General features: G+C 39.8%; 68 protein-coding genes, 2 long non-coding RNA genes and 4 pseudogenes across 134 annotated transcripts in view; 39 read left to right on the top strand and 35 right to left on the bottom strand.

Annotated features, from left to right (window-relative positions):
* The window catches only part of fz3 (frizzled 3), a 24991-nt gene extending 3147 nt beyond the window's left edge, over positions 1-21844 (bottom strand). Inside the window, exon 1 of the mRNA XM_018015951.2 lies at positions 21224-21844. Coding sequence (XP_017871440.1) covers positions 21224-21460 — 237 coding nt within the window. The 5' untranslated portion in view covers positions 21461-21844. The remainder of the gene's footprint in view (positions 1-21223) is intronic.
* Positions 21845-53402: 31558 nt separating this feature from the next.
* On the top strand, positions 53403-54900 carry ac (achaete). The gene has a single exon (XM_018014537.2). The coding sequence runs from the start codon at positions 53601-53603 to the stop codon at positions 54381-54383; it is 783 nt and encodes a 260-aa protein (XP_017870026.1). The 5' UTR covers positions 53403-53600; the 3' UTR covers positions 54384-54900.
* A 45896-nt stretch (positions 54901-100796) lies between these two features.
* sc (achaete-scute family bHLH transcription factor scute) lies at positions 100797-102488 on the top strand. Its single transcript, XM_018014418.2, has one exon. The coding sequence runs from the start codon at positions 101385-101387 to the stop codon at positions 102462-102464; it is 1080 nt and encodes a 359-aa protein (XP_017869907.1). The 5' UTR covers positions 100797-101384; the 3' UTR covers positions 102465-102488.
* Positions 102489-127089: 24601 nt separating this feature from the next.
* On the top strand, positions 127090-128403 carry l(1)sc (lethal of scute). The gene has a single exon (XM_018014526.2). The coding sequence runs from the start codon at positions 127190-127192 to the stop codon at positions 128048-128050; it is 861 nt and encodes a 286-aa protein (XP_017870015.1). The 5' UTR covers positions 127090-127189; the 3' UTR covers positions 128051-128403.
* A 10741-nt stretch (positions 128404-139144) lies between these two features.
* LOC149267822 (uncharacterized) lies at positions 139145-161273 on the top strand. Its single transcript, XR_016270996.1, has 3 exons — positions 139145-139394; positions 159860-160280; positions 160824-161273. It is a non-coding gene; the product is annotated as an uncharacterized LOC149267822 (long non-coding RNA).
* Positions 161274-163543: 2270 nt separating this feature from the next.
* On the bottom strand, positions 163544-164979 carry LOC108618350 (cathepsin E-A pseudogene; annotated as a pseudogene).
* A 1422-nt stretch (positions 164980-166401) lies between these two features.
* LOC108619998 (lysosomal aspartic protease pseudogene) lies at positions 166402-167718 on the bottom strand (annotated as a pseudogene).
* Positions 167719-169230: 1512 nt separating this feature from the next.
* On the bottom strand, positions 169231-170553 carry LOC108619997 (lysosomal aspartic protease pseudogene; annotated as a pseudogene).
* A 44470-nt stretch (positions 170554-215023) lies between these two features.
* Positions 215024-217750, top strand: ase (achaete-scute-like protein asense). The gene has a single exon (XM_018016656.2). The coding sequence runs from the start codon at positions 215534-215536 to the stop codon at positions 217466-217468; it is 1935 nt and encodes a 644-aa protein (XP_017872145.1). The 5' UTR covers positions 215024-215533; the 3' UTR covers positions 217469-217750.
* Positions 217751-226530: 8780 nt separating this feature from the next.
* On the bottom strand, positions 226531-228752 carry Cyp4g1 (Cytochrome P450 4g1). Its single transcript, XM_018016657.2, has one exon. The coding sequence runs from the start codon at positions 228611-228613 to the stop codon at positions 226955-226957; it is 1659 nt and encodes a 552-aa protein (XP_017872146.1). The 5' UTR covers positions 228614-228752; the 3' UTR covers positions 226531-226954.
* A 2374-nt stretch (positions 228753-231126) lies between these two features.
* On the bottom strand, positions 231127-240042 carry ebo (exportin ellipsoid body open). 2 transcript variants are annotated; one of them, XM_018016654.2, is made up of 11 exons: positions 239822-240042; positions 239064-239587; positions 238794-238949; positions 237680-238062; positions 237402-237601; positions 236194-236624; positions 235573-236122; positions 233842-234011; positions 233558-233767; positions 233029-233479; positions 231127-232200 (listed from the first exon to the last, which is right to left on the bottom strand). In XM_018016654.2, the coding sequence occupies exons 1-11, from the start codon at positions 239822-239824 to the stop codon at positions 232123-232125; spliced, it is 3156 nt and encodes a 1051-aa protein (XP_017872143.1). In that variant the 5' UTR covers positions 239825-240042; the 3' UTR covers positions 231127-232122. The 2 variants fall into 2 exon arrangements, with proteins under 2 accessions (XP_017872143.1, XP_089332281.1); XM_089476155.1 differs by lacking the exon at positions 239822-240042 and adding an exon at positions 239681-239815.
* A 284-nt stretch (positions 240043-240326) lies between these two features.
* On the top strand, positions 240327-248373 carry UbcE2H (ubiquitin conjugating enzyme E2H). 5 transcript variants are annotated; one of them, XM_018016659.2, is made up of 2 exons: positions 240327-240630; positions 245780-248373. In XM_018016659.2, exon 2 carries the CDS (start codon positions 246054-246056, stop codon positions 246603-246605), a length of 552 nt encoding a protein of 183 aa, XP_017872148.1. In that variant the 5' UTR covers positions 240327-240630; positions 245780-246053; the 3' UTR covers positions 246606-248373. The 5 variants fall into 5 exon arrangements, with proteins under 5 accessions (XP_017872148.1, XP_089332282.1, XP_089332285.1 ...); XM_089476156.1 differs by lacking the exon at positions 240327-240630 and adding an exon at positions 243016-243239; XM_089476159.1 differs by lacking the exon at positions 240327-240630 and adding an exon at positions 243283-243301.
* Positions 248374-250976: 2603 nt separating this feature from the next.
* On the top strand, positions 250977-254462 carry yellow-h (L-dopachrome tautomerase yellow-h). The gene is made up of 3 exons (XM_018014330.2): positions 250977-251388; positions 253178-253850; positions 253909-254462. The coding sequence occupies exons 1-3, from the start codon at positions 251144-251146 to the stop codon at positions 254401-254403; spliced, it is 1413 nt and encodes a 470-aa protein (XP_017869819.1). The 5' UTR covers positions 250977-251143; the 3' UTR covers positions 254404-254462.
* A 1234-nt stretch (positions 254463-255696) lies between these two features.
* Positions 255697-261401, top strand: LOC108619806 (calaxin). The gene is made up of 5 exons (XM_018016578.2): positions 255697-255816; positions 259008-259437; positions 260608-260731; positions 260796-261155; positions 261221-261401. Exons 1-5 carry the CDS (start codon positions 255813-255815, stop codon positions 261338-261340), a joined length of 1038 nt encoding a protein of 345 aa, XP_017872067.1. The 5' UTR covers positions 255697-255812; the 3' UTR covers positions 261341-261401.
* Positions 261402-266227: 4826 nt separating this feature from the next.
* Positions 266228-271185, top strand: Ldsdh1 (Lipid droplet subset dehydrogenase 1). Of its 3 annotated transcripts, none has more exons than XM_018016579.2 (4): positions 266228-266383; positions 269815-270325; positions 270402-270584; positions 270669-271185. In XM_018016579.2, exons 1-4 carry the CDS (start codon positions 266370-266372, stop codon positions 270930-270932), a joined length of 972 nt encoding a protein of 323 aa, XP_017872068.1. In that variant the 5' UTR covers positions 266228-266369; the 3' UTR covers positions 270933-271185. The 3 variants fall into 3 exon arrangements, with proteins under 3 accessions (XP_017872068.1, XP_089330120.1, XP_089330119.1); XM_089473994.1 differs by lacking the exon at positions 266228-266383 and adding an exon at positions 268026-268792; XM_089473993.1 differs by lacking the exon at positions 266228-266383 and adding an exon at positions 269398-269438.
* Positions 271186-272342: 1157 nt separating this feature from the next.
* Positions 272343-274743, bottom strand: LOC108619805 (dynein intermediate chain 3, ciliary). 2 transcript variants are annotated; one of them, XM_089475515.1, is made up of 3 exons: positions 274669-274738; positions 273012-274546; positions 272343-272891 (listed from the first exon to the last, which is right to left on the bottom strand). In XM_089475515.1, the coding sequence occupies exons 2-3, from the start codon at positions 274542-274544 to the stop codon at positions 272424-272426; spliced, it is 2001 nt and encodes a 666-aa protein (XP_089331641.1). In that variant the 5' UTR covers positions 274545-274546; positions 274669-274738; the 3' UTR covers positions 272343-272423. The 2 variants fall into 2 exon arrangements, with proteins under 2 accessions (XP_089331641.1, XP_017872066.1); XM_018016577.2 differs by having other exon boundaries at positions 273012-274743.
* A 286-nt stretch (positions 274744-275029) lies between these two features.
* LOC108619808 (N(G),N(G)-dimethylarginine dimethylaminohydrolase 1) lies at positions 275030-277007 on the top strand. The gene is made up of 5 exons (XM_018016580.2): positions 275030-275216; positions 275484-275806; positions 275880-275977; positions 276048-276272; positions 276335-277007. The coding sequence occupies exons 1-5, from the start codon at positions 275182-275184 to the stop codon at positions 276458-276460; spliced, it is 807 nt and encodes a 268-aa protein (XP_017872069.1). The 5' UTR covers positions 275030-275181; the 3' UTR covers positions 276461-277007.
* Positions 277008-277547: 540 nt separating this feature from the next.
* Remo (Remoulade) lies at positions 277548-283852 on the bottom strand. Its single transcript, XM_018016575.2, has 4 exons — positions 283489-283852; positions 283212-283430; positions 282931-283144; positions 277548-282866 (listed from the first exon to the last, which is right to left on the bottom strand). The coding sequence occupies exons 1-4, from the start codon at positions 283692-283694 to the stop codon at positions 278121-278123; spliced, it is 5385 nt and encodes a 1794-aa protein (XP_017872064.1). The 5' UTR covers positions 283695-283852; the 3' UTR covers positions 277548-278120.
* A 138-nt stretch (positions 283853-283990) lies between these two features.
* p115 (General vesicular transport factor p115) lies at positions 283991-288616 on the top strand. Its single transcript, XM_089475514.1, has one exon. It carries the CDS (start codon positions 284382-284384, stop codon positions 286890-286892), a length of 2511 nt encoding a protein of 836 aa, XP_089331640.1. The 5' UTR covers positions 283991-284381; the 3' UTR covers positions 286893-288616.
* On the bottom strand, positions 288049-289362 carry RpS6 (ribosomal protein S6). The gene is made up of 3 exons (XM_018016581.2): positions 289203-289362; positions 288780-288984; positions 288049-288706 (listed from the first exon to the last, which is right to left on the bottom strand). The coding sequence occupies exons 1-3, from the start codon at positions 289206-289208 to the stop codon at positions 288171-288173; spliced, it is 747 nt and encodes a 248-aa protein (XP_017872070.1). The 5' UTR covers positions 289209-289362; the 3' UTR covers positions 288049-288170.
* A 211-nt stretch (positions 289363-289573) lies between these two features.
* bys (Bystin) lies at positions 289574-291369 on the top strand. Its single transcript, XM_018017059.2, has 5 exons — positions 289574-289808; positions 289870-289987; positions 290045-290843; positions 290905-291024; positions 291094-291369. The coding sequence occupies exons 1-5, from the start codon at positions 289680-289682 to the stop codon at positions 291242-291244; spliced, it is 1317 nt and encodes a 438-aa protein (XP_017872548.1). The 5' UTR covers positions 289574-289679; the 3' UTR covers positions 291245-291369.
* Positions 291370-291578: 209 nt separating this feature from the next.
* Tim9b (Translocase of inner membrane 9b) lies at positions 291579-292271 on the top strand. Its single transcript, XM_018017095.2, has 3 exons — positions 291579-291806; positions 291876-291971; positions 292032-292271. Exons 1-3 carry the CDS (start codon positions 291786-291788, stop codon positions 292269-292271), a joined length of 357 nt encoding a protein of 118 aa, XP_017872584.1. The 5' UTR covers positions 291579-291785.
* A 137-nt stretch (positions 292272-292408) lies between these two features.
* Pstk (Phosphoseryl tRNA kinase) lies at positions 292409-293372 on the top strand. Its single transcript, XM_018017094.2, has one exon. The coding sequence runs from the start codon at positions 292409-292411 to the stop codon at positions 293282-293284; it is 876 nt and encodes a 291-aa protein (XP_017872583.1). The 3' UTR covers positions 293285-293372.
* Positions 293373-293708: 336 nt separating this feature from the next.
* LOC108619842 (coiled-coil domain-containing protein 86) lies at positions 293709-294551 on the bottom strand. Its single transcript, XM_018016637.2, has 2 exons — positions 294144-294551; positions 293709-294083 (listed from the first exon to the last, which is right to left on the bottom strand). Exons 1-2 carry the CDS (start codon positions 294455-294457, stop codon positions 293792-293794), a joined length of 606 nt encoding a protein of 201 aa, XP_017872126.1. The 5' UTR covers positions 294458-294551; the 3' UTR covers positions 293709-293791.
* A 264-nt stretch (positions 294552-294815) lies between these two features.
* Positions 294816-296776, bottom strand: Shawn (shawn). Of its 2 annotated transcripts, none has more exons than XM_018016634.2 (5): positions 296430-296776; positions 296119-296321; positions 295555-296058; positions 295426-295486; positions 294816-295282 (listed from the first exon to the last, which is right to left on the bottom strand). In XM_018016634.2, exons 1-5 carry the CDS (start codon positions 296554-296556, stop codon positions 294981-294983), a joined length of 1197 nt encoding a protein of 398 aa, XP_017872123.1. In that variant the 5' UTR covers positions 296557-296776; the 3' UTR covers positions 294816-294980. The 2 variants fall into 2 exon arrangements, with proteins under 2 accessions (XP_017872123.1, XP_017872122.1); XM_018016633.2 differs by having other exon boundaries at positions 295405-295486; positions 296430-296563.
* On the bottom strand, positions 296467-298551 carry Tyler (tyler). The gene is made up of 5 exons (XM_018016632.2): positions 298389-298551; positions 298131-298330; positions 297433-297978; positions 297053-297374; positions 296467-296607 (listed from the first exon to the last, which is right to left on the bottom strand). Exons 1-5 carry the CDS (start codon positions 298549-298551, stop codon positions 296588-296590), a joined length of 1251 nt encoding a protein of 416 aa, XP_017872121.1. The 3' UTR covers positions 296467-296587.
* On the top strand, positions 297221-299768 carry LOC149267821 (uncharacterized). Its single transcript, XR_016271256.1, has 2 exons — positions 297221-297357; positions 297415-299768. It is a non-coding gene; the product is annotated as an uncharacterized LOC149267821 (long non-coding RNA).
* LOC108619843 (heat shock protein beta-1) lies at positions 299599-306649 on the bottom strand. 3 transcript variants are annotated; one of them, XM_018016638.2, is made up of 5 exons: positions 306127-306649; positions 302334-302363; positions 300851-300932; positions 300681-300776; positions 299599-300091 (listed from the first exon to the last, which is right to left on the bottom strand). In XM_018016638.2, exons 1-5 carry the CDS (start codon positions 306303-306305, stop codon positions 299897-299899), a joined length of 582 nt encoding a protein of 193 aa, XP_017872127.1. In that variant the 5' UTR covers positions 306306-306649; the 3' UTR covers positions 299599-299896. The 3 variants fall into 3 exon arrangements, with proteins under 3 accessions (XP_017872127.1, XP_017872128.1, XP_089331642.1); XM_018016639.2 differs by lacking the exon at positions 302334-302363 and having other exon boundaries at positions 306127-306648; XM_089475516.1 differs by lacking the exons at positions 302334-302363; positions 306127-306649 and adding an exon at positions 301035-301993.
* Positions 306650-310910: 4261 nt separating this feature from the next.
* LOC108619841 (sin3 histone deacetylase corepressor complex component SDS3) lies at positions 310911-312846 on the top strand. The gene is made up of 4 exons (XM_018016635.2): positions 310911-311145; positions 311247-311439; positions 311623-312370; positions 312629-312846. The coding sequence occupies exons 1-4, from the start codon at positions 311070-311072 to the stop codon at positions 312713-312715; spliced, it is 1104 nt and encodes a 367-aa protein (XP_017872124.1). The 5' UTR covers positions 310911-311069; the 3' UTR covers positions 312716-312846.
* Positions 312847-314513: 1667 nt separating this feature from the next.
* On the bottom strand, positions 314514-315570 carry RpS10b (Ribosomal protein S10b). Its single transcript, XM_018016640.2, has 2 exons — positions 315413-315570; positions 314514-315169 (listed from the first exon to the last, which is right to left on the bottom strand). The coding sequence occupies exon 2, from the start codon at positions 315166-315168 to the stop codon at positions 314686-314688; it is 483 nt and encodes a 160-aa protein (XP_017872129.1). The 5' UTR covers position 315169; positions 315413-315570; the 3' UTR covers positions 314514-314685.
* Positions 315571-317432: 1862 nt separating this feature from the next.
* On the top strand, positions 317433-321994 carry LOC108619845 (nose resistant to fluoxetine protein 6-like). Its single transcript, XM_018016641.2, has 9 exons — positions 317433-317765; positions 317833-318190; positions 318258-318331; positions 318393-318595; positions 318706-318818; positions 319178-319388; positions 319451-319623; positions 320986-321448; positions 321516-321994. Exons 1-9 carry the CDS (start codon positions 317492-317494, stop codon positions 321744-321746), a joined length of 2100 nt encoding a protein of 699 aa, XP_017872130.1. The 5' UTR covers positions 317433-317491; the 3' UTR covers positions 321747-321994.
* Positions 321995-322986: 992 nt separating this feature from the next.
* Positions 322987-325259, bottom strand: LOC108618053 (nose resistant to fluoxetine protein 6-like; annotated as a pseudogene). The gene is made up of 6 exons (XR_016271015.1): positions 324832-325259; positions 324417-324771; positions 324045-324357; positions 323780-323986; positions 323538-323719; positions 322987-323473 (listed from the first exon to the last, which is right to left on the bottom strand). The product of XR_016271015.1 is annotated as a nose resistant to fluoxetine protein 6-like (transcript).
* Positions 325260-327854: 2595 nt separating this feature from the next.
* On the bottom strand, positions 327855-330749 carry LOC108619846 (nose resistant to fluoxetine protein 6-like). The gene is made up of 9 exons (XM_089474404.1): positions 330429-330749; positions 330014-330368; positions 329879-329952; positions 329624-329826; positions 329440-329552; positions 329168-329381; positions 328926-329107; positions 328299-328761; positions 327855-328235 (listed from the first exon to the last, which is right to left on the bottom strand). The coding sequence occupies exons 1-9, from the start codon at positions 330724-330726 to the stop codon at positions 327960-327962; spliced, it is 2178 nt and encodes a 725-aa protein (XP_089330530.1). The 5' UTR covers positions 330727-330749; the 3' UTR covers positions 327855-327959.
* Positions 330750-334361: 3612 nt separating this feature from the next.
* On the top strand, positions 334362-339511 carry LOC108618051 (nose resistant to fluoxetine protein 6). Its single transcript, XM_018013957.2, has 8 exons — positions 334362-334712; positions 334788-335151; positions 335216-335277; positions 336605-336911; positions 336983-337199; positions 338305-338492; positions 338561-339032; positions 339141-339511. The coding sequence occupies exons 1-8, from the start codon at positions 334442-334444 to the stop codon at positions 339363-339365; spliced, it is 2106 nt and encodes a 701-aa protein (XP_017869446.1). The 5' UTR covers positions 334362-334441; the 3' UTR covers positions 339366-339511.
* Positions 339512-342800: 3289 nt separating this feature from the next.
* LOC108618050 (uncharacterized) lies at positions 342801-344533 on the top strand. Its single transcript, XM_089475363.1, has 2 exons — positions 342801-343763; positions 343825-344533. Exons 1-2 carry the CDS (start codon positions 343088-343090, stop codon positions 344265-344267), a joined length of 1119 nt encoding a protein of 372 aa, XP_089331489.1. The 5' UTR covers positions 342801-343087; the 3' UTR covers positions 344268-344533.
* Positions 344534-346560: 2027 nt separating this feature from the next.
* LOC108618049 (solute carrier family 7 member 14) lies at positions 346561-371750 on the bottom strand. Of its 7 annotated transcripts, none has more exons than XM_089475341.1 (14): positions 363426-363884; positions 362442-362965; positions 357416-357541; positions 355882-356035; positions 355682-355813; positions 355519-355617; positions 355101-355309; positions 354823-354994; positions 354058-354241; positions 353417-354000; positions 352889-353054; positions 352265-352481; positions 352095-352191; positions 346561-351194 (listed from the first exon to the last, which is right to left on the bottom strand). In XM_089475341.1, exons 2-14 carry the CDS (start codon positions 362475-362477, stop codon positions 350947-350949), a joined length of 2424 nt encoding a protein of 807 aa, XP_089331467.1. In that variant the 5' UTR covers positions 362478-362965; positions 363426-363884; the 3' UTR covers positions 346561-350946. The 7 variants fall into 7 exon arrangements, with proteins under 7 accessions (XP_089331467.1, XP_089331470.1, XP_089331471.1 ...); XM_089475344.1 differs by having other exon boundaries at positions 363473-363884; XM_089475345.1 differs by having other exon boundaries at positions 363509-363884.
* A 16-nt stretch (positions 371751-371766) lies between these two features.
* meso18E (Myb/SANT-like DNA-binding domain-containg protein meso18E) lies at positions 371767-376593 on the top strand. Its single transcript, XM_018016132.2, has 4 exons — positions 371767-371906; positions 373636-374720; positions 375556-375624; positions 375694-376593. Exons 1-4 carry the CDS (start codon positions 371904-371906, stop codon positions 376268-376270), a joined length of 1734 nt encoding a protein of 577 aa, XP_017871621.1. The 5' UTR covers positions 371767-371903; the 3' UTR covers positions 376271-376593.
* Positions 376594-377256: 663 nt separating this feature from the next.
* On the bottom strand, positions 377257-379406 carry LOC108619511 (putative RNA-binding protein CG14230). The gene is made up of 4 exons (XM_018016134.2): positions 379067-379406; positions 378720-379003; positions 377557-378655; positions 377257-377498 (listed from the first exon to the last, which is right to left on the bottom strand). The coding sequence occupies exons 1-4, from the start codon at positions 379257-379259 to the stop codon at positions 377329-377331; spliced, it is 1746 nt and encodes a 581-aa protein (XP_017871623.2). The 5' UTR covers positions 379260-379406; the 3' UTR covers positions 377257-377328.
* A 138-nt stretch (positions 379407-379544) lies between these two features.
* Positions 379545-382653, top strand: LOC108619516 (Golgi resident protein GCP60). Its single transcript, XM_089475362.1, has 4 exons — positions 379545-379852; positions 379931-380358; positions 381295-381849; positions 381918-382653. The coding sequence occupies exons 1-4, from the start codon at positions 379759-379761 to the stop codon at positions 382341-382343; spliced, it is 1503 nt and encodes a 500-aa protein (XP_089331488.1). The 5' UTR covers positions 379545-379758; the 3' UTR covers positions 382344-382653.
* Positions 382654-382967: 314 nt separating this feature from the next.
* Tcs4 (Threonyl-carbamoyl synthesis 4) lies at positions 382968-384647 on the top strand. The gene is made up of 2 exons (XM_018016136.2): positions 382968-383241; positions 383300-384647. The coding sequence occupies exons 1-2, from the start codon at positions 383060-383062 to the stop codon at positions 384333-384335; spliced, it is 1218 nt and encodes a 405-aa protein (XP_017871625.1). The 5' UTR covers positions 382968-383059; the 3' UTR covers positions 384336-384647.
* Positions 384648-385657: 1010 nt separating this feature from the next.
* Positions 385658-388966, bottom strand: Cdc42 (Cell division cycle 42). The gene is made up of 3 exons (XM_018016137.2): positions 388808-388966; positions 386995-387310; positions 385658-386920 (listed from the first exon to the last, which is right to left on the bottom strand). Exons 2-3 carry the CDS (start codon positions 387280-387282, stop codon positions 386633-386635), a joined length of 576 nt encoding a protein of 191 aa, XP_017871626.1. The 5' UTR covers positions 387283-387310; positions 388808-388966; the 3' UTR covers positions 385658-386632.
* Positions 388967-389035: 69 nt separating this feature from the next.
* On the top strand, positions 389036-390643 carry LOC108619515 (uncharacterized). The gene is made up of 2 exons (XM_018016138.2): positions 389036-389205; positions 389572-390643. Exons 1-2 carry the CDS (start codon positions 389183-389185, stop codon positions 389885-389887), a joined length of 339 nt encoding a protein of 112 aa, XP_017871627.1. The 5' UTR covers positions 389036-389182; the 3' UTR covers positions 389888-390643.
* A 195-nt stretch (positions 390644-390838) lies between these two features.
* Positions 390839-394657, top strand: Mer (ezrin/radixin/moesin family protein merlin). Its single transcript, XM_018016131.2, has 5 exons — positions 390839-391832; positions 391898-392000; positions 392354-392563; positions 392628-392864; positions 392938-394657. Exons 1-5 carry the CDS (start codon positions 391279-391281, stop codon positions 393745-393747), a joined length of 1914 nt encoding a protein of 637 aa, XP_017871620.1. The 5' UTR covers positions 390839-391278; the 3' UTR covers positions 393748-394657.
* Positions 394658-395308: 651 nt separating this feature from the next.
* Ubqn (ubiquilin) lies at positions 395309-399947 on the bottom strand. Its single transcript, XM_018016135.2, has 3 exons — positions 399596-399947; positions 397729-399229; positions 395309-396814 (listed from the first exon to the last, which is right to left on the bottom strand). Exons 1-3 carry the CDS (start codon positions 399689-399691, stop codon positions 396738-396740), a joined length of 1674 nt encoding a protein of 557 aa, XP_017871624.1. The 5' UTR covers positions 399692-399947; the 3' UTR covers positions 395309-396737.
* Positions 399948-400242: 295 nt separating this feature from the next.
* On the top strand, positions 400243-408840 carry LOC108619507 (cytokine receptor domeless). The gene is made up of 4 exons (XM_018016129.2): positions 400243-400626; positions 400753-401930; positions 404980-406037; positions 406414-408840. The coding sequence occupies exons 2-4, from the start codon at positions 400753-400755 to the stop codon at positions 407910-407912; spliced, it is 3735 nt and encodes a 1244-aa protein (XP_017871618.1). The 5' UTR covers positions 400243-400626; the 3' UTR covers positions 407913-408840.
* A 1658-nt stretch (positions 408841-410498) lies between these two features.
* Positions 410499-415525, top strand: LOC108619508 (cytokine receptor). The gene is made up of 2 exons (XM_018016130.2): positions 410499-412212; positions 414386-415525. The coding sequence occupies exons 1-2, from the start codon at positions 411029-411031 to the stop codon at positions 415308-415310; spliced, it is 2109 nt and encodes a 702-aa protein (XP_017871619.1). The 5' UTR covers positions 410499-411028; the 3' UTR covers positions 415311-415525.
* Positions 415526-417739: 2214 nt separating this feature from the next.
* Positions 417740-422259, bottom strand: Zw (glucose-6-phosphate 1-dehydrogenase Zw). Of its 2 annotated transcripts, none has more exons than XM_018015032.2 (5): positions 421808-422259; positions 419982-420112; positions 419761-419907; positions 419142-419359; positions 417740-419074 (listed from the first exon to the last, which is right to left on the bottom strand). In XM_018015032.2, exons 1-5 carry the CDS (start codon positions 421809-421811, stop codon positions 417997-417999), a joined length of 1578 nt encoding a protein of 525 aa, XP_017870521.1. In that variant the 5' UTR covers positions 421812-422259; the 3' UTR covers positions 417740-417996. The 2 variants fall into 2 exon arrangements, with proteins under 2 accessions (XP_017870521.1, XP_089331487.1); XM_089475361.1 differs by lacking the exon at positions 421808-422259 and adding an exon at positions 420185-420335.
* Positions 422260-423265: 1006 nt separating this feature from the next.
* On the bottom strand, positions 423266-424885 carry Ssu72 (Ssu72 CTD phosphatase). Its single transcript, XM_018015051.2, has 3 exons — positions 424519-424885; positions 424174-424432; positions 423266-424090 (listed from the first exon to the last, which is right to left on the bottom strand). The coding sequence occupies exons 1-3, from the start codon at positions 424743-424745 to the stop codon at positions 423989-423991; spliced, it is 588 nt and encodes a 195-aa protein (XP_017870540.1). The 5' UTR covers positions 424746-424885; the 3' UTR covers positions 423266-423988.
* A 929-nt stretch (positions 424886-425814) lies between these two features.
* On the top strand, positions 425815-431602 carry LOC108618864 (uncharacterized). 3 transcript variants are annotated; one of them, XM_089475359.1, is made up of 3 exons: positions 425815-425895; positions 429386-430223; positions 430489-431602. In XM_089475359.1, the coding sequence occupies exons 1-3, from the start codon at positions 425830-425832 to the stop codon at positions 431349-431351; spliced, it is 1767 nt and encodes a 588-aa protein (XP_089331485.1). In that variant the 5' UTR covers positions 425815-425829; the 3' UTR covers positions 431352-431602. The 3 variants fall into 3 exon arrangements, with proteins under 3 accessions (XP_089331485.1, XP_017870549.1, XP_089331484.1); XM_018015060.2 differs by lacking the exon at positions 425815-425895 and adding an exon at positions 425973-426437 and having other exon boundaries at positions 429172-430223; XM_089475358.1 differs by lacking the exon at positions 425815-425895 and adding an exon at positions 426438-426571 and having other exon boundaries at positions 429172-430223.
* Positions 431603-431712: 110 nt separating this feature from the next.
* On the bottom strand, positions 431713-439709 carry Elys (AT hook containing transcription factor 1 homolog). Of its 3 annotated transcripts, none has more exons than XM_089475332.1 (7): positions 439569-439709; positions 439380-439501; positions 438017-439300; positions 437213-437403; positions 436318-437151; positions 432233-436247; positions 431713-432166 (listed from the first exon to the last, which is right to left on the bottom strand). In XM_089475332.1, the coding sequence occupies exons 2-7, from the start codon at positions 439483-439485 to the stop codon at positions 432117-432119; spliced, it is 6480 nt and encodes a 2159-aa protein (XP_089331458.1). In that variant the 5' UTR covers positions 439486-439501; positions 439569-439709; the 3' UTR covers positions 431713-432116. The 3 variants fall into 3 exon arrangements, with proteins under 3 accessions (XP_089331458.1, XP_089331459.1, XP_017870498.1); XM_089475333.1 differs by having other exon boundaries at positions 439380-439496; positions 439569-439708; XM_018015009.2 differs by having other exon boundaries at positions 439380-439592.
* A 619-nt stretch (positions 439710-440328) lies between these two features.
* Ranbp21 (exportin-5-like protein Ranbp21) lies at positions 440329-446503 on the top strand. 3 transcript variants are annotated; one of them, XM_018015014.2, is made up of 2 exons: positions 440329-440468; positions 441200-446503. In XM_018015014.2, the coding sequence occupies exon 2, from the start codon at positions 441238-441240 to the stop codon at positions 444955-444957; it is 3720 nt and encodes a 1239-aa protein (XP_017870503.1). In that variant the 5' UTR covers positions 440329-440468; positions 441200-441237; the 3' UTR covers positions 444958-446503. The 3 variants fall into 3 exon arrangements, with proteins under 3 accessions (XP_017870503.1, XP_089331465.1, XP_089331464.1); XM_089475339.1 differs by lacking the exon at positions 440329-440468 and adding an exon at positions 440476-440825; XM_089475338.1 differs by lacking the exon at positions 440329-440468 and adding an exon at positions 440832-440989.
* Positions 446504-446588: 85 nt separating this feature from the next.
* Positions 446589-448395, bottom strand: Arp10 (Actin-related protein 10). Its single transcript, XM_018015036.2, has 3 exons — positions 448130-448395; positions 447898-448050; positions 446589-447835 (listed from the first exon to the last, which is right to left on the bottom strand). Exons 1-3 carry the CDS (start codon positions 448198-448200, stop codon positions 446944-446946), a joined length of 1116 nt encoding a protein of 371 aa, XP_017870525.1. The 5' UTR covers positions 448201-448395; the 3' UTR covers positions 446589-446943.
* Positions 448396-448521: 126 nt separating this feature from the next.
* On the top strand, positions 448522-450897 carry LOC108618048 (pre-mRNA splicing factor CG9213). The gene is made up of 4 exons (XM_018013954.2): positions 448522-448707; positions 448762-449829; positions 449891-450613; positions 450687-450897. Exons 1-4 carry the CDS (start codon positions 448684-448686, stop codon positions 450813-450815), a joined length of 1944 nt encoding a protein of 647 aa, XP_017869443.1. The 5' UTR covers positions 448522-448683; the 3' UTR covers positions 450816-450897.
* Positions 450898-451028: 131 nt separating this feature from the next.
* Positions 451029-452176, top strand: RpS19a (Ribosomal protein S19a). The gene is made up of 3 exons (XM_018015055.2): positions 451029-451125; positions 451447-451517; positions 451645-452176. Exons 2-3 carry the CDS (start codon positions 451447-451449, stop codon positions 452042-452044), a joined length of 471 nt encoding a protein of 156 aa, XP_017870544.1. The 5' UTR covers positions 451029-451125; the 3' UTR covers positions 452045-452176.
* Positions 452177-452957: 781 nt separating this feature from the next.
* Positions 452958-453618, bottom strand: SNRPG (small nuclear ribonucleoprotein G). The gene is made up of 3 exons (XM_018015056.2): positions 453484-453618; positions 453264-453411; positions 452958-453202 (listed from the first exon to the last, which is right to left on the bottom strand). The coding sequence occupies exons 1-3, from the start codon at positions 453513-453515 to the stop codon at positions 453152-453154; spliced, it is 231 nt and encodes a 76-aa protein (XP_017870545.1). The 5' UTR covers positions 453516-453618; the 3' UTR covers positions 452958-453151.
* A 94-nt stretch (positions 453619-453712) lies between these two features.
* Positions 453713-459027, top strand: mbt (serine/threonine-protein kinase PAK mbt). The gene is made up of 3 exons (XM_018015031.2): positions 453713-455289; positions 455382-455653; positions 457156-459027. The coding sequence occupies exons 1-3, from the start codon at positions 454203-454205 to the stop codon at positions 457630-457632; spliced, it is 1836 nt and encodes a 611-aa protein (XP_017870520.1). The 5' UTR covers positions 453713-454202; the 3' UTR covers positions 457633-459027.
* A 327-nt stretch (positions 459028-459354) lies between these two features.
* On the bottom strand, positions 459355-466928 carry LOC108618855 (uncharacterized). The gene is made up of 3 exons (XM_018015049.2): positions 466578-466928; positions 460225-460745; positions 459355-460166 (listed from the first exon to the last, which is right to left on the bottom strand). Exons 1-3 carry the CDS (start codon positions 466592-466594, stop codon positions 460021-460023), a joined length of 684 nt encoding a protein of 227 aa, XP_017870538.1. The 5' UTR covers positions 466595-466928; the 3' UTR covers positions 459355-460020.
* Positions 466929-469979: 3051 nt separating this feature from the next.
* On the bottom strand, positions 469980-486037 carry Rok (Rho associated coiled-coil containing protein kinase). Of its 6 annotated transcripts, XM_018015013.2 has the most exons (11): positions 485143-486035; positions 484993-485045; positions 484368-484506; positions 477933-478078; positions 474973-477855; positions 474618-474892; positions 474388-474554; positions 474139-474323; positions 473589-473694; positions 473290-473514; positions 470598-472933 (listed from the first exon to the last, which is right to left on the bottom strand). In XM_018015013.2, the coding sequence occupies exons 3-11, from the start codon at positions 484388-484390 to the stop codon at positions 472846-472848; spliced, it is 4098 nt and encodes a 1365-aa protein (XP_017870502.1). In that variant the 5' UTR covers positions 484391-484506; positions 484993-485045; positions 485143-486035; the 3' UTR covers positions 470598-472845. The 6 variants fall into 6 exon arrangements, with proteins under 6 accessions (XP_089331460.1, XP_017870499.1, XP_089331463.1 ...); XM_089475334.1 differs by lacking the exon at positions 470598-472933 and adding an exon at positions 469980-470252 and having other exon boundaries at positions 474388-474892; positions 485143-486037; XM_018015010.2 differs by lacking the exon at positions 470598-472933 and adding an exon at positions 469980-470249 and having other exon boundaries at positions 474388-474892; positions 485143-486037.
* A 1116-nt stretch (positions 486038-487153) lies between these two features.
* LOC108618859 (CKLF-like MARVEL transmembrane domain-containing protein 4) lies at positions 487154-498827 on the top strand. Of its 5 annotated transcripts, none has more exons than XM_089475369.1 (4): positions 487154-487385; positions 487633-487839; positions 494037-494204; positions 494294-498827. In XM_089475369.1, the coding sequence occupies exons 2-4, from the start codon at positions 487681-487683 to the stop codon at positions 494489-494491; spliced, it is 525 nt and encodes a 174-aa protein (XP_089331495.1). In that variant the 5' UTR covers positions 487154-487385; positions 487633-487680; the 3' UTR covers positions 494492-498827. The 5 variants fall into 5 exon arrangements, with proteins under 5 accessions (XP_089331495.1, XP_089331496.1, XP_017870543.1 ...); XM_089475370.1 differs by having other exon boundaries at positions 487154-487396; XM_018015054.2 differs by having other exon boundaries at positions 487156-487321.
* Positions 494769-497319, bottom strand: Ant2 (Adenine nucleotide translocase 2). The gene is made up of 3 exons (XM_018015040.2): positions 497002-497319; positions 496745-496872; positions 494769-496431 (listed from the first exon to the last, which is right to left on the bottom strand). The coding sequence occupies exons 1-3, from the start codon at positions 497317-497319 to the stop codon at positions 495957-495959; spliced, it is 921 nt and encodes a 306-aa protein (XP_017870529.1). The 3' UTR covers positions 494769-495956.
* sesB (stress-sensitive B) lies at positions 498490-504743 on the bottom strand. 2 transcript variants are annotated; one of them, XM_018015042.2, is made up of 4 exons: positions 504583-504743; positions 499361-499661; positions 499144-499271; positions 498490-499070 (listed from the first exon to the last, which is right to left on the bottom strand). In XM_018015042.2, exons 2-4 carry the CDS (start codon positions 499655-499657, stop codon positions 498596-498598), a joined length of 900 nt encoding a protein of 299 aa, XP_017870531.1. In that variant the 5' UTR covers positions 499658-499661; positions 504583-504743; the 3' UTR covers positions 498490-498595. The 2 variants fall into 2 exon arrangements, with proteins under 2 accessions (XP_017870531.1, XP_017870532.1); XM_018015043.2 differs by lacking the exon at positions 504583-504743 and adding an exon at positions 501841-501999.
* A 176-nt stretch (positions 504744-504919) lies between these two features.
* LOC108618863 (translation machinery-associated protein 7 homolog) lies at positions 504920-505572 on the top strand. Its single transcript, XM_018015057.2, has 2 exons — positions 504920-505065; positions 505132-505572. The coding sequence occupies exon 2, from the start codon at positions 505135-505137 to the stop codon at positions 505327-505329; it is 195 nt and encodes a 64-aa protein (XP_017870546.1). The 5' UTR covers positions 504920-505065; positions 505132-505134; the 3' UTR covers positions 505330-505572.
* Positions 505573-505711: 139 nt separating this feature from the next.
* Positions 505712-507193, bottom strand: LOC108618849 (ribokinase). 2 transcript variants are annotated; one of them, XM_089475365.1, is made up of 4 exons: positions 507036-507193; positions 506830-506954; positions 506224-506769; positions 505712-506156 (listed from the first exon to the last, which is right to left on the bottom strand). In XM_089475365.1, the coding sequence occupies exons 2-4, from the start codon at positions 506883-506885 to the stop codon at positions 505844-505846; spliced, it is 915 nt and encodes a 304-aa protein (XP_089331491.1). In that variant the 5' UTR covers positions 506886-506954; positions 507036-507193; the 3' UTR covers positions 505712-505843. The 2 variants fall into 2 exon arrangements, with proteins under 2 accessions (XP_089331491.1, XP_017870530.1); XM_018015041.2 differs by having other exon boundaries at positions 506830-506983; positions 507036-507186.
* Positions 507194-507241: 48 nt separating this feature from the next.
* Positions 507242-508767, top strand: LOC108618847 (delta(3,5)-Delta(2,4)-dienoyl-CoA isomerase, mitochondrial). Of its 2 annotated transcripts, none has more exons than XM_018015039.2 (4): positions 507242-507420; positions 507563-507719; positions 507806-508430; positions 508501-508767. In XM_018015039.2, the coding sequence occupies exons 1-4, from the start codon at positions 507369-507371 to the stop codon at positions 508597-508599; spliced, it is 933 nt and encodes a 310-aa protein (XP_017870528.1). In that variant the 5' UTR covers positions 507242-507368; the 3' UTR covers positions 508600-508767. The 2 variants fall into 2 exon arrangements, with proteins under 2 accessions (XP_017870528.1, XP_089331490.1); XM_089475364.1 differs by having other exon boundaries at positions 507266-507420; positions 507494-507719.
* Positions 508624-510675, bottom strand: LOC108618843 (xaa-Pro aminopeptidase 3). Its single transcript, XM_018015033.2, has 3 exons — positions 510185-510675; positions 509316-510126; positions 508624-509253 (listed from the first exon to the last, which is right to left on the bottom strand). Exons 1-3 carry the CDS (start codon positions 510515-510517, stop codon positions 508841-508843), a joined length of 1557 nt encoding a protein of 518 aa, XP_017870522.1. The 5' UTR covers positions 510518-510675; the 3' UTR covers positions 508624-508840.
* A 186-nt stretch (positions 510676-510861) lies between these two features.
* LOC108618852 (TIP41-like protein) lies at positions 510862-512909 on the top strand. 3 transcript variants are annotated; one of them, XM_089475366.1, is made up of 6 exons: positions 510862-511033; positions 511103-511440; positions 511512-511731; positions 512008-512166; positions 512251-512339; positions 512663-512909. In XM_089475366.1, coding segments are annotated over exons 1-6 (819 nt in total). In that variant the 5' UTR covers positions 510862-511021; the 3' UTR covers positions 512664-512909. The 3 variants fall into 3 exon arrangements, with proteins under 3 accessions (XP_089331492.1, XP_017870534.1, XP_017870533.2); XM_018015045.2 differs by lacking the exon at positions 512663-512909 and having other exon boundaries at positions 512251-512467; XM_018015044.2 differs by lacking the exons at positions 510862-511033; positions 512663-512909 and having other exon boundaries at positions 511082-511440; positions 512251-512467.
* AnxB10 (Annexin B10) lies at positions 512326-515628 on the bottom strand. Its single transcript, XM_018015038.2, has 5 exons — positions 515268-515628; positions 514886-514959; positions 514069-514780; positions 513790-513971; positions 512326-512725 (listed from the first exon to the last, which is right to left on the bottom strand). Exons 2-5 carry the CDS (start codon positions 514895-514897, stop codon positions 512669-512671), a joined length of 963 nt encoding a protein of 320 aa, XP_017870527.1. The 5' UTR covers positions 514898-514959; positions 515268-515628; the 3' UTR covers positions 512326-512668.
* Positions 515629-515765: 137 nt separating this feature from the next.
* LOC108618838 (cytoplasmic dynein 1 intermediate chain) lies at positions 515766-524047 on the bottom strand. Of its 21 annotated transcripts, none has more exons than XM_089475349.1 (10): positions 523894-524047; positions 523190-523479; positions 522970-523116; positions 522687-522814; positions 522117-522179; positions 521716-521736; positions 519921-519968; positions 517938-518114; positions 516842-517764; positions 515766-516757 (listed from the first exon to the last, which is right to left on the bottom strand). In XM_089475349.1, the coding sequence occupies exons 2-10, from the start codon at positions 523342-523344 to the stop codon at positions 516404-516406; spliced, it is 2016 nt and encodes a 671-aa protein (XP_089331475.1). In that variant the 5' UTR covers positions 523345-523479; positions 523894-524047; the 3' UTR covers positions 515766-516403. The 21 variants fall into 21 exon arrangements, with proteins under 21 accessions (XP_089331475.1, XP_017870505.1, XP_017870506.1 ...); XM_018015016.2 differs by having other exon boundaries at positions 517938-518093; XM_018015017.2 differs by having other exon boundaries at positions 517938-518090.
* A 3038-nt stretch (positions 524048-527085) lies between these two features.
* obst-A (obstructor-A) lies at positions 527086-530945 on the top strand. The gene is made up of 4 exons (XM_018015046.2): positions 527086-527305; positions 528067-528267; positions 528355-528558; positions 528678-530945. The coding sequence occupies exons 1-4, from the start codon at positions 527254-527256 to the stop codon at positions 528962-528964; spliced, it is 744 nt and encodes a 247-aa protein (XP_017870535.1). The 5' UTR covers positions 527086-527253; the 3' UTR covers positions 528965-530945.
* Positions 530946-532745: 1800 nt separating this feature from the next.
* On the top strand, positions 532746-537662 carry Peritrophin-A (Peritrophin A). 2 transcript variants are annotated; one of them, XM_018015048.2, is made up of 4 exons: positions 532746-533053; positions 536084-536299; positions 536423-536617; positions 537031-537662. In XM_018015048.2, the coding sequence occupies exons 1-4, from the start codon at positions 533002-533004 to the stop codon at positions 537258-537260; spliced, it is 693 nt and encodes a 230-aa protein (XP_017870537.1). In that variant the 5' UTR covers positions 532746-533001; the 3' UTR covers positions 537261-537662. The 2 variants fall into 2 exon arrangements, with proteins under 2 accessions (XP_017870537.1, XP_089332069.1); XM_089475943.1 differs by lacking the exon at positions 532746-533053 and adding an exon at positions 534628-535181.
* A 956-nt stretch (positions 537663-538618) lies between these two features.
* LOC108618837 (uncharacterized) lies at positions 538619-541370 on the bottom strand. The gene is made up of 2 exons (XM_018015015.2): positions 539381-541370; positions 538619-539306 (listed from the first exon to the last, which is right to left on the bottom strand). The coding sequence occupies exons 1-2, from the start codon at positions 541082-541084 to the stop codon at positions 538887-538889; spliced, it is 2124 nt and encodes a 707-aa protein (XP_017870504.1). The 5' UTR covers positions 541085-541370; the 3' UTR covers positions 538619-538886.
* Positions 541371-541418: 48 nt separating this feature from the next.
* Positions 541419-543936, top strand: Rab10 (RAS oncogene family member Rab10). The gene is made up of 4 exons (XM_018015050.2): positions 541419-541882; positions 542594-542793; positions 542873-542962; positions 543045-543936. The coding sequence occupies exons 1-4, from the start codon at positions 541756-541758 to the stop codon at positions 543240-543242; spliced, it is 615 nt and encodes a 204-aa protein (XP_017870539.1). The 5' UTR covers positions 541419-541755; the 3' UTR covers positions 543243-543936.
* Positions 543440-548546, bottom strand: LOC108618844 (N-acetylglucosamine-6-phosphate deacetylase). 5 transcript variants are annotated; one of them, XM_089475940.1, is made up of 5 exons: positions 548286-548546; positions 547961-548188; positions 547258-547526; positions 546286-546826; positions 543440-546223 (listed from the first exon to the last, which is right to left on the bottom strand). In XM_089475940.1, the coding sequence occupies exons 2-5, from the start codon at positions 548172-548174 to the stop codon at positions 546042-546044; spliced, it is 1206 nt and encodes a 401-aa protein (XP_089332066.1). In that variant the 5' UTR covers positions 548175-548188; positions 548286-548546; the 3' UTR covers positions 543440-546041. The 5 variants fall into 5 exon arrangements, with proteins under 5 accessions (XP_089332066.1, XP_089332065.1, XP_089332067.1 ...); XM_089475939.1 differs by having other exon boundaries at positions 548332-548546; XM_089475941.1 differs by lacking the exon at positions 548286-548546 and adding an exon at positions 547744-547896 and having other exon boundaries at positions 547961-548099.
* An 8330-nt stretch (positions 548547-556876) lies between these two features.
* On the top strand, positions 556877-558370 carry LOC108618858 (microtubule-associated protein Jupiter-like). Its single transcript, XM_018015052.2, has 3 exons — positions 556877-557090; positions 557150-557584; positions 558131-558370. Exons 1-3 carry the CDS (start codon positions 557084-557086, stop codon positions 558259-558261), a joined length of 573 nt encoding a protein of 190 aa, XP_017870541.1. The 5' UTR covers positions 556877-557083; the 3' UTR covers positions 558262-558370.
* The last annotated feature ends 7010 nt before the right edge of the window (positions 558371-565380 follow it).

Genomic DNA, 565380 nt, shown 5'->3' with positions numbered 1-565380 from the left:
GCAAAGTTAAACAACAAATACTAAAAGAAAAAAAAAATATAAGCACAATTCTAAACAATAGAAAAAAAATACAAAAATCTAAACAATAAAATTGTCGGCGTTCCCATTCACACCTCACACCTGGGCAGGGGCGTTCGGCGCCGTTGGCATTTGTTGATTGTTGTTGTTGTTGCTGCTGTTGCTGTTGTTGTTGCTGTTGCTCTTCATTGATGTCTATAATTTTATCTAATAAAAATGCAATAAAATTGTAGTCAAACGTAGACGAGGTTTGCGCGTTTATCTCTTTGTTCTTTTGCCGACCGAATCGCGTCTAGTCGCAGCTACAACAGCAACTAAAACAACAACAACAACAACTACAACAAATGTTAACAATATAAAATTGGAAAAAAAGCAAACGACAACAGAAAAAATATCTAATTGCATTTGTTTACAGTCAATTAAATAGTTTTGTTTATCTAACAATCGCAGTCTGTGAGACATTTTGTAACGCGCCCCTCCTCAACAGCAAACGAACGAAACTCTTTCATCTCCAGCCAATTATCAAGTGAATTTATTAGGTAAACAAGGTTGCAATTGACATCCCTATCAGAGAGTATTTCAATTTGGATCAGGAATATCTATAAATGGTTTACCTTATACATCAAGTCGCAACATCAAATGGATTTTTATTATTATTTTTTTTTTTTTTTTAATTTTAATATGGTATTTCAAGTACTTCAAGCTCTTAAAGTTAACTGAACTCTATATTTCTCATAAATTTCGTGAATTCATATTTTAAAGTCTTGCGATGTTTCTAATATAAAATTTTATCGAACTAATGTATGGACAGATGATTAATCGGAAAAACGATTGGACTGATGGAGGGACAAATAGATGGACGGTTATACGAGTGGACGTACGGAAGGAAGAATAGAGGGAAGGATGGAGGGAACGATTGAAGTAAGGATGGATGGATGTAAGGACTCAAGGAAGGATGGATGGAGAGAAGGACGAAAGGAACGAACGGATGATAGGATCCATGAAAAGAAAGACGGGAAGAAGGCGGGGGAAATGACGCAAATAACAGAACGAAGGATGGGAAGAAGTACGGAAGGAAGGATGGACGAAGGAAAGTACGGAAGGAAGAACTAAAGGAAAAAAGGAAAGATAAAAGGAAAGACTAAAGTAAGGAAAGACGGCAGGATGCACGAAAAGAATTCACGGCGGGGAAAATGGAAGAAAAGACGATAGAAAGCAAGGCCGGATAGACAAACGGATAGATGGACAGAAAGACGGATAGATACACCTCCGAGCATGTGCTGCTATACAGCTAGACGTAGACGAAGGATAAAGGGAAAGTAGGAATGGATGGATCGATGTACAGACGGACTGATTGACAACTATATGTCTAGAACCACTCAGTTCGCCATCCTCTTGAAGAATATATATGTATATTATGAGCTCAGACAAGTATACCTCTAAGGAAAATAATGTAATGTAGTCTTATGTTAACAAAAAGAAAACCTGCCTTTTACTATTAAGAGTAAATTAACATTACATGCCGAATAACATTACTTTAACAGAAACAAATGCAATTTGTGCTTCAAGTCTAGCGCGTCTTCCGCTGTAGACCATGTGCTAGTCGTTGCAGGCGAATGCAACTCTCTGATAACAGTGTTGAATTTCCCATTAGTCGATGACAAATGCGGTTTGTGTGAAAATTAGCGACAAACTTCGCACATGCGACGGGCCGAGTGGCGGAGGGAGGAGGGGTTGCAGCAGGTGAGTCAATATCGATATGGCTTCCCATGCCCGTTCGCAAGTGTTGAGCGCAATTACGGGCTAATTACACGCAATGCATCGAATGCCTGCAAATGGCGAAAAGAAACAGACCAAAGCGTTTCCGAGTTGCGACTATTAATTGCAAAGCCAGATTCAACTTCAATCGAAATGATCCGCAAGCAGAGGTAAAAAACCAATACAGAGAGAGAGAGAGAGAGAGAGAGAGAGAGGGGAGAAATTATGATACATAATAATAAAGGCGAACGGGGTCCAGACATGTCCGTCAAATGATGACGCTGACGCTGACGATGACGAACCCCGAACGTCCCGGGCGAGGCATAAAACATTTATGAGTTTGCGGAATTTTCGTCTAGAAGACGACCCAAAAGGGTTTCGGATTTGGGCCTGCGCTTAACGCGTATCTTAGCCACAGCCAACAGAAATAAAAAGCAGAAAATAAAAATGTGAAAAAAAGACTGCATCAAATTAGTGAGACGTTTTCTCAGGAAAGAGCCCAAAAAAAAGCTAAGAACAACAGCAAAGCAAAAAAAAAAAAAAAAGCAGCAAAGGCTTTGTGACTCCCAGTGCGGCACTTTGACATGCATTTGATGGGTTGACATGCGGTCCCAAGACCAAGTCCCGACCGAGCTTCAACTCCAGCTCCAGCTCCAGCTCCGCCTCCGCTGGCTCGGCTCGGCTCGACTTGGCGACCAACATTCATCGAGGCTGGAGCTCTCGAGTCTCAGTTTGGCATTCATTCAGCTGCCACAGGTTTAGCTGGGCTTTGCTTCGCTTTGTTGTCTTGGCCAACATACTTGTTGTTCTGGCTATAATTAAGGTACATTAGGGCAGTCAATAGCCACACACACACACACACACACAGACAGAGACACAGACACAGTGAAGCACTGTATAGCCGCTGGTCATGTGGAACAGCGCATTAGGCACGCGATATACCCTTCTGAACAGATATATATATTCAAGCAGGTATATATTTCATATGCCATATGAAACACATATAAACACATATATACAGACATCTATATATATTATTACAAATACAGATATAGAACTAACTCTGCTTCAATTTGAACAACTTCTCTTAGCAGTTTTACATTATTCGATCAATTTGCGAGGTATTTCATAGTCGTTCAAATATCTTCGATTGAGTTCGTCTCTCGTTTCGATATTTCATCCAAGTTCTTTTGTGGCAGCCGCCTGTGAACTATTATTGTCAGATCGCGCTAGCATCCATCTCACTTGCCCTTTCTTCCAACCTCTCTCTTCATATCACTCTCTCTCTCTCTCTCTCTCTTTCTCAGTCTCTGCGTCTATTATGCTGACCCAGAGGCAATAATAATTTAATGATGCTGCAGTCAGGCTTCAACAATAGCAACAAGTGTCAGGGCCCCATCATCATCAGCATCAGCATCAGCATCAGCATTATCATTATTATCATCATTATCATCATTGCCATCGTCATAGGCCAGGCCGAAAACTGAAAGGCAATCAACCTAATAGACAGGCCAACCGCATCTACAGTCTTAGACACAGGCTGTTCAGGGCAACAGAGTGAGTGAGTGAGAGGGAGAGAGAGAGAGAGAGAGAGAGAGAGAGAGAGAGAGAGATAGACTAGCTACGAAAGCTGTTTCACGCTTTTGGGCCACAAACAAACGGCCGGCCAAGTGTCTGAAATGTGTTATTAATGCCGCTTTGTGCTGTTCTTTTTTTTGTTTCCCCTCTTTTTTTGGTTTTGTTTTTTCTTGCTGCCAAATGCAAAAGGGCAAACCCGACTTGGCCACAGTCTCCGTCTTCGTCTGTCTGCCTCGCCCCCTGCCGGCCTGCCCCAATGCCCATTCCCGAGCCGAGGCGGTTTTGCGTCTGCGCATCGAATGCAATCTGCAACGCTGTGAGCATTTTTTGGCCACGCAATTGCCGCAGAACAGCAACAACAAGAAGCAACAACAACAAAAACATTAAAAAAGAGGCCGCGATTCGCTGCGCCGCGCCGACGCGCAACGCGTTGCACACCCGACAAAATGCAACATATTCGTTTTGCCTGACTTTGGCATAGAACGTGAAAATATGATTTTTCTTTTTCTAAATAGTTGAATTTCAACTTAGCTGAAAAATATTTGGGCAAAGATTAAGAAAAAGTAAACAAAGTAAGCTCTAAGGACTGCAGAATACTCATTCCCGGTGCAAAGCAGGCAGATGCATTTTCTGATTTACCAGGCCCACCAATTGGTATATGAATATACATATATCAATTAATTAACATCTATAGAAGATAATAGCATAAACTGAAATCTGTAGAAAATGCAATCCTTCCGATTTATCACGCTCCCATTTGGTATATAAAAGTGTTATATCAATATCAAATTTTATAGAGGATATTACCACATAGTTTAAAATGTAAAATGTAGAAAACATATATCTTATTGATTTTAAACAGTTAGATCGCGTACATATTTCAAATTTCAATTCTCTAGCACTTGAAATACCATGCCTTTTGAATAGCCACGCCTCTAGTGGGCGGATCGTGCAAATCTAGATACTTTACAATTCGAGAATATACACAAGTATATGTTACATATTTTAAGTCTCTAGCTTTGATAGCACAGAAATGGCTTAAATTCATACGGACAAACGGACGGACAAGAATATGGACTGTGATATGTCCACCAATACACTCAATTTGCTTTCGTGAATGAGTATACAAATTATTTATTTAAATATGTATTTATATGAAAAATGTATATATACAATAGGAGATCAGCTTGTTTTCAATTTACACAGAAATTCAAATTATCAAGAATTATTGAGATCGAATTTCTTTCAATGGGATAGAATTTTTTTTTTCGAGTATGATCGCGAATTGTTTCGATGGAGCGGGCGACGAAAGTTCAAGACTCTGAGCTGAGGCTAGAGTCTATATTCTAGTCTCTTATTCGGCGATAGGCGAGAGGGAGAGGCGAGAGGCGAGAGGCGAGAGGCGAGAGGCGAGAGGCGAGAGGCGAGAGGCGAGAGGCGAGAGGCGAGAGGCGAGAGGCGAGAGGCGAGAGGCGAGAGGCGAGAGGCGAGAGGCGAGAGGCGAGAGGCGAGAGGCGAGAGGCGAGAGGCGAGAGGCGAGAGGCGAGAGGCGAGAGGCGAGAGGCGAGAGGCGAGAGGCGAGAGGCTAGAGGCGAGAGGCGAGAGGCGAGAGGCGAGAGGCGAGAGGCGAGAGGCGAGAGGCGAGAGGCGAGAGGCGAAGGCGAGAGGCGAGAGGCGAGAGGCGAGAGGCGAGAGGCGAGAGGCGAGAGGCGAGAGCGAGAGGCGAGAGGCGAGAGGCTAGAGGCGAGAGGCGAGAGGCGAGAGGCGAGAGGCGAGGCGAGAGGCAGAGGCTAGAGGCGAGGCGAGAGGCGAGAGGCGAGAGGCGAGAGGCGAGAGGCGAGAGGCGAGAGGCTAGAGGCGAGAGGCGATAGGCGAGAGGCGAGAGGCGAGAGGCTATAGGCGAGGCTATATCGATAGGCGATATTCTATAGGTAATCTATAGTCTATATTCTATATTCTATATTCTATATTCTATATTCTATATTCTATATTCTATATTCTATATTCGATATGCTATATTCTATATTCTATATTCTATATTTATATTTTATATTCTACATTCTATATTCTATATTCTATTGTATTTTCTATATATTAAACAAGTTTTGCCTTTGCAATTGAAACTGACATTTTTGTCGCCCTTTAAATGCTAAGAATACAAAAAATTGCTTTCAAGCTTTGCGCGATTTTCAAAAAAATCGATCATGAAATTAACTTTTGTGTCATCGAGCTATGTCTGTGTGTGTGTAAAATGAAAAAGTTATGCTTAATTTGTTTCAGCTAAAATTAAGTTTTTTTTTTTTTCTGTAATTTATCTCTAGGCATACGCGCAGCTCTTTGTCTCTATCGCTTTCAAGTCGAGTTTCGTTTCGGATGTGGTTTTTTTTCTTTACATGGATATAAGCCTCTATAGGGTGTGCTTACTTTAGCATTAAGTATGTCAGAAAAGTCATTTTCCGAGACTATTAAGTCAATGGACAAGCGATGTGTTGATGAAGCTTACGTTGAAAAAGTTTGCTTATATCGATTTTATTTTTAATGGAAGCTGATTTGATATTGGGTTTACTATATGTGTATACTATATCTATATATATATGTGTATATAAAACAGGGTTGTCCATGTTCTTGGACTGAAGTCTGAGAGCCTAGATTAAGCAGAGCCAAGGAATAACAGAGCTTGAGGAATCGTAAGGGAAAATTCTATCGATAAATGAGATATTTTCTTGGCCAATTTTGTTGGCGATATAGGAAATTTCTGAATTAACATTAAGTTAACATTAAGCTTCATTTGGAAAGAGTATTTCGTATTCGATATGCCAACTATAAATAATTTTTTCTCTGTTTGACTGGCGGCAATTCCTTCAGTTCAGCCTGTTTCACACATTTTTTTTTCATCATATGTTGTTGTTGTTGTTGTTGTTCCTTTGACGATTACGACGTCTCGGGCCAAGCTAAATAACATTTAATCTTGTTTCGGTTTGATAATGTTTTCGACTCTCGACCGTCTCGACTCGCTGGCTTGTTGCCTGGCCATGTTCACAATTCAATTACAAGCTAAGGAACAGCAACAACAACAATAACGACAACAACAACAACAACAAACAGTTGACACCTGAACATAAACGCAAAGTTAATGATTTCTCGATTTTGATTAATGATTTCGCCGCAACGAAATCAAATGAAATGAAAGCAAAGCGAAGCCAAAAAGGCGAAGCATTCATGTTGCCCCATCGATTGTGCGTTGTTGTTGCTGTTGTTGTTGCTGTTGTTGTTGCTGCTGCTGCTGCGGCACTTTGGCTTTGAATATTTCGAAAGGGAGCTAGAGCTACAGATATACCAGCACACATATACATATATCGATGTATATATATATGTATGTGTGTGTGTGTATCTATGCTTGGGGCCAGAGCTAGGCTTGGCGGCATCCTCCATTCATTAACGCTTAATGCCTTTAGCCATGATCCTCGGCTCGCCGGCGACATTTAATGCGCCCAGACATCTGCATAATCTGCTCTTAAGTAATGGATTAATTTATAATTTTCTACGCTGCATCCTCATCGTCATCGTCATCGTCGTCATCATCGTCGTCGTCGGCTTCGTTTGCTACATGCTACGTGGGCATTGCTACCTGCGCTCCGGGTGCCCAGGCTGCTCCCAGGCCGAGCCAACAAATTATAGGCTTAAGCGCCAGGCCAGGCCAGGCCGGCCAGCTCGATAGCATGAAACTGGAACTGTTCTGCCTTTTGGCCAGCCAGTTGGCTCGCCACCTGCCCCTGCCCTGCCCTGCCACTGACCCTCCTGCACCTGCAACTGCAATTTGTTATGAGATTAGTTTGCTTCAGCCCAAGCGCTGCCATTGCCATCTAAGATACTCAATGAAACAGTAGCTAAAAGCTGTTGACTGTGTTCTTGACTCCAGTCGAGATCCCTCTTGCGTCTATATATACATTGGTATCTATCTACATATGTAGTTTCTATGACTAATCTACGCCTATTTGTATATACATGTATATCAATTCCTTCACCAATCTATACAAGTGAAAAATTAGCTAAAAGCTGTTGACTAGGATCTTGACTGGATCTCGACTCTATATATAATTGTTGTTGTATATTGGTATCTATGTAGCTTCTATTTCTACTAGTATATACATATATATATAGCTAAAAACTGTTGACTAGATCTTAGGTCTATATTAGGGTTGTCGAATATTTTGAAAATATCGTATCGATGATATTTTATGTTTTGAAATATTTAACTATATGGTATTTGATATGCAAATCGATATATCAACATTTTTCGATACATCTCAAGCTCAACTCAAGTATATCAAAATATTGAAAAATTTGTTCGATATTTAACCCAAAATAATATCCCGATATAAATATAATTTTTTAAACCAAAAATATCGATGTATTGATATTTCGATATATTTTCGACAACCATAGTCTATATATGCTATATAAGTCTATAGTCTATATAAGTTATAGTATACCTATACACATCATTTCTATGATATAATATAACTTTATTCTGTATGTATACGGCTCAACTAAGACTGTTTGTTGACTAGATCTTAAGTCTATATACATATATATACTTCTTTCTATATACATATATAACTACTTTAACTAATCTATATAAATGGAAAAACACACTAAAATCTGTTTCATGTTTTGTTGACTAGATCTTGTCTATCTATATATACAATACATATGTAATTTCCCTGACTTATCTATACTTACTACTATATATATATATGTATATATAATTTCCATGGCTAATCTATGCTAACTTCTTTAACTAATCTATACTAGTTTCTCTACATATATAGCTTCTATAATTAATCCAAGCTAATTCAGTTCATCTCATCAAGCTGCTATAATTTTCTCAGATCTTGCCTGCTTCACTTTGTTATATTTATGCCAAACTTCTGCTCTATATATGTATGTGTATGTGTATGTGTGTATATTGTTTTTTTTTTGCGTTCCCAGCATTTGACTGCGTGACTGATTTCCATAATCATTATTATGCCAATCATCATTAGCAGAGCTCATCATCATCATTATCATCAGGCTGATGCGTGTGCTCTAACAACTTCAGTCAGCTACTTGAGCTTTCAGCGTGCTCAAGAGACATTCAGATCTATGAATGAGTTCTATGTGTGTGAGCTGTATGTGTGTGTGTGTGTGCTGTCTATGTATTGAGCATCTTAAGCAGCGGTTTTTTGTTGCGTTATCTTGAAGCTGCATCTAGGCGGCGACTTTGGCCTCCACAAATTGCTCAGCTGCCACAAGTGACAAGTGTTGCAAAATGCCTGAGCAAAGTACCGCAAACTAGACACACACACACACACACACACAGAGACAGACAGACAGACAGACAGATAGACAGACAGATATACAGTGAATGCTCGCACAGCTAGTAAATCTTTGAAGCTTGGCAGCCGCGCTTGGCCCAGTCAAAGTCAAGTTTGGTCAGCCGACAAAAGCATCGTTCACGATCTTCATATGAACAGGACGGCAGCGTTTTATCTTACTGTCAGTTGTTGCTGTTGTTGTTGTTGCTCTTGTTGTTGTTGTTGTCAGTGCATTTATTTGATTTGCGCTTTATTTGATTTAGTTGCTCGCTTAACGGCCACGTTGCGAGCCATTTGATACGAGCCAAAAGCCAGGCCGGCCGGCAGGCAGGCGGGGGCGGCTGTTTGGGGAAAGGGGCAACTGAAGTTTAGCTGGATTATCGCTGTGGCTCTGGGGTATCGACAGTGGCCACAGCGTCCACAGCGGCCGCTTTGAAGTGCACCAATTGATTTAATTTGCTTTTGAAAGCGCTTGCAATTAGCGAAGCTCGATTCGCGATCCCCCAGCTAGAAATGCGAACACAAATATGAATAATATGCGCGAGTGTTTCTTTTATTTTTGGGGCCAGCTGTGCCAGCGAGCGTTGCTATATATACATATATACACATACATATATACATCTTCTTTTTTATACCCTGAACCCATTGAAAATGGGAAATCAGGGTATAATGGTTTTGTGAAAAAGTATGTAACGGGCAGAAGGAGGCGTGGCAGACCCCACAAAGTATATATATTCTTGATCAGCGTGACGAGCTGAGTCGATATAGCCCTGTCCGTCTGTCCGTCCGTCCGTCCGTCCGTCCGTCCGTCCGTCCGTCCGTCCGTCCGTCCGTCCGTCCGTCCGTCCGTCCGTCCGTCCGTATGAGTGCGTCGATCTCAGAAGTTATAAGAACTAGAGAGCTGAAATTTGGCATGCATACTCGTGTGTACCATACGCAGTACGAGTTTGCTTTATTTTTTCGATAAATCGTCCGATAACTTTTTTATCGAGAATAATCGAAAAATTGATTTTGTTTTTTTAGCCTAATTTGAACATTTTTAAACCTGGAGTCTTCAAATTTGTGTTGTATATAAAGTTAATAGATACAAAGATTTTGTAATTTACAGATTTTGGATACCACGCCCCCTTCTCCCCCAATTTGTAAAAAACGCATTTCAAGTACTAGAGACTTGTGCTTTGGAATGTACACACATATTTACCATATGATTACACTCTGAAAGTTTCATTAAGATCATATGTTTACAAAAGAAATTATTCGACAAATAAATTCTCATAATATTGCCCACACTGCAGCGCAGCCCAAGCGCAGTCGCTGCTTACTGCGCAGTTAGCAGAGCGCAGGCTTATGCGTGCGTGTGGATGCATCTGTATGTATGTGTGCATAAAAGAAGTGCAGAATGATTAGAATATCAGCTTAGAGGGTTCAGGGTATCTCCTAGTCGAGCAGTCTCGACTAGAGTCTTCTTACTTGTTTTCTCATTGCTGGCTCAACAGGTTACCGTGAGAGGCAAATTTGGAGCTTTGCTGGCCGTCAGGCGTTAATTTGCATAATTAAGACGCCGCCGCGTGACAACGATGCGATGATAAATCGAAGCCGACGACGTCGACGTCGACGTCGCCGTCGAGCAGGGAAAAGCTAAAAAGCAAATGCGAAATCCGTAGATGACATCATAGCTGAGCGAACTGATAGATCTCAAACAATCAGGCCGAGTTTTTGTCTCTGTAATTAAGCAGCTGATAAGCGAAGTCGCATAGCTGACTGGGAACCCCAAGCTCCAGGCCCCATGCCCCATGCGGCGGCATGCAACTGTCAAGCGAGCACTGCCGACATATGAATGTCTTCTCACAGCTAATTGACGTTTTGACTGCCGACGATTGTCATTCAAAACGGCCAATGCAATGGCCAGCCAAATGGAATGAATCGAAGCGAATTGAAACGAAATGAAATGAAATGCTCGCCGACGTTCTTGGCTCTTGCCTGCCAGCCAAGCCAACTCAAGTTGGCCAGCCAGCCAAGCCTGCCTTGGCTAAGGCAGGCAGGAATGCAGGAAAAAGAGCTAGAGCTTAATGGCAGCTACAGTGCTAGAAGCAGGCAGCCGCATCACAGACACAGCGCGGGGCAAACAACTAGAAGCAGTTGATGAAATGTTAAAGGAAAAAAGTAGAATTACCTAGGGATATATAGATAAATCGATTTTTGCTGAGACTGTAAATCTGTCTATACATTTTGAAGCAACAATAAATTAGCTCTAATATTCTATTATGATTCATTTGATATTTTATAGATTTGCTAAAATATTGTATAATATTTTAGTATGATTGAAGTCAAGAATTTGCCAAATAAAATAAATATAAGTAGAAAAAATATAGAATCTAAAAAATCTTAAAGAGGTTACATACCTCAAAGATTTCCCAGAAAAAGTAAATTGATTTTGGAACTTAAGCATACCACAAATGTGGTAGTATAGTAAGAGAGAGAGAGAGAGAGAGAGAGAGAGAGAGAGAGAGAGAGAGAGAGAGAGGGAGAGAGGGAGAGAGGGAGAGAGAGAGACAGTCAGATTAAAAAAATTTCGTAGCAATAGCCTATAATCTTAGGTTATGCATATAGAGTAGATCTAAGTTCTTATTCAAGATCTTAGAAATCTAAGACTTATCAAAAAATTTAAAATAATGCTGTATAAAAACTATAGCAACAAGATCTTGAAGAATCATAAAATACTATAATAATTATCTATAAAATTCTAGAAATAATATATAACATATAGATCATATATATAAAATTCTCTATAAAATTATAGCAATAAGATCTTAGATGATCTATATAAAAGATACGATATTGCATTATAAAACTATAGCAACAAGATCTCAGCAGATATGAAAATTTCAACAACTGTAGCAAGGCTACAGAGTATATAATTATATTATGTATTACAAATTATATTAGATCCCTTATACTATATATGTATCTCTGTAAAATGAATGTCGCAAAGACTTTAGGAAAATCAAGATCTGAAATTGTTAAACTTGCATAGCAATCGATACAGAAAGATTTACTATATGCAGTTGGTAAGCGTTTCTAATCAGCTGCGCCGCGAGTGTGGCAACTGCAGCACCGACTTCAGCTGGCAGCTCGATGCCAGGCAGCAACGGGCTGTGGCTACAGTTCGCCTGCCATTGGCAGCAGTTAGACAAACAGTCAGCGACAGCGGCGGCTAATCTTTGGCAGAAATCTGCCAGGCATACCGACAGAGAGACAGACAGCTCAAAGGAGAGTCACAATGGCAGCGAATGCAACTGCAACGGCAACGGCAACTGCAACTGCAACTGCTGACTCTGCTCTGGCTGCGGCCTGGCAGTACATGAAAGCAATTGCGCTCAGTTTTGCGCACGCTACAGTTACAATTGAACGTCTCGAGCCATTATATATATATATATATATACTATATATAGAGAGGCGGGCAGGCAGCCGGTCAGCCCTGACCCAGCCACACACACAACTGGACGATCGCTCGGCTTAATGTATTCAATTTGAGCATGGAGTCCAAGTCGGCTGCACTTGCGTCTAGCCTGTCCCGGTTTTTGGGCTGACAATTTTGTCAGTTGCCCCGACGCATGGATAATACATCCAGCTTACATGAATTTTTGACAAAACAATAACAACAACAGCAAAATTAAAACGAAGAAAGAAATACAGAAAGAAAGAGCAAAACAAAGCTTTGCAGCTGCGCCACGCGCACTTGCCATATGCACGATGCGATCGTTCGGCGGGCGACGGTTGGGAAATTATCTTTAGCCCAAGCAATTCACGCGAGCTCAGGCGCGCAGTTCAATTAACTTAATTGCCATGTAATTACGCGCTGCAACAACAACAACAACAGCAGCAGCAGCAGCAACAGTCAGCAGTCAACAACAACAACAACAACAACAACAACATCGGCAACACTGGCACAGTTCAACGTCATCTTCAGCCACGGCGGCATTCAGCATCCTGCTGCAAAACAAAAGACTTAAGACACAAACCTGCTGCGGCGGCTGCTGCGACTTTGCCTGCTATATTTTGTTTTTTATTTCCCTCCTCTTTCTCTACTTCTTCTTCTTGGTTTTTTTCTCCGTTTTCTGTATTTTTTATGTTTCATGCCAACGCGATTTTTGTTGTTGTCGCTGTCTGCATTCTGAATACCCTGGACAGGCAGAGTCAGACAACATTATAGTTCGATTCTATGCCATGAAGAAGAAGCAAGATATCCTTGGTAATATGCTAGACTGCTAGAAGACTGACTTCATTGGCGGTATGCTACTAATAACAATGTCAATGACAATGACAATGACAATGACAATGACAATGACAATGACAATGACAATGACAATGACAATGACAATGACAATGACAATGACAATGACAATGACAATGACAATGACAATGACAATGACAATGACAATGACAATGACAATGACAATGACAATGACAATGACAATGACAATGACAATGACAATGACAATGACAATGACAATGACAATGACAATGACAATGACAATGACAATGACAATGACAATGACAATGACAATGACAATGAAAATGACAATGACAATGGCAATGACAATGACAATGAATGATTATAATAATGTGTTTCATGAATCTCACATAATAATACCGCTGACTGTGATGATAATGAATACAACTAATGCTAATGCAATATCTAAACTGTCTACAGAGGGCATCTGTCAGTCAATCAAGATTCCCATCGGGTTTTTTGTTCTCTTTGTGTTTTTGCTCTGCTCGCTCAGTGGCATCGCATCGTTACTCTGACATTCCTGCCTGGCTTTTTCCCTGGTGCGGCATTTGAAAAACGTTGCTGCATTTTTTGCGTGCTTTTGTGCCTTGGGTCGTCATCGTCGTTCGTTCGAGCCGGGCCAACTAATTGTTGTTGCCAGGACGGAAAGCGGGCACTGGCACGGACATGGGCAACGGACAGCGGGCAACGGGCAACGGGCAACAGTTGCTAGCGTCTGTGCCACAGCCAATGTGAATGTGTGGAGGCAACCTTTTGTCAAAAATGTTTTCGTCAACATTGTGCAGTGCTTCATCATTATATCAAGTCGTTGCCAGAGTTATGCCGGCCATCGAATGACAAACGATCCATAGTTAACCATCACACACACACACAGGCACACACACACATACACACACACATACAAACACAGAGACACGCATCCACTTTCAGTGGCATTTGAACTGCCAGCGCGAAACTTCAAAGTCATTTGTCCATATGTAACTGATGCATTATGTTCGGGGTGCGCATTGTTGTTGTTGTTGTTGTCATTATTATTATTATTATTGTTGCTGGTCGGCAGCACTCAAACATTTGACATTATCATTGCTAAGTCCCCTCAAATGCCGCCCTGACATTCTTTGAGTCTTTGTTACGGCTGCTTTGCTTCTTCTTTTGCTTCATTTTTTTGTTTTTTTGTTTTTGTTTCTACGAACATTTGCCCACATAATTACAATACAAATATACATATATATGTATGTGTACATATATATATGTGCGTTTATATCTGAAAACGTAACCTGGTAGCTTTAGCTAACAACAACAACAACAACTTGGCGCTTCACATTTCAGCGTCTGTCTGATAAGCGAGCGACTCTTATCAAAACGCCGCCACGGATTAACTCTGGATGAGTTTTTCTTTGCTAAGAAAACAACAACAGTGGAGCGAAAAAACACTCTTTTTGTTGCTGTTGTTATTGTTGTACAGAAAACTGATAGCTGATAGCAATGCAAACACATTAAGTATTTATCAGACGACCGACAAAAAAAAAAAAAATAAATAAAAATTATAATAAAATAAAATAAAAAATTACAAAAAATATTAACTAAAAAAAAAAAATTAAGTTAAATTAAAAAAAAAAAATAAAATAAAAAAACAAAAAAAATATATAAATAAAAATTTTCTTTTCTTTTAAATTTTTTTTTTTAATATACATATGTTTATTAATAGTATACATCAAGGAAAAGTCTTAAAAGGAAATTAGGGAAAAAGTAGAAATAGAAACGAAGAGTATACGAGGTCTATTTTTAAAGTCTAATCTACTTTAACGTACTTTCGATATCCGATTTTCTATAATATCGATAAGTTCGCCCGCTCTGGACATCTTTTGGTTCATCTATAGATTTTTGGCTAATGCAAAACTTAAAGCAAAGAAGAAAGATTTGTGAGTTCCCAAATTGAGTTCGCTCTTTACTCTCTTCGCTCTTATTTCTCATTTCTCATGCAAATTCAGAGTTTCGAATTTCCGTATTTTCTTCTGCACTTGTTTACTCTGAGTTCAATTGTTGATTTAGGCCTTGGGAATTGGATGACATCAACGCGTTTAAACTGAAAACTTTGACCAGGGTTCCACGGTCTGGCTATGATTTCATAATCTGCATTTTCATTATTATTAAAAAAAAAAAAAAAAACAACTGTGTGAAATATTTTTTGCGCCTAGTTCTTTAATCAAATTGTGAAGCAATTGTGGGCATATAGATATAGATATTGATATTGTGGCTATACGTGTGTGTATGTGTGTGTGTGTGTATATATCAGATATTTATATTGAAAGCGTTCTTTGATAAGCGGCATAATTGCCATAAACATTTATGGCTGCCTCTCAAGGGGGGGCAAGGCTGGTGTGGGGCGATTGCAGCCATCTAAAATTTCTTCAGCTTGAAGTATTCCCTTTGGGCTTGTTGTTTATCAGATGCCACAGAGCCACAGTGCCACACACTGACAGAAGAGCCCTGCCCCAATCCTGGGCCATGCCTAATGGGCTCTGATTTTGAAAATCAAACAATTTTATTGTCGCCATCGTTGACTTTATGGAGGAAACTTTGCGGCTTCATGTGATGTGTGTGTGTGTGTGTGTGTGTGTTTATGCTATGGGGAGACTATTGCAATTAATAATAGTATGAGAAGAGCAACGAGTGGGAACTGAGACAGAGACAGAGACAGGGGACTGGCTCTGGGGGAGGGGCGGGGTAAGTGTGCTGCCTTTTGGGCACATCGGCGATTTGAGTCTCAGATCTTCGCTGTGTCAGCGGCTAATGCGTTGTCCAAACACAGCGCCCAAAACGCTGCTCAAATATTTACAATTACTTTACATAAACGCTATAAAGCGCAACAGCAAGGGGCGCTGGCTGGGGGCAGGGGCAGTGTTCTCCCCCCTCCTCTCGCTCTCTCGCACTCATCTGTCATATTTAAGGCACAAATCCGACGGGCGACGGGCCGCAGCTTGTCGTGCTGCTTCTTCTTCGTTTTCTTGTTGTTTTTCTCTTTACTTTTTTTTTGTTTTTTGTTTCTTTATCGAAGGCGATATGACAAACATGACAGCGAGTAAGACCGTCTCCCGTCTGCCGCCCCTCGTCTCTTCTTATCTCCCCCTCCCTCTCTCTCTCTCTCTCTCACACACACTCTCTGTGTCTGCCCGGGAACACGTGAAATGATAATGGACAAATAAAAATCTAGCAGACATACAGCACGGCCAACAACAACTGGCGGGGTGACCAGGTGGGGTGCGGCAGCAGTGGGGCATAAACAAGTCAAGTCAAATAGCATAGCAGGCAGATCTCTCCAAATGCCACACACCCACCAGGCCCCTCACAATGCGTCGCTTGCACTTGCCCTCGCCTCCATATCTCTCCGTTCCCCGTGCTGTTGCCTCCAACTATCTCTATCTCGATTTCATGCTCTCCCTGTCTCCCCATCTCTCTCGCTCGCTCTATTTGCTCTGTGGGCGTTACGACCGAGTGCCGACAAAGTGCTCGTCAACGGACAATTACAAGCAAATTAATTCAACGTGTGCTGCAACACCATTAACCATTGCCCCCCTCCTCCTCTCCTGCTGCCCCCTTCAAAGCACCCTTAGCTGTGCAGCGCTGCTCTCCATAGATAAACATCAATCGAAATTGAAGAACTTGGACACTTGTTGAAGTGCTCCATGGCAAATTGGTTGAACGTTATGGAAAGCATTTTCCAATTGACATGGGACAAAATAAAAGACTCCAAATATAGTCCAAAATATTTGCTATATGTATATAAAATATTATAAGTATATAGACATACACATATTGTATTATATGATATATGGTAATTATGCTATGATATTATTTAGCATTATGATATTTTTCACATATTATATATATATTATGTATCTTGATTGATTTTTATATAAATATGCTGCGAGGTCTGTTTAGTTGAACGTGCTTATGTTTGTATATTCGATTTTCGATTTACGATATCGATACTCGACTATCGATGTTCGATATCGATAAGTTCAGTCAGTTTTAATGCTCAGTCTATCATTGAAAACAATTTTGCTAAGAAATTTTACAGTTCGTCTTCGATTTTCCCACACTCCAAGCAAAGAATCTGATATGAATTATTATGATGCTTTGGGAATAATACATAATTTTGACTCAAGTCTATAAAGGGCAGTATTCAGGTTCCTTACTAAATATATATGTAATGTATATATGTATATATGTATGTATAATCATATATCATCTATATGTAATATATATCAAATCATTTATCATATATGATCTTATATACCTTTGATCTGCTTAAAGAAATCGTAAAACTTTTCCGCAGTTTTAACATAAAGATAAAGAAAACTTTTGTCTTTGACATGGAAATTTTGTTTTTATTTCCGTTCATTTCTTTGATTTTCGCCTTTGCCTTTGATAAGTTTAGTTTTCATGGAATGCATTTGCATCTGGCCACACAAAACTTTTTGATGGTTGTTGTTGTTGTTGTTGTTGCAGTTGGACTTTTCTTTTGATAACTTGAGGTTTATGTTGTAGTTGTAGCTGCTGCTGCTTGTAGTTGTTGTTGTTTTTTACTATTTCTATCCGCTTGCAGTTGAAAAGTCTTTGATCTGCTTTTTATATGCTTCCGATTTAATTTCATTTTATTTCGTTTGCTGCTTTCGTTTTTATTGCCCACTTGAAACATGTTCGACTTTTGTTTGAGTTTCATCTAAACAAAGACACAGACACAGACACATACACATACACATACACATACACAGACAGACACACACAGGGGCATAGTCATGCACACGCATCTGAGGCTGCAAAATTGAACATTTCGTTGATCTAAGCAGACAGAGAGAGCGAAAGAGAGAGAGAGAGAGAGAGAGAGAGACAGCAGACAGCAGGAGAGGCAGACAGACATCCATTTAGGGCATAAGAACGAACGTTTACAACAGCGCCAGGCGCAGGCTGCGATAAGAAAGGCAAAGTAGGCGGCAACGCGAACCGAACGCCTCCAAAAACCAACGCAAAACCCATGGGCAATGAACGACTGCCAGATACGCAGCCAGCCGCAGCGAGTTGCCATTGATTGAGTAAACTCTGAAATATGAACTAAGCATACTTATATATATGTGTATGTATATAAATACATACATATATTCATTCACATAATATCCTATTAGACTCTCAATTATTGAACTCTACACCTTCCCTGAGCACAGCCAGTTACAGGGTATGCCATAGCCAACTGGCTGGCATGGCGTGGCCTGGTGCCGCATTTTATGGCTTTTGATACTCTGTCGGCGTCACAGCGGCAGCAGCCGCAGCAGCTGCAATCAGCTGCAGTCTCTATTGCCCGAGAGCCGCTGCACTTAACGCCGCACAGCATCCCAATGACCAAATGACCAAAACAGAAAGCGGCGCATGCGCTTGGTAGGGGCGGGAGTAGAGGCGCGGGTAGGGGCAGGGGCAGGGGCAGGGGCTGGGGTAGGGCATGAAATGCAAGATATATACTCAAAAGAGCCCGATGAATGCCGCAACAGGCAAAAAGGTGTTAATGGACTTTGGCCAAAAGAAAGGCCCCGACCATGACCCCGACTACCGTCCGAAGTCCGACGCTCGACGTCTTCCGACCCCTGCAATGTCGTTTGTCTACGCGTCGCACATTTCTCACTTCTTTCTTTCTTTTTCACTTTTTCACTATTTCTCTTTGTCTACGTGTATGTGTGTGTGTGTGTGTGTGTGTGTCTGTCTCTCCCTATTCGAAACTCGGCTTTTGTGGATCGCGTCAGCTCGTCTCTAGATTTCCACTAAACGTTTGCCCCATTACCATCAGCATTATCCGGCACCGTCTCCGTCTCTGTCTCCGTCTCCGTCTCTGTCTTTGTCTCCGGGTGCTGCCTCATCTTCTTCATCGTCTGCCACAGCTTTAGGCACGCACTCGTTTCGACTATTTCCATGGTAAATTATGGCCAAGACTGAAGCTGACCTCAAATGCACTTACGGCCAAAACGAACAAAAAAAAAAAAATGCTCAACTTTAGTTCCAGTTAACAATTTCTTGCTCATTTCGTCATTTCATTTTTGTCTGCTTCTTCTTCTGCTGCTGTTGCTGTTGTTGTTGTTGTTATTTGCTCTTTGTATTTTTCATTTTGTATTTTTCTTTCTTTTATCATTTTATCTGGAACATGCAAAGGCGACGCCGACGCCGACGCCGACGTTGACGCTGACGTCGACGGCGCAGTCACTGATAGCAGGCAGCGTTTTACATTGAAAAGCAATTAAATGTTTGCGGCTGTCGCTGCTCCAGAGTCTTTTGACTGATAACTTGGCTGTGCGAGTGTGTGTGTATGTGTGTGTGTGTGTGTTTGCTGCCTTGTCTAGATATGCTTAAAGTAATAGAGTTCCCCTACATTAGGTCCCGGACGAAACTCCATATATGTAGATAATGAAGCAGAGAGCACGAAAACATCCAAAAGTCCTTTCAAGGAAATTACCGAAACTGAGGACCATTCTTACTTATAGCAGGCATTGCTATTCAAATTGTAGATTCTATTTGAAATTTGAACAGTCCTTAGTAGATTTTATAGCTGGTATAGTGCTAGGGCTTGAGCTGATATGGCTTCATTTAGAACAAGTCGAACAAATGGAAACATAGGCAAAACAACCCTCAGCATTTAAATCACATTGAGTACTGCGATAAGCCATCATAATGCTTTATATATCTCACAAATACTTCGCTATCTTTAATATAAATTTACAGTTTCATCTCATATTTGATATGGAGTAAACAAATCTCAGGCAGATCAGGCTAGAGGATTGTGAATTAATTGAAGAAAAAGAGTTGATTTTACTGTATGATCAACTCTCTTTTAAAAATACTCTAAGAAAAGAGCTCTGAATCTATATAGAGTAGGCATAGCTGAGTCAGCCTAGACATCTTTGCCTTATAAACTACAAGGGCCTTTGGGTAATTGATTCATGATCCACGATCTATGTACTGTGTATAGTATGAATATGTATAAATATAGGAGATGTATATGTATGATATATGATATCTCATTTCAGTTATCATAGATAAGTTTTTAATCGATTTTGATGACAATTCAATTGAAGAGGAAGAGTTCCTTCTTTCTCTTTCTCTCTCTCCCTCTCTCTCCCTCTCTCTCTCTCTCTCTTTCTCGTTCTCTCTCTCCCTCTGTCTGTCTTTCTCCTTATCAATAAGCAAAGCTCTACATGTCGCAACGCCCCCATGAAGCATAGATCAGCTACCAAATATACCATAGCCATCTGAACTAGAATTCCGTAAGGTCTATTATTCTACATATACACTTATATCATTATATACAGTGGAATATACATATTAGAAATATCTCTTATTCTACATATTATTATTATTTATTATTACATATTGTTCTACATATCATATATCATAATATATATATGCATATTTGATATATCTCTTTATCCTTGTGTTTCATATACGCTATCTCCTTTATAGATAAGCAGTTGCCTGTTCTACTACAGCTATGAATCGATTTTGATGGTTTCTTCTGATTGACATTTCGGAATCTCCCGAGAGACTTTGCCCTCAGTCTTTATTTCAATTTATAGTTTAGTATTTGTTTTTCCCTGGCTTTCGTCGTTATCTTGTGTACATCGCGAAACGACAAAGCCAAAGCGAAAACCCACAAAAAAACAACACTCTATATATATATATAGAAATTTTTTTTATATATGTCTGTGCACACATAAAAAGACGTGAAGAAGAGGAAACAGCTAAAAAGTGGAGGCGCTTTGATCAACTGCCGCCAGTTGCCGTCAACGTCAGAGCAACTGACACAGCGCCGACTTTGACTACAGCTGGAGATCGAGCTGGAGCTCGAGCTGGAGCTGGAGCTGAGCTTAAGCTGAAGTAGAAGCTGAAGCTCTGGTCATGTCCATATCTACAGTTACAGATCCGACTACGTCTCCGGCGTCGCAGTCCGATGACTTTCGCAATGCTTTGTGACTTTTGAACACTTTTTGTTTTTGCTGTTTTTTTTGTTTTTTGTTTTTTTTTTTTCGCACGTAAGCGTCAAGAATTGTTTTTATGGCCACACACCATACCGAAAGGCAAGCCGCTTATCGGGGCACAGGCATCGGCACAGGCACCACCGGCTCAAGCACAAAGCTAGGCCAGGCTGCGCTATGGAGGGGGTGGGTGGGACTCTTACCTGCAGCTCAGCCTCCAGCTGATTGGTGTGACCCGCGAGATTGGGCAACGCGGTCATATTGTAGCCGAGCCCCTGGCAGGCGGACACGGCGATGCGCTTGCACTGTAATCCATTGGGGCTGTTGCCGCCGCCGCCGCCGTTGGCAGCGCTGCCCGCGGCCGCTGCCTGCGCCTGGTGGCCGCTGCACTGCAGCAGGCAGGAGGCGAGCAGGGCCAACAGAAGTTTAGCTGCCAGCATTACGCACCGATTCGACTGCTTGCAGAGCTGTTGTCACGGGTCTGGTCACTATCGGGCCGTACACTAGATCTTTGTGGCTAGTTCAGGATCAGAATTAGGATCAGGATGAGAGGCTGACAGATCAATTGGGCCTCATTGTTCACAATATGCGAATCATTCACTCGCGCGGGCGCTGCTCTTATCAGCGAGTCACGTGAAAAAAAAAATATTGAGTGGGTGGGTAAATCAAGAAATCAAGACTCGATTTACTATAATTGAATAATAAATATATTTCCGATTGGGTCAGGAGGCACTGCGTGAATCGTACGTAATTTATCTAATTTGAGGTGCGACTGTAGCGCGTCCACACTGCTCGATGTTTCAACGTGGACTGAACGAGGCGGCGAAACGAACTGCAACTCGTCGGGTTCAGCCGGTCGCCGAAAGAGCGCGAGCAAGAGAGAAAGAGAGAGAGAGTGGCGAACTGGAGTAACAGCTGAAACTAAACTGAGCGCGCATCTAAACAACAAAGCGATGCTAGAGCAGAAGCAGAGAGCGAGGCACACAGAAAGACAGAGATAGAGAGAGAGAGAGTGAAGGACAGATAAGGCACATATAGAGAGCGGAAGGTAGAGCGAGAGAGAGAGAGAGAGAGAGAAGCGCGCTGTTTTTGGGAGAGGAAGCCACAGTTTGGGCGCTAGACAATTTGAATTTGTGGTCCGTTTCATCAGGTGCATTACATATTTGCATTGTCACAGACCAAAGTGTATGTAATTAAGAGCAACAGCACTAACAACAACAATGCATGCTAGTATAACAGTGGTTGTTATACGCCCGCCTGCATTTGGTACAGGTTAATGTGAATATATTCGAGATAATCAATTAATCATAATAAATTAAAAATATAAATAATTTTTATAGCTAAGAAACAAAAAAAAAAAAAAAAAAACAAAAAACAAAATTAATTAAATATATAAATATTCGAGATTATCAATTCAATAAATTAAATATATAAATATTTTTTATAACTATGAAAAGGCAATTGTAATAAAATTAATTAAAAATGTAAATATTCGAGATTATTAATTAAATAAATGAAAACTATAAATATTTTTTAAAACTAAGAAAAAAAAAAACAAGAAAATAAAATAAAAATAAAAAATATATATTTTTTTTTTAATATAAACATTTTTTATAACTAAGAAAAGGCAATTGAAATAAAATTAATTCAAAATATAAATATTCGAGCTTATTAATTAAATAAATTAAAACTATAAATATTTTTTAAAACTAAGAAAAAAAAAAAAAATAAAATAAAATAAATTAAAAATATATAAATTCAATAAATTAAAAATATAAATATTTCATATAACTAATAAAAAGGCAAAAGGCATAAAATCAACAAAAAGTATAAATATATGTATATATTTTGTGTACCTAACAAATATTATTTATAGCAAAAAAAAAAAAAAAAAAAATATATATATATATATATATATATATATATATATATATATATATATATATATATATATACATACATATAAATACATGCTAAAATAAAATGATTTTTTTTTGTATTTAAATATAACAGATTTATTTATTTACTCATTTACGAAAGGTCATCTGAACTTTCTATAGCTGTAGAGTTAAGGATTCCAAGGAACCCAAGCAAATTCTATAAGATCTGTTCTGACTAAATAATGATATACGCAGATCCTTATGTATCAAGAGTACTATGTATTAATGATAACGACATGCAACTTGGAATATATACTCGGCCCATTAGAGGCGTGGCGAATCGGCAAAAAACTCAAAGTATTTTCTACAGTTGCAAATTTAACGAATAATTACTTTTGACATCCTCTATTTACTTGCACAAAAATAATATGTATAGCCGAAATGGAAATGGATCTGGGGCGTTTAGACCGTGACTGAGTATGGTGCAGTCGGTAAAGTCCGACGAAAATGTTAATACATTTTATTTTAATTTTGTTCTTCATTTAATTGTTTAATTATTTGATTGTGTTATAATTTTTTTAATTTTATTTTTTTAAATTCTTTTAATGAATACAAAGTGTTTTATTTACATCATAGAAAATATTACATTAAAGTTTTTTTTTTTTAGTTTCTGGTAAATCATTAAAAACAAAAATTGTTTTGAAATTATCCAAATTAATATAAATAAATCTTAGTTGTATTTTACTTATTTTATTAGCTGAAATGAAAAAAAAAATTAAATAAATAATATATATTAATTTTTAATAAAATATTAATTTTTTTTTGTATACTATACAAAAATAATTAAAATAAGCAACACATATTGTGTGTTATTATCTTTATGTACAGTAATAAATAAATTCATAAAATATAATGTGTAATAAACATTACTATATATAAATGTGTATAAATGACATAGAGCTGTAGTAAATTATTATTTTATTTTACGTGTTTTTCGTTTTTTTGCTTTTTTTTTTTATTATCTCAATCGAATCAATTAGATAATTTCTGAGTTTCAAATGCACCGTTACCGATTGAGCATCAATTTCTTGATGAGTCTACAATGGCTGATCGATGATCGATGAACGGCGATGGGTGATCGACAGCCAGCTGACCCACCTGTTGGCGGCAGCCGTGGCAGGTGAGCTATGCAACGCGGCGTGGCAATCAAAGCGCCTCTGCAGCGATCTTCCACACGGACAGAGGCGAGTGAGTGTGTGTGTGTGTGAGTGAGTGTGTGATTGGCTCCTTGCTTGTGGGGCGAATGAGAAATTTGATCGCATACACGACAAGCTGCAACCACAGCAACAGCAACAACAACAACAACAATAACGCGAAGGAGAACAGCAACGACATCAAACAAAACTGAAAGGTGGCCCCTTGCAGCAAAAAGGTGGCGGTGGTCTGCCATGTCGCTGGCCGCGTGGGAGCGGCACCGCGGCGCGCAGGGCGAAGGGAGGCGGTGCAGCTGGGCAGTTGGGCGGCCTCCGTTGGCAGCAGCAGCAGCAGCAGCAACAGCAACAACAACGTCGGCGTCGGCAATCTTTGATGTGCGCTTTGATTTCCGGCAGCGAGATAAGATTCTCCGCTTTTTTTTTCCTTGCTTAATATATATACACACATATATATATATATATACTTCTCTTTGCTCAATGTTGCCCCTCTTTGGTGGGGCGCAGACGGCGGCGCTGCAACAAATCGCAAATCAAAACGAATTGCAGCAAATTTTGCGCCAGCGACGGCGCATCAAACGCAGTTGGGCGAAGCGTAGCGAGATTTTTATCGCCGCACCAGCAAAAAGAGGCGTTGCACATGGCTGGCAACGTTTGGTGGCAGCAACGGTAAAGCGCGGCGGCAGCGGCAGCAGAAGCAGCACCACTTGAACAGCCATTGCCACGGCCAATGCCAATGCCAATGTCGATGCTGAATGCTGAATGCCGAATGCTGAATGCTGAATCCCGAACGGAGCTTTGGCTTAGAAATATGCATAGAATGAGGATCGCTGATCAATTGCAGCTTGCAACACCTGTTCTTGGATTTCTGGCACGCTCAATTGACAGCAAATCGGTGCACACTTCCGCAGTGCCCCGGCCCCTGTCCCTGCCCCTGATTCGATCGCAGCCAACCACTTTCAGTGATCTCTCAATTGTCATCAGAGCTAATACCCATGTAAGCCTTCATACCCTACCCCTGCCCCCGCTCTGCACGTCGCTTCTCGTCGCTTGCCCTACGGCCCCATTGAGCTGCTCAGCAATGGGCAACAATAATACGACTACTCGACGACTCTTATGCTCGGATCGCTGCACGGGCTGTTTGTTTGTTGATCTTTCAAAATCCGGGCGTACGCAAGAATATATATGTATATACATATACACATATACATATATCCACATCATCAAAGGGATCAATCTGGCTGCATGTGCTGCATGTGGCAGGGGCAGCCGCTACCCTATAATAGCTAATGTAAGCACTTACTTTTGGCCTCCTCGGCTTCGTCTTTTGTTTACAACTTATGCCCTCTCGTCTCGCTCTCCCTCTCTCTCTCTTTCGCTTTGTCTCTTTCGCCTATCTACTCGCTCTTTTGATGTGAAGTGTTTGCATTGAGTGCCACGGCCTGCACCCAAGTACATACAACATCTATAGCAGAAACGCTGCGAGGCATTTCGGTTCAGTCGATCACTTTGCATTGTCTCCGGAACACGGAGCATACGAATGAATAAGCATACGCTGCCCCAGGCCAAGCAATTTTATTTTGTTTTGCTCGCAAAGCTTATAACAATAACGTTTTGTCTTCGACGATCTTAAAGTGGTATTCGACATATTGGAAAATACCCTGAATTTATCTGAGATAGATAGATATACATAATGATATAGATATAGATATAGATATAGATATAGATATAGATATAGATATAGATATAGATATAGATATAGATATAGATAGATATAGATATAGATATAGATATAGATATAGAATAGATATAGATATAGATATAGATCTAGATAGATATAGATATAGATATAGATATAGATATAGATATAGATATAGATATAGATATAGATATAGATATAGATATAGATATAGATATAGATATAGATATAGATATAGATATAGATATAGATATAGATATAGATATAGATATAGATATAGATATAGATATAGATATAGATATAGATATAGATATAGATATAGATATAGATATAGATATAGCTATAGATATAGATATAGATATAGATATAGATATAGATATAGATATAGATATAGCTATAGATATAGATATAGATATAGATATAGATATAGATATAGATTATAGATATAGATATAGATATAGATATAGATATAGATAGATAGATATAGATATAGATATAGATATAGATATAGATATAGATATAGATATAGATATAGATATAGATATAGATATAGATATAGATATAGATATAGATATAGATATAGATATAGATATAGATATAGATATAGATATAGATATAGATATAGATATAGATATAATACTAGATATAGATATAGATATAGATATAGATATAGATATAGATATAGATATAGATATAGATATAGATATAGATATAGATATAGATATAGATATAGATATAGATATAGATATAGATATAGATATAGATAATATAGATATAGATATAGATATAGATATAGATATAGATAGATATAGATATAGATATAGATATAGATATAGATATAGATATAGATATAGATATAGATATAGATATAGATATAGATATAGATATAGATATAGATATAGATATAGATATAGATATAGATATAGATATATGTAGATATAAATATAGGTATAGTAGTTTCAAGTTTTCTTGTTTCAACTTTGACATTTTGTGACTTCATCATGCACTATTTACTCAACTATGATCACTGTTCACTGCTCACCGATCACGGATCACGGATCGCTGATTGCTATAAAAAAAAACTTCGACAAAGACGCATTGCCAGCTATTAAATTGTCGTATGCATCTTCAAAGAGTTCCCGCTCTGTCACCAGATGCCAAACATAAAGCGACTGCATTTGCAGGTTGCTTCCCTCTCTGCCTCTCGCTCTCTCTCTCTCTCTCTCTCACTTCCGAGCAGCCTCTCTCGCGCTCTCCTGACTCTCAGCCGGCTACATTTCAATCTGAAGTGGGGACTGCAACAATGTTTGCTCGCTGCTGTCAACAGGGACGTCTCTTTGCATCTTGGCAACTCGTTGTTGCCCTCGTCATCATCATTATCATTATCATTATAATCGTCATCTTCATCTTCATCATCATCATCATTGATGGCTTTTGGGTCTAACATGTGTGTGCCTGATTTTGTTTTATACCCGCTCAAAAAGAATAAAGAGTATAACCTTATGAAATAACAATATCTACACCTGACTTCCATCTGTACCTTTTACATATTAGACTGACCAAATTCGCTAGCTCTGTTTGAAATAAAGCCAAATATTTGTGACTAGAGTGACCAAATTTAAGATCATTGCTAGCTCAAATAACAGATTTGATTTGGATGTGAAATTTATTTATTTTTATAAATATAATAATAAAAATAATAATTTTATAATAATAATAATTTTATGGTAATTAGGGTGACCAAATATTGCGCTCAAAGATGCTGTTGATTAATGGCTATTTAGGTACATGCAGAGCGAGAAGCTGGAAGATATATACATATTTTTATATGTGAGTTAAGGATTAGGGTGGCCATATTTGATATGCATATTCCTGAATATAAAAAATTTGTGGATGGAGTTCCAATCCTGAGCGCTGTTGGCATCATAGAAATGGCTTTGTAAATGTACAAATTATTTTTGCTACACCTGTTCGAGCGGGTATTGTATAGTCGGTTATAGCCGCTCACTGCTTCAGTATTTGCCTTTCGCTTTGGCTCTCGTTTTGCTTGCTTGACTATTTGCGCTTTTCCAATTGCCATTTGACATGGATTTCCACCAGCATTTTTCAACACCATTTCACCGGCCACAGTCAAGTCGGAGCAGCTCGGTTCCATAAAGCCGCTGATGATGTTGACAATCCATGGATGAGGCATTCCCTTTCTGTAGTCGCCGGCGCCGTTTTCAACATTTTTTGTTTTGTGTTTTTAGTTCATAATTTTTTATAATTTGCTTTTTTGTTTTTGCAAAGTTGTCGTTGTTGTAGTTGTAGTAGTTGTTGTTGTGCCATTAACTAGTTTTCTGGTCGGCTGAGTTCAAAAGCGCTTATTAATCTGTGGTACTTGTGTTTAGTGCTTTTAAATACGCTTTGAGTACTTTATTTTAGTATGCTTGATGTTTTACCGACGACAACGCTGCAAGTCACGATGTTTGGCTTTTGGCTCCGCTTTTGGCTCCCACTCTCCAATCCTCGATCTACGATCTACGATCTACGATCGGCGATCGGCAATCGGCGATCTCTGTTGCCTCATCGATCAAATCATTTGGCATCGATTCCGGCTAGCCGTAGCCAAAGCCAAAGCCAAAGCCGAAGTCGATGTCGAAGTCGAGCCCCAACCCGGACCCCACAGTCGGACAGTTGGATGGATGGGTCGACTGCCTTTGCTATCTCTTCAACTGGCGCCCGTTTGCAATTTAATATGTGCCGACGGGGCGTAGAGGGGGTGGGGTAGGGGGACTGCTTTGTAACCCCCCATATTAACAGCAGCTACATTTATTTTTTTGTTTTTTTGTTTTTTTTTTTTTTTTTTTGCTGAAGCCATAGAATTAATGCGATAATTACAATGCAAGAATCATTCCAAACAGTGGCCCCATACACAGCAGCTACACACAGGAGCGCTTGCCGAGGCGAGCGTGTGAATTACCGCAGCTCAAGCCAAGTTGTCGGACAACGACAACAATATTAACAACGACGACAACAGCAGCAGCTACACTCGCCCCGACATTCCCGCCGGGAGGGCCATGGAGATTGGGGCGTCTAAAGTTACCCCGGGTACTGGGAATGGGCCTAGGGAGTGGGATTAGAATAGAGCATAAAACGGAATGGAAACTGTCTCTGTAATTGTACTTGTTGTTGTAGTAGTAGTAGTAGTTGTTGTTGTAGTAGTAGTAGTTGTTGTTGTTGTTGCTGTTGTTGCCACACGTACTCAACAAATGTGTTGTATTCGAATGGCTCCGGCTATATGACAATCTTACATGCACACACAGTGCGTCAAAAAAGTATTGCAGCACCTGATCGAGATCTTTTAGAGTAAATCATGACAAATATGAGTGTAGAATTCAAGTAAATGGAAGCACAAAGCAGTTCTGAAAAGCTTAACGGATAGTCAAAGAAACAAAATATGTGAAGTTTTAACTTCATGTTTCAAGTTTCGCCCTGAAAATGAGGTTAGTTCAGGTCAGTTTAGTGCGATAATTGAGAAATTGTATATAGTTAGTAGTAAATACATATAGTATATACTCGGTAATTTCATTGTTCTTAGCCTCCCAAGTCAATTTAGACTCTCAGTTCTGTCGACTCTAATCTTTAGAGTGACCATATTTGGATCTTTTCCTAAAATTCCTCTAAAGCCCCTTTCAGACTTCATCCATTTCATGTTATAAACATTATAGATCATTGCTTGGCTGTAGCTAACAATTACATATATTCTACCAGATTTAGATGTCAAGTGAAACAACTGACCTTAGACTTATGGCATACACTGTTTTGTCGCTGTGCCTTTGAGCTGCGGGTTGCTGCTTGAGTTACACAAACGCTTGCCGCATATTTTTGCTATCATAGACAATGCCCACCGCTGCGAAGGTTAAATAACCCTGCCTCTACTTTGTAGACAGAGATTAGTTCTTTATTCTATATACATTGATATATATAATATATGTATATGTATGCATGTATATCTCACTTCACAATTTGAGCCTTGGCCATATTATTGGCAAAAAATCTGCATATGAGTCGATCTATAAGTGTATTCCGGAACAGGTTTCGTTTGATAACAATAGATTCGCTTATCTTCGCTGTGTATTCGCTTCTCCCGCTCGCTGGGATCTCGATTTCCGCTTGAAGACGCTCATCTACAAATTTTGCCAGCGATTAACTACACAATTGGCCGGATCGCATAATAGAGCCAATTGAAATTGATATGCCAGGCAGAGCGAAAGAGAGGGAAAGCGCGAGAGAGTGTGGGATAGTCAAAGAAAGACTGATATAGAAACAGACAAGCAGGCAGGCAAGCAGTCAGACAGTCAGGCAGGTAACGGAGCCTGGCGCTTGCCTGGATATCACAGGATATGAATACAAAACACAACAACAACAACGGCACAGGCAACAGCAATAACAAAGGCCACTCAACTCAAACTGGAATCGCAAGCTATAAAAAAGAGTCCCAAAGAAACACGGGGGCACCCGAGCAGCAAAAAATAGTTAAAGAAAAAAAAAAAAAAAAAAAAAAAAAGAAAAAACTAAACAAATTTTTTTAATGAAAAAAATTAAATTGAAAAGGAATTTAGTAAAATCAAAAAATAAAAAATTTTAAAAGCAATAAACTTGAAATAATGTAGAAAATAAATTTAAGATGGCATACATTAAAAAAAATATATATAATAATAAAAATATATTAAAAATAATGTACATATTAATTAAATACTAAAATTTCATTAAATAAAAGTAAATTGTAAAATGTTAAAAATTAAAAAAATATATATATAAACATAGTTCGTATATATGACTTAATTCATTATTAAATAAAAGTAAATTTTAATTTTACATTAATTACAAAAAAAAACAGTCTATTTGAATGTCTAAATAACAATAATAATAATAATAATAATAATAATAATAATAATAATAATAATAATAATAATAATAATAATAATAATAATAATAATAATAATAATAATAATAATAATAATAATAATAATAATAATAATAATAATAAACATAAATGCAAATGGAGTTTATTAAAAAACTATATATGCATATGTACTTATTACTATTACATATATAAATAAATAAATAAATAAATAAATAACTAAATATCTTCATATAAAATTTAATATTTTATTTACCGAAAAAAAAAAACACATTTTAGTACATTATTGACTCATATAAAAACAAGAAAATTAAATCACAAAAGAAAAGACAACAAAATTGAGAACATTTTTCTCCGGAGTCTCGCCATTGAGCTTTAGAGCTTGTGCGCCGAAATATAATTTGCCATATCCTGCGCACAGAAAAAAAAACATGAAAGCAAAATCTATATAGAAATAAAAACGATTAAGAGCAAAAATTGATGGCTCACAACGAATGCTAAATGCACTACAAAAAATCCAAATTAAAAGCATATTTTGATAAACAAAATATTTAGTTCTTTCATTAATATGCACATCTTTCATAATATACATGTATATTCCAATCTGGGGCGTATCAAATTGAATAATAAATCTGAATGCGTTTAAGCTTTGAATGGGTATGCTGCAGTCGGTCACGCCCGAGTGCAGTGGTTGTAGAGACTGAGTTTTGTATAAGCCCAACGCGTTAGCTGTTATGCCCGAAGTGCAAAGGGTATTAATCATCATTGACGGCAGCGGCGGCGAAAGATCAAACAGATTCTGGGGTGCTAATAAAGTTGCCGTGGCAACAGAGCGGCTATTGTTGTAGCTGGTTGTTGTTGTATGTGTGTATTGCTCTGTGCGTGTGTGTGTGTGTGTGTGTGTGTGTAGGTGCTAATTTAGCGACCCCCCGCACATATTCACAGCGCAGCGACGCGTCGCGTCGGCAGCGGCAGCGGCGACGCCCAACGTCGACTGGGGCTGGCTAAAAGTTTTGCATTTTCAAAAGAAATAAACTTCAGATAAGAAACTAAATGTCAAAATTATCTACACACATGAATTGAACGCATTAAAAGAAGGACGCGACTGTCAATGTGGACCTATGCGCGAAGCGGTGGGACGCGGCTGTGCGGAGGCAGACGCCTTCAAGAGCAACCGCCTGATGGAGGATGGGTAAGTTGGTTTAGAGCGTTGCCTATATGCCTTATGGGTCTTGTCGAGGCAGCGGAAGAGGCAGCGGCAGAGACAGTGGCAGCGGCAGCGGCAGCGGCAGAGGCAGTGGCAGAGGCAGTGGCAGAGGCAGCGGCAGCAGCAGCGGCCAGCCAAAGTGCAAATATGTGTAGGCACAAAAACCACAAAAAGCCAACCAGACAGCAACAACAACAAAAACAGCAACAACAACGAGAGCAGCAAGAAATGAACGAATGACTGCCTCGCCTTACCTCGAGATGCCAAAGTGCATCAGGCAGTAAAATGCAGAAAATTGAAACTGGCTTTTAATGAAACGAAAGCGCCGCACAGGATCGTAGGGGAGCAGCCACAGCAGCAGCAGCAAAAAGCATTGAGCAAGAGAGCCACAAGGAACGAACACAAAGAGTCAATTAATTAGTAGATGGAGCCATGATTATCGCTATATTAACATTGCAGTGCAGTGCAGTGCGCGAGAGGAGCTCAAGTCAGTCAGGCAGCCAGGCAGATAGACGGACAGACAGACAGACAGACAGACAGACTGTAAGCCCCAAAGGCTGCCATTTACTTAAGATAAAGGCAAACGTGTGGCACTGCGGCACTGCGGCTCTGGCAGCGGGCCAGCTGCATCATCAAATGGAAAACGACGCACAGCTCAAGATTAAGCTGCAAGTTGAAGCTGCTATCGCGGCTGGGGCGTTCATTAAATGATAAGAACGGGCGGCGGCAACTGCCAAATGCAAATGCAATTGTTGCCACAATGATAACGGTAGAGCGGCAGACAGAGAGAGAGAGAGAGAGAGAGAGAGAGAGAGAGAAGAGAAAGAGAGTGAGTAAGTGAGAGAAATGGAACTCCTTTGAGCCGCCGCTTAAGCATCGCTACGTCAGGCAGTAGCTCAAGCATGGCTATATCAATTTTATTGAAATTGTTTCCAATTTCAATTCATTTGGCTGATGCGAGAAAAGACCGGGAAATCTAGGCAGATAGAGAGAGAGAGGGAGAGTGAAGGTGACAGAGAGAGAGAGAGAGAGCGAGGGAGAGAGAATGAAAAAGAGAGAGAGAGAGGGAGAGGGAGAGAGAGTGACAGAGGGAGAGAGAGAGAGGGAGAGAGAGTAAGTGAGAGAGAGCGAGAGAGAGTAAGTGAGAGAGAGAGGGAGAGAGAACGAGAAATAGAGAGAGGGAGAGAGAACGAGGAAGAGAGAAAGAGAGAAAGACAGTGAGGATAAGAGAAAGGAGGTGAGACAGGGACAGAGAGAGAGAGAGGGGAGAAAGAGAGAGGCATGAAGAGAGAGAGAGAAAGAGAGAGAGGAAGACAGAGAGATATGGACAGATAGATATAGAGATAGAGGGAAAGTGAGAAAGAGAGAGAGGGAGAGGGAATGGGAGTAAGAGGGGGTGTGAAATGAGTAGAGGCAAACGGACGGTCCTATGTTGACAACAATGGATGAATGCTTGCATAGCCTCTGAATTGTCAAGTGAATATAATCAATATATAGTAATAAATACAACTTTAAAAGGCAGCTGGAATTTTTATATACTCGTATAGCCTTTTATAGTAATAAATGAATATTTTTTCAAATAAAATTTTGTAGATTTAGTTCCATAAATTTAACATTTTTACAATACACTATAATGCTTAAAGTTTTGTCAAATAATACAAATTTGGTTTCTGTATATATATTTTTTATTATTATGTGTTTTATATAGTGTAGAACCTGTACCTTAACCTATACATTAATATTATACATTTACAGCACATTTGGTTTAATTCTTTGCACACCAAACCTGTTTATTTAGAGAGGATTGGTATATCTTTTGTCCTATTTGCTTTTTATTTTATTGGCAAAGTCTTGCCGCTTGCCGGACAGGGAGTAATCCTCTTCGTATTTCTTCGTAACTCTTTAAGAATTGTTAAGTTAAACGATCTTTGTAATCGAGGTATATTTCTTTATAGTTTATTTAAGATATTCGACTGCTATCGATTTCAGCACATGAAATAAACCAGCACTCGAGTCGGTGCAATGACAGATTGGAGCAAACGTGATCACTAGAAACCGAACTTCTAGGAGGCTTAACCGAAGGTAACCAAGGGTCCTAATTCACCGATCCCCTGCTATGATGGTCAACAGAAGTTGACGCACAGCTGTCATGATTATTATATGATATTTATATTTTGTTGAAAATATTTAAAAAATGTAAGAAAAAGGGCTATCGATCATTCACCTATACAAATATTTGTATGATAATATAGCTAAATCCACTCAGCTGACTACTTCTTCAACTACTTCTTCCCGTTAAGTTCATTTTGAGAAAACAATTATTCCCAGCATTCCCATTTTCAATTCAAATAACGCCCAAGGACACGCTTTTCGAATAGCTACAAATATTTAAAGCCTGCTTTGCAGCGGAAATCAATTCTATGCTGCAAATCAATATCAAATAATTAATAACTGCTTTAGTTGCTTGTCTTTGTTCCAAATGAAATTGCTAATGAAATTATCGGGCTTCAATAATGACAGTCATATATTTATTAGCTCATTGCTGTAACTGGACTAATAAGACCTGTGTAGTAGCGTTCAAAGATATGCTTTTAATTTACAAATTCGAATAGATAGAAATTTACAAAGCCTACTTTATAGCGGAGGACTAATCGACAGCCGGACAGACAGACAGACATGGCTAGATCAGCTCAGCTCGCCATCCTGATCAAGAATATAGATACTTTATGGGGTCTGCTAGGCCTCCTTCTACATGTTATATATATATTTTTTTTATTTATTTATTTTTTTATTTATTTATAAAGCCATACGGAGTAGTCAAGTAACCTCTTTGTGTGCTTGTTTCCGTTATATACATTATCATATATAATAACTTCTCAGTTTCTTTAGGCTCAGAGTGAAAACAATTTAAGCCGTTTTGGCTTATTTTCAGCCAGATTTAACTTATTCCCAGGTGCGATTGCAGAAATAATTGAATATTTTGGCTGATCAAATCAAGAGGTTTTGTTTTTTTATATGTGGGTTTTCAATAAGGGCAGGTACATGTTTAAATAGAATAAAACAAGCTGTGTATGAGGTAGGGAAAAAATTATTTTTTATTTGAAAGGCGCATATATATATATATTTTTTTTTGTTTGTATATATATTTTAAGCGCTGAATCTGTACAATGTAAGTTTAGTACCTTAACAACACAATTAGATTATTTATATAGAACCTAACCTTCTGATGTATTCAGGAGGACTTACAAATATATATTTACAAGTATCCCTAAACTAAACTTATCTAATATTTTTGGCGCATAAATGGAATTTTATTTTATTTTTTTCAATTTCTTTATTTATAACCTGTTCTTTCTTGAACATTCAATAAATTGGATAGTACACATTCAGGGCGCTACACATTCCCGACTCAGCTTATTTTGGTTGCCTCTGGAAAAATGGCAACACTTTTTTTTTTTTTGTAATGGCAACACTGTTACCAAGATTCAATCCAGCCGAGTTCACCATGCTAAAGCATAATTTTAGGTGCATTTTTCAGTAAGTAAAGTTAGTATCACAAATTAACGCTAGAGGGCGTCTATACTGAGTAGACACAAATTCTGCTGCATACTTTTAGGCATCCGAAAAGTTGATGAATGCAGAAATTAGCATAGTGTGAATAAAAGGTAATTTCATTTACTTGTCCAAAAAAACAATATTTTCTATTATTATACCTATAAATTTCCTATTTATGCATATATGATTTTTCATATATACAACCATATCCATTCATTCATGCAGCAGTGAAGAAAAAGGAAAAGAAAAATAAAACTTTGTAAACTTGTTTCGTCTGCGTTTGGGCCCGTTCATTTGCATGCACACGACGCTGGCCAATCTTGTGAGTGAGCGGCGGGGCAGGGGCGGGGCAGAGCTGGGGGTATTCAAAAATGATGGCTGTGCCAAAATTCACACATAATTACAAAGTGAGATCGAGGCTGGGAATATGAGATGGGCTGCTGCCATTCGCCCCTTGCAGTTTATGCGCATGATTTATATATATGCAGCCAGGGCCTGCGCCAGGACGCCAGGCACTGCTGGCCGCGGTTGCTGCCCGCTTGTGGGCGTGGCAAGCAGACCGCTTGTGACTTTCGCAACAACAACGAAAAAAAAAAAACAACAACAAAAACAAACAAACGAGGCGAAAGCAAGAGGCCAGGACGCAGCAATCGTTGACGGCCGGCATTTATTTACTTTTTGATTACGAATACACGTAGCTCCCCCCGCTCCCCGCCCCCCGCCGCCCGCCGTCCTCCACAGCTGCTGGCTCCTTGGCTGCTGTGCGAAACACTTAACGCCAAAAGTGAGCAAAACAACACTTGCTCTATTAACGCGTCTGCGTGGACCAGTTCGCCGAGCGGTAACCGCGCGAGCGCGCGACCGTCTGAAAATTTATTGAAAAGCATTAAGAGGAAGCCGCCGCAGTGGCCGCTGTTGCCGCTGTTGCCGCCGTTGCCACTCGTTGTCCGTTAACGAGAAACGACGGCAGCAATCGCCGTTGCCATCGCCATCGCCAGCTTAGCCCAATGCATACGTGTGGCTAATTTGCGGTTGCCCGAATGATGATTTACATAGGAGCAGCATCTCGCACAGAAAGCGAGAGCTACCAACAGAACCCAAAATCAAACCAAAAAAAAAAAAAAAACAGAAGTTGAAGAAGAAGCAACCGCAGCTTGAACTTTGCACATGCAAATTATAGAAATTTCATCGTGGCGCTGGCAGCTTAAACAAATATTGAGATAGTCTCGCGATATCTGGACTGTACACTATCATTAGTTCTGCTGCCTCGCATATTCAAATGCAATAAATCGCCAAAGGTTTTCAGCTTATTTCAGCCTCTTTTTTCAATCAAAAATAAATAAAAATGCTAAAGCCACAAATTCTGGTTAGACATTGCCGACTCACAGCTGGCAAATATTGAATACACTTTAAATAGGCAAAATTGTTGAACTAGTCAATATGCTCATGAGACTAGATTTGGACGGAGATGATGAAAGAGTAGCGTTTGTAGTAGATAGAGAAAGACCCTGAAGATCCTTGAGAAAACTTTGAGTTGATTGATCAAGTGATATGGACAATCGGTATAGGGTCAGTCCGGTATCTTTTGCAATTGCATTTGCAATCCCATATATATAAGTATATATATCTAAAGCGGGATCAATATACGATTACTATATATATTTATATACAGTTCAGTCTCGATGATTTGTACCCGCTAAATCGAAAATCGCCATAAAACGAAGAAAATTGTTTCCCTTTGAAAAAATTCGTTCTCGATAATTTGTATTTCTTATAAATCGAAAAAAAAAAAAAACAAAATTTATCTCTTTGCCATTGCGAATTATTGGGACCCGACTGTATATAGTATATGGTAAATGTTCGATTCATCTAAAGTTACCCTATACCAATTGTTCGGTTCAGTTGATTGATCTACTCAACTTTCTGTCAACTTCAGCGTCGTCTTCCATCTACTATGCTGACAAAGCTTTCATTATCCTAGTTCGCATATTGGCTTATCAACTAAAAGGATTTAGTCATAATTAAAATACAAGTGTATTAGCCCTACACGATTAATTTTAACTAGCCTAATCAAAACTAAACAAATTTAGCCAAAACGAAACTTTTTCTTGTTTTCTCTTAAAACATTCTTAAAGCATAAGACCAACATTTATTGCATTCTGACTAATAAGAAAATATTTTGATGAAATCTAGAAAATGTTACAAACTATAATCAATATTACTGACAAAAAACTATTTTCAATATGGTTGTGGTCATAATTACAGAAAATCCCACTCGCTGAAGTAAATAATATTTTCTATAGTTCATATAGTTTCTAGTATTGCTGGCATGTTTAGAAAAGAGGTTATTTAATAGATTTTTAACACATCTGATTCAAAAGGAAGATTTTCACCTTACAGCATATGATAATATATGATGATATATGATTCCGAACATCGTTCTTTAAGGCATCAGCCTAGGAGAAAATGGCAGCTATAAGCTATTATATGATAGCACATATCTATGTATATATAAAATTCACATAGATATGTATATATGTATAATATGATAATATCATTTGTCTTTTTTTTACAATCAATTTGTATATATGATATACAGTACTATATAGAAACAGACAAAGGTCACTTGTGGCGTACGCAAGCTGATAATACTCTCTTAGCTAGTGTATTGTAAATCCTGAAAGGGCTTCACGTTTTTTTTTTCCCCCAACGCATGGAATGCAACAGGAAGGCAAAGGAAGACAAAAAACGCGAACACTTTGCTAATTTTATGCTAGACGGCGTTAATATCAAGCTGCCATTTATGGCTTCCGTTTTGGGGCAGCAGCCGCATTTAGCTGATGAGCCAAACAACAGCTAGCTCAAGAGACAGACAAACAGACAGACATGCGAACAGAGAGAGCTAGAGGGAGAGAGAGAGCGTCAGATTGGGGCTGCCTGCAAATAGAGCTACTTAATTGAAGGCGCCAACAAGCAGCGGGCGGTTGTATTTGGGGCGTGTGGGCGTGGCACTGGTTAAAGTCTATACGCAATTGCTGACCTGCTGTGCAGCTGTCGGCTGTTAACAAGGCGAGCAGACGATAAAAACAAAAACAAAATTGAGGAGAACACAAGTTCGAGTTTGTTGCTTAAGTCATTCGCTGGTTAAGTTCGTTGCTTAAGTCATTCGTTGCGAACTTTTTGTTTCATTCGCTTGCGCGTTTTCAATTAAAAGCGACGCTAATTTTATCGAACAATGCTGCAAATTTTATGCGCATTTAACAAAGTCGTAATTGATTGTACAAAAGTGAAGGCGTGAAATGCCGCCAGCAGGCAGTCCGCCAGTCGGACAATCGGACAGATGGACAGCTGGACAGCTGGACCAGTTGGCCAGTCGAGCAGCTAAATTGACAACGAGTACGAATGCGAGTACAAGTACGAGTACGAATGCGAATGAGTACTTTATTCATTCAAGCACTCCCCGCGCATAATTCGCATTATCCCAGACGCTGCGGCACAAAAAGAAAGTGCAGCTTAATCGCTCAATTCACGCGACAAACAGCGAAGAAGAAGATGAAGATGAAGATGGAGCAGCAGGAGAAACGGATGAAAAAAAATGGCAACAAGCAAATGTTTTAAATATTTTCGGTGCATTTCGTTTGGCCCGCGCGAGAGAGTGAGAGCGAGAGAGGAAGCTGCGAAATTATCTTGATTGACATTTTATGTCTTTTTAATGAAAGCCAACTTCAAAAGGACAACACGAAATCGTTCGCATCGCACAGCCCACTTTGGCCCCGCGGCCGCATTGTTGGTGGGCGCGCATAAAAATTGTTAACAGTCAAGACAATCAGACAGAGCGAGAGAGAGAGAGAGAGAGAGAGAGAGTGAGACAGAGAGAGAGAGTGCACAAGAACAAGTGTGTAGCGTGTGTAGAGCCACACAAAGAGCCCACGAGATACAATTGTATCTTGCGCTATCTTTGCGGCCAGGTAGAGCTGACAACGCAGCTGTGCAACTAATGTACTTGTCCAGCCACAAAGATGCAGACCTGCCAACTCTACAACTGCAGCGAGACTGGCGGACAAGGACTAGCTAGCATATACCACGCATGTGAGTGAGAGTTGTTAGGTAGTTCATATGAATATAATTTGCTTCATGGGAATATATCTTAGACTCTGCTTATGCCATTTCCATGCTCTTCTCTAGCAAAGGTATTAATTTCCATATTCTCTGAGCGATTATAGAACTTCTTCTCCTAGTATAAACTTCTGAATCACTTGTGAGCCTTATGTGAACCAATGCACGAAATTATGAGTTGCACTGGTTCACTTATTGTATTCCATGCAATTGCAATAGTGATTAAAAATTTGCTGCTGAGTCAGTTATTAACCATTTATGAACCACTTTTATACACATTGAATCAGTTCAATATTTAACTAAACGTTTCAATATCTTATTAAGACTCAGCTGAACTACTTGTTCAATTTGAATTTATTAGAAACGAATGCGTCATAAAATGAAGTAGTTTTTTTTTTTTCTTTTTTTTTATATCCTTTACCACTCTTTGCATATTCTGAGCTAGTTCATTTGCATTCGGTCTGCTGAATCGGAGCCAAAACTCTGTTGCTCAAAGATTACTTAAGTTAAGATGCTGCGTCATTTGTGAGCCATTGAACCACTTGTGAACCAATGGAACATTTATTAGTTCTATTCAAATTCACTTCATTATATACAACCTTTCCTTATAAGTCTATATGGAAACTTTGGTATGCTATATAATATTTATAATTTCGGAAATGCTGCTAGTCAAAGACAACGACAATACGAGCATACCCACTTCTAATGCCCACAGGCACTGGGTATGCAGTCAAATGCAGCCAATCTAATCGTTGCTGCATTGGCAAATGTCAAATGACCGCAGTCTCATTCATGAGAGAATCGAGCTCGGGTTTTGCCTTGGCGAGTTTCATTGATAAATAATAAAAAAAAAATAAAATAAGAAGTAGAGTAGGGAGGGAAAAAGAACTGAAGACGCTGCGTGCGAGCGATAAGGCGTGGCCAGTTGGCCGACTCGGATACGGATGCGGATAGCATTTGGGTACGTACGACGATTATCGTGTACGGGCTCGGGCTCGGGCTCGGGCTCGGGCTTGGGCTTGGGTTTGGGTTTGGGTTTTTGCGATATGACGAAACACGCGTGAAGAGCGATGAGTGTGGAGCGTCAAACGATTTTGTTATCGTTGTCGCCAGTAACAGTTGCATGGTTTAATTAAAAGGTTATTCGTGTATGTCGCCGTGCGACTGGGCTCTAACCCGGATAACCATGTAGATAACACCTGAACAGCAGAAGGAGTTTAAAGAGATAGACAAAGAGGGAGAGAGACAGAGTGAGACAGAGGCACACACACAGGCATTCAACTCATTTGATTGAGTTGTTTACAGGCAGCGATTGCTGGCTTATCTTAAAGACTTTTTTTTTTTTAGTCCGTATTAAGAGCCGCGCTCCCTTCGCTTCCCTGCCGTCCAGCAGCGACCTTGACTGTGGGCTGGCAGTTGATCAAAACTGAAAGTTAGCCGCAAAGAAAAAGCTCATCATCCACGCTTTGGGGTCAGACCACAAAAATGTGCCCACGTTCGTCAGTTGGCCAGGCGGCCAGGTAATTGTTGCTCCACTCCTGCCAGGTGAGAATTGACAAATTTCCATTTCGTCAATATAATCAATAAAGCAACTACAGCAGCAGCAACAGCAGCAACATCAACTCGTATATTAAAAACAAGTAAAATTCAGCTAGTTGTCAATTGCATGGCCCATAGATACCCTAGAAATAGCGTCGCTGGCTTTGATTTGTAGTGGGGAATTTGAAACTGAGTTTAAATCTGAAATTAACTTTGCTTCCCAAGTTAGACTCCTTGTACAATTTTCTGAGGTTTTGTTTACTCGATGTTTATCGATATTTACAAATTGACAATGAAAATATCCATTTGTGAGATCATCGTTATCGATATTTGCATAGCTTCAGTCCTTCGATTTCTCCCTATCCATATCTCTATATATCTCTCGATATCTCTCTAGCTATCTCCTGATATCTGTCGATATCTCTCCCAATATCTGTCAATATATCTCCCGATATCTGCCAATATCTCTCTAGATATCTGTCGATCTCTGGATAACTGTTGATATATGCCGATAACTCTCTCGACAACTGTCAGTATCTGTCTCGATATTTATCGGTGTCAGTAGACATCGCGCTTGATATCCTTAGCTATCCATAGCTCTCTATAATTTTGAGCTTCCGACTTAGAGTTAAACAATATGTGTAGCTTACTGATCTGATATCGATAAATAAATTTGACATTAAAATATTTATCGAGAGTATTTAAGGTTAAAGTGGAAAAACTTAGGTTAATTTTTAGTTATAATCGATGTCTCAGATCGATCTAGAAATTTCCCTCGAGTCAATATAGATCACATTTTTGGCAAGCTACTACAGTAATACTCCTAACGGAGCTTGATTAAGTACAGGGTATGACACCGATTCGTACATTTAAAACAAGTGCAGGCTCTGATATAGAGCTCACACCTCGAAGCATGCACAGTTGTTGTAGTTGTTGTAGTAGTAGTTGTTGTTGTTGTTGGCATCAAGGCCGTTACTTGAAAACCGCTTTCAATTAAACTGGAGCACACTTTTGCCTGCGGTCGAATATAATTATGATCAAAGCAGATCATCATGAGGATCCCTTGCGGCTGCGCCCAGAGTGAAAATGAATTTCCAATGTGGCTCGCGGCACCAAACCGATTCGCATCGAATCGAATCGCATCGAAGCACTTGCTCATCCCAAACGAAGCGAAACAAAATGCAAAAAAAAAAAAAAAAAAAAAAAAAACAGGTAGTTATTCACTTTTACTCAGATCGCAGCAATCGTCCAATTGCCACTGTCGCAGCGCAACGTTTTAATATTGAAATTGAAACTCTTCTTAATGGAAAGTTATGGCCCCAACAGCATTTATGAATATTGGCACAGAGCTGCAGCTTCTGCTGTTGTTGATGATGATGATGATGATGTTGATGATGATGTTGATGTTGATGTTGATGGTTGCAGATTATGGGTCCACCGGCCTAGCCATTGATAACATACTTACAGCCAACCTATAGGCGCTCAATTAGCTCAAGACCTAAAGAGCTGAAAGCATTAAAAAACGAGAGCAAAAAGCCAAAGGGCCAAAGCTGCATATGAAAACAATCAACTTCATGGATAACATAAAAGGAATGTGTTAATTAGAGTTTTGGAGAGTTGGGCAACAAATTCATTTTATTTACTTGGAAGGAAAAGAGGCGCAGCTACTGAGAAGCTAGGAGCGGAGAGGAAGAAACTCAGAGAGATACTCATTTGTCATACATATTAAAATTATCCATCATACCTAAATAATCTATCAAAGAGATCTTCCTCTAGCGAGCTGAACGATCTTCAAGGAAGCTTAGGCTATCTTAGACTATAAAAGCAAATTCATAATATTTGTTCTGTTCAGTAAATACTTTTTATAGACTCAACTTCTTCTAGCCGACGAGCTCTACTGACTTTATAATATATATAAATATAGTGATATTAATTATCTTAGACTTACAGATCTATTAGCTGACATTCATTAAGTGCATGAAACATTAAAATTCAATGAATAAATCTGATATATGTATATTGAATTTAATGAACAAATAGATTATATTGAGAGTGAATCATTATTAAAAGCAAACATTTGTTCTAACTTATGATCTCATCATAGCTCAACTCTATTCATATTACTAGAGGGTTATAAAGTCATACAGCTATCAATGCTATCAATACGAAAATTCAATTTCCTTTCTCAGTTGGTCTCAAAGCCTATCTCTAACACATGAAGCTTAAGATTTATATTAAATTATGATTTATATCATTATTAAGTTAGAGTCATAAATCCAAAAATTCAAATTTTATTTCTTAATTGATTAATCATTATTTATATAATTCGTAATTTAGAGTAATAAATCCAAAATCACATCATTCGTAAATAATTGAAAAATTCAATTCTTACCCCAGCTAGAGCTTAGAGCCCTACTCAACTCAGCGCTCAACTCTAAATTAGAAGTGTTTCATTATTCAAATCATTCATTCATTCGTTATATATAAATATCTCTTTCTATATCTCCCCCTATAGATATATCTCTCTATCGTTTTGTCTATATGCCTCACTTTCTCTCTCTCTTTCTATTAATTGTTATTCATTATTCAAACTCATTCACTTTCTACTAGTTCCCACACTCTTTGTAGACTCTACTGCAAAAATGTAATCGAAGACGGTTTCAGATCATGTTTTACACATGGCCTCTACCCTCGGAAGGCTTTTATATCTTTGAATTGCAATTGGGGCAACTTTGTTGTTGTTGGTGTAGGGGGCAGGGGGCTGGGCAGGAGCATCTAATAAAAGCAAGCCAGCCGCCAGCAAATTGGCCAAGATTGCCGACGTCTCTGGCCCTGCTGTCCGCTATGTAGCTGTGCTTTGGGCTACTGTGCAGGGATTCTCTTAGTTTTTTTTTTTTTTTTTGTTTTTTTTGTTTGCCAGCTGCAGTTGCTGCGTGTCGTGACCCGAAGAGTCTTGTCTTGTAATGGATTTTCAGTTACGCGCGGATTGCGTGTGCACCAAGTTTTTGAGGCTGCGAGCTCTGGTTACAGTTTGCGTGTCGTTGGCATTGCCAATGCCATTTGACTTGGTAGCTGGACAACGGGAAGTGGGCAGCGGGGTGCGGGCAGCGGGCAGCGGGCAGCGGGCCTCTGCTTCATGTGGCTCGTTTCACTTGCAGTTGGCCAACAATTTGTTAACAATTAGCGCGCCAGCCCCACAGGTTCTCCTGCTTCTGCTTCGATTCCTGCTCCTGCTCCTGCTTTAGCTCTAAGCGCGCTGCTACACTTGTTGCTTGTTGCTTATTGCTGCCCCACAAATGTTGCCCTTTTATGGAGCCCAAACATTAAGAGCCGCATTCCACATTGGCGCACAAAAGCAACGCCGGTGGTCGAGTCAGCTTTTGGTTACTGCCATATCATATCATATCATATCAATCATACGCCGTCGTTTCCATATGCTAATGATGGCAATTAATCAATGAGAATCAGTTAAGACGACTCACGCAATCAGCTCATTGACTCGAGGAGTCAATGTGAGCAGCTCAGTTCTGTTCCTTGCTCCTGCTTCGATTTCGCAATCGCATTCGCATTCGCCTTCAACATCCACAGCCACTTGCACTTGTACATTCAGTTCTTCTGCTGCTTCCTCTGCAACATCTTCTAGTTCTAATGATGTGCTAAGCTGCAAATATTACGGCTCGTTGCCATGAAAACTAATTGCATTTCGAGAGCCGCATCTAATTGCCAGTTGCCAACGCCTCGCAGCGGCAATTATAGTTTTGTGCGTTGCCCGGCACCTGAAACTATTTTTAATGCCAGCTACTTAGCTGTCTGGCCCGATCTGCTCTGGTCTTGCCTTTTTTTTTTTTTTTTTTTTGGTCTAATTAACTCGACGGCCCCACCCACGGCCGTGCTATTTGGCCGTGCACGTGGCACGGACGTCTCGTACGAAACCAGTTCCTGAATTTTTGTGCACTGTGCCGCATTTTGCGACCCGTCGCCAGACTCGTGGCCAGAGTCATGCAAATAATATATAAGTTACTGTGTCAGCAACAGGTGAAATTGTCGCCGTCTGCCCCAAAGACAGTTCGAGACCTGACGCCAACACCACCCCCCCCCCCCCCCTCCCGCCTTGCCATCCCCAGTCAACGCCATGCCATATAGGTAGCTGCCCAGCCACTGGGCAAGTCCAAGTCAATGTCAAAGTGTTGCCTGCTTGCCTTACAACAAAGTTAATTGCGCTGCACGCGCACGCCAAGATCCAGCTCCCAGCTCCCTGGGCTCGACTCGACTCGACTCGACTCGACTTGACTTGGCTTGGCTTGACTCGACTCGTGTGTGCCATATCAAGTTTCCCCCGTGTCAACTGTGGAGCCCAGTCGCACAGTGGGACGAGTGTGAGAAACTGAGTCAGAGACTGATGAGAGTAGGAAGGCATTTATATAACTCTTTGAAGTTGGCATCTCTTAGGGAGATAGCTTTAGATTTGCACTTATGCAAAGTGTATTCTGTTCTATATTCTACTTGGGCTGAGTTCATATTGAGGAAATAATATGGATGAGGTGCAAGATAATTCAGACTTGGACTTTCATTTAGCTACCAAACCCCAACAAATTGCAAGCATTTTTCTGATATAATTGTTATAATTAGTTGAGATTGGTCAGACATTTTATCAAACAGACACTTAGAGAAGAGAAATGCTTGCAATTTGTTCGAGCGTAATCGGGGTCAGCTGTTGAATGAGCTATCAAATAAAGCCAGCTCAAAGTTAAAATATAAGGAAATCATTCATTAATGTATCTCATATAATAGAGTTATATAATATGATACATACATAGTTAAATATAATACATTCATATTTATGTTGCTTGAAATGTATTTCAAATAGATAAATAGTCTATAGATCTTTCACAGATAACTTACCTATAACATGTACCATCTTAAGTTTTATTAACGTGAGTGCATGACATATGCTACATATGCGACATATATATGTAGTCTTCTTCTCTTTCAAAGCCAAAACTTCTTCACAAGCTGCTTAAATGAATTTTCCTTTAGTCTAACTTGTTAAGCACATTTTTAACATAATCTGAAATCAAACATAAATTCAGTATTAAAATTTTATTTTTTGCATACTTTTTAAATAATCTGGATTAAAGCATAATTAGTCTATATAGAACTCTCAAAATCTCAACAAAATTTTGATTAGTGATTTCGCAAGCTTGAGGATATTGGATAAAATTTTTAGGAAATTGTAAAATAATGTTGAAGACTTATTTTTAGAAAAGATTTTGAAGAAATTGTAAATAACATTTTTTTTCAGAAAACTTTATTATATTTGGAATATTAAAGTCTTACATTAAATTAAAAAAATTTAAAAATTTAAAAATTACAGAAGAGTACTTATGTAAAAATGTTATCATATTGGATATTTCAACAGCTTATATTCAGCTATATCACAGTTAACGATAATAAATCGATAATGTATCGATAACTTAAAGAGCTGCTGTGGTATATCGGAAATGCTACTGCCCTTCTGTCATCAATTTAATGCCCTGACTTTGTCTAAGAGATTCGATAGATACAGAAATCGTTTATTTGCTATACTTGTCAATCGATAATTCTACAATTCTTTTGTCACATTTTCAATGGAACTTGCACCACTGTGCGCCTGTGACTGCCACCGTCGTTGTGGTTGTCATTAGTCCGCTGCACTTGCTGTTGTAATTGTGACAGGAGCAACGAGCACGGATCGCCGTGAGGGCCAAGAGACAGTGGGCAGCCGGGCAGCCGGGCAGCTGAGGGGCACTGGTGGCGGCGGTGGTGGTGGTGGTGGTGGTGCGCGGCTGGCAGCGCGATCGTCGTGAGTGCCAGAAGCTGATTTCAGCGGCGGCGGCTACCGATAAGCGGCAACTGCAGCGACTGACAGACGCGTTGATTGGTTTTGCTGGCAGAAGCGTGCAGCAAGACACACAGAGCGAACGAGCGGAGAGGTGGCAGGGGGCAGGGCAAGCAGAGACGGATAGCTGTGGTACACAGAGACATGTAAATTGCACGCGAGTGCAGTACAAAAAGTAAAAAAAAACTGGTACAATTTTCGGTATTTTTTTCGAGTTAATTTTGTAGCTCAGTTGTCAGCCGTTGCTTCAGCTCCCGCTCCTGCCCCAGCTGCTGCCACTGTTCCAGCATCATCTTTATTGCTGATGCTGTTGTTGTTGTTGTTTTTGTTGTTGATTATATTTTGTTGATAGTTACAGCCTGGCAACGCCCCGTGCTGCGCGCTTGTTTGTAGCCGCATTTGACAACTTTTTGCATAATTACAGAGGCCGGCGGCAAGGCTCGGCTCGATTGCTTAATGGATTTGGGGGCCATTCATAAATTGTTGGCCAAAGTATCGATACTGGCGATGTATCGATATGGCAGCAATAACAACAATAACTATGGAAGGTGTTGGCCAATTCAATCACACGAGATATAAAGAGGAGAGAGAGAGAGAGAGAGGGAGAGACAGCAAGCTCTTTTTTTTTTTTAAGTGCTGCTGCACATTGATTTAATGCAATGCGAAAACAAATTGTTATGTTTTGGCTGCCGCAACACGGCCGCAATTAATCAAAAGCTCTCGCATTACAATTAATCAAAAATGCACTGCAAATATTGTGGTTCGGCTCCTGCTCCTGCTGCTGCTTCTACTCCTGCTCCTGCGGCTGCTTGTGTTGGCCATAAATATCACTGCGAATGTGGCCAATAGAATTGACGGCGGCGTCAAAATGCGCACCTTAGAAGTCCAACAGCCGCTGACAGCCGCCCATAAATCAGCAAAGCGAACCAACACACACACACACAAGCACAGAGCTAGAGAGTGACAGAGACAGGTAGAAAAGAGAGGGAGAGAGACAGGGCGAGCGAGCGTGATCTTCATCAGAGTGGGTGTCGAATGGTGCACCGCTCGAACGGGAGCTGAAACGTGAGCTGTGGCTGAGACCTGAGATGGACGCGGCTTTTAGGCTTTTATGTGCACATCAGGCGGCAATTTGATGGCCATGAACGATTGACAGTTGCTGTCAAAACAATTGATGATAGCCAAGAGAGAGAGAGAGAGAGAGAGAGAGGGTAGAGAGGGGAGAAGTGGGTGAAAGAGGTAAATGAAATGAGGCGAACAAACAGAAGCATGAGAAGCGATCTATAATCATCAAAACATAATATGTAATAATCAAATTATAATGAAAGTTAATCATAGAGAAGAAAGGAAGAGAGGTAAATGAAGGATAGGATAAAGAACTTCAGTCAGAAGGTTACAAAATGAGATAGACTTGAAGTCAGAGGAAGAGATGCTTATGTGCGTAGAAAATGAGAGACTGAGAGAATGGAATATGGAGAGAAGAGAAAGAAAAGACACAAGAATAAAGAGAGAAAAAAAATCAGGAGAGAAAGAGAGAGTAAAATAGAGAGAAGCAGAGAAGCGGAAAGAGAAAAGGCTGAGTGAAAGACTGAGACGGAGGGAAGCTTAGATACGAGCAAAAGGGATTGTGAGAGAGATAGAGAGAGCGAACGACACAGGAAAACCAAAAAGAGATAGAATCAAATGAATACGTAGATAGAGGCAGAAAGTGAAATAGTAAAAATGCAGAAAGTGAAAGAGAGAGAGAGAGAGAGAGAGAGAGGGCGAGAAAGAGGGATAGACGAAGAGGAAATTGGAAATACAAAAGGCTTAAGAGGTTTTGCGAAAAGAGTGCCAAATGAAGTACATGTCAAATACGATATTAAAATAGAGAGACACAGATGGAATTATCAGAGATGGAAGCATCCCTACAATTAAATATAGATAGTGTCTACCAACAAATATATGCTAAATAGCAAAAGGTTATTCCAAGAGAGGTATACGAAGTATAACAGTGGGGATAAGGGATCAACACCAAATGATCATTACAAGGAAGTTTTAGCTGAGATTCCGGTTCAATCTGTACTTTGACTTTAGCTGATTAACTCGTCATCATCTAGGTAGAAACCTATCAAATGTTAATATTCCTGATGCTCAGTATTGAAATATATAAAAAAAATTTCGCTGTCAGTAATACATATATCAAATGAATATATATAATACTTGTAATTCTCAGACGGTACAGCATGCTAAACATAGGCCTATATCCAGCTAGAAGTACTATTGAGAAATACCATCCTCAGCAATGAAATCCATAATACATTTTCAACTGAATTAGAATTATCGTAAGATTTATATGAAATCAGTATGCCATATATCTATAAGATATTACAGCTTCTTGATTTTTTTCTCCAAATTTTTTGTAATTCTCAAGTTCACTCTGGTTCTCAATAAATAACTTTCGCCTTTACCATCAACGTTATTAAGCAGAAAAAAAGACATCAAGATGACACAGTCGAATTTTGATTAACATTAAACTTATGCAAAGTGCAAGAGCAATAATGAAAATGACAACAACAAAAACAACAACAACAGCTACAACATTAAGGGTTAAAAAAGTCTTGGACAACAACAAATACCTGGAAGCTCGACCTTGGCTTGGGGCGCGTCAAAAATCGTAACGCCAAGTGTCTGAAAGTTGGCAAGCTAAAAAAAAAAATGACAACAACAACAACAAAGTGGAACTGCGAATATTCGAATGATCGTCGCCGTCTGACCGAAAAGGAGTTCCAGGAGCTGCGAGAAAAAAAAACACTCACACACACACAGAGTAAAAATAATAATAATAATAAAAAAAAATAAAAAATAAAGGTAGACGCTGGCGATGGCGAAATGATGATGCGATGTCAAGTTATTGACAGGCCAGAGTCGATATTAATGACGACTTCATCTCGCGATTCTGGCACCGTTCCGCCCTGTGTGATTGCATTTCGGATTGCCATTTCGGATTCGGGCGGGATTCATATTTCGTATTTCGCATTTCGCATTTCGCATTTGGGATTGTGAATTCGTTTTGTTGCTCAACGTGTCTTACTAGCAATTATGAGAGCGGGCACAAATATTATTCAACTAGGCTTCATCTCGCTCTCGCTCTCTCTCTCTCTCTCTCTCTTTATCTCTCTGTCTCCCTCGCTCGCATATTTATAAGCCAACATGTCAACATAATTTATATTAAATTTTTGTGTCAGATAATGATAGCGCCTGCTGCCGATCGCTAAATATATCTGCATGCTGCATACATATATAGGTATATATGTATGTATATGCCTATATACATACATATATGTTGTTGCTCGACCTGTCTCCAGCTCAGTCTCACCTGAGCCACCGAAAAAGGCTTAAAGCCCCCAACAACAGCCACAAGAGGCTTTGCCAACGGTGGCGGCATCCACAGAGCTGGCTGCTCTTAATGCCAGCTTTGGGAACTCTGGGCTCCAACAGCTAAGTGAGCAGCTCTGTCTCCATGGCCGTATTCATATTATTTTGAAAATTCCCATATGCAATTCTTCAGATGCTAGGCTAAGGAACGGTGCATATAGAGCATAACTAATGTAATTTCCACACTCTATTTAGCGTTTCATACGAGATTTTATATCAAGGAACCCATAAACTTAACGAAAACAAGTAGCTCAAATAATTAAGTAAAATTATTTTAATCTCTCGCATAAGAAATTTGCGGTCTGTAAATCTGCAGATTTGTGCTTAGAGCTACCTATGAACTAGTTCTCAAGTTATACTCAAATCTATTCCTTTTAATCTACAAACAAAAGTAATTTCCTCAGTATATATCATATTGTGTTTATACATGTCTCTCGGTTTACTTCGTTTCGGAACCACTAACGAACTGGTTCGTAATACATGCCTAAGATTATTTCATTAAATCAACAATCGCAAATAATTTTCTCATATAGGGTCTGTTTACCTCATTTCGGAACCACTAACGAACTAGTTCATAATACATGACTAAAATTATTTCATTAAATCAACAATCGCAAATAATTTTCTCATATAGGGTAGATTTATTCATTTCTGCATATTTCGTTCCGGAACCACTAATGCATGCCCAAACTCACAATCGAGAGTAATTTTCTTGTATATGGTACATTTATGCATGTCTGCTTACTTCGTTTCGGAACCATGAATGAACTAGTTCATAATGCATGCCCAAATTTATTTCATTGAATCTAGATACAATTGGAAGTAAGTATCTTGTATACTACTATACTTACGCATTTACTTCGTTTCGGAACCACTAATGAACTAGTTAATAATATATGCCCAAATTTATTTCATTATATCTAAAGCCGCAATTAATTACTTTATATATACTACACTTATGCATTTCTGCATATTCGCTTTGGAATTACTAATGAACTAGTTCTTATTTACTACTATTTATTGCTTTGTACTTTCAATCAAATGCCATAAAACACTGAAGTATTTCCATGATATTGTTAGGCTAATTTCGCTTCGGAACCACTTGTGTGCTTATTCATATTCTTTCGACCAACCAACAGATAGATAGATAGATAGATAAATAGATAGATAGATAGATAGATATATTTTCAACTATCAGTTGCATGTTTGGGATTGGAACCATTTAAGAACTGGTGTAGTACCTATGAGCCTATGGCCTAAGCCAAAAGCTAAAGCTTTTGAGCTAAATGTGATCCTTCTTCATAAAATTTTATGAATTGAGCTTAATCCACATCGATTCAGAACCATTTAAAAACTAGTTCCATTGATTTAAATCTCAGCTCAGTTTAACTTAAGAAATATTGCATATGATTATATCTTGAATGTACTGAACCGTCAACTGTACTAGTTCACATAAATCGTTCACAATTAGCATTTAACACATATTAGCTCACATAAATTCACTTTCAATAGCTGCAAAATTCTGAAGGTAGAGCATTTGCTGATCGGCTCAGTTCGGTTAACCGTTATTGTGGCCTGTTCAGGCGGCATTAAGCGTGCCGCAACGCCGCGAACCGGCCCGGTTAACGTTCGAATGGAACGCGACCAAGAAAAAAACAGAAACAAAAACAAAAACAACGTAAAAAATAATTCACAATTTATATATGAACGATGCGAGCACGCAAACAGTCTCAAGAAGCGGAAGAAGAGGAAAACCAATGCAGGAAAACTAAAAATTGTGCAAAACGAATTTCTATTGCGCCAACAGAGGAGCCGATGCGAATCAAATGTTGGGCAAAACAGTTTAACCAAAGCGAAATGCAATACGAATTGAATTTGGGCCTCGGACTGGGATTCAACTTTGACCAGATGTTCGGCTGAATGCAAGCGGCAAATGCAATGCTATGCAATATCCCGCTGCTGCGGCTGCTGAAGTGCTAAATGAGGCACAGCGTGGTCAGCGCTGTCCGCTCTGGTACGGTGCGGTACGGCACGGTGCGGTACGGTTCGGCTCACTATTGGGCCATTGGGCCATTGAGGTGCGAATGTCAAACGCTTTGACACGGTTGCGGCCTGGCGTGCAGCCAGAGTTGGCTCCGACAGCGTCAATGGCCAACAATGGCCAACAATGGCCAAGAATGGCCAAGAATGCCAAATGCTAAATGCTTTCGAGTGCGCGCTGCAACGCACCGACCTTCGTTGACAACGGGACGTTGGCCATAAAGGACTAACGGGCATTAGCAGTGGAAGTGTTAATAGTTAAATGCAACCGGGCGGGGTGTTAATGCGACCTGACCCTGACTGCCAAGCAAGCAAGCAGGCAGGCAGGCAGCCAGGCAGCCTGGCAGGCAGGCAACATTTGTCGTTCAGCCAGCTCCTAGGCGAGGCAGCTCACAAGCAAATGGGAGCAGATGGGAGCAACTGCTCCAAGAAGCAAGGCACACGAATGGCCAAGCAACCGGTTCGCAGCCGGCACGCGACAGCGACCAAAGCAACAGACAGAGAGAGAGAGCGAGCGAGCGAGAGAGGGAGAGGGAGAGGGAGAGGGAGTGCGGGAGACAGGGAGTGAGAGATAAAGCTGAAGAGCGGCAGCCAGTCAATGGACACAGACATATAATCAAAAGCAGCTGCCCGAACAGCAACAACAACAACGAGAAACAAGAAGAAGAAGCAGCAGCAGCAGCAAAGGAAGCTGAAAAGCAACTCGAGTGAAGCAAGCATTAAAAAAAACTCTTCCCAGTCTCAGACTCACTCAAGACTCTTCCCAGCTCAAAGAGAGCGAGTGAGTGCATGAGTGAGTGTGTGAGTGTGTGTGTGAATGAGTGAGTCGCTTGACTTTGAGTGCATCGTCGCATTTGTTCAATTTGAGCAACTCTGATCCTTGAGCGGATGCTGTCTGGTTGGCTGCGCTGCGCCGTTTGCACCTTTTGTCTGGAACACAGGTAGCCGCTGCCGCTGCTGCCGCTGCCGCTGCTGCTGCGGCAGGTGAGAATTGCGGCTACGCGCTGCCCTATAAATAGCGCGCACGGCGCAGGGAAGGGCATCAGAACAGCGACAGAGCTCGCAGAGCCAACTACCAAAAGATCAGCTCAAACTACAAGAACTAAAGAAGCCAAACTCAACCAAAATCAAGATGGCATTAGGCAGCGAGAATCAAAGCCAGAGTCTCTCTCTCTACCATCAGCAGCAGAAGCAGCAGCAGCAGCAGCGGATGGCGCCCTATGCCAAGCCGAGCAGCTATTTGCAGCAGCAGCAGCTCGATGACGACGATGAGCCGCTGCAGCTGCTGGGCGGCGGTTCGGTGGTGCGTCGCAATGCTAGAGAGCGCAATCGCGTCAAGCAGGTGAACAATGGCTTTAGCCAGCTGCGCCAGCACATACCCGTTGCCATCATTGCCGACCTGAGCAATGGCAGGCGCGGCATTGGGCCCGGCGCCAACAAGAAGCTGAGCAAGGTCAGCACCCTGCGCATGGCCGTGGAGTATATTAGGCGGCTGCAGCGCGTCATCGATGACAATGATCGGCAGCACAAGCAGCAGCAGCAGCAGCAGCAGCAACTGTTGCTGCCACAGCAGCAGCAGCAGCAACACCAGCCACAGCAACAGCAACAGTTTGCCCAACAGCAGCAACACTTCAACTACCAGCAGCAACAGTTGCAGCAACAGCAGCAGCAACTCTATGCGCTGCAACAGCAACTGCAGCTCATCTCGCCCAGCTCCAGCACGTGCTCATCATCAGCCGGCTCGACCAGCAGCTCCAGCTTCGATTCATCCTATTTCGCCTGCGCTCCTGCTCAGCTCAAGCAGGAGGAGACGAGCGCCGGCGGCTACGAAGATTATCCCAACAACTCGTGCAGCTCGGGCGCCGAGGATGACGACATACTCGACTATATATCGCTCTGGCAGGACGATATGTAAGCAATAGAGACACAATTCCCTACAACAACAACTAGTCAAGTTTTAACCACCTCAAGTATTACCTCAGCCAACGCTCAAGTATTTATTCTATTATTAAGCACAATTTTTTTTTTTCAACTCTTTTTTTTTTTTGTTTTACAAACACTTTGTACAAATTAGTTTTAAGTGCGCTGAATGTGCCTGTTCATTATATAGTTTATAAGACTGCCTACTCCTAAGAACTAGCTTAACATGGAAGACAATTAGCTGTAAGAAATTCATATTTTTTTTCCTTAAGCCTAAGCAAACACATGGAGGACACTAAACTGATACTTATAGTAAAGAAAGTTATTATAAAAAAAAACAACAATTTTTATCTATTTATTTGGGAAAGAAAAAACTTGGGAATGTGGCTCTGGCAATTCTTTGTGGCTGCAATGAAGTTAGCTGAAATTTTATATTAGATTTGAATATATGAATGCACTCAGTTAGGGTTTCGAATTAAGAACATTTTATTATGCAACTCGATTAAATGAAATGAAGTTATGAAATGATAAATTTAATTAAATTTGAATTTCGACTCAAGCTTAAAAGTTGAATCGTAATTATGATAATGATAATAGCTGACGAATAAAATTAAGCTGACATCGTAGAGTCATTCTGAAGTTATATCTCCTATCTACAGTACTAACTCACTCGTAGAGCTATATACAGAATAATTATATTGTATATATAAATACATACATCCATCAGTCAGAGCACTACAGGATTATCCAGTCTCATATTTCAGGACAGAGCGAAAAGAATGGAGCTAAGGTGATGAATATAGCTTTACGTATAAATTTAATATTTAAATATGAGAAATTTTACTTAGTTGTTACTTTTTCAACTTTAAATCAGAGAACTATATGCCCAATCAATTGCAAAAAATAAACTCAATTTTAACACACACAATGAATATTGAATTTCGTACACAATCGATATATGTAGCTCTTTGAATGCCGCATAATAAACTGCCTTCGATTACCGTTACGCTACGTCCTACTGGCGACAAATTGTGCCGAAACGAAAAATGACTGCGCAGATTATGCAAACGATTTGGCCTGACCAAAAGAGCTGAAAGAAGCGCAACAGAGAAGTTAAATTACTTGATGCATTTCTGCATATGCGAAGGTTAAACAACCAAATTGTTTATATGCCGCCAATTCCAGCAGATCGATCGATCGCTCGCCCGATCGATGCTTTCAATTGAACTAATTTTGAGATATGCGCAAAATGCAGCAACAATTTTGCATACGTTAAGGTAAGTGTATATATATATATATGGGTATATATGTATATATCTCTCTCTCTATATATATATATATATGTGCAAGATCGCCCCCGACAAGCGAGCCAAGCAATTGTCTTTGGAGCTGAACTGTTTTGGGGAGCACAGCTTGGAACGGAAGCTGGCCTTTGCGATTCGCGATGCTTCAAAGCAGATAAGCAGCAAAGCAAAGCCGACAAGCGGGCATACATACATTTATATATACTTAAGGGTATATATATATATAATTATATATAGGTATATATGTATATATATATTTGCACAGATCCGGGCTAAGCGGATGCGTCTGTTCTAGTCAAGAACATTTGTGCTTAAGCAACAAAAGACTCCCACGCGCATTTCCGCTGCAGCTCTATCTATCTCCCTCACTCACACACACACTCTCTCTCTCTCTCTCTCTCTCTGTTACTCCCTCTGTCGCTGTCTCTGTCTCTGTTTATGGCTGCCATTAATAGATAAATGAATTGGCTTACGCATTTCCGTCACTTGCCGTGGGGTCAATTGTGGGTCAAGCAGGGCGCAGGGAACGCATTGTTTTTTAATGCCAATTTCGAGAGTTGTTGCCGTTGTTGTTGTTGCTTCTGCTCGTCTTGTTGTTGTTGGGGTCTCGTTGCAATCAATTCGCAACGCAGCCAGCAGCTAAACGAACGGTTTGCCTGTTCATGTAGCTTCAGTTTTCAGTCTCAGATTCAGCTCCAGCTTCAGCTTTTGCTTCGGTTTCGGTTTCTGTTTTTCTTTTTTTGGGGCCACATCTTCATGGCGCATTTATCGAATTGTTATTTCCGGTTTTTGTTTTTGCTTTTCTTTTCATATACCCTGTGCTAAATCAAAAATATTCACTACAGCGCAAAAATACAAAATGCATCTAAGCTATGGAGAATCTTAGGCAATTTTATTTGTCTGTAAAGTCTTCCAATTTGTATGAACTCACTTTTAGAACGAAGATTTCCCGTTACGAAGAAAAAAATGTATATAATATATTATAATCCATGCAGATTATTTTATATTAAACTATTTAGTCTAAAATTATTCACTTTGTGTGGCTTGAAAATTTGAAAAAAAAAAAAAAATTTTAATCTCTACTTGCTAAAGATTTTTGGTACTAACTGAAAGATTAATTCTAGTTAGTTTGTGTATAGATTTTGTGTACCAAATAAAAACAGGTTGCTTATCTAAAAATTTAAAATACTTAAAATGTTTAAATATAATCTTAAATAGGTATATCAGAATTTTTTTTTAACTTAGCATGAGAGCTTAAAGAGTTAAAAATAAAAGAAAATAAATAAAACAGCAGAATACCTACATATAAATATTGTACATATTTTATTAAAATATAAAAAATATTGTTTTATGAAATTTGTATTTAAATCTAACCAGACTTTTTTAATTTCAATTTTCATTTAATGAAAATTGAATATCAGTTAACACTCATACTGAAATCAAAGAGGCTTAAAGCGGAACCTCGATGTCTAGCCTCAACATTTTGACTCGACTCGGCTCTTGTCATACCCAATATTCTACTCATATAAATCAGGTACACATTGAGCAATCATATACTTAAATTCTCACTAACATTGCAATGGAACAATTTGAATTAGTTCTTTCATTATAAACGTACATAAAAAATTTCGTAAGATTTCCACGAAAAATGCAATAAGAATTAGCTATACCAAAACTCTCCAGGGTAACTGCAGGTCATGCCAATAATTGCATAACTATATGCAACACTTGTTGCACTTGGACTGCAAATAATGTATGCAGCAAAGGCACAAAATCCGGGCCCAAAGATGAGATACAACAACATCATCAATAAGCTGACCAAGGGGTTAAGGAAGAGGGCAATGGCCAGAGACGAAGGGGGGAGGTGGGTAGGAAGCGGATTTGGGTCTCTGGTGGCGGTCGCATTGGGCGACATACGACAAAACTGGTGCAAAATCGAACGCTCTTTGTGTGAACTTCATAAAATGTTTGACAACGAGCGAGCAGAGCACGAATGTACATGCATACATGTATATGTATATGTACATGTGTATGTATAATGTATATGTATGTATGCATGCAGAATTGCAGGCAAACAAATGCAAGAGGCCCTGGCTGCGAATCTTTACATGCGCCTGCAAGAGACCCCGAATAAATTTATGATTTATTAAGGATGCTCTGATTACAACACGCCAGCCAGCAGCAGCAGTCCAGGGAGAGTGGGAGAGCGGCAAGGGGGGGAGGGGGGGGGGGGTTGCAAGCTTTGGGTACCTGCAAAAAGCAGCCTGACTGATGTCTCGTAAATAACAGTCGCATAAACAACAACATGAAGAAGAAGAAGCAGCAGCTGAGGCAGCAGCAGCAGCAGCAGTTGAGGCAGCCGCAACAAGTGAGTTATTTGTTTAACATGAACAGCGAACACGTTTTTGACTCACAAATGTTGACAAAGAATAATGTAATTTATGTTCAAGCCCTATATGCTGACATTTTTTTTCAGCTCAGGATTTCACCCATAGTCAGCGACAGACAGAGAGGGAGAGGGTGAGAGCGAGAGCGAGCACTTGTGTCACCTAGATTCAACCGCATTGCAATTACAGATATTTGCACCGATAGCAGGCTCTGATGTTGGCCAGCCACGCCTCCCGCCCCAGCACTTGTTAGGGCGGCAAGATCTGAGCAGCGAGCATTTCTCACAAGTTTCCCTAGAACAAGTGCATTTGCACTTGTCGCTCTCTGCTCGTGCTCGTAAATTAAACGCTTTGCGTTTTATCTAGTTGCATCCATTGTTACAATTTTCCACATTTTCCATCCATTTCCAAATTGAACAAAAAAAAAAAAAACAACAAAAAAGGAAAAAACGAACGCCCACAAAATGAACATGAAATAATAAAAGGAAATAAGATGAAATTGTTAAGGACAATTGCGTGTTGCGTATATTGCGTGATCTCTCACTCACTCTATGCGTGTGCGTATGTGTGTAAATTTCATAGTTAGGATAGGACAGGTTAGGTCTTTCGATATCTTGGGACAGTATACTATAAAGTTGCTCTTCTTCTTCGCCGTTCTTCTCGCAGCTAAGCTGATTAATTTTTAGTTTTCTAATTTTTCCAGCTGAAATGTTAATAACAGGGGGCGACTGTCGTTGTTCCAATTGTGAATGAAGTGAGCGTAGCTGAGTGCAATTAAATTTACTTAACGATTCCTCCTTGGGGGATTAGACGAGCGAACGATCGCAGTGAGCGGGAATTGTTTAGGGCACGATTTTTAGTAGTGTGACAATCAAATTAGAGAATGATGAGCATTAGTTGACGTCTTCAGGGAGTGCTTGGGCGGTAGAGAATTAGAGACAAGTGGAAAGTGAGATTATAAGAGAGGGAGACGGGTTAGGTGGTCAAGAAAAGAGGGAGAGTGTGATATGTGAGGATATACAAAGAGTGAAAAGGAGAGATAGGGAAATATAAATTGAGAAAGAGAGCAAGAGAGAGGAAAGATAGAGAGCGAGGGAGATATATTGGGAAAAAGTGAGGTAGAGAGTGAGAAAGCGAGATATATTGAAGGGAAGAGAGACAGAGAGAGAGAGAGAGAGAGAGAGAGAGAGAGAGAGAAATTAAAAAGAGAGGGAAAGGGAGGCAGAGAGATAAATTGAGAAAGAGAGAAAAAGAGAAAGAGAGGAGGAAGGAGGAAGGAGAAGAGGAAAGAGAGAGCGAGAGAAAGATTGATGAGAGAGAGAGAGAGAGAGAGAGGAAGATATATAGATAGAGAAATATTTAAAGACATGGAAAGAGATAGTAAGCGAGATAGATAGATATAACCAGCGAGAAATCGAGAGATATAGATCGAGATATGTAGACAAATATAGATATATGTATGTATGTATATATAGAGAGAGAAGAAGAGAGAGAGAAGACATGCCTATATGAATAGAGATATATAGAAAAAAAATAGAAATAGAGGAATATATGCATTTGTATAGTCTAAACAAATGGATATAGAGTAGAAGGAAAATTAGGTATAGAGAGAAGCAGAGTAACAAAACTAGAAACATAAAAAGAGAAAGACTCAAAGTTTGCTGCCCTTTCCTTCCTTTACCTCCTCATTCACTTTATTAATTTTCCAAATCCCCGTTATTTCACTCCTTTCATATTATTCTCATTTGCTTGATTGCATTTTTCTTTGCTCTCAAATTCTCTCTTACATTCTTTCTTCACACTTGACTAATGTCATTCTAATTCCCCCCTCTGTCTCGCTCTTCTTCTGCTCTATTGAATGCAGCGCAGCGAATTTTGTTCTGTGCTCCAGCGGCTTAATTACCGAAAGGGCCGAGACAAATGTCTCAATTTGCTTGGGGCACTTTCTCTTGCGCCTTCTTTCATTCTGAAACAATTTGGGCCAAGCAAATTATTTTAAATAATTACGCAAAAAAAAAAAAAAAACTGAATGTTTTATATAATTTCATTTGTTCTCTCTCTTTTAATTGTAGACTGAGCAAGTGAATGTTTAATTGCGACTTCAGACATCGCCTGGGCAGATAAATTGTATTACTCGAGTGAAATTTAGCTCAAGCTGAATTGAGCGAACTAAAGGAGAGATATAAGAAATAGTCGTGATAGCAGAAGAGAAGAAGAGAGAGAGAGAAATAGTCGTAGTCAGGAATACAATAGCAGGAGAGAAGAAGAGAGAAAGAGTGAAATAGTCGTAGTCAGGATTATGATAGCAGAAGAGAAGAAGAGAGAAAGAAATAGTCGTAGTCAGGGTTATGATAGCAGAAGAGAAGGAGAGAGAGATAAATAGTCGTAGTCAGGGATATGAAAGGAGAATAGAAGAAGAGAGAGAAGAAGAGAGAGAGAAATAGCCGTAGTTTTGGATATGACAGCAGAAGAGAAGAAGAGAGAGAGAGAGAGAGAGAGAGAGAGAGAGAGTGAGAGAAATAGCCGTAGTTTTTGGATATGACAGGAGAAGAGAAGAAGAGAGAGAAACAGTCGTAGTTTAGGATATAATAGCAGAAGGAGAGAAGATAGAGAGAGACAAAACATTAATTTCTGAAATTATTTGGGAATATCAGACAGAGCTAAAATATTTTATGAATTGAGTTCTGGATTCTGCTCTCAGCTATGATTAATATATAAATATTATAATTGAGAGCAATTCATGACACATGAGCTGAGGCAAAGGAAGCAAAGATATTCATTGGCTGAGGCTAAATGTTAATTCTCTCTGTTTGTGTGTGGCACTGCCACGTTGAGTGTCTCTAGTGCGTGTTGATTTCGCAGCTTTGAGCTTCAGCCTTTTGTTTTAGGATTTTATAATGAAATTTACAATATTTAATTGCCAGAGACTGAGTGCCGCGTTGCCCGCAAGGCAGCGAATTCCAAAAGAACAGAAGCAGAAGCAGCAGCAGCAGCAGCAGCAGCCTAGAAAATGACGTGTGTCATCAAGGCACAGTCTGGCCATCATCATTCCATTATATATATTGAGAGACAGAGAGAGAGGGAGAGGGAGACTGACTATAAATGTAAAACTGCAATGCGCTGCGTGACTGTCCCAATTAGTTGCCTTTCGGACTCTCCCAGTTGCTGGCGATCAGTCGTAATTCACTTTTGATTTCATATGCATTTCATCAAATTGCCGCTGCGCACGCGCAGTTCGCCTCGAGTGCCACGGACAGTTCCAGACCTTGGTTTGATTTGAAAATTACTTCAAAATAAAATATAAAGAAAAATAAAGAGCAAAAATATTTACAAACTGCGCAACTCCCTTGAACTGGTTCATCGCACATAATACCAAATCCGCATCCGAATTCGAATCCAAATCTGAAACTGTAACTGAATCCAAAAGTCAAAACTTGAGGGGAAAAAAAAACAACTCAAATTTTAACAACAGCAATGCTGTAGAGCTCCCTCTATCCGCTCTACCCTCTTTGCCCCCTCTGCCACTGCGCTAGCCCCTTCGTTTAGCCTTTGCCATTCTCCTCCAGTCAGGTTGTCATTGCCGCGCGTCGTCCATTTGAAGTGAGCCGCGGCGCGCGCGCTCTCAACTCCAGCGCCAAAATTGCAATCTTTTTGAAAATTTATGATGAGCAAGTATGAGGTGGCAATAGTCGATGATTGCTACACTAGCTAGATACCCATTATGGTATCTATATATGATATAGGCCGCTTTATCTATCTTATCCATATATCTATCTCTATCTATATCTATCGCATCTATCTCATCTAACTATCACAGCTTTCCAATCTATTTGATATATTTATTATATTTATCTACGAGTTGTAACTATGTCTCAAGAGAGATCATAGAGTAAAAAGATGCTCTGGTGCTTACTAATAAAAAAATACATATGAATCAAATTATAAACCATATTTATCCAACCTATCTTACATATTTTTTCTATCTCATCTATTTTAACTCTTGTATCTATCATATTTATAATATCTACCAAAACTATCATAAATATTTAAATTTATTTATCGTATTTATCTTACTTATCTTCTATACTGTGTCTATCTCATCTATTTTTAATATCATATATAATATCATATGTATAATATCTATCAAAACTATCATAACTATTTGGATCATGGATCACTATCATAACTATCATATTTATCTTACCTAACTTATTTATTTTGTCTATCTCAACTCTATTATGTATCGTATCTATAATATCTAACTAATATAAAATAGCTACTTTAAGTATTTCATTTATTTCATCTATATTATCTATTTTGCCTGTATTTTCTATCTCATCTAACTGAGCTCTGCTGTTTACCTTATATGTCTTTTCTATCGTATCTATTTGATCTCTATATAACTTTCGTTCAAAATGTTCATCTATATTTACTGATCTGCCAATATCTTTCACCTTCATCAATCATACAACAATCTATTATATTTGATCTATATCTCTTTTCAACTCATCTGACATCATCCAAACACTAGGTAAAGTCTTCGGTGTCTTCAGTCTTAATGAATGCATACTCGTTTGCTCTTTGTTTAGCTTCAGTCCAGAATCAAGCTACCCGTTGAGCTGCCTTTGTTACAGGGTATAAAAAATGAACACTGTCGCTTTTTTGAACATTTTAATTATACACAGCGAGCCGCAGCAAGTCGCCCAGTCTCAGCGATTTCCACAGACGATACAAACAAACGGCGCCCCGTTTCCATTCGGAACCGGTAGCCCAAAGCAACGGCTACATACAATATATATCAGAAAATGTATATATTTATAATTTTTTTTTTTTTTTTTTGGTGGGGTAATTAATAAATTCGAAACGCTGCCACAGGATATTTGCATAAGAAATGATGGCAATGAAATGCTATGACCGCAGCGCGCCGAATGACAGACGATGATGAGCAACGCAAACTGGAACTGGCACTGGCACTGGAACTGGAACTGGAGTTGACACTGGAACGACAACGGGAACGGAAATGGCAACAGCGAACTGGTAGCCAATTTCCATGGAACACAAGGTCAGGGCAGAGGCTCTGTCTGTCGGTGTTTAGTGCTTTGAAGGCGCTTCCGTCGAATCCAGATCCTTTGAAGGCTCCGCATTGCATAAGGCAAACATTTCTGATTCAATACTCCACATCTAGTTCCAGCTGTGGTCAACATTTATGCATATAATTTAACGCCTGCGGGTGACAAAATGCAAACAAATAGTAGCATGGGCCAAAACAAAATCGAATGCGAAACAAAACACCCGAAAAGAGAAAAAATATACAAATACAAATACAATTTTTGGACGCAGCGTGTGGCAAATGTCCGAGAAACCGATTCGAACAAAACACCGTGGGCACGGCACATCCTTTTGCCAGGATGAGGATCTTTGGGACGTGCTGCGGTGCACGTGTGTCTGGCAAAGCTAAACTACTACAATGGGCATTGCCCAAATCAGGAATCATGGCCCATTGTCCATTGTGACAAACTGACAATTGACAATGATGATAATGAAAAGTAGTCGACGTAAATTGCATAAGGATCGTCCTCTCCTTTCATTCTTTTCATTATTCCAGCAAATGCACCTTCCTTCTAGTGCAAAACGGCTAAGAATGTAAGGCGTTTGTAAGCCTCTTCAGAGGTTGCGCCCAGAAATGTGTTTCTAATTGACCCAGGAGCTAGCAGCGCTACTTGCCGCTCTCCTCTAGCCCCGGGACTGACACGCGGCAGGCGCAGTAGCCGTAGTCCTGTCACCAAGCGCAAACCCCGAAAGGAAACCTTTTAAGTTTGGCGCGCATCTTACATGGAAGCCAGTGGGTCGCCCCTCAAATACAATTGCCGTTTGGCAATTCGCTTGAGCCGCCCTAATGAACGGTACGATAAAAAATCCACATCCACTTGATGTCGACAGAATGGATTTTGAGAAATGATCCTGTGTTGGGGCAGGCCTTACTTGTCTGATAATGGCTATAATGATTCCATGATAGCTACTCCCAGTAATGGTTCCTCACTTTTGGCCATTGTCAAGCGATTTACGTCTGGAAAAGTGACTTAGGGGAAAGAAATTGTTCCAAAAACCACGGCTAAGTGTTCTTTTGTGCAGCTCCTCTGTGAACTACTCAGCTCTTACAGTTTGAGCTAGTCGCTGATCATCAATCATTCAGTCAATCAGTTGCTTAAGCAAGGATTCCATGAGTTTTATGATTAGTTGTTCCTGCGCTAACTCTGTTTTATTCTATCCAAGCTAATTATGCACGCATTCAATCAGTTGATCAATCATTAAGCTAAAGATAGTTAACTGTCAACAATCAACACAAATGTTATATTAGTTATTCAATCAATATCAAGCCATCAGTCATATATTTAGAGCTCAGATAATCAAAGATTCATTCAATCAGTCAATCAATCATAATCAATCAAAGATTATGTGAGTCATTTATCGGTAATTGCTCACTCCAGGTCAATCAGTCATACTTTGAATCAATCTTATACTTATTAATGCATTCAATCTGTCAATCAAACTCAGTTATATATCTACTTGTTCAATTAACCAATCAACCATTCAAACTGACTTTTAGTCTAAGCGAAACTTATTCATTACATTGATATGGCATCAGTCAAGCAATCATCATCAATCAAAGTTAGTTACATTATTGTTCAATCAATATCAATCATTCAGTTGAACTCACAGTCAGTTGAACACTTGTTAATACATATATTGAATCAATCATCATAGCTGATTCATCATCAATCAAGGCTTGTGTTAACCTCAACAAATTAACTAGTTAGTCAATCAGACAGTTTCAGTTCATTGGTCTATCAATCTGTCAATCAGTCAGTCATCATCTAATTTATGTTCACTTCACTAAAATGATCCATAGATTAACTAAAATGATTCAGCCTAACTCTAAGATATGATAATAATCTTCATAGTTCTCTAGCTTGCTAACCTAAACTATTTGAAAGAATCTCATTTCTTCTATCCATATGCAATTCCTGATCTCTTTTTCAGATTGCTTTCAGCTCTGGAACCTTCTGATTTATTCTATATATGAGAGGAGATCATATGAGATTCAAATATACAGTTTTGTAAACACAATCAGCCCCTCTTGCAGCATCCCTCAACATGCTTGTTGTTGTTGGCTGATCCGTGTGGCGTGCGTGTGAATCTATTTAGAAGGCAGCCGCCTTTTTGCAGCGATCGATCGATCCATGGATCGAGCCTCTAAAACGAAATTCAATTAAGCAAATCGAACACATCCGAATCGATTTGTTTTTGTTTTTGTTATTTTGTTTTTCTGATGCTGATGCGTTTCTACGAAAAACGTTCGGCTGCGACTTAACGAGGCTGAGTCTAGTCCGTATGCGAGGCACCTGTGCGGCCTCCACTATCGATCGGGTGTGAAATATGGAAGCGAAGCGCAAAAAACGATTCCATGTGAAAGAGCGGGAAGTGGCAAAAGGGCTGCCACTGCGAGTCTCGATTGTTATGCTGATGAGTGGCAGAGGCTTTATAGCGAGGCGAGGGCGTTCAAATCAATTTCCAGTCAGTCAGTCAGTCAGTCTATCAGAGAGCGGTAAGAAGGGTAAGCGGAAGTCGCATCGATTGGGAATCTGTTGCTTTTATTGATTTTGAATTTGATGTGGGTTTCGTCGGTTTGCTTTAGTTGGCATTTTTATCGGCTCAGGCCGCAAATGTGTCGTGCGGTACTTTGCGTGTTTGTTTAGCTGTTTTACAGCTAAAAACGGGATTTTACGTGTGTGGGAAAGTTGACATTCTAGCGGTTTCCGGTTTCCGTTCCATTCCGTTCGCCGTTTTTTCCGCATGCAAATATTTGGCCAGCATTTCGCTACGGCCTGTACGCACATCCTGGCCAAGGATGGAAAGCAATTGCCCAAACGATTAATGGACATTTGATCGGAGCGTGAAGACAGCCGGTAATCACGACAGAGACAGAGAGAGAAAGAGAGAGAGTGTGTGAGAGCGTGAGAAGTTATGGATGCTGCGCAATCATTAATAGAAAGTGGGGCGTGCTGTGTTGCAATACAAAAGAATCGTAACGCATCGCATCGAATCGAATTGAGTTTCTTTTATTTCAATTCACTTGATCTAATAATAAGGCGGCTGATCAAAGGGCCACGCCGCGTGCACCTGATCGACACACTGAAAGGTGCTAAATGGGGCGTACTAATGAGATCAGTGCACACAGGACAAAGCCAGGATGCAGCGATTAGAAAGCGATTTATGACAATTCACCACATACCACAAGCTGAACAATCGCCTACAAATTTCCAATTGTCTAACAAGGATCTCTTTTATCAAAGGACTCGCGCTGCCACTATCTCGGTTTATTAGCCCCGAACAATGGCGGCAACAATACAATTGCGCATCTTGAATAATGACTTTTATTAAAGCTGACTTACTTTCCAATGGAAAGTCAAGGAGAAATGATCTATGATGTAAATTTAGTTAGAGTTATAGCAGAGGACTGTGCCATGGCATTGTCTTGGAATGGGAGTACAGGAATATTTTATAGCGCGTAGAAGGCAAAGGAATCGATGTTTATGTTATCGATAGGAGTGATAAGTATAGGGGGAGGATAGGTTAATCCGGGTTCTATCAGTTAGATGTACCAACGGACAGACAAGAAGTCAGAGCTAGTCCACTTTATTTATGGGTTAGATCAAGCATTGATAGACGAAGAGACAGACATATAGACGGATAGATAAGTAGACAATCAGACAGATAGACACAGAGATGAACAGAGAGATGATGAGGTTAACTATAAGCTCTATATATCTATCTATCCGTCTATATGTCTGTCTGTTCGTCTATCTATGCTTGATCTAACCCATAAGTTAAGTCGCTCTAACTCTGACTCCTTGTCTATCCGTTGGTATATCTTTACCTCTTATCTCTTATCTACCTTTCCATCAGTATGCAAATTTTTTTCTTGTAAGTTATAGTTTTTGATTTATAATATTTATATATGTTTTATAAAGTAAACGTTTATCTATCATGTTTCTTTATTGATATATTTATACTTTCTCTTTTTTTTTTATTATCGATAATTATCGATTTTTTTAAATTTGAGCCATAACTTAAGGAACAGAACAGCTAGAAACATCAGAATTGAATTGAACACCCCACTAACACAGATCATGAATATTATTGATTAGAAACAACATAACCAGAAACTGAAAGAATCAAATTATTTCAAATAATGAATTTTACAGATACTCTTACTATATGGAATATGAAATATTATAGATATACACATATTCATATAGAATAAAAGTTGTGTCCAACCATGTTCCGGATATTTAGCTTAGTCGTTCACTCCCCACAGGAATACACTCACTCACTCAGCTCTTCGGCTGTGGACGCTTCGCCACTTGTCACTTTTGGCCACTCAACGCGTCTCGATGCGACGCTGTCAGTAATCGGATCTGTTCAGGATTAGTGTCGCTCACTTCTCAACGTTGTAAGCCGCACGCATTTTGGAGCCAGCCGATACACTTTGGCTGCGCTGAGCGTCGCCACCACCCAGGCAGGCAGTGCAATAAACTGCGAATGCCATGCGAATGTCTGCTAAAATAATTTAAATACTAAATTCTGACAAAGGCGCACCGATACCCACATGCAAACACACACTCACACACACACTTGCGCACTGAGTGCATTACAATGTCAATCCCCCAACTTAGGAGTCGAAACCATATCGACTTTATGCTGCTGTCACCCAACATGTTTGCAACTGCTCAAGCGGGATTACTTGTCATTGTTGTACTTAGATGCGTTTGAGGCAAAGCTTTTATTTGCTGGCAGAGGTTATATCAAATACATATGTATATATCTTATAGGTTTGTCTGCAAATTAGTGATATTCCCGCAATAAAGGTAATATACTAAAGTTCTATTAGAGCTTGGCCATTGTGGGCTTTAGAGACCAAAGTTGATCAAAGTGCATTTTAAACTATTACATTAAAAAATGTATGGGGAAAGGTTGGAAGGTTTAAAGAAAGAAAGGTCCATTTATATAATTTTTCAGAGGTTACAATTTGCATGTATTAATTTTTCTGACTCTTGTAAAGAGCATGATAAGAGCTGGTATTAAAAAGAAAGCAGAAGATCTATCATCTATAAATATTCTTATTATATACTCATTCATGTCAATGAAATGAGTATATTGGCTTTGTGTAATGTCTGTCTTATTGTGCTCCCGTCCGTGTATCTAGATAATATATAATAATAATATAATAATAATATACAGTTATACAGCATATAGACTCTCCTTCTTGGGGGGCGTGGCAAATTAGAAAATCGTTCTGGCAGCGTTTGAGCCTTGAATGAGTATTCTGTTGTTGGTAACACTCGATTTTAAGGCTCCTACTTGTTGTAGCTTGAGTTTGTTCGGATTTATATAGGCTTGTTTCATATAGGGTAGTGTTCCTATAAGATCTTGGCTTACGTGGGCGGTTATAGGCTTGTTTTTTTTTTTAAATACCTAGAAAGCAAATCAGTCGCACGAAGTTCCCTGGGAATCTCATTCTGAGGCGTCAAGCTTCATATACACAGATTCTTCACATACAGCGACTTATAGCCAGCAGTCAAGTACCTATATCCATTACAAACTGAATGGCAAACATTCCTGGACTAGATGCGAGGCACAAAATTCTGTTACAGAATTGCTGGCAAAGTCAGGAAGCAGTTGGCTTCGACCGGAGGCCGGTGCTAGTATTTACAGAGGGCGCGCAAACGTTTGTTGAGTTTGAGGTCGATTTTTGGGACGTCTCTCGACTATATTTTGCTTTTGCGTCGAGTCATCGATGGAGGTGCGAGAACGTTTAACGCCCAGACGGCTAGAGTTTTGTAGTTGTTAGCTCGAGTTCGCGTTAATTGGGCAATGTTTGTGCCCGAGACACGGACGGCTGCAAACGATTCGTTAGCACATTTGCGGTTGCGCTGGCCAGGATAACAAGGATACAAAAACAACAGAGAAAGACGAGGCAGACGCAAAAGACAAACTAAAACTCGCGACTGGCCACTGGCGACGCCACAACTCCTACGCCTATTGCCTATTGCCTACTTCTACTCCTGCTGCTCCCACTCCAATTTGTAGTCCTGCCGCTGTCCAGCCACGTACTGTCGGCACGCTACAAAGACGCATTTCGGCGATCTCTCGGAATTTGAACATTTTTGGAAAAATGCAATATAATTGCGCTGATTATGAGATGCCGCCACAGCAACAAGGCCTTCCAGGAAAACCGCAGAGAAAACCCTTTCGAGCTGCTCGCTGCAGCGACTGAAGAAAGTCCAACTAGAGATCGACTAGAGATCCTGATCACAGCGTGTGCTGTGACTTGTTTAATAAATGTTTACCAAATGTTTTCTATTGTTTTTCTTTACTTCTTTTTTTTTTTTTTACTTTTATCACACACACCTCATCTCTATGTAGGTTTGGTGGGCGTGTGACTATTTTTATTGTGATTTGATTGGATCGAAACACTTTCACCCAAATAGAGCAATAAATTCAGTTTGCCGCAACGCCCCCTCGACACAATTTATGATTTAATTATTGTCTTTCTGACTATGTCGTGCTGTGCGCTAATCGTTGGCCTAATGCACCGCGACATTTATCAGTCTTTGATCGCGGTTTGACAAAAACCCTAAATAGAGCCGCTCAGCTTGCCGATGCCTAGCCAAAGTCAGGCGACCTGGCGGCCAGGCGGCCAGGCGGATGCATAAATCGATATGAAAATCACCAATTATCTTATGCAATGCAACAGATCAGACACTGGCCAAAGTGACAGAGAGAGAGAGAGAGAGAGATGGAGAGAGAGACAGGACGGAAGAGACACGCACACAACTCATAAGCATTGGCAACTTGTTAAGCGCCCCGCAAAACCAGGCCGCAGCAGCGGCTCAAATATGAGGGGAACGTCTTGGCAACGTCTGCAGCATGATGATATACAATAATCGAGCAGAGCTCGCGATCAGAACATTGCCACAAACGAACCAGGCGACCAGAAGGCTAAAACTACAAATGGTCGAACTACAAATGCGCTTTGAGGCTTCTTATAGAGATAAAGAGGAGATATGTAAACTGCCCTTAGACTTAGTTACATAGAGGAGCTGGTCGATGCAAGCAACATAAACATATCAAGAGCCTAGGCTATTCTGGGAATTAAGTTTATCATCAAACATTTTATATTTATCATAAAGAAGGAAGCTTTAGCTAAAGTTGAATATTTTCAGCTGTAATTCGTGTACAAATCTATTAAAAGTCTATGAAGAGAATTCGTTATCAGAAATCTATTTATAAAGAAAGTTTTTCTGTATTTAAAACTCAAAATAATATATGACTTTTATATGATATCTATAAAGTGCATTGCTTTGCCTGTTCTAAGATCCTAACTTCTGTGTCTATATATTTCTTTTCGTGAAAAAAAAAAGACTGTGAGACATAAGTAGTATACGAGTTGTATTAGAACAATTGAAAACCTTTAGAAGTTCTTCATCTGCTCCCACTTTAGACTCATATCTATATAATATATATTATTAATTTTTAAAAAATTTAACATAGTCTTCGTGAGTTTACATATAAATTAATTCTCATATTTTTAGAGCGAGATCAAAGTTTAGGTTTAGAAGTATTTCAGACTTAGATTTGAATTACTTTTTAAATCGAAATAGAATCGAATTAAAAATCGAAGCTTTTTTAACTTTAACTCTTCTCTATATATTGCTTATAAAATAATTCTATCTTTATTACTAATTTCTATCTATTTATCACGAATATCTAATCTCTAATAATACATATCTCTAATCTAACAGTAAACATACTGATTGCACTTTTCTATGGACTCTCTTAGTTAATTCAGTTGATTTGAGCTCAGCTCTGGCAATGATGCAAATGCTGCCAACCTCAAGACGGCCAAGTCCAAGTCCAAGTCCAAGTCCGAGTCAAAGATGATGACCGACGCTAACGACGACTCCTACAAGAGCTTGTTAGTATGTGTGTGTGTGTGTGTTTGTGTGTGCTGTGGCTCTGTTTGGATGCTGGTTCAGCGCCCTTTGTGTCGGTCAGCGAAGGCAGCAACAAATGCGTTCATTTCCCTCTCAAGTCAAATATACAATGATATAATAAATTGAATGACATTCATAAATAAACAATATATAAGAGCAACAGCAGCAGCAGCAGCAACAACAACAACAACAACATGGATGATGATGACAACGTTGGCCCAGGCGTAGGCTGAGGGTCTTCAATGCAACTGTTGCTGCTGCTGCTGTTGCTGCTGTTGTTGTCGAGTCTTTGGGGAAGCAGCGTAATGAAGACATTAAACGACTTGCAAAAGTCTGCAAAATGAACCGCTTTCTCACAGCACAGCACAGCACGACAACGACAGCGTTGCAGGAGAGTGGGTGAGCGGGAGAGCGGGAGCGGAGGTGTTACATGCAACAACAACCAACACAACAACATCATTATTAACAATAACAACAACATATCGAATGGCAAGTGCATGGCGATCAGCTAAAAAAAAAAAAAAAAACAGAAAACCGCTAACCGGTAGCTGGTCTCTGTTAGCTGGTAGATTCAATGCCAAAGCCAAAGCCAAAGTCAATGCTAAAGCCGGGGCCAACGCCAAATGCACATATATACATATATATATGCAAAGATCTCGTCATCAATGTTGATGTCTCATTTAACTAAGCAGCGGGGCAGCAGACGTCACAGCATCCACAACGAGCATTTGCCCAAAATGCAATCATAATAAATGCGCTGCTTGGGTGGTTAAAGTGGACGATCCCAACGATCGCTGCACGGATCATCATCATCATCAGCATCATCCACATCATCATGATGTTCATCAGCATAGAGGCGATCCACTGCTACAGTTGCAGCATCTCCATTTGACTACTCGGGCGGCCACACACATTAACATACATGCATAACACACACACATGCGTGCGGCCAGGGGGAGGTTGCCTTTTGATGAACCTAATTGACAACTTTTTGTCAGCACTGTGTGGGTATTATGATTGCTTTTATGTTAAACTTGCGAATCGAGCAGACGAGCTCCCCCTTAAATAAAGTTCTGCTCGATATGAAATGGTCCCCTCTCATCGACTGCTGCTGCTGCTTTGTTAGTTAAATATTTTAATGCCGTTTCGGGTGCATTCGTTATATGTCGTTGATCTGTCCATCAAAGCGCATCACTTTGATTGATTTGATGTAGAGCAAGTCGCATCGCAGAGGGCGGGACACAGACAAACAGGACTGTGCTGAATGCTAAATTAAGGCAATGTCTGCCAGCAGAAAGCCAAATGACTGTGGCAACAAACTTGATTGTGCAAACAAATGACTTAGGCAACGAACTTGATTGTTGAAACAAATGACTTAGGCAACGAACTTGATTGCCATAGGCAAAACTTGGAGGCAACCAGCTTAATTTCAAAACTGGTGCAACGCAGAAAAGAAAATGACTTAGACAACAAACTTAGTCGCTTTAAGCAAATGACTTAGGCAACGAACTGCGTAAATAATATTTGTGCGTAGTTTCATTAGCTGTAGATATTAATTGGTCAGACTTTAGGAAAGGAAAGAAAATTAGGCAAGAAAAACTAACTAGCATATTTAGTAAAAAAGACTTAGGCGACAAACTTAGTGCTTTAAACAAATGACTTAGGCAACGAACTTGGAAAGAATATTTGTGTGTCGTTTCATTAGATGCAGATATTAATTGGTCAGACTTTAGGACTGAAAAGAAAGTTAGGCAAGAAAAACTAACTAGCATATTTAGTAAAAAAAATTTAGGCGACAAACTTGACTTCATAAGAAAATGACTTAGACAACGAACTTGTTGCTATTCATGCAAACATTTAGTAAAAAATTATGTAAAAACAAAAGACTTAAGCAGCAAACTTGGCCAGCTAAACAAATGACTTCGACAACAAACTTGCTCAGTCAACAAATGATGACTTAAGCAAAAAACTCTGGCAAATCCTATATTGTTCCCAGCTTCTATAGCTGCTGCTGATTAACTTTGACCGCAAACCCGAGAAACTAAACCGATTTCAAGCATCAGGAAGACCAAGCGGCTTGCGATTCACACATGCCATGGTGACAAAGTCAAGCAAAGATCTGGATCTAGATCAGCAGATTGTGAAGATTGTGAAGATTTCGTAGCTGCTGACAAAGATGATGTTGACAAACCACGCCTAGGGCTGACAATGAGTGACAATTCGGTCCATAAATTGGCTCAATTTCTCTGCTGCTAACTAGAGCGATGCAGTGGTGCGTCGCAGATTAAAAAAGATAACCACAACCACAGCGACAGCCACACACTCACACTCACAGCCACAGCCACAGTCACAGTCACATACGCAGCATTCGCAGCGTGTGCCGCCAGCACAAAGCGTTTTGCACGCCTCCAAACACACAATGGTCATCTTAATTGCCTTTGACAAACTAGAAGAGAGTTAAGACGATTTGCTCGGTGTCCGCCCCTCGAGCAACGCCCACAGAAATGCACGCGAGTCTCGAGACTCGAGTCGTGGCTGCCTGCCTGCCGGCTGCTTCTCAAGTGTCGCCTGGACAATGGTCGCCCAAGGCAAACAAAGGACAATGCAACAACAAACACGCATGCGACAATTGCTACCTAATGCACTATTGAAACGACTCTACTCATGTTTTTAGTGCGAAATATAAAAGTAATCGAAGGCGTGCGAATCGATTAGAAGAACAATTCAATATAGAAAAATTCCGAATAAAAATAATGTTAAAATCTATATAAAATTTTAATGCAGAAATGAAACTCTTCGAGTTTAATATGGAGCTCCCATGTGCGCATACTCCAAGCAAATATATATATAAATATAATTCTTATATGGTCAGATTGGCAACACAGTTGCGCATGCACCGCTGTCTCCACTCGGCTGCCCGAGGCAGTTGGGGCTCTCAGCTGTGCGACAGCTCCTGGAATTCGCAGCGAGAAAAAAAACTCAAATAAAATGCAATAAAAAGAATTTAAAAAAATTAAAATAAATAAAATAAAAATAAAATACAATTGTAATTATGTGCGCGCCCCAAAAAGTGGGCGTTGCACAGTAGTCCCGGGCTGCCAACGCCGTCAAACCGCAGCGACAGACGCAGACGGACAACAGTGAAAGCCACATGCCAAGTGCAGCGCCTGCCGCCAGGACAGTGGCACAAAAGTTGATCGAAGGTGGAAAAAAAACTTTTGCAGGATGAAATGTAAGTGTGATATAGGTGAATAATGAAAATGTCCTTATCTATAGTTCACAATAAAAAAATAACAAATTTTTATCTTGCAAGGATTCTCCCTCTCTTTTTCAAAATCTGTCTCTAGCATTCTATGGTAATTTATTTCACACTCTCCGACTCTTTCTTTTGTTTTTCTCTCTCACTCAATTGATTTCTCTTGCATTCTATCTCTTTCACTATATTTCTCTCCCAATCTCTGGAATTTACTCATTCACTCTGTTTTTCTCATTGTGTACCTAACTCTCTCTATCATTCTCGCTCTCTTTTACTTTGTTTTCCTCTCTCTCTCTCTCTCTCTCTCTCTCTCTCTCTCTTTATCTTACTGGACTTTCTTCTCTCAATCTGTCCCTCACTCTCTCTCCCTCTCTTTCTCTCTGTGTCTTTTTCTCTATCTCTTTCTCGAACTTTCTTTCTCTTCATCTCTCATTCTCCCTCTCCTAATATCTCATCATATTCCTCTCAGTCTTTCCTTCTCTCTCTCTTTCTCTTTGTGTCTATTTATTTTCCTCTCTTTCTCTCAAATTTTATGTTGCAATCAAATAGCTTTTGTTACACTGTGCGAGCGTGTCGCATGATGAATGCCCAGCTTCAGCTTTGGGACAGTATTTGATGCTTTTCTCACGCTGTGTGTGTTTGAGGCGTCGTCTCGTATGTTAAACTGTCGCTCGCAGCAAAAATGGCAATTAAACAAATTGCGTGCCACTAAATAAGCAGCAGCAGCAGCAGCAGCAGTAGCAATTGAAGCTCCTGCAGAACTTTTCAAGTAAAAGTATTCAGAATTATTTAATTGTTGGCGAAACGACTTAATTATTTTGGCAGCCGGCCCCAGAACTAACTGCAGGCATTTTATATGAATATATATAGCTGGCAGACATGCCACAGAGATGGATTCTATATGCATGTGTGTGTGTTTGCAGTTGGCAGTTTATATTTGCCCGGGGGGCTTGCCTGCTAAGTTCTGACTTTTTGCTTTAAGCTGATGTTTATCGCCTGCTGCTTCTGCGACTCGTGTCGACGACTCAGGTTACACACAAGTTACACATATGCACACATGCGCACACACACACACATGCACATGCATAAAGTACACATTACACACGCTCTTATTTTGCATGTAAACAAATCCCAACATATCCTGGCAGCAGCCCTAAAACTAACTCATTGTTCCCTGTGTTTGTGTGTGTGTCTTGCGTGTATATTTCCCATTTCACTGGAAAATTTTCAGTGGAAAAACATAAAATTGTATTTGAAATTTTGCCGACAACAAATCTCACGCCTAACAAGGCTCTAAAGCCGCATTTAGCTGCGGCTAAGCCACAGGCTCAGCAGCATCTCTCTCATTCTTTCTGCCTTGCGAGAGAGCAACTCTCTCTTTCGCCCTTTCTCTTTCACCTCTCTAATCTAAGCGGCATATCTCTAAGAACATTTTGCATAATTTGCGGCTAGCGTAATGCAAATCCCATTTGCATTTCCACCACAAGCAACAACAACAGCAACAGCACCCGCCCAATTATGACATCTAGCAACCGAAATGATAATAGAGTTTGCATCGCAGATCTTAACTCATAATAGGTAAGAACCTGTAATACCTGAAGAAAGAGAGTTGAGACATCAGTTCATCTGCTACTGTTTTGCCTCTGCACTGTTCCCTAATCCATTTGTCATCTAGATCATCTAGTTCTGCATAGGATTGCACTGGACCACATGGAAGCTTCCATTCTCTCTTATATGAAGCAGTGGTAGGGCCAGGTATAAGCGTCTTATTTAGTATTTAGTTCTATTCAGATTGATTCGAAAATTTTCAAGATACAAATAAGATTTGTGGTCTAGATCTCGTCTGAAAATAAACGGTAAAAGGCTTTTCAGGTGAAATATTAGCCATAAATCTTAATTTAATTTGAATATATTCTAATTTCTCATTAATACGAATTTTGTTGATGGTATTAATTTTATTTAAATTTTAATATATTTTCATCTTTCATTTATTCAAATTATCTTGATGATTTTGATTTTGATTTTGATCCAAACAATTTTTTTTAAATCATAAAGACAGTTTGTATATCTGATATTGTATTTTGATTAAGAATAAGTTATTATCTATTGCTCAGGGCGTAGAGTGATCTTACGTATTATATTACGTATTATAATATCTATAGATAATCATCGATTGTATAAATTATTAACATAGTACATATCGATATTTATAAATTCGAAATCTATTTTCATTATATCAATTCATTATCATAGTCATCATATCATTATATTTAAGCAGTCAAAATATTTCCTTCCAACTATGTATTTCTAGTCGCTCTATGCATGACGAGATTTACGATCATTACGCCAGCTTCATTTTGTTTATTTTATGGACCTCTTATCCAAAATTGGAACACTGCCAGAACATTCGAAAGATCTAGACTATTCCAGACATAGCTAAGATGTGGCTTCTAAATTAAACCAAAAGGTAACACAGAGATGCAAACATTTACATGAGATATGAAAGGCATCTACTCAACAGCTGATATTGATACTAAAAGATAAAAGCTAATATTATGGAAATAATCTTTACAGATTCTTTGTATAGCCCATAGCCTAGTAGTACTTCTACTTCTGCTCCTAGCTTCTACTTCTATTGTAAATCTCTTGCCGTTGCGGTGCAATTAAGTCAACTTAATGTCACGATCCTTACAATAACTACTAAACTAGTTCTGTCTTATGGCTACGACTAATTGGCTAATGTTCGAGCGGACTTGGGATGCAAAACTTTTCGAGCGGTTTTATGTCTCTGGCAACAATGTTGCGGCACAACATGTTGCCAGCGCCTGGTTGTGCGCGTTCGCTATGTGCATATCCGTGTCTGTGGCATAATCATAATAATCATCAATGATCCAAGCTGCAAATGTGTTGCACATGTCGGGGGCGTCGCTTGTCAACTGCATTCATTTTGGTTGTATTTGATTTCGTTCTTGATTCCATGAGGCAAGGTGTTCGCGGCGCTTCAATGTGTGTGTGCGTGTGTTTGTGTGTGGTGTGTGCTGTGTGCGATGGGGTTAGCTGAGTGTCGTATTTGCCTGGCACAGGACGTGGACGTGCCTTAGCTGCAGATGCACCTTGATTGTCTGGCGCGCAATCCTTGCAGCCCTTTTTTTCTTGTTATTTCCAAGCAGCTGATACATTCAGATACAACAACAACAACAATAATAACAACAACAAATCGTGTAAATTAATATTTTCTTGGTGTCGCACAGACCTTTTTCTCTCCCCCCCTCCTCCGGGTTCTTATCACTTGAAACGAGGACCTCGACGCACGCGTTTGCACATTTGCCCGAACGTCTTCCTGCCCCTGCCACAGACCGTGCCCAGCGTAACGGCTCTTGCTTCATTTTTTGCAGCTTGTCTATGGGCTATGGGCTAGAGCTGTGGCTGGCTGGCGCGTGTGCGTCGTCCTGTGTGCTCGTCCGCCTGTCTGTTTCCTTATAAATATTTATTTATTTGTTTGCATATCCTTCAGGTTCCTTGCGCGCGCTCCTCCACGCTGTTTGCACAGCTTTCAATTGACATTTGGCTTGATGTGTTCCACGATGTGGCGGGGATTTACATAAGAATTGATCGAATGGGAAAGAGCAAGAAGGCAATATGGAAATAAGGAGAGAACAATGTCGGAGAAGTCCACCCAGATATAGAAATTGATCGGAATAATTGAGCTATTTATAATGATTATGATGAGTGATGAGTGATGAGGGATGAGTGATGACTGATGACTGATGACTGATGACTGATGTCTGATGACTGATGACTGATGACTGATGACTGATGACTGATGACTGATGACTGATGACTGATGACTGATGACTGATGATTACTGACTAATGACTGATGACTGATGACTGATGACTGATGACTGATGGCTTATGACTGATGACTGACGACTGATGACTGATGACTAATGACTGATGACTGATGACTGATGCCTGATGACTGATGACTGATGACTGATGACTGATGACTGATGACTGATGACTGATGACTGATGACTGATGACCGATGACTGATGACTTATGACTTATGACTGATGACTTATGACTGATGACTAATGACATGTTTAAGCACTGATAGTAACTGACTTAGTTTCTTTTTGATAATCAAACGCAATTCAACGATCTATAAACACTTTAACTTAATTTCACGAATACTCCACACCTCTAATTTATGATAATTCTCTGCAATTGGCATTTATATTATAGAAAGACAGCCCCGAATAATTTATATAATTAGACACCGTCATAAACGACACCTGAGACAGGCTTTCAGTCAAGTATTTAGTACCTCTTCAGCCAGTTACACCGGGCACACTATGCATATGTGATAGTTACGACCTTGTGACTCGCTAATGATGCTGTTGATAATGAGCGTTCTCTTCATAATGATAATGGATATGCTGATGGTATCGCGAGAAGCTTGATTGATATACGGCTAGGCAGACTGACTGGCTTTAGTATTTAATTTTTTGTTGCTTAAATATTGAAAATTGATAACGTTCATTAAAATCAATAAATTTATAATTGAGTATTTAGTGATGGACTCGGGGAGCGGGCAAGAGACAAGGGGCAAGGATGGATGCGTACGTACGTACGTACGTACGAACTGGCCCAGTGACAGGCCAATTACACGCTAATCAAACAAGCCTGACAACAATTCCCATTGCCAGGGAGTGGTGCTCCTTGGATGCTGTTTGTAGAAGATGAACATGATGAAGAAGCAGCAGCAGTACCGGCAGCAGCCGCAGCAGCACCTAATTGCAGTCAGTTATGTGTCCTTGCGCTTGACAAATTCCGTCTTGCTGCCAGAGGCCACAGGCCGAATGCAGGCTACAAAATTAAGTGCACTTCAAGAAAAGTCATAGCTAGAGTAGTTGACTTATTGTTGATAAAAAGCTACACTCTATTTATAAATAACTGTATTTATTGATTTTTATATGCATTAAATTCCTAGAGTCCATATACCAAAACTCAGCTCTAGCATAAATAGTATTCGGGAACACATGAATAGAGCTCGAGTACTATTAATGCTAGAGCTAAGAATTTAGGCATGTGAATTCTCTAAACAAAAACATATTTGCATATTAAATCCATTTTCTATACTCTATTCATATTATTGTTCATTAGATTTTCTACACTCTATTCATATTATTTGTTCATTAGAGCTTCATGGAACTCAATAAGAATAAACATTTCGAAATCAAATAGAGCTTATAGCTATAACTAGCTTATATCCAAGAATTTAGGCATATTTGAATATTAAATCGATTTTCTATACTCTATTCATATTTTTCATTCATAGAACTCAATCAGAATAAACATTTCGAGTTCACATGGGCAGAACTTGAGTTCTATTATTGTTAGAGCTAAAAATTTACGCGTATGGATTCCTAAAATCAAAACATATTTCAATATTCAATAGATTTTCTATATTCTCAATTGAAAACATTTCAATTCTTCGTAGTTCTTATGTATCCTGAAACTATGCAAACTTTTTTGAAATTATTCTCAGTGTACAGCTAGGAGCTATAAAATAGCTAAATAGACGCGCAAAAGAACCCCGTGGACATTGTTGGGAGTCGGCAAAATGCTTTTGTACTGCTGCGTTGGGTGGGACGACAAGTGTTTAATCGTTGCTAATTATACCAACTAGGCAGGAGCCAGGCCAGCGACTGTCGGCTTCAAACTGGCGGCGACTGCGCGTGTCACAGTCACAGCCCCACTGGCTCCACTCCAACTGGAATGAGCTACAGGTGGGGCAGCAGTCTGGGGGCAGCAGTCTGTGCTCTCTGAGCATTGGAATGCCAAGCGTCAATTTAATTATGCGAACAATACAAATTGCGGCGCACAAAAGAAATGTTTATGTCCGACGCAACTGGCTCAATGCAACAAATTGCTGCAACCGCTTGCCACAACTTGCCCTCGAAAATAATTACAGCTAGCAAAAACTCGGCAGAAGCACAATAAAGAAACAGTTAACTGAAAGAGCTACTCCACATTGAATACTCTAGAAGCTAGACAAGAGAGGAAGCGAGTGATAAATTTTTCCATTGATGAAAGATATAGTATAGTATATAATGATTGTGGTATTATAATGATAATGGTATATAATGTATAGTAATGGTAAAAAGGAGCACATATTTTTCTTAGTCTAGTTTTCAGATGTCAAATTTTATTTTTAAAGAAAAGATATTTATGACTAGACATTGGCTATATGATATATATATAACTATATTAGGGCGTCGCTATGCAAGGTTATATATTGTATAAACAAAGTAGGTGTTGAATAATATATAGAAATTTTGGTTTTTCAAAAGAAATTTTCAGTTACCAAAATAAAATATTATATTTAAAGAAAGTTCTATGTAAAAGTATCTGTATTTACTGATCTATCAAGTCCCCACTAATGCATCATTCAATTTATAGCTCCTATCTATTAGATGCCTTATCTGTGATCAAGCCAAGTCTAGCTTCAAAATTGCTAAAGCTATCAAGTTTATCGGATTTTAGCTATAGTTTCATCGATATGGATTGTACTTATTTATATATGTATTTAACTTATATGTATTTAGCTATAAACAAAATATAGATCGGAAGATGATAGGCATACAGATAGAAATACATGGATTTTAAATAGGATTTATATAGTATCAAGATACACAAAAATCGTTTTTTTACTTTCCTTCTTATATTTACATCTTGTTGTATATCCGCTATATTCTCTACATCCTTCTTTCTGTCTTCCTTCCACCTAACTATTTTGTATAACAATAAGTCAATTAGGGATTTTGATCATTGAAGTTTCCAAAAAGCAATTTAAATTGAAAAACATAACCATAAACTACACCCTAATCCAGATGCTCAAGTCAGACAAGGCAGTAGGAAGCTACGCCTAGAAATGATAAGGTACTATAAACTATCTATATGTATGTACATACATCTATTCTCCAAAAGTCCAAAAGTCCCATCTTTCATATCATATGCAAGCAACTCGTTCCATTTGAGGGCATTCAAAAATAAATCAACAACTCTTGGCGGCGCGACAAATTAACACATAAATTCTAGCGCATTTATGAATCCAGACTCAGATATAGACTACATATGCTGCTCAACTTCTTTCCTCCTCCCGCTCCCCCTCGCTAGTTGTAGCTCCCTCAATGCTTCCCCCATTTCTATGGGGCAGCCAATTAATAATATGCGAGGCAACTGACACGATGACAACGCCAGATATGCGTAATGCATGGCGCATTACATGCCGCTTATAGCAGTAACTGCCCCTTGAACACTTCCCCTGCTCCCTCTCCCTTCCTCATTCTCCCTCTCTCTCTATATATGTGTGTGTGTGTGTGTGTAGCTGTGATCTTGATCACGTGTCGGCGTCGGCGCTGCGATCATTGATCATCGTCAGCAAACAAGAGAGGGGGAGGGGAGAGGCAACTACGAAACGCATTGGCTTTTTTACCTTCAGCTTTGACTTTGGCCGCTCATCGACCTCCCCCCGTCATCCCGTCATCCCATCATCTGTACAATCCACCATCCCTCATCCTGCTCTGCCCTGCTCAGCACTGATCTACACTCTTTGGAGCTTTGCAATCGGGCAAGATCAGTTGCGGCAGCAGTTGCCATTGCATTGCTTGGCATTGCAGTCCCCTTCTGAGATTCGAAAATTTCATTTTAATTAAATTGTTGAATGCTCAAGTGCAACACTAAGTTGCCATTTAGCTGCACTCTATCTCTCCCGCTCTCTCTGTCCGTCACTCTCGCTTTAAGACGCGATCATATCAATGCAACGGTTTATTACTCGCTCGCTTCAAAAAACCAAAAAAAATAAAAAAATTAAGCCAAAAAGAAGGCCGCAAAACGCAAAACATTTCGCGCCTCAAATTACATTTTAATGAGCTGTGAAAAATATTTGGAGCAATACGTGAAAAAAATATGAAAAAAAGGAACCATCTGAAGTGAGAAAAAACAGAAGATAACCTCAAAGCGATTACAGATTTGGGATTTGCTGCTAAGTGGAGGCAAATTGCTGCCAGTCGCAAGGGGAAAGTGCAGAAAATGCAGCTTTCAAGTATTTATTATTGGGCGAAATTTAATATGTTGTAATTGGACTGCTTATCGGACATCAGGAGTCTCAAGGAACTGGGGAGCTGTATGTGGCACAGACTTATGATTCGTTAAGTAGCATTAGCTAGCTGTGTAATGAGATTTATAATTGATATGTTGCCTCTAGGATATTGATTACCTTAAATAACTCTAGATCTTTGGGTGTATTTGGATGTATAATGTAATTGATAAGCTTTTGACACAGCAGTCTTACGAAACTCGTGAACTATGTATGTACTTATGTCGTAGCGGAGGTATTTGGCTTTGTATTTAAATTTCTTATTCAATTTATATAGTTAAATTGCCTATCAATATCATTCATCCCAAGTAACTCGGGAATATCATGTGTAAAAGCCATCAAATTTTATATGTTGCTTTTGGTGGATGCAATATTGTGATTTTTATATTGCAAACTAAGTTCCTATAGAGTCTTCATAGTTCTGACATGAAGAGTCTCAAGGAACTTGGGAACTATTCAAGCTATAACTATATAATTTTGGTGTTTCGATTGTATTATATCATAAAAATATAAAAAAATACTGTCAATTATGGGCTCATTTCACATAAGCAATCTCAAAGAACTCGGAAATTATGCATGCCCCAGATATCAAATTAGGTATACAGATCTCTACATGGTATATATATTCTAGGATGACTAGATATCCCAACTTATAATACATATTTTGGAGAAGCTATACGACTAGATGAAATTGTTCTTAGATATATCTCCATATACTATGTTATAATCTTGGGCATCTGTAAAACGAGTTTTTACAGATTCCGTCTATATAGATTAGGGCATTGCAATGACTAGTTCGCATAGTTTTACTGCCAACTTGCGGTTGATGAGTGTTTAATGGACTTCATGTCAATTCGATTGGTTCCCAGGGACTGCAGTTTCTGTTTTCGTCTTGCAAATGGAAGGATGATCATCAAAAGGATGCTACAAAGGATCAAACAATAAGCTGATGAGCCCTAACCCAGAGAACAAAGCACAAAACACTTGACTTGGCCGCCAAAAACCAAACACACACAAATTGTAGACTGGCGTTTTTCATACAATGCCACTTGTTGCGCCAACAACGGCAGCAGCCACAACACTCGAACTTGCCACTTGGCATGATTGACTTATCAAAAGGAGTAGTTGACTGAGCAACAACAACAACTGCAGCAGCAGCAGCAGCAGCAACAGCAACAGCAACGACAACGAAATGAAGTGTTGACAAGTGGCAAGCAAAAGGAATGTGTGTGCCCCGTGAATCAATGAGCCAAAAACTGGCTGGCAACGTTTGGGTAGGCGGGCAGGGGGCTGCTTGTCAGTTATTGCATGAATGAATGAGCGCGCTTCAAGCAGCAGCAGCACCAGCAGCAGCACCAGCACCAGCACCAGCAGCGGCAGTCGCATCATGGGGCGGCGTGTTGCATGCAACACACAGCAAAAGCTGGCAACAGCCTGAATTATGCGCACGCATTGTGCGCACGTCATGCAGCCAAGCCAAGTCGGGCACAGCCTGGCAGCCGTTGCAGCATCAACATCAACATCAACAGCAGCAGCAGCAGCAGCAGGAGCCGGTGGCAACAGTGGCCGCAACACTTGTCCGCTCTACGTTTTCTGACGAAATTTACAACAAGTGCGCGCGCGCGCTCGCTCGCTCGCAAAATGCTAAAGAGATGTTGACGTTGACGTTAACTTTGACGTCGACTTCGACGTGCACGCTGACGTTGACTTAAACTTCAACTATGCTTCGATCTCTCTCTCACCTTGCTCTCTATATGTGCATGTGTGTGTGTGTGATTTATGATGTGCTTCAAGCAGCAGCCCGCAATTCGATGGACCGGCGAAATGGCATTGATTGCCGCTAAAAATGCTTTTGTGACAAGTTCAACCGGCAGTCGACTCTACTCTCTCTCTCTCTCTCTCTCCCTCTCCCTCACCCTCTCACTCTCTCTCTCTCTTTTGCTCAAGCGCCCTTTGGCTGTTTTTTAATTAAAATGTGAAGCGCAGTCATGTAAAGCAGCAAAATGCAATTACATAACTCAATCAATTTGTAAGCAAAGTTGTCCCCAAGCACCCGACCCCTCCCTGCAAGAGGATGCCTGCAGCAAATAAGTAACATAAGCATGCAACTGTGATCTAGTTGAGAGCATGCGACTAGGCATATACCCTGTAGCTGGCTGAGTTTTAAGATAACAATTGGGGGCTTCCTTATATGTAAACAAATTTTGCACTAAAATGCTTTGCACTAAATTTTGTGAGATCATGATAATAATATTGAAATGCGTGCACTTGCAAACCACAAGGCTCTAGTATACGAAATACGCCTATTAGGGATGAGTGGGTAGATATAGGAATGAGGGTGATTTATTTCCATGGAGTTGACATGCATCTATATTTAAAATTTTGAGTCTCTAGCTCAAAAGATGTAGGAAATATAATTTTATAACTAATTATCGATAAGGAATTTAATCGATAACGGTAATAGCTATAGATTTTCGGAAATAAACTTGATATGCGCGTATAGTCACGGACCTAGATAACCAAATTTCAAGTCTCTAGCTCTTACCACTTCTGAGATCGGCGCGGTTATACATACGGACAGACAGATAGACAGACAGTGCAGGCAGTGCTAAATCGACTCAGCTCGTTGCTTTGATCAAGAATGTATATACTTTGTGGGGTCTACCCCACCTCCTTCTGTCTGTTACATACTCTTAACAAAACCATTATACCCCCCCGAATATCCCATATTGAATGGGTTCAGGGAATAAAAAACCGTTCAATATTTTGATTATGAAATAAATTCCTTATGCGAATAGGATTTGTAAGTCACATTTTATATTTCAAAATGCATTTGCTTTCATATTGCTCTAGTTTCAGGATCTACTACAACCTCCATAGGTCAATTCAGGACTTTATTTGGACGCTCACCCTTTTGCAGGGTATGCATATACATATATATAAAACCAAAATCAATATCAACGACCCATAAAACTTTGCCAATCACTTAATCTGAACTAAAAACATATATACATATTTGCCACACATGAAAAAACAAGAGAGACAAGCCAAAACTGATCGCTTTTAAATGATTTTGGCTGCTGTAGCTGCGGCGATAAACGAATTTATTGCAACAACGCACACAATAATTGGCTGAACTCTACAAGCCAACACAGAGAGAGGGAGAGAGCGAGGGGGAGAGACACGCACAGCAAGTGAGCGAGAGAGAAAGAGATCCTTAAAGTTTATTATTGCCGACTGCCCGCTGCTGTTGAGAGCCGCTTTTGGCTGCTCCTTGGGTGTGCTCGACTGCTGCTGCTGCCCCCATTGTTTTGCGGCCAGGCAGCTATAACAATAAGCCAGGCAAGCGATTGAAATTAAGTTGCTCCATTGGCCACCCAAACGAATGAACAGATCGCTTCATTTCCGATGAGGCAACGATGCGGGACGTTGCGGGGGTCAGTTTCAGCAACGACCCCTCTCGGCCCATTTCACCAGTCCAATTTCCAAGACTTTGTGCGCAATTTATCACGTTCTTTATTAGCGACAAAATAAGGTAGCCCTCGCTACCAATCCGAACACACAAATAAGACAAAAGTGCACAGCTTCCACCAGCTTAATCGATTAACGATCGTTGGCGATCTTACAAAACCATGAGATCCTTCTGCAAGTCCTGCGTGTTTCGTAAATTAGTCCATTGTCAAATGGCTGACAGGCCGAGATCTGAAGAGCCCCCACGAAAAAGAAAAAACACAGATATATAGATATACACACACGAGAGCACATGAAGTGTATGCTCGGAAATACTACATGCATAGCTGCTAGGCTGATCGTAAAATATGCCAACAACATAATCATCGATCGGCCCAGCGATGCCACCAATTGATCGCCTATCGCGACAATGTGGCTGCCTATTAAAATCGGCAAAGTTTTCGCTAAAGCCTAAAAGTCGCAGGTTATATACACTATGTATGCATGATCGGTTTAATGGTTGATCGGTTGATCAGCTGATCAGTTTGGTAACTGATTTGTAGATGATAGATGGTAGATGCGAGCTACTCACTAGAATACTGAGCACTATTTAATATATACTAAATCATTATACTGATCATAGATAAGCGAACTGATCGTTGCTGTTGCGATCAGTACTGAGATTTATCTAAGCATTGACAGCTGATGATTGCTCAGTATATATACGTATATATCTTTGGTATATAGTGAGTATATTAAATAACATATCGAAAATGCATGATCGCAGAACCTATATATAAGGACCATTGTTGAAGATGACTGATTGAAAGCTTATAAGTTTGGATTTGGATTTTATCAAAGTCTAAGCGGAAGTGATGAATGCTGAAGAGGCCAAGGCAGGGTAGGAGTAGCAACACTTGGAGTGTGATCATCATCAATATCACTGATCAATAAACAAAGTTGGTCTTTATAGGTGCGTTGGGAATAATTAATAATGGTATTCTTCAAGAAAACCCCAACTTTCATTCGTGTTAAGGCAGGTAGTTTATCATAAAACGCACCCAGTGGAAACTCAGCAAAAGCTTTCTCTCGGAGCAAGGACTTCCTTAGTTCCCAAGAGAAGAAAGAGAGCCCAAAACAGCCGATAACTCCATCAATTTCGTAAACCTGTTGAAATAGTGTTAAGGCTCGATTGTAGAGCATACAAAATAAAACCCAGTATCAATATAATGAAGCTCATAAACTGACACTCGCTGCACTGCCAGAGTTAGCCAAAGGGAGTTGAAGCTGTAGCTGATGCTGCTGCTGCTGTTGCTGCTGTAGCTGTGCTTAAGCGCCGAAAGCCATGATCAAAGTCATGATCGGCGACGACAAGCGGCGCATATAAAATTCATCAAAACATTATTAAAATGTTGGCAAAAAAAAAAAAAAAGAAGCAGCGAAAAAAAAGTTGTAAATTTTTAAAATACAAATACAAGGCAGACGACGTCAGTGGACGTTGAGCGAACGCATCGATCGACGCGTCGATAATCTGGCCAAGGATCGGGCTGAGCTGTTGCCTGACCCTGGCATACTTATTGGCTAACGCTAATTTAAACGATCCGACCAGGCGACGTTTCGCTGGAAACAACAGCAAAAAAAACTGCCCCATCGTCCGACAGACAGGGCTGGCATAATTTGCATATCAGCTTAATGTAAGGCGTTGGTGATCCGCTGCGAGCCAAGGTTTGTAAAGCGCATCTTATCGCAATCGGTGATCGTGTACCGATGCTCGACGACAAAACTGTCCACGCAGAGATGGCCAAAGTTAACTTCAATTTTCGTTGTTGTTGTTGCTTTTTTGGTTTAAAGGCGTGCCCACAGTTTTGTGGCTGTTGCATTAATGAATGCCACAGGCTGACACTTTAATTTTCAATTACAACAAATTGCCTATAATGTCTATGCTTATCGCCCCGTACCACAAAGATCTCGCTGTGTGTGCCGTGTGTGCTTGCTTAATTGCGATCATCGCGTGGCGTGGCTTGGCGAGGATCAACGGCGATGGGGCGGTGTTCTAATGACAGCTTACAACACACGGACAGCGTTTGCAGTGCGTCTCTTATCAATATCTACGCAATCTCAAATCAATTCATCAAACTCAAAGATTACAATTGATTTCTTTTCTCTTCCAGCGTGCAGGCCGGCCCGACGAGCGATCGGCAGGCGGATCCATAAATAAATGTAGTGCATTTCAGCTTGTGCGTGTGCAGCATATCCGGTCGCTGGTTTCAGCCAGCTTCAGATACAGTTTCTGTTCCGTCAAATGCGCAAAAAAAAAAAAAAGTTAAAAAAAAAAAAACGAGAGCAGCAAAGCGACGATCAGCCACGATCTGCTGCTGCCCTATAATAATGAAATGCTCTGGCAGCGGAGACCTCTGCAACGATCTCCGTGTCTCCGACTGCGACTCGGACTCTGTGTGTCTCTGCCCAGTGATCGATGTGGCAATAATTTTTAAATAAATGATCGCCGCTGCCGCTGTAAATGATCGTCTCAGTCGCAGCTTCTCTCTCTCTCGCACTAGCTCCTTCTCTCTCTCTCTCTCTTACTCATGCTGTGCCAGACAGCTACCTAAGTGCCCAGCAGAGCTAGACTCTGTTTCTTGCTGCGATCAAAAGTGTTCTTCTGGTTTCGTTTTTTTTTGCGATCGTTTCGATCTGCTTCTTGTAGGTGTTGTCATTAACTTCTTGGTTAAGTAATTTGCCATGTACACCAAAAACCATTAAGCAAAATACACCGAGGATACAAATAGGCCATGGAAATAGTGGGCAGTCCAAGATGCTGATAGATGCTCGAATGGAAGTCGGGCAGTCATTAGAAATGCAATTTAAGAAGAGCTGAGAGGCGAGCAGAGCATGTTCTTCATAACTGTAAAAGTGTTAATATGATTTTTAGAGAGAATAGATTTTATTTCTTGCCTCATACCAATCTACTAAAACTATCTAATATAATCAATGATTTAATATTATTCTACAGCTCATATACCCTCTATAAGCCCACGGAGCACAGGGCAACAAATAAATGAAAAGCCACGCAAAATGTAAACAAAGTATTTGTGGCATCTCAACGTTTTCATTTCTTTTTTTTTCACACCTTGAAACTTGAAACTAAAAGCCTGAGGCGCTTGGAGCAACTCAACGCCGCCTCCGCAACTTCACGGAGACTGCGAAACCGCAAGGGCAGGGTGGCAGGGCGCGGGTGTATTGGCTTTACCACATAATCCAATTTAAGCATATAAATTATGAGCACGAAACTGAAATAACAAATCGCTTTATTAACCAACGCAAACATTTATCGCAAAAAGTATAAATATTTGTTATTGCATTAGTCCAAAAGCAACAAAACAAACGCATCCTGTCTGCCGCCCCACCAAACAAGAACACAAACGACGCACAGAGTGGCGAGAGGGGGGAGGGGGGAGAGAGGTAGAGAGAGAGAAATATATAGGTAGAGTCTGTGTAGAGCTACCAAGTCGCGTTTCGCTGCTGCTGATGATGACAATCTCAAGTGCAGACAGCCAAACGGAATTGTGGACCAAAGCGGGGGCGTCAGAGACTGCAGCTGCAGCGGGTGCAAAGGGGCAGAGACATTGCGTGCTGCCATTCGGCTGCATTTGAATAAAGTGCCCAATGGTCAATCTGATGGAGACCGAGGCCCAAATGCAATCTTTATAGGAGGATCAAATGGTTTGAGAAAAAGGTTTAATATTTTTATATAATTTTGTATCATAAATAGAAATTTCCTTTTAAAATATAAATTTCTTAGTTTAACTCTCTTTAATGATTTTTTTATCAAATAAAATAATTTATACATATTTTTACCATCCAGAAATTTTCTTTTAAATCGAAACATCTTAATTTAATTTTCCTTAATGGTTTTGCTTAATAAAATATTGAAAATTTATTTGTTATTAAATAAATATTATTATTGTCCAGTAATTTTCTTTTCAATAAAAATATATTAATTTTATTTCTCTGGTGATTTTGCTCTATAAAAAAAAAGACAGATATATGGTGATTAATAAATATTTCTATAGTCCAGAAATTTTCTGTTAAATATATATATCCTATAGATAAATAGAGCCTTGAAGAGAGAAGCTCAATTAATAATTTACCCTGAGTGATCGTATAATGAAGCATATAGAAGTTTAGTCTAGATTGATGTATTCCTCATTCTATTCTACTTTCCGTTATTTCAAGCTACTTTGAATCCCTTCAGCTTCAGCTGGATGCGTCACGCTCTTAGTTTTTCTCAAGTTCTGTCGACTATGATCTCCGAGATCTCTATACAGAACTGAGTTCCTTACTGCTACAGTCTGCTTCATTCTAAAAATCTTCCATATAGAAAGATTCGGCTGTCTTCTCTTACTAAAATGTTATACGAGACAGATTCTATTTGGGAACTGACCTCAATACAAATACAAACAATTAATAATATAATTTTTTATATAGCATAGATTGATCATTCAATTACATGCAATATTATTAGAGCCAAAACTTGTCTATAAATATGCATATATTATAATTCATTAGCTTAATACTTTGTCGCATTTCTCTAGAGCCCCGATACTCTATTTCGCATTGGGCACTCCAGTTGTGAATCACAACTAACGCCTTAATTATATATGCAAGAAACGCAATGGTAGATATATCACCACAGTGCGAGAATGAGATTGAGAGAGAAAGAGAGGGAGGGATGGAGAGGGAGCTGTCTGCAGCAGTCAAGACTCCATTGATCAGGTTCAACTGTAGCTGTAGCGCTAATCAGAAACAATTTAAAGGCAGCCAGACGACGAGAAGCCAACGCTGAATTCAACCGAGCCCGCCATAAAGATTTGAAAATCTGTTGCGAAGGTGTTGAAAGTTTTATATTACGAGACGCTACACCCGCGGGCAACAGTTCTGTGTCTTATTGCCCACCGATTCACACACACACACACGCACTCAGTCGATGGTCTGTGTCGTAATGCTGTTCCTCATCCAAGTCGCGGGGGCTGCTGTAGCTGAATAATGCTTTGCATATAATTCATGCAATTTTATTAGTAACAACTAAGTGTGAAACGAGCAGAAAGGATGTGCTAGGAAATACCCTAGAATTGTTTCAGTCTCGCTATAAATTGAATTAAACTGTGAATATATTCGAATACATGAAACTATCGATTATATTCAACTATGAATTATGAATAAGGCTATCAAACAGTTGGGGCTATGATATATGATATGGAAATGGAGCATAAGTTGCTAACGAAAGAACCATTTGAGTGAAACTATCGCAAGAGTGAGCTATAATCGAAGTAAACTATCGAATAATATGTAAAAACCTTTTGAAAGGATGAATATATCAGAGAAGAAAAAAATTTGAAATATTATTAATTATTTAGTGAATGAACAAGATTTCGTATGGTTAACAGAAAAACAAGATGAAGGTGTCGTATGTATAAAACTATGTAGTATTCATATCGAAACTACCTAAACTAACTAGCTAAGGCTATATATCAATAATATATCTTAATATTCCAAATATATCTCAGAAATTATCGAAAATTTATATGTCTAAGAATATCTACAATCTTATTCCAAACCATGCTCTAATGTATGTATGGGTATGCTATCCATATACTTTGAACCATTTTTAATGGTTTCTAGGGTATCAAAAATATTGCAAGAATTGCATTTTCGGCCTTCGAATTTTGATTGCTGAACTTGATGCTGTGGTTGCTGTTGTCTGTGATTGATGGGCAGCCGCTGTGGGGAGGGCATACGTATTTATGGTGGGAGAAGGAGAAGGGCAGGCAGGCAGCGGGAAGAGCGCTCTTTGAAGGATCCTCGCCATATAGCCAATCACTTAAAACTATAAAAAGCCGAGCCGCATGTCAACATCGTTTTGGGCATTGCGTCAACGAGCGTAACGTTTTAATTTCTCGGCAATCAAACGTAGCAGCAGACACCCCAGAGACCCGATACCTCCAACGGCACCGCACCGCCCCCTCCCATTCATGACCAGACTACGAGAAGGGCATCAAGTGCTTGTTCTTTTTTTTCTCCTCTGTGTGTTCGCCTCACAGACAGAGAAATTGGCAGAGAAGTAAATCACGCAGGACTTTGACATTTTGTGACAAAAGTTTGTCTCGTCTTTTTTCTCTCTCTCTCTCTCTCTCTCTCTCTCTCTCCCTCTCCGTCACACGGCAACTCTGTCTGTATTTTTATGAGACTGAGGTCTGCTGTCTTAAAATTTATAATGTGTGGTCGTTGAATAATTTGAAAGGCGTCTAAATTGGTGCATGTCTAGATTTAATGGCTTAATTGGAACCCAACAAAAAACTAACTAAAACAGAAACAAAAGACAGACAGTTCCTCGGGGCAGGACAAACTAAACTAAGGACTGACTAGAGTTATTTTTAGGTCTGATGCGAATCAGATGTGATATAGTATAAAATATAGTGCGGACTCTAGTTAGAGTCGGGCATAAGCTAATTGGAGCTATTGTAAATGTTTCATATCTATACATATAATAAACATATATAATTTGCCAATAAAAAAATAAATTAAAAAAAAAAAACTGAATGATATAATAAAACATTTAAAAACCAAAGATCTAGAAACTATTTGAATGCAGGAAGAAACGGCGCTGAAATAGAAAAGTGAGGAGAAATGAAGAGTGTGGAGATATAGGCGAAAGGAGAAGGGAGAGGAAAGGAAAGAAAAAAGACATAAACTATAAACGATCAGAGAGGAAAAGGAAGATATGATATATGACATATATGATAAATAACAAAAGAATGAAAAGATAGGGAATACAGAAGACAGAATAGAATATATAGAGTACTTATAGGGAAAGGATATAGGAAAGGGAAAGGATTGAGAGCGAAAACAGAATAGTGAGGAAATAAAAAATAGTAAATGGGAAACAGAAAAGATATAGTAAAAGAAACAAGACTTAGTATATGGATGAAATGAAAAGCGAAGAAATGAAATAAATTATGTGTAAAAAATGTAGCATATTTTACAAAAAGGAAAGTATTAATAGTGCTAGAGAAAAACGAAAAGAAAGAGGCGAGAAACAGGATATAAGAGGAATGAAAAAAAAATTAGAAAATAGAGCAAAGGACCGTAAGAAACATGATTGACGAAATGTCAAATATGAGAAGTTAGATGATATAAGAATGAAGAGAATAGAGAAAAGTTAGGAGAGTTTCCTTCTCTCTACTACTAAATACAGGGAATGCAGACACAAAATACCTCTTATGATGCAAAAACAAGGTGCTAGCTAAGTCATTATACATAGATACTTTATCAAAGTCATTGTAACCCTAAAGTAAATTACTCATAGAGAAAGTACAGAGCACGATTTATAGCATAATATTAAAAATATTTCAAAAATCCATATTAATCTCTGTCCGTGCGCTTAAGGAAGCTTTTCAACATGTTTGGTAATGGAATTGAGGAGCAGCTGTTTTTTTTTTTTTTGTGTTTTATGGCCGTTTCCGAGTCCTTGGGTGAGTGGTTAGGCCTGACTCTACGGCTGATGTATGATCCATTAAGTTGGCGCCGCGCCATGAACAGGAACAGGAACAGAAATGAAGCGCAGACAATTTTTTTTTTTTTTTTAATTTTTTTTTCGTTAAAGGTAGGCGTGAAATTCATAGAAAAACACGAATCGGCAACTTGGGCTGGGCTCGAGGGCTCGACTTAAGAGTCTGTCGCTGCAGGACGAGTTGCGGTCAAGCCCCGAACTGGGCAGGGCCAAAAGGCAGATACTTAACGCTAAGCAAAAGGGACTTTTGCCACGTCGAAGGTGCAAATTGGTTTGCACCTTTTTTGTTTTTTTTTTTTTTTGCGCTCGCAATATTTGAAATCGATCTTGTTAAGGCGACGACTGCGACGGCGAATGCGAATCGTGGGTTCAGGGGCATAGTTAAGCGTGTGATTAATGAGTTTTTAAAAGGCTCACTTGGCATTTTAGAGAACTTTAATTGGAACATGCTGATGCCTGCGTAAATCAGACTGAAAATTGCCACTAATAGGCGCAGGGCACTTCGATCTGTTAACGACTGATTCACAAAAAAAAAAAAAAAAAAAAAAAAAAAACTAAAATTAAGGCAGCAGCAGCAAAAGGTGTCGATTTTGGCACTTGCAGCAAATTAGAATGCCGATCAGTCAGTTTGATTGATGATTTGTTTTCGTTTCACCTTGCCAAATATTTGGCTAGACAGGATATGCCCTAGAAGAAGAAGCAGTTGAGGAAATACACACACACATTTCTATATATATACATATATATATATGTGTGTGTATGACTTGTGCTATATAGATAGTCTCGTATGCTACTGCTGCCGCTGCTGATATCTTTCGGGTTTCTGGATCACATCAAAAGTGATCGTTGCTTCGTTCGCTTCATTAAAAATCAATAAACGGCTGCCGATCGAACGGATCGCACAGTCGCATTCGCCGTCATTCGCCCAGTTGCAGGCGACGGGGCGTGGCAGCAGCTAGTAGGGCGAATAAACAAGTTTCAGCCTTAATACCCAGCAACCAATCCCAAAATGGGTAGTTTGATCTATATAGTAGAATCAAAGGATCTGAATCTACTCTATATATATGAGACATCGATTATAATTCTCTAGTCTGAATCGCAAAACTGATAAAAATATGATATTCTATTGTGTTGCAATTTGATTTATATAAGAGACAGAGGATCTATCCCAAGTTGAAGTTTCTGTATTCTGTGGATATTTCTAGACATACTTCGAACACTCCAAAGCTAGGTCTAATAAATTAGGTATGCAGCTAAGCTATAAGTAAAGAAGGCTAGACAAAATCAAGTTGCTTGGAAACTCCTTAAAATTTTTTAGAACTATTAGTTAGTCTTAGGAATACGTAGGCTTAGACTTAACACTAGCTTCAGTTCAACTGCAGCTCAACTTCAAATTGCAGGGTATCTTCTAGTCAAGTGCATCTCAGAAATTTAGCCCTTATTCGCTACTCATGCGGTTTTTGAAACTCTTTTTTGTATTTAATTTTTTTTTTTTTTTTTTTTTTTTGCTTATCTGGCGTCGTTAAAAGGCGCAAAATGTTGAACGCTGGGCGCATCTTTCTAGGCCGATCGCATTCGCATTCGGATTCGCGATCAGCACCGTCTGCCTTGCCGTAGAGCGAGAGACATTGTTACAAAAATTTTATGCGTTTTTAAAATTAAACGTTATATGCGCTAATCCCGAACTAAACTGCGATTTACGATCGCGCCACGCAACGAAAAATTGATTAAAATTTAATGAGCCGCAACTGTGTTGGCCATCAATTTTTGTGGGACACAGCAAATGGCTTCATTTGCATCCAGTTCGTTTTTCGCGTTGCCAACTTGATTTGCCGTCTCATCTGTGGGATATTATTATCATTATTTGTCTGCATCTTATTCTCTGTTTTTTTTTTTTCTTTTTCGTTTTCTTGTTCTGCTTCGTTTACGCTTCAAAAACACTTTTCCTGTGGTTCTTGGAAAATGGCGCGCGCCACGTTTCACTTCAAGCCAAAAGATACGTCTAGCTATTGACCCCAAAAAGACTCGGGCATATAATGCACACACAGACAGCGTCAGAAAGAGAGAGCGAGAGAGAGAGAGAGAGATGGAGAGTTTTGTGCGAGAGAGCTGACATAGAGCAGATGTTTTCATGTTGACCGCATCTAATGGTGCGTGCTACTGCCGTTTGTTCTTGCAACTTGCCCCTTGCCCCTTGCCCCGTGACTGTTGCCTGTTGCCGTTTGCCGTTTGCCGTTTGCCTTTTCCTTTGCAGCACATCAAAATGGATGATGATCAGACGAGGCAGGCTCATGTTCAGACCGCAGAATTGTAGCCAAATACAAAAACAAAAGCCAAACACACACACACACACATTGTCGCTGCGGGTAATGATAGTTATCAGCTGTGTCTGTCTTTGTGGGTTTGTCCCTCTGGCCCGCGACTACTCATAAAGCAAACCTCCAAAAAAAAAAAAAAAAAAAAAGCGAAAACAAACCAAGAAATAAAACAAAACTAAATTTATTCCAAAACCTTTTCTATGCGAAGCGAAAGCGCAATTTTGATGCTCTTTCTAAACTAAACTATAAAGCTCCAAGCTAGTTCAATAATTAATTATCCATTTTAAACCTATGAAGTTGTTTTGCACCATTTTTTAAATATTTTTTATGTTATATTGCAAAAATATCAGTTCACATGAACTAGTTCATTTGCGTAAATAGCATGAACTAATTCCATAACTTATACTTTCCTTCTAGGTCCTGAGATAATTACAAAATAATTGTAGAAACGCTGAAAACTAGCTCAAGCTCTCTTCAAGCACTATTTCTTTGTTTTTATGAACTAGTTCAACAATTGAACTTTCTCAAAAGTTGATCAAAAGTGAGGCTTTTAAATAATTTTCAAAAAGGCGATACATATATACCATTTAAGCACCCTTGGTTCTTATGAACCAGTTCCTTAACTTTAATACACGCTTAACGCCATTTTTCGAACATTATTACGAAATGGCTTATTTGTCATGATATGTAAACTATGCCATAATTCTTCACTCAAAGGACATTATTGATATATCGATTTGCTATATACATATGCCATGAACTAGTTCCACTACTAGCTCACAGCATTTGCACATGGCACATCGACAGTTTCCAGTTGCATGTCGTAGCCAAGCGACAGGCATTTGCAGAGCAGCAAAAAGAATCAGAAAGCTGAACGTCGATCTCAGCTTGGCAAAGTTTGGATTTTGGCGTCGTGAACTTTTGCGCTGGCTGCGCACACAAAGTTCAATGAGCCGCTCGCACGGTCGCGTGGACGCTCCGAGGGCTCAGTTCAGCTCCCCTATTTAGTGTGTCTGTTTCTGTGTTGTTGTTTTTTATTTCGTTCCCCTGTGTTGTTTTTATTTTGGATACGAGACAGGCAACCCCTAGCCAAATGGATTTGTGTGCGTTCATTTTCAGCTGCAGCCGTAGACAGAGATAGAGACAGAAAGTGAGCGAGAGAGCGAGAGGGCTGTCTCTAAGCCCGTGCCCCGTTGCCAGCGATCGCGCAGCGATTCGTGATGTTTGGTCGCGTAAATACACCTGCCACGCGTCAGCTCGCATTCGAGTCGGCCGAGTCCTGTGCCTGCATTTAATTAAAATATTAACTACGAAAATGACTGAGGGATAAACAACAGCAACAACTACGAGTCGGTTGCCTGGACTACGCCGGAGCACTAAGCATAGAGAGAGCGAGAGAGTGCAATAAAGAACAGGAGCTGGCGCAACGGGCAGAGGCAGGGGCAGGGGCGTGGCATGGCCAGCAAGGCTCACCGGCAGGTCCTGACGGAAACTTGTTTCAATTAACATTCATTTTTTTCGTTTTTTCTTTTTTTTTTTTTTTGCATTTCCAGTTTCATTGGAAAAACGCGCCCCAGTTTCAGTGCAGGATATGCCAGTCCAGCTCAACCTCGTTCTTTCTCCCTCTCTCTCACTCCGTCTATCCATCTCGCTCGCTTGCAATTAACGCACGCGCCCTGGCACTGGCACTGCCGTTGCCCGGTTCGCTTCTCCCGGAACTATGCATCATATCAAAATAATTATGCATTTAAATCTTCCAAGCGTTGCAAAAGGATATGACGATATGGCCAAGGCGGGGGCTGCTGCTGTTGTTGCTTTCAAATGCCAGAGGCCAGCAGAGCCAGCTCAAAGTCTTCCAAGTCATATGATCTGCAGCTCAACATTTTGGCCAAAGATCTGTTTGATCGGCCATAGATCATAGCTGATCAGTTTTGATAAGTTATCCTGTTTCCCTTCGGCCACGATTATATTTGTGCTCGAACCAACATGCAGGTAGACCTGACATACGATCAGCGATCAGTCCAGAGGTCAAGTCTTTCGTTTTCCTCATATGTAAAAGATTTAACTTCTTGATCGCTGAGCGTTTCTTTGATCTGCCGGCAAAATATGAACGCACACTGATATAAGCTTGACTTTACGATCATTCGATCTGTGGCACAAGCTGTATATAAGATCAGGGCTTCTAAAAGAAAATCTTTTTTGGTTTGTAGATCTTGTAGATCTTGTAGAGATTTATCTAGTTAGAAAAGTATAGCAACGTCAGTTTGAGCTCTTTTCAAATAGAACTTTGGTATGTAAATATGTTTCATAGTCGAAACATATCAAAGGATAGCCAAGTGTTCTTTAGGATAGATCACTAGAGCTACGATTTGACCATGAACCTTCAGTAGTTTCAAACTACTACCATATTTTGCTTATTGTCAATCCTATTAAGTGGTCCACAGATAATATACCTAATTCAAAATCTCTCTTACAATAGTCACAGACTAATGTTCATCTATATAGACACGCTTAAGCCGATCCTCTGTCGATCCATCAGCTGTGTATGTAAACAATTGTCGCACTTTGGCTGACCATTAGCCGATCTATTGACACGATCTATTCTCTGGCATTGACAATCATTACGCAAATGCACTTGAAAACCAACAAGGTAACATATGCCGCATATTGAAATTCTCTCGTTGAGCTACAACAATGGGCGCCATCATCAACCAGCCAGCCAGGCAGCCAGCCAGCCCGAAAGCATTCTACGGGTTAGACAAAAGCCAAGCAGAGCCACACAAACAAACGAAAATCGGCAAAACTATTCTGAACATTTCAGCAGGAATTTCAGATGTCAAGGGTGGAGAGAGTTTTGCATTTATCAAAATCAATTTGAATAGCCGCAAGCGGAAAGGAAAGGATATGTCAAAGGACATGCGAAAAGTGAAAAGAGAATGTCGAACAATGCAAGTGTTAATGATGCCAAAATAATGGAGTCTAAGCCCAAGAGCTCCCTTCGGCATTACAATGCAGAAAACTGGGAGAGAAAATAGAAGAAATGAATCCGCAGCATGCAAACAAGAAGCGAACGCTACGCAAATTGTCAAAGTAAACAGCGCCGGTCGCCCGATCACTCGATCGCTCGTCGGTCATGGCTGTCAAAAAGGGTTTTTCAGTTTTCGGTTTTCGGTTATCCGTTTTTGGCAAATGGAAAATGGGAAAATGGGAAAATTGACACGGCTACCGTTTCGATCGATGATGGTTCAGCACAAAAATCTGGCCAAAATAAACAATGGGAACGAGTTGAAAGAGTGAAAAACAATGCCAGAATAAAACCAAATCGACAAACGGCAGCGGCAGCACCTGGCCACAGATCGCACTGATCAAACGTTCGATGAGCAGGCAAAAAGAAATAGCGACAGAGAAAGAGAGAGAGAGAGTGTGTGTGTGTGCGTGAGAGGGGGAGGTAGGTATGGTATGGTAGGTAGGTAGAGTGTCAAACGGAAGTTTGCAGCATGCAGGGAAAAACTTGTGATCTTGTTGATCGTTTAATTAGAGGGGCATATGTGAAATTGTTCGAACACCTAACTCAAGCCTCACTCTGCATAGCTAATAAGCAATGCGAGCCAGACAGCCCTGGTGACACGCGCATGCCAAAGCGTTTTGGGGGCGAGTTGACTTGGCTTCTGTGCAGTTCGTCTGTTCTGGTCTGTTCTTCTGCATCGGCTTTGGCTTCTGCTTCTTCTTCTTCTTCTTCTTCTTGCACTGGCGGCGCTAATGAATAGGGGCGTGTGCGTGAGCTGCACATGAAATGGGCTGCTAAAAACGGAGTGAAGACGACGACGGCAACGATGACGACGATCGCGAGTTTTGCTAAGTTAATTAACACGGAAATCAAATTGCTGGCATGCCAACTCTGCCAGCACAGTCGCCTCAGCCTCAGCCTCAGTCTGAGCCTCAGCTTGAGCCTACGTCAAAAAGCCATAAAGGCACACGACGCAGGACAGCCAGCTGCCAGCTAAACTCTCAATTCCAATTGCTCAAACGCAAGCTACTAGATCCTCGCAACAGCTCAAAATCAAGTTGAGTTCAATCACTGGCACTGGGAACAGTTTTTGTCCGCTCAAAATCAACTGAATCAATCAGAAAGTAAAGAAAACACACTCAAAGCATTCAATTAATATGCACAAAAACTTGAGAACATTCAGGCTTTGAGCCACTTGATCCTGGCAGCTCAAAGTTTGCAAAGCTCTGAGAACAAGAGTTGAGTGAGTGACTTGAGCTCGAACTGATCGGGAGTTTTTGGCGACTCAGCTCAGTACGATCTAACGATCACTGCGAACAGAAAATATGCTTCAAATACAGCTCAAGAAAGTCATATGTGCATGATCTATTGCTGATTTTCAAGGGATCCTCGCTTTGTGATTAATCAGTAAAGTTCTAGCGATCACCGGTGAGAGAGGTGGAGCTACTGATCATTTAGTATGGCGTACTCAGCTCCAATAGGCTTCGCATATAGTTCAATAAAGTCATATAAAGCGATCAGCGCCTCGATCTCAAGAAGAATAGAGCTAGCATTCCCTACGCTCGCTAGTGGGACTTAAAGTTACTGTTAGATCTTATAACTGATCTATCATGATCAACATGATGCAGTCATATGATTAATTTCCAAGTGATCCTCGCCTCGTTCTCAATCAGAAAAGTTTTGGCAATTCTCAGTGGCTCACCCGAAAATATGCTTTAAATAAAGCTGAATAAAGTTTCGCATGCACGCATAATGATCCTCTCTTTCTCTTTCGCTCTCTCACTCTGTTCCGCTCTCAAAACATATACGAACCACTCAAATGATCCTCAATCAGAAAATGAACAGATAAAACACGCTCAAATCGTAGCCCTGAGTGCAATTGTTGCTTATTGCCCGAGTGGGAACAGTTCGAGTGCCTTATCACCGACTCAGGCCAAAGCAGGAGCGAGCAGGCAGGCAGCCAGCCAGGCAGTTGATCGACAGAGAGCAAGCGAATGAGAGAGAGAGAGAGAGAGAGAGAGAGTCAGTTGAGTTTGGGAGAGCTCAATGCGAGGCGCTGTTGCTCTTGCTCGCTACTGCGTCTACCTGTGGCTCAACGACGCCGACTCAATTGCCAGGTGGTTGCAGTCGCTGCACAGGTAAGCGACCGAGAGAGCAAACGAATGCGAACGCGAACACGAGCGCGAGCGCATGAGCGACGCTTGAGTGAATTCGCGGTGCGCCGTTTGCTTAATGCGAAAGGTACAAAACATGAAGGTTTAGGACGAAGGGACTCATTCTTGTGCAAGGTGTCAAACGATCAACTTGAGCTACGCTGAGCAAACAAAATAACAAAACTTTTACGTTGCCAACGAAAAATTGCACTAAAGGAAAAACAATTTTACAAACATATCAAAAGCAAAATATTAATTTTTTTTAAACGTGTGTGTGTGTGTGTGTGTCCGAGCGAGAGAGAGAGAGTGAGATAGAGATATAGCGCGATGTCAAGTGTGGTATTCAATGCAAGCGCCGTCGGCAAAAACGCCGCTGAACTATTCCCCACAACGATCGGAGGCGCTACAAAAATGTTTCGCTATCAGCACATAATGCCCGCACCGGAGCTGAAGTCGAGCAACGGCGGCGTTGGCGGAGGCGCTGGTGCCGCGCTGATCAAGACACGCAAGTACACGCCGCGTGGCATGGCACTGGCGAACGCCTCCTCCAGCAATAGCAGCAACAGCTCCTCCTCATCCTCCAGCTGCTCGTCGCCCTACAACGTCGATCAGTCGCAGTCGGTGCAGCGTCGCAATGCCCGGGAAAGGAATCGCGTCAAGCAGGTGAACAATAGCTTCGCCCGCCTCCGTCAGCACATACCGCAGTCCATTATCGCCGATCTGACCAAGGGCGGCGGTCGGGGACCGCACAAGAAAATCTCCAAGGTGGACACACTGCGCATCGCTGTCGAGTACATACGCCGGCTGCAGGACCTTGTTGACGATCTGAACGGCGGACCGAGCACAAACAGCTGCACTCCCACGGCAGCCCAATTCAATCTGTGCCTGGACGAGACCAGCAGCCAGAGCTCCAATTCGAGCAGCAGCTCCACTGCCAGCTCCAGCGCCAGCCAGCAGCTCGCCCAGCAGCTCTACTACAGCAGCGCGCTGTTAACGCAAGCCAATGCCACCGCCACGCCCACAGCGCTGCAGCAGCAGCAGCAATTGCAGCGCCAACAGTATCCCAATCATCCGCTAACGCCCATCACACTGAACGCCAACAATGCACAGACAGCAATTCCAGCGACAACAACAACGACGACGACGTCATCGATGATGAGCTCGACAGCCACAACAAATATCGCCGGTGGCTGCCATTCGCCCACATCCTCGTTCAACTCGAGCATGTCCTTCGACTCGGGCACCTACGAGGCGCAGCCACAGCAATTGTCGCCACCTGTGGCCGCCATGGACGCTCAGCTGCAGCTCAAGTTCGAGCCATACGAGCACTTTCAGCTCGACGAGGAGGACTGCACGCCCGACGACGAGGAAATTCTCGACTATATATCGCTCTGGCAGGAGCAGTAAAAATACTAAAAAAAAGAAAAAAAACATGCACACAGAAATTTCAAAACTTCAAAAAATTCCTGCTGTTTTGCTATCTAGTCAAATATTTTGAGTTGAACCAAGTGCCTCAAACTGTAAATAGACTCAGTTCTTAGATCTAAGCCACAATTTTTTTTTTTTTTTTGCCTTCGGCTAAGTTTATATTAAAAAATATATTTTATTTTAAAAAATATTAAACAATTTATGAGTATAAAATTATCTTAAATATTTTTTTCTTAGGCTAAGCACAATTTTTTTTTAGTTTAAGTTGAAAATATTTTAAGCAACTCGACACCAGTTCATAAAATATAAAATACAATTTTTTTTTCTATTATTGCTAATTATTAAATGTTAATTAGTTGTTGTAAATTAAATAAAAAATAACAAATTCGTAAGCATAAAAGAAAACGATTTTTTTAAAATCCATATATATAGATAAAACATTTAGATGCTATCCCAGACCTGCTCTTCGGCTAACCGAGCCGAAGTTCTTAACCCTTTTCAGCTCGACACGCGCCTCATTATCAAGAGGAAAACATCATCAGGTAGCTAGGGATTAGCCTAAAGTAAAAGTAAAAGCCCCTAAAATGTGGCGCGTGGTTGAAAACTAAAAATACAAATTCAAATTAAACGTATAAAAAAAAAAAACCGAGACACAGACACTCTCTGTGAGGGGGAGAAAAAGCGCAGGTAGTATACCTTCCAGGTTCAGAGGCCATAAGAGCTGATAAGTAAGAAAAAAAAAAAAATAAATGACGCCCTTGACGCGTGCTCTTGAAACACTTGAGCGAGACGGCGTCTAAGACAGAGTTAGATATACATAGAGAGAGCATGAGAGTTAGGTAGAGCGAGCGAGAGAGAGGGAGCAAGACAGTACGGAGAACTCTTATCGCCAGCAAATTCAAATAAATTCCACACAGATATGCTATTTCGATTGAAATTCGAGCATTTCGCAAAGCGGAAATAGGCGGCCGCTACTCTAAAGACTATATCATAACTATAATCAGATAAAATCAGCCAAAATATATGTACATACATATGTATGAAGCATACTGTAACGAAGCCTGAATAAAGTCAAACATTTTGGAAATTTTTTGTATTTCAATCGAAATGTTATTTCACATGTAAATAGAAGTTGAGAAATACTTTGGGATATACCCTGATTATAGGTTTTATGAATGGCATTGTAGAGCTAAATCCATATCCATATAAAGAATTTTGTTGTCAAAAGCATATATTTTTGTATTGGAATAGAACAGTGGAAATATCCTGGGGTCTATGATAATTGTACATACAGTAGAGTCCGGTTAGATCGATTCCGCCTGTAGCGTTCGTACGGTTAATGGGACGACAAACTCTTATGAGCAAATTTATAAGGTTATGGCGTCTGCCGGATATAACGACGGTCCCTTGAGCGTCGCTGTAACCGGATCCTACCGTATATATGTAGTTCTACTGTATATATGTAGTTATATGTATATATGTCCGTATTCCTGATCAACTTTTCTGTGTTATACTTCTTCAGAATGTGGAATTTTTGAAATCTTCATCTATCCGCCTGTTGCATAAGATATGAAGTCAATTAACCTCAATACGTGAAGGAACAGAATATCCAATATGATATTTGCTGCGAGAAGTATATATAATTCACTTCTACATCTGAACATGAGGCTAAGACCTAATCTGAGATAAAATCAATATATAATTTCATATTGGAACTAAGCCTATCAAAAGCTGAACTGACATTTGATTTAAACTTTTAAATTATCCAGAGTTAAATGTAAGATCTCATAGATTTAATATCCATAACTTGAACTTGAAATATATTCGAGATCATTCTTGATTTTTGTTCCACTTTCCTAAATCTCCAAAGAGCATCCACTCTAGTTCATATTGAAAAACTATTTATTTAACATTTTCTCTACTCTCAACATTCCTGTTTGCATTTCAATTCAAATCCTTTTTGGGTTTCCATCTATCTAAAGAGAGAGAGAGTTGATTGTTCAAACGATTGTTTGCTCCCACGCCCCGCACAATAAATCACTTTTGCATTACAAAAAACACTCGCTCTTGGACTATATTTTGACACATTAAAGAGCAGCAGAACAATGGGTAGATACTTTTATAAAAAGAAACTGAAAGAAAACGAAAAAAAAAAAAAAAAAAAAACACCTTTGTCACCCTTTGGATGCCCATTTCCCATAGAGCTGGCCCTCGCCTAGCCCTACTTTTCCACTTTTGTGCCATTCTTTCAATGTCAACGCTGACACTTGACAACTCAATGCGATTGTCCTGGAGTTAGGGTATTTGGGGCTGCATTTGTATTAGAATAGTAGGCAAGGATTATTATTATATGATAGAGATACAGCGCCGGAAGAACTTTCACCTTTGTAGCAGCATAAGAAATGAGCATTTGATAAACAGCAACTGTCAGGCGGCAGCTGTTCAGCTGCTCCTTAAATACATATACAAATACATATATATATGCACATACATATATTTATATTTTAAGTGCATTGAAGGAGTTGTTGTTTAATAGATTTTTTGGCGCGCCGCTTTCTTGGTCAACTTTGTGGCAAGACAAAACGCGCCGCCGTCGCATCAATCAGTCCAACAAATTTGTACAAATTATAGGCTAAGGCTCGAGCCAAGGCGCTGTCCCTATCCCTCTCCCTCACCCCCCCCCCCCCTCTCCCTCTCTCTTCCTCTCCCTCTCTCTCTGTCTGTCTTTCTCTAAGGATGCACAGATTGATGGCGATTCTCAAGTTATGCGGGGGCTCAGCACTCGCTCGCATGTGGCCCATAATTCAGCTCTTTAAGAAGTTGTTACTTTAAACATTTATTTTTACACCTAAGGCGTGATGCGAACACCGCGATAGTCCCAAAAAAAAAAAAACAAGGATTTAAAATAATAATAAAAACAAGAAAAACACAGCCAACTGGATAGGAACAGAGTTGAGCTGACTGTTGAATACTCTGTCGATTGAAAGAGTTTTGTGAACGAACTGAAGCTGATGCTGCGCAGATAATGCCAGCAAAGAATGCTGGAAAAACTCATGTAATATTCATATAATTTAAATATATATATATACGAAACTACTTTTGATCTACATAAATCGAAAATCCACCTAGAAGTTATCTGTTGTGTAGCTTTAAAATGATTGATAATATTAGTTGAAGGCATTATTGATTCTTTGAATTATATAATATTAGGTAATATTTATGGTAATATTTTTCAGTTTTTATTTAGGCTATATATAATATATAGTTGATCTTAGGTTAGCTTCAGGTTAGTTATTGTCTTGCCAGGGTTCCTTTGATATAACCAGTTTAGTTATCTCGCTCATATATTGGGATCTATGATATTTATTACCATAGAACATTTCTTATACACATAGTTTCCCATGAAGCAAGTCATATTAACAGCTTAAACAAGACTAAAGCAAAGATAGACATACGTATACACATATACACATATACATATATTTATATAAATATACATATACATCTATGATATATATAAACTCTTTTACCCGTTACATTCTTCATAAGAAACCCGAAATACCCTTTGCTCCACATACCAAATCTCGAGTAGTGAAAATCCCCCACAAACTAAAAGTTAAAGCTGAACGCAATCAAAAAACTCCTTCGAAATACTGAAGAAGAAGAAGATGGAAACGAGGTTTATTTGAATTTCAATAAGGCATTGGGCATTGGGCAATGGCAGCAGGAGATGCACGGGGGTCGCTGTGTGGGCGTGGTGTCTCGAGTTCATTATCCTGTTATGTGCATAGGGCGGCATTTTTGGCTTTCATCTTTTGGCTCGCTGCGCTCAGCTCTTGTTGGGGCACGCAACATTTGAAACGGGGCGTTATTAATTAGCGTTATGAATTATTGATGCGCTCCTCAAGGCAAGAGGGGGGATCTACAGCTGTACCCCCCAGGCAAGACTACAAATTTCGATAGTCCCAACTATTTGCACTTGCGACAAAGAGAGCTGATCCGAAAATATATTGTCTGATATCTTCATTCGGCTGCAGAAGGATGCATAAATCCTAAACTGAGTGCGCGTACATCATGCCGTAGATCCCCACAGCCGGGGGGGCAGCTCAACTGTTGCTGATGCAGCAAAATATGTTCCAATTAGCGAAACTCAAATGCTTGGACAGCTACAGATACCACAAGGAACAGCAAGAGAAGCGAGAGAGAGAGAGAGAGAGAGAGCGAACGGAGTAGCAAGAGTTGTCAAGACAACATCGCAAGGATGACGGCCGTTGGGCAGGTGCTGCGGGGCCGCGGGGTTAGTCCCGGGCAAAAGTTATTCGACTTGTCATATTAGGTTGTGATAAATGTAGTTACATACTCAATGTGATAACTTTGCTCGCCGATTGCTGCCGCCGGCGCTTAGGTAGGGCCACAGCCAAGTCAGCCCTAACGCCAAGTGCCAACTCCCAGCCTCATCATCATCATGATGATCTGCTTTGCCATTTCCCAGATTTTGGAATCATTCAAAATGCTTTTACAACACTCGGGAAATTCCGAGAGCTGCATTTTTTCCACGTCCCTTTTATACTTTTATGGCTTTAACAACCTTCGCCTTTGACCCTGACTTTACAATTGAGACTGAAATACTTCGGGTAGAAAACCCCGAACAGATCCTCTAGCCAGCTCGCTGGCTGATCTACCTGCCGAAGCTGACCTGTTTAGGTTGCTTAAGATTCCACCTGCCCACTGGGCGGCTGAGCTGGACAGCAAAGGATTAAAGCTCTACCTGTGCTCATTAGCAGGCCTATTCGCACATAATCTGGACAATTGGCACGAATTCTTCAGCCGTTTGTTGAGATTGGGAAATCAATAACATGTAGATCACATAGAGCTGATGAAATTGTAGTACCTACCTACCACATGTACTAAATATACGAGGTATATTACATATACTCAATATACCACATATATTTGGGTATATAATATTATTTCCTGAGACCTCTTTAATCGCTGCTTCGACCACCCGTGCTGGCTTGCCTTAATTAAAGACTTGAGTGTATTTGTTTTATGTATTATTATTGCAACGGCCAGAGTCAAGTATACTTTAATCTCAAATATCAACAAAAACAGCTTCGCCTAGTGCTACTGGGCGTCTCCGCTTTCGCACTGCAATAACAAATTGTCAATTTCTCACCAATACCAATTTTCAATTTCTCTAATACATTGTTGTCTCTCTTCAGCATATTTTGGCTCTCTAATTGCCCAGCACTTGAGTGGTTTTTACTATGAACCATGACAACAGGAACAAAACACCAACAACATTTGCCAACACGTGCCCCAGTGGCCGTTGCCAGAGACGCAAGAGCTGGCACGTAGCAGAGGAGAATATATATAAATATATATATGTATATATATAAGACAGTCCATACACACACACATACATACACACACATCAATGCCTGTCTGTGTTGTTGTTCCTGTTTTTGCCAGAGATCTCGCATTGAAATTCCATAACACGTACTGCGAACGTCTGAGATGTTCTTTGATGGATTATATGGATTTTGCTCATAAAGTTGAAGTAAGGCAAAAATTAATATCGCAAAAGCGGCAAATAGTTTTTGAAGTATCCAGCAAATAAAATGCATATTTTTATATGGGGTATACCAAGTTGTAAGAGTGTGCATGTAACAGCCAATGGCAAATACAGTTTTAGATAGATAATTTATATGTATGTGGATTTTCAAAAAAATTGTGGTATATGGATACTGTGTGAGCTATATCAAGACTTATACGGTATGAAGACATGTATCATATCATTACACATATGCCTTCATTATTCATCTATGGTAGCCTTTATATATCAGTAATTCTAAGAGCTAAGGAGTTACTCCCTTTCAAGCTCCATAGCTAGTATTTACGATATTACAGAATCTATAACTCATGAGTAAAGCCTTTGCATGAGAGTAATATCAGACTAAAATATATTTAAGATATGTAACATTCAACAGCTTTGGTCGTATATAGCATACAATGGGATATACAGTCTAAACGAACTCAGGAACTATAGAACCTATCAAGAAAATATTTGTTTTGAATACATTTCTGTAGTGAACTATTCATTTTAAACTTGTAATATTAAAGTAAATGCATATATATGTATATTCACACACCATGTGAACTCAGATACTATAAAAGTTAGCTTGAACAAAATTTAGTATTTAGCTTCTACTAAGTTTCGCCATATTTGAAGTGTATTACATATCTCTAAAATGTGCTTATATTTCTGGTTCGCCTATATGGACTCAGGAACTACTGAAACTACTGGAACTATTGATAGTTAAAGCTAAATATGATATAACTCTTAGTAACTACCATGAATATTCCAGTAACTTAGGCTTACTTAAGAACTTAAATTTTTTTAATTTTTCAGGGTATACACTTAAGTTATATTTCGGACCCCAACTTGTCTACAGAGTAGCTCCACTTCGAGCATGTGCAACTAGAATTCATATTTTTGCTAAAGTCTTCAGTGTTTAGGATTTGTGTCTAGACTGCGATTCTCATCTCTTTCGTATTTATCTCCCTCTCTCTCTTTCTCTCTCTCTCTCTCTCTCTTTGTCTCTTGATCCCTCCATTCAGTTTCTCTCGCTTCTTTGTCTGTGTTGGATGTCATCAATCTGCGGTGGCGGTTGACGCTTTGCAGCGAGTTTGTCAAACACTCGGCAAAAATTTCACACAGGGCAAGGGCAGCGGGGAAGCTGCGCTGGGGGGGAACGCGTGTATTTGCATAAAAATCACCAAGACGCATCTGCAATGCGTTTTATTGCTGCTGTTTTCGTTTTTATTTTTTTGGAGCTGGCCAAGCGAGCGCCCAAAGGGGCCAAAATGGGCGGACAGAGCTGAACTGATCGATCGATTGTTGTTGTTGTTGCTGTTGCTGCTTGCCCAGTCTGCGGCTTGGCCAAGTTGTTCGAGCCATGGCCCGTTGCCCGTTGCCCCATAAATCATGCGCTGTAATTACCCGTTGGCGCAGGATGCAACGCATAAGCCACGCGCAGCACCAGTTCAAGAGTTTATCGCGTAATCCTTTTAACTGTTGCACTCTCTCTCTATCTCTCTCTCTCTCTCGCTCGCTCAGCTGCCCCTCAGAGCGCACCCAAGTAAACACACAAGCGAAGAAGAGTAAAAAAGGATTGCGCCACGCAATGATCAAACATTTAAAAAGAATTCCTTTGAAGTGCGCCCACACAATAAATATATATGTATATGCATATACATATATATATATATATATATATATATATATATATGTATGTATGTCTGTCCTATGTCCATATTTGTTTTGATATGCATGCAAGTGCCACAACTCATCTCACTTATATCTCGCGCTATAATGTGACTCTACCCATATAAAGATGTCCTTTATCCCTTGGCCCTCATATTGCATTGTGATTGTATCCTTTCATCGTGAGCAAACACTTGAGCGCCGCAAATATTATGAAATGCAATCTCATATCATGCATCAAGGCGCAGGCACTCACACAAATGCATCGCTATATGTATATACAATATAGATGCACCGTCTCTTAGACAGTTCTAGGAATACGTCTATTGACCTCTTCTCTAACTGATTCTTTACGCACTTGAAGTGCCTTGCCTAGACCGCGCCTTGCCTCGCCTTGCCTGCCACCAAGCCGGGCAATCAGCGCAACGCAACCGCAAAACCTCAGCGATAAACTGTCAAATGAAATCAAGTCGCTGCCCTACCTCGGGCTGCATTCTAGTTGGGGTCCCTTGGCTATCTGAGCAGTCCTGTCTTTTTATTGATGCTTAGCTAAACTTGGATTAGTCTACATAGCTACTTATTTGACTTAGTAAAAATATTTTTTATACAAAAAAAACTCTAAGATCTAGTACTTTCTATTAGATCATATAGTGTCTAAAATTTTGGTATCTAAAATTGATTTTTATATGAGCAAAAAAATTAACAGCTCGAAGAAAAACTACGTAATTGATATATAATTATATTTGTTTTATGTTTTATCTATATGAGATCTTATGTGGCACTCCTTCTGAAACATATGAATATACATATATCATTCTCCAGATGCTACAATATCTATCTGCAATATAGATTTATTTATAATTTTTCTATACATATTTCTATTCTGTATCTATAGACCCATTTTCATCTCCATCTATCTACTTATGTATATGTCATCTATGTATCTGTATATTCATCTATTTAGCTCCTTATCAATTTCTATGTAATCTGCATATCTATCTATCCACTACATTGATAACGGAATTATGTATTTAAATATCTCTATGTATGCATATGGTGTTTTACTCATCGAAAATAAATCTACCATTATTTGATCTACCCATCTAATGTCTCATATATATATTATACACCTATCTATCAAATTATCTATCTTTCTATTTGTCATTTATTCATCTTTCTGTAGCTGTATATACTCAGCTACATGTGTATACATATTTATCATCTACTATATATTCAGTTCTATTTATTTATCATCTCTCAAGTCTTCTATACATCTTTATCTCCATATATATATGTCTATAATATATAGATATATCTATAATATACGGATACATCTATTCATATATCTCTATATCTATATATATTTATATATTTCTCTACTTCTCTTCTCATCTTTCTATTCACATAGTCTTCACTTATCTATACATCCATCCATCCGTCCATCTATTACTCTAACTATCCAGTTCGTTTCTCTACCCACAAAAACTCTTTTACTCCTCTTTACAGTGTATACAATGTAGACTTGTTATTTTATAGCACTTGCATTTTTATTCCTGTTTTAATTTTTCCACTTCCCATACGGGTTTGACCAAAAATAAAAATATAAAAAAAAATCTCCAGCAAAAACGTGAAAGAAGATGTTGATGATGATGCCTGGGCTCGAGTGCTGTCAGGTTTTGTCAATTATCAGGTGCAGCAGTCGCTGCAACAGCCCCAGTCCTCCAAGCTCCTCTGCACAGAGCTGGCAGCTTGAAGCGTGCGAAATTTTCATTCATAAATGTTGCATTCAACTTGTTGCAGTTGCCTCGCTGTATCTCTCGCTCCCTCGCTCCCTCGCTCCCCCTCTCCCTCTCTTGCTGTATGTGGAGCTAAACGGGGCAACACTGAGTGCATTCAAATGAGTTTCGAATGAGTCTGGCATGAGTCTTGGATGAGACTTAGATGAGCCTCTGCACTGTGCCATGCCTTGTGGCGCCATGCAGCGCAACTGATGCAACTGCAACTACAACGGGAACTGCCACTGCCACTGCCACTGCCACTGTCATTGTTGCAAGCCGCTTTTATTCATGCTCAACTGTAGCCAAATTAATTTCACATTTTGCATTTGTTTTGTGTCAATATTTGGACTAGCCATGAAATTTAATGACCACATCGAAATTCCTTTGCAACTGAATTGCATTTAGTTCTGGTCGCAAGGTCAAGTTTTGTCCCCGAGTTGACATCTGCAGCCATCTGGCCAAACAAATCTCGCTTGGCTCGCTGGCCAGCTGCTTGACTACTGCATTCGCATTCGTTGCACAGTAGCCCGACCGCCGCGTGTTGCTACCGACTCGACTCGCTCGTCTCCTATTGCCCAATGTGCCGTGCCTAATCTGTAGGGTAATCGATGCCAATGCCAAATGGCATGTGCCTCCGTGCGTTTCATCTTTCACATTGTTTCTTTGCAAATGCACTTGCAAAAAAGCGAAGAGAAAACCCAGACATATAAATGGGAAATCCAATATGAAAAGGCACATTAGAAAATATTGGTATTTATATACATATATATTATACTCAGAAACTCGAAGAATGTTTGAAATCAATTAAAGTCGCAGGCTCTCGCATTTATTTGAGTAAAGTAAAAGTGATCTACATTACATACCTATCCAGCATCCACATAGCAAAAAGTATGGCAGATAGTTGATTAGTTATCAAGTGTATTATGTCTGAAAATATCATATAGTTATATAGTTATATAGTTATATAGTTATATAGTTATATGGTTATATAGTTATATAGTTATATAGTTATATAGTTATATAGTTATATAGTTATATAGTTATATAGTTATATAGTTGTATATGATGATGATAAATATAGTTTATATGATAAAAATCTCAGTTCTTTGTACATAAAACGCAGCTGCTCGAGTTTTCTGTTGCTCAAATAATTTAAGAGCTAGAAAGGAAAACAAATTTTGTATAAAGATAAAAGTGATATTTAAACAAGTAAGAATGTGATAATCGGGCGTTATCGACTGCAGAATACACATTCATGATGCGATTTGACATGACCCCCATATTAATTATATTTTTGCTTAAGTCATTAGTGAATTTGCAGTTTCTAGCTCTAAATCTGTAGGAAATCAAATTTTTGAGGATTTGCCACACCTCCATGGGCGTATCACATTCATAACATCTTATTGATTTTGGGCTGTTAGCCCGTGTATATATTCCAAACTTCAACACTCTAGCACTAGCAACAAAAATTAGTCGAGTCTCGATAATAATCAAAAATCGCGATAAATTGAAAAAACAAAATCTATCCTCTTGAAAAAAAATCGTTCTCGATAAATGTCGATAATTTAAATTTCTGTGTAAATCGAATAAAAACTGACTCGACTGTATTTAATATATATATTTTAAAATTTAATAATACCTATAGATCGAAGTTAAAGCTGATTACAAACAAGCAAGCAACTCATTAATTTTTTGCTATTTTCTTTTCACCTATGTATTTCTCATAGAGAATATCGCTAAGTGTATAATACTTTTGCACTTGTCCTATCGAATTTCCATTAGCGAAAACTGCTGCCAACCCTCAGCCAGCGCTCGCCGTTAATATTTGCGTGATATAATGTTTATTCTTGTTGTTGTTGTTGCTGTTGATATTTTAGCTGCATTGTTGTCGGCCCATAGCCATGATGCGAGTTAATTGAAATCCAGCACCGAAATCAATTGGCCACCCAAAAACAAAATTGTTGGCATAATTTTGATTTGAATTTAATGACTTTATTTACCAACGATGCAGAGCGAAGAAGATGAACGACGAAGATGAATCTCTCCCATGACGGCGCATCGAGGCGATGTGGATTTGTGCAGCTGGCGGCGCACTGTTCCAGGAGCTGGACATTGGGTGCGTGTCTTCGCTGCAGCGAAGCAACAATTGAAATTTTTGCCTGTTTTCGAAAATTGCATTTTAATCAAGTCTAATTAAAATGAGTTTAGCGCATTTCCTGTGAGGTCTGCCAGATCAGTGGGGATCACTTAAGGCTGCCTTCTTGGCCGTTCGGGACGAGATCTTAATAAGATTTTAACTAGCCAGTTCCGCAAAGCGGCATTGGCAAATCGTGAGAGTTGAAATAAAGCTATCAACACTTGGCCAGAATTGAGCCACGATCGCCAACGCATATTGGCCAATTCTCGATATCTCATTCTCTCTTGCATTCCCCCTCTCTCTCTCGCTCCCTCTCTCACTGTTTCTCGTCACGCGTGTCCAGTCAATCAACAATCGCGCGCAGGTATTCAAAATAGCAGCCATGCACGCAAATTGCGGCCACAGTGAAAGTTTAACACGCGTCAAGCAGATGTCTGCGGAGCAGAAAGAGATGGAGGGGCCAGAGGGAGAGAGAGAGAAAGAGAGAGGAAAAGAAGAGGGACCCAGCAGCACGGCTTTTATAAAAAGTTACTTAAGCTGATGTTTAACAACTTCCTGCACTTCCGCTGCAATATATCTTGAGATCTTGCCCCAAGAGATATTCAGGGTAGAGGGAGAGAAAGATTTCTGGCTGAGACTGTAATATATACATATAATATATAATACAAATATATATTTATATATTATATATTATATATATATATTACATATATATACTGTAATTTATTGTATATTATATATATGTTACAGTTTTAGCCATAAAAAATATGTAATATATATGTTTTTATATAATTGATGAGCAATAATAGCAGCGTCCATTTTATAGCTGTCTGCTTATGCGAATCAAATCAACTGTAACTGTAGTACTACTTTCAAGTGCTCTCTCTAGGTCTCTCTCAGCTCAGCTCTCTATGAACAGAATATCGTCTAGTTGCGAAAAGTCTTTGTGCTGAGCATTTCAGCAGGATACTGGCTATCGACTGAGATCGATAGTTAGATGAGATCGATATAATGATTTGGCCAGCTTAGTGCCTGAATCTAAATATTATCAAAAATCTATAGAAAGTTCGACAAAAGTAGCTAAGCAAAGCTCTTAAACTATTATCAGGAGGCATGCCAGCCAATTTCCCAGTTTAGGCCACGTAGTTGTCGAACGGCAATTGTAACTTAGAGACGGACAGCTTCATTTTCAAATAAAACCGTATAAGTTAGCTTATAAAAGTTTGTCTGGGAACTAGAATTTTCGTTGCTATAACCATACAGGCGCTATATGTAGAGTCGTTATAGCCGGATTCTACTGTACATGAAAATGTTTGTGAATTTAGCAAAAAATTTAATTAAATTTAAATAAAATATAGCTGAAATGTAGCCTCTACCTATTTTTTTATTTTTATTATTATTATTTTTTTTAGTATTTGCATAAACAATAAAATGCTGGTAATTTTATTTATTTATTTTTTTTTTAGACAATTATTTTAAATTGTTTTTAAGCTATTACTTTTATCACTTAATGTTAGTTGCCTGTGGCGCTACTATTATCCTGAACCCAGCTGTATATCGTGTACATTTTGCACTCTGCATTATCTAAATCCCATTTTTAGCTTTCAAAAAAGTGCACTTAAAGCAAGGCCCAAATGGGATGACTCTTAGATCATTAGATCATTAGAGCGCTTAAATGACAATTTAAAGAGCTAAGCGACACGTTCCAGCACTTTGCTAGCCGATAGAAACCGAGAGAGGGAGAGAGGAGTGGAGTGGAGAGTGGCGGGCCATAAAGATCATAGTTGCGATAGAGTCTGGTGTAAATTTCCACAAAATGCGATGACCAAACACAAAAGGCACAACGCCAACAATGAAATATGAAAATTATTAAAACTACACCGCAGGATAACGATGCCTCCTGCCAGATACCAGAGAGATAAACAACACAAATGAAACGCGAAAGGAAAAAGTAAATGGAGAAATAATAACAAAGAATAAGACACTAGTAAAAAACTATATTTTGTGTGTTTTCTCTGTGTTCTCTTGAAGAAAATTAATGCGCTATTAACGACCGCAGGATCCTGGGGGTAAGGCATCAAGCAAACCCTCAGGATCTCTCCGAGGAGCTCGCACACAAAATGCTTTGTCATTCGGCTTAGGTAAAAGTAGCTAGCCGAACATGAAGTTGTTAGAAGTCCGAGTGCTATTTGTGCCGCAACGCGTTAAATAAGTCATAAATTTCATTGACTTTATCCAGCGCGAGCAATCAAATATATATATATATATATAAGATATATATATATATGTATATGTATTTCATATTTAATTCTATTGTTCGACCTTAAGCCTTTCTCGAGTAAGGAAAAATCATGCGGGGCATATTACTTACACATTTCAACTGCCCCAACTCTTGCTCAATTTCATTTGCAATTGTCAGATTTTCCTCTTCTACTTCTTCTTCTCATTTTTTCGATGGAATTAAGTGACATAAATCGTGTTGACTTAGGCAACCCAATCGATACTTATCAGTGGAGTAGTTTTGGAGTACATTAGTTGAACTTTGTACTTAAGTTTCCTCTTCTTTATTATATGTTGTGTGGTCTTATGTGGGTGTCCTCATCGTGAATTGTCCTGCATGAGGTCTTATAGCCTAAGACGCTTACGATCTTAAACTCAATTGTCAGCTGTGCAGGGGCGAGCCAACTGCTGCTGCAGCTACTTTGGGCCGCTCCTTAGCCAGCAATTGAACTGAAGTTGGAGCAGAATATAATCAATGGTAAGAGTATTTTATTGACTAGGCTATTTACCCCTAATTTATTAAGAGCTATAGAGTCATCAGACTTAAAGGACAGATTTTCTGCTTCAGGCATATTTAAAGAGACAGCTAAAATGTCTAGTAGGACATGCGCCCTTATTGATTTCAAGCATTTATATTCAACAGGACTTAGCTCATATTATTGTTGTTAAGTATACTACCATTCAGTTGGAGAAAGTCAATTGAAATTCCTTCACTGAACATTAGTGTATGAGTACATATATAGTACTTTATCATATGGTACTCTGTCAATGTAAGACCCTTAGGATATATCCCAAGCCTATTCAAAGTGTTATTTCGGGGCATAACGACTTTGTGAAACTGTATGCAACTGACAAAAGATCGTCTCAGCTCATAGTCCAGCTCATAAGTAAATTGAACTGTACTACGATGCGATCTAGTCATATCCGTCAGTTAACCAATTCTTCCGTACGTCTATTCGTTTATCCGTCCGTTTACCCGCGCGTCCACCCATCAGCTAGTCAGCTCGTCCGCCGTCTTTCGTTCCATCTGTCCATTCGTATAAACTCAACGATCTCTGGAACCACAAACGCTAGAGTCTTGAAATTTTTAATATGTTTTACCTATAACATATAGTAGAAAATAACCAACTTTACGCTCATTTCATTCGTGAATAAGTGCATGAACTCAGTTGGTAATCTTTAGCTCTCTTATAGACAGAGATCCGAAATCTGATTATGGTTTCCGGAAGTTATCGATATGCTGTAAGCTATAGAGCTGAGTTACTCACTAAAAAAAAGTCTTTTAATAAATATAATTTTAGAATTCTTTAAAGAGTTTTCGATGTAGATTTGTTATCTTCCTTCCTTTCGACAACTCTATAAGGAATTCTAAAATTATATTTGATAAAACACTTTTTTCTGAGTAACTCAGTTCTGAATCAAAGTTCCTGAATGAATGTTCTATTCTACAAATATTTACTCATATGAATATATGATATTTACTATCACTTAGGCTTAACTCACTTTAGTCCTACCAGAGAAATCTGGTTCTGCATTTTGACTATGCGTCTTCACCTTAACTAAGTACCCTCAGCAAATGCGAAATGAGCTCGATTTCAGTTTGAAGTCAGTTGGCTTTGAACTGGATTCAAACATCGCGCAGAACGTCCATTGCGTCCATGCCTGGAGGACGGCTGCCCGGTCAGTCAGATCAGGTAATATGGCTCAACACCAATTTAGACACTTCATGCATCTTGTTAGCCCCGCTGCACTGCCGTAATGTGATATGCTGCCCAAAGGGCAAAGCCCATTCGAGAGGATGGAGCCGAGTCCATGGAGGAAGTGCTAAGGGAGCTGCAAAACAAAAGGCTGTTAAGCGTATTGATTTCAATATTAATCGGCTGCACATTGGCGTATATCACCAGCCAAAAGATGCAGCTCAAGATACAGATGCAGCTACAGCTACAGCAACAGCTACAGCTACAGATACAGATACAGTCTGAAGACTTTTTGCTCTGTGTGTAATGGTCCTTGCTGCGCTTTGTCTTATAATTGGATTTAGATTAATTGCATCTGCTTCGTATCGACAGAGAATGAAACGAAGAAAAAAAATAAAAACGCGCATGAAAAATTACATCAAAAAAAGGCAAACAGAAACAGATAGCAGAAAAAAACAAGAACAACAAAAATAAATTTCGCTTTGTTTTCTAAAGAAAATTGAAATTGTAACAGTGAGCCGCACAGTGGGCTATACATATACAACAATTTTTGATATATTTTTGATTTTTTTTTTTCAGCGGAATTCGATATTTGTGCGCTGGCGTGTGCTACTCGTCTTCCACCCGCTGCGCCTGTCGCTCCATCACCACGAACCGCAAATTCATTAACTTTGTTTGTTTTCCACCAAAGGAGCGCAAATCCCTGGAGCTATCTTTATTTATTTGTTTTCATTTTGTTTTCGGTCTTCTGTTTACTTTTTTCTCTCTAATTTATTTTGCATAATTTTGCGGGTCCTAAGCCATGGGGCACCCATCATTAATTAGGCACAGATCAATCTAAACTGAACAGATTTTCACTAGCTCTCACTCGTGCTGTCCTACTCACCACACTCTCTCCCTCTCTCTCTCGCTCTCTCTGTCTGTGCTCTGCGGCACTTGAGCTGTCATGTTACTTTTAATGATAATTGCTGCCTCACAACTCATTTCTCACTGTGATAAATATGCTTCGCGCTTCAGCCAAGATCAACCCAACAGCAACAGCAACAAGAAGATCTTGATCATAATCATGATCACAATCGCGTTGACATTCATGTCGTCCAACTGGCTTCCTCTCTCATTTGTCTGCACCCAAAAAAAAAAAAAAAACTGTCAACACGCATGAGCTTTAAGCACTCCAGCAAGGCATGCCAATGCACCGACTATATATACCATATATACTCTCTATATATGCCTTCTATATACCACATACTGTAGACCTCATACATGACCTAGCCCATAAAAGAAATCTCTCTCTATATATATATGTATATATTTTATATGTGACATATACATATATGGATCGTCACGTTTGTCAGTTCCCCAAAAAATCTCACCCAGCTTTATGGCTGCCTCACAAATGTCCAGCCAGCAGCAGCAACAGCTTTTCGCTGCACTGAAGCTGCCACAATTTGTCTTTATGGCAAAGGCCCAGAGCGCTTTCAAGGCGACCTCACAGCATCAACTCTGTGGCCATCTCCATCCTGCCTTGCAGCCATCCAGCCATCCAGCCATCGATCCAGCCTGCCTGCCTGCCTGCCATAAAGCATTTAAACATTTTGCGACTTGTTAGCAATTAATTAAATAGATCGCCGCAGCCTGTGGCAACCACTTGAGCTGCGTCTAAAGACGCGTCTTGTCATTACTCTTCGGCCAGAGCACTCACAAAATGTCCCCATCGATACATGAGGGGGCACAGCAGACACAAAACACCTCCTTGATGCTGCCCTGGCTTAATTACCGCAACACCGCATTCAATTTTTATGGAGGACACACGCCCCATACGGCGGCATTTGCATGCCAAACGTAACGATCTGGCAACGCTTCAGCGGCGGCGGCTGCTCCTGCTGCTGCTTCTTCTTCTTCTTGGGCGCGCTTCAAACGTGGCCGCTGAATAAAATTTTTGTTAACTACTTTTGAATGCTCTGCGCCAGGGTATTCAAATTTTACCATCGATTCTGAAACTTATTCGAATGATTTTAGGTTATTTATGGAAAGATTTATGTATAATCAGCATCTAGTTTTTGTTTTTGTTAGATATTCTCATAAAGAGTCGGATTGCAGTTGTAGAAAAGGTTAATAGGAAGACTCTCAGTCAGACTGCTTGAAGACATTCCCAGAAACAAATCCCAGAGAGAATCATTGCTAGTCCGCCATATGGAAGAGCTTAAAAAAATATATATTCTGAATGTAACCATTGATTGGTTCTGTATGAAGTATTCCTTAAAAGGTTCTCTTCTGCGATAAAGCTCAGGGAATGAAGTGACGTGATAATATATTGGGAAAACCCCAAAGGAAGCGTAGGGAAAGATCGTTCGGGATGAATCATTAGGGAGGATCCTTGGGAAAATGGTTGTTGCTTTTTAAATATACTAAGGAAAGATTCTTTTTGCAGAGAAACCTTGAGTAGAACCCCAAATGATGATTTTAGACAATCAGATAGATCCTTAACAACGAATCCTTGAACGATTCTCAGGAAGGATACCAAGAGATGAGCTTTTGGTAAGAACGGTGAAAAATACACTTAATAAAATAAATCTCTCAGCAGTTGAAACTAAAATATGGCATATGCATGAGTGTATTTCAAATTCGGCCTACAGTCGCTAAAGTCCTGCTCTCTCGCTGTCTCACTGTCTCTCTCTCTCTCTCTCTCTCTCTCTCTCTTTCTCTCTCTCTCTCTCTTTGAACGGCCTTTGCCTTTGACAGAGCGAAGAGAGGGTGAGGGGCTCACGTACCTCTAGCTATCGTAACTCGGCTCTGGGCAGCGCTGTCTCTGGCAGTTTGAAAATTTATTTCGCTGTTTTTGCAATTTAAGGTAATTATTATGTACCTTTGGGGTAATTTTAACACCTCGGACACCATCGACAAATATCATCTTCGTTGTGTGGTGTGGGGAGCCGCTGCTTACCGCATCGATGCCGTACTACAGAAGTAACGCGCCGCTTCTCATATCAACCAGCCGAAATCACAACAACAACTACAACAACAACAAGAACAACAGCAGCAGCAACAACGACAAACGTTTCTTAGAAGCGCAAAGCTTTCAACACCTTCGATGCGTGCCCAGGAACAGGCTTCAGGCCCAGCCTCCCTCACCTGGCCCCCTCCCCCCCAGTGGCTGGACTTGTTGTTGCTGGCTTGGCTACCTGTGCCCAGTTATTTTTCACACCTCGACAACATTTTTTAAAGCTGCGATTTTGCCGCTGTTGTTGTAGTTGTTACTGTTGCTGTGTGTGTGTGTGTGTTTTTTTCGCACTTGGCGGCGTATTCGGTTACTGCAACGGCAGCGCGTAGAGGCAGCTCAAACATCGCCGCCACCGCCGCCGCCGCCGTAGCGTTTTTAATAACTGCTGCGGCACTGTTATCTCACTCAACTCATCAGCAGCTCATGGGAGCACTTCAGGCAGGAGAACTCTCTTTGACTTTTTTTCCATAGTCTTTACGCTTGTCTTTTTTCTTTTTAAGCTAAGCCTGGCATATCCTGTGCCCTTGCAATTATCGCACGACGAGTGGCGTGCGTGTAAATTACCGTTATTAGGTGTGATCGTGCGAATCGCAAATCCAATGCTCCCCAGTTCAGCGAGCACATATACACACACACACACACATACACTCGTGCGCACAGTATACAAATCCCTTTTAAGCCAAATCTTGCGCCACACGCTCAAAGCTTTTTCCTCTTCCCCTTTCTCTCCATCTTCATTTTTTCACTTTTACATCGTACTACACTAACAATTTCCGCTTGATGTTTCTTTCATTTGATTCCGACTCAATAACAGCCATAAAAAATCAAATTAATGTGTTGACAATCGACACGAAGATGAAGAGGCAGAAGGATAAAAAAAAACAGACAACGCTGAGCATAAGATTTGCGATAAGCCAGAAACACCCTTAACACCCTACAGATGGTTAAATAGCCATGCTGAACTGGTAGCTACCCAGCAGTTTATTAGTTATCGATAGTATGTATATCGATCAAATGGTCGATGTTGACAATTCCATTTAGTAAGCTTATATTATCGCGAAGAACTGCAGGTCGATATATGAATTAAATGTTTATATTTTTATAGATACATATCATAGGTACTCAGAAAAAATTATTTTCAATAGCTTAATCGATAAAAAAATATGTCTATCAAAAATTTGGTATCTGGTATCGTCTCTAGATTTCGAAAAGTACTCAAAATATTCAAAATTACGAAAATATAGAAAGATGCCAAGAGTATGGCATGAAAGAATATATCTTAAATAGATGGTTATATGTATATCGTATATATGTATAGCCTTTTATATGTATATATATAAAATATATAAAAGATATTCCTTTCACATGATATACATAAAATATATCCTATACATCCCTACTTTCTCTCAATATTTTTTTATTGTTTCGCAGCCTATCATACCCACTAAATTCCTTTTTGAATGGGTATCCAAAGGGCGACAGATTTCACGCTCATGATATCGTTATCGTGCGAATTGACCAACATCGAAACCGAAACTGAAACCAAGATCAGAGAACAAAATCATGTCAAACTGTAAATGTCTGTAAATATGCTGACCTACTCCATCACGTCTTGCACTTGTTCGATGCGTACGTGCGGCCAGCGATTTCTTAGAGTTGAGCGTTGGATATGCTCCGGCCGTGGCTGCTGTACAGAATCTCAATTAGCCTTAATGAACCGAACTGTCACATAAAGTGCGTAATTAATTGTCATATCGATATCGTTAGATAGCTACGATAGTTGGCTAGAGCGCCTACAGAAGCGAAAGTGTTGACACTTAACGTGTGCTTCCGTTCTACGTGCAGTTAGTAAAAGTGACTCGGAACAGATGTAAAGACACTTGCCAGAGTTCTCAGAAGGCAAGAAGGAAAATAGGAATGAAAGGCAGCTGTAAAAATCCAAGTTAAGAAAGGCTGTTGATAACAAATCAATCAGGTTAAGTAGTTGATATTATCAAATAAATATTCCAAAAACACAATACGTAATATTAAACTAATATTTTGGTTTATATCATACAAAATAAATGCCCAAAAATTAGAACCAAAAATCCGTTTACATTTTATATAAACAATATTGAAGTTAAAATTGCAGAAGGAAGGAGTCAGCTAGCTGAAAGCAGCTGAAATGAAGAAAAATTATACATCTTTTGATCTAGAATCTAGAAATTACTCAAACTATGATACAATCTAGCATACCTTTATATCCCAGAAGAAAAAAAGGATACGTAAATTAAACCAATATTTTGGTTTATATCATAAAAATTAAATGCCTAAAATTTGAAGTAAAAATCCTATTTCATTTTTTTTTTTTTTAGTTTATATTGAGGTTTAAATATAGGAATAAACTAGGTTAGAAACCATTCACTAGAATGAGAACTATGAAATGAAAAAAAAACAAATTCTTTGATATAGAATCTAGAAAGTACAAATCTAGATACAATCTATATTACCTGAATATTCAAAAAAAAAAAAAAAAAAAAAAAATTAATAATAATAATAATAATAATAATAATGAAAATAAAATAAAATAAAAAATAAAAAAAAAACCTATTATTAAAGTAATATTTTGAGGTTGAAATTTAAAAATTTACGATTGAACAAGGACTTGATACTCAAAATTGTGAAATGAGGAAAATAAAACAATTTAAACATCTTTTGACATAGAAATTGCTCAACCTATGATACAATTTATAAGAGCTGCTCTTCATATATGCATAAGTACGTATATGTCCTTGATCTATATTAAAGCCATATGCAAACACCTCTTCTGACCCTTAGTCTCATACATCCTTTCAACTATATTTAAACCAAATTCATTAATTTACTTCAAGCTTTCTAATTTCTTTGCCACTTCATAGCCCTTCTCCACATTTTCCTCAACCAATTACCAATTGGATTTACAACATTCTCATTGCTGGGCAAATCAAACGCTAGATGGCGCTGCAGCAAACACCACCGACTCCCATTACATCCAATTGGAATGCAACCGAAATGGGAATGTGTCATAGATGCCGCCAGCTGACAGTCTAAATGGATCAGCCTGACAACCCTGGCAACTGATCCTGTTGACTCCTGGCATACCTGCAGGACCCTAAGAGCTACCTGTTCTCATTCACACAACCCTTAGGCATTACATGCACTTTAATTAATCAAAAACTGATGTAATCGAAATGCAGAAGCTAATTAAAATGCTACCAAAACATCATTTTTTTGTGGGTGTGTTGTGGAAAATGGAAAATAAAAGAGTTGAAAATGGATTTTCATATACGTTTTTTGGGGGGACTTCCACGCTCGCTGGGCGTGAAGGCGATGACGCAAAGCATTTGCCTCTGGATTATATTAGAAATGCATTAATGAAAAAAGAAAACAAAAAAAAACAGCAGCACGAAGAAGAAGAAACCAAATCGAATCGTTGGCAGCTTTTAAAAAACGATTAAACAAACCACGCAGAGGGAACGCTGCAGAGGCCGAGACCTGCTGAACCTGAAAAACCCTTGAAACAAATTGCATTCGTTGAGGCAGCTGCCTGCTTAAGGTTAATCAACGTTGTTATTCACATTTATGCATTTATTGGGGGGCGCAATCTCGTTACCCCTGCGAGCTCGGTGCAACAACTGTAACGGTATTTGAAAATCAACCTAAACTGACGAAGCTGTAGCCGAAGCAGCAACCGTAGCCGTAGCCGTGGATTCTGATCCCCGTCGATCAGCAACATTGTTGCTGCCCATAACAAATTTATGAGTGTGCTTTATGGGTGGGGGGACCACTTCACTTGTTGCGGGCGTATAAATAGCCAGAAAGACGCACGTGGCCACGTCTCTGCCTAGCGCCAAGAGCTTAAGCATGACCAGAGGCCCGAGAATCAAGAATCAACTCGAACAAACTGTAAAGTCCAACTGCAAAGATACTCTGTAAAATCAGTCAAAGTTAATATTGAATGAATATTATTACGATCGGGTATATACTATATATCATACTTATGTATGGATGCATTTTGCTTACGATTTTAACTATATATATATATGTATATATATATATATATATTACATATGCAGTGGACTCTTGACTATAAGAAAGTTCTTATAGCAACAATTGCTTAGATCTCTTATATGCTCTCATAGTTCCGCATTTAATGAAGATAGATTCAGGTAGCCAGTCTTAGACCTAGTCAAACATTTGTTTAACTAGGTTTATAATAAACAATATAGTATTCATATTTATAACTTAGAACAGACTTTGGCTTTATAAATATTTTTACATACGTATGTATGAGAAGTATACTCACTCTGACCTAAAAATAAAAATAAATAAAATAATAAAAATATAAAATAATAGAAATATCAAAAGTTTAAAAATATAATCAAGCTAATAATGAACTTGTAAATATAAAATATATTCAAAACTCTTAAATAAAGACTGTTAATCAAAAAAATAAATAATAATAAAATAAAATAATAATAATAACAATAATAATAATAAAAATAATAATAATAACAATAATAATAATAATAATAATAATAATAATAATAATAATAATAATAATAATAATAATCATCATCATCATCATAATAAGAAAAATAATGATAATAATGTTCATAATATATGTATATTCAGCAAATATCTGTTAGCTCAAATCAATCCAATATAAAATTTGACATTTATACCGTTAGATCCAAAATCTTAAAAATGTTGTACAATAAAGATACAAGTTTCCCTAGATCTTATAAGTAAAAGTATGGGAAAATTGAAACTTACTGTCTATCACAAGTATAGGTGAGCTGCATAGGTTATTATTATTATTCAAATTGATGATAAATGAGAATGTCATACATAATAACTAGCTCTGCTAGTTTCTGAGGTCTTTGAGGTTAGAATGACTTGTATACTTTGCATATGCATAAAAAATTTTTGATTGAATTCAAATTTCCTACCACTAAGATGTCAAAAAATATTAAAGTTTTGAAAACTATTTACTATATGTATAATATTATATATTTAAACAAAAATTCAAAATTAAATTACGCATATGTAAATTCAATGAGATTATGATATAAATGCAAAGAAAATTTCCCAGCTCCAGCTCTTATACTTCATAAGTTTAATAGGTAGGTAAAGATCTAAAATCTTAGCATTATATTATTATCTAAAATTATGCTAAAAGAGAATAATAATATATATATAAAATATTTCAGGTGGAAGTGGTGTAAAATATATATGTATATCCATTGCCCAATTATTAAGACTAGAAAATATCAGTTTTAGCTGCTGAAGTGACTGAGTTCACATAGCTTAGTCCAGCCTATATGCCCTTGTCACATATTCCCGCTGTCTTATAAGGAGTATTGAAAATGAAAAAAACAACGTTGTCCACATCTCAGACAGTGTCGTGGCTCACATGGCTGTCGCGCTGTCGAGCTGTCCGGCTGTCAGGCACGTCAAGTTGCAGCTTCGTGACAAAGCTTTAAGCAAATGAGTTGCAAATGCAGCCAAGGGCAGACGCCCCTTTCGCACTTGATATGCATGAGAGGGCAAACACTTGTGGGATTTGTTGTTGTTGCTGATGTTGTTGTTGTTGTTGTTGTAACTTTATGTTAATCAGCCTCGAATCGGAAGCACGTGTCAAATGCGGCAATGCGGCAAATGCTTAATGCTAAAGAACAGTTGCCCCCGTCTGCTGTCCAAGGCCAACAGCCTAAACAGATCACTGAGTGCCTGCCCCCAACTCCCTAGCCAGGCAGCGAAAGTGCCAGCCAGTGGCGCACACATGATGGATCACATCGCGACACAGATACAGAAAGGGAGACAGAGAGGGAGAGAGAGAGGGAGAGAGGGCGTCCGTATGAGAGAGCGAGCTGGCGCATAGTGCGCAGTAAATTTTCTTATTTATTTCTTTTAGCCTGACAAAAAGAAAAGTGGAAGTGCATTGAAAAGCGAGTTCGCTTCTTTCTCATTTCTTACATACATATTTTTCTTGTCTTGTGTGTATTCTGTGACAAGGATCAGCAGTTAGGATCATTGTGCATAAGATTTAAGTCTCGATTTCGATGCAGTTTTTCCCAAAAGAAAAAAGGGAATTGTGACACACACACACACACACACACACACGAGCACAAAAAGCAGACAAGTTGAATGGGCTGAGCGAGAGAGAGAGAGAGAAGGAGAGGGAGAGTGAGTTAGCACCCACACGGGTGTAAGAGCAACCCCTACAGTCGTCGCAACCCCTATTGATTGAGCGAGAGCGAGAGAGCGAGATAGGGCAAGTTAAGGGCAGGCCGAGAGAGCAGGCATGATCACTTGTGCTCGCTGGCTCTGACTGTGTGTGTGCCTGCCCTCGGGCAGGTAGCCTCAGAGATCAGTTCATGTTCGCGCAGTCGTCGCGCAGTCGGCAGCGCTGCCGCCGGCAGCTACTTAAGGGCGAGCGCGCAGGACGAGGTTTATCATTGCGGAATTTGATTCCACACAGTCAACAACTCAGCTCAACTCCAGCATTCAGTTCAGGATAAACATGACGACCGTCTGCAGCAGCTATTCGCACTTCCAGCTGAGCACTGGCAACATTATGCTGCAGCAATTGCAACAGCAGCAACAACAGTTGCAGCAACAGCTACAGCAGCAGCACCAACAACAACAACAGCAGCAACATCAGCTGATTGCTCCCAAGCCACAGCCGCTGGGCAACAGCCAATTGCAGAATATGCAACAGCAAACAACACTCGGCCCGATGCTCTCCAAGAAGAAGTATCAAACGTTTACCCATCTGCCATACGGCGCAGGAGCTGGTGGCGAGCAGCAAATGCCATCGGTGGCACGTCGCAATGCCAGGGAGCGCAACCGTGTCAAGCAGGTGAACAACGGATTCGTCAATTTGCGCCAGCATTTGCCACAGACCGTCATCAATACGCTGTCGAACGGGGGACGCGGCGCCAGCAAGAAACTCTCCAAAGTGGATACGCTGCGCATTGCCGTCGAATATATCCGGGGCCTGCAGGACATGCTCGACGATGGACAGCCGCGGCGTCAGCTCTTCAGCAGCAGCAGCCTCACCGACGACATCAGCAACGACGGCAGCTACGACAGTCTCGACAGCAGCAGCTCGCCGGGACCGCAAAGCATGCAGTACGCCGGACACTCGTATCACTCGAGCAGCTCGCCCACGCACTCGTATAGCGATGCCTCCGATCTATCGGCCAGCTATGTGAAGCAGGAGCTGCCCGATCAGGACCAACAGCAGCAGCAGCAACAGCAACAGCAACAACAGCAACAGTTGCAGCATCAATTCAAATTCGAATCGTTCGACAGCTTCAGCGATGAGCAGCCCGATGATGAGGAGCTGCTCGACTATATCTCCTCGTGGCAGGAACAGTGAGTGAGACATAGAAGCGAACAAGATCCAGTCAAGCCAAAAACATCATCAGGATGCTGTACAAAGTGTAAAAAAACAAAAACAAAAATAACTGTTGCCTTAGTGAAAACCAATGGAAAACAAAAACCAACCAAGTCCCAGATTCTAGAAGTTTCTTAGTCATAAGCCCCACCTTTTTTTTTTTGGAAGACAATGATTTAAAAATTCTAGGCTAAATACTTTTTTTCATAATCTAAGTTTTTGTTATAAGCATGGAAGACACTAAACTAGCCAATAAGTATTATTATTATTATATTATTATTATTATTATTGAAATGCAATAATAACTAAGAATTAAAACAAACTCAACAAACAAACTTAAACATTTTCTTATTGAAAAAACAATTTCTTAAATATTTCAGCAAATGTTCTTTTTAAAGAATGAAAAAAAAGGTGAGAGAGAGAGGGAAAAAGAGAGTGGGTGCACATATATCAATTACAAAAAAATGCTAAAAAAAAAAAAAATTTAATTTAATTAAAAAAAAAAAAAAAAAAAAAAACTATATTAAAATATAACAAATTTCGCAAGTAAAATTTTAAGTGTATTAAGGCAAGCATGGTAAGACTTCAGGAACAAAGTTAGAAGAATAGAGTGGTAAGAGCTAAGAGCTGGAAAGGTATTGAACCAGAGATCTACAGATGCAGAGAGAGAAAGAGAGAGAGAGAGGCCAGAAAAATGTTTTAAATTAAATATGTACGATCAATCTTTAAATAATATGATCTATTTTCATATAGATTGTAAGGGCTATTGACAATATACCGCATGTACAACAAGTCTAATATATAAAACTAAATTTTGACTATTCAACGAGTTCTTTAGTTAAGGGTAAATCTTTTAAAGAGGTTACTCAAAAGATTTAAGAACACTCAAGCATGCATAAATTGCTCATTGAATATATGAATAGCTCAACTATCTTATCCACATTATGATTTATGGAAGTTCTGCACATTCAAGTGGCTTAGATGAAAAAATAAACTTCCATAAATAGATCTGAAGAGCTCTAGATTCAAGGAGCTAGATTCTAGCTAGCTGTAATGCGTATCTTCACAAGCAACAGTTGACAATTATATGGAAGAAATTTCTTAGAGAGTAAAGATTACATCTAAAAGTAGAAGCGAGCCAAATACGAATTAAATAATCTCAATTAAGTTTAGAAAATCTAGAAAAAAAAACCTAAATATTTACTGCAAAAATGGAATAACATTTTCTTCTTCCTTCATTCTTTTATGCATATAGAGAATATTTTATAGGTAACTCTAAGTTAATTCCGTTAAGGATCCCTTTGGGACTCCGCCCTACATGGTCAATTGCTCATGATATATTTTTCAGCAAAAATTCGCTATACAAATTATCGACATGTGCTTTATGGATAATGAGTCATCAGGACTTTGAGCACTTCCTGGCTGGCAATGAGCTTGCCTAGGGCGACCATGACAACCCACTCATGACGCGCGCTAATCAAATGCTCGACCGGAAGTAACAGCAAATATATTTGTTGATATATAATACATATATACACGGTCTGTCTTAGCTGTTGTTGTTGTTGTATGTGTTTTTAACGAGTTTTAACAATTTTTGGTCTTTGGCATTGTTAATGGCGCATAAATTGCTCGACTGGGCCGCCAGCGGAAATAGGCAGTCACGCCTGAGAGACTGAAGCAGGACCAAACGCAACAGCGACGAAGCTAGGAGCTGCTAGGCAGGCACTCACGTGTCTGGCGCACCCCAGAAAGGAAAAAGCTGGACGTAATCACATGGCATAAAATGCACTTCCGGGGTAAGAACTTGCGCCGCGCCTCACCTCGACTACCCCTAAATTATTGACGCGTTGCCAGGCCAGCAGATGAAATTGAGTAAAGGAAGAGCTTGCATGCTCCTAGGCGTGTGCCAAGACGCAGGACATTCCAAATATTGAGAAATAATTATTTTAAATGCCCAGGTGGTGGGCCGTGTCTGCTTTTGGGAATGCGATCTAGGGAAATGCAAATTGCGACACGCCCACAAAATATTGTTTATGCAAATGTGTCCATAGCGGACACGTGCAGGAATCAAAGGAAGTGCTGCTGGCTGAGAGGAGCGTCCGTAGGGTGTTGCTCCGCATATCTGACCCGCCCAGCCAGCGGGCCGAGAGGACAGGAAACCGAAAGAAACGCCGAGCCAACTGAAATAAATTTTTTTTTTTTTCAGCTAGAATTTGCCTCAAAAGACGCTGCACAACAAAGGACGGAAGGAAGGAAGGAAGCTGCTGCCGAAAAGGGAGGCAGTGCCAAATGGTAGGTAGTTAGAGAATGCGCGAGCGGTACATACGTACGTACGGTAGCTATAAGCAAGGCAAAGGCAAAGCAATGCAAAAATGAAAAAAAAAGAAAAGGACAATGCGAAATATGATTGTATGTCAGCTTAAGATGCGACCAGGAAACGAGCGAGGGCGATGGCTGAAATCCGTGCATTGTTAAGCGCATATCGAGAGGAAGCTTAGACCTGCGCTCCGCTCGGCTCGGCGCGGCTCGGCTCAGTGTCCGGCATGGACAAGGACTTGCTGCTAGGTGTCAAAATACGAGACTAAGCCAATGTCCCTTAATAGGACTCCGGCTGAGCTGACGTGCGCGCTGTTCAACGTTTCAGTTTTTATGCAATTTTAGCTAAGATTTCAGATTTCAGCTTAGCCAATGCTCAAATAACTGAACATGGACGGACGACAGACAGCAATTGCAATAAATTCATTTGAGCTGGTCCTTTTCTACTTCAATGTTTTCTCTCTCTTCTTCATTATTTTGCTTCTTTTTTTTTTTTTTTTTTTTTTTAGCCAGGAAGTAACTTCTTTTGTGCGCCACTTTAGATCGAGACATGTCCGCCGTTTCGAACGTCGCAGGAAGTGCGCATTTGTTTTGCATCCAGAGAGGCAGACACACGAGTCCTTGGCTCCCATATACACACACACACACACACACACACATGTATATCTATAGACATTGTCCTGCGCGGTCCTGAAGTGCTTGTCGTTTATTTATTTTTATAATGCGCCTGTGTTTTTCTACATACATTCATATCATCCATATACATACGTATCTGTCTGTCTGGGCATGCATATTTCTAGCAATGTTGGAAATTTGAGTCTCATGTTATTTTATCGTGTCGCAATTCAAAGGAAAACTGGGCGCAGCCCCGTCGTTGCTCCTTAAGGACACTTGTCCTGCCCGCTTGTACTAGTGCAGTCGATTTCCATGAGTTATGTGTGTTATGTGACTTTATGACGGGCAACGCATCGCTGGACAAGATTTATGAGCCATGTGTCAAAATACGAGAGCGCTTGTTGCGCCTCCACGCGCTGTGACTCCTTTTTTTTCCCATTTCCATTTCTAGCCCGAGCAGTTCGAGCTCGAGAGTCCAGCATAGATTTTAGCCATCGATCAATGGCCACTCGAACTTATTCTTGTCAGATTTCGCACTTAGCGCAGGCGTCAAGTGGTAGTCGGACAGTTGTCCACTTTCCTAGTAGCTCGTTAATAAGGCGACGCCGAGTGCTACCAGACAAATCCCAGGCGAGAGCTATAGCCTGGGCCAATCCAATTGAGTTGTTGCCACGATCAGCTCTAGACGGGGCGATCATTTTGTCAAGACTACCAAGAAAACTCATTAATGGACAAACAACACACTAAAGTATTTAGATATTTGGGGAATATATACATATATATGTATATATGGGCAGATCAGTTGAACTAATTGAGATCAAAAATATTTAATTTCAAGTTGAGATCAGTTTTACTGGAAAACCGTTGAGTAGAGTAATCGAAGTAGTTAAGGAAATTAAGACGAGATTAGTTGAAGATAAAGGCAATAGCTGCCAATTGAGATCAGCTTAGAGAGTATCAATTCATAATATAATGAAAATGAAACAAGATCAGTCCTTCAAAATAATCTAATCTACAGATTCTAGGCTTATAATTTGCCTACAGCTGACTCAATTTGATCAGATCATGTATCGAACAGTTGGGCGAGCGTAAAAATCCAACCAAAATAATAACCAAAGAAACATATATTTATGCATATATTCAAACTGAGATTCATGATAAATGCAATGCTAAACGATCTTCTACAACCACAAAGCCTTCATTGCACGATCAGCTGACTAGATCGCTGAATTCTGCTTTTTTAAACATCATCTCGAAGAAGATATCAAGCAGAGCTGACCAGATCGATCCCCACATCTTCTCGACGAATATATTGAACAGAGCTGACATTTCATCTTCTGCCTACTTCAGTTGATCTGTATCTATTCAGACTTTACTTTGATCCGCTAATCTGCAGCGCTGATCATTTGCTAATCATCTTGGGTGAGTTCAACTTCTTCAAGATTAAACTAAAACTTCTAACGAAATCGCAAAAATATCTGGTGCAAGCGATTGTTGAAACAGCATGACACGATCGTTGGGCTCGATCATTAGAGTCGCTATCGCAAACGGCACAGCAAGAGCCATCCCCGAGCCGTAGTACTATCTTTGCCAGCAGCAGCAGCAGCTAAAAGGTAATCTATGATATTGCATTTCACTTTGGTATCCCATTTTTTTTTCTGCTATTTTATTGAGACTCAACACACGCTACATTTAGCACAGTGTGAACTGTCGGTAGTTAAATGACTTTACAGTGCGTACAACCCTTCACAAAAGGCAGTCAGAGCAGAGAATGATAGATAGTGAGTGAGAGGGCGAGGGAGAGTGAGAAAGAGAGACTAGATGCGGGCTCTACTTTGACTTGATTGTTGACATGATGAAAACTAACCGCAGTTAGACTACAAAAGCGCCCAAGCACAATGCCAGGATCAATCAATGTGTAAACGTGAAACGCAGTTGCATTCAGCACACTCACACACACACACACGTGTTCAACTCCTGGCCATGCAGGTTCTCATCATGGCAGGACTCCACAAAAAAAAACATAACACAGGCAATCAATGTCAGCTAGTTTTTATTTTTTATTTTTTTTTTTCGAGCAGAAGCAAAAGCCATATCGAGCCATATCCATCCCGGGCTAGACAATGGGGCCAAAGGCAAAAAAAAAAAAAGAAACGTAAAATCGAAAAGCAAAATCCCATTGAAAACAATTTCACTGGAATATCCTGAACGAGCATTGTCTATGCGCGCTCTCATCGCTTCAATCGCATGAAAAGTGATTTCTATTTTCCTTTCGATTTTTATATTCCTTTTTTGATCACGACATTCTCGTTCTCATTTACGAAATTGTTCATTGATGCGTGCCTCTGGCCCTGGCTCTGGCTCGGGCTCTCGACAACCCCCGCAACTCCAAGCGAGCTCCCATTGTGCTCAAGGAATTTCGTTTCATCCATCAAAAGGTCAACTTCGGAGGTTAAACTTAAAGGGCTGCGCAACTTGATCGCTGAGCTCAGCGAATTGCGCAGCATTTGCAACAGTTCGAGGCGACGAAGTGTCTTAGGGTTTCCCATTTTCACAAAATTCTGCTAGACGGCGGGGCGGCTCTCTATGTCTGGTCATTAGCATTACGAATAGCATTCCCTCTACATAAAGGACATTCGTCACGACATTGAAGCGTGTCTAAATGCATAGCTGTCGCTGTCATTTTGTTACTACCTGTTTCGCCTATGCTAGCCGTGCAATCCTCGGGGTTTCCCTGTCGCTACATTTTTGCAAGTGAATTTTCAGCATTGGCAAGTGGAACCGGAACCAGTCAGAAATTAACCAAAAATCCCGAACGGCGCACACATGTGTTTCGCTATTCACACAAGGCGCGACAATGTCACGGGCCACGGCTCAGATCAGCTAGCGCACTCGGTCCTCCAAACAAAGCGGAAAACAAATATTACAATAGATCGCCTTAGGCATGAATCCTTGCACACAGATCATGAGCCAGAACTAAATAAATTTAGTGCATTTTTTACAATATTTTTGGCTTAAAGCATGACAGCTTTTTTAAAGATACATTTCAAAAATTATTTAAACTTTTTACGTAATCCACATGCTTGAGTTAATTTAGATCAAGCAGTAGCTTCCAGATACAAAAGTATCTCAACATGATGCCAAAGTTAAATTTAGCTGACTTAAGTATTTGTTCAACTAAATGATACGAATGTATCTCAAAAAATGTATATTGTGGCTGACAAGGCTCATTTGGTATATATAGATACAACTACAGCTAACAGATATAAATGTATCTTCAAACGTGCTTAGATACAAAGCTTAGGTACGACAATAGCGTACAGATACAAATCATCTCATCGCACTAGCAGATACAAATGCTACTGAATAAGTCGGAGTATTTTGAATAATGCAGTTCAATGCTATAGATACAAATGTATCTCATACATGTATCTATATCTTATTCAAAGCCTTCATAGAGACAGACATACAACAAATATTTACCATACTACAATATAAAACATTGATTTCTATCTAAAGATACAAATGTATCTCATATTCTCTTCTTTGTTAGCTGGTAGCTTCTATTCTTATTTCAATCATTACACATATTAGAAATACCTATGCAATGGAGTTGACTGAAATTTCAATATTTCTGAAATTTCTTAAACGTAATGAATGTATACCTCTAAATGTATCTCATAGATACAAATGCTATGGATTGACATCTTATTTATATGTATGTGACTGAGATGTATGATAAATATTGAAAGGCAGCAATGAATCATATGTGATCTAAAGCAAAGTTTATGATTCAAGATATAGATATCTATAAGATACAACGACTATTTTATATATACATACCTGAATTTAAGATGCTACCAAAAGTATCTAATGATCTGGATTTGTATGCCAAGCCTTGCTTATCTAAAGATACAAAAACTATCTCACAGATATGCATAGATACAAATGTATCTGATGGCAGTGAAACTACATAGATCCATGCATATCCCTCACGGCTTGCACGTGTGAAATGCTTGAAGGCGGCAAAAAAAAATAAATAAAAAAAATTGATTGTAAAACTCGTGCAGAGCTGCGTTGACGCCCACTCGATGCATTTTTGCTCTTTCAGCTTCTTCTGTTTTTATGTGGCCACAAGTGGGCGTGGCAAGCAGGGCAAAAGTAGTTGTCGGCGAGCTGAATAGACGGCGAATCCTCTATGCGAATGCAGCCGAAAGATTTTTGTTGTTTATTTTTTCTCCCTTTAGTATAGCATAGTATACATACATATATATGACATTCTATTCATATGACTTTTAATGCTGTCAACGCGCAGACCGCCGACTGATGCTCTCTTTGCTGTCGCATGTGGGCCGTTGCATGCAGCACAATGCCCAGGACAATGATGACAATTTCACATCTTAATGCACATGAATGCGCGTTAAAAATTTGCCGCCCTCTTTGACCAAGCCGAGTCACCGAGCAACAGCGGCGGCTACTTTTGCTTTTCCTTTCATATATTTATATAGAGCGATTTTTGTTGTTGCTGAAGATTTTTGGCAAAGCGTATTTTGCTTTTTTGATAAATCGATTATCGCATCGTAGGAGGCAGTCACAAAAACAATGCGATGCGCAAAATAGAAAAGGGAACCCCGAATCGATTCACAATGCAATCAGAATGGCCATCGACAACTTCTCAACCTCAGCCTGAACCACAGCCGCAGCCGCAGTCTCAGTCTTAACCTCAACCTTAACCTCATTATCGAGCTGATCATCATCATGGAGTTCAGTCTTTGTGGTCGCTGAATGCAGATCCATCGATCGATGTCTCGTTGCCGCCGTTTTGTGGTTGACATTTTCTTCTTTCTATTTTTATTTAATTTTTTTTTTTTTTTTTTTAGTTTCTCAGTGTGGGTTACGGTCGGTGACTTTGCTTTGATGCCCGGCATGGGGCATAGGTCTATAGTGCTATATATGTATATATGTGTGGCCGACCCCAGCCCAATTTTGACTACGACGCGGGCTAATGCCGTTGTCTCGCTTTGTTTTGCTTTCGCTTTTCTCATTGTCTACATTTTTGGCCCGATTGCTCGATGCGATTTTTAACTAAATCTTTCTGTTTCTGTTTTTTTGTCATGCTCTGATTTTTGGCCATAGAACTCGCCGATATTCCCATGGCCCAAAAACAAACCGCTTAGACTGGTCAAGCGTTGAGAGTTCTAATGCTTAATGAACGCAACATTGATGAAAATCTTTGGCTATAGTAAAGGTATTAATCTAAGAGTGGCTTAATCTATGTGGAGTCTGAGAGTTTTCGAAGCAAACTGCAAATTTTTATAAAGCAGATGTGGTATGAATGAGAGAAGATCGAAATATTCTGCGGATATATTAATGTATCAAATTGTTTTCATTTTTATTCTACTTCGTAATGGAAGCTATAGATATAAGGAAACTCCATCAGATCTTCAAAGTTATATATAAATTTTGGTTTTCTATTAGGTGTAGATTGTAGCTAATGCATTTTCATATGTTTATCATCAATTGACATTTTTCAAAGAAATCCTGACACTCTTAAGATACATTGGTGTTATTAGACAGCTTAGAAATTGTAGATAGAGCTGCGATAAATCTCTATCGCATATTTATAATTCCACTGCTCATTTTTTGCCAATCGCAGCCCTAGAATACGTACGTGAAGTCCCTGAGATACATTTAAATCTTTCGCTTAATATTATTACAATAGTAATTCACGGATACCAGAGACTCTGATGAAATTATAAATTGTGCATGATTCAAGATTCATTTGTATCTTTAGAGTTTACTAGGACTACATATACTTTAGACATTATCTCATAATTGTTCTAGACTCCTCTCAACATGAGCTATTTTGATATCTTGTATATTTTGTATCTTCTTTTCTGTATATCTCTGGAACATGTGGAATCGCTGTTCTGACACTTTGAATAAACCTTTAAATAATCAAAATTTGTATCTCGTTTGTTGCTCCGCACGTGCAATCCAGGAGATACATTTGTATCTTTGGCTCAATATAATTTGCAATAGATCGAACTAATTCACGGATGCTAGAATCTCTGATAAAATTATATCTAGCCCAATCTCTAACTCGATAACTAATCAAAAATGAATTTAGGCAGTGCCAAGCCTTAGAAAATGCTATCAAAACTGCCCGCTGAAAGTCCAGGCTAAAAGATTCATTTGTATCTTTAGAGCTTACTTCATAATTATTCAAAACTTCTCTCAGCATGAGATATACATATTGGCATCTTCTTTTCCTGCATATCTCTGGAACATGTAGAATCGCTGTTCTGACACTTTGAACAAACCTTTAACTAATCAAAATTTGTATCTCGTTTGCCGCTCAGCACGTGCAATCCAACAGATACATTTGTATCTTCAACATATATCGTCTCTGTGTCTTTATCATATGTAAACACTTTTCTCTTGACACCCGAGAGACAAACCTTTAACTAATCAAAAGCCGGAATCACAATCCCCACAGCACGTGCATGTCCCTGCAGATACATTTGTATCTTTTACCGAATGCGGGCCAATCTTATCTCTGTGAATGTTGTCCACGCTGGTTTTTCGCCAAAAGGCCGCAGCCCTGACCTTTGGCTAGGTGCAGCTACAGATACCGAGTATCAATTTCATTTGGTAACTGCAATTAAGTACAAACAGCGTGCAACCTCGACCCGGTGTGTCGCTGCAGATCTCAAACTGAACGCTGAAGCCCGGCCGACCCTGTCCGCCTCGCTCAGCGGGCCCTCAATTTATGTTTTTCTAGGGAAATCAACTCACGCCCGTCGTTTACCTTTTGCGCTTCATCTCCTCTCTCTCTCTCTCTCCCTCTCTCTCTCCGATTGCAATTCGGCGCCCGATTTCCGATCAGGACGCACGCTTCAGCGTTTAGCGTCGCTTTGCATAGGAGCCACAGAGCAGGCAACCAGAGGCCGGGCAGGATGTGTGTGCGAGAGCAATTAATGTAGGCCAAAAACGCCGGCGCATCAAAGTGTCTCTATTGCGCGGCCAAGGCGTGAACAATTATGGCCTAAACACTTGCCTCAAACACGGGCAACACCCCCAACTAGACGCAAACAGAGAGGGACAGAGACAAAGAGAGAGTGAGAGAGGGAGAGAGAGAGAATGCGTTGCATTGAATAGTTTTCATTCTGAATCATTTTGCTTCCGCCAATTTAATGAAATTCAGTGCAAGCACAGCAGGATGTCCTTTTAATTGAGGCAGCAGCAGCAGCAACACATCTTTTTCTGTTCGAACAAGTGCCAAGCGGTTTCATTGACCATACCGAAAACGCCCACAAAAAAAAGTAGGTGCGTCCTAACATCAAAGGAAACGAGCAAAAAAAAAAAAAAAAAAAACACTTTGCATAGAAAATTCTCAAAAATTATTAATTTATTTATATATGGTATATTATGTGGGTATTTGAATGAAAGAAAAAAAAAAAGAAAACATTTTAATAGAGAGTATAATATTATATAGAATATAACCAAGCAAAAGCAATGTTTCCAATGTAAACACATTGATTAAACTATGATTTATGATAGTTTTTCAATATGTTTATGAAGTGAAAATATTTTATTCTGAAAGTAAAGACTTGTCGGTAGCCTTGCTGTATAGTGTTTTTATCCTTGGGATATGAAAACTAGTGGCGTGGCAAATCGGATAAATAGTATATATGATAAAGCAGAAACGCTTTTATTTAAGCTCCTAAGACTTGAAATTTAGAATATTTATACTCATATGTATAGTTTGTCATTATAAAAGGTATTTATTTCTATGCCTACTATAGGTATAACAAGTCGCCTGAAATTACATCCCTTACAGTTTAAGATGTAGAACACTAAGATGTTGTACTTTTATATCCATATAGGCTCATTTATATTCATATACAGTCGAGTCTCGATAATTTGTACACGGCAAAAACAAAAATAGCGATAAATCAAAAAAATCCTATACCCTTGTCGTTTCGAATAATCTGGACTCGACTCTATTATATATCCACGTCCATTATGGGAATGGCAATTCAGACCTCACTAAACAATTTTACGAGAAATTCTATTAAATACCGAGCAATATTAGTAAAAAGACTTGAAATTTGAATTTACTTTTAAAAAGTTTCATAGCAGGCAAGGCATATACTAGTTGCTATTGTTTAAAAATATCAGGATACATCGAGACACTCTACATTGTACTCTAATATTAATATATGAATATAATATTGTGTATGAAGCAATATTAAGCGAGACTCAAAGTAGCGAAAACATTGGAACAACTGGAAGATATCAGGAACTGACTCTTAAGATTACAATCAGAATGAAAGTATTCATAATTGAGATTATCTGAGAGCGCTGATGAATATCTGAAAGTGGACTCATAGTAAGTATTCATAAAATTGATTACATAAATGATTATAATATGCTGAAACCCAAATCAAAAGTAGAGTAAGAGAGTAATTTATACAGTAGAGTCCGGTTATAACGACTCCGCTTATAGCGTTTATATGGTTATTGCAACGAAAATACTGGTCCCCAATCATACTTATATGAGCAAATTTATGCGGTTAAAGTGTCTTTCGGTTATAATAACAGTTATAACCGGGTTCTACTTCTAGCTTCAAGTTTCCCTGTTCTATTGCAGTGACTGCGATAGACTCTATCTCTATAGTCTTAGCTCAGTTATTTCCTGAACCAACTTATTCTACATATGCTGCCTCATATAATAACCAAACGTATAAACTGTCTCAAAGGAGTCAGAGAAAAAAGCAAAACAGTTTTAAATACTCGAAGCAAGTGCATGTGCCGCATAACGTAATGAAAGATATCGAAGCGTTGACTGACGCACTTGTAAATACTCGCTTGTTGGATCGATTCACACACACACACAAACTCACACACAGAAGCAGTGCCTAAGGTATATCGACGGCAGCAACGGCAGCTGAGCGTGTGACGCGTGTCTGGCGTTTTGGGTTGTGAAAGAGTTTTTGAGCTGTGGTGCATATCGTGACGTGTAATTGACAGGCAACAGGCGTTTAAATCCAGAGACTCGCCAGCCTGTCATCGCCTCGAGAGCGCAAACAAATTTAGATATCTCCATGGACACTCGACTGACAGCCAAATGGAGGGCAGACGAAGTAGAGGCGAAAGATGTAGAAATAGCAGCAGAGCAACTGGCAGCTACCAGTCGCTCTCTAAAGTGGATCAGCCAGGCACTAAGTGCGAACAAACTACTTTAGATAGAGATAAGGAGAAAACGTAGTTTTAATTGACGTTTGAAATTACAAGCAAAACGGAAGGAAATGCGACAAAAAACTATATAGAAGAAGAAGAAGAAGAAAACTGTGAAAAATAATGAGAAAAACCACAAAAAAATAACATCGATCAATGGAGAGAATGCTGATAGAGAGACACCTCGAACAGGATATACGTACAACAACAGCAAATTGAGATGTTTCCTGTCTCGGCTCTGAATTGCAAACTCACCTCGAATGGCGAGAAAAACTGCCGTGGCGTGGCAAATATGATTATGATAAGGAAAATTGTGTCGGACGAATTGGAAAAAGAAGGAAAAAGAACTGAAATATACTCGCATTACACATCATGCTGTCTTAAATTACCAGCGTAATCAGAGATTTCCAACACCTTTTCGTCGAGGATTTTAGCTAATTAATTTTCACCAAGAGCCACAGCGAGAGAAATGGGAAATTGGGAAAAGTAGGAAAAATGGGCAAAGGACGTGGGCGGCATGCGCGTCGAATGCGCTTAACAGCTTTGCGTGCAGCTATGCCTCCACCCAGCACCAGAGCCTAAACGGGAGAGGGAGTGAGAGCGGGTGAGCGGGAGAGTGAGACAGAGAGAGGAGGCCGAATGAGCGCTGATCCGTCTGCTAGTTAAAATCTCTTGCCTGAGCATGGATATGCTTGACGCTTGGATTAGGCTGACGTAATGAGTTCTGAGCCAGGGGCCAGCACGCGCTCACGTTGTGGGCGTGACAGCTTCGTAAAAGGCAACGAGAGTTTTACAACAATTTCTATTTCTAAATAGTGATGTAGATATCTCAAAGATACTTTGCTATCTGTCAGCTTAAAGACGAAAATTTCATAATTATCTAAACGACTGTATGTCTCTGAGGATATAGCAATATGTTCGACAGAAGGTTTTGCCTGGAGTAAAGAAATTCACTATGGTATATAGTAAAACTAAGAGCATAATTTTATTCTACCAAAAACAAAAGCCTATTTCAATCGCTCCTACATGATCTTGTTCAAATTTGATTAGGATTTGCACAAAAAAATGATTTTCATATACCATATAATATCGGATCAAATATCTTATAATTGATCTCATGTATACACATGCTTAATTTGCTGCCAAAACTTGTAGTTTTTGAAAGTTCCATAAGCAAATTGCAATTGAGAGCTGAGTTCACATAGAACAACTGTGGTATTTCATACAGAATTATTGGAATTTTTGTTATTTTTATTAAAAATTATCTAAATATATGCATAGTAATTAGTACATAAAGAAAGAGTTAGAAAAACAAGAATTTAAGACAAGAGTTCATAGTTGAATATATGTATACATATATATTTATTCCTCTATACATCTTCATCTAGCTTAAAATGGTCAAAAACATTTATCGATTGCAATTAAATTGCATTTGTATGAGCCAGATGAACGTGGGGCTCTTTGTTATTGGAATAAAGATAGATTCGCTGGAATAGTCCGTTCCTTCAAAATATCCCCTCGAGGCCCAAAAAAAACAATTGCAAATGGAAACAATGCGGAGAAAAATGAATTTGCGGTCGTTAAAGGGAAATCAGCTACCGCACACAACGCCTCAAATCACGCCTCAATTGTCCATGGGCCAAGTTAATGCAATTTGCAGTAGCAGATGCACAAATCACACACCGTGCCAAGAAGAAGAAGAAGACGACGACGATGATGTTAAGAATGTTATCGCTGGAATCGAATCTCGATCTGCGAGCCGAATGACAGCGAAAGAAAACAATTGACAATTGCCAAGGCTCGGCTCGGCTCGGCTCGGTTTGGCTTGGCTCAATTCAATTCAATTCAATTCAATTCAATAACAATTGACAAACGCCCACCACAAATGAGTTGGAAACTCGCCAAGAGCCCTGCGCCATAATAGAGACAGATAGCTGAACAAGAAGACGAAGAAGAGGAAGAAGATGACCGAGTCTAGCTGTTATATAGAGATGTCACGCATATAAAAACGCGTTTTCATGTGACACAAACACCAAAGCAGGGTGAGAAACAAAAGAGCATCGAATTGAGGACCACCACAGAGTTGAGATTTTATGGCCCTTTTTTGTCAGTGGACAAACGAATATCTCTCTCTCTATATATATATATATATATATCTCTATAATATATATATGCATGTATCTATTTTGGTTTTTGGCAAATGCGGTCAAAACATTGTCTATGAAAACAATGCTGGCTAAGACCGCACAGCGCGCAGCAGTTCGCTAAAAATACCTTGAAATGAGCATTTGGGCTCTTAACTGTTATTAGCATGCTGAGCCGAGCACACACAGGCTCAGTGCCATCTCGGTGTGTGTGTGCGTGTGAAACAAAGCTAAGCAGTTTCTAATTGTCACAACATGAATAGAGATTTGTGCCGTCTCTCTCTCTCTCTCTCTCTCTCTCTCTCTCACTCTGTTTGACTATAATAGAGTTGCTCATTTGGGTCAACTGTGCCTCGACTCTGGTCAAAATATTTACACACAATTAGCGCAAATGGCACGAGAGAACCGAACCCGTACAGCCGTACAGCTGTGCAGCCTTGACAGGCACCACCACCACCACCTGGCTGATATTTAATTTCTCTATTGGGACTTGTTGCGGTTGCAACGGCCTCGGCCTCCTACCAGCATTTTGGCAACAAACAACACGCGCCAGACACAAGCCAGCCCAACTTGCATTTATGCTGGTCTATGCACACAGTCAACATATATATATATGTATATATCTCTTAAATTCTTGGTAAGACGCCAGTAATACTATAGCTATACATACTTCCTGCTCCTTACTTGGAACTCTCAGGAGACATCAATCTCTGGCCCTCTATCTCTATCTAGCGTGTGCTCAACTCTTCCGTTTTCTATTGAAATATTATTCATAAATATATATTTGAGTTTTTGTGGTCAGCTTCTGTTCCGCCCTCAATACTCGCCTTAAGCAAATAAACAACAGACTTCAAACCCTTTTTCTCATCTTTTTTTTCTTGTCTTTCTATGGAACTGCTTGGACAAAATGCTTTGCTGTTTGCCTGGGCTGTGACCACTTAAGTGGATTTGCATTGTACTTCCCCACACACACACACAAACACACACAACTCAAATTCCAATTCTCGCGCCGCAGTCATATAAAGTTAAAGCCCAACTCCAACTGTCGCCCCAATAAAAATTTACGCCTAATTTTCTGCGATTGCTTCCGCGCATGCGCAGACACTGCCCCTCCCCAGTCCTCGCTCTCCTTCGGCCTGCCTCGTTTTAACTACGCTCTACTCGTCGTCCGGCTGCTTCAGCGTTCCATTTGGCTCGTTAGCTTTTGCGATTGCCGATTTCATTTTTGATTTGTGTCGGCATATTTTGCATACAGTTAAGGAATGCGTGCAGCAAGTGGCTAAAGCGAGGTGCGCCACAAAAGTTTAGAAAACTGGTCTTGATCGATGTAGAAATAGAACATTCGGAATAAAATATAAAATTTTACTAGTTCCGTCTTAATTTTTGTTGCTTGTATATAATTCCTTTCTTTTTAAGGATTTTTTCTTTAAAATATTTTAGGTTTTACCTATAATTCTTCTTCTTTTTTATTAGGGAAAATATATATTTTTGATGAAAAACCCTGATAATGTTCCCATACCCTACAATTGTACATATGTGTTTATATCCTTCAATATTCCCATAGACGACGAATGTCTCAATATGCTAGAGATAGATCTCATATAATATATGTATATATACACATGTATATAAATTAAAATATATTATAATTATAATTCGAACTATTTTTCGTCATTTTAATACTTTATTAATTTTAAGGTTCAGTTCTCGATTCCAGAGTAAAGCAAATATGAATCCATAGCTGGGAAAATTTTATGCTCGCACAGGGGGTCCATCCACATTTAATTGTAAGTTTAAACATATTTAAGATCCTTCCAAGGCAACTTCTTTCCAGTCATATTCCCTACATTAATCATAAAGATAGATGAAACGGGTGCATGTTTGCTAGGGCTGAATGGAATCCACTTAATATTGATATTTGCATCACTTTGTACTGCCTTCCCATTGAGAATCAGGTGGAATCGACCTTTCTTAAATATAAATGCCATATAAGATATTGCAAATTTCATAAAACTAAATCCTATACAGATGGCTCTATTGCATACTACTTATTTTCTCATTCAGTCTTAATCTTCCCCTTCCACCGCAAAGTTCTCATATTTAAATTAAAAATTTCTTTTGATTTTTGCTAAAAACAATTCGCAATCACCTCGTTGCACAGCTGCTCTACTTCCCTGTATCCATCTCTCTCTCTCTCTCTCTCTGTATCTCTCTCTGTCTCCTTGTGTCAGTTAAAAAGTCGCCGACCATGTGAGTTGGAGCCAATCAGTTGGGTCCCCGCAAAGGTGGCACAAGAAAATTATTTAACAATCAATTTCAATTTCAATTTCTTGCAGCGGCATTTTGCCATCTAATTATAAAGAGTCCCAGACACAGCCAAGAGAAATATCAAACGAAATGCGCCGACTTAACTAACTAAAATTTAAATTACCAGAAAGGAAAACTAGAAAAATCCAAGTTGACCTTAAGAAAAGAATGAACCAAAAAAAAAAAAAAAAAAAAAATGAGAGAAAAATTCCAAGCCAAACGTTGCTCTAATTAAAATTGAAATGAACTGTTCGGCATGCGAGCGGGCAATAAGAAGGTCCTTTCACACACACACACACATACACTCGTATATACACAGAGACCTTCTCCTGACTGTTCTGGGCAGCAATAAATTTTGGTATCTGGGCACGCGGTTCTTAAGGGTGGTCTCTTGACTCTCTGCTCAGTGCGGGATCTCATCTTGGTTTTCCTTCTTTTTTGTTTTTTTTTTTTTTTTTTTGTTTTTTGCTTGGCACGTTCGTTATTTAGGCTCTCGACTTTTACATAGATCTGCTTCTTTTTGCTTTTTTCTGAATGTCGAGCAATATTACAATAAAAAACGCATTTGTATACCCTCTATTTATGATGTGTGCCAAGTGGTTGGTTTGATGAGTGAAGCTGTAGGATTATGCAAATTAGAGAGGGTTTCTTTTGGATGGTTTGACAGAGTAGAAGGGCATAGAGACTAAATTTGACAGATTTCTAAACTTTTGAACTTAAGAGCTTTGTCACAAGCTAATCTACTTTTCCCATGCAAACTCTTCGTTTTACAGTCTAAGAAAACTGCAGTTTCATAAAACTCTTCTCTATAAAAGAAATAAAGAAAAGTAAAGTTCAATATTACAGTTGAGAAGAAGGATTGAGAAGAAAGGATTCTGCAGTAACTAAACTGAAGCAGCTCCAGCTCTTAAATATTGGAGGAGTCGAAATCGCATAATAATCATTCACGATATCAAAAGCAGGTGTCTGCGCTATTGTGAATTATTGATATTCCTCAATAATTTTCCACATTTTCCACAGTATTTTCTAGTTCATCCACACAGCTAGGCTAGCTTGTGAATATTTATTTTATTTTTTTCATATTTCTGTTTTTTTTTTTTTTTTTTTTTTTTGATTCGTGTGATCTTCTTTTTGATGCTCGTTGCACTCGTTTCATGGCAAAATGCATCAGAAAGAAAAAAAAAACAAAATTAATCCAACGCTGGCGCAGCCCACACACGTCTCAAAAACGAATGCAAAGGATTAGCATGCAGCATTCCATTCGAATGCCTTTTGGAATGGGTTTGCTCTCAACTTCTCTCTCTCTATATATATATATATATATATATATATATATATAAAGTATTCTTATTATTATTGCCATGGCGAATCGCCGCAGCACAATGGGCGACACAATGGGCCAAGTGTGAGGCCCGAAGGATTAGTGTGCGAGAGTTGAGGGCTGCAGACAATCGAAAACAATCGAGCAATGCGCCACATTTGCCATTCAAATGCAATTGTGCGCATTAATCGATTCAGTTTCAACTTGAGAAACTTTTTTCTTTCCTCCACTGAAAACTAATTTCATGCCTGCTTATATCACACAAAGAAGAAGAGACGAGCACCTACCGGTTGTTGTATTACTATTATCATTATTATTTTTATTATTATTATTATTATTACAGCTGCGATTAATTAAGCAAACAAATCGAGACGCAACTATTAAATACGGTAGCTGTAAAAACAAATCACCCCCAAAGGCAGGCCAAGCAACAATCGCACTGCATCAGCGATCCAACGTTCATTGGACTCAGTCGATCGCATTTCGTTGCCTAATTAATTGCCAATCATAAAGGCGAGTGCAATGGGCTCGTAAAACGAATCACTTTTAAATGCCCAATGCGCCAATGCAGCAATTATTCAAGTTTGCGCCTAAAGTGATGATCGCCAACTTCGACTCTTCAGTTTTGTTTTTAGTTTTCTGTTTTCCTGGTCTTTTTGGTCATTGCCACCACTAACTGGACACTGAAACATTTTATGGGAAATCTTCTGTGTGTGTTTGGCAATTAATTAAATTAAGTTTTCAGCGAAATGCCAAAGGCGTGAAGCAAACAAGCGAACGCATTGCAAATCGATAATGCACCGAATCGATAATACACTCAACAGATCATTGAGATGAATGTTACAGCAGCAGACGAACTACTAGTTCATGGGGGCGGATCATTTTCAAAGTTAAGTCATTGGTTTAGACGTCTTATCTTACCAACTATTTATAGCATTTGAACTGGTTCACAGAACGGTTCATACTTAAGATTCACATCTATTGGAAATTACAAACATTCACGTTTATCTATTATCTCTGTCAGAGTGATTCACCTGAAGATGAATAATGAACCACTCAATGAACTAGTTCATATACACTTGTCAAAATATTAGTTCTAATCTACCTATGCCTGACTTATAACTTGAAATATCACCTTCTTTGCGAATAAAGAACTTCCACATACAGTCGACTCTCGTTCTTTCGAAATTCAAGGGACTTTTAAAATATTTCGAATTGTCGAGTGTTTAACCATATGAGTACGAATTATCGTGTCTTAGCAATGATTTTTAGTTCGAATTACTGAGTGATAACTTTGAATTAATGAGAGGTTTGAAATAACGAAGGTTTGAAATAACAAGAGTCGACTGTAGTTGCTTTTGATCTGGTTCCGTAAAAGTAGGAGCATGCAAAGATCTAAAGAGCTGAACATACATATGAAGATAACTAGTTATATGAATAAGCTACAGATCTTAACACAGATATACAATATTATAAATGTTCAATGATCTCAATAACTGAAAATTTGATTATCTAAAGCTCCAAACCTCAAAAAATTTGACAACTCGAAATAGAAATAGCTAGAAAGAACTAAGAAAAGATATCGAGCTTATAAAATCTTAGAGTTCATCAATATATTATCTATGCTTCAACAGCAGTTCTAGCACTTTTCACTTGACTGCGCTGCATTACTTCAAATTCAAGAGCTAGTGGACAGTTCCCTAATTGGGTGAGTGTATCGAGCGGCAGTGGGCATACAGGAAGTTGCGGCAACTCGCAGATCGCCGACATCATCAGCATTAACAACAAACAGCGATAACAATTTTAATTGCGCTGATCTCTGCTGATCGGACGCTGATCAGAGATCTGATCTGTTCTGTACTGTTCTGTTCTGTTTGGCTCTGCTCAGCTCAGTTCAGTTCAGTTCAGTTCTTTAGCTGCTCTTTACTGATGAGCCAATCGCGTTGCCGGCAGTTTTGTTAATGTCTTTTGGCAGCAACAGCAACAGCTTCAGCTTAAGATGCGGCTATCAATTGGCAATCGTGTTAAGAGGCTCTAATAAAGTTGCACTCCACTCGCAGAGCGTTCAACGATCAGCGATCAACGAATCGATCTGTTTCTGGCACTGTTATTTATCTCTTAATATATCTTACATCAACTTATGGGCCCCGGCCACTGATATGGAAATCAACTTTGCCACTTGGCTAATCTTAAAGTTTGCCGTTTTATTGCCTCCATTCCTTACCGCCACCCTGGCCTCCGGCCCCCGGCCCATGGCCCCTGGCCAACTGTCCAACTGTCGCCGCGATCGATAAGCGCGGCAACATAAGAAATCGATTTAAGCCAATTCTCTATAGCTACCTGCCTGCCTGCCTCTATATCATTGGCCCCCATCTGCCAGTTACATGGAAGCTTATCATCTCACAATGCCTGCTTACAATCGCGCTTGTGCTTAACTCAACCAGATAGCCAGATGCAGCCATAGATAATCTGCACACAGCATGCGGGATACTTAAAATATCAACAGCATCTCACATTAGTGTAAGTTGTAGCTGTAGTTGAATGTACTAATATGCTACTAGCACTGATCGTGGTTCGACCAGAAAGCAGCCTAGAATGCGGCTTATATATATTTTAGAATTAACATATCAATTAACAAATTAATTAACGTCTTCAACTGTGATGTGCATATGGAAAATGGTCTGTTATTGTACATGTACTATTATTATTCATGACTCTACAATAATTATTAACCAAATATCTGTTTTCTTAAACATCTAAGACTTAGTAAATAACTTAAGTCTAGTACTGAACATTTTTTTAATATATTGCATACATTGCTATTAGATACTATATCTTTCACAATTGTAGATCCCTTAAGCCTTAGATTCTCAGCATTTATGATGATGTTTTTGATAGCTAAATACATATATCTTCATCTGCAGGTATTTAGGTAAGTTATTAGATACATATCTGAGAACAACTCTCAGATCCGTTGATTTTTACATTCTCAATCTTCTCTTCTTAATCATTATACCTAAAGTTACTTCTTTTTTGAGGGCTTCATATCTTGTTGAAAAGGTTAAGAATAGCTGTGAATTCATTGATATTTATAATCTTTGCTCTCTTGATGATCATCATCATCACCCCATATATCTTCAAATTATCAAATCGTTTGACATACTTTGCATAGAGTTGATAGATTTTCATATACTAGAATCCCTAGATCATTTGTTCAAAAAAAATCTAATGCAGTCGAATGTCGATCATTTGTACCTCACTAACTTACAAATCGCGACAACATCGAAAAAAAATTCTATCCACTTGAAAAATATTCGTTTTCGATAATTTGAATTTTTGTATAAATCGAAAAACTTATCCGCTTGTCATTTCGAATTATCGGGATTCCTTTCTATTAAGTCTTTTGCTCACATTATTAATATTTAGCATAGTTTGTAGACTTAAACTTTTAGATCTTTTTATTCCCAAAGTCTTGGATCTTTGATCTTTACATATTTAATGCAAAATCTTGCTACGTTGTAAGTAATATATGTGCTTCAACAAGTTTGTTGTAGTAGTAGATCTCTTGTTAATAGTACAACCATTAAAGAGCTCCCCAATAATCTGAACTCCAGCCGAAACGAACAAACTCGCCTGCTCGCTCTCTCACTACCATACAAACAACTCTGATGCAATCATAGGCCTAGGCTAGGCACGATCTATGCCCAACCTCACATATGAGTTGCAAATCTTCAGCTACCTGCTGCTTATAGCTATTCCCTAGGGCATAGCACGTGCAGAAACTTCTTTCAAAGATGCTCGCTGACAAAGATCCCGCATGCAGCGATCTCCGAAGATACGCGGCAACATATTCTTGGCATAAACATTAAGGCACATTAGTTTACATGGGCAGCGGGTCTTAGGACACTTCATTAAATAGCTATTTTGCATGTCTCTCCCCTCCCTCCCTCTCTCTCTCACGTTCTCTGTCCATGGTACCTGCATATGAATAGCAAAACAATGCGTATGACCGAAGATCGATGATGGATGATCAGATGCACTGAGATGACTCAATCATTGTGCAATGCAAAAACGAATGCGAAACGTGCGATTGCCTCGCTGATTATGTGAGATCTATGCATGCAGATAGTTTGCGCAAAAGGAAGCTGGACACACATGTCTAGATCTAAGATCGTGTCCCATATGCACACGTGTGCTAATTACCTTGAAGAGAGTATGTCCGAAAAAAAAAAAAAAACAAATACAAATATGAAAATCGATCGCAGCTGTTGATGCAACAGTTTCGTTATAACAGTAAATGCAACGTACCGGAAGGCAAAATCGAAAATCAGTAACCAAAAACCAAAAACAGAAAACAGAAAATATATTCATATGTGAGTAATAATAATATGCATGCATAAAGCTAAAAGCAATCAAAAATCAATTCATAATCATTTGCAAGGTGCAGACAAAGACAAGAGGCACACACAGCACACTGAATGACGGGGGCTGGCTGCCTACCATCGATCGGGGCAGTCAGCCGGACAGTCAGCCGGGCAGCCGGGCAGGCAGGCAATTCAATCAAATTTGTTATAAAACTGTGAAAGTCTGCGACAGCGATCGGAAACAGGACTCAAAGTCACATAAAGGAGCCGTTCAGGCAGTCAGCGAACAACCTAGAGAGATTTGCATGCCAAGATTCAGAGTCAAGAGAAGAGTCTACCATTATGCAAAGCGCTGATCGTTTTGCATACCAAAGCAGAGACGATCCGTTCCATACATCCATGCATCAATATCAATGCAACAATATCAATGTCTGGCGATCAGACGACGTACGACTCACCGTGTTCCGTCTGGCCAACTCACGCAACGCACTGCACTGCACTGATCGACAGCAAGACACAATTCAATCATTTCAGCGTTGCGGTACGTAGGACGACGATCCTGGCCTGATCTTTAGCGCTAGATTAAACGATCACAGCGCGCAGACAGTCGAAGCTTCAGAGAGCTCCAGCTACAAGTTGTACTTGTTTTTCTTTTTTCCTTCTTCTTCTTCTTCTTCCTACTTTTTGTTGTGGCAGCTACTGCAATGTAAGTGTACGTATGTGTGTGTGTGTGTGTGGGTCGATCGCCTTGTTGATGATCGTGCATCTCTTTGAATCTCGTCTTCCAGCAAATTATTTCACTTGCGCCAATCGCCTGGTGGTCTCCAAGTACAACTTGATTTCTGTTTCCTCTGCTGCACTGGCAGTTTGATTTGTTTAAATTTAATTATGCATCAATATCAACGATTGCCGATCATTCGATCGATGCAGCAAGTCGTATAGTGCGTAGGTAGCTACAAACTGAAAGACCCCAAAAAAAAAAAAAAAAAACAAAAAAAACGAGAGATCCAAAAAGACAAGACGCACACACTCACACACGCACACACAGGTGAAGGTTGAAGTTATGATGGTTTGTTCCTTTGCCCTGCATCGAGTACACAATCACAATTTCTCGATCTGCCTTTGATTTGATTATCAACAACATTTGTTGACGTTCGCTGAGAAGCTGCGATCACTCAAAAAAAAAAAAAAAAAACAAAGACCACAAATATGCACCGCCAAATGATGATCGATGCCAATGATCCTGCCTCATATATATATATATATATTTATTTTACTTTTTGTGGTTTGCTGCATTTACATTTTGTACTCTCATTCCTTTTGCTTGTACGGTATAAAGCGATCAATCAAAAATGCAAACAGATCACAGAATGAAAATCACCGAGAGAATGAGAGAGAGAAAACCTCAACAACAAATTCAGAGAAGTTCAATGTTTCTTTCGTTTTTTTTTTTTTTTTTTTTTTTTTTACTTTTGACAGCAGACAAAATAGTTTACGATCGCTGTGTATATGGTATGTATATATTTGTATAAATCTATATGTATATTGCTGATGATCCTTGCTCGATCCTCAGCAACAACAACAACAACAACAAGACTGTCACTTAGATGATGAACAGTTTGTTAGAATTTGAATTGTGCGGGGCGCATCGTAAATTGTCGCTGCTTCAGGCGAAATAAACGCGGCTTTTACATAGAATATGCGAAACAATCTTATGATCGCTTGATATTTTGTTTCCTTTCCTCACAAGTGATCCAAAAAGCTTTTGAAGAAACACGCAGTTTAATACATGTATATTGCAATATATGATCATCATTATTTGGTGCATGAATTGATTTTCCAATTGATGGAGAAGAAGAGACTTCAAACATAGATCGTTAGGGCGAATATTTAAATCGTACATATATAGAATTAAATATCGTAATGTGGCGAATAAAAGATCGATCAATTTAATGCTGAATATCGAACAGTTTTTTATCTGTAATGAGAATTTTAGCAATATAGCTATAGTTGAATTTAAGATCATATGTTATATAACTTTGTATAGCCCCGATCACTTCTGATGAAGTTGCGCAATCTTCATAAATATTATGTTTATATCTTCAACAATTTCCGCTGTGTAGATCACACTTTTCTCTAGAATATTGAACTCTATAGTTCACTCTATCTCTCTCTCTCTCTCTCTCTCTCTCTCTCTCTCTCTCTCTCTCTCTCTCTCTCTCTATCTCTCAGTTCAATTATTCAACAGAATGACACAGTTTTATGCGTTTGTCTGGTTATCTGTCATTTCCGTGTGCTAAAACCCAGAGTAATGTAAATCACTTGGTTATGCAAATAAATATGAAACAGCTATAGATAGATATGTACATATGACTAGAGTTATATGTACATGCATAAGGAGAGCAACGATAAATGTAAGTGCCAATAGATTATAGATTCCTATATAGACGCATAGATAATCACTCCTACACATTTACAATTCACTTGAACAAAGTCAAGACAGAAAGAGAGGGGGGATTCTAAGATATGCATACAAATATATATAGACGTGCATATACATAGATTTATACATATGTATATACATGTTTATATGACGCTCGTTTATTTAAGAAAGATTTTGGCGCGCGTTGTTTGCTTTTTCCCTTCGGTTCTTTTTTTTTTTTTTTTGTGCTTCTTCTTCTTCTCATTTATGATTTTCAACTGATATCGCTTGGTTATTTTTTCAGGGGAATTGTTTGCACACAAATTGGTTCGTTGTCGGTTTCTTTGTTATGTAAATATCAAATATCGCAAACGAATCGATTCGAATCGAATTGAGCCGGTTAAAGAAGTGCCCCGAGCACTTACTTCTTCCTTTCAACCGGCTGTAATGGATTGCGTGGGTGTTGTGTGTGAACAACTTGCATAACTGTGTCAGGCGTCCTCAGTCAGACAGTGACGATTGAGGGACGTTCAACCACAACTACAGCCACACTAAGCCACTCAACATAGTCAAACAGTCAACCAGGTAACCAACCCACCGGGCGCTGTGTCAACATTTGCCGAGTGTGTCAAACGCGCGTCGCCCAATAAGCCGCAGCACAATTTAAATCAATAAATACTCGCATAACACATATCTACATATAGTATATTTACATATATACATATACATATATGTATATATTTTAGATATATGTACGTATATCGAAAAGGAACTCTCTGTGATAAGCTGCTCAACTCTATATCCTCACTCTTTCGCTCGCCGTCTCTGTTTGCCCACCTACAACAACACGTCATTATCATTAGGACATTGCGGCCATATATCACATTGAGCGGCAGACAGGGCTGAGCTGACTGAACTGACCAGACTGGGCCAAAAAGTCAGTGCCAAGTCTCGTAGCTGTCCCGTCAAGCGAACCACTGCCAGTTGATATATGGCTCACCCGCGCCTAAATTATGGCCCAAACTGTGTAAATAGCCGCCAGCAGCTCGAGGCTATAGACAGACGCAATTGCAATGCGGGGGCGAGGCTGCGATTGAGATGGAAGCATAAGGTTCTCTTTCCGAGAAGGAGAAGGTGTCTAGATGCAAACGCTTCCAGTCTTCTGAAACACTACAGATCGATCAATTAAGCGATCGTTGGCATCGCTCGCCTTATTTGGCTGATCCGCAGATATATCGCAATAATAACGCAACTTCATCTAATGCAGTTCGCCCCTGCTGCGACTGATCGTAATTGAAATGATGATCGCCAAGCAGACAGCCACAAAGAAGGAGTGCGAGATCAGTCCATGTGGCACAGTGGAGCTAATATCATATCGGATCATAGCTTAAGAGATCATTTCAGGATCAGTATTTGAGTGAAGTGATACTAATATAACTGAATGCGGAATCTAATTTGAATATAATAGATTATTAGATTTACAGCTATACACGATCAATAAATTGTCTGTAAAAACTAAACCTCAAGGGATACCTGAAACTTTGTGAAGATCGGCTTAAGAGTTTAAGAATGTATTAAGCGAATATTGGAATATTCTTAAAGAAAAGTAAAGAATTAGGCTTAGTTTGGTTTTCCTTAAGAAGTTCTCCTTTTTAGATCTTGGCTTAGAGCTATAAGCTCTCAGTGATCATAAGCAGTTCATATAAATATCATATATGGAACCAGCTTTTTCAGATTGATAAAACCTCAACCCCATTCACTCCCATTTCAATCGTTCCTCCTTAAGTTTCATTATTACTTAGCTAAGTTTAAAGCAGAATCATATGAGCAACGATTTTCACATTCAAGGCTCATGGCGAGTATCTTGTGCACATCATCTTAATTAAAACGATCTGTAAGAGTTTGTGATCATTTGTTACTTGCAATCAATTCAGAGCTCAATCGCGTTTTAGTTAACACCATTTCTAAGCGCGATCGATCTCTCGATTCACTTCTCACTTGTAATCAATTCTAAGCTAAATCGAAAAGCGCACGATCGATCGATCGATCACTTAACGCAACGCAGTTTCCACTAGCTTCACAGAAATAGATCATATGCGATCAGTGCGCGCTCGCTGGGGATTAAATTTATAATTAGTTTGACAAAGTACGGACTTAGCAGCAGCAGATCGATCCCAACCATTGTATTGAGCGGCAGCATGAAGCGAACCTGTTGTCCTCTTTGGCTTGCGTGCAGCCAAGTGTATGCTATTTATTCCAGATCACTTGATCATGCACTACAATAGTTTTTGTTCTTCTTGTTGTTGTTGTTGTTGCTGTTGAACTTTGTTTAAGTTTATGCCTTATGATATTCATTATGGTTATATTATTGTTTTAAGCGCTCATTCTCTCTGTGTTTGCTTTGTACGCCCACTGTGCCGCCCTTTTGGCAGGAGTGGACCAGTAAGCGGGAGAGAGGGGGCCGAAGAAGTCAGTAGACTGACAGACACAGCGTGTCGTCGCCTGAAGCTAGTACAACAACAGAGCCATTCGTCTGCCGTCCATGGCTTGTCCTCCTGCAAAGAGATCTATCATCAGAGCATTGGCATGGGGCATCGGGGCATCGGGGCATCACAGCATCGAGGCTTGGCGGCATGGAGGTATATATGCTGCACCGATCGACGTCGGCGACATCAACCGTCCGATCGAGAGAGAGCCAAAACGGCAGTCAAAACTCTGTCAGACAGTTTGTAAACAGTTTTCAAAGTCGAGCACATCACATGGGGGCAACACAACACATAACATCGCGATAAAGATGCGCGTTTTTGCTTTAAGCCTAAGACGCGTCGACTTAGATCAACAGCCAGATCAGTAGGCAGGCACAGGCACAGACACACACACATGCACCGACACACACACTGGCCTGTTCAAGCAGAAGGAAACGGAATGAAAACTGTGTCCAACATTTGCGCCATTATAACTTTATCGCTTTTGGACAGATTGTTGGCCATGACGGCGGCCTATGTCTACATCTCACCGCCGCAGTCTGCAAGTGAGTGATGTACCTGCTGCCAGCCAGCCAGACAGATAGACAGACAGCCAGCCATACTGCCAGCCTGTTGCTTTGCTGATGCCTGATGATCATGAAGGCTTAATAGCATTAGCCTTCTTGTAGCTTTTGTGTCTGCAGCAAACGCGCAATGCTCTGGCTAAGCACACAGCGGGCATTGTCAATAAAATTTGAAATACCCTGTAAGCATTGGCATTGCGTAGATAAAATGATCGACTAGCAAACTGTTACTCTCCCTCTATATAGAGTATATATATGTAAATTTACAGAGTCAAGGTCTTATATTCTATATTCTATAAGCGAACTTTAAGCGCTAGACTTTATAGAGCTAATGGACATACATACATGGTATACATATCAAAGAGATATATAGACCTGATATAAATGCCAAGTGGTTGTGGTAAGGTGGAATCGAACATGATATCTACTTATAATAGAAGAAGTTTCACAAAACTTTGTTGATTAGTATTAAAAGTCAATTCTATTTAATTGAAAAATAATATATTAACCTAAATATTCAAATGAAGGAAATTTTTATGAAATTTAATATATAGCTTTTGTTAAGCCATAGATTAGTCTATAAATATTGCTTATGCATCAAAATGTATATTCTTGATATAAAAACTATGTGAACTGAGCTACTGTAAGTGCTAGATTAAATAGACTTTTCATCATCTCTTCATTTCAGATCAGTCCATCTCATATAACTCCATTCCAATAATCTCCTGCCTTTACAGGATAGCTAGCTAGTCCAACTCTATTCGTAGCTAGCGCCGTTTTGGCTCATCTGTGTCGATTTTTTTTTTTTTTCTTCTGTTCTTTTCTTATTTTTGTATTACACTGTGAAGCCTTTTGTCAGGTTTCCATCAACAATTTTCAATCTTAGGGAGCTACTTGTAATTGCTGCCGTTGCTGCTGCTGCGGCTGCTGTGCAGAGATTATTAACAGTGGCTTTTAGACTGTGGCTCAAGCAGCGGCAGCTCTTTAAAAACCCATTTAAGCTTACAAGCTTGTTAAGCTTGCCCCAAATCTTCCCAGGCAGCAGGAAATAGCAGCAGCAGCAGCAGCAGCAGCAGCAGCAGCAGCAGCAGCAGCAGCAGCAGCAGCAGCAGCAGGAGCACGAATGGCTGCTGTTTAATGCAATTTCACGTTCGGCTTTTTATCGCCGGCTAAGTAGCCACTAAACGGCAGCTCTTTAATCTCAACGAGTTGGCGCACGTAAAGAGCCACAAGCTTTGAAAGAAAGGCTCACTTTCTTTACAGAAATATGAGCAATATCGCCTTCGTTTTTTTTTTTTTTTTTTTTTGTGATTTTTTGTGTTATTCTTTCTTTTTTTTTTTTTTGCCCTTTTGGCTGCGTTGCGCCTACCTTGTTAAGAACTGGTCCACTGGTTGGCAATGAGTGGTGCAGCGGTGCGTGCCGCCAATCGAACATGCCCACAACCTGCTGCCTGAGCTGCTGCTCCTGCCTGGGATGCGGCTGCCGCTTAACAAGGTGAGATTCCAGCATCCATTGAGCTTTATTTTTAGTTTAACGCTAAATTAAACCATAGCCCCGCCGTAGCACGGGCAATCAACTGAGCACCTAACCCACCCTCCCGGCCCCTGGATAATTGCGGATTAAATGCATCGAACGCTGCGAAACCAAAAATCTGATTAAGAATATTTCAATTAGCAGCGTTGCCTTTGGCTGCCCCAACGCCCAAGCCCCAACCCGCTGCCTTAAACATGAGACTCCTCTCATTATGGGCTGGCTGGAAGAAAGTTGAGCCCGATTCCACAAAATGTTCGCGTCATATAATTTCGTTGTTAACTCTTCGCTTATAACCTACATATGCATACACACACTCACAAACACACATACTCATACATGCATATATTTTTTGATTGATTCCCAATGCATTTTTGCATGCTAATTAAGTCACTAAGATGAATCCCTTTTTTTTGTGCTCACTGAGCTGCCCCAAATGAGTTTATTTGATAAATTGCTAATTTATGTCAGAAATTTGTTACGAACATCGATCTAGATCTTGGCTTAATAGATTTTGTTTTTAGTTAGCCGAAAGAATCGATAATATCTTGAGAAAAATTTCAAAAAATTAAACCGAATTATGAGATATTCGCAGAGATAAGATGGGTTGAGAAATTGAAAAACTTACCCGTTGTAGAGAGAAAGAGCGCATTAGACTGCAAATGAGAAAAAAAGGAGAGACAAAGAGAGTTTTAGTTAAACATAAATGGCTAGCAGATGCTATATAAAATAGTTAGTATATATAATATATTTACTTTAAAAAAAAAGTGTTTATTTATGTATGTCAGTGAGAAAGGGATTTGATAAAGCAACTTGACTGAGTCAAAGACCATCGATATTTCTTCTAAGCTAAGAGCTTTAGATAGAGTCGAAATATTTGAAATTTTTTAAACAAAACAGTAAACATATTACGGTTGATAAAAATTTGGTTGAGTTGCGCCCATGCCTCCAATTTTTAGATTATAGCTGACTTAGATTATGTTTACTTTTGAGGATGTTATTATATTTTTGCATACATAATGATATATTCAGCTGTGTCTATAGTATAGTTAATATCGGTTTACAGACTATAAACTAGTCTCAAATCAAATCATACTATTATCTGGGCTAGCATAGGGAAAGAATTTGAAATACATTTCTGATTATACTAAATATTTCACTAAAATATTTTTAAGCGCTTTAGTAGAGACAAATCGCGTCAAATTTGCTGCCTGTTAATAAGGTTAGACTAAAGTCTTAATTCTTAGTTATATCTGATACATATTATACACACACACATATCAAAACATTTCAAGATAAAAATCTAAACTTTCCCCCAAATAAAAATGGTCTGCCGCATGGTTTTTTATCATTTACATTGCATTGGACCCTTGGGGCTGACTTCTGCCAGGGCTGCCGCAGCAGCTACTGTTGCCTACCCATGGCAGCTACTATATACATATTTATATATGTATATATAATCAAGCTGATCATCGTGATCATTATCATCATGACTTGTCCAAATGATGACCAAAATTATGCCATAAATGCCAAGGCGAAATATAAGAGCCAACAAAAAATATAAATAAACACAACGAAAAATGTAAAACTTCAACAAAATCATGAATCTTCGTCGCTTTCAACGCGCTTTCGAGGTTACAGGAGTACCGAAAAAAAATACTCGTAATCGTAGTCGTAATCGTAAACGTCATCAAAATCGCGCACTGATCTCTCAACTATATCATAATCCCAGTGTCTGGCAATCAAGCCATCAAATTCCGAACAACGAAAAAAAAAAAAGAAAATTAAAGAAAAAACACTTTCATTAAACTAAATTTTTATTGTGCCACCAAAGGCAAGTTTATTTATACCCTTTGAAAATTTACAAATGGGTATGCTGGTTTTATGGAAGTCTATGTAACAGAATAAAGGATCTCCTAACACTGACAGGCACTTGACTATCTATTTTTTTATTAAATGTATATATATCCATGCTTTATTTTTGTGAACTGAAAATGCAATATAAGCTCATTTAAAAATATCGATAAATAGCGATATTTTTCTTTTTCGTATTATAACATGACCATTCGAGGAAAAGATACTCCGATCTGAAGATATCGATTTCTAGATCAATTTTCCAGTGCTTAGGGTATCTCATAGTCCGGCACACACGACTAGAGTCGCACTCTGAGTTGGGCATCTTTTTGGCATATTTTTGGAGTTCAGATGGCGGCTCCCATTTATGGCGGTCAACTATAAAAGTTTGACCCAGTTTCCGACGGGACAAAATTGCTACAAATTACACATTTTTTCGGGGCGCAAAAGTGTGCCGCACACACGCGCGACAAGGCAGGGGCGACAAGCAGACAGAGATAGCGAGAGGTAGAGGTTAAGGCAGCGACCGAAGGAAGCACTGGGGGGATATACACTTTTACTCATTCCAATTAAGTTGCAGCGCGATGCAGCAGATTAAAGTAAATAATATCAATAATAATTACAGCAGCGGCAGCAGGCAACAGGCAACAGGCAACAGGCTACAGCAACAACAACAGCAACATCAGCAGCAGCAACAATAAGTCATAAAGTGTAATCACTTAAAGACGAAGAGGAAGACAAATGAAACGTGTTATCGTTTATCGAAATGTTACAGTCGGGAAAGCTCTGTCCAATTCGCGTCGCTCCTTATCGCTGTTATCCCTTTGATTTATCTCCCCACTCACACGCCGCACTAATTGCATTCATAATAAACAATTTCACAATTATTACAGCTACAACAACCGTAGCGAGACAAGTTGGCAGCACTGGCCCGCAATTTATCGATTGTTCCTCCCCTTTATCAGATGCTACGTGCTTCTTATTAGCTTTTCGAGTATACGCTTCGCACGAGTCTCAAGATTATGTCAAGAAATGTGAAACACCTGGTAAATATCATATATCCTATATCCTATATTTTATATCCTATATCCTATATCTTATATCCTATATGCTATATCCTATATCCTATATCCTATATCCATAGCCTATATCCTATAATCCTATATCCTATAATCCTATATCCTAATATCCTATAATCCTATTCCTATAATCCTATATCCTATCTCCTATATCCTATATATCCTATATCCTATATCCCTTACCTATATCCTATACCTATACCCTCTATCCTATATCCTATATCCTATATCCTATATCCTATATCCTATATCCTATATCCTATATCCTATATCCTATATCCTATATCCTATATCCTATATCCTATATCCTACATCCTATATCCTTTATTCCATATTCCATATTGTATACTCTTTATTCCATGTTCCATATTCCACATTCTCCATCATTCCATCACTTCCCAGCCCTACATCTGGAAGAGTATATCCTCTTTCCGTCTCCGCTCAAGCTCCCCTTTACATTTGCTGCTGCTGTTCTGGCTGCTTCTTTCTTTCTTCTCTCTGTTTTCGTAGGCCAAGTGGAAAATTTGTTGAGAGGCGACTCTTATCTGTCCACTGAGAACTGAGAAATTTTACAATACAAAAAGTGCAACAAACAAGTTGGCAGCCTTATCAAGCCATTAACATCTGGCAACGCAGACGAAGACATACTTTCTGACCGACTGAATGGATGATGCCAAAGAGCTTTGCCGAATAGTTGCAAACTTATTTACATTTAATTTGCATATTTTAAAGGGTATCAAGAGAAACACACACAGAGAGTAAGATAGGGGAAAAGAGAGGGTGAAGTGAGCGAGAGAGAGCAGGATATGGTTTAAGGATTTTGCATATTTAGCTGCCAATAATCGAATATATTAAAGTCGAAGCTGCATTGCCAAAGATTCGCAAAGTGCTTAAATGCAATGTATACCAGTTGCAAAATGTTAGTTAAAAATTGTAAATAAATATATCATTAAGAACGAAAATGGGGACCGTTACAGAACAGCTGGAAATAATTTAGTATATAATTAAGGAAATTTTGAAGAGAACAACTAAAGTATATATAGTAGTTCTCTATTATACTATTGTTATACTACTGTTGTACTATTATACTACTATTGAAGTTAAGTTATATTACGTTTATACGATTGTTATACTATTATACTGTTGTTACAGTACTTTTATTCTACTGTTATGCTACTAATAGACTAGTGTCATAGAAGTTATACTAATATTATAATGGCATATAATATCGTACTGTTATATTGTTATATTACTCTAATACCTTCACTTTATTTCAGCTACTGCTCTTTTATAATACTGCTAACTGCTCTTTTATAATACAAAACTATTACTACTTCACTACTATACTACTACTATTTTAATATCTTACATCTTTGCTAACTACTATTTCCAGCTAGAGTAGGCACATTAATATTCACATATACTAACATTTTTGCCAATGGGTATTGCTTAGCCCAAGAACTAACGAACTATGCAAATACGCACAATTTGCAGATCAACCAAAGCGACAAAGCCGTTATCAAAGATGTTTTCATTTGCTGCACGTGTGTGTGTGTGTGTGTTTATATCCTTGTATGTATGTGTATTTATATCTTTGTTTGATTGCTGCAGATCTGTTGTGGTCTGCGGCAAAAAGTTGTTGCATTCGCTTATCGAAAATGTTGTTCTTGGATGTTTCTGTTGTTGCTGGCTGTTGTCCTGCTGTTGTTGTTCTTGTTGTTGTTGTTGCTTAAGCACACATTGATAATCATTAGTTAAGTTGTTAACTGATTTCGCTTAGAGATTTGTCAAGACCAAAAGAACCAGCCAATCGGTGTCTGGCTCAGCTCTTCTTCTCCACTTAACTTTTTCGCTTTTAGCAAATATTTTAATGTGATTTATCGACAACAGCTACAACAACAACTGTGCCTAACAACAATAAATCAAGCACTCTGGCAACTCTAATGAGACAGATTGCTCCAAGAAAGAGACAACGTCAAGGTGAGAGAGAGAGAGAGCGAGGGTAAGAGCGACAGATCATAATCTCAGATCCACGCAACTGAGCTCAGCCCGATCTTCAGCTAAAGCTCGAAAGATATAGGGCCGCCTGGTGGTCCCCTCAAATTACAACAAATGATATTTTATTGCTATTTGATGAGCTTCGAACTGTGCAATTGCTTGGCCAATAAATTTCCAACAAGCTGACCGAGCACATCCAGCCAGCTAACCAGCCCGGCAATTGCACTTATTAAAACCCCCAACGCTCATTAAAGTTTTGCTCCTTTGTTCTTTGGCCCACCAACAAAGTTTTTCGATCCATAAGATATATATATATATATATGTATGTGTATATATATTGCATTTTTTGTTCTGTGTGGGAGCTGCGAGTGTAGTTCCTAATCCCTGACAACAGTAAAAAGTGAGCTAAAATGCGCAAAGTGCGCGACTAGAAGATACCCTGTATGCAATGGCCTAGGCTGCAATATGCTGAAACGTTTAACATATCTGTTAGTTCAAGCTTTTATAATCTTAAAAATAATTGCAAAAAATATTTAGATTGCTCGACATTGTTATGGAAATCTTAAAATGGAACTACACATGATTGGCTGAAATTTATTTATGTTATATCTATATTGTCTATACATTTATTTGTCTAGAATCTATTTTCTATCTGTTTGCCATTATGTATGTGTCTTAGCGAGCCATTGAACCGTTGCCAATTGGCAATACAGGGTATCCAAATAACAACACATAAATAATGCGTACATTTCGAAGTTCAGCAACTGCAAAAATTCATCTCTTACTTCGCTCTTCTTTTTTTTACAATAAATCACGCTCAACGGCGGCCCAATTAAGCGCCACAAGAAGATGAAAAGAATCTGCAGTCCTCAATTTGTTCTGGCTTCAGTTTTTTCGCTCTTCTTCATTCGTGTGCAACGGTTCCCGTTTCCAGATGCAACTCAATCAGCTGACGATTTAAGAGCGGATCATCCCAATTGCTGTGCAAAATATTATAAGCCAATAAAAAAAATGATATTTAAGTCAATAACTCAAGCCACAAAAGTAGCTCTAGATATTACTCAAAAAATATTATATTATTTACAGACTAAACTTTCAGTTCTTTGAACGACTTTTGTATCTCATAATTCATCACAAGATTTTAAGTAAAGATCAATTGATCTCAGATCTTAGGGTTCATCTTCTCATAGACCTCTTTGCCTGTTAAGCTCCATCTAAATCGTTCATTTTAATTGCTTAGCATATAAACATACTTTATTTCAGATCGATATTACTGCATATTAGATCAGTACAGAGATTTATGATAATAATTTAACAAAACAAAAAAAAAAAAAACTGAATAATTAGATACGTAATACTCTCTTAGTTGATGTAGTCCAGGACCTTCCAGAGCACAGCCAACAATGCAGCAAATTCGAGGAGACGCAACTGCTTCAGGTTCGACGCCCCACCGCCCGTAGTATAGTTCATTCCACTGACTGAAGCGAATCCAATGCGATTTTTGCCCAAATCAAATTCCGAATAATACTGCCCCAGAAAGACATCGCCAAGTATCCAAAACTGTTGTTCCATGCCACTAACGCCCAGTATGCAGCCAATATCCGTTGTAATGATATACGCCGAGTTGGGCACACCGAATACCTTTCCACCAATGGTAAACAGAAAAGTTGGCATATTCGATGTGTTTGAGCAATCAATAGTGTCATCCGAACTGACTCCCAGCACAACTTTAATCTTATTGTAGATATCCATGGGTGCCACTAATAGTGAGGTGCCCGTATCGGCAATAGCCGCGCAATTGGTGCACAAAACTTGACCATTTAATATCGCACTGTCCATATTGAATTGCCAGTAATTCTGTTCCGTAATATCCGCATAGGTCATGCTGCCTTTATATAGCGATGGATCCGATCCACCAAGTATCAATTCACCGCCCTGCTGTGAGGTGCCGTTCCTTGCCAAATAGAACGAGAATACGGGATTTGCGATCAGACCCTGTGCCAACATATTGTAAAACGGCGGCACCACATTATTGACGGCCAAACTCGCATAGCCCATGCCCAAAATGCCATCGAAGCCGTCGCTCACAAATGTATTATTCTGTTCAGTGGTGGCTAGGCCAAATGTTTGATTCGCTACCACCAAGCCACTCACATTGATCACATCGATTCCCAGAAAGCCCGACATGCCACCTGTACCGTATTTCAATGTTATCATCTCGTTCGTATACGTATAGGTGGTCGACAATGTCGGATTGAAGCTCATGTGATCCTGGCAAGATGCGCTCGCGCATTGAATCGACGGCACCCACAGATTCGATGAGCCCGTATCGAATAGCACATTGAAGGTCTGCGGTGGTGTTCCAATTGTTATAATGCCATAATACTCCATATTCACGTCGTTCACTAGCTGCTCCTTGGTCGTGTTCGTCGTAGAGTTGGCTGCTGCCGTGGAAATTGCTGACACTGCACCGTATTTGGCACGCACAAACGCCACCTCGGCCCTGATGTTGTCTTTTGTCTTGACGAAATTCTTTTGCCTATAGATGGGCACACGATGCAGGTGGGCACCGGCTTGCGCCAGCACCAGGGCGTACAGCAGTAGCATTAGCTTCAACATGCTGTTCCAATTACGTGTTTATTTGCTATACTAAAGTTGGAATGCCAGATACCACGCACTTTTATATGACCGGCGCTTGTTTGCTTATCGCACCGGGCAAATCAATCAAATCGCTGAAAATCTGTGACATAGATAAGATTGCCTATATCGAAAAAACTTAAAAGAGAAACTCATTGATGGCATTTTAAGCGCCCTAACAAAGTCCCCCAAAAATTAACTCAGAGAGCGAGAGAGAGGGAGAGAGTGAGAGAGCATTAAAACAAGTGACTCGCATAGATACCGTGTGCATAGGCTATGAGTGGATATAAGAAGCTACATACTATAAACTTCATTTATGAACATAGTAATGCAAATTTATGTGTGATTGAGCTGCTGATTTGATAGCTAACTGTCTATGTGATTGTATTTCGATTGAGTGACTGATTAATTGGTTGATTCACAGGCACAGGACATAGTAACTGAATTTTTGTTGAAGCTGTAAATGAATAATTGATTGATAATTGATTGATGATTGATCGATAATTGATGCTTGATTGATGCTTGATTGCTGATTGATTGATTGATGATCGATAATTGATGATTGATAAATTAATGATTGATGGATGAGGACGATTGATGTATGAGGTTGATTGATTGATTGATGACTGACAATCCGATCAATTGACTGATTCTCTTAAGACTAACTGATTGATACATCGACTGAGTAATTCATATTTTGGCTTAAAATTGACTGATTGATGGATGTAAAGTTTGAATGAGCAATTATTTAATTATTCATCGATGATCTTTAGGCAGGATTGATTGACTGATTGAATACTGGACTGTCTACAGGATCGTATAAGTTTTTATCCGACTGAACAATATACTATATACTCATTGATTAAATAACTAAACTAGTGATTGCTCATATAAATTTAAAAATCTTATTTTCATTTGCATACACAAGCGCAACACTAATATACCCTTCATCTGGGCCGCTCACAATACGGAGTATCTCTCATATCTAGTAGCAAAGGATTTAGACAACAGCACTGCGAATGGTCAACTCAAACTGTGTTTGTCATCATTGATGACGTGGCACTAGAAGCACAAGACACTGCAGGGTGAGCTTAGTCAGCAGTCTTAAAAATGAAAACATTACAGAAGTTACCAAGGGGAAATCATTAGGCACGAAAGCCATCCAAGTTTTATGCAGTTTTTCATCTAATGCTCAATTAATAATTTATTTCCGATCACAAATAACTTATTGCAATGGGAAATTTGATGGGCTTTGAAAAGGTTGAGTCGTATGGCCAAAATAACAAAATTTGATACCAATAGGCCTTCAAAATTAGATACCAAAGCCAATATTAAAAGCTAGCTGGTTTGGTAAACTCCAAAATTGTATAGATCAAGTTATTTTTTCATAGATAGAAAATTATCTATACAAAATAAGCTTGCTTGATTCACGAACAGCAATAAGAAATACAGATTATAGCAACATTATTTTTTATAATTTAAACGAAAAAAAAAAGAGAAACAAACAAGTTGATATTACAAAATATTATAGATACACGTTAGTCAAGACTAAGTGAATATAATGCTCTATGATATCACTTTATTTGCTTTCACGGAAGGTTCGTTTACTGTTTAAGCGACTGGGGCGAAGCCAATGCGGTTGTTGCCCAAATCGAACTCGGTGTAGTATTGTCCAATGAAGACATCGCCCAAGATCCAGAAGTCGGTGCCCATGTACTGGAAGCTCGACATGCACTCGCCGTCGGATTGGATGATGTAGGCCGAGGGGCTCAGGTCGAAGTTAGTGCCACCAATGTTGAAGGTGATCACGGGCAATGAGCTGACGGTGGAGCAATCGACAAGACCCTCATCATTGACATTGAGGATTTCATTCAGCAGCTCGTAGGCGTTGGCTGGAGCCACAAGCAGAGAGGTACCAGTATCGGCGATAGCCTGGCAGCTGTCGCACAAGGAGTAGCCCTCAACGGAGGCACCGGCCATGGTGAATTGCCAATAGCCCTCCTGGGAGATGGGCACATAGGTGAAGTCGCCGCTGTACAGAGAGGAGTCAGAGCCGCCAAAGATCAGCTCACCGCCCTGGGTGGAGGTGCCATCGCGAGCCAGATAGAAAGAGAACACAGACTGATCAACCAGATCCTGAGAGACCATGTTGTAGAAGGGTGGCACAACATTGTCCTGAGAAATGGACTGATAGCCCATGCCCAAAATACCATCGAAGTTGGCGTCGTTGAAGTTGGTGCCTGGCTCGTTGGTGGCCTCAGCAAAGGTCTGCTTCTTGATGGACAGTCCATTCACATCAACAGTATCGGTGGACAGGAAGCCAGAGAGGCTGCCAGTGCCGTATTGGATGGAGAAGCTCTCGCCGTTCGCTTCGTAGGTGGAGGAGGCGCTGGAGTCATACTGGTTGTGCACCTTGCAGGCATAGCTGGGGCAGTTGTTGGATGGCACCCACAGGTTGGAGGAGCCCGAATCGAACAGTACCTTGAAGCTCTGTGGAGGAGTACCGATGGTGATGGCACCATAGTAGGCCATGTTCATCGAGTTGGAGAGCTCCTCCTCGACAGCGCGACCCACTGGCAGGCCATACTTGGCACGCAGGTGAGAGAGCTCAGCCTTGATGTTGCCTCGTGTCTTCACGAAGTTCTCCTGCTTGAGAACGGGCACACGGTGGAGCTCGGCGCTGGCCACGGCCAGGACCACAGCAAGGACTGTGATTGATTTCAGCATATTTTCAATTGATGTCTACTAAATTTCGACTAATTCTAGACGGGTGCTTAGTCTGGTATTTATACCAAAACGAATTTACTATCTATCCCACGATAAGATTGTTAATATCTTTAAGCTGATGAATTGCAAATACGAACAATCAAAAAAATTTAATAAAATCGATTGCCCTCACTATCTACCAGATTGCTCACTCAACAAATGACAGTCGATAGCTTCTGCAGCTGTGTATCAGAAAAAAAAAAAAAAAAAAAAAAATATATATATATATATATATATATATATATATATATATATATATTAGTTTTAAGAGGGCATTAGTTAAAGGTCTCAGCATTATCGCAGGGTCTTTCTAACACTCGAATGATAAAAACTCCGTAGCACTTGAGCCTACACACGTCTATGGGCTACTACAAATAGCTCTAGTATAACGTGTCAAACTCAGCATTTAGATTTTATAGGCAGTCTAATCTGATTCTTCACATTATTGATCGCCTGTTCTGATTTAACGTGTCAAGAATAATATTGTCAGCCAAACTAATAATATGGCAAAAATAAATATGTATAAATATGTATGTGTATAAAAATATAAATGTAGTTAAATCTAAAAATATATAGATATTTATACATTATTACAATTTGCTATCATAATAAACAAAAAATAAGTTCCATAAGTTCTTGTCATGAATTGATCAAAACTTATAGAATAATATTTCAGCATGGAAATATTTGAATGAAAATAAAAATACAGTAGTATCCCGATAATTCCAAATGGCAAAAGGATTCATCAGAAATATTGAGAACAAATTTCTTTCAAAGGAATAGATTTTTTTTTTAATTTAAAGCGATTTTCGATTTAGAATACAAATTATCGAGACTCGCCTGTAAGAAAGAATAATACTAATACATATAATAGTTCTGCTGAAGAATTCATAGTCTAAAATAACATATTTTTGGCATCGTCCCCGAAGCCCTCTTTCAAGCTTATCCAATCACTTCTATACGAATGATTCCTAAATACAAAGTTCAAATAATGCTTATCCAGCCAAGATTTGTAGAAGTGCAAGAGAGCGAGGAGAGATATATGCCGTAAAATTATGATATTATTGACTTTTACTGGACAACTCGACAAAAAAAAGTCGCGAGCTCCAATTCTATCCAGATCTTTACCTTTCTGAAAAGAATCAGTTCTGTTGGCTAGATTTAGTAACAAATTCCAATTAAATTCAGAAAACTATCGCCCTAAAGTTATGTAAGTATTTTTTTATGCTACGTTCTAAGGGAATGTTTCTAGTACAGTTTTATAGACATTTTACGCTCAATTGAAACCATTTTACTGTATATGTCATTCTACACATTTAAGTTCGTCTACTCAAAAGATTCAAATATTGTTCAATCTCAAATCTTACATAAACAACTGCTTTCATGAACTGTTTAAAGACATTCCCAGACTAAATACAAACAAGGGGTCTTCGTTTCTATAGCTCCATTCAGAGCACTCTTATCTTACAAAATATAAAACGCAGTATTATTATAGAAATAAAAATAGAATTTCAAGTTGTTTTCAATCACATCTAATATAATTTTGCCATATTTATAATACATATTTAGAGACAGTAAAATTTTGTACATTTGTTTTTTCTATTTACGAAATCAGGTCAAAAAAAAATTCCACATGTTATTTTGCATTTAGGGATTCGTTTATTTCAATACTTAGGCAACTGGAGCGAAGCCAATGCGGTTGTTGCCCAAATCGAACTCGGTGTAGTACTTGCCAATGAAGACATCGCCCAAGATCCAGAAGTCGGTGCCCATGTACTCGAAGCCTGACTGGCACTCGCCATCGGACTGGATGATATATTGAGCTGGCTCCAGGGTGAACTTGGTGCCACCAATGTTGAGGTTGAGCACGGGCATCGAATCGACAGCGGAGCAATCGACAAGACCCTCATCATCAACGTTGAGCAGATTGTTCAGAATGTCGTAGGCATCTTCAGACACAACCAGGAGAGAGGTGCCAGTATCAGCAATAGCCTGGCAGTTGTCGCACAAGGTCTGGCCATCAATGGAAATGCTGTCCACAGCGAATTGCCAGTAGCCCTGCTGGGAGATGGGCACGTAGGTCAGCTCACCGGTGTACAGAGAGGAGTCGGAGCCACCAAAGATCAGCTCACCGCCCTCGTTGGAGGTACCATCGCGAGCCAGATAGAACGAGAAGACGGAATCGTCAACCAGACCCTGAGAGACCATGTTATAGAAGGGTGGCACAACATTGTCCACGGCGAGGGATTGGTAGGCCATGCCCAAAATACCATCGAACTTGGCGTTGGTGAAGCTGTTGCCTGGCTCAGAGGTGGCCTCGGCAAAGGTCTGCTTCTTGATCACCAGGCCATTGACATCAACAGTATCGGTGGACAGGAAGCCGGAGAGGCTGCCAGAGCCGTATTGGATGGAGAAGCTCTCGCCGTTCGCCTCGTAGGTGGAGGACTTGTCGTGATCGTACTGGTTGTGATTCATGCAGGCCAAATCAAGGAACCAGCAAGTGCTCGATGGCACCCACAGGTTGGAGGAGCCCGAATCGAACAGAACCTTGAAGCTCTGTGGGGGAGTACCGATGGTGATGGCGCCGTAGTAGGCCATGTTGATCGAGTTGGAGAGCTCCTCCTCGTTAAGGCGAGCATTGGGCAGATTGTATTTGGCGCGCAGGTAGGCCTTCTCGGCCTTGACATTCTCACGGGTCTTCACGAAGTTCTCGTGCTTGAGAATGGGCACACGGTGGAGCTCGGCGCTGGCCACGGCCAGGACCACAGCAAGGACTGTGATTGATTTCAGCATATTTTCAATTGGTGTCTACTAAATTTCGACTAATTCTAGACGAGTGATTAGTCTGATATTTATACTAAAATCGGTTATCAATATTGGCCTAGGCACTGTACAATCATATCACACCACAGATCTGTCTATGATACTGTCTCAACAGTTTCGATTGACTACTTATCACATATTGCTTGAGCTGATATCCCTCTATTGTATGATATATATACATATTGTATAACATATATATTATATATATATATATATATATATATATATATTTTATTCATTTTCAATTGCCTTTCTATTACGCGTAATTGTATAAAGCTAACCTGACTCTCGGGAAACTCAAGAACCCTCCAGTACAATTGGTACTCCATAGCCGATTCTGATAACCCTAAAGATATTTATGTCTGACTTGTCTATAGATTATAGCATTCCTGTTCTATTATTACGCATTATTGTTTGTTAGTTTTATTTTATATTGTTTATGTTTTTTCCAGTGAATCCGACATTTAGATCAAGTTACTTTGAAATAATCTATAGATTTTTAGTTATGGAAAATCCCATATTTAGTCAAAATTACTCTGAAATAACCAACAACTCTTTCAAATTTCATCACATCAATCAATATCGATCTCAAACTTGAGTCATTTGTCTTAAGTTTTTACATTAGAATTCCAATTCTGAGTTATTGCCCCATAGCCCTAGGAGTTAAGGGTATTAAAATAGATGGACCTCTATTCCATTGGTTTCTTGTATAAAAATATATTAAATAATTGATTAATATACATATATATTATATACATAAATAATTTATTATAATAGACATTCATATTTATATATATGTAAATGTAAATATCTAGTCGAAAGAATAAACAAACTTACTCCATTTTTCTCGCATCATTCTCTCTCTCACTTTCTCTCTCTCTCTCACACTTTCTCTCTCTCTCTCTCTCACTTTCTCTCTCTCTCCCTCTCACTTTCTCTCTCTCTCACCTTCCCTCTCTCGCTCTCGCTCTCGCTCTCGCTCTCATTCTCTCTCTATCTCTCTCTCTTTCTGTGTCTTATTTAATCTCTCTCTCACTTTCTCTCTCTCACTCTTACTCTCTCTCTCTCTATCTCTTTCTGAGCCTCCTTTCTTTTTCACCTTATCTTTCCCTGTTTCTCTTTCTTTTCGTATAATTTTTTTCTCGCTTTCCCTCTCTTTCAGTTTCTCTATCATTGTGTCTATCATTGTCTCTTTCTCTCTCTCTCTCTCTCTCTCTCTCTCTCTATCTCTCTCTGTATCGCTCACTCCTCCCTTCCTCTCCTCCAAAATCTCTCAAACTCAGATCATTTTGATAAAACTTCATTCTGAGCTCATTGCATACATGTTATCTGTTCTAGACTTCCTCTAGTCTCTTTGGGCGGCATTTCACAAAGTCTTGGCTTAGTTCAATACCTCAACAAGTGCAAGATTAATTTAGTAAGTGCGTCTATCAGACATACTGTAAGTGTTTGCCTGATTTAATTCGTTTTCTTTTCTCGTGCATGCACAATTCATGGAATTCATTAACAAATTGTTTACCCAAAGCTTTGCTAACCTACTTTGGCACTTTTTTGTGACCGCCTCGTGCCTCCATGCCTTATCTCGAATAGTAAAAGTTAACACTATTATCTTCTTCTTCATGAAATGAATTAATGTGATTTTTTTTTATCGGTAGTTGACAATTTGTGTAAATGACAAATCATTGTTTTGATGGCTTACAAGGTGCAATTACTGATTACAAAATCAAATGTATCGGTTGATATTTTTGCTAGGGACCCATTACTAAAAAAAAAGTTTACATTATCATCATTATCAGCAACAATTTAACATTTATTTGATCAAGTTTTGTTATACTTATTATATGATTTCCAAGGGTTATGTAAGAGCAAAAAAATGAAATGAATCGAATAAGTCGCGAAATCCCCACATAACTTCAAATCAACAGTTAATCCGGAATATCAATATATACCAAAAAGGCCAAGAGGCATAAATATTTCAACAGACAATGTGTTATCGATAAGTTAGGCAAGTGCTCACATATGGTTATCGGAAATGGTATCACTCTTGTCTGGCCGGTTGGCCTATATATAATAAAAACAATCTATTGGGAACTTATCCAATATCAGTTACCTAACCTAAGTACGTGCCTAAACTTTGCTCGGATGGCCAACTAATCATATTCTCAATGAAGATCTTGCCTGATATACGAGATGTTTTTCATTCTTATTAAAGTTTTAAAAGTTTATCGGCCCATGACACGCTTCTTTCGTAGCCAAACCAAAAAAAAACAATAAAAATAAAAAAAAAATAAAATGCTATTAATACAAAATACGCACTTGAGAGATATGGTGCTATCTATCAATGGAGAGATATAAAATATGGGCGCATGGCACAAGGCGATTCAAATTCGAACAGATAAACAAATAAATAAAGGCCAAAAATGTGCAGGTCGGGTGTAAGCGATTGCGTAATACACGCTCGATTTGATTTTAATTAAATGAAAGCATTTTATACTATTTTTGTATGGCAATAATCATAACCATAATCATATTATCTGATAAGAGCTATATAAGTTTAGATATATAAGTTTATCAAGAGAAAGCTTCATGCTGGAGCAACAGCAAACCAATATACTCCACTTGTAGAATGGCATTGCAAATATATTCCTAGAAAAACGATTATAATAATCATTGTTTATTTTAATTTCTATATAAGAAAAACTTGAAGTGTGAATAGCTAAGGCGATCACATCACAGTATCATATGACTTCTACATAATTGTAATTAAGATAAAGCACTTAAACTTAAGAAAGCAATTGTGATCATCTAGAATGCAAATGCTCGACTAGAAGATACCCTAAATGTTGTTTAAGGTTTACAATCAAAGGTATTCCACATGAAGAGTATGCATTAATTGGAATCGATAAATCAATTTTAACAGTCTTTCGGTCATAGTTATCGATTTTTATCGATATGAGATATGGCAAGGATATAAATACAGTCGAGCCTCGATTACGCGCCTAATCGAAATTCGCTAAAAATAAAAAATAATACTATCCCTTTGAAAAGAATTCGTTTTTGATAATTTGAATTTAACGAATCCGAAATCTTTAGAAGGATGAGAACTTAATCAGACTTGTCTGTTGCATTTTATATATTGTACATTTAAAAGCGAACAATATACCCCATATGTCAAATTAGCACATAATGAATATTATTTTTGAAATCTAGTTTAATTCAGTTTAAATTTGATTTAATCTTCAAAATTGCTGATGCAAAAAATATATATATTTATAAATTATGAAACTCGTGCCAAAGTGATTAAATTCTTTAAGACATATATAATATAATATAAATATCAAATAAGGACGTGTAAATTTTGTCTAGCCATTACAATAGATTAAAGTGCTCAACGAATATATATGGCATATAATATTTATTTATTATATATATATATATTTATTATTTTATAAATATAATCTTTTGCAATAACTAGACAAGGGAATACATACTTATGCAAAATTTGTAAAACTCTCAGCGCAAAAAAAAAAAAAACGAATATACTCGCTTCAGCTTAAACGCGTAAGCATTCAAATGCCGCACACACCTTCTCCAATTGCTGCAATCTTGGATTGAAGAGGCTCGTTTGCTGTTTGGAGGCTGCAAAAATCCATTGCACAAAGCAAATAAAATTATCTCATTACAAATTATGCCCCCAATGCCAGATTCGAGCGCATTCGAGCTGTTGCCTGTGTGCGTGTTGCCGTTGCTGCAGTTGCTGCAGTTGCACCGAGCCGAGTTGGCTAAATAGATTATGTCAAATGATCGAAATCACATCATAAATTCATAAAGAGCCAAACCCGAAACTCGAAACCCGAAACCCAATTGCCGGGCATCCAAAGAGCTCCAAAAAGCAAGCCGCAAGCGGTGCGATGAACGCGTCTAAAATCAAATAAGCCAAGGCGGCACAATGTGGGCGTGTGTAAAAGGAGCCCAGGGGGGGGTGGAGTGCGGGCGATGAGCAACGTTGCGCATTGCCCGGACTCAGGCTGGAGCTGCCTCTTTAACACGTTTTTAAATGGAATGGCAATGGCAAGGCGGCATTGATTATTGTTTTGCATGTGAAGTTGCCTTCAGTCCCCACCTCCTACGCGCCTCCCTGATCCTCCTGCTCCTCCTCCCACACTCGGGTCTGAAATATAAGATACGATCCACACGGCAGGTCGGTAGCCAAGGGCGCTTTGTAGGTGGAGCCAATGCGCGATAACGCACCGACGGACACCACCAACTGCAGCTGAATGTAGAGGGAGGCTGGGCGAGGGGCAGGCGAGCGAGGGAGTTGCGATTCCAGCTGAGGTGCAGAAGTTGCCTTGTTTGTCCGCCAACAACAACAACAATGAGCGCAATAATATATTGAGATTGGCTTTAACAATAAATTCAATGCCTAACTACGAAATGGTCAAAATGCACGAAGGCGTGGCAAGAGGCGTTGGCGGCAGCGGTGGCGAGGGACGAGTTGGGGCAGGAGTATTGAATGACTCCCTCACACTTTGCGTGCAAAAATCGATCAGCGCGAAATGAAATAAAAATTGAAGTTAAGAACTTGAAGCGCACAGAGAGGGAGAGAGTGAGAGAGAGAGACAGATAGAGAGAGAGCCTTTGGCACTTTGATACGATTTACTGGTAGTACAAAAGTCCAATCGCCCCTTTATATATATTATATATGTAAGGTTTATGTCAATGATATGAATTTAATTTAATATAATATTTAATAGTTAACCAAAAATCTTCTTCTTCTTAAACATGAATTTTATTTGTTAGTCGAGCATTTTCAACTTTTCTTTATATTTCCTACAATTTTGCTATTTCAAATATTGTTTCTGGCTTAACTCATTATATATTTTTGAAGTTCCTATGCATTTGTGCTATTTGTATAGCCACACATACATACATACATATATATATTTATAACTGTGCCATTGACTTTGCTGTATGTCGGCATTTGCGTGTGAATTCACTTTGAAATTGAATCCGGAGTCGGCTAGTCTATAGAGTTTGCTCTGGATTTTGGCACAGTTCGATTCGGCTCATCATGAGGCAGTTGAAATCAATTTGCGAATGCTTCACGCACTGCACACGCACACACACACCGACACACACACCGACACACCTTGTACAGTGAACGCTCGCCCGCGCTCACAACTGTGTAAAAAATGCATTTGATTTGGCATCAGAAGTCATCATCTTCGGGTGATAAATTTTCAATTTGTTTGACTTGAGCGAGCTGACACCCACATATATTCTCTCTCTCTCTCTCTCTCTTTCTCTCTCTCACACACTCTCTCGGTTTCACTTGCTATTCATTGAGCTGACTGCTGGTAGCGCAACGAATCCGAGTTGACACGGCCAGGCGACACAGCCTGTGCCCGTTCTTGTGTGTAGCGCAACATTAGGTCATGCCACATCACTTGCCACATCTATGTGCATCTCTTTCACTCCCACTATATGTCGCACTGTTCCCATCTGCATACATTAGGGACAATAACTCTTTTGTCTGGCTGCGCCCTGCTAGCCACTTGGTAGGTCCACACAGCTCTGACCTTTGTCCATTTGGGCATTGGACAGCCCGTAAAAAAAAAGAAAGGTGACAAGTCCATTGGCCATGCTTGGCAAGTTAATTAACATTTATGAGTAGCCAAGAAAAGTTAACTAAACGTCGGCTACTTTATGTTCTGCTGCTCTTTTGCCATTTGCATTTGAATGCAACTTTGGCTCGACATCCGCTAATGCATCAAATTCTTTCAAGTGTTATCTTTATTTCCCATGAAACGGAAGCCAAAGGATTTTTTTTTTTTTTATTATTATTATTATTTTTTTTTTTTTTTTTTTTTTTTTTTTTTTTTTTTTTTTAGTGGAAGAAAGAGCATATCCTGTCTATTCCTAGATTCATAGAGCTAGAGGTGGGAATAGAGATATATATTTTTTTTAAAGACATACGCAGTTGGGGTATAGTCTAGCAGCCTTCTTTCCAATATCTGATATCATTCCCCCAAACAAACAAATACCATAAGCTTCTACCTTAAGCTTTAGCAAACACCCATTAGGGCATCATTTAAAAACCCTGGAAATTTCTTGAAAATATACATCTAGAACACAGGTTTTTCAACCATAGGCAAATATATCCACTAGTACTCTGTTACCTCTAGTCTAAAGCCCTTAAATTGATCTAAATCTTATATATTAGATATATATAGAAAACATTATTTTACATAAAAATTCTGCTCAACAAAATTGTATATTCAAAAGAGACTTCCTTTCTAGTTTTATGTTAATATTTCAATCTTAAGTTAAGATTCTTAACTTTTCTTAATTTTTCTTTGCCATATAAATATATCAAGGAATGTTCAAAGTAAATAATATCTCAGCTGCACAGACATAAAGTAAGACTTTCAAGCTAAATGTAATAATCTGGAAATGAATCATTTATTGAATTGAATTGAAATTTGTATATTAAGTCAAAGTTCGCTCTAAGCGGAGCTCTTTACAGTACCCGCATATCAGTTATAGTCGAGGCAGCACAAAGCCTAAATAAACTCTTCGCAAATTGATAATTTTCGATAAAACGGAAATTGCTATTTAAGTAGTTTTTTTTCGTAAATGCAACAAAAAATATGCAAGTGCCGAAGTTGATGTTCTTTGCAATTATCTCACATTGTTGCTGGTCGACCAATTAGCCCAGAGGTATATGCATATACATATATATACATGCAGCATGTACATATATGTGGCGAAGCCCGTAGCTTGACTCCAATTTATGCCGCCCCAAATGATCATCCATTAGCTTTTATTGATTTTCGTGCAACATTTTTCTAATTTGCAGCCCGAAATGAATGCAAAAGATGCCATACGAACGGGCGAGGTGGTGCTGTGGTGTGGTGGTGCTGTGCTGCTGTGGTGCTGCGTTGCAACGTTGCTGCCGTTGGCCAACCTTGGTGGTAAATATCGACTGCCTGGGTGGTCCGCAGCGAGCGTACAAAGCGGACAAGCTCTCATGATGAGGCTGGCGACGCCGGCGCTGAACACTTTTTAAAAAATCAACTCAACTTTTGTGGCATGTAAAGCAAATGAGGCGCGTTTTATGCAAAAAGAAAAAGGCATAAGTGAAAAAGCTGAAGCCGCAAAGGATCGACTAACAGTTACTGTGTAAGCAGCTGCGCTATATAGTGGCGATATAGAACTATAGCTGCGATATATCGTTATGATATATTATCTATGTATTCATGGTTACGATTTAACATAACTGTAGCTATATATATATATATATATTTGCTCTATTGCCCTATGATGCCTAAGTCCCAGGACTAGACGCTGGAATAGCTAGCTTAATGCCACACAACTTCTCATATTCTATTCTACACCTACTCTAGTTAAGTTGAATGATATTCATTTATTCCAGCTCTAAATCTCACTTACTTCATTACATCCCACACTCCAAAACATTACAGTTACTTCTATACTACCCACACCCAAAACACACCCCACTCATATACTCCCAATCTAGGCAGTCTCATTTGCTTACAGGGTATATCTTGCAGAAAACAAAGCGAAAAACAAAACTTAACAGAAAACGAGTTGCAGCAGCGATCGGCGGTCCATCAGGTGAGTTGTGATGGCTATCGATCAACGCGTTCCAGCTCCAGTTCCAGCTCTCAGCTGAACCAAGATTACAATCAATGCGTGGCGCATAATCCCAAAACGAAGAAAGAAAAAAAAAAAAAAAAAAAACTCCCCAATACCGTTGAAAACGATCAACAACAAACAAAAAAGCCAAGTGAAGCAAAATAAAAAAAATAAAAAAAAAAACAGAAACAGTTAAAGAACCGTAGCGCGCGCTAATAACAAACAATTAGTAACCTATATATCCGAGCACAGGGCGCACTGGCATTAACCAACTGCCAGCCACAGGCTGACCCAAAAAGCAAAAACAAAGTAATAAGCGCATCAGAACGTTGCAATCGAGTGTAATCAAGTGCTTGATGCTCGTTCAATTTAAAAAAAAATAATAATAATAATAATAAAATAAAAAATTTTAAATAGGTATATGCATTACATATTTTATTATAGTATAGTATTATTTAAATGTGTTTAGTATATTCTTATTTATTTATTTAGAATTACTTTAACAAAAATTTGCCTTTAGGCAGATATATGGTATATACACTCATGATGAAAATAATAAGTACACCCAAAATTTTTTGAAGATTCTGTCATAACTAATTCATTTTTGATATTTTTGAAAAAAAATCAATGGTAACTTTAAGAGAGCAATCTGACAATATGATGCATGCAAAAAAAAAAATTATATTTCCCCCTAAATTCATAGTAGTCACAATAAACTGAAATGGGCCTGCTGAAAATAATAGGTACACTCCATTACTTCAGCCCGAAAAAAAAAGTTTAGAATAAGAATGATTTCTTTTATTGTTGTAAAATAGTAGGTAACCTTCCTACAGATGTTTGATGTAAAAAAAAATTATCAATATCATATGTAGATGGGTCGAAATATTAATTGTTCGAGTCAGGAACGCAGAATTGCTAAAAACCTTCGAAGGAATGGCAAATCTTTGCGTGAAATTGCGAAACTGATGAACAGATCTCTTAACGTTGTGCAAAATGCTTTAAAGATGCACAATAAAAAGCGAACACGTGGAAGTCCATCGAAAACCACACTAGAACTGGACCGACGCATTATAAGGATTGCAACTTTTCCGACCCTTTCAAATCTTCAAAGGTCATTGCTTCCGTAATAGATAATATTATTGATGCTTCTTCAATTAGGAGATGACTACATATGGCTAAACTATCAGGTCGTATCGAAAAAATGGTTGAAATCGATGCGCACCAAAAATTTTATGATGATGCAAAATTTTGCTAAAGACCACATCACCTGGGAAGGATCTGAAAGTCAAAAAAAAGTGGCGTATTACCCTATTTAACGACGAAACCAAAATTTGCCATTATAGAAATGACTATTCCATGCATGTAAGACTCCTCACAGGTAAAGAATTCGATCCTCGCTACACAAAAAAAATAGTCAAGCATGTCGGTGGAACCATTATGGTGTGGGGCTCCTTCTGTATCGTCTGATTTTCCTAATATCTGACGTTATGAGAGTAGCAGACTACAGGGATATTTTCGAAAATATAATGTTACCATATGCTGAGGATAACATGCCTCTGCGCTAGGTTTGACAACAAGATAACGGCCCGAGACACTCGTCTACAATAGAATAAGCTTGGCTCGAGGTTAGTAAGGTGGACACTCTCGCTTGGCCCAGTCATTCTCCTGATCTGAATCCAACCGAAAACGTGTGTAGTGCATTGATAAAGCAGATGGTAAAGAAAAAGTGTGACATTAAACGCCAAATAATGGACTGTGTCCAAGAAACCTGAAGGAAGATTACGAATGGGACCTGCCAAGCTTTAAATAGGAGTATGACCAATCAGATAAAAAATTTGTATGAAAATAAAAGAGGATATACAGGATATTAATCCAAAAATATAATAGCAAAAGATTTTGAATGATTTGAAAATCAAAAAATTAAATACATCTTACGAAAGTAAAGTGTACCTATTATTTTTGTCAAGCAAAAAAAGCTCCATTTTTGTTAATTTGTTTGTAACTTTTAAAAAAATAATATTTTTTTTTCCAAATTTATGTATTTTCATTAATATATACCTAATACACAAATGTGCATTTAAATTTTCATGTTAAGGGCAGTAGAAAAAATGTTTTGCTAAACTAAACTCAAAAAAGTTTAATTTTAAGGGGTGTACCTATTATTTTCATCATGAGTGTATATTACATATTATATTATAGTTTATATTATGTATTACATATTTTCTCAGCTGTCTGTAGATTAGCTGCATTCTGGGTAGTCCTGACTGTGGGAGGCTTTTCCTGGTATGGAAGTATATCAAAGATCTCCAATACTATGAATCCACAAAAAAGGATACATTTTAATATGCAGTAGATTCCGGTTATGACGACGCTCAAGGGACTGTCGTTATACCCGGAAGACGCTATAACTGTATAAGTTTGATCATATAAATTTATATGGGGATCAGAGTTTCCGTCGCGTACGGATGTTATAAGCGGAGTCATTATAACCGGGTACTAGTGTATATTCTAACTTTCAACGTGTCATCAAAGCCAATATGCTCTTCCTTACACTCTTAAAGCAGTGTATAATCAATAAGCACGCGCTATGAGCTACCATACCAAAACCCAAAACTTTTTCAGCGGCTTAATTAACGTAAAGTCTTATTAAGAAAGCGGCCAAGTGCCAGGATGCGGGCTCTAGGATAAGGGCTAATCGAGGGCTAGTCGCCTCTGCTGTGGGTCCTGCCTAATTCCTAATTAACAAATCTGTCTCTCACTTCTGCTCGCTCGCTCACTCTCACAGTCTCTATCACTCTCTTTCTCTTTCTTTCTCTCTCTCTCTCTCTCTCTCTGCCTTTCTCTGTCCACTTTCTGTGGCCATAACAAACGATAGAGATCGAGGACGCGCACCTTTGGCTACCGTCCACTATCTTAACCAATGTCTCTCACTGTCATTTGTCCCTCGCTAATTGCCAGCCGCAAGGGGTTAACAGTGTCCTGCGGTAGGTGAAAGTCGTAAAACAAAAACCAATGAGAAAAAAAAAAACGTAGAAAATAAAAGGATAACCAAAAATTTGTTATGCTCGTAAAAGATGTCGTCGTGTCGCTGTCACATATGAAACTTATCCAGTAGCCAAATTGGGATGCTGTCTTCCACACAGCCGCCCGATTCCAATACCCAGATAAGTGAAGGGAAATGTGACATCAGCCAGCGAAACGGGCATTTCCTCTCTTGCCGCCTAAACGCACTTGACTCATGACCCTTCTATTTTGGGGTGGCCCACGAGCAGAGATCATTAAGTGAACTGCATCTCCTATCCTTTCGAATTTCTTCCACGATGACTCATTGGAAAAGCAACTTAAGGGCGAGTACAAGCTGAGTTTATATATGGTAAATCTAGTTTTAGTCTCTATTATAGATTCTATAAGACTATAAGAGACTACATTAATTATATATCTTTTGATTAATATTAGTTTTGATTTTTCCACAGTAATTAAGCTTTTTCTTTGACGATGAAATTACTAAATTTTCACTCAAGAGTGAGTATAATGGGAAAGGTTAGCTCATGATCATCATCTTATGAACTTCAACTTGAACTCTCAGAACTCCTCTCTGTCTCTCTTACGTCTTCATAACCGCTGGCGTTGTAATAATTCGTGGCATTCAAAAAGTGATTCGTGCAATGCACATTTCAATCATGATAAAAATTCTAAAAATACGCAACAACAAAAAATTGCAATGGAAAAATTCTAAAATTGTAAATTCAATTAAAATTGACAAATTTTTATGTACTGCAGAGGAGCGCTGAGATTGTTGCAAGTTGCAAACTGGAAACTGAAAGCTGGGAGCTGGGAGCTGGGAGCTGGGAGCTGGAAGCTGGCATAAATCAGAGTCGAGTCGTGTCGAGGCGAATCTCGTTGACAACTCAAAGAGGAAACCCTAACTGATTCCGTCTGATGCGATTCCAGCGCCAGCAGTACCAGCAGTTCGAGAAGCAAACGATTAAAAAACAAAACAAAAACAAAAAACAAAAAAATGATGAAAAAAAATTCGTATTAATTTTTATGTGCGAAACGAGCGAAAACGCGATTGCCGAGTTTTAGCTGTTGCTGCCGCAGTCCACAGACATTGATGGACTAAAAATAAAGATGCATTTAAGCAAGAACAGTTAAGTTTTATATAATGAAGCTGAGCAGTTCAGCAGACATGTTAATTAACTAGCTGTATACAAAGGTGTTCTATCAGAAAAAGAGTCTTTTATACGTAGCTATAGATATTAAGAGAGGAGTTTAATTAATATGTATATATTCACATAAAAATACATATTTATATGAATGAATGGGTGAATAATAGGCAGACAGCAGAGAGATTGAAAGATAAATATAAACAGATATATAAATATACAATAGATATACAGATATATAGTTGGACGAGAGGATGGCTGAACGAGCGCCAAGATGGGTAGACATGTCCATGTCGACTCCGCTCGTTTTCGAATTCAAATATCGCGCTACAAAAAATAAGAAATTCTTGTTCAATAATTAAAAAAAAAAAAAAAATTATTTATTAGTAATATAATAAAACTTAATTATTAAATTATATTTTCATTTTTATAGCCTGAATAAAAATAAAATATGACTTCAATGAAAGATATAGAAAGATTGGAAAGTAGTTCAGAAATAAATTTGTGTAATGTAATTAAGAATTCTATTCATACATATACTGAAATCAATCAATGCAAGACAAAAAGAAATTGATATTATAAAAAAAAAAATAATAATAATAATAATTTTGTTTAAATGATAAATTTCCAATTCATTTAAAAATTGAAAATGTAGAAAATAAAAAAATAAAAATTATAAAAATACGATAGAATAAAAAAAATTTAATTTCCATTTCCTTTGAAAATCAAAAATTTAGAAAATCAAACAAATATTTAAATAAATAAATCCCAATACAATAAAAAAAAATTATAAATTTCAAATTTCCTAAAAAATTAAAAATTTTAAATTAAAAATCAACAACAAAAAATTCAAATGCAAAATGAAAAAAAAAAATAAAATATAATAAAAATAATATTAGAAATTTCCAATGTCTTTAAAAATAAAAAATTTAGAAAATCAGACAACAACAAAATTCAAATAAAAATTGCACAAATCAACGATATAGAAAATTCAAAAGAAAAATGCTATTAGCCCAGCTGCACAGAGAGAGAGTGAGAAAGAGAAAGGGAGAGTGAGAAGGGGATAGCATCAACATCACTAGACAAAGTGTCTTCGCTCACAGCTTGACATCAAATGAAGAATTAATGTAGTTTATGGGCGCGTTCGACATATTTGTGCACAATTCGTGGCAAATTCTAATGATGAGCCAAAAAGTGAATCGAATTCGAATTCGAAATAGATTAGGTGCGACAATGGTGCCGAGTCAAAGCTTTGGCCGACTTTTGGCCTAGGTGGCAAATGCGAAATCGATTTGATATGCAGTACGCACAGTTTGCTTTGTTTGTTGTATGCCCAAGGCAGGCGACACAAAGGGACATGCGGCAAAGGACAATGCAGTGCGCTGCATCGTAAATTTCTAATTGAAAACGTATTTGGCCAACGGTTTTGGCCATTGTCTGCACGAGACAATGGCCAGCAAAATCGTATTGAATTGAATCGACTGAAAACCGAAAAGAATTCCTTTATATTTGATATTGATTTTCGAGTTTTTCTCGAGAAAATTCGCGCGTGTCACATCGTCAAATAGTCCTTCGATAGAGTTTATGACCCGATTTCGTTGATCTGCTCATAAATTTGGTAAAACTGTGAAACTGTCAGCGCTACAGCACGATTTGCTGGCCCCTCCGCCATTTCAGTTCAGTTCAGTTCAGTTTGGTTCTGTTCAATGCAATTCGAAGGGAGCGCCGGACATCCGTCCAAAAAGGGGGATTTCAATCAAGTTCATTTTTTTTTTTTTTTTTTTTTTTTGGTCTTTGGATGCGAAAGATCGAGTGGGAAGTTCACTTACCTTCGAAGATTCTGCATCGGTCCAGCTGTCCACAGTGTGCGCGCTTATGTGTGTGGGTTCCTTTAGTGTCCTTGTGGCTCCTTTCATCCTGCTGCTCATCATTTACTTATTTCTTCTTATTCATTGCTGACAATTCAATTTGGCCGGAAATTCGGGCAGACAGCGCTTCCCGCTTGCTTCCTACTTATGCATCCCTCTCACCCTCGCCTTCTCTTTCCCTCTCTCACTCTCACTCTCTGGCTGTCTAGCACTCAGTTGCTCTATTCTATCTTTAGTTAATTGAGCTGTTCACTTCTCTCAGTTCTCAAGTTGACTCGGGTTCATTACTTTTTATGCAATTCATGGACATTGTGCATTGTGCCGCATTCTGCGTTTGCATCCTGTTATTGTCCTGCTTGGACCACACACTCCACAATACCAATTGCCTGGTCAGCCTGCTGTGCCCACTGTCCAAGGTGGTCCTTAACCTTTTCTTCTTTTCAACTAATGCAAGGGTCTTCTACGCTACGCTACGCTACTCTACTCTATATATACTTGTAAATATATGTATGTATCTATTCTCATTAGATGGAATATGTGAAAAATTCTAGGACTGAAAATAAAATATTGTAAAATGTATTATATTTTTTAATAATATTGTTTAATTTTAATTTTAATTATATGTGAAATATAACTGTCAAATGAATTCGTTACAGTTGGTCAAATTTATATAGTAAATATAAAATATAAATGGAAAATATAAAAAAAAATATATATATAAATAAATAGTATATATACATATATAAAATATATACTATATATATAAATCTATATAGAATGTTAATAAAATATAAATCATAAAATCTCATTGAATCCCATACAAATGCCAGATGTGAAATATAACTGTCAAATGAATTCGTTTCAGTTGGTAAAATTTATATAGTAAATATAAAATATAAATGGAAAATATAAAAAAAATATATATATATAAATAAATAGTATATATACATATATAAAATATATACTATATATATATAAATCTATATAAAATGTTAATAAAATATAAATCATAAAATCGCATACAAATGCCAGATGCCTTATCGAATGCTTAAAGGCTATTTAACAGTCGATCAGTTATCGCTATCGTTATCGTTATCATTATCGAACGCTGTGCTAGTTAATCTCAGTTGTTGACATGCTGCTCTGGCTGCGTTTTGCTTGCAACAGCTAATCAATAGCTTAACAACTTTATCCAATCATCGACTGACACCCCCCGCTGCTACTCCATACCCCCCCCCCCCTCCTCCTCCCACCCACCGTCTGGCTGCTGTTGCTCTACCTGCTCGAGTTGCACAAGATTGTCGTGCTGTGCACGCATCAATTAAAGCCGCACCAATGTTTTCGCACCCGGTACGCAAATCGATTAATTCCGCGCCTAAATGCGATAAGCCTTCCCTCATCCTGCCCAAAGCTTAACCAAACATTCGCTCCATCTCTGTCTCGCTCCCACTCTCACACTCTGGCTCTGTTTGGTTGCCCAGCAGAGCCAATATTTAACTTTGAACTAATTATTTCAATGGAAAGGCAAATAAGTTGATTTCGCTGTTTGTATGCTCGCCTTGGCCCTGTTCCCCCCTCCTCCGTTCAGCGGCAGATACTGCTGACTCCTGCCGCAGCCGCAGCAGCAGCAGCAGCAGCAGCAGCAGCATCAGCATCAGCTTCTCTACAACTCTGCAGCTCCTACTCCTCTTGGCATGTTTTTTTTAATTACAAGCAACACGCAGGCGGCCCAGGCCGTTGACTGAGCATGCGCGTGGTCACATACCACTCAGCCACACTCGCATTCGCATTCACATTCACATCCTCGGAATCCACCTCAACTCATCCACTCATCCAGTTGATGCGCGCGCGATTTTTGCCACTTAATAGCGCTTAAACACGAACATTTTGAATCCTTGGCCAACAGCCAAAAGCAAAGGGAATCAAAGTGCAGCGCGTAATTGCGCGGCCAGTTCCCCATTTTCCACAAAAAAAAAAATAAAAAACGGGAGCCCAATCCCCAGTCTGTTGCCAAAGCCATGAAACAAACAAACAAACAAACGCAGAGCCCCAGCACAAGTCCCAGGGCACAAATTGTGGTGTGAACCAGTTGAAATGCTTAGCCAATGTGCACGACTAGCCAGATGCCCTGTAGAAATTGTAGTTAAACTGGCGATAGCAAATATCGATCTCTACAGTTCCCTAAGTTCAGCTGAAACATAGCTCAAATAAAAAATAACATCTTCCCCTCGTCCTTTGCTCAAGTGTCGCCATCTGTCGCACAATGACCGCAACATGGCTAACGCTAGATGGCGCTGGCAGAGCTAAGGCAATTGCCATTTGTTGCAAACTAGCTGCGTTAACGAATTAACCCCACATAACAAACTTGAACAGCTGTTGAAGCGCTGCGCACAGCACATAAATTAATTTGTGCACATAATGCGCCTTAGAATCCTTAGCCAACTGCTGCTCCAACAACTCCTTCACATGTGCGTGGCTGCAGAGCATTCATCACCAGCCATTCGCATTTGTTTGCTGACAATGAATTGCGCACAGAAGTCCGAGTAGATCGCACAGAGGCGCACAAAGTTGGGCCAGAAATTGAGGAAGCTACAGACCAAGATAGAGAGAGAGAGAGAGAGAGAGAGAGATGCAGAGATGCAGAGATGGGAGACAGGTAGTTCAAATTAAAATTCTTCTGCGCTGGCCGCATAATTAAAAGTCGGCCGCCTCGCTTAATGAAGTAATGCGGCATTAGACAACGACAAACGCAAACCCAGACCATATATCAATTGCCCATTGACAACTGATCCACGCACACACACATACACACACACAAATGGGCAAAAAAACTAAATAAATTCGAGCAAACTTCAGATGGAGCCACGCAAAGCCCACACTCCAAAGCAAATGCCCAAACACTCAGAGAAAAAATGTACAGAAATTCATAGATTTACTTTTAAATAATTTAAATACTTAAAGAAACTATAACGGCTCTAATTGGTATATAAAATTAAGTGTAAATAATATTGTAGTTCTTACAGAAACTAATTAGCAAGCTATAGTTGGGGAGTATCCAACTTAGAGATGCTATAGATTACCATATGGAAACATTTGATACACTAGCTCATATTTGAATGATAGATCTTTAAATTATAAATTTAAAAAAATAAAATAGTAATAAATAAAAAAAAAACTTGAAAATATATCAATTATTCACATTTAGTTAGTATTCATTTTAAATGACTTGAAAATTAAAAGAGAACTATGTTTATTTGTTTTTTTTTTTTTTTCTTCAGCTAATGAATTATTGTAATTATTATTATTATTTTAAAATTATGAACACTGTAAATTTGATATGATTAAATAAAATTAAATTAAAATAAAAATTATATAAAAAGCTATTTTCAATTATTCTAATTTGTTTTTTTTTTTTTTTTTTTTTTCTTGAGCTTAGTATATATAAATTAGTCATATTAAAAAAAACTAAGCTTAGTATTAATTTTAAATGACTTGAAAAAGTCTACATTTTTTTATTATTATTATTATTAATATATTTTTTTTTTAATTAATTATTTCAATTATTATTATTTTAAAATTATGAATATTGCAATTTTGAAATTATTAAAAAAAAAATATTATATAACAAGCGAAGTTCTATTATTATAATTTTTCTTTTATTTTCCCAATAAAAAATTGCTCATTATATATTATTAAATGCTCGAAGAACCCAAGATTTGATATTATATATTTGAATAGTATATTTGAAGAGTCTCCCTGAGCTTATAGTTCCCCCACTATAACACTATTCCTCACTAGATAACTGTTAATACTCATCAAGTATACATATATATATATTTATTTATATATTCCCTACCCACATCTTCAGCTGCTCATTTCATTTTCTTCAAGTGTAAAATCTAGAGTCTCTGCGCGCAAGAGCTTCAAATCTTTTAGTTAATGTTCTTTTCACTTGTTGTTGGTTTTTGGTATTTGTGAAAGGGGGCTTACTCTCTATATAATTGGCCATCATTATCGCTGATGAGCGCGCGTAACACCGACATTCTCGACGCACTTCCTCTACACACGTGCAGCAGTGGCAAAAATCAAAAAATCAAATCGCTCACAAATCAAATAAAGCGCAGCCGCTCCTGCTGCTGCTCCTGCTGCTCCACCTACTGCTGCTCCTGCTCCAGACACGGATGATGAGCCAGAAATCCACAAATATCCGCACCGCAAAGATTGGCGGTTGGGTAAAAGTTGCGGCCCAGAGTCAAAATTGTGTTTAATGAGTGACTTTAGCACTGGCTGATGGCCCCAAAAATCAGGTCTCCACCTCTCCAACTCTCTCTTGTTGCTCCCTCTCTATGTCTTTCTCTCTCTCTCTCTCTCTCTCTTTCTCTTTTTTTCAGTCCATTCTGAGCTGGCTGCTGAGGTAGCTTAGCCCATTATTCAAGCTTTATTTATTTTGCCTCATCCGCGCAAAATTAAAAGTTTTGTGTGTGCGTCCCGAGTCAAAAGTGCAAATTTTCGCAGCCCCAGCCACTGAGATTGTAGAGAAACAGAGTGAGAGAGAGAGAGGGAGAGAGAATGGCAACAGCAGCCGCATCAGACGTCATATTAGCGAATCAACTGACAAAGCATATGAATATCAACAGCGTTTGAACAAGTGGATTAAGATCCAGACGCGGCTGCAGTCTGCGACTCCAACTCCTACTGAGACTTCGAACCGAGCCAACGCGCCACGACCTGGTCCCAGGCTCAGTTTGCGCTGGTGCGAATTTAGCTGCTGCTCTTCATAATTAATATTGCAGGCGCAGTAACGAACTCTACATTTGCCAGAAGTCGACTTACATGTGCTCTATCATTTTTCTCAATTACAATTTATATTGGAATTTTAAGAGCGATAAATAAGAAAACTTGAGTAAAAAAACTAAAGTGATATGATTCCGAAAACTAGTGCAGAATGTCATAACTGACATTAATATTTATGAGAAAATTTGTTTATGATTATCTGTTGACTTGATTTTATAGTATGTAGTTCTATATAGTTAAATGAATCTTAAGCCTGATTAAACTTAGACAAATCAAGAAATACATTTATTTCAGTATTTATATAATATACATATGTTATATATGAAGTTTTAACTACATAATATATGTTATATATAGCGTAAATCAATGATTTATTGTATAGATATATATAAAAAATATTTCAGCATTATAATTCCAGTTTAAGCAAAATGTTATTAGATATAAGATCTACATAATAAATAATATTGTATATATAAAATTTTAACTATATACATAATATATTTTAGATATAGAGTAAATCAATGATTTATTTAATATATTTTATATTTACTGTATATGTATAACGTGATTCAATCTAGCTGTAATTTAAGTGTTTTTGTTGCTACATTAACTGATTCAATTCTAGTTTGTAGAAGGCACTTCTGTAGGACAAGATGAGCTATTCTTCTTGCCAAGACTAAACCACTTTAAATTCCTAATTCCTATAGCTTTAGATTTGATTATATTTATTATAATATGTACTATATGTGTATATTATAAACAGATGCTATAACTTTTACAGCCTGAGCCAACAAACGAATCAAACTGCTAAAAATAGTTGCTATGCTCTAAATAACAGATAGTCAGTCAGACACACAAACAGACAGACCGACAGACATTTGAGCTAAAAAGCCTGTAGACAGACGCACAACAAATGCTGGGCTTAAATTCCAGTTCCATTTTAGACGATCACAGCGCGAGGATTAAAGAGAAGCAGCAGCAAATGGCAACGGCAAGTGCCTGAGAAGGAGGAAGACAAGCGACGTTCGCTGACCTGTTGGCCACGAATCGAGTTTGGTAGCGCATTGAGGGACTCGATTCGAAGGTGGGGTGTAGGGGCGCTTGGCCATTGGATTGGGGTTATTGGGTTTGGGTATGGGTATTCATTCATAAGACGCCTTGCTGTGCGTAAGCCGCTTAAGTTCTCGGCGCAACTTATTTATTTTCAACTTTATATTCGCATACTCTGTACGCGTGCAACTCCACAATGGGCATGAGTATATTGAGGCAATGGGTATGGGAAAAGGCATATAGGAAGTTGAGTGATAGGCTAACGATAATACTTAGACATCGATATCAAGAGTTATACGCATTAAATATCGATTCACTGTATGAATAACAGGGTCAATAGTATTAGACTCGGGAAGATCAATTTTTATGGAGTACGTACATATGCATAAAGTTATCGATAAACCAACCCCAATTTCGTTAAATAGATCAATATTTGTTGGATACAGCACGATTTGTAAACCGATCTATATTGGCATCGATAATCGATAAAGATCTACATTCGATAAAAATCGGCAATCGATCAAATCGACCATCGATACGCAATCTTTCGATATTTTAATTCTCTAACATTATATAGCATCTCTCTGAGACTGCTATATCAAGTTATCGAGTTTTTAGCTGCAGTTATCGATAACAATTGCAACTTTCAACAAACCTATTAAACTGTATTTGGATATGTAAATGTATATGTATAATGTATGAAATCATTGAGTGAAAACCAATCCTTTAAAACTGATATAATCTAATAGATGATATTTATTATATTAAATTTATTTATTATATATATCATATATAGCCAATATCGTCTAAAGCTTCATTCCATTTGGGTTGCAGTTGCATTAACAGAGTATCTAGCTAGTTGAGCAGTCTGCTTTAGGTAGACATTTCGCTGTAGCTGTTTTTTTGACTAATGTGCAGCTTACACTTGACTGGCGCACAATCAACACCATCAGCCGCAGCAGCCGCGGCAGCAGCAGCAGGAGCAGTCGAAGCAGAAGCCTTCTACTGGCCGTCGCCCTCATCATCATCATCAAGAATCAGAGAGCTGTTGTTGGCTCTGGCAACTCATCACATTGCCACTTGCCCGTTTGCCAGTTGCCCCATTGAGCTGCTCGTCGATCCCCAGCGATTACTCGCATTAAGCTGCGGCGCGCTGCTTGCAGCCAGCGTCAAAATTCACAAATTTTCTGATGCGCTGCTGTCGATAGTAGCGGAACCTTCCGGGCGCCTGCCACTTGCCACTTGCCACTTGGCCATTTGCCAGTGGCGCATGTACCGTTCCTTTCTTATATATCTTCTTTCATTTTATTTGACTCTCTGCAACGCCTCCCCATGGGCAACGCCTAACGGCGCTTCAGATTTGCCATCAAACTGATTTTTCCATGGAAAGCATCTGAAAGCCATTTGTTGCATGTGGCAGCCAGCCACAGCCAGCAGCAGTTGCAACAGTTGCTACCGTTTTTTTGTTTTTTTTTTTTACATTTCTTTTTTTATGATTATTTTTGCCTCAGCTGCATGAATGATGCAACACTCGGCACCGATATGGAGCACAGTTTGAGCTCTACGTGCAAGCATTTGTCAAGGCTCTCAAGTTGAGCTTCAACTCTGTGTGCTGTACTTGAGAATTTGAGTAAATGCAGTTCATAAAATTATTCAGTTGTTCAACAGATTCCAATCGAGTTCAAACTGAACTATATGTATTTATGTATATTTATATGTGTGATTCATATATAGACTGGTCCCAGTTAGCTGTCTTAGTTAAGGACTTCGATGAATTGGCTGAAATAAGTCTAGCAGTGGAGGATCAAGAATGAATGAAGTATAAAACTAGCAATTTTTGGATGAAATCATGCAAAATATATATACATACATATTTATACTCTAGGGTGGCTTTGAAGACTGCCTGTCCTTTTGGCCCCATCCGGCTCCTTCTCTAATCTAATGTGATTGCACTTGCTCTATCTATCTCTCTTCTCTTCCCCTCTCTCTCTCTATATATATATCTCTCTATCTGTCTATCTATCTATTTATGTATCTATCTATCTATCTACATATATCTCTCTTTCTATCTCTCTCCGTCTATCTATCTATCTGTCTATCTCTCTCTCACCATTTCGTTCCCTCTCTCCCTCTCTCTCTCTCTCTCTCTCTCTCTCTCTCTTTGTCTTCAACTCTTTCTCTAGCTGCATACCTGTCTGCCAACGAAACCTCTTTCAATTGCAGCACACAAAATTTGGCTGTGCAAGAGTCTGTTCTTAAGCGGCCACCGCTGCAATTTATAGCCCATTAACTAAATGACACTGAATGCTCCCCGGGGGGTTAGGCGGTCGTGGAGGTGGAGATGGAGGCTGCGCCAACCATTTGGAGCACATTGATCAAGGCTGGCAAAGCGAGCAATTCCAATTCCGGTGCCAGCCCCAAATTTGCGGCACATAAATTAAAACATTATTGACAAACGAACAGAAAAGGAAAAAAAAAACGTAAGAACGTAATAAATGCAAATGCGAAATGGCCTCTAATAACTAAGGGAGGGGACATGGAGGGGCTGAGGGGGCAGCGCAGCCAAAAACAAGGTGGGGAAAGGATATTGACAGCACTTAGTTAGTTAAATATTCGCCCGCAGTAGCTATTTAAATGATGCCAAGGACCCAAGCAATTACTGAGGCACCAGCATAAAATGCATTTCAGTCCAAGACCATGGGGGCTCTCTCTCTCTCTCTCTTAAGGCACAAGCCGGAGAGGGATACGGACAGACAGAGTGAGAGAGAGACGAAGAGAGAAAGCGATGCAAGAGCTAGTGCAAGTGGCTGGACCAGAGACGCGCAATTCCTGTGACTCGCGTTGAGAACGTCGTGTGCCGACGATGACGACGGAACGTGGGCCGCATGCAAAAAACGCGTATGCCATGCCACTCATTATACACTTGACCACAGGGTATTCTAATATAGTCAACCACTTTGTTGACTTTGTGAACTTGACTGCCACTTAGGAATAGGTTGCTTCCTTGCCTTTTCATATGAAACTTCTGGGTAAATTCCTATCGGTCTTATCTTTGTCTTTAATGTTGTTAAAGACAGATCAGGATCTCTGCTATACTGGGGCATTAGAAACAACGCTATAGTATATGCATATGGGCAAAGCGCCCACCAACACCCCTTCTAGATATCAGTAATGACTTTTCCCTGCAGCTACCGCTTTGGGTCCCCTATGCTCCCTCAGTTGGAAGAGACGAAGCTGCACGAGGCAACCTTGATCCACCTCTTGATTAAGAGAGTATTTCAACTTCGGTGTAGATGGCTGCAGTTGGATTCTTTCTTGTTTTTAATTTGCTGGAGCAGCCAAGCAAATACGACAGCGTTGATGATCATGTTAATGAGGGGCTGGGCCAGTAGTAGCTGGCGAGACGCGAGACGAAAGACTGGGGCAACTGCCGCTGATCGTGCCACAAGTCGCTGCTGGTGTTTCATATACATTTTTTTTTTCTCATCCACATTTTTTCACTTTTTTAGTTTTGTTTCGTTGAGTATGCAAAAAAGAACAAAAAAAAAAAAAAAAAAAAAAAAAAACATCAGCGTTGACGCAAAATCAAAAGATCACACAGGATCAATTACAACTAATGATATGGAGACGAGAGACTTGAAAGTTGAGACCTGGCGACTTGGCGACTTGAACAGATTCTGACTGAGCTTCAATTCCGCTTCTTATTTTTTTCTTCTTTATTTTTTCTTATATTTTGTTTTTTTTTTTTTTTTTTACTTTGATTTTGAAGGCTTGACTTGCGACGTCAACGCTCTGACAGGCTGTTCGCTGCATATGCGGGACCCGGTGCTAACAAGTTGCACAGCTAAAATTACCCAATTGATGATGTTGATGGTGGTAGTGATGGTGGTGGTGGTGGCTACCCCACCGTTGCCCCCTTGCGCCAACCGCCTCCTCGCCGTGCTGCTCGCTAAGGAAGCATAGGCAGACAGCTGCCAGAGGCACACAGAGAGCGAACAGCAACCACGAGCTGCTGCTCTTCATCATCATGTCGCATCGTTGTCACCTCATGCCCGAAAATTGGCCTACGTTGTTTTATTTTTTGTTTTTTTTTTTTTTTTTTAGTTTTTCAGTTTCTTCCTCTTTTTGTTATTCTCTCAACATAATTAAACTAATTGTTCGCGAATCCAGCGTTTTGCTTGATGTTGATGTGTGCCTCGTGTGCTCTGCTTCTCAGCGCTTGCATCCTGTGCTGGCTCCATCCATTCCATCGCTGGGAGCCCACTTGCCCTCTTGCCCGTGTCGCATTTTTCTGTTTGATCTTCATTTCGGTCAATGATCTTGAAGAATCCCCAGCGTCCAATTCGCAACTTTTCGGCACTTGCACTTTAAATGTAGAAATTAGGCGTATTTTTACGAATTCCCAAAAACCAAAATTGAAATTGAAATGAAAATAAAATGAGAGAAAATAAAAGAGAGTTATGTCATCAATGTGATCAGCGCATTCCGCAGGGGGCAAAAGTTGAAGTTGTAAGCAAAACGTTGATTGAACTTCAGCTCATCGTCAGAAAGAGAGAGAGAGAGAGTCAGGCATGGTCGCTTCGTCTCTCCCTCTCTGCCTCTCTCTCTCACACTCTATCTCTTTCTGTTCGTTTTTGAATGATAATAAATAAATATGCCGAAACACTAATAACACGCTTAAAGATTGGCGCAAGTTGGCGCTTCCTGTGCAGCTCGTATTCCTGCGTTTGCGTTTCGATTTTGATCGTACGTCGAACTTTCAAACTTGAAATTCAAGCGTTGTCTTCTTCTTCTTCTTCTACTACTACTACTGCTACTTCGACTGCTGTTGTTGCTGCTGCTGTTGCTGCTGCTGTTGCTGCCGCTTCTTCCTCATCGCCGTTGCCGTCGTGTGTCGGATGCGATTTAATACAATAAAATATCACAATAGTCCTCAGGTCATTTAGTTAGACTTGCAGTTTATCATACACACACATATACACACACACACCAGCACACACACACACACACACACATGTTTAGACCCATACTATGGTTATCCACTTCATATCCCTTTGGCTCTACATTGGGGTCGTCTCTTATAGCTTCAGCTTCAGATCTTCAAGATTGATGTTAACGGAAAACGTCGTTTCTCTCGCTCTTCCTCTTCTTTCTACTTCATCTCCTCCTAACCCGGCTACTCCTCCATCTCCTCTCCCATCAGTTTATACTCCTCCAACAATGCTCTCGGCTGCAATCGATGTCCATTTCGATGTCGATGTCGATGTGAATTGTCTGTCTGTCTCTGTTTGCTTGCTGTCGCTCCACCTAAAGCCAAACAGGCGACAAGAAAACTTTGGCCAACTCAATAGGATTTTTGCTAGCTTATTAAAAAATTATGATATTTCAGAAATATTCAACAATATTTATAGACTATAAGAAATAAATCTTTGATTAAATAATTAAATTATATTATTGTTATTATTATTATTATATTATTCTTATTATTATTATTATTATTATTATTATTATTATTATTATTATTATTTATATTATTTTTATTATTATTATATTATTATTATAAAGTAATGCAAATAATAAAAGATTTTAATACAATATTTCAATTTCAATTCAGAAAACCTAGTTATAGAATATATACGATATTATCATCTATAATAGTATAATTGAAAATTATATTATATTTTCTTGAGTAAACCTTACATAGTATATGTATATATTTATGTATAAATCCATATCAATTTCTGAAATCTTTACTATAGCTTCCTGAATATATATTGAGTAAGCTGCTCAGTCCAAAACACTTTCGACACTTTTGTGTGGTGCACATACGATTGTTGGACTATGAACAACTTGTTGCATTGTCCGCTGATCGCAGTCGATCGCTTCTGCCGCTTTGCCATGTAGTTAACATAAATGCAGGGCCTAGGCCCAGTCGGCCAAGTGCATTGTAATTGTTGTTGCTGTTGCAAGTGTAAATTTTATTGCATTTCAATTTGGCAACAAGATTTCCCCCTTTTCTTTTGTCTGTCTGGCTTTGTGTCAGTCTGCCCGACTGGTCAACCGGAAAGCGAACTCATTTTTGTCATTTCCGTTCGTCATTTGGGGGGCAGGAAGTTTCATAATAATAAAGATGAGACACGACGAATCAGCCATGTGGAGGGGTCATATGGATAATGCAGTTAATATTCCTCCAATGCCCATTGCCCTTTGCCCTTCAGCTAGCTCCAACACGCTTTCTCTATCTCCTCTCTCTCTTTCTTTCTTTCTTTCTGCCTGCCTGGCTGGCTGGCTGTCGTTATTTTGACGTCTTTGCATTTGTTTCTTGTGGATCCTGGGCACGCGCACCTGTATGAAGGCAAAGCAGCTGCCTGCCTGCATTGCAGGATGCGTCGTCGTAAGGATCGCGCAGGTGCAACATTTACCGTTTGCCTCGAACAACTGCAACAGCAACAGCTATAAGCGCTGCTGCCCCTCTCAGTGGACACACTCCACACTCCACCGACTCCATTCAGATCCTTTTTTTTTAATATCCTTTATGATTTCTGTCTTTTGTCATTGCTCAACGTTTACATTTTTTTAGTTTCATTCAACATGGAAATATTTATAATTTATGTTACAAAATATTTTCATGATTATGTTGCTGGTCGCCAAGAAAACAAAATAGGATGGTGGGGAATGTTACATGACCATCAAAATAATAATCAGAGCTACACGTCGACGACTAAATACTCTTTTAAGCAGAGCTCTTGCTCTATGGGAGATATATAGTGTATGTACATATATATGTTATATATGTCAAATATGTGTATGCATATTATATTAACAGCATAATCTATAATTAATATATAATATATTTATCATATATATAATATATAACATTATGTAATTACATTGGGTATCATCGACTGCATAGTACACATTCACAAATGCATATCAAGATCATTAGACATAAAACCCATATATAGCCCCCTCTAGCTCCTTCAGTAACATTCAAAATGTCACAATTTATGACTTTGTACGTTTCTAATTAACCCAAAAGTGATGTCAGTTACAGATAGTTGGGAGAGCTCGACGATACCTAAAGCCTTTCAGGTAGCAGGTAGAGCTACTGTTTTATTACTACAGTTGTTGTTGTTGTTGTTATTTCTTCTATTTGCAGGTGGATAAACATGACATAAACATACGACAGGGAGCCGTAGGTGGCACCGCTCGCGCCTCCCGCTCTACATTTTTTGATTTATTAAGCAAACGAATCTAAACATTTAAGAGTTCTTGACAATTTGATCTTGTAATGTGGGCGTTTTATTATGCAATCAGTAGCCCAAAACATTAGATCAAGATCAGATACGAAAAAAAAGAGAAAAAACTAAACCAAGCCAAGTAGGCAAAATAAAATCCAAGACCCAGATACGATTTCGCTTTCATGCCTCTTCCTCTTCGTCTTCTACATTTATTGTGTTGACAATTTCCTATGAAAATTGAATTTGAAATTGATATGTTGACATTGATATGCCCATCTATAAAAAAACAAGAGAGAATTTGTTGCTACTCGGGGCGTGCCTTAGCCCAACAATATAAAAGAAGTTCTAGTCCTGCTTCTGCTTCTTCTCGTTGGTTGTGTGTCGCAATGCCTTTCAATTTCATTTGAAATAACGCGGCAGTTAAATTCTTCGAGCATTGAGAAAATTCTTATCAAGCTGATTTATGATTCTTCCATATACTAGAAGATGAAGAAATTCCCATATAATAACTAGCAATGCTTTGCTAGTTAAGATTTATGCTTTGTCAATAGAGTCGGGATTGGAGATACTTTGGGTTGAACTAGAATTTTCGAAGGACTTCAGTTTATGCTTCAAAAATCAAATATATAAATAATATAAAGAAATAAATAAATAATATAAATTTTTATAGATTTTTAAAGCAATGAATGAGTTTTAAAAATAAAATTAAAAAAAATAAAATTAAAAAAAAACCTATAGACTTGTATTAATTTCTTCATAAGGAGAATATTTATATAAAATCTAAATCGCTCTACCCGAACTCAGTGGGCTCATACACTCATAGTTTAGTTTAGGGAAACTTCTGTTATCTGTTAGACAAACATTATCTAAGGCTTTGCTGGTTGTGCCCCAGGACCTGCATCTCCTGCATCATGTTTGTCCAGGCCCAAATGTGTACGCTCGCCTAATCCTTTTCCCAAACAGCAGCAGCCAAAAACATTTTCTTAGCTGCCCAGCTCAAGAATATTGCGCAAATATAAACTGAGCTGAGAACAGACAGAGCGAGAAAGAGAGAGAGAGAGAAGACTCGCTCTCGTCTTCAGAGCTGTTCAATGCCATTGTTGATCGATCTCGTCTACTGGCAGGCTGTATCAATAAGATATATATACGCATATATCATTGTCTTTGGCTGTAACCACAAAAATTGGCACAAAACGCTGTTATTCCACAGGCTGCTACTTCTCGGAATGTCTCTGCACCTCCACCTTGTCTCACACGTTTATTTCTCTCTATTTTTTTTTTTTTTTTCTCTGGGAAAAATCTCAGCCGTTGTGTGCGTGATGTTTTGTGCAATGTTGCGATTTTGTGTTTGTTTTTTTCTGCTTTTCTCTGCGTTTTCATTTTCAGTTCAGTTTTTTATGCAACTCTCTGCGCCTTCCAGGAACTGGTTAAGGATTAATCACGTTGCTTCTATTGCCAGCGCATGTAAAGGGTTCTCCTCCTATTTAATATTTTTTTGCTAAGCTGCTTGCTTGACAGATGTCCAGAGCAGAAACACTTTAGAGTTTTCCTGTCACGTGTTTTCCTTCTTATTTTTTATAGACAGTTAGATATAGATAAAGTTCCAACCTGCTTATAGCCTAGCTAAGCTGCTTCTTTTATTGCTTCTCTCTTTTGTTGTCAATTTGTTTTTGGCTAATGGCAAATTTTTTATTTCCATAAGTATTTCTTTTTCCCTCTCTCTCTCTCTCGTTTTATAAGCATAATTCTTTCCTAGACTACCATATACTAATATGTAGATTCGTATGCATTTTCCAAAATTTTAAATACATTTAATTGAGGAAAAACTTTCCAACTATAATTAAGTCTTATTGCTTATCTAATGCTTCTTACTTCTGCTTTTAACTGAAATTTATATTGAATTCATCTACAATCTCAGCCCATTTTAGTTCTACAATAATATAGCTTCTTTTTGAAGCTATCTCCGATTTTCCTATAGTTCCTATAGTTCTCTCTGCTGACGCAGAGTTTTCAAATTTTGCCATCTTGTAAACATTTTTCTCATGCCATTACTTTTCCTTCCATTTAGTTTAGCCCCTTTAATTTGTTTCTCTCGACTGTCCTTTACTTCCGATTTCCTTTTCTATACTCTGTACTTAATTATGCTCTCATTTCTCTGCCCTTTTTTCTTGCCTCTTCGCCTGTTGGTCGCGTGGTCTCAGCGACACTAGAGACTCTTGTCTCTTATCGAAACGGCGGCATGTAACAAAAACTAAAATTCGCCCTCAGATGTTGCCGCAGCTAAGGAGCAAGTCAAGTGTCTGCTCCTGCTGCGGCTGCGGCTGCTGCTGCTGCTGCTGCTGCTGCAATCCTTGAGATGTTTGTTTATTTAACAGTGCACAAATTAGACGACAAGCGAGCCAGCTACAGACGGCCGACTGTAGAGAGACTTCAACTGGCTATCTATCCACTTGACCATTTGTTTTTTGGGACGCGCCTATTTAGATAAGAGCCCTTAAGCCAGCCAGGACTAGACCGGGCACACAGCATGCCTCATGCTGATGTTGTTGTTACTGTCTCAGTTGTTGCCGCCCCGCTGCCAAACTTAATTGTTAATGCAGATACATTTTGGTATCTAGAGCATGCAACCTGCTGTAGCTGTAGCTGTAGCTGCAGCTATATCTGTTGCCTCATAAACATATTGGCCAGCAAATTTTGCGCATCAGCGGCTAATTAAGTCATTTAGCCAGCTCGTTAGCTGAGCTCTTGGGTCGTCTCCATCGTTGTCGTCGTCGTCGTCATGAATTCTAGACAACAAAAATTCCGCATAAATTCCAAGCTCACAAATCACTTTTATAATGGGCTCTGGCTTTAGGAAGCAGTTCCGAGCTTCTCCAGCTACTCGTCCTCTTCTTCTTCATCATCTTCATCGCCTTCATTTCCATTTCCAGCTTCAACTGCAGTCGCTTTCGCTTTTTTTCTTCGTTTGATGCCCAGCGCTATCTGCTGGCGACATGGCGATAAACAGTGGCAAAGAAATCGCTGCACCATTTTATTCACTATATATATACATATATATATATATATATATATATATATATATATACATACATATATATGTATGTGCATGTGTCTGTGTTTAGAGTGTATCTGCTAATGAAGGACGGGGCGTAAAGTGCTTGATTGGCATAGACCACACAGCGCATTTGAGAAATTCATTTGATAGCAGCCAAACAGACGGACAGACAGACAGCCAGACAGACAGACAGAGCGATCTACAGGTAGCTCTCTGCGGTTTTTGGTTAGACCAAAAGGCTAAAGCGGCTAAAAAGGCTAAGAACTCACTGCTCATTTTTGGCTGCTTGTCTTGTTAGGCTAATTGACTTCTTCGTGGCCCGATTTGGCCATTGAGTTCCCTGGGGACCACCTTGAACGCGTGTTTATAAGTTGTTTGCCTCGGCGGATGACAAGCAGCCGACAAATGGCCAAATGGCTAACTGCTGCCTGGCCGCATTGCCAATTGGCCAACTGTCTGAGCAACGCTTTAGCAGCTCAATTAATCAGCTTTAAGGGGTACTTAGCTACAGGTGTGTCCAGGGTGTGGGAATTTATCTGTATTTCTTTGCTTTTGCCCCTTTGCGGCACTCTCTAAAACAAATGCTGCAACGCCAGACAACTTAATTTGCGATAAACGTTCGTTTATCGTATATAATAAGGCAGTGGTAGCCAAGGGTTGCCATGACTGATCGTCCACATATATACGATCCAAATATAGTTGGATTAGATAGAGCAGGTGACTAAAATAAGATATATAAATATATTTATAAGAGATCTTCGATAAGAGACGGGCTTGTATTAGCTCTCTCTTTCTAGCTATATCTCTGCTTTTCTTGGTATATATCCTTCTACTTTCTCTCTCCCTATCAGTATATATCTATCGGTCTCTCTCTCTCATTTCATTATAGCATATACCAATTTTACTCATAGTGGGCTTTCACTGTCTCTTTCCATATATCCCTTTTCTCTCTCCCCATAGGTCTCTCTTCCATTTTCCCTCTCTTTCTTTCTTTATCTTTCCTAACTATGATTTATATATTTTTAGTATAACATCTATTAATTTTACTCATATACCCTAGAGAATAGCTAACAATAGCAAAAAATAAATGCAATTTGTCAAATCAAACTATAAATTGAATGAAAAAAAAAAAAAAAACACACCAAGATGAATCGTTGCAATTCTCATATATATATATAGTATGTATGTACGTACGTATAAATATGTCATACTATATCTAGTTGATTTTTGTTAAATACCATTCGTAATTTCCGTGGAAAATGCAACAAGAATGCATAGAAAATCGGTCAATTGAACAATTGTTTACACAATGTTCGACAAACGCACAGCATGTGGGCACATTGAAGGGCAAATGGATTCCCAAAAGGTAACCCAGAAGTCACAATGCAAAGATAGCGAACCAGGAGAAGACGCAAGAATGAAAGACACGAAAAAAAAAAATGAGAAGCAAAAATCACGCAACTCAAACAATGGGAAAACTGTAAGAAAATCCTGAGAGAAAAAAATGCTGAAAGGGAACTTTTTTAATTGAGCAAAAATACAAACAAGTGCAAAAATATATAAATCCACAAAAGGGAAAAAGATAATAAATAGAAGGAGAATGCGTGAAAAGAATGGAAATAGAAGAAAAATGTTGATATAGGGGCGTTTCGCCTGTTGTTCGGCGAGGGCATGTTTTGAGTAAACATTGCCATGTGCATGGAGAGGAACCCAGGCTGCAGGAGAATAGGGTCACACGACTGGGGAGTGAGTCCATTCATAGCTGAGAAATGGTGTCTGGTCAGTTGATTGTTTTTTGACCAAAGAGAAGCAAAAAAAAATATATATACGAAATGCACAAATCATTTAATCAAACAAGCAGCCAGGGCTTCCGTCTGTCTACAGTTAAGCGAACAATTGAGTCCATGAAATTCCGTGAAATTGCACAAGAGTTGGCAAGCCAAGTTTGAGATACCTAACAGACAGCATACCTATCTATGTTTATGCAGGAGCAGAGAGAGGGAAGGAGGGGGAGTGAGAAAAATCGACATTCATCTCCCTTTCTTATAAAGCCTCAAACATAATATATAAATACTCTATAGATGTAGCTATATCTACATATGTAGAGTTAGACAGAGGCAGAGTGAGGAAGAACTAGATTGAAAGAGTTAATGAGCTCGAGAGAGGCAGAATGAGTAAGAATAAGAGTGAGAGAAATCGAGAGAGTTAGATAGAGGCAGAATGAGGAAGAACCAGAGTGAGAGAGAGAGAGAAAGTGTGAGAGATAGAGAGAAAGCGAGAGAGAGTTAGATAGAGACAGAATGAGGGAGAAACAGAGTGAGAGAAAGGGAGAGCTAGATAGATACAGAGTGGGGAAGAACCAGAGAGAGAGAGAGAGAGAGAGAGAGAGAGTTGGATAGAGACTGAATGAGGAAGAACCAGAGTAAGAAAGAAAGAGAGTTAGATAGAGGTAGAGTCAGGAAGAGTAAGAGAGAGCGTTAGAGAGAGGCAGAGTGGGATGAACCAGAGTGAGAAAGATCGAGTGTGATGCATGTACTTTCACTTAGATCCACATTCGTTGCTAAACATTCCTTATAAAGAAAGCTTTATAGCTCAAAGAAACTCTATTAACCTATCTATATCTGTAATTGGCGATCAATAGTATAAATTTTTATGATTGAAACATTCAATATTATATTTTATGAATTTATTATAGCCAATTGTCAATCAATTTTCAATATGAAAATATTTAATATATCTGTTTCATAGTTCAGGCATTCCGTGTAAGCACTCAGCTTAGTACTAACCTCAAGTACTTCTAGATATATCATAGTTTATGATCTCAGTCAACTTTAACATTCACTTACACTGCACTCTGCACTCGCTTCAATAATTACAGAACATAAATTAAAAACAACTTATGATTAATTCAGAGCAAAAATAAAGTAAAGAGAGTAATAAAACAAGAGCAAATCTACCAGCTGCTGCTGCTGATGCTGCTGCTGCTGCTGTGTGCTAATCTTATCAAGAGGACCATAATTTGCTGTGCGCAGAGACAGAGACTCGATGCTGGTATATCTTATCGGGCTGGAGTACCAACTGCCAGACAGCAAGTGCCAGAACAGCGATTAGAGGTTAATTGCACGGCTCTGCCTTAGAGCGGAGCCCCCTCCAGCTCTTGTCTAATTACAAGTGGCGCAGCATGCGCAGCTCGAGATAAGGCTGGAGGACACGGGACACGAGACACAGGACACACAGTTGCTGGCGACAGCAAGTAGTCGGCGGCGGCATAGTTCAGTAGCTGCAAATCCTTGAGCTACAATTCACTTTTGACGCATTCAGGACTCGAGGGATCGACTCAATGCGACTCGATCAAGCGATCGCTCAAGCGCATTTAGATCCTCGATCCTTCGAGTAACAGGAGACGAGCGAGCTGCCTAACCGCATCAGCTAAATGCAGCGGCCCGTAAATATTTCTAAGCCGAAAGCAAAAAAAAAAAAAAGAAACCAAAACCTTTTGCCAATTCTCCTGGATGCAGTTAAGCGTATCTCTCACTGGAAAAAACGGGTTGCGGTAATTGCACCAAATGCATATGCCACAAAAGAATACCAAAAAGCAGGAAAAAAAACTTCTTCACAGGAAATCAACGCTTGACATAGAAATCATATAAAAAAGAGTTAATAACAAAAGAGTTGAGCCGGGCGATTTGCTTTAAAAAGGGGGTTTGCTATAAAGTGCCTGAGCATCATTCACAATAGCTATAAAAAAGCAATTCAAAATACAATTTGTGCTCTATTAGAAATCAATATATATGTATATACAATATATATATATAAAATTTATTAAAGAGTTTACTAAAGACTGAGCGAAACATAGATGTTTAAGGCTTAATATATATATAATTTATTTATAGAGCTGAGTGAAGAAATAAAGAAAATAAAGTCTTTGGGGTTTAAAATACTTTTGAGCTTTCCCATTCATGGAAGAGTCTTAAAGAATTTAAACCATGAACTATATAATCTAGACACAATGGCTAACTATTTCAATTGTAATGCTTTCATCCTTTCATCTAAAATCTCACAATGCTGTTACGTTTGCTTTGCTTGATAACCGATCAGCATATAATCATTACATACTTAATTTCATCTCCTAAACATAAATCCGACTCTCAATCCTATCTACGCCTCATCATGTTATCTGACCTTCTCCATCTTTGATATTTCTCATTCTTAATTGTTAAGCGCGCACTGCCTCAATAAAGCTTAAAGACTACTGTCAAGGCCACAGCCAAGGCATAGTTTACCGCATACTATAAAGCTACATAAAAATATACATAAAGTTAAATATATATATACAAAAAGAAAAAAATGGAAAAAAAAGAGAAAAAACAGAGTAAATTGGAAAATACACGAAATTTCAGGTTGAAATCGTTGCAATCTCGTCCAGGAATCAGAGATGCGTGCACTAATTAAGATCCATCAATGCGAAACAATTTCGAGTGTCCTCTACGTTGCGACATGTAAAAATTATGCTAAAAGTGAAGCCGAGCTGCTGCTGTTGCTGTTGTTGTTGTTGTTGTTGTTGTTGTTGCTGCTGCTGCGCGGCAACTTCTTCCGAGTCCTGGACTCGAACTTCATTTAAATGGTGGGGACCATCCTGCATACTGGCTAGATGATATATAAGGCGTAACGCAACCAGTTCATTCAACACCTGCAGCGGCGCGACTTCAAAACGCGCGTGCGCACAGTGGCAAAGGACAGCGCAAGAGAAGTGGCAGGAGTAGGGGTAGCGGCAGGAGTAGCGGTAGGGGTAGGGGTACGTGCAATGGTAAGGGACAGGGGACAGCAGTAGCCAGGGTAGGTGCTAGATGCGATATAGGGGAATGGACACGCGGGCAGAAAAAGTCATTGATTTCATTTGTGTGCACGTGTATGTGTATGTGTGTGTGTCGCCCGTTGTGCCACACGCGGCTCATTAATATGTAAACCTTCGGTCCGGCAGCGACTTCTCCCTCTCTCCTCTCTTTCTCTCTCTCGCTCTTTCCCTCTGTCAGCTACTGTCCCCGCTCCTATTCCTGGCTCGCAGCAAGGTCATTCTGTTCTACAAATTAAAGTGGTTGCATTTTTGTGCATATACACTAGCAATAGGGCATAAATCATATCACATGAGCTTTGCTCATATGAGAGTGTATATAGCTGCAGACTATATAGATAGTTATATCTTGAAGGGCAAAAGTTTCTGAGTAACTTGATTAGAGGTATTTAAGAGAGAGAGGCAGAGAGAGAGAGAGAGAAAGTGTGGAAGAGATCGTGAGCGAAAAAAGTCGCAAAGCATCTCATCGTTCTCCCCTTGTATATTGCAATTAATTTTAATTATAGGCATTTTCTTGGCAGATCAGTATAGAGAATCTGCACTTCTATTCCATTCAGAAAAATGTAGAATCTTTTTTATAGAAAAACATTTCTTAAAGCGTTTTATAGTTCCTGTAGATTATTATATACTCGCATACTCGTCCGATCAGAAAGAAGAAGCGTTGCAGTATAAATCAGCTAAAGCTCCTTGCTGCCTTCTTAACATTTCTATTTTATTTTTTTGTATTTAAATTAATCTAATATTAATCTGAGTTTAGTAATTAAAATTAGTTTAATGTATTCATATTTTGTTAAGAGCATTCGTGCTTCGTTTCTCTATAATTTTGTATGCATTCAATTTAGTTTTCCATCTCCCTTTTTTTTTTTTTTTTTTGCTTTTGTTATTTAATTTCCAAATTTTTATATTTTATTTTTATGCCGTGTCTAAAGTTTCATTTTAATTACCGGCCGCAGCCTTTTATGCGAAATTTGCATAATTCCGCCTGCTGTTGCCGATCGCTGATTAAATCCTTTATGAAGGACCCTCGTTGCGCGTGCGCGTTGCGCACCATTCACTCATTTGCTCACCCCTAACCCCGTTCCCCTACCCTTCGCCTCACCCTGCCGCATTTTGTCGCTCTTCAGCAAGCGGCAACAAGTTTGCGCCCGAAAGCTTTATTTTACCCCGTTTTAATCAGTTATTCAAATAGATTTCATTCCATTTTCAATTGTTAGCGCATTAATTTCGCGCATTGTTCCCCACCCCTTGCGCCCACCTCCTGCACCACACATCACTTCACCTATCTCACCCTCCTTCTCGGCTCTCGGCTCTCGGCCCACAAATGCATACAAAAAAGTTGCAATTACACAAGCCCAGAGCCATATAGATCCCATTTTTTGGGGTGGGTAGGTTGAATACAAAAACCTCGACAAATAAAAGTATATATATTTGTATTTGTGTGTGTGCCTATGTGTGTGTGCATGTATATGTATAGAAATTCTGGCTTCGGCTATAATGACTATTAGCTATGAGCTATGCCTGGAAAGTTTTGAAGCATGAGTAAAGTATATTTAGTTCCTTTTTATAGTATAGAAATTGAGAAATTCATTTTTTTATATTTAACCTATTTTTCACTTTTGTGAAATTTACCTAGGAATGTCAAGAATTGGAAATAGGAAATTGAAAATTGGAATGTAAAACTCATTTGGAGAGTTCTAAAAAATACTGGAATGTTCCTGAATATATTTTTGATAATTATACGTATGATATATTTTTAATATTTATATACATATATATTTATTATTACATTTTATTTTTATTTTTTTAAGGATAAAATAAAAAATTAATGATTAAGTATATAAAATAATTTATGTGCCTAAATCTACCCATATATAATTTTTTAAAACATATTAAGCTAACTAATTGCTCCAAAAAATATTATCGTAAGATATAATTTAAAAAAAATTATAAATTATTTGTAATTAATAATGTCTATCATTGCGAATAAAAACCTTTAGCCTTACAGCAAAATACCCTCTAATATATACAGTCGAGTCTCGATATTTCGTACACAGCTAAATCGAAAATCGCAATAAATCGAAAAAATGCTATCTCTTGAAAGAAACTCGTTCTCAAAAATTCTTGATAATTTGAATTTCTGTGTACATCGAAAATAAAACTGATTCCTTTGCCATTTCGAGTTATGGGGATTCCACAGTATTAAATATTTCTTTCTCTACAATATATTCTTAAAAATACATATACATCAAACATACATTTCATTTGTAGCGCACAATAAGGACCCTAAAAAAAAGCTTAATACAAAAGTTACTGCCGCCCCGGCAACAGCAGCAGCAGCAACAGCCAAATATATACACACAAACATATACATATATGTATATATATGTATATACATACATACACAAATATGCGCAGTCATAGACAAAGCGTCACTAATCCTGTTGGAACTTAATGTGCAGCAGCGTAGGCTGACAAGCGATCAGGCTGATGGCGCGCGCGCACACTCACACACGCACCCAATACACACACACACACACACCGCACACACACACACAGTCCTTTAAAATTACCTCGTGGACATTTGTTGTTGACAAAATGCCAGAGCAACAGCAGCAAACTCCAATAGGGGTTGCTGCACGTACCATTTGCTGATAGCTCTGTGCGATTGCCCGAGCAGAGAACGTGGCCTGGACTGACTGTGTGCTCCTGGCTTTGGCTTTGGCTGTGCTTGTGCCTGTGCCTGTGACTGTGGATGGATAATAAGGAGCACACTTTGAGCGATTGCAGCAGGAGCAGATGTTTTTCGCGGCTGCCAATGGCCGAAGAGCACGGGACACGCGGGACATGCCAACAATGGGCATTAGGCGGACAGGCAAACCCAAAAGCCGAGAGACCCCGAGCGACCCCGAGCGACAGCAACAAAACATCAAAACAACAACAAACAAGCTATAAATGTGCAGCTGAAGAATGAACGACTGTTGAATACCCGCTCCCAGAGCTATTCTAATGGATGGCGCTGAAATTAACTTTAGGCAAACACTTAACCATATGAGAAGAGCGAAGCTGGGTAGAGAGAAGAAAACAAAACTGAGCTGACTCTTGACTAGTCTTACTACTCCTATTCAGAATATAGTCTATGGCAAAAGTATTTTGACAAAATCAAATACGCCACTTCCACTACTATTTCTATGAGCTTTGCTAAAATATTCCACTACTATTTTTATGAACTTTACCAAAATACTCCACATGAATTTTACTAAAATATTTCATTACTATTTTGATTAATTTAAATATTCTATGCTACTACTAAAATATTTCATCACTACTATTTATAGGGACTTTACTAAAATATTCCACTACTATTTATATGAACTTTACTAAAATATTCCACTACTATTTATATAAACTTTACTAAAATATTCCACTACTATATATAGGAACTTTACTAAAATATTCCACTACTAATTATATGAACTTTACTAAAATATTCCACTACTATTTATATGAACTTTACTAAAATACTCCACTACTATTTTTATGAACTTTATTAAAATACTTCACGATTATTTATATGAATTTTACTAAAATATTTCATATTCATATTTTGATTCAATTAAATATTCTGTTACTACTTTTATGAACTTTACTAAAATATTCCACTACTATTTATAGGAACTTTACTAAAATAATGCACTACTATTTATAGAAACTTTACTAAAATATTCCACTGCTATTTACATGAACTTTACTAAAATACTCCACTACTATTTTTATGAACCTTAGTAAAATATTCTACTATTTTTACGAACACTACTACATATTTTGCTACTATTTTCATGAGAACGACTACTAATTTTATGGACACAAATATTTTCAATACATTTCATAAACACTACTACAATTTTCACTACTATTTTCATGAGCGCAGCAGCGAATTTCATGACAATTTTTTTTTTTTAAAACAGCACAGAAACTTTATCTGCAGATATCCAGCTTCAACAATAGCAGCCAATATACTCTACTCTATACTTGATGAACGAGCATGACTACCAAAAAAAAAAGCAAAAACCCTGGTGCCACCATTCGCAGTGGTTGTTGTTGGCGTCAAACCGGTCGCTCGATTGGTCCCTCTCAGGAGCCGATCAGGATCGCGTTGTCCTGTAGCGAAATGCAATGCTTTTTCCACAAAAAAAAAAGTCATATAGATTCATTTGTTGATTTTACTCGGATTGAGGGTGAGCCAAGCATATGTATTATATGAAACACACACACACACACATATATATAAATACATAAATTTATATGTATATAGTTTTATTTCATGCTAACTGTCCCGTCAACCCCCAACGCCCATTGGCATGCCGCCTAATGGTGTACCTGGCAGACTTTCATACCTTTGCACGTGCACGTGCAGCCCCTGTTTATGCTGTTGAATGTACTTTGTTGTGTATGTGTGTGTGTTGTTTTTTTTTTTCTAGAGTTTTCAATTTTAATTCCTATGGCAAATTTCAATTTTCGCTCTTCACATTTATTCATTGTTGCATTTCTCTCAAAACTCACATGCAAATCTCTTTCCATGCGAATGCACACTTTGGGCGCATGCCGTTTTCCATATCGATGCCTTGAGACCTATGGGAATCAAAGGAATGTGAAATGCAAAAGAAAAGTAAGTGAAACTATGTATTTAATAGAGTTGATCAAGCATCTGAAGTTATTTGAAGAATTTTTTATAGATATGGAATTATAATCCGCTCTATGGATATATTGGGGCATTATAATGAAGTACATATATCGGCAGTTGTATAGATCATGTCTACCAGTATATACAACTTTATTTCCTGTACATAACTTTAGTTTTCTTGAGTTTTCTTACCTGATTCTACTCTGTATACATTGACCCTACATCATATATACAAATCAATCTTCATATCAAATCACATATAGCTCAAGTTAAAATCAATCAACTCAACTCAATTGCTGACAATTGAATTGATTAAACAAAAACAATACCTACAGCATATATATTTTTCATCTTATTCGACTTGTATAACTTTTTCTTTCACAGGAACCGTGCTCAAGCAACAGTTTTGGAAACCCCTTTGCGAAGCTCTCTCAATCTCCGTGCGCTGCCCACTTGACATTTATTTCGGCATTCCCAAGGGCTTTTACAATATTTTTCAGACACTTTTCCGCTGCTGTAAAGGGATTTCCGTTGAAGTTTCCTTAATCGAATGCGCTCGCTCACTCATAAATTCATAATTCCACACTCACACATGCAATGCACTCAAACAGAGCACACACACACACACGTACATATACATACATATGTGTATATATAGAAACTGAAATTTATGTGCGCACAGATGCCCAAAGAAAGCAAGAAACAAATCAGCAGGACACTAAAGTACAAGGACACTTGAGTTGACGACAAGTAGGAGATGTGAAGTAGGAGCATACATGGAGCTATATATAACACATGTATATGTACATGCCCACTATATATATATATAGGTATATTCAACAACACGATCAGCTAATTTTATGTAAGAAATATTTTCGAAAGTGTTTGCCTGATTGATTTAGGGCCCGGCGGCTGTGACAGACATATCGAGAGAGTGAGATAGAGCACTCTGCTTTCACTCCAATTTCAAATGCTGCTCACACGCACACACATATGAACACACACATATTCATATTCATATTCATTCATCTATTGCCAGTTCCCAGTGAAATCGAAGCCAGCGAATGCAAATAAACCGAACCCTAGACAAATCTTAGCAGAGATCCTTTTATTTTTTGTTTTGTTTTTAATTTCTATTTGCACAAATTGTTGTACTTTCTCAAAGAAGGCGAAGCAGGATGTGAGCCACATCGAATTCGAAAGTTAAATGATGCCAAAAATGCATAAAGAACAATTAAGAATGTTGCAGTCGAGCGTTACCGACTACAGAATACTCATTTTACGATTCTACTCCAATTGGAACTTGGAATATACATATACAATATTATAAATTTCATACTCATATAAATTTAGAAAAGCAATTTATTCCCAAGATTAAAATAAATAAATAAATTTATTCAACCATCAGTCGAGCAAATAGAACTAGTTCAAATTGGCTATTCATGTAGATCAAACATCTATAAGCTGGCAAATTTTAAGGGTTGATAACCACAATAAATTTCAACATATTTTCGATCTGACACTTTTTTTTTTTCAACCATAAAAACTATATATATATATATATAATAATAATTATTATAATGCTTAAAATAATCGCTCAGCTCGACTTTCAACCCTGCTAAAAAAGAGAACTAGTTCACATTTTACTGAAAAAAAAAAGAAATACTTTCAAGGGGTTGCTTCACTCACGCTACTAGCATCATCATCATGATTGTCAGCATTGTCATCATCATCTCCATGATCTTTAGCTTTATTTATTTATGATTATAATTTGATGATAGTGCCGAGAGGCGAAACACTACTTGACTCGTTCGCTCGCATAAAGCACAGCACATAATATACATATATGCATAAACATATATATATATATTTATATGTACTCGGCTCCTTTGGCTTAAGGATATACATAAGCTCCTTCACATACGCTCAACTGCAAGGCAAAGCCACAGGCGTGTCGTGACGGCAAAGTGGGACGCTACCAAGTCAAAGCCTACTCAACAACAAAAGCGATCCGGAACACACACACACACCACATATACAGGCACAACTGTTAACTCCTTGTTAAGGAAAAAAAAAAAAAAAAAAAAAAACAAGAAATAACAAGAAAAAAACGAGCTTAATTTGAAATGAACGAAGTTTGAATATCCTTACAAAAGTTGTTGGTGCAGATACGATAAAAACTCATCCACTGAATCAGCTTTATGAAATTTATGTTTATTGTGTTATCTGTCTAAGTATTTTCTATATACCCATAATATATTCTATACTATCATTTACTATCTTTATAAACTCGTTAGAAATTTAAATTTTGTTAACAATTCTTACTGAAGTATATTTTATATATAGCATCAATTTTCTACAGATCAAGTCATATATATATAGATCTCGATGTATAAGTATTTGATTATTTTTCCACTCTCTCTCTCACTTTCACTCTTACTCTCTCACCCTCTCTCTCTATCGTTGTCTCTCTCTCTTTAATACATGCCATATTTATATATATTTTAAGATCTCTTATATCATCATATATAATTCCTATATTTATACTTCTCATGCTCCTACACTCAGCTAAAGCCCTCCACTCCATATACACTATTCAGAAAAATAAAAGGACCTCAGTACGCTACAGAGTTCCTTCAGTCTGTTCAAACCGGTCGACCTCATCCTCAGCCTTAGCTACGTAAGACGTTTCCTTGAACTTTTCAAGTGAACTCAAGTTTATAAAATGTGTAGCAAGTACACACACACACACACACACATACACACAAACATATACACACACACATACGCTATGTGTTTCAGGTCTAGGCTCAACTACCTGAAAGGCGCAATTGTAGCATGCATGTCCTTGCCTTTGGCTCAGACTCCAGCCAAGGCATAGATCACAGTGAAAAGTAACCAAAAAAAAAAAAAACAAATATATATGTATGTATATATTTATATATATTAAAACTTAAACTAGTTTCTGGACTTTTTCGTATTTTTATATTTTCCCACAGCACCCTAATTGTCCAAGGCAATATTCAATAGCTTCAATCTGAGCTCTGTCAATTTTAATTACAATTTATAGAGCATACAAATTGAAGATTCGCAATTTCACTTCTTGTTCTATCTTCGTCTTTTTTAATTAGCTCAACAATTGGCAAATGATTTCAGAAGAAGACAAATGTCTGCATTGATTAAGAATTATGATCATCGTGCACACCTCTGCCCAGTTAGGGGTTAGAGAGTGCAGCAAAGTAAAAGAAAACAACAACAACAACAACAACAACAACAGCAACAACAACCCGCAGTTTTCTTTAAGAGCTCATATGGGAATGCCAATTTGGTAGGTGACAAGCGTTAAAGTCTCACAGAATCACAGAATACACGAACAATGCCAAATGCACCAAAGTGATTAAGTGGAAAAGTTATATCGACTTGACGTCTTCAATGAGCAGAAGAAGAGGAAGACGAAAAAGATGAAAACAGCCACTCAAGCTGCTTATTGTTGATGGGAAAATGCTTTATTGAAAACAAAAAGTTGAATGTAAGCTACTGACAAAAAATGAAGAAAAAAATGCTGCTCAAGCCATGATCTTAAACAATAATGGATTTCTTTAAGACAAAGAGCTTTCAACACAAAGAAAAATCTCCGTAACTTTAAGTTTCTTCAAGTAAACCTTTGAGCATAAGCTATAGAAAAGCAGCTTAAATAAACATATGTATACCTGACATAGATATGAAAAAACATTTAAAAAAAAAAAATACTTTAAAAAAACTTATAATATTAATAATAATAATTTTGAAAGAACAAATATTACTACATAATCAGACTAATAATATATATGAAAAAAATATATAGCAATCTCAAACAAAATAGAGAAAATTAAAATTTAAGAAGTAAAAAATAAATATGATATAAAATCAAATAAATATGATATACAATTTTTTTTAATTTTTTAAATATAAAAAAAAATTAATAAAAAAATATATATATGTATATATTTAATCACTAAAATGAAAAGTATAATGTAAATGCTATAGAAAAAAAATTTTTTTTTAATAACTATTTTTTGGGTTATTAAAAAAAAAATATTTTTGTAATGGTTAAAATTAAAAGTGTAATGTAAATGTTATAGAACATATTTAAAAATCAGAATAATTTTTTAGTTATTAAAAAAAATATATTTATAAATATTAAAATCAAAAATATAGCGAAAACCACGAAAAAAATTGCTTAACATGTTTTATATTATAAAGCCAAAAGCAATACTATAAAAACTATAAAATAAATATTTTAATAAATTAAAAAACAAGATATTTTAATAATATGAATACAAACTTAAAAACTATAAAATAAATATTTTAATAAATTAAAAAACAAGATATTTTAATAATATGAATACAAACTTAGAGAACTTTAAGCTTAATAATTGCAATAATTATTTGCAAAGTTCCGAAAAAAACAGTTGAGCTTATATACAATGTCTTGGCTTATATGTGTGTGTGTATTATGCATATATATGCTTATATAGAAGCTATATATGTATAATCAGATCTGCTTGCTAGCATATAGAATGTTACCCTATATATGCATATATATAAACATAAGGTGATCTATGCCTCTGTGTGTGGGAACCAAGGTGCTCCTCGGCACTATTACGTTCCGACTGCTGCTGCTGCTATCGCTGCCGCTGTCGCTATTGCTGTCTCTGTCTTCGACTGTCTATCCCTGTCTGACCAGGGCCAAAGCCAAAGCTTATGGTAAGGGGCGGTATATAAACACACACACACACGCACACACACAGAGGGACAGAATTGTATATTCGGGTGTTCTGGCTATGTAAGGGCACAAAACTTGGGCCGCAGCAATTCCACCCTTAAAACTGGCTGAGCAGATCTTTCACATGAGTTCGTTACGATCAGATGTTAGTTTTCCCAAAAGCCGAAACGAACGGAACAACTGACTGAGGTGTAAGCAACTATGTGCGCGCATGTGTGTGTGTGTGTGTGTGTGTGGATCGAGGGAACAGCACAGGGACACCCAATAGGGGATGAAAAGTCATGCATGCGTGTGAGTGTGTGTGTGTGTGTGTGAAATAAATGCCGTTTGTTGTTTTCATTTCATTATGTTTTACATAAGCAGAGCCGAAGGATACGTTATAATTTTTTTTTTTCGTGTGCGCCATCAGTCAACGAAGTCATTTCCGTTGGCAGCGCTGCCTACGACGCCGCCGTCGACGGCGACGTCAACGCTACTGCAGACGCCCCATGACATTCTGGTCTGGGCACGCGACACAGAACGCTAGCAGCTGTCCTGCCGTAAGGACCTATACCAAAAAGCCAGCAGCTCTCAAAGAACAAAACCGAACTGAACTCAATTGCGCCAGGAATACTTCAGCTAGAGGAGATCAGGCCAAGCCAGAGCTACTACAGTCGGAGCAATAGCAATCAAACAAACAACCTCTGCCAGAAGATTCCAGTTCAGATCTCAGATCTCAGGAACAGCGGGATCAGCAGTCTGTCTAGTCCAGTCTAGTCCAGCAGGAGGTGGATATTGCTGAGTGTGTAGCCTTGCAGATCAGGATAAGAGCACCACAGTCCTCTTCAGCTTCAGCTTATTCTGCAGCCGCGTGCAGCTCTCCCAAATGGCTGCACTAAGCTTTAGTCCATCGCCGCCGCCGCCGCTGCCCAAAAATGGAGCTCGCAATGAAAACGCCAGCAAGGAGAATCCCAATGCTAATTCCAACGCCAACGCCAGCTCCAATGCCAACTCCAACTCAAGCAATTCCCGCTCGGCAGTTACCCCGCTCGGCGCCAGCAGCAAGTCCTTTGGCAAGATCACCGTGCACAATGTGCTCAGCGAGAGTGGCGCCAATACGCTGCTGCAGCAGCACATTAACAATCAGAATACAATTATACGGAAAATCAAGGATTTCGGCATGCTCGGCGCTGCAGCGGCTGCAACGGCGGCCACAACAACAACAGCAACAGCACTCAATACAGCAACAACAATCAATCGGAAGCGTCCACTGAACGCCAACAAGTCGCCAAATGAGGAGAACAAACAGCAGCCAGCAGTGGGCCAGCTCAAGCGCAGCAAGCTCAGCAAGAAGACTTCAAAGTCTAGTCAGCAGCTGGAGAAGAAGCAGCAGCAGCAACAGCAGCAGCAACAACAACAGCAGCAGCAACTGGAGCTGGAGCTGGTGCATCGGGTGGCGGGCACGCCGGGTCGCAAAGGCTTGCCACTGCCACAGGCCGTGGCGCGACGCAATGCCCGGGAACGCAATCGTGTCAAGCAGGTGAACAATGGCTTTGCCGCGCTCCGCGAACGCATTCCCGACGAAGTCTCCGAGGCATTCGAGGCGCAGGGCGCGGGACGTGGCGCCAGCAAGAAGCTATCCAAGGTGGAAACTTTGCGCATGGCTGTCGAATATATACGCAGCCTGGAGAAATTGCTTGGCTTTGACTTTCCACCGCTCGGCTGCCACTCGAATAGCTCCTCGAGTGGCGATGATAGCTTCATGTTCATCAAGGACGAATTCGATGGACTCGACGAGCATTTCGATGATTCGCTAAGCAACTATGAGCTGGAGGAACCGCAACAGCAGCAACAACTGTCACAGCAGCAGCAACTATTACCACAGCAGCAGCAATTATTGCTGCAGCAACAACAACAACAACAGCAACAACAGCAACAGCAACTGCTGCTGTTGCCCAATGTGACCACATTGAATGGCCTGCAGTATATACGAATACCCGGCACGAGCACCTATCAGCTGCTTACGCCGGATATGCTGCCGGATAGCTCAAGTCTGGCGGATGAGGATGAGGAGCAGTTCAATGCATTAATTGACGACAGCAATAATTGCCCGGCAGCAATTGCTGATGGTGTTGCAGCTGCTGCCACGGCTGCCACGGCCAGCAACGGTGAATGTGTAAAATTCAGTTTGAATTTATCGCGATCGCCCGTGCCACAGACAGCAACAACAACAACAACAACAACCAGTCGCTGCTCCTCACCAGCAAACACAACGCCAGCAACAACAACAACAACACGAGGCAGTTCATCAATGCATCAACCACCAAGCGACGCTGCTGCTGCTGCTGCTGCAGTTTCACCTGTCGCCGTTGCTGTTGCTAATGAACTCTTGTTGCAGGCGTGTGCCGCACAACAACAACAACAACAACCACAACAACAGCAGCAGAGACAACAACAACTGATCAAACAGGAATACAGCGAGGGCGATTTTGTGCATGTCACCAGCAACAACAACAACAACAACAGCAGCAACTCTCCGCCAGCAATTAACAACAACAACAACAACTACCAACAGCAATTGCTCTGCTCTAGCATCTTGCCCCCATTTTATGATCAGGAGACCGTCTCCATCTATGACAATATCGTCGCGGGCCTGCCCAGTTTCAAAAAGGAATTCAGCGATGTCCTGCAGGATCACTCGACATCCACAGCGCACAATGTCAGCGTTTGCCTGTCCGATGAGAGCATGATCGATGCCATCGACTGGTGGGAGGCAGCCCACACGCCCAAATCGGATGCCAGCACTGTTGCGGGCATTTGAACGGGAGCAGAGCAAAGATGCTCCTTTTGTATATATAGCTCAACTATCGCTTAGATCGACACCAAAACAGCCCCCCCTTAATCCACCTAGTGATCTAAACCAAAACTAAACGAAAAATTCATCGAATTAACCCAACCAAACTTTTTTTTCAATATCTTTTTTTTTTTTGTATTCCTTAAGTTAAGTTAAGATTTTTTTTTGCATAGCTTAAGCTGAGATGTTGATTTGCCTATACATATAAATAGTACGGATATATATTTAACAAATTAAATATATGTTTAAAAAAAAGTACTCAAACGAATTCATTATTCTTTTCTCTAATTATTTGGGAGAGGTACTCAATGATGTTTTTTTTTTTTTTTTTTAATTAACACTAGAACTTAAATATCGAGTATAACCAAATGCTTTTAAAGAAAATCGAAGTATGGGACCTTTCAAATGAATAGATTGAGATAGATAGTAGATACATCCATGGTATAGTATGTAGATATATGGACTGCGTTCACTGTAGATAGATAGAAAATATATAGTAGAGTATAGGAATATATGGATTGAGCTCACTGAATAGTAGCTAGATTTTAGTTAAGTATGTATTAGATAGGCAGTAATATGAATAATAAAAAATTATTTTTAAAACATTTTTAAACTCTTCAATTAGCTTAAATTTATAATTTCTTAGAGCCATATTTCTATTACTTTTTTTTTCTTAAAGCCCTATTTATATTAATTCTGTTTTTTTTTATTTAATTTCTGTTCAACTGTTTTTAGTTCACATTTTAAACAAATATTCTAACGGTTTTTCATTTCCACTTCCATTTGCATTTTATGCCATGCCTAATGACAATGAAACATGCAATGTCATTAGCATTAAACACTCACAGAGACACAGTGAGATAGAGAGAGAGTGTGAGAGGGGCCATATGTGCACTATGGACCAAGGGTCTTAGTCAGTCAGGCCCGTCCCGTCACAATGGACAGGCCATATACCCATATACCCTACTATATATATGGTATATGTTTAGAAGGAGAAAAAAAAAAACGGAATTAAATCAGCATATCATGTTCATTTTCATAAGCGACGAAGCATGCAAGGACATGGGCACACACACACACATACACAGGACTCTAGATAGACAGACAAAAATATGGCAACATTTGCATAAGGCAACGAAGGATCGGGTAGTTGTTGTTGTATGTATGTTCGTGTGTGTGTGTGTGTGTGTGTTCCATGAGCTGGTAAGGCACCGCACCGCGCCTTGCTTGCTTTTTATTCAAATGAGACCTCGACCCGTCCTAACAGCACTTCGAGCTGCAAAGCCCAACGTGGGAATGAACAAAAAAAAAAAAACATTTTATATATACGTTGCAAGTGTTTTTCCATGGGATTTTCATTTTCATTCGAAATTTTCACATTAAAACTTTAACGACAACTCGCATATTGATGAGAGGGGCAAAACCACAAAGTATTTCCATTTAGAGTTTATAAATTTAACCAACACCAATTCATCAGCTCAGGTCAAGGTGAAAAGGCAGGATCAAAGGGTTAAAGATTCTCTAATTGATGAGCGAGAGCTAAGTTTAAGAACATTTCCCTTTCATTGTCTAGATGGAAGCTGTTGAGATGTATGGAAATATAGTAAAATATTATGTAAATATAGTAAAATATTATAAAGTATTTTATTACCATGAGATTATACAATATTTAAGATCTCGAATCGCTGAACGTATGCAATATTAGGGGAGTAATTTGCAGTTTTTTCCGCTCCAGAAGATTCCCATAAAAACTACACCAAATAATTCACTGCTTAAGGCTGGATATGCATCATCATCATTAAAATCTATTGCTAAAGTCTTAGGGCTCTGTCTTGCTCCCTCTTCCTAACTATGCTTCTCACTCTCTCTTGCTATAAATTGTCCTTATCTGCTGTGTCCTGTGCCTGCGCCCGCGCAGCTGTCCATGTCCTGTCCTGCTTCAGAGCCTGGCGCTCGAGGCACAAGACAAAGCGCGCCCAAAAGCCGAAATGATGCAAAATTATTTACACTCACACACACACACACTCATATATATGGAGAGAGATATGTGAAGAAAAACAAAGTCGAATGAAAGAAGATGAGCCCAGGAGAGACGAAGACGGAGGGAGGGGCAAAAGGTGCTGTGGCATAACAATGCGGCAGTTGCATCAATGCATCTGCATCTGCATCTGCAGCGCGCAGCTACTTGGACGCTTCGGGTAATACGAGCGAGCCCCAGGGCCAGGGCCAGAGCCAGAGCCAGAGCCAAGGCAAGGTCCAGAGCCAGTTTTTTAAAGACTCGAGTCGACTCGACTCGATTCGACTTCGGCTTCGTTTTTCGACTGTCGGCTTCCCGTTTCCAGGTGTGTTTGTCTAGGCTACCCTTGTGGGTGCCCCGAGCACGGTTTTCCATCATTCATCTAGGATAACTGTTCATCTGGCTAAATCCAGATATGGCGCACCGTTATGCTTATTAATATTGGGCCAGGTAATGCGACACGCCCTCTTTGGATAGTGAGCGAGAGAGCAAGAAAGGGAGAGCAATACCGCATTCCCCTTATTTCCCTCGTTCAGTCGTTCCTATTACACCTTCGATTTCGTGCGATCTCAAATTACTACACATTTTCGAATTCCCGTTGGCAAAATTTTCCCGTTGCTTGTCAAAAATCAATTTGATTGCTCCGTTATAGCTGCGCCGCCGCTTTGGTTCTTTCTTCTGTCAAGAACAGAAGGCTTAGCAGATGAATATTCATACAGGAGTTTTCCCTACTGGGCTATTACCCTTTGGCTTGATCAGCAGATCGAGCGACCTTCTGCCGCTGTATTTGGTTACAGAGGTTTGGTGTTCTTTTTCTGTTTCTTCGTCTGTACAGTTATGTGCCACGCCCCCTCTCTCTCTCTCTCTCCCGCTGGTTAACAGCAAGCACATGTCACCCATTGAATATTCATAAATCATTGCAATGTAATAACTCATTATTCATTGGCGTGTGGCAAAGACTCCGAACGAAGGCTGCGCATATAACGTTACCAGCCGCCAGGTGCTGCGTCTTGATCCCTGCCGAAGGAGGCGAAACACGCGCTTTCAATTTACTGTTGGCTATGGCGACATTCGGAAGGAGTGCTCCCTGACAACAGCATGTGCTCGGCATGGAAGTGTGTGAGAGGGTCTTATCTCAAGCAAATATTAACATAGCGTATCTCTAGAGAAGTATACCAAACTAACGTGATATTTAGTGAGTAAGTATGCTCCAGTCGGGTCTGCCTGACTAGAAGATGCCTGGAATCTTAAAACGGAGTTACCAACTCAATCATCAAGCCCGCGTAAATATGTAATCTATAAATATTTTTAATAATTTTAATTCTAATTAATAATAACTGAGGCCTTCGGATATATATTATATATTGCCTTAAAACACCTGAAAGTCTGAATGAAATATCAAAAATCTGTTTTTATATTACACAGTAAATATGTAAACTTTATTTATTTATTTTTATTTGTATATTTATTTATTTATTATTTCTTCATCGATTATTATCGCAAGTAAAATAATGAAATTATTTATCATATTCAATGGAAGTTTTCTCATGTTATTAACTTTGCAATACACTCATAGCAATAAATCGGCTTTGAGAGTTCATCATAGACTTAGCCGCATCCTTTTATGTTTCATTTACTTTTCAATAGCCTTTCTATGGATAGGTTTTCATTCATAAAACTTGCAGCACGAAGATAGATGGCTGGATTTGGGACTGGGTTAAGCAACTGATCTTGGTTTTGAAGGATTTGCGGTGTCAATTAAACGATTTCATTTGGCTTAAACATTAGTCCGTCTCTAAGCTGAGCCGCGTGCCTGGCTAAGCACCTTGGCCACAATCTGGCTCGAGTGGCTGCACTTCAGCTGGGACAATAAGGCACTTCAGTGTGCGCTTTGTGCCTAAGTCCTTAAGCGCTTAAGCAGCCAGCACAACAAGAGGACAACATCTTGACCCGGTTTACTTAACACTTTGATAAACCGCTTAGCAAGTAGCTGCGGTTGACCTAAGCCATGGCTGCGCATAATCAGACCATTTCTATAAAGATAGTTTCCAATAGATATGTATATATGTATATGTATGTATGTAAATGAAGATATTCATTCATTCATAAGCCTTATCTGTGTGTGCTCGAAGTCTGCTCCCATAAGGATAACACATGTTTCCATTTGCTTCTGTTTCAATTTTAGCTACAACTCCCCCATCCCCCATTCAACGAGGTCTGGCTGCATACGTTTCCCTGGAAATTTACTGTTACTTTCTCCACGTGTTCACTCGCTCTCCTTCTCTCTCTCTCTCTCTCTCTCTCTCTCTCTCTCTCTGTCTTTCTCTCTGCTCCTGCTGATCTTTCTGCTTAGCCAGCTCCTTCAGCTCCTGCTGTTACATGTTTTGACTACAACACACATTGAGACATCAACTCACAATTGTCGCATCGACAATTTTGACAGTTCTTCGCAGTTGTTTCCAGTTGTTCCCACTTGTTGTTGTTCAATGAATGTGCAACTCGCCAGGCAGTATTTTTTTGCATTGATTGAGTTGTCCTTCACTTCTCGTTCATCCTTATTCAGCAGTTTCTTGGCACTGTCGCACTATATGCATTCCTCGTAGTGCCTTTGTGGCTTTCTTTAGTTGGCCAACTTCAATTTGATAATGGGCCAAAACAGAGACAAAAATGCTAAAGATTTGCTTACACAATTCAAAGTGTGAGGTCCTAGCTCTCTGAAAAACCTATTAAGCGACAATCGCTACAATGACAGCCCGGAAACAGCTCAATCAATGGCCCAAAAAGATCGAGCACAATCTATTTTCATACAATGTGCAACTACTAAAAGATACTATGGAATCAGTATATATGTATGTATATATGAATGAGATATATGAGCTATATTTATTTATGAGTTTCCAAGCAGCAGTAGATAACAAATCATTATATACTAATTTTGTCGGCCATAAAATTTAGTTCGATTTTTAAGTAAAAAACAACACAATAAAAATTTTCCATAATTATTTATTATGAATCAAAAAATTCACAGTAATCCCATTTTGCTTCCCTTCCTTTCACCCGACGCTAATAGCAGTTAAATTCACAATTCATAACCTATTTTCGTTTATTTTTTAACATAATCCACAACACGGTCCACTGTCCATCTTCCCCTTCCAGTCATTTAGCAATAAACAGCTAAATTGCAACCGTTAACTATCGCCTTCACCATTAGTCTATTCATCTGTCTCCTCTCTATTAAAATTTCAGCAGCAGCGGCTACCAAGATCCACAAATCACAACAAATTTCCATTGACTTTAGGCAACAAAATCCACATAAAAGTTTTCTCTCCTCTCCCCATTCCAGTCGCTCTCTAGCCGCAGCTGCATTCCAGCTGTTAAGTTCCACACAAAACGCCATATTTATTTAGCTTTTATGTTCTACTTTACATTTTCTAATTAGCATTTGCTAGCATAGGCTGCGTGTATGTTAACTGCCGTTTTCCCCTTTACTCACTCTCCTTCGCTCGCTGATCCAGCACCAACCGCGATCCACATACCTATTTTCCAGAACAAGCCATAGCCTTCCCTCCCCCTTCCCTATCTATCACCAATGCAGTACACGGCAGTAGCACATTCTTTTTTTACAGCCTCTTCCCCTACCCCTGCACTCGCTCTTTACAGCTAGCAAAAAATCTTTATTGAAATAAAATTAATATTAATATTTAGCAACAATAATATGAAAACATTTTTCATGTATATAAAAATGTTTGTATAATGTATAATAATTCGATTGGAATGCAACTCACACAATTTTAGCCACACACACACGGAGACAGAATGCCAACGCTTCAAATTTCATTTGCTTTTATTCACTGCATCACTTTACATAACAGCGTCAAACGCTATTATATTATATTATATTATTATATTATATTATATTATTTCAACTACACTAACTGCGCATATTGCACTATATATTTACACACAAACACTTCAATTTAAGACACGCACTCAAAAAAAATAAATAAATAAATAAAATAACAAGTAAGAAAGCTCTAGTCGAGACTGCTCGACTACGAGATCCCCTGAACCCTTGGAGCAATAGATATTTCAATAACTTTTCGCGTCTTTCAGCTTACACAAGAAACACGCACACACACAGGCACGTACGCACACACAGGCATACATACACACACACGCATACAGACACACATACACACACACGCATACATACACAAACGCATACACACACACATACACATACACACACACATACACAAACACATACACACACAAGCACCCACGCATAAACACGCATGGGCTGCAGTGTGCGCTTACTATGAGAACTTAATTGTTTAATAACTTTTTTTATGGACGTACGATCTTCATGAAACTTTCAGATTATGATTATAACATGGAAATGCATGTAATTGCCAAAGCACAAGTCTCTAGTATTTGAAATACGCTTTTTACAAAAGTGAGGGTGAGGGGGTGAATTTAAGGGTGGGGGGTAAATTTTAACAAAAACCGAAATTGTATAAATTGCATATAAGCATACATTAAAAATTTGGAGACTCTAGCAATAAAGGTGTAGAAGATATAATTTTATAACTGGTTTTCGATAAGGTTTTTTATCGAGAAAAAAAAGATCGGGATGAGTTATCGAATTTTAATGATAAACTTGATATGCGCGCTGTAATTACGGACATTTTAAAAAAAATTTGAAGTCTCTAGCTCTTATATCTTCTGAAATCGACGCGTTCATACATACGGACAGACGGACAGACGGACAGACGGACAGACAGACGGACAGGGCCAAATCAACTCAGCTCGTCATCCTGATCAAGAATATATATACTTTGTGGGGTCTGCCACGCCTCCTTCTCCCTGTTACATACATTTCAACAAAACCATTATACCCTGATTTCCCATTGAAAATGGGTTCAGGGTATAAAAATTACGCACGCCATTATTGCGACCCACGCAGAATAGACAAACTAATTAGCGATGCCAAAGGATTCGATAGTTAAGCAACAGCGATTAATCGATCTGCATTTGCATATTCCATTGTCACGTGCACTCTCCCCCAACGGATGGAAACACTTGTGGAATGCTGCCCTGGCAATATTTGCATTTAATGTCGCCGCAATGTCAAAATATTGTTGTCCTTGATCCCTATTCGAGTGCAACATTTGTTAGTATTATGTTGCGCTTACCTTTCACTAACTTAAGTTGACACCTCATTTCGCTTCTTTTCGTTCTTCGTTCTTCTTTTTGGGGCTTAATGCGATTAATCGGCGACGATTGCTACGATTGTGACAAATGCAAATGCCATTGTTTAAATAACGACAGCATTTAATCAGCCTGTTGGTTGCTTGTCTGGGTATGATGTAATGCGATTGTGGAGGGGGAGGTGTTCCGCATGAAACGGTTGATGGCATAGCGATGGGAGCACTGGGCTGAATGTTTGCATGAATCGGGCAAGCCTTAAGCGAGTAGCGTTAGCTGTCTGTATGAGTGAGTGAGATGTGAATGGTTGCAAAGCGCATAAGCTGTATGCGTATGTGTGTGTATTATCTGTGTGAGTTTAGTTTGACAGCTTATTAGGACTCTAAGCTACCGGCGCATGTGCAATAGGTGTGTGTGCATGTAAGAATAGAAGGGGGCAAGCTACACACATATGTATATATGTACATATGCATGAACACATGTATTTTAAGCTGTAGCTCAATCGGGTATGATGCATATGTGTGAAGCAGTTGGAACGGTTGCGTGCAAAAGCTTTTGCTACATACATACATATGTATGTATGCGTGTGAAGCAGCTAAAACGGTCAAAGCTAAGCGATGAGCGTCTGTTAGCTGCAGACACATGACATATATGTATGTTCATGTGAATCTACATATGTATGATTGTATGGGAAGCAGCTGAAACGGGTAAACTATAATATCAAGCTGCAACTCAATCGGGCAAAGCTAAACGGCTGACGGCTGAGTAACACTAGCAGCGCAGTATTAGATGAGCATGCGTACGAGTATAGACTAATTTTAGCGGCTGGGGGAAATGGAGCTAATGGCTGCTTGATCGTGTGTGTCTATGAGTGTGTGCAGCAACTGAATCAAAGGAAGCCAGAGCTAAACTGCAAGCATATGTGTGTGTGTGTGTGGAGTAAATTTAGTGATGGAATTATTAGCAGCATAAATGAAGCAAACTTGCTGATGGAATTATTCTCTGTATGAGTCTAGCCACATATGGGCGCAATTGAAACGGGTGCAATATATGTGTGTATACATGTGTGTGTCTATGTCGGCTTTCACTTTTAAGCCTTAAGCCAGTTTTCTTATCCAATTTTCCAGCTACAGTTCGAGCATCGCATTACGAAACGGAAATCCTTTCGGTTTCTTCCGCTCTTCCCTTTCTAGACGCCGTAACGCGATGCTAACAAGATTAATGAAGGGGGTGCAGACGGCCAAAAGGACAAGCAGGTCCTGCCGCACAGGCGTACAGGCGCACACACACACGCACACGTGGATTCTGCTTGGTCATTGTCCTTTTTTGCGCTAGGCAAATAGCGTCCCGTCTACAATTACCAATTTGTTGTATTTCTATTATTTCGTCCTTTTTTTCATTTAATAGCCTTTACCTGTTTGGACGGGAAATTCGATGCGTTGCGGCCCAGCCGGAAGTTTGATCATTCGTTTTACTTTTTATTGCAATTGTCGAAAACCTAACCTCAAACCCTTTTCGCTTGACATCCTTGAAGCATATCGAAAATGTCGCGTGCACAACTGCCAAAATAAACAACGGCACCTAGACAAGCAACTAATGATCATTGGCAAGCAGCTCCAGACGGATATTATTGAAATCGGCAAGGATCAAACGTAAAATGGTTTGAGGTTATGTTTATGGATCGATCATTTGATGGGCTGCCTTATATCGTGTTGCCAGACGGATTATAACTGTTGCAATATTTTTTGTTGTTTTTGACAATTTATTTATTATTAATATATATTAGTAAATAACAACAGTAAAATTTATATTTTCTGCAGCTCTTTTAACTGCCTTTGCTTTATTTCGATATATATTTTTCATGATTTTTGGGTTTCGTACAAACCATGTGACTTAATAAATATAAAAAAAAAAAAAAAATAGAATCACAATATAGACTAAAATAAAAGAAAGCATATATAAAGAACTGAAAGTAGAATATAAAAAAATATATATAGAAAGGTTACAGATATAGGGACACCAAAAAAACAGAAAAATTATGTGACTTCCTCTATGAAAATATTTGGTTTTTTTTTTTTAGAATTTTTTTTTTCAATTGCGCTTAACTCATTGACTCTGAGGCTGTGTTGGAGTTGGGATAAACAGCTATATATATATATATTTGAATATAGATATAGAAGTTACGGTGCGTCGGGTTCCATCGGTTCGAAGTAATCATCGTATCGTATCTACGCAGCTGTCGGGTATTGGCGTGGCTCCAGCGAAATATTGAAGCCGTTCTCCAGCTTCAGGATGATGTCGGCCTGCAGCTTGAAGTCGGCCTCCGTGTCGGTCGAGTGGATGATGAAGTTGCGCACGATGGTCGAGAGTAGGACCTTCAGCTTCAGCATGGCGTACTTGCGACCGACACAGCTGCGCGGTCCGGCGCTGAACGGAATGAAGCTGTAGTAGTGCCTCTTGGCGGCGCGCTCCGGCAGGAAGTTGTCGGGATCGAACTTCGTTGGGTTCTCATAGATGTCGGGACGACGATGCACACAGTATTGGAGTACCACGCAAGTGGTGCCCTTGGGCACCGTGTACGGGCCGCTCGCGAGCTTCACATCGTGATCCAGGCGTCGGGCAATCAACGGCACTGGCGGATACATGCGCAGCGTTTCGAGAATGACGCGCTCCAGATACTTCATCTCCATGGTGTCGGCGAAGGTGCAGTCGCGCAGCATATTGTCGCCGAAGATGGCCTTCTGCTCGGCAAAGACGCGCTCCTGGACGTCCTTGTGTATGCCCATCATGCAGAGCGCAAAGCTGGAGCCCGCCGAGGTGGTGTCGTGACCCTCGAACATAATCGTGTTCACCTCATCCATGATGTCCTTCTCGTTCCATTCGATGTCCGGATTCTTGGCCATTTCCACCATCGCATCGAGCAGCGCCAGACGACGCTTGGCGCCCACATCGTTCTCATCGATGTCATCGAGATCATCGCGCAGTCCCTCCGTCTTGGTCGCCTGCTTGGCGGGCGTGGGCTCAGCGACATCCTCGATGATGGCGCGCGACTCGGGCGAGTAGTTCTCGTTGCGATCCTTGACCACCTTGCGCGTCATGCCCAGAATGATGTTCATCATGCGATCGCCCTTCTCGCGCAGCTTCGTGAACTTGTAGATCGAGTCCAGGCGATAGAGCAGCTTCACCTGCCGCGTGTGGATGATGTCGCACATGTCGACCACGGCCTGGGCATACTCGAAACTCTTGTTGCCCTCGGGCAGCTTCTTGACGCCCATCGCTGTCGTCAGCAGAATGTCGACCGTCGTCTGGGACATGTAGTCGTGCACGTCGAAGGACTTGCCCGCCTCCTTGGCCATGCGGGCGGACACGGCCTTCGAGTGGGCGACGAACGTGGGCACGAAGCTCTTCAGGATGCTCTGATGGAAGGTGGGTGCGATCATCTTGCGATGATGGCGCCAATGGTGGCCGTTGCTGATCAGCAGACCATCCCCGAACCAGGGCTTAAAGTATCTATATTCCTCGGCCTTGGTCAGGTGCTGGTGTCCGCTCAAGATCAGCTCGATATCATTGGGATTGGTGAGGAAGACGAGCAAGACATTGCCCAGCCAACCCTTCATCGTCTCGCCGTACTTGTTCAGATAGCCCAAGCCGACGGACAGAATCTCAGCGTTGCTCAAGCCGGCGGCCAAGTGGGCCATGCCGATCAGCGGCAGCGACGGCGGCGACGGTATATTGGCCACCATGCGATATTCCCTGGTATTCCGATGCCAGTACTCGTAGAGGGCCATCACGATGATCGTGCCCAGCAAGCCCGTCAATATGGGCGAGAAGCCGCCGCTCGACTTCGCCGCCTGTTGCAGCGTCTCCTGCACCGTTTCCACAGACATCCTTTAGCTGTTGTCGTTCCTTTCTGGATTCTAGCTTCTGTCCTCCTGGTTCCTTGTCTTCGGCTGAATCTGAGTCGCTCACTTCTCAACTGTTCGGTTGCGCTGCGAGTGCTCAACTGTGTGGGGTCCCTCGCCGGGTTTGCTTAGTTATACTCGTCCATCGATAGATGGACTATGCGCGACGTCAACTTGACCTGCCCGCTTGATCCCATGCGGTCTAGAGTCTAGCCTTCCCCCTGCTCGAATTAAGCGTATGCCAATTACGCTCCATTTGCAAATCAAATGTGAGCGCATCCCTTGTGCTCCCCCCTCTCAACAGTCGCTGCCGCTGCCTCTGCCTTTGCCTCTGCTTTTGCCTCTGCTTCTGCTTACACTTTTACTTAAACACTTGTTTCTCGTTGCCCTTCCTTCTTCCTCTACTCTTTCGCTTTCAGCTTTTTGTCGAGCCTACGTGATCGCAGACATCGCGTGTCGCTGGGAACGATGTTTTGCTCACAACTAGAGATGAGCGCAAAATGTGCAATTAAGCTGCAGCTTTATCAGTCCTATCGATCAACTTATCGATCAATCTATTCATCTTCAAATATGTGCAATCAACATGGTTCAAATGCTGTTGACTTAGTATATTCGGATTAAAGTGAATCTGCTGCAATTTAAAGCTAATTCAATGAGTTCATCAAATCGATAGTATTATCGATTTTCATCGACAATGTGAATTTAATAGTGAATTGCCTTTCAGTACTTAAAAACTCACAGAGAGAAGTGAACCCACTTCAATAATATGTAAATGCAATATTCAGTATATCGATAAGTTATCGATAGCTCAAAGGTTAACGCTATTATTGACTTCTATTGGTTGAATAGCTCAAACTTTTCAGTAAAACACAGGCTGGTCTGACTTTACTTTATATATAAGAAAATACAACAAATCGATAAATATATCGATTGTATTTTTTAATAATTTATTTGTAGGTGAAACACCTGTTATGATACAGACAGAAGAGGATATCCTTTAGCAGTAAGAGCAAAACGTAGATAATTAAAGTGAATATATCGATAATATATCGATCACATGCTTGGTTTGCTGAGCTTAACTGTAATGATGACCTTTTCAGAGCTATATAACAATGACAAATGGAATTAGGTTGGATAAATCTTGCTTACAGGGTATCTCTGTCTCAAGTGCTCAATTCATGCCGCATTCAATTGTCGCGTGTCCTGAAGGACTCGCACACGTTCCATCTCTAGTTTCATACATTTCCGCAGGATGCGCTCGAGATGCTACCCCTCCCCCTCTCTCTCACACACTCTCACACTCCCTCTGCCGGTCTCATATGCAAAGCAGCGATTACCTGTGCAAAAATCTACCTGCAACGGAAGTGGGTGATATATATATACATATATATATATTTTATTTTCGTTCGTCTAAATTTCCTTGTTTATTATGATTTGTTCCTTCTATTGTTCACGAATTTTTGCTTTCGCTTTTCAGACAAATTCAATTTCAGCTTATTTTTCAGATATTCACTTATATATACATATGCATATATATGCATGTGTGTGTGTGTGTGTGTGTGTGTTTGTATTTATTTTATTCGCTTTTGTTTTCAATGTAAACGGAACAATGCAGAGGAAGCTGTCGCTTTTAAAGGACTTGCTCCCTTGTTTACCTTTTGAGTCCCCCTCCCTCTGCCCTCTGCCCTCGTCCCCTCTCTCCCTCTCTCTCTCTCTCTATCTCTGTGTCTGTCTTAAGTGCTCTTCAGTTCTATTTATAAAAATTTTCGCTTATTTACATTTCCAGCTCATCTCCAGCCCAGCCTCAGCTATTCCATATCTCTCGAGATCTTGAGCCTAGAAATATGCTTTGATTTGCTTTGATTGTTATTGTTGTACAGCTGAAAGCTAATTGGATTCTTATTTGATTTCTTTCATTTCAATTGGACTCCCATTAGATTAGATTAGATATATTCTATCTGCAGTGCCTATTAATAGGCTCCATTCAAGTAAAACAAACAAAAACATTCCAAAGTTCAAATAACTTCAGAGTGTATATGTATAATTGTATTATTTCCTTGCTTGGCTTGTGAAATACTTGGAATTTATACATATACATACATATATACATATACTCATAATATACGATCTTACCGAAATTTTCGGATCAACAAATTGTCTTTCACTCATGGAGTCAACCCAAAACTCAGTCGATTACAAATTTTTACAACAGCTCTATAAGCTCTATATAAGCTATACAACTTTTACAACAGCTCTATATAAGCTATCGAGGGTATATAAGCCTCTCACTAATACTAATGCAACAGCAGTAAGAGTAATTAGGACAGAATTAGGAAGCTTTAAGAACAGACTATTTCATATCATATCATATCATATAACAGAGATACGATATACATACATATACACTCTTTGAACTCTTACATATATATATATACCCTTCCTGTTCCTTAGCTAAAAATCTATTTCCATATAAATATCTAAATGAATCAAACGCTTAATTATTTTATTTGATAGCTTTTATTTCACACAAAAAAATGCATTTGAGAAAATATTAAAAAAAAAAAAAAGGCGAACAGAAAATAAAATGATATTGCGTCAGTTTTCCGTAGTTTCCACGGCTATATTGAATGCGATGCAAAAGGTCGAGGTCTTAAAGTTAAATCGTGTTCTTTGTGTTTGTGTTTTATTTTGTTGTTGTTGTTTTCTTTTGATTTTGTTTTGATTCATTTCATGGACTTCACATACATAGAAAATAATAAATTAGGTAAATGAATGCATTTAAATATTGTGAACGCGATTTGGATTTGTATTTGGATTAATGCTAATTTCATGTACTCCCTATAAACACACATATATGTAGATCGGTATTATATATAGTCTAGAGTATACATATATGACTTTTTCTTTTCTTTCTTGTTTAAAAATGTTGGACACAGAAGCATGTGATTATGTCGTTATCATAATAATAATTATCATAGATTTAAAATATATATGCATACATATATATGTATATAGATATATATATATATATATATATATATGTATAGATATACACATACATCTACTAGGCTATTATTATGTATGGTTAATCTTCATCCTGATCTTCTATATCTGTTTGTTTTTAAACGGAATCTCATTACAAGCTAAAATTGTCTTTTATGAATTGTGTTGTGAATTTCACTCGAGGACGTCAAACCACAGAAGTTGCAGAATATATCGATAATTATCGATATACACACGTATATATAGGTATCTTATGTATATACTTAATGGAACACACAGCATGGGGCAACGTTTTCGTACGTACAGTTATCGCGTATATATATATATACAGTTCGAGTACATATTATATACAAAACAACATAAAATTAAAATAGGCACAAAAGATACTGAAAGGGACAGACAGCGTATAAGTGTGTGTGTGTGTGTATTCGTGTGCTTGTGTGTGTGAATGTGTATTTGCTCCGTGTTGTGTCTCCATTCGGCGCAGTCGTCTACGTTGTCTCATTTAGATGCGCACAATGTGCATCCTGCGTGAGCTGCGTCAATTTCTGTGTAAACGTTGGAATGTCCTGAAAAGAAAAGAGAATTTCATATTATTAGGAGAAGAAGGAGTCAATAGGATACATCTAAATAAGACATATCTAACATCTACCTAACTTCTATATATACATATATAATAATAAATACTTATTGTTAAAGCTAATATATATATAACCAAGGTCTTCTAGTTTTCGTTTCTTCTCATATATAGATATATATGGTAATTATAAAGAGCTATTTTCTAGACACATCTACATGAAAAGCAGTCACATATGAAATCGGAACTATCTACCTCTAATGGTCTTTGGGTATTGCCTAAAAAGCGAGCTGCTCAAATAGATATTCAAAGAGCTAGTATAGATTATATAAGAGTACTACATGATATCTAAAGATAGATATTATATGTAGTGCCAGTATATTAACTATATTTATATCGTATGATTATCTAATAATACTACATATATAAACAGTAGAATTCCGATTATAGATCATCTAATAATACTATATATATATACAGTAGAATCGCGATAATTCGTATTGGCAACGGGATCAGTTTTTTTTTCGATTTACAAAGAAATTCATACTATCGAGAATTATCGATAGCGAATTCCGTTCAAAGGGTTAGAATTTTTCTCGATTTATCGCGATTTTCGATTTAGCGGGGTACAAATTCTCGGGACTCGACTATATATATCAATTTTAAGCACTCGCAACAGTTATATCTATGACAAATATCAGCTAGATAGCAACAGAATATCTATAGCAGTTCACAAACTATTCTGAAGCATATACAAAATATATGCATATTGCTCAATCTAAATCGAATCTTAACACGAGATCTATAAAGCTAAACGTACAGTTGTCTGGCATATATCCTCGAGCGTTGATTGCGCCACGGGCAGCGTCGCATTGACAAAACTCTCGAGCAGCTGGCGACGATCCACCTGGCCCATGGCGAACAGTGCCTGGGCAATCAGATCAAAGTGTAGGGCACCCTCGCCGCTCAACAGCAGATTGAGCAGCGCACGCTGGAAGGAGGCCAAGAGCTGCTCCTTAAACAGGGCACGCTGATACAGGCGACTACGCTCGTTCACATTCTGCATGGAGACGAGCACGCTGCGCACATTGCTGGGATCTGTGCCGCTGACCAGCATCTGGCCGTACGCATTCATGATGGCCATAAAGTGTTCCGGTTGCAGATTGTCACTGCAGTTGAAATTGTTGGGCTGCTGACCATTCGCATGGCCATTGCCATGGCCATTGCTCAGCTGATTCTTATAGAAGAATTGCCATTTGCAGGTGAGCACGCTAAGGTGAGGATGAGACGGAAATCATAGATGATGAACATTATAGAGAGAGAGAGCAGCTAATTCTCACAAAGCTCACCTGTCGAAGAGCGCAAAGAGCAGGCTGGTTATCTCGCTACTATCGGTGGCTGCGTTCTGCTGCTGCAGCAGCGGAAGTATTTGCTGTGTGCTGAAGCCCAAAATGCTGGGCATCAGCGATAAGGAAGCATTGCCCGGCTGTTCGACGACCAATTGAAACATCTGCAACACCTTCTCCATGACGGCCAAGCGGCTGAGCGTTAACTGCTCCCTGTAACAGACAGAGAACATCGTTTAGAACGAGATGGCTATAGTTGGTGTATATCTATATAGATGTATATGCACCTGCTGCTGACATCGATAAACAGCGTGATCATCTCCTTGATGAACTGTGCTCCCAAATGCATGGGCAGAGTGCGCAGCATACTCAGGCTGAACTCGGCCACGGTGATGGCCATGGCAATGCTGCTCAGGCCGTAGCTATTGAAGATCACCAGCGCTTTGTTTAATATGGGCTGCAAACAGAGAGTGAGAGAGAGATGGATATATTATTTAAATGAATAGACGATTAATAATATGATTGAGGTTTGTGTTTTGGAAGATTAAGGAAACGTATGACAGTTTATATTAAGGCTATGAAGTTCATACAGAAAGAAGGAGGGAGAGGGAGAGTGAAAGAGATAGATAGAGAGAGGGAGAGTGAAAGAGATAAATAGAGAGAGGGAGAGTGAAAGAGATAGATAGAGAGAGAGAGCTATTGTCGGCAAAAGTATGCGATTTCTATTACTATTTTCTAGGCTAATCAAAGTTTACTCAGCTCACAAAACCCAAATGAAAACCTTCTGGACTCAAGCCCTACTATTTGTGACAAAATTGCCCTACTAAATAATACAGAACTAGATAACAATGAATTGAATTCAGGTTCGATACAGCTCACATTAATATATAGATGAAACGGCAAGTAGTTGAAAATATATATAGTGGAAGAGGAAAGCGGGAAGTGGGAATCCAAATGTAAAAATATAAAAGTAGATTGATTATTTATAGACCTACAAATAATAGATAGAACATGGCTTGAGATGTATATCTAAGATATGTATAACTAATGCATAAATAAACCCTCTATTAAAAACCCTCTTGTAAAAGTAGAAACTTGAAGCTAAGTAAAAACTTTACAGCAAAACAAGAACAAATATAAAATGGAAGAGGGAAGTGGGAATATAAATGTAAGAATATAAAAGTAGATAGCATTTTTGTACACTTATAGATAATACTACATGGCTTCAGAGACATATATCTAATACATAAATAAGCCCTGTAGAAACCTGAAGCTAAAACAAAACTTCGCAACAAAAAAACAAATTGGTCAAGGAACTAAACTTTTTCCTACACACTTATCAAGAATATATGCATACAAAATTGTCTTTATCTATATACAAAATCTATGTATATCTATCTTTATCTATATATAAAACAAATTTATAAAGTAACTAAACTTGTTTCCACACACTTATCAGGAATATATGCATAAAAAATTGTCTATCTATATATAAAAACTATATCTACCTTTATCTATATATGAAATTTAAAACTTTGCAGAAAGTCAACAAAAAATTGATAGAGGAACTAAACTTGTTTCTACATACTCTTCAAGAATATATGCGTACAAAATTGTCTATCTATATATAAAAACAATATCTATTTTTATCTATATATAAAACAAATTTATTAAGGAACTAAACTTGTTTCCCTATAGTTTTCAGGAATATATGCATACAAAATGATCTTATCTATATATCAAATCTGTCTAACTTTATCTATAAAACTTTGCAACAACAACTTGATAAAGGACTAGATCTGTTTCTATACACTCTTCAAGAATATATGTATACAAAATTGTCTTTATCTATATAATAGAACTATATCTATCTTTATCTATATATAAAACAAATTGATTAAGGAACTAAACTTGTTTCCCTATAGCTATCAGGAATATATGCTTACTGCATATCTTTATATCCATATATATATATATCTATATTTTAGCTGTCTTGCTGTACCCCTTTGTGTGCTCACCTTGAAGGTGCTCGCAAGTAGGTCCTTAGCCGTTGCACCCGTCGCCTTGAAGTAGTCGATGAGCGCCGTGAACGTGCCCAACAGGCTGAGCGTGGTGGCGGCCACTTTGCTCTCGCCGGCTGCCGGTAGATCGAGTTCCTGGAAATTCCTGGATAATGCACCAATATACTCGCGCAGCATCCATTGGCGACGCGGATAGTCCTGCTGCTGTTCGGGCACGTTCTTCCACGGCATCACCATGTAGCTGACCAGGCTGATGTGGACATTGATGCACACTTGGCGTGGCAGCTGGCCGCCGAGTCGCGGCCCCGCCTGCATTAGACTCTGGATCTCGGGTATATCCAATAGACATTTGGGTCGTATCACAGTCGCTATGAAGAGCAGCACCTCGCTCGCCGCCTGCTGCACTATGGGCGAGGCAGCCGACGGCGAGGCATTGCCCGCAAATATGCTGCCCAATATGGCAAACAAGCGATGCAGCAGCTGCTCGCTGTTCAGGGACTTGGACATCGGAAAGATGCTGCGTATGGCCAGTAGAACTTGTGCATAGCTATCGGGATAACAATGGTATGGGTATATATTAGATTTGGTATTCGATTGGACCGGCTGTGGCTAACCTACAGATTATCCAAGTCCATTTGAAAGCTCGCCTTCTCCGAGTCGCTGCCGCCGACTCGATTGCTCGCCAACAGCTGCAGCGTCTGCAGCAAACGATCGGAAAGCACATGCAACTGCCGCTCCATCTCATCGACGACATCCGCGGGCGCCTGTGCCGTGTCCATTAATGGAGCTAATCGTACCACCGCCTGGCACACGGTGGCAAAGTCTCTCAATATCTCACCCACATTGGCGAGCTTCAGTTTGCGTGCCGCCTCATAGCACCGACCGCTGCCATGATCCAGCGCCAGCTCCAGCGACAGCAGATACGTCTGTGGGCGTGACCAGTGGGCAAAGACCTGAGCGAAGACGATGTGGGCGCCGCGTGTTGTCGCCAGCAGGGCCAGGCACTCGAAGCACTGGTCCAGAAACTGTTGCCATTCCGTTGTGGGCGTCTGCGAATGCAAAATAAATCAATTAATCGATAAACGTATACCGATTGATATACGATTGAATTTCAACTTATTTACAAGTGAGTCGCGTCCGTGAAATTTTGAATCTAAATCTTCTTCAGCTAACAAACTTAATATTACGGAGTTTCGATAACATGATATCGAAATGTATTGCTTAAGACAAATAATCGATAAAAGCGCTTTAAAGCTAATTCGAGTCAAGAGCTCAAGAACCAGATTTGAGCATTGTAAGCTGATTCATAGTTCTCTAGTTTGAAGCAGATTGAGATTATGTGGGCTAACTAATGGGTGAATAAGCTATCGATTAATATTGATAGATATTATAATATATAATTATAAAATATTATGTGGAATAATTGCTTTAGTTCTTTCTAATGCTATTTGAAAGTATTACCTTATATAATACGATTCTAAACCCATTTAGAACAAGATTCTAAATCTGTTCATCTAACCTCAACCGTGAACCACATAGTAAAAATTATAAAACTTCACTCACTATTCCGAACTACATGACTAAATTTTGAGTAAGCTATGAGTAAATATATAGAACTATACATATATGTAGTATATACTCCACTCTACTATATAGACAGTTCAATTAACAGTTCCCAATTGTGGTCTATAGGCAATTCACAATTATTGCTTGGCCTTTCTATTGATCTATTGCTTATAGTAAGCTATTAACTCTCAACTAAATCTCTTCTAGCTGCATCTCTCTTGTATATATATATATTATACATATTTGATTTAGTTACGCACATCATCCTCCATTAGCTCGTTGTCGAGTAGCTCCAGTTCGGGCTTATTGATTTCGAACTGTGTACGCCGCATTATCTCATCGACTAGCTTCGTCATAATCTCGCCATGATGAGCACTCAATTGCGTTGGCTGCTCGGCAATGCCCTTGATGATGGGCGTCCAGATGTCCAGTTTTTCGGTAAAGTCCAGAGCGCCATGCACTGTCAAAGCAGACACAAAGAAAGTAAAAATAAGAAATCAATCAAGAAAGACAGTGGGCGTTTCCGATATTCACTCACATTTGGTGGTGCACCGATAGAGCTGATCGAGAAATGAGTCAAGCATTTCCGGTTCCTGCATCATTTTGCCCGCATATTTGGTGCTATACAGGCGCAACAGTTCGCGGAACTTATCGCTATACATTTCGCTCTGATGCTTGACGCTATTGTGCTGTTCCAGCAGTCCGCTGACTCCGTTCATTAGGGTGAACGCGAAGGGCAGCGGCTTCTGCAGATAGAGCAGCTCATTCAGCACTGAGAGTGCGCCCAGCGAGATGTTCTCGTTCGCCTGGCGCCACTGCGATAAATCGAGTATGCTCATTAGGAAGTATTCAGAGATCAGATCGGTGCGTATCCAGGAGACCAAATGCTGCACACAGCTCAGCAGCTCCAGCACTGAGGAACTGCAAAAACCAAAGAAAAAAGATAACACCGAGTATTAATGATGGTGTTTCAAATGGGTCTATTCCTTGAGCTTGTTGTGCTCCAAGTGCTGTGATTATCTTAGGGGTACTCCTTAAGCTTATTGTCTTCCGATTGTTGGCCTGCCTAACACATTTTCATTTGATCATTATATCATTACTATCTATATTAATATATTATTATCACGTATTATTTTCTATTCATAGTCACTTCTTTATAAAAGGACTTAGGGTGTGCTTTGAGTGGGTAGTCGTGGGTTATCTATGGGTTTTAGTAACTCTCTTGAATTTGTTTACTAAATGAGAAGCGAGAGATTCAATGATATTATTATTTTAGTCATATTTTAACCGAATGTATAAAATATAGCTTGATATACTCAACCGATAACTTTAGGCAAGCTAGACACCTGTTGCTTATCGATAACTTTCGAAGAGGAACACACAATGGAGTTCCATATAAACCTAAGCTTATCTGAGAATATTTTTGGAGCTCAAATCTATTACAAATCGTTTAAAAACCAGCGAAGCAGCAATACATTAGATATATATTGATTACGTAAAGCTCTTTAGACATGAATTGATGTAGAATAAACATAATTAGCTCTAAACTAACATTCATTGCTGCAGAAAAGACTTCTCTAACGTAAGGATAACAGACCGGAGTGGGATCGAGGCAGGACCCTTAATTAGTTGTTAATCACGTTTTGACATACCTTAGTTGGTTATCATTTGGCAGCGCTGCAGTCAGACTGTAGTCCATGAATGTGCTTGGTATGGTCGTATGAATGTCTTTGCCATTGATGTAACAAACGGCGATCAACAGATATTTGGTGAGCAGGTCCAAAACATCGGGTATACACATGGAAATGCTGCACAGAGCAAACATGGGATTGAGCACCACACAAAGAGAGAGGGGGAAATGTTAAACAGTCATTGAATCACATGCAAGAATTGACACGGTATTTATAGAGCAGCGGGCTTACCACGAGTGAAAGTATTGCTTCCATTCGCTGGTGAGGTCGCCGCGATTGCTGACCACCTCCTCGGAGGTGACGCGCAACAGATTGATGCCAAGGCTAAATCGTGTCTTGGTTAGCTCCATGCAGTGTTGCATATAATTCGGATCCTGTTCCGGGAATTCCCTTTTGCCAAGCAGCGCAATCAGTTGGGCGAGCGTATCGCGATGCCGGCGAGCGCCGGTGAGCACCATAAGCTGGGCATAGTGCTGCCACAGGGTCTCCCTCAATAGTGTGCGATCCGCCGCCGTTAGTTGTGTCCAGCGGCGCGTTATCGTGTGCTCCAGCGTCGAGGTGCTGAAGAACCAAAGGAATTGATTCTCTGTGAAACTATTGGTGGCGGTCGCAACACGCAGGCACAGCTGCCAGGCCTCCGGCTGTGACTTGAATGCCAGCAAATTGGTCTCGATTTCGCGTTTGCGGGCATTGCTCGTCGTCGGCTGGTAGAACTCATTCAGCAGCACCTCCACCGACGTCATCGATGCGGCATGCTGCACGGATGACGCATTGCATTAGTATCGCGCCTATTATGTATTGCACATTGAGGACAGCCAATCCGTTGACTTTTTCCCCGATTTACTCACTTTTCGCTCTACTTTTTTACATTTTTTTTTCTTGCATATTTTTTTTCAAAAAATTTTTTACTACTTTTTTTGCAAATACTTTTTTCTTTTTTACTGGGGTACTTTCTTCGGAGTGGTTGGCCTTAGCGGACGGAGACTTACCATTTTGCAGGCGATTGCTGAGTGTGCGTGCAATGTGTGAATTTCGATTTTGTGCTTGGTGCTAGCGTTGATATGTGCTTGGTGTGCATTAGCAATTGTTTGACGTAAAGTTCATGATTTTTAATTCAAATTTATGTTTGAGTTTTTTATCAATTTTCTTTGTGTATATACGACTTGCACATATCGGCAGCGTTGCCAGTGCAATGAGAGCGTTGCCACATAGCCAATATGTCATGCACTTAACAGAGCTGCTCCCAGTTCAAATAACGTATGTTAGTATGTTGCCTAACGGTGCGGTAATCATAATTTTAATTAATTAAAATATCAATTAATATGTTCTCGCGAAAAAAAATGTACCATTTAATTCAAAGAAAGAAATCACTGCGATTATTCATCTGTTGATTTCAAACATATGTTGTGAGCTGCATACCAGTTTTACCAGCAGGGACGATTTTTAGTTTGGCTAATTTGAAATTTAACAGCTATCGAATATCACTTTCGTATCGATTAATATTTACAACATAACAGCTGGAAAGCCGAAGACGACAGCCAGCTAGCCAGAAACGGGAGAAATTGAAAGAAAACGGATGGAGCGGTAGCCAACGCAGTGAATTTCATAGATAATTAGATAATAATTAAACAGTTGTCGCTGTCGAATAAGTAAGCGAAAAATCCAACAGCAACCGTAAAAAAATGCACAGGCGTTTGGTGCATACAACAATGTGGAGACGTATCGAAGCGTAAAAATCAAAGGCGGCGCCAGCCACACGAACAACACAACAATAAAAACGGAGAAACCATAATAAAAGGTATCCCCTCATGGCCAAATGAAATGCATACATTTTTGTTAGCGAAATACTACAAATTGCACTGTAACTATTTATTAGCAAAAGGTCGTGCAATTAAATATAATTGTATCTGTGTGCGTGAGTATGTGCTGTTTAGGGTGCCACACACAGATTGGAACAATAATAACAACATACAATAATTGGGAAACAGCCGTTAAAGGTTGAGAAGATCGCTGCGCTCCTTTGTATGAAATTCTAACTGTAGTTGTTAGTATTGGTGCGCTGCCCACTGTGTTCAAAAGTTTGGTCATCGTATTGTTGCTCTTACGTATGCACATTGTACATATGTATATGTGCATATAAAACATACATATATAGATGGGTGTGTGTGTGTGTGTAGGCAGCCCTTGCAGTTTTGTTGTGCCTTCTGATGTGTTGCTCTCTACTCGCTCTCTTTAACTATATATCTCATTCTCTCTCTCTCCCTTTCTCTCTCGCTCGCTTGCTCCAAGTGTGTTTCGCACAACGCCAAAATAGCCGTTGCAATTTAGTTTAGCATTTGTTATATCTGCTTTTTCCATTATTTTGTTGTTTTTGGCGTTTGACGTTTGGTTTCTATACTCAATAATTGCAGGCCCATCCGTCACGTTGGGTGTACAGTTCAAACTGTGTGTATGTATGCGTGTATGTGTATCCTTGCTATTATCTTTCTTTATTGCGCCTACTCTAGTTCTGATAATCATTAGAGGTTAAAAATAATATAAAATTAAAACTGACTTATAGAGCTTCCTTCGGCTTCACGGTTCTGATATGCTGATGCGAATTCTTTGCGAACAGTTTGATTACGGCCATAATTGATATTAAAAGCTGTTATACAGAATGTGTCATTTCTTCGATTGCTTATTTACATACATATATATGTTTGTATGCGTGTGTATGTCTATGTTTTCTTGTTTTTGTCTGCTCTCCTTCTACTACGCACTTTGCTTTTCGCATGCTTATTGCGTTGTGTTTATGATTTCTTTTCTTTTGCCTTTGCTTTTGCGTTTTAAATCTTATCAGCAGCAACGGCAATGTTACACACACTAATACATGCGCAAAAACAACCACACACACGGGTGTATGTATGTGTGCAGGCTTTGGCGGCTGAAAGCTTTTACAAACATTTTGTTTATTTACATATTTTAATTTTATTTTTCTTCACCATTTTTAATTGTTGTTGGCCTTAGCCCATATTGGCCAACCCACCGCTAGCCCATATTATGCCTCCACACATTTTCCCCTCCCTGCCCTTTACTTTATTTTCGCTTGCCTCATTATGCACTTGGGTAGACTTTAATGCGCAGTCAATGACCGTGTGGCCCGAGGGCTGCTTTGTGTGTGGAGTGGGGGAGTGAGAGAGAATTATAGAGTAAGCGTGTGAGGGGCGACCGGGGATTTCTAAAGAGAGTGGTTAGTGTATAGGAGCAAACACCTTCTTGAAAATTCACAAATTGCTGTGTGCTTAGAAGAACTTTGTTGTGCATACAGTTTTATACCACTGTGTGCACAAGCACACACGCAACCACACAGGTGTGCATGTATGTACATATGTATATGCATACGTTTGACCCCGTTAGTATCACACTTAAATCAATTTCCCTTTGCAGTTGGGTTGCCTAGCTTCAAATGTGAAGTCCATACTTGAGCTGGACTGGAACTGAGCTTTGGAAGGGCTTTTTTTTTTTTTTTTTTATATGTGGGTGTCGGCGTCAGTGTGTTTGTGTGTTGAGGGAGAGGATTAGTGGAAAGCCAAGGCACACACTGACTTGTGCGTCATAGCGAATAAGCACGAAACGCTTGTTGGCAAATGAAGGGCATTGAAAGCTTCGGCGTTGCCCGACTGCCTCATGCGCTTCACAACTCTGAGAGTGTGTGTGTGATTGTGAGTGTGTCTGTGTTGCATTTAGCGTCGTGTGTGCTTTACAGCTGCTGTCCTTGATTATAGCTTTTCTTTGCTTGGCAGAATTGTGGGGACTGGTTGCTGTTGTTTCCTCTGCTTCGACTGACTCTTTCGCCTAATATTGTTTGCACAGTTTTGTTATTGCTGTCGTTGTTGTTGTTGCTGGTTGGCTTTGGCTCTCGCTTTGTTAGTATGATTTTCTTTGTACATGTGCTTTGTGGGAGCCTCTCTCGTACGCGCTCTCCCTCTCTTGTCCGCTCGGTCTGCTCGCTAGCAGGTTAGCGCGTTACGTTCGCTCTCGCTCTGACGTTCGCATTAGCCTCGGCTGCTCTGTTTTATCTGCACTCTTTTTTTATACTCTCTCTCCCTGTCTGTCTGTTGCTGTGGCTCTGTTGTGCGCGAGTTCTCTCCCTTGTAGTCGCTGCCTCTGTCGCTGCCGCTGCCTCTGCTTTTGCTGCTGCTTCTTATGCTGCTTTCAGATGTTCGTGCGCTGCTCGCTGGGGGCTTCCAAACTCTGTTGCCAGTTAATTTTCAGTAACTAGTTGAAGTAGACAACACTAAAAAGTACATCTATCTAAATACAAAACAAGAGCAAAATCAAATTAACGGCCAAAGGTGCACAAAGAGAAAAAACGCAGACAATAACAAATACGACCACAAAACAACAACAAAACGGCAGCAAAAAAAAGTAAAGCAATACCACAAAATATAAATAAATAAAACAAAAGACAAAGCAAAGCAAATGAAAAAGTAAAATAACAACACGAGTCTGTTATCTATTACATGTGTGCGTGTGCGTGTTTTTTGTTGAAATTGTGTTCAAAAAGTTTCGTAATTATCTGAAAATGCAATACAACAAGAAAAAAGCAGTCAGCTGCGTGTGTTTATGAGTGTGCGTGCGTATTTGTGTGTCTGTGTCTGTCAGTTGTTGGTGTGTTGTTCACAGAATATTGAGAGAAAGCATGCACACAACAATTTAATTTTCATTTCATTTTCCTACTCGCTTTCTTTGCTATTCTTCTTTGCTTTCAATTTTGCGTGATTTTAAATGTATTAATATATATAATCAAAAATATGTACATACATATATCCGCATATACAAAGGTATTTGTGTGCGTATACACATACACATGTGCCAACATTATTAGACAGTGAACAATAAGCAAAGCAAAAGAAGAAAGAGAAAAACAACAATAACGTGCACATATGTATGGCTGCTGTTGTTGTTGTCTTGAACAAAAATTGCAGCTGAGTGTCATTTGGTTAGTCAACACTGTGTTGTCGTTATTGTTGTTGATCTTCCAGAGAGAGATAGAGAGAGAGCGAGAGCGTGGGCTTTACACTCGCAGGCTCAAACGCGCTCTCGTGCGCACTCACACACTTATACAGAAACACATGCATGCTCAGCACTCAGCTGAGACGCAGCAACAACAAACAAAACGCTGAAATCTAACGCAAATAACAACAGTGAACTCCCCTCTCCGCTTTGTGTGCATGTATGTATGCGTGTGTGTGTGTGTCTGTGTACAATAGTATTTATGCATAGGTGTGTATATATCAACAACAAACCCGTACAGTGAAACTTGGCAAAACTCAATAGCAAAGCAAAAAGTGACCAAAAACCATTTCCAATTGATGAGCTTCACTGTAGCCAGTGTGTACACAAACATCACATCAGCACAAGGGAGACGGAAATAACGACACAGGGCCAGCTGGCGAGACAGAGTAGGCGAGCACGAATTGAATTAGCTCATCCAAAAGAGAACAGCTTGTTGACCAGTGAACAGTGTGTGTTGACAGTTAATCGCCCGTTTGACACATTTGTTTTTCGAGCAGTTCGGGAAAATTAAGAAATAATTTGATAAATTTATAACCAGACACAGTGAATTCGCCTGCACTGAAACGTGAAACGTACACAAAAAGCAATTAATTGCAATTACAAGTATTTGATTTGGTAAACGACGTATTAATTTCATTTAAAATAATATGCATATTCAAATTACATCTTAAAGCATTGGAATTGGTGAAACCTTTTGTGCATCTGTTTGTGGATGTAGAATATATAGCTAATGGCATCATTATGGCGAAAGCTATTCTATAAATATTACTCATACGCATTTGGTTGACTCAACGCGCTTAAGAAAAAAAAAAAAAAACAAAAACAAATTAGAAATATGAAATGGATACATATGTATTTATATATACATATATAAACATATACGCCATACTAAGCAAAAATGTTGCGTTTTACAATGGTTGTGCGCACTGTATGCTCTTTACTACGGGGGTTGCTGCTAACACTTCACTCTCTTTTTTTTTTGTTGTCTGTTAATTTTTTTTTTTTTTTTTTTTTCATTTTTTTGTTATATTCTCATTCGCTCGCTCTCGTCTCTTGTCAGCCAGCCAATAACATTAAACAGCTGAGCTTGTTTGGAAACAACAACCGCCCGCCCATCCAAGTGGGGCGCGTCATCAACAAAATAGCCTGGAAGAAGGAGAAGGATTGAGGGTGATGATAGAGAAAGATGACAAAACAATCAAAGCAAAACAGTTTCAATTGTTGCAAAGAGCTCTGGGTGCGGGAATTACTTTAGCATTGGAAGGGCAAACAGTAAGCGAGCACGCAATTACAGTTGAAAAATTGAAGCGCTTCCCATTTCATTCCACATTCGCTCAGACTCTGGAAAGTATGCAAAAAAAAAAGAAGGAAGAGAAATAGTACCGTTAATGCATGCTTGTCCTTGATGGCATACTCGTTTTTACTGGTGTTGCTTATGGCAACTGCAGCGCTCTCACCAACCACAGCCCCTTTCACACAAAAGTGATGATGTGTAAATAGAGTGTAGATGTGTGTGTGTGTGTGAGTGCGCGAGTGTGAGTGTGCGTGTTTAAGAAAGCAAGCAGGCAGGCAGGCAGACAGGAGAGCCCGATGGCGCGACGTCACAGTTTACTGTTGCTGTTGTTGTTGCTTCTAGTGCTGCAACTGCGCTGCTAACTGCGCCGTTGACATAGTTTCATTTGAATTTAGGCTGTGCGAGCGAGATGGCCAACAAGTTTGTCATACTGGGCTCAGTTGACCTACATTTGGGCAAAGATGTGGCTGCAGCAGCAACAGGGGCAGCAGCAGCATCATCACTCATGGTCAACCCCATGTTGATAGCATTGATAAGGATAACAGAGACATGCACATAAATAACGCTGATAATTGATATTTGATTTCATTTGCAGAGAGACAGCAGACAGCAGCAGCTGGAGCTACTGGTGGATCGCCGCAACTCCGGATTATTGTTTTTGATGTGTGCCTTGGCCAGGGGAGCAGCAATACAGTCAAATAGCAATAGTTATAATAACAACGTTAGCAATAATATCAACGGCAACCACAAATAGCAACAACAATCACCGCTTCAGCCTTAGCGTATACAACGAGCGCATCGTGTCCTCAGTGTCATAGAGCCCCACATCCAAAGCAGAAACAAACAACACAGACAACAACAAAAGCAACATGTCATCACCCAGCGCTGGTAAACGACGCATGGACAATGACGTCATCAAACTAATCGAATCAAAACACGAGGTCACGATCCTTGGTGGCCTTAACGAATTCCATGTGAAGTTCTTTGGGCCAACTGGCACACCCTACGAGGGTGGCGTTTGGAAGGTGCGCGTCTATCTGCCCGACAACTATCCATTCAAATCACCAAGTATTGGATTTGTCAATAAGATCTATCATCCCAATATTGACGAATCATCGGGCACCGTTTGCCTGGATGTGATCAATCAAGCCTGGACGGCATTGTACGATCTATCGAATATATTTGAATCGTTCTTGCCACAACTGCTCACATATCCAAATCCAGTCGATCCATTGAATCGAGATGCGGCCGCCCTCTATCTGCACGAGCCGGAGGAATATCATCGCAAGGTCGCCGACTATGTGCAGCGGTATGCGACCGAGGATGCGCTGCGAGCAGCGCAACAGGAGCGCGAGAGCAGCGACAGCGAGTCCAGCATGTCCGACTACAGCGAGGACGAGGCCCGTGATATGGAATTATAATATCGGTTTAAATATATTATCGAAACAACTAAAACAATAGTAGCAGCAGCCCTACTAGCTGCTGTCTAAAAAATGCCTCGATTTGAACTATATCAGATCGCCACGATATACAAAAAGAAAAAAAAAAAACAAATACAATTGAACAACACAAACACACACATATACACAAATACACACATACACAAACACATACACAAACACATACACACATACACATATATGTATCTATCTATATATATATATATATGTATGTATACACATAACAAATGAACGTGATTCGATGGACATACTTATAAATATAATATATATATGATCTAAAACCTTATATATGTATATTAATGTGTAAGCAACAAAAAGTTTGAAACAATTCTTAGTAATATAGCAATTATATAGTAGCTGACAAATCGAGTATAATACAAAGGAGAAAAACAAGAGACGGGCAGACCGAAAGCAAGAAACGATAATAATTTTGGATGGACAAGAGTTACCGATTGCATTGCAAATCCAATAAACGTACATAACTTAGAGAAATAACAGAAAATCACATACACGATATATATATATATATATATATTTATATATGTGTGCCGTCATGACTATATAGTTAGCTGTATATACCCCATATAAATATATATATCCACAAGCATATATATATATATATATATATATATATATATATATATATATATATATATATATATATATATATATATATATATATATCTATATATATATTTACATAAACATGGACAACTGTTTTATTTGTCAGCTGCTTAGGCTACTGACACATTTAAGCAGAATTAACACAGCACATCCAACTTCCGCCCACCTGTCACACGCCCCCATGCCCCACGCCCACACCCACGCCCTCGCACACTCTTGGACTATGTTGAGCCGTAGACCGCCCGCCAATGCATTCAATCAAACTTTACTTGAATTTTCTTGTTTTTCATTTTATTTTATTATTTTTTTGTTTTTAGTTCTAATTTTAATTTCTTAATTATGACGCAGCTCTTATTTGTTAAATGCATAAATATAAACAAACAAAATGAAACTAAGCTTAGGTTACAAAGTTGTTAATGTAAAACTTTTATATATATATATAAAGCCCCCCCCACACCCACACACATACACACACACATGTGCATACAGCTGCGGTCACTAGATTAGTACCACTAAATGTTTGACTAAGAAACTTAGTGATAAAAATAATATCAACATCTAAATGAATAACGGTATATGTTCAACTTAATATTCATTTCAAATTGCTTGAAAAGTAGTACTATTCGAATGACCGCGGCTGTATACCTTTACATATTTCTATATATAAATATACATAAAACTAGGTTGCCAATTAATCGTGTGTTTCAACAAAAGCAAAATTTATTATATATTTATTAAAGAAAGGAAAACAAAAGCAAAACGAAAATTACAGATTTTTAAATTCATTGTTTAAGCTAGTTAAACATTTCATTTCGAAAACTCGTGCGTCTTGTCCTGTTTTTCTTTTTTATTTGTTTAAGTTTTAAAGTTGGAACAGTACAGAAATAAAGCTAAATTAAGTCTTAAAGAGATAATACAGAAACGAAAATAAAAAGAAATAAAAATATATATATATATATACAACAACAAGAAAAAATAAAAGAAAAAACTAAAACCAATTAATTAATGTTTAATGAAAAGCGTAGAGTTGTGTATTCTAGTTAACTTAGAGAGTTCAATAATATAAAATAATAATAATAAAAACGACAAACTAAACAAAACTAAATACAGCACTTCACGATTTTGCCTATATAATATATCAGGCTGGCAGCCTCCCTTTAAGTATTTCTTATACTCATTCATGAAGTCAAAAGGGAATATTGGTTCAACTGAATGTACGCCCTGCGTCCGCTGGTTCATCTGAATTTAAAGCTAGATACTATTGAGAAATTGAGGAATTTCGGCATACGCTCGACTTATAAAGTCTTAAGGTGCTAGCCGCCCATTAGAGGCGTGGCAAACGCGGTTGTTACTTAAAGTGTTAAAGACTTGATATGTGTAATACAATATAATCGAGATCAACAAAAGCATTATACCCATTTTCAATGGGTTCAGGGTAGAAACATATCGTGCATAGGTCTATGCCCATTGGGATCAATAAAAGCTATATCCTCCAACGTTTTGGAGCTAGAGTTCCAAAATGGGACAATTAAGTGAAGAATGCTATCTGACTCGATAACCAAAACGGATTCAATTGCTTTTGAACCGTGAATGAGTATTATGCGGTCGGTAGCGACTGACTTGAACAGTTTTACTTGCTCTCTCTTTTTCTCTAATTTTTTTTTTTTTTTTTTAATTTTTATACTCATCTGTGATCTCCTTCCTACTAAAACTCCATAGAAGAACCGTTTGTTTATGTTTTTATCTGTTCTGTTCTGTTCTCGTCAAGATAGCGACCCAAAATGTCATTGTGAGCAGCTAGCAATCAGAGTTACCAAAGACTAAAAAACTCATCTTCTATAGGAAAAAGGTTTTATGGGAGAAGTTCTACTTCTATCTTTGGAAGACAATCAAACGTCGAGATTTAACTTAATTCTATGCTATTTGTAAGAAAAATGTTGCGGAATTTGCTGACAGACATTGAGCAACAATGATTTACTTTCTGTTGACAAAACTTCATTGGCAATAACAGGTACGACAGATAATCGATCCATGTTGAAAAAAGCATTCAATGCGCACTAATTGTGTTTAGGAATCAAAGAAGAAACTGGTTTTATTCCCAGTTTTTTTTTTTACGATTTAAAAGTTTATTTGAAAGACAATGCATGCCTAAATTCCTTATGACTTGGTCTTCTACCCAGTCCTTATGACTTGGAAATCCATTGGTATTCCCAATCTTATTTTCACTTACTCCATAGCTTGGACCACTTGCACAGTTGAATTGGCGGTGTGATGGTGGCTTTCCGCACTCTGAATATGAGCTGACATTTCCAGCTCCAGCTCCAGACTCGGACCTGAAATGTAGAGTTCATTGAATGGCCGCCATATCGCCCTGACCTTAATATCATAGAGAATGTCTGGGTATAGTTGGTTAGGCTCGGTGTACGAATGCAAAACAGGTAAACAAAAAACTTTAGTCGGGTCTGTCCGACTAAGCGATACCCTGCACCTCAACCGATCTGCACTTGTATATATGCCTAGGCACACGAAGCACACGCAGTTAAAGTAGTCGCACTCGCAAACCGATCTGTATGTATTTAGTTAAGTAGATAAATGTGTAAACATATCAAAATATTCGACTAATAAAAACACGTTACTCGCAACGTAAATGTTTGTCAAAAAGAAATGGATAGAAAAAATAGCCGGCATCGTCAGGAAGTTGGCACCGCTGCGACTTCACGCTTGTAAAAAATAAAAATAACAGCGACAGGAAGTGAGCCCACACCGACTCGACGACGCTCATCGCCTCTACCAGCGCCGCCACTTTGCATCACGAATTCGGAAAATTGAAGTCTCTAGCTGATATATGTAGCAGCTGAGATGAATGCATTTTTACATACGGACGGAGGGACTGATGGACGTATGAATGAACGAACGGATGGAGGGCCGGGAATGGATGACCGGACGAGTAGACATACGTACGGAAGGACAAGTGGATAGACACACGGATATATAAGCTAATGGACAAACGGACGAATGTACAGATGGAGGGTCGTATGGACAGATAGAGTAATGGACGGACAGATGATGGACGTATGAATGAACGAACGGATGGACGGGCGGATGGATGAACGGATAGACAGACAAGCAGAGGAATGGTTGAACGTACGGATGGACACACGGACGGAAGGACAGGTGGACAAACAGACGGACATATAAGCTAACGGACAGGCGGACGAACGTACAGATGGAATAATTGACGGACGTACGGACATACGGGCGTACGGGGGTACAACCAGATAGATTGATAGACGGGCAGACGGACGTATGCAAGGATGGACGGATGAACAGACAGACGCGCGATCGAGTGAGGGGACAACTGGGCGCACGGACTCATCGACTGATCATCAGGCAGACGGACTGAAGGACAAACAGATAAACCGACAAACAGATAGACAGATAGACAGGGTTAGATCGACTCAGCACATCATGCTGATCAAGAATATATATGCACTATATAGGAGTGGCCACGCCTCCTTCTGTCTGTTACAAACATTTCGACACAATTATAATACCCCGATTTTCCATTTTCAATAGGTTCAGGGTATAAAAAGCGGGCGCTAATCTAATGACGTAGTGTACATATACATATATCTATATACTAAATGTATGTATGAACATTTATAAGCTGTAAGCTGTAAACTTGGCTTACAGTACTTAATGGCCACAAGACATTCACTTCGTTTCAGTTGTTTTTCGTGCGTGAGCGAGATTGGTTGTTGCTGTTGGAGGCATTGTAGCAGAAAGCGAAAACCGATTCGTACATCTAACTCAACACAAGTACATGCTTATTATGTGCATATAACCAGGCAGCCAACCAGTTTCGCATATAAGCTATGAAATCGAGTTATTTACCAATTATTACTTTGCTTTCGATCGTTGGCCTTCGATACAATTCGATTTGTGTCAATGCTGCAAACGCGGATCAAGCTCGCCCAAGCACACGTTTCAAGCTCCAAAGCCCGCCAGGGGAGCCAGATGCTAAACGAAACAGTAATCTATTTCAAGTAGTCAACGAGTGGAAATATATTGATTTCGAATATCCCACATTTGTCGAAAGACAATTGGCGATCAAAAATGGGTAATAAGCCAGTGGAAAACTGTTATGAAACTTTTGCAATTGGCCCGAGTTCCTCAATAATACATATATGTATTGCTGTGATTGATTGATCAAATTGCTCTTGCGTACGCTCCAAAAACAAGTGAACACATTGGATTGCGATCGTGGAGCTGTGAAGTCAGCGTATGCGAGATTTGTTGTATTGTGAGATCAGTGTGCGGAAAAACTCCGACTTTGATCATAGTTGAGGTAGCTTTGAGTGTGAATGGACGTAACAAATATCATCCAATTATCCTTAGGAAGAGAGTAGGGGCCTTGATTGATCTTTATATAAGAGAATCTGAGGCAGAGGAACGAATTTGATATTCGTTCTTGTTCCAGAGGACTATTCTCAAATGTGACTGAGTAGGAATAACCATACCTAGGTGAGATAAACATGAACAAAGAACCCTCCTGACTTCAACGGGTCTAAGCAGTGAGGTTCATTCACGATGGCAAGGATATTAAGAGTTATTGAAGGAAATAGTCGAAGATCCTAAGCCACAAATGAAGACGAAATGCTGTATCTAAGCAATTTATTTTAATTTGTACGTAGGACACATACAGAAGGCCGATGAGAAAGTAGGAAGGAAAGAGCCAAGATCTCTACTTAGAACATAATGGAAGCTCTACAGGTTGGATCAAAGTATTTTTTAGCGAGCGTTTGGATATATTTGGTAATCACGTAAGCAGACTTTGATCCTTTGTAAGTGGAGAAAAGTAGAGTAGTAGAGTTAGTAAGGTTACTGTAGGTCATCCATAGTTCTTTCTACTATACTCTAATCTACTGGGAGAGAGAGCTCTGAGTTGTCTGTTGATGCAGTTAATTTGACTTACAAAAGATCTCAGTGAGATTTACGTTATATACAAAAGCTCTAGGTAGCTCGATTACGCAATTACTTAACTTGAAAGTTCTGAGAGACAGAGAGAGAGAGAGAGAGTGAGATGAAGCGGCAGAATGACTTAACCTTTGTGCTATAAAGTAGTAAGAGTTATGTCCATATAACTTTTTGTGTTACAAAATAGTAAGAGTTATATCTATATAAGATTAAGTCACTTTATAGCTTCATCTCAGTCTTACGACTAACAAAAATGTAATATATTTGAATATTCATTATCTAGAATACTATGCTCTTCTATTCTATTGGATTAGTGTGACTGTAACTCCATGCAACTCTTACTTTCTACTTCGATCGATCGATCAGAAGGCTCACAGCTTCCGACTCTAGATGGCTCTTCTTGTCAAATATACTTCGTGAATAGTATAGCAACAGTGATCTATTCTGGAATCAGACGCTTAAGCTATATGGGGAATTGATTGTCACTCCGGGGAACAATGCTTTTTATGTGAAACTTTTAAATAATATGAATATTCTTCTTCCTCATATGACCCTAACAGCGATCATATAAAGTTGATGCTCGAACATTTTCTCGAAGATCAAAGATCGCTTCAAAATCTGCTTTCGTTGGATCATTAACCATATACGGTTATTCCTTTCCCTCGTGATGTACAACCACCTATATAATCATGCTTGATACAAATGGAGTCGATAGAATATACCTATAGATAAGAAGATCCATAATTTGGGAGTTATACAAGGTCCTTTAGGAACTATTCATTAAAGAGGAAGGCTCTCAAATCTACACTAAAAGCTTCAAGTGATATTCTCAGAGTTCAAATTCGCAGTACAGTGTGTTTACAAATCAACGGAATAGAGATACATATATATCTGATATATAAATTTATATTTTTATTTGTTTTCAACTCTAGCGACTTTGTGATAAAAAATAATTTGCCCTTGGGCATTGATGTGTTTAATAATCGGCTGTTTATAACAACGCCGCGCTGGAAGGATGGTGTTCCGGCCAGCTTGGTCACCGTGACCTATCCGACCAAGGAGATAAGTCCGCCGGTCAGGCCCTATCCGTCGTGGCAGGCACACAGCAGCCCCTACAATCCGGACTGCTCCAAGCTGATATCCGTCTATCGCACCGCAGTCGATGTCCAATGCAATCGACTGTGGGCCATCGATTCGGGCATCGTGAATGCAACGGTCAAGCTGAATCAGATTTGTCCCCCGAAAATTGTGGCCTTTGATTTGAGCAGCGATGAGATGATTGTGCGCTATCCACTGCCCGAATCCCAGGTCAAACAGGACTCGCTGCACTCGAATATTGCGGTGGATATACGGAATGGCGATTGCCTGGATGCGCACGTCTTTGTCACGGATGTCTGGAGGTTCGGCATCGTTGTCTATAGCTTGGCAAAGAACCGAAGCTGGCGCGTGACCAACTACAATTTCTCGCCCAATCCTGTGGCATCCGATTTCAATGTCTACGGCTTGAACTTTCAGTGGCTGGACGGCGTGTTCGGCATGAGTCTATCGAATGGACCCAGGAGCTCAGATCGAGTGCTCTACTTCCATCCGATGGCCAGCTATAAGGTGCGTAATTGATATTTCATAGTAGTTGATATTTAATTGATCTGCATTTCCTCGCCAGGAATTCATGGTGTCGACAGACTTATTGCTGGACGAATCCCTTTGGACTGACGGCACTCTGGACACATCGAAATTGTTTGTTCCAATCGGCGATCGGGGCTTCAATGGCCAATCCTCCACTTCTGGCATCGCTCGCAATGGAGTTATGTTCTTCACTCAAGTCCATCGCGATAATGTTGGCTGTTGGGATACAAGCAAACCATACACCAGATCCAATCTGGGCATGCTTCTGGACCCTGCAGAAAACTCCACATTGATTCAGTTCCCCAATGATCTAAAGGTTGATCATGAGCCGCGTCAGGGCGTGTGGGTGATGAGCAATCGTTTGCCTATTTACCTGTACAGTCAGCTCGATTACAGTGATATCAATTTTCGTATCCTAAGAGCCGATGTCGATAGCATCATTGCTTCGACCATATGTAATCCGATGCTCGAATCAGTCACAAAGTCGGAAAAACTAGCCATTGTCTCCATTGAAGAGGGTCAATGCTATTAGCAGATAATAAATGGCATGAATGGATATCAAAAATAAATAACAAACATAAGAAATATAAATGAATTTATCAAGGTAACTTAAGAAATTAAGCAGAAGAACGATGAGTTCTATATATTGGTAAAACTAATAAGACTTAAGGTGTGTAGACCTATAGACCTATAGACCTATAGACCTATAGACCTATAGACCTATAGACCTATAGACCTATAGACCTATAGACCTATAGACCTATAGACCTATAGACGTATAGACGTATAGACCTATAGACCTATAGACCTATATACCTATAGACCTATAGACCTATAGACCCCCCCTAAGGACCCCCCCCTAGGAACCCCCTAGGGACCCCCCCTAGGAACCCCCCCTAGGGACCCCCCCCCCCCTAGGGACCCCCCCACCCCCTAGAAGTAAAAAGGAAGAAAAAGGAAGAAGGAAAACGATAAGTAAAATAGGCAGGAGTAGTTGGTAAAGAAGAAGAAGTAGTAGTAGAGAAAGAAGTAAAAGAAGAAGTTGAGCGCAAACACGCATTGGCTAATATATTGACTTCAATCGGATTAGAGTTGTGAGAGACGTCGCAAGCTCCAAAACCCCTGGCGATGTTTTGTCAATAAAAAACAAGTTAACGCTTTGCAGACGAAAGCCACTGACTGCGTAATGCTCGTTCGTGAGCCATGTGCAAAAATGGGTAATACATAGCTCCAATATGATGTATACCGCAGTGAGGTGCGTGGCTAGAGCTGTGCACACAAAAATAGTACAACAATTGAGCAAGAGATTGGGACTTTCAAATTTAGTCAAAATGTCAATGGATTTGTTTCGAAAACAATTTTAACTGATTTAGATTGGAATATAAGCACTTTTTTGAACAATCTATAGAGAAGCTTTACGCTGATAGATGTCAACGTCAAGCTACAGAACGATGGATGAATTAAGGAAGGAAAATACCAAATTAGAATTCTAAAGCTGTTGCAAAGATTGTTTGATACCAATGTTATGATAAAAATCGGAAAAGTCCTTCAAACGAAGATCCTGCTTATACTTAACTTATCTTAACTACTGTCTATCTATCTGCAAACAGAGAGAAGAACGGCAATTGCACCTAATATGCCCATCTTCATCCTGCTGGAGGAGCATGAGAGCCCGAGTGAAAGGCGGCCTACCTTATGGCTAACTGACAATGTGGTTTTGTCAACACATTTCAGCGTTTCGCCTTGGAAACTTGAGTTTGTTGATTGCCTCAAGAAGTTTTTTCCTTCTCCCAAGGCTTTTGTTCTTGCTGTTGTTGTTGTTGTTGTTGTTGTTGTTGTATTCTGAGTATTTTGACTATAGGTTCGCGTCTCAAGGAACTCGAGGAATTCGCAAGTTTTTTAACAAGCAGCAGCAGCAACAGCAGCAGGACACCAACTGCGATGGGTAACGTAAACTTTAGAGTTCTATTTAAAACAAAAAATAAATAAATCAAAATAAAAACGAAGGAAACTCTAATTAAGTGTGACAGTGCAAAAAAGTTTTGAAAATAAACAAACTTTGCCCAAAGTGCATTTTGTGAGGTTATGTATAGATGTATATACACATATATATCAGGGCTTTATCATATAGACGCAACGCACTTTGGATTCAGCTTATTGTGCTCCCATGCAAGGACACGATGTGGCAAGTGCGGGCAATGAAGTTCCCGTAATCGCAGGACCATTACGAAAGGGTTGCCCCCAGCTCGCAAGTTGATAGATAATAAAGTGCTTACACATATATGCTTCTGTGTGCGTGTCTCTCTCTATGTGTGTGTGTTTTAGAGATGAGCGCGTGTCGAACCGTAAGTAGGAACTACACACGATTACTATGCAAATCTCATGCGTTTCGATCTGTGATTTACATATTAGTTCGACTAACTTTTGGTTTGATTTCAGTTGGCGTTCCATTGGGGTTCCATTGGGCTTCAACTGGGATTCAATTAGGGCTCAATTGGGGCTAACATTCACGTCTCGGGTAGAGCCTTATAAAGCTCTTAGTTTGTGTATCGATTCAGGCAATAAATTGAATCAGATTTCGAGTTTATTTCGATTTTCACTTGTATCTCGATTTAGGAATAGCCTCCGTTTGACTCTGCATTAACTTTTGAATCGTAAATGGGTTCGGCTGAGGTATGGAACTGATTTCAGTCTTTCATGTACTAACTAGGTTTAATAATGCTCTTATTCCATTTTTGTTTCGGACTTTATTTGATGTTCTTAGATTTTTAATTTGTGCTTGGTTTCGATTCGTTTCGATTTTATTCGAATATTTTTTAAATGAATTTGAATCATGCCTGATCTCAGGTTCTAATCTATTCAAGCATCGTTTCGGTTCAGGCTCACTTTATAATTAAGATCTTTAAACGATATGATGGAAGACATTTGAAAATTTGGATACGAAGTTCTTAGAGACTTAGTTCTAGTAATATTCCTTTCAAGCTTTGTTTCGGTTTATGATTCGTGTAAAGGCTTCAATATTCGACTCTAGTGTTACTTTGGATTTACGTTTTGAAATTTAATTCGTTTTCGGTCAAGTAAAAGTTCAGTTTTATCTTGGAGCTTAGTTAGGTTTATCTTTGATTCATGCATGGCTTCACATTTGGTTTTAGGGAATCTATTTTTGAATGTTTAATATATGGCAAGAGCTCGTTCTCATTTACTTAGACTCATTGTTCGTGTCACGCGCCAAAAACACGACTCTTCACCACCTCTAGAGCCAATATATGTAGTTGCAGTACATAGAAGTATATATTTATATACTCATATATTGTATATGTGTATGTGTCTTTGGATCTATGTACATTCAGTTGGCTTTCGGCTTGCCCCATTTTGTTTGATTGTTGTTTGGGGCAACGGCGAAATACAGAAATTACGTGGGAATTACGTGCTAGGCTGATGGCATGTCAACTGCCCCATGCTACACTGCGACTCGTCCCGCCCCGCCCAATTGGCCCATTTCGTTGCATACTTTTATGGGCCTTCGAAGATATGCACATTCATTGATATATCATGATAGATATATCTCTCTCTACATATATATGTATATGTATATGTATCTGTATGTCTCTCTATAGACTTGTTTTCGCAATTGTACGTAGCACTAATAAAATTAAAGTACCCAACAAAGCGACATGAAAAACAAACACCAAACGAAAAGAAGCTAATAGCAATTGGGCACTAAGTAAGGGGTCGAGCGAGGGGTCGACTGAGGCAGCACGTTACGCTTCAAATAGACATCTACTTTATAAACACTAAGCTGTGTGTGTGTGTATGTGTCTTTAATAGACAACTAGCTATCTGGGCCGTGCAATTGCCGTCTTCCATGTGCAAACAAACTGCATTCGCAATGGGTTAAGTTAGTTGTATTGACTACACTGAGAGAAGTATTAGTCAGCTAGACAATAAAAGTAAATAATTGGCATCTATAAAATTTGTTCGCAAACTGCTTATTTATTCCACTGAACTCTTCATCTTCAAGCCTAGTTTCCTCTAGATATACTCAACTAAATGTTCGCCTAATATATTATTGAGGTTTTTGCATTCATTCATTCTAAAGAATTCAAGAGATTTACATATGTATATCGGGTGTTATTATTTCACATACATATATTGATCAAGTGTATGGATAAATATATATATAAAAGAAGAAACACCCGATACACTTTTTAGAAGCTTGACAAATTGGTTACAAAACAATATTTCTAATATTGACCAAAGAAAATGCATTTATCTACGCCCACTCAAGGCATAGCAAGTCGCAATATATTCTACGATGCTTAGAAATGAGATTCAATTGGCGTTACAATTATACATTGTACAGCCGTTAAACTAGCATGACAAAATTGAATACTAGACTCCCTTTTGACCTGTATAACAGATAGATTCATATAGATGTGATAACTATCGAAAGATATAATAGATAGATAGATGTCCAGATACAGATAAGAGATAGATCCATATCGATAACCAGACATATATCAATGTATCCATATCATCATCATATGATATATAATAAATCATATAAAATATTTTAAAGGAGCAATTTTTCTTGATTTTGTTAGATCTTTCATCTAATTTGAGACAATATTAAAATAAATATATATATATATTAATTAGAATTTATAGATATATTCGCATTTTGGAGAATACAAATCACTTTATCTCCTTTAGGAAGCTCTTCATTCATTCACATTTCTCTGATTTTCATCCATATACTAGGCATTTTGTCGCAGTGTATATTGTATGGTAGTGGATTTATGAGCGATATGCGAACATCAAATATTTTTATACAGTTTTGGTGGCAATTTATATGCATATTGGCCTTTTCTTAGGCGCTGCCCAACTCCAATCGAATAATTGAAAGGGAGCAAGCAGGAGGATTGCATTTAGGGCTTAGGGTGTTTCTATCTCTGCGTGTCGATGGCGTCGACTGTCAAGAATTGATTTGACTTTGACACATGAAACACAAACAGCAACAAAAGAAAACACTCCCACACACAAGCAGAAAGAGAGAGAGAGCGAGAGAGAGAGAGAGAGAGAAAGAGTTCGGTGTGCGCCCTAATGACATGTGCTAGCAAATATGTTGTTTGGCAGGTAAGGCGGGTGCCGCGAAGGGTCGCTCCCCAACACCGACACCCAAGAATGGAACCGGAGCTGGGGTAACAAATGGCACGCAGCCAACAAATGCAGCGGCGTCAGCAGCAGCAACAGCAGGAGCTGGAGCAGGAGCAGGAGCAGGAGGAGCAACAACAACAGCGACGGCGGCAGCAGCAGCAGCAACTGGAGCAGGAGGTGGGTCAGGTGGTGGGGCCTGCAGATCCACGCTACATGCGAACAAAACGATTCTGAAAACAGTTTCGGTATTCCTTGCCAGCGGCAAACGAAACTCGAACAACCAGTCGAAGGCCGCAGCGGCTGCCCTGCAGAACAAACGGCTACAGCGACAGCGTAAAATGGACGAGCTGAGCGGCAAAATCAATCCCAAGCTTTTGGACAGTCTGCGCAAGAAGACACGGTTTACCAAGTGAGTAGTCGCGCTTGGGCAGCTGCAGCTGGGATGCTGCTAGACAAAGAGAGAGCCGTATATTGATGGAGGCATCCGGGAAATAGCTAGAGAGGGAGATATACTGCTGAGAAGAGGGTTAGTAAGTGAGGCCTACAGCTCTTGTAGTGCAAGGTCTCGATCTGACTAGCATTGACTGTTTCTATAGTGAGGCCAACAGGTAAAGTAGTTCGAGGTTTAGTGGACACATCCTATGCGAAACGTCCGAGATCTAGGGAGTGTTTCCAGAACTTTCTGAGACAGAAATACGTGAGAGAAGAATAAGACCTGAGATCTTGAGTAGGCTTACAAAACTATCTAAGCAGGGATCTGAGTAGTGTTTCCAAAACTATCTCAAGCAGGGATTTGTGGGGGAAGAACAATAAGATCTGAGATCTAGAAAGTGTCTCTAGAACTATCTCAAGTAGGGATATGTAAAGGAAGAGTCCCCCTAAGTCCCGAGATCTAGAGAGTGTTTACAGAAGTATCAGCTGGGATATGAGGGGGAAGAATAATAAGACCTTAGATCTACAGTGTGTTTACAGAACTATGTCAAGCAGAGATATGTGAAGTACTAAGTCCTGAGATCTAGGAAGTGTTTCTAGAACGATCTCATGCAGGGATATTTAAGAAAGAGTACTAAGATCCTGATTTGATAGAAGGAAAATTTAAAGAAATTTAAGTAAAATCTAGCGTCTACAGATAGATATGGCAAAGTCTGTTGAGAGAGTTTTTACTAAATTTTAACAAAGGTATCCAAGTCCAGAGAGAAAGAGACCTTAGAACTTGAAGCCCCTTGATCTAGCTAGCACTAGGTAGAGAATGTAATCTAATCAAGATTCGCTCACCTCCAAGGTAAACGAAATTGTTTGAAACTGTTCAAGTAAATAGATTAGAATGTTAAATATAGCTGAAGCACAGGCGGATACTTTATAAGCTAACAGTCATAAAACGGAGAGGTTTTGCTTCGACAGTGCGTAACGGACCTTAGACCCCGAGACCCTGCAGAATGACTGGAAATAGAATAGGTACATAGTTGGACATCTAAGGACCTGCAACTGCTTAGACTTCTCAACAAATATAGAACAATCCATAATAGACTCGAAATTATGTTCATATCAAATCATAAATATTTCTTCACATTCTCCACAGGGATGAGTTGGATGCGCTGTGTCGGATCTATCGCAAGCTGGTATCGAACTGTCAATATGCGGCCAAGACCCTCGCCTCGAGCTCCTCTAGCGCAGCCATAGCCAAGCCGCACGCAGCTGTCGAGGTGGGCTAGCCATTCATAGAGCTACTGGCCTTGGCAATCTCTAATTTGAACTCTTTGACCGCAGGGCATTGATCGCATCGTATTCCGTGAACTGTTGCACAGCACCTTCGACATTGTCACCGAGGAGATACTGATGGAGCGCATCTTCTGCAGCTGGGACAAGGCCCATGAGGGTTTGCCGCTGCGACTCGAAGGCTGGCTCATTGGGCTCTCGACCTTTTTGCGCGGCACTCCGGCGGAACGGGCGGCCTTTTGCTTTCGAGTCTACGACTTGAATACGGATGGCTTTATAACCAAGGATGAAATGTTTACGCTGCTGCGCAACTGTTTGATCAAACAGCCGCAAGACGAGGATCCCGACGAGGGTGTCAAAGACCTAGTGGAAATTGTGCTTAAGAAGTTTGATGTGGATAAGGATGGCAAGGTAAGTAAAGGATCTCAATCAAGGCTCATGATGCAATTGCTTAGCTGATTCTTCTCTTTCAACAGGTCTCTCTAGATGACTTCATGGCCACAGTTACGGCTGAGCCGTTGCTCATCGAGGCCTTCGGACAGTGTCTGCCCACCGACAGTGCCGTCGTCTCCTTCTTTTCCACACTTCAGGTCTAGACAACATACATTTACATATATACACATCTTGTTTGAATAAATAAAATCGTTGAGACATTTATTTCTGTGTATATGTATTTATAATTGAAAATGAATCGAACTAATTTTCGACAAAACGAATTGTAGATTAACTTCTAAACTTGATCTTGAACTAGGAAATGATCAGTCATGCTGAATATGAAATAATTGGCTAAGTCTAAATCGATATCTGCCGCACAAATGGCGATTAAAATAGAGTCCGGTAGTTAATCTATAAGCAGTTAAACAGTGCCCGTCAAGAGATTAGATACGGCGATAAAAATGTAACACTACGACGCTAAATGCTTGGTTTAAGTATTCATTAGTCAAACAAGCTATAATCAATCATTCAGTCAATCTATCAATTGATCAGTCTATCACTAATCAATCAAGCAATAAATCAGTCTGGTCTGTCAGTTAATCAATCAATCAGTAATTTACTTTTCAATAAAGCATTCTCAATCAGTCCAGTCTGTCAGTCAATCAATCAATCAGTCAGTAATTCATTTATCAATCAAGCATTCTCTTAGCTAATCAATTTACCAGTCCGTTAGTCAAATAATTTTCCATAAAATTTAGCAATCACTCCCATAATTTGTTATTCACATACTTTATCAGTCTATCAATCAGCTAGTCATGCAGTCAGTCAAATGACCTTTCAGTAAAAAAGCATTCAATCCGTTAATTAATCATTGAGTCTGTGGGTCAATCACTTAATAAGATCAATAATTCAGTTAAGAATACAGCCAATCAGTCATTCAGTCGTTAAATCAATCAGTCATTCAATAAGCGCAGTCCCCCCCTTATATTTTTATATCCGCTTCTAATCGAGTGACTCGCACTGTCCGCAAGCAAAAATACGGACACAAGTGACACGGCTTTGCCTTGACAGTCACGTCGATAATGCGCAATCATATCGAATCTAATTCGAACTGACCGTTACAACTAGTCAATCAAGCATTGCGATTAGCAAAGGTCGTCAACATTGTCTGTGCTCCTGACCCAAAAAACCAGATGGAAGCCCGACTCGAGTTGCAATGACCCGCCCACTATCTATAGAGCGAGTTGATATAATCGAGATACGCGGAAATATTGTGTCTATGTATCTATGTATCTATGTATCTATGTATCTATGTATCTATGTATCTATGTATCTATGTATCTATGTATCTATGTATCTATGTATCTATGTATCTATGTATCTATGTATCTATGCACCTATCTATGTATCTATGTATCTATGTATCTATGTATCTATATATCTATGTATCTCTGTATCTATGTATCTATGTATCTATGTATCTATGTATCTATGTATCTATGTATCTATGTATCTATGTATCTATGTATCTATGTATCTATGTATCTATGTATCTATGCATCTATGTATCTATGTATCTATGTATCTATGTATCTATGTATCTATGTATCTATGTATCTATGCATCTATGTATCTATGTATCTATGTATCTATGTATCTATGCACGTATCTAAGTTTCTATGTTTTGTTAGTGTTATATGTGGGTGTTGAATAACCAGTCAAAACAATATAAGACTGTCAACATATTAAGTGTTCAATTGATCAATTGTGCTGACAAAGGCGACGCTTTTATAGTTTAAGTGAAATTATTCGATTAGCTGTACTCATAAACAGACGGACTGTCAGACAGAGAAGCATACGGACACCCCCCGGTAGATAGGCAGATGTAGCTGACACCCAGACAACCGGTTGCCACCTGCTAACAGTTGCCCGTTTCGGCTGCACTTGGATTGAGATCGAGATTACGATTGCAAATTGCAAATTGCACTAACGAATTCCACAACAACAACAACAACGGCAAGAAAATAAAAACAAAAGATCTGAAGCTTTGGCGAACCGGAATGGGAATTAGACTGAGCGCTACATATATGTACAATAATATCTAATCATACTCATATGCTCATTTACTGGTGTATACGTAACTTGACACACATTGAATCTCTCGTGCAAGGCCGTCAAACATCCAGTTTTTATACCCTGAACCCATTGAAAATGGGAAATCAGGGTATAATGGTTTTGTTAAAAGTATGTAACAGGCAGTGGCAGTGGAGGCGTGGCAGACCCTACAAAGTATATATATTTTTAATCAGGGTAACGAGCTGAGTCGATTTGGCCCTGTCCGTCTGTCTGTCCGTCCGTCCGTCCGTCCGTATGTATGAACGCGTCGATCTCAGAAGATATAAGAGTTAGAGACTTCAAATTTTTTTCTAGGTCCGTCTATATCACGCGCATATCAAGTTTTTCTTTTTATATCGATAATTACTCCCGATATTTTATTATCGATCAAAAACCTTATAGAAAGCTAGTTATTTAATTATATCTCCTACACCTTTAGAGCTGGAGCTTGCAAATTTTAAATGTAGACTTATATGTATTTTATATAATTTCGATTTTTGTTGTAATTTACCCCCCACCCCCCAAACCGCGTTCTAATACGTGCGTGTGTTTGCATGTGTGTCGAAAAGAAGTGCAGACTGATTAGAATATCAGATTAGAGGGTTCAGGGTATCTCCTAGTCGAGCAGTTTCGACTAGAGTCTTCTTACTTGTTTTTTCAGTATTCAATTTGAAAATCTCGTTTTCACTATTCCAAGTATAAAATACTATCCGAGCTGCTATTGTATAGCATCTATATGCGCGCTTGATCGATTAGCTCGCGCATAAGCTCATTGCTAGCTAGATATTATTATATCATGCTAGATTACATTCCAGATATATATAGCTGAAAAATTTCCAAGTACGATTGGAGCTTGGTCGTTATACACATTCCTCAGTCACGCACTCCTCTCTAGGCGATAGTTCTATAATTGTCAGCCAAGCGTAACTGGAAAGCCAACGCTTATCACACTTTATGCATCATATCAGTTGACTCAAACTTGGTTTCCTATATTGATTTACCGTGACGACTATGTAATGCCCCAATGCATATCGTGTTCAATTGATGGACGCACTCAGCTCCACACGCCCCCATGGGGGATGTTCATGAGGGGCTATATAGCAGATGCTCAGAGCGGTGACATCTTAGTAATGTAAGTAGCATAAATTAAGTGAGGAACAACTGGGAAATACCCTGTAATGTGGCAAACTGAAGAGAAACAATTATAAAAGAATATATATAGTGTCACTACCAAACACCCCTAATACCCCATGAAAACGGTTTGGATATAGTTCTTAGTAAAAATAGTATGTAGTATAGAATACTCTCCGTACTGGGGTAACAACCTATAGTACATATTCTTCTGTAATAGAAGTACAGTATATAGAGTACAGGAGATACCACATATTGCATTCAAAAAAGTAGAAGATTTCACTGTGGAATACCATGTAACTAAAAACTAAAATAGACATTGCTATACGGCATACCACGTAAGATTAAGAATTAACTAAAATGTATTCCTTTGAAAATAAATAGAAAATGTGCGAGATAATATACCCTTTAATAAAATGTAGAAAAAATTGTTTTCGAAAAGCTTTGGTTAGGGTGAAACACCTACCGTGTGGAAAACCAATGAACAATTGATTCTCTCCAATAAAAATAAACAGAAAATATTTATATATAATATAACTGAAAAATACCTTACACTTCAGTTCAAAAGCCTAGGAGGTAATCATATATGAATGAAATCGATTGAGTGAAGAAGAAAACCAAGGCAATGTCTATACCAAAGGCATTCGCTGTAATTATCGCATATCGCTCCCCAATAGGTTGTATATTTCTAACTCAATTGAAGCTAATGAAAATAATAGCTAAATATATCAGTTTGTCTGGGTATATCTTTATCTCTAATTGCACATGACACATGTCGCTAAACATCTATATTGCTATGTGTAATTCTACATTTATGTGGAATTAACTTTTGTCATGTTGATCTTAGATATCTATGTGTATAGCTGTCTTTCTTTTTGTTTATATCAGTGTAGTATTTGTAGTTTTAAAAGTTATGAGTATATTCGCTTTGTGCAATGTCCGAATTGCTATTCATCCGTCTGTCAGTCCGTCCGTCCGTTTCTCTATCGGTATGCACGCACATCATTTCTCCGCTAGAGACTAGAAATATGGAATAGATACTTGTTTCTAGCCTCGTGCTCTGAACTGCTAAGATTTGTTTGATACGCCCACTAGGGGCGTGGCAAATCGATGAATGCTATTTCCGGCATCTCAGAAACGCTATCATAATGAATGGGTATGGCGCAGTCGATAACGCTCGATTGCACTATTATTTATTTGTATATTGAAATTCGTATCTGGAATTCTGTTTGTATTTTTAGCGATAAAAATGCACAAGAATCTAGATAAAGGGCCCAGAAACATTTGTGACTTCAACCAAAACCAAACAGTGTGTGTGTGTGTGTCGGCGTGTGTCTCTATCATATAGACATGCATATATCTGCAGCTAATAATACGAGTCAAATCCAAAATATAGACCCTCGTTGTTTATAAATATTACTGCATGCATGTAATCATCGGACGCTGATTAACACACACACAAACACACATGAACAACACACACACACACTCATATTACACTCTCTACACTCACTGGTGGCACTCATATTCACACTCATTCAGCAGCGATCTGCCCAGCTTTACACTCAACACTCAAGTCTCTTGCTCTCGCTCTCTCACATTGCAGCTCTCTTTTCCTCTCACTCTCGCACACCAGTTCTATATAGATCAAAACTATGTAGGGGTAGGGGCACGAGGGCGGCGTGTAAACATGCATAGTAAAATGTTTATAGCACAAGCTCTCCATGCTGGCCACGAGTGTGCGAGTGTGAGTACGAGTGTGTATGTGTGTGTGAGTGAGTGTTTTTTCTTTTTTGAAAATAAATAATCACTCATACGACCTGCCGGCATGTCGCATTGCGTACTGTTTACTTCTGTGGGAATTCAGTTTGAATTCGTTAACAGGCGCTAACGGTTTGGGTGTCCGAAAAGAAATATAACTAAACACCCAAGAGATCCTTAAAAATGTCCATTCAAAGGTTAGTAAGAAAAAAATAAATAAAGAAAAAAAAAAAACAAAACAAAACAAATCAAGATGCTCAGCTATACGAAGTGTGAGTGAAAATAAAACCGCGATCAAAAAAAAAGAAAAAAGTACAAATAAAAATAAAAATAATGAGAAATTACATGAATAACAGATTTCTGAATTGTGGAATTCGACGTTCGCTAGCAACAACTGATGCAGCTTGACAAAATCAAGAAGTCGTAATCTTATCGACATGCGCTACATTCATCTATATATAAAACATACAAATAATAAAAATAAAACATTTTTATACGCATTCACGAAACTGAATGGAGTATATTGGTTTTGTGCAATGTTCGTTGTGATGTTCAAATGAATTGACTTGGAATTTTGACCATATACTAGTAAAGGTTCAAGATTTACAAGATTTTCCCATTCGCCATCTTTGGGCGTGAAGAATGAAATTTTCGGTATCTCAGAGAGTTGAAATAGAAACTAAAAACGACTAAATTATGAATGATATTCTATATATATGGCAGGTGGAAATGGATCTAGCAGTGTTACGGCCGCGAATAAGTGTTTTGTGAATAAGTATTTCGCAGTCAGTAGCGCCCGATCATTTCTATTTTTTTGTAAATTATTTTCATTTTCTTAATATTGCTCGTATGACACGTACTGTATGTGTGGTCTTTTAGTTTTTTCTTTCCTTTCTTTTTTTCACTGTGTGTGTGTGTGTGCTCCATAGATAAGGTCCATTTGGTACTCTGACCCCAGCAATCGAACTTTAGTTTTTTTTTTGTGTTTTTTGTTTTTGTTATCTTTGAAGTATAGCAGTTGCTAGAGATTATTATTGTAACAAAATAGTCGAGCAATTAGCCGACTCTTAAGTAGAACCTAAAAAACTATGCACTTTGTACAATTTGGAAAATAGAAAACAAAAATCTTATCGAACCGGCTTTCGTTTCAATTGGCACGGAAATTATTTTATAACATTTTTATGAGGCTTAACCTTCCTAGCGTTGCATTCTTACAATGTTGTAGCTGTCAAGTAATTGTAATGTAATAATTGAGCCCGTTCAGAAGGGTATGTAAATGATTGAATGATCTAATGAATGATTCTATGATTCTATTAACATATAATAAAGCAGAAGGTAAACTGCATTCAGCATTCATATATAATTTCCCTTCTATCTACATGCTGTATATGTGGATTATAATGTTTGTCATAGACAAAGTTAGAAAGGAACTGTATATTAAATTATTCTACTAAATATAGAGTGTTAAACAGTACTAGGTATATATTTGTAAGATTTCTCTCTTTTTCTTTTAGTTCAATAGATCCCTTATATTTCAATAAAATTACGATGGTGTGTATTTTGTATATATTTTTCTAATATAAAACGACTAATTAAACTAGTTGAGTTTTTAAATGAAAAATCTCATCTATCTTGACCATCAGCTAAATAATATAATATAATAAAATCAGATTAATTTTGATATACTGGTATTTATTATTTTATGTTTAGCATATACATATTCTCGAGATTCTATGATGCACATCCGGCAATAATTACATATTAAATTATTATATTAGAATTTTGTAAAATAACCAGAGTACTGCATCTCAAAATTTCAAAAATAATATATATAATATAATTTATGCTCCAAGTCGAAAGTTCTCTTGCTGCTTCTAAGAAGTTTCATGTAGAAAACTTGAGCAACCACTCAGTTCGCATAGAACATGAAACTAAGGATAAATACCGTGACATTGAATGTATAACTGAATATCATTAGACTTAACGTGATTCTATGTATTATAATACCCTACGAAAAATTGTAAATTCTACAGAAGAGCTAGATATAGTGGGATTCAGGTGTGACAATGTTGTGGGTGTTGTTTGATGCTCCGAACGAGTTAAAGTCAAAGTCAAAGTTAAAAAGCCAGGGTCAGACTGAGAGTTTCGTTATGAACTGTATGCCAAGGTTTGACTTGAGGTCAGGGTTCATGGCAGCTGACCAACTCATATTATACAATGGCTGAATTCAATGCGCTTTTGTTGCTGTTCTGCTTTCGTAATTAGCTGTTTGGTCATTTATATATTTGTACTATTTATACAAGCTATATGGGCTAGCGACAGCCAGAAAAACAATAAATTTGCTGACAGTGGCTGCAACAACCCCAACTCTCTGGCCCCTTCGCTCTGCCTCTCGGCTCATTGAATGTGAAGCTGAGCTGAAAATAAAACAAACAAAACAAAATGAACAGAATTACAAACGTTCTGTCAGAGGTCGCTTGGTCAGCAGCTGGTCACAGATAAAGATAAAAGCGAATGCGAATACGAATGAGTATTTGGTGCTGCAGATGCTCAGAAGTGTAAACCGTCCGTTGGAGCTCGACCTAAAGACCTATGGATACGTTAACGTACAGATCTACATACACATATACGCGCGCGTGCACACGCACACACATTTAGCCTATTCGAGGGCTGCCTCTAAAATAACAATGTTGTGCGTCTAGTGAAAAGTTATGGACACATATGTATTTATTTGAATAAATATTTATATTACATAGTGTTTTTTTTAATGTATTTGTGTGACAAGGACAACCTAAGTGTGACCAGCTAGAATTCGCATTTTAAAAGTTTGGCATGATTTGCATATTCGTATGTTATCAAGGCTCGTGTTGCTCTCTGGTGCGGGCAGGACCGTTCAATGTGACCAGCTTCTATTTCAATTTGAATAGTTGGCGTTTTTTATCGCTGTCCACAGATTACGCAACTGCGTGTAAAATTTAAAACTAGGATGAATAGCTTTGCATTATGAAGTACATTTATTAATTGCCTGAAATGTTCATGTTCCAATGCAGAATAAACACAGCTAAGTAAATGATAAAAATGAAAAATACAAAAATAATAGGAATAGTCAATTTATTATCTAATTCTAAAATAAAAAAATAAAAAAATACTTTCATAAATACTCAAAAAACTGCTAAATGTTTTTAGTTAATTTGCCAAGTCTGGCAGCGCCTCCATTCAATTAGCGATGAAATTAAGCGCAATAAAATATAAGTAAGTTTAAACGGTAAACTCAAAAATTTACAATAAAACGTATTACTTTATTATATACTAAATGAATTGCAAATAATTTGCCATAATATTTATGTATACTTTAACAGTAAACTAGAAAACATTGACAGCCGAAAATGTATTACTTTTGATTTTTTTTATAATTTAAGGGTAAACAAAGTGATGGGCATTTGCTAGTTGAACTGACGCACATTATTAAGGGCAGACCTCGCAGCAGCCACACATGCTTAATATTGGTTTAGATCGCACTATAATTAACCGTTGTCACGCACTTTCCCAATTATGATATCCCCCTTTCCCCCTTCTCTTGACCATTAAGCTCACTATTATTACAGCAACAACATTTACTATTTTACAGCAACAACAACAAGCCCAATGGTGGCGGAATTGAGATTGGCCAGAACACCATATATAATATTGTGCTGCTGATCGTGGACATTGTGCTATTGGTGTTCAAATTCTGGCTGACGATTATACAGGAGATCATCAAGATATTCAGTACGCGGCCATTGGAGCATGTCAATGGCAAGTTGGTATTGATCACTGGCGCCGGCCATGGCATGGGCAAGGAGATGGCACTGCAATATGCTAGCCTTGGCGCCAAGGTCCTCTGCTGGGACGTCAATGAGCAGACCAACACACAGACGGTCAAAGAGATCAAACAGGCGGGCGGCACAGCCCACGGCTATATCTGCAATGTGGCCCGCCGCGAAGAGGTTTTGGAGTTGGCTACCAAAATACAAAAGGAACATGGCTTCGTTAGCATTGTGATCAACAACGCTGGCATTATGCCATGCCATCCGCTGCTCGAGCATACGGAACAGGAGATACGTCTCATGTACGATGTCAATGTGGTTGCTCACTTTTGGGTATGTCTCTTCTCTCGCTCACACACAGTCTCCTGTCCTCTCTAACTCTCTATCTCTCTCTCTCTCTGTCTTGCAGATCATCCAGGCCTTCCTGCCCGCCATGATTGAGCGGAACGAGGGCAACATTGTGGCTCTGTCGTCCTGCGCCGGTCTCTTTGGCCTGGCCAATTTGGTGCCCTATTGCGGCACAAAGTTCGCCGTACGTGGCTACATGGCAGCCCTGGCTGAGGAGCTGCGAAAGCAGAATCCGCTGTCCAAAGTAAGTCATATATATGAGTAAATATATGTAGACTCCTTGTTTCCACTAAGCTATGGATCGTATTAATTTTCTGTCTCCTTTCAGATCAAATTTACCACCATCTATCCGTATATGATCGATACGGGTCTGTGCAAGAATCCGCACTATCGTTTCCCCAATCTGATGAAACTCATTTCGCCCAAGGATGCGGCCGCGTCGATCATCGAGGCCCAGCGTCAGGGTCTGGAGGAGGCGGCTATACCTCGCCATTTTGTGGGTGTTGAGAAGGTGAGCCGCATAATACCCAGAAAGGCGATGCGATTGGTCAACGATTTCCTCGATACGGGCGTTGATACCGACAAGATTTAAGCCAAAACTAGAAATTAAAACAAATGAAACCAAAAAGAAAAACTAAAGGTAGAACGCGGAACTTCCAATGATAATTTTAAGTCTCAACAGCTTCATCGAAATTCCTTCTTCATTTTTTTTTTTTTTTTTACTATTTTTTTCATTTTTCTGTGGATTTTATACATATTTTTATATTTGTCTACTTATACAAGATGTGAATTTAGCGAGCTTAAAGGTTGTTACTTAATAAACAGTTAGTTATAAAGATCATGAATTTAATTGGAGTTTGTTTTATAATTATGTAAATATTATGATAAAATCCGTAATGATATGGATGATATATATAAATAAAATAATACAATAATATAATAGTCTTTTAGATGATAATTATGATGGTGAAGGAGATAATGATGATGATGATATTGTAGAGGCTGAAGTGGATGACAAAGAGGATGATTGACTTTTGGTCAAAATGTCGAGGATGATGATTGATTGATGATTGATGATTGAATAGCGGAAACATTGCTGATCATCAAATTTGTATTAAGTAATATCATTATCATGATCATAATGGTCATGGTTGGAATATCAATAATGATATTTATAGTGATAATAAAAATAGTCATACGAACAATTCGTATAATGCAAACCCTCTGCATAATAATAGTATCGATTATGATATTATTGATAAATATTGATATCATTTAAATGAAAAAAGATCAATAATTCAGCTTTTTTTCGAATCAATAAAAAATCAGATCTCAAAAATGCTTTAGCCTAGCCATAACTTCGCATACCAAGGGAAATAATTTTTGACTTGATTGCGACCCAAAGCTATTATCAATTCTAGATTGTGCCATTAAGCTGAGTCAGACTGAAAACATTTTGAAAACACTTAGGTTTATAGAACATTAAACGAAAGATTGCTAATTGCAGTCTCAATTAAGATCAGACTTATTTGAAAGGGGATTTCATGGGAAACACGTGCAGGTTAATTGGAGCATATTTCAGACACAATGGCTAATGTCTAATGATACGTTATGTGCATAAGTACATGCTGATCTAGAGCTTATTTTCTTGAGTGCTTGACTGACTGTTCGATTCATTGAGTTAAGGTTCTTAAGCTTGGGAAAACTAGAAATTCTCTAAGCAGTTGGCAAATATGGATGTAATACGAGGCCTTATAAAAAATTCAGAGGTAATTACTGGACCAACTATTAGATACGCTATTAGACATTAATCTTTAATTAAAGCAAAACGTAAGTATATATTGTGAATATATAATATAGAGACTATATTATAAATACATATATATTTATATTAAGGATCAATATATACTACTACATATACTACCCTCGCATATGGCTTTTGACTAAGGACTTTTGCCTATATACCTTCAAGCTCCCCAATTCAATATATGCAAATCAGTCAAACAGTTCTACATAGATATATATTTGATATCATATGTCTTTCAACTTGAGCAGCGAACAGAGAGAACAGAGATTTAGTGGATTATTTTTTGCCTTTGGCTGCTGCTGCTTTGGCCGCTGCTGCCTTGGCCTTGGCCTTGGCCGCGCGCATTTCTCTGGCCTCCTTGGAGGTTATGGAGCCGGGACGTTTCTTGCGTGCCTCCTCGAGCTTGGCCTGCTCGGCCAGATTGTCCAAGTAGAGCTGCTCGAAGTCGGTACGCTCCATGACTTTCTTTTCGGCGGCCCGCTTGCGATCGACAGCCTCGAGGGTCTCGTGGAACGTGGCCAGAGCCACGCGAAACTGTTCGTCGGACTCGATCATCTTGATGAACTGATCGGGATTGTCGGGATCCAGCTCTAGGTCGGGCACCACTGGCGGTGCTTCCTCAACGATGGCGGCGGCCTTCGACTGGCGTTCCTCCTCCTCCATAATGAGTGTGCGACGACGCAGCTTGATCTCATCAACGCGCGCCTCCAGCAGCTTGCTGCGTGTAATCTCCCGCTCGAACATCTGAATGGGTTGGCCGAAGAATGACGAAGGCGGGAGGAAGGGGAGAGGAAAATAGGTAGGAACAAAGAGGTGAGATTAGAAGAGATTGGGATTAGCATAAACTGAAGTTCGTTAGCTTACTGCCGCCATGAGTGCCTTCTCCTTGCTGGTGGTCTTCTTCATGGCCTCGTCCAGATTCATGATATGCGTATCGCCATTCGCCAGCGAAATGGCCAAATGCTGCCCGCCCGGCTGAAAGACAACGGCCGTGATGGTTGAACGGAAATTGATGCTATAGATGGGCTTGCGTTGGCTCAATAGGAAGTCCCAAAAGTCAACAACGCCATCAATGTCCCCAGTGACAAACAAGGAGGCGCGTCCACTGCTCCAGGCGCCGCACATTAGCTGCGAGCGCTTCTTCACGTACATGGTACTCGGACGATTCTTGACCTCCTCGCACCAGATGCGCGCACGCCAGTCCCCGACAATGACGAAATTCTTCACGAAGAACGGATTGCGATGGATCGTGCGAATCGGCCCGGCACAGATCATGAAACTACCGACGAGCATCTCGACGGGATTCAGACCCTTGCGATTGCCCACGAAAACGCTGCCCATGTCGGTGCCAGCTATAAAACGAACCGGAATGGTATATTCAAACTCCAGAACTGTGCAGCCGTGAGCATTCTGACGGTTTTGACGATTGCGCGTATACGGTTCGAGAACGATCTCATTGGCTGGCATCTTGAGATCTCGAATGTCCCAGAACTTGATCGAACCATCCAAAGAGGCCGAGTAGAATTCTGTATTCGATTTGGAATACACCCAAGTCAGGGAAGAAGTTTGCTCACGATGTGCCGCCTCCATGGGGCACGTACTGATGCACATGCCACTCTCGAAGGTCTCCCAAATGCAGACCTTGCCCGTATATGTGCCAGCTGCCATATTGTTCTCCTCCTTGGGACAGATCTTGGCGCACGATATAACCTCCGGGCTGTCATAGTAATACAAGGGCTTAATGGGGTTCTTAACATCCCAGACGTAGAAGGCATTGGTGCTGCCATTGCTATCATCATTGGTGACCATGCGACGGTTCTCGCCTCTCAATGTATACAGATTGCTATACTGGGTCATGATCTGTCTGTTTTCATTCGGCATCCAATTGATCACGGCCATGTGACGCTGTGGCTGCCACATGTCGTGAATAATGTTGATGGTGCGTGACTTGAAGGGCATGCAAATGGTGCGACCCATATCGTGTGGCAGATCATCAAAGAAATGATCATATATGTTAATGGCATTGTTTTGGCGAGCTGTATTCATTGTGGTCCTAATGAGCTCCTTGACCTCATCGCCCCAAGCATCATCACGTTCGACCTTCTTGCGATGACGCAGCGTTTGCTCCTCGTCGTTCATGTTCACCTCCTTGGGCCAGCCGCCCTCATAATGAAACATACCATGCTCATCGTAGGTTGCATTCTCCGTTTCCACCTCACTCAATGCCATCACGGAGCTTAGCTGCATGCCACGTGTCTGCGGATTACCCATGATATATTTGAGGCGCAGACGACTGCTCGGATGTACGCTGACCATTAGCTCGTTGCGATCCTCGAAGACGCATTGGCGGCCAAAGCGACGACGCTCGCGCGTCAATACCACCTGATTCTGAAACATGACTATAAATATATGATAACGAATTAACTGTTAAATTCTTGTTTATTTGTATCTGCACTTCATAAATATCTGTTTACGATTGTATGTTACTTATATTATATAAAATTCTACAAATTTCTCGCACAAATATGAACATGAATTTTGTTGAGCTGTAACTGCCCTAGAGTGAAATCTTTTTCAAACTTCAACTGAGCTTTTTAAAATAACTGTCAGTGTGAATGGCTTGGAATTCTAGTAACATGATTGTCGAGTGCTGAGCTGTTATGTTCGCTGTGGAGCAAGACTGTTAAATGTGCTGCATGTAAACGCTATCGAAGCCTTAATTTATGAATGAATGAGCATAATTATTTTTCAATATTATATGGTATATGATGCCATTTAACTGCTCAACTTTATTGAACCAAAGTGCACCCTCAATTTGTACCATCATCTTCACTTAACATTAACAGATCAATTGGGCGGCAATGTTAAGTGTACAGAGTGAATTCGGCAGTGTGAATGTCAGCGTGGTTGCGGTCATACGTGAATGGCGCTCTATGGCGAGTACACAAATTCAACATCAGAAATTCGGTTTAGTGTCTCCTCCTGGTGTCGTCCAGATATAAACCGTATACCGCTGGATTAACCAGTGTGCAAGATGTCACCCAAATATACACACGCAATCGTTGCCAGGTGAGTGACAGGAAGTTGCCTGGCTAAGCTGCGCAGTGCAGCGCGCACCTGGACGGGGAAATTAGGTCATGTTGCCTAAGCAATGGCTCAGTGGTTGGCTTTGGGTGGGGCCAGGTTTAAGGGTTGGGGCAAACCAGCAAGCATTGTCACCCACGCATTGACCCCGTGCTAAGGCGTAAATTACTTCATTCATTCCCTCATTCATTCGCTTATTCACACTTGATTGTTGTTAATTCGTTTAATTCAAAATTTGCGTGTGATCTTCAGAATCTCCAATGCCTTGCTCGAAACGGGCGACTTTGATGTACAATTGGCGAAGCAACAACACGAACAATATTGCACTCTATTGCGTGAAATTGGCTTGGATGTGATCGAGCTGCCGCCGGATGATGCACTGCCCGAAGGCGTTTTCGTTGAGAGCAGCGCCGTGGTCTGCAATGGAGTTGCGCTTATTGGCAGATCGGAAAATCCGAAACGCCGCCGCGAAGCGGAGAGCATGGCCATCATTTTGAAGAAGGAGCTGGATATACCGGTTATCGAGATCGATGATCCTCATGCCCAATTGGATGGCGGCGATGTGCTCTTTACGGGTAACTGAATAAATTCAAGCAAATTAATCAATATATTCGCAATAACTGTAAATATCACGGTCATCGCTTACAGGGCGAGAGTTTTTCATTGGCATTTCTAGTTTCACAAACGAGGAGGGCGCCCGCGCAGTTGCCATGGCATATCCCGAATATCCAGTGACTCCTATAAGAGTGAGTTAGGGCTAGACATGATTTATATTCCGTTTAATCGAAAGTAACTTGATTTTATTTTTCGCAATAGGTGAATGGTTGCAAGCGCTTAAAGTACTATGTCACCATGGCTGGGCCGGATGTGCTGTGTGTGAGCACAAGTGCCACCTGCCAGGAGATTGTGAAGCGCATGGAGCGAGAGGCGAGCTTCACCTATCAGAAGCTCACGTTGCCCGAGGAGAGTGCGGCAAATATGTTGTATATCAATGGCACAATTGTGCACAGATCACCCGCTGAGATTCCAGAAGCCTACAAGGTATTTCCCTCACTGTTATACGGCTGTTATACACGCACTGCATTGCTCGATTTTATTTGCAGACTTTAAAAGAGAAAATCGACATTCCAACACGTAACATAAACATTAGCGAATTTAGCCAATTTTCCAGTGGATTGACCTCAGCGTGTCTTTTGCTGCGACGCTGGAAGTCCATACGCAGCATTTAAATATGCGAATCGTCGCACCGATCCCACATCCAACTATCTATCTATATAAATTGAATAATGTTATTTTGTATCTAAAGCGAACAAAACACGCACAAGCGCTAGTTTTCATTGTTAATGGCGCAGCAATATCAATATGTCAACTAATTAGTAATATATCATAAATATTTGTATTTAGCTTGCATCTATTGCAACATTTTTAAACCGTTATTTGTTAAACTTTAAGTAATATAATGTTAAAGTATTTATACATACACACAAACCTAACACAAACACACACACACACTGACACAGCCTTCGCACACATTCGTCTAAACCTTGTTTTACATTTAAATAGTTATTTAATTTATGACAATATACAAAAAAAAAAAACAACAAAATATCATATAAATTACATATTTTATCATTGGACTCTAAGTTGTGCGACTCCGTTGTCTAGCTAACGAATTACCTACGAATTGTATCTACTTTACAAGTAGCTGTTAAATGTGTTCACTGTACCGTAAAATATAAATAAACGCTAAACATTTGTAATTTCTTTACAAAACAATTTGTATAAGTATTTCGTGTTATTTGTATATTGATGCAGTGTAGACCTATATACATATAAAAATTCATACTGATAATATAGTGTCTACGACTTTAAAGATATGACGTACTTTCAGAATTATAGCTATTTCCCTATTTATTTCGCAAACTTCCCACATACGCACCCAAATACCTTTCCCTATATACTTCCACTTTCCCTATTGCTGCAGAATACATCATTTTAGTTGACTCTAGCTTTGTAAGATATTGACTAGCTAAGTAAATAATAATAAGTAACAATAAATTAGTTAACTAAATATCTGTTCTGTTATAGTTATTTAAATTTCCCATTAGCCACAGGACTGTAAATTACCCAAAAGATTTCCCTCTCATAATACTTATTCGCAAATATCCCCAAAAGCCTTTTCTGGATATGCCCCAAATATCCATTTTCCCATGTAAAACTTATCTTACCCGACTACGTAAATATCTCTATTTGGATACTTTATTGAAAATTTCCATATTTCCCCTCATTTTTTTTTTAATGAAATAAAAAAACAAATTGTTTTTAAAATTGCATTATTCGCACTTGATTTTAGTTAAATATACAAAATACATAATACACAAAAGTTTAGTTACTAAAATTTAACATTTTAAAAACTGTTTTAATCTTTAGATGAGTTCAGCTTACAGTTGACTTATTTGCTCGATGTTTCATGAAGTAATATATATGTATATACTATATAAATTTGTTGTTTTTCTTTCGTTTTTCATAATCTCTTTTTTTTTTTGTTGTATGCGATTTCTTAGGGACTATATATAGACATAATAAATAGATGTTATAGGAGTCAAGTGAGTTGTGTGAAGTATGTAATGCCAAATGAGTTACGCTAGACAAGTATATATGTCTACTTATATAGTATATATGAAGCATATAAAAGTACAAATGCAATATACAGTAAATATATATAGTTAAAAAAAAGCTTAGGCTCTATTGAGGAGAGGAATACTTTGGCATTGGCCTAGCAGCCAAGCACGGAGGGTTTGTCGTATCGTCTCTATAACTATGCCTACATCTAGTTATAGATGTATAAATATCTGTATAGTCTATATGGTCTATAGGCTAGTGTATAAGCTAACTAGGATTGTTTGCTCTAGGATCGATATAGGAAATGACGCTGCTTTGGCTGCTATCATCTTCCACAGTTTCATTGAGATGATCTTGATTGCTGCTCGAGTTGGGATTGGGATTAGAATTGGAATTGGAATTGGGAGTGCTGGAGGACGGATGCTGCAGCTGGGTCTCAGTCTTTCGCAATCTCTCGGCCGCTGTTGGTGAGCTGTGCGCCTCCTGCAGCAGCTGCTTGCAGCCCCTGAGCGGACTGCGGCACTTGATGGCCTCGTATAGCTCATCGATGGAGTTATTCATGGCCTCCTCGTCATCCTCATCCTCGTCCACGCCACCACGACTACGACTACCACCACCACCAACAACCTCATCCTCCTCGGTGGTTTCCGCTGTGGCCTCGCCACCACCAGCGCCTCCGTTGCCCACGTGCAGCTGGTTCTGATGCAGTGCATAGACGGCATCACCATTGGCCACAAACTCATCGTCGAACTCATTGAGCACATCCACATCCGCATCGCTGGCATTCGAGGACTGATAGCAACGGAAATCGTCCGTTAGTGTCAAATTCAAATCGTTGTCCGTCTGCGGCGCATACAGTCCGTGGCTGCGTATGCTGATCTCAGAGTTCTGGTAGTTCAGATCGCTCTCATTGGTCGGGCTGGCGGAGAGCAGGCGCGTGCTGCTCGGAAGATTGAAGTGATCCACTCCGCCGACGCCAGTGGGCCGGCTGCGTGCATTGTGCGTGGCTTGCAGCTGGGGCAGATTGCTGCTGGAGCAGGAGTACATCATCTGGGTGACCAGCGAATTGCCACTGCTGCCAGCCAGGGAGCCCAGAGTGTTGCCCTCCAGTGCAGCTGTTGCCGCGCTGCCATTGGCCTCCTTTGTGGCAGTGCCCGCGACGAGCATGTCGTGTATATTGTTCAAGGACTTGGACTGCTGCTGCTGGCTGTAGCGGATGAGCACGCTGGGAAAGTCATCCTCCAGGCGTATGCTATTGGTCACCTGCAGCGAGTTGGAGACATAGATCTCGTGCTTCTGCAGCAGCGGCTCCTCGGCAGCAGCCGCCTCGCTGCTCGCCGCCTCCGGCAGACCCAAGCTATTCATGGCCTCCAAGCTGGGTCGCTTCACGGGCGTGGAGCTCAGCGGCGTTGCTCGCTCTCGGAACACCTGCGCGTTGAGCTCGCTCTGCGGTGTGCCGGGCATTGTGTTGGCATACAGCGGCGCATGCTCATCCATGGAGCTGCCGTCGTCATCCTCGTGCGTGGTCAACAGCTCGTCGTCGTGCTCGTGCAGCGTCTCGTCCAGCAAGGATGGAGTGCGCAGCTTGATCACCTCATGCTGCGGCGTCAACGTCTCGGGTATATTCGTGTAGATGTTCGCTTGCAATATCTTGGAAGCGGGCACAAATCGCTTGTGCTGTTGCTGCTCCACCTGCGACTTGTAGTGCAGATTCGTGTTGTTCACCTTGCTGCCACCAGCGAGCAGGGTCATCGCATTGTGATGCCGGGCGTAGAGCTGCTCGGAGCTGGCGTCGCTCAAGCTGTGCTGGCTGTGCATCTGTTGGGGCAGCGCCTGGCGCTGCAGCTCGAAGTTGTTGCGCTTGGCCAGACGCTTCTGTTTCTTGAAGAACTTGCGTGCCACATTGATCTGATTGGGATTATAGAAGATTTCGGCGCTGGGTATGCACTCCTGCCCGTTGCCCACATGGAGTAGATGATGTTGTCCCGTCTGCTGGGAGACAGCGGAGGCTCCACTCAGCGTCTGCTGGCCATGATTATTGTTGATGATGGTTATAGACGTAGCCGAGTTGCCTCCCATTCCGCCTCCCCCTCCACCGCCGCCGCCGCCAACTCCTCCAGCCAACAGCTGCTGTGTGGTGCAGTCCAATTGGCCATTGCTGCGATTCTGGCTGCGCATGCTTCGGGCACTGCTGCTGCGCTGCTTATTGGAGCACTGGCTATTCGAGCGCGAGCCGGCCGAGTTGTTCGGCTCGTAGAGGCTGCCCGGACCCGCTTTGTAGGCGACAATTGAGTTGCTTATCATGGCAGCGCCTTGGCCAGCCTTGGCATTCGATGTGCCAGCGGCAGCTGCAGCTCGGGCCTGACTGCTTCCATTCCTTGCATTATTGTAGGCCACCAGTCGACTGGATCTGGCCAAGCGATGCTGGGCCCAGGCCTGGCGTGCATCGTTCCGGGTCAGATTGTAGAAGAGCAGCACAAACAGAGCCAAGGCCACACAGCTGGCGACAAAACTCAGCACGTAGAGCTCCTCCTCGCTGTGCACATAGAAGGCGGCCGATAGCCAGGCGCAAACGTACAGCACCAAGAAGATCAGGTGTCCACGCAGATGTGACATATTGGAGCGCTCGTAGTCATCCACAATGCTGCTCAACGGATTGCTCAGTGTGCTATACTGCTCCTGCAGCTGCAAGGCCGAGCTGCTCGCCTCCTGCTTGACAGTCGCACAGCCATTGGCGTCCAGCCAATCCAGATCAATGTGCTCCGTCGCCTGGGTATTGTTGTCCGAGTATTGACGCTGGCCGAGATGCTGCTGCTGCTGCAGCACATTCACCGCCTGCTGACTCAGCTGATAGTAAATGCAGAGCGCCAGGAAGCCACTGAAGATGAGCAGAATGCCGGCTGGCACCACCAACGCATTCAGCGTTGTCGAGTTGTGCAGGAAGCAGAAGCTGTAGGCGGCATACTCCGACATGTTGACGGCGCTGCTGATGCCACAGATGAGCAGCGCTATGCCCCAGCCAACCAGATAGATGCCCAGTATGGGCTTGCGCTGGTGCGGCTCCTGTGGCAGCTGCATGGGCAGCGACTGCTGTCCGTTCAGTGGCAGCGACGTGGCGGTCGTTGATTTGCTCAGCCGCTTGTACATGCTGCTCAGGCTGACGCACAGCCAGAGCAGCACACAGAGGCTGAGGTAGTGCAGCAGCAGACCAAACAGGCGGCAGTGCAGCAAATTCGTCGTCTGATAGATGCCCAGCATGAAGGTCAGGCAGAGTGTGGACAAGGCCAGCCAGGTGTTGACCAGGGCGTGGCGCTGCACCCGATTGATGCGTATCGCACAGCCGAAGACCACAAAGGTGACGATGTTGAACCAGGCGCAGCCGAACAACAGACCGCAGCCCACATAAATGGGCAGGGGGGCGTGCCGGAAGCGAGCGCCCGCCTGCTCGCTGCGATAGTCGTTCAAAAAGGCGGCCCGCTGCAGCAGTCCAAAGTAGCCGCTGCGACTGCTGCAGCTGAACATGAGCAGGGTGCGATGCTGATAGTGCTGCTGGCAGACGCGGGTATTCCATTCCTGTTGCTGCTCATCCCACCAGGCGGGCAGCGGGGCACTGCGCTCGTCATGATACGGATGGGCGCGCAGCATTATGGTTATGCGCTGCTGATAGACGTCGTCCTGCTCCAGATTCAGCTCCTCCTCGACTGCTGGCAGTGGATTATCGATGGGCTCGCCCTCGCTGTAGAGACGCGCTCCGACCACCACGGAAGACAACGTCTCATTCTGCCTGCTCTTCAGGTTGGGCAGCAGCTTGGCGTTGCGATGCAGCGTAATCATCAGCCGCAAATTACGCTGCTGACTGCTTGAGCTGTTGGCCGATGTGAGCTGCTCGCTGAGCACCTGGTAGGGCACCTGTATGGCTGCGTCGATGTCGCCATGCTCGTACATGGGTATCGTATCGTTGGCGCTGTTGCACTGCAGGCCACGCTGGCTGCCCTCGAGCCACACGCAGGACATGCTCAGAAATTGCTCCAGGCTGATATTGAAGAACTCCACGAAGATGTTGCGCTGCAGCATCTGGCGCCGCCAATCGCTTGCCTCGCCATCGCTGGCGGCCATGGTGCTGCTGGTGGCCAGTCGCAGCGCGGCGGCCTCGACAATGTGGAGCAGCTTATGGCTTGTGCCCTGCTCCAGTTGGGCGGCCTCAAAGATCTTGACCGGCAGCGTGAGCAGCTGTGAGACAATGTCCATTAGCAAGTAGCTTATTTCCTGCTGATGTGCGTCCAGCTGCTCGAGATATTTAAGCAATGTTCGTGCTATATACTCCAGGTCCATGGGATCTCTAATCTTGTGCAGCTGCGTCTGTATGTGTGTAAAGTTGTGCAAGCGCCTCGCAATTTCCAGCGCATTTTTACCCTTCGTCAGCGTTAGATTCACCTTCGCGAACTGCTCGAAGATGCGCGTCGTCTCGCTGACATAGACACAGCTCTCGACATTCAGGCGATGCCATTGACCGTCGTTGCCGCACTCATGCGAAGCCCTGCGCTGCAAGCTCATGTCGCTGGGCTCCTCGACGCAGGCCTGCAGCACCGTCTCACCTCGCATGGTGCGCGGCCAGTGGTAGCTGCCCTTGTTCGTATGCGTAACCATGGCATCGCAGTAGAGCGTGCCCTTGGCCACCACATGCAGGACAATGGATTGCGACAGATTCGCTTGCTGGCTACGCAGCGTGCAGTCCCACATGCCCGTATGATTCTGTGTTAGGCTGCTAATGCGTAGGATCGAATTCAATATGCCCGAATCGTTAGAATGACGCGTTTCCAAGTGCACATCATTGAACACCTTGGTGGGATCCCGATAGATGATGTCATCTGTGGAGTTTTGATGTCTGATCTTATCCGACCAGCCCCAGAAGACGTAGGCACGCGTGGGCAAATCCTCAGACTCTCGCGGAGCGCCAATGGCCACGCGGGGAGCGAAGCACTTCAGCTGCAGCTCATCGCCCTCAAAGGCAATCTGAAGAAAGTATAAAGAAATTAAGATATATAAATTTAGTTGGACTTTGCTGCGCTTGATTTACCTGATTCTGTTTGGGCACAAGTTCCAGAAGCGGCTGCAGCAGCGATTCGCAACGAAAGTCAATGCCCACTTTTAGCTTCTTCAGTGGCATGCCACGAAAATTGACGGGTGAATCACATTTGGGCGCCGGCAGTAGGCGTATGTCGCGTGCATTGGACCAGGCGATCAACCAAATCAAACCGCAATCACAGGCCAACGGATTGTTCGATAAGTCCCTAAGCAATGCATATGTCAGAAATTGCAGTTTCATATAGATAAGGGAAAATAATGAAGAGAACTTACAGCTGCTTTAATTTCGGCATCTGATCGAATGTTCCTTCATATATATGACTTATAGAATTGTTACCCAGACGCAAGCGCTCCACATTGGGCAGACTATTGCCAAAGCTGCGCTTGTCCAGTTCGGTGAGTAAATTTGATGATAGATCCAATCGTTTAAGTTCCGTAAAACTTTTGAAATCGTCTTCGCTTATGTGTGCAATTGCATTTTTGCTGGCATTGCTGCAAGGTAAACCATAAATAACTATTGATGAATGGCCAAATGTATAAATATGCTTACATGCTGATTATGTTGTGGACATCGTCGCCAAAGTTTAACTCCCTCCAATTAACAATATGCAGTTCGTCACAGCGAACGCGTAACGATTGAATATTCTCTGAAATATTCTTGCAGCTGCATTTACTGGGGCACATTGCCTGCACAACAAAGGTCGTTTGCGTGCAGAGCGCGACCAGGGCCCATAGCCCCATTTGTGCAACGTTCATATTGTTGCTTATTTATGTAGTTGCATTTGTGGCGTCCATTTAATTAACAACACATTTGCAAACAAATGCATAATAAACAAAAACAGCAAAAGTTACAACAAAAAAATTCAACCAGTATTGCTCTATGCACAGAATTTTCTATAATGCGGCGGTCTAATACTAAAAAATACCAACGAATACTAACCTATGTTATCGATAGTCGCATTAAAAATATTAAGTACTTTAACTGATTTTTATGCGACAAACAATATCTTTCAAACGACAGTTGGAATAAATCACTTAAATAATCATGTTTTATCATCAGTTTAATTGATTTTCGAGTGATGGTTACTTCATATATTTTTGTTAATCCGAAGTGTATTCACTGGCTTTATGCTTCAAAAACAAAACATCAATTCCTATTTAAATTATTTATGTTGTAGCTATTTTATTATATATTCATATCTATAAAACACAACAAAATTTAAAGTGTGTAGCGCACAAAAGGAAATTTAAATAAATAACTATACAAACATATTCAATTGATGGCACCAAATATTGCCAACATATACTATTATCTCTGTCTTGGGTGTGCACACACTTGTCTCGCGTATTGTTTTTATAAGAATTGACGTGTCAGATATATGAGTGTTAGCTTTATATACACCATACCATATTGAACACGTCGTTTAGTTAAGCAGAAAGTGGATGGAGTTCTTGAAGAGTGGTATCAAGACCGTGCTGGGCGGCACTGAGCCGGGCCAGCAGCCCAGTGCAGCCGAAACAGTTGAAAAGCTCGTTGATCGAGTTTATTCGTCGACCCTGCTCGAGGATCGCCGGGATGCATGCCGGGCCTTGAAAGCGCTCTCGCGGAAATATCGTATAGAGGTGGGTGCCCAGGGCATGCCACCTTTAGTCCAGGTACTGCAAAATGATGGCCAGGACGCTGAAATCATAAGCTATGCCCTGGACACGCTGTGCAACATTGTCACCAGCGAGGAGTTCGACGAGGAGGCTGACAATCCAGCTGTATCCGTGAATGTGGGCGAACAGTTCACCGAAATGTTCATCAAGAATCCCGATCATGTCACCCTCGTCATGGGTTATCTTGATGAATACGATTTCCGTGTTCGCCGAGGCGCCATCCAGTTGATCACGTCTCTGATTGCTAATAAGACACGCGAACTGCAGGAACTGGTGCTGGTCAGTCCCATGGGCGTGTCCAAGCTAATGGATCTGCTCACCGACAGTCGTGAAGTAATCAGGAACGATGTTCTCCTGCTCCTCATCGAGCTGACCAAAGGCAATTCCAACATACAGAAGATTGTGGCATTCGAGAATGCGTTCGATCGTCTGTTCGATATTGTGCGCGAGGAGGGCTGCTCGGACGGCGGCATTGTGGTCGAGGATTGTCTTATATTGCTGCTGAATCTACTCAAAAACAATTCCAGCAATCAGCAGTTCTTCAAGGAGGGCTCCTACATACAGCGGCTGGCCCCAATGTTCTTGCTAAACAGCTCCAATGGCAGCTCGGATGCGGACGAGAGCGCCTGGACACCGCAAAAGGTCTCCAATTTCCACTGCATGCTGCAGGTGGTGCGGGCCCTGGTGACGCCCAGCAACCAGCAGCAGGTGGTCAGCGCGTGCCAGCGTGTAATGCAAAAATCACAATTGCTGCAGGCGCTCTGCGACATCCTCATGAGCAGCGGAGTGCCAGCGGACATACTGACGGAGACTATCAATACTGTGGCGGAGGTGGTGCGCGGAGATCGCGATAATCAGGACGAGCTGAGCCGCGTTCAGGCGCCCAGTCAGCCACCAAGGCCGGCCATTGTAGTCCTACTCATGTCCATGATCAATGAGAAGCAGCTGCTGGCGTTGCGCTGTGCGGTGCTCTATTGCTTCGAGTGTTATCTCTATCGCAACTCGGACGGTCAGCGTGCAGTGGTGCAGACGCTGCTGCCATCCAGTGCCACCGACGTGAGCTCGCTTTCCACCGGGCAGCTGCTATGCACAGGTCTCTTCTCGACAGACACGCTGGCCAATTGGTTCGCTGCCGTGGCCCTGATGCATACGCTCGTCGAGAACGTTGCCCAGAAGGAGGAGCTGCTGCGAGTGCTCCTGGCCACGCCTGGCGGACAGCGACCCATCACACTGCTGGAGCAGTGCACAAGTCTGATGCAGCAGGAGCGCTACCGCTTGCAGAGCAAGGTGGGTCTGCTCATGCTGCTCAGCGTTTGGCTGGCCCACTGTCCGGGCGCGGTCAAGGCCTTGCTGGAGACCCAAGGCACCATGGCCTATCTGACTGCCCAGCTGTGCGCCAATGAGCACGACGAGCGTGAGTATCTGGTGCAGGGCATGTGCGCCTTTCTCATGGGCCTCTGCATACAATTCAACGACAATTCGCTGGCCAACCAGCGCCGGGAGGACATCAGCCAGCTGATCATCAAGCGCATCGGCCAGGAGACCTTCTGCAACAAGCTGAGTGAAGTGTCGCGCCACGAGGCCTACAGTCGGGCGTGCAAGCAGGCACAGATACGAGCCAAGGGCGCCAGCGAGCTGCTGCTCGATTACGAGTACTGCAAGCTGTACAAGGGTCTGGAGGCGTTGATAGCCAAGCTGGTCAGCGGCTTCGATGTGGATGGCATTGAGCTAACCGAGCTCACTCTCAGCTCAGAGGCCTCTGCTCTGGTGGCCCAGTATAAGGGCATCATACGTGGCATGGACGCGCAAATACAGACTCTGGAGCAGTCCACCAAGCAGCTGGAGCAAGAGAACATTGAGCTAAAGGATCAGCTCAGCCACGAGCAATCACTCAGGGCCCAGCTGGCCGATCAGAATACGCTGCTCAAGGCACAGCTGGCGGCGCAGCCAACAGCAGCTGCAGCTCCAGCTCCAGCTGCAACTCCAACAACAACTCCAATTACCACGGCAACCGCGGAGCAGCAGACCACAGAAACTGTCAACGATGAGCAGCTGAATGCAGCTCGGTATCAAGCGAACATGTATTTTGCGGAGAACATACGATTGACCAAGGAGCTGGAGACACTGCGTCAGCAATTGACAGCGGAGAAACAGCGAGCGGATGCTGCGCAGGAGTCTTTGCTAGCTACACAAAAGGACCAGGAAGATTTGCTCGAGCTCCTCGCCGATCAGGAGGCCAAACTGGCGCGCTACGAGTCGCCGACGAATGCAGTCAACGACACAAACGGCAGATAACTTGTAGCAAGTGGATCTTTCGATGCGAATGTGGATCGTATTAGCACAGCATTGTATGTGTTCTACAAGGATGTGGACTGTATTAACATGCACACACACACACACACGCACTCGCAGACGCTGCTGTGTGGTGTGTGTGGATAGCTCGACTCAATGCCAACTGCCCCTTCCCTTATGCATTCTTGTTGTTTTTACATATATACATACCATATACATAGATAAACTCACACACACATACAAATATGATTAAACACATAAATATATAACTATAACTAATGTATTTGATTTGTTTCACAAATTAGACGAGTCCTTCTCAATGTGTATGCCCTCATCAAATGTGAAATAAACAGTGAATACATTATGATAAAAGTATACATAAACAATTCTAGTTTTACTCTCAACTCATTATAGATGATTTTAACATCCAGCCATATAGTCACGTTAATCATGGACCCATTACATGATCAATGCCAGGTTTCTAATAAATTGTCCTCAAGTATTCCTTCACTTTTATACAAATTATTAAACGATGTTTCTTCTCCCTTACTCCTGCTCTCTCTCTCCCCCTCTAAGTCATTTTCAAAAATTTGACTAAGGTCAATCTCAGAACAATCTCAAAATGTCGCTTATAAAACTTTAGCCTCATGACAAGCAATTCACAAAATGTTGGAGTTTAAATACAGTTCTATTATGATTCACTAAGCCAGTTTATCTCCAATTAACTTGGGATGCTTATATTGTAATTGTCTCAGTCATGATTTGGGTTTTGGGAATCCTTTAACTAGGTCTTGGAATACTATAGAGTAGTTAGCTCACACATATGTATATATATAAAAAAAAAAGTTGTTTAGCTATATCCTCACATTGCCAAATCGAAATATAGGTAGATATGGATATATTTGGGATAGACCCTGCAACACCATTATCATTATGACACTAAGCCACATAAAATAACTGTAGAGCTCCCATAATTCTTAAGTGGCACTTTAGTAACTCGATATTTAGATCTATCTATACAACTACACTTTAAGAATTTCTGGAAACGATCTCTTCATAATCCATAGAAGAGTAACCAACATTCACTTGAGCACATTTTTGATGGGTTTTCTCTTTTAGGTTAGCGCACAGGTATAGTTCACAAGAAAAAAAAGGTGTGTTAACTTAGGTATATCTTTTGACCATTCACATTTATTAACGAGATGGCTACAAAATTTGTTTCTTATTTTCGTGGATAGATGTATGTAGATGGTTGGTTAGCAATTGTTGGCCACTTCACATTTACTTCTTGTCACTTGAAACAGAGCTCTTGGATTCACGGATCGAGGCGGAACGGCGGCGCTTGGCCTCCTCACGCTTGGCCTTCGACTCCTTCTTGCGCTGCACCAGGAGCTTGGCATAATCAGCAGCAGCTTCCTTGGAAGCCTGCTGGCGCTTCTTCTTCAATGCAATGCGTCTGTGTTTGCGCTGCAGGACCACTGGGGTGATCAGACGCTGGATTTTTGGTGCCTTGGAGGTGGCCTTCTTACCCTCCTTGGCGGGCAATGGGCGACGCACAACGTAGGGACGAACATCATCCTCCTTGGACAAGTTGTACAGCTTGCGGATCTTGCTGGCACGCTTGGGTCCCAGACGACGTGGAATCGTGGTGTCTGTAAGACCGGCAATATCTTGCTCGCCCTTCTTGATGACTACGAGCGCCAACACAGACATGTTGGAGTCAACAATGCAGCCGCGCACAGACTTACGCTTGCGCTCGCCAGTGCGGCGTGGGCGGTAGCAGGAGTGTCCCTTCTTCAACAGAAGACGCACACGACCTATAAAGCGGCAAGTAATTCAGTTGTAATTAACAATTTCTTATTCATATACCGAATCGATTGATTTACTCACCGTGCGAGAGAACACCTTGCTTCATGGGGAAGCCCTGCTTGTCGTTGCCGCCAGAGATACGCAGCTGATAGCCCTTCCATTCATCACCCAGAATATCGGCCTCCACAACTTGGCCCATACGCTTCTCGTAGAACACACGTAGTTTGTGCTCATCGACAACCTCGAACAGCTTTTGGCATCCCGTTGCGGGATAAGAAACGTTGAGCTGCAAGTAAACACATACATTTGTTGTTTAGTTCACGTACACATCTATATACACAAATTTGCCGCAATCGTTATCTTCAATTTTAAGGGCAATCACTTTAGTTTTTCAAGTTACACTTAATTTTTGCACAAGTTGAATGTTAATGCTAGCTGTTTTTAGCAATATTTCATTATGTTTACAGCGTTTCTTATATTATTTTTCACAAAATTTTTGCACACCTTCATTATGTTGGTCTTGCTGCAATCAACACAGAAAAAAAAAGAAACGCTCTTGTCAAATCCCAACTAGGTAAGGGAAAGGAAATAGGGATGCAGCAACCAAACTTATATCGAAATAATCGATACGATGAAAACTAGCTATCGATGAAATTTAAATACGCTTTAAAGGGCGAATGCTGATTCAAAATTATGCACACAAAATTAAATTACAGACTGATCAAATTAACTTCGATTCTAAATGGAAAAAGTTCTGAATACAGAGTATTTTACAAAATTTAGCCAATTCAATCGCTCATCCCTAAAAATCTAGGTTCATCGATATTTTCCAATGCAAACATACCCATAACAGCTGTCAAAGAATGGAGTGACCATGATGCTAAATTGGAAAACAGGGTGCCTCCAGACGATAAACAACGATTACAACACGTGTTGTGCTTGAGTTTGTTATTGAGAAGTTGATTTTAAGAGTGCACCAAAATGGGTAAACCAAAGAAGGCTAATGTGGCCACAATAAAAAATGTGAGCCTGGAGAAGCAAATCACAGATGGCAAAGTATTGAAAGCTAAATCCAAGGAAAAAGTTAAGCTACGTGCAGAAGAGTCACCGGTAGGTACATCCTTGATTGATATTATTCCATATATAATACAGGTGCTTTATTGATTGACAGAATATAGATGCGAAAAGCAGTCAAAAGATATTGGCAGCAGCTAGACAACAGCAACTGGAGCTCGACGAGGAGAACTTTCCAAGCTTAGCAGCACCAAGGACTGTGAAACTTAACTTGAGTATGTAAACTAGTATACAATAAATCAATTTATTTTTAACACCATAAAAACCTTTAGACGATGGCATGGACCAGGACGAACAGGAAGATGTTAATGAAAACGATTTCATGGCTGACTTGGGTATGGACGAAGACGATGTTGCTGCCTTCGAACGCTTCCAACAGCCGCCCGCAAAGGAGGGTAAACGCACTTTGCATCTGTCCGAGATTATAATGCAAAAGATTCAGGAGAAGGGCGCCGATATACACACCAAAATCTCGGACGAGGGTTCACTGAGAATTGAAGAAATCGATCCGAAGGTAAAGGAGATGTATGAAGGAGTCCGAGAGGTGCTCAAACGCTATCGTAGTGGCAAAATACCGAAGGCCTTTAAAATTATACCCAAACTAAGGAACTGGGAACAAATATTGTTCATAACGGAGCCACACAATTGGAGTGCTGCTGCCATGTTCCAAGGTACTCGCATCTTCTGTTCGGTGCTCTCCCAGGCGATGGCTCAGCGTTTCTATAATTTGGTTTTATTGCCACGCATTCGTGACGATCTTTGCGAATACAAGAAGCTCAATATGCATTTGTACAATGCCCTTAAGCGTGCACTCTTTAAGCCGGCTGCCTTTATGAAGGGTATCATATTGCCATTGCTGGAGTCGGGCGACTGCACCTTGAGGGAGGCAATTATATTTGGCAGCGTCGTGGCTCGAAGCTCCATACCTGTGCTGCACTCGTCTGCATGTCTGCTAAAGATCTGTGAGATGAACTATTCAGGCGCCAATTCGATATTTATTCGTTATTTCTTGGACAAACGTTATGCACTGCCATATCGTGTTATAGATGCAGCTGTCTTTCATTTTCTGAGGTAAGCACTAGTGAATGGTCTCAGAAATATCCATTTTCAATAATTTTTTCTACCTCTACAGATTTGAACAAGATAAACGCGAATTGCCTGTACTATGGCATCAAAGCCTGCTGACTTTTGCGCAACGTTATAAGAATGATATTTCATCCGAGCAAAAGGAGGCACTGCTGCAGCTTTTAAAGTAAATATTGTCAATTTTAAAGCTTATCGAATCTAGCATCCAAGCTTATCTAACGCTTTTTAATTGCAGAAAGAAATCTCATCCGAAGATCACACCGGATATTCGACGCGAATTGCAGGCGGCCCAATGCCGTGATGTTGAAATGATGGAGACAATGAACGAAACAGCTGGTCAGCCTATAAAGATGTACACAGATGAAGATGTTGGCTATACGGGCTAAGAAAGTATACTATATAGGCATTATTTTTAGTTCATAGTTTTTGAATTATTTTATACTTTGAAAACAATCAAAAGCATTATGTTTATGTAAATATATGGTATATACATACACACGCGTGACTGAAATTTACAATTCATGAATTCTTTAAAAAGACCATTTGAATTTTGATAGATTTAATATGCGGCGCATTTTAATACACTTATCGACTAGTCGCTACGGGTATCGATTCATACGCAACATGTCACATGGAGCTTTCGATTTGTAGTCGTCGTGCAATTCTCCGCTAATTGTCAACCATCCTATCGATATATCTTGAAGCTAGTTTTCGAAAAGAAATTAAATATTGACAGCACATGGGGTACCACCGATTGCTTATTTTCTAATTGAATTTCATATCGATAGTTAGAGCGTTAAAGAGCACTTGTCAGATACAATAAGTAAATCAGCTGTTGGCTTTTGTCGGTTATCACAAAAGAAGAAATAACATTAAAAATTAATTTAAGTTAACATTTTGAGAATAACTACAAATTTCATTCAACAAATGGATTCGAACTTGCGTAACGTATGTATGCTTGGCTTACCTAACTACAACATGTTTAATTCATAAATATTTATATGCACTCAATTGCAGCTGAAAGATTTTCTTACATTATACAACAAAGTCACTGAATTGTGCTTCAATCGCTGCGTCGATAATCTCAGCCAACGTGAACTGTTCGATCAGGAGGTAAACAAGCATAATTATCTATTCCTCCAATATTGATAAATTATTACTTCGTATAAATAGAGCACTTGTGTAGATCGATGTGTGACAAAGTTTGCACGCTTTAATCAAAATATGATGAAGTCCTATGTGGATGTGCAGACGAAAATTAATGCCAAGCGGATGGAAGAAATGGAGCAACAGAACGCCAAACAATTGGAGCAACAGCAACAGGAGGAACGCATCAAAGCGCAGCTTAAGGAAAAAGAAGCCGCTGTCACTGTACTAACGCCAGCTGCATCGACGGCTAAATTGGCCATGTAGCAGCAGCAGCACCATGTGGATTGGAATGCCATGCCCCAGCTTTTATTTACAATACTAGACAGTTAAGCAGCAACAACAACAATCACACATTCATACAAACACACACATATACATATATATAGTTGTACACTATAGAAATGCCGCGTATTTGTCTGCTTGCTTTGATCGGCCTGCCGGGCGCTGGCAAGACGACTCTTAGCAAGTGGCTAATGCAGCAGCAGCCAGACTTACTGACTGGCTGGCATGTGTTGCATTTGTGCTACGACGATTACTTCGATATACAACCTACAAACAAGATAGAATACAAAGAGCAACGACAGTTTATATACAATTTGCTGGAGCAACTCATTGTGGCTCTACAAGCAGGCAAGGCCGAGCTGCCAGGACGGGTACGAGGCTCAGCGGCGACAACTAACAGCTGCAATCATCTAATAATATGCGATGATAATCACTATTATCGCAGTATGCGCTATAAACTGTATCAACTAAGTCGCAATCAGAATTGCTTATATGCCCAGCTTTATCTGGCTAGCAGCTTGGATGACTCTCTGCTTGCAAACGCGAAGCGTGGAGCCAATGGAGCATTGCCACCTGCGGTAGTACAGCAAATGGGTATGAGGCTTGAGCCACCAAGTGAATCTTTAGCTTGGGAGCAACTTACATTAACACTTAATAGCACAATAGATTTTAATGCAGTAGCAGAAATAATTCACAACTTTTTACAAACTTTACTCAATAGCCCATTAATTGTTACGCCTGCACAGCAGGAAAAGCAACCGCAATTGCAATCGCTGACCCATCAATTGGATTTAAAGTTGCGTGCGCGCATTCAGAATCAAATGAAGTCCAACAAAGTCGAAGAAACGCAACAACAGCCAGAGCTACGTCTACGAAGTCGTGCCCTAAACGAACAACGCAAGCAGATTTTAACACAATTTCGTTTTGATATGCGCAGCGGGCAAATGGAATTTTCTAATGATAAATTGGAATACTATGTTAATATGTTAAAGTAATCTAATGAAATAAGCGTTAACTGTTTAAACATTGTACATATAAATATAATTGCTATAGTCTAGTACATTAAACAACAAACAAACCAAATGATCAGAAATTTACTTAAAACTTTAACATACCTATCTCTTTCTATATCATTGTGTTGCTCCTTCTTATATTTACCTTTATATACATCTCTCTCTCTCTCTCTCTCTCTATCTCTTTCTCTCTCTTATAGAGTAAATGTATGCACTTAGTCATTCTCTATATATCCCTATATAGAATGATACCTATATTCCTACACAAAGCATTTCCCAATAATAATCTTGTTTCCTACTATCTCCAGTATTACTAAAAGTGCTTATTCTGATGCCATTATGATCCTTACAAAGGGAAGAATATACTTATGTACACATCCCTATTGTATATACTGTACACAAGAACTCGCATATAAAACTAGATTTATTTAGGAAAAGTTAATTTTAACCTATGATCTATACATATATATATATTCATATATTTGACGTTTAAACCACCTTGACTTGACTAAGATCGCGCTTCTCGATCATGCGCATCTGCTTCTTCTTCATGCGCTTCAGCTTAGCAGGATTCTTGATCACTTGCACGACCTCTGATCGTCGCTCGTTGGCCAAACGTCGCTCAGCATTTTCGACACGTCGCTGATGACGCTGCACGGCGGCTTCCTTGCGCTGATCCTTGATCTCCTTGGACTTCTCTTTGATGTAACGCATCTCATTGCGTAGGGCGACTTTCTTCTCAAATGATAAACGATTCACGGTTTTCTTAATGCTGCTGAATCTGTGAATAAAGATTAGCCTGTGAATATGTGATGCATTTGTGTTGTTTGAATTCTTCTACTTCTGCTTGGGTGTCTTCCAGGGCCGATTTGATTTTGGCTGTCCGCGGGGTATTTTTGATTCGGGTTTGACCACCTTTTTGGCTTTTGGTTTGGATTTGGGTTTGGGTTCGGCTTTGGCTATAGGCTCAGCATTTAGTTGTATTTTGGGACTTGAAGTATTACTGCCCGGAGAGTCAGGCTCATCGACCACAATTGGTTTGGGCTTAAGTTCGGCTCTCGCTTTAGGTTCAGCCTTTTTTTGAATTTTGGGACTTGAAGTATTACTGCCTGGAGAGTCAGGATCATCGACCGCTGTTGTATATACTCTAACCATGTTTTTGTCGCTATTTAGAACACACAAACTAAAACAAAACACGGCAGACTGTGCACGTGTTTACGGTGTTATCGATACTAGCACTTGGTCAATTATCGATGTTGCAACTAGCAGCACGACAGTGCTGTGAAACATTAGTATTCTTATAAATAAACCTTTTGACACTAAACATATGATTTTCGTTGAATATTTGATTAATTGATTTATTATTTCAAACGCAATTGCCAGCATTTAAAAAAAATGCGTTTTTTATATACGCATATTCAGCCTTTTTACGGTCACTCTGGAGAGGTTTGACTAACAACATTGATATGTTATCGACTTGGCGCCGAACATTGCAAATTTGAATAAAACGAAATTATTAAAAAAAAAATTTATTTCACTCAGCAATTTTACAAAGTCATACAAAATCGCAAGTTGTGCAATTTGTTGTTTCCCAGCGTTTTGTTTCTTTTTTTTTCAACTTTGGTATTAATTTACATATTTACAGACACATGGGAGAGCAACTTGGATAGCCCCAAATTCAATTCTTCCTACTCGAATCGTAAGTTGGGGCCGTATTCTCCTCTGATAAATCTGTATTGTTGTCACGAGTTGTCACCGGCAGACTCATAGACTGATTGTGTTGATTCACATTATAGTGATAGAAGAACGCCTTGCTATATTCAAATGTCGATATCATGATCGCACAGGCTGGCGCGACTTTGAATAGACGTGGGCCAAGTCCCGCAAAGACCCCACGCAATCCATTTAAACGATAAATGCTCGCCAAACGGTTCATTACTGATTTGTTGCTCGTTATTGGCACATTCTTGGGTGGATTATCTATCAGAAGACAAAGATTAAAGACAGAACTGTAAAATAAGATACAACACATGTTGTTGGGGCTATCGCTGACTGATTTCGATGCAGTCAGTGCTGTTTAGCACAGCAAGTGACAGGCCTACCTGTAAATATGAATTTCTCACCAAATTCGATTTGTTCGTGCGTCTTTATGACATCAAAAGGTGTTGTGACCGTTGCAGCTACCTACAGGTGCAAGGCGAGGCAAAGGTTCTTTAGTTGTTTGGATCATGTCAGCAATTAGTGCTACTTACCGATCCCGAAATAGCACCCGCTAAAAAACTAAAGCCAAACGTTGGTTCGACGACATTAAAACTACTCTTAAGATACTCGTAACATGTCCAATAGATGCCAGAGAAAGGAACATCCCTCAAGATAGTGGGCGGCAGTCCTCGCCACAGTCCGAGCACACCTTGCGACTGCAGGACCTGACGTATGGAGCCCAACATCTCAGCGTTTGTCATTTTCTGGGACTGCATCTTAGTGCGTATCATCTCGATGGGGCTGACAACGGTCACCGCTAATATGCGAGCCGTAACGCCCGCCATCATTGGAACCAGCATTGGAATGTTCCGGGTATAGGTTGTTGTTTGTACAGGGGACAGGTACTTGTAGTGCATATCGATAAAGCGTGCTTTAAGTTGTTCATATGCAACAAAATAGATAATGGTCGAAGGTAGCGCAGAGATAAGAGTTGGACTAAGGCCTGACCAGAGCGAGCCAATGCCTTCGGCGCGACTGATTTTGATGAATGCATCCTGCGCAAGGAATAATAACTAGTAATTAGGCAAACAGAAATATATGATCTTTCGACTTACTATGGTGCCTGTAAAGTGGGAGGATGAGGAGGCGGAGGCAGGTGATACTTTATTAAATGCAGTCGCTGCAGTCGGCGTAGGCGTATTGGGGCCACAAGGACATATGTGATCCATGAGACCATTGCAATAGAGAAAGCACTTATTGGATAGCAGCGCCGACTGCTGGGCCTGCAAGCGGGTCTTGATGACGTCCAAAGGTGTCACTGCAATTAGCAACAATTATGATGAAATTATCATGCAAACACATACATTCACATGTACATATATATGCATGCATTTATAGTACATATGTTTGTATATTAATAACTTACTGAAGCAGGCGGTAATCATGGCACCTGTGCATGCGGATACAACCTGCTGCATTGGACGTATACGAAATCTGGGATCTGTCATCTTAAATTGCGACGGATTTGCCGGTGTTCCACTTTTAGCCTCCATCGAAACTTTTTGAAACTTTTGCTTCACCGCTCTAATTAGTACGTCGATAATCTAGATTTTTAAATGATATATGTTACAGTGTGCGTACGTGTTTTCGCGTTGCTTTTGTCATTCAAAAGCCCTCGATAAACGTAACAACCAAACAAACACAAAAATGTAAGCACACAGATCCCCACGTTTGAGTATGGTTTCAAAACTATCGATAATTAAACAGCTGTGGTGTTATGTGCACCATCAACGAAACAGCTGTAGCTGTCAGTGTTGTCAATTTAGTTTTAAATGTCTTAACACGTTATTGCATGAAGGCATACGTTACAATGGAAATTGCTTAATCATGTTACATTAAATTAGTTTCGAATTTAATACTATTTAATACATTATTATGCAATTCTGTCATTTTTGATTACTTAGTGCTAGAAATCGCCCAACAAATATCGATATTATGTCGATAGTCGGCATGATTGTATTTTGAACATAATACAGTTATGCTACTTACCGGTGTGCTTCAGGTCGAGATTGTACCGAAAGAAGAATGATTTACTATATTCGAATGCTGATATCATGATAGCACAGGCTGGTACCACGCGTAGCATACGTGGCAGAACTCCTACATAGAGGCCTCGTACACCCTGCTTCTGATATATAGCCTTAATACGTGCAAATACTGACGTCTTTGCCATGGATGGTGAAGGATTTGGCTTTGTGCCTGTATTACCCTTATCCGCACTCTTTGAGTCTGGGAACAGTACATCCTGTCCCAGCTCAATTTGCGTATGGGTGGTAATTAGATCAAAAGGCATTGTAACGAACGTGGCTAACTAAAAGGAAAGAATAGTTAATCAATTGCAAATTTTGTAGGTGGTGGCAGAGACAGACCGCTCCGGATGATGCGCCCGCCATAAAGCTAAACCAAAACGTTGGCTCTGTCACATTGCACGCCCGCTTAATTGACTCGTAGGCAGCCCAATAAGTGCCCGAGAAGGGGGCATCCCGCATCACGGTCGGCGGCCACCCACGCCACAATACAAACATGCCGTGCGTTTTGATCAGTGAACGGAGCACTACCCATAGCTCCTTATACGTCACATAACCAGATTGCATTTTAATGCGAATCATCTCCAACGGCGTTATGGCCGTCACGACAACCGTGCGAGCGCATATACCCGATGCCATTGGTACCACCGAGGGTAGATTTACACTTAAGTCCGTCGATGTCTTTATAATCTTCCCTTTGCCGCTATCGTTGTTGGTGAAGCGGTCGACAGGATACCAAAAATAATAGAAGCTCGAAAAATTATGTTTCAAGTACTCGTAGGTAAGAAAGTAGATAATGGTGGATGGCAGTGCTGAGATCAGCGTGGGACTCAATCCCGACCACAAGCCAAGGACGCCGTTACCGCAAATGATCTTGACAAAGGCATCCTAAAAGGCAGAGTGAATGAGCAAAAGAAAGAAATACAGAAAGAGAGCGAGTGAGGGAGAGAGGATAGATACTGGCTCTGATATTGATGATTATGAAAGAGAGACAGATAGAGGAAAGTCCATATAAGGGGAATCGTATATGGACTACCTACCATTGCTCCGCGCAGAGGACGCATGCTGGTCGCATCGGCCGCTGCGCTCTTCGTTAGGCAATCGGTACTGTTTGGTTTGCAGACGTGCGTCATTAGGCCATTGTGAAAGACATAGCAGAGCTTGGAGACAACTGGACGATAGCGTGCTTTGGTCTGCGCTTGAGTTTGTACGCGCGTCTTGACTACTTCCATGGGAGTCACTGGAGACGGCACTCTCTTTAATCCGTATCGTACGAGGATCTCCGCATCTCTACTTACCCACAAATGTTGTGATCAATCCACCAACGAGAGCCGAAATCACCTGCTGCATGGGCCGAATACGGTAGCGCGGATCATCGGCCAGAAGTGCTGCTGGCAAACGCAATGGATCCCCATCAATCTCCTGTGAATCAGGCGGCGTCAGGTCTCGTTCTGGATGCATATTACTTTAGTTCAGTACTTCCTGTTTATCAATTCTTTTGATATCCCTAACTGTCATGCAATGCAATAACAGAAGAGCGTAATCATAACTATTGTTTGGTAACCAAAATATTATTAACATAAACTAAGGGACAACATTTCATGACATACATACCCAGGCGTACGTATCGGAATTGATAACTATCTATCTATATATGTATATCTATAAATATATATGTATACTGTTTTATATGCATATGCATATGCATGCAATATTTATTTCGATATCTATATATACATACATATATATGTATATATTACTGTAATTTATTGAATGCGGCCCCAAGCTTTGATTTAGAGCAGCTTCAATTGGCTTATCAACATGCTCTACCACGCCCTACGTCGCTCTGAATTACCATATGTACATAACAAAATTTATATCTGAATCTTGCCTGTCTAACATTACAATCTACTGAAATTACCTAAAAAAAATTAAATATGCATATATTATACTTATATACATATTGAATTTGTATTTGGCAGTGTACTCTGAATGATATTTCCAGATCCTACGATTACGAATATTTTCTAGTGGCCAATAGAATCACTTGACAGCAGAAGCAAGGAGAACTGAATTTTGTATCGCAGTTAAATATAATATAATACAGAAATTATGTTATCTTAATTATTGATATTTAGATCAACTACTAAAAGCATAGAGATCGGAATTATCTATATATTTTTGTATAAACTTTTATGTAATCCAATAATTGAAATTCTGATCGTGTAGTGGGATCAGCATATATTTTCTCCAGTCAGAGCTTCCTGCTTATAGTATAATATATATCCAGATATAGTTTATTTATATATAGCCCTGATATAGCATGGCTTACCACTGACCGAACATCCAAACTTAGAGAAGCAAAATGCTATCAACTGTTTGATTATTGAAGACAGTTTGCAAACAGTTTGATCGACAACTCAATACCCATTAATGAATACATTTATGCAGACCTATTATTTATATTAAGCTAAAGCCCCCAATCAAACATTTATAAAAACAACAAACTTTGCTACGACAAGAAAATAATAACATTTAATTGCGTGAATTATAAATATGAATTAAATTAATCAAATTTAATAATAATTTGCATTACACTTAAGTTATTACAGTTAAGTATGAGTAGTAAGTCAGTTATTTCTTTTATATTTTAGCAAAACGAAAAAAAAAAAAACAAATTTTGATGTAATTTAGGCCAATTGTGAATTCTATTTTCGACTTCATCTTTTTAGTAGGGATTTGTTGTTGTTGTGGTGAATAGCTGGCCTGTGGATAGGTAGGATTACGAATTACTGGTGCCTCCATCTCACTTGTGCGCAATGGGTATTAAAGTTTCACCGGCAGTGAGCGCTGGCAGCGGCGCGTCCACAGTCAGGACACCATCCTTGCTCAGGGACGAGCGAATCGATTCGGGATTCACGCCCTTCGGCAACAGAAACTCGCGATTGTATTCCCTGTAAACGCTCTTTGTATCTGATTTCTCTTCGTGCTTGGCATGCACCTGAAATGGAAACAAAACGAACATTTTAATAGACTGAAGTGTAAAAATGGAAACAACTTTAGATCTTAAGCTTATGTGGATTACAACAATATTCCTAAATAAGGTCTTCTTCTGCGTCTATTTATATTTTATACTCTTCTATCATATAGTACACTGCTGTCTAGTTCTACATCCTATTCGATCTTCTTCCTTCATACCGTATTTCATTTGATTTTTTTAAATTTTTAATACATTTCCTGGTAGTATATGCTACGTATGTATCACATACCGTATATCAAACACCATATATCATATATCATCGACTCTAGCATATATAAATAAAACTTACTATCATTTATTTTAAGTCCCATCATATACTAACTTTTCTAATATCAACCTTTTATAAGTCATATATCATATAACCTTTCATATCTTACACATTATAAATCGTCAACAGAATAAATTCTGCAATAGCATATTCTTAATTCTTGCATATGTCATCTTATCACATAATATGACTACTACTACTTATTTAAATCGAACTGATTTGTACTCATAGATATTTAGATACTTTATAATGCAAGTATATACAGATATTCATATATCTTACCAGCAACTTCTGATCGACAGTTTTCACAACAATCTCCTCGGGTGCGTATTGGCTGACATCGAAGCGCAGCTTAAGCACTTTGTTATCGCCCTCGTCCTGCAAATGACAAGAAATACATCATATAGAATGACAGATGATCTATATAACATAAGAGCTCTGCTTTAACATACCTGAATCAATGGCGAGCTGATATCGGACACATAGTTCTGTGGCTTGGGCACTCGGGAAGGCAGCGCCGAGTTTGTTGTTGAGCTGCAAGAAAAATGTTTCAAATTCAGTATTCAAATTTACTTAAAATTTGTGTGCAATGAGAAAATAATAAATGAATGAGTTATACACAATTGTTAGAAACACCTTGAGCTAGTTTTTGTGGTTTTCGTTGTTGTGGAAGTTGTGCGAAAAGTTTTGTGAAAAGTGCGTTTAAAGGCTTCCATTTCGATGGAGTGCTTTTTGTCTTTGGGAAATCGGTTTTTGGAAACCGCTGGCAAACTCGCTTCAAATGCAACTGAATTCGAACTGAGCCTTGTATTCCTTCACAGCTTCAGCTTCTTCTCCTTCTTCACTTTCCTAACTTAACATATTTTATAAATAGCTCGGATTTCCGCTCTAGAGAGGAGTTTTATTTTAAGAATATGTGCGAGCAGCTGTCGAGCTGAATAAGGGGAGCTGGGCTCATGGGACGAGTTTATGTCAGCAGGGATGGGTATGTTTATATGTATATACATATGACTATAAAGATGTATATAGATAGATACATATGTTAAATTTATAAAGATATATGTATGTAATTGAAGAAGAATTTCTTCTCTGTCTAGCTTAGTTTATGATCTTTAATGTGTCTCCGTAGATGGAGAGACTATTCTTATACAAAAGCATAAACCTGATCTGTAACATAATCTGAATATAGGTTTGTCCTCAAGTTTATAACTTTTTGCCCGTTCTTAGAAATCAGTTTCGAAATTTGACTATACCCTATATATGTATGTATTAACGTTTTTGGGAATATTCTAGTAGCTGAGCATATTTTTTTCTAGAACTCAAGTGTTTTCCTTTGTTATTTCTATGCCGAAATAATGGGTGCAAAATGTTGGCAAAGCTGCCAAAAATTTTGATTTTATGGCACAGAAAAAAAAAGAGAGAGAAAAGAGTGAGATAGAGGGAGATATATAGTCAAAGCACGGGGCAGGTGTGAGGGAATGTATAAACACTTTTTAATCGTGCTGGAAATGTTACGCAATACAAAGACCTAGAAAAGTTGATTGAACTTTCTGCATATGGCATGAGCTATAAAAACCACAAATAAATATAAAATTTGAAACATCTGTCAAATCTTCTATATATACATGTATGCACACGCATAAGTACATATATACATACATACTATATTTATATATGCATTTAGTTTATTTGTGTGAAATTTTTAAAAAAGGAAAGAATGTCGAAGACTTTTTAAAGTGACAACATACGAAACTGTCTGTCAACAGTGTGCTAAAGTACATACTGAAAATAGTACAGAAATAAGTGTTTACCAACACAGCTGTATGTGTAAGTGAGTGTGTGTTATTTACAATTTGAGAGTAAACAAAAATTCAACACAAAATAATTGTAAACGAAAAGTTTGTAGTCCATTTTTTTGTAGAGAGCATTGAATACCTGGTTGTAGTTGTTGTTTTTTTAGTAGAGCTTTTTTTCGTGAGGAAAGTTATTATAGTATAGATAATAATTATAGATATATATGTATGTATTTTAATAGCAATTTTTTTATTTCCCAAGCAGCATGTATAGGTAATAGGAAGAAAGAAATAGAGAAAAGATTTAAATATTTTTAAATATATATTCATGATTTTCATTATATATATATTAATATAAATTAGAGCTTTTGTTTTCTTAATTATTACACTGTACATTTATTTTATGAGGTGCAAAAAGGTATCAGACACACACACACACACATACGCATGCAAATAAAACTTGAATAAGGCAGACCAATGAACCGTAATTACTAGCGAAAATAAGACAGAGAAAAATAGAAAGAGAGAGAGAGAGAGAGAGAAAAAGAGAGTTTGAGGAAAGACGAGCGCTGACCACGCAGGCTACACTATACAACACTAACACAAACATACACAGACATACATATTTGTATAGACACCTCACGCATACACGCATGCGAAGCGCTTCTGATAAGCGTGCCACTAGCTGGCAACTGTAAGCGTGCCCGCAGTCGACCTTGCTACCAACGTGCAACGGTTAAATGCAACCAAATGTAACAAATACACACACATACATATATAACAGCGGCAACTTTTTCCCTACCTACCTAATGTTGTGTGACTAATCGTAGAAACCGTTAATTCTAACATTCGGCTATTGGGGTTACAAGTCGCTGTACATATGGAGGAAGTCCCAGCACCTGCCGGAACAGCAGTTGGCGCTTACTTGCCAAAGTCTACACACACGCAGGCACACATACACACAGCGATGTATTGGCGCTCTCTTCACATGCACAATACACACACACACACAGCAGGCAGAGACTTGACGACGAAACATACTTAATTTCTCTCTCTCTCCCCAGCGCTGATGATGTCATGCATATTTTTCGTTATTCGTTATTGTTATTGAATAAAAAGAAGCTCTGCGTGTAGAAATTGAATAAAAAGAGAAAGAGCAGCAGCAGCAACAACAACAACAACAATGTATGTACAATATCAAATGTCAGACGAGTCGACGCTGACGTTAAGTCGGCTGCAGTTGACAAAGGAAAGCAACTTAACGAATGCTAATCGATAGCCAATTGCTGCTGATCAGCAACGATTACAAGTGGCATCGAGTCGTTGCTTACGAAACATTTTCGTGCTAAAAATTTGCATGATATCATCTTTTAGCCATTTACTTATTATCGCCAGCATCATCACAGTTGCATCACACGGGTAAATAAATTGGCAGCAAACATACAAATTAGCAGACAAACACATACATACATGTGCACGCATATCCATATACGTGTACTGTACAGTGGTACATAATTATTTACACCCACGCAAATGTGAGAGATCGAAAAATATTAAATTCCATTTTTTTTTTTTTTGTACAGTAGCTATTTGTATATGATATAATAAATTGAAACAGATTATATGTACATATATGTACATGCACATCTTATAGTATTACGATTAACCACAAACCAATTGAAAAGCAAAATCGTACTTTTAATCGCAAGTAAATAGAATTATTTGCCATGTATACTATAAAGAATCTCTATTTGCATAAACAAATGTGCCAATTCGTAACCCAAGCTCAGCGCACACTATTTACTATATACAATAGGCTAAACAAATTGAACGATAAATCAACCTGGAGTAGTTGAATCTACATAGATAGTTGATCACTTGAGCAACAACAATTGCAATCTATTTTACAATATACACTTTATTTGTGATTCTATATGTGCTGCAATAAAATAGAAAAATAAACAAAATCAATTTGTTGTCTATTGTATAGGCTCGTTGAAGCCAGATGACGATGACGTGATCAGTTATTTTTAAACAATAATATTTCATTTAATTTAGCAAACAGCAGCTGTGGATTAGCCACAGCCCTACAAGAGGGTCAATATTCGATAGCAAATGGAACAATTGAGTCATCGCTGGCCTGAATTAACCGACCGCCCACCCATCCGCCCAGCCGACCATCTCTATCACACTTAACGAACCTTCTGCGCGCTGTCAGTCAAATTCGGTTGCATTAACAGTGGGTTGGGTGCGAAAACATAAACCCAGTCTTATTTCTTTCGTTAATTGCAGTTTGAGCTAAAACTTTAGTTTTGCACGCAATCTAACGGTTAATGTTAAAGTTAAGTCCACAAAGTTTGCCTCGAAAGTTGTTTTGTTGGTGTTGCGCATGCAAATGCATTGATGGGAGACAACAAAGCAACTACAACAATAACAGCAACCAACAAAAACAATAACAAATCGCTTCGATTATGTCATTGCCCATGGCCGAAGCTCTGAAAACCACTCGCCGCGAATGATTTTCGAATTCGCCCTCAAGTGGCGCCCACGCGACGCGAACATCGTTGCCGTGTTGTCGCCGCAAGCAGATTGGAAAGGCCAGCGAGGCGCAACCGCGACGGCGACGTCGATGTCTGCGTCGACAGCGACGTTGGCGACGTCATTTTGCTCTTCTCAGCGATATGCATGTATGCACGATGGGGTACATGCATGTATACAGACATAGGTGCATGTGTGCGTGCGCACTTCTGTATTGTATTTAGTACATATTCTTGTTTTGTTTCAATCTTTAATGGCCGCCTTCACATTGTCTGTTTATTTAGTAAATATTTGACTTATATATTCACGTCGACATGTGCGTGCGTATATGTGCGTGTATATATCTGGCAACTATGCCAGAAAAAAATTCCGTTACGCCACATCTCATAAAGTGTGCTAAAATATGCTTATTTTTTTCTAGCTCAAAGTGCAACCATGGGTTACCGTTACAAAGCAGGGCTGCATTCGAAGACAACAACAAATGAAAGAAAAGTCTAAATATTTATTAATATACATACATGCATATGTATGTATTTTTGTAAGACAGAAGCAAAATTAATTATGTAGAAAATCAACCCGAAACTATTTTTTGGGCAATTTTCAAATATTTCAAAAAAGAAAGAAATGATTTGTGCTGAGGACCAGACAAATGGAAAATGTTTGTATGTACATATATTTAGATGGGGTGCGAGGCAGGGGTGAAGCGGGCTGTGTGAAAACCGAATGTGACTCATTCCCCCATCCACAAAAAAAAAAAAAAAAAAGCGCTGAAGATGAAGAAGAAAAGAAAATGTGTGCTCGAGTATCTGGGGCATTCAGCGCCAAGTTTTCGGTACGTAATCCAGCTGATGATGATGGTGATGGTCAGCTCGGGCTATTTTTAAGTTGAGAGTATTCGGGAGATCCTAAGCAAAAACGTAACATTCTTATAGAATTCTATTGTTGAGTATCATTTTCATTATCTGGCATATTTCATTATTTTCTGTCTAAATAATTTGCTAATTTTGATAGTATGTCTTTCATTGTTCCATTTGCCTAAGACTTTTCTTTGGATATTTCTTAAAATAAAGACATACATAATTCCCTTAAGATTTGCTTTGCATTTCCCGCAGACTTTGAATTCAAAACGTTACAAACGAACACTACAGTTATTTTCAGTTATGGCCAGCTGGTCGTTAAATTTTTTATTCCGATAAGAAACTATCAGCAATAACTTGACCCTTATCTGGATAAACATTTCTAGTAAGCCTGATCGCAAGTAATGTTAACAAGATACAAACATATGTACATACATACATGCAGACCCATGCACACAGTATACAGTGTACAGTGTACTTAATAGCTACATTAGCAAATTTCGGTTGTATATTAATATAAGATGTAGGGGGACGCTTTACCTGGTTGATTCGAAGAAATTCGCCTCGCGGTTCATCAGCTCGTGACGGAACTTGGCCATCTCCTCCTCCATTTTGCGCATCTCGGAATCGAAACGTTCGCGTATGCTGCTGAATTCCGTATCGATAACGCTGAAGTCGCCCAATTTGATGGGAATATTTCTCTTATTAGCCTCGGCCATTTTTGTTTTTTTTGTTTGTTTGTTTGCCTGTGTGTATGTGTTAGATACAACTAAAAAACTTCTTGAGTGAGCTGCTTTATCTGCTTCTTCTCGTTTGCTTCGGTTTGTTTTTACGCGCACCGCTCTTTACTTATTGGACTTGGTCAGCTTGTGTTTAAGTGTGCGTATTTATATATGTATGTATGTATATTCACTTTCTAATCAGAACCAAAAAAAATCACAATATATGTATTCTTTTAATGTGTGTTTGTATATATGTATATGTTTGCTGATTGACTCGTATCGCACAATTCAACGCGTTTCAAAGTTTTCTGTTTGACTGTTTTGCATTTTCGGTGTGTTGACGCTTTTATAGCGCGGCGTCACATAGCGGCCGCAACTACACAGAGAACGCAACGCAAAAGAGAGAGCGACAGCGAGAGAGACAGAGAGTGCTGCTTACCACAAAATTAAGCCAACATGGCAGCGAGTTCACCCACACACTGAAACGACCCGCTCTCTCCGTTTTCGTGCTCGCTCTCTCACACGCCGGCAAGAAACAAGTGAATGGACTATACGTGCGAGCGTGAATGGGCTTACACATGTGAGTGCGAGTGTGAGTGCTAGTGCGATACAAACCATTTTGAAGTTGAACTCTCTCGAGTGCCCTACCCTATGGTCCCTTGCTATTTAGTAATGCACTTTGACATGCATTGCAATATATTGAAAAAGAACCTAACATGAATATTAAATGTTCATTTGTATACATCATTTATTATTTGTATTTCAGCGTACATGTGTAAACCGATTGTTTATCAAAGTACCCTTGACAAGGGTATGCAATAGTCGTATAGCGCAACTCAAAATCTTATTAGAAAAAGTGCTGGAGCAAACAGGACTTTTTATGTTTTGTTCAATCTTGAAATGCATTTACGACTATGCATATGTACACATACATATGTATGTATGCATGTACGTACATTTGTATATACTATGTGTCTATTTATAAATAAATATTTATTTGGTATAAAATAAGTATTAAAGTTAATTAAAAAATGGTTTATTTTATAATTTTCGCTTATGTTAAATATTTAATATTTTTCGTAATTATCTATTTGAATGTAAATATGCACTCCAAAATAAATACATATACTATAAAGAACAGCACATCAAATTACTGCACGGCGCTAAAAATAGACAATAACACAATTATGAGGCTGCAGTCGCTGATTGGTTAGTTTGTTTTCCCATTTTGCACATTGATCACAAGTATATTGTGGGGGTGGTGGAAGTGTAACCGGTAACGGCAATGCTAACTGGTTTAAAGCTTAATGGACGCTTTGTCCGTTTTAGGGCAGAGAACGGCACATTTTCAAGCCACTTTGTAACTATAGCAAAGTGTTCTAGAAACATTTGAGTGTGTGCGTGTGAATTCATGTGAGCACGTGGGCGGCAACGTTGGCGACATTAATTTCGATTTGTTTGTAAACAAATGGGAAGCGCGATGAGTAATCGATGTTATTGAAGCGGCGGCTGCATCAGCAGCAGCAGCATTACGAGCGATATCCTTTTACGGTCTGGCAACGCTATACAGCAGTCATCGGCCCTAGCAATTTAAATGTGAATATTAATTAAAAAACGTATTTCAGCAGTTGTCACGACATAGCAATACGCAAAATATTTATACGTTGATAATAAAATAAATTAAATCATGAATTACAAAAATAAAATAACAATCATCTTGGTAGCGCCCACATGGACGTTAATACCTCTGTCCAAACAATAAACTCATATTCATCGAAATTCGCGACCTTGAAGTCGACAAAGATCCCAAAATCTGCTAAGATTATTTATACATATGTATATGTATATATACGCATATATTGTCTGTGCATTTGCAATATGCGACTAAACGTTGAAATTAAGACAAACACGAAAAATTTTCCCATTCGCATACGTCGAGAATGTTCATCATCGGCCTTAGAGCTATGTATATGTACATTTTTCCTTCTATAGATCTATGAAGATACGGTGACTACTCTCTTAGACGAACATTCATGAAAGAAAATACCACAAATTTTTGTATAGCTGCATATATTCCTAATACATTGTGTGATAAAATATTTTAATATTTTTGTGATGAATTTAATATTCGAATTTTTACTGTAGCTGCCGTATATTGTATATGTATATAAACATATATACACTTGCCAGAAAAACTATGCGTACAGGCCTAACGTGTGACTTTGATAGAGAATAAATATGATAAATAATAGGATTATTATCAATATTATATTTTTTAGTGAAAAACTATTTTATAACACACATTTAACAACAATTTTTTTTAAATAATATTAAACAGTTTTTTTTTTTATATTTTAAATAAGAAAAAAACAACGAAAATTCACTTAGAAAAAGTTTGCGTACAAACTAAAAAACAAAACCAAAAATAACTTTTTTTCAATGAAAATTTAAAAATTAATATGAGGTTGGATACCCCTTTCGCTTCTTGGTCTCTTCCAACCGTTTTGGCATCGATGCCACCAATTTCCGGGTGAAATCAGCCGGAATTTTGAGCTACTCCTCCATCAGAACCGATTTGAGCATGTCCTTTGAAGTAATTATTCGGTCTCTGATCCTGCGCTCCAAAAAATCCCATAAATGCTCTATGGGATTAAGGTCGGGTGACTGGGGAGGCGAATGAAGCTGGTGTCTGGTATTATAGAGCAACCAGAGCTTTACATTGTGAGCTGTGTGTTTGGGATCATTGTCATGTTGAAAGACAAAGTCCTTCCCAAGACCCAATTGTCTGGCGCTTTGGTGTAAATTGTTTTTTAAGATATGGAGGTAATCCATATGGTTCATTGTGGACTCAATAAAAGCCAAATTGCCCACTCCAATTGAATTAATTGCCCGTGTTGCTCGAAGGAAGCCACTTATCTCTGAAGCAAATAAAATCAAACGGATGGATTTCGCCAGAAAATACTTGGAAGTCAGTCCTGAGTACTGGAACCAAGTGATATTTAGTGATGAGAGCAAATTCTGTATATTTGGTATCAAGGGGAGAAGCTTGTGTGGCGAAAGAGAGGCACTGCGTTCGACGTACAAAATCTAACTCCAACCGTTAAGCACGGCGGTGGTGGCGTAATGGTGTGGGGGTGTATGGCAGCAAGTGAAGTGGGCAATTTGGCTTTTATTGAGTCCACAATGAACCATATGGATTACCTCCATATCTTAAAAAACAATTTACACCAAAGCGCCAGACAATTGGGTCTTGGGAAGGACTTTGTCTTTCAACATGACAATGATCCCAAACACACAGCTCACAATGTAAAGCTCTGGTTGCTCTATAATACCAGACACCAGCTTCATTCGCCTCCCCAGTCACCCGACCTTAATCCCATAGAGCATTTATGGGATTTTTTGGAGCGCAGGATCAGAGACCGAATAATTACTTCAAAGGACATGCTCAAATCGGTTCTGATGGAGGAGTAGCTCAAAATTCCGGCTGATTTCACCCGGAAATTGGTGGCATCGATGCCAAAACGGTTGGAAGAGACCAAGAAGCGAAAGGGGTATCCAACCTCATATTAATTTTTAAATTTTCATTGAAAAAAAGTTATTTTTGGTTTTGTTTTTTAGTTTGTACGCAAACTTTTTCTAAGTGAATTTTCGTTGTTTTTTTCTTATTTAAAATATAAAAAAAAAAACTGTTTAATATTATTTAAAAAAAATTGTTGTTAAATGTGTGTTATAAAATAGTTTTTCACTAAAAAATATAATATTGATAATAATCCTATTATTTATCATATTTATTCTCTATCAAAGTCACACGTTAGGCCTGTACGCATAGTTTTTCTGGCAAGTGTATATATATACATATTTGTGTATATAAGTGTTGCATATGTCATGGAAATCAATCAAAATTCGCCAGCGATGATTTAGCATGGAATATTTAGCTGATGTATAATACGCCAATTACTCAACTCAGGCAAATATGTAGATCTCTGTGCGTGGGCGTGAACGCTTGACGACATCGCTCGAAATGCCGAAACTGAAAGTGTCTCGAGACTAATAATATATGTATATATATATTTAAGTATATACATATATGTTTGCATATATATATATATGTTGGTTGTTGTTGTTGGCATATTTATGCGTTGTCATAAACTTCGAAACATTCTTTGAGAACTTTTTTGATATAGTAGAAACATAAAACTATATATGCATAAAATTGTGGGCGGTTTATAAAACGTGGGTAGCATAGCCCACATCAAACCACTATGATAATACATAGTATATCCATTCATGATAATATAGATACAAATATGAATCATACAATTTAATATGTTAGGCAGAATGTTCTTGAAAATACATTTTTGTTTACATTTTTATGAGCGAACGTATCTCAAATGGCCTGAAATTCTTCATTTTTATTTAATTTCATTCCTTTTTTTCTATTTTTGCATATTGTATTCAATTTATTTTCTAGGTTATCTTAAACAAATTTCAAATTTAGCGCCAAGCCTTAGAAACACGCGGCATCACGAGAATCAAAGTATTAGTGCTGCAAAACATGCAAATATCGATTAAGGCATAATAGAGTTGCCAATGCAGCAAAACTCGTGAATTATACAGCACTCGTAGTTTGCCAACGTCGTGTGTGTATGTGTCTGCAAGTTAAAAGCGAGACGAAATATAAACAATTGTAGTAAATTGAATAAAACCATTAAGCAAATAAAAGCATCTAATTAGCTATTAGCTAAAGTAACGTTTTTCACAATGAATGCCTACTATACGCTATACTCGGGCGACAATTACGACGACGAGTCGATTGGCGATGAACGCAGCGAAGAAGGTAAGCAAAACTAATAGTGGCGAGAAAATGCATAAAAAACGTAAAGCAAATGCAAAACGAACGCAGTTGACAGTTAATCATGAAACGCTTCACAATTCCAGATACGGACGATGCAAGCGAAACAGAATTTCGCAGTCCTCATCGCTATGGCGGCACCAATGGCAATTCGTCCTCCAACAACAACAACAACAGTAACAATGGCAGTACCAACAACAACAACAATAGCAGCAACAACAACAATAACTTCATGAACAGCAACAACAACATTGGCAGCAATAGCGAGCTGAAGGAACAGTACGTGAATTACTTATATATAAAACAGATGATTTTTAGTAGATGAAGATTTTAATTATTTGTCATTTAATTGCATCTACAGATTATTTGTGTATGCAGCAGTTAGTGATGTTTGCAAGATTCCAGATTGTACTGTCTAAGCTTGCACATTGAAATCCTGATTAACGTCTCCTTCTTTTACAGAATTTATCAACATAAGCTGATCAATCTGCACAAGCAACTGGACGACCTAAATCAACATATACATCCCGAGTACTTAAAACGTTTGCGTAAGTTGGATAATCAGCTAAAGGAACGCCGACGTCTCAATGAGATCTACAAGGAGTACATGCGTGAGTGCGTTGATCGTGATTATGTACTAGAAAAGAATGCAGCGCTGGAGGAATACAATGCGAAAATGAAGGACCTCAAGGATAATCTAATAGCTGACTTTGAGGATCGCAAGCGCCAGATTGAGAATGAGAGATATAGCTTGGAGCTAACCAATGATTCAATGGAAATTAAGACAACAGTCACACGCAAGCTGCGACGGCGGCCCAATGAACCGCTGCCGGTGATTGAGAAGCGTCGTAAAACGGCGACGGGTCAACTGTTGGTCTATCAACTGGACGATAAGGAAATTGAGTCTGATTTGAAGATGATACAGCGTGGCAAACCGATGCCGCTGCAGCAGAACGGCATGGGCTCCTACACAAACACCCAGCAGCAGCAGCAACAACAGCAACAACATCAACAGCAGCAGCAGCACCAACAACAGCAGCAATCGTCGCACGGCCTGCTTTCGGATGCGAACAGCTATGTGGAGACGCGCATCGAAGACAACAAGTTGCTCTACGAACGTCGCTGGTTCTGTCGCGGCCAACAGATCTACGTAGAGGGCAAGGATACGAACAAGTTTGCAGCCACCATCACGGCCATTAGCAATGAAGTGGTGCGTACAACAAAATTGATTATCTGTTATCATATAGACTCTATGAATCTATGAATACCTAATAACCAAAGCTCATTCAGCTCAGCTCATAATATATGATGTATACAGCGATCTGTATATAAAGCTTCTATGTGTCTATATATAATCTGCATATATATACTCAAAGCCCAACTTCGTATAGAACATCTTATAGCAGAATATCGTACATCCTTCACACATCCATATGTTAATCTCTCCTTCTCTTTCTCTTCCTTTTAGATCTGGGTGAAGCGATCGAATGAGAGCAAATTCAAGATCAACATGTCGCATCTGGCCAAGGGGAAAATCGTCATAAAGCGTCGATAGCGCAAGAAGAGAAAACCCAATTAAATAATAATACAATTTTAAGTGTACATTTAACAACAAACATGAAACAACAAACGATTGAAAACATTTTGTATATAAATGAAATATATATAATTAGTTTTTATTGTAAATTACGAAACATGTTCGAATATGTATTTGGTTTTTGTGGCAAATGAAGTAGTCTTTGGATGAATCCAACGTTGTATTGCTCATAGTGAAAGGTCTCACATGCGTTGCCTCTATCAGCCATAATAATCTCTAATGCAAACTGTAAAATGCATTTAGATAATTCCTATAGCGAATTCCATTTTACATTCTTATCTGGATGAACCAGCTGATCTTGTGCGTATTCAGCTTTTTCCCTCGGCTCATCTTACAAGTATTTCGGTTGGTTTTCGAGCTCCATTCCAATGACCATTAAGTAATTGGCTGTCAGTAGACATCAAGACGTTCCTATTGTCTCATTCAAAGCTGAAATGAAAGCTAAGGCATATAGAAAAGAAATGCAACTAAATCGGAGATACGAGAATAAAGTGTAGATAGTCTTTCCCTGTTATGGAATACAGTTCAAAGAAAGCGAATTTTATAGATGAATAAAAAATTCCATTCAAATAAACAAAGAATTATTCTTCTCTTTCTAAAGACTATTTCTCTATACTAAAGACAGTTTGATTGACTTTTGGTAAAGTTTACTTGTTCTATAGATACTATATAGTGAATACTATATAGTGAATTCATATAGGTCTGTTTTAAAGGTTGTTAGCATACGTAGTTACCGTAGCATAGATCTTTTTCTAATGGTATTAGAAATGAATAATGACTAAGATCTCAATCTCCTAAGGTTGATGACAAATGAATTCTTCTAAAGAGACTTCCGCGTGAAGGTGAGGAAATATCATATGATAACTTCCAGATCTCTTTGCTTACTCAATGCAAGCTTTACTGTATGGTTACTTCCAGATCTCTTTTCTTACTCGATACAGCCGCTCAAAGCAAGTTTCACTGTATGCTTTCGGCATTCATTTAAGCATCTTTGATGTAATCATATTTGCTTTAAGCAACTAATACTAGGATTTTGTTACTCCTTCACATTTCTTACACTTGCTTGCTTCCAGATCTCTATCTCCTCGACTATGTCAGCTCAAGTAAGGCTTTACTGCAGGCTTTAACCATTCATTTAAGTCATATTAGCTGTAAGCAACTAGTCCTAAGTACTCGATGTACTCTTGCCTATTTCATAGTTCTTTCGTAGTTGGTAAGCTGATACTTTAGTGAGCTCTAACTGTGCCTTCCATAACGCCCCGATTTAGGAAACGTTGCTTCTACACGGATATTTCCATTAACTGTAACTAACTGTATATTGGTGACTATTGCTTTCTCTGATATTAGGCCTAGTCAAAAGTCATAGTCTCGTAATGTGGACGATACCTCGAAAAGCTTGTCTTTTACTTTCCATAACTATAGATTTCATATTATCTTCACAAATATATATTTCAAAGTATAGTGCATAGCTGTTTTCCACATATGGATATATGTACATATATATGTACGCATATAATATTTTCCGCCAACTGGCCTTTGCTCTGCAAACGCACATGGATATAATAATACAGCTGTATATGCACATATGGCATAATAGCTCTTGGTAACAGAATATATGGTAATGCGCTGTTCAAGCCAACAATTCAACAGCCTCGGGCAGCGCCTTTAGCGAGCGACGACTGTAGTAGGAACCGATTCGCAGCTCAAAAGCGCGCGTAAACGGCACAGGAAAAAAAAAAAAGACGTGGTAGACAGATTTCTAGTTTCACTTTGCGTTTGCTTTATAATTATTTTTGTCATTTTGCATTGCTGCAATTTGTTTCTGCCTCATAATACAAAACATACACACAATATATATTGTTTTTCCATTTCTTGATGTTATTGGAATCCACTTTAAACTTATTTGAATAGAAAAAAAAGTGACCGTCTTAGTTGCGCGAGCCACGTCCGAAGCCGCCGCGGAACTCAACCTCACCGGCGCCGGGTCCAACGTCTCCCTTCTTGTCGACGCCGCTGCCACCAGGGGCGCGTCTGTAGGCGGAACGATCCTCGCCTGTTTTGGAGGCGTCGGCTGGGCCGCGTGGTCCGCCGGCAGCGGGACGAGGACGCAACGGCTCGGAGCGCGTAGGCCTCTTCAGTGTGGAGGGCACAATTTCGGGTGGCAAGTGCAGATAGGTGCGCAGCTCCTCAATGCCCTCATTGGTCAGATACCAATAGTAATGCCTCCAGGCGAACTGTTCCTTGACCAATCCACGAGAATGCAGTGATTGCAAAGCCTTAATCACATGCAAGTTGGGAATTGATTCCAGTTCAGGATGCTTCTGTGCATGGAAATCCTTTTTGGCCACAATGACGCCCTCCTTGAAGAGGTACTCATAAATGGCGACACGATGAGCCTTTGGCATGAACATGCTGAACACAACGAAAACAAAAAGATAAAAAAAATATAAACATATTAGAATTTCTGTTATTATTGTTGTTGTTGTTTATGCTATTCTTGTCGTCAAATAATTGGCAATCTGCAATAGTTATGCACACAACACGTATATTGGCGGCCGTTGCGTTTAACATCGCTTTCAATTCATTTTCATTTAATTAAACACTTTTGCGGATTCGCAATTATTTGGCAGATTTCGTTTTATAAATTTCACGTACTTTGCGTCTTCTATGGAGCAGAGACCGGAAAGAAAGGAAAAGCGAGTTGACAGCTGTCAGCTCTCATATTCTTCTTCATAGTCGCATACATACAGAGATGCATGGTGCTCGAACATGTGAATGGCAAACCAGTCAGGGCTGCACTGCAAGTAATTTGTGTAAATCTATTAAAATGTTCACCAAAGCGAGTAACTGAGGAGCAAATGTTTTTTTTTTTTTTTTTTTTTTTTTTTTTTTTTTTTGATGAGCTTATTTAATATTAAATATGAGCTTGGTGAACATTTTGCAGAGTGTGGACAAACAAAACTGCCTTTCCGCGATGACGTCACAAGCGACCAATATTATTATTGTACTTGTTGACGTAAAAACAACCTAAACTGCTTTATTATACATTTTTCTAACATTTTAGTTTTTGCTGTTTGAATAACTTATTTTCTTTGTTAATCTAAATTTTTAGCGTGTTTTACGAAATAAAAGCAAATATTAATATTAATTGGCGCGTATTTCAAATTGTTGAACTGTCATTGTTAAACTATCACAGTTTTATTATAATGCGATTTCTACATGTTATCGCTTTATCGATTAATCGCTATAAAATTTGGCGCCATAATTTAAGAAGCATTTCTTTTAAATTGATACAAAACTAATGCCTTGTATCCAGGTAATAAAATAAGATCAGTATCGTTACGAAAAGTACACGAAGGTGTACTTAAAAGTCTAAAGGTAATAGCCACTGCTCAATAATTCATGTAATCTTAAAATTTTTTTAATTATAGCTGTTTAATAATTTAGATATGTGCTTTATATTATTCTCAAAAACTAATCAGACGTTTACATGTTGGCCTCGCTGAAACTGATATAAGAGAGAGAGTGAGAGCGAGAGAGAGAGAGCGAGAGAGAGAGAGATATGATAAGATTGTATAAGCACTGATCGGTTATATTGTGATGTTATATTTTATGCATACATATCTCAAAGACATACAACAACATGTGACTCACCATCCAATAGTAATATATTATTTACGGATTAGTTGGAAATATTGCTATTCCTTTACAGTTTCAGCTTTCATTGGAACTAATAAATTTGTTGTTCGATTAGATTGAGTGCTGGAAGGTGCTGCTGCACTTTGAACTAACTCATACTTAATTTGCTTAACAGACTGATTTTAGTTAGGTTAGGTCATATTATTATTGTTTTTATTTGATGAGACATGTTTTTACCAACAGTTTATATACTTTTGTTCACATCCAGAACGATTTTTGAGCAAGGGATTAGATAAGAGCTAGACGAGACTTTATCATCAAGATCTTAATCGACCGAACGTGAACGAACGGACTTCAACCCCAAAACTTATTCCATTTAAATGTAAATAGTCATGAATATTAGTTTTTGTTCAAATTTGAGCTCTGTAGTTTCGTTTTCTTGAATCATCAATGAATCAACATTTTAAGAAATTTATAATCAATTAGTTAATCAATTAACTTAGACGACTAAACAGTTAATCCTTTGGGCAGTTAGTTAGTCAATAGCAAAAATCAACTAGTTCAAGCTGTTAAACTCCTTTAGATAAACGCAAAGCTAATATACATATAGAATGATCAGATCAGCTTGCCTACTGAAATACCTATATATAGAGCTTTATTGCCGCATGGTAATCCCCTTTCCAATTAGTAATTGAGTTTACATCATAAAAATATTGTTTTATCGGGCTTTTAAGAATTACTAGGACATACTTTATATCTGCAGTATAATGAGTATTGCATGAAATATATATAAAGTAGGGTAAGCCCATGGAAAACTTAACTGCCACTGTTCTGACTAAGACAGCACCTGTAGCTCGGGCTGAGCACACGCTCGTTATCAGAGTGAGTTGGCGAAACAATGGGCAGTCGGTCCGAAGGCGAGCAAACGATTCGTGATCCACCGCGGTGTCTGTCGCTGTGGTCTAATCAATGGCCAATTATTGATTAAGTTCAGACGAATAATTTAAAGCAGATCGCCAGTGTTTATCAGCTTGGTATAAAAGGGAGTCCAGCGGATAGCCATGCGATTAAAGACGCCAGCCGTAGCCAACGAGAATGTTGCGAATCCGGTTTTACTTTCTTGTGCTGTGCGGCGCGGCCATTGCCTTGGGGCAGGCGAACGGCGAGTCGTTGGGTATTGAAGGCCAACAGCGATTGCGGCAGCTGCGCCACCTGGCGGTTGAGTTCATTGACTACTATGGCAACATAACGATCAGAGATGTGCAATCGCCTGCCGCAGAGTTGCCCAATCAGCAGGATTTGCAGTGCATGGCGGAAATCGCTATGCTCAGCCAGGGCTTAAAGGATGGCAGGCTTTGGGCGCTGCAAAGTAAGTGAGGTTAAATTGAAGCAAATGCAGTTCGAGCTGTAACTCTCTTGTCTCGCTTGCTCTTCAGTGATTGACTCTTGGGGTCGGCTGCCAGCCGGCATACTTCATGGCAACTTGAAGGATCTGGGCAACTATGATGAGTGCCTTCGCGTGAACCATCCCATGGCAAATACGGGTCAAAGTCTGCGCGGCAAATACTGTTTGGCAAAGATAGCAGGGAGCGGTATGGGCGGCGTAATGGGCACGTTGGGCATTAAGACAGCTATTTGCTTGCCCGCCTCCTGCACGGTGGATCACATAGATATGCTGCTGCGCCAGCTCCTCCAGCAGCTGCTCAATCAGAGCATGGAACCGCAGTTGATCACGGCTGGCGAGTGCGATACTGCAGAGCAGGAGCCGCTCGATGGCCTGGCCATATTTACCATGTAAGTGCCAAAACTCTGCTGCAGTACGTCCGATTGTTGCTTATCCACAGGTGTCTTCGCTTTTCAGCGTGCTCTTTGGCGTCTTCGTAGTGGCCATGCTCTTGGCCACCTGCTGGGACTACTTTCTGTGCAAGGATCAGAGTGAGTAGCTGCAGTACAATTCCCATGGAAGCTATTTCACGTCCCTCTTCCACTCCCCTAGAGCACTTACCCACCATGGTCAAGATATTTTCGGCACGTGCAAATTCACGTTCACTGTTCCGTATCGTGGATAGCAAATCGAATCCAAATGTCATCGATTGTCTGCATGGCATACGCTGCTTATCTCTCATTTGGGTTGTTTATGGCCATGGTTCTGTGATTCAGATTTTTGCGCCCAATATCAATCTGGTCGATATCATTCCGGTAGGTTGCACTGAAAACTATACATATACATATATATGTATATATGTATGTATATATGAATTTTTTAATCTATCTATACTACAATGCGCTGGCTTTATCAATTTCTGCAGTGGTATAAATCGGCATACAGCGTGTTCATCGTGCATGGCTTGTTCTCTGTGGATACCTTCTTCTTTCTGAGCGGGATGCTGGTGGTTATGGTTGCGCTGCGTGCCATGGAAAGGTAATTCACTTATGAGATGTCAATCTCACTTGATCTTAACATTCCGAAACTTAAGGCTACTCTAATTAGCTCACTTAACCTGATTTTTTTTTTTATTAAATTATAACTTCACCAAATTCAACTATTTGATCAGAAACCTAACTTCAATACATCTCACTCAACCTCTATTAAGTTCAATTTATCTACATTGTATCTAACCTCAATTTACTTACGCTAATTTCATTAACGCTGGGCTAGATCTACTCTCAATACATTCTCAACTCATTTAATCTATTCCTATCTATTTAGCCTTATCTAAATTTAACTTTCCCTAACTCACTTGATAACTTTCAACCTAACCTCAACTTTCAATTTCACAGATCGAAGGGCAAGCTGAACGTCCCATTGATGTATCTGCATCGCTATCTACGTCTTACGCCCGTCTTAGCCGTGGCCATAATTTTCTATATGAGAATTCTACCCATCTTGGGCAATGGTCCAATCCACAAAAACTTCGTATCGTTCGAGAGCTGCGAGGACAATTGGTTCCTGACTCTGCTCTACGTTCAAAACTATGCCACTGATAATATGGTAACTGATCAAGACTTCAATAATATCTATAGAAGACTAACATTCAGTTGTGCATTTCGCAGTGCTTGGATCACACCTGGTATCTGAGCGTTGACATGCAGCTGTACATCATTGCGCCAATCATGCTGTTTGGGCTCTACAAATGGGGCAGGAAGGCGGTAGCTGGAATTGTTGTCTTCATGCTGCTGATGGTCGCTTGTCTCTTTAGCATGATGGTTATCAATGAATATAGTCTGTAAGTATCTCACTTAACAGATAGTTTAGCTCTTAGCTGCTTGACGCTCATGTCAAATATTTAACAGAATGTCAGATAGGGTATTGCCACCTGAACTTTCTGTCCTTCTGTGGTATAAATTCATGTTGTATATTGCTAACTTGAATGCTTCTATATTGAGCATGACTGGTGTAGCCACCTGGGTTTGCTAACTTTTTCTAGTGGTACTGGAGCAGGTCTAGGGGGTATATAAACATATACAGATATATACGGACAATATACAGATTGTGTCGATCCAGGCGCTTTATATATGTACATATCAATTTCTCACAGGCAAGCAGAGTTGCCACCTAATCAAGTTTTTTCCCTCAGTACTGCGAGGTTATTGAACTGTACAGCTTTCAACTGTAGAGCTTTCATCTGTAGTATTTTTATACCCTGAACCCATTTTCAATGGGAAATCAGGGTATAATGGTTTTGTTGAAATGTATGTAACAAGCAGCAGGAGGCGTGGCAGACCCCACAAAGTATATATATTCTTGATCAGGGCGACGAGCTGAGTCGATTTGGCCCTGTCCGTCTGTCTGTCCGTCTGTCCGTCCGTCCGTCTGTCCGTATGTATGAACGCGTCGATTTCAGAAGATATAAGAGCTAGAGACTTCCAATTTTTTTTAAAATGTCCGTAATTACAGCGCGCATATCAAGTTTATCATTAAAAATCGATAACTTATCCCGATCTTTTTTATCGATAAAAAACCTTATCGAAAACCAGTTATAAAATTGTATCTTCTACACCTTTATTGCTGGAGTCTCCAAATTTTTAATGTATGCTTACATGCAATTTATACAATTTCGGTTTTTGTTAAAAATAACCCCCCACCTCTAAATTCACCCCCTCACCCTCACTTTTGTAAAAAGCGTATTTCAAATACTAGAGACTTGTGCTTTAGCAATTACATGTATATTCATGTTATAATCATAATCTGAAAGTTTCATGAAGATCGTACGTCCATAAAAAAAGTTATTAAACAATTAAGTTCTCATAGTAAGCGCACACTGCAGCCCATGCGTGTTTATGCATGGGTGCTTGTATGTGTATGTGTTTGTGTATGTGTGTGTGTTTCTTGTGTAAGCTGAAAGACGCGAAAAATTATTGAAATAGCTAGCACTCCAAGGGTTCAGGGGATCTCGTAGTCGAGCAGTCTCGACTAGAGCTTTCTTACTTGTTACCTCTCAATGTGTATGCTAAGCACTTGACTGGCTGTTAGCAGAAAAAGTTGCTCATCCAGGAGCTGTCAACAGATCATGCTGTCACTTTGCTAGAGCGTTGCCAGCTCTCCCAAATTTGGACTACATATTTGATATGATCTGCTCTCTTTACAGATCCAGGATTAATAATGGACTAAAAAAGATCTATTACACCACCCACACGCGCACCTCGCCCTGGCTAATTGGCCTGCTTTTTGGCTACTATCTGCATGTGAATCGCACCAAGACATTTAAGCTGAGCCGCCTAGCTGTTTGGCTGGGTTGGCTAATCTGCTTGGCGCTCATATTCACCTGCATGTTCGCCCTCTATCCCTATCAAGCGAACGTCTCTCATGTGCCCATTGTGAGCGAAGCGTTCTATGTGACGCTGACGCGCGTCGCCTGGCCCCTGGCCCTGGTCTGGCTGGTATTTGCCTGCAAATACGGCTACGGCGGCTTGGCCAACAGTTTCCTCTCCTCCCCGCTGTGGCAGCCCCTGTCGAAGCTCTCCTACTCCGCCTACATCTGGCATATATTCATTGCGATTCACAATCTGGGCATCACACGAACCAGCAGCTACTTCAGCAACTATCAAGTGGTACGTATACATATGTATATATTGGCCGATTATTACTATATATATGCATATCTCGATATCTTCCCAGATGCTGCGCTTCTGGCATGACTTTGGCTTTACGGTTCTGATGTCCTATTTTATGTACATTCTGTTCGAGGCGCCGTTTGCTGGCCTGGAGATGTTGCTGCTGCCCACTCGTCGTCCCAGTCCGAAGCCAGAAGCTACTTCGGTAGATCCAAAGATTGCGAATGTACAAGTGGAGCCTGCGATCATGGAGAGTGCTCCAGTAATCGAGCAGAAAGCAGTTCCGATTAGTTAGGCCTTTACTTCTTATGTATATAAAAGTAGTTAAGCTTGAATACTTGTATATTATTTATTTAAGACATTTATACATCTGCAGTATAATAATTGTGATATTTAAGCATTTACAATTTTTTTTCTCTACATTTGTATTAAATTTGAACTAGTTCGCAGTTCTGAAAAAAATGAGAAATATTAGGTATAATATAACAAACCCGTATATGAGCAAATCAAATAATAAAATAAATAACTTATACAAATTAATAAGTATCAGTAAATTTTTAAATGTTTCGAAATCAATACAGCTCTACTGTCATCTCGCAGGAATACCCCTTATCAAAGGCCTACATATACTTCCGATAACGCTTAGTCAGTCATTCGTTATCAAACCAATTTGTTTTTAGACCATATAATGGAATTTTTTTATATTCAATTAAATCAGGCTGCAAATATTTAACTGATCTTAGCGTAGATATATAGTAAAGCTCAGGCAGTTTCGTATTCCGCAGAATTCTATATTAGAAGCGTGCGTGGTTTATTTTTGTCAACATGTTTCCGTACTTCAGGTTTACGAGTGTTATACAATCTTTTGTGAATACGCTACAAAATAGGTATTTGTGTGAAAAATATAGGACATAGATGAGATATTTCTATTGAATTAAAAGAGGTATACTTTTAGGAATTACTCGTTTCTCTAGCGATCTGTGGAATCATGCTTGAATACCCGGATCCAACTCATAGATAAAGTAGTTCAAAAAACTCCAAGCTAGTTAGGATTTGATCTACTCCATACACTAAATAACATTAGAATCAAAAAATCCTTAGTCCCTTGGATGTAGAATAGATCAGCAAACAGTCTAGGATTTTCAAACCTATGCAGGATTTACATAGATCATTTGACTATTTAACTGATTATGTTATGTCTTTACATAGTCGTCGTATACCCTAGGAAGGAGTTGTAAAATCTAATGGTGATAAGCATGTCGGTTTGTTTTTGGTTCTGCGTAGATAACGCCATAAATAAAATGGAATACTCAGACTTCGTGTGAAATCGACACCCTATGGTAGTAGCCAGGCACCTTATCAAATGAGGCGTTGAGTATCCAATAATCGATTAATCGCAACTGATTCATGGTTATTTGACATCGAGGGCCTTAGAAATTACTTTGAAGGCTTGCTACAAGGCTTTTGTAGATCCACTTCAGAGTGACTCTTCGATTAACAAGTTCATTGAAATTACCAAGAAGACGTTCATTTATTTCCGCCTAAATAAGTAAAAAACAATAAATAACAAAAACAAAGATAATCTATATAGCGAAGTGTTATGTTTTCGCAGCCGGAGCATTGGAGGGGGCATCTGGAGCTGATTCGACATTCTGGGACATTCTGGGACTTGCGACTCGGTCTACGATTGGGTAGTAGCAGGCCCTCCAGGCCATAGGAGCATAGTAAAGCCAAAGTCCCGCCAGAATTTGAGCATCTACCAAGGAAAGAGAAGGGAAAGCTTCCTTAAATAGCTGAAATTTGAAGTGAAGCTGATGTTAGCTGCCATTTCGTAGTTGGAGAAATACGTATTCGACTGATATCGTCTGGCATTGAGCTCTTCGATGAACGCGCGTCAGGGAGTAGTAGAGCGAATCGGATAGTGTCGACAGATCCCGGCCGATCCAGACGGCGCCAATAAGCCAAGGAGCCGCATGAGTATGGGTATAAAAATATAGCAGACGATGCGAACCATCTTGATTTCTATAGGAAAAGTAAGGATGCAAATAAAGTGGAAAAGAAAGGTAAATTTGCATAGGACACGTACTTAAAGAACACAGAATGTTTCTTTATCATCATGATAGTAAAGAGATATACAGTTAGCAGCACAATAAGAATCACGGTGCCAATGGCTGCCTTCTTGCCCCACTTGTAGAGTGCAAAGAGCAATAGGGGCGAGAGTATGTACATCTGCATATCCACGCTCAGATACCAGCTGCCTCACAAGCACTAAAGAAAGGCGAAAGGTTATAGAATTTGACATGCATGTTAACCCTAACAGCCACTTACAATTTCCTCGGTGGCATAGTTTTGTAAGTAGAGCAGCGTCCAGAACCAATGCGCTTGACGGCGTCATCATAGCCATCATTGTCCAAAGGACCATCTACCATGAGAGGCAACAGTTTCATATAGACCAATATGGTCATAGCTAGCAGTGGAGTGAGACGTAGATAGCGATGCAGATACATCAGGGGGATATTCAGTTTGCCCTTCGATCTGAAATCAATCCCTTTTTGTAGAAAATAAGTGTGGGAGTAAGTTAGAAGGGACTCACCTCTCCATAGCACGCAGTGTAACCATAACCACGAGCATGCCACTCAAGAGGAAGAAGGTGTCCACAGCGAATTCGGCATGTACTATGATCTGGGAAAAGGGCCTTTGACCCACTAGAAAATCAGACAATATAAATTTAGTTAAGAGAAGAAGGTAAGGTAATGCGGAAGAGTGAGCGGGAAATTTCGCTGCAAGTGGAATTTGAAGAATCTGACTGGAAGATCTTTAAGAGTTACTCACCTTGATCCGACACTAGGAAATAATCATATAAGGTGGCCAGCAGGGCCAAGGCAGCAAATATGGATAGGAGAACACTGTGAAGGGCCAGGGAATTAGTGATATGGGTTATTCAAGGCAGAGGTCCTCCACTTACATAGTCAAGATAGCAATGCCATTCAATGGTTCCCGTTCATTGGTGCGACAACTTTTTTCGTTCACCAAGCTTATTGGGCTAGTCAATCCAATCACTTGCTGAATGACCTTACCGAGAAATACGCCCATCTGCGCCGCCGAACAGCTGGACGGAAAGCAAATGCCAATCTTTAGGTTCCTGTTGACAGGAATTCCAAGCATCTTTAGAATGGGTATCTCGGCAAAGCAATATTTGCCCTTGATCGAAGGACCACTGCTCACTTCCTTGTTGACCTTGATGCATTCTCCATAGTTGCCCATGTCCAGAAAATTGAAATAGAGTATGCCCGAAGGTAAAGAGCCCCAGGAATCGATCACTATCCCATAAGAGGGAAAGATGATTTATTTTGAATTCAATGCAATAATTTGTTACATACTTTTCATGGACCAAAGGCGGCCCGACTTGAGGTCGTTCATCCATCGGCCCATGTCGGCAATGCACTGCAGATCGTCCCTGTTGGGCAGCCGTGTGCTGAACATATCCATGTCCTTCAGCGTTCTATTTTGGAAGTATTCTGTGAACTTGAGGTTCAGCGATTGCAGCTTTCTGATCTGTTGATAGTCCATGGACTCCATCTGAAAATGTTGTTGTTGTTCCACATTTATGCCCGAGGCGTTGATGGGGGGGATCGGTCCACAGAGGAGGCACAACAAGGCTAAGCTGGCTTTGATCATGTTTGATTTGTGTCTAATACTACCTAGAGTGTTTATATACGCAGTTTACTTGGTCGCCCCATGGGTAATTGCAGTATTCTCTTTCTGTAAACCCATAAACAAATGCTATAAATAACTCAAATTTCAACAGAAACCCTTTTTTATGCCACTTGTAATGCATATAGCATATAACTTCACAGAAGCGGAAAGTCATCGAATCATATTCGATTAGATATAGTGATTGATACTTAGGCAAAGCAGAACTCGCCATTTGGTAGCCACTAAAATCAACACTTGAGCTATCATCGAATTGGTTGCTACCCACTTGAAATAGGCATTTGCGTGCTATTCAGAAATAAATAGTTTCGCTCAGCCAATTATAGGCTGAACCACGAGTCTATCTGACAGATTTTTATACCCTGAACCCATTGAAAATGGGAAATCAGGGTATAATGGTTTTGTGAAAAAGTATGTAACGGGCAGAAGAAGGCGTGGCAGACCCCACAAAGTATATATATTCTTGATCAGCGCGACGAGCCGAGTCGATATAGCCTTGTCCGTCCGTCCGTCCATCCGTCCGTCCGTCCGTCCGTCCGTCCGTCCGTCCGTATGAGCAAAAGGATCTCAGAAGATATAAGAGCTAGAGACCTGAAATTGGGCATGCATACTCGTGTATACCATAGGCAGTACAAGTTTATCATATTTTTTCGATAACTCATCCGATAACTTTTTTTATCGCGAATAATAGAAAAATCGACTTGGTTTTTTCAGCCTAATTTGAACACTTTTAGAACTGAAGACTTCATTTGCGTTGTGTATAATGTTAATCGATACAAAGATTTTGCAATTTACAGATTTTTGATACCACGCCCCCTTTGCCCACAATTTGTAAAAACGTATTTCAAGTACTAGACACTAGAGCGCAGGCTTATGCGTGCGTGTGGATGCATGTGTATGTATGTGTGCATAAAAGCAGAATGAGTAGAATATCAGCTTAGAGGGTTCAGGGTATCTCCCAGTCGAGCAGTCTCGACTGGAGCCTTCTTACTTGTTTACTATTTTAAGTGAAAGATTAGCAAATCCTTTGCTCTACTATGGCTTTCTTTTAGTGACCCCATTTAATCACACCCAAATTTGATAAACAACGAAAAATGTTTGAGGCAATTGGGACTATCTGGAATTTATAGATCAATAAAAGTGTGACCTTAGCATAAAGCGCTCCAGCGACCGTGACTCTTTATCTACCTAATTAAATACTTGGCTGGCTTATTGCCAAACCACAATATACTACGAGCTACTACAGCTGATAAGGCTAGCAGCCATGAACTGATTCATGGTAAGATTGTATATCGGTATATAAGTATATAGAATGCATATATGAATTATATGCGGGCTACCGTTTTACCTGTGCGTATACGTTATAGATGCCATATACCGGAATATCAACTCATTCGTATACCTAATATGATGTTTAAGTAAAATATGTATATGTAACACGAGGGCTGTTCAATAGATCGATTCGATTTTGATTTGCGACGGCTTGGAATATTTTTTTTATTTTTATTTATTTATTTATTTATTTATTTTTTTTTTTTAATAGAAGATCTTTAGTAACCGAGTGGCAGATCCGGTATAGAGCTACTACTCCAAAAAGAAATCTAAATTTATACTTGTATGTGCAGGACGAGCAGTTCATTGATAGCTCATGCTTATTATAGAGTTAGTTAGAATCAGTGCTGTCATAATTTTTCAAGCAAATAGAGCCAGATCGGCAAAAAAAAAAAAAAAAGCTAACTTCAAGAAAAAATAAGCCAAAATAAAAGCTGGGTTTAAAAAACACTATTTTCTTAATTAAATTCATTTATGATTATTCATTTGTTTTTAATTGTTTGATTTCTTCAACTATAGACAAGGAATCTCCACTTTCAAGAGAAATATTAAAATCAGGAACGTCGAAATCGTCACTCCACTCTCAACAGAGATGTATTTAATAACGACACCTAAAACCATTAACGTAGAAATTATAGATATATGTATATCCATATACATATATACAAATAATAAAGTATTCAATCTTTTAAAGAGAGGGCAGGTGTTTAATAAATAATTGTTATATACCGAGCCGCTTTGTCACTTGATTTGTCCAAAACCAAAATAAATTTAACGCTTCCAATCTTATTTCTAAGATCCTCCAGAAAATGAGGAGCCAATGAATGATTAATTATGTTGTACATTTAATACGGCGTAGTTTAAATCACTAAACGCTCATGCTGTCGCATAATTTTTTTTTTGGCAGAGAATACCTAGGTTGTTGATGATGATGTGTGATCTGCCACATAGAGGAAATGTGCTGTTGGTTGTTGTTGGTTTTTGTTGGAGTTTTCCCAAAATCAATTTTTTCTTTCTGTGCCCATCCAATTCGTGCACGTTTTTTTTGTTGACAAACAAGACCTGTTGCTCATACCACGAACTGATTTCGATAGATTGTATGATATAAAATCATGTATCGACACTTGTATTCATGATTTTTACTGTTGACAGCGATAAAAACAAAAGAAATCAAAATAAATAAATGAAAATTAAGTAAAGCTAAAATAGAGCTAAATTAATTTATTGAAAGCCAGAATTCCCGCAGCCCGCCGTTGTCGAATTTTTCCCGCAATGGGACTTTAAATAAAGCCAGATCTGACGAGAAAAAAGCTGAAATGACAGCCCTGGTTAGAATCGACAATTAGAAATTTCTCTCTTTCGTTTCACATACAAATACATTTATTTACTACATAAAAAAAAAAAAAATCACTTAACATAGTTAATAAATAATAATAAACAAAATTAATTTTATAGAGAAAAATTATGTGTTCACAGCTGGAGCACTAGAGGGTACGTCTTGAGCTGCTTCCACATCATTCGCCAGTTGCGGCAGATTCGCTTTATCGCTGAACTGATTGTTCCTAACTAGTTCAGGGTCCTTCTTTAGCTGGGACTGTGTTTCGTTCGCTGGCTTGGGACTGGGTCTACGGTTGGGTAGTAGCAGGCCCTCCAAGCCGCCCAGCGGTGCCTCGATGATGATGTACATCAGGTAGGCAGTAAGTAGAGTAAAGCCAAAGTCCGCCCAGAATTTGAGCATCTATCAAAATAAGAAGAAGAAGAAAGTTTAGCTAAGGTCTCACATTAAGCAGATGTTCAATACCATTTCGTAGTTGGAGAAGAAGGTGTTGGTCTGATAGCGTCTGCTATTGATTTCCTGGATGAATATGTGCCACACGTAGGCGGAATAGGAGAGCCTCGACAGCGGCTGCCACAGCGGGGAGGAGAGGAAACTGTTGGCCATTCCGCCGTAGCCCTGCACGCAGGCAAACGTCACCCAGCAGAGAGCGATGGGCCAGCCAACGCGCGTGAGGGAGTAGTACAGCGAATCGGATAGTGTCGACAGATCCCGGCCGGTCCACTTAATGTACGGCAGCAGTGAAAATTCACAGGTACAGATTATGGCTAGCGCTATCAGCCAGCCGGACCAGACTGCTAAGCGATTCAGCTTGAAGCACTTGCCACGATTCGCATGCAGGAAGTAGCCAAAGACGGCGCCAACAAGCCAAGGAGTGGCGTGCGTATGGGTGTAGAAATAAAGCAAACGCTGCGATCCATCATTGTTCCTATGCAAGAGGAGAAATTAGTTGGGGCTGGGTTAGAGTTCTAGAGAGATGCGGTAGAGTCAATTCGAGATCAAGCAAAGCTAATGTGAAATGATTCGTTTCATTTCAGTGAACATTTGGTAGGACCAATTGAAATTGCTAAAACTCTCTCATTGAACACTTACTTTATAAATACGGAATGCTTGTTGACCATCATGGTGGTAAAGAGATATACAGTTAACAGCACGATGACAGCAACTGTGCCAATGGCTGCCTTCTTGCCCCACTTGTAGAGCGCAAAGAGCAATAGGGGCGAGAGTATGTACATCTGCATATCCACGCTCAGATACCAGCTGTGAGGCAAGCACTAAAGAAAGAAGAAAAGAAAGTGAATTTGACATGCATGTTAAGCCTAACCGTCACTTACAATTTCGTCAGTGGCATAGTTTTGCACATAGAGCAGCGTCCAGAACCAGGTTCTTTCACATCGCTTATAGTCATCGAAGCCCGCATTGGCCACGGGCCCATCCACTAAGAGAGGGATCAACTTCATGTAGGCTAATATAGCTATAGCTAGCACTGGAGTGAGACGCAGATAGCGATGCAGATACATCAGTGGGACATTCAGCTTGCCCTTGGATCTGAAGTTAATCCGATTGTTTAGAATATAAGTGGGTGAGTAGCTGAGAAGGGACTCACCTCTCCATAGCACGCAGTGCAACCATAACCACGAGCATGCCACTTAAGAAGAAGAAGGTGTCCACGGAGAAGACCGCATGAATTATGGTCTGAGCGAAGGGACTTTCCGACCACTAGAAGATCATACAGTATACATTTAGGCTAGCTCCAGTGGTATGGGTAAAGATCATTTAAGTCGACTTACATGAAGGAAGCTAATCCTATTGATGTTCGGATTAGCCAGACCGAACATATACTCATGTCCAAAGACCACCCAGATGAGGGACAAACAGCGCATGCCATGCAGACACTCGATTACATTCGGATTCGATTTCGGCGGGATAATGCGGAAGAGTGAGCGCGAAGTCGCACGTATAGAGAATATTTTGATCAAAGCGGGAAATTTGGCTGCAAGTGGAATTTGAAGAATCTGACTGGAAGATCTTAAAAAGCTACTCACCTTGATCCGACACTAGGAAATAATCATATAAGGTGGCCAGCAGGGCCAAGGCAGCAAATATGGATAGGAGAACACTGTGAGGATCAGGGAATTAGTGATATGGGGGGTTATTCAAGGCAGAGGTCCTCCACTTACATAGTCAAGATAGCAATGCCATCCAATGGTTCCCGTTCATTGGTGCGACAACTTTTTTCGTTCACCAAGCTTATTGGGCTAGTCAATCCAATCACTTGCTGAATGACTTTACCGAGAAATACGCCCATCTGCGCCGCCGAACAGCTGGACGGAAAGCAAATGCCAATCTTTAGGTTCCTGTTGACAGGGATTCCAAGCATCTTTAGAATGGGTATCTCGGCAAAGCAATATTTGCCCTTGATCGAAGGACCACTGCTCACTTCCTTGTTGATCTTGATGCATTCTCCATAGTTGCCCATGTCCAGAAAATTGAAATAGAGTATGCCCGAAGGTAAAGAGCCCCAGGAATCGATCACTATCCCATAAGAGGGAAAGATCATTTATTTTGAATTCAATGCAATAATTTGTTACATACTTTTCATGGACCAAAGGCGGCCCGACTTGAGGTCGTTCATCCATCGGCCCATGTCGGCAATGCACTGCAGATCGTCCCTGTTGGGCAGCCGAGTGCTGAACATATCCATGTCCTTCACTGTTCTGTTTTGGAAATATTCTGTGAACTTGAGGTTCAGCGATTGCAGCTTTCTGATCTGTTGATAGTCCATGGACTCCATCTTAAAATGTTGTTGTTGTTCCATATTTATCCCCGAGGCATTGATCGTGGTGACCAGCCCACAGAGCAGGCATAATAAGGTTGCGACTGCTTTGACCATATTGTTGATTTGTGTTTAATGGTGCTACCCATGGTCTTTATATACTCTGCCCACATCTAACCAATGTCTGAAGATAAGCGTTTCTTTTATCTGGTGCGTTCCGTTAAGTGGTTTCCGCCTGTAATCTGTGTATTAGTGCTCTAACGGTTTCTGGAATTACAGTAGTCTGCCAGAGATATCAAGATTTTTATTTAAAGTGGCTCGAAATATATAAACAAACTTATTGATTGCCAATGCTAATATACATATATATGCTATATATATATATATATATGATATATTATAAATATAAGATAGGAAGATTTTTCGGTTAAATGTCAGCAGTATCATAGACGGTTATGGTAACATGAGGATGGTTTAAATTGAAATAGGTTGCAATTTCGTTTTCAACATCTCTATACTTAATATCTTCAGCTATTATTAAATATGTTAAGAGCCACTTGAAGTCGCTTTTCGCGAGTGATTCATAAATAAATATTTTCGTTTGGCCAATTGAAAACTTAGTCACGATTTGGTATTGCCTATATTATTATTCTAAATAAACGATAAGAAAATCTTCTTCTGGACTAAGTTGTCTATGAATCATACTTGCCTTAAAAAAATCAAACAATGCCTGAAAGCCTTCCTAACGTTTGTGAACCTACCTTAACATGTGGAATGCAAGTTTGTTTATCTAAAGCTTGTAGGTCTATAAAATCGTAGCCTTAGCCTAATGCCCTGCAGCAGCCATGACTTTTTATCGGTCCAATCAACTACTTGGGTAGCTAATTGCCTTACCACACGAACTACTACAGCCGATAAGGCTGGCAACCGATCCACTTGGGCCATAAACTGATCCATTCCCTGATATTATTTGTGGCATAGTAATATACATACATATATTTTGAGAGCATGACTATAAAAAAAAAATTGTTATAAAAATCCTATGTATATAATAGAATTCTTTATATGCATTCAAAATATGTGAGTAGATTGGAAGTTTTCATCAGTTGTGGAATTCAAGCCACTCGATAAAGATAAATTAAATTAAATTATAATAAAAATATAATAATAAACACAAACAAGTAAGAACGTTGCAGTCGGGCGTTACCAACTGCAGAGTACTCATTCACATCCCATCAGCTATTTAGTAGCTATGCTTTGTGTTCCTAGCTCTAATGCTGTAGAAACTGCAGTTTTTCCCGATTTGCCACGCCCCTAGTGGCCGTAGACACCTAGACACATCATTTTTGGTCAGTTCTTAGAACGATCTAACTTGTAGCTTGTAGCTTAGCTGCAAAATTTAAATGCTTACGCTCAAAATAAGTGAAAATTATAGGGTATTTTTTGATTATTTTTTATTTCTGTATCATTGATAGAGGAGCTTACCAGTAACTAAACTATCCAAATTTGAAGAAGTTTTTAGCTCTTAAACTATGAGAGATATGCACTTCATACGGACAGACGGACGGACAGCAAGATGGACATGCACAAAACCAATATACTCATTTCCCTTTCGTGAATAAGTATAATCACTGTACCCTAAATTAACATTTGAACAACTTGTTCAGGGTATAAAAAACTAGTGCAATATAAATAATTAATAAGTACGAATTTCCTGTACAATAGATGAGGACATAAAGTACTTGGATTAGAGATACGTTTAAATAAACTCAACTGAGTTTATTAGTCTAGGAATTATTTCAATGAGTGTGCATTTCTCCCTCACCCTAAAAAAAAGTTTTAAAAATATCTATAATATTTAAATTCTTTTCATAGTTTTTATAGTATTTTGAAAAAGATTTGTTAATGGAAATGTTGGTCGTATACATAGCTTTATATTTTTGATATATTTTAAAAAGTAGTTTAAGATCTGTTGAACAAATTTGCATTTATCATTTATCTCGGCATGGAGCTAAACGTGCTTCATTCGCCCGCCTTACGCACTAGAACTGAAGCTCAATTATCAGCGTGGCATAGGTTATATGACTATAAATAGTAACTAACTCTGACGTAGCGCCACGTAATTATATAAACAGCTCGTTCAATAAGTTGTTCAATCATTCAGTTAATTACGTAGCAGGGCTTGTTGGGCCGAGTTGAATGAACTTTGTTAACTAGTTTTCGCACGAGTCTCTGCGTATATATCACAAACATCATCATCATCATCATCGTCATCATCATCATCATCATTATCACTATCATACCCGCCAACAAAATCTATTGTCAACTGTTACGTAATTTCACGAGTGAAAAGCTTTAAAAGCTTTGTGCTTTTCTCTCTCGTAGCGCAGCTAAGCCATAAGCTCATTTTTGCAAAACAATTTACAGCTATGAATGCCGTCAAGGTCGCTGCTGTCGAATGATCCATAGTAAGAGCGCCCTACACCGCCATTCGCCACCCCGCGTCTTTCCTTGCCAACTTTGAACGTAGTTCCGTATTTCTTCCCACGTCAAGTTTTGAGCTTTATTTTACCTTTTTTACAATTGTTTACTTATCGGTTATTGCTCTTTAAAAAAAAAACCTCGCTTTGATGAAATGCTGGGATCACAGATACCCTATGGCTGTCTAGAATATGCCAAACATGTCCTTTGTCAGCCATATGTATTTTTCCAATTTTTTTCTGCATTTAATTTATGTGTTATGAGTCTGTATATCGAATTTGATATATGTAGGTTAGCTCAAAGATCGATTTGAATCGATATTATGTATTTTTGTGTATCTTGCTATGCTTTATTGCATTGTCCTATTTTCGGAGCTCTTTGGAAACACAATTGTGTACAAACTTCTAAGCAGTTGATCGATTAATGGATCAAAATATCGATAATCTTAATTGTGCTTTGATTTTTTCGTTCATCTTCATACTAATAATTATCGATTTGTATGCAATATTATATTATTATATGCTACCATAAGTCCAGAATTATAGTCTAGCTATAATTATGAGTTTAGCATATATCGATTGTACGGAAATTAAACTAGATATTTTTATGAGGTAATATAACATGTTAGATGTATCGATATGTTATCGTTTTTGAAATAGCTACTACAATCTTAGTATGTATATCAATTAGTTCAAGATCCTTGTCTTAGCTCTTCTTACATACGCTCTTCCAAAACCAATTCGATCTAAAATATCGAAATAGCCTAGAGTCTAATAGAGCATCAAGGGGAAATTTTTATATAATCTGATGACGAGTGGACTGGTTCAATCAGATGTGGATAGCAATAGAGGCTAAATTATGGGATATTCGATAATTGTCGTGTAGGAATTTGCTTAAAACTTGGATAGTGCTTCATTAGAATGTGTGACACGGGCAAATTGCTGAGATAAATCCCATTATATTCTGTGCATATATAGTATATCTATATGATAGTATGTACACAAATAGCTGTGCGGCTGATCATCGGTGCAATACTTGTGCTTTAGCTGCGATTCTAACTATCGGTCAATGCACCTCGTTGGGGTAGGGGCGGCTGACGATGGGGAAAAAGCTCTTGGCTTTCAGCTTGTAGTGCCTGCAGTGCGAGTGTCTTAGATAAACAGGGTTACAGGGGGCACAGGGGGGGGAGGGGGAGCGGCTATCAAGAGCGTGCGATTAGAAAATACAAAAATATCAGTAGTAGTTAAAATAAAACAACACCAACAACAACAACAATAACTACCGCAAATGCTGAACCGTGTTACGGCCGTATAAATATGAATCGCATCGCCGTCAACAATCACAATTGGCCATGGCATTAGAAAAAGTTCGGTTGATCGGTTCAGGGCTACCTCTAGGCGCCGTTCAGGGTCTGCTAATCGTCTGCCTGGCGCTGGCATTGGGCCAGCAGGAGGCGGCGGGCGCCTACAGTCAGCAGGAGCTGCTCACCTGGCTGCAGCAGAGCAACCTTGGCTACCAGGTGCTGCAGCAGGCGAACAGCTCCAGCGACGAGCTGCTCTGCGCCACAGAGGTGGGCCTCCTGCTGCAGGCGGCCGAGCGGCACGCTCTGCCAGCGTTGCAAGGTAAGCGAGAGGAGGCGAATCGATGCTCAGCTGGAGTTCTGCTTAGCCCTTAGCCTTACCCCTTCTGCCTTGCAGTGCTCGATGCCTGGGGCAAGTTTCCGCACGGCCTGCTCTACGGCCATTTCAGTGATCTCGGCAACTACGAGTCCTGCCTCAGCCAGAGCCTGAGCAACTCAGCTACGGCCCTAGCTGCCAGCAAATACTGCTTGGCCCACATCGCATTCGAGTCGCTCTTAGCCATGGACGAGGATACGGTGAGCATTAGCATTGGCACCTGCATTCCGGCTGCCTGCAGCGCCAATCAGCTCAATCGCTGGCTCAACAACTATCTGCAGCGCATCTTCGAAGATTCAGTGGCTCCCCAGCTGCAGTTGGTGCAGGAGTCCAATTGTGCCCTGGCCGCCAGAGAGCCAATGGCGGCACTTGATTGGTTCGCTATGTAAGTGGATCGATAGACAGATATATAGAATATATAGTCTACTCCTCACTTAACTACTCCCCAGTGTTTTGCTCATCACTTTGGCCCTGCTCGTCATGCTGTGCACGTTGTTGGACTACTTCAAAGGTGAGTGCTAGACTTGCGTAACTTACATAACCTCAATACTGATAAGCCCACTAATTGATAAGGTCGGTCCAGGCAAGGAGCGAATTCATGTATGTATGTATACAGATGTGTGTATATATATGTAATAGCTGAAGGAACTGCCCATATATTCGCATGCCTCTAGTACTCATTCAGATTCTCCTTCGACTACTTTGTTTCAAGTTTTTTATATCCATTGATAATGTCAATCTAAGGGTATATTGCTTATATGTAAGTGTATGTACTTAGTAGCGGCAGACATGGCAGATATCATTAGATATATATATAGAACCTTCTCAGATCAACCACCTTCTTTCACACCATGACAAGCTCCCAGAGATTTCCCTGTCTCTTGTCCCACTGTGCTCCTTTCTGAATGTCTTCTCCCAGAGATTTCCCTGTCTCTTGTCCTACTGTGCTCCTTTCTGAATGTCTTCTAAACGGAGTGAGCATTTGACGGTAGAAATAGCCAGAAATGAGAAATGTACAGAGAAACGAGGCAGCCTTGGAGCAGAGCTAGCCACGTCTTATTGTCTACCATAAATATACTATCTCCTTCTCTGTCCCTCTCTACAGCAGTTTCTTTCGCTCGCGCTATTTACTTAACTCTCCTTCTTTCTCTGATGGATTGAGAATGATTATTTCTATACGTCCTCCGTCTCTCTCTCTCTCTCTCTCACTCTCTCTCTCTTTATCTGTCTCTTTCTTTATATATATATATATATATATATATATATATATATATATCTCTTTCTCTCTTTCTTTCTCTCTTTATCATTCATATTTTCCCATATCAGTCTCTCTTTCTTTCTCTCGCTCTTTCTTATCTCTTTATCCTTCATCTTTTCCCATATCTCTCTCCCTCTCTCTTTCAATTCTTAATTTCATTCCCACCCTATCGCATATCCGCTCCGATTTTACTAAAAAACTGTACTCAGTTTCCCCATCTCTATTTCACTCTACAATTTTTGTCTAAGCATACCCATTGAAAAAAGTTTACAAGTGGGCATATTAGCAACTATGGAAATATATTTAACCTCCATATATAACCTTCCATTCCATTCCATTTCAAATTTGGAATACGCTTGTTAATTATTATATTAAAGCAGAAAGAATCAAATTTTATAGATATAAGTAGTGGAAGACTCTTTTTCCCAACCTTAGAGAATATTTTCTAGAGAACTCTTGACAACTTAAAGATTGTAAAGCAAATATATATACCTAAAGCTGGTAAAGCTCTACTGCCATATAGGTACATCACATTATCTGTAATATGTTCACATAAGACCTATCTATCTTTATCCCTCAGGACCCCAAAAACTGTTGGCTGCCTTTTCGTTGCGCCAGAATCTGCGGCAGCTGATGAAGATATCGAGGCCAAGCATTCATCTGATACCCTGCCTGCATGGCATACGCTGTCTGACCATCATCTGGATCATCTGGGGGCACGACTATATGTTCCTGCTGCTGGCGCCGAATGTGAACAGCTACGAGGTTATCGCCTGGGCGCAAACGCCATTCTCGATGATATTGCAGAGCGGCACCATAGCCGTGGACACGTTCTTCTTGCTCAGCGGAATGCTGCTCGTGATGTCGACGCTGCGCGAGCTGGAACGGTGAGTTAGGGACAGCATCGACTGATTGATTCCTTTGCCACGACTTTAGCCTTCCGCTCTCGTTCGAACAGCCGTTCGGGTCGCCTCAATGTGCCGCTCATGTACCTGCATCGCATCGTGCGCCTCACACCTGTGCTGGCCATCGCTGTGCTCTTCCTGATGACGCTGTTCCCTCGCCTGGACAGCGGGCCGCTCTGGCAGCAGTTCACCAGCTCCTCACAGCTGTGCTACGATACCTGGTGGGCGACGCTGCTCTACGTCCAGAATTATGCTGCAGCGGGTCGCATGGCAAGTAGACTCAAATTTTAATGGATTTTCGTTATTCCAATTTTTTTATCGGATTAATGCTTAATATCTCCATCTCCATTAAAACATCTGATCCGAAGGAGTTTTCGGCGCGCTTCTGAAATCAATATTAACTATAGATCGACAACTAATGCTCAAGCAAGCAAAGCACGTAGCCCATGTACAGCATTCAGTCAGTCAATCTTTAGCTGTGCTCAATCAAGCTCAATCTTACAGATAACTTTCACAATATTTATTAGTATTTATGTTTTCTTTGTTGTCTAAACTATGCACCATCCGCAGCTCTATATATACATATATATTAGTCAGTGAGTCGATTGATTGACAGACATCAGACAATCAATCAAAATTATATATGTAGATAGTTAATCAAACAGTTGATTGATTTAATTTCCTATGACAACTTTGTAGCCGTTGTTCTTAGTAATAGAAAGTGATCAGTTGATTGATCAATCAGGCAATGAGTAAGTCTCTTAATCAATCAAAATGAAGGCCATAGCCTTACATAAATAGTTTTCGTCTTGCTTTCGTTCGCAGCTGAGTCAATCAATCAATCAGTCAATCAATCAAAATTATATATGTATGTAGGTAGTTAAACATTTGATTGCTCTTCTTTTTTTCTATAACACCTTTGTAGTCCTCTTTCTTGGTAGTACATATTGATCAGGTGATTGATCAACTATATCAGTCAATGAGTAAGTCTCTTAATCAATCAAAATGAAGGCCATAGCCTTACATAAATAGTTTTCGTCTTACTTTCCTTCGCAGCTGTAGATATTAGTCAATGAGTTACTCAATCAATCAGCCAATCAATCAAAATTATATATGTATATATGTAGGTAGTTAAACATTTGATTGGTTTTCTTTTCTATAATATCTGTGATTTTCTGCCTTCTTAGTAGTAGGTGTTGATCAGATGATTGATCAATCAGTCAATCAATAAGTCACTTAATCAACCGAAATGATTGACATAGCCCTAATTACTTTTTCGCTCCACTGGAAAATCTTGCATGTTATGCTTTCATCTATCCATATTAGTCCATCAATCAATCAATCAAGCTAACAGTTGCTTTGGCTGCCTCTGCAGTGTCTGGGTCACGCCTGGTATCTGGCCGTGGACATGCAGCTGTTCCTGCTCTCCCCCCTGCTCCTCTGGCCCCTCTACCGCTGGCGTCGTCGGGCTGTGGCTGGAATCGTCCTGCTGATTGCGCTGCTCTTCGGCTGCGTCTTCAGCATCATAATGCTGAACAAGCTGACCGTCTTCAATCGCAAGGGGTGAGTGAATCGGCTGGCCAAAGTCCAGAGCAGCAATGTGAATTGATCAAGCTCTTTTGCCTGGACAGGAATCTGGGCGCCGACAGCATGGAGATGCGCATGATCTACTATACGACCCATGCGCGTGCCATGCCCTGGCTGATCGGGCTGCTCTTTGGCTGCTTTCTGCACGGCGAGCAGGGCCGCCGGCGCCGCCTCCCCGCGTGGCTGATGCTGTTGCTCTGGCTGCTGGCGCTGCTCTTCATTGCGACGGCGATCTGGAGCGTCTATCCCTACACACGGCCAGGCGCCGCAGAGATCTCGCCCCTGGCTGGCGCATTCTATTTGTGCTGCAGTCGCATCGCTTGGCCCCTGGCCATCTGCTGGCTCATCTGGGCCTGCCAGAGCGGCCGTGGCGGCCTGGTCAACACCCTGCTCAGCTGGTCATTCTGGCAGCCGGTGTCGAAGCTCTCCTACTGCCTCTACATCTGGCATCTGCTGATCGAGATGGCCAACACGGGGCGCATCAAGAGCAGTCAACATTTCTCCAACTATGATGCAGTGAGTGTTTGCCTGGGACTAATCATATCACACTCACCCACACTCTCCCTCTCTCTCTCTCTCTCTCCCTCTCTCTCTCTCTCTCTCTCTCTCTCTCTCTCTCGGTAGATTCTGCACTTTTGGTCAGACTTTGGCATTACGTTGCTCGTCGCTCTGCTCATGTATCTTTGCGTGGAGGCGCCTTTTGTTCAAGTGGAGCTGCACTTGATACGTACGCTACGTTCCCGTGCCACGCCCACAGCGCCAAAGCCCCATACGGTGACGCCCACCGTCTCACTGGCCGTCATCGCAGCGCCCACGAGCATCTCACAGCAAAATCTAATCGAGGCTTAGGCCAAACGACGCTCAAATCGGACCAAATCTTTATGATATTTTCATTGCTCTTGCATATGTCTATGTATATATGTATATAGATATTTATAAGGTATGCGTGTATATAGAGTTTTATGTTTGGTAATAAACTGTTTTAATGTGTCTCATTTCAAATCTTTATCTTAGGCAACTGCCATAACTAGTTCCAATCTGCAATTGCAATGGGCTTTGTTTGCCTTGCCATATACCCTGTTTTCAATTGATGGCAGAGCATATTAGTTTGGTGGTTTGGTATATTGGTTTTATATCTATGTATAAATTATCTTAATATATGAGCTTCGATAATCTGCAATTAATACCATAAAGTGGATTGACGCCTACTAGAGGCGTGGCAAAGTCTGTCAAGATAGAACAAAGTTTTATATTCATGTCTGTTTGGATAAGCTGCAAATCTATTTTAAATCGAAATTTATTGACAGATGGTTTGTAGAATCTAAATATGATCTAGCTAGAAATACAGATCTATCTAGAAATTAAGGAAGCTGTTCATTAGGGCTTGACAGGTATCAAACATTAACATTATTTGAATAGGCGCAGTTGCTTTTGGAGTATGGGCAACTATTACATAGTCGATTGCGCATCACTCTTACCCTGATAAGGTATTTCATAGGGTATTTCACAGAGCATTTCATAGGGTATTTCATAGGATATTTAATATCATAGACTGTTTCACATGCTATTTATTATAGTATTTCTTAGAGTATTTCATAGACTGTTTCATATGGTATTTCTATATAATATTTCTTAGGGTATTTCATGGGGTATTTCACGGTCAAGTCAATTTTGCTTTGGTTTTATCCCTTCTGCTTTGCTAAGGATACTTCACAATTGATTACAGCTTCTGGTTCTTTCAAAGCCTTTACAAGATTTTTTTAACACCTTTAGTTGGGGTATTTCAAAGCAAGCGTACATTATATTGTTTTTTTTTTTACGAGATAATCTTTTTATTCTGTACAAAGTTTTTGTCTGACTTCTGCCTAGGCTAATTTAGGAATATCTATAGCTATGATGTAGTGAGGGTATTTCATAGCTTAGCGAACCTTTTGCTTTCGTTGGAATATCTCAAAATGAATCAAATTTCGGCTTCGGCCAAAGCAAGGCTAAAAGTTATTACATATGTTTTAGCTTAGGGTATTTCATAGTCGAGCACATTTTCTGTCTGCCTGCCGGAGTCTCTTAATCATTTGTCAAGCGTAAGCCTGTAGGTTGTTGAGCGCATTGCGACGCTAAGCGTCTTAAGCCTCAGGTCTGAGCTGAAATCTGGAGTCTGAAGTCTATTAGCGATTCACACGCAACGCTTGACGAATTTTCAATTTCCACGAGGAAAACGAAAAATTAATGAATCGAAAAGAAAAGTAAAACAGCGAACACATATCTATGGCAAACGGCTGACATACCAGCTTAACTCTCCATTTCATTTCAGTTTTCCCCCAGTTTTCCCCCATTTTTCCGCCACTTCTGCTCGACTTTCGATGCAATTTTCAGCTTATGCAAGTTGTTCCTCATGCACATTCAATTTAAATTGGATTTAGTTATGTATCCATTATATATAACATATATCTATATCTATATATCTATAGTATATATGTATAACTCTCTGAATGTGTACAAATTATCACTGGCTGCCTTTCAATCAAATTAATTTCAACTTGGAAATCAAATTCGAATTCAGCTGTGAAAACAAACAAGATCTTTCTGACACTATTATCTGTATATATGTATGTATCTTATATGTAGAGGTATATACATATACACATATCTCGGTTCGATTCGAGTGCACCTAACTAAAAGTAAAGGCCTTTAATTGCTAAGCAAATGCATAAACATAACCTGTACGTATAAGCGTGTGCTAATTGCGTGCATATGCGACTGCACGAATACCCTGAAAATACAAATTACTATCTATCTTTGTATTTAGGTATAAGCGACTAACTCTGAGTCGATTTTTACATATTTAATATATTACATATACAAATCAATATTCTATATATTATATATACCTCATCTATTTATCATTCACACTCTTTGGTCTATCATGCCACTTGTCACACGCATTTCACAGGGTATCTAAATTAAAACTAAGTGCAACAAGTTGGCTTTAAAAAAGTCATAATAGCTTCAAGTAAATTTGATGCATATGTATCACTATAATCAGTGTGCGCACCGTGGTACCAAGTCCATTGAAATGGAATGGAAACGGAGACGGAAGCAACTGAAATTTTTTATAAATAGATTTGGATAAGATTTAGATCAGACAGCATTGAAAGAGAGAGAGAGAGAGAGAAAGAGAGAGAGGGAGAAAGAGAGAGATGGAGAGCTTCAGAAAGAGCGATAGATAGAGTTAGACAGTCTGAGGAAGAACGAGAGAGAACATACATAGAGAGTTGAGTGACAGTGGAGATTAAGTGAGAGAGAGTTTACGGAAATGTTGGAGATGCGGAACAGAACAGGAAAGATAGACTTTATTGGGGAAACACAGACTGAAAAGGAGATAAATAGAGAAGTATAAAGATAAAGGCAGAAAGAATGAAAGAGCAAGAGAGGCAGAGAGTCAGGATAAAGAAATACGAATAAAATAAGAAAGAGAGACATAATCAGTCCGAGAAGAAATTGAGATATGGAGAGAGATAGAAATAGATATAGAGAGAGTGATGTAGTGAAAGATAGAGAGAGAGGGAGAGAGGGAATGTACGAGAGAGAGAGAGAGAGCGAGAGAGAGTTAGAAAGAGGGTGACAGAGAGGGAGCGAGGTAAAACCAGAACAAGACAGATGTAACATCCAGAGATTGGTATACAGTGAGAGTAAGAGAGAGAGAGAGACAGAGAGAGAGTGAAAGTTAAAGTCACAGAGAAAGAGAGAGAGAGATAGGCACATAGGCACAGAGACCCAGGTAACTACCATAAGGAGGGAGATAGAAATAGATAGAGATATAGAGGAAGATAGAGAGATTGAGATAGAGAGAGAGAGAGAGACAGAGAGAAACCCAGAACAAGATAGATGTAACATCCAGATATATAAACAGAGAGAGAGAGAGAGAGCGTGCGAGAGAGAGAGAGAGTTAACTACCATAAGGAGAGAGATAGAAATAGATAGAGATATAGAAGAGGATAGAGAGATAGAGATAGATAGAGAGAGATAGAGAGAAACCCAGAACTAGATATATGTAACATCCAGAGATGGAAATAGAAAGAGAGAGCGAGTGAGAGAGAGAGATAGGCACATGGGCACAGAGACCCAGGGTAACTTCCATTCGATCACTCCCTACAATTTATGTCTCCCCGATTACCGTTAGCAATGGGCACTGTGTGACCCACTGTGCTGAGCTTTGCTGGGGTCGCAGCCAGAGGCTTGCGCACGAATTATTCGAGTGCCACAAAAAAGTAGTGCAAAAGTAATTGTAGCCACGCACAGAACCCGTTGACAGAGAGCTCGCTGACTGGCCTGGCCTGGCCTGGCTAGCCTGGCTGACTGACTGGCTGACTGAGAGGCTGACTGGCTGGCTGTTGAACCCGTCTAACTTGTTGGCTTTTTGGCCACTTAATCCGCAACGCCCAGGCGCGAGTCAAGGCAGCCAGCGGGCAGTTCGCCAGTTCTGATTGGAACGCCACACAGCGCGGTTTAGCGAGCGCAGCCAGCGACTGACTCCAACGACTTGAGACTCCACGAACGCATTGTTGGCCAGGATGCAGTGCAGCTATTGTGTAGTGCTGCTCGCCCTGCTGGCCGTCTGCCCGAGCAGCTGCCAAGAGGACACCAGGTCCAAGCGCGGCACCATCACCCTCGACTTTGGCCTCCTGCTGCGCAATCTGCTGCAGAAGAGCGCCGATCTGTCCAGCGTCAAGGCGAACATTACTCGCAATATAGTCAATGCCAAGACGACTCGACGACCCGCCATGATGCGAACCACCACGACGGCGGCGCCACCAGCTCCACCTACACCACCACCACCACCACCGCCGCCGCCGCCACCGCGACGCAGACCGCATCCTTTCTTCCCGGGGCCTGGCTGGTGGCCACGCCCCTATGACTACGATTACGACTATGGCGATGCACCCGCACCAGCCCCACCACCAGCACCCACCACAGCAGCGCCAACACCAGCACCACCACCAACAACAGCAGCACCACCACCGCCGCCTCCGAGACGCGTGCGTCCTTCGCCGCGTCCTGTGGGCAACTTTTACTATGACTACGACTACGACTATGGAGCGCAGTTTCCTCGTCTGGTTTCACGCGCACGACCACGCCCACAGCCGCAGCCAGCACCAGCAGCACCAGCAGCACCGCCCGCACCAGCGGCGCGCCGTCCGCCCGCTCAGTTGGCGGATCAGTTGATCTATCAGTATGCACAACCCGCTGGTAAAATACGCAAACTTTTAACTAATTGCCGTACAATTGGATTCTCTCCAACACTTTGCAGATATCTACTCTAAGCCCAGTTTCATCGAGGGCAACGCAGCGGCTGCGGCTGCGGCAGAGGCAGAGGCAGAGGAGGGAGCAGAGCCAGAGGCAGGCGCAGGCGCAGGAGCAGCGACTGATGATGGCGACGTGCGCAGCGATGGTGCCGCAGCGGCAGAGCAAGATATTGATGATACGGCGCAGCCTGGCAACTCCAATCCAGATCCGAATCCCAATCCCGATCCGAGGCCCAATCCCAATCCCTTTGCCTACCTGGAGCAGCCCAACAATTTCAAACCGAATCCCAACGCATTTCTGGTCAACTATCCAGACGATGATACACTGAGCCAGCGTCACAGCTTCAATCTGAAGCCATTCGGTTCGCTCAATCTGGATCTCAATCAGCAGTCAATCAACAGCTATACATCGCCAGGGTTGCCACACTCCAGTTACTACTTAAAGTAAGAGCTCTGCGCGAGCTCTTACTCTTTTTTTTTGTTTTTTTTTTCTCTCGATTTTCTAATCTTTTATCTCGGCTTTTGTAAATACAATTAGCATTAAAATATATGTGTCGTAGTTTCTAAATTATATCAATGTTTTCCTCTCGCTTTTGGGTCACTTGGTCGGCATTCGAATGAGCAAATTTGTAGCTTTTATTCAGGATATTTGAATGAAGCGTTATGGTTAAACGTCCATGATTAGGTTTTCTTGATCTGATCCTACAAAAGATATGGTCACTCAATTTTATATATATTATATATTTTATTCAGGATCAGGGATCCATTTTATTCGATTTGCACAGAAATTCAAGATATCGAGAATTGAGAACGAACTTCTTACAAGGGGATAGAATCTTTACAATTTAATGCGATTTTCGATTTAGCGGGGTACGAATTATCGAGACTCGACTGTATTTTTTTTCTCGTTACTTTCTCCTGCTCTGCTCCCTAAAGATTCCTGGAAATTCGAATAATTTAACTCTCGACTCTTATTGAGTTCATTCGCATATTTGGTATATGAAGTGCTCTCCACGGTCATATGAAGTACTCTCCATGGTCACCTTATTATACCCTGAACCCATTGAAAATGGGAAATCAGGGTATAATGGTTTTGTGAAAAAGTATGTAACGGGCAGAAGGAGGCGTGGCAGACCCCACAAAGTATATATATTCTTGATCAGCGCGACGAGCTGAGTCGATATAGCCCTGTCCGTCTGTCCGTCCGTATGAGTGCGTCGATCTCAGAAGTTATAAGAGCTAGAGAGCTGAAATTTGGCATGCATACTCGTGAGTACCATACGCAGTACGAGTTTGCCTTTTTCGATAAATCGTCCGATAGCTTTCTTATCGAGAATAATCGAAAAATTGATTTTGTTTTTTTAGCCTGAACATTTTAGACATGGAGTCTTCAAATTTGCGTTGTATATAAAGTTAATCGATACAAAGATTTTGTAATTTACAGATTTTGGATACCACGCCCCCTTCTCCCCCAATTTGTAAAAAACGCATTTCAAATACTAGAGACTTGTGCTTTGGAATATACACACATATTTACCATATGATTACACTCTGAAAGTTTCATTAAGATCGTATGTTTACAAAAGAAATTATTCGACAAATAAATTCTCATAATATTGCCCACGCTGCAGCGCAGCCCAAGCGCAGTCGCTGCTTACTGCGCAGTTAGCAGAGCGCAGGCTTATGCGTGCGTGTGGATGCATGTGTATTTATGTGTGCATAAAAGAAGTGCAGAATGATTAGAGTATCAGCTTAGAGGGTTCAGGGTATCTCCTAGTCGAGCAGTCTCGACTGGAGCGTTCTTACTTGTTTTTAATCTGGTCCCCCAATATTACTTTTCTCACAAAGCCTGGACTTTAATAGTCGCTTGATTGGTATACGAATTACTAAATTCAAAAACTCACGATGAACGAATTCATTCGCATCATGTCTAATTCTTATCGTAATGGGATTCACTACTTCTAAGAAGCTCTACAATGTTCTCCATGTTTTCTTGAACCACATGCTACTGCAGTCCGGCTATCTGCCATTCATACCATGGTCAAACTATGGATAACGCCTTAGCAAAGTCTGGTTCCGTTAACTTAGTTTAATCACATCCTCCATGGTCATTTTAATAATATAGTTTCGTAATTGAACTTTTGTTGGTTGTGAAACCGGTTCAAATACAAGCGAGACCCCAAGCAGACACCAGACAATCTCTTTTCCATACATCCGTATGTCCTCCACGGTCACTTGTACATTGTATATACATGCATATATGATAAAAATTTAGTTGAGATTAGTGAAATGACCGAAATTAGTTCTTAAGCCAAACTGCATTTAGTAGGTGCTCCACGGTCACCTTAAGATAATTCCCATTCCAGATGATAAAAGCTGACAATAACAATACAATTTAATCAATATTTTGAATATCCTAACAATCTTTATTTATTTTTTCCATTTTCATGAAATATCATTTAATAAGTTATTAACACATAAATCAAATTAAGAGTAGTATTTGAATAAAAAATTTGTTTCATTATATTAATTTAACATCTTTTAGTTTTGTTTTTGTTTTTGTGGTTTATTCTGTTATCGATCCATTGAAATATATATAAATATACATATACATGCATATATATATTGTATATACATACATATACAATATATATATGTATATTATGTATAATAGCTTTTTCTGTAAATTCTCTTTTACTTTTACTGCTTCTTTTCTTCTTTTTTTGGGTTTTTTCTTTAGGTTTTTTTTTTTTTAATTTTTAATTTTCATTTATTTTGTTTTTTTTTTTAAATGAGTTGAGAATATATTTCTTAAAATTTTGATGCTTTATTAGCTAAAGTTGTAAAGTTGCTAAGTATGTATATATACATAAAAATAATTCAAACTGTATGCATGTATGTATATATATACATATACATATATATATCTGTATGTATATATTTATATATATGCAAGTATAATGTATAGTGTATGTATGTATATCGTTTTTAAATGCTATAAATATATTTACAATAATCATAATGTATATTTCTATGTATGCATATATATGTTTGTGTGTATGCATGTATGTATGTATGTTTGTGTGTATGTATATAATATATTCAACTAAATCATATGCAGAAATTCAGTCTTATTAAATAAATAAAAACTTAGGTACATCATACTCGTTTTAAGTGTATCTGTGTCCGTCTCTATGTGTGTATGTATGTGTGTGTGTGCTCGGAAATGGAAACAATCATTGAACCAATCAATCAAACTTATCAAATCAATATTTGTATTCTATTCTGTTGCATTTGTTACTTGGCTTCGTCTTGAGCTCTTTAGTTAACGTTCAATAAACAATCAATCATTAATTAAATAGTCATTGATCAATCACCAATTAATCTACAATCAATAATCAATCAATCACCCAACCAATCATCAATCAATCAACAATTAATTATCATCAATCAGTCGTTAATTAATCTTCAATCAGTCATTAGTCAATCATCGATTGATCATCAATCAATTAATAAGTCGTCATCAATCAATCAAAAACTAATCACCAATCAATCATTAATTAATCATCACTCAATCAACGATCAGTCATGAATCAAACATAAATCAATCAATCGTTAATCAATGATCAATCACTCAACCATGAATTGGCCTAGGCCTCTTCATTGATTGCATCAATTAATCTATTGATCAACTATTCAACTATTTTCTCTATAATTCATGCAAATGTGACTCATTCTAGATTTAACTATCGCTTGTTCAGTAGCACCCAAATCAATCAATCAATCAATCAATCGATCGATCAATCAATTGCTCCCTTATATCTGTCATTTAGCTTAAAGTCTCTTGCTTGCTCAGTAGTAGTACCCAAATCAATCAATCAATCAGATGTGACCCAATCTATTTCATCTATTGCTTGCTATTTGGTGACTTCCTCTTTTCCCTTCTAAGTAGATTGAATTAAATGAACTAGTTCATGGAGTGATTGTAAAGTTTATTGAAGAAATGTTCCCGTTTTCATATTGTTCAATCAATATTTTTGACTGTTGTCAATCTATATATAGATATAGTTATATAAATATATTGTTTGTTTAAAAAAAAAAAAATAGTAAATTAAGGTAATTTAAAAAATGCATATGTTTATTAACGGAAGCAAGTTCTTGTATATATATAAAATATATATACAAAAGAATGAATTGTAACTGTGGAAAATCGATGATAATCTCTATTAATATTCAATATTTCGTAATTGTTCAGTTTCATATGTATAATAACAGTTATAAACATTTTCTTTAGGTGGTATCAGAAGAACCAAATGGTGGAAGGAACAAACTTCTCGAAGAGCTCGTTTGTAGTTGGTATATTTTTTTCTCATATCATTTAGTTGTTAGTATTTTGCAGTTAGTATTTATTATTTATTCAGTTGGGTTGTTTTGTTGTCTAGTGTTACTAGATACCTTGTACGTGTGATCTGTCTGGCGGAAAAAGTTCTTTTTTCAATTTCGTGTGTCTTAGGATATGTTATTTATTATTTTGGTAGTATTTGCATAGTATTCCTGTTGGTATTTCTTGGTATTGTTTCATAAAAATATATATTGTATATATATAAGTTGTTTGTAGTTGTGTATGTACAAGCAATTTATTAAAAAAAAAAAAAAAATACAACAAAAAAACTAAATAAATTATAAGCTAACAAAAATTACTATAAGACTCTCAACAGTTTGGTCCTAAAACCCACTCCAAATTTAAGGAATGTGCCAAATAGATTCAGAATATGTTCTGAAATTTTAGGAATATATTTTAGTATTTTCGATTTAGTAGAATTAGTATTTGTTTTTTTCTTAGATGCGTGCATTTGGCACTTAAATTGAATTGAGTTGTACGCAATACAAAAAGGGGCAAGAAATCGAAATAATATTAGATTATATAATACTAGGATACAAATATATGTATATATTGGGTATTATCTATGTACATTTAGATCAATGAAGGATTTGTAATTTTTTTTTTTAGTTTTTTAGTTTTTTTTTTTTTTTTGGTTTTAAGTATGATTTACTTAGCATTTGATTTAGCTTTATAAGAATACATAGGAATAATAATAATGATAATAATGGCATATATAATATAAGTCGAAATACAAGTGCTTTAGATGCTGGGTATTTTTTGGGGGCCAAACAACTTTTCCTATTGGAATATACATATGTAATATACGTAACGCGTCTTAAACTTAAGCTTAAGTGTAATAGATTTTAATTATATATACGGGTATGTACATATATTGTTCGGTTTGATATCTTTGGTATTTGTTTAGTATTTGTTTATCGCTTGCTAGTATTCGGTTGGTTAGTTGTACCTTGCTTGGGGATAGTTCATACATACTTTTCATTTAGATCATGTTTACATTGTTAGTTTGGTTGTTTGTTACCGTTAGAGTCTCTTTGTATAAGTGTGTGTGCCTCTGTATGTGTGTGTGTATGTACAGTTTTTTTTTTTCTTTTTGTTGTATAAAGATTTTTAAGTTTAAAAATCAAAAATATAAACGAATTAAATATTAAGTATTTTTATAAATCGTATATAGTTTAAAAAATCTTGTTTGCGTTCTTGCTTTTAGTATATAAAGTGGAAAAATGTATGCATTGTATATAAATGTTAGTAATATTTTTTTTTTTTTAGGTTTTTTGTTATGCATAAAGTATTTGATTTTGCTGGTATTTTGTTTGCTTTGTTTTGTTTTGTTATATAAATGTTTGAATTTGAATAGTTTTGCTTGCGATTAGTAAATATGATAAATTTTATGGCTTCCTTCCATTCTCTCTCTTTTTTTTTTTTTTGGTATTTTTTTTATGTTTTTACTTTTTTTGTGTTTGCATAGATTTAAATAACAAGAAATACCGAATCAAGTTCAACGCAAGCCTCTACAATAGCCGAGAAACAATAACATTTTGTATGTATATATATGTGAGTATATATATATACTCGTATAATATGTATATAGAGGTATTCGTAATACATATAAACCGTATCGATATAATTCATATATATAGTAACAATAACTGTATAATGGCAATGTCAATAATCATAAATATAATATACATAGAATTGATAGTGTTAACATATGTATATATGCATATTTGTATACATATGTATATATGTATGTATGTATATATGCATATATGTATATACATCCATTATAACTTTAGTTGTCTTTTGTTTGGCTCCTGTCGGGGCTTCCCCTTACAATTACATTTACTTTATGTATAGCCGAGCGTGTGTGTGTTCGTGCGTGTATGTATGTGTGTGTTTGTGCATACTGTACAGTGAACACACGCACGTACGCGCAAAACATTGAACTAGTTTGCTTTCAATAACTCCGCCCCCCACATAAATATATGGCCACCCTAATTATTTGTGCTTAACAATCTCAAAAATATGCAGTTATTTTCTTGTCTTTCATTTTCTTTATTTGCTTTCTCTTGTTTCTTTCACATTGGCAAATCGATTAATCGATCAATCGATGTTCGATAACGCAAATGAGAGAAATTGCGAGCTGCCCCAATCGAATACAGTATTAACACGCTAGCATGGCTCTACAACAATATATATATATGTATTTATATTTGTAGATTTATATATAGGTAGTTGATGTTGAGTTGGTTGCTTGATGTATATATATTCGATAGTGAAAGTGATAGATACAGTGGAGCCTCAATGGCACTAACAACAACCATTGAGGCTGCGCTGTATGTAACGTATTTATATATATATATATACATATATATGTATATATATTAGTATATATTTGTATAGCTAAACATATTTACAGTTATCTTTGGGTTGCCAGCATTCTGCGCTTTAGTATGGGTCGTCTACATTATTGGAATATATACATACATATGTATATATATATAGATAGATGTATATATAAATATATATATGTCTGTATCGCTCTTAGCTTGCGCCTCGAAGGTAGCTGCCTGGCTGTTACACGATCACAGCGAGGCGCAAACGCGAGCGAGAACGGAAATGAACTTACGGAAGTTGAACTGTACGATTCTATAGCTGGAATATCGATAAATCGATATATATATATATGTACATACATATATATATCGAAGCTGTACGGGCTGATTTAGTCATCCCACGTGGGAAACTGACCCTCATCCACAAACATGCTAAACTGCCCGGTATACTGATGCTCCAATGGACGGCTTCGGCCCTCCGCGCTTCGTGCACTCGACGGCGGCGGCGCAGGCGCAGCTCTCGCATCTTTAGCTGAAGTCGCAGCTGAATCGCCGCCGGATTTGCTGGCACCGGACGTATTCCGACTGCCAGTCTGGCCGCCTGACGTGGCGTTCTTGCCATAGCTATAACGTTTATCTGCAAGCGAGTGAGTGAGTTTTTAAGATAACGGTTCATGAAACGAACCACAATGAACCGGTTCATAAATAACTCTTTAGTATAGTATAGTATTATATTAACAGCAATCGATTCATCAATAAGAACCTCAACATGTCCTAAGAGTTTCTCAGTTGCAGATATTATAGAATGTTCTATTAACTATATTTCTATTATTATTACTATTACTATTATTATTACTATTACTATTATTATTACTATTACTATTACTATTACTATATAAGCTCAATATAATTTTGTTAAGAGTGTTCTTATAAACCTTTATAGATTAAATTTGTATATTTGGTATACATATAATATATTATATTCTATATATTTCATATATTCGATATATGTATATAATAGAATATATCCCATTATTAATCATCGGTTTTAAGCTATTTTTTGTTATAGCTCTACATATGCGAAATCTTCGTAGATCTATCTGATAATCTAAAATTCGATCTAACAAAGCCAAAAATTTATATGTTTTAAATTTTCTCATCTGTATAGAAACTAACTCTCTCACTATCTATATAAGGACTTCATATTATGCAAGTCACATAATATACTATTATAATATAGAAAACTATATGTACAAATCGAGCTTAAATCTATATAAGAATCCTTTTTTCGTATAATAAAAACTGTCTGTAGGGATCTACAATATTAATATATCAGATAAGAATTAAATAACAAATTTTCAAACTTAGAATTTGCTATTTTTTTTTTCTAGAAAAACTTTTGATACACACACCCCAACACGAAATATACATCTTACGTCTAACACCTATGAAGCTAGAAAGTCATGAGTCTATGAATCTAGGACGTGACTTATGAAGCTAGAAAGTCATGAGTCTATGAATCTAGGGCGTGACTTACTTGTGGACTGCTTCACTTCCTTGCTGGCCCAGACGGGTTCATGCGTCTGGTTGTAGGACTGCTGATCCCAAACGGCTTTGTCATCCACGTTTTTGCTCTGGAATTGAAATGGATCAATAGGTCAATAGGTTTATCTATGTCGAAAGACTTGTACTGTGTGGCAGACTTACATAATCCTTGTCGACATGCAGCTCGAGCTCGTCGCTGGTCTGCTCCATGCTGCTGTGCGTGATGCCGTAGTAGAAGTACATTATGAAGCCGAGAGTCATCCATACAGTGAACCTAATGAGGGTCAGTATGCTTAGCTTAAATATTAAATAAATGTTAACAGTTATTGCGATAGCCGGAATAAATGGAAGTCCAGGCGTTAAAAACGCAAGTGCATATCTGTGAAAGATCAAAGAGGACCGTTACAATTGAGCATTTCCAGAGAGATTATGTGAGAAGCATTCTGAAATTCGGCCGAAGCCGAAGATGCCAGATTATAGCCTTGCAGAAGATAAAATTTAGAACTTGTACAGCCCACTCTACAATGTTTACAGTTTGTATATATATCGATAATAACTAATCATCGATAGTTATCGGTTGTTTCTAATGGGCAAAAATTAATCATTAGATAAAACTACATTTAAGTTTCTTGCAATTGAATCGTTAATTACCGATATTTATCGTTAAATGCATTCGCAGAATTAGCAGACAAAAAGCTTAGCATTTCGATTTCGTGATCTAAATATGATCTCTGCAAAGTTATCGATAGGATACACCATTTGGTTAGTTGTTATTATTGGCTTTACCTATTCTGTGGTTGTCTCGATATAATCAATAATATCACAAATATGCCGATAAATAAAATGATATAAATGAAGATGGCGAGGCCGCCGGACCAACCGATGGCCGCGAACAAATCCAAGAAGAATATGAGACCGAACATGATTCCAACTAGTTTCGTGACATACATGCCTGTGTATGCGGTGTGTATTCGAAGACGGATATTTGCATATCGAATTTCGAATTACGGATTTCGAATTTCGAATTTCGGATGCGTAAGCAATTTCGAAGTCGCGATGTCATCGGGAGCAAAACACAAAATGGAATGAGAGAAAGCAAAAGAGCAACGAGAATATTGAATATTGAATTTCGATATCGAATACGAAAAGATAGTGGGAGACAGAGACAGAGCGGGAAAGACAGACAGAGATGGAGAGGGATAGAGTGTGAAAGAGAGAGTGAGAGACAGAGAAAGAAAGAGAGAGTGTGTGTGTGTGGGAGAGAGAGGAAGAAAGGAAGATAGGGAAACAGAATGAGTATACCCTGTAACATACCACTTTCGGAGGTCGCCTGACCAGGATTCACCCAGGGAAAGAAACCGGGGCACAGGTACGCATAGTCATGAATCTTGCGCGTTATAAAATTAAGGCCCATCGTATCAAAGGCGGTGGCCTGTCCAGTGGGTCCGGTGGGGGCACCATGGACGCTGCCATAGAACTTGTTCTCGGAGCGATCCGACACCAAAAACTGATCGTCCCGCCCACCCAAATAGCCCTCCGGACTGTCATCGATAAACGAATCGTCCGAGTCGGACATGCCGCGCGTCACACGCTTGATCGTTAGCTTAGTCGGCTCGAGGACCTCCGACGGACGAGCATGCGGATCCGTGGCGGTGCCCGGCGCCAGCGGCGTGCGCAACTGCGCCGGCAGCAGCTCCACCAGCGACGTGCTATGCGGCTGATAGCGCAGCACCAGCACACAGGTGGACACCAGGGTGTAGGCCAGCAGCGTGCCGATCGACATCATCTCCACGAGAATGTCCAGCCGCACGGTTAGGGCAACCAGCGCGGCGGCCAGTCCGCTGCCCACCGTCGCCAAGCCGGGCACGTTTGTGCGCTGCCACAGATGCGACAATTGCCTGAAATGATGAAACCAGTGAGGCGAGATTTCAAGCCTAAACTTGGTCACAACTCACCTGAATATCAAGCCATCCTGGGCCATGGCGTAGATGACGCGCGGCATCGGAAACATTGAACCAAACATGGCCACCGAGAGGCCAGCTGTGGCACCAACCGCAACCACAGCACGGCACTTGGGCGCATTCACATAGGACCACATCTGCACTAGAGCGGCGCCCACATTGATGTGATCATAGGGCACTAAGAGAGAAGAGAGAGACAGAGAGAGGGAGAGATAAAAATATATTGTCATTGGAAGTGCGAGGTAGAGAGAAGGAAAAATATATCTGATCTAAGGCTATATATAGGTTATAGGCATTAAACTAGGCCTTATAAACCGATTACGATAATCGATTTTTATCGAATTTGTTATGATCAAAGATATAAATAAGAATTTATGCTCTACGTATATAATGCTAATGTCGGCAGGTCTTAAAGCTCTCGAGTTATCCTTAATGGACTTTTACCGAGCTTTAAGTCAAAATATTTGGGTCTCACTATGCAAAATAATATCTAATAATACTATATAATATACATATATATGTTATCAAGAGGCTATCTAAAATTCGATACTGATAAATAATAATAGAAGGAACCATAATATAGATAGATTAAAAACCTCATAGCTCTATCCAGTTTTAAGAGAGCTTTAAAGTCAGGGACAGGTTGAGATCTTAATATTCATGTAATCCCAGAATGGTTCTAGAGCACTAGGAGCTTTTGAAAAAGTCCTATTTAACCTAAAAATGAATTGCAATAGGTTACTCAGCCGTTTCACTCACCGACTAAAGTAAGGACTAGACTAACGCTGACATAGGCAATGAGGACAACGATGAGGGAGCCAACGATTGCCTTCGGTATGCTCTTTTGCGGATTGTGCGCCTCCTCGCCGGTGGTTGCGATGATATCGAAACCAATAAATGCATAGAAACAGGTGGCGGCACCCGAGAAAACCTGAAGAAAATTATAGAAAGTATATATGAATATACATATGTACATATATATATATATAGAGAGAGAGAGAGAGAGAGGAATGTCTATATGATTAGCTGCTACTTACGCCACTCCAGCCATAGGGCAGAAAGCCCTGATGCTCCGACCACGTTTTCGTATCAACGTAAAAGAGCCCTGCGGCCATAACGAACACCCACGTGGCCAGATTGATGGCATTTAGGGTGTGATTGAAGATAACAGATTTGCTGGCGCCCATCGCCAAAACGCTGGTCATGATGAGTGTTATGCCAAAGGCTATAAAGTCAGGTGGTTTGCCTAGAAGAAGAATTGTATCAATCAAGTTAAAGCTACATATAGTTTATATTAAATCAATCAAGCAATCAATCAGTTGGTTTTGTCTTTCTGTCAAACTATTTTTGAATACAAATAGTATAATAGCTCTGCATTAGAATGTTTTTATTTCACTAATTGATGCCAAGTTGCTGAGCTGAGTTCGCTCATCGGAGTATTCACTGTACACTTACCAAATATGGTGCCAATTGACTCACTCATCGCAGTCGCAATGGCATTGCCCGTCAATGAATCAAAACTTGAGCTTAATGCACATGCACAGGCACTTGTTCCTGCAAATGAATGGATAGAATGATATCGATATGACCTATTCCATGTGGCGCTACTCTCACTTACCTATTAGATATTCCAATATCATGTTCCAACCAATTATAAAAGCTACAAATTCTCCAACTGCCACATATGAATACATATAGGCTGAGCCGGAAGTGTGTGGCACTCGAACGCCAAATTCCGCATAGCAAGCGCCTTCAAGGATATACAGCATATAGGATATATAGTGGCATTATCTAGATGGTTATAAATTGGATAGTTACCTGAGAATATGCTTGCTATGGCGGCTATAATAAAACTAATCACCACACCGGGTCCAGCCATCCTTTGGGCCACCAGGCCAGCAACCAGGTACATGCCGGTGCCGCAACATGACCCAATGCCCAAGGATGTCAGATCCAGGGTATTTAGACATTTCTAGTGAATAAAAATACAGTTACAAGAAAACGGGAAGGAGAAGAGGATTAGATGAAATATGCTTTATATTGCTTAAGTAACTCGAATCATGTATCTGTTATTAATATTCATTGCATACTTTTCGGTGCTGACATTGGAGGTATGTATGGAGCTATATCTATGTCTATATCTATATCTATATCTATATCTATATCTATATCTATATCTATATCTATATCTATATCTATATCTATATCTATATCTATATCTATATCTATATCTATATCTATATCTATATCTATATCTATATCTATATCTATATCTATATCTATATCTATATCTATATCTATATCTATTCTATATCTATATCTATATCTATATCTATATCTATATCTATATCTATATCTATATCTATATCTATATCTATATCTATATCTATATCTATATCTATATCTATATCTATATCTATATCTATATCTATATCTATATCTATATCTATATCTATATCTATATCTATATCTATATCTATATCTATATCTATATCTATATCTATATCTATATCTATATCTATATCTATATCTATATCTATATCTATATCTATATCTTATCTATATCTATATCTATATCTATATCTATATCTATATCTATATCTATATCTATATCTATATCTATTCTATATCTATATCTATATCTATATCTATATCTATATCTATATCTATATCTATATCTATATCTATATCTATATCTACATCTACATCTACATCTACATCTACATCTACATCTACATCTACATCTACATCTACATCTACATCTACATCTACATCTACATCTACATCTACATCTACATCTACATCTACATCTATATCTATATCTATATCTATATCTATATCTATATCTATATCTATATCTATATCTATATCTATATCTATATCTATATCTATATCTATATCTATATCTATATCTATATCTATATCTATATCTATATCTATATCTATATCTATATCTATATCTATATCTATATCTATATCTATATCTATATCTATATCTATATCTATATCTATATCTATATCTATATCTATATCTATATCTATATCTATATCTATATCTATATCTATATCTATATCTATATCTATATCTAATATCTATATCTATATCTATATCTATATCTATATCTATATCTATATCTATATCTATATCTATATCTATATCTATATCTATATCTATATCTATATCTATATCTATATCTATATCTATATCTATATCTATATCTATATCTATATCTATATCTATATCTATATCTATATCTATATCTATTTCTATTTCTATATCTATATATATCTTCATTTTAAGTACTTGTTAAGTGTACTGTTATTAATTGTACAGAATTTTCTTCACACTTACCGTTAGCTTGGGCTTTGTGGGCTGTGCATTGCCATCCTGCAGCTGCTTCACATCCTTCGTACGTATTAGCTTCGGCAGGAGCGTTGTGGAGCTAACGCCCGGCGGCAAGGGCAGCCTGAACTTGACCTGCCCGAAATCGATGGCGCAACGACAGGAGGCGGCAGGAGAGAGCGCGGCACAGATATAAGCGAAGGAGAGGAACAGGAAGTGGAAAGAGAAATTAGATGCTGTCGTAAAAATAGTAGCAGCAGCAGCAGCGGCAGCCGCACTCGCTAACAATAATTCAATAAATTGACATCCTAGTCAAGTGGACGTCAGTCGCAGTACATAAAAAGCAAATCAATATATATATATATATATCTATACATATTTATATGATAAAAGATGAAAGTGGCATTCAAGTGATGCAAGCCAATCAAATATTAAACAACAACAACGACAACAGAAATATATTAAAACGAAAAAAAATGAGAAAATGAAATGTGAAAGGCAAAAAGGAAGCTGTTAAAAGTCGAGTGCGCTCAATGCCAAAGCGCAAATTGAAAATGCCTGCAACAGGCCCGCAGTCACACGAAGCCCAAAAGCCCACACGTAACTCTACCCCTCCCCCCCCCCCCCACGACCTTTCCCCATTTGTCTGTGTGTGCAGGCTCTGCAAGGCTTTGAGCCACGGCGTGAATCGATATTTGCAACAAGTTTTCTGCGGCCTACGCAGCAGCAGCAGCAGCAGCAGCAGCAGCAGCAGCAGCTCGGTAAAGGACATATCTATATATAGGTACACTGGCAGAAAAAGCACAGATATTAATGTATCTTATATCTGTATCTTTATGTAATATAGACACAAATGCATCCATAATAGCTTCGAGGCATTGAAATATCAACCTCAAGTCAGCAACTTTTTCTTCGAGTTTTTTTCGCTCAGTGCATCGACACATGCATGCATAGCTCTGTGCATATTTATAGACTGAGCTCAGTGTTTTGCAGCTGTGGGCGTGGCTGCTGGCGGTGCTGGTGCTGGTGCTGGTGCTGGTGCTCGGGGCTTGTTATATAACCACTTCATTGGTATGCTAAACAGCAACTTGCCCTATTGCCGTTCGTACTCCGACTTCCACTTCCACTTTTACTCTCCATTCCCTCTCCCACTCCCACTCCTACTCCCACTCGATCTGCTCCAAATGCAACAAGCACTTGCTCTAAAGTCTCTCCTTTTAGCCCCTGGCCGTGGCGTCCTCATGGCCCTTTGAAGTGGTTGTTATTAATGGTGCTGCAAAGCAAAAAGGTCACCAGAGCCGAGAAGTGCCATCGTTGGGGGGTGTCGGGGCGGGACAAAGTGGATGGCAGCAGCGCTGTGACAACATCAACATCAACATCAACATCAACAGCAGCTACAGTCGTTGCCGTTGCCGTAGCCACAGCCGCAGCCGCAGCCGCAGCCCCAGAACCAGAACCAGAGCCAGATCTGAATGGCAAACAAGAGTCGAACAGGCGCTTTGTTTGTCATCATCTGCCGGCTGCTCTTGAAGGATGACACCCATTCTCTCAGCCCACTACCCTCTGCTGCTGCCCCTGTCCCTGATCCTGCCTCGGCTCCTGCTGCACTCGCCCCTTCGCCACCACACTCGGCCACAAGCTGTACCCGCATTGCTGCTCATGAAATGCCATCAACTGGAAACTCAATTCAAGCCAAGCTGCCCGCCAACTGAGCTCAAGGCTAACGTAAAATACGCTACGAGCCCCATTTAATGACTCTGGAATACTCTATCAACAGCTGGAAAAGGTCAGCTGATGAAAAAAGGCTAAAAAGAGCTGTTTGGCTAAAAGCACATCAGAATCCAAATATAACTAACTAATAAAAAGGCTAGAGGATTTTTAAGGAAATATTTTAAAGGATTTAGGAACGACTTCAACAATAACCCTTCGAGGATAAAGGAAAAAGCCAGATATAGAACCCTCAAATGAGGGTCAAATAATAAACAGTTACATAACCGATTAACGGAAGGCTCAAGGATGAAAGGAAAATTCATTTAAGTTAAGAAAATCCCTAAGAAAAATCCTTAAAAATCCAAAGGCCTTTAAGGAACAAGTAAAACTTCTAAGGAGGTCGACAGAAAAACTGAGCAAAGCTGCAAAAAAAAAAAAAAAAAAAAAGTCACCAAAGAACTAAAAAATACCGAGAAAAGCAGCAAGGGAATACCTATCAATGAATTATCATGAAAACTAGACAACAGAAAAGTTGTCAAAGGCCTCAAAAAAAGAATCCTTAAAGCCGTAAAAAGAAAAACTAGAAAAAATGGAAGAGAAAAGCCAATGCAACTCAAAAGGAAAGCCCAGCTGCTAAACCCTAACGGACAGCCAAAGCTAACAAACTAATATACCGAGATCCTGCGCTGTGCGGAGCGTGCATTAAATATACAAATTTATTTTCAATGGCCTGATTATTGTTGAGTACTTAAGTAGCTAACTATTTATTCTCCGCTAGATAAAACTTGTCGCTTTTTCTCTGTTCTTTGCTGTTGTTGTTGAAGATTAAGTTGCAGGCTAATTGCGGAACGAATGAGACGGAGAGAGGGAGAGATGGAGAGCAAGAACGAATGGGTTAGCTAAGGCGCTCATTGGGACCCTTATGCATCGTCCTTGAGGAAGCTTAGTTCTACATAAGCTAGAATAATACTTGTTTAAATGATAAGCTCATTAGCGAAGCCGCGACACAAGTTGAACAAGCAATTAAAAGCGAGAAATTCCTGGTTGTTGATTTTCTGTGTTGGAAAGTATAGGAACGTATGTTATTTTCTACATCACAACTAGTGGAACTTCTCATTCCTTTAAATGTTCAAGTGCATAAAGTTTTTCTTAAAATTTTGATACTGCCTATTTCCTGTCTTATATTGTCTTAAATTGGAAAGTTTCGCAAAGTTTCTTTTTAGGTTTGATTCAAGTTCGTAGACCTCTTCTCATTCATGAGAATTTTCTTTCAATTTTGACCTCGACTCGAGTAACTCTAAAGAAAATATGCAAATACAACTAGAAATCTCTCTATCCAAAATCCATCAATCTCCAGTCAAAGCAAACCTGCCAAATCAAACCGATATACCCGGTACCAATATACCCAGCTTGAATATATTTTCATTAAAAAATTTTTTTTTATTATTATTATTTCTGATTTGCTGTTCGAATATGCTATTCTATTTTCGATTTGTGACTGGCCAGTGGGGCGTATGAGTAATGCGCGTATGAGTGATATTTAGAGAATAGCATCGAACACACAGATACGTATATAGACACACACACACACACTCAAGCATACAGAGACATTTTGAACTCTTTTGTTACTTGTTGAGCAACTGTTAACAGTTTGCCAGAGTTTCCCCTAGAGCTGTTTCCTACACTGATCAAAATCAGCTGTCACTTATTGTTCAACAAACAACAACAGAAAAAGTAAGTAAACCAAGAGTAGGTCATGGAATAATATAGAAGGTGTACACAAAAGCGCAGATATGTGGATATGAATCAATATGTGCATATGGAACATATATATATACATATAAACATATATGTATGTATATACATATAAAACGGATCTGATAGATTGCCTGGCATGCTATATTCTGCATTGCACATGCTTCTTATGACCGCATCTATGAAAATCTTTAACTAACTTTAACTTCGTAAATGATTGACTGATTGAATGACTGGCTGACCAATTGACGAAGTGTATGATTGACTGATTCAATCACTGACTGATTGACGAGTCGTATTGACTGATTGAGCGATCCAGCTGATTGATTGCTGTTTGGACTAGTTGCATTTATCTACGTCTTAAATGCTTCACTGATTGAATAACTAATCTAATTGAAGATTGATGCACACAACAGTTATGCAGCTTAAATCCAAATTAGTAGCTTAAGCTTCAATTTCAAAAGAATTTAATTTTAGTTTGGCAAATGTTGCTGAAAACAATCTCATGGAAAACTTTATCTATAATTGTGGCAAATCGTTGTAAAACTTTCCATGCAAATTGTGCAAATTTTTGGCAATGACTTACAGAGATATATGTATATATGTATATGTACCTATACGTATATAATATTTCATTTAATTAATTTTGTAACTTGCTGAGCAACTATCCAAACTTTTCCGCTTTCCGCTCAGTAGTTTTTCACATATTCTGATACACTGCAGCAAATCGTTGGGCAGTTGGTCAGCTGTAGCGCTGCTCCTGCTCTTGCTGCTCCTGCTGCTCCTGCTGATTCTTCTACTTCATGTTGTTCTCTCTCATTGTTGTTGCTAGTAATAGCTTTCTAGAGTGGGCCATTAAAAAAGGGAAGTGTAAGAGCCAGCGACCTAGTGGCTGGCCAAAGTGGACATATGTACACGAGTATATACATATGTAGTATACAATATATAAATATAGTATATATTGTATATGGTGTATACAGCAGGGGCTATATAAATATATACGCTCTGTGCGTTTGGGGGACTGTAAAAACTGGGTAACTGGGCAACTCGGTTGAGCGCAGCCATAAAGATAACACCCAGCGGAGCCAAAATGCTGAAACTCCCATACAAGCACTCAACCGAACCCCCCACGTTAACCGCCCACTCGCTGTTGCTCCGCATGCCCTAACCCCGAACCGCTTGCTCCCACAGGGTGTTTTTTTTTTTTTTTGTATGTTCCTTTCTTTTTTTTGTTTTTGCGCTTCGGCTTTAGCGCTCGTCGTCGACGTCGTACTTGCCACGTACTGGCTTTTGTGTATGTGTGTGTGGGTGTTTGTGTGTGAGCAGCGAGACTTCGCAGTCAAAATGGATTTGCATAAGTCTACACACACACATGCATACACATGTAAGCCCAAGCTTGCGTGTGTGTGCGTGGGCGTTTATTATAATGCCCATTTAACAGCAAATTCGCCTAGGCAAATGCTTCATTTGTCTACGCCATTTTTCGCCGCGTGACAAGTGTCACTTGTCAGCGCAATTCGCTGTGCATTTCAATTTGTTGTTTTTTTTTTCAAGTTTTTTCTTTGCTTACCTTTTGCAACACCAGCAGCAAGTCCGATGGCTTCATTGTGTGTGAATGGCACTTTTTTTGTGTGTTCGCGAATGTTTTTGTTTAACTGTTAGTCAACAGCTTTAATCAGCTCTGCTGCTGCGCTGCCTCTTCTACTACTTCGGCTCTTGCTCGCTGTTGCGCTATGCTGCTTGTTGTTTTTGTGCACAATTGGTATTTGCTGCTCCTTTTTGCGCCCACGCAGTGCTAGGCCTAACAGCCCTGAATGTATGTGTGTGTCTGTGTGTGTACGTGTTTTTTATGCTTGCGTGTGCTGTCTGTGTGTCTGACTGTCTGCTTTGTTTGTATGGGTGCGTGCGTGTCAACGGCGGCGCAGACGGGCGCTTATTGTTGTTTTTGTTGTTGTTATTGCTGTTATTGTTGTTATTGTTGCTGCTGTTGCTTTTATCGCTTTATATTTTACATTGATTTTTGTCTGCAACGTCATTCTATATTCAACAGTTTTAAAGCTATTTGTTTCTGTTGCTGTTCGCTGCCATTCACATCTGCAAATTTTAATTTAAATTTCAATTTCCTGCACACACACAAGTTAGCGCACAAAATTCACTTTCACTTTCACGCACGGCGAAAAAGGCAGCAACAGCGAAGCTAGCAACGACGCCGACGTCGACGTCGGCGCTGACGCTGACGCTGACGCAGCTGCCCTACTGCCCAAATTCGGACTCCGCTTCACTTTTGTCACTTTCTCAACCTTTGCCGTTGTTGTATGTGCGTGCGGGCGCGTGTGTGTGTGTGTGCGTGTGTCGATATTTGTATATGTGTATTAGTGTTGTTGCGCGCATTTGATTCACGTGGCTCACACACACACAGACATGCACACACACATCCACACTCAGCAGGAATGCAAATGCAGTAATTGCACACGCACACACATACACACATACATGAGCGCACTGTTGCGAATAATTGATAAATAGCATTTACGAAAAAATACCACACACTCACATATACACAATTACACAAAAAGGAAAAAAAAAAACAAAACCAGTTACAAGTATCAAAAAAAAGCAAACAAAAATTCCACTTGCTCGTACAGCAAAGCGCAATTTGCTCCTAATTTGATTTTATTTCTATGCGAATTTCCTTTTCTCTTTTATTTTTTGTATTTTTGCAGCACGCGCGAATTTTTTAGCTACAGTTTGAGCAGGACTCCGGACTCGAACTGTGAATGAATGATTGCAATCTTTGCCTGTGTGTATAACTTTCTTTTTCCTTTTTTCTTCTTTTTCTACGTTTTTCGTTCGAGGAAAAAAAGATACGCGTTTCAGTTCCGTTAGAGTCGTCGTTGGCTTCTGCTGCTGCGGCGAGTGCTGCTGCTGCTGGTAGTGCTGCTGCTGCTGCTTCTTCCTATACAGTTGCTTTTGGCGTTTCACACACACGCACATACACATACAAAAAAACAGACAAAAGGAAGAGCGAAAGAGCGAAAAAGCTTTCGCCGCTGCCCTTTACAGCTTCAGCTGTGCGTGTGCGAGTGAGAGCGCGAAGTTTGTTGCGCGCTGCTTAACAAGTTGTTGCCAGACCTGTCGCAGTGACCACATACATGCTTTAGCGTTACCAAACTACAGGATCTGGCAACTCCAGGATTGCAAAGCTTTTCGACTCCCATACACATACACACTCACATTCACGCTGACCTACACGCAAACCCACATATGCATGTGTGTGTATCTATAACAGAGTTGCTCGTTGTTGTTGTTTTTGATGCGGTGTGCAAACTCTCCCTCTCACTTGCTCTCGCACATCCTGCCGGGAAAGCAGACGCGACGCTCGAAAGTAGGCAACGGCAAATGCAGCGACCAATCGCGCAGACGCACAAGCGGCAAATTTGCGCCCTCGCTAACACAAAGACACGCACACACTTTGTGTGTACTTTCACTTTCTTTATATCGGCTCACCCCTCAAGGCTATGCAAAATAATGGCGTGTGTGTCATAAGACAGCAAACACACCTGTTATCACGTTTGGGGGCTCACCTCACTATATTCAATATGAATCAACACACCTCTCTGTGTGTAAGTGTGCATGGGTGTGCGTGTGTTTGTATATTTTTTACGTAGCCATTTTCAGGGTTAATTATGCGACACTTTTTGTGTCCTTGTGACCAATGCATGGGTATGCACTATGTGTGTGTCGTTGTCCGGCTGCTGCACGATAGATGGCGCTTTGTGTTGACCCTTTCATTTATTTATATCTGCATTAGAAATGCTATAATTCTAATGGCTCTCTCTCTCACCTCTGTCTCTCTTTCTCTATCACACACACACGCACGCAGTCACGCTCACTCTCTTTTACTCTCCATTAAGCTCTCTCATTAACTGTTTTTAGCTTTTACAAACATTTTTGTGCGCATTTTCCGGGTTCATTAAACCTAACAAATTTTACAACTCTAACAATTTTGTATATACTCTACTTGCCAAAGACAAGAGGAGTGTATAGGATTTCTTTTGCTTATTTTTTTAGCAAGCAATTTTTTATAATCAAATTAAAAATTTGGTTCAGATAATGCTTATATTTTGTATATTTATATTTCTGTGAATATTTATAGCAAATATCACAAAAATGTAATAGATGTTAAGGCCAATGGGCATATAGGTGAGCTCAGAAGGAGTTCCTAACTTAAAAAATATGCATTAAATTAATATTTGAATATAGATCATCTTTGTAAAAGCAAATATATGCATAAATACTAATATAAGTATATTAAAAAACAATTTTGGATACAACCTTTTTGAAAAATTCAAATTTGGAATTGGTAAAAACAAGTGAAACACTAACATACTAATATTTAATAAATTAATAAATAATAATAATATAATATAAAAACAAATGAAAATGAGGAAACTCTCTTATCATATTTTCATTACACAGGAGCTTTCTTAACCGCTGCTATTATAGGTCAACTGTGAGTCTCACATAGCCCATCTCTTTTACACTTACTTGCTTTTGAATGCATGTAGTACAAATGCAATGCGTTCAGCGCAAACCAAATGCCAGCCATCTGTATACATGCTTACACATATATGTATGTGTATGCATGCATGTATGCATGCATGTATGCATGTGTATGCTACTTATATATCAAGTGTACTATTTTACTTATGTGTGTGTGTGTGTGTGTGTGTACGCGCGATCCCTACGGTTGTTAATATGCCAGTATTTAAAAATAGCAACTATAAATCTTATTGAGCGTCTCGCTTGCCCAGACCCAACGTTCGTTCACTCTCTTTCTCTCTCTCTCTCTCACGCTCGCTCGCTCGCACGCTCACTCTCTCTCTCTCTCTCTCTTTCTCTCTCTCTCTCTCTCTCTCTCTCTCTCTCTCTGTGAAGTCAACCCCTCTCTCATGCTGTAAATGGCTCCTCTAATTCGTCACACACATATACAAATGTAAATATGTATGTGCATGTATGTATGTATGCATATATAGAAAACTAATGTTACTTAAGCAAATCCTAAAAATCCAACTACGAGACAAACAAGCCAAAGCAGAGGCCCCCACAGATACAGTCACCAGCTACAGCAACAACAACAACAACAACAACAACAATAATGATGATGATGACAACAACGACAACAACAACAAGAAGAAGAGCAACTACTACGAAATACGAAGCGTAAGGCAAATGTTAACGAGTAAAAATCTTAAAGAAAATATATTCTAAAAATAACTCTTGTACTCATTTTCTTTCAAAACAGCAACAACAAAAAAAAAATGAAATAAAAGAAAAGCAACTGAAAATAAAAAGAAAAACAACTGGGGGAAAATATAAGAAAATACAGCGAAATATAAGAAGAAGAACAAGTAGATGATGATGATGATGTCGATGAAGAGTAGGAGAAGAAACAGAAGCAGCTGCAAAGACAATAGCTATAAAAATGCAAAGATATCGATGATCAGAGCATACAGAGAGCTCTATACATCGTTACAAATGTCTGTATATGTACAAACTATATATATATTTGCATGCATATATCTTTGATATGTACAAACATTTACTTTTGGCTTTGTCTGCTTTTGGTTTTTAACTACGCAACAAAAATTGCAAAATTGCTTCGCTTTGTGGGAATGGAATAATTATTTTGTATATTACTTTGAGTAGATTTTCAATTGTCAGGTTGTAGTATGAGTTTTTAGTGTTATAAATATGTTTTTCGCATCTTTATATTTATGTCAACTTAGATGTCATATTCCCGTTCACTCTGTATAAAGCGAGCATATTGGTTCTCTGTAATATCCGTTCAATTATTCTGTCCGTCCCCCGTCTCTTAGTCCTTTGCCCGATCACTTATTCTTCAGTCTACACATCAGTCAGTCCTTCCATCTGTCAGTACTATGTCTTTTCATGTCCATGTAGTATCTATTAGTCCGTCCGTTCGCCTTTCCGATCGTTCATTCTTCCGTCCATTCGTCCTTCTTCGCATAAACGCAAAACGTTTCAGTTTTTATAGAATATATCTTCTTGAGTTTGGTATATATCCAAAAGAAGACTCGTCTACTCAAAACATTGACCTCACACTTTTAGAGCTACGAACAAGCAGTTTAATCTTTAAAAGTGAATATAAAATATTTCCGATTACAAAAGAGGATGAAATGCTACATAATATATACATCATATATGTATGTATATTTGTCTACTCATATATTTGTGTACTTGTATATGCTAGTCGATGCATGAGGGCGTAGTTGGTTTTTAGTATTTTGTCTTCCGTTATTGAGTCAAAGATAACCCCGAACGCTGCTACCCAATCGTAACTAGACGAGAGACCATCCGAAGTACTCTTCACAACTCGCATTATTTTCGTCTGTCTATATGTGTATATATATGTGTGTGTGTGTAAGTGTGAGTGTGTATGAAGGGGCATTGAAAGCGATTTGGTTTATTTTTATACCCTACACTCAGTGAAAATAGTTACGAGTTGGGTGTATACATACGTCCAGGTTTTTATGTAACCCTCACAGATAAGAAAGTATTCCTAATAATAATATGAGGTTACTTTAAAGTATTTTATTTTTGTATTTCTATATCTCTAAGCCTCATTCTCATTCCCATTCATTCTCTTACATTCTCTCTCTCTCCTCTATCTTTCTCTCCCCTCTCGTTCTCTCTCTCTCTCTCTTTCTCCCACTCACTCTTCACAGATACCCACTTTCATTTCTCATTCTCATTTGGTTTCTCTCTTTCTTCTCTTCATATAAGTTTTCCTAGAAGCACAAAGTATCCCGCTAGCCAATCACTCCCCATCGATAGTTTCGTGTTACTTGTTTTCTTTCGTTCGCTTTGAGGCATCCGCCACGAATAAGAATAACGGCATGAAAAACATTTACAGCGCGGCTCCAGCAGCTGTACCAAAAATATCAAGAAAGAAATAAAGAGCGGGAGCAACAGCTCGTAAAGTGAATCACATTCGGCTACAAATCCAGATACATTTACAGCTACAGATACATTTAAGGGTACTGTGAATGATACAGATGCAAGAACATCTGCAGTTACTGATACAAATTCACTTAGAGATACAAATGCAAAGGCAAACAGATACAGATACAGATACAGATACAGATACAGATACAGATACAGATACAGATACAGATACAGATACAGACAGATACAGATACAGATACAGATACAGATACAGATACAGATACGTACAGATACAGATACAGATACAGATTCAGATACAGATACAGATACAGATACAGTAAAGATACAGATACAGATACAGATACAGATACATATACAGATACAGATACAGATAACAGATACAGATACAGATACAGATACAGATAGGCAGATACAGATACAATATACGTACAGATACAGATACAGATACAGATACAGATACAGATACAGATACAGATACAGATACAGATACAGATACAGATACAGATACAGATACAGATACAGATACAGATACAGATACAGATACAGATACAGATACAGATACAGATACAGATACATACAGATACAGATACAGATACAGATACAGATACAGATACAGATACAGATACAGATACAGATACAGATACAGATACAGATACAGATACAGATACAGATACAGATACAGATACAGATACAGATACAGATACAGAGACAGAGACAGATACAGATACAGATATACTGGATTAGAAGTATATAAATCTAATGAAAATCACGATTTTGATTCGGAATAAGCGCAAATCCAAAATTGAAATTGAATCGAAAAGCTTCGATTGGACATTGGGTCAGAGGTCAAGCGCTGTTTGATGGAAGAAGTAAAAGAAAAAAAAAAAACAAACGGAAAACAACTGTGCGCATATTTTTAGCATATTTTAAAGATGAACCTTTAAACAGCGGCTCAATTCACAGTTAGAAATAGAAATCCAAATCGAATGTACCTTAAATAATTCCAGAATTAACCGACTGGGGCTACGAATCACAACCAAACCCCAGCAAAGCGAATCTAATAACAAATTGTAAAAGTCTTGTTTTGCATTCTTCATTCATGCTTTGTGATTCTTCAATCGCATTTGTTATTCTTCCTACATATATGATTGATTTTTTATTCATTATTCAACATCAACTTGGCCTGCGTAATTATTTAATCTACATTCACAGCTCTTCGTTAGTGTCTTCCCTGCACTCATAATTCTTCATTCATAATTCGTCAAACATCTATTCTTCATTCCTTATTTATCATTCATCATCCATATTGCTTTATTCATGATTCTCCACTTACGATTCTTCAGTCATCCCCTATATATCAATCATTATACTTCATTCCTTGTTCATCATTCATCTTTCTTCTTCATTCGTCTATCAAAATTCTTCGTTTATTCTTTATACATTATTCAGATAGATGAGAGCTGACGAATGAAGCCTGCTTCCTCATTCATCAAGCTTTTTTTAATACATCTTTCATTCTTCACTCACAACTTTTTTTTTTTTTTTTTCGTCATTCCAAGTTCTGAAATTATAAGAAATATATAGTTTTCATCTTGCTTTTCTATGCTCTAACCAGTATCATCTCGTTATTAATGTACTAGCATATGCTACATAGAAATCTATAATTAAAATGACTTAGTACTATTCTAAAATAATAATAAAATAACAAATCATTGTTAAATTTTTTTATAGTACTCTTTGGTGATTCTTTATGGATTTCTGTTTGACATACTTTGCTCTTTCATCATTTTTGATGTGTGTTTTTTTAATATAGAAACCATTGATCATATAGTTACTTAGAGCTTTAGAGGCAGCTACTATAATATAAGTACTTTTTCTTTAAAAGATTCCCTTAATTATCAGCTCTGTTCAGTTTTAACATAGTTAATATAAAAGTAAAACATGTTTTTTCAAAGTTTTTTTTATATTACATTAACAGCTTCTGTATTTTTTTTTTTTCGTTCAGTGAGAGATCATCAACCGAGTCGCAGCTTCTTTGGGGTGCATATGCACACACACACACATGCACACACTTGTATATATAGAACATATAGTATGTACATATATCGAGCATACTTGTATCTATTTATAGTCTACGATTTTTCCCACTCGCTGCTGCGGCTGCTGCCGTAGCTGTTGCTGTTGCACAGTAATATGCCCATAGATTCCTTTTGCCTGCAGCAGCATGCACCATGCCCCCAGAGAGTAAAACACACACACACACACACATACACACTCAGTTGAGCACAGTTGATTTCATGCGTGTGTTATTCCTTGGCTCGACTATTGGATTCGAAATCGAAATCAGAATCACAATCGCCATAGGCCGAGCGCATCAGTTAACTGTCGCTCTTCCCGTTGCTCTGCTGCGTTGCTGCTGGCGTTGTCTCTACCGTTCGATTCTATAAGTAGACATACATATGTATTTATGTATATTTACACACACACTTGAGACATTTGAACACATGTGAAAAAGTGAGAGCGCGGCGCTGTCGCTACCAACACTGCCATCGCAATCTACTAAGTTAAAGCACAGGCAACAACAACGACAACAACAAGAGCAAGAAGAAGAAGCAGAACGAGGCACGCAGTTCCGAGGAGCAGCAGCAGCAGCAGCGACGAGCGCGAGCGTCGTCCGTCTGCCTAACGATCGTAGCAGAACTTGGCACAATGTGTGTCTGTGTCTGTGACTGCCGTTAGTATCGGCAACGGGATCGCGACGAAAAGTTCAGTTTCATTTTCGTTGTCCGTTTGTTTGCTGCTTTTCTTAACGTTTCGTTTAGTTATTTTAATGTTGGTTAGTACTATTGCAAAGCCCCCTAAAACGGATATTTGGCACGGTTGCGCAAATATAAGCATGCGTTTGCATGTGTATGTGTGTGTGTGTGTGAGTGGGAGTGCGCGTATGATTGTGCATACGTATAATGTATGGTGGCTGTAAACGGCAAGCCAATAAGAAAACAAGAAGGCGAGAGAGTGAGCGAGAGGGAGAGAGAGAGAGAGAGAGAGAGAGAGTGTGTGCCGAACAGAGAGCTCTGGATCGCACAATGTATTGAGAAGAAAAAAAAAAGTGCAACAAAGTGCAAGTGCAAGAATTAACCATTGACCAGTGACTGTGCGTGCGTGCGTGAGCGTGCTCGTGCTTGTGCTCACGCTCATGCTCAAAATAATGCGCGAAGGAAACAACGGGAAAACAAAAACAAATACAAAAACAAAATATGCAAAACAAAAACGAAACAACTAGCGCCGCAGTCAGTTAGTTATATTCGCTTTGACTACACACACACACACACATGTGCAAATTGTATCAATACACACACACATGCATGTTTGTATATACATACATACATATATGTCTGTATGTGTGTATAATTTTGTGTTTTACTTTTATTTTTGTTTTTGTGTCGCGCTTTTTTCAACTGTAGCCGATGAGCCGCAACGCGGGGCTAAAAGGTTAACTTCTAAATATTAATAGTCGTCGCCGTCGACGAAAAAAAACCATAACAACAAAAACAAAACAGACCATCCAACAACAAAAATTTAAAATTTAAAATAAAAACATTGGGAGAAAAGAAACCAAACGTACAAGCGATTCAAGTGTACTTTTTTTTTTGTATTTCTGCTGCCTTTGCTAAGTGCTCACACACACACACACACATGCATGTTTGCAGTGTGCAGTTACATTTGTATGCGTTAGCATATGCAATACTTACAGTGTGTACACACCATTTAGAAGTGCGTTATTTTTAAACGGTTTTTCTGCTTCTTTTTTTTTTGTTTTGGTTCCTTTTTCATATTTTTGTTTTTGTTTTTGTAATGCTAACATTGCCAATGAAGAAGAAGAAGACTGCAAAACGGATACCAAGTTAGAATAGAGAACTGCGCGAGAATCTTCGCGTAACGCTTTCTCAGCACAAAACGCTCGCTGCTGCTGCAGCGTAGCAGTTGACGTCGACGCCGTCGCTTCTGTGAAATAAGCTGCTGACTCAAACAAAATTTTCAAATGGTAAGTAAAGCACCTAGCAAAAGAACAACAATATTCGAAGAGCAAATCTCTTTGGGGAGAGCGAGAGAGGCAGCGCGAGCAAAAGCCTCGGCTGTGTCTGCCGCTCTCACTCTCTCTCTCTCTCTCCGTCGCCGTGCTATGCACGATTGCAATGCGGGAATGCCGAATGCAAACTCCTAGCCAAACTAGCCTGATTGTCTGCCTTCGTCTCTCGGTCTCGCTCTCTCTCTCTCGCTCCAACACATATGCATGAACATGACAAAGCTATGTATGCAATTACAGTTATGTATAAATGCTTTATTTTGACTGCACCAATGGCGAACGCGCGCAGCAATTGGAGTTGAGGGTGCAGCAGGGGCATTCGCGAGCTCAGTTCAAATTTTGTTTTATGTCTCTTGCCTCGGGGCATCAAGTAACACCTTAAGTTCCCAGAGTACATTTTCCCAAAAATATAGTTGATCTCTACATGGCATAAGTGTATATGTATAAATAAAATTATATGTAAATCTTAAGTTAATTGCCCACTGCTCTCACTGCTCTCATCCAGGGTATATAAAAGCCAGTCGATCTGCTTTAGCTTTTTAGGGTGAGCTCTAAGCCGGTTATCAGTAGGAAGGTCTACGTGAGGGTCAAGTTGATTTCTGAGCCATGGATCATATCAATTCGTGTAGTTTACTTTAATGATTCGTATTCCAAATCTGGCAATAATCGTATTTCTTATTCCATTTTCCCGTTTCTAACTGCTGATACCCTGTTGCAATCCATATGGGGTGTATGACGGAAGTAATACAGTTCATAATGTAGACAAATATCGGAGTTTTTGAATAGGTACTCTTTCAAATCAAAAAATAATTTCATTATGTAAGGAGAGAGGAAGAGGCAGGAGAAGATGGAGGGACAGAGAGACAAGCCAATAGATCATGTTAAGTAATTGAAATACTATAGGTAATGAAAGAGGCGAAGAAGCGAAAGGTTTCGTATAAGAGATTGATAGAGATAAAGAGGAATGCAGATCCAGACATAAAGAGAGAGAGAGAAGCTTAATATTTGCGTGTGTTATATGCGTTTCATCACTTAATCTAGACTCTTTTTGCTTTCTCTGTTGCTCTCTCTCTCTCTCTATCTCTATCTCTTTCTTCCTCTCTGTACTTGACTCACTTTGACTCACTTGACTTTTGAATTTTAAGAGCTTCATGCCTGGTGATTCCCTATAGAGGATAGTTCTTAGTCACTGTTTTCTATTGCTCTTATTGCCCCGCCCCTTTCTCTATCATACATGCTCCTCTCCCCTCCTCAATGATTCTCTCTTAATTTAGAGCATTGGGTTTTTTGATAAGTTAGTCCCTGTCTAAACCGGATATCAACTGATCTGAAACTCTCTTTGATTTTCTATCTCCTTCTATCTCTTGCTTTCTTTTGTACCAGCTCGAATCTTGATAAATAACTTCCTTCTTTTTTTTCTTCTTTCCTCTCCGTCTCACTATTTATCATTCGCTCCTTAGCTTCGAATTCCCACATTCTCAATCATTTTGAGCCCTCCTGCCCCTACCTCGCCCTCTCTTTCTCTGTGTCTCTTTGTATAGAATCTCCTTGTTCCGTATTTTCTACCAATATTAAACTATCCCTCTTTTACCTGTCTCTCTTTCTCTCTCTCTCTCTCTCTCTCTCTCTCTCTTCTCTTACACTCACTCACTCTCTGGCTCTCTCTCTTTCTCTGTCTGTCTTCCAGGAGACAAAAAATCCCCCGCCCACCGTGACGAGCAGCTATCACCATCAGCGTGCGCCGCGCACTCCCGAAAGCTACTTCAATGTGCCAGAGTCGGTGGCTCTGCTGAACATCGTCAAGTCGGAGAGGATCCAGAGCGCGTTCCAGTCGAATCGCAAGAATCATGCGAGCGTATGGGAAATGGTCGCCGAGGTGCTGAACCGGTTCAGCGCACGCAAGCGAACGGCGAAGCAGTGCTGCAATCGGTACGAGAACCTGAAGAAGATCTACACACAGCTGAAGAAGAATCCGGAGCGGCACGTCCGGCGCAACTGGCCGTATATGTTCCTGTTCAAGGAGATCGAGGAGCAGCGCGGCGAGTGCTGGGGCTCCAATGGGAAGCGCCTCGCTCTGATCAGCAAGAATCACAATGAGCTCTCCTACTATCAGCGGCGCAGGCAGGCCGCCGAGCTGGGCGTCCTGCTCACCAAGGACACGCTGACGCCCCATCAGCACAATTTGCTGCAGAGCCTGAGCCACGCCCACTCGACCGACTCGTCGCAGAGCGGGGCGAGTAAAATGGAGCGCGGCTTTATGCCAAATCACTTCGTGGAGACGCAGCTGAGCGAGGGGCCCTGCCCGAATGCCCCGTTGCCGGTGGGCGTGGGCCAAGTGGGCGTGCCCGGTGTGTACGATGACAATCCTTTGGCGAACGCCGTCGCAGCAGCTGCAGCAGCCGTCGCCCAACTGCAGCAACAACAACAACAGCAGCAGCAGCAACAGCAGCAACAACAACAACAACAGCAGCAACAACAACAGCAGCAGCAGCAGCAACCAAATGGCCAGGAGCAGGAGCAACAGCCACAGCACAGTCTCAGCCACAGTCTCAACCACAGTCTCAATCAGAGTCTCAGTCACAGTCTCAATCACAGTCACAATCACAGTCACAGTCACAGTCACAGTCTCAATCACAGTGCCGCATTTAAGGATCACGGACATGGCTTGCATGACGAGCCGCCCGAAGCTTCGGATTATGATAAGGACTGCAATGGAGCGCTCAACTTGCATCACAACAACAGCAGCGGCAACGACAATAACATATCCATGAAGTGAGTAGCCTTTCTATGCGATTCTCAGTTTAATGATTTAGCGATTGACGAGCCTTTACATAGTAATTGACTGACTGATTTGACTGATTTTTATATCGATGAGATGAGCAGCCTTACGAGGTGATGGTCATTCAACTGATTGATGGACGTACTGACTGAAGAGCAAGCTGTAGATGCTACTTAACTGGCAATGTTCTGTATAGATCAAGCTGTAGATGCTAGTAAAACTGTCTTCTTCGCAGTAGCTACATTTTTAAAGCATGCATGGAGTAATTGACTTCCTTCATTCAACTGATTGATTGATTGATTTACTTACGAACTACAGAGGAGGAGATTGTGGATGCTAGTGAAATTGGCTTAATTAATAGTTGTTTCTTTTCTTTACCACTCATGAAGTGGATGACCTCTCTATGTGATTCCCATTCAAAAAATGGACGGATCAGCATGATTGAAGAGCATCATATACAACAAGTTGTAGATAGTAATCAGCAGTATTTTGTATGGTTCCAATTTTACAACATCCATGAGGTCTAGGATTTCTCTAATAAATTATCAATTAACTGAATGATTGATTGATAAATGATTGAAAAGCAAATTTACTACTCGTATGTTTCGTGCACAGTAATTAAATATTGTTTTTACCATACATGAAGTGTTTGCTCTTCTATTTGATTCCCATTTAAATAAGTGATTGATTCATAGACTGATTGAAGAACAGACATAGAGACTGATGATAGATTGATTTTTGTTGAATGACTTCCTGATTTGGAATTTGATTTAGATCTTCACATGAAACACTTCAATTTACTATCCACCCAATTCTTTATTCTCCCAGATCCGAGCCGCTCTCCGAAGGTGAATTCAATCCGGATGACATACAGCTAATGCAAACCAACTACAATGGGTAAGATTGAGCCAAATCGAGTTGAATCGAATGTGCATTAACTTCCGCTTCTGTCTTTAATTTACGCAGCGCTCAGAACTTCTACTCGCCGAGCTTGGATCAGAATATTCTGCATCCGGATGTGATTGTGGATACGGATAATCTATCCGATTGCAGCTCATCGGCATCGCTGAAAAGCGGCAAACGGAAGATGTCTACATCCACGGATGGGGATAGCACCAACTACGAGCTGATCGAGTATCTGAAGCGGCGCGAGAAACGAGACGAGGAGCTGCTCAAGCGCATGGATGCACGCGAGGAGCGTTTCATGAATCTGCTCGAGCGCACAGTCATTGCCATCGAGCAGTTAGCTGCGGGCAAGGCTCAAACACTAGTGGCCAGCAAAGCCACCGAAACGGAGCCAACAATGAAAACGGGTTTGGATGCAGTTACTCAGGCTTTAGATTTGCCCGGCAAGTGCGTCGAAGCAGACGACGTAATAGATGCAGATGCTGCGGCAGAGGAGTCAGAGGCGGAATTAACGGGAGTGGAAGTAGAAGCGGAATCAGTGGCAGCAACTATAGTCGAAGTGGACACGAAAGGACTCGATATAGAAAAGGCAGTAGAAATAGGAGCAGACGAAGAGATCGCTTCAAATGAAACGTAAACCAAACAAAAACAAAAAAACAATTGAATGCAGTGCCAAAGACGAGCCAATGACTCGGAATCAAATGAGATTTTGCAACGTTTACTTAAAATATATATATATATTTATATATATATATATATACCCCAAGTGCTTAAGCAAAAAGAAAATCATAACAAAAATTTTAAATCTTAAGGAAATGCAAACCTTGTCTAAGTAACATAATATTGGCAATATTTGTGCCAGCACTATTTAATTATTAAACTAGGCTTAAGCTGCAATGAATCCTCTAGTTTTTAGACGCAACCAAGTCTTATGCATATAAATTTTTCTATATAATCGAATCATTCTGCATGTGGTCATAAATAATGATTATTTTTCAAATTCATACATTCATGTCAGCTATGTATATACATATGCATATGTATGTAATTGATATAGCTTTGTTACTTGGTCTGCGCTCTTAATCCTTTTTATTCTCGTAATTTTAATTTTATTTGTTCGCAAATCTTATTCGATTTAAGTTGGAGCTAAAATGGGGCTCAAATGCATTTGTGCAGCTACATATATTTATATGTATGTATATGTGTATGTTATGTATACATCAATTTTTTTTTTTTTTTTAATTTAGTTAAATACACAAAACCAAAATTTTGAAAGAAATAATTCTCTAATTGTATTGTCTTCAGCCGTTCAAAATGGCTGCCATCAACAAGATCAACAACAGCGTTGCCACCTATAAGATCATGGAAGCAAGCTTCTAATAGTTATTTGCAACAGCTAGATCGTTTTCAAACAAAAATCTACTTTTGTTCTTTCAATTTGCAAGTTTTGTTTTAGACAAGAAGTGACTGCTGCCGTTGGCTTTAGTGCTTACGATATTTCAACGCTGCTTGCAATTACAAGAAGTGCACACTTCCGCTAACAAAAAACCCGAAAATCCTATCGATAAATGAGCTGCATATGTATCGATAGTGGTGCTGCCCTGGTAATCAAATATACGAGACGGCGCCAATATTCAATTTAGTTTCGAAATGGCTATACAAAGGCGCGCTTCATACTTAAATTAAAAATCTTGTTTAAAACTTATTTCGCTTTTTATTTTTGTTTTTCTTGACAGTTTTGCCAACTGGACCTTTCTGTGTCTTTGCGATTTTCTTGGTTATGAGGAATTTGAGACGCTTTTTAACCTGGTCATAATTTTCGTTCTCCAGCTCTGCTGTACTCGACTTGAAGAACTTGGCACCTTCTGCAAGATATAAATAAAGTTAAAGACACATTGTTCACCATATGTAGTCGATTCATACCTTTAAGTCTGATATCGTTTTTCGGTATAAAGAAAGATTCTATAAAGATTTTCGGCTTCTTTTTCTTCTGCTTGCCTGGCTTCTCATTTTCCTTAGCCACCTGCGATTGCTCCTCCTCCTCTTCCTTGGCCTGCGGCTGCTCCTCATCTTCGCTATCGGAAGAGTCGTAGCTGAATGGATTCACCTGACCCAGACCCAGTTTATTGGACTTATTGACCAATATCTTTTCATGGCCTAGCTTCTCTAGCTGATCCTGTCGCTGTGCAACCGCTTCCTCATGGCTGCTGCCAAACATTTCCAGCAGGCTGAAGCCTTCACCGCGCGTCTTCAGCGATTCCTTGAGCGTATCTGTGACCACGTAGAAGGAGCTCTGTGAGACTGGCGCTGGCTTGGTACCTTCTTCTTCTGTCTGCGCCATTTCGTTCTTCTGCTTTGGCTGTTGCTTGACTTTCTCCTTGTCCTTGTCCTTGACACGCACCATCTTCTGGTGCTCCTCTTTGGCCGGATCATAGCGCAACATTTTCTTATTTTTGGCCACCTTCGCCGCTGTCGCAGTGGCTGTGTCTATTTTGCGGCCAATCACCTGCTCTAAAATGCCCATCTGCCAATCGCGCTCGTTGTCCTGGGGGTTCTCCGTCTGCTCTGGCTCATCCTGCTCCTGATCGTCGTCGTCTTCGCCCACAAAATTGGCTGTTATACGAAATCTGGGATCCAAGCTCTGTTTACTTTGCATTTCCACCAGACGTTCGCCCTTTTTGCCACTGTGCTGAGGCAGGACAAACTCTTTCTCCTGCTCATCGCCATCCTCATCGTCGAACAGATCTCGTCCCTTTGGCTTCTGCACCTTAATCTGCTCCACCTCTTCGTCCTCTTCGGCATCGCTGAACTTGATGCGCTTCGATGTTGGGGCCTCGGCCGAGGCCAATGCCTGCTGAATGAGCGACTTCTTTTGCTGATGCTGCTGCTTCATTTTATTCAGCGACTCTTTGCGCTTTGAATCTGCAATTGAGGCTTTGGCATCCAGCTGTTTGGTGCTGGGCTTCTTTTGCTGCTCGATGATGTGCAGCGGCTTCACATCATGTTCCTGTTGGATGACAATCTGCAAGAGGAGGCAACGAGTTAAGCGCATTTCGAATTCCAAATATAAACAGTTTGTGACGCACTTTGCCATTGTGAATGGAGTTGGCGGCACGCTTCTTGGTTATCAACAGCTCAGGCGCCACTTCATCATCGTTGATCTCCTCGTGTTCGCCAAAAACGCGCCGTTTGTTCTGCGTATTTTGTACCAGCAGGCGGGAACTACTTTGATTTGCTTCACTATACGCTGGCTGCTCCTGCTGCTGTTGTTCGTCACGCTCACGCTTCAGACGATCCAAAAAGGATTCCTTGGCCAGGGAGACCTTCAACTGGCTACCATGCAAGCGCTGCCAATTAAGCTCGTTAAGACCTGCAATTAAAATGCAATTATTTTTTATAGTTTCAGTTAAAGTGCCCATCTGCGTCTACATACAGTATTCGGCATCATCTGTCTGCAGCGTCACGAATGCAATAATTTTTGGAATTGTTTGTCCTGAATCAACGAATTGTTCCTTCGTTTTTAGCTCCACACGCTGCACCTGGCCATAATCCTGAAAGAGGCCACGCAGATCCTTCTCTGTTGTGCTCGCCGGTAAGTCGGCAAGGAAGAAACGCGTGCCGCTCATACTTATAGTTAGTTTTTATAAAAAAAAACCTAAGTATTTAAAAATAAAAAAAAATATAAAATACGCGCACGTGTAGGTAAAACAACACAGCTGTTGGCGGTCAGTGCTGTAAAATGACTTTATTTTAGAACATATCGATTATTGGGCTTTTGACGTCAGCAGGTGCTGTTCTATATGTGATCTAATTGGAGATGAAGTCGTGAAGAGATATCGAACGTTAGTCTCGATATATAATTTTGTATATATTTATTTTTTGTTTTAATGTATAGGCTTTTCAATTCTTTAAATAATCTAGACCTTGATTTGAAATTTCGGCACAGTCAAAATGGATAGTTTGTCATGCTCGTCGTGCCGTTAATTGAACTATCGTTACGATTCGATATGTCTTGCGCAAAGACACATCTCCATATACACACACAGTCAGATTTTATTATTTATTTTTGTTTTCTGTGCTAAATCTTTTGGAGCGCAATTTTTACAGATACAAAATAAAAAGATAATGGATAAAACCAGAGCTGGCAGTGCAACGACTTTGGAAAAATGGGGATTTCCATTGCTAGAGCTCTATCGGCTCGCCTTCACCTTCTACAAACGTAAATGCAGAAATTTGTTATGATGTGTCTTGTAATTTGTTAGCATTTTTATGGCTTACATGCGTGTTTGTTTTGCAGAAAACTCTGGCAAGGCCATACATCTGTCTTACGAGGACAATCTCAAGTTGATCGCCTTCAAACAACAGGCCGCCTTGGGACCTTTCAATACAAATCGTGCGCCGGCTCTTGGTGTGCTCGACGTGATCGGACGTGACAGACAGCAGCACTGGCAACTGTTGGGTGATATCACGAGAGAGCAGGCTATGGAGGGTTTCATAGATCTTTTGGACACAATGTGCAGTGCCTTTCGTCCCTACATCGAGGCGGTGCGTCAGAATCGCGATGCCAATCTAAAGGCCGATCTGCGTCGCATGGAACTGGAGAAGGAGGCGCGCGAGAAGCGCGAACGCGAGCAGCAGGAGCTGCTAGAGGAGGGCTACAAGGAGGAATTGCAGCGACGCCAACTACAGGACGCACTCAACAAGCAAACGTATCAGCAATTTAAGGTAATCATTTAACTGTCGCGGCACACGCTATCGATTTTCTAATACCACGTACGCACTACGTGTCGGCAGACAGCCATAACAGCCTTTGAGACTGAGCTTGTGACAGTGGCTGTTAATTGCTCACACATGTTATATAAATATGTTATCTAGTATTTAGCAAAAGATAACTATTTATATTCTATGTGGATTAGCTAAATCGTGAAACAAAGGTAACTTCTGTGATACTATTCAAGCAACTACTGAATCAACTCTGACGAATTCAATTGAAGGTATTCAAAAGTTATTGAAAACTTTCAAGACTGTGCTAAGCCATTTCAGCGTTGAAAATATTTGTTAAGTTTTAATTCATGCATAAAATAGAAAGGTATTAAAGCTTCAGCCGGCTTAAAAGTACCTAAGACCTATAAGGCAAAAGAATGTTACATATGAACCACTAAATTTACTAACTAGAACTAGTTTAGTTATTTGAAAAGGAACCCGTTCATATGAGCTAGTCATATATTTGAGGTCTGATCAAGTCTTGTTTATGAATAAGTATTAAAGAAATTTTCAAGAATAGTGAACTGAACTGGACATACATATATGATGAATATACGGTTATTGGCTGCCTTTCCTTATCCCCTCAACATCATCTACAGGGTATCTCACAGTCAATAACAGAGTCGCCAACACCTTGTGGGCGCAAACTGTTGCACCTGTTGTGTACCCATCCTTCTAGGCCTTGACAAACACGTCAATAATAAATGCTAATTGCCGACGATGGCGGCTCGAATGAGGTCACAGTCACAGTCAGAGTCACAGTTATTGTTCCATTTACATTCACACAAAACACTAAATTGGGTCAGACATAATCGAAATATTCAAGGACACTCCTTTTCATTAGTAAATAAATTAACCATTCTCTTTGGTTTTTGTGGCCTATTATCTGCCTTACAGCTGTACGCGGAGAAGCAATTTCCTGGCAATCCTGAGCAGCAGGCTGTGCTCATACATCAGTTGCAACGGGAGCATTATCATCAGTACATGCAACAGCTACATCTGCAGAGCCAAATGCAATCGAATCTGAGTCAAGAGGAACAGCAAACGCTGGAAATGGACAAGGACAAGGACACGTTGCTGCATGTGGAGCTGCAGGAACACAGCGGCGGTGATGCTGCTGGCGGCGGCAACAACAACAACAATAATAATAACAATAACATCAACAACCGCAGCGACGGCAGCAGCAGCACCGTCAACAACAGTCCTGGCCATTCAGATCTCGTCCAGGCCATGGATACGCTGCAGCTGAGCACGCTCGAGTCCCAGCAGCAAGAGCAGCCCGAACAGCTGCAGGAGCAGCTCGAGGGCGAGGGTAACGAGGAATACAGTGAATATGTGATGATACGTCCGGCCAAAATATGGACGCGGCCCGATATCGAACAGTTCAAGACTGAAGTTTCTGCCGGCGATGGTGATGGCGTCATTACCATTGGACACGGCGATACGGTTACAGTGCGTATATATAGTTATATATAAATATATCATCTTATAGACTGATCATGAATTGTTTCCTGTTCCAGGTGCGCGTGCCTACAAATATGAATGGCAAATGCATTTTTTGGGAATTTGCCACCGACAATTACGATATTGGTTTCGGAATATATTTTGAGTGGGCAAAGCCAGTTACCAGCGAGGTGACGGTGCACGTTAGCGATAGCGATGAGGACGACGAGTGTCTGGATGAGGATTATCTATCGACCACCGAGGATTTGGAGTCGGGTTCCATGTCGCAGGACCGCAATACGCTGGACGCCCAAGCTGCGGCGATGGCTGCCAAGCCACCCATTTCCATTATTGTGCCAATATATCGGCGCGAGTGCTACAACGAGGTCTATGTGGGCTCGCATTCGTATCCCGGCGAAGGAGTTTACTTGCTGAAATTTGACAATAGCTACAGCATTTGGCGTTCCAAAACGCTTTATTATCGCGTCTACTACGAACGATAGGGCCAAAGGAAAGCAAAACGAAAGGAGTCTAGTATTAGTCTACACTTACCAAGTGCATATACATACATACATACTTATACATACACATATTTGGGGGTGTATAGTCCAAAATATTAGACATATTTCTATGAATTTCGAAAGTCATATAAGCTGTTAGGAAGGATGTGCGTCGCGTGTTTTATGTTGTGGGGTGTGTATACATAATGTGCATATGCAACATTTTAGGAACTACACTTTTCCACTTGCAAGCTGATTAAATCATTATTATTTATTATATAGTTTTCAAAATAAATTAATATGTACTAAAAAATGTCGAACAAAGTCTATTTACCACCGTTATATAGGGAGGGACAGAGAGGGAAGACAATTGGCGCTAAGAATTTTGAAATGGTGCAACGGCCAGCGCTACCAGATGTGCTAGATGTGGGTTGGTTGACAGCTATCGTACGATTGCAGCTTGAGAATCTCAGATTGTAGCAGCTAACATATCATTTTTATTTTGTTATGTTTAGATTTATTTTCATTGGATTTTTATGCAAAACTTCAACCTTTTACAACGTGTTGATAAAACCAGCGCTGCCAGAAGTCAACAGTCAGTGCTGCCAGATAATTTGAATGCGCGCCAACAGCTGTTTAACAAGGCAACGCTGCCAGATATGCACTACATTTATCATGTGTTGTTGTTGTTTAATTTGAAAAGCCGGTAAATTTGTGTTATGTATGCAGCCGCATCGCAATTGCCTAAATATCCAGCTCCATGCAGTCGACTTGGCCAACGTTTGGTCAGCTATATGCTAGGCATTGAAACCTCCTGCGATGACACAGGCATAGCCATAGTGGACACATCCGGTCGGGTGCATGCCAATGTGCTTGAGTCTCAGCAAAAGTTTCACACGCGGTAACAAATACTTGACATTCTGAATAAAAGAAATAGATTTATATATATAAATTTCCAGTTACGGCGGCATTATACCGCCACGTGCTCAGGATCTTCATAGAGCGCGCATTGCAGCTGCCTATGAGCGGTGCTTGGAGCAGGCGCAACTGCAGCCGGAGCAGCTCACCGGGATTGCGGTGACCACACACCCGGGCCTACCCTTGAGCTTAATTGTGGGTCTGCGCTTTGCCCGTCATCTGGCACGCCGCCATCGTAAACCTATGTTGCCCGTACATCACATGGAGGCGCATGCCTTGCAGGCGCGCATGGAGCATCCGACTGAAATAAGTTATCCATATCTTTGCCTGCTCATTAGCGGTGGCCACAGCCAGCTGGCGATGGTTAATGGGCCTGGTCGGCTGACGCTGCTTGGCGAAACACTGGATGATGCACCCGGCGAAGCATTTGATAAGATTGCACGACGTCTGCGGCTCTATGTGCTGCCACAGTATAGACTGTGGAATGGCGGGCGGGCCATCGAACATGCTGCTCGGGATGCCAAAAACCCGACTGCATTCGAGTTTCCATTGCCATTGGCGCAACAGCGCAATTGTAATTTCAGCTTTGCGGGCATCAAGAATAATTCCTTTCGTGCCATACGCAAGCAGGAGCGCGAGGAGCGAACACCTCCAGATGGCATCATTAGCAACTATCGGGACTTCTGTGCGGGTCTCCTAAATGCAGTCAGTCGCCATCTGATGCATCGGACGCAACGTGCTTTAGAGTACTGTTTGGAGCGGCAGCTCTTTGGAGCAGCGCCGCCCACACTTGTCATCTCGGGGGGCGTGGCGAACAATGATGCCATTTTTGAGAATCTGAAGCATTTGGCTAGCGCCTACAACTGCCGCTGCTATCGACCGTCAAAACTCTACTGCTCCGACAATGGAGTCATGATTGCCTGGCATGGCATCGAGCAGTTACTCCAAGATCCGAATCAGAGCCTGCGACTGGACATTGACAAAATCGACGTAGCAGGCAGCGCTGGATTTCAGCAGTCGATGATTGCCGATGTAGAACTGGCGGCCATCAAATGCAAGTGGATTAAACCGCTCTAGTCGAGCACGATCTTTAAAAGAGAAATCTATATACCATAACTGTTGTAATATAAAAGTAATAAAACTGATAAGATTTTGTTAATATATGCAGACAATGCTGATTAAGTCATCTGAAGTTAGTATAGCAAGTCATATAATGCGTATATTTGTACGATTCATCCTATGTCCACGCTCACTGCAATAACTATTTAAGTACTTAACTTTTGATAGTCATAGAGCTAAGAACAAAGACTCTACAGTAATCAATAAAAACAAAGAAAACGCTCCACTTTGTCATATACATTATAGCAAAGTCCGATCCGATATATAAAATATATAAATGGTATGGCACTAAAGTAATTGATAATGAGTTAAGCAAAACAGCTTACGATGAATCAACTTTATAATATACGATGACTGTTGGAGTCCCATACGCATACATATATACTGATTGATTCAATGTGTAGCCCTGACCTAAGACAAGTTTTAAAAATAACTGGACAATACACTTGGGCAGCAAGCCTAAGTATAGATGACATTCGATTTATATATAGAAAGAATACTTCATGAATCTATATATAGAAAGTATACTTAATGAACCCACAAAAAGGTTTTGGTTCTGCATCTCTTTCTAACTCATAGCACTCGTCAAACTCTGTGGGTCCATATAAGATAGTAAGGAATTAACTTGTATATATATAGAGACACATACGAATATTGATCTATCTACACTTTTATATGGAAGAGACATCCTTGTATAGATATAGATACATCCCTATTCACACATATGTAGCTTAATCCAACAATAGATATATCATTCTATAGATATAGATACATCCCTTCATAGATATAAACACATCCATTTAGATATATAGTTACATCTTTATTCAGATATAAATGTATCCTTCCATAGATATCGATTCATCCCCATCAAGTTAGAGATAAGTCCTTATGCATCCTCATACATCCTCACATAGATACCTTTGTTTAAGCACATAGATCTCCCCGCTTCATCGACCCAAAGTTGATTTCATTTAGTTCGTTTATACATTATATATATATGTATATATATTTGTTTTGTTGTTTTCTTTCTTGTTTTATTATATTATCTGAAATCAATAATGTCAAATCTCTAATGTCTAAAAAAAAAATGTAAAATTTGATAATGTATACATATAAAAATATTAAAAAATGCATTAGTTCTTCTTCCATCTGCCGACTTCGTTTCTGCTTCTTCTTCTGCTACATTTTTTGTTTTTGTTTTTTATGCTGAACTACAATACAATTTTTGTTTTTGTTTATCTCTTTTGCTTCTTGTTTTTGTTTGGATTACTTATATAGAGTTTAGTTTTTTTTTTTTTGTTTTTGTATTTTCTTGTGTTTCTAAATATGTTTTTTATTTATTTTTGTGTTGTTGTTTGCAACGTTTTACTTATATATTTCAATACTCTTAATTTTTGTTTTGTTTATTACATAATTGCGTTTTACATACATTACGCATAGCTTTCATTATTATATATATATATTTTTTTAGTTATATTTTGTGTACCGTTATTTATTGCGTGTGTGTGTGTGTGTTTGTAAACAATTGGTAGACATATTGTTTATGATTATATATATATATAAATATATGTAATATATATATAAATACGATTTGTTGTCTCTCTCTCTGCTCGCTGATTTTACTATTGCTCTGAGCAGCTTTTCTTCTTTCACACATCTATATATGCATATATTTATATATAGTATACATATACATATATATATAGTTAAATTTATGCAAAACATGCAAATCTGCACAAGTTTTCAGTTTTGTTTTGTTTACGTTTGTTTTATTTTTAATTTTTAGTTTTGCTTTTCCGTTTTTCTCTTTTTGCTTCTCTTAATATAAATAATTTGTTTTTTTTTTACTATTTATTGTTTTCTCTTTTATCTTAATATGGAGGGGACAGAGAGTTTAGATACGAAAAATATATATATGTTTATATATATATATATAAATAATTATATAGTTTTATAATAAAAGTTTTAAGGTTTGGCTTAGATAGAGCACTGGTTAAAAAGCAAATTTGAGAAAGAAAAAAAAAAACAAGTTAAAAAAGAAAACATAGGGAAAGAAATATATATATATATATATACATACATATATATATATATATATATATATACATACATACATATGAGTAAATATATATATAGCTATATATGGGGGCTTTCTTTGATTCCTTTGAGAGCGAAGCAGAGAAAAAAAGGGAAGCAACCGAAAAAAAAACCATTTAAAAAAAATACACACAAACAACGAATGGATACAAAAGAAATTAGAGGAACCTGCATTTCCTCCGCTTGGTCGGCTCTGGCGGCTCTAAGGCGGCCAGAATTGCCTCATCGAATACATTCTTCAGTCCCTTCTGCGTGAGGGCCGAGCATTCAACATATTTGACTGCCTTCAGCTCCTTGGCCAGCTTCTCGCCCTGCTCGGATGTGATTGGCTTTTGTTTGTTCTTGGCCAGTTTTTCCAACGTGCTCGTCTCGTCGCGCAAATCGATTTGTGTGCCAACCAGCAGGAACGGCGTCTTTTGACAATGGTGCGTTATCTCGGGCACCCACTGTAATAGAAGACAATGATATATTATATTAATGCTCCTACACTCTTACCCTCGCTTTCGCTGTCTTTGCTTACCTTCTCTTTGACATTCTCAAAGGAACTGGGACTGACCACCGAGAAGCAGACAAGAAAGACGTCCGTTTGTGGATATGACAGTGGACGCAATCGATCGTAATCCTCCTGGCCGGCGGTATCGAAGAGTCCCAGCGTATACGGCTCACCGCCGATCATAACGGTCACCGCATAATTGTCAAATACAGTTGGCACATACTCTGATGGAAATTTGTTGGTTGTGTACGATATAAGCAGACAGGTCTTGCCCACGGCTCCATCGCCAACTACCACGCACTTGATGGTTTGCATGCCGTAAGAGTTATTTTTTACGCGATTTCTGCGAATTCCAAAACATATATCAATACATGCTACTTATGATAAATCGAAGCAAGCCGTAAGCACTCAATATGCAAGGTTCATCTGTCGACACGCATGTCATATGCCTAAGAGCGACGCCAGATCAATTGCCAAGCTTCACAAGCTCCACTGTAGGCCAAAGAGTCAAGTGATTCATACAGTTAAGATTGCCAAAGCATGCTCTCTATAGGCTATTCTCTTCACTGGTTTCACTGTAGCCCATACAGTCATGTGTGTAAATATGCATACAAATGTATGGGTGTGTGTCTGTGTGCCCTCTCATATGGCTTAATTACTTTCGCAAAGAGGCGCGTGGGCGTGGAAATAAGGGAAGGCCCTTGCCCGGCCAAGTGATTGTCAAGTTCTTCAGCCGCAGGGTGGTTAAATATCAGAATGGGCGAGGGTAGGAGATGAGAGGGGGTGCATTGGCTCATTTGGGAGTGCGCTTTGTTATTATCAACACACACCCAAACACAAACACTCACACATATTATTTACAAAAGAAACACATACATATGTATGTGTAAGTATCTGCAAAAACACTTCATATCAGTGGCGAGACGCATATTGCCATTTACTTGTAATTTTATTATATTTTATTTTTTTTGCCTAACTATTGTCTTATCTATGCGTGTGAGTTGTATTTGTGGAACTTTGTACACAGAGAACACACACTTACACTTACATCCTACTATTCACACACACTCATGAGACAGCCGGGTATCGTCGTCGCAGTCGCCGTCACCGCCGGCTTCCTTTTAATGGAGCATAAAGCAGAGAGCCGCAGGCAAAGGCGATGACTCAAGCTGTGCATGTGTGCGTGCAGAATAAAAGAAAAATAAAGAGAGAAAAAACAACACCAGGCATTCACACACACATACACAAAGTGCCTAGATAAGCGCGCAGGCAGTTCTAATATGAAATATGCAGTGGCCCCTGCCATAACCGAATCACACATACACACACACATTGATAGCGTTTACGCATGCATATGTATTTAAGTGCGCGCGTGTGTGCCTTAAACGTAGTTTTGCTGCAGCCAATATGCTAATTTATTTTGACACAAATGCACTTGTGTATAAATATACACACATACATGCATGCAGGCACATGCATATGCGCATATTGTTTTGCATCGCCCACACACGCACTCACACGTACGGGGAGTTTATAATTAATAGAAAGCCAGGCAAAACGAAATGCACAAATTATGTTCACATTTCGAAAATTTTGCCAGCAGCAAGAATAAATTTGAGCCAATCGTTTGCAGCAACACACACTGACGTACACTCATACACACAGACGCACACTGACGTATAAAGCAGACACTAGCAGCTAAAGCAGTCATCGTTAACATTTTTTGTCACTTTTCACTCGACAGAATTTTCTCTTTATTGGCGCACCAGATGTATTGGTTTAGATTTTTGTTCAGTTAATAAAGACATGCCCTTGCGTTGGCTTACGAAATTTTACTTACAACTGATCTAAATTGAAATCGGCAGATATATTTGTTTAGTTTTCGCTATTTTTTTGGGCTGGGTTGGGCGTCGATTCGTATAGAAAACTACTATTTTTCTTTTGTGTGGTCGTTCTTTGCAGCAATAGTAATCTGTATGCGTGCGAATGACGAAGCACAGGGTTGCCACTGCGACAATCGCTATCGTAATTTTGACGTTTATAAATGGCAGCACTATAATACAATGTTGCCACTCCGATTAAATGCAACTCTCTCATCTGTCATCTAGAATAAGAATAAGAGAGGAGGAGGACCAGCGACAACAAAGTGGGCGACCAATATTACAATCGCCAGGCACTGAGCAAAAAAGTTTCAACCGACTGGAATGACATAAAAATGGCTGGGTTCTTAAGAAGCAGGTATGAAATTTATTAACCAATAATTAAGTAAATCAACCAATCGAGTAATGTCAATTACGACTTAATGCAGTCATGCGCATGCATAAATTGAGAAACGTACATATGTATGCAAGAACACCATTACAGTGACCTGCAGTTTATTTAATTCATGGCCAAATTTTTTCATCAATACAGCAAAAAAAAAAAAAAAAAAAAAAATATATATATATATATATATATATATATATATATATATATATATATATATATATATATATATATATATATATATTGCTGTATTGATGAATAATGTAGGTATAGATATATAATTATAGAAATATCTTACCTACCTGAATTATATTGATGTACATATAAAAATATTTTCAGAAAACGAAGTCGGGAAGATGATCTACCTTGCGAATCGACCCCCCTTTCCAAACGTATCAACAATCTGCATTTAAACTACGACGATGGGAATAGCAGCAGCAGTAGCAACTGCAGCATACCAAATCTTATTAATGATAATAATAATTATATATTACCAACGATCCAAAATGGAGGAATTAGTCCTGCAGAAGTGGTCGGCGGTGGCATATATGATTATAATCCCGAGCTGAATGCTGATCAAAATCCATACTATTATGAGAAGAACAAAATGTTATATGACTTGCACGTTGAACGTGTTAAGCGACACAATCACTAAGATTTTATAGAACACAAGTGGATTCAACTTAATGCTCTAAGACAAACGATAATTATAAGAATAAATGTGCATACAACATGCTTTATTCAAGGTGATACAAAAGAAAACCAAGAAATCAATTCAAATCTCATATAAACATAATAGATAACAACATACACAAAAATGAACAAGGAATAATCAAATCGCTTGCCTTAACCATTCGTTAACAGAACAAATAACAATATGATAGCTGATAGTGCCAATAATTCAAAGAAATAAACTCAGATGGATTACTTAGCCGATCTTCTATCTTTAAAGGTTCATTTATAAGAAGCTCCAAAACAACAGTTTAAATATTGTAAGCATTCAAAGCTCTGCGAATTGAGACAAAATGTGTTCGAAATATATTGAAATGTATATTTGTGTATGTATGTAGAATTAAAAGTAAGCTTTAGCTAACGATAACAACTGTTAAATACAAACCTCTACAAGCAAGACAAAACAACAAGAAAATATGAAAGTGGTAAAACATATATAGTTAGTAATTTTGAAATACCTACGTACACATAAACACCATAAGACTTTTCAAATTTTTTTCTGCACACACGCAACATTTGTTAAATCTGTTAACTATGTTTAATAGACGTTACAATTGTTCTAGAGTTGTGTGCTGGAGTCTTTAACTTCAATACAATATACTTAAGTTAACGATAAACAAGCCATGTATGAAGCAGCAATACTGTTAATAAAGTATTATAGGTTTTTTTCTAAAAAAAATTTTTTGCACGTATTTCTTTTGTTGAATTTTCCACTTGGGACTGTTTTTAGGACTGCGCACCACTGTGCTTTGGCGTATTGAACGTTACTGTTGGCTTTCTCAATTGTGATAGTGCAATAAGCGTTCGCTCGCTCTTCTACCATCAAATGAACACTCTCTTGCTCGGTGTCGCTCTCTCTCATTCACATTGGTACGCATTCACGTCCGACATACACACACACGATCGCACACATGCATGCAGCCACACTCATTCTTTGTTGTTGCTATTTATACGCTCGCAATTTATTTTTGACAAAGTAAAAATGTTGTAATATATTGTTCAAAATTTAGTTATAACATATTCAATTAAGTGCCTTCGCAGTGCCAGTCCAGTATTTACACAAACAAAAAGTCAAATACATAAATGCAATATGTGCGAATGCGAACGAAGTGGAAAATGTTTGACAAGTGCAACAAGTAAACACAATAGCCTCACATAATAGCCAGTCATATGTAAATATATATACATATACATATATATATATATATGTACATATACATACATACATAAGTATGTGCAAATAGTTAATAGCTGAACAATAATACATCACAATCGATATTGCAATCGGAATCACAATCGCCGTCGCCGTAGAGGATGAGCCCATTCGGTTCGAAGAAGAACCGTTCATTGCCGGTGCGCGTGAGCACCTTCGATTCGGAGCTGGAGTTCGAATTGGAGACGCGCTCCACCGGCCAAGAGTTGTTCGATCTGGTTTGTCGTACGATTGGGTTGCGTGAATCATGGTATTTTGGACTGCAGTACGTCGACACGCGCAACAATGTCTCCTGGCTCAAAATGGACAAAAAGGTCAAAGATCAGCGCGTCGAATTGCATGCAAACAATAACATTTACGTCTTCAGTTTCTATGCGAAATTCTTTCCGGAGAACGTCAGCGAAGAGCTGATACAAGAGATAACGCAGCATTTGTTCTTCTTGCAAGTGAAACAGAGCATTCTATCGATGGACATCTATTGCCGGCCCGAGGCATCCGTACTGCTTGCCTCGTATGCGGTCCATGTTCAATATGGGCCCTACGACTATGAGACCTACAAGGACGGCATGCTAGCCGGCGGGGAACTGCTGCCCAAGGGCGTCACAGATCAGTATCAAATGACGCCCGAAATGTGGGAGGAGCGCATCAAGACCTGGTGGGTATCTAAAGACATACATACCACAAAATCCATGACAGCTAAATTTCGAATTTAATGTCTAGGTACATGGATCATGAGCCCATGACTCGAGATGAAGTAGAAATGGAGTACCTAAAAATTGCACAAGATCTGGACATGTATGGTGTTAACTACTTTCCTATTACGGTGTGTAATCTAACCACAAATAGAGTTCGAAAATGTATCTAACCTCACACGGTACTTAAACAAACAACGAAACCCTACATCAGACTTAATGTTAGATTAATCCGAATTCGATATACTCTACTTCCTTGCCTCAATCTTATCTGAATCTAATCTAAGTGTATGACTATGCTCACATGTGTTATCTAACTTGAGCTCGAAGTTGAACCTAGTGTTGATCTTAACTAAAACATAGCGGGATTCGACTCCGGGAGCGTACATAACTCCAAACTTACCCGAGCTAATAGAATCTAATCTGAACGTAACCTCACATACCTTACATCTTATTTGACCTAATTTTATGCTCTTAATCTTAGAATAAGAATAAAACCAAATTGTGGCTGGGCGTTACGGCCGTGGGTCTGAACATCTATGATGAACGCGACAAGCTAACCCCAAAGACAACGTTCCAATGGAACGAGATACGACACGTTAGTTTCGATGACAAGAAATTCACGATACGTTTAGTGGATGCCAAAGTGTCGAACTTTATATTTTACTCGCAGGACTTGCACATTAACAAAATGGTGAGAGAATAGCTTTAACTTCATTGCATATTATGTCTTAACATAATCTGAAATCCATTTGCAGATACTTGACTTGTGCAAGGGCAATCACGATCTCTATATGAGACGCCGCAAGCCGGACACCATGGAGATCCAACAGATGAAAGCGCAGGCCAAGGAGGAGAAACAGCGACGCCAAATCGAACGGAAGAAGTTCATAAGGGAGAAGCAGCTTCGCGAGAAGGCGGAACACGAGCGCTACGACCTGGAAAAACGGCTCGAGCATCTGCAGGACGAGATGCGTATGGCCAGCGATGCGCTGGTAAGCTGATCGATCCTATATTCTATACTTAGATATATTTATATATTTTTCATAATCTTAATTGCCTTTGCAGCGTCGCTCCGAGGAGACAAAGGAGCTGTACTTCGAGAAGAGTCGCGTGAACGAGGAGCAAATGCAGCTGACCGAATGCAAGGCGAATCACTTTAAGACAGAAATGGATCGTTTGCGTGAGCGTCAAATGAAGGTGGAGCGAGAGAAGCACGATTTGGAGAAGAAGATCAGGGATGCCGACTTCTATATGCTCCAGCTGACTGTGGAGAATGATAAACGCGAGGCCGAAACAGAGAAGCTCAAAAAGGAGCTGATCTGTGCCAAAATGGCCGAGAGAGAAGCCACCGCACGTCTGCTGAGCTTCCTCAACAGTGGGCGCAAATCGTCGACGGACAGCCTGCTAACGGCATCGACGGTCTCACAGGCCAATGTCAATAATCCGTCAAGCATTGCGGCAATCAGTACACCTTCGCTGACCACGAGCAGCTCCACAAATGATCTGGAAACCGCCGGGGGAGCAGAGCTAACAAACTCTGCCTCCCACTACATTGTGATGGGCGATAATTCTAGCGGCATTTCCGACGACTTTGAGCCCAAGAAATTTATTTTAACCGACAATGAAATGGAACAGATCGCCAATGAGATGGAACGCAGCCACTTGGAATACCTGCGCAAGTCCAAGAAACAGGTGCAAAATCAATTGCAAACGCTGCGCAGCGAAATCGCACCACATAAAATTGAACAGAATCAAAGTAATCTGGATATACTCAGCGAGGCGCAGATAAAGGCGGGCGAGAATAAATATTCAACGCTTAAGAAACTCAAATCCGGTTCGACCAAGGCGCGAGTCGCCTTCTTTGAGGAACTCTAATTGCAGCGGAAGATACACTGCAAAACAAAAAGAGGGAACAGAACAGAAACTACCTAATCAAGACTCATACAGCGTCAACATTTAAGAAATATTCTAGTTATTTTTGTCAATTTTGTGAACATTCATTTGCATGCGTGTGTGTGAGTGCACATCTATTTATCTCAGTGTACAACATGTGAATCACTGTATTACTGTATCTATGTTTTAGTGTACCTTTTATAGACATACAATTTGTATCAATGTATGTCGTTTAATTTGTCACTCAATTCAACTTATTGTATAGCTTTTGTTTCAGTGTATAGACAAGTAATTTGTATTAATGTGTGTGTCACCTAATTTGTCACTAAATTCAACTTAACCGTTTTTGCTTCAGTGTATAGACAAGTTAATTTTATTAGTGTGTGTGTCATCTAATTTGTCACTCAATTCAATTTGCTGTAAAACATTTGTTTCCGTGTAAAGACAACTAATGTAGGTCATCTAATTTGTCACTCAATTCAACTTACTGTACAGATTTTGTTTCAGTGTATAGATCAACAATTTGTATCAATGTATTTTGTCCGATTTGTCACTCAATTTAATTTACTGTATAGTTTTTGCTTCAGTGTATACCATGGATATGTCGTCTCACGTTGCTATTTATTTCAGTGTATATCCTGTTAATTCAGTTCTCTGCATGTAATTTGCGTTTTGTCTCCAATGTATTTTGTATATATTTATATTTATTTAATGCGTTTGGATATCCTTGTACGAGTTTGTCACTGTATTCGTTTTCTCTCAGTGTATCTATGTAATACCATGTCAATAGCTATAAGCCCTTAACGTTGGCATTATGCTAAGATTGGTTGCCGAATTCAATAAAAACCGTTTAAGTCAGGGCGTACAATTAAATATATGCATAAATGACTCAGCTCGACTCTTTTATTTATAATGGAATGGAATTTTTTGAGTTGGAAAAATTGTAAGGCTTACAGAAGTAAACGGATTGGAATCTCCATGATGAGTTATGCAAGATATTACTTATTACGACTAACCAAATAAAACCGATCACATATAAAATTTTGTTTACATGCTGCTTGAGATAAGCTGTGCACCAGCAGCATATATTACTATTTAGTCATACACCAAATTATTTAAAAGGCAATCCTTAGTATCGATCAATAAGTACTATCAATGCATATTTATATAATTGCACATAAATATTTCTACATATTTTCGTGTCAACCTTGTAGCTTTCACAATGGTAAATCTATTTCCTTCCTTCTCTAATCTATTTTGCTGTATAGCTGTCGCTTTTTCTATATTGCTATGCTCCTTATACTCGAGTGTTTACCGAATGGCAACTGGGCACATTTCTAACGTATTTATTTTTCCCTTAATAAGTCCTAAGGACTATTTTGATGTGTGGCAACGCTTTAATGTTAACCGAGCAGCTTTTGATTTAAGAATCATGCATTTATCGAGCCAGATCAAAGAAGCGCACCGCCACTGTAGGAACAGGAACGTGGCCACCTATCGATTAAAAGTTGAAGCAGTCGACTTTTCCAATTTTTGAAAAACATTTTACCATTTACATTTATTTTATTTTACTCTTTTAGGTTTTCACACAGAAACACGTAAACGTAGTTTTCCTAACGAATAAGTTTTTTTGTTGTTTTCTCATTTTTTTTCGTTCTTTTTTTTATATATTTTATTTTTATTTTTTCTTTGTAACTTATGTAGCGCCGTGTCCTTTGCCAACTTTTGCACACATATATATTATATATGTTATATTGCATATAAATTTTTAATGTTAAATTTGGAACACGCACCTTTAAGCTTCCCTTGGAAAAAAAAATAGATATATGTTTATATAGCTCCCCCTTGCTACCATCGACCCGCAAATTATGACAAAAAATTAATTTTTTTTTCGTACTAAGGAATTTAAATATTTACGTCTTTTTGTTGGTTTTGTTTTTTTGTTTGTTTTTTTTTTTTTTTAACACCGTGGAATTTTTGATATATATGTATATATATCATGTTTTTCTTTTTTTTTTATAGAAAATGTACATCAACAAATAAAAACAGAATGAAAGTTTGTTAAAATTATTTAAAAAAAATTGTATATATATATTTATATATATATATAATTGTTGACTATATATTAAACAATTTGAATTAGAAACTTGTTTGTAGCTTCTGATTTCCTTGGCCCACCTTGAAATCCTATATATATATATATAGCCACACATCAATTGTTATTAACAATATCGCTGTTCTGCCCCAGACTTTGGCTTGTTCTTATTTTTGTTTCTTTTCATTCTTTGTAAATATAATTATTACATATACATACAAACATATATATATATATAATTTTATGAATTTTTTTGTTTTTTTTAGCATTTTTGTTTTTTCTTTTTGTAGTTGGTTTATGTTCTTTTCTTGTATCCTTTGTATTGTGGAAATTTTGAAGCAAAATTATGTGTGTCTGTGTGTGTGTAATTAATTTATAGGCTTCCAGGCGTAAATATTCCTCTTCATCTCAATTGCTTACGCTAGATGTGTGTGTGTGTGTGTTGTGTGTATATGTTTTGTCTGTGTGTGTGTGTTTTGTTTTGTGTGTTTGTTATATATTTATATATATGTATATGTATTTCAAAATTTTTTTTATTACATATATATATATGAGGGTGTATGTGTGTGTCAAGGTTTATCAGCAAACACAACAGCTCCGCTGTTAGCCTCTTTCTGTGGGGGCGTGGCACCTCATTTGTTTCCCCGTCAATCAATTCGCGATTTAGCAATTACTATTCTATATGCACACACACCCACAGCCGCACACACGCACACACCCATGGCAACACACACACACATATATATATAGATATATATTTATATAAATATATATATATGTATACCTAGACAAAGCATATATATATACGTATACAAATATATAGACATAGATATATAGACGATATTGGCGTGTACAGGAGGCATTCGCCTTAACAATGTTAACTCAGGGACAACTGATTCAGCGACAGCAAACGCTCCACGGCTGCATTGATATCCCCAAACGTTGCAATAAGAGCTGTTGTCGATAAAGAGAGAGAGAGAGAGATCGAATGAGTATATATATTATAGATTAGGATATAAATTTCAATATATATATAGCTAGTTATCTGTGTACAGTTGAAATACTCTTGCAGCAGAGAATTGTCTAACTTCAATTAACTTTTTATATAATATAGATCAGTCTATATATAAGTAGACTTCCTGACTAGTTTGCTTAAAATAGATTATAATCCTCTATAAAGCACACTTTACATCCTCTTCTATAAATAGACTTACTGACTCGTTCGTTTAAATGAGTTTAGATTAGACTATAATGCACTCAATTTGTTTTAAAGATTATTCATAGAAGAACTATATATATATATACTAGCTCGATACGTAAGAAGTAGAGCACAGAACTGAGAGAACTCGAATTCGTCTGCAAAGTGATACGAGAGATATATACATATGTATATATATAATGTATAGATACAGTTGGGCTTTTGAGCTAAGGATCGACTAGTAAGAGTTGACTTCACTCAAGTGCTGACTTATAGGCTACACACAAAATTGACAGATATAAGTTAACCATATAGATAAGCAACTGTACTGGACTGGAACATACGTGGTTTAGCAGAAAGATTAATCGACTAACGAGTATACTTATATGATACATATAGCTATCATATGTATGTATATGGGAGTATATTAATATGCTTGGCATTTTGATTTGATTAATATGATCTGGCTGATCTTTCACTGCCTAAATACACATATAACTAAATATAGACGCCTGCCTTTACAACCTATAACTATACAACACATGTTAAATGTCTTAAACTAATCTACACTCTGCTGGATTATTATCAACTGTACAAATATCATCTTATATAGATATATATCTATATATGCACATAATTAGCTATATATTTAGATATGTAGTCAGCTTACCCTGCAAATTGGCATCGCGATTGACAAAGCCCATGGAATCGAGCTGCTCCAGTTGGGATTGGTAGCGCACCTCCGGTGGCTGCGTACTGTCTGCATTGTTGGACATGCCGTTGAGCATGCGCATCATGAAATCGTTAAAGAGCTGGGCATTGGGTCCGCCGCCGGGTGCCAATGGTGGATTTGCGGCACTAGCATTGTTCGGCGTTGTTGAATTAATGCTGCTGGCATTGGTGGCGCTATTAGTGGAATTTGTGGTTGTGGTGCCATCGCCGCTAGCCGGATCAGTGTTATTGACGCCCGGTGGCGGCGGCGGTATGCCCAGTGTGCCAACTAGATTCGGTGCAGCGCTACGCAGCTGTTCCATGCCCTGTTGAATCTGCAGGATGGCATTGATTGCCTCCGGATTGGTTAGCATGTTCATCACATCCGGATTCTGCATCTGTGCCATAAACTGAGGCATCATTTGTCGCACTTGCTCCTGCAGCTGTGGATTGTTCGCCAACAGGGGGCTGGTACTAAGTAAGCGTGACGCCATATCTGGATCCTGTGACATCGATTCCATCATCGAACGTGTATAGGGGGCGTTCAATAGATTTTGCATCAATGCTGGATTATCGGCCATCTGTTGAAGCAGGCTACGCATTGCCGGTGTATTGAGTACATTGTTTGGTGGCTGATCCCCGCCACGTTGATTGTTTGGGCCCGAATTATTGCTTTGGGAGTTGGAATTGGTGCCACTTCGATTGCCGCCTCCGGTGCCCCATGGATTTGGCAACGGATTGCGATTCTCCGTGCCTTGCTGTGGATTAACTCCGGCAGTACCGCCGCCACCGCCCTCGACTAGGCCGGCAAACGGATTGCGTCCAAAAGATTCGGTTGCCGCATTCATCATCGGCTCCTGTATATCACGATAGATGCGCTGCAATGCGCTATAGCCACCAGGCACCGATTCCAAATTCGACATAGCACGATCATGCGAACGCATTAGCTCCTGCAACATCGACGGATTGCGCGCCAACTCCATTGTTTGACGCAACAGATCAGGATTGTTAAGCATATGCGAAATTTCTGGATTACGCTGCATTAAATCCTGCATTTGCGGATTCGATGTGATCAGCTGACGCATAGTCTCGGGATTGTTCATCATTTGCTGCACCAGCGGATTATCCATCAGTGAACGCAACATATCTCCATTATTTAACAATTCATTCTGCATGCGTGCCTGCAAGTCCATAAAGGTATTCGAGCCGGCTCCTAGTGCTTCCATACCAGCCAATCCACCAAAATGATTCAGGCCAAACGGTGTCTGACGTACATCAGCCGGTGCACGTGCCGGCGCTTCATTCGTACGTGTGGGCGCTTTGATAACGAGATGTACTGTTAAATTGTCCTTGATGTTATGCATCTTAAGGGTGTCGGTGTCCTTCATGATTTTACCAGCAAAGATTAGCACCAATTGCTCCGGTTCAGCCTCAAATTTTTGTGCCACCAAAATTTTGAACTAATTGAAAGAAAGAATTTTATAAATCAGCACCAATAAAAACAATTCAATTTTAATTGCAAAATGTAAAGAAAAACAACGAACAATGTTGCCCCATCATCATCAATATTTACATACAATGACACACACACACCCATACACTTACATATACATTATTTGCACTTTGCCATCCTTTCTAGAAAAAATGCACTGTACCTTCAATTATAGGCACGCACGCACACATGCACACAAATACGTGGTGCACAGAAGACAAGTGTGCCCACCCCTCCGGACAGTGCTTAGCCGCAATAATTATGTTTCATTAGACTGCCCCTGCCCTCGTCGTTGTCCATGTACCATCACATACTCACAAATATAAATACTCACATCTTTTATTCCAGAATCTTCATCGACTTCAACAGTTTTCTTGTCCTTTGGCGTTTTAACTACCACGTTGATGCGCTTACTACCGCCTTCGGCCATTTTGATATTGTTTTTTTCGCGCTAGTTTTATGCGTTCTTAATATAATGCTATGTTTTCACAATGTTTTTTTTTTGCAATTTTTTTATTTTCTATATATATATATTTTTGTGATCGCCTATTGAAATTTATACGTGCTTTCAAAATAAATTATTTTCCATTTGATGAAAAGTAATTCGTCACTTTCTCACATACGACACACACACACATACATATATATATATATATGTCACATACAGAGTAAGTGTGACCAATGGCGAACAATCAATAATGTACACTAAAATACTTATACTGTGGTCACACACACACTCCAATTTACATTTGAGTGGCGCAGTTGAAAAAATATTCAATTTAAAACTCAATGCACTGAAATCGATATTGTAACATTTTATATATGTAAAATATTACTACAAAATAATTTTTTTATTATTATATATGTAATGAATTGCATATTAAGTGATCAAATATTTGAATTTAATTAGAAAAATAATTTAAATTTATTTCTGCGTATATAATGTATTTTTTGTCGTTAAAATACCAGTGTTGCTGTAATGCTGACCGGCCACACTGGTTGAGATTCCAAGCAAACGACAAGCAAAAGGCAACGCATAAGGCAAAGCAAACGGTTGAGTAGTGAGATCGTGTGCATGTGTTTATTAAAACGCCACAATAAACAACGAAAAAAAAACAAAATACGTTGATTATAGTTATTCAAATATAAAAACTAAACGTTCGTTAAAAACATATTTTTGCCTTGGGCATTGAAACGAAAGAGCTGTAATTGGTACAAGCACACGAATCAAAATGCCATAAAAATCAGTTCTTGGAATTTTTGGGTAACATATATAAAACGGTTTTCTGAGAATTACCAATACCAGTGCCAACAAGTGCCTCGTACCCGTGCCCCAGGTATTTTCTTGTCTATCGAATAGCAAAGGTGTGTACTTACTTCAAATAAATGATTGTGTTTGTGTGTACAAAGTGTGGGCCAATTTAAATAAATTAATAAAGAAATATGTATACTTATAGTAAAATGCATGTAAATTTTGGTATATTATTGCAGATGCAAATCAATGATTGCAAAGAAACAAAAATGCAACAAATAACATTTGCGCTCGCTGTTATCTTAGCCTGCTGTATTGTGGGCCTAAACGGACAGCCTCCGTCGCCCGGCTGGGTGGTGCCGGAGAAGGCGGAGGTGCCCGTTGGCAGCGATCTGAATATCACCTGCACCATCAATCAGGCTTTCTTCGATTCGTCGAAAACAAATGAGACCTGCAGGGTGAACGATCTGTATTTCAAGGCGAATATCAATGATGCTGTGCGTTACTTTAATGGCAGCGATCTGCAAATTATCAACGAGACCACCATAATGATGTCCTTTAAGAATATGTCCGATCAGGAGGGCGAATATCTGTGCATGTGCAAAGAAATGGGCATGTTCTCATCGAAGGTGGATGTCGGCACCAAGCCCTTGCCGGTTCAAGATTTCAATTGCACCAGCTACGATTGGGACTATATGTTTTGCAATTTCACCGAGCCTAGGAATAGCATTAATACTAAATACAATATCAGCTTCACAACGGACAAGAATACGAATTATCGCTACTATGTCGATTGCAACTTTGATGCGGCGCCCGTGGTCAATTGCAACATAACGAGCGAACAGTATAAGAAGTTTTCGCAAATCTACTTCTTTCGCTTGGACATTGCCAACACGTTGGGCAATGCCAGCCAGGATATCGAAGTGAATAATGTGGAGCGCATGGTCCTTGCGCGTCCTGGCCAAAACTTGAAGCTGCTCAATCGCACCAAGGACTCGATCTGTTTGTCGTGGGAGATGCCGCGGCGCAGCAATTTCGTTGGCGGCGTCCTCTGGCGTGTCTTTGTCACACCTAAAAACTTTCCCACCTTGGTGCGTCCGATGTGGCGCAATAATTCATCGGCCGCCAAGGATACGCTCTGTCTCACTGAACTGCCATATCCCGGCTACAATTATCTGTTGGAGCTGCGCGTGCGCAATAATAAAACCAAATCTCGTTGGAGTCCGCCGCTCAACTATGAATTTCGCACAGCTGCCGAGCGACCGGCACGGCCGCCGCGCGTAACCAACGGCAGCTTCTATGTTTACTCGTCGGAGTCATCGCTCACCCTCTACTGGGAGCAGCTGCAAAAGCATGAGATGAATGGAGACAACTTTACCTATGTTATTAGCGAGATTCGATGCAATGATACCATCAGGTGAGTAAAACATTCAATTCGCTTACACGATGAACTTTAAAGTTAAACTTGATTTGGTGTATAGACATGAAACATGATTAGCTGATAAATAGTAAACTACTTTAAAGTACGTTTACACGATAAACTGAAATCATGAAATATATACTTACATATATAAACATAAATTATCAATATATGATCTATGACATACAAGTGCAAAAGGCTGCTCTAGACTAGACTTGATCCATGCTGATCTCGAAAGCTGCGTTTATATGATACCTTATTTTTTCCAAACTCCGACTATAAACATGGACCGGCATTTAGTCTTATCATTATATCTAAATGCGTTTATTTATATACAAGTCATAAAGCTTGTCGTGATAATTAGAATTATACGAGGTAACGAAATCATGAAAAGCTTGATAGGCTTTCACCATTTCGATTGAAAGCACAAAGTTTACACGATGAACCCCAAGAATGTGCAATTAAAAGTTTCTCTTAGCTTTCATTATCACTCGATTAGCTAGTAAATACTTTCATATAATTGTTCCAGGTATTAATGAATTTTTACTAATAGTAAATATGATAAGCATTTTATCATTATTAGCCAATATACATACATATATACAGAGCCACACACACACATGAATGAACACAAACATAAATATTATGAATAACATGGTCATGAATTGTGATTTTGTTGTTGTTTTCTCGCAAATTAATATTCAAATGATATGTTTATTTTCAATTATGAACTACATGCATACATGCATGTACACATTCGTATATATGGCTATAAAAATGATTAACGCGAAAAGCTCGTTTTTCAAGCGTTTCCTATTTCTAGAGAATTGTTTGTTTCTACTTCCATTTAATTGATAATTAATCGCGGTTAGATGCATCGTGTAAACTTATATTTCTTGCCAACAACTGCCACAGTGCAAAATACAAAAGTCTGGCAACGCTTTGTGTCTTTACCTCATTGTAACGATTGCAAGGTTCAATTTAAATTGTTTTATTTTTTCTTATTTTCGAGTGAATCTGATGAGATTTTGAATGTTTGTTTACAATGGCTGCACACAGCGTTGCCACTTTGTTAATATTTTGGAAATGTGCCCTTTCTTTTGTTTTGTTTTTTTTTTTTTTTTTTATTTGTTAGTAAACAGTTTATATACCCTGTAAATATTGATAAAAAAAAATCCAAAAGTTGAAATGCTGATGATACTAATATTTATACTGATAATGATAGCTATATTTCTAGGACTATATTTGTAACTCGCGTATACTTACACCTACATACATATTTGTATCTTTTATGCTTATGTACATATATAAAACATTAATTATACAGAACTACCAATATTAGACAAGTACCCTTATTATACTATGACTTAGACCAACATCTCCAGGAAGAGCTTAGCTACAAATATTAATTTAGGGCAATTTTAATAATTGCTCGTTCCAATTAGCGAGCTACAGCTATAAATACATACATACATACATGTGTGTGAGTATATATGTGCATATGTATGTACGTATTCCGATTCTCAAATTGCAACAAAGCGCCGTTATTTAAGTCGAATTAGAACTAAATACATGAATGTAAGCACATGCACAAATACATGCATATATATGTATGAGCCCACATAAATACCTAAGTTTATATATATGTACAGATAGAGATACGAATACATCTGGTCGCATGCCTGATGCGGAACTGCACTGAAACATTGAGAAATTTCCATTAATGTTCATCTAGCTAAAGCATTCATATGTTATACCCTAATAATGTGGCATAACTGTACAGTTATCAAGTTTGTTACAGATATATGTGTATAAAAGTTGGCTAAGAATCAAACACATAAGTTTTGATTCTGGTTAGGAATATATATACGATAAATATAATTGATCTAATATAGAAGTGCTCTGGAAATAATTTCTTTTGTATCTATATACATATATCTTCAGTTCAATGACGATTCTGCGCTTTGAAAGAAAAGTTAACTAAAAATAATCAGACAGATATTAAATAGGCATAACTTTTGATCCTTTTATATACATATATGTATATCACATCATGTCATGTGTTCAGCTAGGGTATCTACACGTCGACTTGCCTTCAATTTGTCGCTCCTCCACTTGCTTGCTTTTACATTATAAAAGCGCATTTCTTATTAAACGGCACATACCCATTGCAGGAACGTAATGAATGCTCAACCAAACATACGAAAATTCAAAGAATTTTTAAAAATAAACAATTTTCAAGAAATTTTCAACGTGCTACGTAGCTATCTCCACATATACATACATACATATGTCTGTATGTACATATGTAGCTATAGATGTCTGCATGTAGGTATAGCATAAGTCGCTTTGTCCGTCCGCCTGTCTGTCTGTATCTCTCGTTAATATTCGAAAAATTGTTTCGTTATCTCAATTACTTAGAACAGAAGTTGAATTTAAAAAGATTTTCGCTTGAAGAGCTATGCATTGATATCAAAATTTTATAAGAACGAAATACATAGAAAATAATTAGTTCTGGAATTTCCCAATTAATGGTCTCAGCTACATACATACATACATATAACAGACAAATAAATGGAATTATACTCGTTCACGCAGTGAAATGGGGTATATCAGGGTTGTCAGCTGCCCGTCTAGAGACTTGAACATTGGAATACATGTACATTTGTATATGTGTGTGCATATATATGTACATATGTGTGTTTTACCTTCCTTCTTCTCGGATAAATGCCCATTAACTATAAGTGACATCTGAAAAGTTTCTTTATAAGGAAATGTAAATGTGGTCATGAATGAGTATTATGAAGTCTGTCACGGCGGGTGCGATAGTCTTATTTTATTTTGATTATTTACTTTCCATATTTGAAAGTCAATTGGAAAACGCTTTTCTTTATTATCGATAAAAATCGATAATTTAATCTAATTTTTATAAGCTAGATTCATACTTATATTACAAACATCAGGTGAATTGACTGAAGCATAAGCTGAAATTTCTGTCACATTGACCTTTGTTGACCTTTGTCTCTCGGCTCTTTCTCATTGACAGCGATGCCTCCAAGATAAAAGTGGACACAAATTCGGCAACGATTGACAATTGGAAACGGGATGCACATTACGAGGTCTTCATACGGAGCAGCAACATCATGGGCACTTCTTTGGAGGCGAGCCGGCTCTATATACCTAGCATCAGTAGCGAGGATAGGCGGCTGCGTATGCCTTTGAAAATACAGGGTGTCTATCATTCGAGCAATTCTAGCTACACGCTTGGTTGGAAGCCACCGAAGAACACCTCGGGATTGATCGATTATACGGTGTTCTGGTGCAATGCAAAGCCAGCACTCCTGTCCAAGTGCAATGGCACCATTCACTTCGAGCATGTCTCTCCGGATCGCTTGGAGTATAGCACGGCCAGTGGACAATCGCCATCGTTGAATATGGCTGTATCGGCGAACTTTGTTGGTCGGAATACGGGCATGCATTGGGTGACCTGTACGGGCGATGGTAACGATGATCTGGCCAAGATGGATCCAGCCATTGGTGAATTGACCGACACATCTATTACCGTTAAATGGGGCACCGAAGGTGTCTGTGCGGCGATCTTAAGTGGCTACAATCTGACCTATTGCAAGCGATCGGACGGCAGGCCGGATAACTGTACAACCATGGAGCTGCCCAAAGATGCGACATCCTATAAAATAATGAATCTAGAGCCCTATACCTTCTACACGATCAAGATGTCCATGTATTCGCCGAAGCGTGCCAGCAAATACAGCGATGAGCTGTTCCAGCGTACAGCCCAGGGTGCACCCACTCCGCCGCGCCAGCTAATGTATTTGAATGTGACCAACTCGAGTGTGCATCTCGCGTGGAAGCAACCGATCAAGGCGAATGGCATGCTGGTCGAATACCGGGGCAGCATAACTCATGACAATACTACCAATTACTTTGATGTGCCCACCTTAACCGCCGAGCTGGTCAACAATGAGAAGCACTATGTATTAAACAACTTGACTGCCTACACGGAATATGAGATCAGTTTGCGCGCAAAGACCATACACTACTCGGAGCCAAGCAATATGATACGCTTCAGGACAGCGGTCGGATGTAAGTGCTCAAATTATGTTCTCTAAATTTAATTTGCAAATTTTCAAATCGCCAGTTCGGTTAGAAATGAATTCAATTGCAGTTATCTGCCATTTCTCTGATTATTTAAACAATTCAGCGTATCAAAGTATCGTTTCAGAATAGCTGAACCGATATATCGTGCTGTTGAGTCCTGCCATTAACATTAATCAGCGAACCTCATAAACGGTTCGCTCATCTTAACAGAAGCTCAACAGAACGAATCGTTCACTATCGATAAAAATGATTGCGAACATTTCGTTCACTGATCGTTCAGTGAATTGAAATTAAATGATTATTTGCAGTATTTACATTTTAATAAATATGTAAATATAACTAATTGTTATTTAATTTGCAGTGCCCTCGCCACCGTCTAAGCTACATGTGGAGAATTCACCGTGGAGCACGGTGCTGGAGTGGAAGCCGCCATCGTTTCCGGCTGGACGATTGGAGTTCTATGAGGTGGTCATAATTGAGAGGAATGCTAATAATACAATTATTGGTCAACCATTCAGTTATGTGAGCGCACGTCCAAATCTCACCTGTGTAATGAAGACGCCGCTTTGTACTCCGCTGCACCGTTTCACTTACAAGGTGCGAGCTGTAAATGCGGAGATATTGGATCCAATGCTATTAACGCATGTGGACAAGACGTTTACTCGTCAATCAATGCAAAGCCAAAAATGCGATGCTCAGCCCCCATTGACGGATAGCGAATGGAGCGACATACAAAACTATCTCAATTCGAGTCTCTATCGATTGTACAAATCCGCATGGACCACCCATGATGTGAGCTGCTCGCCGGGTCAGAACAATTTCAAGGTGTTCGTTACTTCCGTGGAGGTGGCTACCTCTATCATCTTCTTTTGTGCATTCGCATACATGGCCTATCGCAAGCTATTGAAGATGTCTGACATCGATCTGGTGCTCCCACCGGGCATTGATGAGACCCGCAAGAAACCCATCGACCATGGCTCCATTGGGGGCGGCACTAGTGGCAGTGCCGGCGGGGGAGGCGGTATCGGCATCATTGCAACACGACTCGATCTGCCGCATTATTCGCAACACGATTTGCCACAAGATTTCAGCAGCGGCAACGAGAGCTCCAAGCTGCTTTTAGCCAACAGCTCGAGCGGCGGTATGCTCGAGCAACGGGATGCGTATGAGGAGCGGACGTTGACAACGTTGCCACCATCCAGCTACATGTCGATGAGCCAAGGACTGCTGCTTGACGACGATAGCCAAATGGGCGCCACGGAGCTGCAGCCAAGCAGCCAAGCGAATCCAAATCTAAATGCAAACTCAAATCCAAATCCAAATCCAAATGCTGGTGGCTATATAAAGCCCACGCAAATGAAGAACTGGACAACGCCGAGCAGCATGGCCAACACATTGCCCAGCACAGCCAATGGACAGTTAAGTATGCCCCTAAGTGGCTACGTCCCTGTTCAGGTGCTGCAGTCGCGGCCAACAAATGCGCCCGCTGCTACGGCTCCGGCAGCAGCAGCAGCAGCCACGGCGGCAACACAAGCGCCGATGCACCTGCTCAATACGAGCAACTATGTGCAGGCGGCTGATCTACACAAGCTGAAGCCGCTAGCGCCAATGAGTGGAGTGACTGGACCCGCTATGCCGACAACGCCAGCTGCCACGCCGCTGATGATGCCCAACGGCTTCGGCTATACGGCCATGGAGCAATTGCAGCGGAATGGCTTGATCAAGCCAACGGCTGCAACGGCTGCTGCGTCAACGGCACAGCAGTCGCAGCAAACGCCGCAAAGATTGCAGCCAAATATTGGTGGATATGTGACTCCACAGGATCTGAATGCATTGGCGCACAATCGTCATATGCTCTAAAGCTAGAGAGGATCATGCACAGAGAGAGAGAGCGAGCGAAAGAGAGAGCAACACATACACACAGACACACACTCAGAGAGAGAGAGAGAGAGATAGAGAGATTTTTGTGGCAGTTACTAATACCTTCCGGTGGCACTCACACTCACACACACGAATACCTTGAAAGAGAGATGGAGAGGTAGAGCCAGCAACAGTCATCAATGAATTTTACACTTATAGAACAGCTCATTAGTATTCATGCGCATTCACATCCACACACGCACACACTTAGCCCGGCCACTTGTATTTAATGAACTATTTGTATACTCTTCCCTTTTGTATACCCTGTAAAGTTGTAGCTTTTACGTTTCAATTGCACATCGAACATTGTACTTTTACCATTTTCTCTTTTTTTTTTTATTTTTATTTATTTTTACATTTATTATTAAACAAATTTTAATTTTCGTTTTGTCATCTGTTCGTTACTAGTTTTTTCTTCGAGTTTTTAATAATTAATAACGTTCTAGTATTGTTTATGAACTATCTTATATATAAATCTATATATATTTATATATATACATATATATAAAATAAATTTACATGACTACCTACTATATATACGGAAATGCATACATATATATGTATATTATATGTAACACGAATTGGCAAACGCGATTGCGCCGACTTAATTTAAGATATATAGGATATATATACTATATATAAATATTATATATTATCTACTTTAAAAGGAAAATGTAAAGAAAACTAAACTAAAACTGGCATTTTTATTCTCTTTGTCGACTTGTCTTCCACTAGAAATTAATTAAAAAAAAAAAAAAAAAAAAAAATAGCTAAACTTTTTTTAAGTTATCCTTAATCCACACAATGTTTATAATTTCAATTGATTAAATTAACTAGAATATAATATAAATATATGATTTTTTAGAAAGCTCTTTTTCTTTTTTCTTTGACTATTCAAAATTATCAATTTTTATATTCCACAACAATTGATAAATTAGCGATTAAGTTGTTTACCTTTTTCAAAGTATTTCTTACAAATTATGATGATATTTAAGATATATGCATAGATCAAGCAATAGACATACATATATCGTGTAGAGTCCTCGTCATAATATACATATGTTTTTATATTTTCTCCATTTTAGAGTACAAGGTATGTGTTAGTCGGGCACTCCCGATTCCCTTTCCCCATTCAGCAGATCTTTCTTCCAGTTAAAGCGTTATCTTACCAGCTGCTCATTGAGCATCCAAGGACCTGTCAATCAATCCACGAATCAATCAATCACATTGATTGACAGCGTCGTTTATCAGGGATTTGTTTACTGAAGAGTTCTGCGTAATTCGATGAGTTCTCTGTAATTTTATAGTTCCTTATTATTTTGATGTGTAACAGTTTTGTTTATTTATTTATTTATTTTTATACCCTGAACCCATTGAAAATGGGAAATCAGGGTATAATGGTTTTGTGAAAAAGTATGTAACGGGCAGAAGGAGGCGTGGCAGACCCCACAAAGTATATATATTCTTGATCAGCACGACGAGCTGAGTCGATATAGCCTTGTCCGTCCGTCCGTCCGTCCGTCCGTATGAGTGCGTCGATCTCAGAAGTTATAAGAGCTAGAGAGCTGAAATTTGGCATGCATACTCGTGTGTACCATACGCAGTACGAGTTTGCTTTATTTTTTCGATAAATCGTCCGATAACTTTTTTATCGAGAATAATCGAAAAATTGATTTTGTTTTTTTAGCCTAACTTGAACATTTTTAGACCTGGAGTCTTCAAATTTGTGTTGTATATAAATTTAATCGATACAAAGATTTTGTAATTTACAGATTTTGGATACCATGCCCCCTTCTCCCCCAATTTGTAAAAAACGCATTTCAAGTACTAGAGACTTGTGCTTTGGAATGTACACACATATTTACCATATGATTACACTCTGAAAGTTTCATTAAGATCATATGTTTACAAAAGAAATTATTCGACAAATAAATTCTCATAATATTGCCCACACTGCAGCGCAGCCCAAACGCAGTCGCTGCTTACTGCGCAGTTAGCAGAGCACAGACTTATGCGTGCGTGTGGATGCATCTGTATGTATGTGTGCATAAAAGAAGTGCAGAACGATTAGAATATCAGATTAGAGGGCTCAGGGTATCTCCTAGTCGAGCAGTCTCGACTAGAGCTTTCTTACTTGTTCAAACAGAAAATGAAATAATTCCCAATGTATGGGATTTTGTGAAAATTCCATTGAATGAGATTATGACGATGCTCTAGGGACCGTCGTTACACCCAAAAGACACAGATCAGCTTTTTTCCCGTTAAATCTGGCCTTTTATACCCTGAACAAATTGAAAATGGGAAATCAGGGTATAATGGTTTTCTGAAAAAGTATGTAACGGACAGAAGGAGTCATCGCAGACCCCACAAAGTATATATATTCTTGATCAGCACGACGAGTTGAGTCGATATAGCCTTGTCCGTCTGTCCGTCCGTCCTTCCGTATGAGTGCGTCGATCTCAGAAGTTATAAGAGCTAGAGAGCTGAAATTTGGCATGCATACTCGTGTATACCAACGCAGTACGAGTTTGCTTTATTTTTTCGATAGCTCATCCGATAACTTTTTATCGAGAATAATCGAATCAATATCAATGCCTATTAAGCCTATTTATGTGTACATTTTGGCTGACGCATATAAATGTCGCAATATGGTCACTATAAATGCCGATTGCCACGCCCCTAGTGGCCGTAGACTCCTTATTTTTGGCCAGTTCTTAGAACGAGCAACAGCTAGCCTAAATGCAAAATTTGAATTCTTACGCTCAAAAAATGTGAAAATTACAGGGTATTTTTCGATATGCCACGCCCCTGAAGATTCGCCGTGCTCCTGGTGGGCGGATATTATATTATATATATGATTATACATACTGTATTCGGAATATACATACATACATACAAATATTAACAGCGAATACTATGTATTTAACGGAGCGAGCACAAAACTGATTACGAGCTCCGCTTGAAGATTAGTTTGAAAGCTGCGTCCAATCGGAGCGGTACGAGTAGGGCCCAGCGATAGCCACACATAAATGTAAATACAATATACATACATACACATGTACGTATATATGAGGGCAATGCGAAGCACGCATTTCGAAATGCGAAATACTGTTTTAGTCAGCGTATTCTTGGCCAGTTTTTGGTGTACATTATGCCTGGCCGAGTACGAGGCTCTCGATCACTTCCATATTGAGGTATCCCGGGCCAATTTGCGCGAGGGCGACTCATACAACGTTACCTGCTGGACGGACAGCTTGGCCGCTCTGAACCAATTGTGCGGCGCCGGCGGAGTCCAGCGATTGTATATGCAGGCGAGCCGCACAAATCTAACGGTGAGCATCCTGAATGACACGACTATTTACCACGAGATGCCATCGGCTCAGCCCATGCACGGTCGAGCGTTTGGCTACGAGTGCCTGTGCAACGGCGCATCGATAGTCTCCACGTTCTTCCCGGTGGGCGTGCGATTGCAGGTGGTGGACTTCAGCTGCCGATTCGAGGACGCCAAATTTCCGGCGCTATTCAACTGCAGCTTCAGCAGGCCGCCGATGAGTGATACGGTGGACGCCACGGCGAACTACACGCTACAGCATGACGGTCGGACTGTCGCCTGCCAGCCGGTTGGGCAAGGCTTACGGATGCAGTGCATCGGCCGGCTGAACAATTTCCAAAAGGCCTTCAATTTCACATTGAGACTGCACGACCAATTGGGTGAGCATTCCCAGCGATTCCAGCTGAGGCGCGAGCAGATGATCGTGCTGGAGCGGCCGGGAGCCGATTTCAATGTGACCAGCCTAAACAGCTCATCGATCTGCCTGGAGTGGAGCGCCAAGCGGTCCACAAACCACATCGGCTACACAATCGTGTGGTCGAAGCTGCTGCTGAACGACAACATCAACAATGCGAGCGTCCTTTGGACAGATGTGAAGCAGGCGACGAACAGGGAGAGCGTCTGCCTCTACCGGCTGCCCCATCCATATCAGAACTATACAATTGAGCTGCAACGTCGCTACAACTATTCCGGCGCCCATTTAAGCCCTAGCTTTGTCTATAGCTTCTACACGCTTCCAGAGCGGCCGGCACGGCCACCCCGAGTCTGGCCAAACGGCTACCACATCGATCCCAGACAGCCGAACGAGCTGCACATCTACTGGCAACCTCTCCCCCAACTGGAGCACAATGGTCCAGGCTTCACCTACAACGTGACCGTACATAGGTCCAGTGATCCGAATCGAATCATGTGAGTCAGCTCTTCAATTGCCTTGAATTATCGCAAGCTCCAGCACTGATCGAGTATCGCTTTACTTCACTTCACTTTACTTATTGATTGATTGTGGACTGCATCTGGATCTAAGTAACTCCCTCTGACGCATCTTCAGACTCTTTAGAGTCTAATCATTCGGGATCGTTCGTTGAAGGTTCATCAATCATCACTGGATTCGGTTCAATTGTGAATAGTCTATTAGTCGGCTAGTCATTAGTCAATCAATCAATCTTTCAAGCAGTCAATCATTTATTCAGTCAGTCAGTCATTCACTCACTCTTTCAATTAGTTAGTCCGTTGGTGAGTCCATCATTCAATCTGTCAGTCCATCATTCAGTATGCCAGTTGTGCAATCTTTCAATCCAATCTTTCTGCCAATCAGTCACTCAATCAATCAATGGATAAGCTTCCAGCTAAGGTTGGCAATGAATTCCCTAGTGCCATAATCGCTATTCGCCATATTCTGTATAACTTATATTTCGTAGAATTTTGAGTTCATCATACTTGAATGGTATTGCCATAATCACTTATGTAAATGGAAATGCGGTCATCGCATTTAAATATATGTACATACATAAACAATTTTCAAGCCCAATGGGAAAATACCCTGAAAATCCTATATTAAATACCTGAGCAGTCTATTATTATGTATGTAGGTATGTATATACATGTATCTGTATGTATATGTGATCTGCGTTTTTATACCCTGAACCCATTTTCAATGGGAAATCAGGGTATAATGGTTTTGTTGAAATGTATGTAACAGGCAGAAGGAGGCGTGGCAGACCCCATAAAGTATATATATTTTTGTTCAAGGCGACGAGCTTTAGCTCTGTCGATTTAGCTCTGTCCGTCTGTCCGTCCGTCCGTCTGTCCGTCTGTCCGTCCGTCCGTCTGTCCGTCCGTCCGTCTGTCCGTCTGTCCGTATGTTTGAACGCGTCGATCTCAGAAGATATAAGAGCTAGAGACTTGAAATTTTGTTTCCTAGGTCCGTGTGTAGCACGCGCATATCGAGTTTTGCTTTAAATATCGATAACTTGCCCCGTTATTTTGTTATCGATTAAAAACATTATCGAAAACTAGTAATAAATTTATATCTCCTACATCTTTAAAGGTAGAGTCTCCAAATTTTATATGTATACTTATATATATTTTATACAGTTTCGGTTTTTGTCCCCCTCACCATCGCATTTGTAAAAGGCGTATTTTAAATACTAGAGACTTGTGCTTTGGCAAATACATGCATATCTATGTTATATTCATAATCTGAAAGTTTCATAAAGATAGTCCATCCACAAGAAATGTTATTAAACAATTAAGTTCCCATAGTAAGCCAACACTGTACGTATGTCTGTGTGTTTGCGTGTATGTGTGCATATACGAATAATTATTGAAATATCAGTTGCTCGAAGGGTTCAGGGGATCTCGTAGTCGAGCAGTCTCGACTAGAGCTTTCTTATTTGTTTACTAGTGAGATCCATTAATTGACTTATCCATTTATTTTTGGTACAATATATTTGAAAGTCCAAATCATATATTCGATCAATAGACATAAATTTATTTCTGAATTGAATTTTGTAATTAATAATATTATTATATTATTATTATATTATTATTATATATTATTATTAATTTAATATACATACGTTGCAAAATTATCGATAGTGGTACCCTCGATTTCTTTAACAGTCGATAGTGAATCGATAATATCGATAGTACCATCGACAATTTAAAGTAATTAAAATTTTAAGTCTGAATTTACAAAAATGTTTCTGACTTCATTTACATTTATAGCTATTATATGTGTGAAGAAAAGCAAACAATGCTTGATTTTGAAAACATTGATGGACATCGACATCGATGTTTTCATTCAAATTTACATCACTAGTTCAAAGCTGGTCGAGCTTTGAATTTGTTAGACTATCGATAGTGGCAAAATACTATCGATGTCGTAAACCCATCGATAGTACCATCGATTGCTTTGCATTCCTAGCGCTAAACCTTTGATTAACCCACTTACCAATTAATCTACATGCATTCACATACATACATATATCTCTCAATTCATACATAGATTGACTTATCGATCATTCAACTTATCGATCTGCATAGCTTAGTTTCTTTCTCTTCTTCTACTTTTTGCTGACAGTCCTGCCAAAGTGGCCGTCGATTCGAATGAAGCCGTTATCAGCGATCTGGAACTGAACAGCGATAGCTTTACGATAGTCGTGCGCAGTCAGAACTCGTTGGGCAGCTCGCTTAACAGCAGTCGGATTCGAATACCCTGGCTGCTCGCGCCGAGACGGGCGCGACGCGTGCCCAAGAACTTGGACACCGGCCGGAGGATGAGGCATCTCACCTGGGATCCCCCGGAGGAGCAGATGCTGCTGAGCAGCTACACGGTCTACTGGTGCAGCTGGAACATAACGGACCACACCCGCTGTAACGAGGGCCTGGCCATTGAGTCCGCTGAGGTGGAACGCTGCAGCCAGTGCCAATATGAGCCGCCGGCTGGACTGCTCATCGATGCCTACAAATGGGCCGTCTCGGCCAATTACGATGGCCGCGATGCGTTTGGCAGCGGCGGCATGAGCTGGCTGGAATGGTACCATAGGCCACTGATGACGGCGGTCGTCCAGTCGGACCATGTGCACAATATCCAGGGCATCATTGCGCTCATCATACTCGGAGGCTTCATATATTTCTTAGTGCGGAAGGTGCGCTATATGTCCAACATTAAAGTGGATCTGCCCGAGGGTCTGCAGAGTGTGACGCCGGCGCTAACGACAGTGGGGCAGGAGCTTCCACTTCTGACCACACATATGCAGCAGGAGCAGCAGCAGCGGGAGGAGCGGCAGGAGGAGCACGATCAGCAGACGAATTTGAACGCCCGCATTCATTATCCGCCGGTGCTCTATGCAAACTTTCGACCCCTAGACACACTGGTGCCCGCTCAGCCCCAGGATTACGTCCGCATATCAAAACGAGCTGCGGATCTGGCCAATCCCTCGGGCTACATTTGCATGCAGCCCACTCAGCCAGTCAAAGTCACAGGCTATGTGAGCCTGCCATGATGCATCTGGATCATATCTCTCGCTCTCCCTCTCTGTTCCTTTCAATATATGTATGTATGTATGTCGGAGGCGCTTCATATTCCATCACATAATTACGCATTTTTTTAAGTCATTTAAACAGAGAGATAAAGACAAATGCTGACTCGTCCACAAATATTGATAAGCAAATCCATTTGGGCTATCGATATTTGTGCTCGAGGCTGTGTATATATGTATGTATGTGTATACTATATGACCACTCACCAGAGAACACATAGACTAGACAAAGTTTTTCGACACCGAAAAATCTGTCTCCTAGGGCCTATCAATTTCGTATTTGCTCGGATCTTCAAGGAGCTTTAAGATACTGAGGATATGTGCAGTGAAAGTATCAATCGCATACGAAGCTGATTGATAGGAGCTCGAGCTGGCGGCGCACAAGACGGAAGTCGTCCTACATAAGCAGTCGCAAAAAAGTGGAGACTGCCCATATAAGGATAGGCAGCGTCACCATCGCGTCAAAGAGGGCGATTAAGTATCTTGGCGTCATGTTAGACACAAGATTAACTTTCCGCGAGCACTTAGAACATGTGCATAAAAAGGCAGCTGATTCTTGTAGAGCTATGGGTCGAACCATGGGTTAACCGCAAACACGGCGAGGTTAACTTCGCAGATCCTCTCGGGCCATGGATGCTTTGGTCACGAGGAAACTGACGAGTGCCCCTGGTGCGGGCGAGGGCATGTGGAAGACGCCAACCACATCCTTTTCGTATGTGGACGGTTCCTGGAGGAGAGGCGTCGTCTAGAAGAGGCACTGGGCCGCTCCATCAGCGCCATGCTGGAATCGGAGGAAGCTTGGAAACTAACAAGCACATTGATTATGGAGCTCCGCAGAGTCGAGCGAATAAGAAGACGAGCTGTCCCAGGCTAAGGTAACGCATAGTGCTTGCGAAGCAATGCTTTACGGCCGTCCCGCAAGCATCGCGCGCTATCCTAGCCGCCACACAACTTGTCAAAAAACGAATATAAAAATAAAAAAAAAATAAAAAATCACACACACACATACACACAAAAAAAAAAAACAAAAAAAAAAACACATGGGCTGCAGCCTGCAGTGTGCTCTTACTATGAGAACTTAATTGTTTACTAACTTTTTTTGTGGACATACGATCTTCATGAAACTTTCAGATTATGATTATTATAACATGAATATGAATGCAATTGCCAAAGCGCAAGTCTCTAGTATTTGAAATACGCCTTTTACAAAAGTGAGGGTGAGGGGGTGGATATAGAGGAGGGGGGTACATTTTAACAAAAACCGAAATTGCATATAAGCATACATTAAAAATTTGGAGACTCTAGCAATAAGATATAATTTTATAACTGGTTTTCGATAAGGTTTTTTATCGATAAAAAAAGATCGGGATGAGTTATCAATTTTTAATGATAAACTTGATATCCGCGCTGTAAATACGGACATTTAACAAAAAAAAAAATGTTTTCTTATATCTTCGGAAATTGACGCGTTCATACATACGGACAGACGGACGGACAGACGGACAGGGCCAAATCGAATCAGCTCGTCGCCCTGACCGATAATATAAATACTTTATGGGGTATGCCACGCCTACTTCTGCCTGTTACATACATTTCAACCCAACCATTATACCCTGCTTTCCCATTAAAAATGGGCTCAGGGTATAACAAGTAAGAAAGCTCTAGTCGAGACTGCTCGCTACGAGATCCCCTGAACCCTTGGAGCAATAGCTATTTCAATCATTTTTCGCGTCTTTCTGCTTACCCAAGACACACGCACACACACACGTTCGTCCGTCCGTCTCTCTGGTTAGTGGATCTCTGGTCAGTGATAGTATATAAATATAAATCTTTATATTGCTGAATATTAAAATTGATGCCTAAAAATCGACTTCGAAAACTTAACGATAATCAAATTTTGAAAGATTTTCGATCGTCAAAGGCATTAGAAGATTTATGTATATATATCAAATATAAAATATACATCGGGATTTGAAAGATTTTTGTTGATATTTTTAAGAAATTTACTGCAAATAATTATACTATATAGCGTAAATAAGTGGACTCAAATTATTATTTTTATCTATGTATGTATCTATATATGTGTATATCTATAACAATACCTATGTATATATGTATGTAAATACATAAGTAAACTCAATTATATTATATTGACTCCGAGAAGAGTGATTTACTATTCTCTTAATGAGTATTATTTGATCAAATTTGATCAGATTTCCCTAAATTTAAGCTTTACAATTATAATTTGAATTATATCTCAGAAGCCACTTTAACCGAAAAATTTGGAATTACGCAGAAAGTGGTTCTTGCATGAGCTTTGCATGAATTTAAATCAAATTTTAGCTTCCGTGTGTGCCTTAGTATAGCCCATTGTTCCCTCAAAAGCAAATAAATGCATTAAAAAAATATATATATCCGATATATATATATTAAGGTATATACATACATCAAATATAATCAATTTAATACAACAAAAATGTATAATAGTAAGTAAAAAAAACCATTATAGAGTTAACCGATGGTAAAGTTAAAAAAAAAAACGCCTATTATATGCATATATATACATAGATATATATGCAGAGTATATATATAAATGTCGCTATGATCAACATAAACACCAAAAAGCCAGTGGATCCCATGGAGTCCCAAATCAAAGATGAGATGCATCCGCCTTATTGCCATGCCATTTGTAGGACGCCGAGTAGATGAAGTTATTCTCGACGCACTTGCGATCGGCCTCAGTGGGGCCGCGGGAGCCGTACGGATAGGGAATGGGTGGGATGCGCTCATGCTCGATCTTGTGCAGAATGGGCGTGAAGATGCGCCACGCCTCGCGCAGCTCGTCGGAGCGCACGAAATGCATCTGGGAGCCGCAGAAGACGTCCAGAATGAGGCGCTCGTAGGCGTCCGGCAGCACGGAATGTTTATAGCGATGCTCATAGGTGAGATCCAGTTCGGTCTCCTCAATGTCGAACGTAATGCCCGGACTCTTGGTCATCATCTTGAAGTAGAGCGCCTCGCCCGGCTGCACCCGTATCACCAGCTCGTTGCGCTTCGAGTTGCCCTCGAAGATGTCGCCGGGCACATCCTGATATTGGATGCGGACCTCGGCCTTGCGCTCGTTCAATGCCTTGCCGCAGCGCAGTATGAACGGCACGCCCTGCCAGCGCTCGTTGTTGATCTGAATGACGGCCATGGCATAGGTGGGCGTGTTCGATGCCTTGCTCACGGTGGGATCATCCAGGTAGCCGCACTGCTCCTCAGCCGTGCTGCCTGCGGGATTGCCCACATACTGGCCCAGGACCATGTCGCTCAGCTCCAATGGCTTGATGCACTTCAGCACCTTGACCTTCTCATCACGTATGTCGTCCGGATGGCAGCTGCATGGCTTCTCCATGGCCACCAGCGATAGAATCTGGAGCAGATGATTCTGCATCACATCTCGTATGATGCCGAACTCGTCAAAGTAGCCGCCACGCCCCTGCGTACCGAACGGCTCCTTGAACGTGATCAGGACGCAGGCAATATTCTCGCGATTCCATGTTGAGCTCAGAATCTTGTTGCCGAACCGTATGGTCATCAGGTTTTGCACCATCTCCTTGCCCAAGTAGTGATCGATGCGATACAGTTGCTCCTCCTCGAACAGGCCGGCCAGATGATCGCTCAGCGCCTTCGAGGTCACATCGTCTCGCCCGAAGGGCTTCTCGACGATCACGCGATTCCAGCCGCTAACGAAAGATCAATGCAGATTTAGACACGATCCACTTAAGGATTATCCATGTAGCATTCACTCACCCCTTGGACATGCAGTTGTGCTTGATGTTGAACGTCACCTGGTTGTAGACTGTGGGCGGCAGTGCCAAATAGAAGATGCGATTCGCATTAAGCCGATTCTCGATCGACTCCATGTGCTGGTTGAGCGCCTGGTAGCCCTGGGCGTCATCGTATGGTCCGGAAACATAGTTATTCAAGCGCCAGAATTCATTATATTTCGTCTGTTCATGCGGTTGCACCTGTCAAGGGCAGAGAAGTGGAATGCCATTAAATTGAGAACCGCATAGAGGAGCAGAGCAAACAATTTGAGCAAATATTCTTCTCGAAAAATTGAAAGCTTCGCTTGAGAATCGCATAGAAGCGAGCGAGCGACTCTATTGACAATTTATATACGCGTTCACGGTGTGAAGGGGAGGGAGTATATGGCTTTGTAACCGTCCGTCTGTCGGTGCATCTGTCCGTCTATATATCTGTTTAATTTTCCGTCTTTATGTTCATCAGTAATCCGGAGATATTCCGTATAAATGCAGTTGTCTTTGAGCCCTGCAGTCGAGTACGCCCAATTGCAATACTCTTACATATAAACTCTATATTTCAGGGTATCACATCTTTAAGAGAACTCAAAGGAATCCAACTTTACCTTCATATACTGCTCACATAGATTCTTCAACTGGTCCACTGTCATCTTGGAGCGCGCATAGCCGCAAATTTTTGTTGGCTTCGGCAGTAGATCGTCGCGATATAGCCACCATAGTGTTGGATATATCTTCTTCTTAGCCAGATCGCCCTGTAAATGCAAGTGTTTATAGAGTTATCCTGCATCGGGATCAATCATCCTCCTTTGAACGACGAATCTCTTACCGATGCACCAAACACCACGAAAGTGTGTGGAATTTGACCGTCAAAGTGTGTGCCCTCGCATATCATAGTTGAGCACTTCAGAGTGTTGATGATGCGATCCAAGGTGCCCGAGGGCTTTGAGCATTTGCACTCTAGGCAAAACGAAAGAAACGATAGTTTTATGAAATATATTTCTGGAAAGGAAACACTAGGACTCCTTTAACTTTAACTGTAACTCTATCTTGAGCCGAAAGCCCACTCGCACGTAACGTTCGACCCGCTGACCAGAGACGTAATAAATCAAATCTGTCAATGCTCTTAGCTTGACTTTCAAGCGCTGACTATATCTTAGTCCCCAGCTCATTCATACCTGTATGCCAGATAAGTGCATATTACTGGAGGGGCTATGTACACATGCATACATATATGCATCTGTTTGCATACCTATATGTATGTTTGTGTCTGTGTGCGTCTGTTTGTGATCTATAGGGCAATAACAGCTGAAAGTCAGAGACGGAAATCGATTGGACATGCACTCGTTTGGCATTTTGACTTGACTATCTATTTTCTTATGGAGTCAAATAACATAGAAGGTAGATATACATACATATATATGTACATATGTATATAGAATACAAATTATATATCTCTGTAACTACTTTCTGTGTGCTTTTAGAGCTTTTGCAAGCACGTTTCTTGAGTAGGTCATATTTAATTATATATATGTATACATATGTAATAGATTATCTAGATATAACTTACTTTATTATCGTATATAATAAAGATATGACTTACCATATCATAATATAAAATTATATTTGACACACTAAAAAACGTGCTTTCTAAAGTTTGCATATACTACATCTTATTCAAAACTAGAGTTAGATTAGATTTAGCTCATTGTATCCTAGCCCAATCTTTGAAATTAAACACTAATACAGTTATACTTGGAATAAACAACATACATTTATCATATATATTTATTTATAGTAATTTTCGCAGCTTGAATTCTATTTTCGCATAACGTGCATTCACTGTAATTACAATGCTGATACGACAAACAGAAATGCGAACGCAGCAAATCACGCAATAAACAAAAACAAAAAGACTACTTGTTTTTTAATCATTATATTTCTTTAACTGCCCTCTCATATTTGTGTGCTTTTTTTTACGCCTACAAGATGATTCAGCATCGTGTTTAACATTGCTTTTGACAAGGCATTGAAATACATTTTGAAAGGCTTATGCACGCACACACATACACACAACAGCACACGCACACCGACATGTGCACACGCACACATATCGTGAGGTATGTATGTAAACCATTCATACATGTGTAATTATTTACGTGTACATTTTCAATGTCATTAACATTGGCTAATTCTCAATGCCAATGCACGCTCTCTAATTCGCTCGCCCCCTCTCTCGGTCGCTCTCTGTCGCTCAACATTAACTTGAAAAGGTTAACATTTAGCGCATTAATCTTTAAGTGAATGCAAGTGAATAGCAACAACAGATTGGAGAATGAGGTAAAGTGATTGGAATTGCGATAAGCCGACGGCAAAGCTTTGTAGGTGACCCTTTTACCTAAAGAACACAATTTGAAGGGCATTCTTTTGCGCGCGCTCTTCGTCGCCGTATCTCTGCGCTGTCCTCACTCTCTCTCTCTCTCTCTCCCTCACTCAAGATACTCGGCACATTGCGCGCCACCTGTTGCGTTTCCCAACACCAACACCAAACACAGTCACCGTCCCCCAGCTCTCCTCGTCCAATCGCTAACTGTTGCATTCATTGAGCTTTCGTGCATATCGTATGCGTAAATCGTAAATCGTTAATGAACTTACCCATGTTTATTTTTCGTAGTGTGTGTGTGCTAACTGTTATTTGTTTACTTATTTCTCACTGACAGTCTTCTTTGATGACAATTTTTGAAGCCAACTTTTCTAATGATTTCCGTGCGGCAATTAATCAAACTGTTGACCAACAATTTGAATAAAGGTCAAGCGCAGAAAATATTGTGATTTTTGCTGCGGTTGGCAAAACACACGCACACTCACACAGGCACACACACAAACACACACACGACTGCACTTGCACGCAAGCGCAACGTGAACAAAGTTTTTGTTTAATGGTCTTTTCCCCTTTATTTATTTTATTTTGGTGCGCAAGCTTAGTAGTTTGGCAAGAAGGTTTAGTTTTCGGTGCCTTTTGGTTTTCAGCGAGCCCTCAAATATTAACGATATGTAGCTTGAGACGATCGCTGCGCGAATGCGCCAAAGCAAATGTGCAAAGCGAACATAAGGCGAACGCCAACAAGCAGCAGCAACACAAGCGCACGCTATACATTATATGTAAAATAACAACAATAAAGAGAGTGAGAGAGAGCGAGAGATGAGAGGGCTTGTGATATTTTCAGCTTGAACGTGGCCAATGTGCCGGGCTCTCTGTTGTGCATAGGCACACACAAACGCATACGCACATGCCATACAACTCTTGCTCACAACAAAAGGCGTTGCCAGTGTTGAGCAACAACAACAACAAGAAATGCGTTTAATAAGTTTGTAAAATACGCGCAATTCGCGATTTCCATTTAATTTGAATAGAGCCAGAAGCAATGTAAATATTAATATGTGCTTATACAACGAACATGCCATCAAAAAGCTCTTTTTAGCACACTAAAGACAAACAAAATAATTATCTTATATATTAGATAATAATGTATGAAGGAAAAATAATTTTAAAAAATTGAAAAATATATATTTCCGATTAACTAAAAAAAAAAAAAAACATAAAGTTTAAGAAATAATTGAAAGTGTTTAATTTGAATGAATGAATTTTCAACTAATATTTGAATTAAAACTATGTTTTTATATTTAATTTTCTTTTTGCCCCAATGGAAACAGTTTTTATTTAGCTTTAGGTCATTTAATGTATATCTGGGTTTTTTTTTAGTAAAAATAGCTAGTTAAAAGCTCATTGCGCTTAGAACTTGTTCACTTTTATTTATTATCATTCCACAAACTTTTCAAATCTTCCGGCGCATATAAAATAATGTTTGAATTATCTAGCAGCTAGATGAAAGTCGTTTAGATTGGACAGACATAAATATCTCTAAGTAATATACAATTCATGGAGATTACCACCAACAGAGGATTTTTAAAGGTCTTCCAAATGATTCAGCCACATGGAAATGTGTGTGTTTGTGTGTGTGGTTAAGAGCTTATCAGTTGCCTCAACAGGTTGTCCAAAGCCGCAAATCCATCGACAGGTGAATGGAATCATCAAATAAAACACCTAATAAATTTATTGTATAAATAGTTTCAGATATATACAAATTTACATGTATATATATTTATTGATGCATATACAGTGAACACTCTGTTGATGTCCCGCTACATTTCAATCTCTCTCAACATATTTGTATGCAAAATTTTAAAAAACCTCCATTCGTTGAGAATGGCGAGGCAGCGTTCGTTCAAAAGAGCTTTCACTGTACACTGGTGTTTCTCTATATTTGTGTACAAATGCCAATAATCGAAATAGTTCAGTGATCTATATTTACAATCAAACTAGAAATAAACGTTGAGAACATCATATAAAAAATTACAAACAATCAGTTTTGCACGTGTTTTGTGTAGGATAACAGTCTAAAACCGCATTGAATATACATATGTATATACATATATATATTGCTACATACATATCTCCTATAAATATATATATTATGAATGTATGCATAGCACATGCAGTAAACACATATTACAATTTTATTGCATAATTATTTTTGTTTTTTTTTTTAATTTTTTTGGTTTTTTTTTTTTTTTTTTTTTTTTTTGAAATTCGACCTTCTTGTTGTGAGTGGGTTTGTCCTAGTTGTTTGTAGGCATGCAGTGTGGACATTTCTGATCGATCCGCTCATCATATTTACAAATCTTAACGTATCGATAAGCACATCGATTGCGTTGATCGAGTGTGGAACGCGGGTGATTGTTTGGAAAAGTACCGTTACCAAACGTCTTCGGCTGTCAGTAAAAAAGCACAGAATGGAGAATCACACGATTTCTTCGCTCCTCAAATTCTTGTATCATTTCATCGATATCATTATCGATATCGTTCGATTTCGCCAACTGCAAATTCAGCAAATTAGCCAACACTCGAATTGCAAATTATAATAAATAAATAAATAAAACACGCTTCAAAATCAAATTACCAAATTAAGCATGTCCGTTATTAAAAAGGCACCCATTAGCGCATCCTCGGCATTGTCAACGACATCCACATTTAGCACATGAACGGGACGATTATCAACCGACTCCATCGACTCCATGTGCATCACAACCAAATCGTAAACACGCTCCTCTACCGTAATTATAATATCAAATTGTTCTTTGGTTTCTTGAAATCGTTCGGGGCACTTTTTGATGCGACGATTGCGGTCGAGCATATGCAGCAAACCATTCTGCGTGTAACTGTAAGAGCAAAATCGACCAGTTGAAAGTTGATCAATTGAAAATTGATGATGAATGATTCATAGGTACAGATTCGGGCAACTTACAATTCTTTGTCCTTAGCCTCTAGATCGCGATAAATTTCCTCGTAGCTGGTGCCGAATTCATAAACATTGGGTTTATCAAATGCGAGGCCGGGCAGCTTAACCCGTTCACCGGTGCCGTAGGAGCGCACGTTGAAGCCCTTTTTGGCTAGGAAATTGTGCGCTTCCATAGAGCGATTCATGTTCGATGAACAGACGACAGCAACGGATAGCTTGCCCGGCGCAGTCATGTCTGTTTTGGCAGTGTATAGAATTGCTTTACAAACCACTATAAAATACGACTTTCAGATTATCAACGGAATGACGATGGCCTTCGTCAATAATATTACAATGCGTGAGGTAAGGCGATAAATAATGGCGGCCGGCCGATAGACAACAGTGCTGCTTAACAAATACAGTGCCACTGAGTGTGACCATATAATAAACATAACACCTATATTGAAATGTCTGGCAGCACCAGCTGCCGGTTTGACCGACTGTTATAAAAGCGTTACATATATGAATATGAAAGCCTATAAATATTTTACGTGTATTTATATCTATATGTTTTGCAAATGATTTAATATTAATCAACATTTGTATAGCATATAAATTGATACATAAACATATGGAAGAATATGTGGTTTCAGTAGCACGACTTTCATAAGCATAGATAGAAATGTGTACGTACTACGTATGTATAAACTTTACATGTGCTATGAATGCTTGGTATGCACGTTGAAGTAGACACAGAATGTTGTTATGTGGCAAGTTACGGGCAGCAAACAGACGCCAAGCTCCCTAGGTAATGCAAAAGAGTGCACGCCCTGTGTCCCATCCAGATCCAGTCGGAACTCGAGGAATGTGGCTTAGCAAGTTGAAGCTGTTGCTGTTGCTTTTGCTTTTGGTCGGTGGCACACCAACACGCGCTCGATTTGCCTATACCCTATACGCACACACACAGATGCAAATGCAGATGTGCAACATAGACAGAGCGCCGATCAGGTTCAGGTTATTTGCTTGCTGCACAGTGGATTCACATATATATATTGGGAGTGATACAAAATATATAAATTGCTGATTCACAAGGGAAATCAAATCTTAATATTAATTAAACATATATATTTAAATTTAAATATATTATCAGCTTTAAGTAAGATTCTCATTTTTACTCTTGCTAATACATTGCTACCACTGTGCCGCGGTGTTTGTTATTTTAGCGTCAGCCTTGTGTCCAGCGCGCACGCTGACTCGATGGCTCGCTCTATCTCTTCCCTACGCACACAGACTCGCAGACGTGTATATGTTGTATATGTGTTGCCTTGTTAACTGGTTATGCGAATAGTGGAAGCAGCAACATCAACATCAACAGCAGCAGTGGCAACGGCAACGGCAGCAGCAGTAGCCCCTGCGGCTAGAACCAACGGCTGATGCCGACTGCGGTTCGGCTTCGTGTTCGGGAATAGTCGTTGATAGTCGTTGTTTGTCACTTGATCGCTCATCGTTCACTTGTCGCCCGCTCTATTCACACACACACACGCGCAGCCATAGCATGCACATGCACGCACCCATACATATGCATGTATGTTGGGCAGCCTGTCTCTTCGCTTGACTCCGTTTTGTTTTGCTCGTGCTCGTCCAGTTGCTGCTCGTGCCTCAAACTCGCCGCGTCGCGTTTTCGCTCCACGCTCTCTCGCGCTCACTCTCTCTGAAAAATGCCGCTGTTGAGGCACAGCCAGGCCTAGACCCGTCCCGTTCATCGATACACACACACACACCTAGCCAGCCAGCCAATTTTTCAATTAATTTTGAGCTACTCAAAATATTATTTAGCCATGGCTATGCAAATGTCACAGCCGCGCAACGGAAATTAAAGAAACAACAAAATCAAAGAACACAAAAAAAAGCTTAAGAAAACAGAAAAAGAAAAACATAAATAAAAGGTAAACTTGTTTAACAACTCGCCAAAATGCATTACAGTGTTTACCATACAGACACACACAAATACATACACATGTATCTACATATTTTTTATTTGTTATTTTTTCGGTGTTTTGTGCATGTGCCAAATTGCAAGGTAATCAAAATTTCGCCTCAAACCATCTGCGAAGTCAATGCAAAAAAAAAAAAACTGTAAGCAATACAGGCAAAATTACTTAGTCGAAGCCGAAATACTCTACCTGCTGTAGAGATACGCAGCAGAGTTATTCTTTAAAGAAACTATACAAGCTGTAGTGGATTATAAGATACAAATGCTTAATCGAAACTGACAGATATACGATACAATTTGGCCTACCTGTTAAGGCTTCAGCTAAGATGAGCTGGGAGTGGATATACTATAATAAGTATACGATATAATGTATAGACAATATATAATTAGGCTGATAAAGCAATTTTGTTAGATATAAATAATTGAGAAATTAGGCAATATATGCACTCTATTGAAGCTAAAATATCGTGATGTTTGGTAAACTAGGTGCAATGTGTAATGTCGGTATACGATATTCGAGAAACGATATGCAATATACGCCATTCAATATACCATAATCAATACGTCATTCAGCTCGTATAGAACCAATTTCGGAAATTTACTTATGTAAACTTCAGCTAGAAGATGCATAATATGGGATGATAATATGGGATGTAATACGGGATCGAAATACGATATTCAAAGAATTCATTGTATGGTATTCAGACATTTATACTCCAGATTCGAACACCTTTGACAGTTGGCTTCGAATTGGAACGTTCTTTGGAGAAACAATTTCAAGTCAAAACTAAAACTTGAATTAAATGATTATATCAATAAATGATATATCTATAATACTATATACTACACATACATACATATAAAATATTAAAAAGGGAGACATCATACGGTACACGATATCCCTTTGACAGAGCTATATTCACTTTCATTTTCTTCCTCTCTCTCTCTTTTTCGCCTTATGTACATACCTATATCAAAAACTCTCCAGCTAGACAAATCCGATGAATTATCGTATAAGCCCATTTGCGGAAGCGTAAAAAGAGAGTCAGCAAAAAAAAAAGCGCTTAATTAATACGAATTGTGGCTTCTACCTAATTATGCCAAGGACTTTGTTCAAGAAATTTTGGGGCTGTCAAAAGAAACGTGATTTGATCAGAGTTTGGTTCTATCCGAAAGACAGTATGTAAATGGAGCGGTTAAGGAACTTGGCTCTACGTGTCTCTAGCCACTTAATTCTCATTTCTCTGGCGCAAACTGAGCGTGCGAATGCTTCGGCTTCTGCTTCTGCTTCTGGCATTCGTATCTGTATCTAAGTATCTGACTAGCTGGGTGTATCCAAGCTGTATCTGAGTGGCTCAGCTTTGGCCGTGGCATGATAAACAGCGCTGAAGAAAGCCATTAAAACGGTGCAGACCTAAATGAGTGGGGGAAATTGAAGAGCAGGCAAGAGAACAGAACAGGCAGAAGAGCCAAGAAGATAAGAGAGGAGAAGAGTAGAGCTGTCAAGAAGGGGCCAACTAAATGCCGATCGTACACTTTATGGGGCCAGAATCGAGACTCGAGACTCCAGACTCCAGAGATTCAGCTAGAGAGGTAAATCTTGGGCAGTGGCAAAGAGTTTTGAGAAAGTTGTTTTCGGCTCGATATATGTACATATATGTAGCTTGTACTTGGCGTTGTTTTGCTTTAAGAAGTTAAGATTTGTAGAGAAGCAGAGAAGAGAGAGAAGGAGAGAGAGAGAGAGAGTTCGATTGAGAGAGTGAGTGAGACTGAGACGGAAAAAAGGACTGTTTCAAATAGTTTCTTCTATTAAGCTTATTCTATACTATTCCAAATGTATTTCCAAAGATCTTTTCATAATAATGCTGTGGATATAGGGCGATTCCGCTTATTCTTCACACAAATATAAGTCAGCTCTAAGTAATAGAGTAGCTTCTAACAATCCTTGTGCCTGGTAATTCCAGTTGACTCTCAGCTTCCATGAATACAGTCCTAATGAATATCCTCTAATGCGAGTCCTACTTCCATTTTTTACTTTTCCTTCACAATGCACTTTCGGCGTAGTTTTTATCTATTATAGTCTCTATTTTGACTGTTTGACAGTCTGACAGTTTCTGTCTTTCGGTCACTTTTCGCAGCAGAAGAAGAAGAGCTCTAGAGTTCTTCTCGATATTTTCTCACTGAATATGAAAAGCAATCATAGCGAGAGCAGAAAGCATTTGTGTTGATTAAAAAATAATATTTTTTTGTTCTTCATCCATATTTTTCTATCTCTAAATTGTCATTGCTATTACATCATTTAATGTCATCATTATTAGTCATTATCATCATTTCTGTGCTTACTATCGTAATCGTGATTGTCATTAATTAGTATGCACTCATCATTGTATCATTCATTATCATTGATATTATTATCATTGTTATTAGAATTATTACTATATTTACTAGGTTGAATTTATTATATTATATTATAATTATAGTTAAAAATTACACTATGATTTTAGTTGTCTTATCTTTGTCTCTATCATCATAATCATGATGGTAATCATTATCATTATCATTAATTTATTAATATTCTCTTCCTGATTGAAGTTCAGTTAACGTATTTTCTATGATTTTAGTGTTCTCATCATCATTATCATTATCATTACTGTTATTATAATGAAAATATAATTTCTATTGCATAGACTTCCCGGCACACGGCATTCATTATGTGAACCATCCATGGAACATTGCGTTGCGGAGCAGACTTAGCCAGCCAGCAGGAGCAGCAGCAGCAGTAGCAGGTGCCACTGGCAGCAAAGCGTCATAGTCGAAGCGGAGGCAGAAGAAGGAGGAGCAAAGCAGGGGAGGGGGAGAGAGACAGAAGGCTCTCAACTAGCTGGACAGGAAATGCTGAAGCACGCCTCAAATGCGAGCAGCGCCACAGCCGCTGCGCCTGTCAGCGGACAGCTGCTGCGCACTGCCAACAACAACAACAGCAACGGCAATGGCAATGGTAACGGCAATGGTAACAGCAACGGCAGTGGAAACAGCAATGCCAACAACAGCAATTGCAATGGCAACAACAACAACAGCGGCGGTAATCCACCCTCAGCGGCGGTGGCCGCGGCAACAGCAACCACCACCATTGCCACGAGCCCCGTGCCAAACGTAGCAGCAGCAGCAGCAGCCGCAGCAGCGGCGGCAGCGGCAGCGTCGGCGTCGGCGGCAGCAACTGCTGGCGCTTCACCGACACCGGTGGCAGCTGCCGTGGCTAGCACGGCACGCAACATACACCTGCGGCCGCCACAGCCGCTGAACATATCCGCACTCAATGCATCTAACTCTATGCTGAACGGCGGCGTCCGAAGTGTTGGTAATGCGTCGACGTTGCTCAATATTGCTACGCAGGCGCCTATGAAACCGCTGACGCCGCTCACGCCCAACGGCAATTGCAATGGCAACAGTCTGCATCATCACACCTACACGAATCAGCACATGTTGGCCAGCAGCAGCAGCAGTACGCATCAACAGCAGCAGCAGCACCAACAGCAACAGCAGCAGCAACCACTACACCTGCCCCAGCATTCCCTCAACAACAACAACATCACCAACATTAACAGCAATATGCATAATTATAGCCACTGCAACAATTTGGGCCTAAATCCAAATTCGGTGCTGCAGACGACTGTAAAGCCAACCAAACATGGTCCAGGACCACGCGAAGTGTTGACCAGCTTGGGTTTGCTTTGTTTAGGTAAGTGGCAGCACTTTTCAGCTAACTGACAGCACTCAAAATATTTGAAATTGTCGTTGCGATATGGCAGCACTGAGTAAAATTTGTCAGCCTAGCATAAGCATTCAGTTAGTCAGTGTGATTCCAGCATAAAAAATTTTATATAATAACAGCGTTGCCATCTTACAGTTTTTAGTGATGGGTTTAAATACAATGCGGCCATCTAAGAATAAAAATTCAAAACGCGAGACTTCTACATATAAATTCTTCATTCTTTTCTTTACAGTTTCACTGCTGTTGGCGCTGCTCTCACTGATCTTTCTGCTAAAGATCTCGCCGAACACCCGTGAAGATACGGTGATACGCAGCATCAATGGCGACGACTTCATTATTGTATACGATGTGACTCTGGCACTGTGCGCCCTGTCGCTCTCTCTGAATCTCTGCTGTCTGCTGGTCTGTGCGATACAATTTCTCTTTGCGGTGAAGCTGCTGCGCTCGCCCATGTTCGATGGGCGCGACAACAAGTACTTGGAGAAGTCGAGTGCAAGCAGGACGTGCGCTGTGAGCGGATTCTTCATCTCCATACCTGTCTTTCTCACCGGCATCATACTGTACACCTTCAATCATTTTCACTCAACACCGGCGATCATCACCAGCATTCTGATTGGCATTGGCATCGTTTTCTGCGGCTGTGCGATGGTGCACAACGTTTTCGTGTGGCAGAAGGAGAAGACGATCAGCTACCGTACGCCCCCTCTCAATATGTCGCTGCACTTGCCGTCAGTTCAGCTGTTCAACAGCAGCGTTTGTCCACCTGTGTTGCCGGTCTACGGGCAACAGAATCATTCCATGATGCAACATCCCACTTCAGTGACTCCCGTTTCTCCGAATCATTCACATGGCAGCTTCAATCCGTTGCTCTGCACCAACAACAATAATAATAATACGAGCGGCATTATCAACTCACCGTATCTCGTGCGACCGGCTACAGCTACGCCGCCAACGCCCAAGCCGATATCTATTGCGGCCAATGGCAGCTGCCTGATGGGACGCGAGGCTAGCGGATCGATTAGTCCGGGAATACCGCCAACGCTGGACATGAGCAATATAACTATTTCACTGCATGAGCTGTCTACACTGGTCTAAGCCCAGTGCACCACGTCAGAAAATACAGTTAGGCAAAATAAGTTTTAGCTACTAAGTTAAATTTAAACACACACATGCATATGCGTATGCATGTGCGTAGCTGTAGACGACATCCACCGTAAAGTGTTTAGCTTTAATGATGTCCCACTTGCCGCCCTGTTGCCGTTTATGTTTTAAACTGTTGTATATATTTGTATATTGTTATAATGAATCACAAATTTATATTTAATATATTTAAATACTGCGCTCAATTCAAGCGATTAACTCATTTGCTTCGTACATGCATCTATCGATATATCGATACTGCACCCAACCCACCAAATAGCTCATTGCTATGACACGTCCCCTAACAGTCATTGCATTTCAAAAATATAAAACACTGGTTTTTTATTTAACATTGCATAGATACTTTCAACTTCGGTATATAATTGTATATATCTATATTCAAATTTAATAATACACTTCAATAGAGTTATAACTTCTGCGTTCACCTTGTTGAGCTCCAGGGTCACTTGCAGTTCTATAACGATGCTATCGATATATTGTGCAAGAACAAACGATTGGACGACACCAAACGCTCAACAGTTATTTTCCTTTTTTTTGTTTTGTTTTTCATCCTCTTTGATAACATTTCAGTATATATAACTTTGCCGCTTCCTGGCAATTTGAATTCAATGAACAATCCAAAGAAATTTAAAGAAAAAGAAAAAATGGTGTTTCTATCAACTATAGCTAAATAGGTTGTTGTTCTGTAGGTGGGAAAGACTACTTCTTGGCTCGTCCACGTTTCTTGAGGGGCACACTGGAATCGCTAACTGTAAATAAAGTGTAAACTTTTAGTTGATCCAGGCAGGCAAATTTCAGGCAAGTCGAGTAGTTACCAGTGGACCGAGCTGACGATGATGCCGCAGGTTGTTCCGCGTCAGCCTCGGCAGTACTGCGTCGACTGCGCAGATTCCTTGGCGCAACATCCTGCTTCGGAGGCTCTTCTGTGCTGGGTTTCAGACGACGCTTGCCTTTGGCTGGAACTACAATAGCCATTGGCGAAGGTGGTTCACTAGTGCTGCGCAACTTGCGTTGCGGTGTTCCGCTGTCCACATTCTGCACAGCTGCTTCTAAAGCCGGAACGCTGGCCGCCGACTGGCCGTGCTGCCTGCGCGAACGTGTGCGTGGTGTGGTTGACGACTGGCCTTCGGCAGTCTCGTCTATCACCTCTAGTGGACGGGGCATCATCTTCGGGCGACGCTTGGGCGTAGACACCGGCACAGTAGAAATCGGGGGCAAGGAACTGCCGCGCAAAATGCGACGTTTGATTGATGGATGTTTGGTCGGGCCAGGACTGTCTGTTGTACCACGTGAAGCTTCCGCATCGGTCTCCGGCAGCTGCTCCTCGGCGACCGTTCCATAGCTGCTGGCGCTGCGCAAACGCAAGCGCCGACGATTTAGATTTAGAGAGGGGGATGGTGTGCTGCGACTGGATGATGCACTTCTGAGATTGTCGTCACTGCGAAGGCGTATTCTGCGCTCCGGGACGGGCGGCGTGCCGCTCAGGCTGCGGCGTGTGCGTCTTGTGCGCGTCAGTGCCGGCAGCGAAATGTCCAGTGACTCCTTCTCCTCCTCGGCCTCAATCTCTTTATCGGAATCCAGATCGATGGGCTGTGTGGCGCTGTCCACTGGGATGGGCTGTTGAATTTCCAAGGGCTGATCCTGTTCCTTCGCCTCAGCCTCAGTCACAGTCAGTGTCTCCACCGACGGCTTATTCTCCTCGCCCTCGTCTACCATCACCACATCCGTTTCTTCCTTATCGGAAAGCAGTAGCAGGCTAGGATTCGAGTCCATGTCGGAGTCCAGATTGATGGCAATTGAATCAGCTGGATCGATAGCGCTTTGGGTAGGTGCCACTGCTTGTTGGGATGTCACTGGAGCTTCCTCTCCTTCATCCACATTCATTGGCATCTCCGGCTCCTGTTCTTGCTGTTGATCCTGCTTCTCCTGCTGATCCTTGTGCTCGCTGAAGGCAACTGTGGCCACGGACTCATTGCTGGAGCCGACAATGGTGGTAACCGTTGCCACTGCCGGCTGCACCTCAACGCTGTCCACGCTGTCCAAGTTGATGGTATAGGCCATTACTGAGTCACTGTTAGCCGTGGCGACCAATGAAGGACATGGCGCTTGGTTGGCCTGCTGCTCCGTTTCGTCCTGTTGCTTGAAGGCAAACAACTCCGCGCTGTTGCAAGCAGCCACAGGCTCGGCACGCGCCACATAGCCTCGCACCTCGGTGCCATCGAGCGCTATGACACACTCATCCTCCTCATCCACATCGTCGTCCTCCTCCAAGGAGCCCTTCGTGGTGTCCAGATCATCCACCGTTTCCAAACTGTTTGCACGGTAGAGCGAACGATTCGAGCCGCCCTCGCCACCTACACCATGAGCACGTGGGCTGGAGTTCTGGGAGACATTCGTGTCGCTGGGCAGAAACGAGTTGGGCGTATGGGAGGCGGGCGAACGTGAGTCACTAATAGAATTGGTGGACTCCACCACAATTGAATAAACGGGCGCATCCGTGCGTGGCGAGGACAAGTCGGAGAGTTCGCTGCTTACGCTATAGCTGGGCGAGCCACGATTGAAGGAAAGTGGAATAGTTGTCTGGTCGAAGCTAGACGATGTGCATTGCTCCTGCTGCTCCACGTCGTCACGAGCATCCACCTCTTCGTCGACCTGTGACGCATGTGGCTGCGATGGTGCCAACTCCTCGTGGCCCACCTCCAGCTCTTCCTCATCCCCTTCCACATCATCGCCTTCGGCTTCAGCTTCGGCTTGGGCCTCGACTTCAGCTTCGGCTTCATCTTCGTCGTCGTCCAGATCTATGTAGGCCAATGGACTTGCTTGGTTACGTGATGGAATGGATTCAGCCTCTGGTTCCGGTTCTAGTTCTGGTTCTTCGTCAGATTCTACCTCTGGCTCTGGTTCTGATTCCGGCTCTGGCTCTGACACTGTCACTGGCAATTCCACTGCCACTGGCTCTGGCTCTGTCTGTCCGACCCTCTCCGTCCCCTGCTCGGCCATGGCATCTATTGCTGTCATATCATAGGAGGACATGCCCAGCGTCGTGTCCAGCATTTGCGGCATTGGTTTGTCAGCTGATGAACCAATATGGACTGTTTGCCCCAGGGCGGATGGCATGGACCAACCTGTTGCCGAGCTGCTCGGCTCATCCATGTCCCCGCAAATGGTCGTTCGCTCCGAGATCTTCACCTGATAGGTGATACTGGCTACCTTTGATGTGCTCTCGCACATTTTCGAGGAGCAAACAGGCGGCTGAAATGCATTCAGCTGCAGCGATCCGGCTGTGCTGCCCGTTTGTACAGTGGCAAAGCTGCCAAAGCCGCTGCTCAATGAGCTGCGTGGTTGAGGACCAGTTGGTGGTGCCATTGTGAATGGACGTGGCGATTCTTGTTGCTGTTGCTGTTCCGGTTGCTGTTTCGCTTCCAGTTGTTGCTGCGACTGTTGCTGCTCCCGATTGCTTCCACTGAATGAAGCAAACGAAGCATTCGCCGAGGCCAACGGCGACATATACTCGGATTCAGTGTCCGAGATGTTATTTTGTTGCTGCTCCGGTTCGGCTTCAGGCCTGGTGGAGCTATCTAATTGTTGCTCGATTTCCACAAATATTTCATCTCCATCCAAGTCCGAGACGGTCTGTTCCTCCTCGTCCATCTCCATCATTTCCACATTCTGCATTGACTGGTCCAGCGGTATGGGCGGCAGGAAGCTAAAGTTTGGACGCTGCAGTGACTGGCGTCGAGACAAACGTCTCTTCAGTATGGCGGGACGCTGCTCCCGCCTGATGCCCGTTGCCGACTCAGCATCTGATTTGGATAACAGATAGCTGGGCGGGTGCAGCAAATCATTGGCCAAGCGCAAGCCATGCAGATCCAAATTCATTGTGTGCTCTTCATACCGCATTACTTCCTGCGATGAATTGGCAAAGTTGGGAACGGTGTCATCTTCGACCAGAAGGCGGCGCCGCTTAGAATGCGGGCCCAACGTTTCGGCAGTGGAGCTCGGATAGAGACGCTTCTCGGCGCATTGGTATGGTGTGGGACGCACATGTCGGCGCAGCTGTGGCACCTCCTTAAGCGTCTGCGAGGCAGTCCGCAGGAAAGGCATATTGCGGCTGTCCAATCTTAGGGACATTTGCTCGTTGGGGTAGCGCGTCGCCCAATGGGCGCTCAGAGCGGAGCTCTGAAAGATGTCGCCCATCTGACCGGTGGCGTGCTGCTTGGCCAGCTGACAGCTGAACGGCTCCGGCGAGAAATTCGTCAAGTGATTCCCATGCAGCTTGTCGCGTATGCGGAAATATGTGCCCGCTATAGATTGGGTGACGGGCGCCATGGTTGTCCGGTAGGCGGTCAGGATGCCACTTGTCTCGTCGCTCTGTTCACGCTCCGCGGCCACCTCGTCCATAAAGGACACCGCTTCGATATACTTGCAGCGCTTGAGCAGCAGAATCAATTGGATGCAGTCAGTGGCGCGCGTCTTGCACTGTCGCAGCTGGCGATAGACGAGCTGCTCCTCATTGTCGCGCAGACAGAGAGTGGCCAGGACACTGAATTTGCTTTCCATGATGCAATGCTGAAAGAAACGCTCCAGCAACGGACGACCCTCATCGTCCATGTAGACGCGCGCATGATGGAATGCCTCCGGTATATTATTGTTGGCCAAGAGCACCTGCAGCTTAAGTTCAGAGGAAATAAATCCAGGTGGCAAATGCACCACTTGCATTGCCGCCGGAGTGGCATTGTAGCGGATCAGCGTTTCGATCAAATGCTTCGTCTGCCATTCGGTATAGACGCTATGCCCGGTGCGTCCTCTATACAAAACGTCGATTGCCATCTACGAAGGAAAGAGCGAGAAAGCTAATGTGAGAAGACTTCAATTAGAAAGAGACAGCCAGCTAACCCACCTCGTGATCGCCTTTGTCCAGAAACCAAAAGGAGCGCACACACTTCACCAGTGGCTCGTCCAGGCCAAATGACATGGCGAAATCGTTGTACAACTCGTGTTTACCGCTCTTGTAGAACTGATCCAAATCCGACATCACATATAGCATTAGCTCGTGTTTCTTCTCCAAGTTGACGTCCTGCAGCAACATTAAACGCATCAGCGTTTGCAGCGACTGGGGCGGATAGAGTCCATCCTTTTTATGCTGTTTCTGCAGTTCAGCCTGGAATCCATAATGGCGCATCAGCTCGTCTATGTAGAGCTTGGCATTGTGTTTTGAGGAACGTGACAATTGAGCTCGTCGCTCGTCATGGTCGCGGCGTATCAGTGGCAGCGACTGCTGCTGCTGCTGGTTGCTCTCCGGCAAGATGCCGCGATCGATCAGCCAGTAGAGTAAGCGCTGATATTCATATAGAACCTTCAGGGTATGCTGTGTAAAAGCCAAATCAGCGACAAGCTCTTGATTCAAGCGACTCCTGGACAGATCGACGAGCAAGGTCTGCAAATCGAACAGCTTGCAGAGCTGACCGTTCAAATGCTGCATCTCCGTGCGTTCGCGCTCATCCAGTGCATAGGCGCCATAGTCAAAGATGCCCTGGCATAGCTCCGAGCAACGTAGCTTGATGTGCCTGGCACGCTTCACAATCCAATTGGTTATCACGGACAACGTCAGCTTTGTTGAGCTCATCATATTGCACAGAAAGCTGCCGTCCATGCAGTTGCGGGCGCAGCTATTCAGCAGCCACATACGATCCTGTTCCAGTCCCATTGACATAATCAGCTCGTACATTTCGCACTGCAAAAGGAAGAAGACATCAGTGAGGGACTCCACGCTACAATCAAGCCTGTGAACATACCTTGGTCAGTGACGAATGCGGTTCGAAGTCATGAAATTGCGGTACCAGTCGAAGTTTCGCAATATCCCTGATATAGGCATCCGGATTGAGAAATACATTTGCCTTATTGTAGTACAGAGAATTCAAGAAACTACGCTGAACGCCCATATATTCAAATTGCTGACAGCCTTTAACCGTCATCAGCATGCAATCTAAGAGAGAGCGAGGGAGAGAGAGAGAGAGAGGAGATTGTAAAATGTCAGAGATGAAGATAGGATGGGAAAAGAAAAATTAAGCAATTAAATTTCGCAGAGACTTGTAGAGGGGGGAGAGAGAGATGGAGAGAGATAGAGAGCGAGAAGAGCGTTAGAGAGAACGAGAAGTGAGAGAGAAAGAGAGGGAAAGAAGACAGCAAAAAAAGGGAGACGAGACAGAGTGAGAGTAAGAGAGAGAGAGATAGGGTGAACAATCAATCAAACTATCGGATAGCTCGGACATAGGAATAGGGAGAGAGAGAGAGAGTGAGAGATAGTGCAGAATGTCAGCAAGTATCAAGAGTCCAAGATAACGATAAGGATGACGACGAGAACAGTCAATCAAACTATCGCATAGATCAAGGCCATCTCTTAGATAAGAGAATAGCTGAAATAAGCAGAAAGCTGATAAAGAGAGAGAGAGAGAGCGAAAGAGAGAGAGAGAGAGAGACAGAAGAATATTGAGGATCTTTCCCTGTAAGTGAAGCTGTCATTTGAAAGTTCACTTTTAACAAAGAGCCCTTTCCGTCGTTCCCAATTCTATGTGCTTTGCGTAAATTTCTAGACTTACCAAACGACAGCGCTTTGGGAAAATAGTAAGCATCATGACGTTGCATGGAAATAAACGGAATAATCGAGTTGGATTCGAGCTGCAAGGCCAGTCCAGCGTGCTGACCACTGAAGATAAAGCCACAAAGATAATTCAGATCCTCTTGTGGTCTTGGATGAGTGGGCATCTCGTCCTTGTACCATTGATTGATGTCGAATAGGACTAGTTTGATGCGATTATCCTTGCGCGAGCGCCAGCTAATGGCAGTCAGTATGGTGCCATGCTCCCCAGAGAGAGCAAACGTGGAGGTTGTGGTGCAGCCGATTAACGAACAACTTTCAGTGTCCAATGCCAGACGAATGCGTGTGGTTGCGGCTTGAAAGTCGCGCAAAGCGAATTCCCCATTATCCAGGGACAGAGGGCACGGGCGTCTGTAGTTGAATGAATGCAGCGAGGCAATCAATCGATCGCCCTGATCGTAAACAGCGCAAATGTAGTAGCATGGTTGCGGATCATCCGGCGGGTCAATGAAACAGAGTCCAACCACAGGCGACGGTAAATGCTCGTCGGGCCGACGTAGCTGGGCGACCGGCTGCATACTTCTTAAATCATAGACACAGACGCGTCCATCCTGCATGCCGGCAACGAAGCCGTAAACCAGTTCCAATGGCAACAGTTTGGATATGGAACTTGGAGTAAGCGTGGGAATCTTCACGTCGAATGCCAGATGAATGTTCTCCCGCCGGCATCGAATGAGATTCGGATCCAGTTGACTTATAGACTTAATGCAATGAATATCTCTGCGTTCCACCTCAGTATCGTGCAGGCCAAGATTTACGCCCATCTTGGCAACAATTTGGCTGGCGTTCACATCCATTAGATGCACAGAGCCAGCGGTTGTGCCCATAGCCAAACAGCCATCGAATTGATGAAATTTGGATTTAGCGCATAAATGCTCATCCAGAAAAGTCATGCAAGAGACATTAATCTCTGCCTTATCCAGATCTATGTAGCGCAACACTTGGCTATTGGTGGGCGTGTAGAGCGCCAACTGTGTTCGTTCTTGCTGGACTTTAATGCATACAGCCAAGAGGACGCGATCGTCAACGCCTGCGACTGTCAGCTCTTCCACACAGCGTATGCTGCACTTCAGCGTCTGATTGCGCTCATTCTCGCGCAGAAACGTGTAGCTGGCTATGCGATATCCATTGCTCAGCTGACATATCAAAATTGAGGCCGTCCCCACATTCCTTCGCGTTATCCAACCCCAGTTGCCGCGATTTATGATGCCTCCAATATAATCAGCTGTATTTGGCAAAGCAAATAAATAGCATATATGGTAATATAAACACATGATTTTTTTTTGTAATTCTAAACCACTTACAGGCAATGTTGCACTCATCAATGAGCACCTCCTCATAACCAGGTATGGCACGGTCAGGAAAATCCACTGGTCGACTATCAGTTGCATTTATTTCATACCACTCCATTCCTATTCTTTCTATCCTAGCATCGAATATTTAATGTATATGTATATATATTTATATATATATGTATGTATTATGATATTTACTTCACTGCTAAATTTGCTTGCTTTATATCAGAGTAAATAGATTTCCAAAAGTTTATGAAATCCTAATTATTTTGCACCGCGCTTCGCTTCGACATTTTCGCACACATGCCGGCCGTGTTGCTGTTGTTGTTTTGTTTAGTTCCAAACGCTGCTAAGATTTATCAGTGTTAGCTAATGTACGATATTTATATGTAGTCGATATCTGAACTGGGACCAGGCGCGATGATCAAAGGTAAAGCTTGCATTCCATAAACAGTTACAAATTTCACAGCTTTTTCCATTATAAACAGAGCATATACACTTATCTATTCACACGAAGTCGCGCCGATGATTGATTGACAACAACAATTGCGAGGCAAATAACATCTAAAACTATTCGAATCAATTTTCGCAACTTTAGCGAATATCATCTAGCAACACTGTATGCAACGTTCCTATCGATTGGAAATGTATCGCACGAGACTTGCTATCGACTCAGCATGCTGCGTTCCTTGCACACAGAAACGTAGCCCCTAGAAAAAAAGACATATTTCAACTAGTTCAAATCATTTCAAATGTGAACACACATTAAATTTTAAATGTGACTTCTGCTTTGGCGATAAATGCAAGTTTGAATGAAATACCAACTAATAAGCAATAACAATTGGAAAGAGCGCAGCCGACATACGAACTCAACGAGAGCCAAGCAAGCAACACTAATCGCAATCGCATACGACGTCTGGGGCCCTAACCGCATTGGCGAAAAAATTCCGCACAACAGCAACAGCAGCAACATACAAAAAATCGAAAGTACACACGCGCGCGCAACAGAGGCGGCGGCCGGGCCAAGGAGGAGCAGCAGCAGCCAGCATAAAACGATTCAGCATTAATTTATTTTTGCTTTGAATACCGGCAAACCGGGTAAGACGATAAACAGTGTGCATTAACAGTGTAAACATTCCAGCAAATGGCAAATGCAACGGATGGCAGCATTTCCGTTATTTACAGACGAAAATACGCACGCACATACACACGCGCACATATGCACGCATACCAACGAAGCAGTGTTTAAAGCTTAGCGTAAAGGAAAAACAGCTTTGCAGCTAAACGTGCGCCAATACAAGTGCAACAATTTACCAACACTCGTAAAAAGAACTCAAAGATAATTATACAAAAAAAAAAAAAAAAAAAAGAACAAAAAACAAAAAAAATAAAAATAAAAAAAATAAAAACAATAAAAACAATAAAAACAAAAAGACAAAAGGTGGAAGTTAATAGGCGAGTGGCGAACATTAAATACTCTACAATATATTTCATATACAACTCAGAACTTCAATTGTGTGATGATGAAGATGAAGTGAATTTAAATTAGCTAAACATTAAAATGTTGAATATAGTAAATAAAGTATTAACTGGATGTGTCGTCGTCATGCTAAATTGATGTAGGTTGAGTTTTAAAGCCGAACGTTTGACAGAATAAATATATGCCATATGCTATTACATTCAATGTAAATAAACAAAAATGATTTATGGTGTAGGGTAGCTAGCTAAAGAATTGCACATTAATTAACAAGATTGCAGCATTTATATGTCGTTTTTAATATATTTATTTATATTTGTGTGTGTGTGTCTGTGTGTAAATATTATTTTAGGTGAAGATCGAGCGAATTGAGAAGCATACTCGTGGAGGATGGCCCAGCATGGGGTTACGGAGGCTCTAGCCGCTGAGCTGGCGAAAGCCGTGGACCTGATAATGCACCCAATGACCGTGCAGCAGGCACGGCTCGAAGCTTATATGGCCTGCGAGCGTTTCAAGGAGGAGTCACCGTTGTGCGCCCAGGTGGGACTCTATTTGGCCAGCTCAGCTCAGTTCAATCAGGAGGTGCGGCACTTCGGCCTGCAGCTAATCGAGTACACAATCAAATTCAAATGGAATTGCATAACACACGAGGAGAAAGTGTACATTAAGGATAATGCCATCAAGATGCTAAATTTGGGCGTTGGCCCAGCCGAGGATCGCACGCTGTTGCATTTAAAGGACGCTCTCTCGCGCATCATAGTCGAGATGATCAAGCGTGAATGGCCCCAACAGTGGTCAGATCTGTTGCCCGAACTGTCGCAGGCTTGCACCAAAGGTGAGGCTCAAACGGAGCTAGTTTTGTTGGTCTTCTTGCGCTTGGTGGAGGACGTGGCCCTGCTGCAGACAATCGAATCGAATCAGCGACGCAAGGACATGTATCAGGCACTCAACAACAACATGAATGATATATTTGAGTTCTTTCTGCGTCTGATCGAACAGCACGTGACCGCATTCCGGGAAACAACTCGTTTGGGCAACTATCACAAGGCGAATGCCCACAGCCGGGTCGTTGAGACGGTGCTGCTGACGCTGAGCGGCTTTGTGGAGTGGGTCAGCATCAATCACATCATGTCGAGCAATGGAAAACTGATGCATTTCCTTTGCATACTCTTGAATGATAAAGCATTCCAATGCAATGCCGCCGAATGCCTCGCACAAATCACAAATCGTAAGGGCCAGACAAAGGAGCGCAAACCCCTGCTCCAGCTGTATGGCGAGGAGCCCTTACGCTACATCTATACGGCCACCCAAATGCAGGTGGACACCAGCAGTGCGCAGGCCATCGAGCAGCACCATAATTTTCTCAAGAAACTCATTCAAGTGCTGAACGGCATGGTGCAACAATTGGTTGCGCTGTGGGGCAAGGACGAGGGCACACAGCGACCGGCACAATTGAATGTAATGTTTGAATGCCTGCTGCTGCTCGTCCAGCATCCATCGCTGACTGTGGCACACGGAGCCACCCTGATTTGGCAGCTGCTGCTGAAGCATGACGGCTGTTCCAAGGACTACCTGATGGTCAACTACATTCCCAAGCTAATACACACCATAGCGCCGCGCATTGTCAAGATATCCTATCCGAGCCAACTCCCGGATGGAGTCACCCAACCCCTGTCGCCCAACAGCACTGAAGCCTACATACGCATGGAGTACGACAGCGAGGAGGATTTTGCCATATACTTCTTTCGCTGTCGCACCGACTTCCTCGAGATCTTTCGGCAGGCAACGCTGGTGCAGCCATTGATAACGTACGGCTATTGCGAACAGTGGCTGCAGCTGCGACTGCGCAACGCTCACTCGGAGCAGGAAATGTCCAACATCAGTTGCAGTGTACTCGATCCCATTTACTTGGAGTGGGATGCGTTAGTTTGTGTCCTGGATGGTGTACTTAGTCGCATTTTGATGGTGTCCGAGCGGCCAGCTGTCGCCGGCGGCCTTCGTTTGCTGGAGGAGTGCCTCAAGCTGGAAACATCAAATCCATTAATCTATTCCATTTTATTGTCTTGCATATCAGCGCTGTTTGTGTTCCTTAGCATGTCCTCGTGCCAACTGACGCCCAACAATTGTGTGGCCATGAGTGGGGTGGCGCTCCTGCCTCGTGTCCTGGACAAGATCTTCCGTGCATTGGTGCTGAAGCCACCCAATGAGCTGGAGAAGGTGCAACAGAAGTCCGCCAAGAATTTGCGTCGTCATGCTGCCTCGTTGCTGGTCAAACTGGCACACAAATATCCACTGCTCTTGCTGCCCGTCTTCGAGCAGATCAACAATCACGTGGAGTGCCTGCTTAAGGAGCCGTCGTCGCCTCATCTGTGCCGAATGATGCGCACCACGCTGCAGGAGGCGCTCATCTTAATCTCGAATCATTTCTGTGACTTTGAGCGTCAGACGCTCTTCATCGAGCACATTATCCAGCAGAAGCGCTCGGAGTGGCTCAGCTTTGGCGATGCATTCAAATCACCGCTGGAGTTCATGCGTTTCGTTGGATTGGACAAGCCGCCCGTCTACGATATTGACCGGGATCCCTCCGTTGTGCAACGTTCGCGGATTCTGGATGCTCTGCATGTGGTCCTGGGTGTCGTTAAACGGTGCACCTGGCCCGATGACCCGGACCGTGCCCAGCGCGGAGGCTTTGTCATTGGCTGCACAGATCTGGGCAATCCCATCTGCAGGAATCCGGCAACGAAACATGTGGTGCCCCTGCTCTCGCACGTGCTTAGCCTGATGCGTGTTCTGAATGAGCTCTTCCGGCCGGAGGCCTTGGCTGCTCTCTCCGAGGGCTATCGCAATATACACGGCATGCTGGAGCATGAGAAGAAGCTACTGATGGGCATATGCGCCATACCCGCTGATCCTCTGGACCCGACCATCAAATCGGAACCAACCGCCTTCGAGAAGATGCAAACCTTCATGACTCTGGTCAGCGAGGGCTGCTATCATTTGATGGGCTCGGCGGGTCCATCGCTCGGCCGTGATCTCTACCAGCTGGTGGGTCTGTCCGATGCCATAATCAGCAATGTGTTCAGCTGCTTGGACATCATACCCGATTATCGTATGCGGCCCATAATCCGAGTATTCTTTAAGCCATTCGTCTACTCGTGCCCGCCCAGCTTCTATGAGTCGGTGCTGGTGCCGCTCTTCGCTCATCTGACTCCGCTCATGTGCGAGCGGCTGACACGTCGCTGGATCTACATCTCGTCGCTGTACGAGTCGGGGCAGCTGAATGGCGAGGTGAACGACACACAGGAAGTGCTCGAGGATCAGCTGAACCGGACACTCACACGCGAATATCTCGATGTGCTAAAGATCGCCTTGGTGGGCGGACAAATCGGTGCGGATCATGTGAATGCTGCTGGGGGTGCCAATGTGGTGGCAATGGAGAACGAGGAGCACTCCATGGACAGTGCACCACAGTCGCGTGCCTCGCAATCGGCCCTGCTCTCGGACACCATCAGCGATCTGGGTGGCCAGCTGCTGCGCAATGGCATGATCGGCAACTACATCCTGATGACACTGCTGAAGGCGATCGCCTGGAACGATGGCATGTGCAGCATGAAGGCTGTGAATATAGCAGCGCCCGTCATGCGCTTCCTGGCCGCCGAGCAGCTGATGGATGAGAACAAGGCCGTGAGTGCCTTTACAGCGGTGCTGCAGGGCATGCAGGTGCATGGTCAGCATGAAGCTAATCAATCCGGCTTGATCACACTCGGCGTTCAGTTCTATGAGCTGCTGCGTCCGAAATTCCCAGTGCTCAGCGAAGTTTTGCAGCACATTCCAAGCGTCAATGCGGCGGATGTGCAGAAGTTCGATGAGAAGGTCGCGGTGGCTCCCGTCAAGGGCAACAAGGTGGATCGCGCCAAAAAGGACATATTCAAGAAGCTGACGGCCCAGTTAGTGGGCCGCAGCGTCAATCAATTGTTCCGGCACGAGGTGCAAATCGCCAACTTGCCACCGATGCAGTCAAATCAAAAGCAAATCAACACAACCAGCGTCGACATCATGGACAGCAATCAGAATGCCAATCTGAGTAAGCTGTTCCGCACCGAAAAGTGACAGGCGGCGACGACGACGACGACGACGACGACGACGACGACTCGATGCCGATGTCGATAATAATGATCGACGGATCGATAATCGCAGATCGATGTTGCCCATGCCGTCCCGCCGCGGCGACGACTGAAAATAAATTAATTGTAAACTAGTTAGGCAGCAATAGCTGCAGCAGCAGGAGCAGCAGCAGCAGGAGCAGCAGCAGCAGCGGACGGAGGCGGAGGAGCAACAGCAGCAACAACAACTGGAGGAGTAGAAGCAACATCCAAGCCAATATTGCCTGGAACGAAGGCCACCCCCTCACACTCACGCACGCACACACACACACACGCACACACACACACACGCACACACTCATTGTCATTGCAATCGAAATTCTAGTTTCAAATATAGCAATAGCTATAGCTTTCACTCCATCACAAAGTGGACATGGTTACAATCTGTTACAGTCATCAACTGCAGCGAGCGACTGGAGGAGCTACAACTGCAATATCGAAACCGAAAGCCTTACTCCAAGCTTCAAGTTTAGCTAGCTCCATTTCTAGCCACAACCCAAGCTGTTCCAGCTGTCTACCTCTCCGCTCCTTGCTTTATCCTCATCTCTCCAACTGCCCCAATTGCCACATGTTTTGCTGCAACTACTTGCTACACATACACAAAAAAAATTTTTTTTTTTTAACATTTTTTTTGTCATTATTTATTGTATAACACCTCTAATGTTTAAGTTCCTTTAGCACCTTTTTTACTTCTACATTTCCCGATACTTTTTCCCACTTGTTTTGGCAGTAGATTTTTGTTATTTATTGTTCCCCAAAATTTGTTAATTATTTTGCACAAACGAAAATGAAAAGAAAAGAGAAGAACAGAATTAGGAATAGAAATAGAAATTTACATATAATAGTTAAGAACCACAACAACAACAATAAGGAACACCAAGTAATGCTCGAACAGCAAATTGGCCTTGCAGAAAAACAATAGTTGAGCGCCCACATTTTTATATAATTTATATACATATAAATATATATATAAATATATAACATTTTTCAATTTGTATATTCGAAATAGATGAAGAAGAATAAGAAAAGTAGAATACCCTTAACAAATATTGTAAACATATTTGAAGAAAGAAAATAAAATATTGAAATTACGCTTAGGGTTTTAGGCTAATCAAACAGGAGTTATTAATATGTAATATGCATCTTGTACACACACACACATACACCCCCCATACACACACACACACACACATACATTGCGATATATTTTACAATATTCAAAAACTGAAATTATATTTTTAAAAGCGAATAAAAAACGAAAAACCAAACGAAAAATTATAAGCAAAAAAAAAAAAATAGAGACAAAAAAAAACACAAAGTGCCGTAAAGTACAGAGAGACATTTAATAGTCGAGGATCCTAGTTATACTAATGGGCTTCACTCCAAAATAAATTCTATGAAAAACGGGTTTAAATAACACTAAAAAAATAATTAGCACAGGCTGCTTAAAATGTTAAAATATAAATAAGAAATATATTCTAAAGAAACATAAACGAATCGCATTTCCTAATTTAAAAAAAAAAAATCCAAAAAGCCTTTTTGCATGATTAGCCAAGTTAATAAAAAACAAAATAAAAATTCTTTATACATACGGATATTGAATAATTATATATATATTTAAATATCGAGTTTCTCAATGCACAATAATTTCATAAGAAACATCTTTGTAGCTTTAAGCGCAAAAGAAACATTTTTTATACTCGTATGTCATTTTTCCTACTCAAAACAAAAGTTCACTTTTAGCTTACAATATAATACAATACAATTCACATAAAGATATATATATATATACTGAGACAGACGATCATATATATATATATATATATATATATATATATATATATATATGATACAATTTGTAATAAAAATACGCGTGTGCATAGATTGTATATATAGCATATATGTATATCGAGAGAGAGAGTTCCTTTAATCCTTAGCCACCATGCCGATTGTCGCATAGATTACTCCAGTCGGGCACATGTTCGCTCCTTAGGTACGAGTCCTTGGTTAGCGAACGCGTTTGGATGAGATCTGTGGCGCCGCACAGGGAGCCGCCCAGCCAGGCTGTGAAATTCTGTTTGCCAATCGCTTGATAGAACTTGAACTGCAATTGGCCATGGAAACGTGTTGCATAGTAGTCATCATTGGCCAGCAGGTGCTGCAGCTCCTGCTTGAGTCGTGCCAGCAGACCCGGCACCATGGCCCCACCTCCAATGACAAAGATGCTCTCCACCAGGGCGCGACGTACATCCATGCTGCAATCGAGTATGGCGCGCAATATCAAATGCGGCAAGCTGTCCCGTTCATTGTTCTGCTCGAAGAGCAGCTCGTAAACAGATTCACGCAAGCTGCCGGGAATGCTAATGACAGCATCATCATCACAGATGCCATATTCCACATTGGGTGGCGCTTGCCTATCCTCTTTGTAGGCACGCTCAAAGCTATTCACAAAGCAGGTGCGCACTTTAATATCCTCCAGGACGCTGGGCGTTAGCAATTGCTCCTTGACGCCCGTTGCTAGCAACTGCCGTTTGATCTCCTCTTCCACTGCTCTGCTGCCGTAGCTCTGATCCTTGAATGCAGACATAATTTGGACGCCACTAAACACAGGCATTATTGTTGTCTCACTGTATCCAATGTCCACAACCAGACCCGTTGGCACAGCCAACGTGGACAGAGCAATTAAATGGGCAGGCACAAAAAGAACCGAGGAGACATCGAAGTGTATGAAGAGTGCTCGGGCTAGGGTCTCTCGTATAATTGTCTGGCCAAATATGTTCTCCACAATTACAAATTTACGCTCCTTTGGGCTGACCAACAGGTGCCTGTAATTAATAAAAGCTTAAGCAACCCATTCGACAATATATATCTCAATCTGTCTAGGTACTTGAAGAAAATAGTTTGCAGAAAGTCAACAATTTGGTCGTATAGTTCCTCCGTTGTTGCATAGTCAAAGAGGAACTTTGTTTTCCCAGTTGTGGTCAACACCACTTCTGTGGGTATTATTTTCCGTGGATGAGACTCCGCCGCAAAGCCGAGCCTGCAAATATGGTCAAAACGATCGGGATGATATCATCATCAGAACATAGTGAATATCTTTCTGCAATCGTTGCACTTACTTGGTATACGCATTGCCAATGTCTAGGACGATTGGGGGTTTCTCTTGCATTACACTTTCGTACAGTGGCATGATTGATATCCTATTCTTTTTAGCTGGCGACAATAATTGTTAACAAACGCAAGCCTCACAGAGGGGCAACAGCTGAGTGTTTTGCATATCGCGCTATCGATAGGCATGCAAACCATTGCGGTATATGCAAAACCGATAGATTTGCTATACTTAAGAAAGAATGTCGCATTTCCTTAAAAGGAGGACAAGCTTCAACCAAAAACAAGGCTTGAAATACTTATAGCAAGACCAATTACAGTTAGACTTTCCAGAATATATTTGTATATTGATAAAATTGATTAAATTTTGTGTTCTAAAATTAACGTACTTTTCAAATGTAAATGAAAGAAGTATCGATATATTTAATGCTCGGCACAGCTGTTTCCAAATTAACATTAAAGAGGGCTTTAATTTGTTTACCTGTACGAGAATTGTCATTGTCAGGTCTCAAATGAACTGTGCATTCTAAAAGCAGTGGACGTTGTTATTCATTCCTACTTTGAGATGGAGCGTGACAAAGGACCACAGGTAAACAATGCGAACAAAATCCAGTTTACGAAATTAACAAACATTCTTCCACAGACCAAGGAGCCGCAAACAGGGAAGCAGGAGATTAAAAATGATGTGAGTGGCGATACTAATTGGGTAGTGCCAACTGTAAAGCCCAAAACTAGCAAAACAGCCAAGTCGGCCACTTTGAAATCGAAGAAGCGTCAGAAAAAGACCAAAAAATCGAAGCATTCGAAAAAATCTCTTAAAAAGAAGCACAAGAAGAAACGGAAATACTCCAGCAGCAGTGATAGCGATAGCGATAGTGATAGCACCAGCTCCACAAGCAGTTCGGATTCTGATTCATCTAGGGAGAAAGCGAAGCGCAGTCGCAAATCCGCAGATAAAGGAATAGCAACTGCTCCACTTCCTATTGTGCCAAAGCCTTTATTGCAGCGCGATAGCTGGATGACTGACAGCACCGATTTAAAGCTGAATACCTTCAGCAAGGAGCGTAAGGAGGCAATAAAGCCTAATGCAAAGCTGCAGCAAATCGACGCCTATAATCCGGCCCAAAACAAAAACGAGCTGAATCCATATTGGAAGAACAATGGCACTGGTCTGCCAGCTTTTAAGAAGCCCGGTGAGGACGACAACGAACGTCCAACACAGTCCATCCCATCAAAATATGTTGGCTCAGCCAATTGGAAGAAGCCAACAAGAAACTTGGATGATTGTTTAGTTAACCCAAATGGCAATGTCGGTGTAGGCCGCGAGTCTCGCGATCGGCCATTTGAGTGCACGGATGGCGAGAAATACCAACGGTCGGTACCCTTGACAGATGATCAATTTAATGCATTGGCCGCACGGGTAGTCAAAGCTGAAATTAAGGGCGATGTGAAATTGGTTGCAGATCTCAACAAGCAGCTCGAGATGGCACGTAAAGCTCGAGCCGAACATCTGGCTAGTGGCAAGAGCCTTGCCGAATCCACAAGGGCAGAGAAGAAGAGTGAGCACATCTTGCTTACACGCGCCGATGCCAGCGGAAATGTGCGTCCACTTTTACAAGCCAAGGCAGCAGCTGATCGCAAGATGGTTGAAAAAATGCAAAAGATGGCGGAAACCACTTCGGATGGGAATCGCTACGATATCAAGCAAATGGTTAATCATATATATATATAAGCTGTAACTATATAGCTTACATTATGTATTCTTTTTTCAGTTTGAACGGGAGAAGTATGCTACTTCAGCTGAATCAAATTTACAATATGCCAATATTGTATCTAAGAATAAGAAACCGAACGATGACCTGGATGGTATTTTCGAAGATCGTGTGCGCAAGGACATAGCCGAGGACAATAACGAGCAGCGCGAACTGAATCGGGCTGTAAAGGAGCAACAAAAGATGAGCGCCACCTTGGACAATTGCGAAAGATGCTTTGACTCCCATAAGCTAGCAAAAGACCGGCTCCTCTCAGTGGGCACTAAGATCTATTTGACTTTGCCCTCGCATGTGGGTCTGCAGCCAGACCATTGCATTTTAGCTTCCGTGCAGCATGTCTCTGCCTGCACACTGCTTGACGAGGACGTATGGGAGGAGCTAACTACTTTTCGTAAGGCTTTAACCCAAATGTTTGCTGCCCAGAAAAGGGATGTGATATTCTTTGAGATAGCCAATAAGTTGTATAAACGTCAACACTTGTCTGTCCATTGTGTGCCCATTCCGCAGTCTAAGGGTGAGATAGCTCCATTCTATTTCAAGAAGGCCATCGAGGAGTCTGAGCAGGAGTGGTCCATTAATAAGCAACTAATATCCTTGGACAAAAAATCCTTGCGCGCAGCTATACCAAAAGGCTTGCCCTATTTCTGGGTACATTTTGGCATGGATCGTGGCTTTGCCCACGTCATCGAGGATCAGGAACGTTTCCCACCGCATTACGCACAGGTTAGCTTCACCAAGAAAAAAAAGAAGAAAATTCTAATAATAGTATTTCAATAATTTCTTTTAATCTATTTAGCAAATTATTGCCGGCATGTTGGACCTTGAAATGCGTCATTGGCGCAATCCGCCTAAGGGACACAACATACACATTAATGTAAAATCATTTACTGATGCTTGGAAGAATTACGATTTTACCAAATCGTAAATGGGTTAATTTTTATTTGTTCTTCGTATCAAATAAAATGTAGCAATTAACAAAACAAAAATAAATAGAACAATACGTACTACTACTATCATTGCATTGAATTTAAAATTGAGCAAGGAACAAGAAATGCACGTTATTATCTTCAATAACGTTCAATATCGATATATTTTTGCTTATCGATAAATAGTCCAGTGCTTTTATTAACAGCACTGATAAATTCCCAATATTGGGTGGCAACCTTTTCATCTACAATAAGCGCAGCCAACTTCGTGAGTCTTGTTCTTTTTTCCGGTTGACTTTGACTAGCAAGGTAGTGCTCGCGTTCGTTTACTCAAATATATTTTTTTTTAGTTTTGAAAATATTGCCGCAAATGCCCAGCAATAAATGAAAATGTGTGTCTCTTAAAGGGACAGAGTGAATCTTGCACTTGAATTAATTTAAAATGACGAAAATTTCATTAAACACTTAAAAAGCAGTCGAATTTGAGATTTGCACAATATTGTTGTCTTTGTTTGCATGTGTGCGTGCGAACGTGTGTGTGTGTGTGTGCGTGCGTGTTCGCGAATAGCAACGTGTTTTTTAACAAAGTTTTTTTATACAATGTTTGTTTTTGTGTTTCTTCGCTTCTAGATGCCAGGTGTCACAGTGAAGGATATTGATCAACATGCCGTCACCAAGGCGGTCGCTGTTTTCCTTAAGAAGTAAGTCTCGTGTGAGGTCTACACAACACTGTATTTTGCCTCTGTGTATGTGTGTGTAGACATAACCTCACAAATGTGCATATTTGTTTGTGTATATCAATGATTTATTAACTTTTGTATATTTTAGGACTGGCAAATTGAAGGTGCCCGACCAGATGGACATCATCAAGACCGCCAAATTCAAGGAACTGGCACCCTACGATCCCGACTGGTTCTACGTGCGTTGTGCCTCCATAATGCGCCATCTCTATCATCGCAGTCCAGCTGGCGTTGGCTCCATCACAAAGATCTATGGCGGACGCAAACGTAACGGCGTGCATCCATCTCATTTCTGCCGTGCCGCTGACGGCGCTGCTCGCAAGGCACTGCAGGCTCTCGAGCATGCCCGCCTTGTTGAGAAGCACCCCGAGGGTGGCCGCAAATTGAGCTCGATCGGACAGCGGGATCTGGATCGCATTGCCAATCAGATCGTCGCCAAGCAGCGAGATGCTGGCAAACAAACTGGCCCAATTGTTATTTCCAAGTAAAATTTTATATGTGGACAACGCGACGAGAAGTCTATAAAAATACAAATCTTATATTTTAGACTTGTAAGAGTTTTCTTTGCATATGCAAAAGCTGGCGATAATATAAACATAAATCACTGAAGTCTATAAAAAGCGCACATCAACAAGTGCCATTTTTAATTGGGTTTCACTATGAATTTCAGAAAGGTCCAATTATGTATATATTAGTAAATTCTTGTGAGTATCTGAGAGCTTAATAAGTCCAAAGCGTAGCAGGGAATCAGGGAATACACAGAAGTCCCTTTAGACTAAGTATAGGCTTGAAGCTACGAAAACTGAATTGTATTCAATTCTATCCTCAATAGAGTGAAATGAATTGATATGACTGATGGTTGTCGGTTAATATTGTATGACGGTTCATAGAACCGACGTTATATATTCTGCTTCTGTGTTGTCGAACGAGTTACTTAGCTCAGACTGTCTATGAAACGAGAATAGCTGGTTAAGAGTGAAGAATCTTCAGAATTGGCTGCTGTGCATTTGTATATGTATACATCTGCCAAAGCAAGAAAAAGGACTATGCATACTGCATCACATCGCCACTGATCCCAAGATGACTTAAAAGTATATGGTACATATGATGCTTTAGATAGGTCATACTTCAGGATATACTTCAGATAGATGGATAGTTGTTAACGGCCTGCTTTAGATGAAAAGCTAATAACTACTACTACACTCTATTAGAGATTTACGTTAATGTAGAGATGTATTGAGAGCAAATGCACTTAAAATCCCCTATGAGGGGATCTACTCTAAAGAATATATGCTTTATAGGGTACATATTGCCCTGTATGTATAAAGAAGAGTTTTGTATAGACTATAAGTGATATATATAGTTAGTTGAAATTGATAGAGTTGGCAGATTTACATCAACTTTGTTGGTTTTATAGTAAATTTATTTAAATTTTAAGAATGTTTGTATTATAGAGCCTTACGACTAGTTTGTGTTTGTTAAATAGTTTACATTTAACCTTTATCTGGCAGATAAATCTCTATTAAAGTCAGCAAATCCTAAACTATCCAAATTGGATACATCTGAGGGGATAAGACTGCTTTAGAGATTGCATATCAGACTCTATCCAGTGCCTCGACCATAACAATGCTGTTACCACGAATTACCTGAAAATATAAATGCCGCATTTTAGCAAATGTTTTGTGGTTAGCCTAGTGCTATACGTACCACCATTCCAATGCTGTTTTTGGTATTATCCTTGCACTCCTCCACCGTATCGTCGAGCACAACGTTCATGAATGGATCGAAACCGCGCAGAATGCCGGTGACAGCGCGGCCGCCATTGAGCTTGAGCATCATGCGCTTGTCCATGTATCTGATAATAAGGAAACAAGTAAGCACTTAGCACATGCACACGTTCACTTACCAACGCGGTAGAGATACTCACTTTTTCAACTCTGGTGGATGTGCTTTCGACATTTTCGTTTATGGAATTTAAAAATTAATTTGTCGCAAATCAAGTCAATGTACATGCAAACGCGATTCGGTGTGACCGCTTGTAAACGTTTGCATAGTGCTGTAAAATGCAATAAAAAGAAATGCACTAAATGTGGTAGTTAGCTATCGTATAAAACATACACATATTTGGGTCATGATAACGATAGTATCGCGAGCATTAAGCGATAGTTTTGCAGCTCTTTCGTAGCAACAGAGCCAACGATAACTGCTAGCATCGGCAATTAATAAGTTTTTAAGTTTATTTTTATTAGGTTTCAAATTGTGTTTGTTTGTTTTTTTATTTGTTTTTTGGTGTAATGTGTATTTATGTTAACTGATAAATAAGGCGAGCATTTAATGAAACCATGCAAATGATGCATGTGAAAGTCGATTGAAAGCGCTAAACACGAAATCCACATAAATCGCATCCGTCGCTGTATGTTTGTATGCGCCCGTGTGCGAGTGTGTGTGTTGGCTGCGCTTGTCTGTGTCTGTTTGTGTGCGTTGTGCGTGCGAATGTGTTAGTGCAGCCAAAGACTTTGTCGTCGCCTATTGACGGGCCCAGCCAAAAGGGCGGGTAAAAGAAAAGTCAACAAACGAGAGAACGAGGGAACTAACAACTCCCTGGCAATTGCAATTGACGGCGCCATAATAACGGAACAAGCTAAAATGTTCACAAAGAAGAAGAAGAAACCGCTGATCTCGATGCCCAGCAATTTCGAGCATCGCGTGCACACGGGTTTCGACAAGCGAGAGAACAAATATGTCGGCTTGCCATTGCAATGGGCCTCCATAGTGGGCAACAATCAAATTTTGAAGTCCAGCAATCGCCCGCTGCCGCTGGTGGATCCCTCGGAGATAACGCCCACAGAAATACTGGATCTGAAGACAATTGTGCGTCCGCATCATAATAACAATAAGGCAGACACAACATCGCTCAATAGCAGCAGCAGCAGCGCCCTGATGATGAACAATCCAGCAATGTTGCAGCAGCAACAGCAGCAACAGTTGCTGCCAAAGACATCGCATGTGGCCCGCTCCAATTCGTTGCGCAGCTCCAGTCCGCCGCGTGTGAGGCGAGTGGCGAATGTGCCGCCCGCTGTGCCTGAGGAGGAGCTGCCATCTGGCACGCCCACGCCTGGCTTCAAGCAACAGCATCTGCAGCAGCAGCAACAGCAGCAACCAATGCCACATAATCTTTTGTATACCAGTCAGCATATCCATTCACACTCACATTCGCATCCACATCCGCATCCACATTCCAATGGTGGGCTAACAGCTCCTTTGGCTGTGCGCACCGATCCGTTCCGGATGCCGCAGCAGCTGCAGCAGCAGCAACAGCAGCAGCAGCAAACGTCGCCAGTCAGCTCTGTGGCCAGCTCGCATCACAACAACAATAATAATATTAGCAACAACAATGGTCAAAGCTATCCAATGTATCCTGCCTCCCAGCAACAACCAAATCAGAATCCACATGCCAACAAAACAGCGCCAACAACAGCAACAGGAGCAGCAGCAGCAACGGCATCGCGTGCCAGCTCCAGCTCGAGTGGTAATGCTGCCGCCGCCGCCCTGGCTGCCCAGGCCCAGGCACAGGCGCAACCAAAGCAGGAGCAAAGGCTGACGCACGAGCAATTCCGTGCTGCCTTGCAAATGGTTGTCTCCGCCGGTGATCCGCGCGAGAATCTGGAGAACTTTAACAAAATAGGCGAAGGCTCCACGGGCACTGTGTGCATAGCCACCGACAAGTCAACAGGTGAGTGATCAATCCGGATAGCTGAGCATTGCATATTAACTCTTCCCTCTCGCTTTCTCTTCCTCTCTCCTTCTCTCTTAATTCCTTGGTAGGTCGTCAAGTGGCTGTTAAGAAAATGGATTTGCGTAAGCAGCAGAGACGCGAGCTGCTCTTCAACGAGGTGGTCATCATGCGTGACTATCATCATCCCAATATTGTGGAGACATACTCCAGCTTTCTGGTCAACGACGAGCTCTGGGTGGTCATGGAGTATCTGGAGGGCGGCGCACTCACCGACATTGTCACACATTCCCGCATGGATGAGGAGCAAATTGCGACCGTTTGCAAGCAATGCCTGAAAGCTTTGGCCTATTTGCATTCACAGGTGCGTGACCAGCATTTCCAACAGACAAGTTGCCAGCAAGCCAGAGCCAAAGCAAAGTTGTCAGCCAAAAGCCTCGCCCAATGCCTTTTCACTTCTCTTCTTTTCTGTCTGCGCACTCTTTCAATGCCTTTCTATTTTCGTTCTTTTGCGCTTTCTTCTTTTGCGACGTTTTGCGGTTTGGTTTCCATTTCCAAATGTCGCCCGTCGCATAGGTAATGCGATAGCCTGTTAAGTGGGCGCTTGGGGACGGCTGGGTCGTTGGGTGGTTGGCTTGGGTAGGGTTGGGTTGGCTACCTGGTTGGGTGTTACGTGCTTTGGACGACCATAAATTTCGCTGACCCAAACCTTTGGCTGTAAATAGAAGTTCAGTTGAATGTGAATAATAGGCTTAGCCAGACTGTTCTTTAAGTATTTCCATATACTTACCCGTATATTATATGTATATATGTATGTGCACAGTCATATTATGTATTTAGATATGTAACTAGTCTACAGGTATATAAATATATGTGGTTGATGAGGCATTTACTAGCGAACATTTGGAATCGACATTTTTCTTATCAAGGAATCAAACAGAGTTTAGAAATACTTAAAGGAAAACGTGAGGAGAGAGGTAAAGTAAGAAAGTGAGTTAGGCTAAACGAACGTAGGAGAGAAATATGGTAGGTGGGAGAAAGATAAACATAGCATGGGAGGCACCAAGATATAAATGAAAAGAGATCAAGAAAGACAGATAGAGAAATAGAGTAATAGAGAAATAGAAATAGAGTAATAAATAGAGTGAGAGCCAGAGCCAGAGAGATTCATGCAGAGAGGGCAGAAGACTCAGAGAGCGAATGAGAAATGTAGAGATATAGAGAGTGATGCAGATATAAAATTAGAAAAGAGAGAGATGCTGACACTGAGAGAGACGCGAGCAGAAACAGTTCCAGACAGAGAGAGAGAGAGAGAGAGATTAAAAGTGATTGCTAGAGGGGTAGTTACAGAGTGAAAAAGAGAGAGGGAAAGCGGCCTATACAGAGAGAGCGAGAACAGAGAACATATCGAGACTTTCGGATTCTTGAGAAGCACAAGATAAAGAGAGAAAACGGGATACAGCAGTAAGAGAGAAGTATACAGATAGATATAAACTCATAAAACTTGAATAAGGCTAGACAATGCTATAAGTATATATGGCAAGAGAGAGAGAGAGAGAGAGAGAGAGAGAGAGTGACCTCGAAAGTTCCTTGCATCAAGTAAAAGTAGAGTTAGATTAAGAATAGTTTATTATTATTTAGACCTATTCATTACAGGGTATCACTCAGTTAATTAAAAAGACAAGGTAGCCGAACTGCTTACAATTCAAAGTTTACCACTTAATATTTCGACTCTATTTAAATTCAAACCATTGCCATTCTCCACTCAAGTTAGAAAATAGCTTTATGGCTAGACAGGGCAACTCTTAGTTATGCACACCCATTCTGACCTAATACTAATTTCATATCCATTTCCACTTGAAACAGGGCGTCATCCATCGGGATATCAAATCCGATTCGATACTCTTGGCCGCTGATGGCCGGGTGAAGCTGTCGGACTTTGGTTTCTGTGCGCAGGTGTCGCAGGAGCTGCCTAAGCGGAAGTCCTTGGTGGGCACACCCTACTGGATGTCGCCGGAGGTGATTTCGCGCCTGCCGTATGGCCCCGACGTGGATATCTGGTCGCTGGGCATAATGGTCATCGAAATGGTGGACGGTGAGCCGCCGTTCTTCAACGAGCCGCCGTTGCAGGCGATGCGACGCATTCGGGACATGCAGCCGCCAAACCTGAAGAATGCCCACAAGGTGTCGCCGCGTCTGCAATCGTTTTTGGACCGCATGCTCGTCCGGGATCCGGCACAGCGTGCAACGGCCGCTGAGCTGTTAGCTCATCCATTTCTGCGACAAGCGGGACCGCCGTCTCTCTTGGTGCCACTCATGCGCAATTCAAGGCATCACACCTGATGCTGATGATGACGATGATCCAATTGGGTTACATCTACTGCTCCCGCTCCAGCTGCTGTTGCCGTTGCTGCTGCCCTTGTTTCTGCTTTCTAGTTTACAAGCTCCACTTAATGTAGTATTATTCCATACTTTTCGTTTCGTTTATTTTTTTTTTATACGGCTACACGGCAATTGCTACTTAAACTGTTAACCAGCCACGCCTCTAACATCCCACACATACACGCTTCATCCAGATCCATATCCACATTCGTATTTTATTTGTTTACTTTCTGTTAAGCATTTTATGTTGGCTACAGCAAATATTTTATATATATATATATAGAAACCCAAAACATATTTTTATTCAAAAGCTAAAAAGTACGCTCTATAAGTCATAGCCACGCCCCCAATTTGTAATTTATAATGATAGATAACAATCTATGGCTATATCTGTAACTAAATCTATGTCTACGTCTCTATAACTAAGCTCGAACGAGAATGTGCCTTGTGACTAGGAAACATTGAAATATTGAAATATTATATATATATATATGTCTGAAACGCCATTTGGTTAAAGCTAATACTCGATCGTTAGTGTTCTATATACATATATATATATATATATATATATATATATATATATATATATATATATATATATATATATATATATATATATATATACTTATATACGCATATATATTTGCAGACCAAATTCGAGTTCAAGATCTGTTCGAAATGCTAATTTTAACTCACAGAAAGCGGGCAAATTTCTTGTCAATATATAAAAATGCTTTTACACATTTATTAATATTATTTAAAATAAAAATACTATATATGTATCTATATATACATATATACACGCTGAGTTCGAATATATTTAAAAGAAAAGCAAATGTCGAAGCGAATATAGAGTACTTAATGTCTAAGTATAGAGAGACAACGAATTATGCAGATATATATATATATATATATATATATATATATATATATATATATATATATATATATATATATATATATATATTTGTATATATATATATCATTATATATATATAAATTGCTCACATTCAACGAATAGCAACTTTTATATAAATGTTTTATATATATATATGTGTGCAGAAATCTGTACTTATATATGCATATATATACATACACATCTATATATATATATATATAGCCTATGTATAGCAATTATTTATATCATACATAAGTTTTGATTATACAAAATTTTTTACATTTTTTTTATAGTTTACCGAAAGTTTGCGGTTTCCATAATTGTGAATTGTTAAAACACAAGAAGTAATACATTCCCCCGCCCCACACATAATTGGAAAATTTTCCATTATAAGCTGATTTTTTTTACAGTGTTCTGTAATTATTAACGAATAAAATACACAAGTATTGAAACGAAAATTGTATATTGCTTTTTCTCAATTCTCAGAATTTTATAAGGATAAGTTAAGATCCCAACTAAAACTTGACTACTGAATCTAAATATACAAAGCAAAGCTCAAGGCAATACCGAAAAAGAAATTCAAATATTACATTCTATATTTTCATCCTAGAATACTTCTCTTATTCGAAACGGCTATATAATGGCGCGCTGAGAAGGAGAGAAGGAAACTGCTTTACCGGTTATAACCGGTTCGGCCTACAGTCTTGGTTGGCTTCAGCTAAACTGAACCGGTTCAAGCCAGAGTATCAAAAGTTAACGCAAAAGATTGAAAATAAATACAAAAATTTGGTTTAAATGTTTTTTTTTTTTATAATTTTTTTTTTATTTATTTATAATGGTTGTTTTTTGTTTGTTGTTGTTTTTGTGTTGTTGCTTTAGGTATTATTTTAGTTTGTTTATTAATTGAAGTGTATATGCGTGTGTATGTGTGGGTGTGCGCTGATATATGAGCTATGAATATTCCAATGCAAATATATATACACAAATACAAGCGCACAAAGGCAAGTGGGAGAAGGTTGTGGTATATGTGTGAGTGAGCAATGAGCGGTGCATGCACGTTTCTGTGTGTGTGTGAGTTTGAGCATAAAATACATAAATAAACGCACACACACAGGCATACATGCACTGGCGCCACATGTTGAAAAAAAAATGTACTAAAAACTAAACAGGCAGAGCTTTAGCTGCCCTTAGCTAGCAATGAGTGTGAGAGAGACAGTGTGTGCGTGTATGTGTGAGTGTATGTGTGTCAGCTGATTATGTATGTATATTAATTGTATGTATGCATGTAAGCATGCTAGCAGGCCAAGCTTGAGCTGTCCTTGGGCTAGTCATGCATGTGAGCGAAAGGCAAAGGGAGAGAGCGAGAAACGGAGGGAGTGAAACAGTGTGTAACATAACTGTTAAGCTACAGTGCCTTAAAAAAGTGTGTAGATGTATGCATGTAAGTTAGCTTAGTTGCGTTTCCTCAAGGCCAGACGACTGCTGAGCGGACGCTTGAGCTTCGGCTCCTCTTCCTTCTGCTGCTGCTCCGATTCCTCGGCAGCGGTGTCCACCTCCGGCTCCGCCTTCACTGGCTTCGACGGCTTGCGACGATTGACTGCAAAAGTGAAGTTGATGTGAATGCAAAATTCGATTTGGGATTCAGCATCACTTACGTGCCGAATTGCTCTTGTAGCCGCCCTTGGCGTGGCCAGCGGCGGGTGCAGCCGGTGCCGGTGCCTGGGCGCTGGCAGCCTCATCATGGTCAGCGGGCTCCTCCTCGGTCTTCTTGGCAGCTGGCTTGCTGGCCGCCGGCTTCTCGTTGCGATGCTTCTTGGCGTTCTGCTGGCGGCGCTTCAGCGAATTGAGGAAATCATCGTTGGAGCGGAAGGGACGGATGACGGGGCCAACCTTTTTGGGCGGCTCCGTTGTGGTGGTCGTGGAGCTGGGGCCGCTCTCCTCCTGCTCATCGCCGTACTGGCTGCCAGCGCCGCCGGCACCCTCCTCATTATACTCATCCTCCTCGGCGCCATCGTCGTTGGCCGGCGCCGCTGTTGTCGTTGTCGTTGGCTTAGCCGCCTTGCCCACGGGGCGACGCAGTGCAGCGATTCTCTTTGCCGGCGAAACGTTGCCAGCACCCTCCTCCTGGGCGGCAACCAGGCCGTAGCACAGTGCGCAGATGATGAAAAGCAGGCAGCTATTGCAAAATAAAAGAGCAAAGTAAAATCAATTTAAGGTTATGTTGAAGATTTTAGGTTATGAGCACTATGCTTTTTAATGAAGATAGTTACTTTGATCATTACGATAAGTGAAAAAAAGCGATAAAAAAATGTATAGTATGAATTGAAGGTTTAGGGAAATAATATTGCTAATCTTACAGGTTATGTAGAAGTCTTACGAACAAATGGTTTTTGTTTTGTTGAATAAGAATAGCTCTAAAGAGTTGCAAAACTGAGGCTATATCCATATATTGTAGTTACATTTGCTATTCATAAAGGTCTTAGTAGAGCTCTAAACTGAAGGGGATAGGAAGAATAATAATTCCGGTTTTTTTATAGGCCTAGAGATTTTTGCTTTTCTTATGTATGCATGTTTGGCTACTGTAAGCCGGCTTGACTTAGCAACGTCGGCAGTATACGACTATCGCATACCCCTTCATTTATTTGATGTATGATACTAATTTATATACGATTGCGATCACAAATATATCGAAAATAGGAACTGATTAATGTTTATCAATTTTATAGGAAATCTTATGCAAATGTCATGAAAATTTTGAAATTTTTAAATACAAGGCTCAAAATCAAATCTCAGAATCGATACTTATCGATAAATGGTAAATATGGGAGATGAATAGATGGAAGAATGAAGTGACGAACAACTCGTTCAACAGATCAATAAAATATATAAGATGCCATCTTTTGTCTTTCGCCACGCACACCCATGAAACTAATATACCTTGCCATGGGAACAGAGTATATTATTTTTGCAAAGAAAAAAAAAAGTGAAATGAAATAAAAGCTCTGAGCTCGCTGTTCGAAATCCGAAATATGTTGCCCAACGAGCACGAGGCACAATACATGTACATATATAATATATAGATTTTATATGTATTTACATATTATTATAGTGTATATATTATTTATATATAAGTATATATGCATATGATATCTTTACAGTCTGGTCGAACGGGTTGTGCTGAGAACCTGAACCGGACTTGGTTAATAAAAAAAAAGACATAAACACGTCTCATATATAACTATATCTATCTACTACTATATACATATATATCAGTTAGACCATAAAGATATGTATGCCTCGACGGCTGCTGCTGCTGCTTCTTCTTCCTCTTTTGGCGCCGCTGTGCTAACAATTATTAATGCTTAAAGGTCAGCTAAACGGGTTTTAGCTTTTATTTTTCACATTTTGCTTCTTTTTTTTCTCATTCACTTTCGATTTCAAATTTATAAGTTAGCGCAGAATGAAACAAAAGACTTAGGCAGCGAACTTGTTTTGAAATACTTCTGGCCTGGACGCGCGCCCGCTTAGACATAGGCTAAGGTTAGTAGCACTGTGTAAGCAGGCACACCCACACAGGTGCAGGTTCAGGAACAGGTACAGGTACAGGTACAGACCACCCCCTCACCCCCCTCCCCCCTCCTTTGGGCAACAGGTGCTTATGCAAAAGGCAGCAATGGAAACCTGTTGCTCGTAGCCAGAATAAATTTGAATGCGCGCCTGCTGGTTGGTTAATAACGGTAAAATGTGCAAGCCACATTCAAATACAGCTGCCTGAGCAGGGAGAGGCCCCAGTCACGCCCCACAGCCCACAGTCGCCCAGCTAGCGAAGACAACAGCTGCAATTGCCGTTAGCTGTTATTGCTGTTGCTATTGTTGTTACTGTTGCTGTTGTTGCTGTCGCCGGCGGGTTGCATCTTTTCGCATTGATTAGGGTCAACCGTGTGGCATGTCCAAGCGACTCTGTGCATTTCAATTGGACTTATGCAACCGCAGCCTCATGGAAAGGTGAAAGGCGTGTTGCTGTTGTTGTGGGTGCGTGTTGCTGCCGTGCCTGGAATCAATAACAGTTGCTGTTGTTGCTGCCGTTGCTTGTGCTGTTGCTGTTGCTGCTGTAATTGCTGCTGCTGCTGCTTCTGCTGCTGCTGCTGCTGCTTCTGCTCACTTCTCAATCGAAATTCAAGTCAAGCCATGTCCAAGTCTATATGACATTTGGCTTTGAGCTCAACCGGTTTGCTTTTTGGCATTTTATAAAGCTAGATCGTTGGGGAGGGGGGCAAAAAAACTATTAAAGACAATGCTATACACACACACACACACATACACACTTACACACATTTCTAAGCCAAGCCTCGTTATATAAGAGCAGCATTAGTTGCAAATTTATGATAAGCAAAGCTGTCAAGAATCAATAAGTGGAAGGCGGAACCACATGCTCAATGATGCCACATCATTATAATCATCATCATCATTGTCAACAACATCATCATCAGCAGCATCTCACCATCATTATAGATACCATAATAATAAGAGCAGCTACCGACTATTCACATACCCTCTAATAGCAGCTGCATGCATCCCCTTTGCTGTCTTATACCAACCTATACTCGCACTCTTATACGCTCACTCACTCTTATACGTGGCCTGTGAACCGAACTGGTTCCATTTCGTAATTAATATGATTTGAATTTTTATGTATTATGAAATATGTTATTTAAAATGAAGAAAGAAAAAAATCAAATTAAATTGAAAATTTATTTATTAAATTATTTTTTGCACTCTCAGCTAAAAATTAATTTTTTTTTAAACAAGTATTAGAGAATTCAAATTTTTAGCAAGTTGTCAGAATTGAGCTAAAATAGTTTTTATAGTTATTCATATTGTTCATGAAAGGGAAATGAATAATTTATATTGGTTTTGAGCTAAGTCCGTCTTGCTGTCCGTCCATCCGTCCGTCCGTCCGTCTGCAAACCATTTGGTCGCTATTGAAGTTAGACACCTGAAACTTGACTGAACACCGTGTATACCCTCGTCTGAGAAAACGTCTAGACTTTTCCGACTCGCCCACTAGGTGCATGACTAATACATTTGGAAAATGCATTTGAAGTGCTATAGAGCTGGAATTTGCAATACATACTCAAGTTGACAGCACAAGTGCAAAAAGACGGGGAAATTCAAAAAGATATGGCGGATGATAAATCAGGTAAAACTGTATCTGCTGTAGCTCTACAGAAGCTCAAAATTTACTATTGACATTCTCTATTGATTGATCTACACAAAAATAATATACATATATATATATATTTATAGCGAATTGAAATATTTTTTGCAATAAATTTTGTTTTGAGTTTATTTTATTATTTAGTTTTCAAAAAGATGCTAAATTATAAAAGTTGGGATAGGTTGCATAGTTAGCATACACACATATTTAGTACATAGTGTATGCATGTGTGTGTATGTATTGACGGGTATTTGAAGCAACAGATTGAAGCATTTGGTTCACTCAAAGTGTTTGCGTTTCAAGTCAGCGCCTCGAAGAGCTTATTCAACAAAATGGCAAAAAACTTTTAAGACTTTTGCTTTGTTTAAGCATCGATATATATATAGCACATATGGGTATATATATATATATATATATATATATTATCACATGATTATGATTCGCATATGCGGAATTAGTTCATGGCGATGACGCCATCAGCCGAAAACGAGCTAAAAATAAAAAGAAGCGAATTCGATTGGCAATAGCCATGCCCTCAGCTATGCAAAACGGGTCACTATGCTAATTGCCCAACTATATCTGGAATTTGAGACAGCCGTAGTCATAGCTAAATATATACATAGTTATTTGTATGGGTATATGGGTATATAGGTATTTGTGGCATGGCGTTTCTAATAGTTCAAAGCACAATTACGAACACTTGAATGACTTAAAGAAAAACGTGTACAATTGCTGTTGTTGTTGTTGTTGTTGTTGCTGTTGTCGCGTTAAGTGGGTTCAATAACGGTGCATTGTGTACGTGTTGCTGCCGCTACTGCTGCTGCTGCAGTTAGGCTAATCAGTTAGTCAAGTCGGCAAGCCAAGCCAAGTTCGTTGCCTGAGTCTTTTGATTTGTGTTACAGTTTCTTTATATGCTGTCACTGTCGCTGTCGCTGTTGTTGTTGTTGTTATTGCTGGCTTACATTGAATTTGGCTTATGAAATGCACACACACACACACACACACACACGCACACTCATCATGTTGCCAATTCGCACAGTCCTTGAAAATCAGTTTAAAATACCAAAAGACAAAAAATTGTCTTTTTGTCTACAATTTTTTATTTTTGGCTCGCAAAGTCCACTAAAATGAGTGTGTGTGTGTATTCTGGTTTGGCTTTTTGGCATGCACATGATCTGATCTCTCTTATTTAAATAATATTGCATAATGCGAGCGATTTGTGTGCGCCAAAAATGAAATGAAACGCATGTAAAACCACAGCAGCAACAACAGCAACATCAGCAGCAACAACAACAACAACAACAGCACTCAAAACTACAACAACAACAAAAGCAAGATACAACACCCCAAAAAGCAAGCGAAACTAAATTTAAATCCTGATCTTGCCGTCAAATTGGCGCTTGTTGCTGGCGTCTGCTGTGTTGCTGTTGCTGTTGCGGCTGCTGCTGTTGCTGCTTTTGTTGTTGCTGCTGGCGTGATTAATTCGCGCTATGCGATTAACATACATATTATATATATTTATTTATATGTATATGTATGTATGTGTCTGTCAGCTTGCATTAAGAGTGCAACCGTTAATTTATAAGACAACAACAACAGCAGCAGCAGCAGCAGCAGCCGCAGCAACAGTTGCAACTGCAATTGCTTGGTAATTAATCCAATACACTACCACAGAGCCAGCTGCCCAGCAGCCAACTGTGTTGTTGTTGCTGCTGCTGGCGTGCAGGCGACAATGGGTAGAGCAGCAGCAACAACAGCAGCAACAGCAGACGGCAGCATCAGCTGGCGACCTTGAAACATTTCTTTCAATCAATGCACTGACAGACAGACGCTGGACAGACAGACGCTTCTCACAGCAAGTTGATTCTGCTTATGCTGTTGCAACTGCAACGGCAATTGCAGCTGGGAAATGCCATTTGCCATTTCTTTGTGCCGGCAAATGTCACAAGGCAACTGCTGCAATAGCAACGGCAACGGCAACGGCAACAACAACAGCAACAAATGATAATCAACTTCGGCATTTTGCTTGAGACGTTGGCGTGTTAAAGTTCAGTTCAGGCATTCGGTTCACATACATTTGTTGCACCTACTTTCAAGCAACAAGTCGTGCCCAAATAATAGGAAAACAAGAAACACGCCAACAACACGACGTGCAAATACCCTATAAACAGCTAATTTAGCTTGAAGAAGAAATCTTCAGCTAAAATAGATAAAAATTCTTTCAATTTGAATGAATACCCAGTAAAAAATGAATAAGCACAACGAAAGTAGCTAGATTAAATATATAAAATACTATTAAAATACAAGGTTTGCTCAAATCCTATAGATAAGTAGCTATATATAGAAATAGCCACAGCTCTACAACAACAATGGGTATTATAAAAAAATATATATATATATTGCAAATTTGATATGTGTATAAATATGATCTGGATCCACACAAGATGCTGCATACCAAGTTTCAAAGTGGTAGCACTGGCAGTGCCCGAGTTATATGGGTCTACTGCTGGAAACTCCACGGCTGCACTTCAGCTAACTCAAGTATTTCAGCATGAATAGCTTAAGAATAGCTGGCAGCACTGGCATTACCAGTTGCACAGAGTAATAGCTAAGCTTATTTCGAAATAATTCGAACAGGCTAAAAATAAAACCAGAACTGAATTTTTTTTTTTTTTAATTTAAAACACGTCAGCAAAAAAATACCAAAAAAAAAAAAAAACAATCAAAATTAATTTTAAAAATATACATAGTATATATTGATATATATATACAAATGTGTAAATCACTCACATGTTGAAGTACTTCATTTTGTATGTGTGTGTGTGAATATTTTTAAAAACTTGGAAAAAAAAGAGCTTGATTCGAATTTGAAAACGCGCGAAACGAACAAAAAATTCACGACGATTTTATTTGATTTATTTTCGGGCTGCAGGCACTGGGGAGGACTGAATGTGCGAGTGTGTGTTTATGTGTGTGTGGTGTGCTGTGTGTGTGCGTTTGTGTGGAGTTTGGAGACTTTTATTGTGTGTAGAGAGATGTGTGTGTGTGGGGCACAACTGAGAGTGCTGAGCGCTGGAGTTAAGCTTAAGCCACCGATCACGATCGACTTCTAGAGGCTGACTGAACGTTACTTATGCCGTGTGCATGGAGTTAACCTACCCGGCCATCCAATATTTTTCTGGCAGCCAGCAGTGCCCGTCGATGTAGCTGTTGTTTCTGTTGTTGTTGTTGCTGTTTTCTTCTCTTTTCTGTTATCTGTTGTATTTTTTTTTCTGCCACAGCGACGCCAGCAACAGCAACAGCGACGAACAACAGGTTGCTGCTCGCCCGCCCTAAGCCAGCTAACCAACTGTAAATGACGGCAGCGGCAGCAGGAGGCGAGGCTAGGCGTGGCAGTGGCCGGGGGGGTGGTAGAGCTGGGATTGGGGCAGACCATGTTCGTAATTATATGCAAAGAGTGCATGGCGCACTTCTGGTTTGCCAGCCAATTTGTCATTGCTGCTGTCGTGACGCCTGCGTCGCTGTCACTGTTGCTGTTGCCGTTGCCGTTGCTCGGCCTCTGCTCCGGTCTCTGCCTCGGCCGCTGCTTATGCTGACAGCGCTGCCTGCGCCAGTTGGTGGCTTTTGACAGGTTTGCTTGGGTCTTTCGGCGTCGCAGCTGAAGCCGAAGCTGAGCTTTTATTTTATTGTTGTTGTTACTTTTTAGTATATACCCTGTAAACATATGATTAGCCGAAGTGGGTAGATGGAACAGCTGCAAGTGCTAGGGTATAAAGAACCTATGAAGACTAAGCCAAAAGCGGCTCAAATTCCTCGTGTTGCTAGCGGAGAAAAAAGCAGTGTTGTAAACTGACCACACTCAAAGCAAATTTTATAGTATTTTCAATTTTGGTATTTCTTTCTGCAGCAGACTGTAAATATGTACTTATTATTAACCATTTTGGACAAGTGGAGACTTGACATGATTGATTGGAGAGATATGTAATGCTTGACTGTATATCAACAAGTGGAGAGATTTTAAACTTGCAGAGCAAAATATTTATATATTTTGGACATTACATGTTGAACATCATTAGAGGCAGATTTTGGTATTTTAAAACTAGACTGAAAGCGAACTTAACAAAAAAAAAGAAGCACAGTTTCCCTTATTACTTATGCTACAATACTAGAAATCACTGTCTTACAGGGTATTTGGCGGTGTGCATCTTGTCACCTCTTACATTCCTTGCGAGCATCAACTTCATTTTTCTTTTCATTTCAGTTATTTATTTCATTTTTAAATTTTTGATTAAAGCAACTTTTTTTGTATTTTTTACGAATTTTTATTAATTAATTTATTGATTTTTGGGGCAATTGTTGTTGTTGTTGTTAAACACGTCGTCTGGTAAATCCCGAGTACCAAATCAAGATGCGGCGTGTAATACAAAAAAAGAAGAAATATCCAGATTTACATATACATATCTAATTTATATATATACATATATCTATATCCATATATGGCACATATATTTATTTATATTTATATAATTTGATTCATATGTCATAATGGCGTGGCCTTGAACTGATTCGCATTCGAAGTCAAAAAGAGAGAGAGAGAGAGAGAAATCATATTTTTGGCGCGGGCGAAACTTTAATAATTAATAATTACGCTAATGACAATGTTAATTATAATGTCAATGATGGGACCAATGCCCATGATCATGGCTTAATGAGCACTAACCAATCATATACCACACTTGGCCAGATGTTCTTCTGGCCTAAGACTGAAAAACAGAAAATATTGTTTGTATACAAAAAAGAAGCAAATTAATTAAATTAAAATAAAAGTAAAAAAATAATAAAAATAAAAAATCAATTAACAGCTGGCCAACTTACCTTGAACTACAAAATATCAATGCAGCCTGAGAGGGGTGGGGCAGGGCGGTAGGTGTCAAAGGGAAGGCGGGGAGGGTCTCAGACATGCAGACAGCCGAGGGAAGCGCCCAGTCCATCACGCATGAAGCTAGACACGACTACCAGCTACCCTGTAATGTCAAATTCGTAGTTTCAACTAATCCAAACTAAATGAACTCTAAGAATTATCGATGTTTAAGAACATCTTCAATTATTATTATTTACTATATATCTCTAAGTCTCTAAGTTTCCGAACTCAGCTAACTCGTTTACATTCTTCGAGGGTAAACTAGACAGATAAAACAGTTTTTATCAGCCTATAAAACTATTTAAAAAAGAAACAAAGAAAATCATAAACAATAAACAATAAAAAAAAACCTTGTTCAGCGAGCGATGACACTGAAATCAAATCGACTCAAACTAGAAAAAAAATTTTTAATCTGTATTTTGAATCGCATCGTATCGAATCGATTCGAATCGCATGCAAATGCAATCCGAGGCAATCAATGGAAGAAGTCATTTATCTAATCTAATATTCATATCATATCTCTCTCTCTCTCTCTCTCTCACTATCTATTTATCACATTTCTGAGTCTGTCTCTTTACAGATTACAACGTATTAATAATTTTTATGATATGTAAATGTCGATTCAATGGGCCAGAGCCAAGCTTAAGCCAAGCCCCGATGCGATCGTTGCGAACAGGAATGCAGCATGAGGAACGTGGAATGGGGCACATAAAGAAGAAGAATGTGGGAATAGGAAACAAGAAATCGGGAAGGAATGTGGAATGTGGAAAAACAAGAGAGCAAGGAAAGTGAAATGAGAAATGGTGAAAATGGAACAAGAAGAAGAGTAACGAAAGCTGTGGAATGACGGTACAAACACAAACAGCGCATAATGGATATGGAACAGTTGGAAATGTGGAGTTAATAATGAAGAGTAAGGAAACCAACAAACAAAGGGAACGAGGAATGTGCAAGAGCAGAACAAGAACCGAGAAACGTGCAACGAGGAACAGAAAAGGGACGAGAAACGAATGAAATGCGTAATATTAAACGAGGTACGAAGCATAATGAATCTCGAATGTGAAAAGAGAGAAAGAGAACCTAAATGGAGAGATCAGTAGTACCTCATGAATATATTTAAAGACATTGAATGGTTAACCAAACTCAAGACTAAGACAAAAGATTGGGGATTTGGTTGTTGATTTTTTCTGAAAATATATATGATTATCGACTATTTACTTACCTTATAAACCTTATAAATAGAATAAAGACAACAAAATTACATTTCTTGAGATATTTAGTCAACATTTATTCGTAGTGATTGCTTCCATTTGCATTAAGTCAGACTTGCTAAGAGCTAAGACTAGGGTTAAGTATACAGTTTGTTTTGGTTACATGTGATATAGATACATTGTATGATATATGCGTATATCTTAAGATAATTTCATTTATTTTCATTGAAATGCCATTCCATGGCATTGACAATACGAAATCGTTTCCGAAAGCTGTTGAAAAGCCGTTGGGACAGTCTCAAGTTGTTGCTCAGATCCAGAACCGAGCTGCTACTAGATCGAAATTAAACAAAATTCCTTATATAAAGAACAAAAAATAATCAAACTAATTCTAATAGCTAGGGAAATACAGTTGTAACTCTATTTTGGATAGAGCAGTAGCATTTAGATCAGATAGAATCTTTATCTGATATAAACAGTGCTTTGCATTCTTATAGACAGACAGACGGATGGATGGGCAGAGCAGAATGAACTGGCAGAGGGGCAGATAAACATAGAATATTTCAATGGATCGATAGGCGAAATATATATGTAGATCGATAAGTGGACAGAGGAACATTTAACAGAATGGAATAAGAGCTAAATAAAAATTGAATAGATAAAAATAAAATGAAAAAATTGTATTTGTTTTAAATTTTTTACACATTACTTTATTTGCTCGTAGAGTTGCGCTTGGGCAAATCTATTCGACTTTCAGAGACATTTAATTACATACGCTTTCTTTTTATTTATACTAGCAATAGTATTAAACATAAACGTAATACGACTAATAATAAAAATAATAATAATAAAATTATAATAAAAATAGAAATAAAAAATAAAGCAAAGCAGCGCTTTCGATCAAAGTTCTTTGTTTTGTTTTGTTTTTTTTTTTTTTTTTTTTTAGTCTCCACTAAAGACTAAAAGAAGTCAAAATTGTATGTAGAATGTTTCTTGTATTAGCAGTGATAACACTTATCGATGATGCGATCGATTACTTTTTGCATTGTAGCATTTTGATTTCTCTTTTCGTTTCATTTGCTTTCGTTTTATTTCGTTTCAGTTTTTTTTTTCTTTTTTTTTTTTTTTTGCCAAATTTAATATATAGAGTTTTTAGGCACACTTCGATAAGTATCTAATATATATGTATATATAAAATATGTTTGTTTAATATGAGAAAAATATGTCCAAGACTTCAAAAATAATCGAATTTCGTGATAAATGCAATAATTTGCTTCTTTGTAGAAAAATTCCTTTATCCCCCCCTAATTTTACCACTTACACTTGTTAAACAGCGCTCACATTTTATACACTTAATACATAGACACACACACACACATATATACATTCACACATAATCAGAAACAGAAATAATACAGAATTTTTCGTTTTGGACAAAGATTCGTTTAGTTAACGCCTGCTGCCCGCTAGGTGGCGCCAACACACTCACACGAACACACACAAACACAGAGAGAGACAAAATAAATAATTTGTTTATAACTTAAAAACTAAAACATATTTGATATTTAATACTTAGATGTAGCCTTTACACAAAAACACAAAAAAAAATCTTGTGCCATGTTTTCTTCTTCTTTTCTTGTTTTTAATATGTTCGTTTACTGTTCATAACTCGCTAACTAGCTCCCTCTCTTGCGCTCTTAAGTAACTGCATTATGGTTTCTCTATCTTTTATCTCTTTCTCTTACATTTTCTTTCATTTATTTAGTTTTGGAAGTATTATATGGAATTCAAGTGTACGATTTGTCACTAACTTTAGCTGCCAAGCGACTTAAGTATTTGATATATAGATGTACATATATATAAAATATATATATTATTGATATATGTATATAGTGTATGCCTGTTTCAACTATAACTTTTTTTCAAAAAAAAAAAAAAAAACAAAAAAACATTTGGCCAATGAAATTCGCTACAACAAATATGCAAGGCACACAGATCTATATGTAAATATATATCGATAAAAATCTAGAGTATATAGCATATATATTTATATGTATATGGTATATAGAACTTTTAACTCGACTCTCGTTGCTTATAGTTTAACATAATTACAGCGCTTTGTTTATGTTTAATCGTTATCGTTATCGTTATCGATATATATATATATATATATACATAGATACATACATATATATATATATCGCAATCGTTATCGCTCTAGTTACAAATCACTCGTTACTTTGCCTTATCCTTAAATACTAACAAAAATGTTGGGAAATACAAAAAAAAAGTTGTATATATATGTATATGTGTATAGAGTCTATATAGTATATGGTATATTTGATATATATGTATATAAGTACAGCTAAATTACGAACCTATTGGATTATATAATAGAGAACTCAGTTAACGTTTCAGGTTGTGGAAGTTGACGTTGCCATAGCAAAAACAATTGTTTATAGAGCATATACTTATAGTTGTTGTTGTTTTTTTTTTTAACTTAACTTGACATTTAAAGAGTTTTCTTGTTTTTAGTGTAAATGAATCAAAAAATATCTTTTATATATGTGAATATATATTACGCGGAATCGATGTAGTAGTAGTAGTTGTTGTAGTTGTAGTAGTATGCATTTATGTAGCGTTAAATTAAGTAGATATTTTAGTTATAAGTAGTTGGTATGAACATTAGATACAATCTGTTAGAAGACAACCTTTTGTTGTTGGCTTGTTTGTTGTTTTTCTCTTTCCAACATTTGAAATGAATTTGCAGCATCATCTTCCTCGCGCCACCCCATCACACATGCTCCAATTAGTTGTGTGTAGATATATATATATATGCATATATATATAAATGAGTTTATACATATACAAATATACATGTATAGTGTATGCATCTGTAGCTAATTTTGTATATGCCAGACGAGCTTCATTGCTTCAACGAAGAGTTGGCCGGCAGCGTGGCAGAACGTTGCACGTTCGGCGCATACGGCTTGTAGGCGGAACGTGTCGATTGGCTGCAGCGACGGTGGCGGGTAGCGAGTGGTGATAGTAGATGGATAGTTGATCATGATCAAGATGATGGTGTGTGTTGGTGTAGTGGTATGCAGCAGGGCGCAACGAGTAGTTCGAGGAGAAGAAGCGCGAGTAGTTCGATTCGAACGAGAGTAGCGAGCGATACGAGCGAGTAGTTTGTGAAACAAGCGAGAAAAGAAAAATACGAAATCAATTAGCTTAGGATTAGATACACAAAAAGCCATTTGTATTAGCAGCGAGTGGGTTACGGTTCTCCCTATAATAGTTTTGGCAACGTCAATGGGATTTCGGGGACTTTGAGCCGGTTTCTTTCTAAAGGACTCTGACTCTGTTTTACCTGGGCGATATTTTGCTGCCGTCTGTGGTGTTGTTATTGGATGAGTTGGCCTTATAGCCGCTCTTCTGTATACGCTTGAGCAGGCGTGCCACCCACAGAGATTGCTCCTCGGGCGTGTTGGCCAAAAGCAGCATGTCGCGTGCGCTGCGCGGATCCAAATGCAGTTTGCATGGCGCCAGTGGATCTTGTTTGTCCACATGTTCCTTGTGTATCTTATTGCGGCATCTTGATTGAAGATCAGATAGAGAATGTGAGGATGTGTATATAAGGAACGTACTAAAGATATCTGTTAGGCTTACCTCTTGCATTCGTAGGCCGCCGGCGGCTTAAACACGGACCAAAGCGGCTTGGCGCAGACGTCACAGAACGATGGCGTGTGGTACGTAATGTGAACAAACTCATGACCTAGACAGGGATAGCCATAGAGTGTGAGTGAGATGGGGGATGCAAAGGAAAGAGAGAGAGAGTTGAATTTAGTTAGTGTTTAGATTTGTATAATTCATAAGCTTTGCACTCAATTGTTTCTTAATATGAATTCAATCAGTCAATCAATCAGGCAGTTAGTCAATCAGCAAAGATCATATGATCATAAACAGTCAATATTATAGTCAATCAATATCAATTATATAGAATCAATCCTCAAGCAAGTATCAAATGATTAAATATACAGCTTATATCAATCATCATCAATCACTCAGTAGCAATCTTTATCGCCCAAACTTATAGATGCAGTCAACCATTTGTTTGTCTAGCAGCAAATCAATCAGGCAATCAATCGCTCAGTCAATCATAGCTAACGCCTAGTCCCACATCAAATAACTAATGCTTAATAATTCACAATTAAATTACCCTTATGCAAAATGGTGCCTGGCCGCTCCTCATTGCTGCTGGCATGCAGAGTCGCATCCAGCTGCTCATCGGGACGATGGGAGGCGCCCTCGCCGGCGTACAGCAGCTGAAAGATGCGCGGAATCTCTTTGGCATCGGCGCGTATGACGTCGCCTTGGGTAACGCTGCGCACATGATAGACTTTGCTGCAAGGCGAAGGGTTTATACGGTAAGGTCTGTTTCAAACTCTGTTGAGGAATAACGACTTACCTTAGATCGAGTATGAGCACGGGATCTGTCGTTTTATTCTTGTCATTTTCTGTATTGTAGAAGATGATTTTGCGGGACGAGACGATCACATATTGTCGCTTCCAGTTCTGGCCGCGGCGACGATTCTGTTTATTTGGCACAGACAAGACGCCCTCGAAGACGGAGTCCTGTGTAAGTGAGAGAAGAAATAGTTGAGTCCGAGCAGAAAACAGAGTGAGTGTGTGCCTTACCTGAGTATCCTCTGGATCATTGTCGGCCGACGACAGCGAGGCCGTCTCGTTGAGCTTACTCTGTAGATGCTCAATTTCGGTGGCCTTGCAATCGATCTCCATGCTCATCTTCTGCTTCACCTGCTGATCCTCGACGGCCTGCTGTTGCAGATCCTGATATTTAAGCAGCATCTGGTTGTATTTCTCGCGCTCCTGCGACAGCTCCTGCTGCAAGCGACGCATCTCCTTTTCCTTTTTGCGCAGTTCGGCGGTGGAGCGAGCCTTGACCTTTTGTTCTAAAGAAAAAAACAAACAAGAATACAGGAATAAATAATATGTATATGGAGCGCATTAGCAATGGACATGAGAGGCTTACTTGGCCAGTCGGAGTCGCGACGATTCATGACCTCGGTTAGTTTGGCCACGGCCACCTGTTTGAGCAGCACTTCGTTCTTGCACTTCTCGCCCAGCTTGGCGATCTCCTCGTCCTTGGCGATGCGCTGTTGCTGCAGCTCCTCGAGCTGTTTCTTGTGCTGCGCGAGCATTTCGTCCAATTCGCTGCTCTTCGATTTGAGTTTCTTGTGCAGATCGGCTTCGGTTTCTTTGAGCGCGGCTATAGTCGCCTCCTTGGCATTGATCTCGTTGCGATGCTTCATTATGAAGTCCTTCAGTTCGAGCTCCTTGATGGTTTTCTCCTTCTCGAGATCGGCCACCGTTTCCTCGGCGATGGAGCGAGCAAGTGCTTCCGAATCGGCGCGAGCGACAGCCACTTGCACTTGGTGCTTCAGCGAGACGCGCTCCTCCTCGAGATCCTCGATTTTGGACAAACGCTCGGCGCTCTCTTCCCGATTCTCGTTCGCCTGCGTCTTGTACAGGCGCGAGAAGCATTGCTCCGCCTCCAGTTGGGCTTGCAGCTCCCGATTGTTGGCCAATGCCTCGTGATGTGTGGCCTTCAGCTGCGTTAGATCCTCCTCCAAGCGTCGCTTAGCCTCGCGTTGCGCCGCCAGCTCCTTCTGCAGCTGAGCCTCTCGTGAACGCAAATGCGCCACCTCCGAAGTGTGCAAACTTCTTTCGGAGAGCAGCGAGTTGCGTTTGATATGCTCCTGATCCAGCTGGGACTGGAGTGCGGCCACCTTTTCCGACTCCTGCCGGCACTCGCCCTCCAGCTTCTGCAGACGCAGCTGGATTTGGCGATAGTCGACGGACAGCATGCTCAGCTGTCGCTCCTTCTCCTGCGAATTCTGATCGGCCTTGATGCGTGCGGATTTCTCCTCATTGAGCTTGGACTGTAAGGCCTTCACCTCCTGCAGATTGGCCTCCTCGCGCGAGACGAGACGCGACTTCTCCGTCTCCTGATGCGCGCGCACCTCCTGCTGATAGCGACCCTGTGCGGCCTTGAGCTCAAAATCGAGACTCGCATGCGTTCGCTCCAGTTCGCTAATCTTCTCCAGCAGCGCACGATTATCCTCCTGCGCCTTCTGCTCCCGCTGCAGCGAGCGCTCCAAATCATTTGTCAGCGTCTGCATCTTGTTCTCAGCTTCCTTGTGGACAACCTTCAGCTGGGAGCGCAGCGTTTTCTCCTGCGCCACCTGCGCCTGCAAGTCGGCATTCTCCTGATCGAGCTCCTCCTTCTCCTTCTGCAGCGTCTTATTCAGCTCGACCAAGTCGCGCACCTTCTCCTCGTGTGTTTTCAGCGTGAAGCCCAGCTCGGCATTCTGCTTCTTCAGCTTCTGCGTTTGCTCCGTTTCGTTCTTAAAGCTCAGCTCCATGTCGTGCAGCTGCTTCTCGAGCGTGAGAACCTTCTCATTGATATTCAGATCACGCATGCGTGTCTTTTGTTCGTTCTCCAGCTTCCGCTGTGTCTCCACAATCAACGCCTCCGCCTTCTTGCGCAGCTCAATCTCCACCTCGACCTTCTGCATGGCCACCTTGTAGTTGTGCTGCCTCAGCGTCAAATCCATTTCATATTCGCTCGCAATGCGCTGCAGGTCGGCCTCTCGCTTGGTGATCAAATCCAGTTGTTGCCTCAATCTCGTGTCCTGCTGCTCCAGTGCCTCGCAGCGAGCCCGTTCCCGTTCGAGCAGCGCCTCGAGCCGTTTCAGCTCATTCGAATTCGACGGCCGATGGCGATGAGTGTGTCCATGATTGTTATTTGCATTGGTGCTGCTGTTCACCGACTGTGATTCCTTCGATTCGGCATCGACTGTGTCACTCGACAGCAGCTGATAGTCGCCCGTATAGGTGAAGCCAATGAAGGGCAGATGATTGCCATCGAAACTCTTGGGCACCGGAAACATCTCCTCGGGCTTCTCATCTCGTTCAATATCCTCGAAATTGCGCGTATCATCGTCGGACGTCAGCTCCGGCACCACAGGCGGCACACTCTGTCGTATATTATCAAACGACCACGTATCGTTCCGAAAGAACGGATGCGCCTTGATGTCCTCGATGCCATAGCGACCCAATCGCTGTGTCCGATCCGTGAGGAAGGCGCGTATCAATGACTTCGCATTCTCACTGATCTCCACCTCGGCGGGAAAGCTAAGCGAGTTCTTGTGATCCATGATTTTGCCATAGGTGCCAACGAGTGAGTCCGCATAGAAGGGCGTCTCGCCGAATAGCATCTCATATAGGAATATGCCCACCGACCACCAATCGCACTCTCGCCCATACTCGTTGTCCACGCCCTGAGACTGCAGCACCTCGGGACTGATGTAGTCGGGTGTGCCCACCGCATTGCTGGACACCACCTGACCGTTGGGGCCCATGCGCATGCAGGTGCCAAAATCGGCTAGCTTCAAATGGCCATAGCTATCCAATAGCATATTGTCGGGCTTAACGTCGCGATGCACAAAGCCCATATTGTGTATGGTGTCCAAGGCGAGGACCACTTCCATTGTGTAAAATATGGCCCATTTCTCGGGTATATCATAGTCACCCATTAGCGTGACTATATCACCGCCCGGCATAAAGTCCATTACCATGTACAGGTATTTGCTATCCTGGAATGCGAAATGCAATTGTACAATCCATTCGGAGTTCGCGTGCGCCATAATGTGACGCTCCTCCCAGAAGAAGGCGGAATCCGGACGTTTCATCATCTCAAATTTGGATAGCCGTTTCATGGCGTACACCTGACTGGATGACTTGTGCCTGACCAGCTGCACCTCGCCAAAGGCACCAGCTCCGATCAGTTTGATGAAATCGAAATCATCCACATTCATGCGCAGCTGATTGATCTGCTGTGCCAGGGGCTTATCTATTATTTAAAGGAGAGTGAAATATATGTGTATAAATATCAAATATGAACGATATATCTCAGTTTATAATACTTACATTTACATGCATATTGATCGATGTTCTTGAAACGCTTCAGCGATTCGTGACTACAATCGCTGACCAGAGCCGAGACCGTGTCCAGCAGGCAGTCCACGTTGCAGCTGCTGGTCGGATCGCGCATCTCGCGCTCCAGCGCCTTCGCTCTATAAAGGAGGAAGAACAAAAACTCATCATTAGTAATGCAAATCTAATTTGATACATTTATCGATAGACGATCACATTTTTTGCTTATCAATTAAGCTGAATTATACTTTGTCGATAGCCGATAACGATTACGATAGCAGCTACTAATGATCAACGCGATTATACGTTATATTAATATAAATTTAATTTAATTATTTATCGAAGAACAACTTGTTCAAGTTTTCTATAGAAGATGACGAGGGAATTCATATTGATTTAGGCTTTCTTTATATTTCCACTTAAATCATATCTATCGATTGCGATTAGCGATAAAAATAATGCTACCAATATAATTTCACTGATTTTGTATTACTGAATTCTCTGAATTGTCTGTATCTGTCTCGCAATTAAGTTCAGCTGAGCGACACTGCCTAACAAAATCGTAGTATTTGAGAACCGATCATTATATCCTTATCTACATTATGATATCAAAATACCATACTTATCGATAGCAGTGCTGGATTACTTTCTGTCTATCTATTTGCTATCCAGACTGTATCTAACCCTTCAAAAAAGAACATTTTCTTTCCCCAAAAAGTTTTTAGTGTTCGATAGTGTTATTAAGTCATTGCAAAGACATGATAGCCCGCTTCCGACAACAACAACAATAAAACTGGAAGTTTTCGTAATCAGCTTCATTATTTACATGATGCGGAAAAAAAAGCGCGTTCGATTACTCACATGCTTTATTGATATAAGCGAACCGTCTCGGGGGGCGCAGAGAATTTGTGACTCAAAAACAACAGACAAATAGGCGCTACGACCATGCAGTATTAAAGGAGTCTACTACAAACCATTAGCTAGTCTGACAAAATTGTATTTTGAGTTTTAAGAGGTACAGATTATTCATTGAAGTTTGGAACTAGTTCGTTCACACTGGCTCATTCAAATGAACTACGGCACGTCGTATACATTAACTTTTAAGCTAATTGTAGCAGTCTATAAAATGAACCAGTCATAAAAGGAGCTCTATTGAACTAGCTCATAAAATTGATTTATAGTTCGTAGCTGAACTCTCTCTCTCTCTCTCTATAACTTCACACTTTAGGAGTGCTTTTTACTATATCAAACAAGTAATCCCAGCTTTCTCTATATATACATAAAGAGCGCATAAACCATATCCTACGACTACATCATATACCTTTTGTAAGAACTTATACTAGATTAATATAATAATATTCGCCTCCACTTAGAGTCTTTAATATAATCGTATAGTGAGTTTGTTATAGCCATGCCTTACTGTATCTAATTGATTTAGGGCATAGACTCTTCAGCTGTTAGAGCAAATAAATTGTTTGATTTTCTCGTTTCCTCCTCGTTTTCTTGCATTGCGAACCTTGACTTTATCGCAGAGGCAAACACTCCACATGTTGACTTTGATAAATATACATATATATGTATATATCTACTATATATACATGTGTATATATATTTTTGATATGGTTAACTTATGCGGCGATGCATCGTGTTTTCTTGCTCGCTGCATGCGAAACAGACAAATACAAATAATAGAAAGAATGTATAACTCTCTCTCTATCTCTCTATCGGGTATATTAGCTAGGTCAAACTACTTGACGTTTTTAGTTTAAGTTGTAATACGGAATATGTTGAAATAAATATATAGAAAAGATTCTTTTAACTTTGAGTTTTCAATCTTTTTATAGGGTATTTCATAGTCGTTGACCTTGCAATAAAATATTCAGTCTTTCAATATGCAATGATGTTTCCCTGAATGAACGATAACTCATTCACGCAGATTACCACGCCCACCGACTCTACAAAAGGGGCAAATGCTATCGCTAGAAGAAGAAGAAGAAGACGCAGACGCAAAGAGACAGACGCGAATCCTAAAGCTGAGCAATTTGCTAAACTATTTTTTGAAGCAAACTTAGGAAGTTTAAAAGTTTCTGGTTAAGATTTGGTGATTGATTAATTGAATGTCTAATTGCTTGATTAACTGACTAATTGAACAACTTTAAAACTGCTCAGCTCTTGCGAGTAAACATAAAAAACCACAGGCACAAAAGTTTCATTAACAAATTAAGTTCTTATCGCCAGAGTGTAAATAAATATATATACATTATGTGTATATATGTATATACATATATTTGTATATATTTGTGACACTATAACAATTCATTCATTAATCAATGCAAGGAAGCAAATGGGAAGAACATAGATAGAAGTTCGAGTAAGGAAGATATTGAGCAGCTACGTAACGTAACGTTTATTACGTAACGTAAACAACTCGTGAAAAGGAAATGGGAGACAGAAGACAGTTGATCAAGGTAGAGTTAGAGATAGAGAGAGAAGAGAAAGGGAAAGAGAGGGCAGATAGAGAGAAAGAAAGGGAGAGGCAGAGCAAGAGGGAGTGAATTTAAGAGAAACAAAGAGAGTGCGAGAGTTATCGAAAGGAAGGCGGAGATGGAAACACATAGAGATCGAGAAATAGAAAAGAATAGAAGACAGATAAAGAGCGAGATAGGCAGTGCAAAGAGCTAAAGTCATACTAATTAGAGACACAAAGAGAAAGAGAGCGTGTTAACGGTAATCATAGAGGAACAGCGAGTGAGGCATATAAGTAGAAATAGAGATAAAGAAGTAAACAGCGTTTGACAGCAACCAAACGATGCAACTATATATATAAGAAGAAATAAGCCTGAGAGACATAGAGAGCGAGAGAGAGACACACAGAGGGAGCGAGAGAGACACCGAGATCGTCTTTTGAAGTGTTTTGTAGAGCCGATGACAGACGGCGCAAAATTGATACTAAAAGGTGTTTGAATTGTTGTGATTTCATCATCGCCCGATACGGCTTGACAGAAAAGCCAAATACAAATGACAACAACAACAGCAACAGCAGCAGCAGCAGCAACAACGGCTGCAACAACAACAAATAGCAACAACCAACATGGAAAAGTGGAATTTTCAAAAATGTATTTGAGATTTTTTTTGTTTTGCTTTTTTTTTTTTTGGCAATGGCTACAACAACATAATTATGAACAGCCGCAGCCGCAGCAGCAGTAGCAACAACAATAATAAATACATAATAAATCACAACAACAATAGCAACAACAACAACAACAACAACAATATGCTGCGACAACATTATCGTCACCTAGAGACAATATAATTGTAAATTTAATTTATGCACGCGCACCTAAATTTTTTAGCTCGTTTCAAGCTAGACTTTTTAGCCCAAAAAAAGCTACATCGGCTGAGCATAGTCGACTGTCCAATACTCGTTCAACATTAAAAGTAATTGTGTATTATTTTACCATATAATTTTAGTCAGAATATATATTTTAAATTCTAAAACTCCTTGAATGTTTATATTGTATAGAGTGTAAATAATTCCCTAAATGATAAGAGCCAAGTATAAGAAATTTTGGCACTTTTTAAATGGAGTTTAGCCACGATATATATACATATATAAATACGTGCATAGGCTCTAGCTGCGATAAGGACAGATGAGTCGATCATCTATCTATATCTATCTATATCACATAGCACAGAGTCAAGTTCATTATATATAGATAAGGCTATAAATACTAAAAAAATATTGAGTTTATGTATATGATTTCCATATAATGAAAATATAAAGCTTACACATATTCATATGATTTATATGTATATGAAGTTAAGATTTCCAACTATTCAGAATCGGAATTTTCCTATACAAATCTAGTTACAAGTTGATATTTATTGATATTGTATTGAGAACAAATTGAAGTCTCGAAAAATATATACATATATATCATATATATATTTTTGAGTGTGTAAGTATATTTAAAATCTGTCCATTTGGACAATGATTAAATGTGGTAAGTATAATATACGTGACGTTAAAAAAAACTCAGTCAAAGGAAAAATCCTCAGGAGGGTTTAGTGGATGGGGTCTTCAAACTTCATCTGCTGAGACCGGAGAGCAATCCAACCTTACCAGTTGGGCTCAGGCTTGATCAGGCTTGCGAGGACAGTCTTCATTGGTTGGGGTGGACTCTGCAGAGTCATATATGATATCCATAATGTGAAATTCCCTTTTGGCATCCACAGAGATTTGTCGTTTGTCTTTTGATTAGCTCGAAAATTCGTATAAATCTCACTGTTTGCTTTCGAGTCGAAAGCTTTCGCACACAGAGACAAAGCACACGCACGCTTAATGCAGCTGCATTTAGTTAAGGCAGCTGTCAACGGCGCACCAATACACACACATACACACAGAGATGCACACAGATACACAGATACACAGGCACAGAGGCTAGTCCAGGTATTCCAACAATTTGGCGTAATAATTCTTTTGCGCTTCAGTACAAGCAAAACAAAGCAGAGAGAGAAAAACAAAATGAAAAGAAATTCAAATTCAAATTCATTTCCGTGCCAATGCCAATGCGAATGCGTTAAAGCTATTATTATTTTTAAGTTTATTATTATAAATTGTTTTTGTTCTTGTTGCAGTTGTTGTTGTTGTTGTTGTTGTAGCTGCTGCTTCTGTTGCTGTTAGTTTTTAATGGCCAAGTGCATTGCAATTGGCGTAGCTGCTTTTGCTTATGGCCAAATGTTTTTAGCACCTTTGCCGTTTTTCAAATACATTTGTAATGCTCACCCTTTGTGTGTGTGTGCGCGTGTTTTTTTGTGTGTGTGTGTGTGCGGGTGTGTGTGTATATATAGCTTATAAAAATTGAAGAATTTCTCTAAAATTTTTTATGATTTTCTTTAGGATACGCAACGTACCGTTCCGGCTCTAACAGATGCAGTGCAGCGGGCATCCAATACCACATATCTCTGTCCACAGAGCACCGACTCTATAGATATATATATGTATATACTCTATATCTGTCTTTATATATACTATAGTTATATGTATTTATATATATATATATATAAGTATCTTTGCTCTTATAGCTTTTGCGAAACGCGTTTCACGCACTGCGATGCGCCGCCTGCAACTGAAATAATGCGCTCTGCTTGTTGGCCCAGTCGCAGCTTGTTGTTTTTTTTCTTCTACCTATATATATATATACATTATATATATTATTTGTTTTTAGTTATTTTTTTGGGTTTTTGTTTTTGTTTTTGGTTTGGTTTGCTTACAAATTTTAATGCGAAAATGGCAAATTTATGAAAAGTCGCCCGCCCGGCCACCAGGCACGGGCATGGCCAAAATCGTTTTGCTCACTCGCTTGTCAATTTGATTGCCGCTGCCGCTTTGAACATTGATTATGCTAGGTGTTTTCAGCACTGATGTTTTTCGTATACCCTGTACGCACACGCAATTGGCTATGCTGCCAAAAACAGTAAAGACAAGCTGTAAACTGAAAGTGATTTCAATTTGTTCCCAATTGACGAAATCGATAAATATCGATTCATGCTATTGATATATGCTACGAGCTATGCAGCAAGTAATATGCCTTGATTTAGCTATCTACCGACGAGACTAAAAGAGCACTCTGACATCGACACTTTGATTAAGCGAGGGCCGATAAATATCGATATCAATCACAGCTCAAAAGTACGTACCTTTATATATTAAATCAGCATATTCAAGATTAAACCATTGTCAAGGCTATTTACTATGGAGCATCCATTTACCTAGTAACATATAAGATAGCCATATATCATCGATAAATATCGACATCAATTGCGAGCCCATGTAACAAATGGCACATAGAATACTTCTACCTATAAAGCAGTGTAGTACATTTACTAATTATTCTCACACTATATCATAGTAGAAATAATCAACTCGCTCTTATTTCATACCGCTTAAATCGTACTTGGTCCGATATCAATGTAGACTCATAGAATGTATCAGAGACAACTTTTATTGATCATCCTAATCTTGTTCGTAATTTAACAATTTGTTTATAGTTATTCAAGACTCTAATTGTAGACCTGCATAGCTGTTGCTTGTATCACTTATTATTGTATTAGTTCCCTGATAGAATTGTATATACCCTTACTTGGCGCATAGCTAAGTCGCTTAGGTACTGAACTCTTGATATCGATTGAAAACTTGAATGAATCCAATGTATATGTAGGGTATCTACAAGTTGTTCATTCAAGCTGTCGAGCACATTTACTTGTTTTGTTTTTAGCTAAATTTGTAAATCTTAAGTGAACAAATCTGAGCACTCATTCAGTTTTAGACAATTAATTGAACACTAGTCGCAGTGCGTGTGCATGTGTATGTGCATGTGTGTGTGAGTGTGTGTATGTGTGTAACTATTAGTATATAGTATTACTCACCGACGCCGCCTTTCCACATCCATTCTAAACTAATTGGTAAACGTCCTGTCCAATCTTCCACTGCGTCTGGCTTTCAACTGCCGCATGCAATTCGCCTCGCCTTCTGCTTTGGCTTTATTGTGGATATGTTAGAGCAGCACTGCAAATGGGTAATAGATATAGATATATAAAATATATATTTTTGTATTTTAGCACATACAAACTTAAAGTGTAGAAGCTTAAGTTAAGATCGAACTACTATAAACCTTCTAGCTCTTTGCCTTGATATTGAATGAATTGACAATTTGCATAGCTTGGGTATTAAATACTATGACTAAATGTACCCAAAATGGTAAACTTTAAAATGTACCTGCTTCTATTTAATATATGATTCACTTAAGTCTTTTGGAATATACGAATTTGTTAAACTTATTTTAAGTGCTTTTACACCATATGGTTTGAGCGCAGATTTATACCTGTTGCTCATATTGAATGCTCACTGTACTCTGACAAACGCGAGAATAAAAATACACACATGTAAATATGTATAACTCTTTTGTCAATTTCCACGAGTATACCCCACTCTAAGTAACTAAAGGTACAGGGCATAATTATCTAAGATCACGCCGAATGCGCTGCATCTTACCTGCTGCTAAGGTACGCCTTAAAAGCCGTTGCTCCACTGCACAAGGATTGTTGCTGCAACACCAAAAAACAAACAAAAAGTAGATATAATATGTATTAAAATTAGTTATACATGGAAAATATTCCTAAATAAATGTTGTTTGCCGCTCACCTGAAGATGAAGCCCAGCTGGGCAATAACTGTTGTTTTTGTTGCTGTTACTGTTGTTGTTCTTGTTAGTGATGGACTGTTGATGAGGTCACGAGCGGGTTTATTGTTGTTGCGTGTATTCCTCGTTGTTGTTGTTTTTGTTTTTCGTCAACCACTTGAGGATTCAAATGGTCTGCGAAGGAGTAGCAGATGCAAATGCCTAAGCGACAGCTTCGACAGCCGTCTATAGCCAACGCCACATGCGGGCGGGCGGGCTGGCAGAGACGTGAACGACAGCCCAGGCAGGCGCACACTATATATGTATATTTATATATCTATATGCATATATAATTTAAATATTATATATAGTATATTAATATATAATATTTATTATATATAATATATTTATATATGTATATTTTACTTATATATATATGCAGATATATATGTGCCAATGTCCAGGTGAATGTGTTTGTAATTCGCCTCGTCAACTGGCACTAATGTTTAAGTACTTGCACGATTGAGCCGTTCCGTTATATTTGTATAGTTTATTTAATACATCTATTTTTCGCTTCCCTCAACTTTTTTTGGCAGCAAGTTTTTTGGCGAAACAAGCAGCAGCAGCAACAGCAGCGCAGCGACAGCAACAGCAGCAGCAGCAGCAGCGATTTCGTTGTGTTTGTAAACATGCAATGTGTGGCACATTGATTGTTGTTTGCGCTGTGCGCATGCAACAGTTGCAACAGTTCTTTTTCCTTCTTTTTTTGGTTTACTTTTGGCTGGACGCAGCCGAGAAGACTTGGTTACACGATTTTTTGTTTTGTGGATTTTTAACAGAGCCCAAATCCAAATGGCAGCGTCACAGCAAATTGTTCACCTATTTTACGATCACACTAAATTTTGCCCCGAAATATACCAAAATGGGCATTTTCTAGCGGCAAACGGTCACGCTTATATTTTTTGGTATTTTTGTCGTATATGTTCACCTAATTTTTAAAATAATGATCGTGTGGTATTTTCATGTGAAATAACCGTTGACAGTTGTTGCGATTGTGCCTTACATTAATTATTGCTCATAGTAATTATCATAATTAATTCATTATTAAGCATAATGTAAATATTATTATCTGATTATCTTTATACAATATGAACTTAATCCAAATAACTTGTTTGCCGAATTATGTGTCGCACATAACAATCGAATATTATTTCGATAGGAGACAAAACAGCTCTAACAGTGTTCGCAATTCCGCTAGTTCTGCGCAAACAGCATATTTATGGTATTTTCTATCTCCAGAATATGTTTACACTGTGATCGATCGGTAACCCAAACTTTATTCAAATGAATTGCGCCATTAATAGGTATAAGATTTTATGTCATATTTTCAATATTTAAATTAGCTTTGCGATAACGATATTAAATAGTACAACAAAGACGGTAGACTTTCGACTATACATACTTTAGTAAAAAGCGCGAATGTAATATGGAAACATTTCAATTCTATGACTTCATGTTTCATTTTTGTATTTGAGGCACTTCCGATTACGTTCATACATATGTATATAAAAACTATGCGATGATGATGTCCATGTGTTGAAATACAAAATACTTACCTTGTGACGTCAGCAAAAGGCTAACACATTACTTATTGCAATCTTTTTGACATAGAGTTTGCGTACCATGAGTGTGTGCCTGTGTGTGGGTACACGTTGGTATGTGTGCGTAGTCCGCACAGTGTAGCCAAGTGATTTTTAACAATGTTGCCGATTACTCAGGTTCGTGTAACATTCGGCTTTTGTCGGCATCAGAAAACCTGATTCGCTTTGTGTGTGGGGTGCAGTGGGTTAACACACATACACTCAAAAGCAATGTATGCCAGCAAAGGGCTGTCCAGCCGATCGGCAGAGCGCAAAGAGAGAGCGAGAGACAGAGAGAGAGAGAGAGCATGAAGTAGCGAGCGATTTAAGCATTTGTTTTGGTATTTAGTGCTAGAAAACGACAAAATGAAACACAAGCAGCAATTATTGTGCAGTTAACCGTTATACAGCAGCGGCAGGCAGAGACTGCGACAGCGACCGCAGTAATCAGAGTCAGAGTCAGAGTCAGTGTCAGTTGTGGCCGTCAGTCGTTAGACGCGTCTCGTTAGCCGTGGACACAGCAATCGCATCGCTTGGCAGTCATTCATAAATCAAAAATAAAAGTATTTATATATAAATACGATTTGTTAACTAGCTGGTATAAAACGCGCGCAGCTCTTGTATATAGTATAAATATAGTATATATAATCCTATTTAAATATATACATATATTTATGTATATGTGCACATGTATCTATAGCATATAGCGTAAATCTATGCATATTTTTTGTCTTGTTTTTTTGTGACAATTCTAAAGACAAGATCGCTTGTGAGATCTATACGAGTGCTGTTTACATATATACATTGTGTGTCTCTATATATAAATTGAATTCCGAATATATACTATCTATACATATATATTTTTTTGAAATAGTTTTCTAGTTATTAAAGTTCAAGTTATATTGTTAACAACAACAACAAAATGGTCGAGACCGTCGTCACCGTCGAGCGCACAACAACAACAACTGGCCCACCTGGCGGCAATCCCTCAGCCGGTGACAATGGCAACTTCTGGAGCGCCATTCGCTTGAATCTCGATTATTTTAAAACTGCGCCGGGCCTCATCAAGATTGTCCAATTGGTAAGTACATTGATACATATGTATGTACATATGTGTCTAAGTGCCTACTTACATACATACATATGTATATGTACATATATGTGCATGCCTATATAGTACACCAAATAACACTTAAGCTCGGTGACAGTTCCCTTCCCCCTGCCTGCCCACCCATCAGACCTTCCCCCTTCAACTGGCCCAAATAGCTAATTAGAACAGCTTGCATCTGCAGCTGGGCATAACAGACTGCCTAATACTTTTTAACGATAGTTCACAATCGATTTTTACAATATATCAATAAATTATTAGATTAACAGTTTTACTTTCTATAGAGATTTAAGGCAAAGTAATTTTCACTCACGTCTATTGCATAATGTGGATTTAACTCCGTAATTCCCTTAGTGAAAGTAATTCCCTCTGACTTTGCCACACCCTCGAGCGATCCGCCGAATGACTATTATATCTACAACGAATATACTCTCTTTGCAATTGATGAGCCCGACACACACTATGAAAGTAGCCGCAGCACATGGAAACAGCGAACATGATACGGCGTTGCGTATACGCCGCATTGCCCGTCCACCTCTACGATCGTCCGCCCGGCCGCCTCCTCGGCGCTTGCCACCTACAGAGCTTATCTGTGTAAATTGAACTTTTATCTATAGATTTCTCAATGCCTTCTGTCAATTAATGCACATTTCACGCCAGCTGGCCGCCATCTTTGCCCCAAGTAAATACCCTGTATAAATTAGAAACGCTTCAACATTGAGGGTATTCTATTAGAATGAGTTAGATAAAATAATTATACATGAAAGAAATATCGTTGAAGAATCTCATTTTAATGATTTCTTTACGAGAAAAAGCAATACAAATCATCAAATGACTGAGATGGATAGATATACGTTTGGTTATTCGCTTCTCGATTAAATTATTAGACAAGTCTCTCAAGATTCATATATTATAAAATGATATTAATGTTAATAAACAGACATTCAATTTCATGACAAAATTAGTTGCTAGAATCGATGGAATTATATAGTTATAGAAGGATAGGCAGATAGATAGACAGATAGATACAAACGTAAGACTGCATCTGAAATAAATGTTACTGTTATATATTTAGTTAATCATATATGTATAAGAAATGATTTTGTTTCAGTCGATAAATATTTACATATAATAGAGGCAAGTGCAAAGAAAACAGGGTATTTTGCCGTCATGCTAGATTTTCTATATATGTCATTAACTATCTGTAGTTTGAATGTATGTGTGTGTCAGGATCTCATTAGACGGATAAGATAACCATGTTAAAAGGGCACCATGTGAGCAAGGCATGTGGTCGAAATAACTTGATTCCAATTCTATATACATATACATATGTGTGTGTATATACATATCTGTTAATGACTTTTAAATCGAGAATGTAATTTATAAAAGTAAATTTTCTAACAAAAAAGTATCAAAAAGTAGTTAAAATTGTACAGCTGTACGATTTCACAGCTATTTTATAAAGAGTTTGTACATATATGGTATATATATATATATACATATGTGTGTGCATATGTATATACATGTCTTATATATAAATATTTACATATATATGTATATATGGTTATATGTAAGCCCAATTGCGGGCGCGTGGGAAGCCGTCACCAGTTAGCCATGCGAATGCCGCCAACCCACAAGAACCGCAATGAAAACATGAACTAAATTAACTGCAGCTACATACATACATATATATTATGTATGCAAAGTATACATATATGTATATCTATTACTACTATGGGCACCCTCCACATACTATGTGTTTAAATGCTCGAAAAAAATTGCAGATGACGTTTTTTTCTTGATCATAAAATTTAAGAAACTAAGAAATAAAAAAATAAAATAAACAATATTAAATCAAGTTTTAAAAAAATTATTAAATCAAGTTAAAAAAAATTTTAATTAATCCGAGCTGAGCATCGAACCAGCAACTGCTCGTTTAACAGCCGCCGACCTTGTCACTAAGCTAAGGCAGAGGATCAAATCGGAGGAACAGAAAGGAAGTTGAAGGAATGAAATGAATTGAATTTCATTTAAATTAAATTGCAAGAATGTCTGGAAATTCAACGTAAATTTACAATAAAAAAAAAAAATCGGACAAAAATATCAAATGACAAGTCATATTTCTTAGTATTATATTTTACTGTGCATATGCGGCCGCCCGCCCACAGGTGGCCGCCAACACGCGACCACAACAAGTACAGCAACAACAATAATGTGTGACACACACACATACACACTCAGCCACAAACACCGCATTTTTTGCTGCAAGTTAGAAAAAAACGCGGTGAAAGCTAGATCAGACAGCGATTGTTTTTGTATTTTTTTTTTTTTTTTTTTTTTTTCAGCAAGCTTCAGTGCCACTGCTAATACACACACACACACACACACGCATACGTACTGGCTATAACACGTGTATGTTACCGTTAACAAGGACACATGCGCATTAATAATGCACACTTTTCCAATTATTAGCCACAAATTGTGGCGAACAAAATCAATAGGGCGCTACATTTCGAGAGACCCACAAATCCGAGACAATTATATCATTTTCCAAATCACATTAAGAGCTTTACGTTTAGCCCACCTTGACCCTGCTCCTACCCATTCGCCAATTGGGTATAAAATATTCACTAGCTAATTGCTGCAGCGCTCTATGCGATTCTCATGTTAGCCAATCGTAAATTGCGCCTAATTTTCGATTCCTTTAACTGAAAATTGCTCTGCTGTTGTTGTTTTGATTATAGAGCCTAATAAGGCAATAAATGCACTTTTCATTCCAATCTTATCTACAATTGCTACTTTTTCGTTTCATTTCGTTTCGCTTCGATAATGTGATGGAGCTGCTTAAGCACACATGGCCTATACAAATAAGTAGAGTGGCTAAAACTGATATATAAATTATGCATATATCGATTATACAATAGTCAATTCATTTAATTTTAGGCTTATTCAATTATGATAAATGATATGCAAGGCATAGCTTGAAAAGTGTTGCTAATTTTATAAGTTCTTTACTTTTTTAAGGTTTACATAGGTTTGTATAAACATCTATAGAAAAGCTGTTTAACATCTTCTCTCATAAATCTCTAGCAAAACAAATTGAGCTACCTATATGAGCTTCTGTTGCACTTCATATTTCAAAGGGAACTAGTTACGCATTGGAACTGAACATATTCCGTTCACAAATGCACAAATCAAAATCAGGTTGTTCGGAACTATCCGCAAATATTTGCCTAACTATTAAATGCCAGCATTGGATAATAGCTTTATTATGTTATGATAACTGATTGAGTTCTAATATATATGCATAAGCTTGAATCGATAAATAGATTAGTGATTGGTCAATAATCCTGAATAGCCCTGTTTCATGTGACTCATTGGGCGCATTATTCATACGCGCAGCGATAACAGGGCGATAATGGGCATTGTTAAAGCGAACAAAACGCTAACTGGAAGATAACAATGAAATCCACCAAACTACCACTATCTCTCTATTCAGCTCTCTCCCTCTCTCTTCTTCGCCCTCCCTCACTCTCTCGCTGTCTTAGGCCACCAGGTGTTGACCAAGTGTTCGTCCTGTATTGGTTTTATTACTCATGCGATCAGTGTGGCTCACTTGACGCTTAAGTTGCCTTAGCTGCCTTAGTTGCCTCAGTTGAAATTCTATTTCTGTTCATCTTATCGACCATCAAACAACAATAAACAAAGTGATAGGCCAGCACACCAGCCGGCCGCCGATATCAACGGACTATGACTATAAGGGCGATAAGATTGTGCGACATCGGTCGGTTCCAGTTCCAGTTCCAGTCAGCCAAAAGCTAACGGAAACTCTGGCTAGTTTGTTGTTGTAGTTTTTGTTGTTGTTCTTTATTAATAATGTTGGTCAAACATTTGTGCAGCGTGTTGACAAACCTGTTGTTGTTGTAAACACTTGCACACTCACACAAACATTGATATTTATGTCGTGCCAGAGTCGTTACACACATACAAACATACATATTCATATGTATGCGTGTGATTTAAATCTACATATATGCAAATTGCGGCTGGGCACGATAAGAACCGAAATATTTTGCCCACGATATATATATATATTTTTTTTTTGACTATTTTCCAAAAATATTTTGATATAGGCATTACGTAAGATCGGCCATATACACCCGTATATGCAAAGCAGCGCTAGTTTCGCCAGCCACTTACATTGTTCACATTATTAATGGCCCCCAACTATGACACACACACATACACACACACACATTCTGTGTTGCTCTAGGAATTTCTTGTTTCGATTCCAATTTATGAAGAATAAAATAAAAATATGCAAAATATGTAATTTATAGGTTATGTTCAGAATGTTGACTAAGTGCCAACGCGCACTCATGAGCTCATCTTAAAGTACGAATTGACGCTGTCATAAACGTAAATTACGTTTTCGCTTTTATTTGTTTTTTTTTTTTTTTTTTTTTTTTTTTAACCCAGGCACACATTTTGGCTTGGCTTGTTTTGTTTACATGTTATTTGCTGACGTCATAAACTTGCATTAGAAGCGCGCTGAGTGTGCGCAACAAATGCGGCGACTGTAACCGTTATCTTGTGTATCGTCTAAGCAAAGGGGTGTGTATGTGTGCGTGTGACTATAGAGCGGCAAAAGTCAAAAACCGCCATAGCGCATCCTTTTTACTGAAATATGAGCATTTATATATGCATACATAGTTATCGGTATTCATACATGTATGTACGCATATACATATACATACATATATACAAATGACGATATATGTACATAGTTACACAGCTTTTGCTGTCATGCGCCATCGATCAAGCGATTTTCATGCTTCACAGGGCAAATAAAGCATTTGATTATTTACCGAGCAAACGTATCAAAACTGAATATGATTCTCAATCTAATTCTGAATTTGGGCCAGTGTCTGGGCTATGAAGCATTAAGTTGTCTAACATAAATACATTTCCATTGCTAAATGTATGTATAAATGTATGTGCATACATATGTATATGTATAGTGCGAACTGTCATATATGTATTTATATTTTAGAAAATACATAATTGCCCACATATACGAGATTTATTTTTATTTCTGAAACGTGATGACGCAAATATTTCTATCTGACTTTTGCCAATCAGAGTTGCCAGCATACACTAACAAAAATAAGAAGAAATAAAGCCAAATGTCTGTGGTCAAGTGCAAGCTGCAAGGCACATTGCAGTTCAATCAACTTTTGGGCGACAGGCGGCGCTTTTACTTCACGTTCACAGATATTATGCGTGGGTATGAGTGCGCGCGCGTGTGTGTGTGTGTGTAGCGGCGCATAAGAAAAACAAAACACAAACGAAAGACAAACAATAACATAAACAAGAACCAGTTGACTTCAGTCGCTGTGGCTGTTGTTGTTATTAGCAACAGGTCGCCTTTGGCTTTGGCAATGTCTGCAACTTTCAGCTTTCACTTTTCGTCTACCTTTTGTTTTAGCCAGCGCAATAACAACAACAACAACAACACAGAAAGCTGCGTGCGCACACCTGTGCTTGCGCGACTGCCGCCTAATGCTTATTGCTATTTAATTGCAAGCAAAAATACTACAACAAATCAGAAACCTAAATGGGCATGTCATCGAAATCTGTGTCGGCGCCCACACAAACACAAACACACACACACACATACGCACACAGTCAGACGAAACTGGGCGTCAAAGTGCAGCGCTACCATATTTATACTCAGTTCACGAACTGGCTTATGAGAGTATATTGGCTCGTTTCACTGTATGTTCAACCAGACTTATAGCAGAATATGTGCATATGTAAATGTATGTATGTATCTGAGCGGATCGACTATGCATTACCATGTTTAAAGTATAGAAATTAATATGTGAAACGAGCTCGCTTCCGTGCTTAGAGTATTGCGCGGTCGGTTGAAACGTTGCTTACTTGACAGGTTCTCAGCTCAGCTCGATTTAGTTATTTAGTATTTATGTATGACAATTAACTGGTTGCTATTGCTCAATTGCTTAAGGTGACATCATGTCACCCAAAAAAAAAAAAAAAAAAAAAAAAAAAAACAAACAAAACAAAAAAATCCATTAAATGTCAATTGAGGAACTTTTGCTTGTGTGTTATATTTATGAATGGTCGGAATTTTTACTTTTTCATTGCAGATATTGGGCATCATTTGCATGGCATGCGTCTCGCCCGCACAGGCGGCAGCAACGAGCTTCTTCCTATTCGCCGTTGTCATCTCTTTCATAATTACCTTCTTGCTGATTGCCGCATATTTCCTGGGCATACGCGAGGCGCTCAACGTGGCCGTTAATTGGATATTTTCAGTAAGTCACACAGCTGGTCACACTTGAGCTCCTGTCACTTACTCGTCTCTATCTCTCTCTTTCTCTCCTACACTGTTTTCTCCCTGCAGGAACTACTGACAACTGCTGTGCTGACACTGCTCTACTTTATTGGATTTATTGTACAGCTGGCCAGATGGGCCGAATCAGATGTTAGCGGACGCAATGCAAATGTAGCGGGCGGCGTTTTTGGCCTATTCAATTTCCTGGCCTATGCGGCGGGCACCTATTTCCTATTCCTGGCGCACAGATCGGGAGCCACGCATTAAAAGAGTTTCAGCATCAAAGCCGAGCAGCGATCTGTTCTGTTCTGTTCTGTTTAGATTCAACAGCCGATAAGCGGAACAAATTTTTTAGTCATGCGCACCCAAAAAAAAGATTATTAAGAGAAAAACGAAAAAGAAAGAATCAAAGCAAACAGCAAGCAGCGCACCCACCACGAAAGCCAACTTAGTGTAGTTTAAGATTTAAGTGCAATTTGTGTGGAGAGTTGTTTTTAAAATAATATTTTATTATTATTATTATTATTTTATTTTTTTTGTTATATTTTCTTTTTTTTTTTTTTTTATTCATTAAAATCTAACGGCAGTAACGAATGAAAGCTCAATCGCAAGTTCGCTCAGCTCGGTTCATGTTCAAGCTCAGTTTGGTTCATGTGCAGACTCAGCTCAATTTATGTTCAGTTCAGCCCGCGCGACTTTTTTTTGTTTTTAATGTTAGTTTAATGCTTAATTTAACTTAAACGCCTGCTAACGTTTAAGATCAACACATACAAGGCAACCAGCAACAACAAACAACTACAACAAATAAGTTCAATAAATTATTCGTATTTTGTAACTGTAAAATAAATGCTATTTAATTCACTGCTGGTTATTAACTTGATTATTGATCTGTTGAATTGCAATCTCGACTGTACAATGTATGCTGGTTTGCAACTTAGCTGAAATATCTGCTATAATGTGGAGCTTAATATCGTAGCTGATGCCTATGATCTTTTTAGCAGTGTACCTTCTTCATCGATGGTTCACAGCTGTAATGTACCTACACTGTCGCCTATGGTTTGCAACTCGACTGCTACCGCTGCTGAATTGATGGTCGACAACTTGACTAATAGCATTTTATACGATCTCGCATGCATGGAAGTGTACCTACATATATTCGTCGCGAACTTGTGGATTTAACTTGACTTTTGTTGCTGCATACGGTCTATTATGCATAAAATGTACCTACTTATTCGCCGGTGCTTGGCGACTTGAATAATTTTTAAACGGTGAATGTCGTGCATAGCTCAAACGGAAATAACGAGGAAGAAAATTGAACAAAATGCATCTTTTTTTTTTTAATTTCCAAATCAATTTTAATATGCTTTTTGATGTTGGCAATGTTGTTATTGCACTTCCAATTTGGTCCTTTCGTTTTTTTTTAATTTTCCAATAGATACAAAAAAAAAAAAAAAATTAATAAATAAATGTTTGTCAAGGAAAGTTCGACTAGATTCAGTTGTCTTTTTCTATCTATATTTTCTGCTAGCATTTTGCTTTCCCTGTTTTTCTGTTGTGGATGTTATTTCTTAATTATTATTATTTTTTTTTTCTTTTTTTTTTTATTTATTTTATTTTAGTTTGTGCAGTTTCCTTTTTGGGTCTTTTTTTTATTCTCTCTGATGATTTTCATTTTGTATGGCTGGGTTGAGTAGGAGACGGCTAAGAAGGGGACGAGGGGTCCGCTGTGAGTCTACACATATTTCTTGAACTCATCGTAAATGGCCAGCACGAGAGCGCCGCCAGTGCCGCGAATGATATTTGAGAATGCGCCCTTGAAGAAGGCAGGGATGCCCTCCTGTTTGGCAATCACCACCCAACAATGTGCAGTATTTTTGTAGATCATTTCCGATTTCTTGAGACCCGACTGCATCATCATGCGACGACGCACTGTATCGAACGGATAGGAAGCAATGCCTGCAATTGTGGTGACCACCTGAGCAATGCCCCAACTGACGTAGAAGGGTGTGTTCTTTGGATTTGGAAGATGGTCGCGACACGTATCGTAGAATCCAAAGTAAGCGGCACGATAGATAACGATGCCCTGCACAGATACAATGAAGCCGCGATATAGTCCAATTAAGCCATCCGTTTTCACTACTTTTCGCAGACAATCGATCAAACCGTTAAATTCGCGCTCGCCGCCCTTGCCAACATCAGCAGCCAATCTGCAAGAGACGATAAATAATGTATGTTGGGCAAATTTAGTAACAAATCAATTATGTCAAGTGGCAAGTTTACAACGCGGAACGCGGAAAAAATAATTCGACTTTGACTTTATAAATGAAAAGCGTATTTCGGTCAAATTTAGTTCTAAACGAATTGTAGCAATGGACAATTCAAATGTAACGGAAACATAATTTCTTTGCTAACTATATTGCTACGAGTGAATTGTATTAAATGGCAACGCTAGTGGTTTATACCATCTCTATAAATGACAGCCGTCGATTTGTTTTATTTGTTCTGGCTTTTGCAACTTACCGCGTACGTGCAAAATCCAATGGATAGACAAAGCAAAGAGAAGTGGCGCCGGCCGCACCTCCAGAGGCCAAATTGCCCATGAAATGGCGCCAAAATTGTTTCTTTTTATCAATACCACCCAAGAATACCTAAAATATGAATAGAAAATATGCAAATTTTGAACATTTTTAAGTTGAAAATCTTATCTGTCAAATAAATAAATATAAAATATATGCTATTTGAAATTTGAATAGTGCTGCAACTATTCGGCGACTCACCGTCTTGTACACATCCTTAAAGGCAAAGTTGAGCGCTTGCGTTGGAAAGTATCGTATCACATTGGCCAAATTGCCGCGCCATAGTGATGAGAAGCCCTGCTCACGCGGAATGCGCACGAAACAATCCACAATTCCCTTGTAGCGCTTATCCGATTGAATTTGTTTCGATACCTCCTGCACTTGGAGAATCAATTTGACACGCTCGATAGGAGCCACCGCCGTTTTTGCAATTGCCGCCGATACGCCGCCCATCATAAAATCAATTAGGAAGGATTTTAAATCACCTCCGGGTTTCATGCCGCCGCCTTCATCACCCATTTTGTTGAATTTAGTTTTTTCTGCGGTTTCTTTTTGATGGTACGCCGGAGTCCGGTTCTATTTCTGTTAAATTTTCAAAAGATTTTGGAGGCCAAGAAGAAATTTAAAAGTTTTAATAAATTTTTTTTTTTTTTTGAAAAAATTTTTTTCCGAAATAATTTTGGTCTAGAATAAAACCAGCTCCGTACAAAATGGGCCAAATTTGAATGTATATCAAACACAGCCCACGACATTAACTTGCCAGGCTACTGAGGCTGAGAGAATGTTTGCTAACGTCAAAGAAAGCCTACTTTGATCCTTTGAATAAAACTACATAACTCGACAAATGCAGTGTTTTTCATTCGGTTTGCCGTTCCATTGGTGTTTCTGCTGAATTTACGTGGATTAATAACGAACACGGCGGCGAGGCATGGCCGAAAATGTATTTTTTCGGCGATTTCCCTGCTTCAAGGAATCATTTAAGTTTCCCCAACAAGCGAATAATTTATAACGGACTATTTGCTGGAATATTGAGGTCGCACGTTGTATACATACACATTTTTAATTCCGTTTCCCGTTGCCACACTTTCAGCTAAATGTATGTGATGAGTGGGGGAAATCGATGCGAATAAAACACATTTGGTCTACTATTTTTATCAATTTTTATATTTTTAACCAACCGTAGGTTGATTTTTTTGTTGGTTTGTTGTTGTTACTGCAGAGGCTAAAGAAATGGTTCTTAAAATTCCTTTTTATATTGCGCACTCTGTATATGTATATACGATCAAACATTCTCGATCGGCAAAAGGGGGAGGGGGCGACTGTTTCGTTGAGAACAGAGACAGAGATACAGACGCACCTGTCTGCTCTGCCACAATCACCTGTCGAACTTAACAAGAATGCAACTAGCTTATAACTTAAATATATGTCTAGAATGTTCGTCTGATATTGTTGTTTGTCTCTTGTGTGTTGTGTTTGTGGCTAAGAGATTTGGCTTGTCCAATCCGCTCCAAATATCCTGATTCCGACTCCTTTTGCTTTTCTTACTGTTCTACTGGTAGTTGTTGTTGTTGTTGTTGTTATCTGGCCATCAAATGTTTGCTATTTATGCAAGTGCAATTAAATTATATTCCAGTTATTATATATAATATAATTTTATAATTATATTGGATTATTGCAGATGTTTCGCGCTGTTGTTGAATTTATCTTTATATAATATAATTAGCTGGTAGTGGTAGTTGTTGTTTGTTTTTGTTTTTGTTTTGTTGTTGGTTTTTGAATAATTTAATAATTAAATTTACAAGAACTTCTTGATCTCATCGTACAACACAAGCACGAAAGCACCGCCAGTGCCTCTGAGAACGTTGGAGAAGGCGCCCTTGAAGAAGGCACCGCTACCTTCCTGCTTGGCAATGGTGGCCCAGCAGTGCAGTGTGTTCTTATAGATGATCTCGGTGGACTTGCGGCCAGACTGCATCATCATGCGACGACGAACAGTATCGAATGGATAGGACACAATGCCAGCAACAGTTGTAACAACCTGAGCGATGGCCCAGCTAATGTAAATGGGTGTGTTCTTAGGATCGGGCAACATGCCGCGGGCGGTATCGTAGAAGCCAAAGTATGCAGCACGATAGATGATGATGCCCTGGACAGAGACACCGAAGCCGCGATACAAGCCAACAATGCCGTCACTCTTGAAGATCTTGGTCAAGCAGTTGCCCAGACCGGTGAATTCACGAGCGCCACCCTTGCCAGTATCAGCAGCCAAACTAAAACGGAACAAGTTTCAATATAGATATATCCAAATATACATATGTATGCATTGATATGCTCGTCACTTACCGAGTACGCGCAAAGTCCAATGGGTAGACAAAGCACAAAGAGGTAGCACCAGCAGCACCACCAGAGGCCAAGTTGCCCAAGAAGTAACGCCAGAACTGGGTGTTCTTGTCAACACCACCCAAGAAGACCTATGATATTGATGGACACACAAAAAAAAACACACACACACAATTATAGTGGAACACATATGTGGATTTTATATACTGTGTTTGCTTACCTGCTTGTACTTGTCCTTGAAGGCAAAGTTCAGAGCCTGAGTTGGGAAATATCTAATAACGTTGGCCAAGTTACCGCGCCAGTATGAAGCAAAACCTTGTTCCTTTGGAATGCGGATAAAGCAATCAATCATACCCTTGTATTGCTGATCGGGGGAGATTTGTTTCGAGATGTGCTGAACCTGCAGAAGCAGTTTCACACGCTCGATGGGTGCGACGGCAGTCTTTGAGACAGCTGCGGAGATACCTCCGGCAGCGAAGTCCTTGACGAATCCAATAGCATCAAAATCCTTGCCCATTTTGCTATAAACAACAATGCAAAGTATCCAAAAATTTACATATAGTTCTCCAACTTCTCATCCATATTAACATCGTGCATTGTTTGTTCTTATTCTTCTTGAATTTTTGTCCGTCGTCATTTATGAGGTTAGTTTCATGATTATGATTATGATTATGATTATGAATATTGCATTTTTGTTATTTACTTGCGATTTTTTGTGTTTTGATTATTTTATATGCAGCACATTTCACTTTTTACACTATTTTAATATTTACAAACAAATTTGATAGCCACCACAACCAATAAAAAGATGCTTAAAACATGCATAAATGGAAACAAAGCGTTAACGAAACGAAAACGTTTAGCGCCCAACTTAACATGTAATCTATAATCTATACGTTACCCAATCAATCCTTGCAAACTGCAAAGTAACTGAGCAACTAAGAGATTGATTACATGCCAGTTAAGGGCGCTTAGCACGGATTTTTTTAAATACGAGGCGGTGCGAGAGATGTTAAATAAATAATAGATACTTAAAAACTAGATTAAATGGGTTAGGCATGCACAAATGATTCAGCTTAAAATAAAATGAAGATGTTATTTCATAAAAAAAACAAGCAGCAAATTACAGACAAGTGTTCTATGGTATATTGTCCAAGCATTCGGCTTTTTCAATGTATATATACATGTATGTATGTGTGTTAGTTTGTGTGTGTGTTAATTATATACAAAACATATACAAATGCGCGATTGACTCCAGCTCGATTTTATGCGGTTGTCAAGTGACTTTACAATTGTGTTTATCGTTGTATGGGTGCGGAGGTTTTTTATTTCTGCCTATGAATCAGTTTTTCAATTGGAAGCCTCAACAGCCACGTGTTTAAGTGGCGTATCTTTTCGTATATGCAATTGTCAAACTGGCTGCCCATCAGCCTGAGTTCTGTTTGAACCGGTAATAATAAAGACCAATAAACGCTTACTCTTGATTAAGAGTAAGCGAATTGCAGTCAAAGAAATTTTACACTTTTTCTCTAAGAGTCATCAAAACGTGGCACTTACATATACTATTGCACATTTGTTATTGTAAGAGTGGGTGTGCGTGTGTGTGTCTGCACACATTGCATAATTTAACAGCTTGTATAACACTGTAGATGGCGCTGTCAATTCTTTTGAAATGCTAAGAGTAAGCCAATGCCAACAACTCCGCTTGGTGCAAATGGGATGGCTATCTACCATGCATGTGTGCCAATACTCTTCTCGCTACTGACATTGAGCAGTGTCAGAGAAAAGGAGAGAGAGAACAAAAGCTTTCTTTTCATGCTCTTGTATTGTTAAATTTAGATTTCAAGTGTAGGCAGCAGCAGCCAAAAAATGTTCATTCTGATTTGTTTTTGTTGCTAGAGAAATGTTGGCATAAAATTAAATTAGCAGCCACCGGCAGGCGGTCAGGCGCCCAGTCTAGGCCACTTTTCATTGACAAAACCCGCTTTTATGTAATCACTTTTCGCGAGGGGTAGGCCAGTGCCATTTAAGAGAGTCACAGAAGGAGAGCGAGAGAGATAGTGCGCGTACTAGAGAATTGTATTGCTGTAGGCGGCGGTGGGTGTTGTGAGCAGTAGCAAGCAACTGTAAAAGCGTTGGCCTGTTATCTAATCTCTCCAGAGGCGCGGGTGCTGATTCAAAGAGCTTTCGCAAAGAGCACGCGCGACCGTGATGTAACAGTTTCATTCTCAACTAGCCAACAAGCAATTCTACTGAAAAACAGGAGTTATAGAACGGAAGAAAGACTAGGCAAAGTGGCACGTGTAACTGTTTTCTTGTTTATTGCTTTGAACTTTGCTTTTGAGCCAAAAAATATTGCGGCCACCCCTTTTCAACGAGATTGCATAACTGTTTTAATCGAGCACGAGAAAAAAAATTGGAATATTGTTTAAACAATTTATCTTTCATTGTAAGCACAATAAAGCTGGTTCTAATATCATTGCACATTTTTAAATTGCTTTAAGCCTTGGTACACGTTTATGTAACAGTAAAAAAAAAAGTTTTAAGTTGCTTTAGGCCAAGTAACTAAAACAAAAAAAAAAATAATTCACCAATGCTTGCTAATTATTTATGCGTCAGTTATTATTGTTATTGACTTTGATCGAGTTGATTTTTATTTAGGCTTATGCATTTCAAATGCATTTAATATGTAATACGTACAATTTGTTTGTTTTTTTATCACAGCACCGAAAAAAAATTAATTTATCTTTATTCCTTGCGAAATCAAAGGTCTGCACCGGACGGCAACTAGATTGCTTGTGAATAATAGGAACAGTGTAGTCAACGAGCTAGCCTGCGCTGCCTAGCAGTGGTCAGCTGCTGCCTCTGCTCGCTGTGGCAGAAGTAGAGACAGAGGCAGCGACACTGACAGATTCAAGTTCACGCTCTCTGTCTCTCTCTTAAGCGTCGCAGACGCAGAGCAACAGTTGTGAGGGAGAGAATGAGTTAGAACGGCGTCGTATAACGGTAGGCATTTGAGAGACAGTTGGCAACAGAGACTAGACACACATACAAAGCTCTTGCACGTGTGCGCAAAAGCAAATGCTAAATGATCGAGAGAGAGTAAGCAAGAGAGAAGATCTTATCTATATGCATATCAATGTCTGTGTATGCGAAGCAGAACAGCGATAGCAATGAATTCAATGCCAATAGCATTGCATAACAACGTTAGCTAGACCTGATAATCAGTTCACGCATACATATAGAGAGGGAGATACTAAAGGAGAAAGAGCGAGAGAGAGTAAAAAAGGCCAGAGACTTTGATAGGAAAAGGAAGTAAAAGACAAACTTGGATATAATCTAAATCTATTACCAATGAATATTGACCAAAAACAAATAACAAATAGAATAAAACAAATTAATGTAATTGTTTTTCATTTACCCCTTTCGAGGTTTGCACTGCCTTCACAACAGAAAAAAAGCTGAATGCTTGCCAAAAATGTAAACTTTTACTCGGTTGGCAATGCGTCGACGAACATAACAGCGGCGATGGTGTTGACGCCCGCATCACAACAGCGTAGTGTAGCATGTGACTGACTTATGGAAATTTTGACGCATGTGCTGAACGCTCTCTTTTGCACTCACTCGCTGCTCTCTTCGTCGCGTGAAGCTCTTAAATGGGAAGTCGTAGGCCAATTTCTTTGTATGCGGAGGCGGAAGGCAGCGTAAGTGAAATAAATGTGCGTACTGCGATTAGATTAAATACCGCTACTCATACAACTATTTTATATAATCAGCCATTTTCAAGGTCTTCTAATCGCTGACAAATTACATAAAAAAAAATTTACGCACCAATTAATGAGAGCGACATGGGAATTGTGGCAGCGTGCCAAAGATGCAGACGTAAAGTTGATGTTGGATGCGTACTAAAAATCTAATTGCGGCTATTTAAAGGCAAACAAAAATAGATTCAAGTGCAGCTAAATCCGTTAAATGGGTTAAGTACAACGGTGCATGGCATTTAAATAGGGACTATTTCTCTTCGTTGAGTGTCGGGCGTCGCATAAACAATTAGTTTTGTGTGATCAGCAATTTATAAAATGTAAAAATTTCCACAGTTTCAAGTGCTGACGCATCAATGCGGGAGGCGATTTGTGTATCGTTTGCCAATTCTGCTGATCCGCTTGCGTGAACATTGATGAATATGAGAAATCAAAATTTGAAGATGTTTACGTAAACGTTTCACAGCATTTGACAGGACGTTTTGCTATGTTATCGTTGCCGGGCATCGGGTTAGAAAATACCGAATGCAAAATGGCGCTAAAAAAGGCCAAGCAAAAGGGCAACCAAAAATCACATGCGGCACATTAACATGACGCGTTTGCCCGGCTGACGTCATAAACAACATCAGCAGCATCTCCTTCTGTTCATAACCGGTTCCAACTATTGTAAGCAAACAGGTAAAATGTAAAAGTATCAAAAAGCAAGAATAAAACGGTCATTGGTCAACGTAGGAGAAATGTGCTCTTAGAAATTTGAAGACAAGAGAATAATGCAAAAAAAAAAAAAAAAAAAAAAAAAAAAAAAAAACTACACTGAAATATGCGCACACACATATACAGGGGCATTTATAGTCGCTGAGAGTCTTGCGCGTGTAAATGGCATGGCGTGTGAGTAAGGGAGAGAGCGCGATAAGCACATGGAATTCATATGAATGCTCGACTACATCTGTATGTGTGTGCCGCATTTGTACACAATTAATACGAAAGAAAATATAGTGAAAATTCTGCACATGTATATATGATACATCTACATGTAAAAAAAAGTGGATATTCAATTAGATTCATTACAAAGCAGCTGTTGAAAATTGTGCTCAATTGTAAACGTGTGCGTGTTCCTGTGAGTGTGTGTGCGTGTGCACGACAGTTTGCTTGTGTGGCACCGTTTTTTTCTGCTTTCAACTTTTTCTTGCAAAAAAATTTTTTAGGTTAGAACTCGTGAGCGTTCTTAACACACTGCAGGTGTGTGTATGTGGGTGCATTGAAAAAGAGGACACAGAGACACGGACGACAGTTTTACCTTGTGACTTATATTAGACGCCGAAACTTTGTAGCCTTCAATTTAATGTTGCTTTCGCTTGCAAATTATTTTGTGGTTATGTAAGCACAACTTAGGCAGCGCTTTTTGCCATTTTTATATATAAAAAATAAAGTCATACATTTTGTTGAAAACGCCGCACTGGTTTGGCGACAATATAGAGTTAGATTCATACACCGGAAAAATAAACCATCACCGACACATAAAAAAAAATTTAGCACATTACATAACTTAAATCTAGTGCAAGGTGAACGTAAAGAAAAAAATCAATGGCAAATTTTAAATGAATGCACTGTCCGATTTTCATTTTTGTAGTAGCTCGCAGTAAGATAGAATTAAGAGTTGTATAAAAGAAAACCACAATACCTTCAGTTATTAAACTTCTTACAAAAGCCACAGAATAAAAACTTCTTTTGCAGAATAGAATTTCCCACTTGGCGTTGAAACTAGCCGCGTGCTCACTTAACGAACGCAATTCGTGAAGTGTTCGCAAAACCGGAGCAGTGTGGTAAACTATCGAGCAGCTTAAACTGCATTAGAAATCGAAATACCCGATAGCTATCGATGACAGTACGATATTTTTCACAGGCATTGTGTGGACCACTGAGAATGGTTAAAAGATAGTCAGTTTTAAAGGTATTGCAATAAAACTATTTTTTATACCTATTATAAATACCTATGTTATAAATATGATTTTGTTCAGCATATATACGAATTGAAAATAACACTTTGTGACAAGGGTTGAAAAGAAAATAACAATCGATAACCGAATTCGTTTTTGCTTTTTTGACAAGCAATAGTTTTCTGTCATTGCTAAACACTAAATAGAAAAGTTGGGAAAACGTGCGAGTGCGTGACTATTTTGCTAAGCTCTTCATATAAAAGATTTATTTAAATTTGTATATAAAATTCTAGAAGATGAGTGGTCGTGAGGGCGGTAAAAAGAAGCCACTGAAGGCTCCCAAGAAGGAAGGCAAGGATCTCGACGAAGAAGATTTGGCATTCAAGCAGAAGCAAAAGGAACAACAAAAGGCACTCGATGCCGCCAAACAGCAGGCAGCCAAGAAGGGACCCCTTGTGGGCGGTGGCATTAAGAAGTCGGGCAAGAAGTGATGAGGATGATTGCAGCGCATAAACATTTACTACCACTTCTGTTGAAGGAATTCGTTTGTCAACACACACACACACATATACATACACGTTAACACGATGCGAATTGCGTTTGCTGAAAAATTCTGTTGTCAAATGAAGGTTGACCAAAATTGAACGTTTAAACAAAAAATATCACTTTTTATACTTACGATTTAACACAAATAGCGCATTAAATCTTGTAATAAAAACATACAGTTAATGCCACCTTTTTTGTACGTCAATCTTGAGAAGAGCAAGGGTGGAAGAAATGTCTTAAATTTATTGGATATCGAATACATAAGTCTAGCAGATATACATACATATATGTACATATCTATGTATATAAATAAATGTCTATGGCATGTTACGTTTGTGCATACTCGCGTCGTGACAAGTATGCTGGACTAAGGCCTCGTTTTATTATTACTATTTTTACATGCATACATATGTAAATTATTTGGTTAATGGCTTTTCAACAGTTTCTTGTCTCTCTTTCTTAGGCATATGGGAAGCTTGACTGGGTGCCAAGGCGCTGCACTGACTGAGATGCCACTGAATTGGCATAAGCAATGTGATCAGCCAGATCTTTTTCTGGAAAATGTGCATAGCTGTGAGCCAGGGCACCAATGAAGGCATCTCCAGCGCCAGTTGTGTCCTTCGTCAACTCCGGGGGCACCACTGGAGCTGATACCAGTTGACAGTTATAAACAGTTGCTCTCGAGGAACAGACGGCGCCTATTTTACCAAGCGTGATGATTACAATGTTGGCGCCCATGTGAATGAGCTGCGCCAATGCATTGAATGCATCGCTGTAATGTAGATAATCTCTCAATGCTTATAAATATCTATAAATGTATTTATGCATTTTGTACATACTTAATGGATGAGATGTGCCTGCCCACCAGGATTCCAGCTTCGGTTTCGTTCACACACAAAATGGTGCACAATTGTATCAGCTCCAGAGGGGCGTTTGCTATGGCTGGAGCAGCATTCAAAATGGATATTCCCTTGAATCGACGCAATGCCTCCAACGTGCCATTAATGGGTGTCTCCAGTTGACAGACCAACACCTTGGCCTTGTCGAACAAGTAGGATGCATTTTCCACATCCTTAGGGCCGAGCATCTTGTTGGCTCCCACGACGATTATGATGTTGTTTTCGCCAGAATGGGCGACTGCGATTTGAGCTACACCCGTTGTATAGTCAGGCAGTAGCTGGACATGCTTCACATTTATTTTCTCAGCCTGCAGGTGACATATATAGTTGTTGCCAAAGCTATCGCATCCCAGTTTGGCAATTAAAGCTGTCTTGGAGCCCAGGCGAGTAGCAGCTACGCATTGATTGGCGCCCTTGCCACCGAATCCAGTTTGAAACTTAGTACCATGCAAAGTCTCACCAGGATTGGGCAAACGGGGTGCGTAGCTGATAATGTAAAGAGTTTGCTATTAAATATGTCTGCATCCCAGTTTTATATGCATTTACCACATAAAATCTATAATGGCCGAGCCAAAAACGAGCACGTCAAGCGATTCCTCCATTTTACTTAGATGTATTCCGTGTCAATTTATTTGATATGCTTGTAAGTGTGTTTTCGCTAATCTTAAGAGCTTTGTTTGTTTTTGATAATTGCAAACAGCTGAAAGTGTAGCCGACAGTTTATACTAGAAAAAGTCTACAAAATGACTTACGTTAAGTTTATTTCGCCTCCTAAAAGCCGGCAGGAACTGAGCGTTAGAACAGTAATCAAATGTGGCAGCGCACACTATTCAAACTATCGTTAAAAATAAGTATCGATAATAGAAAGCGACATCTGGCACGTTACTTTGATGATTAAATAATGTACCAACACTGGCCAGTGGAACTAATTAGGGTACATGTGTACCAATTACTATCGCATACATTATACATTATCGATAACGGATAACGGCACTTGTCGGTACGATTACAAATGCAACAATTGTCAACAACCGCTATACGCATATTAAAGGCTGATTTTCTAGAATTTATTTAAATAATAAACTATGTCGCTACCAAGAATAACAAACGTTATAAGATTGGCACCACGTCTAGTTGGTGAGTGTGACCAGCTGTCAATGTATTGCTTTGGATAATCTATTAAACCCGAGTCCAATTGTCCGGTGCAAAGTCCAAATCTGTGGCACCAGCAACAGTTAAAACAGCCTGTTTAAACCTTGCACCATTTTACCATTGCTAGCCATGCAACCGCACCGGAATAACAGCAGCGCTCAGGCTGCCACCGAGGTGGCCGCACAGTTCAAAACATTGGCCATCAGCTCGCCGAAACCTTTTGTCTTTCATGTGGAGCTGAATCGACCCAAAAAGCTGAATGCCATCAACAGGGATATGTGGCTGTAAGAACATGCCTACACACAGCTGCATGTATTACTACAACCTTCCCCCTCCTTCCCTCTCTCTCTCTTTCTCTCTCTCTCTCTAGCGAGATCAGAGCCTGCTTTGAAACGCTGGCCGTCAATCCGGATTGTCGTGCCATTGTACTCTCTGCTGCCGGCAAACATTTCTGTGCCGGCATTGATCTGTCTTCCATGATGGCCTTGGGTCAGCAGCTGGCTGACTACGATGATGTGGCTCGCAAGGGCGTTGTTTTAGAGCGCACCATAAAGATATATCAGGACTCGATTACCGCCGTGGAGCTGTGCCCCAAGCCAGTTATTATGGCCGTGCATCAGGCATGCATCGGTGCTGGCGTCGATTTGATTACCGCCGCGGACATACGTTACAGCACACAGGATGCATTTTTCCAGGTGAAAGAGGTGGACATTGGCATGGCCGCCGATGTTGGTTCACTGCAACGGCTGCCCAAGGCAATTGGCAGCCAATCATTGGCACGCGAGCTCTGCTTCACGGGTCGCCGATTCGAGTCCGCCGAGGCGGAGCGTTGCGGCTTGGTCAGTCGTGTGTATCCGGACAAGGAGTCGCTGCTGGCGGGCGCCATAGCGCTGGCCGAGGAGATTGCCAGCAAGAGTCCCATAGCCGTGCAGACGACCAAGGAAAGCATGGTTTATTCCCTGGAGCATACCAATCAAGAGGGACTCGATCACATTGTAAGATAGCCCACTGAAATTCGAATGTATATCCTATGTATATGGTATAAACGCTGTTTCCTGCTTTCAGCGCATTATCAACAAACTGAATCTTCAGTCAGAGGACTTTGCCCAGTCGGTGGCCGCCCAGCTGACCAAGGATGAGAAACCCGTGTTTGCCAAGCTCTAAGGATCGAATAGTTAATACTTGATATACTTGAACAATAATATATATATGTATTCTTTGTATTACTTTATATACTCTTTGTACATTGAACACTTGGCGTATACGCAATATCTGTTTACAACTTAAGTAAATATCTTTAAATATATATACACATTGATCTGCACCTGCATATATATACATATGGATTCTATAACAACTAAATTATGACTAGGAATTTTGTGGCAGTCTATTTTGGATAAGAAAATTATTTGAACAGATCCTCCAATGCACGTCGCTCCTTGACACAGCTGGCGGTCAACACCTCCACCTGGCCCTTATCATTGATCAAGACATCATCCTCGATCCGAATGCCAATGCCACGGAATTCGGCTGGCACATCTGTGCGCTTCTCGTCAATGTAGATGCCCGGCTCAACCGTGAACACCATGCCCGGCTGGATGCGTGTATTGCGCGGCACATGGGGCGTATCATGGACATCCATGCCTAGATAATGGGATACATGATGCGGACAGAACTTATAGCCCTGCGTCGCCAGCTCCTTGTGGTCCGTCAGATTCTTGGGAACCAAGCCGATTTCCTGCAGATATTTGCCCAACTTATAGCACGCCGTCTCGAATAGTTGGTCCAAAGTCTCGCCGCCTGGCTGCATGATCAGCTCTGCAAGTGCGAAACGAAATATATTAAAACAACTCCTAAAGTCTGTAGATATGTCTAGATACCGATAATCTCCTTTTGCAGCTGCTCCATCATGTCGTAGAGCGTTCGCTGCGGCTCCGTGAATTGCCCGCTGACCGGCCAGGTGCGTGTTATATCGCTGGTATAGCCACCATATTCACAGCCCGCATCCATCAGCAGCAGCTCCTGCGGCTGCAGAATCTGGGTGTTGTTCACATAGTGTATGACGGTGGCATTTCGGCCAGCTGCCACAACTGGTGGATAGGCCAAGTAGCTGGCGCTGCGCATGCGGCATTTAAAGTCAACAGCAGCATATAGCTGATGCTCCGATTGGCCGGGACGCGTCTCAGCCATGACCTCATTAAACGCACTTGATGCTATTGAACAGGTGCTACGCATCAGCTCCATTTCGGCAGGTGATTTGATTAGTCGCATATTCTCCACAAAAGTGCAAACGGGCAGCAGTTGGGTGCGTTCGTTATTGCACACTTGAAGCATCGCATCCGTGACATTTGACTGCTCCGATTGGCTCAGATCGAACCACAAATGCGGCTTCAGTTGACTGTAACGGGCAATCAATGTTTGATGGAATTTTTCAATGGGCAATGCCTCCTGTACACCAAACAGTTGCACCGCATAGTCGGGACCAGTGCGCGGGCCATCCCACAGCTCGGCATGGGGATCCTTGGGACGCATAAACAATATTGATTGCACAGTACCTGATTCGTCAATAGTCAGTAGAAGCACCGAGTCCGGCTCTAAACAGCCGGTTAGATAATAAAAGTCCGAATTTTGACGAAACACATAGGGTATCTTGCCGCTCATATACTTTTTGCAAGCGGCTCCAATGACCAGCTGATGGATGGATATATGACGTAAATATAAGAGTGTTTGGATAGATGCCCAACCTTACCATGTGCGCTCTGGAGGCGCGTCCATTGAACTCGTTCCCAAAGCCTTCCGCATACGTTTGAATGCCTTCCATTAGCCTTATGCGTCTCGTTTGAAATTCCGCCTGCTCCACGCCGGGCACCAATTCGTGTGGCTTGATCAGATGCGGATGCGTTGCATTTGTTGGCTGGCCCAAGGCACGCAGGCCATTTTTGAGTGCATCAGCCAGGCTACGTACTTCCTCGGCAGTAATTTGAGCCTTGCACATTCGAGTGGTCGAATATGTGGAAAATTTTGGTTGGTTGCCAAGTGCGCGTAGCAGGCAAAAACGTGACAGGCGCTTTAATGCGATCATAGCGTTAATAAGGCAAATTAAGCGAATCGAGTTGTATATGCGTGAGATAGGCTATTCTTTTTTTTTATAATTTTAAATAAAAAATATGCACAAAATTTGTAAATCTACGACAACCTAGAAAGAGAATATCTGACAAAAACAAAAACATTTACCGCTTCGGTTCGGAGATGTCAAACGAACGATTAATCGATAAGTAACGCGATATATGAGAGTACTAAATTTAAGATAATTTATTTGCTGTATACTGAGGGACAATTATTAAGAAATTATGTATCCTCAAGCAAAGTGGGATTTCGATATAATAATTAAAATATACTTTTGGCTAAACATCCTTGTTGCATAATTTCTATATTATACATCGATGACAAATTTTGCAAGGATTTAAAAAAAAATATATATATCGATATATGTTTCTACAGCTACACTGCCGCATAATTTTCGCGTTTAATTGTATGAGAAAGTATTATTTATTTAACACATCTTACGGAAACTAACTTAAGCAACATGACGAATGAAGTAAGCAAGTCTTAGGTGTCCCACATATATGCAGAGACTCATGTGTGTATGTATATGTTTGTTATGCAGTGCGCTGTGCTGCGTTTGCCGGTGGACTGCGAGACGATAAGATTTAATGATTGGACCATTAGCTACGAGAAGTCACACATTTTAAAGAGTATGTGCCACTTGGGCAGCGACAAGTGCTGCGACAAGGATGATGTCAATCGCTGTGAGCTCTGCCACTATCAGCATACGCTGGAGCTGCCTCACCTACCAGACATGGTGTTCCACAAAAACAAGCTCGTCCTCCAGCACAAAGATGGCGCCCTGATGGAGTTCAAGCCCATAGACGCACTCGCTCTGGTCGCTAATGGCAAAGAGGCAGCCGTCGAGGTGGCCTGCGCTCAGGAATGGCGAGAAACACGGTAACAGCCAGTGGAAATTGTATTTCCTTTGCTCTCAAACACTCTCATTTAAACGACCTTCGCTCTTGCAGCGCCGAACAGAACATGGAACATAAATACAAACCCTTCGACTGGACATTCACATCCACATATCAGGGCACATTGAATGAACACTTTCGTTCGGAGGTCACAGAACAAACGCTCAACAAAATGAAACTGATGCAGCGTGAGAATATTCTCTTCTATCACGATCTCACACTATACGAGGATGAGCTGCACGATCACGGCATCTCCGCGATGAGTGTGCGCATTGTGAGTTGCCGAATGTATACATATATACTCTGTGCCCAGAGAGTACCCAAGCATTGTCATATATAGTGTATATTAAGGCTTTAGCCTGAGCCTGATTGTAACTATATCCTATATAAAATTATGCCCAGCTATAATACCAAATTCGACCTTAGCTTCATATGCCTACATGTTTATCTCATTAGTCGCCACAGTTCCATCTATATGGCTGGCAGTCCCATCTTGCCTTTTAGCTTATTTGTAGATCTCTTATATCTTTATCGCTTTCTCATTTATCAGCGTGTGATGCCCTCCGGTTTCTTTGTGCTGTTGCGTCACTTTCTGCGAATCGACGATGTGCTCATACGAATGCATGATACGCGCTTCCACTATGAGATCGAGAATAATTATATACTCAAGGAGTATATACATCGTGAGGCACCCTGTTCCGAGCTACAGGTAAACACACACACACACACACACACACACACCTGTAAAGTAATAGCCAATTAGCTAATACACTTTCTTTCCCTCTTTCCACAGTCGTCCATTAGTTTATGGACGAATCCTGATGAAATGCAAAACTTTCTGCCCGTCAAGACCAAGGAGCTGCACAAATTATATTTTAAATAGTTTAGTAATCTCTTTATTTTTCCGATTTTTTTTATTACTTTTTTTGAACGATGCGCGGGAAACTTTTAAAATGAATTAATCAATAGGTTCCTTGCCGCCACAAAATTCCAAGGTTTAAAATATTTAAGTTCAACTAATTTTGTTAACTAAATGAATATATATGTATATATATTATATATATACATATATACATTTATTTATTGTGCGACATTAAGAGCGCGTCTATAACTAGTAATTGATTTAAGCGCATATAGCATACGTACACATACACATATATATATTTATAATTTTAATTTAATTTCATTTGTGTTTTACGTTTCAGGCCAAGTTAAGCGCCGCCCAGCAATGCAGTTAAGGCGCGCTTATAATCGCCCGATGTTTCCGACTGCAAAAAGATATTTAGAAATTAGTTAAAGTTATGAACTGTATGAATCGAACTATATATATATATATATATGGGCATATCCAGCCGAAATTTTATTTAAGTTTAAGTTGAAATTGTTTGGATTGCAAAAATTGCTTTGATTTTAATTAAAATAAAAATAATTGATTTTAATATATGATAAAAAGAGGCTTACATTATATATAGGCATATACATATATACTTGATCTGTATGAACTACCAGTCTATGAAATAAAAGTTGCAAGTCTTTGGTGTAGTCTATGGAATTGCCCTATATGTATATACAAATAGAGCTAATATCTAAAACAACTTTCTTGATTACTGATGATATTATAGTATGATAGTACAATATCTTATCCTATTATTTCCTAATAGCATAAGTCCAGCTGTAGTTCTTATTTATAGGCATAATCTCTCGAGCAAACTGAAAGAACTTATTTCTGATTAGCTCTGAGAAATCAGTTCTTAACACTACATAAAATCCATGAATTAGGCCAACTAATCCTTGTACCCGAAAAGCATATCAAGAAGTTAATAGCTATCAAACCAATTGCCCATATATCAATGGAACTACATACATAACTCTTAACCAAAACATAAAGCAATAGAAAATAATTTTGAAAATAAAAAAAAAAGTTAAAAATTCATATTTTCTTTAGCTGGAATTGCCCATATAAATAGTTCGCTAATTGGTAATACCAACAACCAAGCAGATTTAACTGAGATACATTATAGTATATGCAGATGCGAGGTTGGTCTGAAAAGTTGCCGAATTCGATAGTTTTTGCTTTAGAAATTTTGGCAGACCAGCTTCAAATGTATCATATACATATAGGTAGAGCTCTACCAGGCAACCAATACTTACATCCTAGCACCAAGGACAAGTACAAAAGGAACAACAACATGAACAATTAGGAAATGTGCAAGACGGGAATACGAAAAGCAAAAGTGAAAAATGCAATACATTAATAACTAGAATTTAGATATATATATATACATGTATATATATATATAGATATATAGTATATTTATGTGAATAAACCTACCTCAATGGCGCTGTATAGCGTGCGATTGTAGATGCGTTCGAACTCCTTCTTGATGGTGCCTAGATCGATCTCAGATCGACTGACAATGATGCGTATTAGAGTGTCATCATCGGTGCCAGCTCCATCCATGGCCTTGTACAAGCGATTGGCAAAGAAAGCTGCCGGGGATTGGACGCACTCCACTGCAAGATGATGAAGAGAGCGTTAAATCAATAGCCGAAATTTACAGAAAGAGAGAGGGAGACATGGAGACAGAGAGCGAGGGAGAGTTACACCAACCTATGGCCATCATAGCCTCATGCAACTCATCGGCCATCTCATGCTTGATGGCCTGCTCGATGGTCTGGCCGGTTAGCTCCTTGTATTCCTCGAAGACCAGACGCAGCTGGGGGAAGCTAGCATGGGACATGATGCGATTGAAGACCTCCTCGTCTGTGCCCAATTTGGCCTCGCCGGCAGCATATAGCTGTGAGGCCTGATCCTTGGCCAGCTCAGCGTTCACCGGCGTATTCACCGGGTCACGCACACCGGTCACAATCAGTGTGAGCAATCGTCGAAAGAATCCTGATGTCTCGCTGCACATTTGCTCGGCCAAGGGTCGACCCCATTTCTCCTCATAGGTGGTAACAATCTCTTGCATTTCCTCGTTCGTTTTGGTGCACAGAATCTCGACAAGGGTTGCCTCCTCGGTGCCAATGCCGGCCATTGCCGAGTGCAGCTGCTGGCATAGATACTCCACCGGCGGCATCATCAGTGCCACAATCACATTTTCAAATTTGCCGCCCAGCTCGCTCTTCAGATCGTCGACCAGATCTCTTTCAAATTCCGCCGCATAGGTGGCGCTAATCAGCTGGCGCTGTGCGTTGTTGCGTGTGGTCAGGATGTCGATGATTTGCTGCTCGTCTGTGCCCAGGCCACGCATAGCGCTGCGCAGCTCCTGGCTGTCACTCGCCGCATCGAACGGGCTGTGCGCCGTAACACAGGGCTCCGCCTACATGATGGATGAGTCAGCAGTTTGTTTTTAGACCCACCCAAAAAACAAAAAGGAAGAAAAACTATGAGAATCGATTCAAGTGCATACCATATTTACACTCACCTTGTAATCCATTTGCTATTTTATTTTCTTTTTCTTTTTTGTTGTGCTTGCAGGCCGTTAAGTGTTTGCTGTGACTGCAAATAAAATGTTTCGATAAATTTCAAGTTTATTAATTGATGCAATTAAAATGCTTTGCAGCCCATTTGCTATTATTGCAAATTGGACGCAAGCTCGTTGAGTCTTAGCGGCTGTTGTTGCTTTTCGTTAAGTTTTAACGGCTGTTGTTGTTGGTTTTCGTTAAGTCTTAGCAGTTTTTTTTGTTGCTATTCAAATGCAAGTATGACGTAGGCTCGTTAAGTCTTGGACGCAATTGTTGTTGCTGCTTTGCACTATTTTGTTAGGATATTGCATTTGTTTTTGTATTTTTTGTATTATTCTTTACTTTTGCTCTGCTGCCGCTGTCTTGCACCACTCGCTTGGTTTCACCGTTTGCTACTGACACGCAAACACAAAAGCGAAATTGTCTGCCCGTTCGTGGCGCGAAGCTTTTTTTTGTATGCTTTTTATAAGATAGAAAAGCTTTTAATTTCGCTTCAACTACGGCTTCGACATACAAATGGCAATGCATTTGGCTGGCTTATATAACACGCATTCCATTCGCATGATTCATGCAGATGATTAAGATATTGTATGTACATATGTGTGCATGAATAGATAGTATTTTTACTGTATGTATGTATATTCATTTTATCTTTATTTAATCTCGTTTAGTTTAGCTTTTCTCTTAATTTTTTTTCCTTTTTTGTTTATTATACAATTCAAATACAATTTTCCTCGTTTGTCTAATTCCCAACTTATTTGTTTCATATATAATATATGTATATATAAATATACTTAATTTTTTTTTTATGTATATTATGTAAAGAAAAGCATACATAAGTTTGGTTTGCCATTTTAATAATTTACTTTCTTTTTTTTTTTTTTTTTCTTCTTCATATAGTTTTCATCTTTTTTTTTACACAGCTCGTGGGGAGAAAAGTTGGAATAGCAAACGAATTGAAATCAGTTCTAAACATATTATTAATATGTATATCAAATAAATTACAAAAAAAAGTACAATGAATACCAAAATCAGAACAAAACGTTTCGTCGTAGTATTATAAACTCAAAATCGTTTCAATTATGTAATGCAATCGCAATATGATTTGAATATTTTGTAGTCAAGTGTAAATTCATTTGATGAATTTTGCACTTGTAGGCGAGTTTAAACAAGGATTAGGTTTAAAGCTCGCAATTGTGGAATATGGGTGGAAATCGGTATAAAACTTGATATTTTACTTGAGTTCCGATTCACTCAAGCGTATGAATAAATATTTCATATTTAAGGGGTAAGGAGGATAAATTGCATTATGATAAAGCATATTAATAAGATATTTCCCCAACATTCTTGGGCGATGCATAATAACGATTTTTTGTTTGTATATAAACGAAACGTTTTTTTTTTTGTGTGTGTGTGTGTGTTGTTGTTGATCATTATTATAAACTAATGCCTGGGTTAGTTGTTGTTGCTGTTGGTGCTTAGACCTCATCGTTCTGATTCATTTTGAGCTCATTGAGTGTCGCATTGAATCGCGACCATTCATCGCGCGATGGCAACGCCAAGTGCTCAGCCACATCGTAGACATAGAGCTTGCCAGCCTCGTCCCCGATGGTGACGTGGAGGCCCGATGGCGTCCAGGAGACGCGATTGAGCGCTGGCGCACCATCGACGACGATTGATGCTGTTGGTACTTCGGTATCCTGATTGAGATTCCATAAATCAAGGCGACCGCTACCATCGACAGCAGCAAATAAAGCGGGATGAACGGGCGACCAGGCGACATCCATCACATAATCCGAATTATCCTCAAATGAATACAAAGGTTTTGTGTCCTGCAAAATATATGAGATGAGTGCTTGAAGACAACGCTCTCCTTCTCTCTCTCTCTGCCTTTCTTCCTGCCTTTCTCTATTTACCTTCAGCGACCACAGCTTGATCGTCCAATCGATTGATGAGGTCAAAAACAGATGCCCAAAATCGGGCGATGATTGATTATAATGTGTGGAGATGCCCGTTATGGGACCCAAATGTCTTTCAAACACCTCATTGACGCCCGAGCGCAATCCGTGCCTAGATGCCGAATAGACATAGCCATCCTCACTGCCCATGACCAGGCTGTTGATCTCGTTGGCCGGGAAGGCCATGCATGTGATTGCGATCGCCTTTGACTGGCGCTGCTGCAGCTCCAGCGTATCCTGCGGCTGCGATAACATATCCAAGGACCACGAACACAATTTGCCATCCGATGATATGGAGATGACATTGTGAGCATTTTGTGTGCCAACCATTTGCAGACAGTAAACAGGATGTGTGTGGGCAGCTGCACTCAAGGGTGTACGCTGTATGGGCGTACGTTTCTGCACACGATTATCCCAGAGCACAATCTGACCGGAATATGTGCCGCCGAGAATTAGATTGGGATTGAATTTGGCAAAGCAGGTGGACATCACGGCGCTCTGACAATGGAAAACATCTTCGGGCGTTTGCTTCTTGAACTTTGTGTTCCAGACCATAACGACACCGTCCGGCTCGTTGGGACTCTCCTCGTTGTTGTGATAGGAGGCAACAACCAGTTCCGGAAAGTGGGTGGACCAATCCATGCTGGTGATGCAGCGATTCTTGGACCAGCGCTCATCGTAAAAGACACGATTCAGCGAGAGACGAGCATGCGACCGTTCATCGTTGGCCTCCTCATTGTCGCCGCAGCCAATATAATCGGTGTATATGTCCACATTCTCCGAGAGAGCACGCTCTATGATACGACCTGCACGCAATACGAACCTTTGAAAATCCTCCGATAAGATGATCATTTGCTTTTGCTCCTCCGATAGTTCCTTGACTGCAAATAATCGATATGAATTTTCAAAAAATAACAACTGCTGCCATCGGCAACAAGACAAGCTTTCAATTTGGAGATGACCGCGCCAAAGAAGACTTCCTTCAGTTGACGATACTTATAAAGTCTGACGCACATCTCCAATTGTTGATCCACTCGTTGTTGTTGTTACTCACCCTCCTTCTTCTCTTCCTGTTCCTTCTTCTGTTCGAGGGGTGTTATGGCTGGAGCCACATCCTTCACCGTGGGCAGACCGTGAGTGAGGTAGCCAGGTGGCAGCTTGGAACTAAAGCCATGATCCAGATGTGGCAGCGAGCTCTCTTCGTCATCTCCTTGGGCATCAAATGCAAGCACTGTTTAATGTATAAAACTAACACAGCTAAAGGAACATGACAATCGACAGAACAGGAACAATTCTACTTGTATTTTGGATTGTTTCGTTTTCTTGATCTCGTTTTTGGTGTTATTCAGCTGCTTTTCAGATCTTTTCATTTTTTTTACATTAATTTGCATTGTTGTCTCTGTCTTGCTTGCAAAATTTGTTGTTTCTCTTCAACTTCATTTGAATATATTTGTTTTGGCTTTATTACAGGGCTTCTGTGTGTTAGTGTGTGTGTGTGTGTTGTGAGATTGTGAAATTGGGAGTAGAGCGAAGGGAGAAACGTTTAAGAGAGCGCACAATTGGAATTCTTCTGCATGTGCTGATCGCCTCCACACAGCTGTGTGTGTGAGTGGGCAAGAGCGAGGAGGACGTAGGGAGCTCCCCAAGTGCATGACGGAGCGAGAGAGAGAAAGATAAACAGACAACACGCACACACGCAGGCGCTCTCGCTTTTACTTGTGTTAATGAAGGAGTAAAACAGTTTTTTTTTTTACACAAGTACAAAATTGTACAAGAGATGTGCGTGAGTGCGTACATATGTGTGTGTATGTTGTGTATAGATGCTGTTAGTTGTGCTATACGCTGGACACCGTACAACTTAATACACAAAGCCAATTAATAAAAAATAAATAAAAATATATGAATAATTGAAAAAATGTACAATTTCCGTTAAACTGATACGCCGTTAATATATATGTATGTATGTGTGTATGTATAAATATATATATATAACTATATATATGTTTATATATATTTATGTAGTGTGGCAGCATAAGAGAAATATAGATAGAGACAGAGAGAGAGAGATAGAGAGATAAAGGAGGCATATTTGAGGTATCATTATTATGTATTACGTATTTGGTTTAACACTCTATGGACACTTTTGCCTGCTTCACTAATTCGTATCATTAAATATTTAATCAATTGTATTTACTTATTTTGTTTTTTGCTTCTCCACCCAGTTTATAAATTTTTTGCACTTAAAATTATTTATTTATGCTAATTATATATTACATATATATAAATATTTCTTTTCTATTTCATTTTCATTGCATTCATTTAACATTTAACATAAACAGCCGATAGAGGTCGCTTTTGGTTGTGTGTGCTGTGTGTTATTGGCTACAACACACTTAACGGTACATTTAAGAGAGACGCCTATAACGCGCTTCGCTTGCTGTGCTTTGTAAAGTGAGTGAACGAGACAAACAGATCGAGAGAGAGGGCGAGAGAACGAGAGGTCTGTGTGTTTATGTATGTGTGTGTGTGTGTGTATCGACAGGATCGAATGACAGGGACAAAAGAAAGCGCTAGACAGTTCCCCACAGAAAAACAAGAGTATTTTTCTCTTTCAAGGTATTTTTTAAGTCTTTTTGTTAGCAAAATTTTTGTTGTTGTTGATTAACAAAGGGTTAGTCGCACGCAATTAGCATAGATGGATGAAAATGAATTGAGGTTAAAATTGAATTTGAATTTTGGCACATACAAAATGGAAGATCATGCATGCAGGCAGGAGCTTTATTAGCAGATAGAGCGAGAGTAAGAGAGGCATAGAGAGAAAACGCGAGCGTAGAGAGGGGGATAGTGTATATAGCTCTGTGTGTGTATGTATGTATTTCTGTGTGTGTGTGTGTCAGCCAGCGCGAAGTTTACTTTTATTTGTTTTTGGTTTTGCTCTTGGATTTAGTTAGAATTTGTTTGCGTTCCTATTTTGCTTCATGTCACGATTCCCGTCACTGTTTCTCTTTTTCTTGTCTTTTGTTTGGGATGTACCTACCTGTGAATTCATCCTCCCACTCTAAACCCGGATTAAGATTGTATTCATCTTGAAGAAATATAAAGAAACAAAATATATTGTACATATACACATTTAAGTTGTTCATTTTAGTTCATTTGTTGTTGTTTTTGTTTATCTCAACTTATTTTCGAGGCTCAAATCTGGAGCCAAACCGCCCTTTAAATTGTAATTTTGAACAAAAGGCATTGAATGATGAACAAAACGATAAAAGCAACCGATTACATGGCATATATATGTTTCGAGATGTGTTATATGATATATATCTGTGGCATATAGATAAAACATAAATCATGATACGAGTTCAATATCAAAAAAAAAAAAAAAAAGACATTAAAAATTTAAATAAAATTAGCACACAAGTCGACCGAGAGCGGCGACATTTATAAATTATTATACAATGTTAAGTTTGACAACTGTTATAATTACTAAAATTCAAATATACTATATATATTAATCATATATTTGTATGTATATATAAAGTATATTATTATATAGTACATGATATTTTTTCTGTGCTTTTTTACATGCAGTCGTGTTCGTTGTGTGTGTATGTGTATGTGGGTGTGGGTGTGGCTTACATATGGTGTGTAGACTTAAGCTTAGTTAATAAATTATATTCTTGTTTATGTGAATAGATGTATATATGTATACATAGATATACTCGATACTTGGGCTGAAAAATTTGTTGACTAGACATATATAAATTTATAATCAGGCAGATCTCCTCTAACAAAAATTTCAAGACCCGCGTAAAGTAGTGAAACTTGTAGACTGTATAACGGTTTAAAGTTATACTTGGTATAATAGTATAACACTTTTATGTCATATTGTATAATAGTTTAATTATTATACTATATGCCAGTTAAAGTGTTATATATTGACAATCTTAGCTCTTAGATTGTATGACATACTTTACGCTGTATGTTCCACTGTATGACAGTTGAAAAACACTGTATAACAGTGAGAGTCTTTAACTGCATATCAGTTAAAACATACTGTACAACAGTTGAAATATTCAAGTGTATAATAGCTAGAGTCATTCACTGCATAGCAGTTGAAACATACTACGCACTTTCATATGCAAAATAATAACGGAAAGTTCCAAGGCTAAATATTCTTCTTCGCTTCCTACTTAAAAAAAAAAAAAAACATGTTTGTTTATGTATAAAATAAATACACAATCATAGTAATAATATTAATTAAAACGAAAACTTAAGAAAATTCAGCTACTTAAACAAATTAAGAACGAAAAAAAAAACTTATAAATTGGGTGGAGTTGAACAATTTGATTCGTTAAGATCGATATATATATGGAATATATATCTATATATAATGCTGATACAAACTGAAACTTTATAGATTTTATGTTCGCTACTAAAGTAGTTAGATATATAGAATATAAATCGCAATAAAATGCAAATTTTTTAAACATAATTAAATGGATATAGTTGAGGGGGAATAGCAGAAGCAAATTTTAAATAAATAATTAAATATATATTAAATTCTGTTTAGTATATGTTTAACAGGCACTATGGATAGATCTACTACATAAACACACACACAAAAAAAAAAAAAAACTAACGAGAGCTAAGAGAGAGATAGATATACATATGTATCGAAACAGAGCGAGTAAGCTACATAGAGCGAGCGAGCAAGAGAGAGATATACAGAGAGAGAAAAATCGTTGGTATGCTATATAGATAGGAATGTTTCATTTCTTCGTTTTATAATATTTTTGGATAGTTTACATAGAGAAAAGTCAACAACTACTCACCATAATAATCCGTTGCATGAGCTGCAGTTTTTTTTTTTTTAATTTATTTTTTTATTTTAGTTTTTGCGTGCGTACCAAGGAACAGATAAAAAAGTTGGAAGAAAAATGTAAATAGACAAATTATTAATATTAAATTGCGCTCAAAACAAATTGCCTAAAATACAAATACAAAAACAAAAAATATTTAGCGTATGCAAAAAAAAAAAAAACTCTAAAAATGTATATGAAGAGTAATGTGTATAAAAGAGAGAGAGACAGAGCGAGTGTATAGTGTATATATATCTATATATGTTGTACGTGTACATAACTAGCATATCTGTTATAGGCAGAAAGGAGTTTACCATTATGTATTGTGTGCTGTGGTCTAAATTGTTTTGGCTGCTTAAGACTATGTTTAATACCTTTACGTGGACGCCACCAATCCTCCATATATCCTGACAGAGGCGATGAGTGGCAAGAAAGAACTGTATTTGTTATTGAATTTCACTTAAATGTTAAATGCTTGCTTGCTCTCTATATCTTAAATATACATATATATATATGTGTGTAAATATATCTACTATATGTATATATATATATTTAGAACAGCTATCTGATTCGAGTATTTGAAGCGCAATACAAGTAATGGGAAAAGGATATTTGTAGGTAGGTTATTCAGGCGTCGCACATAGCGAATACATACTGTAGTTTGGGCGCAGGCATACAGACAACTTTTTCAGTTAGACAAACATATAGATCATAACTAACAAATAGAAAATCAACAAACAAAAAAAAATTGTAGAAAACAAACTATGGAAAGTGTTTACACAGGAGCTATACAAATATATATATATATATATAATTTTTTTTTTTTTTATATACATATATATTTATATATATAGTATAAGACATTGTTATGGGTATTAAATACTAGCTAGCATGGTTAATAATTGGTAAACATATATAGTGTATATAGAGTATATATATCATACCATCACGTTCATGTCCGCCGGTGCTTGTGGTCTGTGTTTGTTTCGTATAGACGAGCGTCTCCTTTGGTGGAATGTTTGTGGCCTGCACATTGTATACGCTCAGATTCAAAGGTTGCTTCTTGCCGGCGCTAAAATAGAACAGAATAAGCATTAGATTATATTAAAGAATTTTATATATAATGCAATATATAAGCAACTGTAGCTAAGAGAAAATTCTAATCCTATACAGACGTTGCTCACTGCAATTGCCGCTATATAACAAATATATGCATGTTATATATACCCTTGTCCATTCACATTGGCTTGCAAGCTAACATCGGGCGTTTGTGTGTTGGAATTATCCGAGGTTAGCGAATTGGCTGAAGACAGCGAGGACAACACCTCCGAAACGGGCGCAACGCCTAGCGACGAAAGCATCTCATCTAGATCTCTGCAAGCAAATTGTATAATTATAATTTATGTATTTTTGAATACTATATTCATATGTATATGGGTTAACTGACTTGCGTTGGTCCTTGTCGATGCCGGTGCCGGTGCCAATGCGTCCGGCTGCCTCTTCCATGTCTTTGATCTCCTTTTCTCGGCGCCGGCGATCCTTCTCCTCGCGCAGTGCGGCCAATTTGGCCTTTTTGCGCTCCAGCTCAGCCTTTCGATCCATTTTTGAGGTGTGGTAACGCTCGACACTGTGCACAGCTGCTGCTCTTCGATTAGGAGTTGGGGGTGGGCGAGTTTTTCAGGCGAATCCGGTGCTACAACAACAACAACTACAACTACAGCAAGTGCAGTTCGAAAGCTGCACCACAAAAGAAACAAAAATTCATAGAAAAAGTCAAACTATGAATCAGTTGTAAGCATTATTGGTAAGCGCAGCTGGTTTTGATGATGTCACCACTAACCACACAAGAACAACAACATTAACTGGCCAAAAGTTAACTCTGCCTGCGTGTATGTGTGCAAATAGTATTGCAGCCAATACAACTTCCAGCAGACACACACACACACACAAGCACCCACTCACACATAAAAAAAATCAATACTCAAAGATGAGCAGCAGCATTTGCTGAGGCAGCGACAGCGCTGTCGCCGTTGTGACGTCGTTTTCCACTTTTTCGCTGGTGTGCCCATTTTTCTTTTTCACAGCCATCGCATAAAATAATACATCACAGCACACAGTACTTGAACTCAAAACACATATTTAATAACGCACCTTGAAATGTTGTTTGCAAACTAATTAGTATATATTCCAATTGTAATTAAAATAACATTTTATTCCAATTGAAAATGCGACTGCAATGTTTTGCGAATAGATCTAGTGTGACCGCAATGGACAATGAAAAATTACCAAATAGTCGATGCACAAAAAATACTGCACTGCGTGTTATTTGGCTGAATAGTGTGGCAGCACTTTTCTCAATGCTTTGATGTGTGCAATAATTGCATGTTTAGCTTTTAAATTATGCAAATCAAGGCGTTAAAATATTTACGTAAGTTACTTAAATTTAAATGACATATGCAAATAGTTATAATACTTGTAAGATACATGTAATGTAATAATGTAAATTAAGCTGTTATTGAATTTGTGTGGCAGCACCTAAGAACGTTATTTTATGCTGGCAGTGCCTGTGAGAGCGCGCCTAATTTTAAAAATTCAAATTCAAAAATATATTTGTAAACAGTAATTGAAGCCATGCATAAATTTGTTGTTAGCTTGGGGAAAAGAAAATGTTGTTTCGTTGAACTATCAAGCTGACATTAATTAATACTCAAGACATTTGGTCGTCAAGTGAAATCGTAAGAATGGAAATAGAAAGCTAAACGAGAGAACTTGTTGGCATTGTCATTGTCATTTTCAATGCGATTGTCATGCAATGCAACATAACGGGACAATCGTTTGCAATTGGCATATTAAGTGACCCTTTTTATATGTGTATGTATGTATGTATGCAATTAACTGCTAATTGTGTATAGCTGACCTGATGGCAATAAATGCCATGTGAAAGAGAGTTAATAGCTCTAGCTCTAGCTTATGGCACCCACACGCACACACACACACTTACACACATACTCTGACTTTGACATAGTTGGCGGTTCGTTCACTTTTGACTGCCAGCACGCCCTGCCTTTCAATTTGTTTATATTATTTGTGTTTTTCTTTAGCTTTTTATTCATATGCATATTTATTCGATATCTTGGTTATCTCTGATCCTCTTCCTCTTCATCAATTAGCTTGATATTTGGGTTGGCGCATCTTGATTTTGTAAAAGAAACAAAGAGAAAAAACAACCAAAAAACTGGATGACCTATAAATTGCATATGCATCGATTTCGTAACTCCCTTTAAAAATTAACTCATCTGTGTGAATCGTCAAAGCTGATGGTGGGCAATACCCTGCGCCAGAGATGGATGAAAGCGGGTATGCTCTATACTTTTTACCTAGATCAAATATGGTTAGTTAAAACTCTAAAAACTCTATTAAAACTAATTTATTACTGTGATGGGAAATACCCTGTAGAAGCTGAATGTAGTTGGGTATGCTGAATAAGTTTTGATCTCGAAAGAGGATGAAAATTTTAGCGAAGCATCTGTAAAAGCAGAATGCAAGCGGGCATTATTGCGATAGGGGATACCCTGTACGCGCTAGGTGGATTGGGTATACTCTATAATTTTGGCTACTTTTATGTTTGAAGCATTGCGTTGTATAATTAAAGATTTCTTAATTATTATAATGGACTTAGAGTGATTCGAAACTGTAGGGTATCTGTTAGTCGTTCTTCTGATGTCCTGAGAGCAAACTTGTATTTTAGTAGCCAAATGAATGTTGAAGCTTTTTCTTTTTCTCTTAAAACAAACATAAAGAAAACCTTGAATTACAAAATCTTACCAAGTTGCAACCCGATAATGATACCGATAATGATAATGCTAATAATGATGATAATGATGACGATAATGATGCTGTTGCTCATGATAAATCAGCGCATCTGTCTGTGGTTACAGCAACAAAGTGATTTAACAGTTGTTTTTTAGTTAATTGCAAAAGCTGTTTTTATGTATGTATGTATGTTGGTATAACTGTCTATGTGAGCCAGTCGCTATAGGGAAACGCTTTATAATGATAGATATAGATATCTACAATTCGATACGCGCATAATTTGCAATGAAATTGCTCACTTAAAATTTGTGTTGTTGTTGCTTTTTCTTCTTAGAAGTCGCTGGAAGTTGCCAGACTGCCATTTTGTTGTTGTTGTTGTTGTTGTAGTTGTTTTTTTCGTTTTGCTGTTTTCGAACGAGAGTAAAAGTTATGTATGTTTGTGTGTGGGTTTTTATTATTTTAAATTAACTTTAACTAGTTGCTAACTGCTTTATAGGTTGGGTTAGCCTGTTTTTCATTTTGATTATTTTTTTGTTTTTGAACATACTTGCGCTGTTTTGCCGGCCTGTCCAAGGACAACGGGTTTTTGTTGTTGTCTTTTCGGGGCATTGCGTGTGCGTCACATTTAGCATATAATCGCATTTACATATACATATAAATGTATGTGTATGTGTGTACATATATTATGCATATTTCGTTAATCATCAGATTCATACATTTGTCAGCATGGCTTGCCACACATGCATTCACACACACACACACACACACACATACATATATACATGTAGTTCTCGCCATTTTGGTTTCCTGCTTCAAGGCGAGTTTGTCCTGGCATCTGGCAAGGCTGGCCACGTAAGAGAAAGGCTGCAGTGTAATTTGGTTATTTATAAAGTGTGGCCACTTGTTAATGCAGAAACAGAAGTGAATACACATACATACATATATGTATGTATAGCTGCACTTTTGTTATGGCAGCGATTTGAAAGGCTTTGTGACTTTTGTCTTCCAATTGCGTCTGCCTTTTGTCGTCGCTGTTGTTATTGTTGGTATTTTTGGTTATTTTTTACTTTTTTTTTATTGCTGTAAATTGTCGAAGCATTTGCATGCGCGTCGTTAACCCGGCGAAGTTTCGGCTAAAGCGTTGGCGCATATGAATTTTGTTATTTGTTTTTGTTAGCTCTTTGATTTTTATTTTCTCATCAGGCACATACAAATTGAATATACATATGTATGTACGTGCAAACATACAGATACGCGCATGTATGTACAGAAAAACATCTGTAAGTATGTATGTACATGTGTATGTATTTACTTGCTTCATTACAACTTTGCTTTGCCTTTGCCTTGCCTTTCTTCGCTGCGGCGCGAACTGCGCTGCCGCCGCCATCTTCCAGGCTATGGCTTAGCGCCTGCGCCCAAGCATCATCGTCGCCAACGTTGCGACGCCAACGGCGCTGCTGGCGTCGCCGCATTGCCGCGTTTGCCGTTGTGCCGTTACCGGTAAAAAAGTCTTGAAAAGTGCGCCTCTTTGGCGTTCCGTTGTTAGTTTAAGTTTAACCATCGCACGCTTAAGTCGCGATTTAGTTGGTCGCTGAGAAGAAAATATCATTTTTTTCCAACTCCTGCTTCAAGGAGCACATATATATAGATATATCTATTTTTTTTTATGTAAATCTAGTTGTAAATCAAAGATACAAAATGAAATTATTTTTATGTGCCATTGCTGTGATGCTTTGTGTGGCGGCGACAAGTGAGTGACAAAATATGCATTAATTTTATTTAACCACAAAAAAACATTTAAAATAAATAAATAAGTTAAAATCTTGTATTGGCAACTTTGTGCTAATCAGTTTGACATTGGCTACGCATGTGTGTGTTTGCGTATGTGTGTGTGTGTGTGTGTGCTTGTAGCTGTCTGTCTGCCTTGGTGTACGCAGCTGCGCTCGCTACAGCCATTAGCTGGTGTCCGTTAGCTAACGGTATATGCAGGCTTTGCAATTGATTAGCCACATACACACACACACATACACACACACACACATTGCATTGCGTTCTTTTATATGCCATGGGTCGACCCTGTCTGACATTTAAGTTGCCATTTGCATGGATTTAATGGGCGTGTGTGTATGTGTGTGTGTGAGAGAGAAGGAGATAGCAGTGTGGGGAGGGGCAGGGAACGCGAAACGGGTAAACGATAAACCGGCTGGCGCTGGAATGAAAAACTGAAACTGGAACTGGCAGCCGATCAAACTGTTAACTGGAACTGGGACTGGGACTGGGCGTGCGCTTATGCAACCGCAAACAGGAAAAATGAGATAAATATTAAAAAAAAAAAGAAAGAAAAAAGTCGAATCGATCAATCGATCAGTTATTTATTTATTTGCTGTTTGCCTTTTCCAAGCTGTTACACTTTTCACAAGCAGGAAAACCGAGGTCTGAGTGAAAGCAAGGCAATAAGTTTAATGAACTCTCTTTCTCTCTCTCTCTCGCTCTCTCCATTTCTCTGCGCAGTCGCCGCTGTCGACTTTGACTGCCCCAAACCCAATGGCCAATTCGCCGATGAAGAGCAATGCGACAAATATTATGAATGCTCGGACGGTGTGCCCAAGGCAAAACTCTGCCCCGATGGCCTTGTCTTCGATCCACTGAATCGCAAGATCAACAAATGCGATCAGCCCTTCAATGTGGACTGCGAGGATCGCACGCTCTTGCGTAAGTAAATCCCCAAATACCCTATAAAAACCGAGTATATTTATGTATATATGTAACATTGATGTTTATCTATTTGAATTCCTATAGAGGAGCCCAAGTCCACTAAGTATTGTCCGCGCAAAAATGGTTTCTTTGCCCATCCGGAGCCGCATATCTGCAACATCTTTTACAATTGCATTGAGGGCGATGCTTTGGAAATGAAGTGTACCGTTGGCCTGCACTTCGACGAGTATTCCGGCACCTGCGTGTGGCCGGATACGGCCAAGCGTGAGGGCTGCGCCGATCCAGAGAGTGAGTGCTGAATTCTTGAAAGCCCAAAGACAAGCAAAACTAACTCATTGATCCTTGACAATCCAATCTCTCCCTGTTTCTCGCCCCGCTCGTTCTTTCACCTCTTCTCACATTTGTAGAAAAAACTGAGAGCGGCTTCTCGTGCCCCAAGGATCAGCCCAAAATGGATGCGCGCGGCCAGGTTGTCAGCCATCCGAAATATCCCCATCCCACCGATTGCCAAAAGTTCTATGTCTGCCTGAACGGCGAGGATCCCAGAGACTTGGGCTGCCAGCTGGGCGAGGTCTACAACGACGTGACTGAGATGTGCGATGCGCCCGAAAATGTGCCCGGCTGCGAGGACTGGTACAAGGATACCAGCGACGATGACGACGGCACCAACAAGAAGCCCTCGTCCAGGAGCTGAGCTTCATACCATCCGCTGATATCATAAAAAATACAAGAAAACACAACAACAACAAACAAAATATCATATACGCCCATTCTTGCGCGCGTCTAAGGCACACACACACACACACACATATTAAGTTAGACTTGGACGGACTGACAGGACGGCGGAAGGACGCGCGTGTTAGTCAGTTAAACTAAAAGTCGTTGCTAGCCTCTTTGTGAAGCGTTACTTTCAACTAGTTACTTTTGACTCGCTACTCGTTACTTTTGATTAGGTACTCGTTACCCTTACCTAGCTTACTCTCTGGACTCGCTATTTGTGACTTTTGACTGGTTACTCGTTACTTTTGACTAGGTACTCGTTACTCTTACTTAGCTTACTCTCTCGACTCGCTATTTGTGACTTTTGACTCGTTACTCTCTTTACCTTACTCGTTACATTCGATAAGCTACTCGTTACTTTCGACTCCCTACTTGACTTTTAACTCGCTATCTGCTCTTCTTTTCCCTACGCACACTTTCTTTCTCGTTTTCTCTTTCATTTACTGTATTTTCTCTTTCTATACTCTTTAACTGATCTATCGTTGTGTATATATTTCCTCTTTGTTTAAACACAAAAAGAAAAAAAGAATTACAAAAAACAAGAATAATAAAAAATAATAAACTTTTTCTATACACTATCTGCACTCTTTTACATTCTTTTCTACAACCTTTTTTTCTATATTCTCAACTATTTTTATTAAATACACACTATAATTATTTCTTTCTTAGCTTTCAGCTGCTTAATATTGGTTTTCATTTCACTAATGTTTTATTTCTAGTTATTCTATTTTCATCTTCGATCTTGAATCCTTCATTTCATTAATTCCGCCATTGATCTTCATTTATTACTTGGTCTTTGATCTTTGCTCTTTCATCTTTGATTTTTGTTCATCACTTAGCTCGTGTTTCCTTTACTTTCTTTCTAATGCACATAGTATTCTTATTATCCTTCATCTGAGGCTGAAGTTTCCATATAAATTTTCTAATATTTCACATTCTATCGTTCACGATCTTCCTTTCTTCATAGCCTATACTTACATTTCTTTTTTCTTCTAAGCGAATCCTTACTCAAGATCAAGATCCTGAGTTTATTTTTTGATAAGCTCCTTGAAGTCTTCCTGAATTTTCATGATATAATTATATATATTATTTAAAATTATTTATATATAAAAATGTTCTGCATTTGCTCTTTGTACGATCTATTTTTAACTATTCACTTATTTTTCCTCTTTCTCTCTCTCTCTCTCTCATTGCCGCTCTCTCTATGACTTCTATTTCCTTGTCTCGATCTATAGCTATTCACTTTGACATTTGTCTTCTTTCTCAATTTTTCTCTATATGTACTTATTTTTCTGAAAGAGAGAGAGAGATTTTCTCTAATTTCTCCCCTCTCTCTCTCTCTCCCTTTTTTTCATTGGCTTAATATATCGCTACTAATATATTGAGATACATATATAAATCTCACTCTCTTTCCAATTTTCTCTCTTTAAACGAGAAGGAGTATTTTTGCTCTCTCTCTCTTTCTCTCTCTACATCTCTTTCATTATGTATATCTCTCCTGTTTTCTATCTCATTTTCTCTTTATCTATTCGCCTTTTCCTTATATTTTTATCTTTCTATCTGTCTCTCTCTTCTATCTCTATCTCTTTTTCTTTCTGTCCCCAATTTTCCTTTGCTCATCGCCTCTCTCTCTCTGTCTCTCTCTCGTTCTGTTTTTCAATATCCCTTTCTTTTTGTTTCTCTGTCTTCCTACCTTTCTCTTTCGTAATTCCAGCCCCATTTTCTATTGTAAATCCCTTTCCCGATTACAGATTGATCGTAATATTTACAACAATACCTATGACAGCAACAGCAACAGCAACAGCAACAGCAACAACAACAACAACAACATCAACAACAAAACAGTTCATTTACATTTGCCAACTCATTCGATTAAATAACAAGACTTGAAATAATGCCAATTGTTTTTTTGCCTCCATTTGTTTGCTTATTATTTTTCCTACTACAACTATTGGATATATGTACATGCATACTTACATATTTATATGTATATATGTATATGTGCAAATTACGAACAAATCGAGGGCGAATCGATTTAATAATAAATCCACAATTCGCTGGCTCAATCTATTCGCATCTTATGAAATTGATACTCCATACCCCCCCCCCCCCTTGCTCAGGCCCTCCTCCTCCACCGATTTCCCATCAGCCGCCTTCTTCCCGTTCCCTCCTCCTCCTGCTCTACTGTTGCTGCCATACAAGCCGAGCGCGCCTTATTAACCCTTTGTTAACAGCAACACAATAACCGTTAATTGCACTAACGGGCACTAACGGGTTAACACTGGGCAAATGCAGTCAAAGGTCTGCTGACTTTTGAATATACTTACTTAAATGTGAGGTATATAGATGTGTATAATTGTACATGTGTATATGTATGTGTGTGTGACTGAGGAGAAACATACAAAAGTACATATGTATATGCACTATGTAATTATCCTATATATTTATATACAAATTAAAAATGATATACAGTAGAATCCGGCTATAACGACTCCGCTTATAGCGTCCGTACGGTTATAGCGACGAAAATTCTGGTCCCCAGACAAACTTTTATGAGCAAACCTTTACGATTATTACGCCTTCTTCTAATCTAATCTTAATGATTAACCCAATACAACATCTCAAGTTAAATAATAATAATAAATTACAATCTGAATATTCGTTTCAAATTGTTATCAAAATTTTGAGTTTATAACTTTGTTTATTTTTTACCCAATTTATTTGTAATACTGTATTTGAATGACCGCTGCTGTGTGCATTCAAGTCTGCATAGGCAAACACGACGATGTAACTGTTATGCTCGGCACCTAAAACGAAGTGCAGCGCACTAAGTTATGTTACGCAATTCTCGCTGGCCACACAGACAGCAACACCAACACCAACACCAACAATAACAGCAGCCAGCAGCAACGGCAAACAGTGTTGCAATAGTTAACAATGTAACGGTAATCGGCAAGACGAAGGCAAGCACAATGCAGACAGCAACAACAACAGCAAACACGACGACGATGACGACGTAGCTTAGCCGAAGCACGAAGCCCGCAGCCCGAATGCAATCAATGAATGGTAAGCTTACGAGCAGCTTGAGCTTTGCCTTTTACTTTCAATCACACATGTTGCCAGCAGCAACAGCAGCAGCAGCAACAACAACAACAACAGCAGCAGCAAAAGCCCAAATCATGTTTTGCATTTTTGTTTTTATACCAAAAATTGTTCAATCAAACGCTGCGCGCGCGCGCCTTCGCTGTGACAACATAAATACATACACATATACATACACGCATGCTCTGCCTTGCCTAAGTACCTCCTCACACACACACACACACACACACACGCATGCTCTGCCTTGCCTAAGTACCTGCGCACACACACTCACACGCACGCATGCTTTGCCTTGCCTAAGTACCTGCGCACACACACACATGTATTAGCGTCCGCATAGCCTCTGCCCCTGGCGACCCCTTTTAATTGCCCAGTTACCCACCCACCGCACATTGCGAATACCCCCCCCCCCCCTCTCCCTGCGCTATACCACTGTGCTGCTCGGCAACAAAATTCAAATACGAAACGCCAAAAAATAAAGCTTTGCAAAACTTTTGTTATTGCTGTCGCCGCGATCGCTGCTGCGGGCGGCGCTGCTGCCGCTGCGCTACGGCCAATGTTGGTGGTGGTGCTGCTGCTGCTTCTTCTTCTTGAGCGCGGTATAAATCTTTTCAGTTGAGTTTGGAACGCGTAACCGTTAAAACGTGCAGCGGAATTTCAAGTGTCGCGCTGTTGAATTCAAATTGAAACGTTGTCGTTGCCGTTGTCATTGCCATTGTTGTTTTTGTTGTTGTTATTATTTTTGTTTATTTTTTTTTTTCTCAAATCAATTGATTTTTTTTTGTCGCCTGCTTGCCATTCTCGGCTGTTGCTGTTACCGTTAGCCACGTTTTCGTCTTCGCCGCCAACATGCAACGCGCACAACTAAGCTGCGTCCTGATCCTGGCATTCATTGCTTACGGTAAGTGGCCGCCATTTTGTTATCGTTACAGCTACAGCTAGCTGTGCAACCTGTGCAGTTGTCACTGGAATGCGAGCTGGCATGTGCATATTTGGCATTAGCGCAACCCCCTTCCATAGCGTGCTAAGCCCTGAGCTGAGCTTTTACTTTCAAAAACGAATTGTACGCCAATTGGAATGGCAACATTTTCTAATTGGGTTATTGGCTTGTTGTTCTCGAATTGGATTGGGTCTACTGTCTACTGTTGGTTGGACAGCTTCAAGGCTATGCCAAAGACTTGCCTCCCATTCGCCTTTCTGCTCCAATTAGCCAGCCAGCAGCAGTAGCAGCCGCAGCTCGTTGTCATTTAACCCTGAACAGCTTGGCTTACTGCTAACAGTGGGCAGAAGCCAGGGGGGAGGGAGTGTTTAAATACGCCCCATTACAGCTACGGTAGCTACCTAGAATTCTCAAGCTCATTTGGCATGCAGATCCAGTATTCCACTAGCTGATCGTTTATAACTTTTGCTTTTGTTGAGCCAGTTGCTGTCTGCTGTGGCTAGATGACTGAGAGATACACTTAGAGAAATGTTGCTTAGAGTTGGAACTGAATCCAAAAATAGCTGAAATGCATTACGAAAATTACATCTCCATTTAAAGCTGCTTAAATACAATATATAATTAAAGCATTCAAGTGGTTGTCGTGTACACTGAGTCAATTTTTGTTGCAAAATATTGTGGGCAATTTGAGTTTAAGCGCAGCTCAGTTTCATTATTTATAATCATATATTAAATAAATAAAACAAAGTAATTTACACTGAGAGAAAGTGTGCTTAAGTTTAAAATTTGTGCTGGATTTGGTGCTTTAGATCAAGCGGAAACATCACTCAAAGCAATAAATTCTAGAGCTCCATGGAGCTCTGTTAGTTTATTATCTATTTGCAAGTTAAATACACTGTAAAAAAAAAAAAAAACAAAAAAACAATTTAAACTGTGGCACTTATTATTATTATTATTAATGCACAATACAAAATTAAGTAAAACCGAATTTATAGTATATAATTTATTTTTTAGTTTATAAATTCTGAATTTACATCGCAAAACTGGGAAAAAAAATACATTTCAAAAAATTAATGAATGATTAAGCGAAACGGCTAAAGAATTTCTCTTAGTACACTGAACAAAAAAAAAAAAAAAAAAAAAAAAAAAAAAATTGTATGAAAGTCAGCGAAAAGCGTAACTTTATGTGAACGGTTTTTAACCTTATAACAAAAGAAAAATATTACTAATAATAAATAAATATTAAAAATTTGTAAGTTTATAAATATGAAAAATTATGAAATATTACAAATTAATTAATTAGATATATAAAATTAAGGATACAAAATAAAAATGAAGTTAATTAAATATTAAAAATAAATATTATTTAAAAAATAAATTGTATAATAAAAATGAATCACAATGAAAAGAATATAAATATTTTTACAATAATTAACGCTAGATGCAATTTTTGAGGCAAACTTTAACTCTATTGAAACCCCTTTTTATTTAGCTTATTTATAGCTTGGTTTAGTACACGCACTTTTCGTGCAGTGTATTTGTGTGTTTCGTCTACGTATTCGAACCCTAATTAAAACAAATGCCAAACATTTAAAAGCAACAAAGTCAAAGCAGAACTCGGCCCGTCAAACCAGTTCACCATTAGACCTAATCACATTGAATATTATAAAATTTCGATCTAAAAAATAAATACAAAGCCGAAAAAAAAAACGTCTCGAAATGTTGTCGGCCCAACGAGTTTCTGTGCGACTCCAAAAGGTTGAAGTGAAGAAATTGAACAAAAATTAACAAACGAATAAACAGATTTCGCTACTTTTTTTTTTTGCGAAACGTTAAACGTTTATTTTCGGACAGAAAATTATCGATAAGTGTTGGTAAATTAATTGCCGGAAATCTTTAGCAGTGTTAAGCAAATGCATAAACAGTTAGTTGCAAATGCCGCACGAAATCAACAGCGAGCAGTTAAAATGAAAATGGAAATGAAAACAGTTTGCGGTGCTTTAACCCGTTGCCCGAGGCAAGTCGCAAATCTCTGGGCCTCGGTTACATCATCCAGCGCCGGCGCTAGACGCGAAGATGCTCGAAAGCCGTAAGCCATCAGCCGAAAGCCTGTCACATTCACACTCACATTCGCACTCACACACTGACAAGCACTTACAACACTTGCACTTGCAACACTGACAGCAACACACTTAGCGAAACCAGTTGACAGTCGCTGGGTAGGAAGGAAGTGTGCGCTTTCAAGTTTAATAATGGCCATTGGCATCAATGGGGAATGGTGATGAGGGCGATACTTCCTCGACACGCGAGACAGTTTGATCGATAACGATAACGATAACACACAGTAAACAATAGCAAAGTACTTTATTTGCAAATGGCAAGAGAGTGCTACAGATCTATATGTTGTCATTTCAATCAATTACTTGAGCAATCTTACTATCGATAACGATAACTTTTATTTAGCTGCAGCTATGTAGTGAATCATAATAGCAAATGTAATAGACGAAATATAAACTATTTAAATGACGAAAGTAATTTTAATAAGAAATCGATTATTTTTAGCAATATCGATAACACTATCGATAACACAATCTCTACACAATCAAAGTTATCATGGCCGTATATTAATGCAATTAGCTAAAGATGACATAACGATAACGATGTGTGATTTGTCGGTCGAGTTCGATAGCAATAATTTAGCGATCACTATGTCGATAACGATAATGATAACCTATTCTGTAGAGCCACTGACCAGTGATAGAGCTAAGTTACGCCAATTTATATATGTGTATATGTATATATGTGTACATAATTGATAATAACTAAATCGACAACTAATCGATAACGATAACTAAGTATTCCCCATGATTTATTTGCATATAATTATATGCATACAATGATAATAAAAACTCAATCCTCACATGAAAATCGATTTCACCTACAATCGATACTAATATCGATATCGATAACGATATGTTTCTTGTATTACAGCAAATGCTTTGGCTGTTGGCACACCCGAATGCCCCGAGAAGCATGGCGTCCAGGCTTACGCCCACACCGAGAACTGTGATCAGTTCTTCCTCTGCACCAACGGCACCTTGACCCTGGAGACCTGCGAGAACGGTCTGCTCTTCGATGGCAAGGGCGCTGTGCACAATCACTGCAACTACAACTGGGCCGTTGACTGCAAAGGTCGTCAGTGGGATCGTAAGTAATGAAATCGATATACATATATGTATGTATGAAAAACGATTCCAAATTGAAGATATTAATTGCTCTCTCTCTCTCTCTCTCTCTCTTCCTTTCTCTCTTTCTGATTCTCTGCCTTAGCCACGCCCATTTCGACACCTGGCTGTGAGTATCAGTTTGGTCTGTATGCCGTCTCGAAGGAATGCTCCACCACCTACATCAAATGCGCCCACGGCGAGCCCCACGAACAGGACTGCGATGCGGGTCTGGCGTATGATGAACGCATCCATGGCTGCAACTGGCCCGATCAGCTGCTCGATCACTGCAATCCCGAGGGTGAGAGTCTTAGATAACAGATCTTATATGGTTTAGCAGCAGCTTTAATTGAACGACTCATTCAAATGAACTAGTTCAACTCTTTCAGTGATCAGTGTAGCGATAAGGATCACCTCTGATCAGTACTTTAATCTATTCACTTACACAGCTTTCCTTAATCAGCTTGATCTTATTCAGCTATTCATTAATTCTCGATCATGAGCGATTTTCTTCAATTGTTCATGAACTACAAGCTCCACTAGTTCTAGTCTGTTACAGTACTGAACCTTGTGAATCGAGTTATTAAATCAGCTCAGCATCATTTCTTAGCTACTTTAACTGCATTGATCAATAAATATCGATTAATCGACTAATCGATTAGTCATTAGGCTAACGCCCAGATCTATCCTAATATCTCTTGATTTCTCTTTCAGCTGTTGTTGGCTTCAAGTGTCCCACAAAGGTTGATCCCAATTCGGTGGCCGCTCGCTTCTGGCCCTTCCCCCGGTTCCCCGTGCAGGGCGATTGCCATCGCTTGATCACCTGCGTGGAGGGCTATCCACGTCTGATTAGCTGCGGCGAGGACAAGGTCTTCGACGAGCACACGCTCACCTGCGAGGATCCCGAATATGCCAGCGGCAGCTGTACCAACTATGGCAAATAGTGTGACCGTAGTAACTGCAGCTAGACGAAGAAGAAGAAGAAGAAGAAACTGTTCAACAACAAAGCAGCTCACACTCAACTGTACATATGTAAAGCTTCGCTGACTCGCTCTTTCTCTCTCTCTCTCTCTCTCTCTCTCTCTCTATGACACTATCTAAAGCTATATGTATATCTATCCGTCTCTCTCTCTCTTTCTCTATCTCTTGTGCACCTGCTCTGTTGCTCTAATTTCCTAGCATCAAATATTGCAATAATTATCGATCATTTAACTTAACTTGTTTTTTTTTCTTCCAATTCATATAATTTTTGTATATTTTTTTATATATCTTTTTTGTTACTTTCCAATTGAGCTCTATATGCAATAAAGTTTAAATTTATTTATTGTAATATTTTTGAAACAAAATTTGGTTTTATTTGAAGTAAAATTATCGGATAATATATGTGGCGTATAATATATGTTTATAAAGTATGTACATATGTATATATGAAGATATATATACATATGTAAAGTATATGTACATATGTTATTTAGATATGAATCTTTTAATGTATTAATGAAAAGTTCCAATACATTCCATCCATTTATAGCAACTATATAGTATATTATATTATTATCATTAGATTCAACATCAAAACCAACTCTATAGTAGTCCTTTGCCTGATTCCTAATACTATTCTTGGAATCATTTAAGAGTTTATTTTATATATCTATTAATCTTTGTATAGAAGTAATTGCTCTATGGTTTCAGATAAGTGAATTGCTTCAACTGAGCAGTTAGCAGAGTGTGTGTGTGTGTGTGTCTGTTGCTTGTGTGTGTGCCTAAAAGAAGCAGGTCTTTGAAGGGCCCGGGGAATTCCTAGGTTTTAAATTACCTAACAATAATTACTTATTAACTAACCGAATGATTTATGAAGTCTATCTGAAATCTATTATTTATATATCTATTATCTATATTCCTTTTTATCTTCTATCTATCTACTTCTTTCCTATCTACTACCTATCTATCTATCTATCGTATGTAGTAGATACTACATATGTATCTATGCATATGTATTTACCTATGTATCCATCTATCTACATCGTTCTATCTACTACCTGTCTATCTTCTAGTTATTTATCTATCTATCAATCTATGTACTCCTTTTTTCTATCTATCTATTTGTTTTCTATTTACAACCTTCCTATCTACTGTCTATTTGAAGTACAGGATATGAAATAAATTTAGACCCCTTCGACTATAAGAAAATATACATATATATATATATTCATGTACCGCCACAACTCGTCCTACCTATTACATACAAAACAACAACATTTTCTCTTGAATTCAAACTTAGTTAATAAAGAATTCCCAACAATTTTGTTTTTTTTTGTTTTAAATATAGTATTTATTAATAAAGCAAAAGTTGACTTAAGAAACTAGAAAAAAGAATAGGGAAGAGAAAAACGCTGTAAAGTCGTTCGTCAATGCCAGATTTCACTGTGCTACCGAAAAAACTAATTGTGGAACAATGGAAGGACACAAAGCAAGCAAATTGGGATGGAAACAAAAATCTATCACATCTCAAATTCGTTGATCGCATTTGTTGTTGTTGTTGTTGTTGCTATTCGTCCATTTTTAGTCGATCAATCGATCAGATGCCGCGCATGATCCTGCGGCGTCGAGAATATAATTGCATAGATGAGACCATCACGCACCGATTCCGTCGGATTGCCCACATTGAACATGAATTTGACACGCTGCCGTACCGTGTCCGGCACACACGAATACATCGGATACCAGCCCATTTTGTTGAAGACCACATAGATCTTGTAGATCTGATTGCGATAGATGTAGACGGGCCGATCGAATGTGATGTCCAAGTGCGAATCGTATCGCACCCGGGCCGTACAGTGCGTATACGTGATGCGCGATCCATGCATATCCTGTATGTGGGCGTAGAGCACCTCCGTGTAGCGTTCGGCAAAGCCAGCCGAATTCATAAGCTCGCCGCAAAGCACCTGCGTGGGCACCTGCACACCCAGGATCCAAATGTTTGTGTCCACCTGGCACGAGAGCAAGCAAGTCAAATTAGAGATTCGCTTCATTCGATTCATTTCTATCCGATCTCTCCACATACCTGAAAGGTGACGCCACAGTCGGTGACGCTGGTATTGCGATAATCGAACTGCCTGGCTATGGAGCGCATGCAGTAGGAGCGTGTCATATCGTGATGCGAATTGCTGGCCACAATGACATCATTGTCGCTGCCGGGCGGAGGAGCCGCTGGCGCTGCTACTGCTGCGGCTGCTGCTGCTGCTCCGGGTGCAGCGACTGGCGGCGGCGGACCGTCGTAGGCATCGCCAAAGGCGGCGGCATTGGGCATGGGCAGCGGCTCGTCCTCAAAGCTAAAGCCATATGCGGGTATATGATCGACGGTTGCGGCCGCCGCTGCGCCCGCATTGGCGCCCAGGTTGAGCGGTACGCTGATGCGTTGACGCGTGAAGAGCGGCTGGTTGGTGCGCGTGGCGGGGCCCGGGAAGCCGTTGGCTGCATTCGCCGGATTATTGGCACTCCGATAGGAGGAGCTGAGCTCCCGCTGCCTGTGCGCCGACTCGTAAAAGTTGCGCGTGCTCCGCGACACGCAGAATCCCTCCGGCATATTGCAATCGTTCAGTGTGGGACTGGAGATTTTGATGAGTATGGCGAGGGCCTCGTGCTGCTTGAGCAGCTTGGAGCGTGCCGGTCCCTCGGCAAACTGTTGCGGCGTCATGGTGAGGAAGCGTATCTTCTTGACGGCCTGCCGCAGCATTGCACCGTCCATGATTGTCCTTTGTGCGTCCATCATGTTGATCATATTGGCGGCTGCCTCCGCCGCGTTCATCTCCTCCTCGTTGGCATTGCCGGATGCATCGCTGTCAATGATCACCACATCGTCATTGACAATGGCAGCGCTGGCATTCGCATTTGCATTTGCATTCGATGTCGATGAGGAGCAGCTGCTGCCGGCTGGATGATCGGGTGAGCTGCCGGCGGAGCCATTGCCAGTGGGCTGCTTGTAGCTTTCAACGTCCTCGTCCTGGTGCATATGCTGCACCATGGCCGCCACATCTGGTTCCATTTTGATCTCCTCGATCATGTCGTTGGCAGCTGCGGCTGCTTGTTCCGCACAAGCTGTGGATTTGCCACTGCCACTGGCCGCCTCCTCGTTCCCGTTCTCGTTAAGAATGCCGCGTTCGCTGGCGAATTTCAGCAGACAATTGAACAAATCCAGCTCAGAGTCAATGTTCAGGCGATGCTGATCCAATATGGCCATCAAAGTGGAGACCTCAATGTCCAGGAAACTTGGATCGGAGAGCACCTCCCTGGTATTGGCCGCGATCAGATCCATGCTGCTCTGCATAAGGCGTGGCTCGTCGAACAGCTTGGCAAACTCGTAGGCACGACAGGCATTCTTTGGACTCAGATCCGCCCATAGGAAGTGGGTGCAGCGCGTCACCACATGTGGAAGCATATATTTCTTGGCCACGTAGCACAGCTCGCAGGCCTTGTCGAATGAGCCGATTGTTATGCGATCCGTGTAGATGTACTCGAGCATTGCCTCAAATGCCTCAGGTTGTACATCGGGTATTATGATGGGATCCGTTTTGTCCGGTAAATTGCCATAGAACATTCGCTCAAAAACAGGCGAAGCCATGGCCAAAAGGAGCTTGTGGCCCGATATAATGCGTTGGTTGGGTGGTGTGCCAACGAGAAAGCGACAATCGGCCCATTTCTCTGAGTGTAAGAGATATTGGCCACGATCTTTGATCTCTGTCAGACTGTTTTGCCAGTCCAGATCCATTTTGTGCACAAAACGAAACGTTTACACTTTATATTTATTTATTGTGTACCCTTGTTTATATGTATGTCGCGGTTGCAGTGTTGAGCAACGGCAGCACACAGAGTTGCTTGATGCACGAAAACTATTGCTAGCATGGTCAGCATTAAAATAACTAGCAGAAAATATTGTATATTCTTATAGAAACTGTAGCTTATTGTATTTTATATGTATATAGACCGAATTTAGTTTATAGTGAAAAATAAATTTCTGATAAATATTGATGTAGGTCGCGAGCTGAGCAGAGTTGCATTTACGTTTCATACCGATTGTAGGCAATTTTTTCATTTCGCGCTGCGGTCACACTGAAAGCGAACAGCAACAATTGCATTGCGTAGAAAAATAAAGTGCTTAAAACGTATAAAAGTTCTGTAGCATTTTTTTTTGATTGCACACCTAAGTAACGCGCAAATTGCATCAAATAGAAACCATACCAAAGGCGAATAGCAATCGACATAATTGTTGTTGAATCCTACACTCTGTATATGTGCTTTGTTCTATAAAGAACCTGTGAGTGCAAGTGCCACTGTGTGTGTGTGTGAGTGTGTGTGGTGAGCGAGCGTGTTTGTGCGTGTGCGTGTAGGTGCGTACGTTTGTGTGTGTGTGCGTGTGTTGTGCGAGTGCCGTAACGTGAAATGGCAAAGAAAACGTACGATTTACTTTTTAAACTTCTGCTAATTGGCGATTCCGGCGTTGGAAAGACCTGCATACTATTCCGTTTCTCGGATGATGCATTCACATCCACATTTATATCGACCATAGGTAAGTAAATGGCGCAGTCCACACTTAACATAACTTCACACATACATACATATATGTGAAGACATATGCATGTGTGTGTTTGTGTGTGCATGTACCTGCAGAACTGCTGTGTATGTGTGTGTGCTGGCGAGCGGCATCGTCAATTGCCAATGTTTATGTATGTGTGTGTAGATTTTGTAGGCGGCGCCCAAAAACAACAAGGACACGGCCACTTGTCCGTGCGTATTGGGCGTGGTCAGCCGGCCCTAGAATGCTCAAGTTAAGAATGCATATATTGATATATACAGGTACATATATACATATATATTCTGGTATGTACGTACGTGCGATAGCCTTTGGACTTGATGAATCGCATTCGATGCCTGCATTAGGCGCGCTGTTGTTGTTGTTGGCTGTAGTCAGGCGCTGCTGTGGTATTTAATGTACACAGTGTTGGTAAACTGGATTAAAAATAATGACGCATACATATATATATATATCTATATAAATACTTGAGTGCATGTGTGTGTGTGTGTTATGATTCACATATATGTATATACAAGGCTACGCATTATTCAAACTTCCAACTAAATAAATTTATTATCAAATGTTCATTCAATACGATAAACCAGTTCAACTTGTGACGTCATTGCTGTAATTGGACTATGCGAAACGATCTCTCGCCATTTCTATTTATTTGTTGATTGATTGTTATTGTTGCTTGCCTTGCAGGAATCGATTTCAAAATCAAAACAGTCGAACTCAGGGGCAAAAAAATTAAATTACAAATATGGGACACGGCCGGACAGGAGAGATTTCACACAATCACCACATCCTATTACCGTGGCGCGATGGGCATAATGCTCGTCTATGACATAACGAATGAGAAAAGTTTCGAGAATATAGTCAAATGGTTACGGAACATAGACGAGGTAAGCAAATCCAATCGAATTCCCAAACGATCTCATTCACTCATCCTCTTTCTCTCTCACTCTCTTTCGCTGGTTTCAGCACGCAAATGAGGATGTGGAGAAGATGATATTGGGCAACAAGTGCGATATGTCCGACAAGCGAGTTGTCAGCAAAGAGCGCGGCGAAGCGGTAAATTACACATACATAAACAAAAGTTCTTAGAATTACGCTCATAATCACACACCCACTCTCTCTCTCGCCCTCTCTGTAGATTGCAAGGGAGCACAGCATACGGTTCATGGAAACATCCGCCAAAGCAAATATAAACATTGAGCGCGCATTTTGTGAACTTGCCGAGGCCATATTAGATAAAACATCGGGCCGCGAATCGGCCGAGAATCCCGAAAGGGTTGTCATCGATCGCGGCAATAGCGATAAGGCGACGAGCTACAGCAAATGTTGTGCGTAATGGGGTTATGACACCTGTTAGTTTAACGTTCACGGTTGGTTTTGTGATCTACATACATACATGCATACATATACATACATACATACACACACATACCTACACATAATATATATATATATACATATATAACAAACTTGGCAAAAACCTAGTGCTTTTCTTAACTGTGTGCGTGCAATTGCATGTGTGTGTGTGTGATGAGTGTGTGTTTTATAACTTTTTGATAGCTCCTTTATTATTACTATATGAACAAGAAAAAAAAAAAAAACAAGAATAGCAACAAAGAAAAAAAAAAATCAAATGCGTTTTCTACTGGGTGGCAACCCTGCAAACGAACTGGTACTCATGCGCATCCTGTCTCGCTTCCACACACATGACATTTCCTATGCTGCGCTAAAAAGTAAATTAATTAAAATAAAAAATAAAAAAAAAAAACCAACTTAAAGCAAAACTAACAAGTGTCATAACCCCATAAAGTGGCGCGCCAGCAGTATATAATTGTTATACTGCTAACTGTTATACACAGCAAGCAATCAACTGCGACAAATACACACACATAGACACTCGCGTACACACACTAATAGCAGTTACAACCGAGAAAGAACCTACCTAAAGTTTTATAATATTGTATAAATGTAATTTGGAGTAATTTTACAAGAAAAAAACAAAAGAAAAAAAAAAAAAAACAAAAAACAAAGATCAACAATACAGCGTACGTTTGTAAACGCACAACGAACCGAACCAAGTGGAAAATGAAACAGCGATAGCTGCAAATTGATAAGCAGCAATAACAAGAACAACAACAAATTGAACTGCATTTTTGCATGTCACGCGCATTTGTGGCATGCGGCCCTACTTAGCGAACAGTGGAACAGACGGAACTGAAACGGACGCACATGCGACTTAAACACTATTTCCCTCTCTCTCACACACATACAAGCACACACACACACAGTGTAACACACTTGATATTGTATATGTATATGATAATTACTTAAAACCCACAAAAAAGAAAAAATTCACTTAAAATATGCCAACAATTATGTACGCGTTTTTTTTTAAATTGTCGGGCACACTTGTAACATGTAACTGTAACTATAATTATTTGACATATATACATTTGCAAGACCCAGCCAGACACACACACACACACACAGACAGACATACATGTATGTAATGCTATAACAAATACTTGCGAGTACTTCATTCTGATTGGCTGCCTGCTTATTTGCGTTTAACCGTTAGTTAGCTTAGCTGCAACTTGCTTTCCGTTTTGTTATTGGTTAGGAAAGAGTATATGTATGAAAGTGAGGAGGGAAACGATTCGCCTGCATATTGTAATGATTAACTGTATTTCGATTTATTTTTTGGCAAATGTAATTGTCTAGCAGAGCAAAAAGAAACAAAAAAATATGGCGGAGAAACATTTCGTAGCTTACGCCAAAGCGCCTAAACCATGCACACATATTCACACATAAATACATATGTATACTTGTATATATGTATGAATGTGCATATGCGTGTGTGCGTGTATTTATATAAATATAAAATGTGTTTTTTTTTTCGTAATACTTATTATTTGTACATGTATATGGATTTAGCGTAGTTGTCCACACCAAATGATTTAATAATTAAATATTAAAGAACAATTTAAAGCGTCATCTAATCCAAATAAAACAAGTGAAAAAATAAACAAGTAAGAACGTTGCAGTCGGGCGTTACCGACTGCGGAATACTCATTCACATCCCATCAACAATTTAGTAGTTAAGTTTCGTTTTAATACTGTAGAATATACAGGTTTTTCCGATTTGCCACGCCCCAACTGGGCGTAGACACCTCATTTTTGGTCAGTTTTTAGAAAGAGATAACGTTACCCTAACTGCAAAGTTTGAATGCTTACCCTAAAAAAATGTGAAAATTACAGGGTATTTTTCGATATGCCACGCCCCCAAAGACGCGTAAAAATTATTTTTGGGGAATCGATAGAGGAGGCTACCAGTAACTCAACTATCCAAATTTGAAGCTTCTAGCTATTATACTTTAGGAGATATAAACTTTTGCGGTTTGCCACGCCCCCTGTGGGCGGACATATATCCGACAAAACTTTTTGGTCTTGGGTGATCAGTCCGAGTATATATACAAAATTTGAGGTCTCTGCCATCAATAGTGTCCAAAATATAGGAGAATTTTAAAAATCACTATATCTTCAGGTCCGATTTGCCACGCCCCTAACGGGCGTAGACTTATAATTTATCTTCAGACTTTATAGAATCATACCATTAGCTGACGTGCAAAATTTCAGCATTCTAGGTTTATAACTTTAGGAGATATAGTTTTATCCGATTTGCCACGCCCCCAATGGGCGTAGATATATCCGCCATAGCTCGTGATCTTGGGTGGTCAACGCGGACCTACATACCAAGTTTCAGCTTTCTAGCTCTTCAACAAACATGATTTCTGGTATATGGGAAAATGCATTTTCCGATTTGCCACGCCCCTAGTGGGCGGATCGGGAAAATTTTAACACTTTATAAATCGGAGATATACACGAGTATGTGTTCCAAATTTCAAGTCTCTAGCTTCAATAGCGCCGAAATAGATTGCGTTCATACGGACAGACGGACAGACGGACAGACGGACAGACGGACAGACGGACGGACGGACAGACGGACAGACGGACGGACAGCAAGACGGACATTGCACAAAACCAATATACTGATTCACTTTCGTGAATGAGTATAAAAACAAAAGCAAAGAAGCAAAATAGACAACAAAGAGAATGTTTGTAGCGTGGGCAGGGCTCAGTTGCTGGATTTGTAAACCCGCTCGCCTGCTATCCAGGTGGATAGCACCTGTAAATCATCGTTCAGCACTATGAAATCAGCATCCGAGCCAAAGTCCAGGGTTCCTTTCTCACGTTCAATGCCCAAACAGCGCGCCGGATGCAATGTGGCAGCCTCTATGGCAAAGACCTTGGAGCAGCCTGAGCAAAGGGGGAGGCAGTTAATATAGAACGAAAGGGAAAGCTATTCGAGACGGACTCACCTGTTGCCTTTTGGAAGATGCGCACACACTCGTCCATGGGCGCTATGCTGCCACAGAGCGTATCGGTGCCAGCTATGAAAGCTCGGCCCTGCTTCACCTCCAGCGGCAGCTGGCCAATGTGATGGATGCCATCCTCCAGGCCCAGGGCTGAGATCGCATCTGTGACCAAGATCAAGCCATCGGGATGCGTCCGATAGGCGATGCGCAGGGCAGCCGAATGCGTGTGCACCCCATCGGCAATGATGCCGAAGTAGACAATGCGTCCAGGCGGTATTTGATCGGAGGTCAGCAGGCCGACCAGGCCCGGATCACGATGATGAAAGGGCAGCATCGCATTGAACAGGTGCGTAATGAGAGTGGCTCCATGGCGAACGGCTCGCTCGCCATCGCTGAGGCTGGCCATCGAGTGGCCCAGCGAGACGGTAATGCCCGCCCTCACCAGCTCATCGATAACGTTCGCATCGCTCACCTGCTCAGGTGCCAGCGTTATTATCTTAATGCGGTCTAGCTCGCCGTACGTCGAACGTAGCGTCTCCATGCCCTGAAAAAAGCGACGAGAGAGAATAGATGAGATAAGTTTATGTAGTATGTATTGGGAAGAAGTGCGAAAAGGGGGGAGCGAATCTTCAATAAGCTTTGAAGAAAGAAGCTTAAACAAAGCAAAGAAGGCAGAGAAATTTAGCTAATTAGAAGGAAAGGAGATTTTTCAATCTGATAAAATTAGGCAACTCTTTCGAAAAATTATACCAATAATTATATTGTATTTTTGATAAGATCTTTAAATTTTTCAAATAGTTTAACAAAACTAATGTACCCTATATGCACATTGGTCCATAGCACTGCTGAATATACTATGAGTACCTAATTTTGATTGGCTGCTGGCTCTCGTACTTAACCGTTAATTAGCTCTGCTGTTTCTTTGGTTAATTTCGTTCCTAGAATTCGCCCCATATGTGTGGGACATTCACTCACATTGTCAATAGTTTGAATGCAGTTGGCTGGATGGGCGCCTTTCTTATGTGGATTGATGAAGGGTCCTTCGGCATGGACGCCCAAAATGCCGGCGCCGCCTTCGATGCGTCGCGGCATACGCGGTAATATCGTATGATAGCTGTCATTGGGAGAGGTCACGAGTGTGGGGCAGAATGAGGTAACGCCGCTGCCCACCAGACCGACGGCTACCTTGCGCACGCCCGCCTCAATGGTGTCCTTGTCGTAGGAGAAGTCAACCCCATAGCCACCTGCGGGACAAAGAGGGAGAGAGGTTGATCATGTATGTGAATGGTTAATGTATTGCAGCTATCTGTGCTGCTCTAACACTTAAATATGTGCCATGCAAAATCTAACTATGCACTGCTCTAACACTCTTCAAGAAGCGCAATGAGTGCATAACGGGCTCAGCATGCATAACTTTGCTTGCTAGCTATACTGCTCTAACACTCGTTCACTTGCGCTTACACAGTTCGTTTTGTTGTTTACCGTTGATTTGCAATTCGGCCATTATCGCTATTCATGCATCCTCTCGTCTTTCTGATTACTGTCGAGTTTTTTAGTGCTTACAGCACAGTGGGGCAAATCGGCGATTAGATTAATATACGCAAGTTATGTGACCTTGACAGTGTATTAAAAGCGAAAAATCAGCTGCTTGTGCTGTAATTGTTTCACTCTTGTTTACCATTGATTTGCAAATCGATGTAGCCGGGCGCGATGATCGCACCGCCACAGTCGATGCGCTGGTTCGCCGTCGCCCGCTCATCGTAGAAAACTGGCTCCGGATTGATGATTTTGCCATCTCGCACCCACAGATCGTCAACGATCAGCTGATGATTTCGCACCAAGCGGCAATTGACGAACTGAATTAACTGTTGTGGGCTGCAATTCTGTGACATCGCGTTAGGTGTGGCTAATTTCAAGTAACAAATGAAAGCGAAAACAAAACAAACAAAAAATAAATGGAATATAGTCTCAGCCACACACACACAGTAAGTAGCTCTATTTACAAGCGAATAGGAACAACAAAACGAAAGAAAAAGCTACAACACGCACTGGCACGACGCCCGCGTCGCTGTCGGCAACAGAATGTTGAGTGCTTTGCGAATTGGCGCAGTGCGCGGCTAAATAGTCGACCAGCCAGGCAAGTACGCAACTAACGCACACAGCTGATAAATGGGGTAAACCCTATTTCTGCTGCTGTTCATATGAAACGCACATTTCAACAGCTGTGCGCAGCGTACTGAACATAAAAGAGAAGAACAAAAAAACAGCAAAAAAAAATGCAACTGCCATACCAAGTGGTTTCATAGCACTCAATTTGGTGACAGCTGCGCCTTTAACCGATAAATGTTGACTACAGCAGTTGGCTTTTGTCTGAGTACATTGTATGCTAATTTGTGCATAGCAATTAGCATTCGTCTGTTAACAATTTGAATTAAAATTTGAATTTGAATTTGAAAATCGATGAATAATTAAAATGTTTGGTTTATTAACTTTGTTGCTCTAATTTTTTTTAATTTTAATTTTAGTGCGCAGTGTGTGAATAACCCTGCTGCTTGCTTATCAGTTATAAAACACACTTTTTCTGTATAACAATATAATTATTTGTTATTGTTTCCCCCCAGCTACTGCGGTTGCACAGATAAGAATATGTACGCTTATATTTAAATATAAATGTATATGTGTTAGTATATATGAATATAGCATGCGTAAAGTGAACACTTGAAACTGTGTTTAATGCGGTCAAAGCGCGCTCATTCGCTTTATCTCTCATCCACTCCTCAGTCGCGCTCTTAAGCTAACGTCTCTCTCGCTCTGTTACGTTGTCTCTCTATCTCTCTCTCTCTCTCTCCCTCTCTTGCTAACTGATAGCGCTAATCTTTGCAGTCCGCCATGAAGTTTTTGCAGCTTGCAACGGTAATTTGCCCGACCACCGTTAGCCGCACATTGTTTGTTATCTCTTCTTCACTCTTGTTCGTTTACTTTGAAACTTTTCCATAGGCGCAACGCTTGCCGGGCCAGAGGGGGTCCAAAGATACTTGATAACTTGCATTGCCTGCGTAAATTGCCTTTGCCTTGGCCACAGCCGCCTTCGCCCTCGCCATTTGGCATGCACTCATTTAGTTTATCTGCATTTGGGCACTTAATAAACTTAATGACTGCCTTTTTCTTGCACTTGAGTGTATATATAGATAGCCAGAGATATAGAGAAAGTGAAAGAGATGAAGAGAGAGAGAGCGAGAGAGTGCTGTGTATATGCATATCTGGGCTAAAAGGCTTTCAAGTTTTCTTTATTCATTCCAGCGATAAGCCAAATATCCACTGACTCGACCCTTAAGCCACGCGACTGACCACGCCCCCACACAGCCCGCCCTCCGCCCATCGTTCACCGCAACGGCGTGGAGTGGGAGGCACGGAAAAATAAAGGGCCAAAGCGTTGTCATTGGTAACTACTTTGATGAGTTATGATAAAAAATTTCATACGCAGAAAAATCTAAATTAAAATATAAAAAATTCCACCTGAAACAAAAACAGAAACCGAAATCTAAAATAGAAGAAGAAGACCGTTACATTCAAGTTTTAATTGCAAAAAATTTCCGAGGCAGGCTAAAGCTAATTTTAGGTGAATGCTATGTGCTCTAACCTCACTTTTTATAATCAAACCTAAAATTGACGCTAGAAAACCTAAAATGAGTCGACTGAAACATGCTCAAGCCATCATTATTACCAATTTAATTATAGTTACATTAACCTAACTCTCGATTTTGGGACAGAAATGCTAACCGAACCTCACAAAAATAAAGTAAGCATATATTTTGGGATTATTATAAAACACAAATAAGTTAGCTTGGTTAGTTAACGTCATTTCACTGAAATTCTAGAGCTTTATCTCATTGTTGGCTTAATTCAAGTAACATAACCTTATCGCAAATAAATTTTTATGTTGCAAATTAGATGATGTGAACAAATTGAAATGGTTCAAAGAGGAACTGAAAATACTTTACGAAACAAATTAAATTAAATTTATTCTAAGCCATTTCTATATATTATTTACAGGGTATTTCTGGTTGTTGTTGTTTGTTGTTTTAGTTGGTTAAAGTGTTTGTCGCATTATTTATTTACATGTTTTTCAAGCATGACTAGACAACAGAGAGAGAAAGAGTGAGCGAGAGTGAGAAAGAGAGGGTGTGAGAGTGCGAGCGAGAGATTTGAGAATAGGATTTCTGGATTTTTGTTGCATTTTTGCTTCAGTTTTTTTTGCTGTTGTGCGATCCCAACCGAGCGCCACATGTTGCACTGCAAACCCAATTGCCGCATGATGTCCGCAGAGATGTCTCGCATTGTGAAATGTTTTATTGCATTGCTGGCAACAAGCAGCAACAGCAACAGCAGCAACAGCAACAGCAACTGCAGTAGCTTGCGGGTGGCCTATGAATGAGCCTTGAATGCAGCGAGCTACACTGAGAAAAAAGAGGTTTAAGTAAACCAATTATTAAAGTGAAAGGAGTGAGAGTAAGAGAGAGAGAGAGAGAGAGAGAGAGAGAGAGAGAAAGTGTGAGAGGTAGAGTGAGAGATATTTCGGGTGAACATAAACAGATAAAGACAAAATGAGAAAAGCACTGAATTAAAGTTGAGAGACAGAGATATTTCTGTTCAGTAAATACCAGCCAAACAGAGGTAATGCTTCTTATGTGTATTTGATGTTATCTTCAAATATGCACGGAGACAGATAAAGTGCGAAGGGGGAGAATGAGAGAGGCTTATTGATGGAAGATATGAACACGGCTTGCCGATAGGCTTCGCCTTTTCCCTATATAATACATACATAAATGTCAATTTCTTTCACTTTCTCTGACTCTCTCTCTCTCTCTCTCTCTCTCATCTTTCTCTCTCTTTCACCTTGTCTGTCTCCATCTTTTTCTCTCTCTGTCTCTATCTATCTCTCTCTTTCTCTCTCGCTCTCTCTCCCTCTTTCTCCCCCTCTCTCTCCCTCTCTCTCCCCCTCTCTCCCCCCTTTCGCACGTTGTCAATAACTTCTTCAATCCAAACGAATTGACGCTTCAATCTCGACTAATTATTTTCGCTTAGTGTATGCAGGTATACCCCTGTGTCTGTGTCTGTGTGTGCGTGTGTTTGTGTGTGTTTGTGCCTTGTTTTTGTGGCTTGTTGGAAAATGCCGCTACATTTTATTATGGCTAAGCACGCATTCATTATGCTCCGGAGCGAAAACCGACAAAACCGACAAAACAAAGGGGGGGCTGGCTGGGTGGGCGTGGTTGGGTCCCTGGCAGTTCTGGGTGGTACGAGGTTCTTTCTCTCTCCTTTCTCTTAGCAAGACAAATGATTGCCAAGACATAAGAAATTCCCACACCCTCGATTGCTCTATGACTACGTGGCTCATTTGGCTCGTTCGGCTAATCGCAAATAACGCACATCGATTAGCTGCTAAGAGAGTGAGCGAGCAAGCAAGAGCGAGTGAGTGCGTGAGTGAGTGAGCGAGTGAGCAAGTGAGCGAGAGAGAGAAACAATTAGCACGGTCTGGATATAATTGGCGTGCAGTTAGTTGCTCTGATTAAAGAAGCAATCATAAAATTAAGACCCATAATCCTCTGCAATTCAAGCACACGCATGACAACTCTCGCTCTGTCTCCCTCTCTCCCCCTCTCTCTCTCTCTCACTGACAAAGGTGGTCTCTGGTCTGTGGCAAACAAAGCCAAAGCTGGCCACAAGCTAATATGTGTAATAACTAAACAGAAGCACAGCACAAACCGCAACAATAATAAGTTGGGAATGCTTTCTGACGAGCTGCCAAACAGAACGACCAGGCGATACCCTGTAAAGCAAAAACAACAACAGTTATTTATCTGCAATATCTATTATGTATAATTATATTATATATTACATAGCTATTGTATATATTTCAAAACTCGTTTACTGTATGCAAACGCCTTTATATGCGCTTCTCATAATGACAACTTTCGTTTGTCTTGCCAATGTTGCTAATGAAACTATAGTTACTGGGCATATACACTGAAATATTTATATGTGTATATATATAGAAATATCTATTTGAATAATCTCCTAAGAGATCATATCTATGGGCTTAGCTTGGCATACCCGCCTTCATGTTGGCCTGATAGTTGGGTATCATATATCACTTTACACGCTTTGTCCAATACACTGCAATGCATGCAAGAGTATTTGTGCTTACACACACACATACACATACACACACACACGCACATATCTAGCCAATTGCATCTGGGTGCGTGGCCTCTTTGGTCAGGCAGCAGCCGAATGCGGAATTGGACTCATTGGCTACGTGCTATGGCCAAGAGCAACAAGAAGCTGGCCAACTGAATGCAAGTGTTGTGTTGATGTGCTAACAGATGCTCTGTAAACCAAAAGCTGTACAAAATATAAAAAAAAACAAGTAAGAAGGCTCCAGTCGAGACTGCTCGACTAGGAGATACCCTGAACCCTCTAAGCTGATACTCTAATCATTCCGCACTTCTTTTATGCACACATACATACACATGCATCCACACGCACGCATAAGCCTGCGCTCTGCTAACTGCGCAGTAAGCAGCGACTGCGCTTGGGCTGCGTTGCAATGTGGGCAATGTTATGAGAATTTATTTGTTGAATAATTTCTTTTGTAGACCTACAATCTTAATGAAACTTTCAGAACGTAATCATAATGTTCAAATGTATGTACATTCCAAAGCACAAGTCTCTAGTACTTGAAATGCGTTTTTTACAAATTGGGGGCGAGGGGGGCGTGGTATCCAAAATCTGTAAATTACAAAATCTTTGTATTTATTACCTTTATATACAACGCAAATTTGAAGACTCCAGGTTTAAAAATGCTCAAATTAGGCTAAAAAAACAAAATCAATTTTTCGATTATTCTCGATAAAAAAGTTATCGGACGATTTATCGAAAAAATAAAGCAAACTCGTACTGCGTATGGTACACACGAGTATGCATGCCAAATTTCAGCTCTCTAGCTCTTATAACTTCTGAGATCGACGCACTCATACGGACGGACGGACGGACGGACGGACAGACGGACAGGGCTATATCGACTCAGTTCGTCACGCTGATCAAGAATATATATACTTTGTGGGGTCTGCCACGCCTCCTTCTGCCCGTTACATACTTTTTCACAAAACCATTATACCCTGATTTCCCATTTTCAATGGGTTCAGGGTATAAAAAGTGAGAATGAAATTATTGACTAGAAGATATCCTATAAGTGATATGAAGAGTAAAAGCAAACAATCTAGTCTATATTAAAAAAGTATTCTAGCCATACTGCATTAGTGATATACAAGCAGATACCCTACATATATGCAAAATCATAGAGGTATTTATATATGTATGTACTTATTTTGGTAAGAGGCAATAAAACTGAGAGAACAACAAAGGGGTATATGCTTCAAATGTATCGCAATGCATAATAAATGGGCCATCAAACACCCTGTATTGGAAATATGCAGTACAACCAGATGAAAATAAAGTCAAGTAGGCGTTTTACGTAAACTCAACTTAAAATGTTTTCCAATGCTTAAATCACAAAATACCGAATACCCTCTAATTGTCAAATGTATTAGAAGTTTTGCTACAAGAAACATATTAGTTTGCAAAATCAAACATCACACCCACCTGCGGTTAGCTGCAAGTACAGGGTATAACAAGGGCAGCAGATGCAGCAATATGAAACCTTCATTAGCGAATAGCTAGTTGTGGAGATATGAGGAAGAGGAGACAGGAACTTAGCCGTATTGGCTAAGGATTGCGGCCGACCAAAGCGAGACAGGGCAAGAGAGATGAAGTGAGAGAGAGTGGGGGAGAGAGAGAGAGAGGCACGGCTCAGGCTTGAAAACGCTTCCGGTCATACAAATTGTACGTGAAACGTGAGAAATTAATTTTCAAGGTGCTCAGCATTGAAATAGAGGCGGGCCGGAGCGGGGCAGGTCATTCCATCTGACCAGATGACCAGTGGGCATCAGAGTTAGACTCTGTTCGATCCGGCGTTAATCAAACACACACCCATACACACAAACACTAACCCACACACTCACCCACATAAATTAGTTTTCTCTTTAATCAACAAAAATTGAAATTTTGCTCACTAAAGCAAAATATTTTTGCCTCTTCTGCATTTTGCTTAGGCTCAAATTGAATTTGAAACTTGGATATTGTAGCTTAAAGATGCAATGGATACAAGCTTGTTGAGCTTTAATTAATCGAATCAATCATAATTTGTTATTTCATTAGTCAGTTTGCCAATTGATGTCTCGAGTGCAAACTAAAACTCATAAAGCGAGTTGGTCAAGGGATATAACGAGAGAGTGTGAGAGATGGAGAGATAGAGAGAGCTTTTTGCCAGTGGCTCAGCTTAAATGTGACAAAATACACGCGTATATGTGTAAATGGCAGTGCATGTGTGTGTGTGCGTGTGTGTGTGCATGTGTGTCTATTTCGCATATGCAAAGAAATGTCAAAATTCAATTTAATGCTGCCGTAACGAAAATCTGTCAGCTCGCAGCACAAATAATGTCAAAGCCACACACACTCGCACGCTGTCATAGCTACAAAGTATTGAACACTCACATACATACACATGCAGTCACACACAAATGCACACACACTGGCGCACAAAGGCAAAAAGAGCTTGCGTCTGTCAGAGGCAATTGTGGCTGATTTGCGCTTTTTCTTGCACGACTTTAACTGAGAATAACTAGAAGAAGGAAGGGCAAGAATAACGGCAACCGCAACAACAGCAACAACAACAGCAGCAGCAGCAACACATGCGGGCGCCGTTTTGATAAACGGGCAATGCTCTCGCTTACACCTCAACCATTATGTGGTTTGGTCGCTATATAGTATGTGTTAGAGTGAGCGAGCGCATCTGATTCGCTTTTTTCTGTGCTGGCATGCGAAGGGGATCGACGTTCGACTGCGCGACGTTGACATGTCAAATGATTTTACAAAAGCAGCGCAGTCAGCTGCCAGCTAAACTGAAGCAAGAGTGCGAGACGTTGCGACAAAAGCGACAGCTGCAGCTGCAGCAACAGCAGCAGCAGCGACAAAGCGACAGCTGCAATTGAAGTTCCTGATGCCCGCGGCATGCCGACTGTAGCGCAGCGCGGTGTACCGTTGCTTGCATTGTGGTGGTGGTGGTGGGATCAGACATTTGCGCTTATGCAAAGTATGCGCTCTGATCTTTTTGCAGTTGAGTTGGGTGCGCGAAAGCTTTACTGAAGCGTGAACGTTGAAGGCGATAGACTGATTGAAGAACGTATAATAAAGTTAATTAAATTATCTCTCTCTCACTCTGTCTCTCTTTTCTCTCTTGCTTGGTTTATTTGCATAAGCACATATAAGTATGCTATATGTGTGTATGTTAAAGCACTGCGCCCACTGTGCCTTAATTTTGCCTGTTATTGCTCTTGGTTTCTTTCCTCTCGTTGTTGCTGTGTGTGTATCATATATGTATGTATTTAAATGACACGATTGCATGCAGAGAGGCGCGGCTGCAGCAAGCGTGTGAGTGAGCAAGGTTTTGTCTCTGTTTATTTAACTGTTATGAGCGAAAATGCGAGTGTTTTGACTTTGGAGAATTAGCTTTTGAGATAACAGTTATGAGCGAGAGTGTGAGTGAGGAGGGAGAGTGTATGTGTGCGTGTGTGCTTCAACGCATTTAATTGGGCAAGCGATTGCCTGACTTGCTTACAAATGTGTGTGAAAACGTGCGAGCGTCTCTAAAGCAGCGGCACAACAGCAAAAGCCGGCGCGTGTGTGTGAGTGCGTGCGTGAATATTGCATGCGATAAATTATTTTAAAGAGCCCGCTTTTTCACCCGCCGCCCAATCGCTCTGTTACGCCTTTGCATCAGTTTTAATATTGTTGCGAATTTTATTTACGCGCAGACAACAAATTTATAAACGTTTATGACAAGAGACAGACGCCCCCGACTGCTGGCACTGCTCCTCACCCCCTACCCTTCTTCCTTCACTTGCTACTTGCAAAGCGCCCATCTCTCTCTCACTCTCGCTCCCTCTCTCATTAATAATTGTTGCCTTTGTTTTTGGCATTTGTTGTCGGCGGTTTTGGCGACTACTCAAATAAAATTTATTGTTTCTGATATTTCTTTAGTCATTATTATTACGCACATTTATTATTTATTATTTATTTATTAATTTGTTTTACATGCGGATTATGCGGGTCATGACAAAGCACACACATACACACCCACACACACATACAAACGGTCGCATCAATTGAGCTGCGTGCACAGTGGAGCAAACGCTTCAAATTTCATTCTATGTATTAACTTAAGTTTATACAAAAATTTCTTTTTGAAAAAGAACAAAACATTACGAATATTTACGTTTTATATATATTAGTTTTAATTCATTATATGTGTTTCTTAAATTTTCTACTCTCAAATGCTTTGCGTTACTTGTCAAACTTTAACCGGTTGTCCGAAAATTTGACAAGCACTTTAACATCGGAAAATTTTTGTGTATTTATCAGTAGGCGGCGCTTTGAAATTCGTCGGATTTTTCAAGGCACCAGCCCCATATTCATATATTCGTCAGTCCTAGTCCAGTTATTGAGCTGAACACAACCAAAAACTAAAAATCGTAAAAAAAAATCAAAATAATATATTTATATATTTTGTAAAAGTGAATCGGGTCAGATTGTAAATTCAAATTCTTTGAAAAGTTTGGAATATTCCTTTTTTTGGTGAAAATATTTAGTGTTTACCGTGTGCAAATAAAAGTTATCCAACATGAGCAGTAAGTATCTGTGCAGATGAAAGGTGATCGAATTGTACCTATTTGAGTCTTAACATTAGATAAGGCTCCCGATGCTCGCGAACCACAGGCCTTCGAGCGGGATCAGGCTTGCCCTGTTACCCCCGTGCCCAGCGATGAGGCGCAACGTCCGGCCGATACGTTGAACGTCGACCGGCCATGCACTGACCACGCTGTTAAGTCAGTGCCGGCCGACAACGCTAAGTTCGTCGAGTCCGACAAACACGATGTCTACACACAAAGTCGTCGCGACTCGAGCACAAATCCCGAACGTCCGTACTCGCTGGACAATATGGGCCCGGAGCCCGATCTGAAGGAGCCGATGGGTGTTTGCGGGGACTATGTGGAGCAGTCACCTCCATCGTGTGTCAAGATCGACAACAAGGATAACTTTTATTCGCGCAATCCGATTACAGGCTCTGGTCTGAATGGCGATGGCGTGGGTGGTCTAAAGCCCAGGAAGGTCAAGAACCGAGGTATGTTTGCTGAAAACACATATATATCTTTTGATCATAGAATACAGATGTGCGAGAGTTTACCGAGAGTCCACACAATGCACAGCTTGTATGAACTTTGCCCAAAATTTTCATCATGGTTAGGCAAATATTTAGGTTATACATTTGACATATTTCAATTTAGTTTAATTTAGATACAAATTTCTCTGGTAATCTGATCTGGTATATGAAACACTTTTAAAACAGATCTAGTATGGAAAACAAACTTCTTCGCTAGCATTTCATATTACCATCATGCATTTAGCTTATATATGGGAAACATTTAGAGCATGTAGATGTTGAGATGTAGGAGATATTTAGATCTAGTATGGGAAATAATTTCACCATTCCCGCCAATTCATTTTTCCCCAACCTGTCATCTTACCGGGAGTTATATAGATCTAGTATGGAAGTCTAGCACGAAAAAGATCTACCATTTAAACTCTTTCCCTGACTTCCATCTTCCCATCACTCATTATCTAATATATATATATTACTCTCATCTATTTGCATGGCGCTCGATAATAGAGGGTAATCCAGTTACCGGTGAGGGTTACAAGCCGGGCGCAACTGACTTTATACAGCCACATAGTCAGCCGATGCCATCCAATACGAATAGTCGAGTTCCGCCCGGCGGTTATTCGTCGGGACTTTGGTAAGCTCCATATTCGGAGCATATTGACCAGTCCTGCAACCCTGAAAACGATAACGAAAAAGAGAGAACCCTTAAGCGATAAGAAAAGAAGACAACCGAACGCATTAAAGATGGTATATAGATGACTATCGCAAGGCCCGATTTTAACACTAAAAAACTACAAAATACAATACAGAAAAGCACAAAAAAAAGAGAACAGCTAATGGACAAATGGAACACGTCATTAGGTAAACAAATTCAAAAATAGTAAACACAAACATCTCCGAGGAAACGACAGGCTGCAAATCACAAACCCATATATACATTCTTTATATTTTTGACAAGAAAAAACTGTACTGACTCACTCAAAATTGAAATACTGGAAAATACCTATACGAATATCACGGATTGATCGCTTACACGAAAAAAAAGAGAGAAGATACAGTAACGTAACAGAGTAAAACAGAAAATGATTAAATTTCGCTTTCTAGGCCAAGGAAAGAGAAAAGAAAACAGGACAAACTTAACAAGAGACTGCATAGACACCAATAAATACTGAACCGAACCCACGAAAGAAGAGAACTACACACTTAGGAACACTTAAAAACTTTTTATCAAATACTGCAAAACCCACCAGAATTTTACACAAACCGGATAACAATTGAAAGAATTAGCTACTGAATAACCATAATATCAGATTTAACCCATAATAGCACACAAAGCGAATCTACACAGAAAGAAGAACAAAACTGGACATGACACACTTTATCCACAATTCTAGCAGCTATTTATATATAGATATATATTCTATATAATGGATCAAATGCAAGTAAACATTTATTCACATTCATAGTCAACATCTTTGGATACCTTTATATATACACATATATATGTATACCCATATATATATCTATATATATTAACATATATACTACAACTATATATATATGTACAAAATAGGTATGCATCGATTTGTAGATACATATTTAGGTACAAATTTACCGTCCTCCTATATATAGTATATCATGACATCCATCTATATACATATATATATGTCTTATAACGTTTTAATGATTGGAAAATAAAATTGAGATCTGTACAGTAAAAAAAAAAACAAAAACAAAAACTTGTATCCATTTGTATGTCGTCTGATAATAGAGGTTTCAGTTATGGTAAGTCTATTTGTAGCCTAAGATTCATCAAGAGCTCGAATTATCGCCTTATATATTAATTTATCCGTTGCATATTGCATATTATCCATTGCATATGTTTATGATAACCCATTTCCAATGGGTTCGGGGTTTTATGACTTTCTTAAGACCGCATAAAGTGCATGTATTCAGTGCATGTGTTCAGATTGAAAAGCTTAGTCCAAATTACCTTCTCTGTACGTCCATCCGTTTCTCCGTCTAACCATCATCTATCTGTTCGTCCATTGCTCCTCCGTATGTACACAGATATCTCGTAACTCTCAACAGCTAGAGACATAAACTTAACATGTATGCATCTGTATACCATGTGCAGTACCACTACATACATTTTTTTCGATAAATTGACATTAGATCGATAATAATCGATAATTTGAATTCATTTTTAGTGTAATTTGAATACTATAGCTAGAATTTCACAAATTTTTGGCGTAGATATATGTATTGAAGAAAGAATGAAAGAATTCGCAATTTACAGATTTTGGACACCTCAGACCCTTTGTCCCGTATCTAAAAACAAACTATTTAAAATACTAGAGACTTGTTTTTTAGCAAATACATCAATTTATTAACATTTATTATTATTAGCACTTTCTGACTAACTAATACATTGTACCACTGTGCGAGCGCCTTGTCAACATCAGCGTCCGTGACAATGCCGATGCTGATGCCGACGTCGACGTCGACGTCGCGACGCCTGTCGATAGGCGGCACAAAAATGTTCGTTTGATTTGTTATCAGGTGGCATTTTTGTTGTTGTTGTTGTTGTTGTTGTCAGCGTTGATGGCGTTTGTAATTTCGTTTACGGAATTATGTAATTTATTAACTTTTCATTGAAAGTTATGTTGCGGGCGCCGGCTTCAACGGCTGCGTTGACGACATCTTTAATTAATTACATTTTAACATGATAATTAATAGTGCTGCCGCCCCTGACGACAGCCGCGCGAGAGGGGGGCGGCTGGTGGTAGGCGTGGCCAGAGCGAGACCAATTGATCGCCTGACATAACATGACAACACACACACACACACACACACACAAAAACACACACATACACACACACACACACACGCACACACACACACACACACACACAAACTCATACAGTGGCTAAGAGTGTTTTTAGGGAAAGTTAAAGTTCACATTTGCAATCGTCACACTTTTGCATTTATCGATAACTATTGGCAGTTTTAATGCAGCACTGCAGTGTTGTAAAAGGCAGTTTGCAGTGATCTGAAATCTCAAAAAAGGCATAATATATAATTAATATACATAAACAAGTATAAATATGTATGTATATTTGTTTCTAGTCAACACTGTTTACTGAAATTTTCCAACACTAGAAAAGTTAATTTACAAATTAATTCGATTGCAGCATTCACGATTTGTATGGATATGAGCAAATTATGTATAGATTATCTTAAAGCTGTTAAGACACTCACACACATAAACACTCGCACACACATATGTGTATATATATATATATATATATACTTGAATTTTGGGTTGGGCTTTGCATTTTGCTCGAGCCGTAGAGTCAATCAATCATTTTGCTAAACGTTGTTAATTGGAATTCAATGGACATTGCGTGTATCTGAAGATGTCCTCTCATGCCCAATGTTTGCTCGCTGACATATTTGAGGGAAGGTGCTGTGGCACGACTAGACACATACCCTACGATTGCAGTGGGACCAGCGGAGGGAGCAATGGGGGGAGCTGAGATTTGCATTCAATTAAAATAGAAATCATTAAAAGTATGAAAAGTTGAAGAAAGCTCAAGATATCGAATATAAAATGGTTTGTCTAACGGAGCTCAACTAAAGCATACCCTGTAAAATAATCTTAAGTTAAAGAAAACATAGCTTTAAATTTTTAAATTTGGAATATAAAGACGTCGCTAGCTTTAAGAGTTAACTGAGAATGGATGGACCATAAGATATCCTGTAATTAGACCAGGAGTCTGCCGTCAAAATGCTTACTTAAAACTCAAAACGACGCTAACAGCGTATTGGGCTTTAAAAGCCATGCTGCCCAGCCATAAAAATAACAAACACACACACACACACACACACACACACACACAGATAGAGTTAGCAATTGATAATATATATTTATATAGCTATAGCCATATCTATATGATGGAGAGATATATGCATCGGGTCGGCGACAGCTGGCGAGTCGATGAGCACATTGATGATGACTATAATGATACACAAACAATTGCCCGACCATTTCAATTCAATTCCATTCAATATATAGCTGTTCCCCGCTCCCCTTGCCCTCTCTCTCTCTCTCTCACTCTCACTCCCTTCCCTTTGCTCATTCTGTCTGTGTTTGTTTGTTTTTTTTTCTTGTGCCTCCTCTCATCTTCTCTCTTTTTTTTTTTATCTTTCCGCCTCGTGCTGCGGTGTCCGGTTGCCAGGACTACCCCAATCGACCCCGAGCCCAGCCAGAGAAAAGTTGTTTTGACAGTAGCCAAGATTGAGTTCTTATTCAATTTGTACGGATTTGTAGCGTTACCCCTTAAAACCCACTTCGTAGCCAACCTCTGGCCCCACCCTGCTGGCAGCCTCTATTGGAATTTATTTCATATTATTGCCCTTCTTCTTCAAGCTTGCTGTTGTTGTTTGCGTCACAAGTTGGCCTTGTTTTGGCAACTCACAAAACTTCTTGGCTGGCTTAGTCCAAGTGCTGCGGCCTCAGCTGCAGTTAACTTGACCCTACCCGACCCCACGTCGCCCCAAGCCCACCGCCGCCCTATCCCCCAATCTGTCCGTCGCTGTTGCCTTGGAGCGGCAACAATTGACTCCAGCGACTGGACACTCGGCTGCCAATTGGCTGCCAGCTGCCCGCAAAAGTATGCTACAAATTTGTAGCGAGCACTTGAAGAACTTGCTACGGTGAGCACACGGACCTGGTTGAGTATGCAGAACGCTCGAATATTACAAAACATCTATCTCTAGGTATAAGACGAAGCCTTTATCGAGGTATGCACGGCTAATAGATACCCTTTTTTCAGTAAACTTTGTATTATCTGATCATTGATTTTGTATTGTGGAACTCAAGGAATAACAAGTCTATCGATAGCATGTATATCGATATGTGTCATTTCAAATTGATACATAATATATTAATCGTCGTTATCGATTCATGTCATGGATAATTTATCAATAACAGAAGTAGCTTTTTATCGATAACAATTATTTATCTTTTAGAACAGCTTTATCAATGACATACCTATCGATAGTGATAGACATGAGTCCAAGTTGCATATATAACATATTTATCGATAACAGCTCATAGATCTTTAATATTGCTGTTATCGATAACACATGATTACTGCAAGTTGACAACAGTTTATGTATAGAATCGACAGCACTTCGTAAACAAACTATCGATTACAGACAATCTTATCGCTAATAACTGAAGCCATTATGCAACATTTATCGATGCCCGCCTCTGTGATATATCTATAAATGTATTTATTTATCGAATTGCGCGCCGCTTTAGCGAGTGCCCACTGTACACTCTGAGCATGCAAATGCACATGAGCTGCTCTGCTGACACTCAGTTCGTGACGACTTCGACAATTGCCCTTTGTGAAAGTGGGTTAAGGGGAGCCGCCCTGCAATGCAGCGCCATTTCTTGGTAACTCTAGTTTTTGATTTAGTTTTTTGTTTGTTTTGCTTGGTTTTGTTTTGCTTTGTTGATTTTTGTTATTTTTGGTCTAATAATGGGGTAAATTGTGTTGTTGTACTGAAGTTGGCTTCTATTTTCATTTTTGTAATTGGTACTTTGCCGCTGTTATCGATAAAAACAACAAGCGAGCTCGGCAGGCAGCCAGTGTTGCCAAACGAAAAAAACGAAAACAAATACAAATTAATCAAGCTCTGTTTACTTTTGATTTCGCACATAAATATGATTTATTTTTAGTAATTTCGTCTTTTTGTTGTTATCGAAAATTTGATAAATTAAGAAATTTAATCAGACCGTCTAAACAATGCTAGTTGGGTGAAGCCATACAAAATTAGTTTAACATTTATTGATAACACTAACACTTAACGCTCTTGAAGTGTTATCGATAGACGATAAACTGAATCGATATATATTTATACTTAATTAGTAAAAATTACATATAACCATATATTAAATTTGAGTTGCAAATGATCGTATTTTGAAGTGTTAAATTTTTTTTAGCTGTTATCGATAACAACGTTAGTCGATAAAGTCAACTGAAAGTCCATTAAAAACAAAGACGAAATTTGCTTAATGCATATCAATGCAATGCTTTCTAAAATAGCTGAACATATTTTACGAATACTTGACAATTCATGCGCCCAAGTTGTTTTCGATAACTGTTGTTTTCGATAACTGTTAATTGCGATAAAAAATAAGGAAATCATATAATGTTCGCATATTTATTAAATGAATTTTTGATTGCCTTTTAATATTTTAGAGTTTTTTTTTTTTTGCCACAGTTGCTGCGTTTCACAGAATATCGATAACAGTGACGCACCGATAACTCGTGTTATTCATCGAATTTTTTTATAGCCGTTTTTGTTGTTGTTGTTGTTGCAGTTGCTTTGCCTTTTTGTTATTTATGAACTGGTCAGCTCCTACGGACCATCATTGGTCCCTCAGCCCACCTTCCCACTCCACTAATTTTCCTCACTCTGCTGCGGCTGTTGCTTCTGCTTCTTCCTTTCCATCTTCTACAGCTGCATGAACTACATTCCTTTTTTTTTTTTTTTTGCTGGTGCTTCGGCTGTGGGTTTTCGCGACTCCAAATTGCCAACTTAGTTGTTATTTGCTGGCTGTCTGGCCGACCAGCTCTGTGTGAGTGTGTGTGTGTGTGTGTGTGTGTGTGTGTGTGTGTGCTGATGGCTCTCACGTCACCACTTCTGCAAATTGCGGCAATAATGCAACAAAGGTTTCTTGGGAAACACACACCAAATTGCATTGCCCCTACCCGCTCTCGCTCTTCATCTCTCTCTCTCTCTCTCTCTCTCTCTTTCTCTGTTGCTCTACTGGCGACTCGAAGACGCCGTCGCCAAGTCAGTCACTCACTCGCTGCGGCTGCTGCTTGCCCTTTGCTGCATTTCATTTTCATTTTTAGTATTTTTCATTGGCATGCATACCCTAACTGCAGATCTGAACGAATTGTCATCAAGTTTGAGCTTCGGTTAGTAAATTAATACAGCTTACGACTGATTGAAGTGCTGACTGATTGAAGCGATTGATCAAGCAGGCCACTATTGTTGTTTGTGTTTTACCTATAATTAAAAGTTAATATGGGCTAGTTGATTGATTGATTATATGATGATTGATTGAGGATCAAAAAAGCTTTGATTGGTTGAATGACTTACTGTTTAAAAGCTGACGACGGGAAGACTTCGATTTATTCGTTTTATACTTATAGATTAAATGATTTATGCCCCCATTGATGGATTGATTGATGACCGATGGAGCATCAGCTCATTAAATTTATGTTCTTGTTTAATTAATGATAACTAATTGATTGAGGGATTCATTGACTGTTTGACTGAGTGATTATATGACTGGGTGATCGACTTATTGGTTTGATGAAAATAGAGAGAGAGAGAGAGAGAGAGAGAGAGAGAGAGAGAGAGAGAGAGAGAGAGAGAGAGAGAGAGAGAGTTTCAGTTTTATTGGTTGTTCTTTGCTAGTTATGACAATCGATTGACTAGTTGATTGATTGATTGACTGAGTTTAAAAACCAATGTTCACTTTGTACCGGTTTGCTTTCTAAATTTTTAAGGAATTATATCATTTTCGAGCTGATTGATTGAGCATTGTCCAACTAATTTGCTTTACCTTTTATCGATTTCTATCCCCCTCTTACTCTCTCTCTATCTCTCTCTCTCTCTGAAAGAGCATTTAGCATTCGTATGCATTACAAATGCTCGCGTGGTTTTTC

The sequence above is a fragment of the Drosophila arizonae genome, chromosome X (genome assembly GCF_054131065.1).
Source record: "Drosophila arizonae isolate 15081-1271.41 chromosome X, UAZ_ARI_1.0, whole genome shotgun sequence".
Lineage (NCBI taxonomy): Eukaryota > Metazoa > Arthropoda > Insecta > Diptera > Drosophilidae > Drosophila > Drosophila arizonae.
Note: the sequence above shows the minus strand (reverse complement) of the source record. Positions and strands in the feature narration are given on the sequence as shown.

Excerpts from the sequence above, each read along its gene's own strand:
- ac (XM_018014537.2), top strand. The coding sequence starts at position 53,601 with ATGGCATTAGGCAGCGAGAATCAAAGCCAGAGTCTCTCTCTCTACCAT.
- LOC108618852 (XM_018015044.2), top strand. The coding sequence starts at position 511,082 with ATGTATATGTTTGTTATGCAGTGCGCTGTGCTGCGTTTGCCGGTGGAC. Across the intron at positions 511,441-511,511 it reads CAGGAATGGCGAGAAACACG|CGCCGAACAGAACATGGAAC; the intron begins GTAACAGCCAGT and ends TCGCTCTTGCAG. Across the intron at positions 511,732-512,007 it reads CCGCGATGAGTGTGCGCATT|CGTGTGATGCCCTCCGGTTT; the intron begins GTGAGTTGCCGA and ends CTCATTTATCAG.
- Peritrophin-A (XM_018015048.2), top strand. The coding sequence starts at position 533,002 with ATGCAACGCGCACAACTAAGCTGCGTCCTGATCCTGGCATTCATTGCT. Across the intron at positions 533,054-536,083 it reads CCTGGCATTCATTGCTTACG|CAAATGCTTTGGCTGTTGGC; the intron begins GTAAGTGGCCGC and ends CTTGTATTACAG. Across the intron at positions 536,300-536,422 it reads CAAAGGTCGTCAGTGGGATC|CCACGCCCATTTCGACACCT; the intron begins GTAAGTAATGAA and ends TCTCTGCCTTAG.
- p115 (XM_089475514.1), top strand. The coding sequence starts at position 284,382 with ATGGAGTTCTTGAAGAGTGGTATCAAGACCGTGCTGGGCGGCACTGAG.
- Mer (XM_018016131.2), top strand. The coding sequence starts at position 391,279 with ATGAGCCCATTCGGTTCGAAGAAGAACCGTTCATTGCCGGTGCGCGTG. Across the intron at positions 392,001-392,353 it reads TTAACTACTTTCCTATTACG|AATAAGAATAAAACCAAATT; the intron begins GTGTGTAATCTA and ends TCTTAATCTTAG. Across the intron at positions 392,564-392,627 it reads ACTTGCACATTAACAAAATG|ATACTTGACTTGTGCAAGGG; the intron begins GTGAGAGAATAG and ends ATCCATTTGCAG.
- LOC108619507 (XM_018016129.2), top strand. The coding sequence starts at position 400,753 with ATGCAAATCAATGATTGCAAAGAAACAAAAATGCAACAAATAACATTT. Across the intron at positions 401,931-404,979 it reads CGATGCAATGATACCATCAG|CGATGCCTCCAAGATAAAAG; the intron begins GTGAGTAAAACA and ends TCTCATTGACAG. Across the intron at positions 406,038-406,413 it reads CTTCAGGACAGCGGTCGGAT|TGCCCTCGCCACCGTCTAAG; the intron begins GTAAGTGCTCAA and ends TTTAATTTGCAG.
- LOC108618855 (XM_018015049.2), bottom strand. Across the intron at positions 460,167-460,224 it reads CTACAAGAGCAATTCGGCAC|TCAATCGTCGCAAGCCGTCG; the intron begins GTAAGTGATGCT and ends TCACTTTTGCAG.
- LOC108619846 (XM_089474404.1), bottom strand. The coding sequence starts at position 330,726 with ATGGTCAAAGCAGTCGCAACCTTATTATGCCTGCTCTGTGGGCTGGTC. Across the intron at positions 329,382-329,439 it reads GCACTGCGTGCTATGGAGAG|ATCCAAGGGCAAGCTGAATG; the intron begins GTGAGTCCCTTC and ends GATTAACTTCAG. Across the intron at positions 328,236-328,298 it reads TCTTCTCCAACTACGAAATG|ATGCTCAAATTCTGGGCGGA; the intron begins GTATTGAACATC and ends TTATTTTGATAG.
- LOC108619841 (XM_018016635.2), top strand. The coding sequence starts at position 311,070 with ATGAATGCCTACTATACGCTATACTCGGGCGACAATTACGACGACGAG. Across the intron at positions 311,146-311,246 it reads CGATGAACGCAGCGAAGAAG|ATACGGACGATGCAAGCGAA; the intron begins GTAAGCAAAACT and ends TCACAATTCCAG. Across the intron at positions 312,371-312,628 it reads CGGCCATTAGCAATGAAGTG|ATCTGGGTGAAGCGATCGAA; the intron begins GTGCGTACAACA and ends TCTTCCTTTTAG.
- ase (XM_018016656.2), top strand. The coding sequence starts at position 215,534 with ATGGCTGCACTAAGCTTTAGTCCATCGCCGCCGCCGCCGCTGCCCAAA.
- Pstk (XM_018017094.2), top strand. The coding sequence starts at position 292,409 with ATGCCGCGTATTTGTCTGCTTGCTTTGATCGGCCTGCCGGGCGCTGGC.
- LOC108619516 (XM_089475362.1), top strand. The coding sequence starts at position 379,759 with ATGGATAAAACCAGAGCTGGCAGTGCAACGACTTTGGAAAAATGGGGA. Across the intron at positions 380,359-381,294 it reads AAACGTATCAGCAATTTAAG|CTGTACGCGGAGAAGCAATT; the intron begins GTAATCATTTAA and ends TCTGCCTTACAG. Across the intron at positions 381,850-381,917 it reads GACACGGCGATACGGTTACA|GTGCGCGTGCCTACAAATAT; the intron begins GTGCGTATATAT and ends TTCCTGTTCCAG.
- LOC108618858 (XM_018015052.2), top strand. Across the intron at positions 557,585-558,130 it reads CAGGAAGGTCAAGAACCGAG|AGGGTAATCCAGTTACCGGT; the intron begins GTATGTTTGCTG and ends GCTCGATAATAG.
- Remo (XM_018016575.2), bottom strand. The coding sequence starts at position 283,694 with ATGAACGTTGCACAAATGGGGCTATGGGCCCTGGTCGCGCTCTGCACG. Across the intron at positions 283,431-283,488 it reads GTCCACAACATAATCAGCAT|CAATGCCAGCAAAAATGCAA; the intron begins GTAAGCATATTT and ends TTTACCTTGCAG. Across the intron at positions 283,145-283,211 it reads ATGCCGAAATTAAAGCAGCT|GGACTTATCGAACAATCCGT; the intron begins GTAAGTTCTCTT and ends TGCATTGCTTAG.
- LOC108619515 (XM_018016138.2), top strand. The coding sequence starts at position 389,183 with ATGGCTGGGTTCTTAAGAAGCAG. Across the intron at positions 389,206-389,571 it reads GCTGGGTTCTTAAGAAGCAG|AAAACGAAGTCGGGAAGATG; the intron begins GTATGAAATTTA and ends AAATATTTTCAG.
- yellow-h (XM_018014330.2), top strand. The coding sequence starts at position 251,144 with ATGAAATCGAGTTATTTACCAATTATTACTTTGCTTTCGATCGTTGGC. Across the intron at positions 251,389-253,177 it reads CAATTGGCGATCAAAAATGG|CGACTTTGTGATAAAAAATA; the intron begins GTAATAAGCCAG and ends TTTCAACTCTAG. Across the intron at positions 253,851-253,908 it reads ATCCGATGGCCAGCTATAAG|GAATTCATGGTGTCGACAGA; the intron begins GTGCGTAATTGA and ends TTTCCTCGCCAG.
- Tcs4 (XM_018016136.2), top strand. The coding sequence starts at position 383,060 with ATGTATGCAGCCGCATCGCAATTGCCTAAATATCCAGCTCCATGCAGT. Across the intron at positions 383,242-383,299 it reads CAGCAAAAGTTTCACACGCG|TTACGGCGGCATTATACCGC; the intron begins GTAACAAATACT and ends ATAAATTTCCAG.
- Cdc42 (XM_018016137.2), bottom strand. The coding sequence starts at position 387,282 with ATGCAAACCATCAAGTGCGTGGTAGTTGGCGATGGAGCCGTGGGCAAG. Across the intron at positions 386,921-386,994 it reads TTGAGAATGTCAAAGAGAAG|TGGGTGCCCGAGATAACGCA; the intron begins GTAAGCAAAGAC and ends CTTCTATTACAG.
- Shawn (XM_018016633.2), bottom strand. The coding sequence starts at position 296,556 with ATGGAGGCTAAAAGTGGAACACCGGCAAATCCGTCGCAATTTAAGATG. Across the intron at positions 296,322-296,429 it reads CATGATTACCGCCTGCTTCA|TGACACCTTTGGACGTCATC; the intron begins GTAAGTTATTAA and ends TGCTAATTGCAG. Across the intron at positions 296,059-296,118 it reads CCCACTTTACAGGCACCATA|GATGCATTCATCAAAATCAG; the intron begins GTAAGTCGAAAG and ends TTCCTTGCGCAG.
- sesB (XM_018015042.2), bottom strand. The coding sequence starts at position 499,657 with ATGGGCAAGGATTTTGATGCTATTGGATTCGTCAAGGACTTCGCTGCC. Across the intron at positions 499,272-499,360 it reads TCAAGGACAAGTACAAGCAG|GTCTTCTTGGGTGGTGTTGA; the intron begins GTAAGCAAACAC and ends TCAATATCATAG. Across the intron at positions 499,071-499,143 it reads TTGGACTTTGCGCGTACTCG|TTTGGCTGCTGATACTGGCA; the intron begins GTAAGTGACGAG and ends GTTCCGTTTTAG.
- Rab10 (XM_018015050.2), top strand. The coding sequence starts at position 541,756 with ATGGCAAAGAAAACGTACGATTTACTTTTTAAACTTCTGCTAATTGGC. Across the intron at positions 542,794-542,872 it reads GGTTACGGAACATAGACGAG|CACGCAAATGAGGATGTGGA; the intron begins GTAAGCAAATCC and ends CGCTGGTTTCAG. Across the intron at positions 542,963-543,044 it reads GCAAAGAGCGCGGCGAAGCG|ATTGCAAGGGAGCACAGCAT; the intron begins GTAAATTACACA and ends CCCTCTCTGTAG.
- Cyp4g1 (XM_018016657.2), bottom strand. The coding sequence starts at position 228,613 with ATGTCTGTGGAAACGGTGCAGGAGACGCTGCAACAGGCGGCGAAGTCG.
- Ubqn (XM_018016135.2), bottom strand. The coding sequence starts at position 399,691 with ATGGCCGAAGGCGGTAGTAAGCGCATCAACGTGGTAGTTAAAACGCCA. Across the intron at positions 399,230-399,595 it reads AAGATTCTGGAATAAAAGAT|TTCAAAATTTTGGTGGCACA; the intron begins GTGAGTATTTAT and ends TCTTTCAATTAG. Across the intron at positions 396,815-397,728 it reads TCGCGATGCCAATTTGCAGG|CTCTTATTGCAACGTTTGGG; the intron begins GTAAGCTGACTA and ends TATCGACAACAG.
- sc (XM_018014418.2), top strand. The coding sequence starts at position 101,385 with ATGTCAAGTGTGGTATTCAATGCAAGCGCCGTCGGCAAAAACGCCGCT.
- ebo (XM_018016654.2), bottom strand. Across the intron at positions 238,950-239,063 it reads AAGCAATACTTTCACTCGTG|CATTTCCATGTGTATACCCG; the intron begins GTAAGCCCGCTG and ends TGCTCTGTGCAG. Across the intron at positions 232,201-233,028 it reads AGGATATATGCCAGACAACT|GACATTCCAACGTTTACACA; the intron begins GTACGTTTAGCT and ends TTTTCTTTTCAG.
- LOC108618837 (XM_018015015.2), bottom strand. The coding sequence starts at position 541,084 with ATGGATCTGGACTGGCAAAACAGTCTGACAGAGATCAAAGATCGTGGC. Across the intron at positions 539,307-539,380 it reads ACTGTGGCGTCACCTTTCAG|GTGGACACAAACATTTGGAT; the intron begins GTATGTGGAGAG and ends CTCTCGTGCCAG.
- LOC108619843 (XM_018016638.2), bottom strand. The coding sequence starts at position 306,305 with ATGGCCGAGGCTAATAAGAGAAATATTCCCATCAAATTGGGCGACTTC. Across the intron at positions 300,933-302,333 it reads AAAACAACAACTACAACCAG|CTCAACAACAAACTCGGCGC; the intron begins GTATTCAATGCT and ends TTTTTCTTGCAG. Across the intron at positions 300,777-300,850 it reads TCAGCTCGCCATTGATTCAG|GACGAGGGCGATAACAAAGT; the intron begins GTATGTTAAAGC and ends TGTCATTTGCAG.
- RpS6 (XM_018016581.2), bottom strand. Across the intron at positions 288,707-288,779 it reads GCAAGGTGTTCTCTCGCACG|GTCGTGTGCGTCTTCTGTTG; the intron begins GTGAGTAAATCA and ends GCCGCTTTATAG.
- RpS19a (XM_018015055.2), top strand. The coding sequence starts at position 451,447 with ATGCCAGGTGTCACAGTGAAGGATATTGATCAACATGCCGTCACCAAG. Across the intron at positions 451,518-451,644 it reads GTCGCTGTTTTCCTTAAGAA|GACTGGCAAATTGAAGGTGC; the intron begins GTAAGTCTCGTG and ends TGTATATTTTAG.
- AnxB10 (XM_018015038.2), bottom strand. Across the intron at positions 513,972-514,068 it reads TGAGGCTATGATGGCCATAG|TGGAGTGCGTCCAATCCCCG; the intron begins GTTGGTGTAACT and ends ATCATCTTGCAG. Across the intron at positions 512,726-513,789 it reads CGCTATACAGCGCCATTGAG|TCGGAAACATCGGGCGATTA; the intron begins GTAGGTTTATTC and ends ATCTTTTTGCAG.
- LOC108618048 (XM_018013954.2), top strand. The coding sequence starts at position 448,684 with ATGGAGCGTGACAAAGGACCACAG. Across the intron at positions 449,830-449,890 it reads GCTACGATATCAAGCAAATG|TTTGAACGGGAGAAGTATGC; the intron begins GTTAATCATATA and ends TTCTTTTTTCAG. Across the intron at positions 450,614-450,686 it reads TCCCACCGCATTACGCACAG|CAAATTATTGCCGGCATGTT; the intron begins GTTAGCTTCACC and ends TAATCTATTTAG.
- LOC108618049 (XM_089475341.1), bottom strand. The coding sequence starts at position 362,477 with ATGAAGCCATCGGACTTGCTGCTGGTGTTGCAAAAG. Across the intron at positions 353,055-353,416 it reads TCAGGCGACCTCCGAAAGTG|GCATGTATGTCACGAAACTA; the intron begins GTATGTTACAGG and ends CCGCATACACAG. Across the intron at positions 352,192-352,264 it reads TGCATGTCGACAAGGATTAT|AGCAAAAACGTGGATGACAA; the intron begins GTAAGTCTGCCA and ends TTTCAATTCCAG.
- UbcE2H (XM_018016659.2), top strand. The coding sequence starts at position 246,054 with ATGTCATCACCCAGCGCTGGTAAACGACGCATGGACAATGACGTCATC.
- Ant2 (XM_018015040.2), bottom strand. The coding sequence starts at position 497,319 with ATGGGTGATGAAGGCGGCGGCATGAAACCCGGAGGTGATTTAAAATCC. Across the intron at positions 496,873-497,001 it reads TTAAGGATGTGTACAAGACG|GTATTCTTGGGTGGTATTGA; the intron begins GTGAGTCGCCGA and ends TTCATATTTTAG. Across the intron at positions 496,432-496,744 it reads TTGGATTTTGCACGTACGCG|ATTGGCTGCTGATGTTGGCA; the intron begins GTAAGTTGCAAA and ends CGTCTCTTGCAG.
- Ldsdh1 (XM_089473993.1), top strand. The coding sequence starts at position 269,413 with ATGAAATTAAGCGCAATAAAATATAA. Across the intron at positions 269,439-269,814 it reads TTAAGCGCAATAAAATATAA|CAACAACAACAAGCCCAATG; the intron begins GTAAGTTTAAAC and ends ACTATTTTACAG. Across the intron at positions 270,585-270,668 it reads AGCAGAATCCGCTGTCCAAA|ATCAAATTTACCACCATCTA; the intron begins GTAAGTCATATA and ends GTCTCCTTTCAG.
- SNRPG (XM_018015056.2), bottom strand. The coding sequence starts at position 453,515 with ATGTCGAAAGCACATCCACCAGAGTTGAAAAA. Across the intron at positions 453,412-453,483 it reads CATCCACCAGAGTTGAAAAA|ATACATGGACAAGCGCATGA; the intron begins GTGAGTATCTCT and ends CCTTATTATCAG. Across the intron at positions 453,203-453,263 it reads AAAACAGCATTGGAATGGTG|GTAATTCGTGGTAACAGCAT; the intron begins GTACGTATAGCA and ends TTATATTTTCAG.
- bys (XM_018017059.2), top strand. The coding sequence starts at position 289,680 with ATGGGTAAACCAAAGAAGGCTAATGTGGCCACAATAAAAAATGTGAGC. Across the intron at positions 290,844-290,904 it reads GCTGTCTTTCATTTTCTGAG|ATTTGAACAAGATAAACGCG; the intron begins GTAAGCACTAGT and ends CTACCTCTACAG. Across the intron at positions 291,025-291,093 it reads GCACTGCTGCAGCTTTTAAA|AAAGAAATCTCATCCGAAGA; the intron begins GTAAATATTGTC and ends TTTTAATTGCAG.
- LOC108619806 (XM_018016578.2), top strand. Across the intron at positions 259,438-260,607 it reads AAGAAGACACGGTTTACCAA|GGATGAGTTGGATGCGCTGT; the intron begins GTGAGTAGTCGC and ends CATTCTCCACAG. Across the intron at positions 261,156-261,220 it reads ATGTGGATAAGGATGGCAAG|GTCTCTCTAGATGACTTCAT; the intron begins GTAAGTAAAGGA and ends CTCTTTCAACAG.
- obst-A (XM_018015046.2), top strand. The coding sequence starts at position 527,254 with ATGAAATTATTTTTATGTGCCATTGCTGTGATGCTTTGTGTGGCGGCG. Across the intron at positions 528,268-528,354 it reads CGAGGATCGCACGCTCTTGC|AGGAGCCCAAGTCCACTAAG; the intron begins GTAAGTAAATCC and ends GAATTCCTATAG. Across the intron at positions 528,559-528,677 it reads GGGCTGCGCCGATCCAGAGA|AAAAAACTGAGAGCGGCTTC; the intron begins GTGAGTGCTGAA and ends TCACATTTGTAG.
- LOC108618864 (XM_089475359.1), top strand. The coding sequence starts at position 425,830 with ATGCGAATAGTGGAAGCAGCAACATCAACATCAACAGCAGCAGTGGCA. Across the intron at positions 425,896-429,385 it reads CAACGGCAACGGCAGCAGCA|CACGCCTCAAATGCGAGCAG; the intron begins GTAGCCCCTGCG and ends GAAATGCTGAAG. Across the intron at positions 430,224-430,488 it reads CTTGGGTTTGCTTTGTTTAG|TTTCACTGCTGTTGGCGCTG; the intron begins GTAAGTGGCAGC and ends TTTTCTTTACAG.
- LOC108618849 (XM_089475365.1), bottom strand. The coding sequence starts at position 506,885 with ATGGAGGAATCGCTTGACGTGCTCGTTTTTGGCTCGGCCATTATAGAT. Across the intron at positions 506,770-506,829 it reads GCCATTATAGATTTTATGTG|CTACGCACCCCGTTTGCCCA; the intron begins GTAAATGCATAT and ends TTACATTATCAG. Across the intron at positions 506,157-506,223 it reads AGGCACATCTCATCCATTAA|CGATGCATTCAATGCATTGG; the intron begins GTATGTACAAAA and ends TCTACATTACAG.
- Rok (XM_089475334.1), bottom strand. The coding sequence starts at position 484,390 with ATGGATGTGGAAAGGCGGCGTCG. Across the intron at positions 474,893-474,972 it reads TCGCGACTCCGACTGGCCAA|AACAAAAGGTCAAGGCTCGC; the intron begins GTAAGCCTCTCA and ends TTTTTTCTTTAG. Across the intron at positions 470,253-473,289 it reads GGCAGCAAAATATCGCCCAG|TAGCAGCTCGGTTCTGGATC; the intron begins GTAAAACAGAGT and ends ATTTCGATCTAG.
- Arp10 (XM_018015036.2), bottom strand. The coding sequence starts at position 448,200 with ATGCCACTGTACGAAAGTGTAATGCAAGAGAAACCCCCAATCGTCCTA. Across the intron at positions 448,051-448,129 it reads ATTGGCAATGCGTATACCAA|GCTCGGCTTTGCGGCGGAGT; the intron begins GTAAGTGCAACG and ends CCATATTTGCAG. Across the intron at positions 447,836-447,897 it reads CTGCAAACTATTTTCTTCAA|GCACCTGTTGGTCAGCCCAA; the intron begins GTACCTAGACAG and ends TATTAATTACAG.
- Tyler (XM_018016632.2), bottom strand. The coding sequence starts at position 298,551 with ATGCATCCAGAACGAGACCTGACGCCGCCTGATTCACAGGAGATTGAT. Across the intron at positions 297,375-297,432 it reads CGGGCGCATCATCCGGAGCG|TTAGCCACGTTCGTTACAAT; the intron begins GTCTGTCTCTGC and ends CTTTCCTTTTAG. Across the intron at positions 296,608-297,052 it reads TCTCGACCTGAAGCACACCG|ATTATCGACGTACTAATTAG; the intron begins GTAAGTAGCATA and ends TTAAAAATCTAG.
- LOC108619508 (XM_018016130.2), top strand. The coding sequence starts at position 411,029 with ATGTACGTATATATGAGGGCAATGCGAAGCACGCATTTCGAAATGCGA. Across the intron at positions 412,213-414,385 it reads AGTGATCCGAATCGAATCAT|TCCTGCCAAAGTGGCCGTCG; the intron begins GTGAGTCAGCTC and ends TTTTGCTGACAG.
- mbt (XM_018015031.2), top strand. The coding sequence starts at position 454,203 with ATGTTCACAAAGAAGAAGAAGAAACCGCTGATCTCGATGCCCAGCAAT. Across the intron at positions 455,290-455,381 it reads AGCCACCGACAAGTCAACAG|GTCGTCAAGTGGCTGTTAAG; the intron begins GTGAGTGATCAA and ends ATTCCTTGGTAG. Across the intron at positions 455,654-457,155 it reads TGGCCTATTTGCATTCACAG|GGCGTCATCCATCGGGATAT; the intron begins GTGCGTGACCAG and ends CACTTGAAACAG.
- LOC108618843 (XM_018015033.2), bottom strand. The coding sequence starts at position 510,517 with ATGATCGCATTAAAGCGCCTGTCACGTTTTTGCCTGCTACGCGCACTT. Across the intron at positions 510,127-510,184 it reads GCGCCTCCAGAGCGCACATG|CTGGTCATTGGAGCCGCTTG; the intron begins GTAAGGTTGGGC and ends TCCATCCATCAG. Across the intron at positions 509,254-509,315 it reads GCTGCAAAAGGAGATTATCG|AGCTGATCATGCAGCCAGGC; the intron begins GTATCTAGACAT and ends TCGCACTTGCAG.
- LOC108619805 (XM_018016577.2), bottom strand. The coding sequence starts at position 274,544 with ATGTTTCAGAATCAGGTGGTATTGACGCGCGAGCGTCGTCGCTTTGGC. Across the intron at positions 272,892-273,011 it reads AGAAGGCACTCATGGCGGCA|ATGTTCGAGCGGGAGATTAC; the intron begins GTAAGCTAACGA and ends CAACCCATTCAG.
- LOC108619511 (XM_018016134.2), bottom strand. The coding sequence starts at position 379,259 with ATGAGCGGCACGCGTTTCTTCCTTGCCGACTTACCGGCGAGCACAACA. Across the intron at positions 379,004-379,066 it reads GACAGATGATGCCGAATACT|GTCTTAACGAGCTTAATTGG; the intron begins GTATGTAGACGC and ends TTTTAATTGCAG. Across the intron at positions 377,499-377,556 it reads AAACGATATCAGACTTAAAG|AAGGTGCCAAGTTCTTCAAG; the intron begins GTATGAATCGAC and ends TATATCTTGCAG.
- meso18E (XM_018016132.2), top strand. Across the intron at positions 374,721-375,555 it reads GACAATAACATATCCATGAA|ATCCGAGCCGCTCTCCGAAG; the intron begins GTGAGTAGCCTT and ends TTATTCTCCCAG. Across the intron at positions 375,625-375,693 it reads ATGCAAACCAACTACAATGG|CGCTCAGAACTTCTACTCGC; the intron begins GTAAGATTGAGC and ends TAATTTACGCAG.
- LOC108619808 (XM_018016580.2), top strand. The coding sequence starts at position 275,182 with ATGTCACCCAAATATACACACGCAATCGTTGCCAG. Across the intron at positions 275,217-275,483 it reads ACACACGCAATCGTTGCCAG|AATCTCCAATGCCTTGCTCG; the intron begins GTGAGTGACAGG and ends TGTGATCTTCAG. Across the intron at positions 275,978-276,047 it reads ATCCAGTGACTCCTATAAGA|GTGAATGGTTGCAAGCGCTT; the intron begins GTGAGTTAGGGC and ends TTTTCGCAATAG.
- Ssu72 (XM_018015051.2), bottom strand. The coding sequence starts at position 424,745 with ATGACTGCGCCGGGCAAGCTATCCGTTGCTGTCGTCTGTTCATCGAAC. Across the intron at positions 424,433-424,518 it reads GAGGCTAAGGACAAAGAATT|TTACACGCAGAATGGTTTGC; the intron begins GTAAGTTGCCCG and ends TTGCTCTTACAG. Across the intron at positions 424,091-424,173 it reads TAACGGACATGCTTAATTTG|TTGGCGAAATCGAACGATAT; the intron begins GTAATTTGATTT and ends CTGAATTTGCAG.
- LOC108618051 (XM_018013957.2), top strand. The coding sequence starts at position 334,442 with ATGGCATTAGAAAAAGTTCGGTTGATCGGTTCAGGGCTACCTCTAGGC. Across the intron at positions 335,152-335,215 it reads GCACTTGATTGGTTCGCTAT|TGTTTTGCTCATCACTTTGG; the intron begins GTAAGTGGATCG and ends ACTACTCCCCAG. Across the intron at positions 338,493-338,560 it reads ACCGTCTTCAATCGCAAGGG|GAATCTGGGCGCCGACAGCA; the intron begins GTGAGTGAATCG and ends TTGCCTGGACAG.
- Ranbp21 (XM_018015014.2), top strand. The coding sequence starts at position 441,238 with ATGGCCCAGCATGGGGTTACGGAGGCTCTAGCCGCTGAGCTGGCGAAA.
- LOC108619845 (XM_018016641.2), top strand. The coding sequence starts at position 317,492 with ATGTTGCGAATCCGGTTTTACTTTCTTGTGCTGTGCGGCGCGGCCATT. Across the intron at positions 318,819-319,177 it reads GCGCTGCGTGCCATGGAAAG|ATCGAAGGGCAAGCTGAACG; the intron begins GTAATTCACTTA and ends TCAATTTCACAG. Across the intron at positions 321,449-321,515 it reads ACTTCAGCAACTATCAAGTG|ATGCTGCGCTTCTGGCATGA; the intron begins GTACGTATACAT and ends ATATCTTCCCAG.
- LOC108618050 (XM_089475363.1), top strand. The coding sequence starts at position 343,088 with ATGCAGTGCAGCTATTGTGTAGTGCTGCTCGCCCTGCTGGCCGTCTGC. Across the intron at positions 343,764-343,824 it reads TCAGTATGCACAACCCGCTG|ATATCTACTCTAAGCCCAGT; the intron begins GTAAAATACGCA and ends AACACTTTGCAG.
- LOC108618859 (XM_089475369.1), top strand. The coding sequence starts at position 487,681 with ATGGTCGAGACCGTCGTCACCGTCGAGCGCACAACAACAACAACTGGC. Across the intron at positions 487,840-494,036 it reads TCATCAAGATTGTCCAATTG|ATATTGGGCATCATTTGCAT; the intron begins GTAAGTACATTG and ends TTTTCATTGCAG. Across the intron at positions 494,205-494,293 it reads CCGTTAATTGGATATTTTCA|GAACTACTGACAACTGCTGT; the intron begins GTAAGTCACACA and ends TTCTCCCTGCAG.
- Zw (XM_018015032.2), bottom strand. Across the intron at positions 419,908-419,981 it reads TCGTGGTGTTTGGTGCATCG|GGCGATCTGGCTAAGAAGAA; the intron begins GTAAGAGATTCG and ends TTGCATTTACAG. Across the intron at positions 419,360-419,760 it reads TATGTGAGCAGTATATGAAG|GTGCAACCGCATGAACAGAC; the intron begins GTAAAGTTGGAT and ends TGCCCTTGACAG.
- RpS10b (XM_018016640.2), bottom strand. The coding sequence starts at position 315,168 with ATGTTCATGCCAAAGGCTCATCGTGTCGCCATTTATGAGTACCTCTTC.
- LOC108618844 (XM_089475940.1), bottom strand. The coding sequence starts at position 548,174 with ATGTCACAGAATTGCAGCCCACAACAGTTAATTCAGTTCGTCAATTGC. Across the intron at positions 547,527-547,960 it reads CATCGATTTGCAAATCAATG|GTGGCTATGGGGTTGACTTC; the intron begins GTAAACAAGAGT and ends TTTGTCCCGCAG. Across the intron at positions 546,827-547,257 it reads GCATTCAAACTATTGACAAT|GGCATGGAGACGCTACGTTC; the intron begins GTGAGTGAATGT and ends CGCTTTTTTCAG.
- LOC108618863 (XM_018015057.2), top strand. The coding sequence starts at position 505,135 with ATGAGTGGTCGTGAGGGCGGTAAAAAGAAGCCACTGAAGGCTCCCAAG.
- Elys (XM_089475332.1), bottom strand. The coding sequence starts at position 439,485 with ATGGAGTGGTATGAAATAAATGCAACTGATAGTCGACCAGTGGATTTT. Across the intron at positions 436,248-436,317 it reads TGGACAAAGGCGATCACGAG|ATGGCAATCGACGTTTTGTA; the intron begins GTGGGTTAGCTG and ends TTTCCTTCGTAG. Across the intron at positions 432,167-432,232 it reads ATCGTCAGCTCGGTCCACTG|TTAGCGATTCCAGTGTGCCC; the intron begins GTAACTACTCGA and ends CTTTATTTACAG.
- Tim9b (XM_018017095.2), top strand. The coding sequence starts at position 291,786 with ATGGATTCGAACTTGCGTAAC. Across the intron at positions 291,807-291,875 it reads TGGATTCGAACTTGCGTAAC|CTGAAAGATTTTCTTACATT; the intron begins GTATGTATGCTT and ends ACTCAATTGCAG. Across the intron at positions 291,972-292,031 it reads GTGAACTGTTCGATCAGGAG|AGCACTTGTGTAGATCGATG; the intron begins GTAAACAAGCAT and ends TCGTATAAATAG.
- LOC108618847 (XM_018015039.2), top strand. The coding sequence starts at position 507,369 with ATGTCGCTACCAAGAATAACAAACGTTATAAGATTGGCACCACGTCTA. Across the intron at positions 507,421-507,562 it reads ATTGGCACCACGTCTAGTTG|CCATGCAACCGCACCGGAAT; the intron begins GTGAGTGTGACC and ends TACCATTGCTAG. Across the intron at positions 508,431-508,500 it reads AAGAGGGACTCGATCACATT|CGCATTATCAACAAACTGAA; the intron begins GTAAGATAGCCC and ends TCCTGCTTTCAG.
- LOC108618838 (XM_089475349.1), bottom strand. The coding sequence starts at position 523,344 with ATGGATCGAAAGGCTGAGCTGGAGCGCAAAAAGGCCAAATTGGCCGCA. Across the intron at positions 521,737-522,116 it reads TTGGTGGCGTCCACGTAAAG|CTCATGCAACGGATTATTAT; the intron begins GTATTAAACATA and ends AAAAAACTGCAG. Across the intron at positions 519,969-521,715 it reads TCATGCAACGGATTATTATG|ATGAATACAATCTTAATCCG; the intron begins GTGAGTAGTTGT and ends TATTTCTTCAAG.
- LOC108619842 (XM_018016637.2), bottom strand. The coding sequence starts at position 294,457 with ATGGTTAGAGTATATACAACAGCGGTCGATGATCCTGACTCTCCAGGC. Across the intron at positions 294,084-294,143 it reads TGGAAGACACCCAAGCAGAA|ATTCAGCAGCATTAAGAAAA; the intron begins GTAGAAGAATTC and ends CTTTATTCACAG.